The sequence below is a fragment of the Dama dama genome, chromosome 25 (genome assembly GCF_033118175.1).
Source record: "Dama dama isolate Ldn47 chromosome 25, ASM3311817v1, whole genome shotgun sequence".
Classification (NCBI taxonomy): Eukaryota; Metazoa; Chordata; class Mammalia; order Artiodactyla; family Cervidae; genus Dama; species Dama dama.
In genome coordinates this window covers 10,849,812-11,392,545 of record NC_083705.1, presented here as the reverse complement: position 1 = coordinate 11,392,545, position 542,734 = coordinate 10,849,812, and the positions used below count along the sequence as shown (strand labels likewise).

The following is a 542,734-nucleotide window of genomic DNA, read 5'->3' as shown; positions in this document are numbered from 1 at the left end:
TCAGAAAACAAAGATCATGTCATCCGGTCCCATTACTTCATGGCATATAGATGGGGAAACAGTGTCAGACTTTATTTTTTTGGGTAAAATCAACTGGAGATGGTGACTGCAGCCATGAAATTAAAGGATGCTTATGCCTTGGAAGGAAAGTTATGACCAGCCTAAACAGCATATTAAAAAGCAGAGACATTACTTTGCCAACAAAGTTCCGTCTAGTCAAGGTTTTTCCAGTGGTCATGTATGGATGTGAGAGTTGGACTGTGAAGAAAGCTGAGCACCGAAAAACTGATGCTTTTGAACTGTGGTGTTGGAGAAGTCTCTTGAGAGTCCCTTGGACTGCAAGAAGATCCAACCAGTCCATCCTAAAGGCAATCAGTCCTGAATATTCTTTGGAAGGACTGCTGTTGAAGCTGAAACTCCAATACTTTGTCCACCTGATGCAGAGATTCTTTGGAAAAGACCCTGATGCTGGGAAAGCTTGAAAGTGGGAGCAAAAGGGGATGACAGAGGATGAGATGGTTGGATGGCATCACTGACTCAATGGACATGAGTTTGAGTAAACTCCAGGAGTTGGTGATGGACAGGGAAGCCTGGCGTGCTGCAGTCCATGGGGTTGCAAAGAGTCAGACACGACTGAGCGACTGAACTGAACTGAAGAACACTTCTGAGCATTGAAAGGGGGAGATATTAATGCATACTCTGGGCTAATCATGAAGCCATCCTGTAGGGTGGAGCTAAGGTTTATACTGGCTGTGAGAAAAGAAGTTGGAGGAGTCACTGTGGGCAAGCATGGTGAAGGGGACTTCTGTGTAAGAGGGCTGGTTGGCAAGCCTGTCAGATTCTAAATGGGGTAAGGAGAGCATTCCATTGTGAGAGTGGTCCTTGGAGTGTACAGCAACTAGCAGAGGAGGAGAGTATCTACACAAGAGTTTTGGCCAATTGTGGGATTTTGGAGCCCAGGTAACATGAAGAGAGTATGTGTGCACTGAGGGCATGTTGGGGGCATAGTACAGGATTTTGATGTTCAACAGGCCTGATAAAGGCATCTATGCAGGTGTGTGGTAGGGGCTAGCTAGGCCTGGGAAGGGTGAGGTGAGTGTTTACGTGGAGTGGTGTCCTTTAAGAGGTGTCAGAGCCCAAGCAGAGAAAGAAGATATCAGTGCAGAGGAGAAATTGGCAATGGAGTTAGAAAACTGATTGGGAAATTGATGAAATAAATACATAACAATAATGGAAGTCAGATTTTTCACTGTGGGAAAAAAATTACAAATATGGAAAGGGGGAAAACTAGGATGAACTTTGCGGTGTTGGATTAAGATTAGAAGTATCAGTGAAAATTCATGGTTTTCAATATGTAGAGATAAATATAGAAATAAATTTAGGTGCATATATATACCTACATATATGCCTACTGAGAGTTCCTGAGGTCAGAAATACCCCAACATTAATGAGCACAGCTAACATCCAGAACTTGGCCTCTAAAAATTATTTTCTACTTACAGGAACCAGTCCTATGGAGAAATAGCAGATTCCAAATTGGGGCATGTAAGTACAAAATGTGTTTAGAACATTTTTGGTTGTCAAAAACTAAGGAAATCTTCAAAGAATGAAGGGGGGCTATCAAGAGGCCATAAGAGCCAGCTTGAAGGGGCTCCCACTTGCCAAATCTAGGAAAAACCAGTCATCAAAGTAAATTATATTGATAAGATTATAACATTTGATGAAGAATGGATTATTTACATACTCTCATTGCAGTTCCTTGCAAAATACGTACAAATTAAAGAAAGCAAAAAAGGGTAAGTTTTCATTGCAAAAATCTCATTCACCACCTTAACTGAGTGATTAACATAGATCATATTAGTAATGGGGCAAATGTAAATCATGTGCCTCTTGACAGGATGCAGTAATAACACAGCATCATCTCTGTGATAGTCTCACAAAAGATGCATGTTCTGAATCTAATCTTGAAACATTATGATTAACATCAAGCTCAAATTGAGAGATATTCTATAAAATAACTGGCCTATAATCTTCACAAATTCCAGGGTAATGAACCTCAGTGAAAGGCTGATCCACTAAGAAAACTAAAAGAGAAACAATAATTTAAATGCAATGTGGGACTTCCCTGGCAGTCCAGTGGTTAAAACTCCACACTTGCAGTGCAGGGGGCACAGGTTTGATCGTTGGCCAGGGAAATAAGATCCCACATGCTGCAACATGGCCAAGACTTTTTTTTTAATGCAATGCATGATTTGAACTGGATAATTTTATAATAAAGGACACATTGGGAATACTTGGCAAACTTGAATGAGATCTAAGAATTAGAAGGCAATAATGTATCAATGTTAATTTCGTGATTTCATGATTGTATTGCAGTTATGTAAAAGAATGTCCTTGTTTATAGAAAATAAATACTGACATATTAGGGGATAAGATAATTGTGCTTCTTAAAATTGATATGTGTCTTAGATTTGAAGAAATTCAGTCAATGACAATTTTTATTATCTTTGAAACGACATCACTTAAATAGTTGGGTGCTCTGTCCATACAGACAATAATCTGTAAAATATTCCGAGACCCCTAGGACTGGTTCTTTGTAATGGCAGAATTCATTTTAAGAAAATAAATCTTCTGAGAGAAGGCCTAAAGCAGAGCACATCATGTCTGCTTTAGGAATATACTTGGATTACTGTTTTACAAAGGAAAAAAATGAAGATACATTCCAGGTACATGCCAGTAATGCTTGCCATTAACTCACTGATAAGATCTCATTGGGTGATAATCTGAGAAGTCAAAATGTTGGCCTCAGGAGTCCAGGGGAACCTGTCTGAATGATGGGTGTACAACCAAATTTTAGAGTGTTAAAAGCAGACAATGGTTGGGTAAAGCATCTGTCACCCTGACTAAGAAGAGAGGCCATGTAATCATAGTGCTAAAAGCAACACTGAACCACTTTCAGGGCTCCCACTCTATAGAGTGACAGTAAAAACCTTCTCTGGAGATGCCCACTTACAGAGTGATCACAGTATATGTTTGGTTGGTGATTTCTCTTTCAAGATGATTTTCAAGAATTAAGATATTTGAAAATGGAAAACAATATATGGCATTTCCAAAGGCCCATCTTGAAACCAGATAATTTGAACATGGGTTGTACCAGAGACACTTCACAAGGGGATTGCCACAGACTTGGCACCTTCAGCAATGGCCTAGCATTAGCCATTTGTAAACAAGCCCTTTGTGTGTTCCTAGTGTTGGACATTTCATACACAGGCCGTGTTGGACTACCTCACCTGCAGATAGCCTGGTGATGACCATTTTCAGGAGACACCAGAATTTTGATGGGAGGAGAGTTTGGGAGAGAATGAATATATATATGCATGTATGTATGTCTGAGTCCCTTTGCTTGAAACTATCAAAACATCATTAATGGGCTATACTCCAATATAAAATAAAAAGTTTTTTTTTCTAAAAGAGACACCAGAATTTTGAAAATGGACCAAGCCAAGATATTTCTTAAATGAGCTATCCTAATCAAGCTTTCTTTCTCCATCTTTCTACTGCTCTACATTCATCCTCAAACATATACTTGGACAGTCTGTTTAAAACTGGGATAATGCACATCATTTTATAACTGTATCTACTGCAATGCGATCGTAGATGGATCAGCCTTAGTCATTTCTCAAACTGGCTCGCCAACTCCAGACTTTTTGCTTATTTGTATGGCAAATAACAGATTGCCTTGATGATTCAGTTCAGTTCAGTCACTCAGTCATGTCTGACTCTTCGCGAGCCCATGAATCACAGCACGCCAGGCCTCTCTGTCCATCACCAACTCCCAGAGTTTATTCAAACTCATGTCCATTGAGTCGGTGATGCCATCCAACCATCTCATCCTCTGTCGTCCCCTTCTCCTCCTGCCCCCAATCCCTCCCAGCATCAGGGTCTTTTCCAGTGAGTCAACTCTTTGCATGAGGTGGCCAAAGTATTGGAGTCTCAGCTTTAGCATCAGTCCTTCCAATGAACACCCAGGACTGATCTCCTTTAGGATGGACTGGTTGGATCTCCTTGCACTCCAAGGGACTCTCAAGAGTCTTCTCCAACACCACAGTTCAAAAGCATCAATTCTTCAGTGCTCAGCTTTCTTCATAGTCCAACTCTCACATTCATACATGAATACTGGAAAAACCACAGCCTTGACTAGACGGACCTTTGTTGGCAAAGTAATATCTCTGCTTTTTAATATGCTATCCAGGTTGGTCATAACTTTCCTTCCAAGGAGTAAGCATTTTTTTATTTCATGGCTGCAATCACCATCTGCAGTGATTTTGGAGCCCCAAAAAATAAAGTCTGACACTGCTTCCACTGTTTCCCCATCTATTTGCCATGAAGTGATGGGACCAGATGCCATGATCTTAGTTTTCTGAATGTTGAGCTTTAAGCCAACTTTTTCACTCTCCTCTTTCACTTTCATCAAGAGGCTTTTTAGTTCTTCACTTTCTGCCATAAGGGTGGTGTCATCTGCATATTTGAGGTTATTGATATTTCTCCCGGCACGCTTGATTCCAGCTTGTGCTTCTTCCAGCCCAGCGTTTCTCATGATGTACTCTGCATATAAGTTAAATTAGCAGGGTGACAATATACAGCCTTGAGGTACTCCTTTTCCTATTTGGAACCAGTCTGTTGTTCCATGTCCAATTCTAACTGTAGCTTCCTGACCTGCATATAGGTTTCTCAAGAGGTGGGTCAGGTGGTCTGGTATTCCCATCTCTTTCAGAATTTTCCACAGTTTATTATGATCCACACTGTCAAAGGCTTTGGCATAGTCAATAAAGCAGAAATAGATGTTCTTCTGGAACTCTCTTGCTTTTTCGATGATCCATCGGATGTTGGCGATTTGGTCTCTGGTTCCTCTGCCTTTTCTGAAACCAGCTTGAACATCTGGAAGTTCTCAGTTCACATATTGCTGAAGCCTGGCTTGGAGAATTTTGAGCATTACTTTACTAGTGTGTGAGATGGATGCAATTGTGTGGTAGTTTGAGCATTCTTTGGGATTGCCTTTCTTTGGCATTGGAATGAAAACTGACCTTTTCCAGTCCTGTGGCCACTGCTGAGTTTTCCAAATTTGCTGGCATATTGAGTGCAGCACTTTCACAGCATCATCTTTCAGGACTTGAAATAGCTCAACTGGAATTCCATCACCTCCACTAGCTTTGTTCGTAGTGATGCTTTCTAAGGCCCACCTGACTTCACATTCCAGGATGTCTGGCTCTAGGTGAGTGATCACACCATCGTGATTATCTGGGTCATGAAGATCTTTTTTGTATAATTCTTCTGTGTATTCTTGCCACCTCTTCTTAATATCTTCTGTTTCTGTTAGGTCCATACCATTTCTGTCCTTTATCGAAACCATCTTTGCATGAAATGTTCCCTTGGTATCGCTAATTTTCTTGAAGAGGTCTCTAGTCTTTCCCATTCTGTTGTTTTCCTCTATTTCTTTGCATTGATCACTGATTGCCTTGATGATTACCCATCGGCAGTTTTTTGCAAGTAGTATCCAATTGCACCTGCAATGTGAGAGACCTGGGTTCGATCCCTGGGTTGGGAAGATCAGTAAGAGGAGGGCATGGCAACCCTCTCCAGTATTCTTGCCTGGAGAATCCCCGTGGACAGAGGAGCAGGGAGGGCTACAGTCCATGGGGTAACAGAGTTGGACATGACTGAGCTACAAAACACAGTACAGCACAGTATCCAATTTCAAACGGTTTTATTGATTCTTAGAATATATAAGGAATGTTATGCTAAGTTACCTCTTTGTGAAATAGAAGGTTACATTCATTTAAAACGTTAATCTTCTTCATTCAGCCTTTTTCACTTCCTCTATGATGCCTATCAAAAAATTTAGCACAGGGAAATACTTACTTTATCATTTGATTATTCTTTCTTATCAACTGAGATGATTTTGGTCATCATATGAATAAGATAGGCTCTCAAATGAGGAGAATACTGTTTTAAAAAACTAGATCCTAATTTACCTAGTTTTTGGAAATTTGGAAAGAGTGATTCGTTCTATGTGAATTTTTACAGAAAATTTGACTTTCAAAAATGCATTGTTATTATACAAGTAAATATAGGTGGCATTTTTATGTGAAATGTCTATATTCTCATACAAATGTGTTTCCTTCCTCATAGTCACTGGCTTCATATTTTTTCTCTTCTTCAGTGTATTCTCCATAATTTGTATTTTTCTTTATGATTTGGTTCCTTGCAGGAATTTGCTATGTAAGTGAAGACTCTATACAGACAACAAGTAGGAGATTATATAAGTGAAAAATACAATGTATTTAGATAACTATTGGCCAGAGAGTAGATCTTTCTGTGCTCTAGTTACCCACACCCACTCTATCTCTTTACCTCTTGTTATAGACTGAGTGTTTGGGTTCCACAAAAATTGATATGTTAAAACACTAATCTGCAACATAACTGTGTATGGAAAAGGGCCTGTGAGGAGGTGATAAAGGTTAAACGAAGTCAACAGGGTAGGGCCCTAATGTGATAGGACAGGTATCCTCCTGAAAAAAGGAAGAGACACCAGAACTCTCTCTCTTCTCAACCATGTGAGGACACAGTGAGAAAAGGACCATTTGCAAACCAGGAAGAGAGCGCTAATTCAGAAACTGTACCCTGCTAGGCCTTCATCTTGGACTTTCCAGCCTCCAGAGCTGTGAGAAAACAAATTTCTGTAATTTAAGCCACATTATCTATGGTATTTTGTTATGACAGCCCCAGCAAACTTAGACACCCCTATTCTTCTCTTCCTCCCAGTGCACACGCCCCTCTCCATTACATACTGTTACTCATCTAGCCCCAGAATTCAACTATATGCATATTTGGATTTCTTTATTTTATTAGTAGATCTCACAGAGTATTTGAATTGAATATGCACTACACATAATCATATTATTTATTTTTATTTGATGTACAAAGAACTGTGTTTTTAAGTGGCCAAGTTCTACTCTGCCTTTTCAGCTTTAGAATCTATTAAGGGCACTATTCATCTTGCAACTCTGAAAGCTTGTGTCCTTTTACCAACTGCTTCCTATTTCTTCCACCCCACAAGCCCCTGGAAAACTCTCTGTTTCTGTGAGTTTTATTTTTTAAAAGATTCCACAGATAAGTAATATCATGCAGTATTTGTCTTTGTCTGACTTATGTAACTTAACAAAATGCCCTCAAGATCTACCCATGTCACAAATGACAGGGTTTTCTTCTTTCTCATGATTGAATAATATTCATATACATTATATTCATGTGTGTATCTATCTATCTATCTATCTTATTTATCCATTGATGGATACTGAAGTTGCTTCCATATCTTGACTATTGTAAATAAAGCCTCAATGAACATAGGAGGGCAGATATATCTTCAAGAAAGTAATTTTCTTTCCTTTGGGTATGTGTCCAGAAGTGGGACTGCTGGATCACATAATAGTTCTCTCTCTCTCTTTTTTTTTTGAGGAATCTCCATACTGTTTTCCAAGGTGATGGCATCAACTTCCATTCCCACCAACAGTGCCCTTTTCTCCACATTCTTCCCAGCATTTACTTCTTGTCTTTTTAATGACAGCCATTGTAACCGTTGTAAGGTGATATCTCATTGTGCTTTTGGTTTGCATTGACCTGATTATTAGTGGTGCTGAGCATCTTTAATATACTAGTTGTCCATCTGTGTGCCTTCTTTGGAAAGATGCCCATACAGATCTTCTGACCATTAATTGGATTGTTTGGGGGTTTTGCTACTGAGTTGTATGAATTCCTTATATGTTTTGTATATTAACTGCCTTATCAGATATGTGATTTACAAATATTTTCTCTCATTCTGTAGGTCGCCTTTTCATTTTGTCGATAGTTTCCTTTGCTGTGTAGAAGACTTTTAGCTTGTATAGTATAGTATAGTCCCATTTGTTTATTTTTGCTTTTGTTATCTTTGCTTTTGGTGTCAAATTCAAAACAACATTGTTAAGACTGAAGTCAAGGAACTTAGTCCCTATGTTTTCTAGGAATTTTACAGTTTCAGGTCTTAAATTTGAGTCTGTAATCTCTTTTGAATTGATTTTTATATATACAGAAAATGAGTGTTCAGTTTCATTTGTTTGTTTATGGATATCCATTTTCCCTAGCATCATTTATTGAAGAAACTATCCTTTCTCCACTGAATATTCTTAGTTTTTCAAAAATTAATTGATCATAAATGTGTCACTTTATTTCCAGGCTCTCTATTCTGTTCCATTGATCTATGTGTCTGGTTTTGTGTCAATACTATACTGTTTTGATTATATTTTTGTAATATAGTTTGAATCAGGATGTGTGATGCTTCCAGCTTTGTTCTCATTTCTCAAAATTGCTTTGGTTAATTTGGGATTTTTTGTGGCTCCTTACAAGTTTTAGGATTTTTTTTTTCTATTTCTGTGAAAAATTCCATTGAAATTTTGGTAAGGATTGTATTGAATCTATAGATTGCTTTGAGTAGTTTGGATATATAAACAATTTAGGTGTTCCAATCCATTAACATGGAATATTTTCCTCTTTGAGTCTTCTTAAGTTTCTTTCGTAAGTATTTTAGAGTTGTCAGTGTATGGATCTTTCACCTCCTTGGTTAGATTTATTTCGAAGTATTTTATTCTTTTTGATGCTATTGTTAGTGGAATTGTTTCTGTAACATTTCTTATAGTTTGTTGTTAACTACCAAAATAAAATTTATTTTTCTATATGGACTTTGAATTCTGCAATTTTGTTGAATTTATTGATTAGTTCTAACAGTTTTTTGGTAGAGTCTTTAGGGTTTTCTGTATAAAGTATCATGTCATCTGCAAATAAAGACAGTTTTACTTCTTCCTTTCCAATTTGAATGTCTTTTATTTCTTTTCTTGCCTAATTGTCTGACTAGGACTTCTAGTACTATGTTGAATAAAAGTGGTGAGAATGGACATTTTTTATTCCTGATCTTATGGGAAAAGCTTTCAACTTTTCACCATTAAGTATAATGTTAGCTGTGGGTTTGTCGTATATAACCTTTATTATGTTGATGTACATTCCTTCTATATCTAGTATGTAATTCTTCTCTATCACCATGTCTAAACCTCTGAGTTATATTGGTGAGATCATACACGTGAAGTAGTTTTGTAGATCTCCTAGCACCTTAAATATGTAAAGTGTAATATTATTGTATTGCCTGACATGATTATAATGGAAATGTTTTAATATTTCAAACCTGAACTTTAAAATGCAATTTGGAGGAGGGAATTCATTAACATTGTCAACAGATATATTGACTGTGTGAGCTGTACAAATAATTCACATGCCTGCATTGACATAAACCTATTATCACCAGAAAGGAACATTTTGTCTGCCTTTTTCTTCCACTCCAGATGTGCTATTGGATGAACTTAAACTGTACAACCAAAAGTGGAATCATTTCAAGTGAAGTTCTTTGTATTTTAAGGAGCAAAGAAATAATAGGACCTACAAGAAAAAAATAATTAAGTTAAAAATGGCTCTGGTGTCTAAAGAAATATTTTTATAAATAATTTGTGCATGTGTAAATTCAATTGGCACAAATAATTGAGGGCTTTTAAAATTCATATAAGTAGTCAGTAGATTTTCAGCCAGAATTGCTACAACATGTGGTATACTTATGGTCAATTAATCCATGACAAGGAGGCAAGAATATACAATGGAGAAAAGACAGTCTCTTCAAATAAATGGTGCTGGGAAAACTGGATAGCTACATGTAAAAAAATGAAATTAGAACATACTCTAACACCATATATAAAAATAAACTCAAAATGGATTAAAGACCTAAATGTAGACTGGGTACTCTAAAATCCCTAGAGGAAATCATAAGCAGAACAGTGTTTGACATAAATCACAGCAATATTTTTTTAGATCTGTCTCCTAGAGTAATGGAAATAAAACCAAAAATTACCAATGGGGCCTAATTAAACTTAGAGGTTTTGCATAGCAAAATAAAACAAAAAGACAACCTATGGAATGGGAAAAAATACTTGCAAATGATGTGACTGACAAGGGCTTTGTTTCCAAAATATATAAACAGCTCATACAGCTCAATGTCAAAAAGACAAACAACCCAATCAAAGATGGGCAGTAGATCTAAATAGACATTTCTCCAAAAAAGACATGCAGATGGCAAACAGGCACATGAAAAGATGTTCAACTTCACTAATTATTAGAGAAATGCAAATCAAAATTACAATGAGGTATCATCTGACACCAGTCAGAATGGCCATCATCAAAAAGTCTACAGATAAGACATGCTGGAGAGGGTGTGGAAATAAAGGAACCTTCCTACACTGCTGGTGGGATTGTAAATCAGTGCAGCCACTATGGAGAATGGTATGGACGTTCCTTAAAAAACTAAAAACAGAGTTACTGTGTGATCCAGCAATCCTATTTCTAGGCATATATCCAGAGAAAACTCTAATTCAAATTCATTATATTCATTATATTTAAATTCTAATTCTAATTCATGAAATATTACTCATCCATAAACAAAAATAATGGAATAGTATCATTTGCAGCAACATGGATGAACCTAGAGGCTTCCCAGGTGGTGCAAGTGGTAAAGAACCTACATGCCAACGCAGAAGACATAAGAGACTTGAGTTCGATCCCTGGGTCAGGAAGATCCCCTGGAGAAAGGCATGGCAACCCACTCCAGTATTCTTTGCTGGAGAATCCCATGGATAGAAGAGCCTGGCAGGCTACAGTCCATAGGGTCACACAGAGTTGGACATAACTGAAGTGACTTAGCATGCATGCATGGAGGACCCTGTGTACAGGTCAGGAAGCAACAGTTAGAACTGGACATGGACCAACAGACTGGTTCCAAATCGGGAAAGGAGTACTTTTAACTTATATGCAGAGTACATCATGAGAAACGCTGGGCTGGAAGAAGCACAAGCTGGAATCAAGCGTGCCGGGAGAAATATCAATAACCTCAAATATGCAGATGACACCACCGTTATGGCAGACAGTGAAGAAGAACTAAAAAGCCTCTTGATGAAAGTGAAAGAGGAGAGTGAAAAAGTTGGCTTAAAGCTCAACATTCAGAAAACTAAGATCATGGCATCTGGTCCCATCACTTCATGGCAAATAGATGGGGAAACACTGGAAACGGCGGCTGACTTTATTTTTCTGGGCTCCAAAATCACTGTGGATGGTGATTGCAGCCATGAAATTAAAAGACTCTTGCTCTTTGGAAGAAAAGTTATGACCAACCTAGATAGCATATTAAAAAGCAGAGATATTACTTTGCCAACGAAGGTCCGTCTAGTCAAGGCTATGGTTTTTCCAGTGGTCATGTATGGATGTGAGAGTTGGACTATAAAGAAAGCTGAGCACTGAAGAATTGATGCTTTTGAACTGTGGTGTTGGAGAAGACTCTTGAGAGTCCCTTGGACTGCAAGGAGATCCAACCAGTCCATCCTAAAGGAGATCAGTCCTGAATATTCATTGGAGAGACTGCTGTTGAAGCTGAAACTCAAACACTTTGGCCACCTGATGCAGAGAACTGACTCATTTGAAAAGACCTGGATGCTGGGAAAGATTGAGGGCAGGAGGAGAAGGGGATGACAGAGGATGAGATGGTTGGACTGCATCACTGACTCAATGGACATGGGTTTGGGTGGACCCCGGGAGTTGGTGATGGACAGGGAGGGCTGGTGTACTGCGGCTCATGGGGTCACAAAGAGTCGGATACGACTGAGCGACTGAACTGATGGATGGACCTAGAGATTATCATGTTAAAGTCATACAGAGAAATAACAAATACCATATGATATCACTTATATGTGTTATAAGTGATATGACTTTTACCTTCATTGCTGGAGAGGCTGTGGAGGAAAAGGAACCCACCTACACTGCTGGTGGGATTGTAAATTGGTGAAGCCACTATGGAGAATGATAACGTTTTTGTAAACACCAAACACAAATGGAGTCACAGACATAGAAAACAAACTTATGGTCATCAAAGGGGAAAGAAAGGAGTGAAAGTGAAAGTCACTCAGTCGTGTCCGACTCTTTGTGACCCCATGGACTATATAGTCCGTGGAATTCTCCAGGCCAGAATTCTGGAGTGGGTAGCCATTCCCTTCTCCAGGGCATCTTCCCAACCCAGGGATCCAACCTAGGTCTCCCGCATTGCAGATGGCTTCTTTACCAGCTGAGGCTCAAGGGAAGCCCATGAGGGAAAGGAGGGAGGGATAAATTAGGAGTTTGGGATTAATATATACACACTACTGTATATAAAATAAACAACAAGGACCTACTGTATAGTATAGGAAAGTGTATTTGATATATTGTAATAACCTATATAATGGAAAATAATCTGAAAAAGAATATATAACTTGAATATAGATGTGCTCATGCTCAGTCGCTCATTTGTGTCCAACTCTGTGCGACCCCATGGACTGCAGCCCACCAGGCTCCTCTGTACCTGGGATTTCCCAGGCAAGGATACTGGAGTGGGTTGCTATTTCCTCCTCCGAATATATATGTATATACATGTAACTATGTATGTAGATAAAATATGTCTAAAACGGAACCATTTTGCCATGCACTAGAAACAGCATAGCTGATTTGCAATAAGAATCAGCGATAGAGAAAATGAGTGTGGAGCTCATGCGGCGTGGAAGAGGAGCTCCAGTGATAAGGAAACCCCCGTATTTGAATAAGTTATGAGCTTATTCAGAGATGCTTGTCATTCAGTGAATATGGGCTATTTAGGATGGAAAAAATTTTTGTTAAAATTTCTAGAAGTGTTTGGTAAAAATGAGGACTGTGAAGAATGTTGCTGTAAGTTGGATGGGGGAAGCTGAGGAGAAGAAATTAAGAAAATAATGGGGGAAAAGTTCTCAAATATCTGATAAGAGACTTGTATATAAAATATAGAAAGAATGATTACAATTCAATAATAAAGGACAATCCGATTTAAAATGGGCCAATCAATCTGAATAGACATTCCTTCCAAGAAGAATACAAGCGGCTCAAATGCATGTGAAAAGATGTTCAACATCATGAGCCACTGGGAAAAGCATGTCAAAACTATAGTCAATATCATTTCACATACACTAAGATGGCTATCATTTAAAAAATTAAAAAGTAATAACAAGTGTTGATGAGGATGTGGAGAAATTAGAAACCTTATAACCTTCTGGTAGAGATACAAAATGTTGCTGATGCTCTGAAGAATGGTCTCAATGGTTAAACAAAGAGTTCCTTCATGATGCCGAATTTCTACCTGTAGGCATATGCCCAAGAGAAATGAAAGCACACCCACACAAAAATTGTCCACTGGTGTTCATAGTGGCGTTGTTCCTGATAACCAAAAAGTAAAAACAACCCAATATACATACAATGAGATAATAACAATAGAAAGGAATGAAGTACTAACACCTCCTACAGTATGCATGAACCTTGAATACACGTGTTTAAGGAAAGAAGTCAGTCACAAGGACCACAGATTACATGATTACATTTATAAAAAATGTCTAGGGCTTCCCTTGGTGGCTCAGATGGTAAAGCATCCGCCTGCAATATGGGATACCTGGGTTCAATCCCTGGGTTGGGAAGATCCCCTGGCAAAGGGCATGGCAACCCACTCCAATATTCTTGCCTGGAGATTCCCCATGGACAGAGGAGCCTGGCGGACTACAGTCCGTGGGGTCGCAGAGAGTCAGAGATGACTAAGCAACGAAGAGAGATAGAAAGGAGATTAGCAATTGTCTCTGTCTGGACAGGATGGCTAGTGGGATGACTAAGAGGAGTGGGGTTTCTTTAATGGGGTAACGAAAATAAAAAATTGACTGTGGCGAATGAAATTTTGGTGCTGGATGCATAGCTCTGTGAATATACTAAAAACCATTACATTGTACACTTAAGATGGGTGAATTTTACAGTATGGAATTATATCTCAAAACTATTTTAAGAAAAGGAGCATATCAAAAAATACAAAAGATGTTTTTTATAATATAAGGAATAAAAATAGTCATTACTGCAGGATCTCATTATCAGTTTGTAGTTGGGAGAAGAAAAAATATATATATTTGATCACTTACATACCAAGCTTTGTATAATTCTTATTTAACACAACCTATTGGCAAAATAGGTATTTTTTTAGTTTGTATGTAACTTCAAGGATATTAAGCATCTTGCCAAGGTCAATCACATAGGTAAGTGGTAGAGCCCAGAGTTAAATAAGCTTTGTCTGTCGGCAAAGTACGTATTTTTGCCATTGTACTGTTTTCCCCCTTACCCCATAACTAGCTTTATAATTTTATTTCAATAATGCAGCAAAATCTAAAAAGAGTCTTTATTCATAAATGAAATTCAGTAACTATGAATATAATAAATTCTATTGTGGTTGTTATTTTTATTTTTTAAAAATCACATTAAAGTATCCTAAACTTCTATGAGTTGCCTCGGAGGACATTTTTATCCATTTAAAGAATAAAATTAAAAATATGTGCATATGTTTAATTAATATTTGTATTACTAAATTATGTATACTAAGAATTCTTTTTGAAACATAATTAAATGTCACTGTTGTGTGAGTGATACATCTTGGAAACTGACGTACGGCCCGGAATACAAAACTTGAGTCATCTGTAATCCAGCTATGTGAATTTTCTTGTCCCTTTAACTATTTGTTGCAGTCTGTGTATCACTTGATACAAGCCAACATTGTATGGTTATTTAATGGCTGATATGATTCTATTAAGGCAGATAACTTTTATAAATTTTATATTCTATAGCTTCTATCTCTTAATATGAAGTATTTTTTCATTAGCAGTAATCTCAAGGAATCAGAATGGTCTATCAGTCAATTTAACATTAAAGTAGTTTTTCTTTTTTGTTCTGAAAAAGCAAGAATGTTGATGCCAAGAGCACTAAATAAAAAACCAGAAATCACATAAGTTCCCCTTTACACAGGCGAAACTACTCTATGTGGCCCTCGGAAGTATTAGCTTGTGAACATCCAATCAAAAATAAATGGGATAAGAAATAAAACAAAAAGTTAACTTGTGTTAAATTGTTGCTTCTCAACATTAGGGAGTATGTTTTATATCAAGAAATTCATGAAGAATAGATGATTTAACTTAGCTCTCTTAAGCACCAAAATTTCTGTCCTAGCTTGTGCTGAAAGCTTCCAATATTCGGTAATATTTTCTTTTTTATTTTTTCTCTTTTGGGAGTATTTTGTGATTGATTACAATAGTAACCTTTTCTTGGACTTAAAATGAATCAAACCTATCTAGATTTAATCCTGAATTGTCCACAAATCACTCTATTCTGGGTAAAGGAAACTGATATGACTTCACTCTTCCAGCTAATGCTGCATATTAATCTGCGAAGTTGGCCCTTTAGTTTTCCTGTATGTTACAAAGCTTAATCTACTAACAATAACCTGTGCTAATACCATACATGATAAATGTACCTGTCTTGTCTGCAAAAGGTCTCACAGGCTTTCCATTGCTTAAGCATGATCAAAGTCTAGTATCATATTATCTGCCAAAACCCCAAAGAAAGGCATATCCAGTAGAGTGTGAAACCGTATTATGTGTGTATCATTCACACATTCATTCATTCAGTCATGTCCAGCTCTTTGGGACCTCATGGACTGTGGCTTGCCAGGCTCTTATTATCCATGAGATTCTTCAGGCAAGAATACGGGAGTGGGTTGCTATTTCCTTCTCCAGGGGATCTTCCCAATCCAGGAATCAAACCCTTGCATTGACAGGCAGATTATCATCTGAGCAACCAGGGAAAGCTGTTAAACCGTTAGGTTTGTATTATTTAGCTCAAGAACATTAAAGAGTTAAGTAAAATGCAACTTTGAAAGTATTTTAAATGAGTTAAGCTTGTTTGTAGTTAAGTATATATGTGAGTAAATATTTTTAAATAAGTGCAAATGATTTCTTATGACTGTAGGAAAATCATAATTATGTTGGCAAATTGGTCATTTTGCAAAGCGTGTGAAGTCAGACCATTCCAGGAAGGTATTGACATAAATTAACAGAGTAATGGTTAACTCTATTTTTGTAAATGTGGTGAATTTTTAAAGGTTTGTCACAAAAATTCTGAAAGAATCCTGCTTGTTGAATGAATTTTCTTATACTTCAACTTCAAATGGTGCTATTATTCGTGTAAAATTAGAATGGGGAGGGACTAACCAAATCAAAAATGGTAAGATTTTATTTGCTCAAACCACTGACATTATCAGTCTTTTTAGACTTATCTTCTCAGCCTCAGGAACTCACAGATGACACTGAAAAATTGTGAGTCAATGATTAGAAATGATGTAGAAGATTTCTGAAAACTAGCTTTGATGATCTGAAAAATGATACTAGAAGAGCTAGTAACAAAAAATTTTTTAAGTGGACTCTGGAAAACTAGTCTTAAGAATACTCATTAATAAATACGATAATGATATCAGGATCAGAGTTCCTGTGGTTCTACTACTCTGAAGAAAAGACCTACTGTCTCTGATTTACAACAGAATATTTTCACAATAATTTATTAAAGCTAATTGCAGATATTATTTTGAACATGTGGGTCTGAGGCAAAAATATTCTCTTTGCTAAGCTATGTATTTCTCAGGAATTCTGAGTTTCAGCACATTTGGCGCTCTGCAAACTGCATTGTATCTGTAGTTCTTATACTCTGTTAGAATGGGTTGATATTATTATAGTGGGGACATTGCTTTTGAAGTTTTATCTCATTCTAGGAATCTGCTTCTCGAGATCTCAAGGTTTTATTTGTTAGAAACAAATGTATTAAGGAAAACTGTGCCTATAGACTTTTGAAAACTAAGTGGAATGACCATATTCTGAAATGCAAATGTTTGTACTACGAGCATATGATAACACAGTGGATTCTAGGTGCTGAACTTTCCCTATCTCATTAATAGTTATTTCTAGAACTATATTTTGAAGTGCTTGGTGAGCAATTTAGAGCTCTGGAGAACATATATTAAGACATTTGAAGATCTGTAAGAGTGGCTCATTTTCGAAGAATCTGCAAGAATAGCTCATATCTGAAGAATGAATTATATTAATATGGGCTGCAAAACTATCTCTGTGAAAGTTGTTGTTGTAATTGCTTTATTTTTCTTTATCTTTTCCTATGAACATAGTAGTTTTAGGTTTACACTTGCTTCTTTATCCTATCAAGGAAAATGCAGCCTCAGAGAAATTCATTTTGTCTTGTTATGGCTCTTAAGAGCACTGAAGTAAATGCAAATGATTTCTCATTGACATGGGAAGTCTTTTCTACTACTTATCAAGTAATGTAGATTTGCAGTCTAATTACATGTGGTTCTTTCAAATGACATGTTTTGATTTTCACACCAAAATGAAATTTTAGCTGACTGAATATATGCCATGTCCATATATTGTTGAATCCAGAACAGATATAATTTGTATTTATCAAGGCATTTACCTTTCTGTGTCTTATTATTTTTAATTCTATCTAGATATCACCAAATTAAAATTTAGTTGATTTTGCATAACTGTAGAAGAAATAAAATTGTTTTTATTGTTATGAAATATATTAATATAAAGAGAAATATTTGCTATTACTTGGTGAAGTCACATAGTTGAACTCTATTACAGTTAATTTTTTGACTCTTATATAATTTTACCTATGGAGCACCACTAAATGAAGCACTGGGCCACTAACTCCATATACCTGAGATTTGTAGATCTGCTGGAGGTCAAACTACCCAGAAGTTAGGTCAGATTATAACCACAAATACATATAGGCTCTTACATCATTTCAATACATATAGTCAATGTTAGAAGCAGAAAAACACATGCAGAGTCCTATATCCTCTATTTTGAAAATACTACTGAATGGTGTGTGTGTATGCTAAGTCGCTTTAGTCATGTCTAACTCTGCGACGCTGTGGACTGTAGCCCTCCAGGCTCCTCTGTCCATGGGGTTCTCCAGACAGGAGTCCTGGAGTGGGGTGCCATGGCCTCCTCCAGGGGGTCTTCCTGACTCAGACAGTGAACCTGTGTCTCCTGAGACTCCTGCACGGCCGGTGAACACTTTCCTGCTGAGCCACCAGCGGAGCCCCACTGACTGGCATGGGGGTCCTGTATTACCTGATTCGTGAAGTCCTTTGTGTTCTGTGCTAACATTGGTGTTCCTGAGAGTTTATCTCCTTGATCTGGCACACATTCTCGTAGGTCGTTCCTTTTGGCCCACCAGTGTTTTCCTGGGTCACATATATACACTGTGGCTTGGGGATTTCTCCATCTACCAGCACCTCTTCATCCAAACCACATGCCAGGTAGTGTCTACACTGACCATAGAGGTTATTATTTCTGTCCAAGTCACAGAGCTGACCTTCCATAGTCTCACTTTCTAAGCAACAGCCACATTGATCTAACACAGTCCCAGACAAGCAGATTGCAAGCTGGGAGCACAGTTCTAAATCATATTTTCCTTAGTCACCATCTACCCTGAATAATCTCAGCCAGCCCTTGTGATGCAAAGTGGGGAGACTTTGCAAAACATGTAGCCAGGCTGCAGAGATCACTGTGCTTACTGGAGGCCTCATTCCAAGCAGTGAACAGGAGCCTTGAATGTTTAGTTTTAAGCTGAGAGGGGGTAAAGTCTCCATTTCTTCTTTTTCCTCTTTCCCCTCAAAAAAAAAAAAAAAAAAAAAATCACAAATTTGCCACCAATGATTTCAAGCCAATATTGACATCAGATTCCAAGTCTAGAGAAGATAAATAGGATATTTAAACATTCACAAATACTCTTCTGGGATGCAATTTTTATAAGGACGGCTTTTGGGTTTAAGACAAACTACACTCTTGGCAATGGAAGTATAGTTTTGCTTCCTGTTGGTTCTGGGAGCCAAATCCTGAGACAGTTATTATATGAGAATAGAATTTTTTTTATACCACTTAATAGTGAAGCCCAAGAAGTATTAATGAAGAAAAATTATGTAAAGTATAAAGTTGATTATCATCTGTGATTTTTTTTTAAAAGCTTAGGGACTTTTAAGAGTGCTTCAGAGTGATGAGTAATGCAGGCAAGAGAAAAGCATCTGATAGTGAAAGATGAGAAACAAATAAGCAAATAGAAAACACTACTTGTAGGAAACAGACAATTTAGGGAAGAGAAGAAAACATTAAAAAAAGAAACTATATCTTTAAAGAGAGAAAGGAAAAAATTTCATCTCTGGAATGAGCACAAAATGCCATGATAAGCATTCAGAGAAGAAGAAATAGACCTTGGAAATGAAAAATAAAATACCAAAAATAAAAAGCTCACCAGTTTGAAGGAAAAGTTGAAGAAATCATCCAAAATAAAAAATAAAAAGGCAAAACAATAGGCAAGAAGAGAGGAGATAGAGGGTCTTAATTCTTGAGTTCCAATATCTAATTAGTAAAAGTTAAAGAAATAGATGCTGTTAAAGTGCTGCACTCAATATGCCAGCAAATTTGGAAAACTCAGCAATGGCCACAGAACTGGAAAAGGTCAGTTTTCATTCCAGTCCCAAAGAAAGGTTATACCAAAGAATGTTCAAACTATTGCACAACTGTACTCATCTCACACGCTAGCAAAGTAATGCTCAAAATTCTCCAAGCGAGGCTTCAACAGTATGTGAACCAAGAACTTCCAGATGTTCAAGCTGGATTTAGAAAAAGCAGAGGAACCAGAGGTCAAATAGCCAATATCCACTGGATTATAGAAAAGGCAAGAGAGTTCCATAAAAACATCTACTTCTGCTTTATTGACTATGCCAAAGCCTCTGACTGTGTGGATCACAACAAACTGTGGGAAATTCTTAAAGAGATGGAATACCAGACCACCTTACCTGTATCCTGAGAAATCTGTATGCAGGTCAAGGAGCAACAGTTAGAACCAGACATGGAAAAATGGACTGGTTCCAAATTGGGAAAGGGTACGTCTAGGATGTATATTGTCACCCTGCTTATTTATGTGCAGAGTACGTCATGAGAAAAGCTGGGCTGGATGAAGCACAAGCTGGAATCAAGATTGCTGGGAGAGATATCAATAACCTCAGATATGCAGATGACACCACCCTTATGGCAGAAAGCAAAAAGGAACTAAAGAGCCTCTTGATGAAAGTGAAAGAGGAGAGTGAAAAAGCTGGCTTAAAGCTCAACATTCAGAAAACTAAGATCATGGCATCTGGTCCCATCACTTCATGACAAATAGATGGGGAAGCAATGGAAACAGTGAGAAACTTTATTTTCTTGGGCTCCAAAATTACTGCAGATGGTAACTGCAGCCATGAAATTAAGACACTTGCTCCCTGGAAGAAAAGCTGTGACCAACCTAGACAGCATGTTGAAAAGCAGAGATATTAATTGGCTGACAAAGGTCCATCTAGTCAAAGCTACAGTTTTTCCAGTAGTCATGTATGGATATGAGAATTGGACTATAAAGAAAGCTGAATGCCAAAAAATTTATGCTTTTGAACTGTGGTTTTAGAGAAGACTCTTGAGAGTCCCTTGGACTGCAAGGAGATCCAACCAGTCAATCCTGCTGAAGCCAAAGCTCCAATACTTTGGCCACCTGATGGAAGAACTGACTCACTGTAAAGACCCTGATGCTGGGAAACATTGAAGGCAGCAGAAGAAGGGGACGACAGAGGATGAGATGGTTGGATGGCATCACTGACTCAATGGACATGAGTTTGAGCAACTCTGGGAATTGGTGATGGACAGGGAGACCTGGCGTGCTGCAGTCCATGTGGTTGCATAGCATCGAATGTGACTGAGTGACTGAAGTGAAGTGAAAGAGAAACAGAGAAATTATCACAGGGAAGGAAATTACCAAAGAAACCATACAGGAAAACTTTTCAGAACTGAATGCCATGTGTCTCTAGGCTGAATGGTCTACTAAGAGCCCAACACAAATGAGGTCAGCTTCAAGAGTGATCAGTGTGGTCTGGGGCAGTTTTAGGCTCCAGGGTGAATGTTGGAAAAAAAAAAAAAAAAAACAAAGCATGCACGTCCAGAAAAAGGATAAATCACTTGATGCATTTAATCATACTGAAAATTTTATGATTCTGGGCAGAGAGCTAAGGATTAATTAGTAACAGAAACATAAAATACTGAAGAAATGAAAGGGCAATGCAATTATTTAATTCCAGAGAAAGCTATTATACAAGAAAATAAAAAATATCAAAATATAACATTATTGTTGTTCATCTTTGAATAATATTTATATGTCTAAATCAGTGAAAATATTGACTATCAGTTCAGTCAACAATTCTTACATTTTTATATTAGAAGGAAAGAAGAGGGGTGCTGTGGGGGAGGATATGATGATTGAGAGTTAAACCTCATCTTTTATAGTGGTCAATTATAATTCAAAAATTTAAAAATAAAGAAAGAGCAATTAAGCATATTTTAAAAGATAATATGGTAGACAGTATGGGACTTCCCGTGTGGTCCATTGGTTATGAGTCTGCCTCCCGATGCAGGGGACGTAGGTTTGATCCCTGGTCAGGGATCTAAGATCCCACATGCCATAGGGCAGCTAAAGAAAGCCTGTGCACCACAAAGAAGACCCAGTGCAGTCAAAATAACCAGTAATAATAATAAAGAAAATACAATAGGAGGTAGAGAGCAGAAAAAGCAGTCAAAAGTTGTTTGCTCTGGGGAATGAGAATTAAAGGTGGGAAGGGATGGGGCAAGGAATCGATGCTATTTGTTTCAAGTCCTGTAGAACTTTTTAATATTCTGTGCACATATTTCTTGGCTAAACATAAATTTTAAATTAAAAGTAGTAATGACAGAACACAGATAATTGCTTATGGCTTGGTTTAAATCTTGACTCTGCCTATCATGACCTTGCCTATCACTCATGAGCAAGGATATTCATGGGCAAGGATATTCACCAACTTGAACTTAAAATTTTCTTAAAATTGGAAAACATTTTGCAGAGTTGAGATGAAGATGTAATAAGATATATCTGTAAAAGCTTCTAGGGGATACAGAAGCACTTAATAAATAGCAGCTTTTCTTTTTTCATTAGTTCATGGCAATCAATAATTATAGTAAAAGTAAGTCTTCTTAGAATAATTAACCTACTCTGGCACAGTAACCTTTGGCTGAATATCACTCTGGGCAGAATATTATATTGGCTTGCTTTAGACTCTTGCTAAGTGGCCTGGCTGTTGCCTGAGAAACAACCATTTAAACTAGACATATGGATTTCTGTCTAAGTATGATAGATGAGGCAAGATAACAGCTGGGAAGGGGGAAATCTCAAGGAAGGTGGGTGGGGAGGGAATTGATTTTGGTTTTCTTCAAAGGGCTGGTGTCATTTTTCTTAGATTTGTCATCATGTCTTGTTTGATCACTTGAAATCTAGGTGTCAAATACCAGCTGCATGCTTTACAAAAGCAGAAGGTTTTATAGAAGAATCTGAAAGATTTGGGAAATAAAGAGGAAAGGAGGAGATAGTGTCTGATGACAGTTGCCATCCTAGTGAAGGACAGCTATCACAGGACAGGGCGCTTTGAGGGATCCTTAAACCAGGAGGTAGGATGAGAGGGGCAGCAGGATGTGAATGTAGAGGGGACACATATGAAGCATCCTTTGTGTTCCAAATCTTGGCTAGCCAGTTTCCTTTGAAACCTCATAGCCTTAACCTTAACCCAAATAACTAGCTCAAGATATGGCTATTTATGCTCCCCTTCCCCACTTTGTCAAATGAGCAAATTTAAGCAAAGAGGTTAAATAATTTGCCTGACACTGAATATTTAGCAGAGCCATGAACTGTACCCAGGTGAATCTCACTTCAAAGTCCAGTGACATTTTTCATTCTATCACTCTCTCTCTCCAGACATGAACTTCTTTTTATGAAATAATTGTATGCAAGTCTTTAGTATGGCATAAAGCATTATACAAATCCAATATATTTTAGATATTATTTAACATATGAAAGGGAGAGATACCTGAAAATCAGAGAAGTGGTTATACTCATGTAACACTCAGTGCATTTTAGTTTGTGGAGCAGCTTGAACAAAAGAGATGGGGATATGAGGCCAAAATTGAGACAGAGATGAAAGGCAGTGAATTTCAGTTTTTCCAGAGAAAAAGAATAATAACTATTTCTGAGTAGTAGAAATTGCTCAATTGAAACACTTATTTCTTGCATGAAAAATTATATAGTACAAATTTTCTAGGTATACAATTAAAAAGGGATTTTTCGAGGCTGATCCACAGAAAAATTAGGTCCTTGCTACTTAAAGTGTGGACAACTCACCTGCCTCACCTGGGAGTCTGTTGCAAATGCAGGATCTAGGCCCCATCTGAGTCAAAGTGAGCTTTTAACAAGCTCCCCGAGTGACTTGTGTGCACATTTCAGTCTCAGAAGCACTGCTTTAGGCCAAAAGCCAAAGATTGTGGATGAAGAGAAAAGGGCATAAATTTGGGTGAGGAGTTTTCAGGGCTACATACTTTTTATGAGAAAAATGAATTTCAAGGAGTACCCTGAGTATTTTTTATGACTAATCAGTATAAACAAATCACTCCAGTTGCCACAAAAGTGACTAGACAGTGGCTGGGAAGTGGAAGTATGAAGGGAAGTTATAAATAAAGCTCATTAGACAAACAAAATGTCTAGGTATTAAAAGAGATCGCAACATTGAATTCAACCTACCATTTATCAGCTACGTTTTAATGAACTGAGAAGGACTTAAATGAAATCTTGAAAATTTAGCTTAAAAATTTCCCTCTAGTAATGTTATAGATGTTGTGAATAAAATAAAAGCAAAATTTCAGTGGATTTCTTGCTTGTCAAAGCAATTCAGTGTTTCAAAAAGAAGTTTAGTTTACTCCTACAGTGTGCTAAGGAGGAGGAAGCCAATGTCTGGCCCTTTGTGAAGAACCCAGAGGCTGAGCAAGAAATGGTACCCTTAGATCTCCTGAGCTCCCACTAGGGGATAGGTCACATTTCCTGGCAGCTTGTCATCACCATTTATAACTCTGCACTCTCAGCAGAGCATTATACTGGAAGAGATTGGTGGAGACATGAGGCAGGAGGACAGAGATTCAAGGATTCACAGTTATAGCTTCGAGTCTCTGACCTAAAGGAAATTACAACCCCTGAAGTGCTCAGGGAGTGAATTAAGCACTTAGACTCTTTCAATCAATTCATTAACAGGCTTTTAGCAAACACATACTTTGTGAACAGCTCTGTGCAGTAATACCAAAGTGTAAGCCATAGTTCTTCCAGAATATTTACATTTCCATGACAGAATTGGCAAGGGGGAGTGGAGGAGGGAGGATGCACATTTGGTTAGGAAGGGAACCATAATAATTCACTGCTGTATTTAGGACTTGACAGTATACAAAACACATTCCGACTTAGTAGCACCCAGTTTTCTCATTTTTGGAGCTGTGCGGACGTATTTGAAAAGGTTTAATGACCCACCCGAGGTCGTCTCCACTGGTAAGCTGGCAGATCTGGAAATAAAATCCAGATCTTCCACTGCTTAATTCCATGAGAAAGAATAGCCCAGAGGATGATGGTGATGATGGTGGTGGTAGTGTTACCAAGTCCAAGTCTGTGCTGCTCACAGCTTGCCAGGCCAATGAGTTGAGAGACAAGGTGTTGGGGCAAGGAATAGTGACTTTATCCAAAAAGCCAGGAAACCAAGAAGATGGCAGATTAATGTCTTAAAGAGCCACTTTAATTCAGAATAGAATTCAGGCTTCTTTTATACTAAAGGAAAAGGGGAAGCAGGAGGGTTCAAGGTCAAAGAATAAAGGTGGACCACAGACTTCTTAGAGCCACCTGACCTTCAAGGAAAGCATAACATTTCGTTTCTCCACTTGCTCATGTACACTGGATCACAGGGCTCCTGCAAAACCTCGAGTTGTTTGCAGTTTACTATTTCGATCTCTGCTTATTCGCAGTTTCTAGGCTGGAAGTAAATCTATCTACCGCAAGTAATAGCCATAACTAACCTGGGACCGTGGTATGAGAACTTTCTTCAGGGAACCTAATGAGCTATTTGGGCACAAGCAATATTCCTCTAAGATTTAACTCTTGATGTGCAGGGCTAAAATAATAGAATACATAGGCTAAAGAATGAGAGAGGCAGTTTCAAACATGGTGTTAGTTCTGTTCTTCCTTTCTTACAGTGGTAAGGAAGGATAAAAGTTGAGAAAAGCAGTGCTAAGGACTCTCCTTCTTAAACTTAAAGGCATTCCTGGTACTCCTTCCACCGATATTGTTTGTTCTATCTGAAGGAGAAAAATGAGTGGCTTCAAGGAACTAAAACTGAGGGAAAAAAGAGGGATCCCAATGTGATCTTAGCATATATGGGGCTTCCCAGAGCTCTATGAAGTGGATGTAAGTGAATAATCCTTATTGTAACCCACAACAGAGGTTAAAAAATCAGGAGCTTCAGTAAATGCATCTGGCAAGCATTCCGTCTTCCCTTAAATAAAATAAATACCCTTAATAAAGCCAATGGAGGCAGGGTTGGTGGGAGGGGTGGGGGGTGGAGAGGGTGTATATGATTTATTGTGGAGCAAGAAGAGGGCCTTGATGGCTCTGAACTATCTATTTAGAACTGCTGATTCTAAAACGAAGTTGTACATTGGTTTCTCTTTTTGTGCCAATCTTACATTTTTTAAAAAATATAACTTTTATGAATATCATCATTAGTGCTATAAGCACAGGGAAGTATAAGTTAATTTTACAGTAAAGTGATTATTAAATCCATTAGTCATATACAGGGAATCCATAATTAACTTATTCTCCAGCATCAAGTAAATGATTCTACTGTGTGCTTTAAGAAAGCAATTGTTCACTAATATGCAAAATACAGCAGAACTATTAGATCATAAAGCTATGCAATCTTATAATTAAATTATAAATTTTACATATTTTAATAATGTGCTTTATATACTTTAATTGTTTTCTACGCAAGATTAAAAGGAGGTGCCACGGTTTTTCTCAGACATATTATATCTTGACCTGAACCGTGCAATACTTAATAATAATTGATGAGTATCTACCAGGGATGGCAGCAGTCTTTCAGCAGCGTCAGATATTTCTTCGGATTATTGCCAAGGACGAAAATAAAGATATGCATTAGTCCTAAGTGGAGTCGCAGCCATTCCTGTGGGCTTTTCTTTTGTTTCCCCACCCCCTTTGCCGTTATAACAACCACAGGCATCCATGTTCCCTCTTCCCAGAGCGGGCAGGCCTCCATTCTCACTGCCTTGGCCGACAGTGTGGGTAAGGCAACACACACATTAAATTCTCTGCAGGGGACTTCTGTGCCTGCATGAGCCATCTATTGTTGTTATTATATTTTGGATTAAATAATGATGCCATTTTTTTCCATGTGCACAATTAAATGTGTTTGAAAGGCTTGGGAAATAGCACAAATCTGTGCCTCGGGGGGTGCCTCTGTAACCTTCTGTTTTTCCAAACCCTGATTGCTGCAGTGGGAACCTTAGTGCTGCTCTCCTTTATTCTCCCTCAGAGGGAGCCAACCTTTCTCAGATGGTTCCCCTGTTCTAGCCGGCTTTCCAGTTTTCAGGAGTAACATTGCATTGAAAATGCCCTCCACACAGGAAGAATACGAAGTTCATTCATTCTGTGAACACCTATTGAGAGTTTATGACAGACATGCCCAGCCCTGAGCTTAACTCTCAGATTTAAGTTTTTAAAAGATGAGGTTTCTTGACTTAGGTCTGTGAATCAGGTTTATTGTTAAGGCTTACACAGTTTATGTTTGTGAGGGCTTTCACAAGGTGTCATAAACTGGGTTACTTAACAACAGAAATTTATTTTCTGAAGTTCTGGAGGCTGGAAGATCAAGGTGATCACAGGGATGATTTTTTTTCTGAGACCCTACTCCTTGGCGTGCTAATGGCCCCCTTCTTGCTGTTTCTTTGCATAGTCTTTCTTCTGTGTGTGTCTGTGTCCTAATCTCTTCCTATTAGAAAGCCCGGCATAGTGGATAGGGCACACCAGAATGACTTCATTTTAACTTAATTACCTCTTTAAAGTAGTTTAAAGGGCTTCCCTGATAGCTTAGTTGGTAAAGAATCCACCTACAATGTAGGAGACCCTGGTTCGACCCCTGGGTTGGGAAGATCCCCTGGAGAAGGGAAAGGCTATCCACTCCAATATTTTGGCCTGGAGAATTCCATGGACTTCATAGTCCATAGGGTTGCAAAGAGTCAGACATGACTGAGTGACTTTCACTTCTTTCACCTCTTTAAAGACCCCTATCCCCAAATACCATCCCAATCTGACATACTGAGAGTTAAGACTTCAACACATGAATTTGGGGGAGGGCACACGGCATCACTGATTCAACGGACATGGATTTGGGTGAACTATGGGAGTTGGTGATGGACAGGGAGGCTTGGCGTGCTGCAGTCCATGGGGTCGCAAAGAGTTGGACATGACTGAGCGACTGAACTGAACTATTCAGTCAGTAACACTAAGGGATTCCCATTACCAAGCCCTGGCTAGGGTGGGGAAAGCTTTTTGAAGGGTAACTCCAGACCAGGTTTCAAAAGATAAATAGAAGTTACTCAGATGACTTATGGGGAAGGAGGATAGGCAGTCTAGGTGGACAGGGCAAGATGTGATGATTAGTCTTGAGTATGGTCAGAGCTGAGTGTGAAATGGGTGGGGAAATGGATTGACACAATGTTGGGTCTGGAAGGTGGGCAAAAGGACAATGCTGGAGTGCCACGTGAGTCATGCTCAGGGATTTGGACTTTATCCTGAAGGCTCAAAGGAACCACTGAAGGATTCTAAGTTGGCGAGTGGTGAAATTTGTTTTATTTTTTTACAAAAAAGGTGGTACGTTTAGGGGCCCAATGTCCCAAAGGTCACCAATATCCCAAAATATCTTCCCTATGTGATTTGCTTCAGTGCCTGAAATTCTCAGTACCAAAGAAGCTCTCCTTTGGGTCATTGTCCTGTAGATGCAATCCTATTTATTTTCTTGATGGCATTAATCAAGATCTGTAATGATAATTTGTTTTGTGTAGTTATTTCTTTGATGGTCTGATCACTATATTTCCTCTGCACCTAGCATAGTGCCTGGCTTATAGTGGTTGCTCAATACACATTTGCTGAAAGAGAGCATGGGTCATCTCGTCCAAACAACACATTAAGCCATTAAAGCCAACAAGTTGACCCAGAATCCTTGAAATAAGATGGAGATCAGATAAATTTGGGCAACAGCGAAGTGTTGCCTGACCTAAATGAAGTTAGGTAGGACAGGCCAGGGGGAGGAGCCCCGGCTCATGGGCCACCACCCCACTTAGGCCTGTCACTGGCGGCTGTGAGGGGTGGGAGATGACGACTAATTGAGGTAATACACATGAAAGTGATTTGTACACTGGATTGGGAAGCTAGATGGCCAGTGGGAATCACACCTCTGCCACTCACTACCCACGTGACCCTGAAAAAGTGGCTTACACTCTCTTAAATTCCATTTTCTCATCTTGAAATAGGATAATGATAGTCCCTAACTTTTAGGCTGTAATGAAGATTAAACAAGTTAATACAAGGAAAACTTTTACAATAGGGTCTGGCACATCATAAGTGTTATGTCAATCTTGGCTATTATAATATGTTTTTGAATTTTAATTAGAGGAGGTACAATTAGCCCCCTTGATTCTGATCTCTACTCCTTTGCTTCCAGCTTCTAAGCTACTCCTATTCAGTTTCTAAAACCTGAATCATGTTACTTCCTTACTTAAAAATCTTAGGCTTGAAAAAATTCTTGAATCAAGTTCAGATTATCACACTGATATCATGTGAGTGTTCTATTCCAGGCCAGGATCAGAGGTTGTGAGAAGATAAACACAGAAATACCTTCTATCAATGGCCTCACATCGTTTCCATCAATGCTCCCCAAATCTCAGGCCACAGACCTCCCGCTAGCATTTCTGGTGCTTAACAAAACGACAGTAAACCAAATCTGTAAGTGCTCAGAGCAGAGTGAGGGCAGAAGTCTAGGGCTTGACACCATCACCAGGATATGGAGCATGTTCTAGAAAAGGAGAGATAGTAAGTGGGACACTGGGAGCTACAGTATTCTTTCTAGAAAATTGGTCACACATTTTATACCACCCAGAAGAGAGCAACTGAGGCTGAGGGAGGTCTCAGCTCTTAGGAAGAAATGGAATTGAATGAAGAATTCGGACACTCTCAGGCCATCGCTATAGCTACACTGTGGCTACCCAGACCAAACTTGGCTTCATAGAATCAGCTGACAGAGCAAGATCCTGTTTCATTTGTGAGTTCTGGACACAAAATCATTCTCTGTGGCAGCTCTGATATTGGTGGCTGAGAGATTTAGCTCTGTCCTGTTTATATAGCAGCAGTTGATAGATAGTGACTTCATAGTTGGATATTTATGAGAGGTTTCATTTCAAATAATATAGTTTTGGCCCATGGCAATGCGAAGGCTCTTACCCATTATTACTGAGAAGCTAAATCTTTAGGATATTGTAACTATAACTGCAGGGTCTGTTTGATCTACCCGGAAGAACTGGAAAAGTTAATATTTTTCAAAGCAATGAAAGCTTTATTATAAAAAAGTCTCATTAGGAAGTTATCAGTCCCTAAAACATATAGGCTATCAGAAGGTCAGGTATTAAAAAAAGCAACTTTTCATACTTTTCTTATACCTTATGACTTCTATCACGTAACAAGGTAATTAAAAAGAAAAAAAAGTTTCTTGCTTTCCATTACAGAAACCAAACACCTTGCCATGCCCTCCAGCCAGGTCCCAGCTCTGAGAGGAGCTGCTGAGGCCCATTCCTCACCCTTTCAGGACAGTGGTCTTTGCTGCGTTAGGAACTGAGACTTCTACTGATGCAGTGCTGTTCCCAGACCTAGAGACCGTCAGTGCATCGTGAGTGTCCTCTGTTTCCTCGGTTGTAAGAGAACGCACCCCCATTTTACACCACCTGGGCCTATCTTCCGAAGTCTATGGGGTTTAAATCCCTGTACTGTGATGGGAGATCCTTGGCAATTGGGTCTGGAAAAGATGGGTGAGTAGGGTGGTACCAAAGCACTCAAAGGTGGGTGCTGGGAATCAGGGCTTCCCTGGTGGTTCAGATGGTAAAGAATCTGCCTGCAATGCAGGAGACCTGGGTTCAATCCCTGGGTCAGGAAGATCCATCAGCTGGGAAATATTCATGTCACTGCCGCCCTTCTCAAAGGGACACTGGATGGCACACAAGGGCCCCATTCACAGGCAGTCTTTTGGTTTGGGGGAAGCATATTAAGAGCTTGATGGCTGGAGAAAAATTGGGCAAGTAATAAGGTTGATAGATTCAGCAGAGGGCTTACAATTTTCCCTTTTTATATTTGTAGTGCAGGAAATTCACCAGGACACAGAGTAACCCCTTATGTTTTTAGAGGGCCAGTGAGGGGAGCTTTGCTGGTGTTACGGGTGAACTGGCCCATCCTCCCATCCCAGCACCAAGTTCATTTGTTGAAGTCCTAACCGCTAGTACCTCTGAGTAGGATTGTGTTTGGAGATAGGCTCTTTTGAGAGATGACTTATTTTTTTTTTTTTTTTTTTTAATTTTTTTTTTATTATTATTATTATTTTTTTCCAGTGGGTTTTGTCATACATTGATATGAATCAGCCATGGATTTACATGTATTCCCAATCCCGATCCCCCCTCCCACCTCCCTCTCCACCCGATTCCTCTGGGTCTTCCCAGTGCACGAGGCCGGAGCACTTGTCTCGTGCATCCCTCCTGGGCTGGTGATCTGTTTCACCATAGATAGTATACATGCTGTTCTTTTGAAATATCCCACCCTCACATTCTCCCACAAAGTTCAAAAGTCTGTTCTGTATTTCTGTGTCTCTTTTTCTGTTCTGCATATAGGGTTATCGTTATCACCTTTCTAAATTCCATATACATGTGTCAGTATGCTGTAATGTTCTTTATCTTTCTGGCTTACTTCACTCTGTATAATGGGCTCCAGCTTCATCCATCTCATTAGGACTGGTTCAAATGAATTCTTTTTAATGGCTGAGTAATATTCCATGGTGTATATGTACCACAGCTTCCTTATCCATTCATCTGCTGATGGGCATCTAGGTTGCTTCCATGTCCTGGCTATTATAAACAGTGCTGCGATGAACATTGGGGTGCACGTGTCTCTTTCAGATCTGGTTTCCTCAGTGTGTATGCCCAGAAGTGGGATTGCTGGGTCATATGGCAGTTCTATTTCCAGTTTTTTAAGAAATCTCCACACTGTTTTCCATAGCGGCTGTACTAGTTTGCATTCCCACCAACAGTGTAAGAGGGTTCCCTTTTCTCCACACCCTCTCCAGCATTTATTGCTTGTAGACTTTTGGATAGCAGCCATCCTGACTGGCGTGTAATGGTACCTCATTGTGGTTTTGATTTGCATTTCTCTAATAATGAGTGATGTTGAGCATCTTTTCATGTGTTTGTTAGCCATCTGTATGTCTTCTTTGGAGAAGTGTCTGTTTAGTTCTTTGGCCCATTTTTTGATTGGGTCATTTATTTTTCTGGAATTGAGCTGCAGGAGTTGCTTGTATATTTTTGAGATTAATCCTTTGTCTGTTTCTTCATTTGCTATTATTTTCTCCCAATCTGAGGGCTGTCTTTTCACCTTACTTATAGTTTCCTTTGTAGTGCAAAAGCTTTTAAGTTTCATTAGGTCCCATTTGTTTAGTTTTGCTTTTATTTCCAATATTCTGGGAGGTGGGTCATAGAGGATCTTGCTTTGATTTATGTCGGAGAGTGTTTTGCCTATGTTCTCCTCTAGGAGTTTTATAGTTTCTGGTCTTACATTTAGATCTTTAATCCATTTTGAGTTTATTTTTGTGTATGGTGTTAGAAAGTGTTCTAGTTTCATTCTTTTACAAGTGGTTGACCAGTTTTCCCAGCACCACTTGTTAAAGAGGTTGTCTTTTTTCCATTGTATATCCTTGCCTCCTTTGTCAAAGATAAGGTGTCCATAGGTTCGTGGATTTATCTCTGGGCTTTCTATTCTGTTCCATTGATCTATATTTCTGTCTTTGTGCCAGTACCATACTGTCTTGATGACTGTGGCTTTGTAGTAGAGTCTGAAGTCAGGAAGGTTGATTCCTCCAGTTCCATTCTTCTTTCTCAAGATTACTTTGGCTATTCGAGGTTTTTTGTATTTCCATACAAATTGTGAAATTCTTTGGTCTAGTTCTGTGAAAAATACCGTTGGTAGCTTGATAGGGATTGCATTGAATCTATAGACTGCTTTGGGTAGAATAGCCATTTTGACAATATTAATTCTTCCAATCCATGAACACGGTATGTTTCTCCATCTGTTTGTGTCCTCTTTGATTTCTTTCATCAGTGTTTTATAGTTTTCTATGTATAGGTCCTTTGTTTCTTTAGGTAGATATACTCCTAAGTATTTTATTCTTTTTGTTGCAATGGTGAATTAGCAAGACTCATTAAGAAACAAAGAGAGAAAAACCAAATTAACAAAATTAGAAATGAAAATGGAGAGATCACAACAGACAACACTGAAATACAAAGGATCATAAGAGACTACTACCAGCAGCTCTATGCCAATAAAATGGACAACTTGGATGAAATGGACAAATTCTTAGAAAAGTATAACTTTCCAAAACTGAACCAGGAAGAAATAGAAGATCTTAACAGACCCATCACAAGCAAGGAAATCGAAACTGTCATCAAAAATCTTCCAGCAAACAAAAGCCCAGGACCAGATGGCTTCACAGCTGAATTCTACCAAAAATTTAGAGAAGAGCTAACACCTATCTTACTCAAACTCTTCCAGAAAATTCCAGAAGAAGGTAAGCTTCCAAACTCATTCTATGAGGCCACCATCACCCTAATTCCAAAACCAGACAAAGATGCCACAAAAAAAGAAAACTACAGGCCAATATCACTGATGAACATAGATGCAAAAATCCTTAACAAAATTCTAGCAAACAGAATCCAACAACATATTAAAAAAATCATACACCATGACCAAGTGGGCTTTATCCCCGGAATGCAAGGATTCTTTAATATCCGCAAATCAATCAATGTAATACACCACATTAACAAATTGAAAGATAAAAACCATATGATTATCTCAATAGATGCAGAGAAAGCCTTTGACAAAATTCAACACTCATTTATGATTAAAACTCTCCAAAAAGCAGGAATAGAAGGAACATACCTCAACATAATAAAAGCTATATATGACAAACCCACAGCAAGCATCACCCTCAATGGTGAAAAATTGAAGGCATTTCCCCTGAAATCAGGAACAAGACAAGGGTGCCCACTCTCACCACTACTATTCAACATAGTGTTGGAAGTGCTGGCCACAGCAATCAGAGCAGAAAAAGAAGTAAAAGGAATCCAGATAGGAAAAGAAGAAGTAAAACTCTCACTGTTTGCAGATGACATGATCCTCTACATAGAAAACCCTAAAGATTCTACCAGAAAATTACTAGAGCTAATCAATGAATATAGTAAAGTTGCAGGATATAAAATTAACACACAGAAATCCCTTGCATTCCTATATACTAACAATGAAAAAACAGACAGAGAAATTGAGAGATGACTTATTTAAAATGAGGTCATTTGGGTGGTGGCTAATCCAGTGTGATAGTTGTCCTTATAAGAAGAGGGAATAGGACGCAGATGTGGGAGCTGGACACAGAGGGAAGGCCATGTGCAGCCACAGGGAGAAGAGAGCCACCAATAAGACAGGGAGCAACGTCAACCCTGTGGTCACCTTGATCCTGGACTTTCAACCTCCAGACCTGTGGGAACACACATTTTTATTGTCGGAACTCCCCTGGCAGTGCAGCGGTTAAGACCTTGTGCTTCCATTGCAAGGGGCATGGGTTCAATCCCTGGTTGGGGAAAAGATCCTGCATGCTGTGGCATGGCCAAAAAAGTTAAAAAATGATAATAATAGTAACTTAAAAAAATAACAGCAGACAGTAAATTTTTAAAAATAATAATAAATTAGGTTTTGTTTTAGCCACCCAGTCTGTGGCACTTTTTTATGACAGCCCCAGCAAACTAACGCAGGTGTGGTTAAGTCATTAGCCAGCAAACTAATGCAGGTGTGGTTAAGGGCGCAAAAGGAGAAGGGCAGACTCTATAACCGCACATCACCATGCACAGTGTACTTTTTTCCAAAGTGTGAACCGCTGAACGGGGCACTCTGCCTTTCCGTGTGCCTGGGCTCTTACACAGGCTGCACTGCGCTTCCACCACGGAGTTTGCTCTCAGGGGCTACAGGGACTTCTTACCTTGGCCCAGGAGAAATGTTGGGCTCTAAAAGTTTGAGGCTAGATTTTTTTTTTTCATATATTTTAATGTCTCATTAATCAGATTTTAAGGAAAAGTTACTTTCTTGGTATAGTCAGGATTTCTTCAATACCTAAACTATTAAAAAATAGTTGGTACCCAATTCTGTTTCTTGCTATGTTGCTACTATGGAATCTAATTCAGCATTTCCCAAAGTGTATTCTATAGCATATCCATAAGATACTCTAATATATTTTATTCACAAAAAGGATTTTATTGTAAAAAACCTTTGGGAAACACTGAGTATTATACTTCCCTCTTAGATATTCATCATATACATTACATATTAGAAGCTCTGAGAATTCCTGCATCAAAGGAATCCCTTTAACTTTATTTAATCCTCTATCTTTCAAAATTATTTGACTAAAAATACCTTTTATTCCCAGATCATCTAGCCAAAGTGATATTTCAAGAACTACAACAATAGGTTACATTTACTCTGGCATTATTGTGTGCAGGGCATTGCTTTAAGCAGTGCATTTATTTTAATTCATTTTCTACTGATAACAGCCCAGGAAAGTAAGGACTATTACCATCCCCAGTTGACAGATGAGACATACAGAGAGGACTAATTTGGCTAAGATGACACAGCTAATAAACCTCAGCCAAGTCTCAAAATCAGGCATTCTGACTCCAAGGAGGGGTGCTTGGAGAAACAGCTCTGATCTCTACGGACAGAATTCGGTTCAGTTTTCTTGGATTCAATGAATGTATTCATTCATTCAGTAAGTGTTAACTGGATACTTTTTATGTGGGAGTCGCTCTGCTAGGCACTGCAGATGTCCAGTGAATAAAGGCAGACAGACTTCTTGCCTGAAGGAAGTACCTATCTCATGGAATGACAGTCACCAACCAATGCTTCAAAGAGGTGTAAAATTACAGCTGTGATCAAGTTACAGAGCTTTTTAATAAAAGGCATATACTGATACAAAGTATGGGGTTTGAGTTGTTCAGAGAGAAAGGGAGGTGAAAATTAAGCCTAAAAGTAACTATAAAGATCCAGCGCTGTGGGTGATATTTGGCAAAAACTCCCAGAAAGACTTGATTTAGTTTTGCTTCTCTCAAACTATGGATTTTAGTGTTAGTCACTCGGTCGTGTCCGACTCTTTGCGACCCCACAGATTGTAGCCTGCCAGGCTCCTCTGTCCATGGAATTCTCCAGGCAAGAATTCTGGAGTGGGTTGCCATTCCCTTCTCCAGGGGATCTTCCCGACCCAGGAGTAGAACTCAGGTCTCCTGCATTACAGGTGGATTCCTTACTGTCTGAGCTACCAAGGGGACACTAACCTTGAAATGAAGCTATGTGGTGCCAGCCCTTGGTCAAATTGTCACTTCCAAAGCCCAAGGTTCCCAGCAGCTTCTTGCACCTTTCACTTCTTTGTTCAAATGTTTCCCATTGTTCATTCATCCTGGGGTAGATGTTTTGAGGATTATCTTTCCAAGAGGACAGCTGCATTTTCTCTGGGATTAAGCCATAAGCAAAAAGACTGAAAGTCTAGTAGAGAGACCTTCCTTGGGCAGGATCCCTGTTGAGAGGTGGTCTCCATTTCATCTTGGAATGTAGCCAGGCTACTACTTTATTTTCAGTACATAATCCTATTTAGGAGAGTTTTTTTTTTTTTTTAAATGTGGGAATGGTGGCAATGACAGCTAAAACTTTATTACGTAAAAATAAAAAAGGATGAGATGTGCATTTTAGGGTCTGACATATTAATTAGAAATTTTAGAGGCTTCACACTCTTCACACTCATTATCTTCACACTCTTAGAAGCACCTGTTTCCTACTCAAACCAGAAAGAGAAATCAAGTAGGTTCTCTTTTGAGCTATTCATCTAAACTTCAGTGTTAGCTGAGTCTAAACAAGAGCATCTGTTCTTGAAAGTAAAAACCCAGTACTTGAGAGCCACTCTTTGTTTTTAAGTCTCTCTTAAATCAATAAGTCTAGAGCCATTAGGTGCCAACAAAAACCAGTTAAACCAGAAGCTGTCATTTTTTTTTAACTAGTAAGGTGTCCTTTATTTTTTATGCAACAACCTAACAGCTCAAGTTCTAATAAAATAAAGATATCATTTATTAAGCATGCAACAATATATGCCAGGTATGGTGTTAAGTATACTGTACATTTTGTATCATACAAGCCTACAAGGATGTTTCCCTTTCTTACAGAGAAGGGAATAGGTTGAAGGAGGTTAAGTGGGGTCACATAACTGACTAGCAACAGGCAGAGCCAGGGCTCAAACCCAAGTTGACTCAGTACAAAGCCGTATCATCTAATCTCTCCAGGGCACTGCTTGGACTTCTCACAGAGTCAGTTTGCCTTTTCTCGTCATCCATGAGTGACTGGCTTTGGAGATGGAAATTTCAGTGAATATACAGTGGTTGAAGGAGTCATGTTCTCACTGTTTGAATTTGTTTCATTCCATAGCATCATCTAATTTGGATCCAGATTCTGAATACTTCTAACAGCTCATTGTAAGGGGGAGGCAGTATGATATAATGGATAAATCATGGGTCTTGAGACCAAATAGACCTTGGATTCAAACCTCAGCCCTGCTGCTCACCAACTGTGTAACACTGAGCCAGGCAGTCAGTCTCACTGAATCATTGTTTTTCTTATCTGCAAAATGGGTTAGCAGCATTTACCTTATAGGAGTACATTCAGGGTGAGAGACAGCGTAGGCTAGGTGCTTAGTATATGATTGACACTTAATAGGTTGTAGCTATTGGCTCTCATTTACACACATGGGCTCCTGTCCTTTTGTGTGACTCATAATATCAAGTCTATCTAAAGTGTCTGGGAAGAAGAGAAATGACTAAAATGAGAAATGAGAAAACTGATGGACTGCATTGTGGTAATTATTCTTAATAATTTCCGCTAGTAGAAGTTTGAATGAAAGTTATTTTATGCCTCTGTTCTACTTGGAAAACATTATAAAACTTTGAGTAGACAACAGTGGTGATAGTGCAGTGAGCTTTTCTGATAAAGATATAACTTTATTGCCCTTTATGTACTCTCTTGGTTAATAAAGTAAGCAAATGGAAGGTAATTTGAAATATCTTTTCTACCATTTATAGTGTCAGAATACACAACTTACCTTTAAAAATGCAAAAGATTCATTGCAATGAAAGGTATGGCTTATACATACAAATGCATTTTTAAAACAATTCGCCTGTGTAGTGCTGAGAGGATTCATGATCCGAGATCTTTCACCATTGCAGAAATGAAATAGGATTTTCTTGCTAACTGTGTTTGAGGAGCAGCTAGCTGGGTAGAGACATGTTGTGTGGGCAGGGGCTTTTAGAAGGAACTGGTGAAAAGCTGGATCCTATGTGCTAAAAAATGGCTGCAGAAAGTCCTTTCTAGGGAAGAATGATCTTATTTGGTAGCAAAGATTCCAGAGATATACTCTGCCAAAAATTTCTGGGGGTAGGACAGTCCTGGCAGCTTGAGAGAGATCTTTGAGACATAGACCACAGATGATAACTTTAAATCTGAATAGGGTGTGACTTTTCATAACAATGCTGTGGACGTTGTAATGTTGCCATCCCGTGTGTGCACAGGCAGTGCACAGAACCGTCTGAGGAGGTAATCGAATCAGTGAAGAGAGTGCTGGGCTTAGACGACACGCCTTCTAGTCCTGCTCTGTACTGTCTGCTCATGGATGCATCCTCTGATGCCTCTGACCATTAGCTACTAAAATGTCATATAGGCTTGTTGCTTGTCATGATGTCCCAGCTATATCCCAATTCTGATTTTCTAGGGGTATGTAATATGTGCATAAGCATATGTCAGATTAATTAGGACCCACTTCTATTGCACATTTCCAAAATACATTCATATTTATAATCTCCTTTTTAATTCTATCACAAACCTGATGGCTCAGCAGGTAAAGAACCTGCCTGACAATGCAGGAGACACAGGAAACGCAGGTTTGGTCCCTGGGTTGGGAAGATCCCCTGGAAGAAGAAATGGTGACCAACTCCAGTGTTCTTTCCTGGAGAATTCCATGGACAGAGGAGCCTGGTGGGCCAGAGTCCATGGGGTCACAGAGAGCTGGACACGACTGAGCACATGGCACACACACAGACCTGTGAGACAGGAAGGGCAAATATTTTTGTTTCATTTGACAAATTAGTGAACTTAGGCAAACAGAGATTAAGGTAATGGCAGAGCCCAGATCTCTCGACTTTCTTTCCTGGGCTCCTACACTAAGTGAAACTGGATTAATCTTTCATGATATGTTAAAAGAGTTTGGAATTGGATTCTTTGTGGAAAAAAGATAACTAGGTAAGTTATGTTCAATTACTATAAGAGTAGATAAAACAAAGACCTATTTCCATTGTTGAAAATTTGCCTGTGATTCCTTCTATAAAATGGATAAGAATGTTTTGTTAGGATGTAAAAAACATACAAACCCAGAAAAGGTACATCTCAGATTCTTTTAAATGGATACTTTCTCCTGAGACTCCTTTACATTCTGAAAATTCACTTTATTATTACATTCTAAGGTCCGTAGCTCTAAATGCCACAGCATCTAACTTTTATTGGTGATATTTGTGGTTATCACTTTCCCCTGTCATCCTTTCCCATTTCCTTTGTTTTGTTCCACAATACGATTTGATTTATGAATGAGGGCTTTTGATGCTTCAAGATATATTTTGGCGAATTGGTTCAATAACTTGTTATTGAAAAGCAAAATCCATCAGGGACATATTTGCCTACCTCCCCTAAAAAGAAATCTCTCATCAAAACCAACTGTTATTCATCAGTCATGCCATGCTTCTGTATGTTATGAGAACATATCCACATTTTTGGTTAAATATGTCATAACGTTTGCAACCTGAAAAGCCAGCTTCAAGACTACCTCTAAAATTTGGAAATTCAACAACTGTTGTAATCCAGAAGATAATAAGTGTTAGTCAGTCACTCAGTCATATCCGACTCTTCACGACCCTATGGACTGTAGCCAGCCAGGCTCCTCTGTCTAAGGAATTCTCGAGGCAAGAATACTTGTGGGTAACCATTCCCTTTTCCAAGGGATCTTCCAGATACAGAGATCAAACCTGGATCTCCCACATTACCGGCAGATTCTTTACCGTCCGAGCCACCAGGGAAGTCTAACTGTAATTTGGATTCTGGCTAAACTTGCAAGACCTGCTTTTGGTGCACATGCAGAGTAAGTTGGTAAGCCAGCTCAAAGAGGCCCTAAGAATGAAATAGAAGTTCGAATTTGGAGATGACCTTTTAGGTCACAACTTTGATGATCTCATACTTCTCAATTGAATCTTCTTCTTTAGTCACTCTGAGAATTCTTATTTTAAAAAACTTCTTATTTTGTATTGGGGTATGGCCGATTAGCAATGTTGTGATAGATTCAAGGCAACAGTGAAGGGACTCAGCCATGCATATATGTGTATCCCTTCTCCCCCAACTTCCTTCCCAGCCAGGCTGCCACATAACATTAAGCAGAGTTCCATGTGTTCTGAGAGTTCTTGATGAAACTTTGGGGTCATACCCCTAGCCTCCCTGAGAGCTACCTTCAAGCCTAATTCAAGCCTACTGCTCCTCCAACCCATTGCAGGAGCCAAAGTCTTTGGTTGCATGCAGTCTAACTCTTTGCCTTCCCTGTGAAGGTTTTTAGTTCATTTCTGTGCCTGTTAAGGTTTAGTGTTTCACAAACCAGGAATTGCAATGAAGAATTGCTGTATCCTCCATATGCCTTCCTAACTCCTCAACCATATGTTTTCATTGGGTGTCTTTTTATCATGTTGCAGCCTATCCGAAATAATAGCTGTCCTCTTCCTTCTTGGCGCTAATATAGAAGATTCCATGAGACAAAAGAAAATTTTGCTTTCTATCTGCTGTATACATTATTCATGTTCAATAATCATATTGAGTTGGACTCCTCTTCCATTTGAGAAACACACTGTGTTTTTTTCCTAAAAAATATAGCTTTAATGCAGCTGTTGTCTTTTCCACCAAGGCATTTGGCATCTGTCTTCCCATTTGACTTGACATCAAAAACATCTGGAGAGCTCTGAAAATATAGATCTTGAGTCCATAGGTCTAGGGTGAGACTCTGAAATCTATCGTTTACAAAGCTCTCCCAGTGAATTTGATGATCAGCCAGATTTGGGATCCACTCTTCCAAAGCATGGGCTTCCCTGGTAGTTCAGCTGGTAAAGAATCCACCTGCAATACAGGAGACACTGGTTCAATTGCTGGGTCAGGAAGATCCCCTGGAGAAGGGATAGGCTACCCACTTCAGTGTTTTTGGACTTCCCTGGTGGTTCAGATGGTAAAGAATCCAACTGCAGTACGGGAGACCTGGGTTAGGTCCCTGGGTCGGGAAGATCCCCTGGAGGAGGGCATGGCAAGCCACTCCAGTATTTTTGCCTGGAGAATCCCCATGGACAGAGGAGCCTGGCGGGCTGCAGTCCATGGGGTCACACAGAGTCAGACACAACTGAGCGACTAAGCACAGCCCAGCACTTCCAAAGCATGTGAGTTGGGAGTCCCTAAGACCATCCACAGGTGCAGTGGTTTTCCAGGAGAACGCATAGGACTCAGCATACAGTGGTACTCATGGCTATGATATATTATAGCAAAAGGATATAAAAAACAATCAACCGAGGGAAAATAAAAGCACATGGCCTGAAGGGGAGAAAACAAGACATGGACTTCCAAGAGTCTTTTCCCTGTGTCCTCCCTAGGACATGCTTAATTTTTTCCAGCATGCAATTGTGACAAGTGTGGAATGCTGTCTACCAAGAAGCTCATTAGAGACTCAGTATCCAAGATTTTACCTGGGGGCTGCTCACACAGTCACCCCTTTGCTTAGCATGATCCCAAATTCCAGGCTCCCAGAAGAGAAGCAGGTGTTCAGCATAAACCATATTGTTTGTACAAATAGATTAGGCCCAATGAGCCACTCTAACCAATTAGGGAATAAGGAAAACTCTCCCCGAATCCAATTTCCCAGATGCCAACTAAGGGTCACCTTTCAAAGAGACCATTTTTAAGGACAGCAGTCTCAGGCTTACTATGTTAATACTTTTCTACACAGTAAGTGAACTAAGTTTCTGTATTGGGTAGGAGGAGAAATTTACAGATGAGGATAGAGATTTGGGTGATGAAGTGTGAAATCTATTCCGTGAGGATTTGAATAAAATTCATGCCTTGACTTGAATAGGAAGCAGGCCCATCATGAATGCAGAGTATGAACCACTTCACTCTCAAGATTGGTTAGCCCATGGCTCTACTCTGGGCTTATTAACGAAGAGATAACTGGTTTGTAGATGCAGATGTTCTCGAAGATCACAGAGACATTGGATCAATATACAGCTAATCACTCACTTTTTATGCCCTATTCCCCTTTCTGGTTTTCCAAATGGGATTGTTTCTTCTCTAATTTCTGAAAAGGCACAATTTTAAGTAGTTAGATTGGATGGTCAAAGCCTATCTCACATCCAAGTCACTGAAAGCTGTGAGTCACATGACTCCCTTTCAAATCCCCCAAAAGAAAGCATAATTTTGGAACTCAACCTTGTGGGCCACCAGGAATATTCTTAGGCATACATTCTTTGTTAGCAATACTTGTTACAACACTTTAATTTTTTGAAGCCAGAGGCATCTCCTTATATCTACAACCTCCCAAGATTACCTAGCAGATTCTTCTGCTTTCAAACAGGTGGATGGCAAAATCAAAGAGGAGAAAAAATTATTTATTCTCATGGGAAATTTCCAGATGGAGACTAGATGTTTATTTGAGCATTTCATTATTCAACTGCATTTCATTATCCAAATTGCACATTTTCTTTCTTCAAAACAATTAGATTTTCTTTTAAGTTTGTTTCTAGTTACTTTTATTCAGTTCGCTTACTCAGGTGAATAGTGGAACAGTATGTCTCGTGTACAAAACCTTCCTGAACCTAATGACAGTCATTATCATTTAGTCTTGCTTTTCAAAGTGCAAAAAGGCCTTCTTATTGGATCTATTTTCCAAAATTTTAATCACTTCTGCAACTTTTCTTTGACTCATTTTCCTTTTCTGTACATCCTTCTTAAAAGTGTCGTGGCTAAACTTGGACTTAATGTTTTTCAACCCAAATATACTACAGTCTGATATATACATATATAAATTCTCTATAAAAATTCAAAAAAGATGTGTATTATATATTTTAAAAATTATTTTAAAAACATGAGATATGTATTCAAATGTTCTTTCCTTCTTCTTTAAATTCATTAGTAAAACACACAAATTATATTGACTGTATGATGGGGTATACCGTCCTGTTAAGACTCAATTTTTAAAATGTGTATTAAGAAGCGAGGATCTTTGGTAGTAAACACATTACTAACTGATCAAAATTAACTATGAGCAAGTAGCTGAGAAGAACTGTATGTGTAAGAGTAACGCATAGTACTGAGGAAAGATCACACCTGAGTCCTGGTGGTCAAACTTTCCCTAACAAACTATACAGTATCTCTATACTTTCCTGTAACTGAAAACCCAAACTGTATTTTTTTCTCCTAATGGTACTCCTCTGCGTTGCCGACTTATTTTCAGCTTTGGTCTAATGTAATCTCTAGCTCTTTTTGCCATGCTCATTTCTCCATTTCTTCCTTTCATTTGAAATTAACCTGTTGTCATCTGCTTGTTACTGAATGTATCTACATCTATGTATGTATATTTTCCTCCCTGTATTGAGAATATTGATATGGATATTAAATATTGATATTCTCAATATAAAAATAATTGATGAGATTAGCCTTGCTATTTTTACCCAAGAAATAAATGCTTCGGATGAAACAAGTTGGGGACTGATCTGGGTAGGTATGACACATGGAACAGACTTAGGATACTCGGAGTGCTTTTACTGAGGGCTCTAATATTGCAATCTACATAAGTTTCATCGTGACACAAAAATCCAAGAATTTTTTTCCCCAAAGTATGTTCTCAAACTATAAAAATGTCATTCAACAAAAACAAAAGAGAATTTAAAATTGAAGAAAAAGATTTGGAAGGGAATCTAGGACATTTTTTGAGAAGTAGGTTTTTCAATGCCACCAGGCCTAGCTGTTTAACTGCAAAGCAAGTGTTGTGGTACAGTGATGTCAGAGAATGACAATGACTATTTCACGAGTGTTTACCTTCCTCAGTAGGAAACAGTAGGGGTGTGTGTGTGTGTGTGTGTGTGTATATGAATATATATGTGTATGGTCTAGGTGAAGGGAATATGAGGATGGAAGAGTGTGAGTCCACTGAGTTTGTATTATGATGAACAACTTTTCCAAATGGGATCTTAAACATATTCTATAGATGACCACTTGACTTTGTGTGTAGCTAATATGATATATTTATTTCACAGTTTCACATCTTCATACCTTTTTAAAAAATATAATGCTTGACTGGAGTTTCAAAACAGATATTTCCTTTCAATCTTTATTAAAAAGAATCACAAATATTATTGAACCATACAGTTGCATCCACCTCTTTAATTCTTCCATTCCCATCAGAAACAGTTCGTTTAAAAAGCTCAGTTGATCAAACCCATAGAAACTAAATTGTTAGCAATATCATAAAGGGGGGAAGAAGGACAGCCTATAGTACGGGGAGAGGAGAGAGATGATCTTCCAAAGCCATGGTTCGTTTCTGAAAGGAAGAGTAAAAGGGTACATTTATTAGACAGGGAAGCTAGAGAATTAAAGATGGCAAGATTCTTTTAAAAGATTGAACCTGAACCAAAGCCTTTATCATGGCACACTCAGAAATTACCATTTATGGTACTGTTGGCTGAGTTAGGCCAGGAGGCAGGGACGCACCTACGGTGCTTCTTTTGTTAGGGTGAGAGCGGCTGGGCTTGGAAAAGATAGCTCACCTGCAGCACCTTGTTCTGTGACAAGTTACTGACTGTTAGAAAGCTCTGGACCCAGGATCAAAATTCTCCTACTGAGGCAGGATAAGCCACTCAAAGTAGTCCAGCCAGAAAGATCAGGTGTCTGAGCAAGCCACTTGTGATAAGCCACTTGTTTCTGGGTGATGTAGCTCATTATCTATTATAATAAGCATCCTTCCTTGTCATAAGAGCATAGGGATAAAGGCTCCTCATGGAAGGATGCCGGGGATCCACTGCTGGCAAACTGTTGCTCAGCGTTGAAGCAGCAGATAGAATTGGACTTGATTCTGCAAGGCTTCATGTCTGTATAAAGACTCTTAGAATAAGTTTTTTAAAAGTTCCTCCATTTTTCCCATGATGTGGGGAAATGGCTTCAGCGTTGTTTAGGACTGGCATGCACATAATAGTAAAATGATAAGACATGTCAAATGGAAGAATGAAGCCCCAGAGCTCTCCCAGTTTGGGGAATCCATTATATCTTTAAAAAAGGAGAGATTTATGTTTAACATTATTGGTCCACTAAATTTTCCTTCACTTACATTTGATTTTCAATGGTAGGACTTATTGGAATATGCAGACAGTTCTGTTGTGGCAAGATACTATATTAAAAACTCATCTTGGTATTTACTGCACTGACTTTCAGTTAATTTACTTAAACCCACATTTCATTTTAATCAAAACTAAAAACTAGAAAATGTTACTCCCCAACTAAGCAACAATGTATTTTTTAAGCACTGTAGAGATTTAGTAAATAGCATGTGTGATCAATTTAGAAACAACCTCTGCCACTTGACTCAATACATGTAACAGCTTCCTTTTCCTTTTTCGTATGAGTTAAATGCAGACCAGGGAGCCACTGGGCAGTCAGTCCTGAGAGGGCTTGTAATCTTGGGCTCCATAGGGATGTCCTTCATAAAAATAAAAAATAAATGGGTAGATATTTCTATTAAAAGATGTAGTGCTAGGACTTCTGCAGAGCTTAGATAATGGTTGGGTGATCCATTCTTTGAGGAGAAACGCTCAAATGTTATTTTAGTCACTGTGGCACCATTAGGTTAGGGTGCACACTTGGCTTAGACTATCGTTCACCTTATTACATTGCTTTATTGATGATCTTTGGCTTGCAAACAGTTCAACATCTTCTCAAAAATACATATAGTATGCCCAGTAAAATACATTGGCTAGCATAAAAATCAAAGGAAATAGTAGTTTGGAATATCGATCAACATTACTAGGGTTTTGAATTGTGAAATAATCAACAATCCTGCCCAACTTATCTCGGAAGACAAACTTGAACTTGTCGCTGGTTTTCATTGTCAAGTTGCTGTAGTCAACATTATCTCCGGAAATTTCAATGCTGGCAAAACTGATCTTCCGTTTAAAGCTGGAGATGGAGCTGTTGATGATGTTAGTAATGTTGACTTCTTCCACTTCCTTTGCTTTCCCCTAGTTCATAAACACGGTGGTTAGTTTGATAGACGACTTAGCAAAATAAGTACGTGGGTATTTATATACGTGGGGCTTCCCTGGTGGCTCAGTGGTAAAAGAATACACCTGCCAATGCAGGAGAGGTGGATTCAATCCCTGTATCAGGAAGATCTCCTAGAGATGGAAATGGCAACCCATTCCAGTATTCTTGCCTGGGAAATCCCATGAACAGAGTAACCTGGAGGGCTATAGTCCATGTGGTTGCAAAGAATCAGACACGACTGAGTGACTAAGCAACAACAATTCATATACGTAGAGGTCTTAATACTGAATAATTAGGTTTAGGAGAGAGCAGTACTGAGTGCCTTATATACTGGCTAGTAAGCAAGACTTGGTAGTCCTGATATCCTGCTTATAGGCCCCTGTCTTTAAGTTGTCAGCTTGTATAATGGGGAGAATAACCATTGCCCATCCTAGATGTGCAGAGCTGAGTGTGTGTGTGTGTGTGTGTGTGTTCAGTTGTGTCCAACTCTTTGTGACCCCAAGGACTGTAGCCCACCAGGCTGTTTTGTCCACAGAATTTCCCAGTCAAGAATACTGGAGTGGGTTGCCATTTCTTTCTCTAGGGTGCTGAATGTTAATTGCTCAGGTCAGTTTGAAGATAACTGACCTGGTTTCAGATCCCATTCTGTTTTTCACTATTGTGACATTTTAGTCACCTCAATTCCTTTAGAACTTGATTTCCTTGCCTGCAAAATGTTGATAACATTAATACCTACCTCTTGAGAGTGATGGGAAGATTAAATGGTATAAATTATGTAAAGCATTTAGTAGGTGTTTGGCGATTTCATGCTATTCCAGGGAGAAGGGAGTAACTGATTATGGAAGTTAATAGAAATCAGCAGTGTCTTAAGGTTTTTGCCACACAAACAGAAATAATGATGGTTCTTGCAATCCCATGGAGTTGCCATTCTCCACCATAGCTGGAACAACATAGCATGTGGACTGGAAAGAAAACTCAGCTATGGAACGCAGAGGCAGCCTGGTCCCAGGGCAGAGCCTGGGCGGGGTGGCGGCAGCCCTTGTTGACTCTTATCCCAGCGGCACATCAGAAGCAGCCCGGGCCTCTGACAATGGCTGACTGCCCCCAGTCCACACAGAGCGTCTACACGGGTCCTGCTTGCCCTGTGGTGCGACTTCACAACAGGGCTGGGGTGGCAGAGGCTGGAGGAGTAATCAGCTACGAAGGAAAAGAGGACCTGGACCCGAGGTTGCACCCGAGCAGAGCAAAGGCAACAATTGCTGGTACCTGCCCAGAGAGTACATCAGAGAGAAAGCAGGCCTCTCTCTGCAGCCTGCCCAGCTATAGACCTCCCTTTCTTCAGCACCTCCCTGGGGCTGGCAGAGGGAAAAGCATACATTTAAAAGGGATAGAGCCTGCATGGGTCCAATCCTCAGGGCTTCTGCTCCAGCAACTTGGGATCAGATCCCACCCTAATAGGGTGAGGAGGGTCACCGGGCAGAAAGGAAGTCACACCTCACATCAGGCTCTGGTCCTGGCCCCTCCATCTCCAGTCCCACCTTCCACCAAGGTGACAACTGCCAGCACATGCTGAGGAAAGACACGACTAGCTTCCACAAGTTCAGCTTTCCCAGCAGAAGCACTCTGTATAGGGACATATCCACATGAGGCCTATGTAAGGCTGCTATAGGTAGCTGTTTGACCTAAACTCGTAGAGGCAGAGAAATTTAAGCAAAATGAAAAGTCAAAGGAACTGATCTCAGTTGAAAGAGCAAAAGAAATCCTCTGAAAAAAATAAATAATGAAACAGAAATAAACAATATCTGATAAAGAATTCAAAACATTATTAAGAATGTTAACTGAATTGGGGAAAAGAGTAGATGAACATGGTGAGAATTTTAACAAGGAACTAAAAAATATTTTTAAAAAGTACCAATCTTAGGAATTCCCTGGTGTCCAGTGGTTAGGACTCCACACTTTCACTGTCGAGGGCCTGAGTTCAACCCCTGGTCAGGGAATGAGATCCCACAAACCACACAGTGTGGCCAAAAGAAAAGAAATGAAGAATTTAATACTGAAATAAAACACACTAGAAGGAATGAAGCAGACTAAGTGATACAGAAGAATGCATAAATGATCTAGAAGATAGAATAATGGAAACCACCTAATCAGAAGAGCAAAAAGAAAAACAAATTAAAAAAAAATGAGAACAGTTTAAAAATGAGAACAGCTCTGGGATAATATCAAGTGTATCAATGTTCACATTATAGGGGTCCCAGAAAGAGAAGGGGATAGAAAATGTATTTGATGAAATTATGACTAAAAACTTCCCAGACCCAAACAAGGACCAAATATCTAGGTACAGGAAACACAGAGGGCCGCAAGCAAGATGAACTCAAACAAATTCATACCAAGACATAATTAAAATGCCAGGTGTTAACAATAAAGGGAGAATTCTAAAGACAAGAGAAAAATACAGAATCATATACAAGGGATCCCACATAAATCTGTCAGCTGATTTTTCTGCAGAAACTTTGCAGGCCAGAAGAGTGTGACATAATACATTCAATGCTCTAAAGGGTAAAACCTGCAACCCAGGTTATCCTAGATTACCATCTAGAATTGAAGAAGAGATAAAGAACTTCTCAGACAAACAAAAACTAAGACAATTCATCAATAATAAACTTACCCTAGAAGAAATGTTAAAGGATTTTCTCTAAGTGGAAAAGAAGAAATAATCTATAGGAAAGGGATAATTCTATATCCTTTTACTAGAAAAGGCAAACGTACAGTAAGAATTGAGGCTCAACCACTTAAATAAGCCAGTGTGAAGATTAAAAGACAAAAAAATTGTAAAAACAACTATAACTGCAAAAAACAGTTGAAGGACACATGAGATGTAAAATATGATATCAAAAACACAAAGTGTAGGAGAAAGGAGTAAAAAATGTAGCTCATTTACAATGTGTTTGAACTTAAATCACTACCAGTTTAAAATAAGTAGATACCACAAGTCAAAAACCTACCACAGATACACAAAAACTAAAAAGAAAGGAACGTAAGAATGTTATTAAAGAAAATCATCAACCATAAGAAAAGAAACAAAGGAAATGAACTGAGAAGAACCAAAAAAAAAAAAAAAATACTAGAAAATGAGTAGTACATGGCAGTAGGTACATAACTGTCAGTAGTTATTTTATTTTTTATTAAACTTTTTATTTTGTATTGGAGTATAGCCAATTAACAATGTTGTGATAGTTTTGGGTACAGCAAAGGGACTCAGCCATACATATACATGTATCCATTCTTCCCAATTCATTGAGCTCCCTCCTAGATACACTGCTATATTTAAAATGGATAACACCAAGAATCTACTTCAGAGCACAGGGAACTCTGCTTAATGTTATGTGGAAGGGAATAGTTACTTTAAATGTCAATAGACTAAATGCTTCAAACAAAAGACAGGGTGAGTGATAGGATTAAAAAACAAGACCCACCTATATGCTGCCTACAAAAAAGTTAAATGCACACAAAGACTGAAAGTGAGGGGATGGAAGAAGATATTTCGTGCAAATAGAGATGATAAAAAAGCCAGGGGAGCAATACTCATATCAAGCAAAATAGACATCAAACAAAGTCTGTAACACAAAACAAAGATGGAAACATACAGTAATCAAAACAGCATGGTACTGCACAAAACAGACATACAACTCAATAGAATAGAATAGAGAGCCCAGGAATAAATCCACTTTATAGTCAATTAATCTATGACAAAGGAGATGAGAACATGCAATGGAGAAAAGAGTCACTTCAATAAGTACTGCTGGGAAAACTGGACAGCTACATTTACAAGAATAAAATTAGAAAAATTTTATTTAATTTAAAATTTAAAATTAAATTCAATTTTAAAATTTGTATAAAATTTAATTTTATACAGAAATAAACTCAAAATGGATTAAAGATCTAAATGTAAGACCTGAAATCCTAAGAACCCTAGAAGAGAATTAGGGAGAATACTCTGACATAAATCATAGCAATATTTTTTTGGATCAGTCTAACAAGACAAAAAGAAACAAAAGCAAAAATTAAACAAATGGGGCCTAATTAAACTTAAAAGTTTTACACAGCTAAAGAAACCATTAATAAAATGAAGTGACAACTTACTGAATGAGACATAATATTTACAAATGACATGAACAGCAAGAGGTTAATATCCAAAATATATAAACAGGTCATACAGCTGAATATCAAAAAAACAAACAACCCTATCAAAAAAATGGTCAGAGGACCTGAAGAGACATTTTTCCAAAGAAGACATACAGAATGACTAACAGGCAAATGATACTTGACATATCTAATTATTAGAAAAATGAAGATCAAAACAACAATAAGATATCACCTTGTATCTGTCAGAATGGCTACTATCAAAGAGTCTACAAATAAATATTGGTTAGGACATGGAGAAAAGGGGATCCTTGTACACTGTTGGGAATGTAAGTTGGTGCAGTCACTATGAAAAACAATATGGAGGTTCATCAAAACACTGAAAATAGATTACCATAAGATCTAGCAATTGCACTCCTGGGTATATATCCAGATAAAAATGAAAGTACTAATTCAAAAAGACACATGCACTCCAATGTTCAGAGATGCACCGTTTACAATAGCCAAGATATGGAAGCAACCCAAGTGTACCTCAATTGACCAATGGATAAAGAATATGTGAGATACATATATATGTATATATATAATGAAATATTAGCCAACCATAAATATGAATGAAATTTTGTCATTTGCAGTAATGTGGATGGATCTAGAGAATATTATGCCTAGTGAAGTAAGTCAGAAAGACAAAGACTGTATGATATCACTTATATGTGAAATCAAAAAAAATAAAACAAATGAATACAACTAGCAAAACAGAAACAGACTCACAGATATAGAAAACAAACTAGTGATTATGAGAGGGGAAAGAGAAAAGAGAAGGGGCAAGATAGGGGTATGGAATTGAATGAATTTAAACTACTATGTATAAAATATATAAGCAGCAAGGGTAAATTGTATAGAACAGGCAATAGCAGCCATTATTTTGTAATAACTTTTAATGGAGTATTATATATAAAAATAATCATTATGCTGTACACCTCAAACTCATATAACATTGTAAATCAACTCTACTTCAATGTAAAAAATAAATTTAATTAAAAAAATAAATTAATTTTTTAAAAAAGAAAGCCTACAGGGAGTAAAATAAATGAAATACGTGTTCTTTGGCTGGCACATATGATCATTTGCCTTTAGTACTTGAGTAATATGACTGTGTGAAACACTGTTTACAATAGTCAAGCACAAGAGAAAAGTCAACTGGATCTCTGGGCTATTCTGAATCCTCCTTTTCTTCCCGTTAAACCTTGTACAGTCCTGACCCTTTGCTGAAGGTGGGCAGCTCTTCTGCACTGGATCCCTATCATTTTTTTTTTTTTTTTTTGCCTGTTAGCAGGAGCTTTAGTATGCCAATGTCTATCAAACTGAGCTTCCAAAAAATCCCAGAGTTCCATAAGCCTGCAGAGAATAATAGTTAAGGGCATGGTCCATTGCCCACTGCAAGTGGGAATAACAGATGTGTCAGACTTTGGAGCCAAGCAGATTTAGGTTCAAATCTCAGTTCTGCCTTTTCCTGTCTTTGTCCTCTTGAATAAATTACTTATCTTCCCATACTCAGAACCCACAACTGTAAAAATAGGGATAGCCTTACTGAGTTGTTATGAGCACTTTTAACAGGGTTCTACAGATGGTAAAGAATCTGCCTGCCAATGCGGGAGATGTGGGGTCAGGAAGATCCCCTGGAGTAGAACATGGCACCCCACTGCAGTGTCCTTGCCTGGAGAATCCCACGGGCAGAGGAGCCTGGTGGGCTAGAGTCCCTGGGGCCACAAAGACTCGAACGTGACTGAGCACATGACCATGACATGATGACCACGAGCATTTTAAATGGCATAATATTTGCAAAGAGCTTGTGACTATGTCTGGCACATACATGCTCAATTGATAATAATCGTTATTATTATTATTCTGAGATATGAACGATGTTGTTTCACTGCTAAGCCAGATAATGAGTCCTTCCCTGTTAGCAGAAAAATATGCTAATCATGAAATTTGCCACAGTTTAATTTTTCCATACATTTTTCTGTAAACCATTACTTATATAATTTAAGAAAACAAGAAGGCAACAAAAGAATAAATAGTAAATACATATTAATCTGGAACTTATAAGCAGCTGCTCATGTTTGATTTGATCCTAGGTTTTTCATGGATGCTTGTTCTCGTGGTTGTGGTTTTATGTTGCATACAGATAAAACAGTTATTTTCTGCTAGAAAATATTAATATCTCATTGGCAAAAAGAATAGTCTTTTTAAAAAGGTGTCATATTAATATCTCATTGGCAAAAAGAATAGTCTTTTTAAAAAAAGTGTCATGACTGTCAGATTCCCCCAATTGAACAAGGATGAGAATCACTGATGCAAAGTGAATCCCTGGGGGTCAGGAACCAGGAACTGGTCGACAGACCAGTATATGGCACAGGTGATGAATTATATACAGAGTCCCCAAATTCTTACCCGATCTTTGGCTGCCATCTGCTGTAAGGAGCTGTAGTGGGCAACTGCATATTCCAGGAGGGCCCCAAACACGAAGCTAAAGCATATTCCCAGGTACACATCGATGGCCTTTATGAAGCAGTTGGTGTTCGGGAGAGAGGTACGGGACCCAATCATCAGTGTGGTCATTGACAATACAGTGGTCACTCCTAGGGAAGAAGTGAGCAGCGTGCCCATGTCAGTGGTCAGCATACCTGCCATCACTGCCTGGCAAACTGTCTCCATTCAAGAGCTGGCAAAGTGGGGACAGGACTCAGAAATGGAGCAGAGCTCATTCTGAAAAGTCTGTGGCCTTCTGGAAAAGAGTTGATTTGCCCATTTGTACAGGTATGAGTGATATGACTTTCTAAATGTTTCCTTCTGTCTTCTCACTGGAGGGAGGTGTTCAGTAAACAAAATAACTGATAATAGTCCATCTAATCACCATTCTTCCTTATCTGTTACTGTAAAACAAAGTTTAAAAATACACTATTCCTAACATAGTCTCTCTCTCTTTCTCTCTCTCAAGAAACCAGCTCCTAGAACTATCCTATGAATATCAAATAAAATAATGGCAGAAAGTTAAAAAAAAAATGAGACCTAATAACCCAGTTCTTAGAAATCTCCCGTTGGAACTACTTACCAATGCAGGTTCTTGCAGGAACTGAATCAAGGGAGATCCAAAACGAAACCCAGGATAACACCACCAGGAAAGTGGAAGGAACATAGGTTTCCAAAATGAAATACAGGACATTCCTCTGAAGCTCAAATTGCAAGACCAGTCGTGTGTAATTTCCTGATAGGGTGAACAAGGGATAAGAGATCAACCCTACTCGTGGCACCTGGCATTCCCTGTGGGATGTTTAACTTAGCTATATTTGCATAAAACCATCCATTGTTCACCAAAACATAGTTAATAATGAACTGTCATTATAGTTTCAATGAAAGAGATTGTGTTTGTATAGCATGGCATTTATGGGAGTGCTATGCCCCCAACCACGAGCCTCATCCTGTGCCTTTGTCTGTCACAGTATTCCTGCAGCATCACTGCTGGTTTCCATGATACCTGCTTCACTAGACTATGAGCCTCTTGGGGACCATTTCAGTAGTGGGTGTAAAGCAGGTAAAAGTGCCAAGCCAACACACTTGGCATATCACAGAGGGGGTCTTGGGTCCAGAAGGGGCCAAAGTGAAAAAGAGGTGATATTTCTGACTCAGAATACAACTAGGCTATATTGCTCTTGTGCACATTGTCCTACGAGTTACCTGTTTCCTGCTGTGACCTGGTAACTGAGGTGAAATATTGTTGTATGGTGTACTGAGCAAGTCGCAGGTTTTCCAGTCCCCGCACGGAGTCGTTCCCTCTCAGCCAGCTGAACTCGACGTCGTTTCCATCGTAGCCCCCTGCCAAGGGAAAGAGTGCCCTGATCAGTGCAAGAAGGTGGCAGATTGGCCTGGTCTGGACAATGCTGTGATGGAGAGACAGCAGAAGCTCTCTCTCGGTGGTGCTAAGTCTAAGGATGGTCCCATGCAAAACCTGGTGTGATTCCTCCAGTGTAATCTCAGTGTGTACCCAGAAAGGGCTGACCTGCTAGGGCTTTTCACCACCAGTGAGAACCAGCTCTGCGCTAAGCACTATGTACACCCAGTAGGTGATAAGTACCTAGAAATGGCCTCTATCATTATTTAAATGATATTTTTGAACACATATCTGTGAACTCACAAAGATCTATAGTAGACATTGCCTTTCAGGACAGTCTAACACTTTGGAGGGGATTCTCAGGGACATTTGGTCTGTTCATATTTTCATATTGGCATAATGCAACCAAAAAAAACCCAAAAAACTTTCAGCCAGTCACTTTATTGATGTCTGCAAACATAAGTATTTGATAAACCTCAAAGCAGTTTTACTAATAGTGATGACAGTAATAATAGCTACCTTTTATTAAACATTTACATTAAGTCCTTTACATATTATGTCTCTAAGCTTCTCACAAGCTTGCAAAGTAGAGCTATATATTTCTTCATTATTTAAAGCTTTTTTTTTTACATTTTATGAAATTGAAATGGATCTTACAGTTGATATATATTAAGTAGAGCTTAGAGCTTACATTTTTCTGCAGTGTTACTATTCGATAAATGCTGTGCCTTAGAACTAAGGAACTGTAATGTTTTGCCCCTTTCATACATGAAAATTATCAGATTCAGAGAGACTGCATAACCTTCTCAGGATAGCAAAGCAAATGAGAAACAAACCAGTATTGGACCTCAAGGAAGTTTAATACCAAAGCCCATGGATGATGATGATAATATCTATCACTTAGTAAGCAGTTACCTTTCTAAGTGCTTTGCAACATTATCATCTCATTTAATCCTCAGATAATACCTTTGAGAAGATAGATGAGTGGTTAATAAGCACATAAAAAGATTCTCAAAATCATTTGTCATAAGGGAAACACAAATCAAAACCACAGTAAGATACCAGTTCACGTCCACTAGAATGGCTGAAATAAAAAGATAGACAATAATAGATGGTGATAGTGTGGAGAAATTGAATGTTGCTGGTGGAAATATAAAATGGTGCAACCACTTTGGAAAACAATTTGACAGTTTCTTGAAAAATTAAACATAAATTTGACCCAGCATTTTAGTCCTAAGTATCTATCCAAGAGAAATCAAATCATGTCAATAAAAGGACTTGTACAAAAATGTTCACAGCACCATCATTCGTAACAGCTGAAAGGTGGAGACAAGTGGAGCAACTTGTACTGCTTGTATCATTTTGTCTGGAATCCCAAAGGGAAAAAGTATCTTAAAAAGTAAGTTGTACAAGCATCTACTTAGATACTTTGCTTTTATAACTGAGGGTGGGGTTGTTGTCTAGTCACTAAGTTGTGTTCTACTCTTTGTGACCCCATGGACTGCAGCACACCAGGCTTCCCTACCTACCACCTCCTGGAGTTTGCTCAAACTCATGTCCATTGAGTCAGTGATGCCATCCAACCATCTCATCCTCTGTCGCCCCCTTCTCCTCCTGCCCTCAGTCTTTCCCAGCATCAGGGTCTTTTCCAGTGAGTTGGCTCTTTGCATCAGGTGGCCAAAATACTGAAGCTTCAGCTTCAACATCAGTCCTTCTGATGAATATTCAGGGATGATTTCCTTTAGGATTGACTGGTTTGATCTCCTTGATGTCCAAGAGACTCTCAAGAGTCTCCTCCAGCACCACAATTTGAAAGCATCAATTTTTCAGCACTCAGCCTTTTTTATGGTCCAACTCTCATATCTGTACATAACTACTATAAAAACCATAGTTTTGACTATACGGACTTTTGTGGGCAAAGTGACTGGTAAATGCTCACCTTCTCATTGCTCTGTCCCTGAGTGGATATGGGCAATTGTGGAATAGTATCAATTCTTTTCTAGGGATAGCATTCAGGAAAAAACCCTTGGTGAGGTTTCTGAACCCAGATTCAGTGAAAGCTTCCTCTGCTCACTGGGGACAATATTTGTGCAAGCAGAGTGCTGGAGTTTCCAGGAGAATCTCACTCCTGAGATTTGAGATGAGCACAGCCATCCATGGGGGGCAATTGCTTTTTGTATGTGGGGCTGAAAATGAGCTCTCTTTTTGATAACCTCAAGTTTTAGTCTGCCCCCAAACAGCTGCATTGCTTCAGGAAGGCGTTTCATGCATTTAATCAATAAGGTAATTAATCTGCCTGCCTGAGTCTTTAATTAAATGTCTACCTCTGAAAAATGACTGTTGTCTCATAATGGTTCTGTTTCTTGAATGTTGGTCACTAGTGTCCTCATGTACGAAGTACCCAGTGGTTTCCAGAGCCTGACTATAGTTTTTCCTCCTTGTGCAAGCCGTGCCTTGATGCCTTAACAATCACTATCTGTGGCATTTTCTTCCTAGGATTTGTGTCACAGGTGCAACCTCCCCATGGTGGGCATTTCGGAGTGGTTTACCAAGGAACCACAAGATCACTCACAGTGCCAGGAATTCATTTGACACCATCAACTTAGAATAAATCCTCATTCTTCATCATAAGCAAATCCCCAGGATGCAGTTTAGATGTTCACTTACTGACATTATGCCACTAAGCTTTATGTATATCAAATAATTTATTTCAGAAGTTTAAAGCAGTCTTGCAGTAAATGGCAATGATCGTTTTGTGGATCTGCCGTTTCCTACTTCTTCTGTACTCTTCCTGGCTTCCATGACTTGACAGTTCCTGAGACTCCTTCCTAGTCCTACTGACTCCTGTTTGCTTTTGCTGTCCTGCCTACGTTTAGGGGGAAACACTTGGTGCCAATGCACAGTGGTCCTCTCCCAAAGACATAACGTTGAAAGGTTTATTTTTGAAAGTCTCTAAATCTCTCTGGACATACACCCAGAAGGGATGAACCCATTGTCATCAACATCAAGGAGAGAAAGTCTACTACGAATAGGACACTCCTCACACATGCACAGATCTAAGTCACCCCAGAAACTCATCTAAGGGGCCCGCATGACGTATACTCACAGCTCTCTAGTTGCAACTTGCATGTCTGTGTGTCCATGGGGTATTTAGACAGGTCCATGTTACATGCAACAGTTGTTGTGATTCTAAGAAAGGAAAAATGGATTCATAGAGAGTGTTATAAGGATGCTATAGGAAGTATACACTCCCTGTTAAGGGCCACTCCAAGAGAACTTTCACCTTGACTCTTAGAGTGAATGTGTGACTTGGTGCCTACATTCAAAGCAGTCCTGAGTTTTTCTGCACTAAGCAACGCCCATGAGACTTGGTTAAAGCCAGTCCAGATTGCAGAAAGTTAGAATGTTGGCAATTCAGAGACAAACTTGCAACAATATCACAAAACAGAATCATTCATTGGCTTTTTTGAGATGCTTCTACATCCAGTTTATTCTGGGCTCTGAGAGTCAATAACTTGTCTAAGGTCAGAGAGCAGGAACTTGTCCTAAATCTGTCTGACTCTAGAGCCAGGCTATTAACCCTCATCCATTATTTGTTATCCTTGTACAAGACACTGCTATGTGCCATAATACAGAGAGACACACACACATGCACATGCACACTCACACGTGCTGCAGGAATGCAAGGAATGGGCACCTTAGTATTAACTGGGGTTAGGGTCAAGGGAGAGGTCTACTGGACTTCTTGAAAGAGGTGTTGGGGTTTTGGCTGACCTTTGTGGCTCAGCTGGTAAAGAATATGCCTGCAGTGCAGGAGACCTGAGTTTGATCCCTGGGTTGGGAAGGTCCCCTCGAGAAGGGAAAAGATGCACACTCCAGTATTCTGGCCTGGAGAATTCCATCAACTGTATAGTCCATGGGGCTGGACACAACTGAGCAACTTTCACTTTCATGAATAGCTGGTCCCTAGCCTTCTACTGAAGGCCTCTAGCAGTGATAGGTTTGCAGTCATGGTCTAGCCCTGGCGGAGGCAGTGGTGAATTCTCTGCCTGTAGGCTGCTCCAGGAGGGTCATCTTTCCTATTGTCACCAAAAAACAACTTGATGAACACTTGGGTGGGAGGAAGTTTTGGCCTCGGGGATTTGAAGAAGGGGCAAAGCGGAACCCATGACTACAGGTGGTAAGGCTTTGGAGGACTGTACTTCGATTTTTCTATCTGTACAAGAAGGACTCACCTAAGTAGAGGTGTATTCTGTAGCCACCAACTGCCCCGTTGCACCCATGGAAAGGAAGTTCTTTGTATCACCTCTCTGTTTGTGTTTGCTGTTCCCCTTCCCTCTTCCTAGTTAACTTCCTTTTACTCTTTAAGCCTCAGCTTAGAGTCCTGCCAAAGCCTCCTCTAACAACACCACAAACCACTGTCCCACTCCCGCCTCGGGCCCCTAGTGCCCTGACTTCCTTGCTTATGTATCTGTGCCAGGACAACATCTGATTCAGCTCCATGGCCTCAGCATCCAGCACAGGCCTGGCACAGAGCACGCATTCTCAGAAGAGACTTGTTGAGCCCAACTGGACTGAGAGAGGGCCCTTCTGCTCTGGGGACAAGGATCTAAGAAGGCAGGCCCATGAGAAGGGGAGGTGGTTATTTGAAGACTGGTCAGAACATCCTTTTCCTTTCCTCCCCGCTCTTTCCCCTCCAACCCTGAGGTCACAGGTGCCTGGTTACCTGAGGGCATACAGGACTGTGCCATTGGAGAAGAGGCGGATGAGTCTGTTTCCCACGGTGACTTCGTGGAGGAAGGACTTTTTGGACTCCACGATGTAAGTGTCCGGCACCCAGAGGAACTCCACTAGGCGTGCATCTAGAGTGAAGCTCTTGTTGCCTTCGAACACCAGCCGCTGGTCCGTCCACCGCTGTCTGAGATATATGGTGGCTGTGTAGTCCTGAGGGGCAGCCGGGGAGAGGAAGTAGATGGAAGGAGAAAGCTCAGAAAATGCAAGGAAAAGGGTAAAATCTTACTTCCCTCCCCACCTCCACTGAGGTCAAGAGTGCATGTCACAGTAGACAGGGGTGAATGAAGCTTGCCTTGAGGTGGTGGCCTGTAGCAATAAGAGAACAAAGCACCTTATTTATTCTGGATAATAATGCTCACTGCCCAAAGGGAGCCCCTTAGGAGCATGTTCAGGGCCTGAACTAACTTTCCCTTGATCACAAAGGCCACAGGAAGCTTTCCAAGGCTTTGGTGAGCGAAGTGCTCAGGCTGTCCAGTTTCCCTGCAGCCTACAGCGGACTCACAGCAAAGTGCCTGTAGCGTCACCTTGTCTAAGATGCGTTCTCCTAAGTGAGAGGATGGTTGGAAGAAGTTATGTGACTACTGGTTTTGTCTCCTGCTCTGTGAGGAACCCCGTGATATGCAGGCTTCCTCCCTGCAGTTTTATTTTTCCCCATTCCTATCCCTCACACAGCACACCCACTCCCCCATTTCTCCCCTCCTAGCCTTTGAATCCAGTTTCCCTCTGATACTCAGAGATTTGTTTTACAAGCATCTTCCACTGTCTTGAGTTTCAGGATAGGTCTCCAGCTCCTGTTATTCCAAGTAAGTCTCTGTTCTGTTTTGAGCTGGAATGGGTATCCTCAGAGAACACAGGAAGGGGGCTGAGTGGGTGGAAGGCGGGGGAAGCACACTTACCATATTGCTCTCTGAGATACTGGAAATACTTGCAATGTCCAGAGTCAGTGCTATCTGAACAGGTTCTCCTAAGATGAAGAAAAAACAGAAACCCTTACATAGAAATAGAAACAGATCTGCTAACATTAGCACAGTTAAAAAATATATTGTTATATATATTAATAATTAATTTTAAATATATATAAGAAACATATGGGCTTCCCAGGTGGCGCTAGTGGTAGCGAATTTGCAATGCAGGAGACAGGAGAGACACAGGTTCCATCCCCGGGTCGGGAAGATCCCCTGGAGAAAGGAAAGGCAACCCATTCCAGTATTCTTGCCCGGAAAATCTCATCAACAGAGGAGCCTGGTGGGCTACAGTCCATGGGATTGCAAAGAGTCAGATGCGGTCACAAAGAGTCAGGCATGAGTGAAGCAGCTTGGCAAGCACACACATAAGAAATAAATGTATTAGAAAATTAAAAAAGTAACAATGACCTACTGCAAAATTTTAAACAGTTTAGAAGCTTATAAATAAAAGATTAATTTCTATCCTCCCCCTCGCAGGAGAAATCATGATAGAGGGTGTGCCTCCCTTTTGTATGAAAAAACAATGCACACATATACACTTAGCTAAACACCCGAAAGCGAGACCACACTATATTCATTAGTGTTTATTTTAAGGCATGGAATGGTATTTGCTACTTCTTACTTGGAGGACTTTTTCCTATGGTGCTTGCCAGGGACTCATTTATTTAGAAATGTAATAGAGATTTGGGAATTTGTACACAAATATATTTTCCCCCCTCAACCAAGTAAATTTACCACCAGATGGCATTCAAGACTGCTCATGGTTGAGCTTCCACTCACTTCCTGACATCTTTCTCCTCTTCCTTTGCTCTCCAGGAACCTTAAACTATTTAGAACTGCAGAACCATCCCCATTTGGTCTGGTGTACAGATGCTGGGCCTCAATCCTGGAGTCTGGACAGATGGGCCTGACTTCTGAGGGTGCCTGTCTTACCTCTCGAGTGAAGTAAGAAGAAGTGAAGAAGAATGGGAGCCACCATTCTCAGTGGCCAGGCCAGGAATGTTTACTCCCCCTGAGACTAGAGATGTGGGACAGAAGTCCAGGAGTCAGGAAGATGTGACTCTGATCTGGGAAGTTAGCAGACCTTTCAGAGCTGCAGCCTTCTCACCCGCAGGCTTGAATAATGCTAATGACATCAGAGGGTCACAGAGAAGGGTAAATGAGAGAAGGTGTGTGATAGCTTCTTTGCAGGGTGGTGACGAGACAGAATATACAGGAAGTGGCTGCCTAGCTGGGCATATACAAAGTGCTCAGAAATAATTATGTGTAAAAAGCCCCCAGCATGGTTTCTATCATGTGATACCAGGCACTTGGTAAATGGCATTTCCCTTCCCTTATCCCTCTCTTCCATGATCTTAGCTAATTCTGGAAAAGAAACAACTTTCCTCACCAGGTTAATAGGTGGAAAGCATTCACTTGGGATAATAACTGGGGGTATCTCTGGGAACTGTGACAACACATTAACTAGGAAAAGGAGAGGCGGAATTCAAAATGCTTCCACACATCAAACTGGGAGGAATCAGAGAGCAGCCTAATTATTAACTGAAGGAAATCAAGCTGCAGGATATAGGTTAAGAACTTGGAATTGGAGTTTTAAAGCCAGTGCAATTAAAAGTAATTAACTGAATACTTGGTGGGAAAGGGGTAGATCTTTCAGGGCAGACCCTGGAAGGTACTGAAGGAGTTAAGGTGCTAAGTGGCTCTCTGCCCCTCATAGCAGCAAGGTGCAGCATCAAGAAGAGAAGCTTAGGGTCAGAGTGGCCACATCACAGCAGTGTGACCTTGAACAAATTGCTAAACCTCTCTGTTCTACAGTTTCTCATCTCTAAAATAGAGCTACTAACGTTGATCATCAGGGTGGGGTGGGAAGGCAAGTGCTTGGCACACAGCAGGCCGTGGGTCAGCACTGGTTACCATCCCCGAGGAAGGTGGAGAACCGAAAACGTACAAGCGTTTCAGGCTCACTGTGGGTTTTTGTGTGTTTAGTTTGTTTCTAGGTAGTCTAGTCTCAGCTTTTTTATGGACCAGAGTTTGTTCTTTCTTCCCTGTGAGTTAGAAAAGTGAGCAGAACCACCAGAGGGCAGCTTTCTCCTAGGAAGCAGGTGAAGAGCAGGTCCTGGCAGAGGCTTGCAGACCCGTGCCGCCAAGCTCAGTCCCTGAAAAGCCCTACGGCGATCTGGCCACTCAGGGACCTTAGGGTCCTAGATCTGGGTGGACAGACATTACTCTAGGGAACTGCAGCCCCTCCATGGGCCTGGAGGCTGCCTCAAACATGTAGGTTCTGTCAGGACGCAGCGTGCCAAAGGCTCGTGACAAGGGGTGGGGGTGTGCCTTCCCCTCCTTTTGACTGAGGACCCCTTACCCCATTTCCACCCCAGGTGGGTCTTGGCCTCACATTCCTGAGGGCCACCTCAGGCTCAGAATGGGTACATTACCCAGAGACTCTGCACCCTGTGGGTCCACGAGCCAGCAACAAGAAGGGCAGTGTTCTGGCCCTGTTGTTTGGCATTTGGGAGGCAGAGAAATTGTTCAGCAAATCTAACCAGGTGTGCACACTCCTGGGCTTGTCATTAGCATTCAGTTGGTCCTGGGAAAACAAGGGGAGGTGGAAGCCCCCAAGGTCCCTTAACATAAGGACCTCAAATCCTAAATGTGTGGCCATGAGGTTGGGTCTCTCAGATCTCCATCAGAAGGGGGTGAGTGGCCCCAGCTGCTGTGCTCTGAAACCTTTCACCACACTTGTTCAGAGGCCACACTTCCCATGAGCTGCATCCCACTGGGGCCTGGACGTGTTAGGAATACTAAGGCAGGCCTGCTCCTGGGAGGCACAGAGATGGGAGACTCCTCTGATGGGAACTTCCACTCAAGGACTTCGTGGTGGACTTCCCGAACATGCTTAGAACTGCACTGTGGTCTAAGGCACCTCCACCAGCCTTTCTTCCCTCCCTCCCTTCTTTCCTGCATTGAAGTCTGACAACTCTCCAGCTTCCTCCTTTTCCTGCCCCATATTTTGTCATAGATATGGCCCCAATAAATATCTTGCAAGGATAATCCCCTCTCATTGTTTGCTCCTCAGGGGACCTGGACTAACCCACTAATCCTAGATCTGACCAGAGAATTTTATTAATATCAACTGAAGGGAGGAGCAGGAAGGCAAAGGGATTAAAATAGATGGCATCCTGATGATATATTTACACACTTCACTCAATCCTCCCTGTGAGGTAGATGATACGCCCCCCAGTTACAGAAAGCTAAGATGCTTGCCCAGCAGTTGAGCCAGGAGCCAAACTCAGGTTTATTCAACTCCAAGGCTCTTTCTACTACTCAAGGTAACAAGACATTAGTAACCACATTGTTCAGTCTTACATTTTACAAACGAGAGGCTGAGACCCTGTGGGAAGGAGGTAGGTGGTGGCCTCATTCTTTCCATCCTTGCCTCACTGTTCAAGATATATTAATTGATAACTTGCTACCTGTTGAGCACTGAGATACCACTGGGGCTAGTGAAATAAATAAAGCAGGATTTCTGCAAGGGATGTCAGCCTAGAGCCGAGACAGACATAAAGCCAGTGACAGTATCAGCCGGTAACAGCTATGATTTAGAAATATGTTCAAAACAAAGTGTGAAGAAAGGCCATGAGGCCTGGAGGAATCTGTGTGGGCTGCTCAGAAGAGGAAGCCTTTGATCTGAGACATGACGGGAAACTGGAGTTTCCCAGGAGTCAAATTGGAACAAGCTCTTCTTGGCAGATAAATAATCTCAGCAAGAGCCATGGAGACTAGAGAGGCCAAGGAGGTCTGGGGGCACATTTGTATAAGGGCAGAGCGGGGAGAAGCTGGGGAGATGAGGTTGACAGACAGATAGAGGTGGGGCTGGGAAGTGCTGGGTGTGCCATGCAAAGGGCTCTGGACTTTAGGCTGGAGAGACTGGGGAGCAGGAAGAATTCTGAGCAGCAAAGGGCCCAGGTGGGTCATCCCAATGGCAAAGTAGAGGGTTAGTCTTGAGGGGGCAGGCTGAGGTGTGAGGAACAGGTGGAACAGTCCTGGTGAGACATAGTGGGTTTCTCAAGTAATGATACCAGAAGTGTGGGTAGAAGGCAGACAGTGGGTGTGGGGTAGTGAGGAGGCTCTAGTAACCTCCCTGGGGAGGAGGATTTCTATATCGTGCAGGTGGAGAGACCAGAGAAAGTGCTTTCTCCCAGCATGAGAGCATGAAAAACCATGGGCAGCTGTTTGTATCCATCACTACCAATGTTAGATCAGAAAAAGCAGCCAACTACAGTCTCCTGAAACCCTCGTCTGCATATTAACTCTGATCCTGTTCCTTTTGAATTGATGTCCTGGGCAAAAAGAACGACCTACCGCCAAAATTGGGCCTGAGAAACTTGTTATATCCTGCTGTGAGATTCTCAAAGCCAGGCAGGGACAGTTTGTCGCTTCTGCTGACCTCGATGTTAAGCTGATTCCCCTGGACGCACACCCTGCAGAAGAGAACAGGTTTCAGTACACGTGTGTGCTGACGTGTGGATCAACATGCATACATACAAACTTGAAACTTGAGCTTGTGTTTTCATGCATGTGTGTGGTTGGTTATATGGGCTTCCAGGTGGCTCGGTGGTAAAGAACCTGTCTGCCAATGCAGAAGACGCAGGAGACACAGGTTTGATCCCTGGGTCAGGAAGATCCTCTGGAGTAGGAAATGGAAACCCACCCCAGTATTCTTGCCTGGAAAATTCCATGGACAGAGGAGCCTGGAGGGCTGCATGCAGTCCATGGGTTGCAAAGAGTCAGACACAACAGAGCACGCAAGCACGCACATGCATGTGGTTGTACTCATGTACCAGTAGTGACTCTTCCAAAGAGAACCCTCTAATTTTCAACTGCTGAATGAAACATATCTCTGTCTCACCCACTTTATTATGCATTTGCCGTGTGTCATAATGTCGTGGTAATTTGGAAACACTCAAAACTTTCCCCCCAAACAAAAGGGATTTATCCATCTCTGACCATTCTGGAAGCTTGACTTCTCTGGAAAAAAATGGCAAGAAAATGTATAGTCCTGGTACGTCAGAGGGGTGAAGGCACGAGGCCTTGTCTTGTCGTTGCTAAGTAGAAAGGACTGTAAATCCATGGCTGATTCATATCAATGTATGACAAAACCCACTGGAAAAAAAAAATAATAATAATAAAAAAAAGAAAAAATAAATAAATAAATAAAACCAAAAAAAAAAAAAAAAAGAAAGGACTGCCACCCCTCCCACCGTGTGCAAAACGCAGAGCAATTCAGACCAAGGCCGCTGTGGGGCGGCAGAGCTCACCGTGCGGAGAGGAGACTCAGACACACAAGGGCCAGTTGGAGGCTGTGCCTCATGCTGAGAGCTGCATGTGTAGCGCGAGGCTGAAGGAGAAACAACCTGGGGAGACAGATGGGGCAGGTGGGAGGCAGACAACCCCAAGAGCGCACCTCCTCCCAGCCCAGCTTTTCTCTCCTGGGGGGTCAGGCACCGCATATTCTCCGCCTCCGTGGGGAGCAGCCTCTTCCCACACCCACATGCAGCTCCTCCTCCATGCATGTCATCCGGGAATGCCTTCGTCTTGGAAGATCACATTGATTTTTTTTCCCACTTTTTAAAATTGGAATATAATTCCTTCACAATGTTGTTCGTTCCTGATGTACAACATCATGAATCAGCCACATGTACACATATATCCCCTCCTTCTTGAGGCTCCCTGCCACCATACCCCATCCCACCCCTCTAGGTCATGACAGAGCAGCAGACTGAGCTCCCTGCGCGATACAGCAGTTTCCCACTAGCTATGATACATATGATAGTGTACACACATCCGTGCTACTCTCTCAACTCATCCCCTGCCCTACTCCCCCCACACTGTATCAGCAAGTCCGTTCTCTGCATCTGGGCCTCCATTCCTGCCCTGCAAATAGCTTCATCAGTACCATTCTTCTAGATTCCATATATGATGTTTGTTTTTCTCCTTCTGACTTACTTCACTCTGTATGACAGGCTCTAGATTCAGCCATATCGCTTCAACTCGCTCAGTTTCATTGGAGGATCACATTTCAGATAAAGGCTGAGGACTTGTTTAGAGAGCGGTTCTCCGGAGCAGAAATGTAGCTGGTGCATACTGAGGTGCATGTGTGGACAGCCCCAGGACAGTGCTCACCCTGTCCTTGTCCTGATTTTCCAGGAGGACATCCAAACCACACACTCCCCTCCTACCATGCCGTATATCGGAGGGTCTACGCCTGTTAAGCAGGAAATGAGAACTGCCCAAGGACCTCCATGTGCCAAGAAACATGTTAGATACTTTCCCACAGAGTCTCCTCATCTGTGCTCACAATGGCCTTGTGAGATGGGCAGGTTCATCCCTGTATTGCAATGAGAATATAGAGCTCACTGTGCCAGTGAATGTCAGAGGAGGCTTCGCAGACAGGGCTGGCAGTCTCAAGAGCCAGTCCCCCTGGCCGCTCTCCGCCCGCTGGGCCTGCTCCCTGGGGCTTTGAAGCTGCTTAGCCGTCGGGTGAGCACTGTGTGCGTGCAGGCTGTCGGGGAGGCCCGGCCTGGGGGCTGGCCGCCTCGGTTTGGGGACTGCTGTCAGATGTCTCTGGCAGAAGCCGGCACCCAGGCGGGTGAGCCTGCGAGCCGTCAGGCTGCTGACAGCAGTGGAGGGCCTCAGGGCGGGGACGGGGCTCAGGTCTCCTTCCCAGGCAGCCCCAGATTTGACCTCTTTGGTAGTTTCTATGAACAAGGTCACTTTCTGGAGTCTTGCCATTCTGGGGCTTAGGGTGCAAGTCAGCCATTAATTAACATTACTTACAAAACAAACACGTGTTTATTCTAGAAATGGAAATGAACTAGAGATGTATACAGTCACACGTGAAAATCTCAGTGATGTGTTGATGTAGGTGTACTGATTTGACACATGTACCACTCGGGTGGGAGATGTTGATGGTGGAAGAGGCTGTGTATGTGTATGGAGCTCAGTTTTGCTGTGAACTTAAAAGTTCTGAAAAAATAAACTCTCTTAAAAAAACAGTGTAAAGCCCTCCCTCACTTCTCTAGTCTCATACATCCGAGATAACCATTGTTAACGGTTGTTTTATCCACACATCCACTATATTTTTATGTGCATATATATCTTTGCATGAAGAAAAAGTTTAAAAGCAAAACTGGAATGATGGCATACAGTTTTTGCTACATACATTTTCACTTAATAATAAAAGCAAATCTTTATTAAATATTGAATGCATGCTTTTACTATGCCAAGAACCTCTTCAATCCTCACAACAACTTTTTGAGATAGTTACTACCATTGTCATCTTACAAATGAAGAAACTGAGGCTTGGAGATGATAAGAAAATACCAAGGTTATATAGCACATGAAGAGCAGAACTGAATCCAGGCAAGCTGAGCCAAGCACTTTTTTTTTTTAGCGTTTTATGTTTTTTTATAGTTATTTCACCTTCATATTTCTTTAAAAAGTTGAAGTATATTTGATCTATAAGTACTTTTAATCACTGTACCATGACACCTACTCTTTCCCAACGTCAGTGGGAGCTTTCCATGTCACTCCTAGAGAGCCACCTTATTCTTTGTGATGGCAACAAGATATTTCATAAGATTAGTGTACTAATGTTTATATAACACATGTCCTATATGGTTACTAAGTTATTTCTGAATCTTCTACTATTACAAAATCACTGATGAATATCTTTGCACGTGTGTAAACACCTATAAATCTTCATTCTGTCATATTTCCCCACCTCAGCCTTTTCCTGCTCATACATCAACAATACCAGCCATGAAATCACCATCATCGACCCACCGATGCTCGTAATCACACCTTCTCCCTTTAGCGCATCTCCCCAGCCCTGTCCTTCCTCTTAATCCCAGCGTCATGTTTAAGAAGGTCCAGGGAGCACTACCATGCCTTCTATCCCTTCATTCAATTTTCCAAAGGCTTAACGAGATCCTTCTGTGAATCAGACTCATGTGAGGCCCCCCACGAGCTGCGGTCTGCTGGGGAGAGAGGAGTGTGAGCAGCGAAAGAGACCGGAGCTCCCGGTGACTGTCCTGTGACAGGGGCCGAGGTAAACGGATTCAAGGAAGGAATACAAAGGAAGTGCGTGGTGAGCTCCATGGGGGATGGTGAGACAGTGCTAGGATGGAAGTCACAGACAGGGTCATTGGGTTCTTGGAGGATGTGTGTGCATTTGCCAGGTGAATGAAGGAGGCCAGGGGCCCTCCAGATGGTGGGGACAGATGGAGTCTCGTCTATGCACACCCTGCCACTTCCTGCACTGGGCCTCTCCCTGGAGCCCATGGCCACTGACAGCTCCCTCCTTGTCTGGCCTGGATTAGTGCCATTCTCGTCTGGGACACTCCTCAGCCCTCCCTGCTCTCATAAGGTACCACCCTCAATCCAGTCTTCAGCTCCAAGGCTCCGCCTGAATCATGTATTTCCTGTGGTCAGCCCTAAGTTAGGAAGAGAGAATGTCTGGGCCCTGGGCCTCTGAATCTGCTCCAAAGAGTCCATTCTCTGAGTAGCTGTACCCAGGCTACACTTAGATGTGTGATCCCATCTCACTCTGCTTGCTCTGCTTACAGTGTTGAGAATGTCTCAGTTTATAAGGGAAGAAAAGAGAAAAGGAGAAAGCCCTCCAAATGCCTGCTAGGTGCCACTCTTGATAATTAATCTCATTTAATTCTCATGACCAACTGACCCAGTAGGTGTTAATTTCGAGAGTTGACTCTCAGATCAGTGAAAGGTTTTGACTGAGATCACATGGCCATTAAGTGCCTGTGATTTGAACCCAGGGCTTCCAAGCCCCTCTTCTATGTGCTGTATCTGGGAAGAGAGGCTTCAGGTCCCAAGCCCATCTCTGGGGTAGAGTACTCACCCACAGCACGGCCTCAGTGGCAAGTGTAGCTGGGGCCTCTGTCCCCTGTGGCAGAGGCAGCAGCCCTTACGTGATGGTCCGGGTACCCACCCGCCTGATTGGAGGCTTGGGCCATCAGTGCTGACACAGACACTGGGAACGGCGTTTGGCAGAGCCGTGCACTGGGTCACCAGGGGGCAGTGCCCAAGGGATTGTCCTGCGGTCACAATACGCGGGGACTCTGGCTGGAGCCACCTAGCCTCCTGCATCTGTCGGGAACATGGTACCCATGCACTCAGATCCACTCCTGAGTAGGGGCAGCCTATGCACTCTTACCCTCCTCGGAGGGGTGTCTGCCAAGATCCAACTTCTACTGGTAGAACTCGAACTTTGGATTCAGACACCCCTGAGTTGTTAACCTCTCAGAGCATTGGTTTTCTCATCTAACAAAAGGGAACAGAAAGCACGCAACAGACACTTGCTTTCATTCTCCTCTACCTTCTGCATCTTCCACGGGGACTTTGGTGACTCCACCATGACTACAGGAATCCAACGCTCAAGCTCTTTCTAATACACCCAGGGTGTGAGCTGACTGTCGTGTCATTCTGAGGGCACTCAAGTTGGCATCACCTCAGGGAGAACAGTGTCAGGCACAGGACTTCAGGGTCACCTAGGTGACTGATGCCACCTTTTTATAGGTGGGCTCTGAGAAGCAGTTGTTGTTTAGTTGCTAAGCCATGTCAGACCCTTCGCAACCCCATGAAGCAGAAGTAATTCCATGCAGTTTGTGCTGGTTTCTACTCCCATTCCCAGAATCGCCATCACACAGATACTGTGAACTTAAATTTGTCATGTTAGCCTCCTTCCTCCATGGGCACTGCACCCCTGTCACTTCTGCATAGACAGAACCATTTGTTGGAAAGCAGTTGGGGCACCTGAATTAGGCTGAGGTGAGGAGAGACATTATCGCCACAGGTCCACCTTGAGAAAATCACAGAAGTTGGGCTTGTGCGACGTGTGGCCTGGGCGGCAACACGAGAGGAAGACCTGTGGCTCTAGGATCAGCCCAAAGGTGCTCTAATCTCAATTCTGTGCTTTCTCTAAGATTGTTTAACTTCTCCCTGAAGTTTAGTTCCACTGTATTAATAAAAGGAATAGTTTGTAAGACAAGGGTGAGACCTCGTACAAAGGAGGTGCTCTGCAAATCCCAGCCCAGCCCCCTTCCCCGGGTCCCTGCCGGGCTTAGGTTTGGCTCCCCTTCCCTTTGCTCGCTCCAAGCACGCAGCGGGGCCAGCAGCTTCCTTACCAGTTTCCTTACTCTGTTAGGACCGGTCCTTCAGGTCTTCAGGCTGGGCTTTCAAGTAGGGCATAGTCTTCCAGGTCCCTGGGATTCTTCCCATTGTCAGCCCTGACCCCTGGGATGCAGACGCACAACCACTCTCTGATGGAGTGGCTCTCTCTGTGGGAGAGAGGAAGCTGCAGGACCGGCCAGGCAGACGGCTGGGTGGAGCCTCTCACAGCTCCTCCCCTGGGTGGGGCTCTGGCCAGGTTCCGGGTGTCTGTGGGAATTCTCAGCTCTGTCTAGGGCTGCTGGCTGCCAGGGACTTGATCCTGAGCTGTGCCTCAGCCACGCTCCTGGACCAGAGAAGATTCTTAACATGAACGACCCAAGAAAGTCAAATAAAATGGGTCACCCCACCCATCATGTCTGGAAGATGAGTCTCTGGTTCTGAATTTGGAGGACTCCGTCTACCTTGGTATAATGAAATGAGAATTTGCAGTGTGTATCACCTTGGGCAAGCCACTTCACCCCTCTAGTCCTCAGCCTCCCATCCATAAAATAGAACTTGACCATTTCTAAAATTATGATTCCTGGTTATGTATTTTAAATGCCTTTTTGGGATCAACAGAGAACCTTATCTGTGTAGAAGGAGACTTGCAGAGCCCAGCACCTCATGCTTTCCATTCTGTGAAGTTTCGAAAAGAGACACAGAAGTCAAGAGAATAGGGGATACAGGCTGAGCAGATCCACCCAGGAAGAGATCGGAGGGACTCTGGGACAAATCTGGAGAGATTTCTAGACTGCTCCAACTTCCCTGTCCCTACCCCTGACTCAGATGATTTTCCATTCCCCACAGAGTCCACTGTAGGAGCCTCCTTCTTCCCTGGCCAGTTGAATCTCCTAACGAGTGCTTCACAGCGTTCTCTGAAAACTGACGTGCCCTCCTTGTCACTATAGCCAGTGGCCTCGAAACTCAACCTTGGCTTCCTGTGGGAAGGCACAAGGAATTCCCTGGAGGGTTGGCCTCGCACCCTGAGAGCTGGGAGCCAGGGAGGGAGTCGGATGGAGAGGCCCAGGGGCGAGCTGGCAAGATGCACCTCAGCACCTCCTACCCTCCTGACCTCACTGCCCAGATCTCTGCCTGTCTGGGAGGCAGGACAGTGAGGAGAGAGGGAGACAGTTGAAGAGGGAGTCAATGAAAATTCAGGAAGCTAAAGGAGATAGGAAGGATAGAGGGGGACTCCATGGGCCATGCTGCATAGATGCCTTTGGCTCCAAACAAGTTTCCTTAATGTGCCCCTGGAACCTGGCCAGCCTCACAAGCATTTCTGTGCTGGTTGGCAGAGACTAGGCACCTAAAAGAAGGCTCTTTGATTTCTCCTGAGAGGCCTCACTTTGACCTGAGAAACTTGAAGGTGGCTAGAAAAGGAATGAAGGAGGATCCAGTTTCAGATTCTCAATGAATGGAAAGTAGTTTGGGGCATTTCTCAGAATTTCCAAGATGTTTCTCACATAAAACGAAGGTTCAAAAGTAACAAAGACAATTCAGAGACAGGGGGTGGGGATAGGAGGAGTGGGTGTCCTCTGACTCAGGAACAGTGAGATGAAGGACCAGGCGGCAGTTAGCTCGGTGGCTCTGCAAAGTTACTTAACCTCTCTGTGCCTCAGTTTCCTTATCTGACAGATGAGGATGATGGTTTCTCGCAGTGTTGCTGCAAGAATTCAGCAGTGACAGGTTTGAAACTAGCTCTCATATTGTGCCTGGCACGTTGTGGATACTTGATAAATTGTTCTTTTTATCTGATGTCATTGGCATCTTCTCATGTTTGTACTTACCTATTTAATTCTCCATCCAAGTATCTACCTACCTATCTATCTATTTAGCTGTCTATTTATCTATTTAGCTGTCTATCTATCTGTCAATCTAATCATCTACTCAACCATCCAGTATTTAGACCCAATCAGATTGTAATAGATTGATTGCATCAGGGTCAGGGCAAGCCAGACCTCAAGTTAATAAAGTAGGTATGATGAGGCTTCTTATCTCCCAACTTCAAATGATGCTTCAGTTTAGTGGCAGCTTCTTTGATTTCTTTCAGATCAACTGAAGAAATGCTCAGAGTGGGGAGTTTGCAGGAAAGGCATATTCTTATCCAGAAGACCCAGCACCCCTGCACCATTCAGGTCTCCTCATTTCCAAGAGTGACCTCTTGTCTCCAGATGCCTGAGGTCAGTGGTATTTCAGGATGTTCAGCTATGCAGGCACACTGCCCATGGGTTATTCATCATGGTGTTCAAATATTAAGTCACCTGGCCACACACCCTCCTAGAATGTGTCCCAGAAAAACAAAGGCCAGGGTGAGTGCCTTGCCAGGGACCTTGATCACTCTGCACATAGGACTCTAATAAGTCATAATAATGCTGTGCATTTATATAGTGCTTTGCTGTTTTCAGAGCCTTTTCACATGCCTGTGCCTTAGGTTAGTTGAGCCACATTATAATTCTGTGAAGCAAACAGGATTTGTTCCCTTATTTTCAATTTGCAGATGAGAAAGCCCAAGAGTCACACAACTACTAATCAGTAGGCAACACAGACTAGACCCCAGGTCCTAGGGTTCCGAGTCAGCTGCTCACCTCACACGTCTGCTCAGTGACGATGGGGAGTACAGAAGGATAGGGCTCAAGTGAAGCAGGGGATGCAGACAGCCTTTGGATCTTCTCCTGGCCTACAAGGCCATGGTGGGAGAAGGCAACCTAATACATGCTTGTCACATTGATGCACCACCCACCTGCAGCCCCAGCTAGAAGCTCTAGGCAATCGTTACCCCTTTAGCTTCTGTCTCCCCTCCCCCTTGTCAACACGCAAGTGCCCCCTACCCCAGACACCTTTTCATTTTGTCTCATCTGCCAGTGCCTGACTCAGGATTGTCTTACCTTGGAGTCTGTGGTCTCCAAAAAGAGGCTTGCATGCACCAGGTCCTATGAAAGACGAGTCTCAGAGGTGTGGGGAGAAAATAGTAGAACGTCTATGGCTTCAAACAATAGGAAAAACATTGCACTCTAGTAACATTTACTGTGTAGGTGGACACTGGCCTCCCATTCCTCTGTTGGTCAGACTGGCCAAGGACACACACCATGGGCCACGTACAAGCCTGAGGGTAGAGCAGGGGCTTTACACGCGGAGGGCTTGTGGCCTCCCCTCCTTCTCTGACGGTGTGACTGGGCCTTCTGCCGCGTGTGTGGGGCAGGGTAGATGGATTTATGATTTGTTTTCACCAAATTAACCCTAAAGCAATGGGAACTTGACTTAAAAAAGAGTCCTACAAAAAGAAACTACTGAGAGAAGATAGCATTAATAATGCAAACAGAAGCAAACAGCAAGAAAATGGTAGTATTGACACTTTGCCTACCTAATGCCTACCTTAACTAAATGTCTTCCAAATGAAGCATTCTAGTTCTTTTCAAAGCTTTGGGTCAAAATATAAAAAATGCAATAACTAGCTAGCAAAAACAATTGATAGACGTCAGAGAGGGTAGAAAGTCACAAGCTGAATTTAAACAAAAGCCTTTACAGTAGTATTTTCATTACTGTGATACATTATCAGATTTCCATTTGGATCTCTGAACTTTAGTGAATTATCTTTTTTTTTTTTCCAATTCTGAAAACTATCAGAACCAAGTATCAAAATAATTTGAACTTAAAACCAGATGGTATAAATGTTGAATGGCAGAATGTTAATATGAAGGGAAAGCAAACATAGTAAAACATATCAACCATGTGTGTGTTGTGTACATGCTCTGTTGCTAAGTCATGTCTGACTCTTTGTGCTGTAAATATTAGTATTCAAAATAATTCCTTTCAGTGAAAAGTTTTTTTTTTTTTTTTTTGGAATGGTTAACAACATAAGAGCTAAAAGGTAATGTAATTTCATCTGTAGCTCACCTATTTAAATACCTCTTTCTGTCTTTGTCTTACTGCAGGAATAAAAGCTATAGTGGTAGCTTCTGTTAAGAGGTGACTTTTCGCCTGACCCTAGGTTACTTAAGGATGAGGGCTAGTTGCCAGAGGAGCCAACTATGTGATTAAAGGTCTGGAAATTTCTGGACCTCCAGGAGGGAAAAGAAGCTGAAGTTGAATCAGTCACCAGTAGCTAAAGATTTAATCAGTCATGTTTAAGTAATGAGGCCTCCATAGGGACAGGGTTCAGAAAGCTAGGCTGGTTAACAAGTGGAGACTTGGAAGAGTGAATTGCTCAGAGATGACAGGAAGTTTCCCATCCTTTCCTCACACCTTGCTATATACATCTCTTCCATCTGGCTGTTACTGAGTTATATTCTTTTAGAGTAAACCAGTAGTCTACTAAATAAAACATTTCTCTGAGTTTTGTGAGCCATTCTAGCAAATTAACTGAACCCAAGGAGGGGCCCATTGGAACCTGTTGGTCAGAAACCCAGGTGACAGCCTGGACATGAGATCGTGAGATCGGCATCTGCAGGCGGGGCGGGAGGGGCGGGGCAGGCAGGCAGCCTTTGCAATGAGTCCTCAGCCTGTGAGATCTGGGTCCTGTCTCTGAGACACTGAGTCAGGCTGGGCGCCAGTGTGTTTTGGGGGCCAGACACCCACTTCTGGTCTGAGCCACACTGTCTGCTGCCTGGTTAGTGTCCACGTCCTCCCCACAGCTTCTGCTCTGACAGCCGTGTTTCATACTCACCTCCCTAGCCTTTCCAGCTCCCTACGCTGCTCTTTTCCCTTCCCCCATATCTCATCCTCTTCTGCCACCCTCCATAATTCACTCATTTACTGTGTTCATTGTTTATCACCCACTGGGCTCCTCCCCACAGAATGCAAGCTCTATGGGGGCCTTCATCTGGTTTGTTCCCTGATGTATTCCAGGGCCTGGCACATAGCGGGTCTACAAATGTGTTGAGTGAACCATAGCAACTCAGTGCTGTTGGCATTTCAGGACTCCTGTTCTAGGAAACAGAGCTGGGGAGGTGGGATGTCCTGCCCAGAGACACACAGCCAGAGAGGGGCTGACTGCCGAGGCCTTGTCTCCTCCTCTGGGCCTGGCTGAGGCTGAACTGATGCAGGTGAGGTGATCTCAACCTCGGGGGTCCCACTGCCCCTCCCCTTGAGTGAACTCCCCATGGGATTACTAGGTAAGTGTCCTTACTCAGCACCCCCTCTTTTGTATTGAACAGGGAGAACCCCTGGGCTAAGGAGCTCTGCCCTAGTTAGAACCTGGGGGAAGAGGCTGTACTTGGCTGTGGTGGGCTGGTGCTGCACTTTCTCGTGCTCCAGGATACAGAGGTTAGAGACTCTTGGCTTAGGGTGGGGGCAGTGGCCGTGGCTGGCAGACAGGGAGGACCTAGCAGAGAGATGAGGCTTGCACAAAGCAGCAAATTCTGACAGTGTCTTGAAGACCCATCTTCTGAGGCTAGAGAAATCAACCCCACCCATTTTACCACAGGTTCCAGGTTTGGTCCCATCCCCTCTTTCCCTGAATATTATAGCCAAGCTCAGCTTTAGAACGTGGCTTCCTAATCCCTGTAATATGCATTTGCTTTGTAAACACTCATGCAGCCAGTTCAGGTGTGGCTGTGGCCCTAGCCTCGCCAGACCTTCTCCCAGGTTGCCACTGGCATCTCTCCAAAAGGCTGGGGCACCTGCCTAGACCCCAGTGAGGTGCTGAGGTCTCCAGGAAGGTCCCAGTGGTGTGACCCCAAATAGAAGGCTCATCCTCGCCCCTTCTCCCCGTCTCTGCTCTGCTGCTGCCGTGCCCCAAGCATGCCATGTTTGGTCACGCCTTTGGTCTTTGCACACCCTGTTCCCTCTTCCTGGAATGCCCACTCTGCTCGCCCCCACCCACTGGACTGCTCCTCATTCTTCAGGAGCCAGACCTAGTGCTGGTCTCTCCAGGAGGTCTTCCCGCTCCCTGCCCCTTCACGTGTATATGTGTGTGTGCACAAGTGCACACATGCACACACAGATATTCTGAACACAGACATATGCATTTGTTTTCCATATACACACACACAACAGGCACACATGAATTACATATACATCCATAATTCCCATCCCCTCCACAGGTACACACACCATAGTGCCTTCCAAATAGACACACTCACACATATACAGACATATTCCACGTCCCCACCCGTGTTCACACACCCTCCTGCCCTCTGTACCCACTCTGCAGACACAGCCCCCAGCCGCCCCTTCTTGATGCCTCAGATCACTGGGCACAGCTGTCTCTTTAGGCCCTGCACTGGACCATGGTGGGTCCTCCCTTGCTCCTCAACCTGGACCAGAAGTCCTCCCTAACAGCGTGGCTGGCACACAAGAGGACTGAAAAGCAATTGGGAGGTAGGGACTGAGTCAAAGTGAACTCATGAAGAAAGAGCGGGGTGGAGATGAGCCCTAAGAAGGACTCCAGCCTGGTGTGTTTGCCAGGAGCATTCAGCCCGGGGCCTCAGTAGAGCTGAGGCAGATGAGGGCATCTTCACTTTGAAACTCAAAAATAAACAGCACAAAAGAAGCAAGGCGATGCAGCGCCTCCGCAGCCGAGTCTCATGTGCACCTCTGGGTTGAAGCCCCGGTCAAGGCCCCAGCCCTCTCGTCCTCGGGGTTGGGTCAGGGTGGCCGTGCATCACACAGCTGGGTCGGGACCTGTGCCCTGGCTCCTAAACACCCTGCAATACACAGGCAGTGCCCCTCCACCACTCCAAGAAAGAACCGTTCAGCCTCAAATGTCAACTGTGCCCCCTTGAGAAATACTGGTGGAGAGAAAGAAAAGAAACATGGGTTTTAGGAAGCAGTGTGAATCCCAAGTCTGCCCCTTCCTGCCCACATGATCTGGGACAAGTCACTTCCCTGCTGCCACTGAACCTCTGAACCTCAACCTCTTCTCACTTGCAAAAGAAGATATTTATGCCTATGTCACGTGGTTATCATGAGGATCAGATATACACGAAGCGGGAATTCCCTGGTGGTTCAGAGATTAACACTGCACACTCACTGCTGAGGACCCTCGTCTGATCCCTGGTCAGGGAACTAAGGTCCTACAAGCCACGGGGTGCAGCCAAGAAAAAACAAAACACTTTTTTTGTACACAAAGCATCTTCCTAGCTGAGGCACAGGGCACAGGGAAGGTGTGTGATTAACAATTGCTTCACTTTAGCCCTGGAGCCTTCCAGAGCTAGACTTCTGAAGCCAGGCATTTTCCTCTGCCACGCCTTTAGATCTTCCTCCTAGTTTCTCCCTGGTCTGTTGGTTTCAGGAGTGTCCTTGTTCTATCACTGGCCTTCCTTTCTTCTCTTTGAATCGTGTCCATATGAGCTGGAATTCTGAGCCCTTCATTTTCAGTCCCCCACCTTGAATATATATATATCAATGCTTCAGTGGCTTTGCTAGCTCTGAATGGGTAAAGCATTCCTTGAACACAGGGCATGGTGTATGTGCATGTGTCCCTACATGTTCTTGTGCATCTGTACATTTCCCTAACTTCTCCTCTGATATGATTTTCAGAAAGGAGATGGTAGGGGAATCCCTGATATGGAGGTGTGACATTTTCATTTCTAAAAGTGTGGAAATTAACATCCTTCCATGGTAGCTCAGCTGGTAAAGAACCTGCCTGCAGTGCAGGAGGCCCCAGTTCGATTCCTGGGTCCAGAAGATCCCCTGGAGAAGGGATAGACTACCCACTCCAGTATTCCTGGGCTTTCCTGGTGGCTCAGATGGTAGAGAATCCACCTGCAATGCAGGAGACCTGGGTTCAATACCTGGGTTGGGAAGATCCCCTGGAGAAGGAAATGGCAACCCACTCCAGTGTTCTGGCCTGGAGAATTCCACGGACAGAGGAGCCTGGCGGGCTACAGTCCATGGGGTCGCAAAGACTCAGACATAATTGAGCAACTAACACTGGGCTTCCCTGGTAGTGCTAGTGGTGAGGAACTTGCCTGCCAATACAAGAGACATAAGAGATGCAGATATGATTCCTGGGTAGGGAAGATCTCCTGGAGAAGGAAATGGCAACCCACCCCAGTATTCCTGCCTAGAGAATCCTATGGACAGAGGAGCCTGGTGGGGAGCAGTCCATGGGGTTGCTGAGTTGTACACAACTGAAGCAACTTTACACACAAAATTTACTCATCCTTTAAGACACCCCTCAAACACTTCTCCCCTCCCAGAACCTCCTATTTGAAGTTCTCCCCTCCCTATAATACAGCCAAGTGCTGGAGTTGACTGGATACACATTTTTCTTCTCCAAGACTGAAAGCTTCTGAGATTCAGGGACTGTGTCATTAATCATTGTGGTCGATCTCCTTCTTCCTTTCCTGCATCCAAGTGCTTGGCACAGATTAGGGATTAAATAAATTATGGAATTGAAGGGTTTTCTACAAGCTCTTATAGGAACTACTAATGCTGACAGATGGGGAGTGGGGCTTGATGACTGCTGGAAATACTCTCCAGCCAGGCAAATAGCTGGGAGAAAAACCAGGAAAGACTCTAAGAATTTTTGAAACGTGTATTCCTGTGGTTGGGAACGCACTCCAGCTGATGCCATATTATTTTCCCTTTTGTAAGAGTCAAGCAGCCTCTTTGCTTTCTTGCCTCCTTCCGCTTCTCTCCAGCTCCCATCTCTGGCTGTTCTCCAGGGGAAATTTATGTCTGTAATGGTGGAATAATTAGCTCCCAATCCTGGTATGCATTAACCTGGAATTGATGGTGTCAGCTAATGAGAGAGAGGGAGCAAGAGGGCTCAGGCGTTATGGCGCCTCTAACTGCAGTCCTTTCTCTAGGGCCTGGCTTGAACTGAGCCACAGCTAATCGGTTCCCAAGCCCTTGCACGTTTTTTCACTCCCAGCTAGGAAAGATCATTATAGTTTTTTGCATACTCTATGACATCAGTAATCTCCATTTTAGTAAAATCTCTCTCCCCCATCCCAAATAAACTTAACAATATATTTCTTCCCACAAAGATTTCTTTACCTGTGGACTTCTTTTTGCCCTGGCAAATGGGAGGCACGAGGTATAACCGTCAGTTATTAATTGTGAATCTGGATGAGTTGCTTAGCTTAGTCTGTTTTCATAAAATGGAGATAGTTATAATATCTACCTCATAGGGTTGTTGAATGGATCCAATGATTTGACATATGTAGATACTCAATCATAGGGCTGTACTTAACTGTTGTTAAGTGGTCGTGGTTATTGCTTGGTCCACATGAGCACTGGCAGCCTGCGCCCTCCCTGGGCCTCAGCATCGTTTTCTCTAAAATCAGGGCTGAGCCTGGAGGGGTGGGACGCAGGAGTGGTGGGAGGGAGGCTCAAGCGAGTGGGGGTGTCTGTATACACGTAGCTGACTCAGGTTGTTGTATAGCAGAATCTAACACAGCACTGTGAAGCAATTATACTCCAACTGAAAAATAAAGAAGTAAAACAAAGACTGTGAAGAGAATTATAATAAGATAAGAGTTTGGAAAAAATAAAACAGGGGCTCAGACTTGGCCATCTGTAACTCTCAAGTGGAATAATAAGATGGGATAGTTTTTTTTTTTAACTTTTTATTTTGTATTGGAGTATAGCCAATTAAAAATGTTGTGATAGTTTCAGGTAAATAGCGAAGGGTCTCATCCATACAGATACATGTATCCTTTCTCCCCCAAACTCCCCTCCCCTCCAGGCTGCCATGCAACATTGAGCAGAGTTCCCTGTGCTTACAGTAGGTCCTTGTTGCTTATCCATTTTAAGTACAGAAATGTGTACATGTAGAACCCAAACTCCCCAACTATCCCTTCCCCCCACCCTTCCCCTAACAACTATAAGTTCATTCTCTAAGTCCGTGAGTCTGTTTCTGTTCTGTAAATTCATCTGTATCATTTCTTTTTAGATTACACACACAAGCATGCCACATATGTCAAGCATTCTCCTTCTCTGTCTCACCTACTTCACTCAGTATGACGATCTCTAGGTTGAGGTGGGATAATTTTTGGTCTCCTCATCACTCTATTTAGATATCAATCTGGCTGCTGTTTCTTATTACTTAAAGTCTCACTTGGTTTGCTCCACTCACCAGTGCAAAAGATTCCTTAATAGTAGTCATAATTGTCCTAGTAACACGACTGCAGAGAAGGGACTTCCTTAATTAGAGCTACTCCCTGCCATCCGGAGAAGTCACTGCACTTCATCAATTGCTTCCTCAGATGGTCTTCATCTCTGGCAACCAATGATATCAGTTCACTTCATGATTCTTGTATCTGCATAGTGTTTTAGAGAGTTTTCCATCTCAGTGGTCCCAATTCGTCCTCTCAGGTAACCCCATGGGTAGCTGGAGTAAATATCTATTTTATGGATGGTCATGCTTATTCACTTGTGAATATTTGCGGGCCATTTTGTACAGCTGCCCCAGCTCAGATGAATGGTGTTAGTGGCTGAGGTGTCGTGGCTCTTAGTGGTGTGTGGGTCCCAGGCCTCCGTGTGCTGGGTGGGTCCAGCATGCCCTGCCCCACCACACCCCTCCCCTGGAGTCGGCCCCAGTCACCACCCTGAGTCCTGGTCCCGAGGCCCTCACTCGATGATCACCTCCAAGAGAGGGCATCCGCCCAGGCAGCCCCTCGGTGTTGTTTGCTGAGCCCACCGTTCCCTGGTGAATTACTATTCACCCTCTAGGCTCCAGCTCCTCCCCTGTGGACCCTCCCTCACTTCGCTTTTCTTTGTTCCTCCCAGCAAGGTACTTTAGATTCATCTCCATGACCACACTTATTACACTGTAGTGTGATGACTTATGTACACTCCTGCATGTCTGTACCTGCACTCCACCCCCCTCTGCATACATCCCCATCCATATACAATGCTACTCACTGGAAAATTCAGGAGGTTGAGGGCCCATTCTCTCATTCCCAAGTCTCGAGAGTCCAGCCCAGCATCAGCAAAGGCTCAGTAAATGTTTGTTGAATGGATGGAGTAATTCTGAATGGGTCATTCCCTCTCTGAGTAATGTTGGTACCTTACATCCTCTGGGTGTAGTTGGGTAAGGAACGGGAGAAGATGGGGAGATGGTGAGGGGAGAGAGTTATTAAAGATGGAAGCAGAATACCAGGCCTGGCACCTCTGTGCTTCTTGGGGTAGATTGTTTTAATATGAGATGTGTCTCGTTTATAGATGTCCAGTAGCCATTGTGAATAAGTACCCCTCCCAATTTGCTGCTGTGTCCTTTCCTCCCAATAGATCCTGGGTCAGGAAATTAGAAAGACACAAAGCAACCAGGCGACATGCGTAGCAGAAATGAAAGGGAATTTCTGATGGTCTCTCAAGTGCCAGGCTTCCTGTTACTAGGTAACATCACCATTTTACAGGTATAGTCAACAGTCCCAAAGTTCAAGTAACTTACCCAAGCTTACACAGTAGGTCCTGGGCCAAGGTGAGATTTGACCTAAGACCTCCCAGGACCAGGAATACTAAATGTCTCCAGGCTTCACTGGGGACCAGACAGAAGGGTCTTAGATTTAAAACTAAACAGGATGGGAAAGACCTGGAGAAAGTTATGTTGACTCTGGGAAATGATTGATGTCTCCAAAGGTGGACTCTGCTTCATGTCTACCTGATATTATCTTATTTGTAAATGGCAACCCACTCCAGTATTCTTGCCTGGAAAATCCTATGTACGGAGGAGCCTGGTAGGCTATAGTGGGGTCACAAAGAGTCAGACACGACTGAGCGACTTCACTTTCACTTTCACTTTCAAAGAGTTACTGAGCTCAAGAAAATGGCCAGGAGTAGGGGACCGTAAGGGTCACATATCTCTCCTGAAGGGACCCCCACAGAGAGGCAGATGGAAAGCTGTAGCATTATTTGAAGGGACCCTGAAGTAAGAGCTCCAGAACTCCGTGAGGGAGAGGGCTGTGTCTGCGTGTATGCCTTGTGTGTGTGAGCTGTGAATGCATGAGCTGTGTGTGTGCACCACATGTGTGCACTCTCAGGAGCATAAACTGAGCCTTGTTCAGTGTGGTTCTCTGGGCTACTATTCCTGGCACACCCACTGTGCCACCTGCAGCGAGTCTTCCTCTCCCTCAGTTGGCTCCTGCTCCAAAGGACCATCTGAGCCACGTCCCGCCACCCTGCAGGGGCCCCTGTTTGACTAGCTCTTGAGGAAGATCTGTCAAGAAAGTGTAGATTAATTCTATCTTCTCAAGAGCTGCACTGTCTGGAGAACCGTCTCTGGCTTTCAGGCCAGTGATTGGACTGTGGGCTGGCAAAGTGCCATGGGGTGGGCCCGGTCACCTGAGCACACAGCGTGCCAACTGCCTCCTTCATGTGCTTTGTGTTCAGCACCCAGGTGGGGCTCAGGCTGAGCTTTGGGGCAATCAAAGGACCCACCTGTCCAGTCCCCTTTCCCCAGCCTCCCCCAGGGCTCTGGTACTGAGCCTGGAGTCTAAGTGGCTTCCCTGCCTGTGTATTGGCCCACTGAGGAAGTACGGGCATCATCCCTTACTCACACCCCACCGTGACTTCCCCGTCCCTTTTACCTAACGGAATAATGGTGTGTGCGGGACTCTTCATACACTATTAACTCTTCATAGATTGTGAATGGTCTCATCCAACAGCTAATTTACAGGCCAGGGAAAATGCTATTTGAATTATCTGTGGTTTATTCATTCACTGATTCAGTGAACATTTATTATACCAACTCTGGGCTAAGCGCTGGGGAAATAAAGATGTATAAGACATGGTCTGTCCCTTGAAGGGTTCATGGTCAGTTGGAGGAAAGTTGTAAACAAGCAACCCGTTATGCAGTACAGGGAGCAAGGAGCGTGGCATAAGAGAGAAAGGAGCCGATGAGGGAGGGGAAGAAGAGAGAGGATGGGACCACCTGTGGGCTACAGGAAAACTTCTCCAGGGAAGTGACAACTGAAATGGTTCTTGAAGGATGGGTGTCTGCCATCCAGGTGAAAAAATAAGGACAGGCTCCTTCTGGGCAGAAGGAACAGTATATATGAAAGGCTAAAGCAGGAGAGCGTCTCCCAGGAAGACATCAGGAGAGGGGAGTGTCACACGATGGGCCTGGCACCCATCTGGAGAAGCCAAGAAGTTTGGATTTTATCAGACAATGAGGAGCCAGCAGAGGACTAGCCAGAGAGCCGCCTGCTTGCCGTACATGGCGTGAGACTACAGTGACGAGATTAGAGAAGCTCCCCAGCTCTGAGGGCGTGTGGTTGGTGCCCAAAGAGGTGGTAAGATTTAAGTGGGGAAAACCTCTCTGCTGGGAATGCAGACTAACTGTGGCTTCCCACCCCATTAACTCTGCAGATCTGGCAGGAAAGTGTAGACAAACTCCAGTCCCTACAGCTGGGACATGCAGCTGTGCTGAAAATGCATCTTGTCCTATGAAGGACAATGTGGAATAATTAATAGAAATAGATCTTTCATTCTCCAGCCAACGTGAAAATGCAGATGTTTACTCATACAAATTTAGAGTGGAAAAGTCCTAATACCTTTTCATTGGATTTTGTTTTTCCAGTGAGTTTGGGAACTAAAGATCCTCCTCCTCTTCCTTTTACTTTTCTAATGAACAAAAACCTTCCTTTGTTTTAAAGGTTGGAAAACCAAAACCCTGAAAATGTAAGTGAATCCCTCCAGATTCCACTGTGTTCAATGGAAGAGAGAGTGTTTATACTCATGAAGATGGGGGTGGGTATGGGGCTTGTGATTCCTGAGTATGAAATGGCCTATCTATGAAGTCCTTATAAGGATGCACTGAGGCAGTTGCCTAGGAATTTTTTTTTTTTTAAAACAAACAAAGAAACAACCACCATTTATCTTCCACTTAAATATCTGGATCCCAAGGCCAGAGGCTATTGCCACCCACGTTTTTGCTAGCTTCTGCAAGATTGGTCTTCACGTCCCAGGTAGAGATAAGCAGACAGTGGGAGAAGTGAAGAAAACATCTCCCTTCCTGACTACTGCCTTCAGATCCAAAGAGTCAGATGCGGCAATCTTTTATTTTTATTTATTTAATTAATTAATTTGAAGTAGACCATTTTAAAGTCTTTACTGTATTTGTTACTATACTGCTTCTGTTTTTTTATGCATTAGCTTTTCGGCCACCAGGACTTTTCAGGTGGCACAGGAGACACTAGAGATGCAGATTCGATCCCTGGATGGGGAAGATCCCCTGGAGGAGGGCAGGGCAACCCACTGCAGTATTCAGGAGCCTGGCGGGCCACAGTGCATGGGGTCGCGAAGAGTAGGACACGACAGAGTGACTAACACATGCTTGGCCACGAAGCATGGGGGATGTTGGCTCCCCGACCAGGGATCCAGCCCACAGTCCGTGCATTGGAAGCCAGCCTTCACCACTGGACCTCCAGGGAAGTCCTGGTTCAGCTCAGAGCGTCTTTGCAGGGCTGTCGGTGGAGGGCACCATTATAAACAATACAGCCCTCTCTGCTGCCCTTCATGCCGGAGAAGTTCGCAACGCAGGGAAGCAGACCCTGACCCCTCACTCCTACGATGCCTTCCTCGGCTTTGAGTCTGCTCTCAGTGTGAATCTTTTGCTACTGTTGTGGGGGCATTTCTGCAGCTGTGTTTTATATTTTAAAACATTAAGAAGTGTCGGTTAAAAATTTTCTCTTTCATTCCTATATAGGGTAACCAGACTTGGCGAATAAAAATAAAAATATAGGACATCCAGTTAAATTTGAATTCCAGGTAAACAAAGAATACTTTAAGAAATATATGTGTTCCAAATATTGCATTATTTGGTGCTGATCTGAAATTTTAATTTAACTGGGCATCCTGTATTTTATGTGGCAGCTCTACTCTCTTCACAAGGAAAATGGCTCAATATCCATTTTCTCTGACCAGAGAGCAATTGTTTACACTTGTTTTTGCCATGATGATCTGCTTTGAGCTTGTTAAAATAATTGGTCAAAATATACATGTGCCTGGGGAGTTCAGATGTCTGCATTTCCAGAAGAGTGTAGGAAATTGAATCCAAATATTGATATTTCTGATGATTAATCATTAGCAGTGTTTGTGCCTGATGCCAGCTCTTCCTTTTGCCTGAACTGACAGATTAGTGAAAAAGATAGCCAGTCACTTGCTTCTAGCGAAGCCCGTATCATTAAGCGTCTTCACTTTTCAGTGGTTGCTTTAGTGTTTATAACCATTGTAGTTAGTGTGTAATTAAGACATGGAAAATACCTGCTTGAGGCTAGAGGCCGTCTGGCTCTGTAAATAGTACTTGTACTGATCAAGCCAATAAACTGTTCACACCTGAGGGACAAGTTGGGCACCAACCCCCTACCCCCACCCTGCCACTGACCCCAACAATTTAGAACTAAGGTAGTCCTTTAAGAGTCACAGAATAAAATTCACAGAATATGAATGAAAGAAATCATCTCTAGACATTATACGGGTTTTTGCCAGTATTTTCCCAGAGCCTTTTAATTTTATTGTATAAATTCCCATAGATGGGCAGGCACATATCTCTTCTGGAGTTAAGGGAGGCTGGGCATCTAAAGGTGGATAATCTCCCATTAAATACTACTTTTTAGAGAAAAAAAGGGGCTTCCCTGATGGCTCAGCGGGTCAAGAATCCACCTGCAATGCGGGAGACACAGGAGACGTGGGTTTGATCCCTGGGCTGGGAAGATCTCCTGGGGGAGGAAACGGCAGCCCACTCCAGTATTCTTGCCTGGACAATTCTGTGGACAGAGGCGCCTGGGGGGCTACAGTCCACTGGCTCACAAAGAGTCAGACACGAGCGACGACCAAGCAGACACACACAGAGGAGAGAAGAGGAGTCTCGCTCGGGTGAACGGGGGCGAGTGGAGACTGCAGGGGTGTGGCGTAGGCTGGAGTGTTCTTGTGGCCCCTGAGCTGTGGGTTTAGCGCTTCAGTCTGTCTGCCAACTGTGTGAGAAGCAGGCCCCAAAGCCTCTGTATTCAGCAGCAATTCACTGCTGGCTCCCCTTGGCAAAAGGCCAACCGGCTAACCTCTCTGCATGGCTATAGAAAAGGTAAGTGCATGCTCAGTTGCTCAGTCACGTCAGACTCCTCATGACCTTTGGACGTAGCCCTCCAGGCTCCTCTGTCCGTAAGATTCTCCAGGCAAGAACACTGGAGTGGGCTGCCATTTCCTCCTTCAGGGGAGCTTCCCAACTCAGGGATGGAACCCACGTCTCCTGTGTCTCCTGCATTGACAGGCAGATTCTTTACTGCTGAGTCATCAGGAAAACCCATAGAAAAGGTAAGTAGCTGTTCAAAATTGCAAGTGCATCTAGAGGAGATACACTTCTGTCATCATCTTCTACATTTTGTACAGTGTGTGTGATGCAACTATACACAGAGGCAGGGTTCTTCTAGCAGGTGAAGGCTGACTGTTGCATCAAATTCCATTGCCCTGCATTCTGGAGACTGCTTCCCATGAGACTCTGAGCCAAAGCAACAGTTAGAGTGGCATTTCAGGTTTCTCCCCTTTTGGGTTCTCTTTTGTGTCCCATTGTTCAGAAGATTAGCTTAATATAAGAAGGAGGCAATTAATTCGATTTAAGGGAAGCCTATTCATTCATTAAACAAACATTAGCAGAACACTTGCTCTTGATGCCCTTTTGGCCTAACAAGAACAAACAGGAGAAACAGACATCTTGTTTGCTGGTTCAGTGGTGCCAGAGATGTGTGGTTTGGTGGCCTAGACCCACGACTTTTGTGCATATTAGAATTATAGGTCACCACTAGGTCATGAAGACATGGATGGAGCTGAGTACCACAGGTAAGGACAAAGTGGGGAGGACAGGGCAAGAATGGTCTGGGGGCTGTCCAGACCTGGGCAATGATATAAGATCCCTCCAACATGCAATCCAAACCCCTCAGACAGAGTACTTGGGTCTAATTATCTATATCCAATGGCTTTAGCCAGGCAAATAGCTGGCAAGGTAAGTGGTTAAAATACTGGATATGATGGCAGGAGCTCAGAAAGTCATAGGACTGGAAGGGAGATGGTTGAGTAAGGCTACAAGGGTGCCATTTTTCTGTTCATCTATTCATTCACTCATTAATTCACTCAGCAAACATTTGTGAATATCTGTTCTGCAAAACTCAAAGATAAATAAAGCTGACTACGTACCCTCAAGGAGCTTAGCACCTTGTGGGAAAGAAAGGCAAGTGACAATGATTAGAAATACTAACTGAAAAAAAGAGAGATACTAGCTAAACCTTGCTATGTACAATCTTTTTGTGCCAATCCCCAATTTGCTCAGGGTGACAGAAAGAGAGCCGGGTGTCACTTGTACATGCTGTGGATGGCAGTACAGGAGAAGAGCTTAGGGAACCTGTTGCTTTTATAGTGGACAGTAAGCCTACCTACCCTTTACTTTGAAGGGGGATGCTATCTACCTTCTGAGTCCACTTGCTATGTAAACCTTCTTGAAAAGATAACCTATAGTCAAGATGGTGCCTCCATTCACAAGATATGCAGAAACACGAGAGACTCCGGAAAACTGTTTTCTCAGAATAAAGAAGGTCACCAGCAGGAGTGGGAAGGGGGTGTGGTGTGATCAGACACTCTCTCCTATTGGCCAGTGGTAAAGGGTTTTCTTTATGCAGCTTCCCCCTGTGAGCATCTCAGAGCAGATATCTGAAGAGGATGGCTGCCTCTGAAGGAAGGAAAGAAATTAAAATCTGCTGAGGACCTCCTGTATCTCAGGCTCTGCAATCAATATTTCTACAACTTCCATTTCACTTTGTCTCATAATAAACTTTCTTTTTTATTGTGTTAAATTCATATCACATAAAATTTACCATTGTAATCATTTAAAAGTGTACAACTCAGTATCATCAAGTTCGTTCACCAGGTCGTGCAACCACCACCACTATCTAATCCCAGACATTAGCATCAACCCAACAGAAACCCCAGACCTAGGAAGCAGTCACTCCCCATTCTTCCCTGCTGCTCAGCCTCTGGCAACCACTAATCTGCTTTCCGCCTCTATAGGTCTGCCAACTCTGTATATTCATAACAACCTTTTTAAAAATTTTTTTAAAGACTTTCTTTAGATGTGGACCATTTTTTAAAAGTCTGTATTGAATTTTTTTTTACAATATTGCTTCTGTTTTATGTTTAGGTTTTTTGGCTTCAAGGCATGTGGGAATTTTAGCTCCCCAACCAGGGATCAAACCCACACCCCCTGCACTGGAAGGCAAAGTCTTAACCACTGGACCACCAGGGAAATCCCCATATCAACCTTTTAATATAAGTATTGTCATTCCCATTTTACAGATGAGGAAGCCATAGCTCAGAGAGAGAGGTTCACGTCCTGCCCAAGGTCACAGAGCTGGTCGGTGAGGAGCGCGAGGGGCTCTGCACTAAGCCCTCCAGGCAGAGGAGCGTGGTCAGGCACTTGCGTGGCCCTTGAACTTGGCTTAGAAAGGCTCTCAGGAGCATGCCCCCGGTTAGTGCGTCCAGGGTGTGGAGCAGAGCAGAGGAAGGGGAGCGAATCCTGAGCACCAGGCCTGCATCAGAAGGCAGGCAGGAGGGAGAGGTGCTCCAGGTGGAGGAAGCATCCAAGGTGTTACCAGGGGGTGGCCGGTCGGCCAATGGAGCCAAACCCCTGCTGTGGGAGGCTCTCTCTCGGTTAGGGGGCATCTGGTGGTGGGGGCAGGATCCTGATTCTGGAAGCGCTTGTAGCACAGAAGGCTGTGACTCCCCCAGTCCAGCTCTAACATCTCTGTTTATTTGAGTGCGCCTGACAAGAAAGTGCCTGAGGAAGTCAGCTGACTCAGGTTTCATTTTCTCCAGGGAAACCCAGAGCTGTCTTTGGGTGAAAGTCTCTCTTGGCAGCTCTCAACACCCTCCACTGCCCCGGGGGTGCTGAGTGACTGAAGCGGAGTTCACGAGTGGCCTCTGGTCAGAGCAGCTGCCGTGTGAGAGCTCCCCTGGCTGTGTGAGCCTTTTGTCTGTCTCCTGGGAACCCGTGAGAAGCTGGGTCAGGGCCCCACACGCCCACGGCAGCCGTCTCCTTCAGCCTCATGGGGCCACTTTCTGGGCCTTCCCCCAAGCCTCTGGGACTCAGGGAGCCCCTTTTCTTGCTTGGGGAAGTAGGGTAGGTGTTTGGGTGTGTTCCTTCTCAGATTCCCAAAACTCAATAAGCTCATGGTCTCTGCCTCTGGGGAATGTTGGCTTCCCGCCTCCCCAGCACGGGCAAGCAGAATCAGGTGGGGGAAGGGGGGTTCTTTGGGCGGTCCTGGCTCACCCTTTCCTCTTGAGGATCTCTCTCAGAAGGATATGCACCCCCCAGCTCTGACCCGAGGGTCTTCAGAAGGGTTATGTATTCAGCAAAATGAGCCTTTCCAGATGGGCCAAGCTGCAGCAGCTGTCACGTAGGGCCTCCGCCAGCCCCTGCGGGCCCGTGGGATTCAACCATCACTGCATCTGGCTATGTCTGACTCCAATCAGATGAGCTGGGACGTGAGGTATGTGCCTTCCTCCTGGCAGGGAGCTGGGCGAGCCTGTTCTATGGGTTAGGGTGACGACCCTACGGGTGAGTGGGAAGAAAGGGGGTATGGCCTAGAAGATGTCTGACTGCCCACAAAGATGGATCCCGTAGCAAATACCCTATTCTCACTCGGCAGAGTGGACATGGAATCAGGACTGACTTGGGTTCATCCACCTTTGCCACATGTGGCCAGGTGGACTTGGGCAAAACCCTTTGCATCAATGAGGCTTTGCTTCCTCTTTTTACAAAGCAGGTAATACCCCCCTCACTGAGGTGTTGTGAGGCTTAAATGAGAATGCGTGTGAGATATCTGATAGATGGGTAATAAACGTAGGTTTATTCAAGTCTGGTTATTGGAGGCTCTGACTTTCCATGTAGCATTCAAATATCCTAAGAGAATGAGTGGATTTGCTCATGGCCCCTTATCGCTTGGCCTCAAAGCCTGCCTTAGCCATTTCTGGGACATTTTTCTGACCAGTCATCCTGGTCCCAGCCTCTGTCTGACTCAGGAAGGGACTTTAGTCCCTTCCAGTTTCTGTGCAACTCTGTAAATTAAGACTGCAAGCTGCCTTTTCTAGCTTTTGAGTGAGGAAGTCCCCTTGAGACCCCCACTCTCTCTGCTTACGCCCTTTGGTTTAGAGTGATTCCTGCTGTCCTGTGGCTTGGGAGGCATAGAGAAAGATGGCTACGTATGCTTTGGAGCCAGACGGCTTGGGTTGAAATGCTGGCTCCATCGCCAATTGTCTAGGTGACCTTGGGCAACTATCTTCCTCTCTGCCTTAATCTCACCTTTTCTAAGAGGTAGATATGATCATCTTACATGTATATGTCAGGGCTACTGGGCAGATGAGATGAGTTAACACACATAGACACTTAGGACAAAACATGGAAGGAAGGATGCCATAGCTTTCAGTTGATATCAAGACTTTAAGTTCTGTGCGCTTGTCTAGAAACCCCATGGGCTATGACCCAAGCATCCATGAGGGCGTAGCAGCACATTCTGTTTTCTAGATACAAGAGATGGGGTGACGGGCGGGAGGGAGGCAGAAAATGAACATTTCTTGGTGCCTGCTGGGTGTCAGCCTGCACCCCACTACCTGTCCTACATTTATTCATTTACCGTGATGAGAATCCTATCAGGCAGGTGTCTGTTTTTACTGATACTTCACAGAGAAGACAGCAGGGTCAGGGAGGTTAAACACCTCGCCCAGATGTTAGAGCTGAGTCAGGGTTCAACCCTGGGTCTGTATAAAAAGCACATTATTCTCCCATTCTCCCTCACCCTTTCCTGTTGGCTGAAACGGAAAGTTCCTAAACAGAGAAGGGACTGTTCTTTAAGACCTATTGTGCTCTTGTTGGTTGTATTTTAAGAGCTGCCCTAAGTGACTGTGAGGCAATCTATAAAGATTAAATACAAACTCCTCATCCCAAACTGTCCTGGGAGCTTTCAGGTCACATTGTTAACATGCCGATAGTGGCTCTGCCATCACTCTGTTCCTCTGCTGACCTGGGGATTTGATTGCCCATGGTTATCATCTACAGCCACAACAAAGTCAGAAAGATTCATGGCTGGTTCTATGACATTTGTCACTTAATGTTAACTTCCTTCCATTAAAAAGTGTTAATTCCACCAGAGTAAAAAGAGGCTGCTTTCCTTCACATTACAAGCCCTCTAGAACCTTCTTAAGTTTTCTAGAAACTAAAATCTTTAGAAACAGTTAACACTGGTTTTCATGAAGGGCAGTGGTGTTGGCTTGGGCAGACAGAGCCTCCGGGGTTAAGACTGTACAGCTTGGGAGGCCAAGAGGTGGTCCAGGTTTTAAATGGGAGATGCAGTTGGGGTGGGTGCTCTGGCTGTCGGTGATGGTGGGGAGTCTGGGGAGACGCATAGACAGTCCAGAGAGGGTCTGGGTGGTGGGGGTCCCCTCAGCAGCACAGTGCAGGAGGTGATTCCCAGTCAGGACTCCGTCAGTTTTGAAAAGAGGAGTGTTGGGTGGTGAACACTCAGCGCAGCTGTCTGGAGCAAGCTGCTCTTGTGAATGAGGAACCCACATTTTGGGAGTAGAGGATACAATGGAAGGCTCCCCTCTCTTGGGGAACCCCACTGGGCACGGCTGACACCAAAGACGCCACTGGAAGGGGAAGTCCTGTGCCGAGTGCCATCTTGATGTCCCCTAGGTCAGGAATGATTTCTGGATGAGAAGAGTGGAGCAGGGAAGATAACCTTCCCTTAAAACGCGGACACCTTCCCAAAGCCCATCGTATGAATCAGAAGGTCAAAGCAGGTGGAGATGGCTTACCTTAGCCTCTCTCCACAAACTGGCATTCGAGCCCATCTCAGTCTGTGGACCATTCACCCCAGATGACAGAAGGGATGGCTGGGCCCAACCCGACTGATCTTTGTGGCCTTCACATGCCCAGGAGCCACCTCTCTCAGAACAGGGTGGGTGACGAGGAAAGACACAGCTGGGGGTTGGGTAGCTGTGTCAACAGAGGCAAACAGATGCCTTCACACCAGACTGACGAGGCCAGCTACACCACCCACCACTGCCCAAATCCAGAGAGGGAGACGTGATCAGATTGGGGTTGGGTTGCCCAGTTTGTTGACTTAGCAGTGCGGCCAATGTCTCTTTGATTGAAGGTGTGAGCTAGTCCTTGAAGAAATTCTCTCTGACTTCCTGCAAATAAATATTTGCATCAGAGTGTGGTGGTTCCTGGGGCCCAGCAGAAACAGGCTTAAGAGGAGTGAGAATGGCTAGGGTTACATCTGCTTTAGCTCTGTAAGGGAACACCACAGAAAGCTGCCAGCAGACAAAGCTGTGAGTGAAGTGGATGTCGTCCCTAGCAAAGGCGAGGGCTAGCCCAGGTGTGCTGTCCTGCGTGGTTACAAAGAGTAACTCATTAACCCCTGGCCACAACCCTGATGAAGAAGGTACTGTTACTACTTTTTATTACTGTATTATTATTAGTTATTACAAGTTAGGGTCCTTCAAGAAGCAGAGGTCAAAAGGAGATTAGATGTGCCAGAGATCCGTGGGACAAGCGGCTGTGAAGGGTAAAGGCCAGGAGAGCGATGTGGGGCTGACAGCCGTAAGAAGGAGAGAGGGCAGGAAGACTGGGGAGGAAGAGCTTCAGACAGCAGTGCAGTCTGGGAAACCCCCAGCCAGGCTGATGGCAGTCTCCAGGCAGAAGTCACTTTCTAGATTACCTGTCCTGCAGGAACGGGCTGAAACGAGCACCCCCTCCCAGCTCAGTCACTGTCTGGCACGGCCTGCAGGATCACGTGGCCCACGGGCCCAGCAGCAGTCAGCCCTGGGCTCCTTCTCTTCTGGGGTAGCGGGGGACGGTCACATCCACATCACGGCCCCTACTCTAAACCCATAAGCAGAAAGTGAGTTCTCTTGAAGGAGATCTGGGCAGCGCACCTCCATGGCCACCACACCCCCATTTTACAGATGGGGAGACCGAGACACAGAAAGGCTAAGTCACTTGTCCACAGTCTCATGGCCAATAAGTGGAAGAGCTGGCACCAAACGTGGCCTGGGGCCAAAGTCCACCGTCTTAACCATTGGTCACACTGTGGGCTGTAAGGTTATCTGTGGGGCTTTAGGGGAAAGTACAGCTTTGGAGTCAGGCCGGCCGGCGTGTCCCTTCTCGCTCTGACACACACTGGCTGTGGCAGATTGAGACTGGGATGCACAGAGTGCCCGGAACTGCTGCTAACAGAGAGTCGGTGCTCAGGCTCCGAGGGGCGGCCACCAGCGGTCACACAGCACAGAGTGACGGGAAGAAGAGACAAGCTTCCAAACAGGAGGATGTTCTCAACAGCTTCCTGGAACTCTCCAGAGGCCCTGAGGAGCGACTCCCTAGGCAGTCCCCGCTTCTGACCAGCACCTTCAGGTCAGACTCACGTGTAGAGCTTGGCTATCAACCGAGCCCCTCCTGCCCTCATCTCTGGTCTGATCTCAGCCTAGGGCTCTGTCTCCATGCAGAGTGTGGGCGTGTTAAGATCCAGCTTCCTGGATTATTTCCAGGAGTCCCATAAAGAATCCAGCTTGGGTCCCCAGACCATGAGCAGTGGGCTATGGAAGCTCTTCTGGTTGATTTCAAAGCCCTGCCTCCTGCTGTCCTCCCTGTCCATGCACCGAAGCCTGTGGGCAGCCTGGCGCTAGGGAAGGCCCAAGCATCGACCTGGAGGAAGGAAAGGTGCCAGGTACTAGTGCTCAGGTCAGCTCCATAGTGATGGCCATGTTACTAAAGGGCTTTGCCTGAGTTACTGTGTTAATCCTCAAATTTAAACTAATACTGTGAAAGGTGTTACTAGTTCCAAACGTGTTGTTAAACGTGATGCTGGTGAGGGATGTGTTCATTCAGCAAATGATTCCCAAATGTCTGATACGTGCAGGCGCTGTGTGAAGTGCCAGTACATGTGGGGAGAAGAATGTGATGTGGTTCTTTCCCTTAAGAAGCTTGAAATTCTGGGGGATTTGAACATAGCAGCAGAGGAACATGCGCTCAGCTGTGAAATGCACAGAGGTGGGCGGGCCAGCCACACTCGAGGTTGAGAAGATGTCTCAGAAGTGGCGACGGGGACTTCCCTGTTGGCGCAGTGTATAAGAATCAGCCTGCCAGGCAGAGGACACAGATTTGATCCCTAGTCCGAGAAGATTCCACATGCCAACGAGCCACTGTGGGATTGCCCGTGTGCCACAGCTACTGAGCTCACGTGCTGCAACCACTGAAGCCTGCACGCCGAAAGCCTGTGCTCGGCAACCGCAGTGAGAAGCCCATGAACTGAAACCAGAGTAGCCCGCCTTCGCCACAACTAGAGAAAGTCCACGGAAAGCAATGAAGAACCAGGGCAGCCAAAAAAAAAAAAAAAGTGGTGGCAATTATATGAGGTCTTGAAGGGTGAGCTGAGGTTTGCCCAGGGGCTAGGTAGAGAGCATTCTACAAAGAGGGACAATGCGTACAACGCAATGGATGTAGGCAACACTATAAGGAGAGCAGCCTGGAGTTTGGTTTAGTTGTATATAGACTCCTGGGGAAGAAGTGTCAGCAGACAGAAGTGGGCAGTAGCTGGGGAGTAGGCCATGAACCATGCTGTAGGCCTTGCTAAGCAGGTGAGATTTTATCATATACATTATGTGAGAGTCTTCGTATGGGATACAACAGAATAGAATCAACAGTGACAGTAATTGCTATTATATGGATATAATAATTATCATACTTTTATTCTATTTTTTTATAAGTGAGTATACCAGGCCTTTTTCTAAGGGCTTGGTGTGCGTACTAAGTTGCTTCAGTCATGTCTGACTCTTTGCAACCCCGTGGACTGCAGCCAGCCCACCAGGCTCCTCTGTCCAAGTGATTCTCCAGGCCAGAATACTGGAGTGGGTTGTCACTTCCTCCTCCAGAGGATCTTCCCAATCCAGGGATCGAACCTGCGTCTCTTATGCATTGCCAGGCAGGTTTTTTACCATTAGCGTTACCTGGGCTTTACCTGAGTTAATGTGCTAATCCTTAAATTTAACACTTATTAAGTGTTAAAGTATTATTGCAAAAGGTGTTATTAGCTCGACTTTACAGATAAGGAAACTGAGGCACAGGAAGAGAGTAAATGACTGAGTTTAAACCCAGGCTGCCTGACTCCAGGGTACCCACCTGCCCCTGCTCTTTGCCTAGTAAAGAAAAGCAATGATGCAGAGCCCCAAAATGTGATAAAGACTCTATTCCTTTCAGCGATTTCCAATTCCTGTCCAAGCCTTGTCCCTGAGATTTGGTTTTTACTCAGTGTTTCAGTGTCAGGCAGCCCTGAGGTGGTTCTGAGATCTGGGGATGAAAGGTCCAGATTTCAGATAATTCACAGTCTTTCCATTGTTGATACTGCCTGGTTAACATCCCGCTCTCTCTGAATGTCAACTCTCATTCCCGAGAGGCGGCCTGCTGACAGCAGGAATGCTTCTGAGCTGATTGCTCTGTGAGCAGGCGCCAGGCCTGGGCCTGGGGTGGCATCTGGAGTGAAATGCAGCAGCATTTCCCCTCCTTCTCACCAGGGGAGATGAATGCTATTAATCCCTACAACAGACCAGGCAGCGTGTCTGTACGTACATGTATGCTAAGTTGGTTCCGTTGTGTCTGACTCCTTGCGACCCTGTGGACTGCATCCTGCCAGGCTCCTCTGTCCTTGGAATTGTCCAGGCAAGAATGCTGGAATGGGTTGTCATTTTCTCCTACAGGGGATCTTCCCAACTCAGGGATCGAACCTGCATCTCTTATGTCTCCTGCATTGGCAGGTGGCTTCTTTACCACTAGCACCACCTGGGAAGCCCATAAGCTGTCTGTTGATTTCTAGCTAATATTTCATCTCTATTACCTTTAGGCAGGAGTTCTTAACATCCCCATTCTTCAGATGAGGAAGCTGAGGCTTATGGAGGTGAAGACTTCTTGCTCAAGATCATATAGCTCATAAACGGCAGAGCTGGAATCTGAACCCAGCCTGACTGCCTGTAAAACCCACTCACTTTCCCCCACAACATTCTAATCTTGTGAGGTAAGTATTACCATCCCTGCTTTATAAATAATGAAATAGAGGCTCAGAGAGGTGTAGTCACTTATCTGAGGTCACATAGCAAGTACATTGCAGCAGTAGGGTTGGAGCCCAAGCCTGTCTGTCTCCAGGGACTCCGGAACAGTCTTTCATCCTGGTTCAGCCTAGACTCTAAGGAGGCCACAATCCCTGGAATCAGGAGAATCTTCTGTTCTTTAGTCCCCAATCCCTGAGCCCAGCACCCACTCCTAACTCTGTGCATCTGGAAGAGCAAAGAGGCTTATTCTGCCTTTTCTGTCTCTCCATCCCATGACCTGATTCTGCAGCACTAGGGTGAACCCTGAACCAAAATTCAGAAGACTGGGTCAAGTCCTTGAGTCACTCTCTTGAGCTTGGGCAGACCACTCCTTTGTAAATTGGGGTGGTGAGTGCCCAGTTGGCTTCTTAGGGGAGCTGTGGGGAGAAGCAAAGCAAGCAAAGTGGATCAGAAAAGGCTTTGAAAGCAGCCCAGGGTGGTACAGGAGTATTATCCTCACTTTGCTGTTTTCTTCCCTTCCTCTCCCCTCTTGCTTCACCGCGCAGCGTCTACCAGCAGGAAGGCACTCTGCAGGCCTCTCTCCAGACCCACAGTTAGTGACGCCCCTCTGGTCTGGCTTGTTGGACCACATTTCTCAGAGTTTTCCCACCCTCAGCCCTCCCAACTGTCTCTGAGGCCTCTGCCTCCTCAGGGGAAGATGCCAGGGCAGATAACCCAGTTGCTTTCGTGACCAAACCTGAAAGTAAATACATGAAGACTTACAGAGGACCTGCAACTTGCCAGGCACATGAAGCGTTTGTCACTGCCACCCTGAGAATGTGTCTGGCTTACTTTTGATATACGGAGGCTAAGAGGCCACCCACTTAGGGCATGCTGGAAAGAGAAGTCCACCTCTGGGCTGCTACACTCACTGGGAGGCCAGACCCTCGACTCCCTTCTACTCACCCTGCCAATGGGCAGGTCCTTCCGTACCCACGTCTGTGGCTGTCTGTCCTGGAGTCCTAACAAGCCAGGACTAACAAGTCCTGGGCTGGGAAGGTGAGCGTTTCCTTCTGGCTGCCCAGGATCTTTCAATCACCCAAAGAAATGGAGACTCTGGGGACATCTCTGCTCCTGGTCCCTTCATCCCAGCCCCACTTCAACTTCTGAGTACCAGGTGGGCCTGAAGGGTGCCGGGGCAGAGGCCTTTGTCTGCATTCTGGCAGGGCCAATGTCTGCAGAGGGCAGCCTCTGATGTGGGCAGGAAAGAACTGCTGTCCTTGGGGATCAAAGATGCCACTTCCAGTGGGCAACCCCATCAACCAGAGTGTGATCTTGGACAAGTCTCATCCCTTTTCTGAGCCTTGGTTTCTTGGTCTGTGAAATGGGACCATATCCTTACCTCTCCGGGCTTCCCTGATAGCTCAGTTGGTAAGGAATCCGCCTGCAATGCAGGAGACCTGGGTTCGATCCCTGGGTTGGGAAGATCCCCTGGAGAAGAGAAAGGCTGCCCACTCCAGTATTCTGGCCTGGAGAATTCCATGGACTGTATAGTCCATGGGGTGGCGAAGAGTCGGACAGGACTGAGGAGTTTCACTCAGTCACCTTACGTCTCTGTGGTGTGGGCGGGATAGATGCGTCACCACGTGAAAGTAAACGGAAAGCAGCGCTGACTTGCTGCACGATGCGCAGGCCTCGGTTCTCTTCCAAGGCGGCAGCAGCGGAGCGTGACCCGGCGCCGGGCCCTGGGAAGCAGGAGGCCCTCTGCATGCCCAGGCGCTGAGGTGTGGGGTGGCGCGGCGCACCCCCCACTTCCCTCTCCGGCAGCAGCTGCGCACCGCCTGGCGCCCGGGCCCTGCGGGGAGGCCCAGGCTGAGGGTCCCGCGGCGCGTTCAGCGGGGCGCCTGCTCCATCTAGCGGCGTCTGGCGGGCAGCGCCGCCGCGCGCGCCCGCGGGCCACAGCCTCCCGGCTCCACTCCGCCCTTTGTACGGGGAGAGTGCTGCTGCGTGCACTGCGGGCCCGTCTTCATTCTGCGTGCACTGCGGGCCCGTCTTCATTCTGCGTCCCCCATCAGTCACCACGTCCTGGGCGCGGTCCTGCAGGCTCTCACACTGGTCCTGCCGGGCTTTTAGTTCTTTGGTCCCCTCACCCGCCAGCCACTCCCCATGCTTTTGGTCGAATTCTTGAGGTCCCCGCCGATCCCAGGTGGATCCCAGGTGGTGCTAGTGGTAAAGAACCCGCCTGCCAATGCAGGAGGCCTAAGAGACATGGCTTCAGTCCCTGAGTTGGGAAGATCTCCTGGAGGAGGCCATGGCAATCCACTCCAGTCTTCTTGCCTGGAGAATCCCATGGACACAGGAGCTTGGAGGACCACAGCTCAGACAGTGGTAGAGTCAGACACAACTGCATTGACTTAGCACACACACACGCGTGCACCACCATCCTTCCCAGAGCTGGTCCCTCTTCCGCCTCTGGAGACACCTCTCCTCAGCTCCATTTCAGCTTGTGGCTCCATCTTCCGCAGAACCCTGTGACTCTCTGCCCCCTCCAGAGCAAGCCCCTTCTGTTGGCCTGGCATCTGAGGCCGTCCATCTGGTGGCCCGGCCTGAGCCCTCACCGCCCCCATCTTGGCCTGCTCACGACCCTTTAAGCGTCGGCAGCTCCCTGACATCTCTGCCTGATTTGGGGTCCCCTCCTCCTGCTTGTGGTCTCTCCAGGTCCCACCTCTGCTGGGAAGCCTTCCAGGACTGCTAGAATCCTCAGGGATGCCATCCCCTTTGGACAGCAGTATGGAGGTGTTATTGGCGTCAGAGGTGGCCAGGTCAGGGGTGTGCGTGGAATGAATTTTTGTTGTTGTGAGGATTACATGAAATGCCTTTAGGCACTTAGAATGGTATCTGACTCATTGTAAGCTCTGAGTTAATGTGGTTATGGCCATTATTATCATTATTAAATCCTGTGTCCATTAATTACCAGCAGTGACTTTGGGCCCCTGATTTTACTTCATTGAGTTCTTCCCATCTGGAAAATGGTTTTTTTTTTTTTTTGGTATTTTTTTATTATTTGTATTTCTATTCCAGAAAGTTGCCATGGTGCTAAATGAGGTGCAGAGATGCTCGGCACATAGCAGGTGTCCAAGAAAGACTAGTCCTCTCCGTTTAGTTCACACTCTGGCTGCTCATCAGCTTCTCATAGACCCTTCTTAGTTATCCAGAAGTTTTTCTGCCTCTCTGGAGGCATAACGCCTTCTTCCCAGCAGACTTTAATCTTTTCACTTAAGGTCTTCAGTTGATGTGAGGAAGTCCAGTATGTTTTAGAGGATAGTCTTTTATTCAGATTTAAATGTCAATCACATCTGTTAATGCAAAGTTCATGCATGCATGATAAGTTGCTTCAGTCGTATCCAACTCTTTGAAATCCCATGTACTGTAGTCCTCCAGGCTCCTCTGTCCATGGGATTTCCCAGGCAAGAATACTGGAGTGGGTTGCCATTTCCTTCTCCAGGGGATCTTCCTGACCCGTGAATCGAACCCTTATCTTCTGCATGTCCTGCACTGCAGGCGGATTCTTTCCCCATTGAACCACCTGGGAAAACACAACATCTGGAATGGCATTTGACAAAAAACTGGGTACCGTGGCTTATCCAAGTTAACATAAAAAATTAACCATCACAGTGGGCTAACATTTATCTTGTAAGGAGTTTATAAGCTCATTCATTTTCTTTCATTAATTCTTTTTAAGTTCCTTCTCCGCCTCCCCATACTCCTCTCTGCTTCCTTTTCTCCATCTTTTACTTACTTTCTAGCAGCCAGTTTAGTGCCTCCGTTGCTTTCCCCAATAGAATCCACAATGATCCATCTTCCTCCACCTCCCCCCAGGCATTCACTATTCTGTGTCAGCACTGAGACTCTGGCTCCGTGGACTGGGCAGGGAGTGGGGGCCTAGGAGACGGGAGGACTGGGTACTCTTAGTTCCCGGTCACCTGCCACAAGATTCTGGCCACCCTTCAGGTGTTCTAGTCTGGGGAAGGGGCCTCACTTGGACTTTGGGAGGGGGAGGTGAGGCAGGACTTCACGTGGCAGCCTTCCTGGTGGGGGTAGAGAGCAAAGTGATACAGCTGGAGAAGCTTGGCTGGAATAAACTGACCAAAAGACTGACCAGGGAAGGTAAAATGATGAGGCTTGTTTATATAAAGTGCTTCTTGAAGAACAGAGGTCCCAGAATGGTAGGTAAACCATGAAAGCTGGTGGAGGTGTGCTCTGGGACCCCAGACCAATTTTAAAAACATCTATATGATATAATTTGACATATAATACAAAAAAATAAACTACACATATTTAAAATGTATAATTTAATGTTTTTGATAGATGTGTATACTCATGAAATCATCACACAATCAAAATAATAAATACACCCACCACCCCTCAACGTTTCCCCTTGCCCTTGGTAGTATCCTTCGCTCCTTCTCTCTGCGCTGACCCTCCCCAGCCCCAGATAACCATTGATCTGCTGCTTGTCACTATAGATTAGTTTGTGTGTTCTAGATTTTATATTATAGATGCGTACAGTATGTATTCTTTTTGTCCGGCTTCTTTCATCAGTATAATTGTTTTGAGATTCATCCATGTTGTGTCTGTCAATAATTCATTTTTCTTTATTGCTGAGTTGTATTCCATAGTATGATGATTGCACTGGCTTAGGTCTTAAGCTTACCCCTAAACCAATCACTGTGGCCAGAGGTATGGGAGGGAATGATTAGCCTAGACTATATCATGTGCTCCATGTCTAGAACTGTGAGTAGTTAGCTCTCAAAATCTCATGCACCATCAAAAGTCCACTCAGTGGGGCTGGTGACTCATGAGATTTTCCTCTTCTCTTCAAGATCTGAGGTTTTTGGTCTCCAATCAGTCCCTGGACTGGGGTGCAGAGGTTGTTTTTCGAGGTCTGTGAATTAAATTGGGCCTTATTTTGATGTGAAGAAACTTCTTTCAGCTCCTGTAAGAAACCCATATGGGCATCTTTGCACATGTTTTTGGCATCATTCCCTCTAGAGGAACTGTAATTTGGCTTGAATCTGTGGACTTGTTTTCATTGCTTTAGTTTTCATGACTGCTGCTTTCTAACACCTTCTGGTGTTTATACATCATTACAGCTAGTTTTAGGAATAGGTGGAGACAGTTTTCATGTTCTCTAGGAAATGGAGCTGGGCTTGGATTTTGGAGCTGGTAGGCTTTTAAGCACATTTCCAGCTGTTGTGAGTGCACCCCTTCTTGTCTCTGGGCACCTTTTTTTCCTCTGAAGCACAGGTGCCTAAGTACCTGCCTCACAGGGCAGTTGTGAGGTTCAGGGGGTCTCATCCCTGGAGAGCCTGGCACCGAGCAGTGGTCCCCACGTGGCCTACATTTCCTCCTGCAGCCTCTCCAGTGGGCCTTCCTGGCCTTGCTCAGGGTTTATTCAGAGATGGGATGTTAGAGAACCACAGGATTGGTCATGATAGGATTTTTTATGTCCACATCAGATCGGATTTCTTTATTGGAATAAGAGAATCTCAGAAGCCTGAGCAAGAAGTCACAGCAAGCCTAGACCCAGGTTTTCTGAAAATGCCTGATGGTCCCCCCAACCTCTGAAATTGCGTCAAGTCCAGCTGGAAGGAGCCTTTCCTCTCCACCCTGTCCGGAGCAGCCAGCCCAGTCATTTTCTCTCATGCTACACTTTCGTTCTCTTCATACCACTTTAACAACCCCAAATCATTTTATTTGTTGTCTGTTTGCTTTCAATAGAATATGAGATTCATGAGAGCAGGACACGTATCTGTCCTATTCATTGCTTGTTTTAGGTTAGGTTCCTCCAGAAGCCAGTCCTGGGACAAGGATGTGGAATTAAGTAGTTGGCCTGGGAGGTGATTCCAGGAAGTAATGGGAGGGGGATGCAGGAAATGAGACAGAAAGAGAAAGAGGTCAATAAGGGGTGCACTTTTGAGTAGGTTACTACTGTGGGTGATTGGGGCTCAATTCCAGTGGAGAAAGTAGTTTGGGAAAAGGTAAGAGTTCTTTGTATTGGGGTATTGATTGGCCAACTTGGCATTAGTCATTGGCTAAGAGCTGCTCCTAGGAAGTGTTAACAACCTGATTCTTCCTGCCTGCCCTGCCCACAAGCAGAGTGGGGCTATCTTGGCCACAGTCTGTCTGTGACAGTCAGAGTCACAGGCAAAAAGTCACATGCATTTGCATTCGGCAGCTGTTGAGTCCGCAGGAGTGAGTGCCAAGGGTGTCTGGCAAGGCATCTACTACACAGCTGAATCCCCATCAGCAGGCATGATGACTGGCAAATAGTGATAATCTGTTGGATGATTCAGGAGGAGGAGGAGGAGGATCCCTCAAGGATGCCAAGGGGATGGATGTTCCAAGCTGAGAACCTTGTTTCTCTAATACTTCAGTTGCTGAGGGATGCTTGGATTCACAAGAGCCCAGGCCTCTTTTTGTTTCTGTGCCTCTGTGGAAACTGCAGAGTTTATTTTTATCTCGTTCCTTTATTAAAAGCTTTGACGAATGCTGGCCCATTTCCTTGCAATTGCTCCAACAGGGAGTCCTTTTCTCCCTACCCACCAGGATGGCCCACGTCCTTTCTGCTGCTTATTCACCTGAGGACAAGTTTTGAATCTTCCTTCCATTCTGATTTCTCTCTGATATGCCCAGATGCTGATTTTCCTGTCAGTATTAGGTTCTGAGGCCTGAATTGGGTCTCTTATTTGTGGTCTGGCCAGGACAGGGAGAAGGGTAGCCCTTCCATTCTTCTAGAGCAAGGGCTCTTAGCCCTAGGTGTACAGCTGGAATTACCTGCAGAGTTTTTAACACATACTGATGCTCAGGGCCCCACCTCTGGAAATTCTGATTCAGAACCTGAGATAAGGCTCAGGCATTAGGTACTTCAAAAAATTTCTGTGACTCTGATAGGTAGCCTTGGGGGAGAAACGATGGGCTAAACTAACATAGGCATTAAACAAAGGCATCTGGAAAGTGCACATACCTATGGTATGTGTAGGTTCAGGTGCAGCTTGATCCAGCAGCTCAATGATCTCATCAATTTCTGGTTTATTTTTACATTGTTTATTAAAAAAAACCCCCAAATCTCTCTGCTTATCTCCTGTGATTCTGGTTTATTTGCCCTTTGGTATTCAGATAAGCTCTCAGAATTCCCAAATCACTGCAAGCTGTCCTGGGACTGTGTCTTATTCATGTCTGATAGGAGACAGAACATCTTAGTCCCACTGTTCCTAGCACAAGTCTTGAGATTCATGCTGTGTGGACTGGTATATGTACAAAGCCTAGCTCTGAACCGATGATCGTAGCCAGTGGGATGGTTCAGACTCTGTGTTCATTTATAGCACTGTGTATGGTCAGTTCTTCACTGTAGCTCTGTATGCACTTTACAATCGCTGGGCAGTTTCTAAGGAATTCTGATGTCTGGGTTCTACCCTTGGAGATTCTGCTTCAATGGGTCAGGGATGGGGTCCAGGTGCTGGCATTCGTCAAAGCTCCCCAGGTGATGATGAATGTGTAGCCAGGGTGGAGAACCGTGGCCTAGACATTGTACAACCTCAGGGTGCAGGTGCACACCCAGCGTGGGGAGGGTCACAAGTAGAGATCCTCTGCTTGGGCCTAACTGTGTGCCTTGTTAGGGGCCAGCCACATGTCCAGCAGCCTTGGATGACTGCATGGCTGCACTCAGGAAGCTCAAATAGAGAAGCAGAGCAGTGGCCTCTGTATCCCTAGCCATGAGAAGCCACAGACAACGGCAACCAGGTTGGAAGTGTTTCACACATGCAGAGGTGTGGTGACCTGCTCTTGCACAGATACCTATGGTACCTTAGGCTTCCCCTTCTCTATATCTGTTTCCTCATCTGCTATTTGGATTCAAAGAATGCCTTTGTCTCTCTGAGCTGACTAGAGATGAATGAGATTTGTGTGAGGGACACTTGGTTCCTCGAGGTGAGGCAGAATCCCCTAGTAGGAAGGCTCTAGGATACTGTGGGAAGAGTTTAATCTCTTTTGGGAGCTGTGCTACCTTAGTCAGTGTCCCTTACCTCTCTGAGCTTCAGGGTCCAAACCAGCAAAATGAAGACTCTACTTTCCAGAGCATTCTACCATAAAATAAGGTAATGTATATAAGCCCCTAGGGCAGCCCTTGGCACCTAATAGTGGTTCAGTACATTGCTTTCTTTCCAAGAATGCCACTGTTAACTCCTAGTCTTTTAATACGATGTCAAGTGAGGAAACCAAGACTCCCAGTGTCCAATATAAGCAATTATTTGCTGTTTATAGGCTGGAGTCTCTTGATCAACGCCTGGCTCAGTCCCTCAGCAGGGGGTCCTGCCCACCTGTATCCCCAACTACTCCATGTGAGGTTCCAGACTTTCTACACCAGAGGGTTTTGGGAGTGGCAGTTGTGCTGGAAGGGACAATGTGAAGAGTCTCATCTTTAAGCTGCATTTGCTTATGGTCACAGTCTTTGCACTTGAATCGGATATTTGCCTGGGGGAGGGTGATGCTCAGCTTGACACAGTGCCTGGCACAATGGAAGTACTAACAACTGGATGCCAAAGGAATGGACTAGCCTTCCCTTTTCACAGCTTACCTTTTCTGCCCAATGTAGTCATGGATGAAATGAAGATTAAGAGTGTAAGAAATAGTTCTGTTTATTGGTTAGAAGATGGTATAAAATTACAGATATTTGCAGGCATCCTGGGCTTTCTGGGAGGGTCATGCAGTGCTGGACTCAGCAGGAGATGGAGTGAGGCATGGGTCACTGGGCACTGGCCCCCTTCCTGTGCATGTTGAGGGACCTGCACCACTCGCGCAGATGCTAATATGAGAGGGCACTGCTGTCCTTGCCTTTGGAAACAAAGCACATGGGCGGTTAGGGTCATCAGACAATGCCATGCTTCGTAGTTCAGTCCTACCCTACACACGTTAGGAGCTGGCTCTCCCAGCCTAGTCACGGTAGATTCTGACTGTGCTGTGTAACACTCATTCTTCCCACCAGAGAAAGGGAAACAGGCACATCGGTTTGGGAGGCCAGAGGATGGTGCGTGTTTGGCTCAAGTCATCTTGCTTCCAGATACATCAAGGTCTGCTGGGCTTGGAGGAGTGGCCTGGGACACGCAAGCAGAAAAGTGTGCACTACTGTTTAAGCTCAAGCAAAGGGGCCTTCCCCAGGGCAGCAGTGTGAGGAGGGGAGCATGCTTCCGAAAGAAACCCGACTTCATCTTGTCTCTCTCAAGAAGAGGGAGGAGGAAGAGCTGGCAATCAGAGACTGAGCCACGTGGTCCTGGGTTCCATAGTACGTCTTCACAGAGAGTTCTTCCAAAGTGTAAAAGGTGTTTCTGTCCCAAGAGTCAGTTAAAATCAGCAGGAGGGCCGATCAAGGTGCTCAGTTGGCTGTTCAGTATGTCTCTGAGAGCCGGATGGCTGCGTTCACAGTTACATGACATTTTGGAAGAGCTGGAGGGACCTCATGATGTTGTCATCCTGGGAAGGGAGGAGGGAGGGAAGAGGATGGTTAGAATTCTCTGAGGCTTCTCCCCGAGAAGCTCTGTAACTGGTGAGCACATCTCCCAGAATGGGGGACTTCCCTGGTGGTCCAGTGGTTAAAAATCTGCCTTGCAATGCAGGGGATGTGGGTTTGACCCCTTGATAGGGAACTAAGATCCCACAGGCCAAGGAGCAACTAAGCCTGTGCAAGAACTACTGAACCAAAAGAAATTGGAAGCAAGCAGCACCTTCTCTGGCCTTAAAGAGAAACTCAGAAGAAGCAAGTTATTCAGTAAGCCAGTGAAGACTGCTTCTCTTAAGAAGCTGTGGGGAAGTACATTTTATCAAATGCTTTTTCTGTACTAATAGAGATGATCACATTTTTTTTTTCTGTTTTATTCTATGATGTCATTAAGCACAGTGATTAACTGTTGAAGGTTAAACCATTCTAGCACTCCTGTAATAAACCCTATTTGTTCATGATGTGTTATTCTTTCTACATATTACTGGATTTGTGTTTTCATGCCTGTGTCCAGAAAGAATACATTAACTCTCCAAATTTTGTATCTTGTAGTGGCCTTGTCAAGTTTCCATAATAGGGTTGTGACAGCTTCATGAATCACACTGAGAAGTTTTCTCTTTTTCTCTGTGTTCTTGAGTTTGTGTATGATTAGCATCATTTCTCTGTTAAGTGTTTGGAAGAATTTACCAGTGAAGGCATGTGAGCCTGATGTTTTCTCTGTGGGAAAATTTGAAATACAGATACAATTTCTTTAACAGGCATAGGACAATTCAAATTTTCTGTTTCTTTTTGTGCTAGTTTTCATAAGTTGTATTTTGTGGGGGGTCTGTAGGCTTCATATATTATCAAATTCATTGGAAAATTGAACTGTTAACTTTTTAGTGCCTGAAAAGCTTCTGGTGATGTTACCCCTTTAATTCTGGATATTGATAATTTGAGTATTCTCTCTCTTTTTTGTTTAAATTGGTCTTGTTAAACATTTATCAATTTAATTAATTTTTTCAAAGTGGCAATTTTTGGATTTACTGATTTTCTTATTGTATGTCTCTATTTTATATTTTTCTACTGTATATTCTCTAAGGAGTAAGTATGAGATGTAGAAAATCCTCAAATGTTTGGATCTTAACACATTTCAAATTCCATGTGTCAGAGAAAAAAATCTTAAAATATAATGAAAATATGACATCAATAATCTAGAAATCTAAAGCAGTACTCAGCTAAAGCAGTACTCAAGGAAAATTTATCCCTTTAACTGCTTATATTAGAAAAGAATGGTTGAACACCAATGATCTAAACCTCTGTCTCAAAAATCTAGGCAGAACACCTAGAAAATTGAATTGAAATTAAAAAGCAGAAGGAAGAAAATAATTTGGAGCACACGCATGCATGCTAAGTTGCTTCAGTCGCGACTGTGTTGCCATGCCTTCCCCCAGGGGATCTTCCTGATCGAACTCATGTCTCATTAAGTTTCCTGTGTTGGCAGGTGGGTTCTTTACCACTAGCGCCACCTAGGAAGCCCAATTTAGAGAACACATGAAAGAAACAGAAAACAGACTAAAGTAAAGTCAACAAAGCTGATTATGGGTATTTGAAATCTTTTAAAAGTACATGCATTCAGAAATCAGGCTGCCTAGATTCTAATTCTGGCTCTGTTACTAGCGGAGTGACCTTAGACAAAGTACTTAGCTCTCTGTGCCTCAGTTTTTTTGTGAGTGCTATTGTATGGATCATAGTACCTACTTACAGGGTGGTTTGTGAAAAAAAAGTGAGTTAATGAATGGTTAGAGAAGTTGCTAATGTGAGAAACTAAACTGATTAAAAACCTGTCAAAAAGCATAGCACAATCAAAGCATAGTCAAAAAGCATAGTACAATAGGGCATAGTATTTAAAATTAAAATGATATAGTTCAAGTTCCATCTCAATCATTTTTTGAGGCTTAACCATATCTCTTAACTTTGCAATACCTCAGTTTTCCCTTCTTTAAAATGGGTATGATGAACACTGGTGGTTAGCTAGCTCATAATGATTAAAGTGTGGAAATGTTATTAACCGTGTTGGTAAATAACTGCTGACCTGAGCCTCTCTTTCAGCAACTTCCCCTCTGGCTGCCTGATAACTGGTTCAGAACCCCTAGACTACCCAAAGATCCATCAGCTAACAGGTTAGTACCAAGTTTAGCAGGGCTTCTCTAGGGCACTGCTCCAAGGCATTGGTCAGAGTCAGTTAAGAATGATCAATTCTCAGTCTACTGTAGTTTTTAAATACATTGACTATGTGAAGTTTATGTAATGTACCTAAAATTTGACTGGTGCTCACTACATGTCAATAACTTCTCCCCTCTCCCACTTTCTTGCACTTGCAGTTCTTACTAAGCGGAGATCAGAGTAACTGTATATCTTTCTGAAACAAAGTAGGGGTATAGATGCATTTTTCTAAATTAGAGGAAAGTGATTATTTCTGGTTCAGCCTCTGGCTCACTCTGGGGCCAATATATCCTTTAGAACACAAGCATCAGCGGAGACCCACGGAATTAGGATCTGCATTTTAACAAGAACTTCAAGGAGGTTGGTTTGCACATTAAAATTTTAAAAGCATTGGCCAGGGCAGTTGTGCTAAAATGAAGCTTTCTAGATCCACACCCAAGATCTAGAGTCTCTGGGATTGGGATTGAGACCTGGAAATGTGCATTTTCACAATCATCTGAGGCAATTATTATGCACAATGTGGCTTAAGAATCACAGCTTTGGACTTTTCCCAGCAACTCCCTTATGATCTAGGGCAGTGGTCCCCAATCTTTTTGGCTCCAGGGACTGGTTTCGTGGAAGGCAATTTTTCCACAGACGGTGGGGTGAGGGGAGGGTGGGATAGTTTGGGGATGATTCAAGCGCATTACATTTATTGTGAACTTTATTTCTATTGGGCTTCCCTGGTGGCTCAGCTGGTAAAGAATCCACCTGCAATGGAGGAGACCCCGGTTCGATTCCTGGGTCAGGAAGATCTGCTGGAGAAGGGATAGGCTACCCACTCCAGGATTCTTGGGCTTTCCTTGTGGCTCAGCTGGTAGTGCAGGAGGTAGGTCACCCGCAGTGCAGGAGACCTGAGTTCAATCCCTGGGTTGGGAAGATCCCCTGGAGGAGGGCATGGCACCCCATCCTAGTATCCTGGCCTGGAGAATTCCATGGACTGTAGTCCATGGAGTCACAGAGTGACTTTCACTTTGTTTCTGTTATTGTTGTATCAGCTCCACTTCAGATCATCAGGCATTAGATCCCGGAGGCTGGGGACCCCTGGTCTAGGAAGTGGGCAGTCAGGCAGAGGAAGATTGAGAAATGTCAGTGTTGCCCACTTGGAAGTCTGCAGTTCCACAGAGGCCCGCTCTGGGCTTTCACAGACCCCTGCTCCCCTGCTTAGTCTGTCTGGCTCAACCCGTTCATGGCCAAAACCCGCCGCGGGCCAGTCTAAGGGGTGGAGGCTGCTGGAATTCTGAACGGCGTTGCTGGTGGCTGTGGTGGCGCTGAGTCGAAGAACTGCAGGTTTTTTGTGTCCTCCCTTCTTCAGGTCCCCGAGCCCCAGCTTTCCTTTCCCAGATTTAGAGGTTTGTGCCCTGAGATCTCTCCTTACCTCCTGACAGGATTCAAGAAATTCGTCTAAAGTCACGATGCCATCTTTATTTTTGTCCATTTTCTGAAAGACACAGGAAGTAGTTTAAAGAAACTGGTAATCTGCATTCCAAAACCTGCTTTTTGTTCACCAACATTGCCCTGACAATTAGGATGGTCTTTCATTGGCCAGACAACTCCAGGCCCTGGTTACAGCACTTTGACCCCCATGAGCATCTTTCAAATGAAAAAATTTGCTCTAGGTGCTCACCTTCTCATCACCTGATTATTCTGCTGACGCCCAGTCTCACTTCTCACCTGGGCATCTGGCAGTAGGAACACTGGACACGGACAGCTCTCCTTCTGTCTGTGTCACTTACCGTGTGACCCTGAGTCTCTCTAAAGCTCTGCTATTGCTCATCGAGAATGAGCTCTCATGTTCGCCGATCCTCTCCTGCTGGGTGAGTTTTTTTCTTTTCACCAGCATACCACTAAGACCTTGCCACTCTTCTAGTCACAGATTAACAGCATCCACCTACTTTTTACCAGAGCAAGGCTAAACTCTTCAATTTAAAGATCTCACTCTAGTTTCCAACCTATCCTAGTTTCCATCTGATTTCTCCTTGTTCCTCAAACACAAATGCTTAACACCAATGACAAAAATGCGCTTAATGGCATCTTCTGTATTTACTCTGAGGGCTTCCCAGGTGGTGCTAGTGGTAAATAACCCTCCTGCCAATGCAGGAGACGTAAGAGACACAGGTTCAAACCCTGGGTTGGGAAGATCCCCTGAAAGAGGGCAAGGCAACCCACATCACTATTCTTTTCCTGGAGAATCCCATGGACAGAGGAGCCTGGCAAATTACAACCCATAGGTTAGCACAGAGTTGGGTACAACTGAAGTGACTTAGCACAAGGAATACACATAACAATATGTTTGATGTATGCACATGTGCTATTTACTCTGATCCCCCAGCCATTTTTATGAAATTTAGAGTCCACACGCTACCACTTATACTTGATAATATTCATCCTTGTTCTCTTCTGTAGTGTATACTTGTCTATTTAATAAAATCATCTATTCCTGGGGGACAGTACATCTTGTAATTCTTCTCTGCTTCTTACCATGTGTAGTGGAGGCTTGGATACAAAACACTGCTCAGATGCTTGTGGGTTGATTGGTCTAAGTTGAGCTTAAAGCTTTCCACACAGGGTGTGTGCTCTTACCTGGAAGAAGATGTCCACGTGCTGCCTTGGAGTGTCTTCTTTAAGCACGGGATATGTGTATTTCCCCATCATGTCATAGATGGCTTTGACGATGTCCATCATCTCCTGGAGAGGGGACATGGAAACACACGGTGTGGGGACCAGGAAGTTAAGCTCTTCTAGGTGACAGTCTGGGGCTCTCTGTCTCCCTTGGGAATGAGAGTGATTAAAAGGAACCTCGGCTAGCGAGAGGGAGTTAGAAAGGAAGCTGAAGGGTGTATGTCCTGGGCGCCTCTTCCCAGGACGATTCTCTTGTTGTCAGAAGTTCTCGGGTGGCTCAGTTCTTCCTGAGCTTTCCCAAGTGATGAGTTTTAAGTGGGATTTGAGTGGATTTGTTCATGTACTGACTGACTGACACCCCATTTTTTGGAACACTTTCTCTCTGCTCTGTAATTCCTTTGAATGACTGGCTGGTGTGGCTTTGTTTATACCAGGCGATTGGAACAAATGTGGATATCTGACTATGGAACTGAGTCACTATGTTGTTATCTCTTGAGAAGTCAGTGAAAAGTTGCAGTTTGTGCCAGAGTTGGTACCATGGGCAAATCATTTCCAGGTTTTAGTTGAGATCAGGGGAGAGCAGACACTGAAAACAAATATAGAAATGAACTCCTGAAAAGAGTGGGCTGGAGCAGATGGAGTAGAGGAGATGAGAGAAATGCTGGGAGCGAGGCAGAGCACGTAGAGAAGTGAAAAAGGTAGAGGAATAGAGAGAGGAGAAGGGAGGTGGCAGATGGAGGAGGACATGGGTTTTCTCATGAGTAATTTCTCGTGAGCATACACACATACATACGTACCCACACGCGCATGTGTTTGCTGGGAAAAGTGGTTGAAGTAGACAGAGATAGTAACAGGGATCAAGAGAAACCCTGGAGAGGCCATGTCTGAGAATGGTTACCCTATTCACTAAGGCGTCCTCTGGGGTCTCCCCACCACCAACCATTTCTGCAGAGGACAGTGTGGTCATCTTGACCTAAGACAGTGCTGCAGGAGGGAGATGAAAGAGAGGAGATGGGTGTAGCATAAGGGAGACCAACAACTTTCTAGTTTTAATGGGGATTAAAATGTGCTACATTAAACTACCTGTAACGTTTTTCACTTTAACAAGAATTATTTCTTTCTTAAAAGACCTTTTAGAGAAATTACCTATATCTTTATAAGAAAGGTCTCAACTTAAGCTCATTGAAGTTGATGGTTTTCTATCTTTGTAACCAAAAAATCCCTTTCTACAAAGACAAAAATTACCATGGGGCCAGATAGATGTTACAAATCCTTTCATATTTTCTTTCCAACCTTTCAGTAACATGGAACAGAGATCAGTACATACTCATTAAAATAAGTAAGTGGTTCTTATTGCTCTGTGGATCTGTTTCCCCAAAACTGTGAGCTCTGAGGACACACACTTGATCCTTCATTGCTATATTCTCTGCACCTGGCACCGTGTCTGCAGGGGCTGGGAGCCCCGTATCGGTTGAGTGGCCCCATGGTGTTTTCCCGGTAACACTGGCCAGGCATGGTGTTCCATGGGCTTCCTCGATCCCTACTTGGGATGAGGAAAAGGAATGTAGGAAAGCAGCCTTGTCTTCAGGATATTTGATGGAGTGTCTTTAGAGACCCGGAATTCCCAGGTGGCCCTAGTGGTAAAGAACCTGCCTGTCAATGCAGGAGACGTAAGAGACACGGGTTCTATGCCTGGGTTGCAAAGATCCCCTGGAGGAGGGCATGGCAACCCACTGCAGTATTCTTGCCTGGAGAATCCCATGGACAGAAGAGCCTGGCGGTCTGCAGTAAATGGGGTTGCAAAGAGTCGGACTGAACAACATGGGTATTTATTTTGCAGAGTATAATCCCAAACTATAAATTTGTATTTTGTTGCTTATAATATTAATAGCTTTGACTATTGTGAACTCCTTTAGGCTGACTTCTATGACCTTCAGACATGCTCTTCACCACCCTTTTTTTCTTTAATAGCACTCCCATTTTTTTTGACACTGTAAGATGCTCTAAGATCATCTTGTGTTTTCTCTTTCCCAGGCCTGGAATCAACCAAGTCCTAGGAGACTGGTTGCTTTTATTGGAGAATGGTATTGAGAAACCAGGGTCCAGGTGCCAGGTCTACTCATTGCGATTGCTCTCAGGTCCTAAGGATGGACAGAGCTAGGAAATGTATACCTGTCCACGTGCTTATTTAAAATGTGTGCTTTAAGGAGTCCTTAACATCCATATGGCTACAGGTTTCTTTCCTGAATAACTTTTATAAGAGAAAGGACTTAAAGATAAATTTTGATTGCTCTCTCAGGATTTTCTTTGCTACGATTTTGATGAAACTGTTTCCAAATGACTGCCAGGGGAAGGTCCAGCTACCTTTTCTAGGAAGCTGCTTATCCACACTTTATTTTCATTGAAGGAGAATTATTAATCCTGCCTCCAGAAAGGTCTGATGGATATTTAATGGGGACAATTTTGTCTAGTTTGTAAATTACAGAAGGGGAGCAGGATTTAGTAAGATTATTCAGAGATGGAATAATGATTGAACCAAGGTTGAAGATCTTGTTATAAGTCTCACTTTAGGGGCCTTTTTAAAAATATATTTTGTAAAGTAGTATTTGAATATTTTAGATCTCTTTTGTTGTTGTTTCGTCACTAAGTCATGTCCAACTCGTTTGTGACCACATGTACTATAGCCCATCAGGCTCCTCTGTTCATGGGATTTCCCAGGCAAGAATAGTGGAGTAGGTTGCCATTTCCTTCTCCATAGAGTATCATATATTTGAGTATATATAGAAGCATTTAATTATTTACAACATTGAGAAAATATTATATATCCTACTGTAAAAATAATTTTTAAATGGAATGTATAATAGTAATTTAAAATTATATCTAGTTGCTTTTGCATGGTTTTACATGGCCACTTGTTATTCCATTATATAATGGATTCCTATCATATCTGCTGTTAGTGGCTATTAGGATTTTTCACATTCTGGGGATTGTTCACCATTTTATCTTCAGCACCTAGAACACCTAACAAGCCCTCAAATATATGTTGAGCAAATCCATGACTGAATGACTGAGGAATGGAAATTGAAGGGTTGAGGTGAGGATTAGAGATGATATTTGTAACTCTGGACACTGTACCTGGCACACAGGAAATCAGGAAGTGGGATGCTACGAGCTGCTAAATCCAAGCTTTGACTGAGATTCCAGGATACTGTAGATACCAAAGTGAGTTTTGAGATAGACCTGTGGGTATTTCACTATCTAGGTACCACATCTACTTTGAGGCTCTAAAAGTGTCAAGCAGTGAATCTTCAGAGTGTTAAAATAGGTGTGGCTAATAGGAGAAGGGGACGACAGGATGAGATGGACAGCATCGCAACAGAGGATGAGATGGTTGAATGGACATGAGTTTGAGTAAGCTCCAGGAGTTGGTGATGGACAGGAAAGCCTGGTGTGCTACAACCCATGGGGTTGCAAAGAGTTGGACACGACTGAGTGACTGAACTGAACTGCACTGAATATGATTCAATTGTAATCTCCTTTTCTCAAAGATCTCCTTTTTTTTCTTCTTGGCGATGCCAGCAATGTTGCTATTCCAGTTTTTACTTTCAACTTGTGGCCATTGACCTGTTAAAATGCAAATCATCCTGGGAAGAGTTATTCTACACTGAAATAAATCATTTATACCCCCTTTGGAATGTACATTGAATAACTGAGATTGAATGAATGAATCTGCTTAATGCTGAGTGTCCAAGAATGGGACAGGGTAGGCCAATGGGGGAGGTCAAAGGTGACCTTCATTTTGTCAGGAACCAACTCTGCCCCAAAGCAGATCCCTCCTGGTTCAGGCCATTTCATCCTCATGACCGGGGCTGTTTTCTCTCTAATTGGCTCTCTCATGCTCCTAGCCTCAGTTCGCTTACCTCTTTGTTTATGTATCCATCTTTATTGATGTCGTACAAATTAAATGTCCATCTTAGTTTCTCATGGACGGTTCCTCTCAGTAAAATTGACAGAGCAGTTACAAAGTCCTGAGAAGTGGAAGAGGCATGAGACATTAAGCAGCAAGCCATTGGTGGGGCGATGCTCTGTCTTTGGGTCAGACACCGTGACTGTCTTTACAGAATGATATCTTCCAGGTCCTCTGATTCCTGAAGGATGTGGCCAAGCTCAGCAAAGTATGCCACCCACCTTCCACTGCCTATCTTGCCCCATACTGGGGCAGGAGCTTCTGGAGGAAGAAGGGAAATCAGTGTGTGCTGACATCGGCTGTCACCTCACCCCATGGCTGCAACTACCGTGCAAGTGGTGGCATCATCTGGCGGCTAAGAGGGTGGGCTCTGGAAACATGCCACCTGAGTTCAAAGCCCTCCTTTACCCCTTACTCTCTGGCCTTGGGAAAGCCACTCTGTCTCTCATTATCTTTCTTTCCTCTTCTGTAGACCCCTACCTTGTCAGGGCTACTGTGAGGGTTAAATGAGTTAATACGGCAGAGCGCCAAGTGCAGAGCCTGCAGCGAGGTCAGCTCGGTGCCATTAGACTGATAGTCCCTGAGGCCCTGAATTCTTGGAGGACAGTTGTTTCTCCTGTCTTCAGGAAATCCTTCTTAAATGGTAAAGAACTGAAGCATTGAATGATCCACTCCTCCCAACACCCCCATCATTTAAAAGGAAGAGTTGATGGGGCCCTGGGGCCTCTGAGAGACAAACATACCTCGAACTTCACGGAGCCTGTCTGCGTGGTGTCAAAGGCATGGAAGAGGTAATGGGCATACATGCTGGCATCTGCAAGGCACAGAAGGAGAGGCAGGTGATGGGAACAGGGACCCCGCACAGGGGAGGGAGATCACTTAAAAGCAATAAGAAAGAGAAGAGGGTGATGCTGGGGTGATAGAAAGGAAAAGATTACTGAGTGGGAAAAACCACTAGTGTGCACTGAGACATGTTTGGTTTTCCTGGGGTTTAGGTGGGAAGTTCTAGCAAAAGCTAAGACAGGTTTTGCTCCTAAGTCTAGCCATCCCTGGAGAGAGATGCTCCTGTCTCTGTGTATAGTTCTTGTTGGATGAATGGCATGGTCCTGTGTGTAGAAGATGTTCTTCTGGATGGCAGCACAATGCCATGGAGTGCGCACCCACTAAGGATCAGACAAACCTGGACTCAGAGCAGTTCTGTCACTACCTAGCTGTGTGACTGCAGGACTGTAACACAACCTCTCTGAGCTTCACCTTCCCATCTCTGCACACTGTTTAACTTTCACACAGTCATATCATTAGAACCATCATTAAGTTTGCCTCATAGTCAAAACTCAATAAAGAGTAGCTCAATAGGACTCAACAAATAGTGGCTCTGGGGCCTGCATGGGGCGAAACTGTCCCCAGCTGGGGGAGAAGCCCTGTACTGGAACTCACACCGGAGAAGGCTCCTGTCTGCTGCTGAGTGAGGTGTATGAGAAAGAGAGCCTCAAAGTGTCTGGTGTGAGGCGAGCAGAAGTAAGGCAGCTTAGATTAGGCGTAGGCCTTCCTACTTGGTAAGATTATCAGGCCACCTGGATACAACCAATTAGCCAATTAGGACCAATTAGCTTTCACTTAATACTGACCGCTGGTTGCCAATTAGGAAATTAGGAACGGGGCGGAAACCCCCAGGAAAGTCCGCGCGCCCAAAAGTTTTGACCAATGAAATTGCTTTGCAAACGTGTAACCAATCCGCTTCTCACCCTATAAATTTGTGTAACAGCTTGGGCTCGGGGCTCTCTGATTCGCACCGCTGCGTTGGTTGCGGGCGGAGAGGCCTGGCTCGAGTCAGTAATAAACTTCCCTTCCTGCGAGTTGCATTGTCTTGGAAGCCTTCTCTCTTCCCGCTCAGGGATTCGGACATCGGGCATAACATCTGGGACGGTTGGATCTCTGTTTCATCTGCACCCGAGGAAGGGGTTCTGCAGGAGATGGCTGCTGGGCAGGAAGTAAGTTGACATGTGACACTGAAGTCACGGGAAGAGCCTCTGAGGTCCCAGCCCCCGGGGCCAGAGCGGGGCCCACAGGAGTCAGGCAGGGTGGCAGAGCAGCTGTGAGCCGGAGACACGGGCTAACCTTATTTACAAGCACGGTTTTATTCACCCTGCATCTTTTTGGAGTCCTCTATTTTTACAGCTTCTGGTATTTACTAAAGTTCTTTTTCAAAATTCCACCTTGCCTCAGCCGTTTTAAGGAAAAGACACAACATGCCACAGTGGAGGGTGGGCCTAACACAGCAGAGCTTTAGGTAGGACTCTGGGATCTAGTTCTAGGGAGTCTGCCGCTCTCTAGCTGTGTGACCTTCAGTGAACTGCTTAGCCTCTCTGAGACTTAGCGGCCCCATCCTCCGATAACCACACCAGCTTTCCAGGGCTGTTAGGAGATTTTATGATACTGCTTTATCACTACCATCTCTGGGAGAAGGTCCATTTTCAGAGCTCTTTTCTGCTAAAGCTTTAGTGGATTCCACATCTTGCAGGAAGGGAGGAATGCTGCCCCGAGGTCTCCCCAACCTTGAGGAGGAGGCAGATAACAAGGCCCTGTGGAGCTGGAGGAAGGAAGCGTGTTGGAGGGAGAAGAGAGGGAGCCGGGAGGGGTCTTTTTCAAGACCGAACTCACCTCCATGAGGGAAAAACTGAGCGTAGATCTGCTTGAATGTCTCTTCATTGACCACGCCGCTGGGGCACTCCTGTGTGAGGGAGAGGGAGTCAGTGGGGGAGTCTGAGAGCCTTGGGGTCCTCATGAGCCCTGGTGGGCGGGGACCGGGTAACCACTTGTGCACTTCCGTGACTCCAAGGAGAGTGACTGGAAGTCCTACTTTAGGACTGAAGCTGCTTTGCAAAAGGGTGAGATGTTATCAGAGAGTGGGCACAGTGAGGTGGGAGTCTGGGCTGTGAGATTATTGATAGAAAGACCTGGGTTTAGATCCTGGCTCAGCCCCTTCTAGGCTTTGTGACTTTGAGTGAATCAGGCCCTGATTCTCAGTGTCCTTACCATAAGAATGTAAAATAGGGCTACCAGTACCTTCCCAGCCAGGCTCTCAGGAAGTTAAATGTATGAAATCGTGAGATAAATGAACACATTGGCTCTCAAGCTGCTACTTCAGTCTCTGAGCTTGGTTAGCAGCAGACCTAAAGCCCACATTTCCGGGACACTCATGACACCGCCAGTGTGATGGGCTGACCTGAGGCGAGTGTCGGGCCGAAGCAGTGCTACCCCACCAGCCTCTGGGCCACCGGCCGGCTTCCCACCCCCGATACTGCCTCTTTCTGGCACCTTTCTCTCTAGCTGGTGCGTGACCATGCTCTCCTGACTCCTTTATAGAATGGCTTTCCTTACATACATGCAAAAATCTCTCGGAGCGGTCCCTTTGGCGTTTGAGAGAGCCGAGTCCCAGGTGGGAAATCCTGCCTGGGCCTTCAGAGGCCGTGTGGGTCTTACGTTTTTGAAACCTCGATAAAGGACTTGCAGCTCCCTCTTGGTGAAGTTGGTCTGTGCCTCCAGCTGCTCCAGCCCCTCAGGCCGATGGCAAACCATGGTCATCTCCAGCTCGTCTTCAATCTTATCTGGAACCAGAAGAGATGGCATTGGGGTAGCTCACCTCAGTGGTCACTTGTCAGACTGTAATCTGGGTTGTCAAAAGTGGGGTGTAGTGACTTGGGACATAGTGTCATAGGCTGGGGGGTCACACTGCAGATGACCTTCTTGCCTTGAACCCCACCTCTCTATTCAGTCACTTTCTATCTCACCATCAGTCCATTACTCCAGGTGTGTTGGACACCACCTATGGAGGGAACTTCAGCCTAGGAGATACATGTGTTCTGAGTGCTAAAAATTAGTCCACACAAAAACATTTCTTTTTCTTTCAAAATATCTGTTTTGTATATTCAATTTGCTGCCCACTGAATATTCCACTGCTCATCTGAATATTCCAGAGACACAGGTAAGTGAGCAGATGGATTAACATCCTCCAAACTGCAAAGGGAGACAAATCTATTAAGAAACCATAGAGTAAACTCTCACCATCTGGGAAACTAGAGGTAGGCTAGCTTGATTTGGCAAAAAGTACAAATTATAGCATGTAAAATATTAATTTAAAAATATGAAAGCACTTTCCAGTATTGTCATATCTAACAGACATCCTTAAATAATAGGAAAGTACCTTAAATGGGAACTACTTTACATAAATGAAAGCTTTGGAAGCATTTGAAGGGCTCTACAAACAACTGTTTACATGTACTACAGTGCAGTAGTTTTGCACTAGTTATTAAAGCATCCTATTGCTCTGTCCATCTCCTACTGTAGGAGCATAAAATCCAGTAAGCGGAACTTTCAATGTTTTACCATCATAATTGGGCTTCCTTGGTGGCTCAGCTGGTAAAGAATCCACCTGCAATGTGGGAGACCTGGGTTCAATCCCTGGATTGGGAAGATCCCCTGGAGAAGGGAAGGCTACCCACTCCAGTATTCTGGCCTGGAGAATTCCATAGTCCATAGGGTTGCAAAGAGTCGGACACGACTGAGCGACTTTCACTTCACTTCACTTCACTGCACTTTACCACCATAGAAATGTATTCCTTTGGACCCTACCAGAATGCTTTCTACAAATTTACTTCAATCAAGAATCAATTGCCATCCAACCTTCCTGGCCTGTTGTTGTCAGGCAGGCATCACCAAATCCATGTATTGAATGACTGTAAATCTGAACTGGCAAGAGTAGTGATGAGATGGGCAGGCTTCTGGAAATGTACACACACCATCATATCCCATGATGATGGAGAGTGAGGACAGGCTGAGTTTCCGTCTGAGAGGATAGGATGGGTACATCACACTCTGTGCATTTCCCCAGCTAGTGCCAGTCTCTTTGCATCAGATTCTTTCTGCAATTGTCACTTTTCCTTTTGAGACAATGACCCCAATGCAAAACGAATCCATCAAAGTGAGTTTATATCTTGTACCTCTTCTCTGAGGTAATGGACATTGGGGTAGAGTTCCAAGGGAGAAGCAGAAGAACTCGGTGACAATTCCCAATTGTTATCTTTTTCATGTGCTAGGGAACACATATTGTCATCCTACAGGGATCAGAGCATATTACTCAATATAAATGACACTTTGTTTACACAAAATAGTTGCCAGTGGCCAATTTCCTTATAATTTGAATAGAGCCTTTAATTATTGTTATGTTTCCAGCTAACAAGTTAAGTAGCAATTATGAAACACTGTAGCATTCTCAAACAAACAAATAATCCCACATAAGTATAATTCAGAATACTCCCATATATTTTTAACTCATTTAAAAATAAAAAACAAGTTGTTGGTTTAAATTTTCTAGCATTAGATTTAGTAGCAACTTTATTTTAAAAATGCACAGAAATTTAACACTGAAAAGAGGTGAAAGTTACATTAAAAGGTAAACAAGGAAGGCATGAAAGTATTTTTGGAAGAACTAATGTATTTTTGAAGGCATCTAGTATACCTTTTCAAGTCTGTCTTATCCAGAAGCTTAAGATTTCTCTTTTCAGTATTGATTATGATCAGATTCTTCACAAGTTCAGGGAAGTTCCTTTGTAGAAGATTGAGAGACTCTGACTCAGAAACTGCACTTGCTTACCATCTCTCTCATTAAAAATGCATTAAGTAATTATAGATATATCAAATATTAAACTCACTTCATTAAGACAGAACTGGTTTGTTTGCTGGCTGACCAGGAGGGTCAATTTTCCATATCAAAGAGATTCTATAATATCTGAATATTTGGATATTGAGTGCCAAGCTTTTGTTTGGCTTTTTCATCACCCTCTAATTGTCAGACTGTGGTCACATCAGTTACTGAAGAAAATTTACATATTTGGGATTCAAGATGCTACTGCTGGGAAATCACTGGCATGGTGAATGTTAGGGGCTTAAACAGGGGTTCTTAATTTTTTTTCATTGTAAGAATTACAATTTACATCACAATCCATATACATAAAGGAAAAATTTTGTAAAATGTTTTGAAGCAAAGGTTTCATGAAATAGTACTTTTTCTCACTAATGGGAACTGTCCTCTGTTCTCAATTTAATCTATTCCTTTATAAAAATGTGTTGATTATGACCCTCATGGTCATGATTTGGGAATGGACAACACTAATTTGTTTAAACCTAGAGCAATCTTACGGAGGTGCCCATAGTCTAAGCATTCTTTTCCTTCACACCAGCTGTCCCTTCTTTTTCTTTGTAAGGTTCACGGTTCTGGCCACTGCAGCTATATTCCAAAGCAACTTTGGAAGGAGCTGTGGAGGTTTTCACATCCTTGTTTTAATATTTCAAAGCAACTTTGGAAGGAGCTGTGGAGGTTTTCACATCCTTGTTTTCCCCTGGGGAGCCTCTGAGTGCTGTCCAAGTGGCCCCACTAAAGGAAGTGGGACCAGCACCCTGGTTGGAGGAAAAGGAAATAGAATTGATAGATGGGAGCCTCCTTGACAGTTTCTTTCTGAGGCCAAGTGCTACGTGTTATTACTATTTTTGTTATTAAAAATAATGATGAGCCAGTTACAAAGTCAGGTTGACTTTGAATGTAAAAGATAAAAATTAACCCAGAGAGCAAATACAATGGGGATAACCACAGAGCAAGAGTAAATCAGAATACCTTTGTTTATAAATTGCTTTTATCCTGTAAAATGTTTTCATGCCCATTGTCCCATTACAACCTGTGTGTGGCGGGGAGTGGGGAACATTACCCTCTCTATCAGAATGTTAGGGAGATGGGTGTCCTAAAAGATCAAGAGTTTTTCCAACTATAAGAACCTTAAAAAGTGATGAACAATCCAATGCTGGGGGTAGTTAAAGCAAGATAGAGTACCAGAATAACATCTAAGGACTGTAGATGTTATACAGGTAGTTCTCAGACCGAAGGCAAGTTTGAAGATGATTCAGATTACATGGGCCTTAATGTTTCGGGGCCACAGGCTCTTCTGAGTGTGGATGAAAGCTATAGGCTCTCTCAGAAAAAGGAAATGCACCTGACTCACATTCCCTGAGCTCCTGTCTCTTTCAGACACTTGGAGCCCACGTTGAGGATTCTAGCGCGGGAGGAGTTCTCCTCTCTCTCCTCTGCCTGTGCCTGAGTCCTGGGCCACACAGTCAGCTGCAGACAGAGCTGGACCAAGTCCGGCCAGTCCAGGCAGATCTGGCTTCCACGTGCCTCTCCAATGGCTTCTGCTTCCCTCCAGCACAAGCTGCACAACCAGCCTCGCAGTAGTTCTGCTTCTGGCGAGCTCTCTGCCCGTGCAAGAGTGAGGCCCTTAGACTGTGAGTGGTCTGTGGTCTTCTCCCTGGTAACGGATCTCCTCTGTTAGGTTCACAACCAAGATAGGCCCAAAGACCATGACCATTTCTATCTCCTTCTCCTTGGACTGGAAAATATTTTCTGGATTGGATTTTGTACCAACCATCTAGCTTTGAGATTGCAAAATGTGTTGGTCCTTGGCTTGAACAGAGTTCAAAGACAGGTCGTGTTTGGCCTATAAAATGTATTTTGTTTGGAATTTCCAATATTTAAAGATGAGAGATCCATGCACAAGTTTGAATTTCTAGTTTCTCTCGGAAAATGAGATTCTCTGACAACTTTATCAGAGCTGAGCAGGGGCTGACCCCTCGAGCAGTGGAAACCTCTCCTGTGCCCTCTGTCTACCTCTGGGTGACTTCATCTCTTCTCTCTGCCTAGTTCTGCGGGCATCTGAGGTTTTGGTTCCTGATCTCTATCCACTTACCCTTCCACCTACCTACCTTTCACCTATCTCATAACACACAGACTACCACCTTCTCTCTTCCTCACTATTTGTTTATTTAAACACATTTTGCTTTGTTTCACAAAGGATTTGAAGTTGATTATATGAAACACATGCAATAAAATAAAAACAGATAAAGTAATAAGAAAAACTGCTTTGGAAAATATTAATTAGATTAGGAGGTTGAGACCACAGGGAAAAAGAGAACACAAAAATTCAGGTCATTTGTTCCAAGCAGTTACTACACTTGAGCCACAAACTGGCTCTGAGCTTGCACATGTATCTTATAGTCTGCGAGAGGAAAAAATATCAGTTTCTTTAGGGGAAGCAAAGATTTTCCTATAACTTGTCTCTAAAAGAATGTTTCCAACTATATCTATTTAAAAGAAGCTTGCTGACGGGGGCACAGATATTTTGTCTGTGAGAAGACTACTGACAAAATACATCCTTGATTAAGAAGCTCTCCCACTGAAAGTAATGTAACCAAAGCAGTCAAGTTAGTTTAAACTTTTTTTACCTCTCTGATACTGGTAATACCACCAGGCGATGTCTAGGAAAAAGTAAGAGAACATTTTACCAAAACCGTTCATCAAACAAGCAAAACACAGTTTTATTTTCCATATGGAAAGTCTGCTCTGAGGGTGTCCAGGTCACCATCCAGCACAGCTTATGTGAAGAGGTCTCTTGTAGCAGAGCTGGAACTGACCTCACACGGCCAGAACAGCCAAGAGCGATGGGTTACCTTGCAGTGCCCACGGCTCCCAGCAGGGGGCTCACTGAGCAAGCCCGCAGCCATGCAGCCATGCAGCCCGAAGAGAGGCGGGTGGTGAGGGGCAGAGGATGCACGGATGTGGATGGGTCTTGGAAATACCTGCATGTTTGATTGAAGAATGCCCAAGATAACTCTCTGCAATCTGCCATTTTGTGATTTGAAGCTGTATTCTTGCAAGATTCTTTACTCGCTCACTCAACAACTATCAATGACGTATCTACTATGTGTACATTGGTGAATGAACAACTCTGTTCCCTGCTCTTGTGGAGCTTACAGTCTATGAGTCTTTGCTTCTCTCTTCCCCTCTCAGTCGTAATAAGTAACACAGATGCAGAGAAGTATAGAGGGTTACTGAAAAAATGACTTAGCACTTTGGGATGACTGGACAGATTGGTTGCAGGCAAAATCCCCTATTGCACTGAATATAAAACATGAGACAAAACATCAGACCTGGAAAATCCTCCATTTCATGGTGGAGTTGGATGGAAGGAGGTCCCAGAGAGTGGGCAACAGGTTCTGGTTGCTGTTCTTCTGTCGGCCTTTTTGGGGCTATTTGGGGGTCATCCTAGCTTTCTCTGTAGGTTATTACTTGAACTTCGCCCTATTTTTCCAGTATCCCTGATCAAGAATGCATAAAGCAGACCAGCCACCACCTTGTGAGTCTGAGTCATTCCTTACCCACAACCCCAGACAGGAAAGGCTTCTTTTCCTGCTGCCCCTAAAAGTGGTGGGACAGATGAGTGTCTCGTGTTAAGTATTTCTGTCTTGTTGCCTGACTTGAATCCTGCAGGAGAAACTTATTTTACTGGATTTGTCACTCTCATTGGTAGCATTTGTACTTATTTTTCTAATAGAGGCTACTTTTAGAACAGTTAAGGTTATGGAAAAATTGTACAGAAAATAAAGTTCCCATGAACTCCACCCTCACAATGTCCCCGATTTTAACATCTTGACTTGGTATGGTATATTTGTTACAATGGACAAACCAGGATTGATATATTATTTTAAACTAAAACCCATAGTTTACATTAGAGTTCACTCTGTGTGGTATAGTCTTGTAGGTTTTTGACAAATGTATAATGCCGTATATCCACCATTATAGTATTCTACAGAATAATTTTACTGCTCTAAAAGTGTAGCATTCTTGTAGAGATATGTCTGCAAATATGGTCTGATTTCTCTGGCATTCCAGGAATGTGACAGGTATTGGGAGAGAGATGAAAAGATACAATGTCTATTCATAAGGAGTTCTTAGACTGATGGGTAGCGCACATGCATAGACCGAGGATTACAAACTCAAATACCAGTCATTGTTCAGTCGCTAAGTTGTGACTCTTTGTGAGCCCATGGACTGTAGCCTACCAGATTTCTCTGTCCATAGGATTTCCCAGTCAAGAATACTGAAATGTATTGCCATTTCCTTCTCCAGGGGATCTTCCCAACCCAGGGATCAAAATCATGTCTCTTATGTCTCCTGTATTGGCACTAGGAGGATGTTAATGCCACTTGGATGGCAGGGGAACAGAATAAGTCACAGGGAAGATTTCAAGGGAAAGTGATCATTTATTGAGTCTTGAAGCAAGGACAATGGAACAGCATATGAAAAGGCACAGAAGCTGAAAGGGCCCTAGAATTGTAAGCTCTCTTGAAGCAGAGCTGACTTCTCACTGAGAAAAACAAGAAAAGGAATATTAAAAAAAATCACAAATGTTTGGAGAACTACCAGAATAGCCTGCACTTTAGAAGCCATGATTCTAGAGGGAAGAAAAATTCATTAAAAGTGAGTCGGACAATCAATGCTGCCAGACTCATCAAGAAAAAAAGGGAGAAGAATCAAATCAACAAAATTAGAATTGAAAATGGAGAAATCACAACAGACAACACAGAAATACAAAGGATCATAAGAGACTACTATCAGGAATTATATGCTAATAAAATGGACAACTTGGAAGAAATGGACAAATTCTTAGAAAAGTATAACCTTTCAAAACTGAGTCAGGAAGAAATAGAAAATCTTAACAGATACATCACAAGCACAGAAATCAAAACTATAATCAAAAATCTTCCAACAACAACAAAAAAAGGCCCAGGACCAGACAGCTTCACAGGTGAATTCTACCAAAAATTTAGAGAAGAGCTAACACCTATCCTACTCAAACTCTTCCAGAAAATCACAGAGGAAGGTAAACTGCCAAACTCATTCTGTGAGGCCACCATCACCCTAATACCAAAACCAGACAAAGATTCCACAAAAAAGAAAAATACAGGCCAATATCACTGATGAACATAGATGCAAAAATCCTCAACAAAATTCTAGCAAACAGAATCCAACAACATTAAAAAGATCATACATCATGACCAAATAGGCTTTATCCCAGGGATGCAAGGATTCTTCAATATTTGCAAATCAGTCAGTGTGATACACCACATTAACAAATTGAAAGATAAAAACCATATGATTAGCTCAATAGATGCAGAGAAAACATTTGACAAAATTCAACATCCATTTATGAAAAAAAACCCTCCAGAAAGCAGGCATAGAGGGAACATACTCCAACATAATAAAAGCTATATATGATAAACCCATAGCAAACATTATCCTCAATGGTGAAAAATTGAAAGCATTTCCCCTAAAATCAGGAACAAGGCAAAGGTGCCCACTCTCACCACTACTATTCAACATAGTTTTGGAAATTTTGGCCACAGCAATCAGAGCAGAAAAATAAATAAATAAATAAAAGGAATCCAGATTGGAAAAGAAGAAGTAAAACTCTTACTGTTTGCTGATGACATGATCCTCTACACAGAAAACCCTAAAGACTCCACCAGAAAATTACTAGAGCTAATCAATGAATATAGTAAAGTTGCAGGATATAAAATTAACACACAAAAATCCCTTGCATTCCTATACACTGAGAAAACAGAAAGAGAAATTAAGGAAACAATTCCATTCACCATTGCAACAAAAAGAATAAAATATTTAGGAATAAATCTACCTAAAGAAACAAAAGACCTATATATAGAAAACTATAAAACACTGATGAAAGAAATCAAAGTGAAAGTGAAGTTGCTCAGTCATGTCTGACTCTTCGCGACCCCATGGAATTCTCCAGGCCAGGATACTGGAGTGGGTAGCCTTTCCCTTCTCCGGGGGATCTTCCCAACCCAGGAGTCAAACCCAGGTTTCCCACATTGCAGGCAAAGATGACACAAACAGATGGAGAAATATACCATGCTCACGGATTGGAAGAATCAATATAGTGAAAATGAGTATACTACCCAAAGTAATCTAGAGTCAATTAAATCCCTATCAAGCTACTAATGGTATTTTTTCACAGAACTAGAACAAATAACTTCACAATTTGTATGGTAATACAAAAAAACCTCGAAAAGCCAAAGCAATCTTGAGAAAGAAGAATGGAACTGGAGGAATCAATCTGCCTGACTTCAGACTATACTACAAAGCTACAGTCATCAAGACAGTATGGTACTGGCACAAGGACAGAAATATAGATCAATGGAACAAAATAGCCCAGAGATAAATCCACGAACCTATGGACACCTTATCTTGGACAAAGGAGGCAAGAATATACAATGGAGAAAAGACAATCTCTTAAACAAGTGGTGCTGGGAAAACCGGCCAACCACTTGTAAAAGAATGAAACTAGAACACTTTCTAACACCATACACAAAAATAAACTCAAAATGGATTAAAGATCTAAACATAAGACCAGAAACTATAAAACTCCTAGAGGAAAACATAGGCAAAACACTCTCTGACATAAGTCACAGCAGGATCCTCTATGACCCACCTCCCAGAGTAATGGAAATAAAAGCAAAAATAACAAATGGGACCTAATTAAACTTAAAAGCTTTTGCACAACAAAGGAAACTATAAGCGAGGTGAAAAGACAGCCTTCAGAATGGGAGAGAATAATAGCAAACAAAGCAACTGACAAATAATTAATCTCAAAAATATGTAAGCAGTTCCTGCAGCTCAATTCCAGAAAAATAAACGACCCAATCAAAATATGGGCCAAAGAACTAAACAGATATTTCTCCAAAGAAGACATATAGATGGTTAACAAACACATGAAAAGATGCTCAACATCACTCATTATCAAAGAAAAGCAAATCAAAACCACAATGAGGTACCATCTCACGCTGGTCAGAATGGCTGCTATCAAAAAGTCTACAAACAATAAATGCTGGAGAGGGTGCAGAGAAAAAGGAACCCTCTTACACTGTTGGTGGGAATGCAAACTAGTACAGCCACTATGGAGAACAGTGGGGAGATCCCTTAAAAAACTGGAAATAGAATGCCATACCACCCAGCAATCACACTGCTGGGCATACACACCAAGGAAACCAGAATTGAAAGAGACATGTGTACCCCAGTGTTTATCACAGCAGTGTTTACAGTAGTTTGGACATGGAAGCAATCTAGATGTCCATTGGCAGATGAATGGATAAGAAAGCTCTGGTTCATATACACAATGGAATATTACTCAACCATTAAAAAGCATGCATTTGAATCAGTTCTAATGTGGTGGATGAAACTGGAGCCTATTGTACAGAGTGAAGTAAGTCAGAAAGAAAAACACCAATATAGTATATTAACACATATATATGGATTTTAGAAAGATGGTAATGATGACCCTATATGTGAGACAGCAAAAGAGACACAGATGTAAAGAACAGACTTTTGGACTGTGTGGAAGAAGGCAAGGGTGGGATGATTTGAGAGAATAACATTGAAACATGTATATTATCATATGTGAGATAGATCACCAGTCCAGGTTCGATGCATGAGGCAGGGTGCTCAGGGCTGGTGCACTGGGATGACCCTGAGGGATGGGATGGGGAGGGAGGTGAGAGGGGGGTTCAGGATGGGGAACACATGTACACCCATGGCTGATGCATGTCAGTGTATGGCAAAAACCACTACAATATTGTAAAGTAGTTAGCCTCCAATTAAAATAAATAAATAAATTAATAATAAATAATAATAAATTAATTAATTTGCAAAAAAATGGTATGGGTAATGAATTTGAGAAATTGAGCAAAAAATGGTGTGCCAAGCAAAGAATGTAAGCAGGACTTTGAGCAATCCAGGAAGACAAAACCTGGATCGGTGCCACAAAGACATTGAGGACTTGAGGGCCCCAGACTGGAGGGACCACAAAGACATGAGCCTGGTAGCGCAAGCTGCTTATTCCCCCAACGCTTTTGCTAATTCCTAAATGACAGAAGTCAAGAGAAACTGAGAGGTCAAGAGATGCTACCACAAAATGTAGAGCCAAACAGAGCTTTTGGCAGGCTCATGGTGTTAAGAGATAACTGTTGGAGTTCTGCATCTTCCTAGGAAGAGGGTTCCTGGTAAATACCCAGGCTTTCAGTTTGACCCCTGAAGGATTACATTTTAGGAGCAAAACCAAGTTAGAAATAGATCAGGCCTTACAAAGACTGAAATCCAGCCTCATCACAACTCAGTCCATGTTTAGGTTAAGTTCATTGCCCCTATTCTAATACTTTCTAGAAGTGGAAGTTCATCTAGGTAGTTTATAAATTTTTAATTCTAATGCCCATGTTTCATTAAAAATGCCAGTCATATTAAGAGACAGGACCAAAAGTAAAAGAAATAACATGGTAATAGAGATTTATGAGACCTAGATATTGAACCTCTCAAACATGGGCTTTAAAACAATAATGAAATATGCTCTAGAAAATAAATAAAAGATGGAGAATGCCATCAGAAAACCAGAATATAGACAAGGAAGGAAGTCTAAAATTCTGGAATGATAAAGTATATTATCTAAAATTTATAACTAAATAGATCAATTTAACAGTAGGTTATGCACAGATGAAGAGAAAATTAATGATTTGGTAGATAGGTCAAGAGAAAAATATCCTCATTGATGCACAGAGAGAAAAAATGGAGACTAGAGAGAAAAGCACAAGACATGATGAAAATGTCCAACATTTATAATCGGAGTCCTGAAAAAAAAGGAGACATAGAATGACTCTGAGGCAATATTTGAAGAGATAAATAAATGAGAATTTTAAAAATGGATGTAATAAATCAAGCCACAGATTCAAGTGCTACAAACCTCAAGCAGATAAACACCAAGAAAACCACATCTAGAAACATCACAGTGAAACTGCTGAAGTATAATACAAAGACAAATAAAAACTCTTCAGTATAAGAGAGCAACCTTCAAGCTATAGCCAAACCCTAACTAAATGCTGCTTACAAGCATAAGGACAACAAAGACAAAAGTAAAATTATGTAAAAGAATACAGCATGCAAACAGGAATCAAGAAATTCTGGCATGGCTATTTTAACATCAGATAAACTAAACTTCAAGGCAAGAGGCTTTGCTGGAGAGAAAGAGTTTTCAAAATGAAAGAGGCCATTCACTGGGAAGACATAGCAATCCTAAATTAGTATGCAATAATAATATAGCTGAGTACATCATGAGAAACGCTGGGCTGGAAGAAGCACAAGCTGGAATCAAGATTGGCAGGAGAAATATCAATAACCTCAGATATGCAGATGATGCCACCCTTATGGCAGAAAGTGAAGAGGAACTAAAAAGCCTCTTGATGAAAGTGAAAGAGGAGATGAAAAAGTTGGCTTAAAGCTCAACATTCAGAAAACTCAGATCATGGCATCTGGTCCCGTCACCTCATGGGAAACAGATGGGGAAACAGTAGAAACAGTGTCAGACTTTATTCTTTTGGGCTCCAAAATCACTGCAGATGGTGACTGCAGCCATGAAATTAAAAGACATGTACTCCTTGGAAGGAAAGTTATGACCAACCTAGAGAGCATATTAAAAAGCAGAGACATTACTTTGCCAATAAAGGTCTGTCTGGTCAAGGCTATGATTTTTCCAGTGGTCATGTATGGATGTGAGAGTTGGACTGTGAAGAAAGCTGAGCACCGAAGAATTGATGCTTTTGAACTATGGTGTTGGAGAAGACTCTTGAGAGTCCCTTGGACCTCAAGGAGATCCAACCAGTCCATCCTAAAGGAGATCAGTCCTGGGTGTTCATTGGAAGGACTGATGCTGAAGTTGAAATTCCAGCACTTTGGCCACCTCATGCGAGGAGTTGACTCATTGAAAAAAACCCTGACGCTGGAAAGGATTGGGGGCAGAAGGAGAAGGAGATGACAGAGGATGAGATGGCTGGATGGCATCACCGACTCGATGGACATGAGTTTGAGTAAACTCCGGGAGTTGGTGATGGACAGGGAGGCCTGGCGTGCTGCGATTCATGGGGTCACAGAGTCAGACACGACTGAGCAACTGAACTGAATTGAATACTATAGCTTCAAAATACATATAAAGCAAAGGTTGACAGACCTAGAAGGAGAAATAGCAAGCTCACAATCAGAACTGGAGATTTAAAAACACGCTGGAAAGATCCCCTGGAGGAGGGGACAGCAACCTACTCCAGTATTCTTGCCTGGAGAATCCCATGGACAGAGGAGCCTGGCGGGCTATAGTTCATAGGGTCGTAAAGAGTCGGACATGACTGAAACGACTTAGCATGCATTCACACACAGTTTGTCATTGATAAAACAAAAGTCCAATAAGTGCATAGAAGATATGAGCAATGCAATTAGCAGACTTGGTCTCATTGACATATGTAGATCTCTTTACCCAACAATGATAGAATATTATACATCCTTTCCAAGTGCACATAGAACACTTACCAAAATGAACTGTTTCCTGGCTCTTAAAGCCAATCTCAACAAGGTTCAAAGAATTGAAATTTTCAGAATGTTTTCTGTCCAAAGTGAAACTAAGAAAGCAAGAGCAAAAAGAAAACAAAGAAATCTCCAAATGTTTGGACATCAAGCAACATGGTTCTAATTACTAAGTGTCCCATGTATCAAAAGAAGAAACGTTATGAAAATTAGAAAATATTTTGAACTAAGTGATAATGAAAACATGACATATCAAAACTTGTAGGATGCCATTAAAACTGTACCCAGAGGGAGATTTAAGAGAGCATAACATATGCGAACTGCAAATAATTTATGTGACAGGGTGCATAAAACTGAATGATGTGCTACCCCTTGTTATCATATTTTTAGTGTTTCCAGTGATTCAATTTTAATGTTGCCTAAGCTATGTTGGTTACTTCAGAGACTATATTTGTGATGGCATGCTGGCATCTGAAAATGTAATTTTTTCTCTCCCCTAAACATGGTTTGTTGGTCTATTCTGGATAAGTTTAATAACATCTTTTGATTGACAAATTACCCCCAATGTAATCAGGGGTGAAGATCCTTTTTGGTGCCTCTGTGTAGCCAAGGGGGCTACAAGTTCTATTTGACCCTTAAGTGTAATCCTGGAGGCTGAAATCCTACAGCCAAGACTTGGAGGTGAGTCATAAGCTCAAGCAGACACTCACAGCACACAGCTCATCAGCTCTGAATTTTATAAATGTAAGAATGAGTCCCCGGAGTGCTGAGCTGAGACTTGATAAAGATTTTCTGAGTGTTCTAGACACTTTTTTCAGTCTTCTTGGTTCAATAAAACTCAAATCATGTTTTGCTCCAAGCATTTGTTCTCTTAATCTTGAAATCCTCCTGCCCCCTTTAAGCAAAATTAACTTTATACATTTCTCATTCATTTATACCTCAGTCCTAAAAATGTTCTGGCAGAGGAGAGTCCTACCAAAAAATATTTGAGTATTTGAGTACTGCTACTTTCATTAGATGGGAGGTTTTCTGGATGAAATGTCTCAAAAATATATATAGTGTACCTGAATTCTCTGCTCTTTCTCCTCAAATGGGGGTGTTTTTGAGGGTGACCTTCAGATCAGCATGCTAGGTGGGGTGTGTGGAAGGGGAGTGTCAGATGCATACTGCAACTTCTTGCAGATGGTGGTGATGGTAGAAATGAATTTTCAGGAAGGTAATGCAATTATTTAAATGCCGCAAAGTCACTACACAGATTGTGATGTAAGTCACAATTCTTTTGTCTATGTGGTGGCGTAACATTCACACATTTTTCCACCAAGACTGAAAAAAGAAAGAAACTCCTGGGAAAGGATTGAGTCACCTAGATGCCAGGATTGACAGCAAGAAGGAGCCCTAACTGGTGTTTCAGGACAAGGAGCAAGGCCACAGGCATTAGGGACTCTTGTGTCCTCTCATCTCCAAAACAAACATTTCTGTCCAGCTAGGCCCCCACCCAGGTTGCAGAGTAGAAACATATGTCAGGTTCACTGCAGCGTCTCAGCCACAGGCAAAAAATCTCTAGATAATGTTTTAAGTGGACTTTTTTGTCTAGAAAAAGTGTCCCAGGATGAAACTTTGGATGATTTACTTAGGTAACTCCCGCAGTTCCTACAGCTCTAGGGGGGAATTAGTTATATCCTGCCACCAGTCAGGAAGCAGTGGAGAAACCTCCCACTGTTTCTCCTTTGGTCTCAGCGGGACCTTGCAATGAAGCTGCAGCACATGGAGATAGCCAGGTAATGAGCAGTGGCTGCCCTGCTTTGGGGAAAGAGGGCATACTACCCAGGATGAATAGGTCTAGAATGTTTCTGCAGGAAATCAGAGGATTACATGGGTGGAATTTTGTTCCTTGACTGAGAGGTTAAAATGATTTATTGCAAATGATGAGAGAAAAATAGTGTCTAGGGAGAAAAGATGCTCTTGGTATTAAGATGGACAAATGGAGGTACAGAGAGAAGCTGAAGGAATGACTCAAAGGAAGAGTAAAATTGCCACCTGAACAAGGCTTATCTCAGGCTGGCAAAGACTTTTCTCATGGAAGCTCACTGGATTGAGGTCAGGCTAAGGAGTCAATAGTCTGTCTTTCAGTCTGCTTTTTGAGGAGTAGTTCACTGCCATCCAGATAATATGTCAACTTGCTGAGTGATGGTTTCCAAGCAGGGAACTGGAGCGGGTGGGGAGAAGTCTGCTTGATATCATTTTCCAATTTCTTGGTGTACACATCCCCATCATAGCCTAGTTCAGGCTATTAACATGAAGTCACTGAATATGGATTTGGGAAGCAAAGCCCATGATCTGGCAGTATGACCTGACTCCATCACTTTATTACTGCTATTTTAGAAGAGCTGGCATATGCTTAGCTATTCAAAATTAGTGTACTAAGGACCTGAAAACCAATTTAATACTGGTGAAATACTCAGTTTCATAGTCAGTATAGCCCTTGTAACCCAACTAAATAAACCCTTTCTTTCTTTTAATTGAAGTACGATTGTTTTACAATGTTGTGTTAGTTTCCGCTATACAAACAAAGTGAATCAGCTATATAAGTATACATATAACCCTTTCTTTGTTAGTGGGAAAATAAACTCTTATATACCATGCAGAATAATCACAAGCAGGAAAATAATGGAGACTGGCCAAGTGAGCTTTTTCTGGAATTCAGTTTTAATGTATCCTCATATTAAATGCCTGTCTCAGTGAGCTTAGAGAGCATGGTAATAGTTTTAGAATTGATCTAATAATCTCATTATCCCTAGGAGGTATGTGGTCATTAGACTAATTTGATACCCATCTTGTAGCTGTGAATCTAAAGAGATAAGATATATAATGCTCTCTCTGCATACAGTAGGTGCACAAAAATGTTATTCCCACCTTCTAGTATATTAAGATTGTGATCTTAAGGGTCATTCTCAAGCGCAGAATCCAAAATCATATCTGTTAGACTTTCTATGTCATGATTACATCGTCTCTGATGGATCTAGTTAATTACGTGTGCTTCTCTTCATAATATAGGAAGATTTCTTGTTCTGTGATTTACCCTGTCAGAGAGTCATCTAGTTGCCAGTTCAAGCTGGATATTAACTAGGTAAAGTGAATATTAACATTCTGTATTAACTGCAATGGACATAAGCAAACATAAGACACTGAAAGGGCTGTTAAGCAGCTCAGGCCCAGACTGCCACGCAACAGGGCAGAGTTTCTGTGGGTGTGGGAGCCTGGAGCGAGAGCAAACAGACATGATGACTGGCGGTCACTGAGAAAACTCCCTGCCTCTCCGCCCCCAGAGTTATTACATGGCTCCATGTCCTCTGCCCTTAATAATCCAGATAGTCACAGGGTGCACTGCGGTGGTCCGCATCTCAGCTGGAGAAGAGAATTGGATGTTACCCTCTACTGGAACATGAGCTGCCAAATGCAGGGACTGCAGCGAGGTTGTCTGCCTGCCTGCCCAGAGGCAGGGAGAAGGCGGCAAGGTGTCATCTCCAGGACTCAGCTAAGAAGCCTCTTAACTGTGCACTTAATAAATGAAGCCTTGGCAGACACACCTTGAATTATTAATGAAGTTATTCAGCTTTGATTGTTTTCTTCTTTGGGGGAAAGGTTATTCACTCAAATGCCTTTGATTAGACTATATAATACATCACAATTGGACCTATTTTATGTGCAACTTTATGGTGATAATAGTTCTGTCTCATTTAGAAGCAAATCAGACATTATGAACTTCGTGATTTATTAATGTATTGATTTCTGTAAATGTCAGTGCATCTCACATCCCGTCAGAGAGTCTGAGAACAATCAGTGCAGGACCAATAAAAAAGTAAAATGAAATCATCATAAAAAAAAAGGGAAAGACTGCATGTTAAAAAGCCCTGCTGCCTCTCTGAAATGTTTCAGATTCCAGATCATTACCACGAAAGGACCCCTCCTTCGGAAGCACAGCCTGCATGAGACTGTCTGGGGCAGCTCTGTCCCATTTGTCTATTTTCTATGGACTGCAATAAAACACAAGAGGTGAATAGTCAGACTTGCAGGAGCCCCCAGGAGCTTGTGCCCTGACTCCTTTTCCTGGAGAGGAAAATTGGATAAGGGGGTCCTTTTCCATCAGATTCACCCCACTACAATCCAACACTTGCTTGCTGAATCTTCAGGACAAAGCCCAGACTTGCCAGCTGGCATTGAAGGGTCTATCCTAAAGGCCCAGTTTATCTTTCCAGAGCAACTCCCCACAACTACATGACGTGAGCCTTTTGCAGTAGCTGCTGAGTCTGCTGGTATGTGGACCCTTATCTCCGCCAGAGCATGTGATCAGCTGACTCCAACCCCAGCCACCTTTGAAACCTGACCAAGAGCCATCTCCTCCTGCTACCTCCTCCTGGCAGCTCTCAAAGACCACCACATGGAAAGCTCTCTCTCTGTCCAAATTCCAAAAGCACTTATTACCTATCAACAATCACCCAGTGGGTATCAGAATCTACCTTTGGGCATTTCATTGTGGGGTGAGATGGGGTGGGGAAGGGGGACTGTGTCTTGTTTTTTTTTTTTCCTACCCCACTCCCTCCATGATGTCTAGTATCTACTTTGCACATAGTAGGTGCATAGTAAGTGCTCATGAGTATATGCATGCATGCTAAGTTGCTTCAGTGGTGTTCGATTCTTTGCGCCCACATGGACCGTAGCCCTCCAGGCTCCTCTGTCCATGGGATTCTCCAGGCAAGAATACTGTAGTGGGTTGCCATGCTCTCCTCCAGGGGATCTTCCCAACCCAGGGATCAAACCCATGTCTCTTATGTCTTCTGCATTGGCAGGAGGGTTCTTTACCACTAGTGCCATCTGGGAAACCTCTAGTAAGTGCTAGAAGTATGTAGAGCTATTAGGAGCTGAATGGGAGTTACATTAGGCGTCCCAAGACAGCAGCCAAGAGACTATCTGGAGAACAGTTGGCTAATTTGGTGACTAATTCCATCATTTAACAGTTTTGTTCAGAAACCACAGTCTGGCAGTCCACAGGGTATATTTGTTACCTCACTTCTTTCAGATGTGAATTTTGCCAACATTGTTTTCACATAAAATACGGATTCGGTTTCATATTTTATGTGGAAACACATAGCACAACTTGCTGGAGTAGAGAAGCTACTTGCTTCAGAGCAAGTGCACTCGAGTGAACCGCAGATTCCCCTACTCCCTATTTACCGTCTAACCCTAAGGTCAAGGGGGAGTTGTCGTCCATCATCACTCATTTATATTACCTGCCTGTGTCCTCTGCCACATGACATGTTTTTCTAAGTGACTTTTGTGTGTTTTGTGATATTCTAGAAATGACTGAATTTCATTTTGGGGGGTTATAAGCAACATGGAAAAAAAAATGCATGCCGTGTAGAGAATCTGTGTCTTCGTACAGATTTGGGCTGTGTACTAGATGATGCTTCTGTGCTGCTAACATTGCATGTATCAAGAATGGGGTTGAGGGAGCTCCCTGGTGGCCTAGTGGTTAGGATTTGGCACTTTCACTGCAGAGGCTGGGGTTCAATTCCTTGTTGGAGAACCATCTTGCATGCCACACAGCATGGTTGTAATACAAAAATAAATAAATAAATGTTTTGAAAAAGAAAGGAGTTGACTTACAGGTTCTATTTCAGTACATTTCAGGATTCTATTCTACAGAACACTCTTCAAATCACTTAGCTCCTGTGAGATATGTTGTTATATTATTCCCATTTTACAGAGGAAAGAACTGTGGTTCAGAGAGGCAAGAGAAAATATTAATATTACCTTTTTCTTAAGAGAAATGGAATCAGAGATCCTATAAGACATCCCTGAGGTCACCAAGAAGAGCAAAGACTAATCGCATCATTTGATTGACAGATACTTCCTGGCATAAGGGACCATCCTCTGCGTCTCCCCCGGGGCCACTCCTGTCTCTGTGGTTGTTCCTCTGTCTCAGCGAATGAGGGGCTACGTTCTTCTATTCAAGCCTCTCACACTCTGCGCAGTCTGCGGCAGGAGGGGAGACACCGAGCAGCTTCAGGGTGTTCCTCCTCCCTTCTCCCCTGCCTCAGGCTCTCTGCCATCCATTTAGCATTTCCAGTTTTGTTTCCCTTTTCACAACAGGAGAGGGGCCTTCACGCTGGGTGATACACTGTAGAAGTCACAGGGCATGAGCTATGGAGAGGTATTTTAGCTTCCCTCTGACGTCATAGATGAGGCTCCTGGGGCCCAGAGAGGGAACCAGACTTGTCCAAGGTCACACCCTGGGTTCCTGAACAGCAGGGTGAAACTCAGGCCAGTCCTGCTGGCAATTCAGTATTCCTTTCAAAGCACTATTTACTCCTTCAACAAATAATTACCGAGTGCCTACTGGATTGGATGCCAGCCACTCTTAGGCACTGGGGATAAAGGTGGGGATGTGTCCTGTGAGTGATGATATAGTAGGGTCACAGAACTAGAGAGTAATGGGTTACGGAAGGCACTATTTAGACAGTGGTCAAGGGAAGGCAGTAGCCCAATTAGGCATCAGTAACTGGCGAATGATGGTGAGCTTTGCAGTCAAAATAGTCAAGCTTGAATCCCAGTCCTGCAGCTTAATAGCTGATCAGCCTGAGCATCTTACCTCCATTCTCCGAGACTCATAGTAAAATGGACACAGTAACACCCATCTCCCAGTCCGCTGGGACCACTGCAACGACTGCAGAGAAAGTGCCTGGCTTGTTGAAGGCACTCGATGAAGTCCCCTCCTCACTTAGCATGCTGGGGCAAGGAGTTTAGCTTAATAGTAGGTGTTTTGCTCAGCTATGCATGGAATGCAACCTACACAGAGCCCATGTAACACTCCATTAACCAGGGTGGCCAGCTGGAAGACTCTTGTAGTTTAAGAAGACGAACAAGCCAGGATTAATTAGTCTGTGAATACCTTAGTGGGTCACAGGACTCTGAAGCTATTTAATCCGAGGAGTGGTGGGTGGCAACTGCTAAGCTTGGAGGGATTCTTTGATAAAACTTTCTAGACTGGACCTCTGGCTTGGAAATCCCAGCCTTTCTGAGGTCTTGTTTCTCATCATTAGACATAAATCTCAAAGTGGCTTACTGAAAAGCTTAAGTTGAATCATAGGAGTCTTTGAATATTAAATCTCAAATACAGCAACCCAAATAGCTTCCACTCATGCCTTCTCTGTGAAGTCTTCCCAGACCTCCCCACCTGATCTCAAGACCTGAAATGTTCTGTCTATAATGATCTCTTCTATGGGCCACATTCAAGGTCAGGAGGGACGGCTGTGGGGAGATACCCCTCGTCCAAGGTGAGGAGCAGCGGCTGCACTTTGCTGGAGCAGCCGTGAAGAGGTACCCCATGTCCAAGGTAAGAGAAACCCAAGTAAGATGGTAGGTGTTGCGAGAGGGCATAAAAGGGCAGACACACTAAAACCATAATCACAGAAAACTAGCCAATCTGATCACAGGACCACAGCCTTGTCTAACTCAATAAAACTAAGCCATGCCATATGGGGCCACCCAAGAGGTTGGGTCATGGTGGAGAGGTCTCACAGAATGTGGTCCACGGGAGAAGGGAATGGCAAACCACTTCAGTATTCTTGCCTTGAGAACCCCATGAACAGTATGAGAAGGCAAAAAGATAGGATACTGAAAGAGGAACTCCCCAGGTCGGGAGGTGCCCAATATGCTACTGGAGATCAGAGAAGATATAACTCCAGATAGAATGAAGGGATGGAGCTAAAGCAAAAACAACACCCAGTTGTGGATGGGACTGGTGATAGAAGCAAGGTCCAATGCTGTAAAGAGCAATATTGCATAGGAACCTGGAATGTTAAGTCCACGAATCAAGGCAAATTGGAAGTGGTCAAACAGGAGATGGCAAGAGTGAATGTTGACATTCTAGGAATCAGCGAACTAAAATGGACTGGAATGGGTGAATTTAACTCAGATGACCATTATATCTACTACTGTGGGCAGGAATCCCTTAGAAGAAATAGAGTAGCCATCATTGTCAACAACAGAGTCTGAAATGCAGTACTTGGATGCAATCTCAAAAATGACAGAATGATCTCTGTTTGTTTCCAAGGCAAACCATTCAATATCACGGTAATCCAAATCTATGCCCTGACCAGTAAGGCTGAAGAAGCTGAAGCTGAATGGGTCTATGAAGACCTACAAGACCTTTTAGAACTAACACCCAAAAAAGATGTCATTTTCACTATAGGGGACTGGAATGCAAAAGTAGGAAGTCAAGAAACACCTGGAGTAACAGGCAAATTTGGCCTTGGAGTACAGAATGAAGCAGGGCAAAGGCTAATAGAGTTTTGCCAAGAGAACGCACTGGTCATAGCAAACACCCTCTTCCAACAACACAAGAGAAGACTCTACACATGGACATCACCAATTGGTCAACACCAAAATCGGAATGATTATATTCTTTACAGCCAAAGATGGAGAAGCTCTATACAGTCAGCAAAAACAAGACCAGGAGCTGACTGTGGCTCAGATCATGAACTCCTTATTGCCAAATTCAGACTTAAAAAAAAAAAAAAAAGAATTCAGACTTAAATTGAAGAAAGGAGGGAAAACCACTAGACCATTCAGGTATGACCTAAATCAAATCCCTTATGACTATACTGTGGAAGGGAGAAATAGATTTAAGGGATTAGATCTGACAGACAGAGTGCCTGATGAACTATGGATGGAGGTTCATGACATTGTACAGGAGACAAGGATCAAGACCATCCCCATGGAAAAGAAATGCAAAAAGGCAAAATGGTTGTCTGAGGAGGGCTTACAAACAGCTGTGAAAAGAAGAGAAGCAAAAAGCAAAGGAGAAAAGGAAAGATATTCCCATTTGAATGCTGAGTTCCAAAGAATAGCAAGGAGCGATAAGAAAGCCCTCCTCAGCGATCAATGCAAAGAAATAGAGGAAAACAACAGAATGGGAAAGACTAGAGATCTCTTCAAGAAAATTAGAGATACCAACAGAACATTTCATGCAAAGATGGGTCCAATAAAGGACAGAAATGGTATGGACCTAATTGAAGCAGAAGATATTAAGAAGAGGTGGCAAGAATATACAGAAGAACTGCACAAAAAAGATCTTCACAACCCAGATAATCACAATGGTGTGATCACTCACCTAGAGCCAGACATCCTGAAATGTGAACTCAAATGGGCCTTAGAAAGCATCACTATGAACAAAGCTAGTGGAGGTGATGGAATTCCAGTTGAGCTATTTCAAATCCTGAAAGATGATGCTGTGAAAGTGCTGCACTCAATATGCTAGCAAATTTGGAAAACTCAGCAGTGGCCACAGGACTGGAAAAGGTCAGTTTTCATTCCAATCCCAAAGAAAGGCAATCCCAAAGAATGCTCAAACTACTGCACAATTGTACTCATCTCACACACTAGTAAAGTAATGCTCAAAATTCTCCAAGCCAGGCTTCAGCAATATGTGAACCGTGAACTTCCAGATGTTCAAGCTGAATTTAGAAAAGGCAGAGGAACCAGAGATCAAATTGCCAACATCTGCTGGATCATTGAAAAAGCAAGAGAGTTCCAGAAGAACATCTATTTCTGCTTTATTGACTATGCCAAAGCCTTTGTGTGGATCACAATAAACTGTGGAAAATTCTTCAAGAGATGGGAATACCAGACCACCTGACCTGCCTCTTGAGAAACCTATATGCAGGTCAGGAAGCAGCAGTTAGAACTGGACATGGAACAACAGACTGGTTCCAAATAGGAAAAGGAGTGCGTCAAGGCTGTGTATTGTCACCCTGCTTATTTAACTTATATGCAGAGTACATCATGAGAAATGCTGGGCTGGAAGAAGCACAAGCTGGAATCAAGATTGGCAGGAGAAATATCAATAACCTTACATACACAGATGATATCACCCTTATGGCAGAAAGTGAAGAGGAACTAAAGAGCCTCTTGATGAAAGTGAAAGAGGAGACTGAAAAAGTTGGCTTAAAGCTCAACATTCAGAAAACTCAGATCATGGCATCTGGTCCCATCACTTCATGGGAAATAGATGGGGAAACAGTGGAAACAGTGTCAGACTTTATTTTTTTGGGTTCCAAAATCACTGCAGATGGTGACTGCAGCCATGAAATTAAAAGACATGTACTCTTAGGAAGGAAAGTTATGACCAACCCAGATAGCATATTAAAAAGCAGAGATATTACTTTGCCAACAAAGGTCCATCTAGTCAAGGATATGGTTTTTCCAGTAGTCATGTATGGATGTGAGAGTTGGACTGTGAAGAAAACTTAGTGCTGAAAAATTGATGCTTTTGAACTGTGGTGTTGGAGAAGACTCTTGAGAGTCCCTTGGACTGCAAGGAGATCCAACCAGTCCATCCTAAAGCAGATCAGTCCTGGGTGTTCATTGGAAGGACTGATGCTGAAGCTGAAACTCCAATACTTTGGCCACTTGATGCAAAGAGTTGACTCATTGAAAAAGACCCTGATGCTGGGAAAGATTGAAGGCAGGAGGAGAAGGGGACAACAGAGGATGAGATGGCTAGATGGCCTCACCTACTTGATGAACATGAGTTTGAGTAAATCCGGGAGTTGGTGATGGACAGGGAGGCCTGGCATGCTGCGATTCATGGGGGTGCAAAGAGTCGGACACGACTGAGCAACTGAGCTGACTGATGGGATTATGGGGTGGGGACACTGGAAGAGGAGGCACACTTTTTCACTTTATAGTCTATGGTACTGTTTCAAATATTTTTTTTAAGCTATATGTATGTGCTGCTTTTAATGTTAATTTTAATGTTTTGGTTGAAAACACTACATTTTGAGTAGATAATGGTAAATAGACGCCATTTGTTTCATTGGGAAACTGGCTTGGTTAAGTCTAGTCTAGTGCAGTTTTTCTAGCTGTATTTGTTGTGATGTTGGTTTTGTGTAATCAAACTTTTTTTGAAGAAAGCATGATATTTTGATGACCATTAGTGCTTGTTACAAACTATTTCTGGTTATTCTTCCAAGCACTTACTGCTCCTTTCAGTTCAGTTCAGTTGCTCAGTTGTGTCCCACTCTTTGTGACCCCATGGACGGCAGCACGCAGTCTTCCCTGTCCATCACCAACTCCCGGAGCTTGCTCAAACTCATGTCCATTGAATCGGTGATGCCATCAAACCATCTCATCCTCTGTCATCCCCTTCTCCTCCTGCCTTCAATCTTTCCCAGCATCAGAGTCTTTTCCAGTGAGTAAGTTCTTTGCATCAGTTGCCCAAATTATTGGAGTTTCAGCTTCAGCATCAGTCCTTCCAATGAATATTTAGGACTGATTTCCTCTAGTATGGACTGGTTGAATCTCCTTGCAGTCCAAGGGACTTTCAAGAGTCTTCTCCAATTCCACAGTAAAAAGCATCAATTCTTTGGTGCTCAGCTTTCCTGTTCCTTTTGAGAGAGCTAATTCTTAGGTAGGTTGATAAGAAGTCCAGGGTCCCTGATGAGAAGGAGGAGGAGAAGGGAGGAGGGAAGGGGAGGAGGGGAAGGAGGAGAAAGGGGGCTGGGTCTCTCAAGGGGAGAAAAGAACAAAAGTTTTTCTCTGTATTGCTTTGTCTTAGTATAATAATGTATCTTGCTCCAGGACCTGTTTCTCCTTAACAAGAACCTTCTACCTAATTTTATTATTTTAAGATTTATTTTGTGGGAGTAGGTCTGATAAGCCCTTTCTGTTGTTAGTTCTTATCTTGTTAATTTAAGATGTATGTTGGGGGAGTGGGTCAGGTAAAAGTATATAAGGCCTTGATAATACTAACAAGGGGGGCACTCTTGGTCTCCCTTCTGATGTCTATGACAGAAACTTTCTCTGTCTTCGTTTATATTTTAATAAAACTCTGCTACACTAAAGCTCTTGAGGGATCAAGCCTGGTTCCTGGTCCCGAAGCTAAATCTTCTTTGGAGATCAGGAATCTAGCTATCACTTTGAAGTTAGGTGTGATCATGTGACCTGTGCTGGCCAATTACGTGGAAACAGGAGTGACACTGCTTTCCAGGGTGGAGATAGAGATTAAGTGAATAATTTCTGAATTATAACTGAGCAGAGCGCTATGGAGGAAAGGTATGGGGTGCCATAGGAACTTAAACTGTAAGACTGAGCTGTAACCACAGGGCTTCTCTGTGGCAGTCCAGAGGGACAAGAAGGGAATGGCCAAGTGGAGAGTGAGGACCGAGGGAGGGAACAGCCTCTCTCCAGGGACTCTGCAGTGAGAAGAAGGGAGGCCTCCTCTAGGAGATGAAAGAAAGCTCATCATTATGTCTGGAGGCTGGGACATGGTGAATAAGGGACAGAGAAGTGTGAAGAAGGCATGGACCATATTGTACTGGGCTTGGGGCCTGCATCAACAGTTTTAGAATTGTTTTAAAAGTGGCAAACAGCAAATAAAGTACAGTACAGAGAGTTTTATTTTTTTGAGAAGCCAGTGAAGAGTTATAAGTTATAACATTCATCACCCAATGAGGGCTGATGTTAATCATAAGAGAACCAGGACATCCTTAGCTCCTCCCCTACCTGCTGGGACTTGGTGGAGAATGGCTTTGCAGAGCAGTTCTCTGTCTGATGGCTTCGCATCCTTCCTGTCCTTATTGGCTCTTTGCAACAGATAGCCTCTGTTAACCAATCAGGCCTGAGATTTTAGATTTGGTCTCAGCTCTCTGTAAGTGAGAGAAAGGAAGAAAGTCTGTTTCTCCCTATTAGTTAATAATACCTACCATTTGAGATACTGAAGTTTCAGCTGGAATGCCCAGGGGTCTGGTTGTCTCTATTTAGAATTCCAAAGGCTGAGTCAGGCTTGGCTGGAGACCTGACTCCATGGCATCAAGAATATTATAAAGCTGGGGAAAATCTCTTAGGACTAAGACTTTTTGTAGCTAACCAGAAACTTCCTTCTTTATTCTTATTTTATTTAGCCCATAACCCTGAAGGGGGAAACAGGTCCTGATAATTGTAATTAAAAGGAAGAGATTAAATAATGCAAAGTGCTTCCCTGGTGGCTTAGTGAGTAAAGAATCCATCTGCAATTCGGGAGACCTGGGTTCGATCCCTGGATTGGGAAGATCCCTGAGGAAGGCATGGCAACCACTGCAGTATTCTTGCCTGGATAATTCCATGGACAGAGGAGGCTGGTGGGTTATAGTCCATGGGGTTGCAAAGAGTCAGACATGACTGAGTGACTAAAACTAGGAAGTTAAGAAGCAATGAGACCAGGATCAAGGATGCAGGTAATCTTGTACCTACTTCAGATCATTTCTCAGAAATATTCCTAGAAGTGGATAAAAGTAGGCTTCATAAAATAGGAAATTCCTGTCTATCTATCTATATATTTATTTCTAAGATAGCATACATAAAAATTTTAGCAGTGGTTATCTGAGAAGGTTGGAGTTGGATGGCTGTTAAATGTGTATGTTTTAAACTTTCTGTAATGAGTAAGTACAAATTTCCAGAAAGAAGAAATCCATGAAGGTTATTTTTAAGTCGACTTAAAGAACAAATGTGGAACACCTTGGAAGCCTTGGTAGGCAGTGGGTAGGTGAGGATGGAGCTTGGGGAACTTTGTGTAACCTTGGTGACATGTCATTTTCATCAACCTGAGTTTCAACACTGGGCAACAGTAGGAACAATCTCTACTTGTTAGGGTTCCTGTGAGACTTCAACGAGTTAATGAATGAAGATGCAACTGGCATGGAGTACAGGTTCAATAGGTGATAAATGGTTCCTGATAACTATCCCCTGACTTATAAAGAAAAAAGACACAGTCTGGCTAGAGGCAGTGGAGGAGGCATTTCTCAACATCAGGGGTTGGGAGTGGGGCAGGGAGGGTCTTCCTTTGGTCAGAGCAGTAGCTGACGTTTCAGAAGAATTTACTAGATACCAGGCCAGTATCTAGGGCTTCATGTACATTATTTCATGTAACCCTTCCCAAACCCTGTGAGCTCTACACTGCTACCCTTTTAAAGACAAAGAACTTGAGACCCAGAGATGTAAGACCACACAGTTAGTAAAGGACAGACCCGAGACTCAAACCCAGGTCTGCATGAATGCCAAGATCTGTGCTCTTAACTGCTTCATATATTGCACGAGCCTTCTAATGACACTGAGCTGGATTAAAATCCCAACTTTGTCCCTTGAATGTGCTCCAACTCGCGTGGTGTGGTCCTCGTGGGGATTAAATGTGACAAGCATGTGAAAGACCTGTGTCTGGTACCCAGTGGTGCTTGTCCTGCAGTGGCTCCCTTGGTCCCACATCTGGGGCCCTAAGAGGACATTCCCACAGCTTTTTTGGTATTCTGAGGAAGTTTCTCAAAGCTATGCTGCTGAAAAAGCAATTTTTTTTTTTTTGCTGTAGCTATGTGGATAGATTTTTAATATTTAATTAGAGAGACCTTCAGCTTGGAGAGAGGGCAGGACTTGTTATTAAATCCCCGCTGCTTCGTCTCCTTCACTTGCCCGTGGGATTATTCATTCATTTCCAGTCACACAATTTAATATTGCAACAGCTAATGGGGAGATGTTGATAATTTGTAAAACTGGTTGGTCCCGAGGCCACTAGAGAAGCTCCACGCCTGGGTCTGACGTGGGGGCTGGAGCAGATTCTCTGGAGAGAGGGCTTCCAAGAGCTTCCTGTTTATTATCTGCAAGCATTCAGGAGTGCCTTCTGAGATGCCCTGTTGGGGATAAGTGAAGATTAGAATGTTCACTGTACAGTTGCCTCCTCAAGGAGTTAGGACCCTGGGACACCTGAATGCTTTAAGGGTTTTTGTGGTAAAATTTGTATCCAGGGTTTGTTTTAATCAGGTGCCTTAATACACTGGAGAAGGAAATGGCAACCCACTCCAGTATTTTTGCCTGGGAAATCCCATGAACAGAGGAGCTTGGCAGGCTACAGTCCATGGGGTTGCAAGAGTCAGACGTGACTTAGTGACTAAACCATCACCACCAGCACCTTAAGGGCCTTCCCTTGTGGCTCAGCTGGTAAAGAATCTGCCTGCAATGTGGGAGATCTGGGTTTGATCCCTGGGTTGGGAAGATCCCCTGGAAAAGGGAAAGGCTACCCACTCCAGTATTCTGGCCTGGAGAATTCCATGGACTGTATAGACTATGGGATAGCAAGGAGTTGGACACGACTGAGTGACTTGCTCACCAGCTTAAGACACACAGATGTGAAAATGACTGTCATAAAGGAAGAAGTTTATCCTCACAGATCCCTAGACACAGCAGACGCGGTGCACCAACACAGGGCCACACAGGGAAGCACCAAGGTCAGCAGGAGGCAGAGATAGATGAGAGTGGGGCGTGGACCAGAGCGTTTTTTGGGGATTTTGTGGGAAAGAGTGGGCAAGGCAGGATGGATATGATGAGCAAGCTTAGGATTGGAAAGTTTGAGTAATGTGGCAGCTCTGGGCTACAGGGGTGGTCCCCAGTCACCTGGTACCCGGCCCTGGGATGATTTAGGGCAGAGTCAATATTGGCATGGGGTGTGAGAGTTAGATAAAGGACATGACTGCGTTTGGGCTCTGGGTTGGTTGACTTGGACACAAAACCACACTTGCAGAGTAGTCATTTGCTACCCCTAGGAATTAACTAGCTGGGTTGGGGGGTGGGGAGTTTCTCCATGACAAAGGCCCCGAATACCAGAGCATCAAAAATATAGGAAATAGGGACTTCCCTGGTGGCCCAGTGCTTAAGAATCTGCCTTGCAATGCAGGGGATGCAGGTTTGATCCCTGGTTGGGGAACTAAGATCCCGCATGCCACGGGGCACCTAAGCCCAAACACTACAACCTAAGTCTGCATGTTCTGGAGCCTAAGAGTCTAGGAGTCAGTGCGCTGTGATGAAGATCTCACATGCCACAACTAAGACCCAACACATCCAAATAAATAAATAAATAAATATTTTTTAAAAGAATAATCAAATATAGTCAATGGAGTTTGGTTCTGTAATCAGACAGACACAGATTAAAAAATGCCTACTTCGACCCTTCCTAGATGGGGCATCAGTAACAAACATCCCTGGGGCTCATTTCACACACTCAGTATCTCCTCTGAGGACAAGTGCAAGGACTACTGTGCCTCCTGTCTCTAGGAGTCTGTGAGTATAAACGTCTTTCTTCATGACAGTCATTTTCACGTCTGTGTGGATTAAAGGGCCTCATTAAAACAAACCCTGGGAATGAATTTTACACAACAGTCATTCTAGAAGTGCATAATTATGGAGTGTCTTTGACGGGCCATATGATCACACTAGTGGACAAAGCAGATATGGGTCTTATCCCCAGTGAAGTTACAGTTTGTGCATGGGAGACATTACTTCAGAATCAAAAAGACACACATATAAAACTATCACTGAGAAGTTCTGGAAGGGGGAGCTGCTATTCGATGCTGTGGGGGAAGTGTCAGGGGCTGTGGTGGAGTGCAGGAGTCGGGGAAGGTTTCCCTGAAGGAGCAATCAGTTCAGTTCAGTCTCTCAGTCGTGTCCAACTCTTTGCAACCCAATGGACTGCAGCACGGCAGATTTCCCTGTCCATCACCAACTCCCGGAGTTTACTCAAACTCATGTCCATCGAGTCAGTGATGCCATCCAACCATCTTATCCTCTGTCGTCCCCTTCTCCTCCCGCCTTCAGTCTTTCCCAGCATCAGGGTCTTTTCCAATGAGTCAGTTCTTCACATCAGGTGGCCAAAGTATTGCACTTTCAACTTCAGCATCAGTCCTTCCAATGAATATTCAGGACTGATTTCCTTTAGGATTGACCGGTTGGATCTCCTTGCAGTCCAAGAGACTCTCAAAAGTCTTCTCCAGCATCATAGTTCAAAAGCATCAATTTCTCGATGCTCAGCTTTCTTTATAGTCCAACTCTCACATCCATACATGACTACTGGAAAAACCATAGCTTTGACTAGGTGGACTTTGTTGGCAAAGTAATGTCTCTGCTTTTTAATATACTGTCTTGGTTGGTCATAGCTTTTCTTCTAAGGAGTAAGCGTCTTCTAATTTCATGGCTGCAGTCACCATCTGCAGTGATTTTGGAAGTGAAGGAGTGATAGTGGACATGAAATCTAAAGAGATGGAAGCTCACTTGGTGGGAAGGAGTGTGTGTGTGTGTGTGTGTGTGATTCTAAGAAGGGAGGGAAGGTGGGGTGGAGCTTTTCAGGAGCCTCTTGTACACAGGCTCTGGGGAAGGAGAAAAGTTGTTCAGAGGAAATACATCTGAATACATCCTTTAATGGCTCCCCATTGCCCCAAGGAGGAAGGCCACACTCTGGAATGAGGCAGTCAGGTCCTTTCTGATCTGCTCCCTGCTTAGCTTTCAGGTCTCTTCTGTTGCTTCACTGTACCCCCTGTCACCCTATTGGACATATACTCACTCTCTAGAAGTTCTTGCTGTTCCCCTAACATGATTTCCTGGGTGACTTTTTCATAGCTTTGCATGTGCTCCTGCCCCGCTCTGGTGCCTGATTCCCTTCTCTCTTGGCCGGGTTGTTTCCTGGGTCTCCTTCAAACCTAGCCCTTTGCACTGCATGCCTGTGAAGGCGCTGTGTAGACTACAGTGTGAATGGAGTTGTGCAGCTCCTCAAAAGATGTCACCGCAAGAGCTACTTCCTCTGAAATGGAAGTTGTTCTGTCTCCCCCAGACAGCATCAGTATAAGATCTCACTCTTTGCAGCATTTATCATATGGCATGGTAAATACAGAAAGGCCTTTCTGTCTCTCTTGATCATGGGCTCCTTGAGGGTATGGCAAGTTCAGGCAGTGACTTACCAAATACACAGTGAGCTCCTATTCTGGGTCAAGTACCATCCCAGGCACCAGCAACATGGTCACAAATGCTCTGTTCAGCAAGACTGACACATTAAACAAATAATCACTCAGTGAATGCATAATTACACAATTATTTCTGTGAAGGAAAAGGGTGGGGATAGCATGAGTCAGAAAAACCAGGAGGAATCGGTTTAAGTTAGCAGGAAGGGGAGTCTGCAGACACACAGGCTGAAGTGTAGAGGTGAGAGACGATGGTAGAAGAGTTTCGGGAGAGGGACTAGTGTGTGCCAGGATTACGAGACGGGAAAGAGCTTGGCCTTTTGAGGAAGTAAGTGGGAGCCAAGTGGGGGAGCAGAATGATGGAAGGAGGAAGTGGTATCAAATAACAAGGCAACTGGTCAAATCAGCCAACTTCAGGATTTTATCTTTAAAGCAGGGAAAGCAGAGGTATCAAGTTTATAATTGCCCCCAGACTGACCTAATTAAACTTCAAAGCTTTTGCACAGCAAAGGAAATGACCAACAAAACAAAAACAAAACCTACTGAATGGGAAAAAATATTTGCAAATGACTGGTAAGACATAAATATCCAACATATATAAACAGCTCACACAACTCAATGTCAAAAAAATGAACAACTTGATTAAAAAATGGTCAAAAGAACTGAATAGACCTTTTTCCAAAGAAGTAACGCAGATGACCCACAGACACATGAATAGAGGCTCAACACTGCTAATCATCAGGGAAATGCAAACCAAAACCACAGTGAGATATCACCGCACACTGTCAGAAGGGCCATCATCAAAAGAAAACAAATAATAAATTGCTGGCAAGGATGTGGAGAAAAGGGAATCCTTGTTTACTGTTGGTGGGACTGTAAATTGGTATAGTCACTATGGAAAACAATATGGAAGTTACTGAAAAAACTACAAGCAGAACTAACTATGACCCAGTAATTCAACTTCTGGACATATATCCAAAAAAAAAAAAAAGCAACCTCAAAGCAAAAATATTAATTAAAAAAGATATATGGACCCTAATGTTCATAGCAGCATTATTTACAATTGCCAAGATATGGAAGAAACTTGTGTCCATCAACAGATGAATGGATCAAGAAGATGTGGTACACACATATACACACACACCCTGGAATACTACTTAGCCATAAAAAATAACAAAATGTTTCCATTTGCATCAATATGGGTGGACTTGGAGGGCATTATACTAAATGAAATGTCAGACAGAGAAATACAAATACTATATGACATCACTGAAATGTGGACTCTAAAAAGGACAGCAAACTGGGTGAGTATAACAAAAATGAAGTAGCTTCACGGATGTAAACAACAAACTAGTGCTTACCAGTGAGAAGGGAGAAGGGACAATATACAAGTGGGGGAGTGGGAGATACAAACTCTCGGGTGTGAGATAAGCCACAAGGATGCATTGTACACCATGGAAAATAGAGTCAATATTTTATACTTACTGTACATGGAGTATAGCCTTTAAAAATCATATAAAAATTGCCCCAAACCAGAAATTCACCTAAATAGTCATCAACAATAAATGGCAAATTATTAGCATAGTCACACAATAAAATGCTACACAGCGATGTGTATAAATTAACTGCAGCAGCATCCAACAATATGAATGGAGTGCAAAACCAAGTAAAATTCACCTGTGCTTTTAGAAGTCAGGATACTCCTTGGGGAGTAGGGACTGGAGTGGAGAAAATAAGGGGTTTCTGGGATGCTGGAATGGTCTTTCCCTTGTTTTTTGGAAAAAATTATGGGTGTTGGTTACATGGGTTTCTGGTGCATATTTCGATGAAAGTTGTTGCTGTTGTTTTTAAGTTGCAGAAGAAAGACCGGCTAGGAGAGTGTTGTAGCTGGATGAGAGACTTTGCAGGAGACCCACGAGAAAGCGATCTTAAATCTCGCCACCAGACTTGCTGATGTAGTGGACAGGAGGTGAGGGAAAGGACAGGGAGGAGACACGGAAGACTTTGCAGGCTCTAGTAACTGGGCGGGTGACGGGACCGTGCTGTGCAGTGGGGAAAGGCTGGGAGCGAGTTGTCACATTTCCCTCTGCACCCCTCGCCCCAGCAAGGGTCTCTTACAGAGCGTGAGTCTGCTAAATGCACATTTACCTTTGATTCGTGACCTAATGATCAGGGGTTTCCCAGGTGGCTCAGTGGTAAAGAGTCCACCGGCCAGTGTAGGAGACGCAGATTCAATCTCTGGGTTGAGAAGATCCCCTGGAGAAGTGAATGGCAACCCACTCCAGTATTCTTAAAAATACTGGAAAACTCCATATCCTGGGAAACCCCATAAACAGTGGAGCCTGGTGGGCTATAGTCTGCTGCTGCTGCTAAGTCACTTCAGTCGTGTCTGACTCTGTGCCACCCCATAGACGTCAGCCCACCAGGCTCCCCCGTCCCTGGGATTCTCCAGGCAAGAACACTGGAGTGGGTTGCCATTTCCTTCTTCAATGCGTGAAAGTGAAAAGTGAAAGTGAAGTCGCTCAGTCTGTCCGACTTTTAGCGACCCCGTGGACCGCAGCCTACCAGGCTCCTCCATCCATGGATTTTCCAGGAAAGAGCACTGGAGTGGGGTGCCATTGCCTTCTCCGGGGCTACAGTCTAGGGCTTGGTTATTTGAGCAAACTTCAGGAGACAGTGAAGCACAGGGGAGCCTGGCTGCAGTCCATCAGGTCACAAAGAGTCAGACACGACTTAGTGACTGAACAACACTTAGTCATTAAGTGACAAAGGTGGAATTTGAACTATGTTTTTTAATGTTGCCACATTACTTCTGTCTGATCTGGGGATCTTGTGTCTTAGTGGGAGATGGGGGATGTTTCCCCGTTTCAGCCTCTGTGATGACAGGAGGGAGTCCTGATGCGCAGAAAGTGCTTGGAGATCTCCAAAAGAGAACAGCTCTCAGGTTGAGTTTTGCCCTTCTTAAAAAAACATTTACCCATAATGTCTCTTTATAGGATAATAAAAATAAGCCACATGTCTCAGGCTTATTAAAATATACAACTTTTTACAGCTTTTACTTTTAAGACAGCTATGCTGTCTTAAATTTTGAATCATGTTATTCAACATTGTAAGCCAAAATGGATCATATATTATTAATTTATTTTTAAATAGACATCTTTCTTATAGATTAGCATTCTAATTACTTCTGGAAAAGTGGGCAGCAGGAAGGCGAGGGTTCCAATTAGAATTATCCTGAAGATAAATTGAGGTCGCTGGCTGAGAACACTTCAGCCTTTTCCCCATCTGGGAACAGGACCATCTGTCATCCTGGAGGGGCCAGGCTGGGATTCCTTTTTGTGCTAGATCTGCCCCAAGTGTCGGAGGTTCTCCCCAGGAGTGAACTGGGTGCTTCCAGCCATGGATCCTGCAAAGGCACCATCCAAGTTTGCATGATGAAGGTGAAAACCATCAGGACAGAGCTGCCTCCAATCTGCCTCTTGCTGCATCTCTCCTTCTGGTCAGTGGCCCTTTCTAAGCACTCCTCCCCTCCAGGCACACACAGACTTCCTGTTTTGCTGATTCCTCCCCCAAGCAAAACCCAAAACTTCCCTGTGGCAGCCAGGAGGGCAACTCATGCTTTTTGATGACAGCAGAATTTATGGGTCTTTCAAATGTTTCATGTAATTGCAAAATCTCAGCATTTACAATTTGGATGAAACCCAATCATGCCCATTCATATCAGGACGTGTTGATTGAGAGCCTTCTGAGGTCAGTTCAGTTCAGCCGCTCAGTCATGTCCGACTCTTTGTGACCCCATGGACCGCAGCATGCCAGGCCTCCCTGTCCATCACCAACTCCCGGAGCTTGCTCAAACACACATCCATCTGAGGTCAGATGTTCGCATCCGTATAGTTGGAGAAGTGGGAAAGGGTGGCTGCTGCCCGCAGGGAGTGTGGCTTGAGTCCCCTGTCTGTCGCACACTAGCTGTGTTGCTTCTGCAGGTGGGTCGCCAGCCCGACGGCGTTGCGTGTGAAGGACTCTCACGGTTCAGGTTCTCCCCAAGGGTTAGGTCGGCACCCAGGACACAGCACATAGTAGGTGTGCAGCACTTGTGGCTCCTTTCCTTTCCCCTCCTGCCTATTCCTGTGTGGAGCTCTGGGTCACCACGCCTGGGAGGCAGTCTGCCACCATCGCTAATGGACACCTTGTGGGAGGGCTGGCCTGGCCCCTGGGAGCCAGCACAGGGCAAAGAACGCTAAAACACAGCCCTTAACCCCTGGTTCAGTCACCTCGGCAGGGCTGGACATTTCCATTCCCTGGGCTTCAATTCCTCTGCAGTGGAGAAAGGGGGTGGGGAAACAGGGGCGCTGGATTTCCACTTGCCGGCCTTGGGCAGTTCTCTCTATACTTTTAGTTATTAATCAATTATGGATCTAGTCTCCAGAAACTTCTCTAAAGTCACCTTGAACCGACGCTATCTTCAATTTATATTAAATTTCCTCTTGAGATACCAAGTTTCATTAAGTTTACTGGCTTTGGGTAAGTCAAATTCCTTCTAATCAGTACTAGTTTACTTTAACCTAATTTTAGTATGTTTAGGATTTGCTCAACATTTATTTTTTTAACGTATAAGCATGTCCATGCTCTCCATATTCAGATTTTAGGGACGAGAAGATTTACATAAAAGAGCTTAATGAACTCCTACTATGTAAATTAATGAATTCCTACTATGTAAATTAATGAATTCCTACTCTATGCAAGGATATGCTAAGTGCTTTCACATTTGTTAATCTCCTTTTATTTTCCCAGCAATCACGGGAGGTAATATTTGTATTTCCAGTTTGCCAGTGGTCAAATTAAGTCTCAGAAAGCTTAAATGATTTTCCCAGGGTCCCAGAGAAAGTAAATGTTTGTGCTGGGATGTAGAACTGGAGGTCTCTTTCTATAATCTGGTCCCATCACTTCATAGCAAATAGATGGGGAAACAGTGGAAACAGTGTCAGACTTTATTTTCTTGGGCTCCAAAATCACTGCAGATGGGTACGGCAGCCATGAAATTAGAAGTCTCTTGCTTCTTGGAAGAAAAGCTATGACCAACCTAGACAGCGTATTAAAAAGCAGAGACATTACTTTGTCAACAAAGGTCTGTCTAGTCAAAGCTATGGTTTTTCCAGTGGTCATGTATGGATGTGAGAGTTGGACTATAAAGAAAGCTGGGTGCCAAAGAATTGATGCTTTTGAACTGTGGTGTTGGAGAAGTCTATTGAGAGTCTCTTGGACTGCAAGGAGATCAAACTAGTCAATCCTAAAGGAAATCAGTCCTGAATATTCATTGGAAGGACTGATAACAGAAGCTGAAACTCTAATACTTTGGCCACCTGATGTGAAGAACTGACTCACTGGAAAAGACCCTGATGCTGAGAAAAACTGAAGGCGGGAGTAGAAGGGGATGACAGAGGATGAGATGGCTGGATGGCATCACTGACTCAATGGACATGAGTTTGAATAAACTCTGGGAGCTGGTGGTGGACAGGGAAGCCTGGCACGCTGCAGTCCATGGGGTCGCAAAGAGTCGGACACGACTGAGAGAATGAACTGAACTGAACTGAACTGAATTGCCTACACAATGTTGCAATGTTGTAATGTTGCCCTCTTTCTGCCTTCCTTTTCCTTCTCCCTCTTTATACATTGAGAGATGGAAGTGATTATTCCTGGAGTTGCTCAGCATTGATTCTTGCTTCTCCAGACAGAGGATTTTTTTTTTTTTCTTGAAGCCTCACTGTCTTGTCTGAAAAGGACTGGACATTCAAGACCAGGGGTCCTCTAGGGCTCCCATCCAGCAGCCTGCTTCATTTCTGCTGCGCTTGACTTCTGTGGTGTCTGAGGATGAAGCTGTCACTGCTAGAGCTTAATGCAGACCGGTCTGAACAGCAGCACATACATTTAATAGCACACATGTTTAATTGCATCTGGCCAATAAATGCATTGCATGTTTGTGGATCTTTACTTAGGTGGTTCTTGGGGAAAATTGAGGGCATGTATATCAAGCAATTTTTGAATTATGTCTCTATTAGAATCTGTGAATGTCTCCCCAGGGGAGCCAGGAAAACTCTATTAGCTGAGCAGTTTAAAACAGGATCGGAGGAAGCAGTGGGGGAATATCCCACAGGGAACAATAATTACAAACAGCACTTCCATGTAAACAGGTCTTAATGTACTTTATATATTAAATTCCTGAGAGTGAGACTCTGGGGTGGTATCTCAGTGCCCCCTCCAGGGCCACACCACTGAAGTGCTGGAAACTGAGGCAGAGGCTCACAGGGCCTTGCTGGCCTCCCCAGCACTGGAAGCATTTGATCTTGAGAAGCTGAGCTGTAAGCAGTAGGACAATACTGACATTGTTGTGTGACCTTGAGGAAGTGACCTTGGGCAAGTCACCTTGGGCAAGTCACTTCCTCCCCTTGGGCCCTTAACATTTTAGCACTGAGCCAAATACTTTCATACAATTCATTTCAATTAATTCTTACAACAGCCTTCAAGGTGAGTTATATTACCCCATTTTACAAACTGGGAGTTAAGTACCCCACCCAAAGTCTTTAGTCAGCAGATGGCAGAACTGGGGTTTAAATTCTGGCCTCTGACTCCAACTTGAAGGTTATTTCCATGACACCAGATTGTTTCTATGCTCTTTAGGGTGTTGTCCAGCAAACATCCTATGAAATATAACTTTTTGGTACCAGAAGCTTGGTGATCTCATTTTGGCTTTTGCAAAACTCTCTCTAAATAAAACTCATTTATAGTCTAGCAGCCATGGAAACAGATCTATCACTGATTAGTTCTGTATTTTATTTATGACTGCTGCCAGTTCCAGTGTTTTAGGGGTTATGGCTGGGGCCAGGGCACCCAAAAAGCATCCAGACTGATGGTTGGTTGTCATAGTGATGGTATGTAGGGAAATGCTCCGGTCCTGGTGTAACCGAGAAGGGTTAATTTGTAATTTAAGCTGGATCTGCTTCTGTGACTTTAACCCTCATCTTGCCGCTTCTGTAAGCATACAGAATGGCCTGCCTCTGGGAGATAACTTGAGCCGCCCACCTGTGAAGGACTGTAAGGAAGTGAGGCTAACAAGTCCCCCTGCCTGAGGCTCACCTTTCTAGGGCACATTTGCAAGGACCGAATGCTCTTTTTACTTTGTTTCCTCACCCCCACCCCTCACCTTTTATCCATGAAAGAACCTGGCCTTGACAAGATGGTTATTTTGAGGCACTACCCTGCTATTTTCTCGGTCAGCCAGTTGGCAAATATTGTCCCTTCTTAGTCCCAACACCTTTTCTCACATTCACTGACATCATGTAGTGAGCAGAGTGAGCTTGGACTCGGTAACACTCGCTGGGTTGCACCTCTTCTGTCTACCTTGAAAGCAAGTACCTGGGTCTTCTTACATAAAGTGGAATCATGGGATCATTAAAACTTCCAGGTTGGATAGACCTTAGTTAGATCATCCAGTAGATTTCAAACTCCTAGATAGGCACAGAATTCTTTAATCAAAGGAAATTTGCTTGGCAGTTAAGTATGTAAATGAGATGAAAGCGTCAGATGCTAATTAAAGTGAGAGATCATAAGGATGTTGTTTTCCTTCTTCAAATCCCATAAGGTAGTCCTTCAGGAGATTTTACGATTCATCATTGGAAACTAGTGATCTAATCCAACCTGTACCTTTTATAGTTGGCTAGCGTGAGCTCAGTGAGGGACGTTGGTGTGCCCCAGGGACTGGAACTGAGGCTGGAGTCCAAGTCTATTGACTTGCCGCCCCTGGCTCTTTTCTTAACCTCATAAACAGTGGCAATGAGTGTGTCCCAGGATTGGGCTAAAAAGGATTCTAGCCCTTTTGCTATGAATAATTCGTACATTAATTAACCCACTCACTCATCAGCTTTTACTATGCGTCAAGTAGTAGAACTTGCCCATTCTTAGAATACTCCCTGAAATATTAGTGTATTACCCTAGGGTGGGCCAGAGGGAGAATAGCACACTTCAGTCAATGTTTAGAATGTGTATTAGGAAGATAATAGAGAGGTTTAGAGAAGGAGCAAGGCTCTGACCCACAAGAGAAGAGCAAGAAGTAACTGTGCTTGGTGTGGGATGTGGAGTCTGCTGGTGAACTTGGAAGCCTTTGTCTTGGGCTACCGAATGCATTGCAAGGTGTGAGAAAGTTTTGTGGATAGATCACTGGGTCTGCCCTCCGTCATCCGTTAGTTATTTGTTCATTCATTCAGCATTTCTGGAGCATCCTGTGTGTTGGGCACTGTGTTGAGCAGAAGGAACTGAGGGGAATAGGACAGACATAATCACTATCTTTATGAGTTGGCCTCTTCCCAAGTTTCCTCTTTGTGGGATAAAGATATTCATTCATTCCGTTCACTCATCTAACAAATACTTGTTCTTGTTGCTAGAACCACCTATCCTCTTAAAGGTGATTCCCTTAGGAGACACAGCTTAGAATGACTGTTGAGGGGATGGTCACCCCAACCATATTCTAATTTTTAAAGTAAGCACATGTGAAAGCAATTAACAGCCTAAAGACAATTTATCATTGTTCCTCAATGTCCATGGGGAGACTGACTCCAGGTCACCCCTCCCCCAGCAGATACCAAAATCCACAGGTGCCCAAGTCCCTTATAATGTAAAATGGAATGCTTTGCGTATAACCTGTGTACCTACTCCAACATACTTTAAATCACCTCTAGATTACTAATACAATGTAAATTTTATGTAAATACAATGTAAATGTTATGCAAATAATTGCTCAGATGCAGCAAATTCAAGTTTAGTTTTTTAGAGCTTTCTGGAATTTTTTTCCAAATATTTTCCACACACAGTTGTTTGAATCTTCACATGTGGAACTCACCAATTTGGAGGACCAATTGTACTATGTTAGTACCATAATTTAATAAAAAAAGATTGTACTCGGGCTGTTCCCACGCAAATTCACTGACGAAACAATTGTCTAAGCAGTGATCTGTTTTTCAAGAGTGATTTGAGAGCAGTCAGGGTGCAATGGAACACAGGCTAGATAAATTTCAATAGAAATGGATTAAAAGCAGGGAAGTCAGGGAGAGAATGAATGGAGAGACCAGCCTAAGTGGACATCACAGGAGAAGGCTCTGAGCAGCATGAGAGAGGTTTGGACTCCTGGGTATAGATAGAGGAGACCAGGGCCATGGAGAGGGAAGGCGGGGAGGAGGGATCTATGGGTTTGCCTTTTTAAGCCTTGAATGTTGCCTTGAGGGAAATAGAGGAAAAATACTGCTGCTCACTTATTTCAAGGGCATCGGATCAATGAAGTATTATGTTGAATATACTAAACAAGTGACTATGTGGGTGACACTGAACTCTTTATTTTGGAAAACCTCAAATGCCCGGCCTACAAGATGCCTAAGAAGGTAACTAGGCAGACAGCTTTTTACAGTCAGGTTAATGGAAGCTGGAGACAAAGGCTGGGTTCCTCCCTGGTGCTGATTTTGTCTGGGGGTGATGGTGTTCCGGCCACAGCTCAAGTGCAAGGTTGAGTTGCTGTGACTTTCCTGTGCAGAGTACAGTCTCTAGAGATGGAAGCACAAAGAGCAGTTGGTAAAGTACTAACCAGCTGAGCAGACTCCTCAAGGCTTGCGATGATAGGACGTAAGTTACTGGACACTCAGGTGAATCTTGAACGAGTGCTGGTCTCAAAGCTGGCTGAATCTCCTTCCTGTTACTGCCTCCCCTTTCCCCGCCCTTTCTCGCTCACTCACCTCTTCACTGCTTTTTCTAACCATTTCTCACTCCTCTCCCCTCTTTTCTTCTACCTCTCACCTTCCTGTCTTATTTCACCTCCTTTCTCCCTGTAGTTGAAAATATTATGAACTTTTTAAGAAGGATCATTATATTCCTTAAATAGAACTTATATTCACTTAATGTAAAAATCAGGTTGTGATCATTCTCTGTTAGTAGCCAGAAATCTGCATCGTTATCTCTAGCTTCTGAGCAGTGGTGTCACAATAGTACTGGAGGATAAAAGTGGAGCTGGGATGTCAAGGAAAGCTACGGGCACTTTCACTTTATCTGTATTGTAAGAAATTGTTTTTAAAAAGTGAGAATTCACTCATCAGTTGCTTGTGTAATTACTATGTAAACCTATTTTTACAAATCAGGTGAGTTGAACATTTTGTGTCTGTTTCTCTGAAGAATCTCAACCGAGTCACATGCAGTTGCTTTGACTACTATGTGGCCCTCACTTTTCCCAGTCCATGACTTTGGATAGAAAAGTAAGCTTTAAAAAGTTCATTGTGCGTCTATGATAGACTGTGAAATACCAGCCATGCTATGCCAGCAAATCCTGTGTGTGTTTGTGCTGGGTTTTAGCTTTTCTCAACTGCAGGATGGGGCTGGGAGAAGTGGGCAGGGAGCAGAGCGGGGCCTGGGGTCAGTCTCGTTTTGTCAGTCAGGTTAGGGGTCTTCAGGCCGTGGCTGAATGAAAAAGTGGCGGCTTGGGTCTGGGCACCTCTGGGGAGCTCTTTAAGATCCAAACACTAGAAAGGCTTCTGACCACAGGGTGCATTCTCCTGATGAAAGGAGAGGAGGTCCTGCTTGTCCTCCTGCTTGTCACACAAGTGGAAAAGTTTTAGATAAAGGACCGGGGGCTGGAGCAGAAGAGGAGGTTGTCTGTATGGGGAATTAGAGGTCTGAGGAGACCTCTCCCATTTACCTTGAAAGGAAACATCATAAATTTTGAAAAATGATAATATAATGAACAGACTTGGTAGGGAGAGAAAAAGGAGAAGCAGAGGAAATAAGTGTCCTTTCCCCCCAATATTTCAGAGAAGGTGGATAATAGACACTGCTTCAAGCCGACATTTAAGTAGTCAAGGATTAAGATGCCATTTAAAGCATAATTATACATATAGAAGAATTAAAAACAACAAGGCAAATCTGGCAGTAGAAAGAGGGAAAAGAAACAATGAGGATATAGTATAGCACAGGGAATTGTAGCCATTATCTTGTAATAACATTTAATGGAGTACGGTCTGTAAAAACACTAAATCACTATCTTGTACACCTGAAGCTAATATAATACTGTAAATCAACTATACTTCAATTTTAAAAAAATGAAAGAAGGAGAAAAAAGAAGAGAGAGAGGGTGAGGTTAAGGTTGTAGATGAGTAGTCCACTTGAACTGTTTCTGTTCATTCAGCGGCAGGGTGGTATATGGACACACACAGAAACACACAGAGGCACAAACACATTTATCAGTAGGATCTTGCTCCCCTTAAAGGCTCTAGGGAGACTCGTTCCTTTGCCTCTCCTAGCTTCTGGCAGCTGCCAGGATGCCTGGACTTCTGGCCGCTTCATTCAGTCCCTGCCTCCAACCTCACGTCACCTTCTCCTCTTCTGTCTGTGTCTAATCTCTGCCTGCATCTCTTCTAGGATACTTATGAAGGCATATAGCACCCAACAAGATAATTCAGGATAATCTCAAGATCTTTTTTCATACTTGCAAATAAGTTTTTTCCTTAATAAGGTGATTAGGACCTGATATCTTTGGGTGCCCATGTTTCAACCCAGTACAACCCAACTTTATTAGGTTACAAACATTTTACCAAAAGGAATAATACAGATATTTGATAAGTAGAAATGGTGATATTCCCAATGCTCTAGAACAGTTTAAGAGCAAGTTTTGCTGCACTTGGACAATGAAAAGTGCTTTGGAACTCAGAAGGCATGAATTGAGTCCTAAAACCGTTATTTTCAAGCCATGTGACTTTGAAGTCAAAGCCCCAGGACCTGAGGTTTTTTTAACACTATAAAAGTAGTTCAATGATAGTATAAGATTTTTATCTCTCACAGGATTTTTCTCTTGTCCAAGTCTAACATGAGATGGGCAATGTTTTTTCGACTGTGAAATATATGCAGGCACTAAGTCCATAGGAAATGGTTAAAATCAGATATATGTGCATAGTTGGAGTCTTAGGAACCATACTTCAAGTCTTTTGCCATCAAGTGGATCCAGAAAATTTTTTGAGTAATACTGTATGTTTAATACAATTTAGAATGCATAGAAAATGGACTTTCTAAAGACCCCAATAAACACACATGGAGTCTCATGGTTTCCCCAAGAGCTTTGCCAAGTTATTATTGCTATACTTTTTGTCTGCTGTTCTTGTGTAGCTGGTGACATTCCTTTTTTCATGGACAAGTTATGGTCAGAGACAGCAAAATAACCCTATATTTAGACAGATATAAGATACGGCAGCAGGCAAACCCACTTTGAGGAACAGTGTCATGTGCCTCACTGCTTAAGGCAGTGCTCGGAGTTAGAATGCCCAGAAAAATCCCCAAGAGAAGAAATGCAAAAAGGCAAAAAGGCTGTCCAAGGAGACCTTACAAATAGCTGTGAAAAAAAGAGAAGTGAAAGGCAAAGGAGAAAAGGAAAAATATTCCCATTTGAATGCAGAGTTCCAAAGAATAGCAAGGAGAGATAAGAAAGCCTTCCTCAGTGATCAGTGCATAGAAATAGAGGAAAACAATAGAATGGGAAAGACTGGAGATCTCTTCAAGAAAATTAGACACCAAGGGAACACTTCATGCAAAGATGGGCACAGTAAAAGACAGAAATGGTATGGACCTAACAGAAGCAGAAGATATTAAGAAGAGGTGTCATGAATACACAGAAGAACTATACAGAAAACATCTTCATGACCCAGATAATCACGATGGATGATCACTCACCAAGATCCAGACATCCTGGAATGCAAAGTCAAGTGGGCCTTAGGAAGCATCACTATGAACAAAGCTAATGGAGGTGATGGAATTCCAGTTGAGCTATTTCAAATCCTACAAGTTGATGCTGTGAAAGCGCTGCACTCAATATGCCAGCAAATTTGGAAAACTCAGCAGTGGCCACAGGACTGGAAAATGTCAGGTTTCATTCCAATCCCAAAGAAAGGCAATCCCAAAGAATGCTCAAACTACCACACAATTGGACTCATCTCACACGCTAGTAAAGTAATGCTCAAAATTCTCCAAGCCAGTCTTCAATAGTATATGAATGGTGAACTTCCAGATGTTCAAGCTGAATTTAGAAAAGGCAGAGGAACCAGAGGTCAAATTGCCAACATCCGCTGGATCATCAAAAAAGCAAGAGACTTCCATAAAAACATCTGCTTCTGCTTTATTGACTACACCAAAGCCTTTGACTGTGTGGATCACAACACACTTTGGAAAATTCTGAAAGAGATGGGAATACCAGACCACCTGAACTGCCTCCTGAGAAATCTGTATGCAGGTCAAGAAGCAACAGTTAGAACTGGACATAGAACAACAGACTGGTTCCAAATTGGGAAAGGAGTACCTCAAGACTGTAAATTGTCACTCTGTTTATTTAAATTATATGCAGAGTACATCATGAGAAATGTTGTGCTGGATGAAGCACAAGCTGAAATCAAGATTGCTGGGAGAAATATCAACAACCTCAGATATGCAGATGACACCACCCTTATGGCAGAAAGGGAAGAAGAACTAAACAGCCTCTTGATGAAAATGAAAGAGGAGAGTGAAAAAGTTGGTTTAAAACTCAACATTCAGAAAACTAAGATCATGGCATCTGGTCCCATCACTTCATGGCAAATAGATGGGGAAACAGTGGAAACACTGACAGACTTTACTCTTTTGGGCTCGAAAATCACTGCAGATGGTGATTGCAGCAAATTAAAAGACACTTGCTCCTTGGAAGGAAAGTTATGACCAACCTAGACAGTATATTAAAAAGCAGAGACATTACTTTGCTGACAAAGGTCTGCCTAGTCAAAGGTTTTTCCAGTATTTATGTATGGATGTGAGAGTTGGACTACAAAGAAAGCTGAGCACCGAAGAATTGATGCTTTTGAAGCGTGGTGTTGGAGAAGACTCTTGAGAGTCCCTTGGACTTCAAGGAGATCCAACCAGTCCATCCTAAAGATCAGTCCTGAATATTCATTTGAAGGACTGATGCTAAAGCTGAAACTCAAATACTTTGGCCTCCTGATGAGAAGAACTGACTCATTGGAAAAGACCCTGATGCTGGGAAAGATTGAAGGCAGGAGGAGAAGGGGATGGCAGAGGATGAGATGGTTTGATGGCATCACCAACTCAATGGACATGAGTTGAGTAAACTCCCGGAGGTGGTGATAGGCAGTGAAGCCTGGGATGCTGCAGTTCATGGGGTCACAAAGAGTTGGACATGACTGAACAACTGAACTGAACTGAACTGGAGCTAGGATAGTGAATCACTTCCGAAGTTACCATCGCAGAGTCGGTAAACATGGTGCTTTGGGGAAAGGCTCTCAACTGGTGAGGGCAGAATTTCATAAAGCTGGCCCAGCAAGAGTGAGAAGAGAGGCAAAGAATTAACTGATATTGGTCTCTGAACCTTCTGGGAGGCATTACTCACCTGTCACCTCCATATTCCTGTCTCAATCTTCTCTCCGCAGCCCTTGCTGTCTTCACTTTGGTAGAAGTGAAGATGAGCTTGATTGATTAGCAGGCCCTGGCAATGAAGGTTGGGTATGCATGGTGACATTAGCCTGGCAGGGACAAATTATCCTAGTGTTCCTACTCTGGACGTTTCACTGACAACTTTCAAATCCAGGAGGATTTGATGAACTTTAAATCAAAGACATAAAGCATGGATTTTATCTTTTTCCCCTGATGAGTGGTATATTCATTTGATTGGCAGGATCTAAGGCTGAAAAGAATTATTTATGAAGTACCTGCTATGAAATAAGCTTGGTACCTTCCTATATGCCACTTCATTTAATCCTTACATTATGTAGCATAACTACTGATGTTTTGGGTTTAATTGTGTCATCCAAAAAGATAAGTTGAAGTCATAATCTCTGATAACTGTAAAGGTGACTTTATTTGGAAATAGAGTCTTTGCATATGTAATCAAGTTAAGATGAGGCCATTAAGGTCAGTTCTAATACAATATGATTAATGTTCTTATAAAAAAAAGTAAAATATTAGGTGAAAACAGAGACACAGAGAGAAGATGGGCATGTGAAAACGGAGACAGAGATTGGAGTGATGCTACCACAAACCAAAGAAGACCTGGAACTACCAGAAGAAACTGGGAGAGGCAAAGGATTGTTTTCTAAAGGCCTGGGGGGTAGTATGACCCTGCCAACACCTTGTTTTTGGAATTCTAGCCTCCAGAACTGTGACAGAAGACACTGATATTATTTTGAGCCACCCAATTTGAAATAATCTGTTACAGGAAATTAATACAACCATCATTCTCATTTCTCTATTCTTTTACAAATGAGGAAAGTAAAACCTGGAGAAAAAGAGACTTGCTCAGGGTTGCACAACTGATAAATAGCACACAAAGATCAAAACCCAAATCTTTTGACTCTGGTCCAATACATACATTATTTCAAAACCACTACTGAAAAATTAAATAAGAACAAGACCAAGGGTCTAAGAAAGATTACTGATGAGTTCTTTAGAGATGTCCCACTGTTCTCCTTAAATTTACTGCATCATATTGGTCCCTCCAGTAGGAGGTAGTCTTCTCAGTATTAAGTAGGTGAATAGAGTTTCTCATATCACACAAACTTTAAAAATGGTATTTCAGACTATATGGTGAAGGTTGTAGCATAGAAGGCTATGTGTGGTGTAGACTTAATGACAGACCACAGGCTCTATTTGGAGCTGACTTGCTTGTTGAGGTGCTAGGAGTCCTGGATGGAGAATGAAATTTTAGAGACAAATACCCGCTTAATACTATTGCTGTATCTTTGGAAATTTTATGTAACTTCTGTAAAACTGTATTCTTCCTTACACAAAAGGAACAACAATATCTACTTTCCACAGTTATTAATATTTTCCCTTTAGACTGTTATTTTGAGGGCTACATTAGCTCACGTATATAAAAACACCCGGTGCCTCGGATATTGTAGGTGCTGAATAAATGTTAATCCCTTCCTCCATCTAGGTTCCTGGAGGCAGTCTTAAGCATATGTTCTCTACATTTTACTTTAATCCCCCCATTATTATAACATCAGATGAATAACTGTGACATCTTCTGTGATAACAACATCGAAAGCTGTGACCGTGAGATGTCAGAGCACAGAAGGGAGATGACTACCTCTGGGTGTGGGGAGGGCGGTGTTTCTGCTGCGCCTCATAGGAGGTAGGCAGCTCTTACATTAGTCTGTAATCTCGGTGGGTATCTACTTGAAGGTCTGAAAGGGCACAGAATACGTTGTCTTGGGATCTGGTGGAAAAGAGAGGTTTTTCTCAATTTTTATGACAAATTTTATGGCAAGATAAGTTTGGAATTTTAGAAAGGCACAAATAAGGGACTGCGGGACAGGAGGAATCTCTATGTGCATACAGAGCTATTCTTCCAGATTGTTAGATTTCCAATGGTTTTTAAGAAAGAAAAAGTTTTCTGAATGTGCTTCAGCTTTTAAAATCTCAGGAAAACACAGCCATAGACTTTAGAATCATATGAAATTCACTAAATTTTAGCTAAAGATTAAAAATTTCTTACATAGAGATAACATATAAGATAGATAAAATGGAGCTGGTTTTCTGGAAGCAGGAAAGAATGGCTCGGCATCTGCTTTACCAACCCAAACACAAAACCAACTACAAAGCAATCTCGGGGTTGCTCAAGAATTCCATGAAACGGAGACTGAAAATCACCAATAGCTTCATAGGAAATTGAGATCCAGATAAAACAGTGATATTACCAAGGTTAAATGGAGACAGACTATTGGTAGAAACCAGGTCTCTTGGTTCCTAGTCCAGAGCTCATCCAACACAGCTCATTCTGTCCTGCAGTCTCTGGTCTCCCTTATCTTTGGTACGTAATTTAGCTAATTCTTTGTCTGCAAATGTATTTCATTATTATGTCTATTACCTCTTGGAAGAGGCATTCTGTCTACACTATGAAGTTATGGAAGAATATACATCAAATATGCATCATACATGCATTTAATATACATTGTTGGAGGCTGGCCTTGTTTAATGCATGGCTTATCAAAATTAGAATCTAGAAAGTTTCTTGGAAGCTAATTTTAAATGATATGAATAATAGAAAAACTATGTTCTACTTGGAACAAAATCTCATGAGAAGGAAGAAAATGCTTTTCATTTTTTGAGCTCCTTTAACTTTGGGAACCAAGCCACTAGCTTTACGGTAATAAACAGCCTGGTCAACCTGAATTTTAAACTACATTTTCAGTAAGGAATGGCTGATGAGGTGGATTTAGAGTAAGGGTTCTTTTGAATATTGAGGGTTAAGAGTTGGGAAAAGGAATTGATATCTTTGTTTAATGTCTTTTATTTTTTATTTATTTATTTTTTTGTTTAATGTCTTTTAATTGTTGGGCACTGTGATTGGCATTTTACAAAATCTTTTACTGCGGTAATCTTCCCAACTACTTAAACAAGTTAATCAACACAATGACTTTTGAAAGTTACTGACTCCTACCAACAATATAGTTATCAGACAGTTCGGGAGAGAACTTTGATGTATTCTGCTGGTTTCACACAGCTAGTAGTCCACCAAGACTCGCATGCACGTGGGGTGGGAAGAGAAGCTCCCAGTCCCCCCGGTTCCCCACCACGCTCCAGGGGCCACGTTTCAGCACCACGGACAGCGCATCGCTCCGGCGCCCGCAGTAAGGCTGGGATCGATACAGCTCTGATTTAGCCGGGCCTTTTCAAATCTCTCGGGTCTACGCGCTACTTTCTGTGCATTTTCTAAACTACTCGCACAACAACCTAAGCCGGAAAACACATGCGTATGAATCTAGAAAGCTCGAGGGTTCGCTTACCGTCTGACAAGTCAATCAGCCCGAGGTAGTGCAGAAGTTTCAGAGAGGAGCACACGACCACCACTATGCCCAACGTTTGAAGCCCCTCGGACTCCCCCTCCGCCCACATCCTCGCGGGACACCGGCGCGCCAGCAAGACGAAGCGGGAGAATCAGCGTCCAAGCCTCCCTTCCCGCCGGTCTGAGCGCACGGTTCATTTCCACCGGTCTCTCCTCAGTCTCTCCCTCCCTCCCTCCCTCCCTCTCCTCCCAGCTCCCTCCACCTTTCTCCTCCTCCCAGCTGGCAGCCTCGAGGTTGTTTCATAGTAACCTTTGCTTTTATTTCATTTTCTCCTAAGGCAACCCCCCTAGAGGTTTATCCAACTCCTAACCATCAGCTACCCGATTGTTGTTGCCGTTTAGTTGCTAAATCACGCCCAACTCTTCGAGGCCCCATGGACTGTAACCCACCTGGTTCCTCTGTCCATGGGATTTCCCAGGCAAGAATACTGGAGTGGGTTGCCATTTCTTTCAGCAGGGATCTTCCCGACCCAAGGATCGAACTCATGTCTCCTGTGTGTCCCCTGCATTGCCGGTGGACCCCTTACTGCTGAGCCCCCAGGGAAGCCCAAGTGTGACTGTAATTGGCAAAGTCTTACAGCATACTCTGCCTGATGCTCAGAGGGAATGCACGTGAGTGTAGACATAAAGGAAGACAGAAAAGGAAGAGATTTATGTTTTTCATCTGAGTTGGAGTTGAAGGTTATTTTTAAAAAGGACAATTTGTCTTTACGTCTTCAGTTGCAAAGAGTCAAGCTTATTCTGGAATACAGGTGGCCCCTGCTTTGACAACACAAAATATCCCTGAAAACCGAGTCATCAAGAAAGTAACTATAACCTGGGCCAAGTCCACAGTTACATTTGTACTTGGGCAGGTTTTATATCAGTATCAGAAATTATTAAGAGGGTAGTCAGGCTGACTAAGCGATCACTCGGCAGCACTGAATGAGCAAAACTTCTGGAAATAAAGCAAAAAAAAAAAAAAAAAAAAAAACACCAAAAAAACAGTGAAGAAAAAGATACATGGTGTATCCTAAACTCTAAACTTTGGGGCTCTATGGAGAACTCTGCAATTTTCTTACACTGATTGTCAGCAATGAGGGGAACAGTAGTCAAAGTGGTGAAGAGGGAAGACTGGAGACTAATGTCACAAACCTGTCCTTGGGAAAGTTATTTGATCTCCATGAGGTCCAGTTTCCTCTTCTGTGACTAGACCTACCTCAAATAAGAGAACCCATGCCATGTATGAGAACAGAGTATACACTTAACAAATGCTGGTCTCAGATTTTGAGACTACACTATGTTGGCAACAATGTGGGAAAAAGACTCTCATGAATTGTGGGTGGGAATGTACATTCATACAGCCTTGTGGGAGGGTAAAAACTCATCAGAAATAAACAGTGTATCTTTATCAGAACCCTTGGGTTCTGAAATTTCACATAGAGGGATGTATACACGTCTGTACAAGTATGTATATATATATGTATAGGATATTTATCACATCATTTGTTCATAACAGCAAAAGACTGAAAAAAACATATGCTTATCAGTGAGGAAACTGGTTAAATAAATTACAGTGCATACATAAAAGGAATACTATAGAGCTATTTTAAGAATGGGATATAAGGAATATCATTGTTATTTAGTTGCTAAGTCATATCCGACTCTTTTATGACCCCATGGACTATAGCCTGCCAGGCTCCTATGTTCATGAGATTTTTCTAGCAAGAATACTGGAGTTGGTTGCCATTTCCTTCTCCAGGGGCTTTCCTGACCCAAGGATCAAACCTGTGTCTCTTGCTTGGCAGGCACATTCTTTAACACTGAGCCACCTGGGAAGCCCATAAAGAATATTATATAGTCATTAAAACTATACACCTTGTAAATTTAGTTCTAAGTTAAAATTTGTCTTTTTAGGGAAAAATATAAAAAATATAATTAAATGAAAATAGTTTAATTTTGAAAAGGGACATTTTAATTTTACCATTCATTTTAATTTTGAAAAGGGACACACACATACACAGGCTGGCATATACCTATTTCCAGAAGGATAACTGATAATTGAGAATTTTAGCTGCTCCTAGAGGTCTGGGGTTAGGGTTATTATTGAACTTTTCTCCCCTGTGTGTAACTGATTTTAGACAGCAAGAATAACTAAATGTGAACACTGGTCTCTCCTTTCTTTCCTTCTCTGTGATGGGGGAGACATATTCTACATATCTGAGTGAGACTCGGGAAGCTCCTGTCTTCTCTGCTCTGCACCTCCCCCACTGGTTCTATGTATCAGCCTCGTTTCACTGGTGCCTGGGCAGTGCCTGGAGTCGATCCATTCCAGCTTGTGAAAGCTTATTGTTAAAATTTCAGGAAACCAACAATGCAGTTGTTAAACATTTGGTGACTTAAAATCAACCACAGCAGGAGTATTTACACCATGGGAACTGTCAAACACTATGGATGAGTGCTCCCTCCCCCTCCTCACTATCACAGGTTTACCAGGACTCTCACTCTGCCGTTCCAGACCCCACTTGCCCAAAAGGAAGCCTGACAAATACACCTGGCCAGAGATTTTCCTGCCTTCCTGTGTTGTATTTTTTCCCCTCTGGAGCCCTAGCAAGTGCAATGCTTAACTCAGTGAGCTCAGTGGCATTTCAGGCCTCAGCACAGCCAGACATGAGGAGCTAAACTAGGAGCACAGATATCCCCAAGTCCCTGGTGAGCCGGCGCTTTGCTCTCCTGCCTTCCCCACAAACGCTCCTGGGCTGTGCCTGCCCCTTCCTGTGGCTCTCGGGCTTCCTTTCCACCAAACCCACCTTCTAAGACTGCTGCTGTCCCTGACTGTCTCCTGCCTCTGCACTTTCACTCTCTGCAAGATCATGCATGCTCACTGCTCTAGATGTCAGCCCTGGGTAGATGGCTCTGGTCTCGGCCATGTTTCTGTCATGCATTTTTGCCTGTTGTGTTATTTCACCTTGCACACAAGTTTCTCGGTTCAGTTCCACTAACATATATACTACTCAGCATTTGTTAGATGCAAGGCCAGATGCCAGCAATTAGACTTAGTCCTTTGTCACTTTCTAGAATTTCTGGAAATAAAAGACATATGACAAGGAGGAACTGTGGTTCCCTCTTTATGCTTGGCCGTCACCATGCAAACACATTCTTTCAAGAGTTCTGGCCTTGAAGACAAGCCCCTCCTGATTGTCTCCTAACCCTGATCTTTAGGAACATCTGCCTCTCATGTGAGTTACCTCAAAGGTAACTGCACAGACTTAACTCCGATTTTCTGGAAATTGTGGGGTGCTTTACACAAGCTGCTTCCCTGCCTGAGGGAATGTCTGAGCCACTAGGGGGGCCCACACGCAGGCCCGCCTGCCTTCAAAGTCCACACTCTCCCACACATCCAGTTAGTAAGTGGGGTATCTGTGGTGTGGCACTTGTGAGAGATCCGTGAATTATTTATTAGAGAAGCTGCTTTTTTCCTCACATCACATTTTCAGCCAGCATCATGTGGTGTCTGCACAAATCTTCCCTCTACATGTAACCTCCCTTTAAATTTTTATTGAAGTTCTGTCTTTCACTTGATGAGAAATTCTTACCCAAGCGAGAACACTTCACAAATTGCTTTTTCTTATTTCCATATAGATTGTAAGGTGAATGTGTTTGCATTGTAGATATCAGCCTGCATAGAACTGGACATTTTTCTCACTTTGTCCCAAATATTTTTTTGGCCAAAAATCTTTGTTGGCTTTCTTCAGTTCTTTATCAGCACTAACAGGCATTTTTTTTTTCTCTCCCTGGGCTATTTGCCATAAAGAAACAAAGGATTGGGTCATTCATGAGATGTTCCCTCTAAGTGAGGATGGTGGGGGTGGGGGTGGTGTACCAACTTCTTGACCTCTTGAATCAGATACCTGACTTTTGCTTGGACCCAGACACCACAAAACACAGGATTCCAATTCAGAATTGTCACATTCTGACAAATGAATATTGGCTGTGGCTTTCAAGGTCCCTTAGGACTCTTGGGAACCAAGACTGTCACACTCAAAATGCCTAGCGTCTCAGTCAGCTTAGGGTTGTTTTTGTTTAGTTGCTAAGTCGTGTCTGATGCTTTGCGATCCCGTGGACTGTAACCCACCAGGCTCCTCTGTTCATGGGATTTCCCAGGCAAGAATACTGGAGTGGGTTGCATTTCCTTCTCCAGGGGAGCTTCTTCACCCAGGGACTGAACCCGGGTCTCTTGCTTGGCAGGCAGAGTCTTTATCACTGAACCGTCAAGGAAGCCCCAGCTTGGGATACTATAACAGAATTCTGTAGACTGGGTGACTTAAACAACAGATATTTATCTTTCATAACTTCAGAGGCTAGAAAGACTGAAATCAGAGAACCAGCATGGTTGGGTTCTGGTAAGATCTCTTTCTGGCTTGTAAATGGTTGCCTTCTTGCTGTATCCTTACATGGTGGAAAGAGAGAGACAGCTCTAATCTTTCCCTTTCTATAAGGACACTAATCTAATCATGTGGACTCCATCCTCATGACTCCATCAAACGTAATTACCTCACAAAGGCCCCACCCCCAAGTTTCATCACATTTCGAATTAGGGCTTCAGCACATGAATTTTGGCAGAGACACAAGCATTCAGTCCATAGCACGTAGTTTTCACCAAACGACTTGCAGGTACACAGACTGTCTGGGTGTGAATGTTAGCTCTGCCACCTGTATGACCTGACAAGTCACTGAAATGTTTGAAGCCAGCTTCCTCACCTGTAAAATGGGAATACTCCTGGTACCCATAGGATAAGACTGTTGCAATGATGCAGTGTGATATTACCATAAACTGCTTTACACAGTCCTGGACATCCGGTGAAGAGCAGTGTGGCATAGAGGTTTGGAGCAAGCCTCTGGGGCCAGACCACCTGCACTGACTCTTAACTTTGCCTCTTATTTAGCTCTGTGACTATCGGTGAGTTAACCTCTAGGGGCCTGAGTTTTCTCACAGTAAAATAGATATGATCATAGTATATATTACAGACTGTTGTTGTGAAGACTGAAATGAGTTAGCAGTTATTCATAGAAAGAACTATATTAGTATCATTATCATTATTATTATCCATGTGCTCCAGGAGATCATAATCAGCTGCATCCCATGGAGAAGTCACAGATTGAGTATGTACACACAGTTTGGATCTGGGAAGAAAAAAGAGTATTATTTCAGGTAAGGGAGTAAGATTGGAAGATTCAGTAAGATCTGGAAGTTTCTAGGTGCTTGAACTTCTGTTCTCTAGCTACAAACTCTCCTTCCAGACAAATGGCTTTAGCTGAGTCTGATTTGCTGCTGGTTCGTCTTCGTCTGTGTCATCTCCCATCAGACAGAAAATAAAATTCGATTTTAATTAGTTACTTCCACTGCTCACAGCTTGCTTTTTGCTGTGTAACCTGAAGCAAACAGAGGTGTCCTCTGGCACAGGGGCCCCCAGTACTGGAGGGGTTCGCTCAGGTAGCTGAAAGCTGCATTCACATTCGCTTGACTCCTCAGGGCTTGCTGCTTGTGTGTGGGTTTCTGCACGGTTCTCCTGGTAACGGTCACATAAAGTCTAACTCTCATTGGATAAGCTAATTTGGTAGAAGCCTCATCTTCTGGAATGTTCTGCTGCAGTTGGTATAAAAATAATGCCAATAATTGCATTTGGAGATTTCTTTTCTTTAAAAGATGGGAAAGAAATGAAAGAATTCCTCAGAGCACCATCTCGGAGCTCTCAATTCTACCAGAAAGCAAACTATTTAACTGCAAGGTGGTTATAGTTCACAGAGAAAATCATTCCCATTCTCATCACTGGTCAAAATATGAAAATTATTCTTGTGTTCGTTATCATATCCTTTATCTCGGTGCCCTTTGGGGGGCACTGACTGGATTTGTTTAATTTTATAATGATAACTGTACAATACTCATGTGATGATATCTTCCTTCCTTCTTTCTTTCATCCCCCCCTCCCTCCCTCTCCCCCCTCCCTCTTTCCTCCCCGCCTCCTTTCTTCTTTTCCTTTCTCTCTCTCCTTTCTCAGATATTTACTGGGCCTCTGTCAGACACTGGGCACAGATGAGGAGGAAAAGTCTTTTCCATTAGGAAGTTCACAGTGTCTAAAAAGTCCTCTAGGATTTCTATTAATAATTTGCAAAATTCAGCTTCACCTTTTAAATTACTTTGCATAATGAGGTAATTTAGTTCTTGCTGAACAGTACTTCAGAGCAACTGAACAACAATAATACTTGTTGAAAAAATAATGTGCCCTCTGCTTAACAAACTTTTAAATTATGATGCAGCATGACTTTCATTTTACAGGTAAGAAAACAGGGGAGAAGAGCGGGAAACTAAATGCTCTTCGAATTCTCCATGGCTCGGGCTCTGTGCGGGGCTTTCGCAGGGGCTTTCTCCTGCACTTCAATTGTGTGAGTGGTGTGGTAGTCACTCAGTTGTGTTCAACTCTTTGCGACCCCATGGACTGTAGTCTGCCAGGATCCTCTGGTCGTGGAATTTTCCAGGCAAGAATACTGGGGTGGGTTTCCATTTCTTTCTGCAGGGAATCTTCCTGACCTAGCGATTGAACCCATGTCTCTTGGGTCTCCGGCATTGGCAGGTGGATTCTTTAACATTGCACCATAATTATCACAAGACAAGTTTTCCCAAGAGGTGATAAAACTAGTTGGTGGCAGAGCCAGGCCTGGAGTTCAGGTTTTCTGTGTGTTCTTTCATTGAGAGCATTCACTGACTCCCCAAGACTCTGACTCCCAATGGCCAGCAGCAGGGGCCATGACAGGTGGGGGTCAGAGCTGGTCACGGTCCACGGTTTTCCTGTTTCTGCTCAGTTCTTTCTCTCAGGTCTTTTACTTCTTCTCCCAATAACTACAGTAACAGCATAGAGTTAGAGATTTTATATACTTTGTTAACTCACTTGGTCTCAACAATGGTTTCACTTCTTCACTAGCCATTATTGCTCCTGATAGTGTGTTTATGGGAAGGGGCAGATGCTGAAAGGTAAAAGCCTCAGTGCATTGAGCTGCAAGCTCTTCTCTCATAAACACAGCACTGGGGAGAGCTGACTTGCTTCAACCAACTTCCCATGGAATCCAAGGGGGAGACTCTCCACCCCTGGGGTCCCAGTCTCTCCTTGGGCAATTCCCAAAGGCAGATCTGTTTATTTGATTTTATCATCAGCTCCACGGAGACAGGGGCAGTGTGGAGGGTAGGGAGGAGAGACCATGGGAGAGAAACTCCCTGGGTTTTCTTCTTGGATTTTAGAAAATCCTCAGGAAAGATTATCCCAAGCATTTCACAAGATTCGTTTGGGGAGGATTCTGAACCCTCTTTCAAGAATTCTGTGTCTTTTGGGATGAACTTCAAGACCTCCCCTCTTTCCATCCCCCGACACATCAAACAACTAGCCTGCAGGGCTCATTCTTCATTTTGCATCTCACCTATATTCCCCTCCCCTACCACAGACATAGGTCTCTCTGCAAAAAGCAGGCTAGAACACAGGGGTGGATGCTTCCCAGCAGGGAAGGGTAATGAGCACATTTATTAACAAGTGCACAATATTTGCATTGATTGTCAGCCTGAATCATTTTTAGGCTTGAACAAAACTTAACTGTTGTGGACGTTCATTTGTAAATAAAGCCAGTGAGTAATGGCATTTAAATATCCACCAATGTGTTTCAATTTTTACCTGTTTTGCTTTCTCAGGAGGGATCCAGGCTCTGTTGGAATTTTCAACACACATTCTTTCTTCCCTTCCTTCCCTCCTCTTCTTCATTGCTTTCTTCCTCTCTCCAGTATCATGTTCTCTAGGCACCAGTGATCCAACTGTGACTAAGATTAATCTCAGTCATCATGGAGTCTCCAGTCCAGTGACTGATGTTCCAAATAAAACCACAGATGGGCATCGGCTCCAGCCAGTTTTGTTCCAGAGCGAATGCATTTAACATTGCCTTTCTAGCACACAGAACTTGACTTGCACTGCCCTGCTCATTCCTGTGTCTGTCTGTTTGCCCACACAGAATGCTCTCTCTTTCCTCTGCCTGGCTAACGTCAACTCAGTCACCTTTCAGTTCAGTTCAGTTAGTCGCTCAGTCGTGTCTGACTCTGCAACCCCATGGACGGCAGCACGCCAGGCCTCCCTGTCCATCAACTGGGAGTCCAACAACTCCCAGAGTTTAACCAAACTCATATCGGTGATGCCATCCAACCTTCTCATCCTCTGTCACCCCCTTCTCCTCCTGCCTTCAATCTTTCCCAGCATCAGGGTCTTTTCCAATGAGTCAGCTCTTCGAAACAGGCGGCCAAAGTATTGGAGTTTCAGCTTCACCATCAGTCCTTCCAATGAACACCCAGGACTGATCTCCTTTAGGATGGACTGGTTGGATCTCCTTGCAGTCCAAGGGGGCTCTCAAGATTCTTCTCCAACATCACAGTTCAAAAGCATCAATTCTTCGGTGCTCAGCTTTCTTTAAAGTCCAACTCTCACATCCATACATGACCACTGGAAAAACCATAGCTTTGACCAGATGGATCTTTGTTGGCAAAATAATGTCTGCTTTTTAATATGCTGTCTAGGTTGGTTATAACTTTCTTTCCAAGGAGTAACTGTCTCTTAATTTCATGGCTGCAATCACCATCTGCAGTAATTTTGGAGCCCCCCAAAATAAAGTCTGTCACTGTTTCCACTGTTTCCCCATCTATTTCCCATGAAGTGATGGGACCACATGTCATGATCTTAGTTTTCTGAATGTTGAGTTTTAAGCCAACTTTTTCACTCTCCTCTTTCACTTTCATCTAGACGCTCTTTAGTTGTTTTCTTTCTGCCATAAGGGTGGTGTCATCTGCACATCTGAGGTTATTGATATTTCTCCCAGCAATCTTGATTCCAGCTTGTGCTTCATCCAGCCCAGTGTTTCTCATGATATATTCTGCATATAAGTTAAACAAGCACAGTGACAATATACAGCCTTGACGTACTCTTTTTCCTATTTGGAACCAGTCTGTTGTTCCATGTCCAATTCTAACTATTGTTTCTTGACCTCAGGAGGCAGGTCAGGTGGTCTGGTAGTCCTATCTCTGAGCTGAGTTAAAGTCATGTCTCTCCACACTCTTCTAACTTGCTCTTTTTTCTCTGAATGTAGAGCACATATTTGTTAATCGTGAGCTTTGGGCGTGGGGGGAATCTCTTGCTTTAATTTCTTGCATTGCTAGCTAACTCTCAGCTACAATTGTGAAAATTATTATTAATGAAGGACGGCAGCATGGCACTGACATGAGGACGGGTGGTTTGAAGTCAGGCCTGCGTCCATGCATGTCTCTAACACTCACTAGCTGGATGACCTTCAAATGACTTGACCTTGCTGAGGCTCACCTATGAAATGAAGCCAGTGGTGCTTCATGAGTCCCAGGACACCTCTGTTGACTGGGAATACACAGAGGGGTTTCAAATACTTTGGCAAGAGCATCCAACTTCCTTCTAGGAGCATCCCTTTCTACCCTACCAGAGATACACTTGTCCAAGGCCTGACATGGGACAGTCCATGGGTTGAGCTTTGAACACTGGAGGCAGAGATGTTTGCTTATATGTTTATCTACCGAATAGAACCCCAAATCTATTTTTAATGAGATCACAGAATATTAAAGGGGAAGAATAAACCAGAGAAAGCATCCTGAAGAATTTTCCAGCAATCACTGATTCTAAGCCCTGTAACACCTGAGAGATGACACATTCCTCCTGGGAATAGTGGTCAAGGCAGTGACTCTTGCTTGATAATATGGGGAGTGAATTGGTGAGAAGATTTTAGAATCTCTAAGAAGCAGATGTGCATACTCAGGAAAAGTTCCCCAAGTGATTTTTCTATGTGTTCCTCCCTCTTTAGAACTCAAGTACTCTAATTCCTTTAAAAAGCATTATAAAATATTTCAGACATAGAAAGAGGTATGAAAAAGAATCTGATGAATACTCATATACCTATCTTGGGAAATAAAGCTATACCAATGGAGTTGAAGCCCATGTACTCTGCTTTGATTGCAACCTCCTTTTGGTTGTTTTTAACCATATCCTAAACTCAGTGACTTTCATTTCCATGCACTTTTTTTAGTTTTACTACATACAAGTATATATGTATATTCCTTAAATCATATATAGTATCATTTTACATGTTATTAAACATTACATAGAATCATATCACATGTAGATTTCCGTAATTTGCTTTTATTTTTTTAGTCAAATCTATGTTCATGAAATTCATCCATGTTGATGTATGAAGCTGTAGCTCTTCCCTTTTACCATTGTTTTATATTCCATTCAGAGGCTCTGCCATGATAAACACAGCTTTCAGCTGTTACCACACACTTTGTCACCTCTGTTCCGCTACTGCAAGCCTTGTGGCTCTCATCAGTGTTGAACATGCTTCTGATGTACATTTGCAAGACTTCCTTTTGGGTGGTGGGTCTCAATGGCTGGAGAAGGAAATGGCAACCCACTCCAGTATTCTTGCCTGGAGAACCCCATGGACAGAGGAGCCTGGTGGGCTACAGTCCATGGGGTCGCAAAGAGTCGGACACGACTGAGCGATTTCACTTCACTTCACTTCTCAATGGCAATTTTGCCCCCAGGGGACACTTGCCAATGTCTGGAGACAGACATTCTGTGTTGTTTCAACTAGGAACTGTAGTGGAATCTAGTGGATAGAAGCCAGGGATGCTGCTAAATATCCTACAGTTCACAGAACAGCCCTTACAACAAAGAAATATCTGTCCCAAAATATCCAGAGTGTGGAGGTGGAGAAATTCTGTTTTGAGGGAGGAGTAGAATTGCTACATCACAGAATTGCTACATCATCTTCAATTTAAATATTGCTAAATTGTTTTCTAAAGTGGTTGTATTAATTTACACCCAAACCAGTGGTACACTCACCCCCATTTTATCAATTAAACCTAAGGTTGGCAAAGGAATGGAGTGACTTGGACAAGGGTATGGAATGATAAGTGAAAGTCACTCAGTCGTGTCCTACTCTTTGCAACCCCAAGGACTATATAGTCCATGGAATTCTCAAGGCCAGAATACTGGAGTGAGTAGCTTTTCCCTTCTCCAGGGGATCTTCCCCACCCAGGGATCAAACCAAGGTTTCCCGCATTGCAGGCAGATTCTTTACCAACTGAGCTATCAAGGAAGTCCCATGGAATGATAAGGGCATTAATAAAACTTTGACAAAGACATGGTACTCTATTTTCCCAGAAATAACACATCAAAGGAAGATGAATCGAGTCCTTCAATACAAGAGACATTATAAAGTGTCTGTTATGTCGCCTGGAATTATTCTTTACACTCATTGCCTCTCATGTTGCAAGGCTGTAGAAGTTAGTATCAGAGACTAGCACAGTACACTTAATATAGCGTCAGCTTGGAAGTGAAACAGACCTGGATTTGGGTCCTAGAATAGTTATTTACTAGCCCTGTGCTTTGGGAAAGTTACTTGCCTGCTCCAAGCTTCAGTTTTCCTCATCTGTGAAATAGGGGTCATAATACTACCTATGTCACACCACCATTGTGATAGAACTGAGGCGATAGACGATCCATAAATATTAGCCGTCATCACTGTCATATCATCACATTCATTTAATAGATGAGGAACACAGCCTCTGAGTTTAAGTAAGTTGATAAAAGGCCACAACTTGTAAGTGGTAGATATGGAATTTGAACTCGTCTGACTCCAAAGTCCATCTCATTTGAACTGTGTTATGATGCCTCCCTCAGAGGGGAGGACTCCTGGCTCCAAACCATTAATTTGGATTTTGCGTGTGTATGGGGGGAGGTGCAACCCATATGAATTATTAAAAGTCATACTCTGTCAAAAACTTTTAAATAACATATTTCAATGGCCTCATGAATATTTAGTGACTCAACTAAGTAAAACAAATGTTGCCAAGACAACAGTCCCCTGGGGACCTGCTGTAATAGACAGACAAGGATGATCTGTAATTAGAATATGGACTGCATGCAAATGGTGGGTCTACAGAGTATAAAAATAACTTAGTCTCTTACAGATTATGAGTCTCTCCTTTACCATATTATTGCTGTTAACCTGCCCATCCCTGAAGACAAACCGACTGAAGCCTATCACCTCTGCAAACGATCACAAATTTAAAATTAATGGTGTCAGAATGAATGATGCTTGCCTTCCTACACCCAGTTTGCAAATGTCCTCCACTTTCCCACCCCCCTCTTCTCCTCCTGGGAAAACATTTGTCTTCAGAGGCCAGCAATGAGGCATTTGCCATTACATACATTATGACATATTTTACATATGCTCCAAGAAGCCAGGGCTAAATTACACTGGTGAGTTATTAAAAACAGCTCTCAATGCTATTATTATTTATTGCATTTCCAACTCTCTGCAGCAGCTGATTACACTGCTTAATCTTGTATTTTTTAAAAAAATTCTCCATCCTGAAATTAATTCTCCCTGCAATGAATAAGCAAGGTCAGCCACACCAAGCATCCTTTGGAAAAGAAAGTTTGGATTCTGGAAAGCAGTTTTATTGACAGCCCTGGGATTGAGCCTCTGTTTCCCCAGGCTCAATTCTTTGTATCTGGGGAAACAGGCTCAATATTTCCCATGAAATAAGAATCTGCCTACAATGCAGGAGACCCAAGTTCGATTTCCTGGGTTGGGAAGATCCCCTAGAGAAGGAAATGGCAACCCACTCCAGTAATCTTGCCTGGAGAATCCCATGGACAGAGGAGCCTGACAGGCTACAGTCCATGGGGTCGCAAGAGTCGGACACGACTTGGAGACTAAACCATCACATGAACATTTCTTCTCCAAAGTGTTTCCTGGGAGAGTTCTCCAAATCACAGGTCTGCAGTGACCTTCTTTGTGACCTTCTTTGCCTCGTTGAAGGTCTTCAGCGATCTGGCCCCTGTCTACCTCCCAACCTCATCTCTCACAGTACTGCCTTTTCAGCCAGGGCACAGTCATCACAGGGGCTCATGTCTCCTCCAGGACCAGGCTCTGCTTTCTGAGCTTTCCTGCCTGCTGGTCCTTTTATCTAAAAATTTACCTCCACCCTTATTTCTGTTCTTAACATCTTTTCCTTTCAGCTTCATCTTAGGAAATAATCTCCTTTGGGAAGCCTCCTGAATAAAAGCATTTCTCACCTGCTTCCAAGACACCCCGCCCTACATCTACTGGGGCTCTTGGCACATGGTATCGTCACTGTCTATCTACGCATCCATTTCTTGTCACGCTGTGAACTTCTTGAGAGCAAGGGCAGACTGCATTTGAGATCCCAGCATAAAGCCTAGCCCAAGTGCCCCGAAATTAAGAAATCCCCAAATGAAAGCAGTGTAGTGGAGTGAAAAGAGCTAAATCTTTTGTATTAGACATTTATTCATTCAATCATTCAACAAATATTTATTATCTATTATGAGCCAGGCACTGTACTAAGCAATAGAAACACAGTGATTAGAAATCAATTGTTATGGTGCCAATGGACTAATGAGGCAGAGGTACCTGCCTCAAGTAATAGCACAAGCATATAATTGCAATTCATGGTGAGTGTAAGCTCCTGTCAGGGAACAAACACTCAGGGCTATAACAACATAAACAGGATGCAACCCAGGCTGGAATCAGTGTAGGGAGTTTCATGAGGGATGCCTTCCTTGAGGAAGTGATGCTTAAGCTAAGACCTGAAGGATCATCAGGCCTTAACCAGATGATTGGTAGGACAAGAGTATTTAAGAAAAAGGGACAGCCTGTGCAAAGGTCCTGAGGTGAGTAGGTGCCTGATTGCTGAAGAAGTTTTTGGGAACTGACTGAGTCTCGCATTAGAGGCAGGAAATGAACAGGGGTAGATAGTATGGAGTCAGAAAAGGTTGAGAGGCACTCTAGGGTTAGGCCATGCAGTCTTGTAGACAATGTTGAGGTTGTTTATTCTGGGCACAATGGATTTTAAGCAAAGGAACAACATCATGAGTGTGAGTGTGTGTGTGTTACATTTTATAATGTTTGCAATGTAGAGAACAGAATAGAAAGTGACAAAGTACGTAGAGATTATGGCATAGGTATCTGCAGATTGCCTCAGATATCACAACGGTGGTAACATGGAGTTAATGATTCAAGGACCTCATGGAGGTGTGAAGCCTTCTAGAGGTACCCTTGGAGATAGCTTGACCTTATTTTAGGGTTGTAGGCCTGCTCTGGGATATCCCCCCTTACTGACCGAGGCTCAGCCTTTCTGGGGTTAGCTGGTTTGGGGCCTGTGTTCTAGAGGCCTAGGGGCTGGCATACTCAAGCACAGGTGAGCTCTATATTTGTACTTATGCCTCTGGGATAAAGAGATCAGAGAACTGGACTTTACTTCTAAGTTATAAGTTCTGCCTCTAAGAACTTCTAGGTTCTTGGAAGGGTCAGGTCAGCTTCAGAGTAGCCTTAATCTGCTACCATGAGAAGAATGGGACCTTGGGGTATGTGGTCTGGTTCATCTTTCGCTTCCCTCCATCCATTCATCCATATCTATGCACCCAACAAGTACTCCCTGAGAAGATATTGGAGGGGAGTCTGACCAGGGACCCCTAATGCAGACCTTGTTCTGCCTGGTCCACATCTGTCGTTATCTGTTAGTGTCTCTCAGTTGTTGCCAAGAGATGAGACTGTCATAGAATCTTGTTCTTTTGGTTCTTTGGCTGCTGAATTGGAGCTCCAGGAAAATCCTGCTTTCTTCTCTCCTGATTTAATTGGCCCATTATTTTGAACTTTTGTAGATAAGGGAATAAAAAAGTCAGTGGAATATTGTATTCATCACATTCAAATTAATATGCTTCATTACCATAAAGACAGTGAGCGTGGTTGCAATATTTTCTCAAAACTTTTAATTGAACAGAACACGGGAGGGGGGAAAAGCGAAAGCTGAAACAACCAAGCTCAGATGTTGTTTTTCACTTTCTCAGAATGTGTGCTGTTTGTGATCTACTCATCTCATTAGTGTTAATTATGAACTAAAATAAAATGGCATTTAACACTGTGCGAGGCTTTAATTAAAGCCAAATCTCCATATCCAGGAACTCTCCAAAGTCCAAGGTAGTTATTCTACAAGAGTTTAAGCTTCTGTTGGGTCAATGGTACACCTATACACGCTCATCTCCCTCCTGTGTGAAGGCTTCTGGAAGCCATCCATCCACCCATCCATCCATATATACATACATACATGTATCTCTTCACCAAATAACATTTTACTTTAACACTTAAACTTTAAAGTAGCTTTGGGGGAAGAAAACACATATTTGTTAAGGTCCATTATATTTATCACTTCAAATACATTATCTGAAGCCTAATACAGCACCGGTAATATAAGGAACATTCAAGTAAGGGTGGTTAGTAGTACTGTATACATCATCTCTTTAATCATCAAAACAATCCCATAAGATAGGGACAGAGTGTTATTATTATATCTGTGTTACAGGAAGTAAAGTTGATGTCCAGAGAGATTGCGTGACTTGCCTAAAGTCATATTCACTCCATCTTTTCCTGCTTTGCAATGCTGAGCTAGAAAGAGTATTCTGGATTATCTAAATTCATTCATTCAGCAAATGTAGATCATTTGCTCTGTGCAAGGATAAACACTAGCAGCTGGAGGAAGCTCAGTCCCACTGCTTACAGAGTCAGTGGGCTCGGCAGACATTGGCTGGAGATGACAAATCAGTGCTATAGATGCTGAGAGAGAAGTAGAACGGAGGAGCATCAACAGGGGCACCAAGTCCAGCCTGGGAATCCAGGAAGGATGAGACCAGTGGAACAGTTTCATCCAGGAGTCCTGCAGAGACACCAGTCGGAAGGGTGGGCTCATGGTTCTTCTCTCAGGGGCTCTGGCAACCCCAAGCCCAGCTGCCCAGTAGCAAATACGGCGCAGTGCTCAACCAGCCAGACTGTAATTGAGCCTCCATTAAATCCCGGGAACTTCCCGCATAGCATGCCAATGGCTGACCACAGTCCTCGGGGCTGCTTGGCATCAGACTCCATAGATAATGTTGAAACGTCAGTTCCTGGCATCCACCCTAGGCACTGGGACACATTTGTATTCCCTTCCTCCCTCGTTACGATCCCCCGATTCTGTGTGGTTCCTGGGTTCTGATATCTGAACAGGGCTCCTCTCCTGTATGCCACAGTTCCTTTATTTGGAGGAAAAATCAACACAGGAGAGCAATTGCTGGTATGATCAGGGATTCAGGGATTTCTAGGGCTGACTCATTGCTTAATGACAAGGGACAAGGTAGGGGCCAGGACTAGAGCGAGTCACCTGCCCCACGTCAAGCAACAGAAGCAGGAGTTGGACCCAGGACTCCTGACTTCAATTTGATGGCATTTCCCTTTTCCTAACAGAGCCCAGTGGGGAGCCTTTTAGGAGATTCTCCTATACTTGGGGGGAGGTCAGGATGCTGTGGAAAGTGATTCTTGCCCATAGGTTCGTTTCCTGTTTGCCCAGCTTTGGTTGACTTACTCCTCTCCCCTCCCTAGGAGCCCTGCTATGTAGGGACTCTGTCTGTCTGTGACTTGCCCCATTAGCTCAATGCTTAGCCCCTCAGAGGTTTCTCCTTTTAAACTGTCTTCAGGGAAAAGGAAAGTGATTTCAAGAAAGGCATATATTGCTTTTGGCATCCCCACATCTCTCCCCTGTGATTTTTTTTAGGGGTGAAACCTATGACTCAAAGTGGCCAGTTGCATCCTAGGTCCCCTCAGTAACAGTGATTGTTCTGGGACGAGCACAGAACCTGATCACTATGAACGTTTGGGATTTAGTTACATGAGCTAAAAAGTCCCTTTCATTTTAAAAAATTAATTTTTATTAAATTTTATTGTAGTATAGTTGCTTAGGGCTTCCCTGGTGGTTCAGCAGTAAAGAATCCCCCTACCAATGTAGGGTTCAACCCCTGGGTCAGGAAGATCCCCTGGAGGGGGAAATGGCAACCCAGTCTAGTACTCTTGCCTGGAGAGTCCCATGGACAGAGGCGCCTCATGCGCTATGGTCCATGCAGTCACAAAAGAGTCAGTCACGGCTTCAAGACTAAACAACAACAAATAGTTGCTTTACAATCTTGTGTTAGTTCCTACTGTACAGCAAAGTGAATCAGCTGTGGGGCCGACTCTTTGGGACCCCATCAGTCCGTGGGGTCCCAAAGAGTCAGACACAACTGAGAGATTAAGCACAGCACACACACTCACACACACTCAGACACACACACTCAGACACACCCTCAGACACACACTCACACACTCAGACACACACACTCAGACACACACAGACACACCCTCAGACACACACACTCAGACACACACTCACACACACTCAGACACACACTCCCACACTCAGACACACACTCACACTCAGACACACACACTCAGACACACACACTCACACACACTCACTCACACACACTCACACACACACATACTCTCACACACACGTTCACACACACACTCAGACACACACTCAGACACAGACACATACTCAGACACACACACTCAGACACACACACTCACACACACTCAGACACACACCCACACACTCAGACACACACTTAGACACACACTCAGACGCACTCAGACACACACACACTCTCACACACTCACACACACTCACACACACACACACATATCCCTTCCCTGTTTAGGTCACCAGAAAGTCCCTTTAGTTTAAGCAATTTTAAGATAATTTTTTAATTATTTGCAGTTCAAAGAGTTCTGAATGATGAAATAAAAAAAATAGTAAATAATATGAACTGAGTGCTTACTTTGTGCCAGGTACTGTTTTGAGTTCTTAGGTTTTTTTTTTTTTCAGGGTAAGCAAGGAAAAAACTTTACCAAGAGATCAACATGTACATTTTCTGACAAAACTCAAGTACACTGAATTACAGAGCAAATTCACTGAAAACAACAACAAAAAACCTGTCTTTGTAAAGGCTATTCTGTCACCCCCTAGAGTGTCTGATACACCACACAGCCGGGTACGAAGGTGAAGCGCGGCGTTTAGCGACGGGCCATCCTAACCGCCGTGGCGGGCGCGGGGCTGGCCGGGCGGGCCCGGCCGGAGGCAGCAGCGTCCGGGCGCTACTTCTCCAGGCAGGCCGCGGCCGCCTCCGTGTTGAAGCCGCGGATGGAGAGGTCGTAGACCACCTCCTCCACTTTCTTCACGTCGTACTTCAGGCCGTCGTGGCGCTTCCGCAGGGAGTCGTTCTGGAGGTTGAGGAGGCGGAAGCCGGAGTCCAGCTCGTTGATGAAGGTGGAGATGTGCAGCGGCCGCGAGTAGTCCCCGGCGGTGACGCTGTTGACGGACAGCCTCGACAGTTCACGAGCGAGAATGAGAACTCCTGAGAGAGAGTCTTCCACATCCAAGTGAAATCCCTTCTCCCGATCAGGCTCAATGCCAAGGATCTCTGTAACCGCTTCTCGGGTCACGAGGGTTTCGGACTCCAAGTACACACCGAAGGCGGCCAAGAAGACCAGGCGCTGCAGCACAAACCTCCAGTGCTCGTGAAACCGGTAATACTGTTCAGCAGGAAACTTGGTCTTCAAAGACGTTAGATGTGTTTTTACTGTACCAAAATGTTCTCGAGCTTTCAAACACCTCTTTGGAATGTCCTGAAACCCAGCACCCTGATGGACCCCTTGCAGTAGAGTTAAAATCTCTCGAGCTGTTTGTTCTAAACTCTGTACAACTTTTCGGATTTCCTCTCGGATGTCCTGCTCGGCAGCCAAAAAGCCCTGCGGCTCCACGAAGATCTCGCTCACAGACATGGCGCCGGCCGCACGACCGTCAGCCAGGGCTGCGAGGGGGGCCGGCAGAGTGCGTTCCGGAGACAACCGGCGCCTTCAGTTGCAACGGCCCGCCGCCACCTTGAGTTCTTAGTTTTGTGAACTTATTTAGTATTCACTGCAACCTTATAGAATATGTAATATTGTTATTCTTACATTGGCCCTGGTGAGGTTAAACAACTTACAGAATAAAGGGAACCTGGCATGTAGGTGATGGATCTGGGATTTGAACCTGGGCAGCCCAGCTCTAGAACCCATGTTCTCAATAGCAATGCAATCCTATCCCTGGGTATATATTCTTTTCAGTTAAATTCCAAGGGCCCTCTTTTCATTTGCTGATCTTGTAGAGAGACAGTTCCTCATCCAGTCTGCTCAAATTCTTGGGAAAGTGAAAGCGAAAGTCGCTCAATCGTGTCTGACTCTTTGCGACCCTATGGACTATACAGTCCATGAAATTCTCCAGGTCAGAATATGGAGTGGGTAGCCTTTCCCTTCTCCAGGGGATCGTCCCAACCCAGGGATCAAACCCAGGTCTCCCGCATTGCAGGCGGATTCTTTACCAGCTGAGCTACCAGGGAATCCAACAGACGAATTTCATGAGGTTCCCGTGGGGGAGGTGATTTGCTTGTGCAGTACATCCCAGAGGCCTGCCCACCACACCAAACTTGCCCTTCTGTCATTAGAGGATGCGTTTCTTCAGATTTATTAATAATAATTACATGGGGTCGCAAAGAGTCGGACACGACTGAAGCGACTTAAGACATACACACAAATAATAATAGCTTTAACATGTTGAACACCTGCTGTGCTCCAGACCCTCTTTTAAGCCTACTGTACACATTATCTCACTTAATCCTTAGAAAACAGGGAAGTGCAGTCAACTATGGTGTTCAAGTTCACTGAACTAGGAAGTATTCTTGTCCTCAAAGTCACACTCTGACTCCTGGGCCTTGGACCTGCGGTCACACAGAGGGAGAGGAGCGCAGAGGCCAGTGACCAGGCAACCCGAGAAAGGCCAGAGGGACTTCCCTGCTGATGCAGTGGTTACGATGTCGCCTTTCAACGAAGGGGTGCGTGTCAGATCCCTGGTCGGGGAGCTAAGAGTCCATGTACCTTGGGCCAAAAGACCAAAACAGAAAAAATGGAAGCAATATTGTAACAAATTTAATAAACACTTAACAAAATAGTCCACATTAAAAAAAGACAAATCTTAAAAAGTCGGAATGACTCATCGACTCCAACCAACCACAGCTGTGGGGCAGGGAGAAAAATCAGTTCCCACTCCCTGGGGATATCACTTGGTCTGATGGAGACCAAGAGTGAAGGTGCAGACCAGACTCCTCAACTAGCCAGCACCTAGCAGAAGAGACCAGGTGAAAACACCTCACAATGTTAGTTATGGCTTTCTCTGCTGTTGGCTTATTAGGATAATCTTCATCTGTATTCTTGCTAAATTGTCCATAACGAGCATGACTTATTTTTTTACTCATGAATAAAATGAAGCAAAACAACAACCTATTATGAAAATTAATACAGAATTCTCCAATAAAAGGAATCCAGGATCTGTGGAGAAATGGCTGATTCTAGGGTTGGGGTAGAAAATAAATAAAAGGAGCTAGGGACTTCGCTGGTGGCCCAGTGGTTAAGGATTTGCATTGCAATGCCAGGCATGCAGGTTTGATCTGGTTGGGGAATTAAGATTCCACATGTCGTTGCTGTTCAGTTGCTAAGTCGTGCCTGACTCTTTGCTACCCCATGGTCCGCAGCACACCAGGCTTCCCTGTCCTTCACCATCTCCTGGAGCTTGCTCAAACTCATGTTCACTGAGTCAGTGATGCCATCCAACCATCTCATCCTCTTGTCATCCCCTTCTCCTCCTGTCTTCAATTTTTCCCAGCATCAGGGTCTTTTCCAATGAGTCAGTTCTTCACATCAGGTGGCCAAAGTATCAGAGCTTCAGCTTCAGCATCAGTCCTTCCAATATTCAGGGTTGATTTCCTTTAGGATTGACTAGTTTGATCTCCTTGCTGTCCAAGGGATTCTCAAGAGTCTTCTCCAACACCGCAGTTTGAAAGCATCAATTCTTTGGCTCTCAGTCTTCTTTCTGGTCCAACTGTTGCATCCATACATGACCACTGGAAAAACCATAGCTTTGACTAGACGGACCTTCCACATGCCTTGGAGCAACAAAGCCCACAGGCTGCAACTAAATCCAGATGCAGCCAAACAAACAAATATATTTTTTAAAAAGGTTATAAAATGAGCCCAGAGCATCTTGTATTGCCAAAAAGTAAGGAAGAGCTCAAAAAACAAACAAAAAAACTGTACAATGATGAGAATGTGTCAAAGAAATACAAGAGCCAACTGAGAGAGCTCCCAATGGCCAAAGGTGGAACGATTTGAACAACAAAATGCTAAATAATACTGAATCATAGCCCAAAGTATAAACACAAATATCCATGATAATATAAGCATGTCTCCTGTGCAGGAGAATTCCAAATAATTGATGTAGATACACCACCCTCAAGGAGGTGGAGCATAAATCCTCAATCTTTAGGTATGGGCTATGCATAGTGGCTTCCTTCCAAAGAGGACAGTATGAAAAAGGGGAGGGTAAGAAGCTTTACAGAGGAGAAACCTAACAAACACTACTCTGCCAGGTGATCAAGGTCAACATCACAGTGATGAACCATGCTGATTGCATGTATCCTTGACATGAATGTGATATGAATGGCACTTTACCTCTTCCGTCTTCCTCACCCAAACTATAACTCAGTCTAAACACAAGAAAAACTTCAAGCTGAGACGTTTTTATCAAGATATTTTTTTATCAAGAAAAGACCTAATTGAGGAACATTCTATAAAACCACACAGTAACTCCTCAAAACAGCCAAGAGGAGCCTGAAAGGACAAGGTGATTAAATGCACTGTGGTGGCCTGGATGGGATCCTGGAACAGAAATGGACACTAAGTATCCATAAAAACTAAGGAAATCTGGTTTGACAGAAAACAGCAAATTCTGTAAAGCAATTATCCTTCAATTAAAAAAAAATAAAAAAAACTAAGGAAATCTGAATTAAGTACAGACTTTAGTTAATAATAATGTAGCAATATTGATTCACTAATTTTGACAATGCAAGGGTAAGATGCTAAGAATAGGGGAAGCTGGGTGTTGGGTGTCCCAGAACTCTCTATTACTTTTGCAATTTTTCTCTAAATCGAAAACTTCTAAAATAAAAAGTTTATTTAAAAAGTCAGGAAAAGGGAGTGGGCAGTGGTAGCAGATGTGTGTCACAGTCTTCAGAGATCACTCAGCCCCAGTAGCAATGCAGCTGGAAGGAGAAGCTGTTTAACTCCCAGTGATTTCTACTTTGCCTCTTTTTCCTTAGAAAAATCTAGACATCTGTCTCTTAGCTGGACTGGAAGGGAACAAGGTTATTTTATCTAGCTGGCTTCCCCGCAAGTCCCACAGAGATCTCCTGGCAGTTAAATTCATTAACTTGGTATTTTCTAATGATTAACACTGATCAATAATCTGCAGGGTCTGGTCCTTAAATCAATTCCCCCATTAATAAGAATGAAAGCACCATTTTATTATCAAGCCCTGGACCTTTTGCAGAAAAGGCTTCTGGGGTTTGGGCCTTCCATTCCTGCTGCTGCGTATCAGGTTAATTAAAACCCCCACTCAGGTCTCCCAAGCCGCATGCTTGTGTCTTGGAACAATATTAGCTCGCGGGAGAGACCTCTAAAAAAATGGGGTGAGTCTTTCATTCAGTGAGACACTCCATTGGTTAGTCAACTAATTTTTACTCAGAACCTACTAAGTGCTCCGGTCTCTGCTCAAATGCCCCCACCTTAGAGAGACCGCCGCCCCTTCATCACGTTATCGGAAAGGTCACTGTTTTAGCTTTCTTCACTGTTACTGTGGTTGTAGCTTTCATCACCACTTGCTCATGTATTTAACGCACTTGCTCACTCTTGTCTTTTTGGTGTTTTTTTTTGTTTCCCCACTAAATCTAAAGCCCCAGGAAAGATTAATTCTAAACGTGGAGAGCCACAGAAAGAAGTAGTGGGGGACTTCCTTGGTGCGCCAGCGGCTGAGACTCTGCACTCCCGGTGGGTTTGACCCCACACACTGTAACTGAGACCTGCTTCAGCCACATAAATACCAAACAAACAAATATTTTTAAAAAGAAGTAACAGGGTAGGACCTGTGTTTTGGAAGGTGAACACACAGGGCCAGAGGAGGCAGTTCACAGAGCTGTTGAGACCGCACAGTGCTAATGGGAGAAGGAGAGGAAGGCTGCTGCAGGTTCTAGGTGCTGGGATGGACAGCACTTGTGGAATGACTGCGTCTGGGTGGAGAAGAGGGAGATTTCGAGGCTGATTCTCAGGTCTCTGGCTTTGGTACCAGTCCACCGGGGAAGGACACATGGGGAGATGACCGGAGACTGGATGGGGTCGTATTTCCTGAGAAGGGGGCATATGATGAGGAATCCAGAAAGTTATCTTTCTGTTCTTCTACCTCTGATAGTACCCCAATTCCTTGTCTTCTATAGGAGAAACTCTGGAGACTGGGGCTGAAATCCCCATCAGCTGGCCTCATGTACGTTCTGGGTGGGGAGAGAAGGTTGGTGGGAGAGAGGGGAGCTGGGAAATGACACTCAGGCCACCTCCTTTCTGGTTCCTTCTCAAATGTGATGTGGCACAACTTCATCTGCAACCCCTTGAGTTGGCAAATGAGCAAGTGGGTCAACATGCAGTACATAACGTTGTGTTGACTTGCAAAGAGACGAGGAGAGTGTGATATAGGGCGGGCGAGCCATAACCCATGTGCCTTTCCAGCCTCAGCCCCGTTCTTATACCAGTGCTCGGGACCTCTGCTAGGTCAGGGCTCCAGGCGTAGGCGCATGGCACACCTCTAACCACTCTGCTTACCATCTAAAGACTTCCTCACTCCTGCTCACCTAAAGAAGGCATGCTGGCTCTGTCCTTGTGATTCACTGACTCCTAGAACCTTGGAGTTAGCAGGGATCTTAAATGCCAGTTAGCATTATCCCATATTTGTAGGCCAGGAGAAAGCAGAGATGCCTTGGCCAAGATCAGACAGGAAGTAGTAATGAATGTGACCTTCCAAGTCATGTATGTTACTGTACACACATGAACCATGAACCTCAAGTGTCCCCACATCCACAGACACACACTCAGGGAAACACAGGATCCTTTCCTGGACTCCCTCTGTGGGCTTCAGGCAACGGACCACCGCCAAATGTTAACTCCAGGCTTGTCTGGCCTCTCCTCTGAGCTCCAGCTGTCTCCTCAGGATCTCCATCTGTAAGGCTAATAGGGAGCTCAACCACAACAGGTCCAAAACCATCCCCTTGATTTCTGTCTCATTATACCTGCCCCTGAGTAAATCTTCCAGAAAGTGACAATGACGGCATGTCAAAAACCTAGGTGTCATCGGAGACTCTTCTCTCTCCTTTACCTTTCCAGTCCCCATGCAAACGCTCAGAGGGACCTGTTGGCTCAATTTCTGAATACATTGCAAATCTGTGTTTGTTAATCTCGCTTGGTTCTTGCAGGAAGTGAGCAGTTAACCTGTGCTGGTTCAGTGTGTAGGACACGCCGTAAGGAAGGAACAAGGGGCAGCTAAGCCTGGAGGTCCCTGGACCCTGCCGGTGGTGGTCGGCAGTGAACAGGCCAGGCATAGCCAAGGGCTCCACCTTGGTGGGTCCCTGGGGCCCTCGTGAGGAAGAAGCAGGAGACAGCCTGGCCAGCTCTCCCCTCTTTCAGATTCTCTAGTGTAGAGGCAGATGCAAAGCTCAGGGCAGAAGTCCACATGAATGTAGAACAGGGAAGTTGGGGCAGAGGCCCTAGGCCTGGAGTCCTAATCTGTTTTGTTTTTTAAATTTTTATTTATTTGTTTTTTGTTTCGGCTGCTTTGGGTCTTTGTGACTTTCTCTAGTTGCAGTGAGCGGGAGGTACTCTTGAGTTGCTGGGTGGGGGCTCTAGGCCCTTGGGCTTCGGTTGCTGCAGCACGTGGGTGGACTCGGTAACTGTGGCACACAGGCTTAGTTGCTCTGTGGCATCTGGGATCTTCCTGGATCAGGGATCAAATCTGTGTCTCCTGCACTGGCAAGTGGAACCTTAACCACTGGACCACCAGGGAAGCCCCTGATCTCCTCTTATGCTGGATCTTGAGCTGCCACCCAGCTAGTTGGGGAGAAACAAAAGGACAAATATCCACTAACTGGGCTTCTCATTACAGAAACTACACATCAAAAACATTATGCTCTCCACTCCCGTTGGCAACTCCCTGTGATCTGCTCTAAGCAGACAAATGACTGCTTTGTATAAAAATCATTCTCCTTTAAATATTAAGGGGGAAAAGTTTTCCAATTTTCTTTGGCATGGCTTTCTTATTATTTCTTGAGGGCAAAGACTTCCCATTTCAAAATGGAAATCAATGAGAAACATGATTGAATTTGGGAAATGCAGTTTCACAGTTGACAGTTCCAGACTGTGTCACAAGTTCTGAAAGCTATAAATAGATTTATAATTCATACGAACATTTTGGAGATCGGAAAAGTGGCTGGGTCTCACTATGTCATACGACTGACTTAGACCGCCCTGTCACTTCAGGTCTGTTCTTTTGCGACAAAGAACAACTTGAGATATTATTTCCTTGTACCTTTCTCCACACTCCTCCCACATCAGTGGGTCACGGGAAGGATTAAATGGGCTGGTGTGCATCAAGAAATAGTCCCGAGTGGGCAGAAAATAGTAGGTCTTATCATCTTTCTAATCTTGGAACCCTGAAAGGGCCAAGAAAAGAAAATCTCAGAGGTTATTAGGGGATGAGTCATGATGAAAGGGAGTAATTCTAATAGTAAAAGCTCTTCTCTCAAGGTTAAAGTTCTAAAAGAAGATTAAAACATGGAACCACAAAAGCAAAGCATCTGGTCCAGCGTTTGGTTTAAGACAAAAAGTGGAGGAACTTCTCTGGTGGTTCAGTGACTAAGAATCTGCCTTCCAATGCAGGGGACTTGGGTTCGATCCCTGGTCAGGAAACTCAGATCCCACATGCCAAGGAGCAACTAAGCCCGTGTGCCACAGCTAGAATCCTTGCACCACAATAAAGATCTCACAAGATGCAGTGAAGATCCTGTGCACAGCAACTAGACCTGCTACAGCAAAAAAAAAAAAAAAAAAATCCCTCTGCTGTGCACATCAGTTCTTCACTCCACTCTGCATACTTTGGAACATGCAAGGTATTTTTAACCATGTAAGACTCTGGGTGAGCCCTCAGGGAAGAATTCTCTAGAAAAACAAGGAAAAGGAAGAAGGAAATTCTCCCCAAAGTGTCAACAGTGATTCTTTCTGGGTGGCAGGAATTCAGGTGACTTCCGTGAAGTCCCAGAATGGAAAGAGAATGTGGCCCATGTGTCTCAATGTTTTGGGTGCTAGGCCTATATACCACCTAAATGATCTGAAGTACCACACACCTCATGTTTCTGAAAACCTCAGCTTAGCAGGCTGCTCATATTCTGTCTGTTGTGTGACTGTCAGAGTTTGTAGGCTCCCAGGGCCCAGGCAAGAGATTTTTGTGAGGTGTTATGCGTTCAGACTCTTAATGGAAGACATTGCTGTGTTTGAAATTTGGGACTCACAGAGCCTTTGGCGTGACGCTTCTTGGTGCAGATCTGCTCAAGTCACTGGCTCCATTCATTCCTTCCTGCATTCACTCCCTCACCAAACACTTCCCACACTCCTGCTGCAGCTGGCAGATGTCATACTAGATGCTACGGCCTCAGTAGGACACAAGACAGACCCTATTTTGACTCCCCACCACCAGCAAGAAGAGATTGAGGTTCCCTATAATCTGCCCCTACCCCTCTGCTTCTAAAACTCATCTCCTGCCACTTCTAAGAAAGGCAATGGCTGGAATGATACCCAACAGTCTTTGGGCCCCATATTATTATTATTTTTTCTCTGTGTGTGCATTTGCCCACACTGATCCCGATACAGTGTCATTCCTTTAGGCCCAGCTCAGGTGTTACCTTTTCCATCAAGGAGCCTCCTTAGACACCTCTTTGACAGTCCTGTGTGTGCATACCTGCTCAGTCATTTCTGACTTCTGTAGTTTCTGACTCTTCGAGACCCCATGAACCATAGCCCCCCAGGCTCTTCTGTCCATGGGGATTCTCCAGGCAAGAATATTGGATTGGGTAGCCATTCCCTTCTCCAGGGGATCTTCCCGACCCAGGGATTAAGCCTGTGTCTGCGGCATTGTAGGCAGATTCTTTACTGACTGAGCCACTGGGGAAGCCTTTGATGGCCCTGCAGGGGCACCTGTTCCAGAAGTTACCACATTCAAGGCCTCATCTACTTCATTCCTGAGGTGTGAATCTCAGTGAAGGGGCTGTGATGCCAGAGAAATACAGGCTGCAGGGTCAGGTGTCACAGGACTGAAAACAGAAGTTAATTCTAGGATTTTTTTGCATATCTGAGTCTGTGCACCGAGATTCATTCCCGGAAAACTGGAAGGAAGCTTTTCATAGAACCCGGCTCATATACATGGGCGGTAGTTGAAGGAAGCAGCTGCCTAATATTAGGACAGCGTTCCCTGGAGGTTGGGAGAGGCTGAAAGGGCATGACCTCCATGGCCACACCTCTCAGAGCCACGCCCCTCAGAGCCACACCTCTCAGAGCCACGCCCCTCAGAGCCACACCTCTCAGAGCCACGCCCCTGAGTCTGGCTCCTCTGGCTTCAGGAAGGCAGTGTGGCCAGAGGCCAGATCTCTGAGCCTTGAAACGGGAGGAAACGGCACACAGAGTCCGTGCCAGCCGGTCCTGTCCTCGCTCTTTCCCTTATTCCAGCCCCACCCACACCAGCCCTTCGGGCCACGAGGCCCTTCCAAGCCCAGCCTTTGTCCCCCCATCCACAAGCTTACTCCGAAAGGCAGAGCTTTTCTAATTTCCCGTCCTGTGGCAGAGCCATCGGTCAACGGGCAAGATGACCGACTGGTCTGAGAGGGACTCGCTCCCAGGATAGGACTTCCCCCCCTCCCCCAGCAGGCACACGGTAATTAAACTGTTTCTCCAAGAAGACTGTCAGTTCTCAGAGGACAGTGGGAATCAGAAGTGGAGTGGAAATCAGGGTTGAGATCTCAGCCACAGAAGGTGCCTGTGCTTAACGCTGAAAGCCAAGCTCCCCCACAGCTCTGACCTACCACCCATGTGCAAAAGCAGTCCAGGCCACCCGAAAGCGGAGAAGTCAGCTCTGGAGGCCTCGCTCCGTTCCAAAGGCCGTCAGCACATCCAGGACCTATGGACCGGGGCTTAGTGATGGTGGGCTCTGGAACTGGGGTTGGCCTGTCTGGGTGGGGCCACCTGAGACTGATTGGGTCGTGGGTGCTGTGCTGTCACTCAGCCGTGTCCTACTCTTTACGATCCCGTGGACTGTAGCCCGCCAGGCTCCTCTGTCCATGGGATTTCCCAGGCAAGAGTACTGGAGTGGGTTCCCTTCTCCTGGGGATCTTCCCAACCCAAAGACTGAACCCAGGTCTCCCGCTTTGCAGGCAGACTCTTTACCATCTAAGGCACCAGGGAAGCCCACTAGCACCACTTAATTTGGGTTAGATGTAAGCAAATGTACTCAGATGGAGATAAAGGTATTTTTATGTATGAGAGAGAAAGAGAGAGAGGAAGGCAGAGAGAGAGAATAAATATGAGAAAACAGTGAAATGGGAGCTGAGGAGAAATTCAGTCTTGCATCTAAAGCAATGCTCCACAGTTAGTTACAATCTCTCTGGGTCTTGGTTTCCAAGTGAGGTCTCCTGTAGCATGAATCTCACTGGGCTGAGTGTGACCTGTATGGTAACACCAACATTCTATCAGACATATGTAGTCTTCAGACAGCTTGGTCCCAATACATGCCAACTTCATCAAATGCACAACTAAAGAGAGATTTCTCCTAATGTTGGGGGAAAAAATGACTTTTGTTGGTTGCATATTGCGTTGGTGTTTTTCATGTATTATATTGTAAGGATGATTTAGGGAATCTCAAGCATAATTCTGACTATGCCCAGTTATTATCTTTTGTGCTGATTCCAGAGACACTGAAGTCATTATTTTATAATCTTCTTTATGCAGTTAACTTACCTGTCTTTATTTTTATAAGTGGTAATGATGCAAACTTGATCCCTGTTTATTCTTGAATTGTTCCAAATTTGAGATTAGCACACTCCAAAATAATGGTTTTATGATACACGTTATAAATAGAGTTCAGAATCAAATTGTGTGAACATCATCTTACTACATTCCAGAAAGCCATAAAGAAAAATTCGCATCATAAACCAGATAATGTTAATGCAAGTCATGTACCTATTGTGAAACTACTGGCTCCAATAATACTCTGAAAATGAGAATAACATTGCAATTTTCACCAACAAATAGATAACCTAATTTAACCACAGGTAGACTTGAGCTCTATCCAGATGCTTGATATACAGGTAAATCATACATAATATCTGCATAGGAAAGAGTAATGGGCAAATTCAACAGCTGGAATGAGCACTTGGTTTTAAATATGTTTTACCTTCATTAAATGCATTAATATTCATGAGTAAATGACTATATATTTGAGTTTTCTGTGGCAATGACAGAGATTCAGCCAATCTCCCTACTTTTGAAATGGATGTTTGCATGTGCACTGTGCTTAGTCGCTCAGTCATGTCCAGCTCTTTGTGGCCCCACGGACCACAGAGCCCGCCAGGCTCCTCTGTCCATGGGGATTCTCCAGGCAAAAACGCTGGGGTGGGTGGTCATGCCCTCCTCTAGGGGATCTTCCCCACCTAGAGATCGAGCCCAGGTCTCCCCTGTTGCAGGCAGATTCTTTACTGTTTGAGCTACCAGGGAAACCTAAATGGGTACCCAGCATCAAAGTACAGCATGATTTTATGGTACAGCATGATTTTATGGTGACTGGAGTAGTATATGCAGTTTTACAAATTTGTTATCGACTTGTGGCCATGACTGGAAGGTGAGTTCATTCAGGCTCTCAGGTGTGGGTCGCCCTTTGGGATGTCCCTGAGGCCCTGAGGCACTGAGCCTGGCTCGCGCAGCTGCGAGGCAACATTTGACAAATGGAAAAACCGGTGCCCGGGGGAATGGCATGGACACCCCAGAGCAGAAGAGCACAGAGAAAAGCAGGTCCCAGAGGGCAGCCTTCTTGGCGGAATTAGGACAGAGCCAAACCCCAGAGTCAGGAAGGGCTTAGGATTGGTGGAAAGCTGTGCAAAGAAGATTTCAGAATGAGAGGAGGGAGAGACAGAGGGAGGCAGTGATGCGGGGAGAGTGAAATGGCATAGGAAAGGGATGAGGATGGTGTGATTTTTGTAGAAGAGGAATTTCTGGGTGAAGAAGGCCACCTGTGGACTGGTCAGAACAGCACCCTTTACCCTAGGAAATATCTTCCTCCAATTTAAATGTTTTTTAGTGAAAATTGTGATGTTCCTCAAAAGGAGCCGGCTCCCTGGCTACCAGCTGCTTGATGTGGAGGAGTTGGGGGGGAGTCCATCAGTCTTCTTCATGGAATGCTGGAGGGTATCAATTCACTCACTCTCTGCGAGGGCAAGCTTTTCCAACAGACCTGGAGTTGTGGAGGGTGGCCATCCTCTGCTATGTTCGTCAGAAAAATGACAGCATGTCTGCAGGTAAAGGGAGGCGGGGATGAGAGAGCAGGAGGCAGAGAGAGCTGCCCTAGGCACTACATTCCAGGCCCCGGTCCCCCTGGGGCTGCCAGCCTCCATCGGTGTGCCTCTGAGAAGTCCTTGGCTTGAGATTAGTGGTTTATGTTAACTGGCACCAAATTCGAGTTTTGTTTTTGCTTGTTTTCTTTTTCAGCCTAGTCACACAGCATGTGGGATCTTAGTTCCCCCACCAGGGACTGAACCCAAGCCCTGGGCATTGGAAGCTTGGAGTCTTAACCATTGGACCACCAGGGAAGTCCCAAATTAGAGATTTTTATGTGCATCCACAACAGGAGTCTGGGTTGGGCAGAGAAGGTCTCACAAACTGTGACACAAAACCCCACCTCAAATTCAGAGGGAGTCTCCGAGATCTGTATTTTTTGACGGTGATGAAGAGTGAGGAGGGGGAAGCAAAGGAGGAGACACACTTATGTCTTCTTGCTCTTGGCCAAGGTCACACCTGGCCACAGACTTCTCCCCCTTCCCAGGTGCACACGACAAAACGCAAAATCCTGGGTCCAGAGAGCTCCAACCGCTGCCATCCCTCCTGGCCTGTATCGACAGAAAAGGGATCCAGAGCCGGGCTGTCTGCCCTCCGCTTACTCAGCGGTCGTTCTGTCTGCCTCCCAGCGCTACCCGGCTGGAACTCCGCTCGGACGCCCGGCAGTCTCGCTCGCCACCCCTCCCCTCAGGGATGCGAGGGGCACTGTGCCCCCTGGACCTGGGTGCAGACCTCCACTCCTCTCCCCACAGCCCCTGTTCCATCCCAGCCCCGCAACAAGTTCTGCTTACTTGGGTGTGTGTTCTCTCATCCCAGATAAGCAAGACGAAGAATGAAAATCTGGGCATATTAACATCTAGAACCAACCTAAACAGCTGTAAATTTCTGGAAGGCAGGGACTATGCCTTAGGATTTTTTTTAAACTTTGTATGTTATATTGGAATATAGCTGATTAACAATGTTGTGATGGTTTCAGGCGCACCGCAGAGTGACTCAGCCATACACACACATGTATCCACTCTCCCCCAAACGCCCCTCCCATCCAGGCTGCCGCTAACAGTGAGCAGGGTTCCCTGTGGTCCTGGCTGGTTCTCCACTTTAAATAGAGCAGTGTGTACCTGTGGCTGGTTTTTGTTTTTTGTGGGTTTTGGGGGGGGGGGGTGTAGAGTAGTTGGAGAAGGGAATGGATACCCAGTCTAGTATTCTTGCCTGGAAAATCCCAAGGACAGAGGAGCCTGGTGGGCTACACGTCAGACACGACTGAGCAACTAACACCACTACTGCTCATGTAGGGAGGAAGGATTCAGAGTGGTGTCAGGAAAAGAGCTCCAGCTTCTCCATCTGTAAAATGGGAAAGCAGCAACTACCTTTCCACAGGGATGTTTTAATGATAAAGAGAGAATATACATGTAGAGGCACTGGTACATGCCTGCCATGTCACAGGCATGAAAAGAAATGCCAGGCCCTCTCTGCCCCAGCGACTATTTTCATATAGCTCAGTCGTTAAAGAATCTGCCTGCAGTGTAGGAGACCTGGGTTCAACCCCTGAGTTGGGAAGATCCCCTGGAGAAGGGAAAGGCTACCCACCCCAGTATTCTGGCCTGGAGAATTCCATGCGCTGTATAGCCCATGGGGTCACAAAGAGTAGGACAAGACTGAGTGGCTTTCACTTTCACTCGCCCCAGCACGTCCCCTCGAGTCTGACAGCGAATGTCACTGAGACAAGCAAATGTGGACGCCTGCCGGCTTCTCCAGCCCAGCCCCCTGGTTCCATCCTGAGCGGGCAATGCTCCCTTTCCTCTGCACCTGGCCACTTCAGCGGCTCCAGGTCCTCTCCTCCTGATCCCCCCCAACACACTCCCAGGGACAGCAGCTCTACCTTTCGCTTCGTCTCCCGCCCTCTCTCCTCCTCCCCTACAGCAGCCCGCTTCCCCATCGCTCACCCTGACAGCCACAAACGCCTATTTATTTGCCAGCTAACTTCCTGGTGGTTTAATATCCCCTTGAATTACTGTACAATCTCTTTCAAGTTATATTTGATTATTTTTCACATTTAAAAACATGAACACAGTTACCCAACAATGGCACGTGCCATTACAGTCAGAAATAAAATAGTATTGCAATACTATCTATGCATCTTAGACAAGGACTCAGTCCCTGGAAATTATGTCTCTAGCAAGGAGCGAAATCTGCCGTGATAGGTACCATATAAATGCATATGAGACAATAAATAGTTACAAAGGGAGAAGATGCTGAATAATTAATCCACCCGCCTCTCCAGGAATGCTCTTTATAAATCTGTCCCAGGCGTTCATTTGTTGTTTTGTTTTTTTTTTAACAGAAGCAAATATTTAAAAGTAAAAAATAAATTATGTTCAGGAAGGAGAGATAATAAGAAAAAATCAGTGGGAGGGAGATAGAAGATTATAGATGGTGAGAGTTCCAATATTCCTGTAACATCAGCCGGGTGGCACTTGTTAAGGAAATGGATGGGGATATTCTGAGGGAGATAGGATTGGTCTAAAATCTGATCTAAGCACTAGGTATTCATGCTGGATTAATGCTATGGACGTTGTTTATTGCTGTCGTTGTTCAGTCACTAATTCATGTCAGACTCTTTGTGACCCCATGGACTGCAGCACGCCAGGTTTCCCTATCCTTCACTGACTCCCAGAGTTTGCTCAGATTCATGTCCATTGAGTTGATGATGCCATCTAACCATCTCATCCTCTGTCACTCTCCTTTGCCTGCTGCCTCCAGTCTTCCCCAGCATCAGGGTCTCTTCCAGTGAGTCAGTTCTTCCATCAGGTGGCCAAAGTATTGGAGCTTCTGCTTCAGCGTCAGTCCTTCCAATGAACATTCAGGACTGATTTCCTTTAGGATTGAATTGTTTGATCTCCTTACAGTCCAAAGGACTCTCAAGAGTCTTCTCTAGCACCACAATTTGAAAGCATCAGTACTCAGTACTTCAGTACTCAGCCTTCTTTATGGTCCAACTCTCACATCCATATATGACAATGAAAAAACCATAGCTTTGACTAGACGGAACTTTGTCAGCAAAATGATGTCTATGCTTTTGAATATGCTGTCTAGATTTGTCATAGCTTTCCTTCTAAGGAGCAAGTGTCTTAATTTCATGACTGCAGTCACCATCTGCAGTGATTTTGGAGCCCAAGAAAATAAAATCTGTTACTGCTTCCACTTCTTCCCCTTTTATTTGTTATAAAGTGATGCAGACAGATGCCATGTTTTTGGTTTTTGAATGTTGAATTTTAAGCCAGCTTTTTCACTCTTCTTAAACACTCATCAAGAAGCTCTTTAGTTCCTCTTCACTTCTACCATTAGAGTGGTATCATCTGCATATCTGAGATTGTTGATGTTTGTCTTAGCAATCTTGATTCCAGCTTGTGATTCATCCAGCCCAGCACTTAGCATGATGTACTCTGCATATAAATAAAACACTCAGGGTGACACAAAACAGCCTTGTCTACTCTCTTTCCAATTTTGAATCAGTCCGTTGTTCCATATCTGGTTCTAACTATTGCTCCTTGACCTAAATACAGGTTTCTCAGGAGACAAGTAAGGTGGTCTGGTATTCCCATCTCTTTAAGAATTTTCTAGAGTTTGTTGTGATCCACACAGTCAAAGGCTTTAGCATAGTCAATAAAGCAGATGTTTTTCTGGAATTCTTTTGCTTTTTCCATGATTCAATGAATGTTGGCAATTTGATCTCTGGTTCCTCTGCCCTTTCTAAACCCAGCTTGTACATCTGAAAGTTCTTGGGTCACATACTGCTGAAGCCTATCTTGAAGGATTTTGAACATAAACCTACTAGCATGTGAAATGAGTGCAATTATACAGTAGTTTGAACATTCTTTGGCCTGCACCCAGGTCTGTGGGTAGCTGGAGAAGGAAAAACTCACAGGGATACGTATAGAAAAACTCTAGAAATTTCCTCCCTTCCCTTGACACAACTGGATTTCCAAGAATCCCAGGGTAAGTACAAGATTTTATGTGATCCAATCCAAATTTGACTTTGAATTGCATCCTTCCCACCTTTTCCTAGTTATACCCTTCAAACCTTTTTGGTTTGGAGCCAAAACAGCCCCAAACCCTTCTGCCCTTCAGATATATTTGCTCACTGGCTTCAGTTATGTCCAACTCTTTGAGACCTCATGGACTGTGGCCTACCAGGCTCCTCTGTCTGTGGAATTTTCCAGGCAAGAATACTGGAGTGGGTTGCCATTTCCTCCTCCAGGGGCTCCTCCTGGCCCAGAGACTGAGCCCACGTCTCTTGGGTCTTCTGCATTGGCAGGTGGATTCTTTATCACTGTGCCACTTGGGAAGCCCAATTCTCACTCACCCTTCTCCTGATTACTGGGTCTAAAATTCCCCAGACTGGAAATTGCTTTGGATTCAGAAGGTTCCTTTTAAAATATGCTCCTTGTGTCAGTCAATCATAGCTTAGTGGGAAATATGGTGGGCTATAGTCCATGGGGTCTTGAGTGGACAGGACTAAGCACTTGTTTTTGTTTTTTAAACTTTTTATGTTGGAGTATAATTGATTAACAGTATTGTGTTAGTTTCAGGTGACAGTAAAGTGATTCAGTTCTATGTATACATGTATCTATTCTTTTCCAAATTATTTCCCCATCTAGTTTCATGTATAATATTGAGTAGTGTTCCCTGTGCTATATAGTAGGTCCTTGTTAGATATCCATTTTTAAATATAGTAATGTGTACATGTCAATCCCCAATTCTTTAAGTCTCCCTCCCCCTTACCCACCCCCTCTGTTAACCATAATTTTGTTCTCTAAATCCTTCTCACTGTGTTTTCATATGCATTTTTCTGATTACTAATGAGGTTAAGCAACTTTGCATAGAATTGTGAGCCTTAAAATTCTTCTGTGAAATTACTTTTTTTATCTTCTGCCTATTTTTAATGTTAGAGTGTTTGCTTTCTTCAACTTAATCCTGGATACTTAGTCTTCTATTGGTTATATTAATATGTGCTGCAAATAACTTCTCTCACTCCATGGCTCATATTTTAACCCTCTTTAAAGTGATTTTTGCTTCCCTGGTGGCCTATATGGTAAAGAATTTGCCTGCCATGCGGGAGACCCGGGTTCAATCCCTGGGCTGGGAAGATCCCCTGGAGAAGGGAATGACAACTCACTTCAGTATTCTTGCCTGCAGAACTCCATAGATAGAGGAGCCTGGCGGGCTACCTCCATGGGGTAGTCCATGGGGTCGCAAAGAGTAGGACATGATTGAGCGACTAAAACTTTCACTTTCAAAGTGTCTTCTGATGGGCAAAGTTCTTAATTTGAATGAAATCAAACTTATTCATCTTTTCTTTATGGTCTATACTTTTTGTATCTTGTTAAAGAAATTCTTTCCTAACCTGAGGCCATACATATGTCCTCCTATATTATCTTCTGAAAGTTTTATCATTTTTCCTTTTTACATTTAGATTTTTAATTCACCTAGTACTATTTTTTTTTTTTGCCAAGATGTGTAGCATGTGGGATCTTATTTCCCTGACCCAGAATTGAGCCTGTGCCCCCTGAAGTGGAAACTCGGAGTCCTAACCACCCAACCGCCAGGCAAGTCCCATACGCAGTATTGATTTTTTCCCCAAACATTAAGCTTTTTATTTTGCATAGCTGGTGGTAATTTCAAGTGAAGAGTGAAGGGACTCAGGCATACATATACATGTATCCATTCTCCCCCAAACCCCTCTCCTATCCTGGTACTGATTTTTATACAGGGTATGAAGTAGGCTTCCCCGGTGGCTCGGCAGTAAAGAATCTGACTGTAAAGCAGGAGATCTGGGGTTTGATCCCTGCGTTGGAAGATCCCTTGGAGGAGGGCATGGCAACCAACTCTAGTACCCTTGCCTGGAGAATCCTATGGACTGAGGAGCCTGGCGGGCTATGGTCCGTAAGGTCACAAAGAGTCGGACATGACTGAAGTGGCTGAGCACATGAAGTAGGAATTCAATTTAATTTTTTTCCACAATAGATTACCAATTGTCCCAGCACAGCTATCTAAAAGTCTGTTGTTTGCTCCACAGATTTGCATGTCATGTATCAGCTCTCTCTATCTGTGGGAGTGATTTTCTGAGTGATTGTTTTCCATTGGTCTATTTGTTTGTCTCTGTACAACTTCATTCTCCTCACCATTCTTGCTTTATCGTAAGTCTTACTAGTCGGTTAAATCAGTCCTCTCATTATGTTCTTTCAAAAGTATTGCTGTCATTCTTGATTATTTGAATTTCCATAAACATGTTGGGAGTAGTTCTTAAAGTTCTCCAAATGCTAGAATTTTGATCAAATCTTCATCAGAATCATAGGCCACTTTGGGGTGAACTGACATCTTTACTGTGTTGTCTTCCAGTCTGAAGTCATGGCTCATTCTCCCCGTCTATGTCTGTGTGTCTGTTAGTCACTCAGTTGTGTCCGACTTTGCGACCCCACGCACTGTAGGCCGCCAGCCTCCTCTGTCCATGGAATTTTCCAGGCAAGAATACCAGAGTGGATTGCCATTCCCTTCTCCAGAGGATCTCCCTGATCCAGGGATCGAATCCTGGTCTCCTGCATCGCAGGCAGATGAGCTACAGGGACGTGCCCCCCCATCTACGTAGATCTTCCTTAATGCCATCAATAAAATTTTATTAATTCCCCCCACAAATGTCTTGTACAGCTTTTGTGAGATTATTCCTAGATGTTTTAGATATTTAATATTATTTTAAGTGGCATTTTTTAAAGGGCAGGTTTCTATCTTTTTGCTCTTGGTGTTTGTTTTTCATTGATTTTTGTCCCAAAATGTCATTGGATTCAAGAATTTTAACAATATATCTTAGATTATTTGAATCTATGCAAATGTATCACCCATAAATTAGTTTTTTTTCTGATTCTTACACATTTTATTGATTTCTTTTGCCTTCCTGTGCTAGCTAGGGTCTCCAAAACCATTTTTTAAAAAGTGATGCTAATGCCCTTACAGGGTACGTTTTCAATGACTCTTTCTTAGGTATAGTGCTGGCCGCATGCTTTTGCAAATACCCTCTACCAGGCTAAGAGAGTTCTTTCTAATCCTGGTTTGCTGTGTTTTAAAAGATAACGGACAGGGCTTCCCTGGTGACTCAGTGGTAAAGAATCCACCTGTCAGCACAGGAGACACGGGTTTGCTCCCTGATCCGAGAAGATCCCACAGGCTGCAGAGCACTAAGTCTGCATGCCGCAGCACGTGCTGCCCCTGCTCGGCAACAAAAGACGCCGCTGCGACGCAGAGCCCGAGAACCACGCGTAGAGAAGGCCCCCGCCGCAACGAAGGCCCGGGGTAGCCATGAACAAATAAATAAACCCCATAAGTTCTTTAGAAAATATAATAGATGGGAGATTTTATCAAACGCTTTTACCTCATCCCCATGCGTTGATGAGCGCGTCGTTTCTGTCCTTTATTAATGTACGTTGCTTGAAGTGCCTTTAAGCCAACCCTGCATTCCCGAGTAACCTCAGCTTCTTTATGTTGTTGGAACCAGTTTGCTAGTATTTGTTGAGGATATACAAAAAATTATTAATATATCTACGTGAGCAATATTAAATTTTAATTTCTCTTTCTTTGGCAGGATTTGATGTCAAGCTTATGTGTGCTTGGTAATGAGTTGAGAAGTCTTCCTTCTTAAAATATTTCTTGAATATTCATTACAATCAACTGGTAAAGTGTCTGGGTCTGAAGTCCGTGTTGAAAAAAGGTGTTTATTAACTGATAATTTATCTGAGGCTATAAGTTTTCAATATCATTTGAGTTAGTTTTGGTAAGTCTATATTTTTATAAAATTTTTTCTGTGCTCTATAGGTTTTCTAATTACTGCAAAAAGGTTGTTCAGAATGTTCTCTTAAATCTCTAAAGGTCTTATGTTTCCTTTTTTCCCCCTAAAATTTGTTTATGCTTTCTGTTTTCTTTTCGTTTTTTTGTGCAGGAGGTGGGGGGGGGGGAATCAATCTTACAAAAACTTTATCTAGCATTTTACTTACATTTACATTTGCTTCCCTGGTAGCTCAGCTGGTAAAGAATCTGCCACAATGCAGGAGACCCCGGTTTGATTCCTGGGTCGGGAAGATCCCCTGGAGAAGGGATAGTCTACCCACTCTAGTATGTCTGGGCTTCCCTTGTGGCTCAGCTGGTAAAGAATCCACCTGCAATGTGGGAGACCTGGGTTCACTATCTGGGTTGGGAAGATCCCCTGGAGAAGGGAAAGGCTACCCGCTCCAGTTTTTTGGCCTGGAGAATTCACAAAGCCTGGAGTCACAAAGAGTCGGACATGACTGAGTGACTTTCACTTTTACTTATTTATTTTCAAAAGTTAATTTCTGCTGTTACCTTTATCAGTTCCTTTTTTCCCCCTTACTTTCTTGAGATTTATTCTGGTTTTTTCCCCTCTAATATGTTGTCTACTTTGTTAATTTTCAACCTCCCTCCTCTTCTTTTATAACTATTAACATCTTCAAGGCCAAGCTGCACAGGGTTGGGGGTTCCCCTGAAGCCTGAGGGTCGCCCTCCCTCAGCTCTGGGCCCCTGCTTCACCCCGATCATTGCAACAGAGTCCTTTGCTGAACTGGTTGTGACCTGGAGCAAGGGCAGGCCAGGACCTAAAAGAGCCAACAGGACCCTGGGCTGCCAGCCAGCGCCCTCTGCTGGTGCCCCAAGCCTTCCCCAAACCCTTCAGTTTCTGGCAGCTGCAAACCTCCGTGGTCTTGAATTCTTCTCTCCCTCCCTTGTCCCCTGAGCACTCACTCTGGGACCTGCCTGGCTGCTGGGGACACGGGCGGGCAGAAACCAGCAGTGGTCTGGGTTGAGAGACAGGCACTCCTGCTCCTGCTGTTGTTCAGCTCAGGCCCTTCTCCCCTCAGCTCTGAACAGATGCAAGTCTTGACTTGGCCTCTGGACTCCTCCACTCGGGTGCACTTTCCCAGAAAAGCCAGACAGATGCTCACAGATATCAACACATTCAACCCCTGCTCAAAAGTCTACTGTGGCTTTTCCATTATGGTTTATCCCACGAGATTGGATTTGGTTCCCCGTGTTACACAGTAAGACCTTGTTGTTTATCTACTTTAAATGTAATTGTTTGCATCTACTTACCCCAAACTCCCTCCCCTCTTCGCCTTCCCCTTAGCAACCACAGGTATGCTCTCTATGTCTGTGAATATATGTCTATAACTGAGTCACTTTGCTGACCCCCCGACCAGGGATCGAACCTATCTCCCTTGCTGCCCCCCTGCAGTGGAAGAAACAAATGTTAACCACTGAACCACCAGGGAAGTCCCTGCCTCCCGCTTAGAGGGCCCTGTGATTACATTTAGGGCCCACCTGGATAATCCAGGAAAATCCCCCCATCTCAGGTCCCAAACTTAATTACAGCGGCAAAGCCCCTTTTGTCCCATCAGGTAGTATCTACAGCTCCCGTTTGGAAAGCGTCACTCCCACACCTGGATTCATCAGTTCTTCACTGGCTGATCCTGACTAACTCACTTGGTCTCTCAGAACCTCCATTTCCTCCAATAAAATGGAGACAGTAATCCCAGTTACAAGAAGGTTGTGGGTTTAAAGATGAAGTGGGATGATGCAAGCTCTGGTTGAATATTGATTTTAATCATTGCATCTGAATTCGCTTCTCTCAGATCCACCCTCAGCCCTCAACTCTCCTGGGCTTGATGCAAACACAGCAGATGAAGTTAAAAGAAAATTGAGGGGGCTGGGACTTGAAGGAAATTTCCTATGGAACTCCCCCACACCTGTCCTTTATGCCTGGCTGTGGGTCTCAGCCATCACTCTGATGAAGATACTGGGAAAGCAGTATTGGAGGCTGATGGAGGCCCCCTGTGGCCCCCAGGTTTATTCAGTGAGCTGGGACCCTTTAATGACAGTGCCCTTTGGGAGACAGGCAAGTGGAGGGGGTTGGTATTCCATCTGCTCCCGTAGGCTTTGGAGCTCTATGACACCAGCAACAATGAGTCACATGCCTGGCACTGTGTGCACACAGTCGGTGCTCAATACATGTGGCCCCTCCCCTTTTTCCTCTTGCCCATCTGCTTCTTGAGAGCAGCCCCTGGGCTCTTGACACCCTTCCCTACTTAGGTCTAGAAAGAAGCCATGAGGAGTGGTGGGGGGCATCAGTCGGGGTCCTCTGCAGCTCTGCTGGCCTGTGGTCTGGGGAACGGCTTCATGCCCTGTCCTCACGCACCTGACCAAGAGGGACTGGAGACACCCCGGCGTGCTGTGAGGACCGAGCGGGACAGGCTGCTCACACCTCGGAGGAGAGGAGGGCTGGCGGCCGACTCGGCGGTGCGCTCAGAGGACCTGAGTCACCTCCTACAGGGGCATCCTCGTTTGACAAGAGGAGGACGCACATCGACCCCAACTTCATGGGGGCTTCCCTGGGGGCTCAGTCAGCAAAGAGTCTGCCTGCAGTGCAGGAGACCTGGGTTCCGTCCCTGGGTTGGGAAGATCCCCTGGAGAAGGAAATGGCAACCCACTCCAGTATTCCTGCCTGAGAAATCCCATGGACAGAGGAGCCTGGCGGGCTACAGTCCACGGAGTTGCAAAGAGCTGGACACGACTGAGCGACTTCTCTGTCACTTTCATGGACGGGAGGGATCTGGGCAGGCTGCAGTGAGCAGGGGTGGAGGGAGAGGCTGGGGGTGGGTCTGTGCACCGGGCTGGGCTGGGCTGGGCTGGTCCTGAAGGACACCTGCGGGGCCTCCCGGGCCGCCTGCTGTTCTGTTCACGTCCTCAAGGGCTTTTCACTTAGTCTTGACGGTCACCCCGTCAACCACTCACCTCACATTATTTTCAAAGAGACTCTCAAAGTGCTTAAAAATGAGCTCGAGACTTCCCTGGTGGCCCAGTAGTTAAGGATCCGCCTTCCAGGGATATGGATTCGATCCTGGTCAGGAAACTAAGATCCCACTGCTTCAGGGCAACTACTGAGCCGTGCACCACGAGGAGGCCCTGAGCAGCTCCCCACTCCAGAAACGAAGCACACTTAAGCACTCAGGGCCCTTGAGGGCCTCGGGCTAGGAAAAGTACGCGTGGACAGCAAAAGCTGTAAGGCACCGGCCCCTGCTCTGAGACACTGGATGTTTCAGCTACCCCTGACCCCCCTCCTGCCAACCCTGAAGGCTTCTGGGCTCTTTTCCCAAAGGCCGGAAAAGACTCCATCTTGGGGAGGATGGAGTTTACGAACAGAAACATTCCATAAGTTTGATTTTGAGAGGACAAAGCCGACTGAAAGGCCGAAAACATTGCCAAGAGGATGGTGTTGCTCTTGAGTCTTGGCTGAGACCCAGGGGAGCAGGCCTCCCCAACACACCAGCGGACGCGAGGATTCAGAGTCTGGGCAAAGCACTGAGGGTGTGGGGTGTTTCCTGGGGAGGCACCCCCTGACAGCTAGCGAAGCTCATGACTGAGGTTCAGGCTGTGTATGGGCGGCCGAACACCAGCCTGGTCTGAGGGACGCTTTATTTACTTCTCAGAGAGAGGAACCTAGTCCAGATCCTGGGTTTGCCACCTCAGAATGACTTTCTTCAAGTGGAAGTTTGAAGACATCTGTCTCTCCCTTTGGGCTTTCCAGGTGGTGCTTGTGATAAAGAACCTGACTACCAGTGCAGGAGATACAAGAGACATGGGTTTGATCCTTGGGTTGGGAAGATCCCCTAGATGAGGAGGGCATGGCAGCCCACTCCAGTATTCTTGTCTGGAGAACCTCATGGACAGAAGAGCCTGGCGGGCTACGGTCCATGGGGTTGCAGCGACCGAGTGTGGACGCACGCACACCTTTCCTTCATCTCGTCTTCCCAGTGGACACGGAGGCCAGGACGAGCCGCCCCAGAGCACCCTGGGAGAAACCATCGTCGAGCCTTAGGGGGCACCTCTTTCTCAAGCTTCCTGAGAACAGTGAATCGCACAACCCTGGCACGTCCTGTTCCCTTAAAATCCAGAGAAAATGAGTTCCTCTCACACTTGGAATAAACTTTTAGGCAAGAGATAGCCCTGTGCACACGACCTGTCCACAACAGGACCCCGAGGCCTGGAACCACGGAGAAGGTACAGGGGGTCGGAGGGGGAGGGTGCTAACTGCCGAGTCCTGAGGCTGCACACACAGGTGCCTCTGGAGCCTTCGGCGTTTTAGTGCCACAAATCGAATGTCACTAGAAACCTGGCTTTTCCTCCACATCAAAGCCCCCCTCCTTCCCGCACACACACACGTGCAGTGACTGGAGTCTAAGAACTGCTCCCATTGGCTGCAACTTTGACATGAGGCGATGAGTGGGAGACAGTGATAGGAAGAGACGCAAAGCCAGGGATGGGAGACATGGCTAGTGGGATGCCCAGGAGTCTGGAAACAGCCGAGGCTGCATGCCACTGAGGTCGAGGGTATTTCAGAGCATCCAGGTGGGACTGATGAGGTTCCCCCAAAGTTCCCTGCACCCTTCCAAACCATGATGGTAGGTCTCAGCCATTTGAAGCCACCAGAGGAAGCTCTTAAGAGCCAGTGTCATATAGATCATGGGGAGATATTCCCTTGGAGCAGGCAGCCCAGTGCAAGCCACATGCACAGGCCTTACAGTACCTATGGTACCCAGAAGCCACTGCCCCCTCCAACCAAAAGCCACGCCTCCCCCAACCAAAGTTAGGGGCCCTCGGTGTGACCCCAAGTTTTGGCATCCCCTTTCCAGACCCAGAGAAGTCTCCTTTGGAACAGGAAAAACCTGCACATTGAAACCACCCTATCTGAGAATCGAGATGCAACGAAAGACTCGTGTCTTACTGTGGCCGCTTTTGCTCCCAAACTGCCAGTGTGCCATCACACAGCCCTCCTGCTGGTCCAGCCTGACTTACCTGCAAGAGAGAACACAGACGGGATGACAGACACCTTCCCTGGGGACCAGCACAGCCTCCTGGAGGGGCCCAGAGCAGCTTCTCACATTGAGGGAGGTCGGCCCTGAAAAGGCCTTCCCCAAAGCAGGGCAGAAACAGGGAAGCCCACATTTTCTCTTGATGCCTTAACTTTGACCAGGTCAACAGCCCCAGAGAAATGTGAGGAGGCTCAGAATGGAGTCTGGAAAGAAGCTCTTGGCGGGGACCCAGGGAGATGGAGAGGCCACGCCCTCAGGCCTCCATGAGCACTTGTTGGGAGGCAATAAAAGAGATCTGCCTTCTGAGCTGGGAGGTGGGGACTTGCCTCTGCTTGGATCAGTTCCTTGGGGAAGGGAACAGTGGGGACCACGATATATTCTTTTTTGCACCCAGGGGCTTTGTGGTTCAGCCAATGTTGACTCCTCTGCACAGCTGCAAGCCAAAAGGAAGTAGCAATTCCAGGGCGGAGTTTGGGTTCTCCCTGAAAGAGAATGCTCCCCACCCCCCAGCCCCCAGTTCCTGTGCATCCAAAGGAGGCAAGAGTCCATTCTGTTCATCCCGTGCCAAGCTGCCTTTTACTGTTTCCCCTGCAGGATATTCCCAAGGTATTAGTTCTCCAGACTACACAGTCTGTTGGCATCTCAGGCAATGGCAAGTGAGGGCTGAGAATTTTAAACAACCAGGCTTCTCCTCAAATATATCCGCACATGCCTAGCACACACTAAGATTTTATTAATAGTAAACACTGTTTATCATCCCTGATGTTATGCTCCACTTCTCACTCAGTCTATATCCTTGGTGTGTGTGTAGAAAAATAGATATGCCTCTGTTGTCCAAAGCCTGAGGCACCAGTCAAAGACTTTCACTGCCAGTTTTTCCTTTGGCATGATTAATTTTAACTCAGCTCTGGATATTGACCTGCAGTTTGGGAGCACCATCATCCAGAGATACACAGCCTAAACCATAAGACAAATAAGCGTTCACCTGAAATTCAAGAAGGCAGCCATGGGCTCAAGCTCCCCTGGATTTAGCTGACTTTTCCATACCCTGCTAACCTGCCAGGCCAGGTAGGGTTCTACCCTGCAAGCTTTCTCAGTGTTGATGTGCTAATATCCATTGTGAAACTCCAGTGCCCACCACTTCCTGGCCTTCAGATCACTGTCCTTATCTCAGGAGGTGGGGAAAATATCTAATTTTCATATCAGCCACTCAGGAGTCACCCTTGGCATTTCCCTGGTCCTCATTTCCTTCTGAATTCATCACAAAGTTCTGTTGATTCTACTTTTTAAATCTCTCAGGAATCCACTGTCACTGTCATCTGTAGAATTGATGGCTGGTGCTTGTGCAGCCATTTTGGGCCATGAAGTAACATCCATAGATTGATGTTGGCAGAACAGGAAGATAGAAGGAGCCTGAGTTCTTCATGATTCCTTGAAGCTGCCACCCCAACCATGTACCTATCTTCTCCTGCCTTCTTTATTTTTTTTAAAATTTTTTTAATTATTATTATTATTATTTTTTTTTCCCAGTGGGTTTTGTCATACATTGATATGAATCAGCCACGGATTTACATGTATTCCCAATCCTGATCCCCCCTCCCACCTCCCTCTCCACCCGATTCCTCTGGGTCTTCCCAGTGCACCAGGCCGGAGCACTTGTCTCGTGCATCCCACCTGGGCTGGTGATCTGTTTCACCATAGATAGCATACATGCTGTTCTTTTGAAATATCCCACCCTCACATTCTCCCACAAAGTTCAAAAGTCTGTTCTGTATTTCTGTGTCTCTTTTTCTGTTCTGCATATAGGGTTATCGTTATCACCTTTCTAAATTCCATATACATGTGTCAGTATGCTGTAATGTTCTTTATCTTTCTGGCTTACTTCACTCTGTATAATGGGCTCCAGCTTCATCCATCTCATTAGGACTGGTTCAAATGAATTCTTTTTAATGGCTGAGTATATTCCATGGTGTATATGTACCACAGCTTCCTTATCCATTCATCTGCTGATGGGCATCTAGGTTGCTTCCATGTCCTGGCTATTATAAACAGTGCTGCGATGAACATTGGGGTGCACGTGTCTCTTTCAGATCTGGTTTCCTCAGTGTGTATGCCCAGAAGTGGGATTGCTGGGTCATATGGCAGTTCTATGTCCAGTTTTTTAAGAAATCTCCACACTGTTTTCCATAGCGGCTGTACTAGTTTGCATTCCCACCAACAGTGTAAGAGGGTTCCCTTTTCTCCACACCCTCTCCAGCATTTATTGCTTGTAGACTTTTGGATAGCAGCCATCCTGACTGGCATTTAATGGTACCTCATTGTGGTTTTGATTTGCATTTCTCTAATAATGAGTGATGTTGAGCATCTTTTCATGTGTTTGTTAGCCATCTGTATGTCTTCTTTGGAGAAATGTCTGTTGAGTTCTTTGGCCCATTTTTTGATTGGGTCATTTATTTTTCTGGAATTGAGCTTCAGGAGTTGCTTGTATATTTTTGAGATTAATCCTTTGTCTGTTTCTTCATTTGCTATTATTTTCTCCCAATCTGAGGGCTGTCTTTTCACCTTACTTATAGTTTCCTTTGTAGTGCAAAAGCTTTTAAGTTTCATTAGGTCCCATTTGTTTAGTTTTGCTTTTATTTCCAATATTCTGGGAGGTGGGTCATAGAGGATCTTGCTTTGATTTATGTCGGAGAGTGTTTTGCCTATGTTCTCCTCTAGGAGTTTTATAGTTTCTGGTCTTACATTTAGATCTTTAATCCATTTTGAGTTTATTTTTGTGTATGGTGTTAGAAAGTGTTCTAGTTTCATTCTTTTACAAGTGGTTGACCAGTTTTCCCAGCACCACTTGTTAAAGAGGTTGTCTTTTTTCCATTGTATATCCTTGCCTCCTTTGTCAAAGATAAGGTGTCCATAGGTTCGTGGATTTATCTCTGGGCTTTCTATTCTGTTCCATTGATCTATATTTCTGTCTTTGTGCCAGTACCATACTGTCTTGATGACTGTGGCTTTGTAGTAGAGTCTGAAGTCAGGCAGGTTGATTCCTCCAGCTCCATTCTTCTTTCTCAAGATTACTTTGGCTATTCGAGGTTTTTTGTATTTCCATACAAATTGTGAAATTCTTTGGTCTAGTTCTGTGAAAAATACCGTTGGTAGCTTGATAGGGATTGCACTGAATCTATAGACTGCTTTGGGTAGAATAGCCATTTTGACAATATTAATTCTTCCAATCCATGAACACGGTATGTTTCTCCATCTGTTTGTGTCCTCTTTGATTTCTTTCATCAGTGTTTTATAGTTTTCTATGTATAGGTCCTTTGTTTCTTTAGGTAGATATACTCCTAAGTATTTTATTCTTTTTGTTGCAATGGTGAATGGTATTGTTTCCTTAATTTCTCTGTCTGTTTTTTCATTGTTAGTATATAGGAATGCAAGGGATTTCTGTGTGTTAATTTTATATCCTGCAACTTTACTATATTCATTGATTAGCTCTAGTAATTTTCTGGTAGAGTCTTTAGGGTTTTCTATGTAGAGGATCATGTCATCTGCAAACAGTGAGAGTTTTACTTCTTCTTTTCCTATCTGGATTCCTTTTACTTCTTTTTCTGCTCTGATTGCTGTGGCCAGAACTTCCAACACTATGTTGAATAGTAGTGGTGAGAGTGGGCACCCTTGTCTTGTTCCTGATTTCAGGGGAAATGCCTTCAATTTTTCACCATTGAGGGTGATGCTTGCTGTGGGTTTGTCATATATAGCTTTTATTATGTTGAGGTATGTTCCTTCTATTCCTGCTTTTTGGAGAGTTTTAATCATAAATGAGTGTTGAATTTTGTCAAAGGCTTTCTCTGCATCTATTGAGATAATCATATGGTTTTTATCTTTCAATTTGTTAATGTGGTGTATTACATTGATTGATTTGCGGATATTAAAGAATCCTTGCATTCCTGGGATAAAGCCCACTTGGTCATGGTGTATGATTTTTTTAATATGTTGTTGGATTCTGTTTGCTAGAATTTTGTTAAGGATTTTTGCATCTATGTTCATCAGTGATATTGGCCTGTAGTTTTCTTTTTTTGTGGCATCTTTGTCTGGTTTTGGAATTAGGGTGATGGTGGCCTCATAGAATGAGTTTGGAAGCTTACCTTCTTCTGCAATTTTCTGGAAGAGTTTGAGTAAGATAGGTGTTAGCTCTTCTCTAAATTTTTGGTAGAATTCAGCTGTGAAGCCATCTGGTCCTGGGCTTTTGTTTGCTGGAAGATTTTTGATGACAGTTTCGATTTCCTTGCTTGTGATGGGTCTGTTAAGATCTTCTATTTCTTCCTGGTTCAGTTTTGGAAAGTTATACTTTTCTAAGAATTTGTCCATTTCATCCAAGTTGTCCATTTTATTGGCATAGAGCTGCTGGTAGTAGTCTCTTATGATCCTTTGTATTTCAGTGTTGTCTGTTGTGATCTCTCCATTTTCATTTCTAATTTTGTTAATTTGGTTTTTCTCTCTTTGTTTCTTAATGAGTCTTGCTAATGGTTTGTCAATTTTGTTTATTTTTTCAAAAAACCAGCTTTTAGCTTTGTTGATTTTTGCTATGGTCTCTTTAGTTTCTTTTGCATTTATTTCTGCCCTGATTTTTAAGATTTCTTTCCTTCTGCTAACTCTGGGGTTCTTCATTTCTTCCTTCTCTAATTGCTTTAGGTGTAGAGTTAGGTTATTTAATTGGTTTTTTTCCTGTTTCTTGATGTAAGCCTGTAATGCTATGAACCTTCCCCTTAGCACTGCTTTTACAGTGTCCCATAGGTTTTGGGTTGTTGTGTTTTCATTTTCATTCATTTCTATACATATTTTGATTTCTTTTTTGATTTCTTCTATGATTTGTTGGTTATTCAGAAGCGTGTTATTTAGCCTCCATATGTTTGAAGTTTTAACAATTTTTTCCCTGTAATTGAGATCTAATCTTACTGCACTGTGGTCAGAAAAGATGACTGGAATGATTTCAATTTTTTTGAATTTTCCAAGACCAGATTTATGGCCCAGGATGTGATCTATTCTGGAGAATGTTCCGTGTGCACTTGAGAAAAAGGTGAAGTTGATTATTTTGGGGTGAAATGTCCTATAGATATCAATTAGGTCTAGCTGGTCCATTGTGTCATTTAAGGTTTGTGTTTCCTTGTTAATTTTCTGTTTAGTTGATCTATCCATAGTTGTGAGTGGGGTATTAAAGTCTCCCACTATTATTGTGTTACTATTAATTTCCTCTTTCATACTCGTTAGCGTTTGCCGTACATATTGCGGTGCTCCTATGTTGGGTGCATATATATTTATAATTGTTATATCTTCTTCTTTGAGTGATCCTTTGATCATTATGTAGTGTCCTTCTTTGTCTCTTTTCACTTCCTTTATTTGAAAGTCTATTTTATCTGATATGAGTATTGCGACTCCTGCTTTCTTTTGGTCTCCGTTTGCATGAAATATTTTTTTCCAGCCCTTCACTTTTAGTCTGTATGTGTCTCTTGTTTTGAGGTGGGTCTCTTGTAGACAGCATATATAGGGGTCTTGTTTTTGTATCCATTCAGCCAATCTTTGTCTTTTGGTTGGGGCATTCAACCCATTTACATTTAGGGTAATTATTGATAGGTGTGGTCCCGTTGCCATTTACTTTGTTGTTTTGGGTTCACGTTTGTACAACCTTTCTGCATTTCCTGTCTAGAGAAGATCCTTTAGCGTTTGTTGAAGAGCTGGTTTGGTGGTGCTGAATTCTCTCAGCTTTTGCTTATCTGTAAAGCTTTTGAATTCTCCTTCATATCTGAATGAGATCCTTGCTGGATACAGTAATCTAGGTTGTAGGTTATTCTCTTTCATTACTTTCAGTACGTCCTGCCATTCCCTTCTGGCCTGGAGGGTTTCTATTGTTAGATCAGCTGTTATCCTTATGGGAATCCCTTTGTGTGTTATTTGTTGTTTTTCCCTTGCTGCTTTTAATATTTGTTCTTTGTGTTTGATCTTTGTTAATTTGATTAATATGTGTCTTGGGGTGTTTCGCCTTGGGTTTATCCTGTTTGGGACTCTCTGGGTTTCTTGGATTTGGGTGGCTATTTCCTTCCCCATTTTAGGGAAGTTTTCAGCTATTATCTCCTCGAGTATTTTCTCATGGCCTTTCTTTTTGTCTTCTTCTTCTGGAACTCCTATGATTCGAATGTTGGGGCGTTTCACAGTGTCCCAGAGGTCCCTGAGGTTGTCCTCATTTCTTTTGATCCTTTTTTCTTTTTTCCTCTCTGCTTCATTTATTTCCACCTTTTTATCTTCTACCTCACTTATCCTATCTTCTGCCTCTGTTATTCTACTCTTGGTTCCCTCCAAAGTGTTTTTGATCTCATTCATTGCATTATTCATTTGTAATTGACTCTTTTTTATTTCTTCTAGGTCTTTATTAAACAGTTCTTGAATCTTTTCAATCTTTGTTTCCAGGCTATTTATCTGTAACTCCATTTTGTTTTCAAGATTTTGGATCATTTTTATTATCATTATTCTAAATTCTTTTTCAGGTAGATTCCCTATCCTCCTGCCTTCTTTAATGTGTAAGAGAGAAAAACTTCATGCTCTAGCATTATGTTATTTTGGAACTTGAACACATGCAGTTGAACCCCGTCCAACTGAATCACTGAGGTGGAGAAAGGAGATCTGACTTGTGAACAACTGTATACCAGGCTTCCCTGGTGGCTCAGATGGTAAAGAATCTGCCTGCAATGCAAGAGACCTGGATTTGATCTCTGGGTTGGGAAGATCCCCTGGAGAAGGGAATGGCTACCCACTCCAGGATTCTTGCCTGGAGAATTTCATGGACATGGACAGTCCATGGGGTACATCAGGTGGACCACACATGACTATTGAATTACAAAGTGTCAGGGAGATGGGAGGACAAGAAGGTTCCATAGGTGAGAGTGGACCATGGAAACATGGAACGGAAGTTATCACAACCACAGATGGTTGGGGAATTACTGAGCTTGGGTATTATATGTCCACCTGTATTACCTCAGCTGTATTACTTCTCACAATGATCTTATGAGTCTGATTTGTTTTATTAATGAGAAAAGTGAGTTTAGAGACATGATGTAATTTGTCAAGGTCACATAGTTAATAGTGGACGCAGGATTCACCCCCCCAAGAAGTCTGGCTCCAAGGTCTATCCCTGAAATACTGACTTCTGGGAGTATTTGTTTTTCTTAAATATCCAACAGAGACGAGTGTTTTTGTTTGTTTGTTTGTATTTTACAAGTTGCTGAAGTACAAACAGAATTGACTGTTAGTCCAGAAGAAACTCTAAAGATCATCTAACTAGAGCCTTATCATTATTATCATTATATAATATTAATCATTATCATTATTGAAATTATTAACCAGTAACTGGCAACCCACTCCAGTACTCTTGCCTGGGAGATCCCATGGGCGGAGGAGCCTGGTAGGCTACAGTCCATGGGGTCGCGAAGAGTCGGGTGGAACTGAGCGACTTCACTTTCACTTTCCACTTTCATGCATTGGAGAAGGAAATGGCAACCCACTGCAGTGTTCTTGCCTGGAGAATCCCAGGGACGGGGGAGCCTGGCGGGCTGCCGTCTATGGGGTCGCACAGAGTCGGACACGACTGAGCGACTTAGCAGCAGCAGAAGCAGTAGGAGTATAATAGCAGCTGGGCAGCCTTAGTCGAATTCAGTTACAGTTTCCTGTGGAAACTTGTGAAGGAATAAAAGGTGGGTTGCGCCAGGTGAAGCAAGTCGTGGGGCCCCAGGGAATGGAACTTGCTCTCCAGTGTAAACGACTCCCAAAGTGAGGTCGCCAGCGCTCTTGCTGCGGCAGCCGGGCCCTGGGCCTTCCTCGGGCTGCTGCTGCCCTCTCCTGGTCACGTCTGGAACTGATGAAAGTCTCCTCCCCGCGCCGCGCAGGAAGCAGCTCCAGCGAGCGGGAGCTGCGGAGGCTTCTTCAGTGTCCCCTGCTCCCACCGTCCTGTCGTCGTTGTGTTGGGAAGGGCCGCACGACTTGTTAGGAGCGAAGGGAAGAGACCGCTTTATGTGGGGCTTGGTGCCCCCAAGAACTGCCCACGGGGCTGCTCGCGACCGGGAGAGGAGGAAGCAGACAGACTGGAGAGGGGCGGGGTTAGAGGGGGAGCGGGAGGAGGAGGAGGGGGAGGAGGGGGAGGGGGAGGAGGAGGAGGGGGAGGAGGGGGAGGGGGAGGAGGAGGGATATATCCCAACCTATACTCCAAATCCAGCAAATATAATTTCCATTTCATAGCTGTTAAGACCTTAGACACTACATGTGTGACCTTAGCAAGTTGCTTGGTATTTTTAAGGCCCACTTTTCTCATCAGGAACTGGGGATGCTCCAGGCCATAGAGAGACGGGAGTCCATGGGCGGATATAGGTGGAGCGCTAACACAGGCCTGGCACGGGGTAGAGCTCAAAACCGTGGAGCGGGGGCGGTAACGGTCCACAGCACGTCCGCAGATGGCTGCAGGAATCTGAAGCGGGTCGGGGCTCCCCCAGGGCAGGAGCTGTGAGTGAGGGCCCGGCGCCTGGGTTAAGGAAACAGACACTGTCCTCTGAAGCACAGACTGTAAACCTGCCTCTGTAAGCCATCTCAACTCCTGCCTAAAATCTAGGTCTTGGGGGTTTCTGAGCACTCCCCCCACCGCAGGGCCCACTTTCCTTCATTCCCTTGGCACCTCTCGCTTCCCCCTGGTCTGAGCTGAACAGAGACAGGAGAGAAGGGACAAATCTTTCTCCTGGAGGCCTGGTCCATTTTATCTGACATTCGTTTATTCAACAAATATTTTCTGAACATCTTTTCTGGGCCCATCACCATTCTAGGGGTGGAGGAATCAGCAGTGAACAGAACAGATGATCCTGTCCACACGGAGCTTACACTTAAGTAGGGATAGAGGGAGAGAGGAAACCAACATGCTGCTGTTCGGTCACTAAGTCGTGTCTGACTCTGCGACCTCACGGACTGCAGCACACCAGGCTTCCCTGGCCTTTACCCTGTCCCCGAGTTTGCTCAAACTCACGTTCACTGAGTTGGTGATGCTGCCCAACCATCTCACCCTCTGCCGCCCTCTGCTTCTCCTGCCTTCAATGTTTCCCAGCATCAGGGTCTTTTCCAATGAGTCAGCTTTCCGCATCAGGTGGTCAAAGTATTATAACATGTAAACAACTACAATGTGTAATGTGACAAAGAGTGAAAGTATCAAGGAGAAACCAGAAAGCACAGAAGGAGAGAGGGGGGGTGTGCTGGGTGCTGGACCTGGGGAGGTCAGGACAGTCTTCCCTAAGGGGACGTTTGAGCAGAAGGCGGGCGAGCCTGAACCTGGGGGTGTGTGGAGAGTGCTCCAGGCAGAGTGCACAGCAGGACCCAAGGCCCTGAGGCAGGAACGCAGGCACCCGTCCGTGGACCAGCCGGGAGGCTGGAGTGCTGGGCCAGTGAGGGAGGGAGGTGGGGACCGAGGCGCCAACGGAGGTGGGGCTGGGCCTGTGCTCTTTGCGTGAGATGGAAAGCACGGGAGGAGTTCTGAGCACAGGAGGGATGTAGTCTGGTTTATTGTTCACAGTATCTCTTTGTCTGCTGGCAAAGAATGGATGAGGCAAAGAACAACGAGGAGGCAGGGACAGAATTGGAGAGACCCCCGAGGAGACTCCTGCAATAATTCAGGGCAGAGATGGGAGTGGCAGCTTCCTATGCAGAAAGCCTTGCCAGGCAGTTAGGGTCTGAGGTCAAGAGGGAACAGGGGTGGTAAAGCGATGTCTGATCCGGTGGATCCTGGCCTATAGGACTCTCAGGGGCCGGGGAGGAGCTGGAAAGGATCAAGAATCCATATTCCCCCTAGGTACCCATACACAGGATATACCTAATATGTGTATATATCTTTATTTTAATCTATTGTAGATGCTGTGGTTCTAGAGATAATGTTAATTTAAAAATGTTGCTGATAGGTTGTCTGTTTTGAATGCATTTGTGTTTTTCTGTAGTGGATCCTACCCATTGTTCTGTTGGTGGTGTGGATGGATTGGGGGTGGGTTTTGCATGCAGACAGCCTAGTTTGCAGGTCTGGCTCTGCCACTACAAGCCATGCCCTTGAGCAGGTTATTTCACATTTCTGATCCTCCGTGTATCCATCTGTGAAGTGGAGATGAGAGGACCTGCCCTGGGGCGGGCACTATTGTTGGGGTGGGGGGGAGCACTAGGAATGCAAGAGGTGTTTACAGGAGGTGCTCGCTTTCTTTCCCTCCTCTTGTCTCCTAAAAGCCATCCTCTAGGATTTCCCTGGTGGTCCAGTGGTTAAGACTCTGCACTCCAGAGAGCTCACATCTGGTGCTCTATGACAACATATAGGGATGGGACAGAGTAGGAGGCGGGAGGGAGGTTCAGGAGGGAGGTCCAATATGTATACCTCCAGCTGATTTATTTTGATATATGGCAGAAACCAACACTGTAAAGCAATTATCTTCCAATTAAAAAAAAAAAAAAGACTGTGTACTTCCAATGTAGGAGGCTCTGATCAATCCCTGCTTGGAAAAGTAAGATCCCACAGGCCAAACAACAACAACAACAACAAAAAATGGCCTCTGTTCTTGCATTACCTACCACAGGCTTGCTAGGTGATGGTGGGGAACTGTCCACCTCCTTGGTCCCTCATCTTGTCCTGTATCAACAGGGAGAGGTACTGGACGGGAAATACCTTCAGAGGCCTGGGATCAGAAGGTGTCATGCTGGCTGAACCACGGATGCGGTCTCTGCATGCAGAAGGCCATCAGTCAGTACTCTCCTTGTGCATGAGTCAGTGGTGCTGGCCCAGAGAGCGGTCCCAGAGAGCTTGCCCCGGTTCCCAGGGCTTGGGCCTCTGCAGGCAAGGCACTGTGGTTGGAGCTCTGCCCCTTGGAGCAGGTGGCCTGTTCTCTGCTTTCTGCCTCCCTTGTCCCTGTGTGTCCTTCCCGCCTCCACATGGTGACAGGCAGGCCTCCAGGGCCCAGGGGACTTCCTGGGTGGCCTCCTCCAGCACCATACCTCTACACACCACCTCTACGAACAGTGATCCACAATTTCCATTTCCAGCCTGGCTCCCCCCTGAACGCCAGACTCCTGCTTCTAGTTGCTTTCTTCACATTTCCACTTCGATGTCTAACAGAACCCTCAGATTTAAACAAGATCCTTGAAATTTCCCTCCAAACTCGCCCTATGTCTCCCTGGGGCATTTAATGAAACTGTTCTCCCAGGCACTTGGACACCACTTTTGGGGACTTGCTTGACCCTCATCTCTCTCACACCACATCCAGTCCAGCAGCGTCTCCTGCCAGCTCCACCTTCCAAACATAGCAGAGACGGTCCCTTCTCGCCTCCTCCACCTGCTCCCCCACCACCTGCGTCTGGGGCCCCATCTCCCAGTGCCTGGGGGCCACAGTGGCCTTCAGCCGGCCTCTCTGCCTCCCCCATCCAGTCTCATCCCTGCAATCCAGTGATCCTTTCTTTATAAATCCAAACCAGATTGTTTTATAAATTATGTAAATTTAAGCCTGGAAAACGTCTGCTCAAAATTCTTCAGTCGCTCCCACTTGCACCTCAGAACTGAACAAAGATCTTTGAGAGATCCTTGTCTTAACTGGAGACAAAAACTGGAACAAAGTGGAAACTGTACCTGCCTCCTTGAAGCCTAGAGTGTGGGAGACACAGCCAGCCAGGATGTAAACCAAGACCCTGCCGACAGAGGTTGGGGGGTGGTGGTGGAAGGTCTTTGAAGAGGTGATATTTAAGACATCAAAGAGACTGAGAACTGAAAGGGAGTCTTGAGACCTCTACATTAATAATTCCTCCTACCCCATTTAGAAATGGAGGGAAAATGAGCCCAGAGCGGTAAGGTAATCTGCCCACGGCCACACAGCATATTACCTACAGAACTGGAATTTCAAGACAAGTATCCTGACAGTCTGCTTTGTGGCTGATGATAGCTAGCCTGAAGCTGCAGTTCCTAACAGTGATGTCTGGGAATGCTATGAGATGTTACTCTTCTCTTATTAAATATATATATACATAATACAAAATAAAAGGTGTATGCATCTCATGCTTAACATGTCCACACCTGATAGCTCTGATGAGTCACAATGCGGACGTTACCCACTGGATTAATGGTGCCTCCGTCCTGCCATGGGCCTTCACCCAGTGCCTTGGACCGCTCAACCACGCTGCCCGCTCCCGCCATTTGCTTAGACCAAGAAGCTCCCTGCAGTCAGTCTGGATTTCTCTGCCTCACCCGCACATCTGGTTTCTCAGCAAATCTGATTCCACGTTCACAGTCCATCCAGGATCTGGCCCCCTCTCTTAACTGCTGCCTCCACGGTGGGCACAGCGGTCACCTCCCGCGAGGTCCCCGCAGAAGCCTCTCGGGCACTTCCTCACCCCTCGCTGCGAGCCCTCAGCCCCACGCCAGTCCATCAGTCCGCGCACAGCACAGCCATTAACCTGCTCTTTGGGTTTCACTCCGAGCTCTCCACCGCTCCCTTCTCAGGTTAAGTAAAAGCCACACGCCTTTGTCCTAACACCTCCCTGGCCACTTTGCCTCTATCCTCGCCTTGGGTCCCCGTCCCTACATTCCTGGCTGGGCACTGGCTGTTTATTCTGCCAGGAAAGTTCTCCAGAGACCAGCACATCCGCCCAAACGGCCTTCAGGTTGTGCTCAACCAGGCTGTCCTGATCACTCTAGGTGCAGTTTCAGTTTGTTCCCTGCTTGGTTTTTTCTTTGCTCTTACAACAGGATGGCCTACTTACCTTCCTTATCTTGTTGGTCGTCTGCATGTTAAATGAGAGGTCTGCTCCCCGTGGTGTTGCCCCCCCCATCCCCCCAGGACCCGCCCTCCCTAGGTTGCTCCTGGCTCCTGGCACCGCGCGCACGGGTCTCGGCTTAGCCCCGGCTCGTCCCCTTTGGACACCAGGTGGCGCCGCATGCCAGCCCCCAGCTCCTGGCTGAGAATCTGCCCAGCAGAGGCCAGTGGCCTGACCCCACAATGAGAATGATCCTCTCAGACCTGGGGATTCACAAAATTCTTCTCCGTGGAGGAGAAGGCCTCTCCTGGCGGCCTCTTCCTGGTTCTGTCTGGACTCACGTTCCCTACACCAAACTCTGAGCCAGGGAACCCTGCGGCTGGCCTACTGTGTGCTAGGTGCTGTGCCGAGTGCGTCTCCCCAGGTGTCCCACTAAGTCCTCACCACGGCTCTGCTCCCATCTGTAGACTTTGAGGACCTTCCCTGTGGCTCAGATGGTAAACAGCCTGCAGTGCAGGAGACCTGGGTTCAATCCCTGGGTTGGGAAGATCCCCTGGAGAAGGGAATGGCCACCCACTCCAGTGTTCTTGCCTGGAGAATCCCATGGACAGAGGAGCCTGGCGGGCTATGGTCCATGGGGTCACAAAGAGTCGGACACGACTGAGCGACTTTCCCTCACGTGGATGTGGAAACTGGGGTTCAGAGAGGCCAGGTTGCTTGCCTGAGGTCACACTGCTGATAAGTACAGAGCTAGGACTCCAACCCAGGCTCCTTTGGCTCAAAGTCAGGGTTCTTCCACTGTATCAAGCATCTCCCCTCACTGGCCTGGAGAGAAGGCAAAGTCAGAAGTTGGTCCATCCTAAAGTTAATGCGTTTCAGGAATCAAGGAGGGGAAATGACACTAGTTTGTGCTGGCTACTTTCTTTCACTTACTTACTGCCCACGTCCCTGACTGTAAGGATGTGTAAACTGAGCCCAGAGAGGTGGTGGTGCTTGCCCAAGGTCACACAGCATAGCTGCGTTCTTTCTCCTCACTTCCCAGGGCCTGTGTAGAGATGCTCCAGGTTGGGTGGCAGAGCTGTTAGCAACCTGTGCCCGAAGAGGCCACATGCACACAGGACGGACAGGTGCTCTGCAAAGTCTTGCAAGGAAGCCACACGGGCAGGCTGAGACCTGGGAAGGGACCTCCTTGGGTTGAAAGAGACAGGATTTGAAGAGAGAATGACAAAGAATTAATGATTCAGGAGGCCTTGGACACGGTCTGATCTCAGTGTTCTTCTAAGGCTTTCTGAGTCTCTTTCCTGTCCTGTCGCCCTGGGTATTTCTTTCCCTCCCTACTTTAAACTTTGATCAGATGCTTGCTCTCTTGTCCCCCAGGTCCAGACGAGTCTGGGCAGAGAAATGGGCAGGAGGACAGAAGGCCAGGAAGGAAGAGCCCCTGCTGCAGGCGGGGCTGGTGCTGAGGGCAGACTGCTGTCGGGCCGTCCTGGCCACTGAGCGGCACAGCCCAGTGCTCTGGGGGCGTCTCCAGGAGGCGGCAGGTGTGCGGGGTGGCCCGGCCTCGCCATCACTAAGTGGAGTGTGCACTGCTGTCCTTTCCCTGGTGAGGACCGGGGCTGTGAGCTGGCAGGCCTGGCCCCAGTCACCAGGCTGTCAGCAGCTGAGCTGGAATACCCCCAGGGCCTCACGGTGGGGAAGAGGCCAGAGGCCCCCGGAGGAGGGGCTGAGTGCACATGGCTGTCCCAGCTCCCGCCCAGGGTCTGAGGGCGAAGCAAGAAGCGCTGTCACCACTGAAAGTGAAAGTCAGAGTCGCTCAGTCGTGTCCAACTCTTTGCAACCCCGTGGACTATACAGTCCATGGAATTCTCCAGGCCAGAATACTAGAGAGCCTTTTCCTCGGCTCCTAATGAAGAAGGAAAAATAAGTAAATCAGCATTTTGGAGCCTGGCGGCTCCCTGTGGGGAAGACGGCTCTCCTTCTGTGCAGGAAGGTAAATTTGTTGGTTTTTTTTTTCTTAAATATATTCCATCCAGGACAGCTTTTCTTTGGATCTCCAGCTGCTTATGAAAAGTCTTTGAAATGGAGAAGAGGAGAGACAAGTCACTAAGGCTCAGACTTGCCCTGGATTGCTGAAGCCGTTCCTGGTCCCCCAGGGGCCACGCATGTGGACTCCCTCCGTGTTTCCTAAGCATCTACTGTGGGCCAAGCTTGGCGCCGAGCCTCTTGCCGACATCCTCTGCCTCCATCCTCATGGCTGCCCTGGGAGGTAGGAAGTCTAATGCCCGTTTCACAGATGAGGAATCTGCCTACCCGGTGAGCTCCAGACGGGAGCTGCTGTCTCAATATCAGGCAGCCTTGAAGACATGATTTCACAGGGCTGACTGTTCCTGGAAGAGGGAACAGAAACTCAGAGAGGGAATCACCTGAGCAAGGTCACACAGCAAGTCACTGACAATCTGTAAACCTGACTCATAATTCCGAAGGCGACGTCCCCTTCACTGTCCACACTCAAGCTGTTCTCAGTTGCTTATATTTGGTATGAATGTGGGAAGGAGGTAGCCATGGAGAAGTGATTATCTGGACCCAACACCAGTCAGAATGGCTCCCTCTGAGCCTCAATTTCTGGACCTGTGAAATGGGAGTGATGCTGAGCTCTGGAATTATATCTTTAAGACACAGTCTCATAGTCTGTTTCTTTTCTTCCATCCCTCCTCCCCAGATATTGCCTTCTGGGTCACAAGGCCATGCCTGTCTCCTTGAGGTATAATCATCTCTCAGGAGACTCCCTACCCCTGGTCTCACGGTTTTGTGAATGTGTTGTGACCATTCACACCCCCATCCAGTGCCTCGGCTGGTCCCTCTGCCTAAAGGGTTGCTTTCTTTTTGGAATTTTAAAATATTTATTTTTCTGCTTTATGAGAAAATATTTACTATGTTTGATTAGAGTGCCCTTTTCCCTTGCTTTACATCCCTCCCTTGTTCCAAGATTTACAGTGGCTCCCCCGAATCCCCACGCACCCCTCCACATTCCAGTCATACAACTCCACTCCGGACTCCCCAGACGGGCCAGACTCCTTCTCGCCTCTCTGCCTTGGCACTTGCTGCCCCTCTGCTGGGATGATTTCCTCCCCTTGTGCACTGGGTGAAATCCTATCCATCCGTAAGACCCAGCCCAAATGTCCCCTCCTTGCAAAGTCTTCCCTGGTCCTCTGGCCCACCTTGAGTAGAGGCAATTGAGACCATGCGCCTGGTTCATTTCTTGCATTAATTCACTAGCACATTGTAGGAACAATAGTCTTATGTTGATTGAGTCACGGTGTTCAGCACGCTGAATTATCAGTATCTGTCTCATCCACCCGTGCGGCACTAAGAAATACTTGCTGATCCTTACTACGTGGCAGGTTCTAGCTTTAGTCTCATTTCCTGAGGGCGCATTGAGTTTCCTGAGGGAGGGTCTGTGCCTGGATCACCTCTGGGTCCCCAGAGCTGGCATCTGCCCTCAGAATGGCCAGAGACTGCCTACTGATCACATCACACTCCTGCTCTTCACTAGAAGAGCCAGCTCGCCCCTGACTCTGCCTCCCTACCCACCTTCCACAGGCCCAGACTGGCCCAGGAAGTGGGTCAAGTGTCCCCAGCACACTTAGCAGCCTGGGGAGGGTCTGCTCAGCTCATGCCTGCCTCCCCTCCTCAGCACCAGCCCCATTCAGACAGGCAGACAGACAGGCAGACAGACAGACTGATGAGTCCAAGTCCTCACCTTAGAACCAGTGGGGAAGGGGATCATTTCCTCCCATAACACTGTTTATGGGGAATCTGGCCTGTCTGGCTTCCCTTTCTCAGGTTCAGGTTTGATTCATTGCACAGATATATTTGGGGGTGCATCTGGTGTCCCTACGAGGTGCGCCCGTGCTGGGGTGTGGCTGTGGAGGGTACTGAGCGCGGCAGCCCTGGACGCTGAGGCAGCCCCATGGGGGAGCCCGACATCCTGAGCACTGGGAGAGGCGGGGCTGCTGGGCGGACGCAGGGAGACAGTAGCGGGATCGAGGCATCTGGCTGCCTCCTCTGGGCCGCAGGGCCTTCACAGCTGCAGGACCTCCCCCGGCTGCCTGAGGCCCTTCCTCACTCCTGCCAACATCAGGCAGAGGGTCTCTGACTGACGGGGTGGGGGCTTGGCTGTCCAGGCCTCCTCTCAGGGAGGGGCAGGCTCCCCCTGGACCCCTGAGTGTCGGCCTTGACCCTCTGATCTCTTTCCTTCTGGCCCTGACCTCGGACCTTAGTCAGGAGGTGCCTGTGTGGACAAGCCCCCCTTACCCTCACCCCATGACTCCCCTTGTCAGAACTCCCAGGCCTGGCTCAGACCTGTGCTGTCTCAGGAAGGAGTGTCTGTTTCCCAGGGCAGCAAGTTTAAGCAGCTGGGCCAGCAGGAGATCGATGCTTATGTCAGGGGTGAAGGAGGGAACAGATGTTTTCTGAACAGCAAATCCATAGACGCAGGAGGCGGGAGGGGATGGGAGGGAGGGACACAGTGATTTCGCGTTCTGGAGTGAGCCTGGGGCCTGAAGGATGGACAGCAGTTCTCAGCGGGGGCCGGGGGCGCGGGTGTGTCTGTGGAAGCGCCACGTGGGCTCCAGTCCAGAGCTGTCTTTGCACCACAGGCTGCAGGCTGCAGGGAGGCGGGAAGGCCATGGGCAGATTTTCCGTCTGACCCCTCAGTGCATGGCCAGAGCTCCCCGCCAGGGGGCTGGGGGCCAAACCTATGCTACTCAGGAACCCCAGACATGAATGCTGCCAATTAACCTTGAGCTCCCTCCAAGAAACTACGTTACCAGAAACATATGCACTGCGGCACTGTGTGTGTGTAAATATTCATGTGTTGATGGGTGTCTTAGCAGGACCACCAGACCTGGAGTGAGATCATTAAATCATGCCTTTAGAGCCCAGATCCTGCGCATGGAAAATACCCCATGTTGCTTTTCATGACAGTTATGAAGAAATAAGCGCCTTCTTCTATATTAATTGTGTTATTGATATTCCCTCCTGCCTCACCGCCAAACAGTGTTCCTGGCAGTTTCCTCGCAGGGTCTCGTGGGGAGAGAGCAAATCCAAAACCTTCAAAGTCAGAGAGACTGAAGTTGAAATTCTAGCTCTAATGCCTCTCTGAGCCTCAGTTTCCCCACTTGCAATAATGGGGCTTCTGAGAGGCATGTGCTGCTATGAGGATGAAAGGCCCTGGCTTGAATACAGGCTCGCCGGAGCCTGGGGTGGTTTGTCTGACCTCTAGGTCAGTGGCCCCCAATCCGGTCCTGGTCTGTGGACTGTTAGGAGCTGGGCTGCAGAGCAGGAGGTTAGTGGCAGCCGAGCAAAGCTTCATCTGTATTTACAGCCTCTCCCCACCACGCCCACTGCAGGCTGAGCTCTGCCTGCTGTGGGATCAACAAACCTAACACACTTGAGTTACCCTGAAACCATGCCTGCCCTGGGCCATGGAAAAACTGCCTTCCACGAAACTGGTGCCTGGTGCCCAAAAGGTTGGGGGCCGCTGCTCTGGGGGATGCAGGGATCTCAGTGTGTGGGTCTGAGGAGGGTGGGAGGGTTGGCCGCCTGGGGCATGATCCGTGGGCTGCCTGGGGAGTTGCTGGGCCGACAGGTCACCATCCAGGCCAAAAGCCCTGGGGAGGCCCTTTTGGCCGCAGTCTCATTTTCGAATGCTATCTCTGTGTGTGTGTGTGTGTGTGTGTGTGTGTGTGTGTATGGTAGGGTGGGGAGTGATTGCGCAGACAAAGTCCCCATGTGCTTCTCCACAAAGTGGGGAGGAAGGAAGGGTGGGCCAGGCCGGAATCCGCCTGTCAGGTGAGACTGGTCCTGGCTTCCGGGATGAAGATGTTTCATTAAAAGCTCTGATATTTTCTGGAGAGAGAGGACACCCACCATCCTCATGATGCTGAGCCGTTTCCTTGGGGTCTCGGGCTCTAGAATCCAGGGGAGCCCCCAGTCCCTCTCCTCTCCAGCCCATCCCTCCAGGCAGGAGCCTGTCCCCATCTGAGCCTTGGTGCTGGGTGGGGTTGACAGCAGGAGCAGGGGGCTCCCTCCTCAACCCAAAAAAGCCTCAGCTTTTTTGGTGCCTCCCTCAGGGAGGGCTAAACACCACAGACTGGTTCAAAACAGACCCTCCAAGTACTGTCTTCAAGTCAAATCAAAGTAGCCCACACTTTGTTGGCTATCCGAGGGCTAGGAGCTGCCCCCAGGCTTGGGCACCGGGCCCACGGGGTCCGCCAGGCTCTTGCGCAGCGGCAGGAGGACCTGGAGTTTTGTGATTTTTCTGGGACTCGCAGGGGTCTCAGTCCTTTCCCGGCGTAGTGTGAGGCGAGCAGAAGTAACGCTATGGCAGGCAGCTTAGATTAGGAGTAGGCCTTCCTGCTTCTGGGTGGTAAGATTATCAGGCCACCTGGATACAACCAATCAGCTTAACACTGACCGCTGTTTGCCAATTAGGAACGGGGCGGAAACCCCCGGGAAAGTCCCACGCGTGCGAAAGTTTTGAGTGTGTTTGACCAATGAAATTGCTTTGCAAACTTGTAACCAATCCGCTTAAACCAACTACCAACAGCGTGTGCTCACCCTATAAATTTGTGTAACAGCTTGGGCTCGGGGCTCTCTGGCCCCGCACCACTGCGTTGGATACGGCAGGATCCCTGACTCGAGTCAGCAATAAACTTCCCTTTTGGCGAGTTGCATTGTCTTGGAGGCCTTCTCTCTTCCCGCTCTGGGATTCGGACATCGGGCATAACAATAGCTTGGCATCATAAGCAATGGCGAACTCCCTGGGGGTGGAGGGGGGGCAGCCCAAGGCTGGCGTGGGTCAGGCCAGCCGGGTGCTGATCCCAATGGGGAATGAAGGGGGTTTGCTAAGGGGCAGAAGAAATCTGCTTGAAGGCGCTGGAGAAGCAGCACCATCTCCCCGTTCAGGAGGCCCATGACCCAGCGTGTATGCCCTGAGGCTTCCATCCCAGGTGGTTCATGGGTGCAGGGAATGGGTCGGAGGGGCTCAGCTCAAGCCTTGGGCTGCTGAAGCAGGAAGGGATTCATGACCAGCCCTGGGAGCCAGAGAGCTGGACCTGCAGACAGAGATATTCTCCATTATATAATATCTTTTTTCTCATATTGTTCAGGGCCATTACTAGCTTTGTCACAGGAGCATTGAGAGACACTTACAAACACGGAGTGGGCTATGCTGGAATCTGGAGTCCTGTTCCTGTCTTCCCCACAAAGTCCACACACACACACACACACACAAACACTCACGCACTCTCACACACACACACACACTCTCACACTCACACACACTCACACTCACACACACTCTCACACACATACAAAGACACGCACACACTCACACACACACACAAACACACACACTCACACTCACACAGACACACGCACACACTCACACAGTCTCACAAAGACACACCCCCCACACACTCACACACACTCTCACACACACACACACACACAAACACTCACGCACTCTCACACACACACACACACTCTCACACTCACACACACTCACACACACTCACACACACTCTCACACACATACAAAGACACACACACACACAAACACACACACTCACACTCACACAGACACACACACACACTCACACAGTCTCACAAAGACACAACCCCCACACACTCACACACACACACTCACACACACTCTCACACACACACTCACAAAGACACACACACTCACACACACTCTCTCTCTCTCACACACACACACGCACACGCACCCCACAGAGGAGTGGGGACAGCCAGGGTCCCAGCCCACATTGGCTGCCCTTCAGGACGCTGGCTGCAGCCAGCAGGTCACCTTCTCCTCAGAAGGCCGCCTGTCTGTCTTGGGCTCCCAGCCCACTGGGCTGAGAACACGTGCTCACACCTTCGCTGCAAGGGAGCTGGGAAAGTGTGTCTGTTTTCCAGGCGTCTCCATAGGGAGGTGGACCGTGCCTCCCCTTGTTAGATGGTGGAGTTTCTCAAACCTAGGAGGGGTTTTCACAGGGCAAGTTCCCGTCTCTTCCCCGGCCTTATCCCACACCACTCACCCCACCGCTCACTGCACTTGGGGCCTCTTCCGTTTGGTTACGCCCAGTGATGTGGTCCCCACCTTGGGGCTCTGCCTAAGCTGCCCCAGGTCTGTGATGCTTGTGCCCCATTCGTGGCCCCGTGGCTCCGCAGTGAGGCCTGATCACTGGGTCCAACGGCGCTGCTGCTCCGTTCCCATCCCAGTCATGCTTTACCACTTTGTATTGTTTTCCTGCCTTTCAAGCCCTTTGCACCTCCTGTAATCATTGTAACAGAAGGCGGATGGAGGCATCCTGCTGCCAGGGATTTTGGCTAGAGCTTACAATCTGGGGGCAATGGCTGGGAAGTAACCCTATCTGAATAAATGAAACAAATAAATACAGTTGTCGGATGCATGTTAGACTTGCTGAGTAGTGGGATGGCTTTCGTGACCATCATCCCAAGCCAGTAATTCAGTGTACAAGAGAAGGTCAGACGTCCTCAAGGAGACGGGGAAGGGAAATTGCAGGAGGAAGCGCGCTTTTGATTGTTCTCTTCCCCTTGATGAAGGGGTGCTCCCTTGGGTCACAGCCCAGTGATGGGGAGCCAGGAGAACTTTTCCCGGAGATGAGGGTGCCCATTTCCTGCCCTTCCTTCTCCAGGGGCCCCTGAGCAGCAGACACATCTGCAGCCATTGGCCTGAAGCTTGGGTATCGAGCCCTTGAGAGAGCTTCCTGAGCCCCTGGAGACTGGGGTGTCTGTGAACGTGCGGTGGAGTCTACACTCCCCTGGGGAACTCAGGGCCGGGGACTTCGCTAAAGCAGCCCCAGGTGGCCGGGGACAGAGACAGGGCAGCCGGGCACTGCCATTTGGTGAGACGAGGATGCGCTAGTTTCCCACAGACGGGGGCTGAGGAAGGTAAGCACGCTGGAGACGTTTGCATGCGACACCTTGCCCTTGCCAGGAGGGCTGCTGGCTGGAAGGGGGCACCCAGGCAGAGAGAGGCTGTGCCCGGTGGGGGCAGGGGGCCCAGGAGCTGGGCTCACGAGGATGGTTACAGAAGTTCAGCTGACAAGGGCATCTACCAACAACAAACTGGGGGAAAGCCCTTCACCAAGGAGCCCCACGAGAGAGCCAGCATTGGGAGGCGAGAAGCAGGCATCTCTAATTTTGGAATTGGTTTCATTATTTTGGATGAACAGTCATGCAAAATGATTCAGATAGTCATAGAAACTTGGGATGGAATCTTCGTTAAAAACCCCCTAGGATATGGTACCAAGCCAGTGGTCTTCCCTTAGTCTGCAATTCCATTAATGTTTGATTTTAGCATTTTGATGTTCTAAGAGGTGGCATTTCAACTTCCCCATATAATTTCTTATAACTTAGTAAATATATTTTCCTGACATCTAGCCTTTTCTCTAGTGAATCAACTCTTGACTATTTAGAAAACAGACTTAATGAGCCTTTTTTTCCTTCTCCTGACTCTACGATTACTGTTGGGATGTTAGACAGTTTCTTAGCACACATTAAAGATGCAGTTCAAACACTGTATTCCAATATTCAGTTTGGTTTAGTTCATTCTTTATTGGGTTTCCCTGGTGGCTCAGCTGTAAAGAATCTGCCTGCCAATGCAGGAGATGCAGCCTCAATCTCTGGGTCAAGAAGATTCCCTAGAGAAGGGAATGGCAATCCACTCCAGTATTTTTGCCTGGAGAATCCCCAGGGACAGAGGAGCCTGGCAGGCTATGGTCCATGGGGTCGCAAAGAGTCAGACATGACTTAGCGACTAAGCAAAAGCAACAGCAATAGCACACGATGTGACGGAACAGCCCTCCCGGTGGGGAGAAAACCGCCAAGGGCACCAGCCAAGTCCAGAGACGCTTGTCTCTCCGCAGCCAAGCTCCCTCCTGCCCTGTGCCAGAAGAAGGGCTCGGACGGGAGGGGAGTCTGGGAATGCAGGCTGCACCTCCCCCCAGCCCCCCACCCCATCCCTGGTCTGAGCTGAGGCAGTGAGAAATTTAAAACTGCATGTGAGACTGAAGTTCTAATTGTATGGGACTTTCAGCCACTTGAAGACTGAAATTATTCCTGAGATGAGAGCTGAAGTGATTGCAAAGCTATCTCTTAGCCAGAGACATAAAATAAAGAGGGAGGGATATGAGAGACTAGAGGGTTGAAGACAGTTTGGAGAAAATGAAGCTCTTTGTTATTTGTACCTCATTTGTGTTTAGACCAATCCACAGATCTGTTACCTTTTGATTCACTTATTTATTAATTCATTTCCTGCCTCCCCTCTCCCACTTCACTCTGTGTTCTATGAGACCAGGAATCTTGTCGGCCAAGGTCACTGCTGTGTCCTTAATACCTAGTACGATGGCTGGCACATAGTAGATGCTCAATAAATCTATTTTAAATAAGGGAAAGAGCAAATGTTAAAATACATTTATCAATATTGCTGTGACCTATTTTATTAAGTTGGTTGAAAATGTTATTTGATATTTGAGGACTGACTTTGCCCCCAGTTAAACTGGCTTGGACTCCTCAACCCCAGGAGCTGGTCAGTGGGCTGAGCCACTGACCACACAGCTCAGTGCTTTGGGCAGGGCTCTGTCCCCCAGACACCAGCCACTGGGAGCAGGAGGCAGAGCCCGGGAGAGTCTGGGGTGACGCGAAGGCCAGGCCTGGCCTCCCCCCGGACGCTGTCACTGAGCTCCAGTTAAAAGTGGCTGCGAGGGGGCTGGTGGCTCAGAGTGCCCGACAGGAGTGCTCCTGTTGCCAGATGAAGGACTTTTCCCAAGGACTTCCCTGATGGTCCAGTGGTTAAGACCACATACTCCCAATGCAGAGGGCCTAGGCTTGATCCCTGATCCAGGAACTAGATCCCACAGGCTGCAACTAAAGATCCCCCAGGCGGCAACAAGATCCCACTGGTGCTACGAAAGCCCCGTGCAGCCAAATAAATAAATTAAAAAAAAAAAAGGAACCTTTCCTAGAGCGCTTTGTGGGCCGGGCACTTGGCACACCCATTCTGTTAGTCTGCAAGCCACCAGCAGAGGGCGGTGCCACCATCCCATTTCCAGGTTCACCCCTCCTGCCCATCCTTAGAGCTGCTTGCACCCCTCGCTTCCTTACCTGGAGCTTCAGGAAGCAGCTGCACATCTGCTTTGTTTAAGGGGAGAGGGTTGGAGAAAGCAGAGTGTTTAGTTTCTTAAGGCTGCTGTAACAAAGTACCACAAACTGGGGTGGCCTAAAACAACAGAAATTTATTCTCTCTGGAGGCCAGAAGTCTGAAATCAAGGTGCCAGGTGGGCCGTGCTCCTTTGAAGGATCTAGGGAGGAGCCCTTCTTTGCTTCTCCAGCTTCTGGTGGTCCTGGCACTCCTCGGCTCCTCAGATAGTGGCAGCAGAACTTTCTCTGCCTCCATCTCCACAGGGTCATCTTCTTTTTATAAGGACACCTGACACTGGATTTAGGGACCACCCCTAAACTCAGGATGATTTCATCTCAAGGTCCTTAACTGATTACATTCCAAAGACTCTACTTCCAAATAAGGTCACGTTTTGAGGTTCTGAGTGGACACGAATTTTGGCAGGACACTACACCCCAACCCCAGAGGACTCTTGATTTGCCCTACTTTGCCCTAGGACCTGTGCAAGTCACCTGCATCTTCCAGTCTTCATTATTTTCCAACAAACTGGGAGACATGTGTTATTGTTTCCTTTTGTTTTTTCCCAGAGGAGGAAACTGAAGCTCAGAGAGGCTCCCTGACTTCCGCAGGTCACATGTGAACCAGGGTTGAGCTCAGGGCTGTCATCCTCCAAAGCCATCTACACTGGTTTATGAGAAGCTTGAGGACAGGGGTCTTGGCCTTATTCATTTTCATCTCTCTTCTCCCATCATTTCTGGAGCCAGCACTCTGCACACTGATAGTTCTGAAAACTGATAAATAAGAAAGGGACCACTGACCTTGAGAAAGACCTGAAGCAGGTGAATTACTGACGTGGTTGCTGACCCTTATGGTTGCTGGGTGTGTGGACCACCCCCCAAAAACCTCCTTCAAAAACCTCTGTGCTGACAAGTGACGCCATCTCTCATTGACTAGGTGCTCCTGCTCTCCCGAGAAATCTTGCAGCCCCTACAATCTCAGATCTGTGCTAGCCCTGGAAAACAGGAAGGGCAACCATAATAATGATGAAATCTAAACAACAGTTACAATTTGTGGAATGCTTACTACCCCACAGGCCAGGTGTTTATACAGGTGATATTTTGAAATCTTCATAACAGCCCCTATAGGTAAGTATTATTATCCCTCTTTTTGCATAGAGGTTGCATTCTGATCTGAGTCTCCCTGACTTCGAAGTTGGTATTACTGCACCTTTTTTTTTTGGCTTCTTTCCAACTTCCCTGCCAGGAGGACACCTTTGTCCTACCACAGATTTCCTGGGCAAAGGGTGGAGGGAAGTGGGAAGATGCCGGAAGCAGAATGTCTAGGCTGAGTCAAGAGGATTCCTAGGTCCATGGGGAGGGCTCCCATACTGCTCTGAGTTTTAAATGACTTCAGAGAGAAAAAACATCATTCCCTGAAGAGCCAATTAATGCAAGTTAATTTGCATATCTAAATCGGTTCATGAAAATTATAACAAGCTCCTAGTGGACTTGGGGTTGGGTTCAGAAGTGTTGAACACTTAAAGAAAATTTTCGTGTTAAGGTTTTTCATTTGCTTGTTTTATTTCTTCTAAAATTTAACTTGACCTGGCTTGAAAAATAAAGAACTCACTAACTCGTGGATCAGGTGTAGATCGACTTCAGGCACAGTTTGATCACGACTTCAGCATCATATTTTATGCTGCTTGCCTCCTCCTCAAGTCAGTTTTGTTCTTGTAGCCAGTTCCTTCATAGCAGCAAAGTGACTGTATAGGCTGTAGTTCTCACTCTTGCACAAACTCCTTCTAGAGATAGCTTTTCTCTTCTAATCAATAAACCAGATGTCTGAGCTTAAATCTTATTGAACTAAGTTAGGTCATGTGCCTTCCCAGAACCAATGATTAAGGCCAAGGGAACTAATGGGATTAAACTACTGTGTTCAAGCCCATCAGAGATCACGCCCCAAGCTACGGGTGAGATAATTACATCTCCACTGCTACAGGACAGGGAAACGGTGGGATGGATGTTGGGAAGACATCTCAACATCCTCTACAAAGATCTCCAAGGGGAAGGAAAATGGAACTGACATTCTTTGATTCTGCTGTGAATCAGACCCTTTTTAAATTTTGACCACACATTGTATGGTAGGTGTTTTTATTTCCATTTTCAAGATGAGTAAATAGATTGAGATTCAGAAGTTTGTATCTCATAACACTCTTGACATTGGTAAGTAGCGGACTTTGGGTCTGAATTCTGGCTACTTGTCCCTGCTCCTTCCATCTGCTGAGGGGGCTCTAGCTTCATTGTCTCCCCTTCCTCCATCTCCTTCTTCAGGCCCCTCATGCTTCCTAACACTTGGAGCTCTGTGACTGAGGGATACTGGCACAGAGATCTGAAGATTCTTAACTAAAAGGTGGACAGAATCCAGCACTGAGTGTGCTAGGCACTTGCAGAATCATCTCATTCCCATTTGGCAGACTAGGAAACTGCCGCTTAACCAAATGAGGTACTGGTCCAAGATCATGCCCACTATGCGAGTGACATTACTAGGATTGGAACTTCGGTTTTCCAACCCCCTCAGTCACACTGCCCTGGACACCAGTGGGATCACACAGGAGAAAATGTCAGCTTGCTTTCTTTTTTAGTTTCTTTCTTTCTTCCTTCCTTCTTGTCTCCTTTCTCCCTTCCTCCCTTTCTTTCTTGACATAAAAATGTAGAGAAGACAGTGCGTTCTTGCGAGACTCTATGCAGAGAGCTACAGTTAGGAGGGACTCGAGGCCTGGGGACCCTCCCTGAGTCCCCAGAACTTTGGAACCAAGGTCCTTGCAGAGAAACTATTAGCATGCAGGCAAGTTATTGCAACCAACCCGGCCGGGCTTTTAATCAGGCAGCATTTAAACCGTCCCATTTTGTCTGCGATTTCGCCGGATGTTTACATCATTTGTAATGAGACAAATTGGGACAAATTGCCAAGGACACTTATGTAAATGAAACCAACAGACATGCTCCCATCTCCAGTGGTCGATGGAGGGCCTCTTTTACTTTCTCCTCCCTTTCTCTCTAGGGATGTTGTAGGGAAGAAATGGTACTTTAAATTCTGCAGACCTTCTCCCTGGGCAAACAGAATATTCCTTGTAAGACAACAGCTTTACATTTCTGGTTGTGACTCTCTCCTTCATCTTATTTACTCTCTCACCCACCTCGAAGGAAAAGTAATGGTGCAATAAACACAGTTGTTTTAACTGTTTCTATTTTCCCCTGCACAGAGAAGAGTTGGATCTGCATTTCCTGGAGTAGGTCTGTGGAACCTTTGGAGAACTGTTCATTCAGTTGAATTTGGGAATCAGGGCTACTATAGTTAGCTCAGAGTCTCCTGTGCAGGACCTTTCAGAGCCTTTGATAAGCTAATGAGCAATAAGAATCTCCTAGAGCAGGCGTGGCTTCTAGGAGACTTTTCATGAATTGTTCATGAGCAGAAGCAGCTTTGTAAAAAGTCCTGTGAACACTGTCTCCAAAAGACTTGGCAGAAACACAGCCTCTCTGGCAGCAGCCGGACACCCTCCTATTATACCTTGTAAGTCTGGCTGATGACAAACCCAGATTCTGGAAGGTGAGGTTCCCACCTGAGTGGACAGTATGACTGGGATGTGCAGGAGTCAGAGGACTGTGGGGTGTGGGCCCAGAGGGGGCAGAATCTGCCCTCCGCCAAGCAGTCCACTCGTCGTACCCTGCTGGCCTTATCAAAGACTTGCACTTACTGGTCTCCCTGCCTTGGCTTCTGCTGGGTCCTCCAGCCTCTGGGCCTTTCTCCTCCCATGCTTTGCAGGGCAGGCACCACCCTGTCCCCTCATCATGTCTTCCCGTCCAGACCTGGGATCTGCAGGGCAGAGAGCCTGCGTTCCGATCTTGAGATCCTTCATCTCCAGCTCAGCTCAGCTCCAGCTCAGGACCTAGTATGCTCACTAGGTATCAGATCTTTGGCCTTGAGATGCCAAGACAAATAAGACATGGACCCTCCCTGGGAAGAACATGCTGCGCAGGGGAGGGACAGACAGGAAACCAGTTACAATTAGGGCGATCACCAGGGTGATGGGGACAATCAAAGGGAAGACGGACCTTGCCCAGCCTGGGACTGTCAGGAAGGTTGGATTCCAGAGGGCAAGCAGCGACATGAGGGGTAAGTAGGAATTACCTGAGTGAAGATGGGTGTATGGAAATGTGTTCCAGGCAGACAAAACAGCCTGAGCAGCTAAGGCCCATAAGCAAGAGACAGCATACTGGTTTAAGAAACTGGATGAAGGTTGGTGTGGCTCTGGGGGGAGCACAAGAGATGAAGAGGCTGATAAGTGCCAGATGGGGGTCTGAGAGAGGGAGCTCCAGATCCTGCCTCTTTCATAGGTAGGGGAAGCTTGGGGCAGAGAGAGTGCTGGCTTTCACAACTCATGAGAACCAGACTTGAAAATGAAGACCCCGTCCCCTTACCCAGCCCTGCTCTGAGTACCTAGGCCCTGCAAGGTCCTGCCCGCACTCCTGCCTGAGCAAGAAACTATTTGGAATTACCAAAAAATAAAAAAGAAGAAGAAGAAAGAAGGCAGGAAAGAGGAAAAGAAAAAAGTTAGTGGCAGAAACACTCCATGCTTCAGCCTTTGTTCCCGCTGTTCTCGCCCCCTAAAACTCTTCCTTGTGATGGTCACATAGCTTCCTCTCTGTTTATTAAAACCTCTCCTCAGATGCTCAGATGTCAGCTCTGGTGAGAGACCCTCTCTGAACTGTTTGAGAAGCTGCTCCAGTGTGGGCTTCCCAGGCGGCGCTAGTGGTAAGGAACCCGCCTGTCGGGTGCAGGAGACAGAAGCCTTCTCTAACTCCTCATCTGCTTTATTGTCCCTCTGGTTTAACTTCTTCCTCCTGATGTTCATTACACACTGATTTGTCCACATGGCCATCATCCATCTCAATGCAACGGAAAGCTCCGTGGAGATGGGACCATCTTGCTGACTTCCAGTGCCTAGCTCAGGGCCTGGCCCGCAGTAGATGCTCACTAAAAGCTTTTGATTGACAAACAAACAAAAGATCAGTTATAAGCACCAGGTGCTTCCACATGTATCTCATTAGATTCTCAAAACTACCCTATAAGAATAAAAAACATCCACCCTTGTTTTTGGAGAAGGACCCAACAGGTCCCCTCATCAGCCACAGGTAGGGCCAGGATGTGAATTCAAATGGAAAGATTCCACTTCTCTGAGCTTTGTTGTTCCATCGCTCAGTTGTGTCCGACCTTCTTCCACCCCCTGGACTGTAGCCTGCCGGGCTCCTCTGTCCATGGGCTGTCAACCCCCATTAAGTAGACATTATAGTTCTCCAAAGGCTGCTCCCCTGGTGAAGTAACCCTGCTCTCAAACATACAGTTTTGCCTCTTTCCAGGAGATGCAGCTCCTGGAAAGTTTTCTGAAGGAAAAATAATAGAATAACCGCCAAAATGAAAATCATTTTGGCGCTCTTTATTGCATGATTACTATGTTCTGGTTGCTGTGCTAAGGACATTCCTCCCATCAACTCAATGAATCCTCACAGCTACCTACAAGATAGGGATTATTGTTACCCCCATTTGGCAGATAAAGAGACTGAGGCAGCTTAAGTAGCTCCAGGCTCTGGCAGTAAGTAGTGAGGTCTGGATTCAAGTACAAATAGCTGCGTTTGGAGCTGGCATGCCTCTGTCCCCATGGCATCTGTTTCCACTCCTAGCGGGCAGTGAAGGGTCCTCCCTTTGACCTTCACCAACTTCTGTCCTTGCCAACAAAGGTTGTCCTTTGGTTTTTCCATTAGTCACATATGGACGTGAGAGTTGGATCATAAAGAAAGATGAGTGCAGAAGAACTGATGCTTTCGAATTGTGATGTTGGAGAAGACTCTTGAGAGTCCCTTGGACAGCAAGGAGATCAAACCAGTTAATTTTAAAGGAAATCAACCCTGAATATTCGTTGGAAGGACTGATGCTGAAGCTGAAGTTCCAAAACTTTGGCTACTTGATGCAAAGAGCTGACTCACTGGAAAAGACCCTGATGCTGGGAAAGATTGAAGGCAGGAGAAGAGGACGACAGAGGATGAGATGGTTGGATGGGAGCAAACTTCAGGAGATGGTGAAGAACAGGGAAACCTGGCAGGCTGCAGTCCATGGGTTTGCAAAGAGTCGGACAGGACTTAGTGACTGAACAATAATGACTTCCATCTGGTGGGAAACCTCAGGCCACTGAGATTCTCTCTGCAAGGAACTTGTGAGATCATGATTGTGATGGAAATGGCTTTTTTTTTTTTCTAGGGCAGACAATTAATCAGGAGTATTAATGAAAATGCCAGCTCCGTTATTGCAGAAACGTAAGTAATTTATTGGGAATTGGACTGAGGCCATTAAAATGTTATTACAGGCTTGTCAGTCAGCCCTCCATGTGCTTCTGCTAAGAAACCACTGCTTTAATGAAATTGTTTGGTTCTCCCAACTCAAAGTTGACGAGGCCAGGGTGTGCTGTGCTAGTGAAAGCGACATCCTGGGGTCCCCAGGCCCACACAAAGCAGCTTTCATGTTCTATCTTGCTTTAATGATCTGTGAAGCTCCTACTATGTGCCAGGCACTGAGACAGAGAAGAACGCATGGAGACACAGGCTCTGCCATCAAGCAGCTTGTAAACTCAGAGGGGAAATGTATGTAAAGATAGCTATATGAACATGCCGAAAAGTAGCACATGCAGTGACTTTAGAGAATTCAATTCTGGCCCAAGGTGGATGGGAGGCTTCCTGGAGGAGGTGTCATTATGCAAAAAAAATTCTTTCCTGGTGAGTTGCTTCTCTCCCCTAAGATCTAATGGGACTGACAGCAGACGTTGGTGATCTGAGGATTTAGTTTATTACACGCATTCTCAATGGGGATGACAGAATTTTCACAGGGGTAAAAATTGGTTCTTTCGGGTGGAGTGTGTGTGAAAAACAACGACAACAAAAACTTAACTTTTTTTATGTTTAAAGCACAGGTATGCATACAGTACATAGGTAGGTATACAGCATATTTTTGGCATTAAAATTTCATAGTGGAGGGGAAGAAGACAAAGGGGAAAAATGCCTAAAAAAGACATGAATGAAGAAAAGAACCAAGGGACTTCCCTGGTGGTCCAGTGGTTAAGATTCTACACTTCCACTGTAGGGGGTGTGGGTTCAATGACTGGTCAGGGAACTTAAGATCCTGCATGCTGCGAGGTGCCACCAAAAAGAGAACAACAACAACAAAAAATGAAAAGAAAAAAATTTAGCAGCTGAGAAGCAATCAGCAGTTGGACCACAGATCCCAGTACACAGATGGGGTGAGTGTGCCCTCCGGGCTGTCGGCTGATAGGAAACTGCATGAGTTATAGCCCACAGTGAGAAAGTGAGGCTGAGGTTTTGGCCAGCCTTGATGCTGGCCAAACAAGCTGACAGCTTTACTTCACCCCTTGTCTCCACTCATGCCCGGTGAAATCTGTCGCCAGCCCCCCAGCAGGGTCTCTGGCTCTCCTCTTGGCTGTGGCAATGTTTGGGAAGCAGATGAAGGCAGTTCCCAGGGGCTGACAGTCCTTCCCAGCCAGCTGTCCCCACCTGCTTTGTGACACAGTCCGAGGAAGCAGGTCTTCCCTGGGAGCATGTGCTCAGCCATTCCATCCCATTGCTCCCTGGGACTTGATGGTTACTTGGGAATCACCTATTTCAACTCATCACCTCTTGTGGGCACCAGAGCTGGGTGACCTCCTCTTGAACACATTCAGTCTGCAAGCCCCTGGTGCATCCACGCCGTCTCCTCTCCTGGGCCATGAAGAGCCAGCCACACAGAAACCAGCCACTGCCTGCCCTGCTGAGGACTAACCAGGCAAGGCCTTGCACTCCTTTACAGAAGTTCTTTACTGTCCTTCCTGATTAAACAAACCTTCTTCTAATGTGTCTACACATTGCTATTTATTCTACCAGTCAGGACAGGCTGAGATCTGCTACAGTAACAAACAACCCCCAAATCTCAGTGACTAAAAGTAACAAAGGTTCATTTCTAGTTCCTTCCCCTCCTTCCCTTTCTTTTCTCTTACTTCTCCTGTTCCTAACTTCTCCATCCATTTCTCTCCCCCTTTCCTGTGCCTTTGGGTTCAAAATCTTGGCTTCCTCACTAGCAATGTAACTTTGGGCATGTTACTCAGGTTTTTTTTTTTAATGCCTCAATTTCATAATCTTTCAAGCAAGAGGCAATCATATTACCCATTTAACGGACTGTTGAGAAATTAAATGAATTAGTGCATGTAAAGCTCTCAAACCACACTGAACATAACAGAAATGCTCAGTGTTCTGTCCAATTACATATATTACTATGACTCTGGAAAGGAGTCAGAAATGAAGACTGTGTGAAGACCCTCACAGTCCTGATGGATGGGAGACAGGTGCTGGACAGGCACAGGGGGTGGTCGTGGTCCACCCTAACGGGGTGGGAAGGGGCTTAAAGTGAGGGACTGGAGCTGGGCTCCAGGGAGAGGCAGGTGTTTGCCAAGGGGTGATGAGCAGAAGAGCATTGAGGACGAGATCAGACACTATGGTCAGTGGGAGAATCCACACAGCTCGGGGCGTGTGGGGTGGGGATGTTCCATAGGAGGGAGTCACGATCAGCTGTGAATTCTAGCAAAATCTCTGCTGTGTGAAAAGCAGATAAGATCAGGACTCAGGCCAGAACCAGGCAAGTGGTCAAGGGGAGCTGATGCTGCCATCGAGGAAGACAGGAAAGACCTCTGGAAGGAGGAATCAGCAGAACCTACAGCCCGATTGGCCCTTAGGGATAGAGGAGGCATTAGCCACAGGTTTCCAGCCTGCCCAAGGCGGGTAGGACAGGGCGCACACCTTTAGCAGAAAGGATACACCGTGGGCCCTGAATTATGCTGGCCACATTCACTCAGAGCCAAACCTAACGACGTTAGTCTGAGGCATGGTGATCAGTCTGCCCTCCTGCTGCCACCATGGTGATGAGACTCCACTCCATTAACGCAATTTACTCCATCTCCTTAGACCCGGGAAAATGGGAGCGATCTCTAGGGAGGGCTGTGTGATACCTGACCTCCGGCTCACCCTGGGAAGTGCTGCATTTTCAGCCCTGCAGGCAGAAGGCCTGTTTGCTGTCACTCATCCATGCTGTTATCGAGGTTCCCAGGATGTGTGATTCAGCCGAGGGATCTGCAGCCTCCTCCCCCGTCGCCCCATCAAGTCTCTGGAAGGGAGAGCAAGTGCTCCCTACCCCTGATGGCTCAGTTTCACTAATTGCACTTAATTCCTCTGCACTGTGCTCGGCAGGGGCCTGCTGAGAGCTCTCCACCTACTCTCCAACTCTCCGCAGAGTTGGCGACCTTGTGGCTGGGAAGGAGGGCGGCAGAGGGGAGGGAGGGCCACAGGCTCGGGGAGGGAGCGCGCTTTTTGCCAAGTGTTTCCGGAGCTCACACAGGCCTATTGCCTCCTGCCCCACCTGCATTGTAACTGGGTGTCGGTGTGTCTGGCTTTCTTATGAGCCAGGAGCTTGCTGAGGGCAGAGAGGCTGCTGTGGACATCTGTCTCCAGTACCTGTCCAAGCCGCTCATAAATGTTTGTGGACACGTCAGGGGGATTATTCACTAGCCTGTAAGCTTAGGAGGGCAGGGACTTGTGTCTCTCTTGTTAACTGCTACATAACCAGCACCGAGCACAGTGCCCAGCAAGTGTTGAACAAACACATATTGAATGAGTGAGTGAACGAATCTTCCCTCCCAGCAACCCTGCAAGGTAGGCGTGGTAGACTGCATCACTGGGTCATAATCCCCCCGCCCCCTCGCCCTTCCCCGCCCCACTGGCCCTGGGCTTGGCCGTGTGACTCACTTTGACAATATAACAACTGGGAACCTGACTCCAAAATTTCTGCTCTATGCTGTGAAAGCTGGGAGGAAGAGTGGACTTGGGACCTGGTGTCCCAGGCTCCAGGAAGGCAGCTGTGGCCATGAACTCCAGGGGAAAAGGAAGGCTTGACAGATGGCTGTCTCTGTGGCCCTGACCACCCAGCATATGATGCCTCCCACAGGGCTACATGGATGATTCCACATTGTCTAACATTTTCTTACTCTGAGCAACTGGTTCTAACGCTGTGCCCTGCCCCTCAGTCATGCTAACTCTCTATCATGCTGTGCTTTTCATGGGAATCAGCCTGTCTTTCAAAGATGCCATGAGGCGTAGGGTGGACTCAGTACCAGCTGTGGATAGCCGGCGCACGGGCTCTGCTGAGCTCTCACCATGGGACACCAGGCAAATCAAGCCCCTCTAGAACCTGGACGACTGGAAGGCAGGGGCTTGAACCAGAGAAGCTTGAATGACCTGTCTTGCTCCAATTCTAAAAGCTGCCTTCCTCCTCGACCCCCAGCTGGAGCTGAGAACCATTTTTTCTCAGAATCAAAGTTAATTAAAATTGTGAGCTGGAAACACATCTTAGAGACCCTCAAGAAATGATCACTGCATCTGAGTCTCATTGTCAAGCCAGAAGATCTGAAATCAAACCCTACCTTTAGCATTTCTTACCTATGTGACTTTAGAAAAATCAGCTGGTCTGGGAAGACCTCAGTTTCCTGATGCAGAAAATGGGTGATAATAGCTATTGTGTAGAGCTATTTATGGACTTTCCTGCTGGCTCAGTGGTAAAAAAAAAAATCCACCTGTCAACACAGAAGACACAGGTTCAATCTCTGGGTTGGGAAGATCCCCCAGAGAAGGAAATGGCAACCCACTCTAGTGTTCTTGTCTGGGAAGTCCCATGGACAGAAAAGCCTGGCAGGGCAGAGTCTATGGACTTGCAAAAAGAGTTGGACATGACTAGCAACTAAACAACAGCGCTATTCACAAGATGAAAGGATCTAAAACGTGTGAAAGAACCCTGACTGCGTTGGGTGCCACTAAGTTTGGAATATGCATCTCTAGGATGATCTTCCAGGAGGAGCGGAAGGTTACACATTTACTGTGGATTTTGGCGGACGGACACAGGCTGATGGTTTGTCTACTGTTGTTTAGTCCCTAAGTTGGGTCCAACTCTTGTGACCCCATGGACTGTAGCCCGCCAGGCTCCTCTGTCCATGGGATTCTCCAGGGAGGAATACTGGAATGGGTTGCCATTTCCTTCTCCAGGGGATCTTCCCAACCTATAGGAAATACATCCTACTGGTTTATAATCATTGGACCATTTATTAAGGACTTAATAAGTGTATCAGTGGTCACATTCAGCACATTACTTATGAACTTGTTGAATTCTTAGAATAACTCCATGAGATAGGTAGGATACTCCAAATTTACATATTGATGAAACTAAGGCATCGAGAATTGGCCGAGCTCACTCAGTTACTGAAAGGCACAGCCAGTGTTCAAATCTGGATCAGCCTGGCTCCAGAGTCCTGGCTCCTAATAGCTATGCAAGGACACTCTCCAGGCTTCTTACTACTTGGAGCTGAGTGAGAACAGGAAGCCTGCCTGGCATACTGTGTCTGACAACACTGCTTGACTGCCTAGAACTGCTTTTATTAAACTGTGCCACGTATCTGCTGAGGAGAAACTTAAGAAGCAACCCTATAAAACTCTGATGGTGTTTACAATAAGGATTTGGTTAAAACACTAGCTCACCCACATCACACAGGGCTCGGAGGAGAAATTTCTCTCACATATCCATGTTAACGACCAGCATGTTCTCATTCGAAGGTAAGTGGTTCTCAAATGTAGATGTGCATCACCATTACCTGGAGGCTTGTTAAGACACTGATGGCTGAGCCTCACTCTCAAATTCTATGCTGGGGCTTGAGAATCTGTTTATCTCACAGATTTCCAGGTGAAGCGGAGTCCACTGGTCTGGGGACCATGTACTGAGAAACAGTGCTGTGGAATTTTGCAAAACAGATCATGTTTCCTTCTTTGCAGGGGCTGCTAGGAAGCTCAGAGACAAACTAGGAACCATCCTAGCAAAAGTTCATGCACTTTTCCATTCTAGCTTTACATCTAGTTTCCTTTTATTTTTTTTCCATTTGCATTTTCCTAATTGTCACAAGATCCTGACTCAGATAAATGAGTAAGTTAGCATTTAAAAATTTTTGTTCAACTGTATCTTTATAAGTCACCAAAAAAAAAAAAAAGTTCCTTGTGAAATGTACACACACAAAAGTAAAAGATTCAGTGAAATGGCTAAGTGCTTAGATTACAGCATTAGGTTGCCAAGGGATTCACTGTGCATCAGTGCATCAGTTTTCTGTGCCTTCTCTGTGCATCAGTTTCCTCTTATGTAACACAATACTTCCACTTCCTAAGCCCCTTGGGAAGATTTTGCATGTGATAGGGCATGCAATGAAGTGCTTATTAGCATGGCGCCTCACATCACCAGCTCGATAAATGCTGGTGATCGTGATAATTACCGTCTGCCAGAAGCATAAATAAATAGCCTTGTGGCTGCCATTGCTCTCTGTTGACTCTCCCACTGGAAGGAAGTGAGGAAGAGCTTTCTCATTCTGTGTGATAAGAAGCCTCTGTGGGGAGGACGGCTTTCTCTTTTCTGGTCTTTGAGATGTATGATTCTGCAGGAGACAGAGTGAACTCCACACACCGTGGTGAACAACTTTTCCTGCCCAGAGCACGACATTGTGGGGAGCACCGGGAGGCCCCATTACATCGCTGTCACACCGGGGGAAACAGACGTCTCCCTGTTGGAGAGTGATGACAAGTAACGTTAAGGCACCAAACCCCAGTGTTCAGAGCCTGACTCAGAGCCAGAGAAACCTTCCCCGCCTCCATCCAGACTCACGCGTCCAGCGAGGACCTTAATCCTGAGTTTTTAACCCTTCCTCCAGCAGAGAGGATTTTACAGAGCAGGAAAGGAGCAGTGTGGCTTTGTCATTTCTCTCAACGAAGAAATTCCACCACCTTCATGCTCGTTTCATCTCCGTTATGAGTCAGCTGGTAGACACACTTCTCCCCGTTGTTAGCGTTTTTATTTGTTTACTTCTGGCTGCGCTGGGTCTTCGCTGCCCTGTGGGCTTGCCTCTGGCTGCAGTGTGTGGGGGATGCTCCCTAGTGGCCATGCAGGGGCTTCTCCTCGTAGTGACTTCTCTTTCTGCGAAGCGCAGTCTCTAGGTGCCCAGGATTCAGCAGCTGGGGCACATGGGCTCAGCCGTTGCAGCTCTTGGGCTCTAGAGCACAGGCCCAATAGTGGTGGTGCACAGGCTTCGTTGCCCCACAGCAGGTGGGATCGGCCCGGAACAGGAATTGAACTCGAATCTCCTGCATTGGCAGGTGGATTCTTTAGCACTGAGAGCCACGAGGGAAGCTCTAATTTCCCCCATTTCACGGGTGAGTAAACTGAGGCTCAGAGAAGCAGAGTAAATTGCTGAGGTCACATCACTGAAGCTGGCTTCCCAGGTGGCACAGTGCTAAAGAATCCACCTGCCAATACAGAAGACAGGAGATGTGGGTTCGATCCCTGGGTCGGGAAGATCCCCTGGAGGAGGAAATGGCAACCCACTCTAGTATTCTTGCCTGGAGAATCCCATGGACAAAAGAGCGTGGCAGGCTACAGTCCATGGGGTTGCAAAGAGTTGGACATGACTGAGCACGCATGCATCATTTGTGTTATCTGACTTCAGCAGCCATTCTCAAGCGATGACAGCGTGAAACCCAGCAAGTCGGCTGCCTCGGGGTTTAAACTTCTTTCACCCTCCTCCATCTGCTCCGCTGTTTGCTTACCAACCCTGATGACAGCTGGATGAAATGACTTCTTATCTGGAAAGAATTTAATGATGTCCTCTTTCTCAGGAGAGCCTGGGTCTTGAGCAGTAGCACGGAAGACTGGGAAAGAGGGCAGGATTTGAGCTGTGTGCCAAACAGGCTTCTGTGTCAACTTTTGGTGCCCACTCTTTTCCGGTGCTCATTCCCCTGACCCTGGTACAGTTCTGAGGTGAAAATCTTCCAGATGATATCTGGGTGGCCCACAGAGGCCCGAAGTAGGAGCCGTTACCACGGAAGACCCAGCAGAACAAGAGGCAGAAGTGGTATGCTGTAGGGACGGAACCTCGCCCCCAGGCTGAGCAGGCCCGGGCTCTGGCCCTCGTTCTCGTTGACAGAGGCGGTGTGACCTTGTGTGTGACCTTGTGTGGGACTCAGTGTGATGTGGCCCCTCAGGACAGCCTGGCCTGCAGCTTCACGCTCATCCTGAGGCCGATCTTCCTCATTCCATCTTCCTTCCCAGAGTACACTGACCGATGTCCCCAAGACGGCCACATCCCTATCCCTGGGGCCTTTGTTTTTAACCTGGCAAAGAATTTGAGATGTGGTTAGGCGAAAGATCTTGAGATAGGGCCATCATCCAGGATCATCCAGGTGGACCCTGAATAAAATCCCAGGTGTCCTTATAATAGGAAGGCAGAAGGAGGTTTGACACACACAGAAAAGGAGGAGGCAGACATTGGAGGGATGCAGCCCGAAGTCAAGGAATGCTGGGAGCCACCAAAGTCTGGAATAAGGGACTGCCCTGGCCGTCCAGAGGTTGACTGTCTACCTTTCAAAGCAGGGGTTATGGGTTCTGTCTCTGGTCAGGGAACTAGGATCCCACATTCCTCGGGGCAACGAAGCCTGCACACCACAACTGCAGAACCCACAGAGCCAGAGAGAAACCCGAGCCCGCAGCCGGAACCCGACTCAGCCAGATAAACAAATAAATAATATACACATTAAAGATCAGGGAGAAGCAGGGAACCCCCTTCTTCTGACAAGGAGCATGGCCATGATAACACTTTCACTTCCGCCCAGTGATACTGATTTTGGAATTCTGAGCTTTAGAACGGTGAGAAAATAAGTTTCTGTTGTTCACAGCCCATCTAATACGTGGCATTTTGTTACAGCAGCTACAGGAAGTTAATACACTCCCAAACAAATTCAATTCTAAAAGTATTGGCAAGGCATGTAGAGTTTACTGAAGGTTTCAAGGGGAGATGAGAAAAGAATTCACATTGAACATGATACATTAATAGCTGGAGATGAACCGGGGTCCACATTAGAGCTCTGCTCTCCAGGAACCCGCCCCCCATAGTGTCGCCATACGATCCTGACACCCCAGAGTGTCAGGAGCACTTTACCAATTGCCACTCTCAGACAAACAAAAGGAGCCCCTTTGAAACAGAGCAGGCAGCAGGTGGGGACTGACCGTGTATAAGAAGACACCGTTTTCTTTTCCATGAGCGGGCTGATCTGGGATTTAAGGGTCAGACAGACCCAAAGTCCCCTTGGAGGCTCCCACTGATGGCTGGGAGACAGTGAGCTCTTGGCAGGAGCCTCATGATCTCATCTGTAAAGTGGGGGTTTGAATACCTACCTCGTGTGTCATTTTAAGAACAGGCAAGGCACCTAGGCCTGGGTTTGGCACACAGTCATCACTCAGGGATCACTTATGTTAGGTACTAATGCTTGGATTAACTGAGCACTTGCTGTGGGTCAGGCATCACCCTACACTTGTTACAGGGACGAGCTCACTTAATCCTCTCTTCTGCTCTGGGAGACATGCATGAGAAGATGGAAGCGCAGAGGCCAATCACAGAGAATGAAGGTGACTGCGAGTGACACGCGGATCCAAACCGGGACGTCCCACTGCGGAGCCACATCCTTAGACCTTGAAATGAGATGGTCACCTAAGCGGGGATGCGGCTGTGTCTGGGCGTGCCGGCAAACCTGCGGGGGCCTGAGCATTTCTTACGAGAGCACATAGCTCGGGAAAGGAACTTGCAGGAGCAGCTGGGCAGTGAGAGGGCAGCTTGGCGGCTGACGGCGGCATCTGGCCCCAGCCTAGGGCACTGTCTGGTGGCAGAGAGAAGCTTTCTGGATGAAGCGGTGCTTCAGGGGAGAAGCAGAGCAGCAGGAGACAGAAATAGCTGATGCCCCGTCTTGAGCGGAGTTTCTGCAGCTACGTTAGGAACGCGAACCAAGGACTTTTGAGTTATGACTGTACATGTGGCCTCATGGTACAGCCTGTCTGCAAGGTAATGGTTAATAATTTTAATAAGTGTTGTTATGAGGACTCAGTGAGGTCACACACGTGTTTTGGACATGTCACACGGGCTGCCAGGCTCAGGTTCCTACACTCCCCAACCCACAGCCCAGGAGAAAGGAAAAAACCTGAGATAATCAAGTTCAGGGCCATGGGACTTCAGGCTTCTCCCACCCTCCTGTTCTCCAGAAATTTGGCCACAAAGAGCTGTCAGTCATTTCATAGGCTGTCCAGACTGCTTGCTGCCTGCCAAGGATTAAAGACAGATGGTCTTCACACCACTTAGAGTCGCTCAGTCGTGTCCGACTCTGTGCGACCCCATAGATGGCAGCCCACCAGGCTCCTCCGTCCCTGGGATTCTCCAGGCAAGAATACTGGAGTGGGTTGCCATTTCCTTCTCCAAGTCTTTGACACTAGATGGCCATAATTTTATTTTTTAAAAAGGAAAACAACAAGTGTTAGCAAGGGTGTGGTGACACTGAAACCCTTGTATGTGACTGGTGAAAGTGTGTTAGTCACTCAGTCGTGTCCGATTCCTTGCAACCCCATGGCCTGCAGCCCGCCAGGCTCCTCTGTTCATGGGATTCTCCAGGCAAGAATATTGGAGTGGGTTGCTATTTGCTTCTCCACAGGTACAAACAAAATGGTGCAGCTACTGTGGAAAGCAGTTTTTCAGCTACCCAACAAGTTAAACAGAAAATTATCCTAAGACTGGCAATTCCACTCGTGGTATGTACTCAGAAGAATGGAAGACACGTGTTCAAAAGAAAAAAAAAACCCCATAAATTAAAGGACATAGCAGCACCATTCACAGTAGCCAAAAGATGTAAAAATCTGAAATGTTCATCAAACAGTGAACGTCTAAACAAGATGTGGCATAACTGTACAGTGGAATATCATTCAGTCACACGAAGGAACGGAGCGCTGACGTGCGCCACAAGACTGACCCAGAGACCCTGACGCTGAGTCGGACACATGGGCCACATCTCATCCCACGTGTGTGAGACATCCCGAGCAGGCGAGTCCATGAGGCAGGAAGCAGGCCAGTGGTGGCCAGGAGCTGGGGAGAGGGGAAGAGTGGGCACTGGGTTTGCATTTGGGTTGATGAAAAGTTTGGGATTAGATAGTGGTGATGGCGCCACAACGTTGTGAACTTATCTAATGCACTGAATTGAACACTTTAAAATGATTAAAATAAGGATACAAATGGGCTTGTCTGCAACACAGAAGTGTACTCAGCCTGCGAGGTCAAACTTGTGGTTGCCAGAGGGGAGAGGACGGAGGGACAGCTCAGGGGTGTGGACTGACATGTGCGCACTGCCAGGTTAGAGTCGATAACCAAAGGGGACCTGCTGTTTGTATAGCGCAGGCAACTCTGCCCAATCCTCTGTAGTAATCTAAACGGGAAACAGAATTTGAAAAAGAAATTGTTGCTGTTGTTCAGTCGCCAAGTCGTGTCTGACTCTTCGTGATCCCATGGACTAAAGCATGCCAGGCTTCTCTGTCCCTCACCACCTCCCAGAGTTTGCCCAAGTTCATGTTCATTGAGTCAGTGATGCCATCCAACCATCTCATCCTCTGTCACGTCGTCCTCCTCATGCCTTCAATCTTTTGCAGCATCAGTCTTTTCCAATGATCGGCTCTTCCCATCAAGTGGCCAAAGTAGTGGAGCTTCAGCATTAGTCCTTCCAATGAGTATTTAGGCTTGATTTCCTTTAAGATCAACTGTTTGATCTCCTTGCAGTCCAGGGGACTCTCAAGAGTCTTGTCCTGCACCACAGTTTAAAAGCATCAATTCTTCAGTGCTCTGCCTTCTTTAAGGTCCAGCTCTCACACTCATACATGACTACTGCGAAAACCATAGCCTTGACTAGATGGACCTTTGTTGGCAAAGTGATGTCTTTGCTTTTTAATACACTGTGTAGGTTTGTCATAGCTTTCCTCCCAAGAAGCAATCGTCTTCCAATTTCATGGCTGCTGTCACCATCCACAGTGATTTTAGAGACCAAGAAGAGGAAATCTGTCACTGTTTTCACCTTTCTCCCTTCTATTTGCCATGAAGTTATGGGACCAGATGACATGATCTCAGTTATTTTAACATTCAGTTTTAAGTCAGCTTTTTCACTTCTGGCAAGTATTCAAAAGAACTAAAAACATGTGTTCAAAAAAAAAAAAAAAAAACAACCTTGTAAATGAAAATTCATAGCAGTGCTATTCATAGTAAACAAAAGATGGAAAAATCAGAGAATCAGATACATCAGCCCATCTTTATATAATTATCGTGATAAAACACCCATCGCAAAAAATTGACTCTATTTTAACCACTTTTTGGGCACATAGAGCTAGCTTTTCTTTTTAATTTTCACTTTATATTGGCATATACTGACTACCAGGGTGCTTCAGGTACACAGCAGTGACTCAGTTATGCACATACATGCGCTTGGGGGAACCGAAGCTCGGAGGGGCATGCCTGCTCAAGAATCAAACGCAGGCCTTTAACCGCTGCTCCGTGCTGCACCCCAAGCTGGGCTGATTCCTGTCCAAGTCATTTCCTGAGCTGCAGGACGGACAGACGGAGATCCACTGGCTTAGAGAGCCAGACCGCTCGGGAAAGAGGCACTGTGCATCCCACTGCACATGGATTTTCTTTGCGCCGAGAAGTTGTTTGCAGAGAACCTCCTGGCCTGGGTCGGGTATGTGTGTGCCCCAGCCCACCCCCTCCTAGGGGCTGAACCTGTCTCACTGGCATTTGTAGTCAGTTTGGCCAAACGGGGCCACTGACTCAGTTCCCAGGAAAGGGCAGGTCTGGGAAATGCCTGAGCAGCCTGGCTGGAAGGTTCCCACGGTCAGCCCCGCAGGCGGGCCCGCTGACCTCCATGAAGCACCAGGAATGAGCACAGAGCAGGGATGTTTCTTTCTGTGGCTTGCTCGCCTTCAGCCACCATCTGGCTGACCTCCACCCCCTTCCCCAGACTCCTTGGAGACAAACAGGCCACGTGCACACAAAGCCTTGCGTTCCCAGCTGCCGCGTGCCTTCTTCCTACAAGTGTGACACAGGCCACAGTGAAGGTCAAGATGGGCTCTGGGGAACTTGCTTGGTGGTCCAGTGGCTGAGACTCTGTGTTCCCAAGACAGGGGGCCTGGGTTCAGTCCCTAGGGTGAGGGAACTCGATCCAACATGCTGCAACCAAGGGTTCATATATCACAACTAAAGATCCCACATGTTGCAACGAAGGTCAAAGAGCTCAGGTGCTGCAACTAGGACCAGGTACGGCCAAATAAATCAAATAAATAAATATTTTAAAAAAATAGATAGGCTCTGGGCGGAGGATCCTAAGTATCCTGGCTGGCCTCGGGGTGGTTCTGCCGTTTCTTTCCTCTGCTACTCCAGCTCCCCCCACTGAACCTGCTGTGTCCAACACAAACTGCTGTCTCCCGGGGCTGCGGCACTAGAGAGGACTAGCCAGGCTCCGCCGCATCCCTGCCCCACCCGCCCCACGTGGCATGACTGAGTACACCCCCTAAGTTATTCCAGTTGACTTTCCATCACTGGCAACCAAGAGAATCCTGATGGATAGAACCCAAGGAAATCCCTCGAAAATCAGACCTACCCTTCATCCCACCTTCCCCATTTCAGTGAGTGGCGCCACCTGGTGGTCAAGTCAGACACCTGCAAGGCTCCTACTGCCCCTCGTACCCATGGCGGATCAGCCTCCATGCCCAGCTGACTTTACTTCCTAACTCTTGAACTTGGCCCTTTCTCTCTACCTTAGTTCAGGCCTCATCATCTCTTGTCCTTATCAGTCTTCCTTAAAAGTTTCTCAATTGACTTCTGCACCCCCAGGGTCTTTCCTTCTAACTTCTGCTTCTCCCCCAGCTCACCCTCTGGTAGTGAGTAAAACAAGAGGAGTTTCCACAAACCCCAGATTTCATGCTCTGTCCCCATATGAATAACACCTAGGTCTGTGTGCCAAAGTCCAGACAATCCTGCCTGGCAGTAAAGACTCTGCCCAGCCTGGGCTCCACTTATCCTACGCCCCAGCAGGAGCTCCCCTCTGCCCCTGACCACATAGGACTTGAAAACATGCTGGGCGCTCTCACCCTCACCCCTGCTCATGCTGGCTCTTTGCAGGGGCAATCTCTGTGCTTCTCTGTTTGGCTAGCTGGTCACCTCCATGGCCCCTGCCCTCACATGCCCCCAAACATGACATCTGTCCTCCCTGGGCTCTTTGCCCTGACCCCTTAAACGGCCTCATCACACATCCCCGACCCTCTGTTTGCCCCTCTGTTTCCGGGGCGTCTGTCTCATCCATCACTGTGGGCCTGGCTCCCAGCACAGGGCCTGCCACACAGTAGGGGCTCATGAAGGAGCCAGTAAACAAGTGAATAAAAAATCATCAGTGAGTCTGAGCTCAAGGCTGTTGACTCTCAGGCAAGGAAAGTGGAAGCTTTCCCTTCCTGTCCTCCTTCCCTCCAAAGGTGTGATCCGGACCACTGCGGCTCCTCTCTGCACCAATTTGGCTCAGCTGAACCTCCAGCGACACTTTGAATTCCTGTAAATTACTTTCCTGCTATGACTTGTAAGCTGGGTTGCCAAGCAACGAGAGGGGATTTGGTCCTTATCAAAGGGCCTCATCTGCACATTTTGCACTCGGAAGGTGTCCTAGTTCATATCGGGGGTGAGCAGAACCTCACTCTTTCAGACCCTCTGCTCTGCTGGGGACCCCAGCCACAGTCTCACCCTTGGCCCTGAAAGGAGCTGGCCACGCCTGGGGGGCCCTGAGACGGTTTCTTTGTGAGCTGTGATGCTGACTGGCTCACTCCGGGGATCAGGAGAGGAGAGCGTGCTCGTGAGCTATGACCTGGCCCATACCCAGAGACCACACACTTGGAAATCAGGAAGCTTGGGGTTTGCAACCCTCAGCTGGCACTTAGCCACATGCCCTTGGGAGTGCATGTCTCTGTGCGGGGTCTGGTTTGCTCACCCGGTCAGTGTAGGTGGTAAGACCACTTGCCAGGGCCGGGGGGCGGGCAGAGATTAGATGCGATGATATGAATCCCTCTGTGACACCTGGCACGTGAGTGGCTGTGGTTATTTGTAATCCAGGAGGTCTGTCACCACCCTGGACAGTGGAGACGCCAGCACTGGGCTGTCAGGCCTTGAGTGAGGGCCCCTGCTTGTGCCTCCGGAGTCACCAGAGGGAAACAAAAGGAATCTGGGGCCCTTTGGGAGAGTCCTTCACCTGCCCCAGATGGCACACCACAGGACAGAGGAGTGGATGCCTGCCTCGTCTACAAGTTCCTGCGGCCCGGGAGCTGACGGGGAGGTGGTGAGCAGTGGAGAGGTGTGGGCGCAGAGGGAAGCCACTCCTGTGGACTAGATGGGGGAGTCCCCAGCAAGAGTCCCCAGCAAGTCTTTGTTGATGACTGGTCTTAAAAGCAAAGCAAACCCATGCTTTGTGCAGGAACTAGTCTTAACCTTTCAGAGTCCTGCAAATTGAAGACATCAGAGGAAGGTTTGAGTGTGGCGCAGGGTGGGGCCCTTGGGCTTCCAGGGTCTGCGAATCAGACCCAGAGGGAGCTGCCTGCCTCGCTCAAGCGGGGAGAATCCAGGGTGAGGTCCTTTGAGGCTGACCTCAGCTTGGTCCCTCTGGTACTGTCCCCATCTCAGGGGCAGCTCTGTCCCCTGCTGCCTGCTTCACTGCCCTCTGCCAGGGTCAAGGCCCAGGTTAGACTCCAGACAGCCTGTGCCCCTTCAAGGACACCATTCCAGATGCCCGAAGGCTGCATGATGGTCCCTTACTGTGCCGTGAAGCCTCCACTGTAGCAGGAAGCACACATTCCAGCCTCCTTCTTGTGACCTCTGCACTTGAGCCAGGTCTGGTCCTCGTATGGTCTGTAGCCCCCACACAGGGTGCAAACAGATTTGCTGTCTACTACAACAGGTGAGAGGTGTAATGAATGCAGTCTCTTTTTCTAATTTCTCCACTGCTAATGCACTTATTGCTTCTGCCCCTATCTGCCCTCAGATTTCATTCCATTTCCTTCTTCCATCTTGCACAGCTATCAAATACCTTGTGTCCTATTGGTATTAAAAACTGAAAGAAGCCCTGAACAGCTAACCTGCCTCATCCTAGCGAGGGGGATGAAGCCAGAGCCCAGGATTTTCAGGGCAGAACTAAAGCCGGGCTGAAGTTTTAAGGGATGCTCTAGTCTGGCTCCCAGGAAAGGTTCCACCTTCTGCCTCCATCTCTTGCTCCATCTCTGGGGATGGCTGGCAGCTGATGGTGGTTCTGATCCATTGCTCCCATAATTACCTCCAAATGTTATTTTCTTGAAGCCATATTCTCCTCCACACCGCTGTGACTCCCAGCCGTCCCCACCATGTGCCATTAGTTTCAAATCTGGAGATGGTGTATTTAAAGGGCACTGCAGCCCAGCTCACAGCCCTGGTGTATGAACTGGGAGAGGGTGCTCTGGAGAGAGCGGAGAGGAACAGCAGCTCACTGAATACCTACAAGATGTCTTGAACTTGCCAAAGGCAGGTGTGCTCTTTGCAATGACCTGGGTGGGGCGGTGGTACTGCATTTATATTCCTTTGCTTTAAAGACTGAGGAAACTGAGGTTCCAAGAGGGGGTGCAACTTAACCAAGGCCATGGAGGCAGTCGATGCCAGAATGTGGGCTCACACCACAGCCGTTTCCAAGTCTGTGCTCCATTCCCTGCCCACTCCTCCCACATTCTGTTCAGAAATGCCCCAGGTGATCCAGGGTCAACTCTTGGGAAAGGTGTATGTGTAAAGTTCAAAGTCCTGGGGGCCAGAGACCCTTTCTCACCCAGGAAGCTCTGACCCCTCTCTCTGTCCCCACAGAGCCTGGAGCTGGGAGTCTGACCCCAGTCTGACTCTGGGCTGGCCTCACTTCAGCTTTCCTGGTGAAATTTCACATCACTAAAGGCAGAGGTATGTACCCATTGCCGAGTTCCTGGCAGGCTTCCTTCAGTAAACATGCACTTACTTCTTTATTTGGACAGTAAGTAGGGAAGGATGACTGACTGCCACTGTGTGCCAGCCACCATGCTCAGCATCAGGATTCGCAACACTCTTCTGATTTAAACCCCAGTGTTCAACCCACTTTCTAGATGGGGATGCAAGCTCAAGCAGGCTGGCTGACTTGCCTAAGGTCACAGAGATGGTAAGTGGTAGAGTTGGGACTCAAAACTAAACCTGTCTAATTCCAGCCCAGTTCTGAAGTACAGTATTTCCAAGCATTAACTGGCCATCTTCTAGTTGCCAGGCACGGTGTTACTCAGTTTGTGAGAGCTCTCTCTTTGAATCAGCACAGTGGCAATGGATTATCTGTTACTAAATTGAATAGGGAAATTGAGACTCCAGGCATCTAACTGATTTGCCCAGGGTTGCGTGGCTCATGAGTGGTGGAATGGAGATTTGAATCGAATCCTTTTGATTCTACAGCTTAAACTCTAATCATTTGCTGTCCTACCCCTGCATGCCTACTGAATACAGGGCATGAAGCTAGGCTTTTGGGAGGCAGCCGTCAGTGAGACACCCTTCAGGGTGGATGACAAGGAGGCCCTCAGTTGCCCTGCAGCGTGAGAAGGGCAGTCTGAGATGACTGTCCGGGGAGGGGAGGTGGGGAACGTGGTGGGTATGGGTGCATGGGAGCCAAAGATGGCTTCCAAGAGTAGAGGAAGATTAGTTTCGATTTTTAAGGACAAGCAGGATTTGCATGGGGAAGAAATGAGGAAGGAAATTCCAGGCAGAGGAAATAGCCTGAGCTAAGGCCCAGAAGCAAAATACAGCATGATTTTCTCAGGGAAATGCAGGTTGTTTCATGTGGCACTGACCAAGAAAGAGTTCCAGGTGCCGAGCAATTTACGGTGAAGCTGGAGAGGCAGGCCAAGGCCAGGCTGAGTCAAGCATGAGGTGACAAGCAGCAGTGCACTCTAATGGTCAATCAGTCTATGACAAAGGAGGCAAGGATACGCAATGGAGAAAAGATAATCTTTAGAATAAGTGGTGCTGAGAAAACCGGACAGCTGTATGTGTAAGACTGAAATTAGGACATTTCCTCACACCATATAAAAAATAAACTCAAAATGGATTGAAGACCTAAATGGAAGGAGCTCTACGGTTTCAGGGCAGAATTTCATTCTTTTTTATGGCTGAATAATATTATAATCCATCGGGTACGTTTACCACATCTTCCTTATCTATTCGTCTACTGATGGACAGTTAGGTTGCTTCCACGTTTGTCCTTATTTAAATACCTCATTTCAGTCAGTGCTGAAGGAAGGAGAAAGTGGAGAAGATATTCAGGTGAGATTTAGAGCTTGGCCTTGGGTTCTCCAGTCTCTTCTCCTCCTCCCGCTCACAGTGTTCTAACTTCTCCCTCTCTGCTCCCAGACCCATCACATGTTCATGCCCGCCCCACAGTCCTGAGCATCACAGAATCTTAGGGTGGGAAAGCACTTTGATTCCTCCTGTCTACTGCCTCCTCTTCTACTTGTGACCAGAAATATGCTACTTGTTTACTTCCAATGATGGGGGACTCATTATAGAGATAAAGGACAAGTTGGGCAGTTGTAGGACCTTACTTGCCCTGATCTCATTTGAGATGTGAGAAACCTAAGCAAGTGCCACCATTAGATTGCATTAGATTGCACACAGTGTTCCTGGGGGAGAAAAGGGCCTTCTTAGCGTCTTTGGGTGAGAGGCCACAGTCAAAGATGAATGCATTGTATGTTACAATGACTTCATTCGCCAGTGTAATCATAATAGCCTTTATTGAGCACTGGCTGTATGTCTGGTATTGTGTACTAGCTCATTTTATTTTATTTACTATTTATTGATGGGCTTTCCGGGTAGCGCAGACGGTAAAGAATCCACATGCAATGTGGGAGACCTGGGTTTGATCCCTGGGTTGGGGAGATTCCCTGGAGAAGGGCAAGGCAGTATTCTTGTCCCGAGAATCCCCACGGACAGAGGCGCCTGATGGGCTGTTTATTTGTTTGTCTGTGCTGGGTCTTAGTTGCGATATGTGAAGCCTTAGTTGTGGCACATGGGATTTAGTTCCCTGACCAGGGATCAAACCCAGGCCCCCTGCATTTGGGAGTGCGGAGCCTCAGCCACTGGGCCACCAGGGAAGTCCCTGTGTTAGCTCGTTTCAATTGCTGCTTCCGTTTCCACCAGTAGACCGATGCCAGATTTTTAGAGGCGACATTTGCTAGAGGAAAGAGGAGTGAGCTGGCTCCGTCTGGCCCCTGTTCCAGAGCTTCTTCCGGCCTCCGGTTCTGGCTGAGGCGGGGTCAGTGGGCCTGGGCTCCAGGGCAGCCTGTGGGTCCAGGCAGGCTGATGGGCTCTAGAAACAGACCTACAGGATCTTACCGGTGGTCTGGGGCCTCAGCCTCTGCCCTCTCTTCCCTCCGCCCCCCGCCATGGGACACTGTATACCAGGCAGGGGTTCAGGGGGCAGCACTTCAGACGTGGTTTGGGGACTGTCTGCATCCTCAACACCCCGTTTCCACTTTGGCATCTGGGGCGGCAGGAAGCCTCTTTCCCTCCAGGCCTCAGCTGACTTCTGACCCCTGGTCCCAGACAGAGCAGGACGGTGCCCTGTTCCTGCACAGGGTCCTGCAGAAGTGTGAAAGGACCCCCGTGGACACCTTCCAAGCCCCCCCTCTGCACAAGACCCAGATCTCCTCTCCTATAACCCCGGAGCCTTTGACGTGCGGGTATCCTTAGTAACGGGCGGGGCTCGGGCAGGCACCAGGCGGGAGCCCTGCCCTGCTCTGAGCGTGTGCAGCTGTAGGCAGACAAATTCTCCTGACCCCAGGGTGTGAGTGTTCCTACAAGGTTCTTAATGCTGAAATGACACCTCTGCTTTCCACTTGTAAAATCTCAAGTGTGTCCATCCATCTCTCTTGCTCCTTCGATTCTTACAAAACCCTGTGAGAGAGGCCAAGTAGGTATTACTGTCTCCACTTTACAGGTAAGTATTACTGTCCCTGTTTTACAGATTAAAAAGTGAAGGGTGGAGAAGCAAAGTGATTTGCTGCGCAAGAGTTGAAGCAAGAAATCAGGGACTTCCCTGGTGGTCCAGTGGTTAAGAATCCACCTTGCAAAGCAGGGGACGCAGGCTCCATCTCTGGTCTGGGAACTAAGCCTCCACGTACTGCGGGGCAGCTGAGGGCGCGCGTCCCAGCTACTGAGGTCTGCGTGCTCCGGGCCCCTGTGTCCCAGCTGCTGAGCCCCATGCCACGACTCGAGAGCGGACGCAGCACCAAAGGATCTCACATGATGAAGCAAAAGATCCCGGATGCCACAGCTAAGACCGACGCAGCCGAATAAATAAATATTAAAAAAAAAATCAAAGTCAGTCCACCCGAGTCCTGGTTCTCTGCTTCTTCTATGCATGGTTTCCATGGGTTTGCATCCATACACACAGAGCTAGGTAACTCGTCTGGGGTCACCTAGCTAGAAGATGGTAGTGACAGAACTGAAACCCAGAGACCACGGCCGGGTGCCCGGTGCAGGACGTGTGGAACCCAGTGACCTTTCTCTGTCCCTTTTGGGCTGGTGTCCTCCTTACCTGCAGGTCCCTGCGGTCTGGGCTCCCACAGGCGATCTAGGGGGCAGGGCATGGGGTGGTAATTCCGTCCTTCTCCTGGCTTCCCTGGCCGCCAGAGGGGAGGGTGGCTTCCCCTCATCTCCCATTTAAAGGGCGTCAAGCTTGCAGAAGGCAGATGAATGAGCTCTTCAGCTAGGGAAGATTTTGTTGCTAAAATACACGGTCTGATTACGAGTGATTGAGGGGCTAGAGAGGGAGATGCTCGTTGGCTGTGATTTGTTCTGGTTTGAAGTAGCTCTAAACAAGTCACCGGGAGGCAGGATCCGGGCCTGCAGGGTCCAGCGTTGCAGGCCTCTGGCAGTGACACATTCCCTGTGGACGCCAGGGCCGTTGCTGACGATCCTGGACAGGGTTTTCAAACAGTGTTTGAAATCAGATTCGGTACATTTATCTTGTCTCCTTTCCATTTGGCATGAAAGCTTCCCCATTTTTTTTTCTTTTTTGCTCCCTTTTCTTTCTTCCTTTTGTACATATATGTCTTATTTTCTTATTTTTTGTCCTCTCCAGCATCAGAAGTGAGCTTCAAATTAAGGGAAGGCGGCTTGGGAAATGGAAGCCAGCCTGCTGCACATAATGATGCTGTTGGTGGCCCGGGCTGCGTCGTGGCACCGCCTCCGTGTCTGTCTGATAAGGAGACTCTGCTTGAGGGAATTCATCCTGTCAGGATTGAAGGCAGTGATTTGGGCCAGTGATTCATGACCCCTTGATGGGCGCATGAATACATTCATCTTCCAGATTTAACTCATTTCCGAAATCCATGATCATCCATTCTGGCAGGAGGTGGTGATGGGCGGGGGGCAAGCCTCTCTGCAAACAGAGATGAAGGGAGACCCCGGCGGCTCCTCCACATGCTGGGAAACGTGGTTCAGGGAAGAGGTTTCAGTGAGACAGTCTGCAAGATGACTGGCTCAGCCCTGCAAGAAGGCTGGACGGCTTCTCCCTCGCGGAGAGGATGACAGTCAGACTCCCTTCTGTCACTATGCCTTGCTTTGAGTCATGGGACGGCCGCAGCTGTGACTGTCCTGGTCCTGTCCCTGAAGCTGGACTGAGCCAGCCACCCCCCAGTTGTGGACTCCCTGGGGCTTTCAGGGATGATGGCCCCGACCAACCCCAACAGGCAGAACGGCCAGCGGAGAGGAGCACAGATGCGGAAGGTGGGTCAGCTGGGCTCAGCCCTGGCTTTTCCATTCTGGGGGCTGCTGTGTGAAAAGTGAGCACATCACTTAAATGCTCTGGCCTCAGTTTCCCCAGAAAACTCACTCATGGCCTGGCTGTGTGACTGAAAGGAGTGAACATACACTGAACGTTGAGCCTGGTGCAGAAGGGCTCTGTGTTGGCTGACGCCACAGTCTCCCTGCTCTGCCTGCAGCTTCCCAGATGCTCTGTCCTTGGCTCTGATGCCTGTTTCCAGTGCCATTGGCTGGAGCACCCCCTGGGCAATCCCCTTTGGCTTCTGGCATCTTCACTTCCTGTGGAGTTTCCCAGGTGGCTCGGTCGTTAAGAATCCAGCTGCCAATGTAGGAGATGCAGGAGACGTGGGTTCAATCCCTGGGTCAGGAAGATTCCCCAGAGAAGGAAATGGCAACTCACTCCAGTATTCTTGCCTGGAGAATTCCATGGACAGAGGAGCCTGGCAGGCTACAGTTCATGGGGTCACAAAGAGTTGGACGTGACTGAGCAGCTAAGCACGCATGCAAGTATCCTCATTTTGGCGTTGGTCACAGCTCCAGCTCTGGTGCACCAGAATCCCACAAGCAATCAGGCCCCAAACTGGAGTGGGGTTCAGACAGGATGAGGGCTTCAGAGCTGTGATCCAGTGCTTGCAGAGCTGAGACCCAGAGAAAGGAAGGCACTTGCCAGGCACGTTCACCAGACTCCCAGAGCCGGTGCCCTGGCTCCAAGTCCAGTCCTCTCTCCACTGTCCCTTGACCCTTTGAATGATGTTTTCTCATGGATGCCATTTCTCTTTTTGCTGACTGTGCCTCAGGCTGGAGTCCCGGTTCCTAGACAGTGCTCTGGAACACGACTCTGAGTCTCTCGAGTGACACTGTGGTCTGGCGTGGCTCTCAAATGTCGAGTCCTTCAGGTTTTGATCCAAGAGGCAGCTGCAGTTACAAGCTCTCCATGTGGCAGCCATGGCCTCAGATCCAGTGTGGAGGGTGGATGTGGTGCAGGAGTGTCAGCATTTGCAGAGAAATGTGTTTGGTTTTTTTTTTTTTTAACAAATGGACAGATGAGCTTGCCTGTGTGGGGTAGGGGCTGGGGGATTCTAATCTTCTAGAACAAGTTGTTTGACTTTTTCCTGAGTACAAAAGGATAAACGAACCCTTTGCATGTGCTTCTTTTCTCTGTTTTCAAAGCCATGTTCTCAAAACCTTGGCGTTTCAGAAACAACTTCTGCATCTTAATGCTGGAGGAAGCCTCAGTTCACTTGGCCTGTGCACACGGGCAGCCCTGCTGCGCAGGCAGGCGTGGAAGGAGCTTGGGTGAAGCCCAGCACTCTCCCCTCCACGCCCCCGTTTCTCCCACACATGCCTTCCTTAAGGCTACAAGACACCACTGCCTGCCACCTGCATTGTCTACACGTGTGGTGCAAACCAGCACAGTGTAAGGGGATGAGGGACCAGTCGTAAAGAGCTTGGCTCTTTGGAGTCAGAGCCTTGAGTTCAGATCCAGCCACCTGCTAGCAGTGTGATCTTGGCAACATTATCTTTCCTCTCTAAGTCTCAGCTTCCCCTTCTGTAAAGCAGAATAACAGATTTCCCCTGCAGAGTTCTCAGGAAGATGGAATGAGCTAACACAGAGGCCATCCCACCTCTTCTCCTCTGACTCCTCCCACACCTTCTCCTCTGAGCACACTGGCCCATCACAGGATGGACCCCACAGAATGAGTCCTGGAGACGGGCAAGGGGTCAGCCTTGAGGGGGCTGGAGAGGAGAGATGAGCCCCTTCCCTCCATCATCTTAGGATCTCCACCAGAGCCCTTCCAGGCAAAGTGCTACAGCATCCCTTGTCAGTTGATCTCAACCTTACCCTTTGGGGAGGGCATATCTTCTGCTATGCCTCGGGATAGAGCCTGGGGACCTGGGTCGAATGCAGGGCTTCCCTGGCCAGCGACCCATGCTGTGAGCTACTTTCTTGGATTCCCTCTCTCATGACACAAGATGTGGTCCTCTCACACACAGCTCCCTGCCCTGGGGCTGTCCTCAGGGGCTGTCCTTCAGGGCACAGAGCTGGGGCACCGCTGCCTCCCACAGCCTGTTGGTGCGTGTAGAGCAGGAGTGTCAGTGTTTGCAGAGAACTGTGCCTTTTTTTTTTTTAACAAATGGAGAAGGAAATGGCAACTCACTCCAGTATGCTTGCCTGGGAAATTCCATGGACAGGGGAACCTGGTGAGCTACAGTCCATGGGACGGCAAAGAGTTGGACACGACGGAGCAGCTGAGCACACATGCCGGTATCTTCATTCTGGCCTCCACTCCCCACCCCTGCACTCCACTCCCCACCCCTACACTCCACCCCCCACCCCTACACTCCACTCCCCACCCCTGCACTCCACCCCCCACCCCTGCCTCCCCTCCTCACCCTTCCCATCCCCAGCCACATCCAAAGGCATCTACCACCACCGATGAATGCCTGTCACTCAGGTCCCTTGAAAGAAGCCAGGACTGGAGCGCTGCTGGGCAGGACTCGGGTGGACTTGGACTGGAGACTTGTCTGAAGGAGAGCTGACCTAGTTGGGCTGACTTGCTGCTCCACCCCATCCAGTTGTGCACACAGCACTTCACACTACATGGCCAAGTGGTACGTGCTGCCCCCTTCATGAGAAACCCAGTGGGAACAATAACTAATATTAACCACATGTGGACCTTGCGGTACTGCCTTTCACAACTCACAGAGGGGATCTTACAATTGTTATTTACAATTTATTAACGTAGAGAAGGAAGCTGTAGTTAGTCAGCAACACCTGGCCCCATGGTGGGAGAGGCCGCCCTTGAACCCTGGCTTTCTGATGACAAAGTGCTGTGCTCTTAGTCATGAAACTACACCCCTCTCTGGGAGGGGGAAAGCCCAAACGCCATCTCTTTGTGAGGCCCAAGGCAAGTGTTTACTGAGGAAGCGCCCCAAGGTGTCCAGCAGGCGGTGGCTGACTCTGCGCATTCTATGTAATCCCAACGGATGGGGTTTATTCAGAAAGAGGAGGCACCAATAAAAATAAAGATAGGAACATATGTAGAGCTCCTACCATATGCTCTGTATGTGTTGAGTCCTGTTAAGTGTTCAGAGATCGTGGCCCTGCCCATCTCTAGCTTGTCATGTAGGAGAGGTCGCCCTTCAGGAGCCTTGAACCCTTCATCTGTAAAATGAGAAGGCCCACAAGTAAGGTCAAATGACCCCTCACTGAGCAAGAGTTATGTCTGACTCAGTCTCTTAAGGGTAACCTGATATTCTGTTATACAGCAGAGGTCTGGAAAGGTTAACTGATTTTTCTAAGTGCACACCCCCCCTGAAGCTACAGCCTACTCTCTCTTACAGTAATGAATGGGGAGGGAGGCCCCCTGACACATGTTCCCAAGCTCCAGCCCTCTGTGAGGGCCACCCCCGTGTGGTGACAGCTCCTCCATCTCCCTCTACTTTGGAAAAGTGACTGAGCGCAGTGGGCAGAGGGACCCCCAGTGGGGGATGATATCTCTCTGTTTAATGAGGGACCGTGGGAGGGCGGAAAACACACTTGATTTATCTTTGTTGCCTAAATACCTCTTAAATTCTCCCTTGAATACTTCTAATTCAGCAGAATGTGAACAATTATAGCGGGAAGCTATTCATAGGTGGAAGGGGGCTGATAGAATTATTTATCAAAGTGACATTTTAATTATAGTGAAGAATGAGTTTGTTGTCACCGAGAAGGAAGACGGTGGTACCAGGCCTCCACACACCCCTCTAGAGTAAATTAAAAATGCTCGCCTCTTCATGATAACTCCATTAGGTGCTGGAGATGCAGGGAGCAAATGGCAGGTTCTTTCCAGCACTCATTTCTGGGAGCTGGTAGGATGTGAGGGGTTCTGTTTCATGCTGGGAGGTGGGTGACCTCTGGGATGCATGGTGTCTGCAGGAAGAAGCCAGATGGATTCAGAAGAGTCTCCTGCTCTCAGGTGTCTTTCCTCCTTCCCACTTCCTTATGGACCAGCCCACTTGTCCACACTGCCTTGGTGTCCCACTCTCTTCTAAAACAAAAGATATCTGCAGAGTAAATCCCAACCATGCAGAAGTATATACAGCCAAGGTTAAGTCACTTAAAGTAAATGAGCCAACTGCCTTAACCTCCCTGACTCCTGGCTCCCCCTCTTCCCCTGAGGCATCCAGTGTTTACGGACTCTCCTGAATCGGTCCTGAGATAATCTACACATACACAAGCACATCTGTAGTCTGAGCTGGCTTCGGTTCTCTCTGAGTTATTGCTGGGCTGTTTACCTCCCCAACCAGGAGGAAAGCAGGGACTGTGTCATGGGTCTCTCTGGTGTTCGCCGACTCCCCGGTAGCATGGCAGTGTTGTTAGTTTCTTCCACTGAGTCAGCACCTGAGACACACCAGGTACCATGCTTAGCACTTGGCAGAAGTATTCATTCTGATCTCCCAACTGGTCACAGAGGGTTGGGTTTCCATCCCCACTTTGGAGATAAACCTAGATTTGGAGCTACTAAGTCATGCCTTCCAAGTCATGCCATGCAGAACTTTAGGGTGGAGCACAGGGCCTGCATCTGCTTTTTCAGTATTTAGTAGATTCTTACCTGTGCCCACCACTGTGTCAAAGATAATTAAGAGACAGTCTCTGATCTCCAGGCACGTACAGTGTACACGTGGGTGGGACAGGGAGGAAGGCAGATAAGCCAACACACTATTAAGGATGTCATAATAGTCAGCTTCACAGAATATGCTTAGGGTTTGGAAAGAGGAAGACGGATGCTTAAATATAAGCCCTGTCACTTTCTAGGTCATACATGACCTTAGATAAGTCACCTCGTTTTTTTCAGGGCTTAGTTTGCTTAAAAGGAAAATGGGCTTAATGATATTCAGTTCACTGGGCTATTATAAACATTGGGGACTATATTCATAAGGAACTGAAGGAATCTGAATAGACATTTCTCCAAAAAAGATACACAAATGGCCGATGAGCATATGAAAAGGCGCTCAGCATCACTCATCACTGTGTGCGTGCTCAGTCGTGTCTGACTCTTTGCACCCCATGGACTGTAGCCCACCAGGCTCCTCTGTCCATGGATTCTCCAGGCAAGAACAGTGGAGTGGGTTGCCATGCCCTCCTCCAGGGGATCTTTGACCCAGGGATGGAACCTGCATCTCTTATGCCTTCTGCACTGCAGGCAGATTCTTTACTGCTGGGCCACCAAGGAAGTCCTCACTAATTATCAAGTGAATGCAAAGTCAAAATCACTATGAGATACTACCTCACACCCATCAGGATGCTTATTCTCAAAAAAAAAAAAAAAAAATTAACTAGTGTTGGTGAGGACGTGGTTAAATAGGAACCCTCATGTACCACTGTTGGGAACATTAAATAGTACAGCTGCTATGGAAAAGAGTACGGCAGTTTCTCAAAAAAATTAAAAATAGAATTATATGCTCCAGCAATTCTTACTTATGGGTATATACACAAAAAATTTGAAAGTAGAGACTTCAACGGATATTTGTACACCCATGTTTTAAGCAGCATTACTCACAATACCCAAAAGGAAGAAGCTACCCAGTGTCCATTGAAGGTGAATAAATAAACAAAATGTGCTATACACATTCAATGGAATATTAAGCAGTCTGAAAAAATAAGGAAATTTTGATGCATACTGTGCCACAGATGAACCTGGAGGACATCACGTTGAGTGAATAAACCAGTTACAAAAAAATAAATACTGTATGATTCCACTTACATGAGGTCCTTGGAGGAGTGGAATTTACAGAGATAGAGTAGAATGGTGGTTTCCTGGGGCTGGGGGAAGGGGGATGGGGAGTTAGTGTTTAATGGGTTTAGTTTCAGAAGATAAAGATGTTCTGGAGATGGGGGGTGGTGATGATTGTACAACAACATCAATGTACTTGTGGTACTGAACTGTGGCCTTAAAAATAGTTAAGACAGTAAATTTCATAAGGCCATTCGCAGCAACCTGGATAGACCTAGAGAGTGTCATATCGAGTGAAGTAACTCAGGCAGAGAAGGAGAAATGCTGTATGGCATCCCTTATACGTGGGATGTAAAACCGGGAGGGAGGAACAGTTAGGGAGTTTGGGAAGGTCTCGTACATATCGCTGTATTCAAAATGGACAGCCAGCAAGAACTACTGTGGAGCACGTGGAGCTCTGCTCGGCGTCATGGGCCAGCCTGACGGGAGCGGGGTTTGCAGGAGAGTGAACACACGTGAACGTAAGGCTGAGTCCCTCTGCAGTCCACCTGAAACTGCCACAGCATTGTTAATGGCTATACCCCAGTACAAAATAAAAAGTAAAGTCTGGGGAAAGAAAAGAATGAAAAAGAGAAAAAGATGGCAAATTTCAAGTGATATATATTCTATCACAACTTAAGAAAAAGAACTGAGTGATCTCAACAAGTGCTAATTTTCTCTCTTCTTTTCTTTCTGTTAAACAAATGAAGTGCCCACCACAGTGCTGGTTCTGGGAACAAGGCTCCTGCCTCCCTGTGGCTCAGACGTTAATGAGAAGAAGGACAGATGGGCAGGCAATGGCCACTCCCTGCGATACGTGCTTTGCTGGCGGCCAGCCGAGGGCGTGGGGAGCACCAAGTGTGCGTGGGATGTATGTGTGTGTGTGGGGGGTGGGTGTGGCTGTGGGTGTGTACACACACACATACCCCTCAGGTCGCCTTGGCATGGTGGAGGGGTCAGAGAATGCTGCCTGCAGGTGATAGCTCAGCACACGCTCTGAACATGACGATCAGACTGACAGAGCCCAGAAGAGCTCCTCCTATCCATGCTGTCCTCCCCTTCCAGACCCACCCCAGACAAACCTCTCAGGCTAGTCCCCCCTCCCTCTCCCCACCCAGTAGCATTAGGAAGAGGACTTTGAAAACACAGAAGAGGGAGGAGCCGCGGGTGGAAGGAGCTGCGTGGAGCAGATCAGAGGCACTGCCCACTCTGCTCTGAGCTGCCCTGGTGAGAACCTACCATCTTAAGCCACTGAAACTCTGGGGCTGTTTGTTACAGCATCTGTACAGTCCATTACAATCCAGTAGGGGACTCAATTTTTTAAAATAGATACAGTCTTAGGAGTGGTCATGATAATAGTAAATCCAGCCCTGTCAGGCTGGTGATGAGCTGGGCGTGCAGGCAATTTGGAGTGAGGCTGGAGCCTTCCCCGCCCCTCCCGTCATCCTCAAGTCCAGTGTCCCCCAACACTGATCATCACCCAACCAGAAGTCAGAGCCCAGCTGCTAAGCCCTGGGAGTTGGCTAAGAACATTTCAGCCACTGTCAGCCACCCCCTCACTGGGGATCTCAGCTCTGATTGGACTTGCTGTCCATGCTCCTGCCTGCCTCCTCAAGCCTTAAGTTTAATCTGCAGGACGAGGCTCCCTGGTCCCCAGGTTTCCCTCGGAGGAGCTGTATCTGGCAGCTAGTCATCATGGCTGATGACGGCCTGGGAGGGAGTAACTTCAGTGAAAATCAGGATCAAGGTGCTCTGGGATGACAGCTCCCCTCATGTCTCCCAGGCTGTCCCAGGGAAGGCCAAGGTTTCCAACTGCCTCCTATCTGCACTCAGGGTCATCCCTACTTGCTCCAACTTGCCAAACTTGCATCCCACGATATGAATGTCAGCACTCACCAATTCTAGTGCATGTACTCCTCACCAGGTCCTCTGCTCAGGATTTACACGTCAACTCCTCTAATCCCCATGCTGTTCCTGGGAGTTTCCACACCCCTGATCCTTTGCTGCCGAGGAGGAAAGGGACGCTCAGAGAGGTGAAGCCACCACTCAGAGCCAAGTGTCTTGACAGCAGCAGAGCTGAGACTTGAACCCTCGACTGTCTGACTGCAGAACCTGCTGCTCTGGGGCAGGCCTCAGGACTTACCTAGAAGGTCAGTGGGCTCCCAGGCCATCTCAGCCCACAAAAACGAGCAATGTAGCTACGATCACCAGGCACCTGCACACATTTTTGTCTGTGTTCCCACGTCACCTCCTCTGAGGGCCTTCCACGGACTCCTGTCTGAAACAAACAACCCCTGACCCTCCTCAGCCACTTTCCACCCCTTACCCTCACTGTCTAAATTGCCTTTGGAGCATTTATATAATATTTATGAGCTTATATATTTATTTGTGTATTAAGTGTCTCTGCCACATTAGAATGTAAGCTCCATGAGGATGAGATGTTGTTTGTTCCCATACTGTACTCCTTGCAGTCCAAGGGACTCTCAAGAGTCTTCTCCAACACCACGCTTCAAAAGCATCAATACTTTGGCGCTCAGCCTTCTTTATAGTCCAACTCTCACATCCATACATGACTACTGGATAAACCACAGCCTTGGCTAGACAGATCTTTGTTGACAAAGTAATGTCTCTTGCTTTTTAATATGCTGTCTAGGTTGGTCATATCTTTCCTTCCAAGGAGTAAGCATCTTTTAATTTCATGGCTGCAATTACCATCTGCAGTGATTTTGGAGCCCAAAACGATAAAGTCTGTCACTGTTTCCACTGTTTCCCCATCTATTTGTCATGAAGTGATGGGACTGGATGTCATGATCTTAGTTTTCTGAATGTTGAGCTTTAAACCAACTTTTTCACTCTCCTCTTTCACTTTCATCAAGAGGTTCTTTAGTTCTTCTTCACTTTCTGCCATAAGGGTGGTGTCATCTGCATATCTGAGTCCCTTGGACTACAAGGAGATCCAACGAGTCCATCCTAAAGGAGATCAGTCCTGAATATTCATTGGAAGAATTGATGTTGAAGCTGAAACTCCAATACTTTGGCCACCTGATGCAAAGAGCTGACTCATTTGAAAAGACCCTGATGCTGGGAAAGATTGAAGGCGGGAGGAAAAGGGGACGACAGAGGATGAGATGGTTGGATGGCATCACCGACTCAATGAACCTGAGTTTGAGTGAACTCCGGGAGCTGGTGATGGACAGGGAGGCCTGGCGTGCTGCAGTCCGTGGGGTCACAGAGAGTCGGACACGACTGAGCGACTGAGCTGATCCGAACGTCTGCACTCCCAGCACTCAGCAGTGCCCGGCACAGAGCCGGGGCTCAGGAAGCATGCAAACTGACTCATCTGAGACTCCAAATACCCAATTAAATCAAGTAACAGCAAATACCGCTTATTTGGTAACTTTCATGTTTTAGGAACTGTACTAATGCTGACAGGAATGTATTATCTCATTTTTATCAAGGTAGACACCATTATTATACCCATTATATCAGGTGAGGAAGCATAAGCCCAAAGTCGTTAGCAAGATGTAGAAGCAGGTGAAGAGCTCTCAGCTGTCTAACTCCCAGGCCTGGATACTGAGCCTCCGTTCTGTACATCCCTCTCTTGGCTGACCTTGGCCCCTAACCTGTGGCCATTTGTAGTCAGACTGAGTCACAGGAAGCAGCCTAGATATGGACATGAAACAGGGAGTGATTTGCTCTGCAAAGCGACCAAGCTCTCTTGGCATTCTCTTGTATTTCCTTCCCGAGGGGAGCCGTGCAGAGTAGCCTCATTCAGGGAGCTGAAGGGTTTTCGGAGGAGGGTGTGTATGTGTGTGTGTGTGTGTCCCTTGCCCGCCTCCTGACACCATCTAATAAAACAGCACAGGGCATGGCCATAGGTGCAAGTGACAAGCACAGTCACAAGCTGATACTTGTTTTTTAAAATCTTGCAAGGCTGCAAATCACACATAGAGTCCAGCAAGGAAATAGGAAGGCCCCTTGAGGAGAATGCTGGGTGGCCCCAGGAGTGGGTTTACTAAATGTATGGGTTGGAAACAAGCGGGGCCCTGCAGCCTGGCAGCTGGTGCGGAGTATCGGTGGGTCAAGTCCAAGCGGATTCCACTCACTAGCTGTGCGGCCTCGGCTGAGTGACTGCACCTCTCTGTGCCTCAGTCCTGCAACTCAGAAAGTGGCTGCTGAAACAGGATTGTACGCTAGATGAAGCACCCTGCATGGGAGCTCAGTACACTTCTGGCTTCTTAGGTCCCTCCCTGAATTTCAGCTTCAGGGCACTGAACTTCATACATTACGAACCAGAAAGGTCTAACTCCCTAGCAAGTTTTACCCTTGATGCCAGAGCACACATCTATGAGCAAAGCAGCAGGTTCTCAGGGAAACCATGAGAGCTCATTTCAAGTCTGGACTGCTTGCCACAGGCTGGCCTTGTCTCTCTCCCTCTCTGTGAGCTCATTCATTCATCTGTTCATTCATTCATTCACTAACTCATTCACTCACTCACGGTCTCTTCTATGTGCTGAGCTTGGAGATGTCCAGAATAGGACATCCATAAAGTAGATTCCCCTTGTGCTCGGCAGAATAGTGTCCCCTAAGACTGACATCCTAATTCCTGGAACCTATGAATATGTTACCTTACATGTTCAAAGGGACCTTGCAATGTGATTACATTAAGGATTCTGAGATGGGGTGATTTCCTGGAATTATCCAGGTGGACCCAATGGACTCAGAGTGGTCTTTAATAGAGGCAAGAGAATGAGCGTCAAAGAATGGCAATGTGATGACGAAGAGAGGCTGGAGTGATGCACTTCGAAGGCAAAGGAAGGATCCACGAGACGAGGCATGTGGGCGGCATCTAGGAGATGGAAAAAGTGAGCAAATGTCTTCTCCCCCAGAGCCTCCAAAAGGAACACAGCCCTGCAGAACCTTGATTTTAGCCTCTTTAGGCTCATTTCTGATTCCAGACCTCAGAACTGTACAATAATAAATGTGTGTTGTCTTAAGGTGCTAAAATTGTGATAATTTGTTATAGCACTGATAGGAAACTAATAGCCCTCAGCCACCCTACATTATTCTGTATCATGCAACTTGTTGATTTCCTTCAGAGCACCCATTTGTAATTACAAACTTGTCATTCATCTGTCTTCTCCACAGTGACTGTAGACTCCACAAAGGCAATGATTCTCTCTGTTCTCTTTCCCATCGTGTGGCCAGAGCTCGACTTACTTGTGGGCACCCAGACGCCACTCCATGAATAGCTGTTGGATAAATGTTCTGTCCCCCTACTCAGGGACCCTGTACAACATAGTGTAAAACCTGCTTTTAAGGGGGAGTGCTGCTCCATGGGTTGGGGAGACAAGAAATGTACTTACAAGAATAAAAGCAATGCCTACTAGAAATTGAATGCTTACTAGGCCAGGCACTGGGCTAAGCCCTTTAGAAGCATGGCATCATTTCCTCCTACCAACAGTCCTATAGAAGATGAGGGATGGAAGCCCGACCAAGAGAGATGATGTAACTTCCCCCGGTCACGTGGATGGGTAATAAATTAAAGCACAGCTGTCTGGCTACAGTGTTCACCCAATTTCCATTGTGACAAACTGCTGCCCTGTGATTTCTGAAGCCCATGTAAAAGGGCTTTTACACTCTCCCTATTCTCTCCCTCCACCCAACTGTCATTATCAGCAGCAGCATCTTAATCCCAGCACCTCACTACAGCACCTAATATATGCAAAGTGCTGCGAAGGTTATAAAGAAGTAACTATTATTATTGTTACTATTATTATCATTGCAACTGTTTATTAAACACCTACTGTGACTGAGCGACTGAACTGAAGTCTTGGCTAGAGAATCCCATGGACAGAGGAGCCTGGTGGGTTACAGTCCATAGGGTCACAAAGAGTCAGAGACGACTCAAGTGACTTAATACACACACACAAGGACACTTCTACTTGTGGAAGTTTATGGCTTGAGTCGGCCACAGGCATATTGTTAAGAGAGCTAGCTTTGAACTCCAGATTTTATTTTAGAAAATGATCTCTGCTTCTGGGTTTACTTCTTATTAGCCATGTGACCTCAGGCAAATTACTTAGCCTTTCTGAATCAGTTTTCTCACCGGTAAACTATCAATACTAGCAGTTCCTACTTCCTCGGGCTGCGGAGGGTTCGAGGGGATGATGCCTGCCTGTGAAGGGATGGCCCTGTGCTGGACACGGAGGGCACTCAGTGAACGAGGACAGTCATAAAGCCACAGGCTGCTCTGCTCCGGGCTGTCACTGCCTTCTCTTCGGGAGGATGGGCATTGTTAGGCTCCGGGAGCCTGCAGAGGGAAACGTGGGGCGAGGGAGGGAAGGCACCTGGATCCCTCTATTACTGCTGATTGGAGCCGAAAATAAAACTGAAATTCAGCTAGAAAGAAGGAGTGTGTGAGTCACTGGGGAAAAGAGCCTCAGCCAGCCGCCGAGTCCTGGGAGCTGTCTCTTATGTCTTCCTGTCCTTGTCACCGTGACCTTCCTCTCCCCGGGCTGGGCACCTCCCCACACCTCTACGGATTACAGAGCTCTTCAAGCTGCTCCTTCAGCCTCCACTGCTCACTGCCAGATCCTGGTATTAAGCGCGGCTTTTCCTCCATGATTCCACAGCTCGCAAGCTTCTGAGTTTGGCATTCTGAGTTTTTCCAAGTTCAAGTTTCAACCCCCTGCCATTCTTATCTCTAATGGTCCAGCCTGGCCTCCCAAGACCACTGTGAATCGACTGTGCAGCCTCTCTCACTGTCTAAATCCAGTCCCTTCTAGAAACGTGGCATTAATGAAGGAGTTCATGCATTCATTATTTATTCTAGCCAACAGATGAGAACAGAATTTCTAAGTAGCATGGAGTCTAGGGAGCGGCTTGGCACTGGCAGCCCACCAGTGGCTGCTGCCCAGCCCAGTGCCCGTGACAGACATTACTAATGGATCACAGCATTTTTCTACTCACTGAGTTCAGACACAGCCTCAAAATTCTCAAAGCAACTTCTCAGGCAGCCTCTACTTATCACCTGAGCTGGTACAGCTCAGATTTCATCTTTGGGTAATATGGTCAGGCAGACTGGCTCCATCCCAGTGCCACCATTTACCCTGGGTGATCCCAGACGAGGCAAATGTCCATTCTGAGCTTCCACATCCTAAATGGCACTCATCTTGACCTCACAGGGCTGCTGGAGGATTTGAGCTCGTGAATACCACGGAATAACATTTTCAGGCGTTTTCACTGCCTTTCCTCCGTTTGCTTAACAGCATTCACAGCCACAGGGGTGGGGGTGCAACCGGAAAGGTAAGAAAGATTTTCAGTTTATGAAGCCTTATGTGCCTGAACCCGGAAGATCATTTTGTGCCCCAAACAGAAGATTTTGAAGAATGAAGGAAGTGTCAGGCTCTCCTGCCCTCCAGTTCAATAAGGCTTCTCTAAACCAGCACAAGGAGGCGAGCGAAGAAGAGGACTAAGATGCTGGCGGTCATTGAGAAGGATGCAGAGGAGAAAGAACCTCTAAATCAATCTGGACTGAAGAATGAAACTGAAAAACAGGCTGGGCACTGGGGTTTCTGCATACAGCCCGGGACAGGAACAGCAGAGGTCCTAGGAAGAAGGACCGAGACAGCTTCCCAGCGTGCCCAGGCCCTGGCATAGTGCCCACAGAAATGGACTGTTCTCTAGTGTTGTTGAAGGTGCTGGGGGTGTGGCTGGACAGAGCTGCCAAGACCACCTTTGCAGTGGGATGGGGAGGAGGCCGTGGTGACTGCCCAGGACTGGATGGGACTGAGGAAGTCTGTGCACTCACTGAATGAAGTGGATAAGGACAGTCGAGCTGGGTGTCCTGAACCCCCGGTGATGCACCCACCCGGAACAAGCGCTACCCTCCCCGTTCCCTGCTCCCACCCCAAACTTAGATGCATGCAGCTGTTGGAAAAGCTAAGAGAAAAACTGAAAACGCTGAGGTTAAGGTCCTGCTACGCAAAGGGCGAGGGACTCACAATCAGTACGAAATTCAGTGACATGGAAGCAAATTTACACTTTTTCCCCCTCCGAGCTTGCAGCTGGCAGGCTGCTGTTTACACACCACGGTTACATGGTAGCTAGTGTCTATTAGTAGTGCAGATGTCAGCTGCTTCGCTGCTAACTTTTTGTTAATTTTTAAATGACTTTTATGTGTTTATTTATTTTGGCTGTGCCGAGTCCTTGTTGCCGCACTGGCTTTTCTCTAGTTGTGGCGAGCGGGGGCTGCTCTCTAGCTGCGGGGTGCGGGCTCCTCATTGCAGTGGCTTCTCTTATTGCAGAGCTCAGGCTCTTGGGTGTGGGGCTTCAGTAGCTGCAGCTCCCAGGCTCTACAGCACAAGCTCAATAGTTCTGGCGCGCAGGCTTAGTTGTTCCACGGCATGTGGGATCTTCCTGGCATGTGGGATCAAACCTACCTCTCCTGCATCGGCAGGCGGACTCTTTACCGCTGAGCCACCAGGGACGCTCCACTGCTGCTTATTATTGCTAAATGGAAGAGTATCAAGTGCTCTCATAGTGAGGATTAAATGAAATAATGTTCTCTAGACCTTCTAACACATAGTAGGCACTAGGTGAACATTTATTAGCATCCTTGTTTTCCTTCCCCCTTCATGGAGTGAAATCCCTCCCACCCGCAGATTCTGAGAAGTGTCATCTCCATTGTGCAGGCAACCTCTCAGGGGTTCTGAAGATGATCTGACTGGCCTGCTGGCTCTGTTGTCAAGTACATTTGATCAGTTCTTGAAGTGGTCTTTAAAAAATGCTCTGTGCTTTGACAAAATTCGGAACAGTAGACTTGGGAGGCAGATTGCTTCCTTGTAATTCAAGGAAACATGTAATTCTTCAACACTGAGGCTTCAGTAAACTTCATATTCATCCTCTTTGGTTCCCCCCCCCCCCCACACACACATTTAGGATCAGGGGTATAGACTTCAAGAATCCCCAAGGAGAACTTAAAGGTGGAAGGTGTTATGGGACTAAGAGGTCTACCATTGGATTTTCTAGTCTTCCCTCCTGGCTTCTCCCTTCTCAGTCAGCTAGAAAGCTGACTCCTGTCTCTTTGGGAACAAAGGGCTCCAAAAACGTGCCCCAGACCAAAAATCTGGAGTTAATGACCTGTGTGCCCCCTGGAATCTGTTCTTGGGTGGCCATTGCTGCTAACCCTTTAACAAGTGGGGAAGATGATAACACGGGGGTGGGGCGGTGGGTAGATGCAATACTATATTGCAAACACTTGTTCCTATTAATATTTACTGAGCAACTGCTAAGTGTTAGGCTGTATTTGAGTATTTCTTTCTTTTTTTTTTTTTTCTATTTATCATGGAAACCCTGTGAGAAAAAACCTTATCCCTCATTCTACCAACCAGCAAAAGGATCTGGGAGAAGTACCTGCTTATGACTTCCCAGCAAGTAAGGGGTGGAGCTACCTGCCACCCAGGGCAAAGCACCTTAGTCAAGATGAACTAGAAATTGTTATTCAAACCATCTACATATCATCTGTCATCTGCTTTATATTGTTGGGGCTTAAGGCAGCTGCATATCTTTTTCATTCCATAGGTGAGTTTAACCATCATGCAAGGATATTTAAATCATTTTCATAAATGAGGTGGCTAAGGCCTTATCTTGCCTCATAATCTCTTCTGCAATATTCATGTCACTTTTAGATTGCTCAGCTTGCACACCCAGAAAGTCACTGAGATGGATGAGCTCAAGGAGCCTGGGCACACAGGACGTTATTTTCCCACCTATGCCCTAGGCAACCATCATAAATGATTCACAGATCTCATTTCCACCAAACCCACATGTGGCCCCAGACCCTGAAACAGCTCTTCAGGAAATCACAACCAATGAATTACAAGCTGGCATGGGGAAGTGAATCCTATTTGCCATCGTCGAACGAGGAGAATAGCTTCCCAGGTGGCTCAGTGGTAAAGAATCTGCCTGCCAAGCAGGAAATGCAGGTTCAATCCCTAGGTTGGGAAGATCCCCTGGAGAAGGAAATGGCAACCCACTCCACTATTCTTGCCTGGGGAATCCCATGGACAGAGGAGCGTGGTGGGCTAGAGTCCATGGGGTCACAAAGAGTCAGACATGACTTAGCAACTAAACAACAACAACACTAAACAGAAGGCTGTGAAGGGTCCTTCATCCCTGACATTCCATGAGGCCCTGTGGGGTGCAGACTGTAGCTCACACTCTGGGAGCCCTGAGTCCAGCCCAGCCCGGCACTCGGCAGCTCTGTGAGCTGGGACCAGTCAGCTGCTGTCCCCAGGCCCCAGTTTCTTCATATGTATCATGAGCTGTGTGGTCTCATGTCGTTCCAAGAACCTGTGATTCATGACACATCACCTCATAAGGATTGGATACAAAGTGATTCCTCAAAATTTGCATCCCAGGCCAAGAAGACATCATCTAGGAGTGATGATGATGCCTCCCTTTAGGCTTATTAAAAGGAGTCTGTGCTAGGCCTTTTAACGACAACATAAAATGCTGTTTGAGATGAGACTCCAGTGAATAACAATACAATCGCACAGACTCAGGATCAAAAGTGCCTCAAAAGTTATTTGTGTCATCTCACATTGAGACCCCTCTATACCAGGCCAAATGAAATATTTTCCAAGTCTCTGCTGTATTCCTCCTGTGACAGGGAGATTCTCAAGGCAGCCTGACCCTCTTTTGGACACTTGAGTATTTGAAAGCTTTTTCTTATATTCTGGTATTACTTCACCTCATGGACCTTGAAACTTGGGCTCATACAGGGCCATTTAGTCCTTTTCCCTGCTTGATACATCATCAGGTATCCGAAGTTACTTTTCACGTCGTCTCTATAAGGCTTTCCTGGTGGCTCAGAATGGTAAAAAAAAACTGCTGGCAATGCAGGAGACCCAGGTTCAATCCCTGGGTTGGGAATGTCCCCTGGAGTAGGAAATGCAACCCACTCCATTATTCTTTCCTGGAGAATCCCATGGAAAGAGGAGTCTGCTGGGCTACAGTCCATGGGATTGCAAAGAGTCAGACACGACTGAGCAAATAACACTTCATGCCTCTATACCCCTGTTCAGCCTCTGCCATGAGACCACCTTGTCTTTAAGCTAAAACATCTTCAAGTCCTACATCCTGCCACTATTTCTCACGTGACATGGCTCTGAGTATACATGCCCTGGATATGCCTGGGGCTCTCTGCATCAACACCCAACTTGAACAGAGCCACGCAGGCATGATCTGCTCAAGGTAACAAGAAACGGAGCTGGTGGACCTGGTGGCGGAGGGCCTGGGTCCTACAGCCCAGTGACTTGGATTTGGACCTCAGCTCTGTGTGACCTTGCGTGAGGGGCTTTTCAGAACCTCAAATGCTGGGTCTGGAAACGAGAGTGAAAACAGTACTTGCCTCACAGAGTTATTACAAGGATTAAGTTGGTTCCTGCATGAAAAGTACGCACAGGAAATGCTCAAGTAATATTAGCTATTACCACCCCATCTTCCTAGAGACGGATTTCTGTTAACCCAGATGAAAAGAATAACTATGCCGTTTCTAAGAAACAGCAGGCCCCTTGGAGCAGTTCTGTCACTTCCAGAATGGGACATGGACTAGTGCATGGTGGTGGAGAGGTTTTGAGGGGAGCAGGCAATTGATGGCCAGAGAACCAATAGCCAATTCTCCTTAGAGACTCAGAAGATAAAAGTTAGAGCAGAGAATGCTAAACCCTGGCCCGACAGAAAGCACCAGGGATATCTATGAACTTGCAAGACACTCATTATTTTATTTTTTTTCTTTCCCATTTAGGGCTGTTCATCCCAGGGTGTTCAAGAGCTGATTTAGGGCAAAGACTGTGAGCTGGTAATGAGCTTTGGGATGCCCCCCTTCCACCCCTCCGCTCTGGCAGGGATAAGAGAAGAAGCATGCAGGGCTGTCAGAGGGAGGCGGAGCAGGCTGGCTTTGATTCCCTGTGAGCCACGCTAAGTCCTGGCCCAGCACGTCTCCCTGCCTCCAAGTTAGGAGCCAAATCCGGCTCTGAGCAGAGGATGAGGAGCCTTGGAATTCCAAGAAATCTCTCCAAGCTGTTTGAAAAACCTCTAACTTCACTGTGAAATGGCAGAGGATCCAGCAGAGCTCAGCGGGGATGAGAGCCTTAGAGGAGGTTTATTATACCCAGGAGATGCCATTAACTCATGGCTTTCCCTGCTGGGCCAGAACGATGGCATCATGGTGGAGATGTGCTCGCTTAGAACGCCCAAGCAGCTTCATGACAGCAGCAACTAGTGGGGTCTGAGCCCACTTCTGCCTAACCCTGAAGGTAGACAGGCAGGGTCATTTTCCTGGCCCACCTGGGACTGACTTTGGGGACTTTTGCATTGTCGATTCTCCAAATGTGGTCCGGGGACCACCGTCACCATTACAGGAAGAGCTACTTCTGAAAATGCAGATTCCTGGAGCTTCTCCAGTCCTGCCAAGTCAGACTCTCTGGGGTCGAGACCTAGGATGTTACATGTGTAACCAGTTCAGTGGATATTCTTCATTCTCCTTCAGGTTTGCGAGCCACTGCATCTAAATGCAGGACCAGTCCCCATGTACGTAATACATTCTGAGGCTGCTGCGGTTTTCAGAGCAGACAGGTTTACATAGGGAGGAAGTGAATGTGGATGGAAAGAGGACAGAGGTTGCAGAGAGTCACACCTAGGTTGTATGCTGCTGAGCACTGGGGCGGCTTGTCACACAGCCTTACAGTGACTGACAGACTTGCTCAAGCCATTTCCAAACTAGCTCACTAGGCTTCATTCACGGCCATCTTTCTGTACCTCAGACATACCGAGGTTATTCCCAGCCTTTGCTCTCGCTGGTCCTTCTGCCTAGAATCTCATTCTCCCAGTCTATTCATGACCAACCCTCTCTCAATATTTGTGTTTTAGTTCAAAAGGCTCCCTCTTTGTCCTGTCTATCTAAGCCGACCTATCCCCTCCCCAGATCTCTCCATGGCATTTGTCATTTTTGAAGTTTGGTTATCATCCATCTCTTTCTGCTTATTGGATAGAGTCATTGCTGGGTTCTCAGTGCCTAGAACATAGCCTGGCATTAGTAGGCATTTGACAAATATTTGGTGATGGAGAGAATGCACCACATTTCCCAGAACCACATTTTAAGGAACCACTGCTGAGCGAGTCTGTAAACGCTCTCCGATCGGTGGCACTCAGAGATCCCTGTCTAGCTTTTCCACCATTCTCAGCCCCCTCCTTGGCATTCACTGTTGTCTGCTAGATGCCTCTAGTTTTCTTTCCTCCCTTCTCACTCTGTTGGCACCATGAAGATGGGGACCTTTTCTCTATCATCGGGCCAGGGTAGAACACTGCTGTCTAGCACACAGTGGCCACTCAAGACACATTTGTTGACTGAGCAAATGAACAATATAATATGCACTTTGTCCTAACAAAGTGCACATCTAGTGACCTATCCTTAAGAGGTAATTACAGCTGCACCAAGTTGTTCATGGAAACACTTTTTAGTATAGTATAAATCTATAAATAATGTAAAGTTCATCATTAGTTCATCAGCTAATAACTTGCAGTCTGGAAGAACATGGAATTTGCAGCCAATATAAATGAAGCTCTTTACATACTGTATTTAGGTGACTTTTAACTTTTTTTTTTCTTTTATAAGTAACACTGCATTGAACATCCTTGGCCTTAAATACATGCTCATCTCTCCTATGTCCTTAGGATAGACCCCTAGAATTTGAATTATTGGGTTATCTGGTATGAGTTCTTTTTAAAAAGTCCCACTTTTTCTGAATACATCATGCCATCTCCAAAAATTAATCAAAATTGCTTAGAGCACCTGAGGGAATACAGTTTCTTTGTTTCTTTAACCCTTTTTAATCAAACAAATACAGTATTGGCCCAGAGTCAGAAATAACAAGCAAGACATTCCATATTAAAAGATTCAGTTAGAATGAAGACAAAGGCATCATATGAGCTCTGACATTCACACACAACAGACACACAAATGAATTTCTCACCGGCTCCAGCTTTTGATTCAATGTATCCAGGCAACAGAAGTCTGGATTTAATAACAGATGTTCGCTGCATAGCAATCACCATATAATGCCAGGGTAGACTAAAACAGCATTTTATCAACCAATAAATGTGCTGCTTGCTTTATTTTACCATGTTGTTCTTCAGGTCCCTTCAAAACCGAGAGGACAGATTGAGTCACTAGGCATCTGCTGGGAGCAATATGCTTGGCTTCATATAAAATGAAAAATCAGGTCTGTGTTTACATTTTTCACCAAAGCATGGGATCTGATGTGCTAACACTCCCAACTGGGCTAGCTGGAAGGGTTTTTAGGAAAATCTCAGGGGAACTGGGACCAAAGCGGGAGTCAGTCACCCTTCTGGGAAAGACAGATGGTGGTCCTTCCACTTCAATCAGCGCCACCGGAAGGAGGTCCAGATTTCCCCGACCTATGGATCAAGTGCGGGCAAAGGACCCTGCCGGCACCTTCCCAGAGCCTTGGGGCAGCTTTGAGGACAGGAGTCTACTTTGAAAAGGCCAATCACCCAACAAAGTTTGAGTAACAACCTTTGTGTGACTTGCAGATCTATGAACACACAGACATCCTTTTCTGAGGGAAAATGGTTCCAAAGTGGTAGCCAAGAAGAAGGCCATTTTGAGGCAGTGCAGGTTGGCTGAGATGGAGTCAGGGAACAGAGAAAGAAGCTAACCTTTGTCAGGCAGGTACTCAGTGCTAGTTACCAGGCTAATATTTAATATCAAATATTAAATATTATCTTATTTAATAATCATAGCTTCCCAGGTAGCACTACGGGTAAAGGATCTGCCTGCCAATGCAGGAGATGCAAAAGACGTAGGTTCGATTCCTGGGTCAGGAAGATCCCCTGAAGTAAGAAATGGCAGCCCACTCCAGTATTCTTGCCTGGATAATCCCATGGACAGAGGAGCCTGGTGGGCTACAGTCCATGGCCGCAAAGAGTCAGACAGGACTGCGCACAGCAGTAATCATAGCATGACTGAGGCAGTGCTCATCTGTGCTCACCGGGAGACAATGGCTTAAAGTGTGGAAGCCACTCACCCAAGCAGCTAACACATGATGGGGAACTGTGTCAGGGTAGAAGGTCAGTGTGATGCTAAGTTGGATGTGACTGTTTTCCAAAGATGCTTGCAACAAGAGCTTTCAACTCACATGTTCTTTTAGAACTTGGCCACTTCTCCATCAAGATATGAACTCTAAGCCTCTATCCTTGAAACTGAGTGGGGTTTTGTTGTAACACCAGCCAACAGGTACGGTGGAGGTGATACTATGTGATTTCTGAGGCTGATCATGAAAGGCACTATGGTTTCTACTCTGTTTGCTGGAACACTTGTTCTTGAAATCTTTAACTATCATGTAAGCAGTCTGGCTAGTAAAGTAATGCTCAAAATTCTCCAAACAAGGCTTTAGCAATATGTGAACCATGAACTTCCAGATGTTCAAGCTGGTTTTAGAAAAGACAGGGGAACCAGAGATCAAATTGCCAACATCCACTGGATCATCGAAAAAGCAAGAAAGTTCCAGAAAAACATCTATTTCTGCTTTATTGACTATGCCAAAGCCTTTGACTGTATGGATCACAATAAACTGGAAAATTCTGAAAGAGATGGAATACCAGACCACCTCACCTGCCTCTTGAGAAATCTGTATGCAGTCCAAGAAGCAACAGTTAGAACTGGACATGAAAGAATCGACTGGTTCCAAATAGGAAAAGGAGTACGTCAAGGCTGTATATTGTCACCCTGCTTATTTAACTTATATGCAGAGTACATCATGAGAAACGCTGGGCTGGAAGAAGCACAAGCTGGAATCAAGATTGCCAGGAGAAATATCAATAACCTCAGATATGCAGATGACACCACCCTTATGGCAGAAAGTGAAGAGGAACTAAAGAGCCTCTTGATGAAAGTGAAAGAGGAGAGTGAAAAAGTTGGCTTAAAGCTCAACATTCAGAAAACTCAGATCATGGCATCTGGTCCCATCACTTCATGGGAAATAGATGGGGAAACAGTGGAAGCAGTGTCAGACTTTATTTTTTTGGGCTCCAAAATCACTGCAGATGGTGATTGCAGCCATGAAATTAAAAGACACTTCCTCCTTGGAAGGAAAGTTATGACCAACCTAGACAGCATATTAAAAAGCAGAGACATTACTTTGCCAACAAAGATCCGTCTGGTCAAGGCTATGGTTTTTCCAGTGGTCATGTATGAATGTGAGAGTTGGACTGTGAAGAAAGCTGAGCACAGAAAAATTGATGCTTTTGAACTATGGTGTTGTAGAAGACTCTTGAGAGTCCCTTGGACTGCAAGGAGATCCAACGAGTTCATCCTAAAGGAGATCAGTCCTGGGTGTTCATTGGAAGGACTGATGCTGAAGTAGAAACTCCAATACTTTGGCCACCTCATGTGAAGAGTTGACTCATTGGAAAAGACCCTGATGCTGGGAGGGATTGGGGGCAGGAGGAGAAGGGGACAACAGAGGATGAGATGGCTGGATGGCATCACCGGCTCAATGGACTTGAGTTTGAGTAAACCCCAGAAGTTGGTGATGGACAGGGAGGGCTGGCATGCTGTGATTCATGGGGTCGCAAAGAGTCGGACACAACTGAGCGACTGAACTTAACAGAATTGAACTGAAGCAGTCTGGCTGCCCTGAGGTTACCATCTACTGTGAGGCCCAAACAAGAAACCTATGGAGAAGGGTATTTAGAGAGGAAAAAGGCCCTTGACTGCAGCTCTCAGATGACAGCCAGCACCATCTTGCCAGCCACATGGGTGAGTCATGTTGAAAGTGGATCCTCCACTTCCCTACAGAGTTACCCCAGCTGACTCCACATGGAACAGAGACAAAACACTCCTGCCAAGCCCTGCACAAACTGCAGACTTGTGAACAAAGTAAACAATTTGTATTGTTTTAAGGTATTGCATTTGGAGCGATTTGTTACGCAGCAATAGCTAACTGATACACTGGGGGAACTCAGAAGAGGGCTGAAAGGGCTCCATTCATTCTCTAATCTTCAGTGCCTGGATGAAACTTCTCAGTAAAAAAAAAAAAAACTATGTTTTTTATATAATAGTTGTAATAAAATAGACTTTTAAGAAGAAAGGGCCATTGTTAGCAGTTCTCTCCGATTCCTTTGCCCATCTCCACACAGGAAAGTCAAGCTAGCATTATGCCTCTAAAGGCTTATTGAGAAAGAGTGTGCTTCCTTTGTCCAGAAGGAGAGAGAATAAAGGGAGAGTGAGCTAAGTAGGTGGAAAGGAAGCAAGTGGGAGGACTAGTGAGGGACAATTTTGAGCTACTCAGCAACAGAGCCTAAAGGATGAATGGTGGTGATTAGCACACACAAATGCAGTGTAGACACAGGAGCAATAGAAAAAAATGGTCACCACCCTAAAGTTGGTCCCAACTTAAGCTTAGGGCTCTTACTTGACACTCTCTTCTCCTCTCAAACTGAGGAGAGGACCTCCAAAATAACTAAGACTGAATTTTCTGCCAGGGTGGCAGGTAGCAATTTATACTAGATTACACTGACTCAAAGATATAATGTAACTGATACTTCTTGCATTCATTTTTCCTGCCCTATTAAAGGGGAAAACATTTCAGTTAGTGTTGACTCAAATTATTTTCATCATAATGTTACTTAATATAGGCAAACATAAAGCTAGGTATAAAATCCTTATGCTTATAGTTCTCATTGAGCTATAAGACAGAAACAAATTTCCAAATTAAGCACAAATAAGACTGCAAAATCAGTTAACTTCAAATTAGCAACATTAGCTTAATGTAAGGTGGTTTGGCTGAAAGTGAGTTGCTGCTTGCAGTGTGTCTATGGTGTGGAGTTGACTTTTTTAATTTTATTTTTAATTGGAGGATAATTGCTTTACAATATTGTGATGGTCTCTGCAATACATCAACATGAATCAGCCATAGGTATACATATGTCACCTCCCTCTTAAACTTCCCTCCCACCTTCCTCCCCATCCCACCCCCTAGATTGTTAAACAGACATTTCTCTTCATTTTACTACAGACATTTTACTTCAGCCTGCTGGTCTACCTCATGCTATGATGGTTCAAATCTCTCCTGGCTTCTCTTGTAACTATCAGAAAATTGTACCTGATCACATGAGGACACTCTGGGTACCTAAGTTCTTCTCTATTTTTCCTTATTAGCTCATAACAATAAAAATGAAGACAAAACAAAACAACCCCCAAAATAAACAGATGCCTTACTCAGTTGGAAGCATCAATGGCCACTAAAATCACATTGCATAAATCAGGGGTCAGTGAACTTTTCCGGTCAAGGGCCAAATAGCAAATATTTTTGGCCTTGTGGGCCAGATGGTCTCTGTTGAGACTACTCCACTCTGCTCACTATTGCAAAAGCAACTCACATTAATGCAAACAAATGAGCACTGCTGTGTTTCAACAAAACTCTAGGTATAGACATTGAAACTGGAATCTTACAAAATTTTCAAATGTCATGAAATATTATTCTTCGTTTGGTTTTCTCCCCCCAGTGATTTTTAACTGTAGAAATAATTCTTGGCTCGTAGGACATACCTGGGATGTACGGGAAGAATAACATAGAAACTTAGGTTACCACATGTAAAATAGCCAGTGGGAATTGGCTCTCTGGCTCAGGGAAGCCAAACTGGGGCTCTGTAACAACCTAGAGGGGTGGGGTGGGGAGGGAGATGGGAGTGAGGCTCAAGAGGGAGGGGGCCGGCTGATTCATGTTGATGTTTGGCAGAAACCAACACAATTCTGTAAAGCAATTATCTTTCTATTAATAAATAAATAAATTTAAAACAAAAAAAACCCCAAACAGGTTGAGCATTGATTCGGTTCCTGAACTGTAGTTTGGGGATTTCTGGCATAGACTGTGACAAGGTGGTTACAGCTGATGACCTAGAATATTATTCTGATGCTCAAATAATTTACTATTGAAATGAAATTTTTTTTTAATTTAAAAAGATATTACCCTTGAGAATTCATAAACCCAGGAAAATATTTCTGAAGAATTATGTTAAAAGGCAGGAGCCTGGAACATCCCCAAGAGCAAACTCACCATGTTCAATAGGAAAAAGGAAGATGCGAGGGTGCTGGGACAGAGGTCCTCAGTCCTCCCTGCCCCCCCGCACAGACAATAGAGTAGGCGCGGAAGTACTAGCATACTCCCAAGACCATCCACAGAAGCAGGGCAGCATCCGCAGCTTTTGCAAAACAAAAACAAAAAGTTCCAGGCATCTTGGAAAAGACTCTGTGGGTCTGGGTCTGGGTTCAGGTAAGAGAGCAATGCCTGAGCTCAGGTAGGAGCCCTGGATACAGAGCTGGCCTTTCTGCTTTACTGCTTACTAGCTGTGTGGCCTTGGACTAAACCTCTCTGCTTCATTTCCTCCGTGCGTAAAATAGTCATGCTGCCACCAAGGATCCTTGCCCTCTTCCTCCCCAAATATATGAGGGGTGTTGCGAGGCTTAAATGAGATGGTATATGCACTGTGCTGGCCAGGATACTCAGAACACAGTAAACATTCAACAGATAGTAAAGTTGTGGTCATGAGTGTTGTTGGGTAGTTGTTTGAGTTTCCCCGAGCCCCATCTGTAAATGGCGGCCCGGGCTAGTCTCACTTAATCTGAGAGGTGGATTGAATCAGCGAACGTAGAAGGGCCACGTGGCACACAGATGCCCCAGGCCGGCAGCAGCTCCCCACCCTGCCAAGGACTCACATTTGTTCCTTTTATTCTAGCCAATAGCACTGTACAAGTTGTGGTGAAAACTGAGAGGCAATTAATCAATGGAACTGGAAGCATTTGATCCTACAGGGGAGAGGAAATGGGAACAACCTGTCAGTGATTTCAGCATACCACATGCGCCTTGATCTTTTAAGTGCTGCCTGGTTGGGTTATAAATATTTTTCCTTTGATGTGGGGGTTTTGGAGGAGCTTCAAGAAAGCACTGTGAACATAAGAAGGGAGTGTTTGGGGTGGATCTGAGTGGGGTGGTACCATTTAACCCTAGGTGTTTGGGGGGTTGTGGGTGTCAGGGGGGCACTTGGGTCCATCTCCAAGGAGCTTTTATCTACCCAGCAAGAAAATGGATGCTGAAGTTCCGATCTATGATCCAGAACCTCTTGGCAGATGTTTTATTGGGCTTGTTTTGTTTTTGTTTGTGTGTGCGTGCTTGTGTGTGTGCATGTGCGCATGTTGGTTTAATTGAGACAACTCTTAAAAACTGGTACATTATGCATATAGTCTATTTCCAGCTTCTTTGGAAAAGTCAGGAAATCTGGCCACATTCCCCTGGGAAACAACAAAGTGGAGAAACAGCTGTCTGTTTAGACATGGTCATGCGCCTCAGTTCACCACCGTCCCTCCCCCCATCCCTTTCATCTTCCCGACAAGTAGACCACTTGGGTCGTCATTTATTACTGCGCGTGGGATGCTATTTGTCTTATTGTAGAGACACAGTTCTCTGTATTCACATCTCTATTAAATGTGGGGAAATGAAAGATAGATCAAGAGGGATGCATTTTTCAAGGAAAATGATGGACAACATACTTTCTTGTGATATTGAAGAATATTCCTAGGTACTTTGTATGCAAATGGCCATCCCTGCTCACTTGCATGCCTCATCTGGCCCAGAGCTATAGCTCTGCCCTATTTCCTAAGCCTCCAGAAGTCCCCACCTTTAAGCGCAGTCCCCTTATTCAGGTAATGCATGCGGCCGGTGTCTGCCTGATGCAGAGACTGCCAAGTGGGGAGTCGGGCAGATGTGTGCTGTCTCCTCAGCCTGGCCAGCAATGCAAACAAAGCACCCCGCGGCACCCCCACAGCCCGCCCGCCTCTCCCCCCAAATCCTGGTTGCCTTCATAGGGAGAAAGCCATGGCAATATCACCAAGGTGGGAAATGCCTAGTGAGGAGTCAGCCATCTTTCCAGGAAGAACTGATGCTTAGGATGGGGCAGCGGAGGGCGTTGCTCCAGGCAGGGGGAAAGCATGTACAAAGGCAAGAAGGCCAGAGGGAAGGGTGTTTGAGAATTGCAGGAAGCTAGGTCCTGTTGGAGCACGGAGGTGGATGGGGTGGAGGATTGTCCAGAAATGAGTCCAGTGAGGCGAGCAGCTGGGTTGTGATGCGTGTAAGCTGTTGGAAAGGGTTCATGGCTCACTGGGGGCCTGAAATGCACGGATAAAATCCCAGTAGCTAGAGGACAGCAAGAGTAAGCCAGAGCCCAGACGATGACAGGGGGTAGGGGGAGGGGGAAAGCAAAGACGGACAGACAGCGAGGCTGCTGAAGGGGGCAAGGCGTCAGGGCCCCCCGACCCAAGGCTGATGGGGGCCCAAGGGACACGGTGCGGGCCTGGAGCTGCACAGATCTGACTGTGCCACTTTCTAACGGGCCTTGGGGCGCTACTTTATGTTTTTCAGTATCAGTCATCTCACTTATAAATTGGATAATGATAAATACCTTCCTGACTTGCTTTGCGGGTTAAATGAGGCTAAAAACATCTGGCACTTAAAGAGAGGGTAATAAGAGTAAGTTGATTTTTTTCAATTGATTTTGGTGTACATTTGGAAACCTGATGCCTAACCTGGGATGACTTAGCTCATTCCCTCCCACGAGGCATCTCCTGTTCGGGGGCCCCCACCGGGAGGAGCCCTCCCCGGTGCCTGCCATCTGTCGCTGGCACTGGCTCCAGGGCTGACCTGGAGTCTGGCACAGAGCCGCAAGGATAATTACCACTTCTGAATCGATTCCTTCGAGCCCTTTTGAGCAGGCTGAGGAATGCTGTGATTAAAATGATTAAAAACCTGCCTCCTATTTCACAGCTTTTAATATTTGATAAGATTTTGGAGAGAGGGATGAGAGCAGGGTATGAAATCTGGCAGTTTACAATCGCAGCTTCCAGCCCTCTCAGGAACTTACCAGGGCACTGAAAAAGGCAAGAGCCAGAGAGAAAGGGAGAGAGAGAATGCATATGAGGGAGGGTACACTGGCATGCATTCTCAAAGAGGGAAACCACAGAAAGAAGAGGGGAGGAGATCCTTTTTCTTTCAGGTTCTTGGTGGTTTTCAAAGCATGGAGGGAGGCTATGAGTTGGAAGAACAAAAAGAGCAAAACATTCGGGCATTGATGTCAGCAGATGACCTTTGGAGTTGTTCCAAATACTTAATTAAGATTATTTAATTTTAAGATTATTAAGATTATTAATACTTAAGATTATTATCGCAAAAATGATGATAAGACAGTATCAGTTATCATTTATCAGGCACCCAATATATGCCAGGCATGTATGTAAGGAACAGATCTTTAGTTTTCCCAACGATCTTAGAAGGGAATAGATTTCTTCTTAATTTTATAGAAAACAGAGGCTCAGAAAGGTGATGTGACTTTTTCCTGGTATCACTCAGTCAGTTACTGGGAGAACTGAAATCCATACTGGGTCGACTGGGCCCTGCACTCCACCCAGCATAGCATTGTGGAACATCAGAGCAGAAACAGGAAAATGCTGCAGAAAAGCAGGAGACCTCAGAGTTCTCTCCTGTTCCCATCCATAGGCATGACAGGCAGTTATCTTTGAAGAGAACAACTCCAGTGGTCAGATATCAGTGCCCGAATGTTTTGCTCTTTTTGTTCTTCCTCCATGCTCATTTCCTTCCTTTCATCCTGATCTTGATGACCCTGCTGGAATGTTAGTTCACCTAGGACAGCTTCTTTGTCTTGGTTCAAATAACCTATCAAAGCTTAGCATGGCTGAGCACTTACTGCGTGCTGAGCACCGTTCTGTCTCTTTTCCCACCTGTTATCTCGTGATGCACCATAACCTGATGAGTTAAACACTGTTATCATCTTTATTTGACAGATGAGGAAACTGAGGCTCAGAGGTGTTGGGAAGTTCATTCAAACAACCCCAAGAGCGATCTGGACTGCCCTCCGGTGTGGAAAAGACAGTTTGAGGCTTCTGAAAGCCAGGTCTGGGAGGGCCACAGAATGTCCACCAATAGTGTCAAAGAGTTCATGATTCTACAAAAGCTAGTTGGTGAAAGTCTCTCCCCCTGTGCATTTGGGGTTGGTTACAGGGAGCTCTGCATATAGGGCCACCCGAGTCAGACAGGTCACGGTGGAGAGTTCTGACACAATGTGGTCCATTGGAGAAGGGAATGGCAAACCACTCCAGCATCCTTGCCTCTGATGTAAGTAAGCTGGGTCAGAACATACTCCCTAAAGATGGTCTGAGAACCCGCTTTGTTCTCTCCATCTTGGGAAGGTGACAGAATGTCCCAGATTCCCATGAAGGGCTCTGTCTCTGTCTTCCTGAGGTCATCCCACCACCCTCCCCCCGCAAGGCCATGACTGTTGGGGGAAGGGTCCCAGGGTTGAAGCCACTGGCTGCTTTCCACTTAGAGAGGGAAGAGATGCACCTGAGCCCATTCTTGGGCGAGTCACTCAGTGTGTGGGGTCTAAAATCCATCCTGTCCACCAGAGGAGGCTGAATGGAAGTACGTTAGCCATTGAGAATCCAGAATGGGATGCAACGTGGGAGAGGAAGTGAACAAGCCTGGGGAGCTTCAGACAAAGAGCCAGGACCAGGAAGATTTCGGCTCAATACAGGTATAAATGTTCTCATAGTCAGAGGGGTCTATGAAAGAGGATTACCATTCATAGTCATGACTAGAAGAGTGTGGGCCAAGGTCACGTACCTATGCAGGATGTTGTAGAGGGTGTTTAAGCCTAGGGAGAGAGTTCACGAACTTTAAGATCTCTTTCAACCTCAGGAGGGCAGTAAACATGGAACCAAACTCAATTTCTCTTCCTCCATGTCATTTTAGCAGTCAGCACATGTTTGGGACATATCAGAGATCCAGGAAATGTTTGTTGAATGAATGAATGATCTACTGCCATAGATACACACCAAAGTGTTCAGAAACACCAATGAGGGAAACACCAATTATTATTATTCTGTTAATAATAAAAGTCACGTGAAGTCCTCTACAGTTCAGATAGTTCACATGGATAAACTCCTTTATTGCTCCCATGGTATAGATCAGGAAATTGAAGTTCAGAGTCAAAGGTCCCACACGTAGAAGGTGGCAGAGCAGGGATTCAGACCTGCAGGGGTCTGACTTCTTAGCCGTGCTCCGTACACTAGGGCCGCCCTGACTATGGCTGCAAAACTCACCCTTTGCTAAGGATGTAGCCTGGACCCAGGGCAGCTCTTCACTGACACTGCCTGCAGCGGGGAATGTTTTAGAGCCGGAACAGGAGGTGTTGCAGTGAGCAGCTGCCTCCAGAGTCAGGTTTGCTAGCTGGTTTCCATTTTTCTGCTTGGAGATTCTTGGTCAGGTTTCTGTTCTCCTGAGAGTCCTACCAATACTCCCAGCATTGGTGGTCTCTTTGTCCCCCAGGGGTTTTCCCTGCTACCCGTCCTCTCAGCCACTGCAGGTCACCTCCAACCAGTGACCTGTCCTGATCCTTGTTTAGATCCCACAGTTCACTACTGGCCCCTTGGCTTTGTTCAAACTTCCATCCATCACCTTGACTCACATCCTCCATGCTTACCCCCCATTCAAACTGACCAGCATGGCCCAACTGACCCTCTTTCTTCCTGTCTCTGGTCTCATTGTCTTCCTTGTAGCTTCTTAATCTTTGCCTCTTCAGTGATTAGATCCTGACTTTCTGTCTGAGCTCTGAAGCCCATTTCCATCTCCTGTCCTATTGCCTGGTCCATATGAGATCCTAAACTGATTCATCACTGAACCTCCTTTTGTCCTCTTAACTGTTCGCCCCTGGGCTGACCTCTCTTCCTCCTGACTTCCCTTCTGATGTCTGGTCTCATCTCTGACTCCTTTACCTTCCATCCCCTACACTGACTCATCCCTTAGACCGGGGTGTCTCGATGGTGACCCTTCAGGCCCTCGGGACTGGACAGCTCTCTGTGGTGAGGGCCTTTCCCGTGCATTGTGGGGTATTTAGCAGCACATCTGCTCTCTACTCTCTAGGGACCAGGAGCACCTTCCACTACTTGTGCCAATCAAGCATACCTCCAGAGATTCTCGGACATTCTCGGGGCAAATCCCTTTATGGTGAGAATCACTGTCTCTCACCTCTGTACCTCTGTATTTCATTCTCTGACACTGACACTGTGTTCCATTCTCTTCCACAACTTGACCTTGTCCACTGCTGTCTCCAGTTCTCCCGTGTGCGTACTAAGCTGCTTCAGTCGTGTCCAGCTCTTTGTGATCCTACGGCCTGTAGCCCGCCAGGCTCCTCTGTCCATGGGACTCTCCAGGCAAGAATACAGGACTGAGTTGCCATGCTCTCCTCCAGGGGGTCTTCCTGATCAAACCCAGCTCTCTGGTGTCTCTGAAGTCTCCTACATTGGCAGGCGGGTTCTTCACCACTAGCGCCACCTGGGGATCCCACGGCTCCCCTGGGTAACAAGTATTCTCACCTCCCAAGCTACATACTCCTGCCCTCCAGAATCCTGAATCAGACGCTTTCTCTGAGTATCTGACTGCTTGCCACAGACTCTCTGTTCTCCATACTCTGTGCCACAGTTTCCTTCTTCCTGCTTCTTTGTTTCCCTCCTTCTCCTGCATTGTGATTTTGCATTTTAATGGCCAGTTCAATTTCTCAGGTGCTTTGGGTGGATCGTTAATTTCATGGTGCTCTACTCCCATTAACAGCATTGCCCCTGACAATCATCCTCCCTCTCCTCTGCCTTGTGTTTTGCTTTGGTCCAAGGCCCAGGTTCGATTCCTGGGTCAGAAAAATCTGCTGGTGAAGGGATAGGCTACCCACTCCAGTATTCTTGGACTTCCCGGTGGCTCGGCTGGTAAAGAATCCGCCTGCAATGCGGGAGACCTGGGTTCGATCTCTGGGTTGGAAAGATCCCCTGGAGAAGGGAAAGGCTACCCACCCCAGTATTCTGGCTGGGAGAGCTCCATGGACTGTGTAGTCCACGGCGTCGCAGAGTCAGACACGAATGAGTGACTTTCACTCGCTCACTCACTCAGGGAGTCTTCACGGGCCCAGTCTCCAGGAGAGAAGTCAGCCCTGGTGCATGATTCAGTGTCGACTGTGTGGTCTCTGAACCATGCGAATCTGTTTCCCGAGGGGAGGGAGGCAGCTTGGTGGGTGGGGACAGCATGGGTGTCTTGGTCGTCCTGTTGTTGTGCGAACTTGGGCCAGTCACTGAATTGCTTGGAGGCTCAGTTTCATGCAGTCTTTCCCTTTTCCCTTAAAAGCGTAAATGAAAATACACACTAGAACAGATAACTCAGAATTAGAAGACAAGTTTCCTCTCACGACTGTCCTCTTTCAGACTCTATACATATATTATTTTTGCATTGTTGCTAATGTATATGCTGCGTTTGACTCGCTTTTCTCATTTTCTTACATGTTAGGCTTCTTAGCACTTCGCTGTGTCATGTGGAGATGAGGCATGTGACCTAAATATACTGTCTAACTGGGCTTCCCTGCTGGCTCAGACGGTAAAGAATCTGCCTGTATTTACTCCTCCCAACAATCCTAGGAGACACATACTATGTCCTCCCATTTTATGGATGAAGAATTTGAGGTCGCAAAGTCTCCTAGGGAGACAGGGCCAACATTGCAGTCCTAGTTTTCCCAACTTAAAGCACATGTCTTGAAAAAAATCACATTGTTTCTCATATAAAATTAATAGATTTGAATAAGCTGGTGCATATAAAGTGCCCAACAAGTGTCTGTGCACACAGTGGGTACTTATCAACTGTCCCTGCTTTTCTTTACCTATTTGGTGAGTGGATAATAAATAGAAACTGTTAATGTTTCAAAAAGAGCAAAGGGCCTTTTAAGTTCTTCTCTCTGCCTGACCACACTCTCTGTGGAGCCCTAGGTTCTTTTAGGCAGAGGTAGTATGTGCCCCCCCATGCTTCCTTCAGCACCTTGCACAAGGTTTAATAAATAGTTATTGATTGACCCATTGATTGCAGCAGCACTGGGGGTGCCAAGTCACCTCCCTGATGACTCTGTGGGGAGAGATGGGGCTGGTGTGCTGGCCATGGCTGCTCCCAGACAAGGGCGTTTGCATAACTGGAACGTGCTGTCCCCAGCTCTAATAAAGATCCGAACGTTACTAATTGGCAGGCAGAGGCTGTGTTCTCTCTATGGGATCAGAAGGGAGCAGAGCGTGCCCTGAATGTTAATTTCCTCTGCAGCCTGCACTCAGGGGCGGGGGACGAGAGGGGAGAGGAAGAAGGGCCGAGGGGCACAACACACTCCACACACAGAGCTCTGGTCTCATGGCCATTTCATCAAAATGTACCAAAGCAAAAATTACAAGGGCTCAGGATCTGGGGCCAGGTAACTTGGATTGGGTTTCTGAATCTATTTCTTACAAACTAAGGAAGAAACAAATCCCTTGGTCTCTCTGGGTCTCAGTTTCTGTACCTGTCAAGTGAAAATAAAATGATAACAAATGTAACTGGCAAAAACATTTGTTGAATGAATGGATGAAACCTGATAGGTTTTTCAAAGGGATGTGACATCAGCAATATAAATAGTCTGTTTGTTCTCAAGAGCACAAACAGGCAAAACATACCATAAAAATAGAAAATAATGACAGTCAAGCTTCTGGGTGAGGTTGGCCAAGAGTCCCAAGTCTCCTGTGGTGAAGAGTAATGCCATGTCCTAGCCCAGTGGCACCCATGTCTGGCTGGGTAATTATTTGAAGCTTTTAAAGATACAAATTCATAGGCTACATCTCTGAAGACCGTATGGTTCAACAGGTCTTGGGAGGGTAGGGAGAATGCAGGAATCTGAATTTCTATTGGTGCCCCTGAGGAACTCACCAGAGAGGCAATCCTAGTTTGTGCTAAGTCACTTCAGTTGTGTCCAGCTCTTTGTGATCCTATGGACCGTAGCCCGCCAGGCTCCGCTGTCCATGAGATTCTCCAGGCAAGAATACTGGAGCGGGTTTGCCATGCCCTTCTCCAGGGGATCTTCCTGACCCAGGGATCAAACCCGTGTGTCTTATGTCTCTGCACTGTCAGGTGGGCTCTTCCCCACTAGCGCCACTGGGCAGCTCCACCCACGGCATTTTCTCCTGCCGTCACACCTCTGACCACTGCAAAGACCGAGTGAGGCACCACAGGAAAGGTGCTGTGCCAGTAAGAGGTGTTCTCAGTTTACCCTCCAGGACCTTTAGGGAAATCTGATGGCCTTACATGAGCAGGGCTGAAAGAATATGATTATAAGAAAAATACAGAGCTCTAATTTTTTAACTCCTCCAGAACATGAGTTTTATTTCTAATTTATTTATTTAATTTTTTGCATATTTCCAAAATATCAGCACTTTATTTTTTCAATTTGTGAAGAAGTTGGAAAACTTTTTTTTAAACTTTTTATTTTATACTGGAGTATATCCAATTAACAATGTTGTGATGGTTTGAAGAGGACAGCAAAGGGACTCAGCCATACATATCCATGTATCCATTCTCCCCCAGTGCTATTATTAGCACTGGCTGATGCCTAAGCAGAAGCTCCAGTATTTTGGTCATCTGATACCAACAGCCGACTCATTGGAAAAGTCCCTGATGCTGGGAAAGGCTGAGAGCAAAAGAAGAAGAGGGTGTCAGAGGATGAGATGGTTGGAAGGCATCACTGATGCAATGGACATGAACTTGGGCAAACTTCAGGAGACGGTGAGGGACAGGGAGGCCTGGCGTGCTGCAGTCCATGGGGTCACACAGAGTCGGGAACAACAGTACTGACATGTAATGAGCTTGTCAAACACGCACAATTATAGTAATTAGGATTGATGAAATAAAAAACTATCACTAGAAGGCCAATGACTTCTTTCTGAATTTCTGATGAACATTTGTGTACCTCTGGGTGTGGGCTCCTCTATTTGACAACTTCTGTCAAGGATTCAGAAGACCTTTCTTGTATTCACAGTATGCTGTGACATGGCAACAGAGGAAGAAGGATGAAGGGTTTTGGGGAAATCTATGTGTGTGTGTGTGTGTGTGTGTGTGTGTGTGTGTGTGTGTGTGTACCTGTGTGTGTGCAGTGTTTGAGAGCAAGGATGTGTTGGGATAGAAACCTTCCTGAATATGTTCAACATCATAAAACTTCCACTTCTAAACTGTATAGCATACCTTTCCATTCCTCTAAGGTAAGATATAAGAAACAGGGAGACAAAGGAAGATTTTACTGCATTTCTGATGCCAAATATTTAGCACAGATCTCCTTGTTCAGAAAGCTCAGGCCAGAGTGTGAGGTGTCGGGGGAAGGGCGGGTGATATCATCCAATTGAATTCAGGACTGTGAACCTATGTTGAGCAGACTCTGGGTACCAGCCATGCAATTCCATCAATAGCAGCCACTGGGGTGAGAGTCCAAGAAAGTGAGCAACTGATTGATCCAAAGTCAGCACAATCACTAGCTCATTCCTTTCACCACTGGGCCTTCACAGTTGGGGGTGTAAACTGTGTCCTGGCCAAAGTGGAGGGAAGCAACGCCTGCTGAATCAATAGGCAGGAGAGGCCCCTGCAGTCTGGGGAGGCTTCTGGCCCACAGTGAGGATGAGTAAATGTCAGGCGGGTGGACAGAGGATGGGGAAGCTCTGGGTTTCGTTGGCTCTCTCAGGAAGTTTCCTGTACATCCAAGTTTCCTGAAGCATCCAAGACTAAAAGGGCAGATTATGGGCAGAACTAGATCTGGGTGTGGAAGGTTGTGAATAGGGATGAGAAATGCCTCTGGATACCAATCCGACAGTCTAGAAACTTGGTATCCCGGCCCTGGGTTTCCTTTCCAGAGTGGAGGGGAAATGAACATCTGTCTTGGGGCCAGGGACTGCCAGAGGCCACAGGACTATACCTGGCCCCATGCAGCATTCCAGGGCCTGAAGCCCACTCTGGGCAGATGTTCCACTTGCTGTGTTTCATTCTTCAGCTGAAGGTCTGATCCCTGGGTTTAGGAAGACAGATTTCTCTGGAGGACTGTAATTCCAGGAAACTGTGGATGAAAATGTGCCTCTTGTTGAAAAGACTTTTTTGAGAAAATAAAGCATATTGTTCTCTGACACGGCAGCTCAGGGGCTGGGAGAGGACAAGCAGAGGATGAGGGGAGGGGGAACCCACAAGACACCAGGCTCTGAGAAGGGCTCTGGAGAAATAAATGTGCTTGCAGGGACCCACTGGGCTTCGGGAATGGACAAGAGAGGCCAGAGAAGCCAGCGTTTACATGTTCACCCCCACATGCTTATCAAATGCCCGCAGAGGGTCGGTGCCCTTCCTGCCTCTGTGAACAGTGGTGAACACAGCAGCCGAGGCCCTGCCCGCACGGAGCTCTTGCACAGTTGTGTGTCCCCTGGGCATGGGTTTCACACGTCCTGTTGATGCCCACTCCTTCATCCTTGTCACTGATCCCTCCAGGGCTCATCCCTGCCTCCACATATAGGCTGGGCCTGCTGCCTAGAATCCCCTCGGCCTCCTGTCTGCCTTGCAAATGTATATTTGTTCTTTGGGTCTCAGCTTCATTTGCGCTCCCCCAGGAAGCCCTCTGTCATCCTTGCTGGGCCAGCTGCCTCTCCTCTTTGCTTCCATTTATCTTAGCATTCGCCTTTTCTGTTTGTCTTTGAAAACATAATACAGTCCTTGGGGTCAAGTCTCAGTCCTAATCATTTCATAGCTTCAGTTCCAAGGATAAGTTCTGCCATATAGTAGGAAACTCAAGAAATAAGTATTGCATCAAACTGAATGGACCCCTGTTGTGTACCTGCTGTGTGCACTAAGCAACCTGGGTGATGGAGAGGTAAATGAGACATGGACGGGGGCTTTAAGACACTTCCAGTCTGGTGGGAGGTAACCAGAGGCAGAGACTTTGCACCTAAGTGATAGATGAGCTTCAGACAATGCCTTCAGGGACAGGGACAAGAAGTTGCTCAGTTGCTAAGTCGTGTCCGACTCTTTGTGACCCCATGGACTGTAGCACGCCAGGCTCCTCTGTCCTCCACCATCTCCTGGGGTTTGCTCAAATTCACGTCCATTGAGTCAGTGAGGCTATCTAACCATCTCATCCTCTGCTGCCCCTTTCTCTTTTTCCCTTCAATCTTTCCCAGCGTTATGGTCTTTTCCAATGAGTTGAAGGGACAAGAAGGGAAGTAGGTAAATGCTGCCTCTAGTCTTGCTTCCCATGTGTCCCCTTTAGACACTCACTCCAGCCAACTTCCTGCACATCCCTTCTCTAGCCGGGGACCGCTGCCTGCCTGCCTCTCCACATGCTGTCCTCCATGCCTGTAATGATCTCAGCCCATTCAGGCCCTGCCCACCCCTTCTGTCCTGGTCACTGTGTCTGCTGTGTCACCCACATGCCAGCAGCCCTCAGTGGGGTTGGCGAGGCAGGCAGGAGGGCAATGTTCATCTGAGGATCCAGGGGCTGGCCAAGCAGAACTGGGACTTTTTAATTGACATTTAAATGTCAATGAGCCACATTAAATGTTACGGGTGTTTCATCATAGCTCGCAAGGAGCATAAACACATCTCCAGCTCCTTAAGAACTGCCCACATTTGTCACAGATGCCCTTTGTAGTGGAAAAAAACCCAGGGCAGATGCCACACTCCAGCCAGAAGCTGGACAGTAAGGAAGTCCATCACAGATTGGAAGCCTGGCCTGGCCACTGGGCCTCCTAATATGAGAAGGATGGGCAGTTAGAGAAACAGACAGACACTTGCTCAGAGGGAGAATCAGAGGAAGAGGAGTGGGAGAGGTGGGGGGAGATGCAGGGAGAGGAAGGGAGAAAGGTGAGAGGTAGGAGATGGAGAGGAGGAAACACGCAGCAGAAAACCCATAGAGAAAGACACTAGGGGCCAGGAGCAGGTGGGGAACAGGAGGAAGAGAGAGCTTAGGACAGAAAGAGACAGACAAGAGAGAAAGGCAGACTAAGACCAAAAAAGACACGTTCATAGGGAGGGACACAGGGAAACTAACGGCGGGCGAAGAAGAGGCAGTGACTGTCTGTTCACAGTAACCCCGACAAGGAAATGACCCAAAGGCCCATCAGCAGGTGACGGGTTTAAGAAGATGTGGTATATGTATATGTGGTGCACAATGTGTGTGTATATGTGGTGTACAATGTGTGTATGTGTATGTGGTGTACAGTGTGTGTATGCATATACAGTGTGTGTATGTGTATGTGGTATACAGTGTGTGTATGTGTGGGTGGTGTACAGTGTGTGTGTGTATATGTGGTATACAGTGTGTGTGTGTATGTGGTGTACAGTGTGTGTGTGTGTATGTGGTGTACAGTGTGTGTATGCATATACAGTGTGTGTATGTGTGTGTGGTGTACAGTGTGTGTGTGTATATGTGGTGTACAGTGTGTGTGTGTATTTGTGGTGTACAGTGTGTGTGTATATGTGGTGTACAGTGTATGTGTGTATGTGGTGTACAGTGTGTGTGTGTGTGTATGTGGTGTACAGTGTGTGTATGCATATACAATGTGTGTATGTGTATGTGGTGTACAGTGTGTGTATGTGTATGTGGTGTACAGTGTGTGTATGTGTGGTGTACAGTGTGTGTGTATGTGGTGTACAGTGTGTGTATGCATATACAGTGTGCGTATGTGTATGTGGTGTACAGTGTGTGTATGTGTATGCATATACAGTGTGTGTATGTGTATACATGGTGTACAGTGTGTGTGTGTATATACAGTGTGTGTATGCATATACAATGTGTGTATGTGTATGTGGTGTACAGTGTGTGTATGTGTATACATGGTGTACAGTGTGTGTGTGTATATACAGTGTGTGTATGCATATACAATGTGTGTATGTGTATGTGGTGTACAGTGTGTGTATGTGTATACATGGTGTACAGTGTGTGTATATACAGTGTGTGTATGCATATACAATGTGTGTATGTGTATATGGTGTACAGTGTGTGTGTGTATATGTGGTGTACAGTGTGTGTATGTGTATACGTGGTATACAGTGTGTGTGTGTATATACTGTGTGTGTATGCATATACAATGTGTGTATGTGTATGTGGTGTACAGTGTGTGTATGTGTATGTGGTGTACAGTGTGTGTATGCATATACAATGTGTATATGTGTATGTGGTGTAGTGTGTGTATGCATATACAATGTGTGTATGTGTATGCATATACAACGTGTGTATGTGTATGTGGTGTACAGTGTGTGTGTGTGTATGTGGTGTACAGTGTGGGTATGTGTATGTGGTGTACAGTGTGTGTGTGTATATGTGGTGTACAGTGTGTGTATGTGTATACGTGGTATACAGTGTGTGTGTGTATATACAGTGTGTGTATGCATATATAATGTGTGTATGTGTATGTGATGTACAGTGTGTGTGTGTGTATATGTGGTGTACAATGTGTATATGCATATGCAGTATATAAAATGGAATATTACTCGGCCTCAAAAATGAATGAAACACTGCCGTTTATGCAGACAGACCTAGAGAATATCATACTAAATGAAGTCAGACAGAGAAAAATGAATGTTATATAACATGTGAAATATAAAAATTATACTAATGGATCTGCTTATAAAATGGAAGCAGACTCACAGACAGAGAAAACAAACTCATGGTTACCAAAGCAGAAAGTGGGGGGAGGGGATAAGTTAGACGAATGAGATTAACAGATAAAAACTACTACACATAAAATAGTTAAGCAGCAAGGATTTACTGTTTTTAACACAGGGAGCAATATTCAAAATCTTTTAATAATCTATAATGGAAAATAATCTGAAAAATATATATATACATATAGCTGAATTGCTTTGCTATACACCTGAAACTAACACAGTATTATAAATCAACTCTACTTCAGTTTAAAAAAACAGTGACTGAGAAGCATCGACCTGCAGATGGAAATGATTCGTAATAGATGGTCCTGAAGACTTGACTCTGGGAAGCCCAACAGCTGTCTGCTGCCTTCCCACGATCCCCTGTGCATGATCCCCAGGGGAAGGGCTGGAGGAGACAGAAACACTGGCTAACAAGAGGTGGTTCCAAAGATTTTTGAGCGGTTCAGCAGTTAAGACTCCATGATTCCACTGCAGGGAGCATGAGTTCAATCCCTGGTTGAAGAACTAAGATCCCACATGCCACAAGGTGCAGCAAAAAAACCCAAACCCAAACAGAACAAAACAACAACAACAAAAAAAATATGAGGTGGTGCTGGAAGGGAGAGGGTCAGGAAATTCACAACACTGTTGTACAACATGGAAGTCCTACTGCACCCATGGGGCAGCTGAAAACTGAGGTCCAAGGTCCCAAGGTGAGATACCCAACGTCACAGAATCCAGCCTAAGACTCAGGTCTTGTCTTTTCCAGGGCTTTTGCCATGAGCCAGCACACCAGTCCATACACTCCAGCTCTCAGATCTGAAGCCTGACCCAGGCTTTTAGCCTGGATCCAGGCTGGGAGTGATAAGTCCTGGAGCATACACAGCTTGTCATGTCAAGTTGTGGGGAAGATCACAGAGAATTCCCTCGTGAGGCTTCCTGCTGGAAGCCCAGGGAAGGGAGGACTGGAGGGCAGGTGGCTGACAAGCGCTGCCTGCCCCACAGTGAGCTTGGCTCTTCCTGCTGCTGCCCAGCGCAGGGTCCACAGGAAGAATTTAGGAACCTGCTTTATGCTGACCACTGACTTTACTGATCAATTTAAAATCGTTGTCACATAAACTTTCTCGTGACAAAGTAGTTGATTTACACAAAATAGACATAGTTTATAGTGTAAGCCTGGAGAAGGAAATGGCAACCCACTCCAGTATTCTTGCCTGGAAAATCCCATGGATGGAGTAGCCTGGCAGGCTACAGTCCATGGGGTTGCAAAGAGTTAGACATGACTGAACAGCTTCACTCACTCATAGTGTAAGCCTATGTTGCAAGGCATATGATTGAACTACCTATGGATACCCAACTCTCCCAACTTCAGAAACACAACAGCGACCAAGTAGCTGAATGTTCCCTGGGAAATACTGTCAGCCTTATTCACATGGATGAGGGGAAAGCAGGAAGGAACTGGGAGAGTAGAAAAGGTGGCTGGGACTGGACTGACAATCTGGATGCCCTCTAGGGCTTAAGCTGAGGGGTCTACAGCTTTGGGAGCTTGCTGACTTGTGCACATCTGTCCATGTTTATCTGTCAGAGCTCAGACACATCTGTTGAAAGCCCCATCATTGTCTGGCAATTAAGTCCAGTTTCCCTAACTTGCACCAGCTCCCTTACAGATTCGGGCCAAGAACACTGGGGATAGATGCAGAAGAGAAACGTCCAAAGTACCTTCTTCAAGGAGCCCCACCTAGAGGGGGTACTGACAATAAATAGACCCTGAGAGTACGCAGTGTCCTTGACAACAGAAGGTGGACAGACATGAAGGAATCTAAAAATGGTTGGATAGCATCACCCATTCAACGGAATGAACTTGGGCAAACTCGGGGAGATAGTGATGGACAGGGAGGCCTGGTGTGCTGCAGTCCATGGGGTCACGAAAGAGACAGACATGACTTAGTGACTGAAAAATGACAACAACAAAAGTAAGCCTCACTTAGCCTGAAGAGGAAAAGTTTAACAGAGGATGGGATTTGGAGGCTGGACTTTGAAGGATGAATAGGAGCCTACCTCAAGGCCCAAGGGAAGGGCGGGCCATCCTAATCAACAGGCAGAGCAAGTGCAATTATAAAGTTTGGGGAGCCAGGGTATGCTGTAGACAGCTAGGTACTGGGGAGGAAGTAAAAAATGACTAATATATATTGCTGCTTTGTAGGTAATTGGACATATACGCAAATAACTAATTGTGGGTTTATTGTGATAGCCTGAATAAGAGTAATATAAACAATACTTTGGAGCCATAGAAGTATAATTTTGAAGACGATGAATTTATTCTTTGTGGTGGTTGTTGTTTAGTCGCTAAGTTGTGTTTGCCTCTTTTGCCATCCCATGGACTGGGGCCCACCAGGCTCCTCCGTCCACGGGATTTCCAAGAATACTGGAATTGGTTGTCATTTCCTTCTCCAGGGAATCTACCTGACCCAAGGATTGAACTTGCGTTTCCCGCAGTGGCAGGCGGATTTTTTTTTTTTACCACTGAGCCACCTGGGACTTCTATCAAATTTGCAAGAGAATGTAGGTGGTAATAGAGAGAAGGTGATTATGTCTAGGGTGATGGTGGATGCTGCCTTGAGGAGTGATGTTTAAGCTGAGATTGGGAAGCAGATTCTCAAGAGCAGATCAGACAAGATGCCTAAATGCTGCATGGCCCAGGGTAGACTTGCCTTAAGAAATACTTCTAATCAAAGCCTGTATGTGATGGAAGAGGACACAGGGATCCTTTTTTCAATCCTTTTATTTCACAGATGGAGAAACTGAGGTCCTGGGAAGAAAAGAGACTTATTCAAGGTCACTCAGCTTGTTTAGGGGCTAACAAGATATAGCTCCATACGTCAATCTGCAATTTCTGGATTTTAAACAACTCTTGGATTTATAAGCACTTTGTTTTCTTTTATTAGATTTGTGTGTCATGGCTGATGCCCTTAAGGGTTTCTGTTTGTGCTTTTCCAGCTCATTAAAATATAATAACAGACTAGGGACCATTAGAGTTTCAATTCCCTGAGTCAGCACTTGGCTGCCTCTTTCGGGAAAGGCACAGGTGGGTTAGATGGCAGTACCCAGGGTCATTCCCAGCTGGCCTCAGGGCACAAGCTGACAGCTGCTCTGGCAGCTGTGAGGGTCACTCTGAGAGCCCTCCTGTCACCTTGAATGGAGTCACCCTGTCCACCCCCAGGCCGGTCTGACCTTTCTCTACAGGTGAACTTGGCATCCCACCTGTCCAATGGTGCAGCTGGAAGAGACATTTCCTCAAGGTCCCACTCCGTTTCAGTCTTCCAATCGTGAATGGCAAGAGCAGCTTAAATAATAAGCACCTTCGATGGTGGCACTTTAGTTCCTCATCCCTAGCAGTTCCCTCTGTCTAGAAATGCTCTTCCTAATAACGGTCATATGGCTCAAACACTGGGCTTCCCCACTGGCTCAGTGGTGAAGAATCACCTGCAGTGCAGGAGTCACAGAAAGACACAGGCTCAGTCAGTCCCTGGGTCGGGAAGATCCCCTGGAGGAGAGCATGGCAACCCAAGTGTTCTTGCCTGGAGAATCCCATGGACAGAGAAGCCTGGCAGGCCATAGTTCACTAGGGTCACAGAGAGTTGGACACAACTGAAACGATGACCATGCACGTGACTCAAACATTACATTCTTAAAGAGGTCTTCCCTGATCCCGTCAGCACCGTATCACAGTCCTGTGACTGTTTGTCCCTGAGAGGACAGGACCCACATTGTCCACTGCCCGGGACCTAACCCAGGGGCAAAGCTTGGCACTCAGGGCCCTGAGGAAACGCTTATGGCATGAGCTGCGTGAAGAATGCCAGGGAGAGTCAGGAGAGGGGATGCAGGGCAAACGGCACGAGGTGCAGAACCGCCAACCTAGGGTCACTCCTCCAGACTGCACCTGTTTGATATGGCCTCACAATGGACAGTTTTCAGGAGAGGAAAGTGTTGGCTGCACTTTATCCACGTTCATTCCAGAAAATATCCACCCGCCCTAACAGCGGCTAATACACATGAGTGCTTCCTATGTGCCAAGTCCTTTCAGGGCATGAAAAGGCCCCCTCCTTTGGTGGATACCAGTGGAATCCTAGCTTACAGCTCAGGAGAGAGGCCCGGGGCTGTCGAGTCACTTGGCCAAGGTTGCACAGTTAGCAAGGGGCTGGCACAGAGGGTGGGGACGGGAGCCTCGGGAGGCAACTTGGGCTCTGGAGTCCACGCGCTTCACCGCTGCACTGCACTGCCTCTCCAGCGAAACCAAGGGACCTGTTCATGTCATGACAGCTGGAATATGGAAATGCTTAGATACAAACCCCGGTCTGTCCAAATCCAAAGGCAAGACAGCCCAGGGAATCTTTAGCAGGCAGCGTCAGCAATTGGAATCCAGGCTATAGACCAGCAAAAATCCCCCCATGTGGCAGATGGAGCCAACCGCAAGATGAGGGCATAGAAACCTTCTGCTGCATTAAGGGGTGTCTCTCCCCCTCCCGACCAAGTGCTCCTGCCTCTCCTAATCACAGCTCAGGTTCTAGAACAAACGCCCAGGGCCTCCCTCACGAAATGAGCCATCTGCAGATGGGGCTGAAAAGAGATAATCGGAAGAGATACTTCAGATCCTCAGAGCTGGACAGCTGGCTCCAGCCTGCTTCTGTGCCCATCTGCTGCATGGCCTGCCCCCACTTCCCTCTGTCTTTCTTCCCTGCTGACACCAGGCCCTCCGCTGGCTCTGCTCTGGCCTGGGGAGCGGGGAGACTCCAACCATAGGGAGTGAATCTCTGAGCAGCGAGGGCAAGAGAAGGGTTGAGAGTACTTTACGAGGGTGGGGCCGCCTGAAACACCAAAAGCAGCACAGAGCAGGACCAGGAATCTCACAGGACTGGCAGCTCGGAGACATTCTTCCTCATCCTCACCCCTAACTGTCTCTTGCAGCTCCTCCAAGAGAGCTCTGGAGGGACCCTGGGACACAGCACTATGGAGGGAGGTTTTAGAGCACAGTGGTTTAGGCAGACTTTCAGGCCAACCATTTGCTGTGTGACCTGCAAGTGGTCTGATGGACCTCACTTTGCTCATCTGTCATATGGGGATAATAACACCTGCCTCATGGAGTCTTGAGAATTGACTCTTAAGATGTGTTTCATGTGGATAATGCTGTGTCTAGGATATATTCTGTGTTCAATCAACAGGCAAGTATTAATAGTTGCTATTGTCCTGGAAAGCTCCTTGTTGGAGTGGGTCATGGAAAGTTCCTAGCAGGCTGGTCTACACTGGTCCAGCCTTGCCCTGTGTTTAGGCAAGAGACTGAGTCACAGGTATCTAGAAACCGGGCTGGGTCTGTACAGTTTCCATCCCGTTAGCCTTTCCTCAGTGACTTTCTGCCCCTGCTTTGTACCCCTGTTGTCCCCAAATTATAGGACAGTCTCAATAACTTGATGTTGCAGCACATGGGCTTAGTTGCCCTGAGGCATGTGGGATCTTAGTTTCCTGACGGGGGATCAAACCCTCATCCCTGCATTGGAAGGAGGATTCTTAACCACTGGACCACCAGAGAGGTCCTTCCCAAAGCTTTCAGAGACACCATCCAAGTTCATTTCATGAGGACTCCATGAGGAGTCCAACAGGAACACCCCTGTTGACAGCCTCCCTGCAAACTGGGCAGCGTGGACAGCATGACTCAGGAGGAGTATTTGTTCCTATCATGCTGGCACTTTCCGTCATCTGCCCAAGAACTGTTTGGGGCAGAGCCTGGGGGTGGAGGAACCTGGGACACAGTGCCATAAAGTAGAAGGAGCAGAAGCTGTGGGGCCAGACAGCCCTTGGGGGAGAGTTCTGAGGCCACTGCACTTGACAGTGTGACTTTGCCTCTTGAGTCTCAGTTTCCTCATCTGTAAAATGGTATAATGATGCCAACCTGGCAGGTGACAGAGAAGATCAAACAACAGACAGGCATGGAAGGTGCTCCACACGCATTGGCTCCTGAAGTGACCTCTGTCCCTTTGGAGGGCATGGCTCCCACTTCAGTCGCTCTGCCCCCAGATGGTTAGATAGCATCACCAACTCAATGGATTTGAGCAATGAATTTGAGCAAACCAATGAATTTGAGCAAACTCTGGGAGATAGTGGAGGACAGAGGAGCCTGGCATGCTGCAATCCAGGGGTCACAGACAGTCGGACAGGACTGGGCAACTGAACAACAATCCCGAGTGTGGGGACTGGGTGCTCGGAAGCCAGCCCCGAAGATGCTATTGACAGTCGCTGAGCGGCACACCTGCATTAATGTAAGTAACGGCTTAGCTCAGTCTCAGCCTAATTGGTGAACCTAGGTCTGCAGACTGTTGATTGGTGGAGCAAAGAGGAGCCTGAGTACTCTTGTTCTAAGAAGATGGGGCTGGAAGGAAAGAGATTCTGCTTCGCCTGCCAGCAACGAGGGATAATTACAGCGCTTGTCAAAATAAGATGTGGAGATAGAGCCCATTCCTTGCCAGCCAGTTGCTCAAATCCCCTGGGAATCCCTGGTTTAATTAAATACCTGGTGCAAATGCTTGGCACTGGGTGTCGGCAACATGCCTAGATTAAAAATCCACCCCAGACAGGGCCAGGATGAGCACATTCCCCCTCCTCTCCCCACAGGCTCTGGGTGGTGCTGGGGAAGAGGGTGGGGACAAGAAAAAGGAGAGGAGAGTGGGGAGGAGAGGATGACAAACACAGAAAGAAACAACCGAAGGAAGCTCTGGCTGCTGCAGAAGGGATTAAATGGAACATAGAAAGAATTTCCCAACTGGGAATCGTGCCTGCAAAGATATTTTCTCTCTTGATTAAGAAAATAAAACTCACATCCTTGAGTCTGGCCACGGGTGGTGAATCTCCATTTGGGGAAGGACGGCCGAGCTACTCAGCCCTGGTTTCTAAGATGCTGCAGCTTCATGAGGCTCATTCATCAAGACACCTTCCCCATTCCTCGGGCCTCAAAAGCCACTGCCCTCTCTTTGCCACCTTGGCCTCATTTTGTACACAAAAGCCATTCTAATCCCTCTACAGAATGACTGAGCTTGGCTGCGATATTAGACAAGACTTAACTGAAGTCCTGAGATGACAGCTGGAAAATTAACACCGAACATATCCTGAATCTGGATAAGCCAGCGTGCAAAATGCAACTTCCTCTTGGAGGCTCCCAGGACCTTCCCATCTTTCTTAGTGGCCAAGAATCCAGACCCCATTCTGGCTCACCTCCTACTGATTCTAGATTGGGTGTCTCAACATAGTGGTAAGGGACTTTATCTAGATAGCGCTTAGATGTATTTTCTTGGGGACACACAGTCTTCTAAAAATCAGGTAATTTTGTATGACATCTGTGTATTCTAATGAAAAATCAGTTGACCTGGCTGCACAGGGTCACATCCCCACAGGACTCAGTGGTCAACTGGAACCAAGGACAGGCCATGCCCTTGCAAGCACGTGACATTAGCATACGGGACTAGAGCCTGGACTGTGTGGGCAAGAGTCCACTGTGTGGGCATTGCCTGGCCCTGCACCGGGTACTGGATCAGCTGCGCGACCTCACAGGAGGCTGAGCCCGTGTTCACCCTCTCACCCGTCCACGCACTCACTCAGCACCTGTTACTGAGCACTCCCTCTGCTCCACGTATTCTGCTAAACCTAGAGACAGAAGGTTGAGTAAGACAGACACCCCAGGGCCACCTCCTTCTCACTCTGAGTTTCCTGTCTGAGATCCTTTCACTACTTGTAAGGAATTGTAGCTGGAAATGCTCCATTATGCTTTTTATTTCTGTATTTTTTGGCTATACTGCACAGCTTGCAAGATCTTAGTTTCCCAACTAGAGATGGAACCCTCAGCAGTGAAAGCATGGAGTCCTCACTACTGGGCCACCAGGGAATTCCCTGGAACTGGAAATGAACTCCCTTTCAAGATAGGCCAGCCTTCCTAGGAGGTGTCCTTATTCCCCCATGATGATCACTTGTGCCACTGAACAACTCGGCAGTATCACTATGTGTACAAGAGATGCATTAGCCTGCTGAAGGGCGCAGGTGGGGTGGAGATCTCTCCACTACTCTAGCTCACAGAAAACAGAAGGGCGAAGGCATCAGGTGGAGTTAAAAAGAATGTGGACTCCACAGACCTGTATTTAAATTCTGCCTCAGTGCCACCTTGGGCAAGTTACTTAGCATCTCTGGGTCTTAGTTTTCATCACCTGTTAAATGGGGATAATGATAATTCCTACCTAATGAGTTGATTATGAGAAATAATATTTGCAAAGTGATTAAGACACAGTAAGAGTTCTACTTAAGGATGTGTGTGTTAGTTGCTCAGTCGTGTCCGACTATCTGTGACCCCATGGACTGTAGCCCGTTGGGCTCCTTTGTCTGCAGAATTCTCTGGGCAAGAACACTGGAGTGGGTTGCCATTCCTTTCTCCAGGGGATCTTCCCAACCCAGGGATCAAACCCAGGTCTCCTGCATCGCAGGTGGACTCTTTACCGTCTGAGCCAAAAGGATATGATTAACAAATGCACACAAATTCTGAGACAGGGGTGCAGGTCATGTGGATTCCAAGCATCCTTCCCTGATCAGGGTTATAGGAATCACCTGCAAACAAAGCTGTCCCTCACAGCACTGCTGTGTTATACAGGAGTGCTGGACAAGGGTGTTGGACCCAGTACTGGGCCACACAAGGGACTCATCGGGTTTCTTTCTTCATCTCTCCCTCTGGCACACACTGGCAGCTTCATGCTTCGTGTGTGGCCTCAGCACACCCTTGGGACGAGTTCCCTGCATATCAAACAGCCCGGAGCTGAAGATGATGTCATTTGCTGGGAGCTCTCCAGGGCCAGCTGGTTTTCCGAGGAGGGAGAGAGGGTGGAGGGAGGGAGAGATTGCATCTCACCGCTCTGAGACTGAGACACCGGCGCGCTAACCCTGCTCCTCGTTAGCACCAGCCCTGGCCTGGACAGCTTTTGACTGCCTCTCTGGTCCACTTAGTCCCTTCTGCAATTCCTTCCCCACACAGCTGAGCTTTGACAAGCATCAATGGAAACTTGCTATTCCTGTTTAAAACCATCTAGCAGCCTCCCCGCTGCCCTTAGAATAAAACTCCTTGCTATGGTCCAGAAGGCCCTGCATGACCTGGCCATTGCTCTCCTTTTGACTCCTGCTTCCAGCATGCTCCCTCTCATTTCCTGTGGTCCAACCATGACTGCCTTCCTTCTCTTCTCTCTGCCTGGCCTGGAGTGGCCTTGCAATCCTCTCTCAGATGTTCACAGAGCTGACCGCTTTCTGTTAAGGTAGCCTGAGCACAAATGCCACCAATACAAGGAGCCCTCCAGGATTCTGCCATTGAAGAGCTCTCCGGTCCCCCTGTGTTCTTTCCATTGCAGCACTTATCGTTGCTCCCACTCATCTTACAACTTCGTTACCTTGATTGTCATCTGCCCCCACCCCCTACTAGTAGAGCAACTGATCGTAAAACCGTGAGAACAGCACTTGGTTTTGCTCTTTTTGGCTCAGCTCTGTACCCTCAGCCCCTAGCACAGCGCATGGCGCTCAGATGACTCAATAAGTATTCGTGAAATCAATGTGTGGATGAATGGGTTCATTCCTTTCAGAGGTCAAGAGATGTATCCTGGTCCCTCCCAGAGACTGATACTGCACTGAGACTCCTGTGACAAATGGTTCTAATTTGAATAACTTCCTAAAGGCTATGAGAAGGCAGTGTCCTTGATCTACAGCACTGAGAACTGAGTCTCCCACCAGCCCACCCAGACTTCACCATGAACAGGCACACAAAACCACCTACATGCATACCTGTGTGCACATGCATATGTACACAAATACACACACACACACACCTTTGGGCAAACAAGTGAAACTGTGTGGATGGAGGAAAAGAGAATGGATTACCAACCTGGTGAAAAGAAAGTCTGGGCAACACAGATCACATAAGAAGGGGTGTTAGCGTCTGCATAGCTGCCACTCCATGGGGGTGCACTGACCCTGCTCTCTGGGGTTCTACACTGCGTGGGGTCTAGAGTGGACCGTGAGTCCAGACACGGTATGTGCCTTCAAGCAGCACCTCCCACCCAGCATGGACAGGCAATAACATGACCTTGCATGCGGTGAAGGCCATACAGATACAGGCAGAAAGCATTACAGGAGGTCAGGCAAAGGAACATTCCAGTCTATTCCAGGGCTAAGGATGGTGCAAAGCCCCAGAGAGGCTCTGACTGTTGAGCTGAAGGATAAGTGTGTGTTTTATCTGTGTTTTGCTAAAAGACAATAAAGAGAATAGACAAGTAAAGAGACGAGCATGAAAAAGGCATGGATGTGTCCATGTACGTGGAGTGATGGGCTCCAGGGGGCTGAGTGTGGCTGAGCTGAGGATACATGACAAGGGGGGAAGAGATACGGCTGGGGAGGGAAGCTGTAGAGAGTCCTTAATCCTTGCTAAGGCACCCAGATGCCTGGAGCATAGACCTTGGGGAAACTCCAGAGCCTGCTTGACAAAGGAGAACTGTGGTCAGTCTTAAACTTTAGGAAGATTACATTAGCACAGTGCAGGGTAAGGATTGGAAGAATGTGAGTTAAATGCAGCAAAACAAGATAAGGTGGTCATTAAGAGGGGATTAGGGCCTATTCCAGGGAAATGGAATTTTAGAGAGAAATGAGAGGATGGATTTAAGTGTAACCTAATAAGTAGACTCACAGTTCTTGGTGACCAACTAAATGCAGCATTGAGTGAAAGGAAGGAGTTGATTCCTCCTACTGTCATCATTATCATCACCACCATCACCATCATCACTATCACTGTCATTACCGTCATCAGAGTCACCACTGCCATCGTCATGATCACCCAACATCATCACCACCACCATCACCAACACTGTCATCACTGTCTTTGTCATCATTACTATAACCATCAGCACCATCATCACCACCATTGTCACGATCACAATTATCACTGTCATCGTCCAACACCATCACCATTGCTATATTCATCACCATCACCACCATCGTCACTCCAGTGAACATTTACGGGACTTGGTTGGACTTCAGACACTGTCACAGAGCTGAACTTAGGAGGTACCTTCAGATCCACCAGAGAGTCCAAAAGCCTTAAAATGACCTACTTCTTACCTGTCTTTCCTGAACTTCCTTTCCTAGGTAAATTCTGCTATTCCAGAAATAAATGTATTTGGATTTAGTTTTTCTTACGGCTCTCTTGAGTAGTGCAATTACATCAGTAGGTTTTGGAGCCTCCAGACTAGGTGCAAACATGTGGCCGACTGCCTGGCTCAGGGGCCTGTTCCATAACTTGGGGAGCATTTAGGTTTCTAACCACTCGCTTCTCCTTTCTTAATGCTTCTCACGACAGTCCAATGCTACCAGAAGCTACACAAGACAGAAACCACGTCTATTCTGTTCATTAATGTATACTCACAGTGGAAGGTATAGTGGGCATTCAACAAGTATTTGCTGAATAAGTGTTATTTATCTCTAAAAACCACTTTTCAGTGTTCATTGAGGGTTGACAAATTTCTGTGACAGAAGTGAATTCTATCCTAAAAAATGAATTATCACTGTACCAAGTTTCTTATATTTCTGTGATTAAATGTGACTTGAAAACACTGAATCAAACAAAATTAAACAGTTTTTTTAAATAGCAGACTTCTCTGAGTTGTGAATATTCTAAAGTATGCTGTGAATCTCTAGGAGAAAGTTCATTATATAACATTCCTTCAGTTCATTTCAGTTTTTTAGTCACTCAGTCGTGTCTGATACTTTGTGACCCCATGGACTGCAGCACACCAAGCTTCCCTGTCCATCACCAACTCCTGGAGCTTACTCAAACTCATGTCCATCGAGTCGGTGATGCCATCCAACAATCTCATCCTCTGTCGTCCCCTTCTCCTCCCACCTTCAATCTTTCCCAGCATCCAGTGAGTCAGTTCTTCGCATTAAATAGCCAGAGTATTGGAGTTTCAGCTTCAGCATCAGTCCTTCCAATGAATATTCAGGACTGACTTCCTTTAGGATGGACTGGTTGGGTCTCCTTGCAGTCCAAGGGACTCTCAAGAGTCTTCTCCAACACCACAGTTCAAATGCATCAATTCTTCAGTGCTCAGCTTTCTTTATAGTCCAACTCTCACATCCATACACGACCACTGGAAAAACCATAGCTTTGACTAGATGGACCTTGGCTGGTAAAGTAATGTCTCTGCTTTTTAATATGCTGTCTAGGTTGGTCCTAGCTTTTCTTCCAAGGAGCAAGCATCTTTTAATTTCACGGCTGCAGTCACCGTCCGCAGTGATTTTGGAGCCCCCAAAAAGAAAGTTTCTCACTGTTTCCATTGTTTTCCCATCTATTTGCCATGAGGTGATGGGACCAGATGCCATGATCTTAGTTTTCTGAATGTTGAGTTTGTTTTTTTTTTTTCTTTCTTTTTTTTTTTTTTTATTAGTTGGAGGCTAATTACTTCACAACATTTCAGTGGGTTTTGTCATACACTGATATGAATCAGCCATGGATTTACACGTATTTACACATATTCCCCATCCCGATCCCGAATGTTGAGTTTTAAACCAACTTTTTCACTGTCCTCTTTCACTTTCATCAAGAGGCTCTTTAGTTCTTCTTTGCTTTCTGCCATAAGGGTGGTATCATCTGCATATCTGAGGTTGACATTTCTCCCAACAATCTTAATTCCAGCTTGTGTTTCATCCAGCCAGGCATTTCACATGATGTACTTGGCATATAAGTTAAATAAGCAGGGTGACAATATACACCCTTGATGTATTCCTTTCCTGATTTGGAACCAGTCTGTTGTTCCATGTCTAGTTCTAACTGTTGATTCTTGACCTGCATACAGATTTCTCAGGAGGCAGGTCAGGGGGTCTGGTATTCCCATCTCTTGAAGAATTTTCCATGGTTTGTTGTGATCCACACAGTCAAAGGGTTTGGCGTAGTCAATAAAGCAGAAGTAGATATTTTTCTGGAGCTCTCTTGCTTTCTTGATGATCCAGTGGATGTTGGCAATTTGATCTCTGGTTCCTCTGCCTTTTCTAAATTCAGCTTGAACACCTGGAAGTTCATGGTTCATGTACTGTTGAAGCCTGGGTTGGAGAGTTTTGAGCATTACTTTGCTAGTATGTGAGATGAGGGCAATTGTGCGGTAGTTTGAACCTTCTTTGGCATTGCTCTTCTTTGGGATTGGAATGAATACTGACCTTTTCCAGTCCTGTGGCCACTGCTGAGTTTTCCAAATTTGCTTGCGTATTGAGTGCAGCACTTTCACAGCATTATCTTTTAGGATTTGATATAACTCAACTTGAATTCCATCACCTCCACTAGCTTTGTTCGTAGCAGTGCTTCCTAAGGCCCACTTGACTTCACATTCCAGGATGTCTGGCTCTAGATGAGTGATCATACCATCATGGTTATCTGGGTCATGAAGATCTTTTTTGAATACACAGTTCTTCTGTGGATTCTTGCCACCTCGTCTTAATATCTTCTGCTTCTGTTAAGTCCATACCATTTCTGTCCTTGTTTAAATATAAAGATGCTTTGCATGACCTAATGTTTCAAGGAACACACTTTCGGAAATACCGGATTTAAATCAAGTGTTCAGCGATTTCATCAGCGGTAAAGCAGCCATCATTATTGCTGTTTTCCTTAATTACATTCTTAACATAGTTAAGAGATAATCAGTTTTATCCATTAGTGGCATGAATGTCAGTTCCTCATATCAGAGCAGGTTCTCTTAGCCAAGAACATCATTATGATCTAAGGTTGGAACTAAAATCTTTTTGTATTATAAAGAACTTAGGGAATCAAAAGGTCTGAATTATGGCAAATACTTTTTCAGGTCATGTGAGAATTTGTTTCATTAGCTTCTGACAACAGATCTCTGGACTTGGAGTAGAGACAGCAAGGCTTACTCTCGTGTGTGCGGAAGGCAAGCAGGAACACCAGCCCTCACAGTGACCATGAGTTCCCTAGTGTACTGCCTGGCTTCGCTAGTCCAGTTCCTTCTGGAGGTCCCAGCATCAGGCTTCTCCCATCTAAAGACGGACGGGGTGATACAGCCTGGGGCAACCATGAAATTAGTGACTCTGAAAGCAGATTTACTGCCTTTAAATAATGATTCACAAAGAATTAGTTATACATTCAGAGGTCACTCCTAGTCATGGCAAAGCTTGTTTGGAAGCCAGTAGGTAAACCAAGTGGATAAAGCCCCCCCGCCCCCACACTTAAATCTGAGATGTCAAAGGGTTATATCTTTAATGTAAAGGTGAATGAGAAATAAATTCACACAGAAAATCTGCCTGACCTGACTTTGATGCTAGGGGTGAAGTGGAGAAGGGAGGTGACTCATGTTTCTCGAGAATTTGTAACCATATGCTAACAATCACTTGGGTTTGTGGTCTGAGAAATCTTAAGTAGAAATTTTAATTTAAGATGGTTTAGGGTTGGTATTTCTCCCAGGTGACTATAAGGAACAAGCACAGTCCTTCCTAGAGAAGTGAAATTTTAACTCATTCCTCAAAGAATTCTCAAAGATAAATTCCAAGGAAAATTCACTGTCAAAAATTGCAAAACACAGAAGAATAGAAGGCAGTATAATAGCAAGCAGGAACAACAGATATCAAAATCAGATCAGCAAAGTTTCAGATATTAGAACTTTCATGAGACACAGAATATAAGATGGCAATGTTCACATGTGTAAAAAAAATAAGAAAGCCTTGAAAATATGAGTAAATAATAAGATACTATACAATGTCTTAGGAGCTTTGAAAAAGAGTAATATAGAACATGTAGAAATTAAAAATATATTTTAAATTAAAATGTAAAAACCTCAATGGATGGCTATGGATAAGTCAAAGAGCAAATTGGAAACAACTAAAGAGAGAATTGGTAAACAACCAGGTAGATATACATAAAGGTCTCTAGAATGTAGTCTAGAAAGATGATGATGGAAAAAATGAAAGATGCTAAAAGATGTGGAGGGTAGAGTGAGAAGGTCTAACACAGGGTAGTTGCTTATGACTATTTGGAGAGTAAACAGTTGAGTTCTAAAAGTGCAGGACACATCACAATCTATGACAGAGAAATACTAAAAGCAATCAGAGAGAAAAGTTAGACCACCTACAAATGAAGAGCAATTAGACTAGCAGCTGTCTTCTCAGCAACAATGGAGCCACAAGGTAATGAAGTAATACTTCTGGTGAGCCGAGAGAAAACAACTGACCGCCTGCATGCACACCCAGAGAAATTATGTTTCAGGAATGAGAGAAAGAGAAAGAAAAAAAAGAATGAGCAAACAAGAGATATTTTTGGACAAATAAAATCTGAAGGGTTAAGCATCAACAGATTCTCACCAAAGCAGATTCTTAAAGATGTTTGCATAGTCAGAAAGAAATAACCCAGACAGGTGGTCTGAGGAATATTAAGCAAATATTTGACCAATATGAGGGTAAATCTAAAATAATATCTACTGTGTAAATTAATAATAATAGTGTTTAATTTGTTGACTTAAAATAACAAAATAAATTCCTGCTTTTAGGTAGGAGGTAGTATATCATGGCAAGCCAACTTAACCCAGGGCAAGAACTAGAAAGGGTAAAAAAAGCTGCAAAAGTAGAAAATTTGAAGATATCAAAGAGCTGTGGAAATGAGAAGTAAGTGGAACTAAACTGCAGGAAAGGAAGAGCTCTTCCTACATAAGCTGATAATTACTGATAGCTTTCTTCCCTGGTGGCACTTGTGATTTTGGACATTAACTGAAGCTTAGCGTTGGTCCAAGCAGAGGCTGAATGCTATGGGAAATGGAATCTAGCAGAGTTTTAATGATGGACTGGCATGACAGACTAGAAACAGCAAAAGTCAGAGAGGTAAGGCTGATTTTCTCTACGGGACCTTGCTCGGTGCTGAGTCAGCGCAGTTAACATTGAAGCTGGGGAGGAAAATCAGAATGAAAATCTCTTATGATCTCATGGCACTTAGGAGACGGAGTCCCACCAGGCGGAGAGGACCTGACATTAACGCCTGCCTGTTCTCCCCCTTTGGGGAGCGAGGGCAGAAATCAGCGGGGCTCTTATTCAACAGTCACACTCAAGGAACAAGGACAAACCAGAGATGGTGGATTTAGTCTGTCAAAAACTGCAACCCACTAACATTGTTGTTCAGTCACTAAATCGTGCCCAGCTCTTTTACAGCCTCATGGACTGTAGCACCAGGTTTCTCTGTCCGCGGGATTTTCCAGGCAAGAATACTGGAGTGGGTTGCCATTTGCTCCTCCAGGGGATCTACCTGATCCAGGGATCAAACATGTGTCTCCTGCATTGGCAGGAGGATTCTTAACCCATCAGTGACCCATCTCAATTTCTGACGGGGCTGAGAGACTCAGCCTGTTACCCTGTCCCCTGACAGAGGAAAGGAAGAAGCTTCTTTGATAGAATAAATCATCTAGAGCCTCTACATTTCTTAACACACAATGTCCAGTATATAGTCAATATTGTAAGATATATGAAGAGGCAGGAAGAAGAAGAGAAAAGGAAGCAAGCAATAGAAACAGATTCACAGGTGATCTGGATACTGTAGTCAGATAAAAACATTAACTATGATTACAGTGTTAGGGATAATAAAGGAAATGATGGATGCAATGGAGGAATATATGAGTCTTCTAAAGTCTACTATCTTTCAACAGTTAAGCTGGAATCAACAAACAAGTACTAATGTACTAGATGGGTTTAACAACAGACAAAACACAACAGACTATAGGATCAGTTACTTAAAGACAGAAACAATGGGAAACAGCCAAACTAAAACAAGAGAGAAAAAAGAAAAGAACACTTTAAAAAAATAACAGAGTATAAGCACCATGTGGGTCATGTAGAAGTTCAATATACACATTTTTGGAGTCCTAAAATAATCTTTGGAAATATAATAATCAAGGGTTTCCAAGCTTATGAAATGCACTAACTCATTGATTCAAGAAGCCCAGTGAACGCCCCCTAAAGAATTAACACACACAAAAAATCACACCTACACACTTCACAGTCAAACTGTTAAAAACCAAAGACAAAGAGAAATTTTCCAAAGCAGTCAGTCACAGAGAAAAAAAGACAAATTATCTTCAAAGAAACATGAATGAGTCTGTTAGCTAACCTTTCAATAAAAATGGGTGAACTTTAGAAAACATTCTTAAAATGCTGAAATTTTAAAAATAACAAAGTACTCCTAGTATTACATGAACAGAAAAAAAAAGAAATCCTGAAAAAAAAGGAACAAAATAAAGATATTTTCAGGCAAATGGAAATTAAATATCAACAAAAATGTAATTTCATCAGACAAGCACTAGGGGATATACCAAAGAAATGAAAGGAAAATGATTTCTGCAAGAGACACAAAATTGTAAGAGGGAAAGAACACTGCAGATTACTATGCAAGAATATTGACTTTAAAAATACAACATAGAGACTTCCCTAGTGGTCTAGTGGCTAAAAGACTCCATGCTCTCAATGCAGGGTGCCTGGTTTGATTCCTGGTCAGGAATCTAGATCCCACATGATACAGCTAAGACTGGCAGAGTCAAATAAACTTTTTTAAAAGTCACAATATATATCATATGCAGAGGTAAAAATTTTAACAACAATAGCACAAAAATCAAGAAGGGAATAATGGAACTCAATGGTTGTAAAATTCTTGAGTTATTCAGGAAGCAGCAAAAGTCCTAAATCTAAACTGTTACAGACTAAGGATGTACAGTGAAACTTCTAAAATAACCACTGAAAAATAATCACAGAATGTGAAACAAAAGTCAGTGCAAGAAAATTATAAAATAATAAAAATATTTGCTTAATTTCCAAAAAAGACAGGATGAAATGACAAATAGAAAACAAACAGCAAGGTGGTAGAGTTAAACCCAACTATATCAGTAAGTGTATTAAATATAAATGGACTAAAAATCATAAGATAGAACTAAAATAATGAATAAAAGCATTTAAGTCTGAAAAAAAGGTGTTGGAAGTGTGAAATTTTCTCTCTATCCTGCTTGAGTTAATCAGTGCTGCATGCTTAGTCACTCAGTCTTGTCCAGTTCTTTGTGACCCCATGGACTGCAGTCCGCCAGGCTCCTCTGTCCATGGGAATTCTCCAGGCAAGAATACCGCAGTGGATTGCCATGCCCTCCTCCAGAGGATCTTCCCAACCCAGGGGTCAAACCAAGGTCTCCCGCATTGCAAGTGGATTCAAGGGAAGCCCTTGAGTTATTTTAGCCGATCTATGAATGAAATCGACACAAAACAGATCGACAGGAAAAAAGAACAAATTTCACATGCATGGCAATCCCCTGGAAATGAGATCCCCACAGTGACCAAGGCAGGCTGTTCACAGATCAGTTTTAGACAAAGAAACAATTATTTTCAAAGATTTAGCAGAACAAAGGTGTCTGCGCATGGGGTAAAAGACTAATGAAGAAGTAGTGAGATTGGTTGACATAGCTTTCTTATCCTTGAATTCCCCAACTCTGGTGATAAGAATGTTTTCCAACCTCCTAATATAGGCATGATACTTTCAAATGGGAGATTTATTTCCTGCTTTCATGGGGAAAGAGGTGGGTCCACGTGTTGGGGTTATTTTTTAATATCTTTTATTTTTCACCAGCTGTTTCCCAAATACCTTGAATGCAGAAGAATTAATGGCACATTTGGGGGGAGCCTGCTCTGAATCCCAACAGAGGTAATTAGAGTCCAAACATTATAAAAGTATAATATCATTATTCATAAGAGTAAATATATTAATATCAGTGAGATTCAGACCTTGTTAAGTGTGCATGTTTAAATATCTAGAATACCTACTTAAAAAAATCAATCTAATCAGCTCTCTATGCTGAATTCCTTTAGAAATCTTTGTCAGTTTCTCTGATTTTGACAACTATTAATGTACAGTTACAAGATTTAGGAGAAAAGTAAAACAACTCCTAACCCGAAAATATTTACTAATGAGCTGGCTGCTTTACAATCAAGTATTACTCTCCACAGACACCATTTTCTATCTTTACTCATCTCATTCATGTCTTTGTTGGTTTTCTTCAGCTTGTTGCTTGTAATATCAGAAAATGCAATGGAGAAAAAGGACAAATCTCTAAACAGAGCCAGATTTCAGAAAGTTAGCAAAACAGTGGTTGGGTGACTGCTCCAATTACATTTAAACTGAAAATGAAGAAGTGGCAGAACTGAACTAGTTAACGATCAAAGCAGAGAAAACAGACAAAGATGCCAGATGTTTCAGAAGAAAATTTCATCATCTAATGATTGGAAGATACTCTTGGGAAAACTGATAAATCTCTAAAATATCTTCACAAATGCCTCTATTATCACGCTGTAAAAATCAAACACAAAATGAAGAATGTTTTGTGCTCAGTCATGATTATCTCTAAAAATTTCATCCCCCCTAAAAAAAAATCAACACTTGAGAATTTCCATTTTTAATGAAAAAAAATTGGCACATTTGACAATATAACCTACATTTTGTTAACAGGAGATAAGGAAGACTTGTTTTCAAGCTTTTGGTTTCAGTTTTTTAAAGTATGGCCCCCATTCAAACCTTTTTCCTTCACCATTTATAATGGATATTTTGACCCTTGTTTTAAGAAGACTCTCTTTAAGTGGTATTTTACTGGTATCAATCATCCTTAGAAAAGTGAAGAGTGCTTATGTCTGCTCTCTTTGACCTGAGAAGCATCTTTCTGTGTGTTTATGTTCATGTGTATGTCTTAGTTTCTTCTCCACATCAGATTGAGTCCTGACACCTTTCTGCATTTTGATAGCTGCTATGAGTCAGATACTTACTAAGTACCTCTCACGTAATCCTTCCAGCAACTCTGAGACATTCTAGATTTAGAAGCTGAGGTCTGGAGAGTTTGAGTGATGAACTTGCCCAGTGCCACACAGGGAGTTTATGACTCAGTCCAATCCTCCAATGTGTCTGACTTGCAAACCAAGCTTTTAATTTCAGAGCTACACTTCCTTATCCATCCTTCTCTTCCCAGGGGTCATCATAGAGCCTGCTGCATGGTAGGTGCTTAGTGAATGTTAGCAGGTCTGAACTATGACTTAACTTGAGTCCCTGATTCAGTGTGATGTGGAGGAACAACTATTACCACCATTGTTCAGCTTGACTTTTGGGTGTATGGCTAGGAGCCCAGGTGCTATAAATCAGTAGATGGGGATGCCTCTTTGGCACAGGAGCTGACAGTGCGGCATCTTTCCCCGTCTGGCTTTACAGATGATACTGTGTTACGGGGACGGGAGGACTGAAAGGGAGCCATCAGGTCCTGAGCTTCTCAGCATCCCAGGTGTTGTCTGAGGTGCTTCCAGTGTGTTCTCGGCATCTCCCAAGAAGCCTGCAAGAGGCGTCACAATTTCACTTGTGGACGCACAAACGGAACCTCAGAGAGGTGAAGGCACTCGCCAAGGCAGGATGAACTACAAGCGGCAGAGTCAAGGCTCACACTGTCCCACTGCAAACCTCTCTGCCTCTTTACGACTTTACTTTATCATCATTGTTTGGAGCATCAGAAAGTGGAGGAGAGAGGGGAGCTTTGCTTTGTGGTTCTGCCATTGCTGAGAAGAAGGACGACAAGGTGCTCAGTCACCTGGGTGGCCAGTGGCAGAGGTTTCAGGAAGAGAGCTTGCTGGGACAAGTAGTGAATAATCCAGCCCACATTTCTGGGGCAACACTCAAAGCATCATTCATTCAGTCAAGAAAGGTGAATCCCTCCCAGTGGGATTAATGGAGACAACAGCACTTGCCATCCCCAACTGACTCAAAGCTGGTTTGAGCTCAGATGGAAGACTCATAGTCAGAGGAACTGAGGAGCAATTGCAATAGACTCAAGAGCGCCATGGTGAGACCTGACCAGTCCAAGAGGAAGGCCTCAGGCCTGGCACACAGCCAGAGAGGCCATGGGGCCCTGTGGAGCCTTAGGGCACTTGCAGTGTCGAACCTAATGCAGAATGGGGCCTCAGCAGTCAGCCTTCTCCCACTGCCCACATCCAGCCCATGTTAGAGACGGGAAACAAATCCCCAGAGGGGAAGGGACTAGTCCCAAGTCACACAGCCAAGATGATCAAGCTTATGGGTTTTTTAACTGTGTGGTTCCATTTATTTGAATCTCAAATTTAATGCAATATTTTAAAAATGTGTTATCTAGGGCTATGTCCATAAATGGGAAAATTAACAAGAATAAAAAGAGGAAAACAGATGGGCAAGGGAGTGGAAAGACGATTGATACTAGTATATTCTACTTTTTAACAAGGTGGGGTGTACATATATTACTTTGTTTTTATAGCTCTTCCCACCAATATTTCATAGCTGGGGAACCTGGGGTTCATTAAGAAGTTGCTCACCTAAGGTCACCCTATGAGATTATCTACCCCTAGATCCCCATTCTACAAATGGGATCACTGAAGCAGAGATGACACATCCCAGCGCAGGATAACGGTGAGCAGAATCAGATCTGCTATCCTCTGCCCACCTTTGGGTGTGCCCACCAGGACCTTTTCCACCAGGGACAGCAAGTGCTTGGGGCCTTATCCTGAGGACGGCACACTTCAGCCCTGTCGCCTGCCCATCTAGCCGGGGTCTCGTTTTTTCCCTTGCTTGTTTTTTGGCCATGCTACACGGCATGTGGGATCTGAGTTCCTGAACTAGAGACGAAACCCACATCCCAGCAATGGAAGCACAGAGTCTTAACCACTGGATCACCAGAGAATTCCCAGTAGGGTCCTTTTTTGACCCCAGCTTCTGCAGTGGGAAGAGCATTAGCTTGAATAAAGAGCGATCCTTCAGGCAGGCAGGCATGGTAAATTTGTCAGTCTCTGATCTTTCAGAAGCTTCAGGGCCCTGCCAGGATGGGGTGGGGGGTCACTACCTCGATCTCATGACTGAGCAAGGATCAGTGTTCTCAACCTCTATCCACTGTGCTGTGCCAAGGGAGGGGGCGTCCTCCTCACGTGGGGGGTTCTGTGAACTGTCCACTGTCATGCCGGAAGGCCCGTGGTGGCCTGTGTAATTGTGGATCAGCTACCGTCCCTGTGATCCACACAGCAGTGCCGCACAGTCGCTGCAATAACTCATGACCTGGAAGCCATGTGAGGAATGGGGATTCGTTTTCTATTTGCCAGTCCCAGGGCGGCCCGGCTCTAGCAGCCTCCTCCTGCTGCCTCAACAGAAACCTTTAGAGACTTTTGCAGAGTGGAGCGGGTGTGGCTTCTGGACAGGCGTGCCCTCCAGGAAACCCATCTGGTCTCTCTGCAGGACGGAGTTATTAAGGCTCCTGGGCTCATCTCCTTGCCTAAAAATCTTCGTTTTCTCACATTGGGCTATCACTCCCCAGCGTAGAGCCTTTCAATAGCTTCCCTTTGCACCTGGAGTGGAGGCCACACTCTTGACCATGCTCCTGAAGACCTCCCCGAGCCCTTCCTCCGCCCCTCTCTCTCTGCTTCCTGGCACTTCTGCCAACACAGGCTCTTCCTGGGACTGGCGGCTCCTTCTCAGCTTTCTGGTCTCAGCAGAACTGCCCCACTCCTCATATTTCTGACCGTTCTGGCCAAAGCGGCCCTGCCTCTACCAGGGGTCTCATCTCATCGCTCCGTTTTATTTTTCCAATAGTGCTTTGGTGCCTGCTAAATCACTTCAGTCATGTCCAGTTCTTTGTGGCCCTATGGACTATAGCCTGGCAGGCTCCTCTGTCCATGGGGTTCTCCAACAGGTTGTGGACGAGGTGAAGAGAAGTGGGAGAGCCGAGGTTGATTTTGGAGGTCATGGTCACAGATTCTGCAACCCTACAGGAGGGGTTGCCATGCCCTCCTCCAGGGCATCTTCCTGACCCAGGGATTGAACCCGTGTCTCTTAAGTCCCCTGCATTGGCAGGCAGGTCCTTCACCACTAGTGCCTCCTGGGAAGCCCCAGTAGTGCTTACCCCAACTTAAATGCATCTTGTGAATCTGTTTGTCCACCTGCCTGTTGCCTTGTCACTCCCACTAGACTTCAAGGCCCAGGAGAGCAAGGACCTGGTTGGCCTGCTCTCCGCTGTGTCCCAACACCTGGCCTGGCACAGGCGCTTTAAGGAGCAGGTGCCAAGCCCGCAGCCAGGACATCAACAGCCCAGCCATCTCTACAATTTAAGTGCATCTTCGGAACCCAGATCTCTCCTTTCTCAGGGCAATTAGGCTGTGTATCAAGAACACAGGGTGAATAAAAATTTATCCTCCCCAGTGGCTTCATGCCTTAGCTGAAAGAAGAGACTGATTTTTTAAAATAGTAGTAATAATAGTAATTGTCTCTCAGCCTGGATTCTAGCTTCGGTGACCCCACCAGCCTGCTGTTTGGACAGGCCCTGTTCACTCTCCCCTCTGGGCCTGCAATCTCTTGTTACAATGAGGCTCCCAATACATGCTGCTTCCCCTTTTAGATCCCAGGGGAATCCCTTCCCACTACCCACCCAGGAAAACTCAACATTCTGTATGAACTGACTGTGACTCGGAGCCGACAGTCCAAAAGCTATGGCAACAGTCCAGGTGAGACAGGAGGCTAGCTTGGGCTCGGGAGGCTGTGGAGGAGGTGAAGGGAAGTGAGAGAGCCGAGGTTTACTGAGGTCATGATCACAGATCCTGCAAATTGTATACAGACGGTGTTCAAGGCTGGGAGGAGAACGTGTGAAACCAGGGAAGGAGGGACAGGAAGGCAGCGCAGAGCCCTGGGCCAGTCACTGCTTAGCGGGCCCTAGAGGGTAACCCAGCGAAGGGTGCCAACAATGGGTCACCGAATGGCTGTGTGAGGGCCAGGGCCGGCCTTAGCAGAGCACGTGGTGAGGGGGGGGTCCTTTCCCTGGGCTTGTAGAAAGAGTGGGGCCCTCTGCTGGAGCACCAAGCATGCTGTAGTTGCTGCTTCAAGCTGCCCCTCTGTGGATGCAGAGCTTCTGAGCAGGGCCTGGGCAGCCTTTACGTACCTTCTATGCCAAGCACACAGCTTGGTGCCCAGGAGACTTCCGGGATGAGGACTGCAGGACACGCCATGCATGCCATGGGACATGAGCAGTGCTCGGGGGCTGCCCAGTGTCCCCTCTCTCCTCCTCAACTCCCCTCACTCAGCAGCAAAATTCCATCTTGACTCACGGCAAGCCTGAACCTTTCACTCTGAGCTGAAGCCTTGACTCTAATTATATTTCACATCCTCAAAGTACCAGCATGTTTCCTCCCGGCTGCCTCGGCTCCAGGCAGAGGAGAGAAGCAGGAAGAGGCAGAGGGCCCTGGAGGCAGGTTTGGGGATGGGGAGGCCTGAGAAGTGAATGAGGAGGGACTGCCTGGGTGGAGACCCGTCCCGTGGGCTCTGACCTAGCAGGGTCCCAAGGCAGGGTGATCGGAGAAGAGGGGCTGCTCAGGCTGTGAGCAGGGAACTGCCTTAGGGGGACTCCCCACCCCCACCCCACTGCAGGGTTTTGAAATCATAATGACAATCAGAACAGAAGAGTTAAGCGCCTCATGCATCTGCTCTGTCAGGCTCTGCGGGCCTCATCAAGTCACCCTGCTTGATGATCAGCCCGACTGCAGACTGAAGTGCCCCAGAATGGCTGAGGAGGACACGTCCAGCTGAGAACGAGCTTTGGGGGTCTGCACCGTGTGTGCTCAGAGGCCCCCCTGCCACGCTGGGGGTGCAGAATAGTGAGAACACTTTCTGCCTCGGTTTCCTCATCTGCAAGATGGGAAGAGCCATAGTCGCTTCCTCCCAGGGCTATCTGAGAGCTTAGGTGAGGCTGTGAGGTTTTAGGGTGTAGCACACAGCTGACCTCAGCTGTGGGGAGTCTTCTTGCTCTAAACACCAAAAGGGCGATGGAGCCGGGTCTGTGGCTGCAGGGACAGCCGCTTCAGTCAGGGTCTCAGCAGGACACAAAGGCCCACTCAGGTAAACTGAGGCAGCATAAGAAAGGGACTGTTGGCAGCAGTGATGGCAGGGTGTGGGGAGACCGTGGATGGTGCGGGTGCCTTTAGCACGCCAATCCCAAGAACAAAGGAAGCTGTCAAAACCTGAGACAGAAAGATCTGGGTGCAGAGGGCAGTCTGAGAGAGACCCGGTCCTTTGTCAAGGCCGAGCAGCTCACGACAGTCCCGCAGGGTGGAGCTCAGGGGTGGGGCCCTTGATGTCACCCTCCTCCCGTCCCGAGTCTCCTGCTGGTGACTCCACCTAGAACAGCCAGGACTTCCCTGGGGGTCCGCTGGTTAAGCATCCACCTGCTGATGCAGGGGACACAGGTTTGACCCCTGGTCCGGGAAGACCCTACATGCCACAGGGCAGCTGAGTCTACGTGCCACAGCTACTGAGCCCGCGCGCCTATAGCCAGAGGAGCCACAAGCCCAGGCGCCGTAACAGAGGAGCCCAGTTCCCTGCAACCAGAGAAAGTCCACCCGCAGCAGTGAAGACTCAGAACGTCCCCCAAAATACACAAATAAAAATCAGAACAGTCAGAAGCCAGAGGCAGGGCCTCGTTGAGAGGGGCCTCCCAGGTCAGCCTGCTGTCACACGGGAAGGAGGAGGCAGGAACAGAGACTATCCAGCTCAAGGTCTGGTGCGAGCAGGAGAGGGGGAAGCAGACAGCTACGCAGGCCCGTGTTACAGACAGGGAAACTGAGGCTCAGAGGGGAGACTAAGTCACTGGCCCAGAGTCACAGAATGTGGACCACCTGACTCCCTCACTCAGGCTCTGAACCGTTATTCCCCGTGGTTCTGCCCATCGCCACCCTGATTGGTCTAGTTTCCTTATTTACACATGTTCAGACAGGTCAAGTGACCGCCCAAGGTCACACGGCAGAGTCCAGACAGTAGAAACCAGGCCTGGAGGCCCCAGCGCCAGGCTCTTTCATCATTCAGCGTGATCCGGCCGTGGCAGGAGAGAAGGTTCTGGAACTCTGTTTAGATCAGGGCTGCAACCTCTCTGAGCCACCAGCCTGAAGGGCCAAAGGATGGCCGTGAGGGTGTGTGTCTGGGGAGAGCTGGCTGTTGCCTCATGTCTCTCTGTGAAGCCCCATCCTGGTGAAGTTCTAGGGTGTAATCTCTCCTCAGAGATGATTTTTCCAGCGCAGAGCTTCACAGGCGCGACTCTCTTCTTAATTCATCTCGCCTAACACCCTGGGGACACGTCCTGCCACCCTGCCTCCCTCCTTTCCTGTCCTTCTGCCACCCAGCCCCCCATCAGCAGCTTCTCTAGACTTCTGAGTGGGTTTTCTTTGACTCTGCTCTCTGCAGCAGGCAGATAATACATAAGGCTGTTTGCCAAGGTCATCTTTAACTCTGCGGCACTGCGGGTAAGGGAGTGAGGGAGAGTTAAATCACAGGGTAGCCCCACTTTCCTTCAGGTCTCAGCAGGGGTGGGGGTGAGGGAGGGGGAGGCTCTGATCCCTCTCCTCCCCTCACTCTAGCTTGACTGGTGGGACTGGGCTGGCAGCTGGGAAATGTTTGCATTCCACTATTTCACCCTTGGGGAGGACAGAGAGAGAAAGGAAGGTCAGAGGAGGAGAGGGTGATTTTGATAATAGCAGAGAAAAGGTTGTGGGCCACAGTCTGGACAGAAAATGGTCAGCTCCTGGAGAAGATGGGACAGGGCTTGGCATGATTACTAAGGTTGAGATGTAGCCTGGTCGCTAATAATACACCCATTCTACTGATGGGAAAACTGAGGTCCAGGGAAAAAAAGGTGGTGTCCAAGGTCACAGACGGTAGCCATCAGTGGAATGAGGCAGCAGGCCGTATCTGCCCAGGGCTACTGGAAGCCGCTCGCAGGTTAGGACCCAGGAGTCCTCAGTTCTGCTCTCACTTGCTGTGTGAGCCTGAATAAGTTGCTGCCGCTCTCTGCGTTTCAAAGTTTGATGATTTTATTTTTATTCAGCGCCTTCCAGGGCTTCCCAAGTGGTGCTAATGGTAAAGAACCTGCCTGCCAATGCAGGAGACGTAACAGATGAGTGTTTGATCCTGGGTGGGGAAGAGCCCCTGGAGGAGGGCATGGCAACCCACTCCAGTGTGCTTGCCTGGAGAATCCCGTGGACAGAGGAGCCTGGCGGGCTGCAGTCCATAGGGCTGCACAGAGAGACACAAAGTGACTTAGCAGGCAAGGCAGGCAGCACCTACCATGTGGGAAGCCCTGGGATGCTGCAAGGAACAAACACAGTCCCGCCTTTATGGAGCCAATATTCAGGAGGAGACTCAGCAGAGACAATCCTCGAGATGGCCATCAAAGGTGGACATTACGAATGCCATTTCACAGATGAGAACACCGAGCTTCATCTCAACACTGATGGGACTGGAGGAGACGATTCCTCAGAGGCCTCTCTCCACCCCCATGCTCCTCTGGCAGAGGGAAGCAGGGCTCAGGCCCCACGATGCTGCGCATCTCCCATATTTAAAAGTTTATTTATTTGGTCTGGAGATAAGTGATCAGATTTTTTTTTTTCAAAAGTAGATTTACCCTCTTAATTATGTTTGAGGTAGATTTACAACGATATTAATTCTCACTCCCTGAATAAACACGGGAGGCGAGTGTTTGCTTAAGGAAAGGCCTCAAGAAGCGAGAGAGGCAAGGGGTGGGGGTGGACAGGCTGGGACTTTAGGATTTCCTGCAGATTTTCAGAGGCTGAGCATTCACCCAAGGAGAACAACTGGGGTAGGAGGTGCCAGATTTACAAAAGTTGGGGACAGAGTAGGAGGGGGCCTCTGGAGGTGGTCCCCTCCCCTCTTTTCTCTGGTCCTTTATCAACAGGAGCTGAGAGTTCATTGCACATCTACTAAGTGTTGCTGGGGAAGCAGAGAGATGTATAATCCTGTTTCCTGGTGCCACGGTCTAAATGCTTGTCCCCTGAAAATTCATATGTTGAAACCTAACCCCCAATGTGATGGTATTAGGAGATGGGGCATTTGGTGGGTGATGAGGTCATGAGCATGTGGTCTTAATGAATGGGATTAGAATCAAAGAATTGATGTTTTTGAACTGTGGTGCAGGAGAATTCTCTTGAGAGTCTCTGGGACAGCAAGGAGATCAAACCAGTCCATCCTAAAGGAAATCAACCCTGAATATTCATTGGAAGGATTGATGCTAAAACTTCAATACTTTGGCCACCTGATGTGAAGAGCCAACTCATTGGAAAAGACCCTGATGCTGGGCAAGATTGAGGGCAGGAGGAGAAAGGGACGACAGAGGATGAGATGGTTGGATGGCATCACCGACATGAGTTTAAGCAAAATCTGGGAGATGGTGAAGGACAGGGAAGCCTGGCGTGCTGCAGTCCATGGGGTCACAGAGAGTCAGACACGACTGAGCGACTGAACAACAAAAGAGGCCCTGGTTTCCCTGGTGGCCCGTGGTGAAGAGCTCACCTGCCAACACAGAAGGTGCAGGTTTGATCCCTGGACTGGGAAGAGACCTTGGAGAAGGAAATGGAAACCCACCCCAGTATTCTTGCCTGGAGAATCACATGAACAGAGGAGCCTGGTGGGCTACATACAGTCCACGGGGTCACAAACAGTCAGACACAGCTGAGCAACTGAGCACACACACAAGAAACCCCAGAGGGCTCTCTTGCCCTTCCCCCCACTTGAGGACACAGCAAGAAGACAGATGTTTACGAGCTTGTGAACCAGGAAGTGGGCTGTCACCAGTCACTGAATCTGCCAGAACCTTGATCTTGGACTTGCCAGCCTCCAGAACTGTAAGAAGTGAATGTCTGTTGTTTATAAACATTTGTTAGAGCAGCCAGAATGAAGACACCTATATTCTGGCTTTTTCTAGTCTACAAAAGCTGCCAGCCTTTCCTTGTGGCCTCTACCGAGTAACAACACTGAAGAAAGCTCATATCTTCCTTCCTCTTCCCCCACCCAAGGGCACCCCATCATGTTTCACTGAGGTACGAGGCCAGTGATCAAGGAGAGCTTTCTGCTCCTGCCTCCCTTCCAGAAGTTTCCAAGGACAGGTGTTGTTGTTTAGTTGCTAAGCTCTGTCCGACCGTTTGCAACCCAATGGACTGTAGCCCACCAGGCTCCTCTGTCCATTGGATTTCCCAGGCAAGAACAGTGGAGTGGATTGCCATTTCCTTCTCCAGGGGATCTTCCTGACTCAGGGATCCGACCCAGAGATCCAACACATGTCTCCTGCATTGACAGGTGGATTCTTTATCACTGAGCCACCACGGAAGCCCAAGGACAGGACCTAACCTAATTTGCACCCCCCAAGACAGAGCCTGGCAGGGTCCCCTGCTCCAGACCTCCCCCAGGTGGCTGGCATGGTGGGGGGACTGCAGCCCCGAAGCCCCCCAGCCTCCACCGGCTGAGTCAGAGACAACAGAGTTTGCAGTCTCGGGATGATTTAGCAGCTAATGAGAAAAAACAAATAATGGAAGCAGTCCCTGCTGTTCCATTCATCAGATTCTCTCTGAGAATTTCTCTCTGAGAAACCGAGGCAGCCAGCACAGACCACTGCGAGCAGGAGGGGCCCTGACTGCTAATGATCCTGGGCCTGGAGGCGGCCGTCACAGCCAAGACCCGTGAGGTCCCTCCAGTCACCCTGCAGGTTTGCGTCCCCCAGGCCTCACCTCTGGGCCGGGCAGCCAGAGCTGTCTGGAGCTTCCATGGGGCAGAGTCTGACTGCAGAGTGAGGCCGGGGCGACCTTGAACCAATGAATGAACCACTACCTAGGAAAGCCACAGCCAGCCTGCCCAGTCCAGCGTATTGCCTTCCCACCCATGCTCCCTGCTGGAACCAAGGCAGGTTCATCAGAGGTGTTACTTATCAGAGGCGTTGGTTGTACCCATTCTGTAGGTCAGGAGACTTGCCCCGGGAGAGGGGATGTGACTTCCCAGGGGTTGCAATCTGAAAGATGAAATCTGTGCTTTGTGCATGCAGGTCTTGGGACTCAGAGTTGAAGCTCTGTCCGTCAAACCTGAACCCGAGCCACTCCTGTTCATGTCTTCCCACATGTACTGCCCTCTTTCTAGAGATGAGGAAAGTGAGGCTCAGAGGTATTGAGTCCCTGATCTGATACCACTCAGCTAGGAAATTACAGAGCCAAATTCCAGGCACTGTGCCAAGTGTTGGGCATATGAGGAAGTGGAGCCCAGTGGTTACAGCTCCAAGCTTACACTGCCTGGTGGGACTGTGAATGCTGGCAGTGTGGCCTTGGGCAAGCTACCCAACCCTCTCTGCATTGGTTTCTTTGGCTGAAGAATCAGAATACAAATAGTACCTCCTGGGCAGGATTATGAAATAGTGTAGGGAGGACTGTGCTGAGCTCACCAGAAATTCTCCATAAATGTTGGCTGGTTTTAACCCTTGTTCCACTATGCCTGGGACTTCGCTGGTGGCTCAGATGGTAAAGAATCTGCTTATGCAAGAGACCTGGGTTTGACCCCTGGGTTGGGAAGATCCCCTGGAGAAGGGAATGGCTACTCACACCAGCATTCTTGCCCGGAGAATCTCATGGACAGAGGAACCTGGTGGGCTACAGTCCGTGGGATCGCAGAGTCAGATACGACTGAGCAACTAACATGCACTTCCACTATGCCTGGTTCCGGAAATGGAGAGACGAGGGAGCTGCTCCCTTACCCTCTGAGCTCTCTGAGTCTGTTGTGTTCGTTCCCTTCTCTTGCTGTTCTCAACACCCAGAGACCCCTCCCCAGTTCAGGGTGCAGGCAGAGTGAGCCACACTGATGCTTCCTAGAAAGCAGAGAACACAGAAGAACCTGCCTGACTTCTGAGTCCCTAAACAGACTCTGATGACTGCAGGCAAAGACCTAACTGTGCTCAGAGAAAAGGCTTTGATTCTGTGGGCTCTCTGCATTCCAAAAACCCAGAGCTGTGAAGGACACCTGAAAAAATGACAGATCTGGAAGGCTAGCTGCTCTGTCAGAGGAAGCTGGGCCTGACCGCCCTCTCCCCTGCCCTGTATCTAAAATTTGCCTGAACTGGGGTGAAGAGGAGGAGAATGATCCAAGGGGGAAGAAGACTAGGCGTTCGCTGGTGGTCGCCTGCAAAGGGACTATGACCCACCCCTCCAGCTGAGCCCCTACAGTGGGTTTGAGAGTAGAGGGCAGCCGCACAGCCTTCGGGCCTGTGATCTGAACACCGAGACGGTCTCATGGGGCATCCTGGATAATGAATCTGGGACTGTGGGTCAAAGGACCTTATCCTAGAAAGCTCACTATCTCCTTGTGACCGAGAGAGAGAGAGAGAGAGAGAGAGAGAGAGAGAGAGAGAGAGAGAGAGAGAGAGAGAGAGAGAGAGAGAGGGGGAGAGAGAGAGGGAGAGGGAGAGAGAGAGAGAGAGAGAGAGAGAGAGAGAGAGAGAGAGAGAGAGAGAGAGAGCGCGCATGACTGGACTCAAAGATGTTTTGAGGCTCAGATACAGAGAAAACCTCAGGGATACATATGGACTTGTGACCTGAAGTGAGGCACGTCAAGGATGTTAAGTGGATGCCAGCACAGACAGACGACTAAAGACCAAATGCCCCCACTCTGCCCCATGCCTTAGCACTCCTGCCTGCCAGCAATGGCAAAAACTTTCTGACATGAAAATGCAATTCCAGAGAAGGCAGAGGAGAACCTAAATTGATCAGAATTTTGTTTCTTTCACTTGGCAGAATGAAGGCTTGAAGCTGAAATTAAGCTTAGTTACTGAATAATAATGAAAGCAACATATTTTGCATATCCAAATTTGTGGTCTGAACTGACTGCAAGCTATAAACCAAGAAAAAGTTTTAAAATGAAGTACTGATCTCTAAATATTTAGGTCAGTGTAAGGACTATAAAGGAGGAGGGTCAAGGAAGGCTTCCTAGAGGAGGTAACCTAGGAACTGGGTTTTGAAGATCATAAAGGAGTTGGCCAGATGGATAAAGATGACTGTGGTGAGCTTGTTCCAGGCTTGGGCATTGCCTGCGCACAGGCTTGGCAGAGAGGAAGGGCCGCCCTGTTTAGGGAGCTGAGAGTGGCCTGCAGCCAGGTGAGCATGGGAAATAGTATGAGCTGGGTCTGGAAAGATGTGGGGCCAGGACTTGATGATTTCAGAGGCCGTGCTGGCTGCTTCAAGGGCCTGTATCCTCCGGGTTGGGGGATGGGGGCTTCTGCAGTGCCTCACACATTTCAGCCTGCCCTGGGCCGAGTCAGACATAAAACAGCAAACTACATTCCTTTCATGCTGCACTGTGGGGTAAAGGAACCAATCCTGTTTCTTCAACAAAGCAAATTATTAAAATGTCCTCATTAGGAACAGGAGCGGCATAACAAAGCTTGCTAATTATGAGATGTGAAGCTCCTGGTGCCATAGAACTGATATTACCAAAGATAGGAATAATAGTTAGTTGTGGACTTGCCAGGGGAGGACTGATCTCATTATTTCATGAAGTCGAAGTCGATATTTATGTAACATTCAAAGTTTCTCCTGAGGACACATGAACCTCACCATCTCACTGGTGATCCTCAGGCTACCAGCTTCAACGAAACCTGGGGAAGCCAGGCGTCAGGAACACAGGATCCTAGGTCCCAGCCCAGACCTCCAGGATCAGAATTTGCGTTTTAACAACTCTCTTGGGTGATTTGTGAGCACAAAAGTGTGAATGTACTAAAGTAAGAGAAAGCTTCCAAAGATCCATCAGCATAACAATTCTCCTCTTTAATTTTCTACAGATGCTGCCTTGTTCTCGCCTAATTCCATTGATGGTCCAGAGCCCATGCTGCCTGCAGAAGAGGGTTAAGTCTTAAACCCATATACTCTGTCCTACAGAAATGCATCTATCAGGCAAGGCTCTAGGTTGCAAACTACTAGTATCCACTCTAGCTGGTTTACCCAGAGAAAGAAGTTATTAGAAGAATTGGGAATTCAGAGACTCTCCAAGAGGTCAAGGTGTTAGGTTTGGAAGCCATCTTCCTGGACAACGTTCAAGGCCTCTCTAGGAGAAACCCCGCCCATCTTCCCATTGCTCAACACAGGCACCGTGGCCACAGGAGGGAGACGACCCCAGAGCCACTGCCTCCACAAAGCTGCTTGTCTCTGCGGCCACTCTTGCCAAAAATGGATTCCATACTTCTAGGTGGACCTCTTCCAAATGAAGCTTCATGGGAGTCCCTCTGCTATCTTAGCCCCAGATGCAAGGGCAGCAGGAAGTCTGAGTGTGAGTTCCCACTGAGGGGGAGGGAGAATTTCTAACGCCAAGAATTAAATGGAGGAAAAGTGTTCAGTAGATCCTGGGAAGCCACAAACTGCTGAAGGGTCAATCCTGTGGGCAGCTCTCTGGACACGAGAAGCAGAGGTTGTGGGAGAGCCAGGCAGCCCCACCCTTGTCCTGGAAACCCAGTTACATGATGCTCTAGTCTTTGGTCAAGTCAGTTCCTCAACTCGAGCACCAGTTTCCTCACCTTCAAAATGAGAAAAGTGTAGGAAATCCCTGGCCGTCCGGTGGTTAGGACTCTGAGCTTCAACTTCAGGGGGCATGGCTTAGATCGCTGGTCAGGGAACTAAGATCCCGCATGCCATGTGGGCGCCCCAAAAAGGGAGAAATGGGAAGAGCAGTATCAGCAGCAGCATCAGGAGGATTACAAGCAGCAGTTTGCAAAGCCCCCAATGTTGTACCTGACACATGTGCTCTTATTAACATAATACTCGTCACCATCAATAACAGTCCTATGCCAGAGTCCTGATAACCTTCTGTGCTTTGATTTCATTTGCATTGCCACCTAAACAATCAACAAATATCTCATGAGCAATGAGCACCTATACGTGACAGGCACTGTACTGGGTGCTGGAATGGTAAATGAGAGAGATGGTCTCTGCTCTCCAAAAGCTGGCCATCCAGCAGGAATAAATATACCTACAGCATTTTGAAATGGGCTGATGACTATGGCAGTGTAAAAAGGAGACTCAGCATTAGTCCCCAAGAAAACTATTCAGAGGAGACAACATTCAAGGATAGTTTTGCCAAGGGAGAAAAGATGGGAAGGAGGGCATTTAAAGTCTAGAGACCAACAAGAACCAAAGCATAGAAGGGGAGAGTTGCGAGGCACTTTGGGGGAAGCCTTTGAGACCTGGTGACTAAGAGTCTACACTCCAGAGTCAGGCTATCTAATGTGAATTCAAATCTCAACGCAGCCATTCATAAGCTCTAACCCTGGACAACTTTGTTATTCTACCTTATAAATCTATGGTGTGTGCGTGTGTAGTCAGTGGCTCAGTCATGTCCAACTCTGCGACCCCACTAGGGCTCTTTGTAGCCCACTAACCTCCTTTATCTGTGAGATTTCCCAGGCAAGAAGACTAGAGTGGGTTGCCATTTCCTCCTTCAGGCAATGTTCCCAACCCAGGAATTGAACCCATGTCTCCTGCACTGCAGGCAGATTCTTTACTGATGAGCCACCGGGGGAGCTCCACACTCTTGGACATTTGTCTCCAATTATCTTCCAGACACGTGAGGCAGATGGGCTAGGTTTTCTGCAACTCCTGCCATGCCCCGGCACTGGACAGAACACTTCTTGTGAACTCCTCAGGCCGGCTGTGCAGAGTGGTCCGTTCTACAGATAAGGAAGGCCCACCTAGCAAATACCACCGCAGAACTGAATTCTGGCCTATAGCTCTTCACACTGGCCCACAGGTGTTGGGAGGGTCTAACAGGCCTTTGAAACAGCTGTCCTGATGCTCAGAGACTGCTTGCAGCTCCCCCCTGAGGAAAGGGCCTGCTGACTGGGGCAGGGTACCGAGAGAGATGAGACGGGGAGGGGGGAGGTCCAGAACAGCTGGGAGGCAGGCTGAGCCCCAGCAGTCTGGATGGGATGGCTACTGAGATGCAGGCTCCTCCCAGGGCAGGCCCTGGGCAGACCTGCTATTGCAGTCAATTCCTGAAGCTCCAAGGTGAGCTCCGGAAGCCTTCCCAAATCCTCCAGCTCACAGATACCACTGCGGTGTGCCACCTCCCCGATGTGCAGTGAAAGATAAAAATAAAATGCCCCCTTTAGAACCACCGCATCTATACATACAGGAAGATAATTGTTTTTAAAACTATTAAGATAAAATTTGCCACTCGAACAAATGCTATATGGCATTAGATGACATCATTACTCTCAAAACAAAGGTGTTTTATTGTTTATTTATTTACTTGATGTTCTTGCTGTTACTAAGAGCCCAAGGACAGGCAGAGAAAGATGCAGCTGTCTTAAGATGTGCATGCTGGGGACGGGGGCGTGAGTGTGTAAGCACGTGTGCAAACCTCCAGCTCAGTGATCCTCCCACACCTCCAGGCCTCCAAGGAGAGCCCTTCAAGTCTGCACTTCGGCAAAATAACTAGTGACCACCTGCCGTGGGTCTTTGGACCATCCCTGAACATTCTGAAAGGCCAATGTCAGACTCATCTCCAGGTTCTGCCTCGTCTCTGACCTCGGCAGGGATCTCATACGGGGTACCTCAGGTCATTCATAGCCTTATTTTATGAGTTATGGACTCATTGAGATTCCAAGAGGAAAATGACTTTCCCAGAGGACTACAGAAGCCACAGGGCTAGGATCAGAATTCCGCCCCCAGGTCTTTCTGATGCCATGATCACGTAGTTCTCCGGGGCTAGCACCCCTGCCTCCTCAGTCTAATTCAGCCCAGCAAACATGCATACATTCAGTTGCCTCAACTCTCCTTTGTAATATGGCGGAATGTTAGCAGATAAGTAAGTGAACACATAGCTTTATTTATCTCCTGCCCAACGTCAACCCACTCCAGTACTCTTGTCTGGAGAATGCCATGAGCAGAGGAGCCTGGTGGGCTACAGTCCATGGGGTCTCAAAGAGTTGGACACGACTGAGCACCTAACTTTCCCTTTCTTTCACTGTCAAGCACTGGAGGTTGAAGATGCTTTGACTCAGAGCTTGAAGCCTCATGGTCTGGAGTTTCATGCAGGGCTCCTGGTAATGGTGACCTGAAACCTGGAGAAGGGTCATCTCATCCAGCTTTGGGATATAGGAGAGGTATAGGAAGGCTTCCTGGAGGAGATGTTGTGCATGCTAAGTTCCAGAGGACAGGAAGTGCTGGTCAGAAGAAGGGTGTGGGTGCAAGGCTGGACAGGAGTGCTCTGAACAGTGAGGATGGGATGAGAGCCACTGACACTGTCTCGTCTTCCCCTCCCATATGCCACTACCTGGGTTTCATTTGTGATTCTCCAATTCCAACAAATCTGCAAGGCCCAGAAGGATAGATCCTCAATTGGAGGGGCATGTACTAGGTTCAGCAGACACTTGATGTGCAAGAGGAGGAAAGAACTTCTCCACCCTCACCCCCATCCCCTGTCTTTGACCATGTCTGTTGCCTGCATGGACAGCCCCCCTTTTCAATATGTGCTGCCACACACAGGGGCTGCAGACTTGGGGGCCACTTCATAGTACAACAAGTGACTTTTACAAAGGAGGAAACTGAGTCCCAGGAATGTGACAGGAGCCCGGCAAGTTCACACAGCTGGAAGGTGAAAGAGCCGGGTTTGGAACACAGTGGTAGGTGAGAAGTCTTCTGAATGGTGCTGCCAGTGAAGACTTCTGAGAGTACCTTGGACAGCAAGGAGAACAAACCAGTTAATTCTAAAGAAAATCAACCCTGAGTATTCATTCGAAGGACTGATGCTGAAGCTGAAGTTCCAGTACTTTGGCCACCTGATGGAAGAACTGACTCACTGGAAAAGACCCTGACGCTGGGAAAGATTGAAGGCAAACGGAGAGGAGGGCGGCAGGGAATGAGATGGTTAGATAGCAGCACCAACTCAATGGGCATGAGTTTAAGCAAACTCTGGGAGATAGCAAAGGACAGGGAAGCCTGGAGTGCTGCAGTCCATGGGGTCACAGAGCCGGACACAACTGAGCGACTGAAAAACAGCAGTAGGGGAAAGTGCCTGATGAGCCAGGGCAGACAGTGGGAGCCAGCACTGGGAGACTCGGCAGGACAGAGCTGGGGCCTGGCGCTGGGAAGAAATTCCAAGGATGTTTGTGAGATGGAACTGCATGGAGTCTGGAGACGAGTCCACCCCAGGAGAGCAGCCTGGCTGGCTCTAGCATTCTGGATGGTGGCACTGTTGCCCTGGCGACTGTCAGATATGAGGCTTCTGAGCATGGGACAGGAACTAACCATCACCTCTTGCCAATCAGAGACACGATTACTGGAATTAATGCCTTCACCCAGGCGGACCCTGGGGGATCAGATGGCTCGCCCCACCCCCTCCCCCTTCCACCCCAGGAGAAGCTTCCAGAGCACTCCTGCCTCTGCTTAGTTGCCTAGGAAAGGGGCCTGTCACCACGTTTGGCTGGCATTGCAAAACTGCAGTCTGAGTCAGAGACACATGGCAGCAAAAGTCAAGGCTCCAGAATTAACTCGAAAAACTGCCAATCGGCAAAGCTTTATCTAGGGTTTTCACGGAGGTCTTCCTTTCTCCGTCATCCAGAAAGGGAATGCACGTTGATGACATGCAGAGATGGGTCAGCTGCATACACTGCATCCCCCTGTTAGACTTTGTTAAGTCTCGGGCACTACATGGGGGCGTTTACGCCTTTATCCTCACAACACCCCATGGGGGATTTTGATCCCTCATTTTACAGAAGAGCAAACTGAGGCAGAGGAAGGTTGAGTCACTTGCCCAAGGTTATTCAGCTGGTAAGTGCTGGACACTCAGTCGTGTCCAGCGCTGCAATTCCATGGACTGTAGCCCTCAAGGCTCCTCTGTCCATGGAACTCTCCAGGCAAGAATACTGAAGTGGGCTGCCATTCCCTTCTCCAGGGGATCCTCCCCACTCAGGGATCAAACCCAGGTCTCTTGCAGGCAGATGCTTTACCCCCTGAGCCACCGGGGAAGCCAAAGTTCCCCGAGCCTTGGACAGTAGCCCCACTTGCCCCGCTCCCCTCACCAACTGCACCAGCCATCAGATGTCCCTTCATTCATTCAATCTGGAACAAAACCAAGTTGCAACTTTCTTCTCCCCTACTCCCACCCACTTCCCAGGGACTGTGTAGGGAAGAGATTCCTCTGGGGAGCCTTGGAGAGCTCAGAACATATGACTGTCCAGGAGAGCTGTCCGACTCCACGCTTGGTGGTCTGGGCCTCGGAAGAGAGGGCTCCAGGCTCTGTTCAGGAGTCAGGAGCCTCAGGTGGCAAGGCGTCGTCCCCTTTGCCTCTCAGGACCTCAGTTTCTCCCTCTGGAAAACGAAGACGTGGACCAGTTCAAATCTTTTTTTTGGTAGGGGGAGAGATTTTCTGTTTTCTGAGTATCTTGGGAAATGCAGCAAGCATTCAATAAAAGAGCTACTGTGTACAAATTCAGTTCTGAGGGCTCCACATGAGTTAGTCCACTGACCCCTCCCGACGACCCCAAGGGATAAGTTCTTTTGTTATTATTATTTCGATGTTGTAGATGGGAAGAAAGAACACTCAGGACAAGTGACTTGCCCAAGGTTACCCGGTCCCGGTGATGGAGTCAAGATTCAAACCTTAGTCCCGCTTCAGAGCCCAGGGTGTTCATCCTTCCACTCCACACACATTTTCAGGCATAGTAAGGCCACATTTGAGGAACTAGAGGAAGTGCACTGTGGCATTCAGTGGTGCTGACTGTCAGGAGTGTGGCAGGAAATGCAGTGTACGTGTGTGTCCAGATGGGAGAGGGCCCTGAGCAGAGTCTGAGGGAGTAAAACCGGCTCTGAGGGCGCTGGACCCCACTGAAGAGTGCCAAGGATGGAAGATGGGTCAGACTCACATTAAGAAAGATGGGTTTGGAAGCCGTGAGGAGGATGGTTTCAAGGGAGTGAGGATGGAAGCAGGGAGGCCAGTGAGGAGGCCACTAGAAAGAAGCCAGAGATGACCCTGGGTGGGGGTAGGAGGACAGGAAGAATATGAGTCACATCTGCTCCAAAAATGACATGACCTGGCCTCAGATGACCTGCAGGTGGTGGGGGAGAAGGAGAAGGTTAGAAGGATTTTTGGGTTTCTGGTTGGGAGTCTGGTCTGGGAGGATGGGGTGCTGCTGACCGAGAAGAGAACAGGGCTGAGCTGCAGATTCGGGTAAGGTGGAGTGGAGCTCAGTTTGGAGCGTGATGAGTGGCAGCAGACATCCGAAGGAGAAGCCCAGCATGACTTGGGGATCCACGGCTGCAGCTCAGAGGGGGACGCGGGTGCTGCAGTACTTGGCGCTGACAGTATTTGTAGGGGTGATGGGCTCTCCCAGGCAGGGAGAGCACAGAAGAGCTTAGATTCTAACCTTGGGGCCCCTCCTGGAAGACAGTGGGCAGAGGAAGAGCGAAGTCATCAACTCCCGAACTCTATCAGCTTTGCGTTTCCCAAGTCCGGGCCCTGCCAGCTAGGATTCTCAGGAGGCTGAGTGATTACCTTCTTTCAAACTCAGCCCTGAGAAGCAGGAACCGGTCACAGTCCCAAAACCCTGCCTCTCTGCCCTGGCACCAGCCCAGGATTCTCCAGCAGGCTCTGAATCGTGTAATTACCCATGCAGTAATTACGCCTGGCAGAAGGCGGCAGCTTTCCTGGGGGAGGGTGTCCCAGAGCATCACCTAGCAATCCAGTCAGCATCAGTCTGCTCCAAGGATGCTCACCACAGCCCGCTGCACCCCTCGGGCTGCAGTCCCTGGTCCAGGGGAGACCTCTTGGGCAGGAGAAGGTGAGCGCCTGTCGTCGGATGGGGCCCCTGTCTGCATCAGTCGGTTTGGCTTCCTGGAGGCACACAGCCCCATCCTCGAGTACTGTGGCCCAGCACTCTTCCACTGTCTCCCAGGGCCCTATTTATGACCTGGGGGTGAGGAAAACCTATCAACTCAGAGCAAGCAGCTAATCAGTTTACTCAGTAGCTTCAGGTCTTCCGATGTAATTATAATTCCTACTAATGCACTGGTGAGTGTCAGATTTATTTCAACAGCCACTGCAGACATGATAATCAAAGCACCGAGATTCCTTTGTTCCAAATCCTATACAGATAAGGCTCACAAGGTATGCTTTGGAGGGAAAACTAGGCACGGGCTTGTTTTCTTTTTTTTTCTTCTCTCTCTCTCTCACTTCCTTTCCTTCCTGTTTCTTTCCATACCGAGATCAGGAAGAAGCTGCCAGAACGTCACGGCTGGAAACAGCCCCAGGCCTATGGGGCTGCAAATGTGGCTCTCATATGCTCACAGGCCAACCAAAGATGCCTCGTGATGAAGCAGGAGTGGTGCCCAGGGGAGGCTGCTGGCTGCCTCCCAGAGACCTCACAAGGTGGCATTTACCTTGGCGAATTCCCCAGCCTCTGGCCCCCAGCCTTCGAGATTCAGAAACCTGCTTTTGCTGGCACACCCAGCAGGGACCCATCTGTCAGAAGAACCCTCCCATTAACCCAGATCATGAGACCAAAATATAAAGCACCCTGAGAAAAGGAACTGCCTTGCAAAACAAGACTGCAGAATCTGTTGTGACCAGTACTGTCTCTCCCTGGCAGCACAGCTGCCTGGGGTGGGACATTATAATAATAAAGTTTCCTGATGGATCTAGAATCATCTGGAATGTTGGCTGAACCACTAGAAGACTGAATGGCATCAGACACTGACTGACTGCTGCATCCTTTCCCCAGAAGGGAGACAGATAACAGCAGGATCACACAGGCCATCCCCTGGGAAGGTTTGGTGTGGACCCTAACTCACCTCTGGTTGGTGAGCTGCCTCTCTCAATGTCTACGATGACCAAATAGCATCTGGACTCAGACTCGTTCCCCAGGCAGGACCCCGCCCAGTTGATTGGGTACTCATCCCTGAACTCCTGTCCGTGGCAGGCCTGTCCGTGGTCTTCACCCTGCCTCCATCTCGTGCTTCCCCAAGAGTAAAAGCAGCTAGGGACCACATCTTCTGCCTGCCTCCACAATCCCACCCCCCTGCCACATCAGGGTGGGATTAGGAGCAAGCCCTCCCCAGTGAAATCAGTGTATAAGTGATTTAGCCATGGCTGGGTCCCAGTGGTTAAGAAGCAGTGTACTATCTTTACCCCCTCACCTAAATGTAAAGGGGGCCCTAGGGTTAGTGGAGTGACAAGACGGAAGGAAGCTGAATCCCTAAGTGACCACATGGAAGAAAGCTACTGGCCCACCAGGAACACCCACACTGAACAATTTCATGAAGAGTAAACTTCTACACGTTAAGTCATTGAAATATTGGGGTCTATTTGTTAAAGCAGCAAGCATCACACTCCAGAATAAATTTTCTATTCTAATACTGCCTCCTAGAGATTATAGTCATCAGGCAATGGAATTTTAAATCTTTTGAAACTTGAAATTCAAATCCAATCACCATCTCTTACTTCATTTCTAAAGGTGGCTGATGGTGTGTGCTCTGAGTAGATATGCTTTCCCAAGTTCTAACTTGATTCTCACCCGCCCTCCTTCCCAGATACGAGCTGATGTTACTTGCAGATCCCAAGCCACAAGTGTGACATGGCAACCGAGACTCTGAAAGTGGAGATCTGTACAAATAAACCAACACACAAATGATTGGAATGGTCTTTCGGACTAAATGAAGGGTTTAAACACACACAACACAGAAATGCACTCACAAAAACAGGAGACAGAGTAGAAAGACAACCTGGATTGTAGAGAGGGAGCAGAAAGTGTGAGCTTCATCAGAAGTAGGATGCAAGTAAATTTCATCCACTTTCATGTCAACTGTAATCAACTGGTAGCGACTGCCTAGGATGCTGGGTTAAGAAGGATTCTGAATCACATTCTGGCTCAGAAGAAAAAGTACTGTAATGGGTGAGCAACATCTGCCATAATTAATACATGGGGGGATGGCAGCACATGCCAGGAACTGTCACACTTGTGCTGGGGACTAGGATTGTGGTTGCAGAGGTGGTTCCGACTCTTTGTGACCCCATGGACTATACAGTCCATGGAATTCTCCAGGCCATAATACTGGAGTGGGTAGCCTTTCCCTTCTCCAGGGGATCTTCCCAACCCAGGGATCGAGCCCAGTTCTCCCACATTGCAGACAGATTCTTTACCAGCTAGAGACAAGGGAAGCCCAAGAATATTGGAGTGGGTAGCCTATCCCTTCTCCCGGATCTTCCCAACCCAGGAATCGAACCAGGGTCTCCCGCACTGCAGACAGATTCTTTACCAACTGAGCTATCAGGGAAGCCTGCAGTTTAAGAGGAGCCCGTATTTATCAAGACTACCGCTTGGAACTCACTGGGTCAAAACATAACAACCAAAACTATTGTTAACCCTCAAATGAGTGCCCATTATGGCATAGGTATTTTATATACACCTTTTCTGTTAATCCTTACAACAACCTTGGAGGGAGCTATGAGCCCTATTTTACAGAAGACAGATCTGAGGTTCAGAGGAATAGGTGACTTACCCAAGATGACACAGTTCAAGAAGGGCAGAGCCAGGTTCTAGACCAGAACTGCCTAGCTTCTAAGTGTGTGCGTTTCACCATTGCATGGAATGCCTTCTGCATTCAGTACTCAGTGGGGTCTGGATTACGAGGAACAAAGTATGCCAGTCTTTTCAGCAGTTCCCCAGCCTTTCTGGCATGAGGGACTGGCTTCATGGAAGACAATTTTCCCACAGACTGGGTAGGGGGTGGGATGCTTTCAGGATGATTCAAGCGCATCACATTTATTGTGCACTTTGCTGCTATTCCATCAGCTCCACCTGAGACCATCAGGCGTGAGACCCCGGAGGTTGGGGACCCCTGAGTCGCTCAGTCTGCCTGCTGCCCCACTGACATGAATGCCACAGTGGTGCGGGGAGGGGGGGGTGTGGGGGGCTCGTCTCTCAGGCAGCTTAGATGGAGGGTGTATGAAGACTAACTTGATTTCGGGTTTGAGTTTCCTACAGCCTTTCTCTGTCTCTTGAGTTGGTTTATTGCTCTTCCAAAGTTTTGGAAGAAGGCCAAGAAAGGCAGGGGGGGAAGGAGAGAAGGGATGGGAGCCTCTTACGTTGTCAGGTCCAATGATGAGTGAGCCGCCAGGGAGAGATCACAGAGCTGGCAGCCAGGAGAAGTGGGAGTAGTCTTGCAATGCGTTGAGTTCCCACAGAAGCAGCTTTCCTGAGCCCCAGCCTCCTCACGTGTCAATGGAGCTAATGCCGGGTAGCAAGTGGAAAGTCTGGCTTCCCAGGTGGCACTAGTGATAAAAAAAAAACCTGCCTGTCAATGCAGGAGACATAAGCGACTAGGGCTTGATACCTGGGTCGGGAAGATCCCTCGGAGGAGGGCAGGGTAACCTGCTCCAGTAGTCTTGCCTGGAGAATCCCATGGAGAGAAGAGCCTGGCAGGCTACAGACCATAGTGTCGAAAAGAGTCGGACATGACTGAGTGACTAACCCACCACCACCAGCAGCGGACATGCCCAACCAGTGTCTGATGCTCCCTTCCGGGCAGCGAGCTTTATCTTTCTCTACAAAAATGCACAGATACCAAACACCATTCAAAGAGCTCTTGATCTGCGTGTAGAGTCACTGGGTGATACCAGAAGTCTGAGGTGGGGAGGGGCAGCCTGCCTCAGTTTCCATCCTTCACAGATCACCCTCGGTGCTTTGTAACCGTGAACAGATTCAGCCCAGTTTCCGTCCATCCCTCCATCCCCACACTCACCTGGGGTCTTTGCATGGGTTCTCCTTTCTACCTGGGTTCCCATATACACCTCTAAACACCAGTGACAGTCACAACAATAAAAACGTCAACAGTGAATGAATTCTCCCTGTATTGAGTGCTTGCTATACATGTTTACATCTTCTTTCAAGCTCTCCTTCCTCTCATTCCTTTCTTGATTCTGTTTCAGGGTTTTGGGGAACAATATATCAACTCCAGGACAGATAAAGGCTGTAAGCAGCTCTAATTCCCAAACCACTTTGGTCTTTCCATTACCTCCTATCCTGAGCTGCCTTGGAGACAAATCCCCATTCCCAGGTCCACTTACACTAGACTTTTCTTACTCTTCCAAGGAGCTGATGTGCTCAGTATTATCAACTTCACTGGACACCAGAAGAAACCATGATTCACCTAGTAACTTACCTAGAGTCACACAGTCAGTAGAGGCAAGCCTGGCATTTAAATCTAAGACTATTTGGTCTTCAAATTGAATTCTTTGTCAAAATAGTAGCTGGCCCCAAATGCCGAAAGGTTATCCTCGTTTTTCTGAACACCCCCACCAACAATGTGCTATCCATTCAGAGGGTCCCCTCAGGCTCAGAGTTCCAGGACCAGGGGGTTCAAGGTGAATCCATGCCCCCAGGTGGCGCAAGTGGTAAAGACCCCGCCTGCCAACGCGGAAAAGTAAGAGACTCAGATTCGACCCCTGGGTTGGGAAGATTCCCTGGAGGAGGGCATGGCAACCCACTCCAGTATTCTTGCCTGGAAAATTCCATGGACAGAGGAGCCTGGTGGGCTATAGTCCATGAGGTCTCAAAGAGTTGGATACAACTGAGCATGCACACATCAACGGTGGACACACAAATCTCTGGTCTATCATTACTCATCACCTATTATATTAATCTCTCCATTAGTGATAGAGACAACAAATGCTACCAATATTAAGAACTACTACGTTTGTTAAGCCCTTACTCTGTGCCACATACCTAAAAGGTCCAAGAACACTACAGTGTTGGCATGTGGTTACTCCTTTTTCAAGATGAACAGAGGTCCAACAGGTGCCTCTAACTTGCCCAGGGTAAAAGGTGGGCTATGGAGATACTAGACTTGAAGCCACTCCTGTAATCTCTCTCAGGACTTGGGCAGAGGGATTGCTGCCAAGAGGAATTTTTCTAAAGGCAAGACGTGCCTCTCATTCTTGCTCCTGCCGAGGAGGAGGCACGGATACCCCAGAAGCAGCTGCTGGGAGATGTCATTTTCCCCACCGTTGCTTGTATTCAGTCAGCATAGAAATAGGGCAGAGTGCGTTTGGGCCAGGCGCACCTCCAGGAAGTCTTCCCAGCTTGCCAGATAAGGAGGGCTGCGGCACACCCACCCTGGTCCTGGTGGGAGTGCAGGCACATTCTGATGTGCTGGGGAGCTGCCCAGTGGACCTTCGGAGATGAGACATTTAACCAGCGAGTTCATCTAAGAGCATGGCCTGTGTCCTTCTGCAATCTTATTCTTTTCTTCCACAGATATTTATTGAAGGCTGACTACGTACCAGGCCTGGCACTGCGCTACATGCTGGGAATGCAAGTGTTGAGAAGGCTTACACGAAAAGGATTCTGCAAGTACCAACCATGGATAAAAGTAAAAAGCTAGAGGCACGGGTTTGATTTGTCTTACTCTTTCCTATTGTTGACAAGTCCAGCTGGGGGAATTCAAATTCTGGGCGCTGGAAACCTTTCTGTGCAGCCTAGTTAGAGAAGATAGATTGGACGAGGAGCATGAGAGCCTTAAGCCCCCTGTGCCACAACCGCCGTCGCCCAGCAGCCAGCATTGCTGCTCACACCACTCTACCATCACCACCGCCAACAGCACCCCTGCTGCGACCACCACACCACGATCACACCCTTCGCTGCACGACTTCCATGGCACTCCCGTCACCAACACCGCTACAGAAAGCCCGCGGCACACGAACGATCAAGCTGCACACTTTCAAGGATGCAGACACGCACTCGCACATCCAATCACATAAATTAGTTCACATGCTGGCGAACATTGTCATATGCACCCATTGCATGCACATGCAGTGTACTTCACTGTACTTCAACTCCCAGAGTTTACTCAAACTCATGTCCATTGAGTCGGGGATGCCATCCAACCATCTCACCCTCTGTTGTCCCCTTCTCCTCCCACCTTCAATCTTTACCAAACACGTACATGCACATTATCTCATTTAATCCTCAAGACAATTCAATGAGTTGACATCATGATTGTTATTACTTCATAGATGAAGAAGCTGGCATGCAGAGAAGAATTAAACAATTTTCTTAAACCATACAGCTCATAAGGGGCAAGTTAGGACTGGCCTTTGGTTCTATGTTACGCAATACACCACATTTTTTTTTTCTGCATCAACTCTTAGTAAATGGTTATGGAACAGTCCCCAGTGCTCTCATGTTTCTGCACTAAACCACAGTCTTTGACATTCAGACCCTGTGAGGGGCTCTGTCAGAGTTGTGCCCAAGCTTCTTTGCCACATTCATCCCAATTAGGGAATCCCAAGTTCTCCTGTGTCTCTGTGAAATGTCAAGTCAAGTCACCAAGTACCAGTTGTGGGCTCAAAACTGTGTTGAGCTTCTTGCAGAAGCTCAGAAGGGCAGAAAGAAAAGTCCCTGTCATTGAGGACAGCATACTCTTAACCGAGAGTCAAGCATGTTTACAGGGAGTGATTATAGAGCAATTCAAGGCAGTCAATTGCTAGATCACGCAGGACAAACACGAGTGCAGTGGGAGGAATGGGGGAGCAAATGTGGGTGGAAGTAATCACTGGGAGACTTCGGGGAGACAGGTTGGTGTTAGAAGGGACAGTCCTAATCCCCACTTACTTTGTCCTTTGTCCTTACTCCTCCTTGCTCTCTGCTATCTTCCAGGACCCTTTCCCCCACCTCCTGGAACATGGACAACCTGACCTCCTGTCCCTGCCCCCATTCTCTTCCCTCCCATTTCTGATGATAATCTTTCTGTTGACATCCTCAAGTCACAAACATGCAAAACATCACTGTTGCTTTTGATTCCTTCCCCCTTTCTTGTCCTCCTCACAGATGTTCTCATGCTATTCCTTCTGCCGAGAACTTCCCCACCTACATTCCTGCCTGGCTCAAGCCCAAGCTGTTACCCACTTCAGGTACCACCTCTTTCAGCCTTCCTCTCTAATTCTCTGACTGTGTCCCTCTGGAAGAGATGCTCTCTCTGTCTCTCTCTTTGGAAGCTCTGCAGTGTAACACAATTTGCAGTTGAGGACAGTTAGATACCTGGACACAGACTACCTTGGTGATTAAGGATTCAGATGCTGGAGTCAAACCCTCTGAGTTCAAAGCCTGGCCTGTCCGCTTCTGAGAGAAGAGATGCTGGACATTTCCCTCCTTAGCCCTCAGTCCTTCAGTTATCTGTAAAGGGGCAAGTAATAGTGCTGACTGCCTTGTGATGCCATAAGGTTATACAAAAACCAAGCTGTTAAAGTGTCTGGCACGCAGTCAAAGATCTATAGATTTGTGTTAATATTATTATTGTCACTAGCATGAAGCTCCTTGAGGACAAAGATGGTGTCCTACATTACTCTCATCTCCTTCTGGCAGTTTCTCCTTCAGGGGAAAGCAGATGGGAGCCTGACTTTGAAATCATTGGGTGGCATTTGGGAGGCTCCGAAGAGCTCTGGTACCATAGTCCTTTATGTCTCAGCACAGAAAAGAATTTAGCGAGAAGCAAAGTGATAGATAAGAAGCATCCTATTTTAATAAAATAGGATGCTTGTGAGGCTTACAAGTGGGCAGGTGAGGGGGTGATGCACCCTGAAAACCTACTGGGCTACAGATTCATAAACAAAGGAAAAGTGGGGAGGAGAAGAACTTCTTTTTCTTGAGTAGACATTATGCTTCTATCATCAGCTCCTCCTTCAGGTTGAGCAGGGGAGTTTTCTTGTCCCTACCTGATCAAGCTAGGGCCACAAATTACTGATTTTTATGTGTGCAGAGAGCATGTCCTCGGATCATTAACTACTGAGCTCACTGGATAGGAGGTGGGTCTCACGTCCCATTGTTTCATTGTCTGAGACACGATCCATGCTTCTGTTGCATGGTTTTGTTGCTAACCAAGCCCGCTCTTCATTTCATGGTTAAGTACACCTACTTTCTTGAGTAATCACTAACTTACACATGGTTGTACTGTTATCTTCATTTTGCAAATTGGGAAATTGAGGCTCCAGTGGGGATCTGAAGCATGCCCAATTTAAAGGCAACTCCTGCTTGTCAGAGGACAAGCAGGCCTCTGACCCCCAAGAAGAGGCTGAACAACTGTGGCTGCTTCTGAGCCCATCTGCAAAATGAAGACAGCGACACAACTATCACAGGACTACTACAGACACGAAAAAGATTCGGTGTGCTGAAGGCTCTGGGGCACGGCAGGCCTTCAAAATTCAGAATTCCTCCTCCTCAAGCAGCGCTTCTCCATCTCTCTGATTTCTACCTTAAACAAATCTATTTACCCTGAATAAGTCTTGATTAAGGCTTATCATGTCTTAATAACTTGATAGGAAGTTCAGGTTATTAAGAAGGAATAACTTGAACTTCCTATCAAGGAAGCCTCCTACAATAACTCAGATTGTTCATTCGCTTTCCGACAGAGGCATTCGACCAGGCCCCCCAGAAAAGGCATTTGACTTTCAAGCTTCAGGCCCTTCCTTTGTCCATTAGATTCCCACTAACTTCTGTCAAATCTCCTGGCTTCAAATCCCACACAAAGGCTTCCGCACAACACCCAGGTGACCAGCCTGCTCTGCCATGCCGAGTGCCGTCGTGACGCCCTTTGTGGAGAGAGGTCACTGGTTCCCGTGGCTCTGTCCGCACCTGTCCTGGCCTGCGGTCCTGGAAGCAAACTAGATGAGGACGGACAGTGCCCCTTCATCAGACCTTCAGAGAGCACAGATCTTGGGGGTACAGCTAAGGTGATAACTTGTGGAATCAAGATTCAGGATCTCTCTTGGCTGGAATAACATTTTAAATTAGCAAATTAAAAATTAATGGGAGTACATAATCCTACTCTTGTTTCATTTAAGGAAAAAAAAGATTAAAAAAAGGATCAGTTGCAGAAATGCTCATCTGGGGAAATCTGACTTCCTGGCAATTCATATAAAAACAAGCAATAGCAAATGTCATGTTGTATATTAATGCATATGTATGGAATCTAGAAAAATGGTACTGATGAACCTATTTGTAGGGCGGGAATAGAAGCTCAGATGTAGACTTGTGGGCGAAGGTGGTGGGGGAAGGAGGGGGGCACAAACTGAGAGACAGCACTGACATACACACACTTCGAAGGGGGCTCAGCTCGCGGCTCTCTGACAACCTAGAGGGCGAGAGGGGGTGGGGTGGGGTGGGGGGTTAAAGAGGAAGAGGAATCTATGTATACTTATGGCTAATTCACATCCTGTACGGCAGAAGCTAACACAGCACTGTAAAACAATTACGTTGCAAAAAAAAAAAAAGTGAAGGGGAAGCCTGGGGTTCAAATCCCAGCTGATGCTCAAGCTGTGTGATTGTAGGCAGATTGCTTGTCTTCTCAGGACTTGTTTGGTTATCCTTTTATTTATTTTTTTCATTTATTTTTATTAGTTGGAGGCTAATTACTTTACAATATTGTAGTGGTTTTTGCCATACATTGACATGAATCAGCCATGGATTTACATGTGTTCCCCATCCCGATCCCCCCTCCCGCCTCCCTCCCCATCCCATCCCTCTGGGTCTTCCCAGTGCACCAGCCCTGAGCACTTGTCTCATGCATCCAACCCGGGCTGGTGATCTGTTTCACCCTTGATAGTATCCTTGTTTCAATGCTATTCTCTCAGAACATCCCACCCTCACCTTCTCCCACAGAGTCCAAAAGTCTGTTCTGTACATCTGTGTCTCTTTTTCTGTTTTGCATATAGGGTTATCGTTAGCATCTTTTTAAATTCCATATATATGCGTTAGTATACTGTATTGGTCTTTAAAATGATATTTCAACCAGAAAGTTTCAAAAGTTCCTACCACTTTGATATATAATCCTATAATTACATATATACATACATGATATATACACACACATACACACTATAATCTGTGCTCTAAGTCAATGCTTCTCCAACTTCAGGGGGCCTCCAAGCCACCAGGAGATCCTGTTAAGATGCAGGATTCAGTAGGGGCCTGAGACTCTGCATTCCTAATGAGCTCCCAGCTGATGCAGAAGCTACTGGTATGAGGACCACACTTCGAGTAGCATGGTTCCAAGACAGCAGTCATTTGCCTCTAACACACCTTTGCTATATTCAGACCACTGTATCTTACATGCCTTGTTATGTTTAATCCCCATAGTGACCTTGAGGTAATTACTATTGATACCTCAACTCTCTGGATGCGCATACGAACATTTGCAGAGGCAAAGGGACCTGCCTGAGGTCAAATGGCTAATAAGTGGCAGAGCCAGGTTTTGAATCCAGGTCTGTCTAACCAAAATCATGTGTCCATACCTGCTATTCCACATACATGTGTGTGATATAGATTTAGGCCAATGTTTGGCTAAGAACGGGAAGGAAATTAATGAGAGAGAGAAGGCAAACATACCAGCAAGTTCTTGCATTTGTTTGTTTTGCAAAGATGACCACTCATCCACCCACTGACTCTTCCCTACCTCACGGGACCCCCTGAAAACACGGACTGATTCTGGTGCCCAATTCTAACAGCCTTGGAGGTATTTAAGTGCTCCATCCTTCTCTGACAAGCAATGATGGCTAAAACAAAGGGAGAAGAATTTAGTTCACAGAAATGATTAGAGCAGAGGAGAGATGTTTAATCCTATTAATGAATCTGCTAATTGGCCTTCTGCCCCCAATCTTTCATATTCAGGCATCAGATTAAATGGAAACAGATCCAGGGGTGGTTGGGGATGGGGTGAAAAGCATTTTTTTCAAGGCCTGCAGATGGTTCCATATGGCTAAATGAGGTGCTTAGTCTATCCCTGGATGCCTTCTCCCCCACCTCCACACACACACCCCATTTTGGCTTGAGGCAAGGTCAGGAGGGAGGAGGCTGGTGAGGTTAAGACCCTCAGGCTCTGCGGTCAGCCAGAATCAGGCTTTGCTCTCCATATGCTGTGAGACATACGGACAAGGTACTTCCCTTCCTGGAACCTCAGTTTCCTCATCAACAACATGGAAACTGTACTAGGGTCTGTTCTCCAGGGTTGGGTTGTTGTTGTTGAGTCGTTAAGTTGTGTCCAACTTTTTGCGACCCCATGGACTGCAGCACTCCAGGCTCCTCTATCCTTCACTATCTCCCTGAGTTTGCTTAAACTCAGGTCCATTGAATCAGGGATGCCATCCAACCATCTCATCCTCTGTTGTCCCCTTCTCCTCCTGCCCTCAATCTTTCCCAGCATCAGGGGCATTCCCAATGAGCTGGCTCTTTGCATCAGGTGGCCAAGGTGCTGGGAGGAGGTTAATAAAATAACCCAGGAAAGGGTAGAGCAAGGTGCCCAGCAAAGAGCAAGGCCAGGTCAACGTTTGCCATCACTATTATTATTAACCCTGGTAGGTGATCCATGTTCTCCTGTCTCATCACTGGGAATTTCTTCCATCATCTAAAACTCACAGCTTCCCATAGAAATCACCAGAGAAACTGCCCAGGATTCTAGTGGCCACAGTTGTGATAGCTCTGGGGCCCAGAGGGGTGGACTCAGAGGCCACAGGTCCAAGGCACAGAGGTCACCAAGGAAGGCCCAGTCACAGTACAGATGGAGCAACAGCAGAGGAAGGGACCTGCCCTGAGATGGGACAAAAGGCAGCAGCAAAGCCAGTGCTGCCTCGGGCTGCTCAATCACCTCACTTCCTGTGAAGTGCAGTGCTTACTATCTCCCGGGGCCCCTCCACAGGCCTATAAGGGAGATGAGGGGGATGCTGTCATGGTCCTCATTTCAGAGAGGAGCAAACAGGCTCAGAGAGGTTCATCTAAGAAGTCACAGAGTCAGAGTTTGAGCCCAAGTCTCTTACTTTAACCAGAGGTCCTAACCATTGCACACCCTATTCCTAATGCCCTGATCTGAGTTGAGTATACCTCCCACTGGCCCTTACTGCCCCAGTGAAGCTTTCAGCTTCACTTGGAATAACAAAAATTAATCCAATGTTCTCTTCCCATGGCTAGGGTATGGGACATCGTGATGGCCCAACTGATGACAGCTACTCCCAAAAGGTGACCCATTTAAAATACTACCAGGAGGAAGGAGAAGCATTTAAAGTCAGGTTGTCTGAAGGTCCCAGGGCTCTCTCAGTCTTTCAGACCCACAGACACACACACAGGCTCCTTCTCTCTCCCCCGGTACTGTTCGTCCTCTGCCTGATGAATGGGAGCATCACCTCCAGGGCCATTACACAGAACTTTGCAGTTCTTCTCCCCACGAGTAGCTCCGAGTTCCTCATCTGTGCTGCCGCATTCCTGTGCTACTTGGAGCCATCAAGGACTCACACCCTGGTCTATCCATCCTTACCTCTGGGCAGACAACATCCATCAACAGCAGGCCTTGACAGGGGCCCTGGAATAAGACTCATTCCCTGAGAGCGAGTCAGAGAGATAAATGTGTACATCTGCAGTCACGTAATGCTTGGAGCTGTAGCCAAGGGAAGGAGTGGTAACTGTCAGGGAGCAGGGCAGAGAGAAATGTACTTTGCCTGCAAGAGCTTGGGAGCAGGTGATATTGAATGAGGTCTCAAAGGGTGTATAGGAGTTTGCAATAAATAGAGAGGAGGAAGTGGAAGAAGAGTGGGGAGGCCAAAGGGGATCTTGGGTAGAAACATCAGGGAAGCAATGTTAAAGGACACATGGGATTGTTTAGTGAACAAATAACTAAGTGGACAGATACACGGATTTTTTTTTATCTCACTCAGACAAAATAAAGAGGACCGTGAAATACAAGTGAGGCCATTGTGGGTCAGTCTTCACTTTAGTTTTTTGAATGAATCAACAAAAGAGTGAAAGCTGAGCGATATTTTCCCACCTTCCTCAAAGACACCACACTCTTACTGATATCCAAAAAAAAAAAAAAAGACCAGGACTCTTCTTAACTGAGTTTATAATTTTCAGCTATCCAAAAAGCAGTACCTTTACTACATTTACTACATTTACTACATTTACTGTTAACTAGCTGGGCTAAGGCTTCCTGTACCACTGACTCCTTCCAAGTTTCACAATAGGGGGCTTAGATCCAGGATTTGGGGAGCAGGGCTATCAATGCTCTTCATGCAAAGATACTCTGCTATCATAGCCTTTCTGGGACTTCATTAATCAATAATTAGTTTGTAGATTCATTCATGCATGCATGCACTCATTTCTTCAATCATTCCTTCTGTCATTCATTTGATCCTTCATTTGCTTCGTCACTCATCTATTCATTTCTTTAACTCTTCATTCATTCAGTCACTCATTCTTTCACTCACTTGTAATGTATGCATTCATTTGCACCTTGACAAAGCAAAACCTTTTTAGATATACAAAGAGGTCTAAGACATGGTGCTTTTCCAGGGACCAGGCAAAAACTCCCACTGATTTTAGGCAGCAGTCCTTTCACTTCCATCCTTCAGTCTTTTCCATCTCCCGATCCTTATTTGCCTTGAGCTCCAACGACTCGCTTCTGGGATGGAGGGACCAGAGCTGTGCCTGACCCTGGGTGTGGTCTCCCATACTTATGTGACTCTCAGGGGCTGGCAATCAGGAACACTGCTCTCAGCATTTGCCTGCTAAATGGTAAACAGGCTTAGTACAGTCCCTGGACAAAGCTAATTCAAAGCCAGCAGACCAAATAACAGAATTCATTTCAGGGAAAGTGCTGGTAACTGAAATTCCAGAGGGAAGCTAACTTTTCCTTCAGGGTTTGCAATTCTGGGAAATAACAGAGAATGGCCAAGCATTCCATTACTTATAAATTCCTCCATGGAAGATTTATGGAATACCTAGTATGTGCAAGGAACCAAGATGGGGGCTGTAATTCTAGGAAATAACAGACAATGGCCAAGTATTCCATTGTTTATAAATTCCTCCATGGAAGATTTATGGAGTACCTACTATGTGCAAGGAATGAGGATGGGGGCTGTGAAGAATGATTCAGAGTAACTCAAAGTTAACATTCTGAGGGTGGGGGGAGGGGCTAAACCTCCATCAGTTGCCTTATTTAAAGCATGACTTGAGAGTCAGGAGAATGTACATCTAAAAGATTAAGGAATTTAGATGGGAGAAGTTGCCTCTTTCTGGGGCTTGGGGAAGCCTTCCTGAATGTAGAAACAGCTGAGTGGGGACTTGAAATGTGAGTTGAATTTTAACTATTAGACAAGGAAGAGGGGGAAAGAATAACACAGAGATAAAGGGACAAACAGAGATGCAGAAACAGGTAATGCTCAAGACATGAACACCCCCGTAAAGCAGCATCCCTCTTCTAGACATAAGAACACTGGCATTTCCACGGTGAAATGACCTGCCAAAGGCCCCTTGAGCCCAGGGCTGTGTGACGGCGGCACTGCTGCTTCCCTCTGTCTCACTGCCTCCCGCCGGTCTCCCAGACTTTTCCTCGTTGAACATGCTGCTCTGAGAACAAACCACACCTGACCTCATCGGGAGTAGTGTGCTCCCACAGGGTCTTTAAAATTCCAAGATGCTCACTGATCTAGGAGTGAGGGGAACAGTCCCGTATTTGTCTCTAATTTGCCATGTGGCCTCAGAAGAAGCACCTAAAAGCCATGAGATTTTGTTGGCTCATCTATTCAATGAACACCCTGGAGACCCCAGGCTCAGCCCTCGCTGAAGGTTCTGAATGCCTTCCCTCGACCACGGAGGACTGATGGCCCAGCCACCCCTACAGTGTGATGCTCCCCCTAAATTCTCCTGCCCCTCCCTCCACAGGTCCAGCTGCTGCCCCTGTGCGGTCCTCCTCTGATCACCCCTGACCTGCCAACCCTTTAAGCCCAGAGCTGTGTCCTTTGTATGACAAGCACATACAAAACTATTAGAGCCAGAAACCCTATCTGGAATGCAGAGTCTGAGTCTCTAAAGCAGGACTTCTCCTGTTCTTAATTAAAGACAAAGATTCCAAACAGAGAGAAGGACAGGAAATTAACGTGAAAGTTTTTCATTCAGTGACGTAGCTCTTAAATTATTTTAGATTTCTATTGCTTTCTGGAAACTCTCCCTGAGCACCTAGGTTGGGTTAGGCACATCCCTGCCCTCGGCACTAAATCTTGTGGAGCTTTATATGTATGTGATTCCAAATTATGTTTCCAGAACACGCAGGGTATTTGTTGACTAAGATACAGTGCTTTCAGGAACAGCCACAAAGCGGAGGTCAGCGGGGGCTGCGGCAATAGGACCAGCATCTGAACACGTGGGATTTAGGTCCTAGTTTCCTGGACACGGCAGGAAGAAGGCTCCAGAAATGAGTGGTGAGGATTCCCACAGGTGCAGACTACTTCCAGGGTGGCTTACTCTAGGCATTTGGAAGCTCCAAACAGTACAGCCATAAATTGAATACTGGTTAAAATTTGCTGACTACGTATCATATAGCAGAGCTTGTGCTAAGCATTTGATTTGCATTATCCTGAAATCCACACAACACAATAGCTATTTTAAGATTGTAACTACTACTGTCCCTGTTTTCTAGTTGAGAAAAACAAGGCTTAGTCATACAGTTAGTAAGTGGTAGCGCCTGGATTTGAACCCAGCAGGAAGATGGATTCCTGAGTTGAAAAATCTCCACCACTCTCTTCTGACTGCTTCTAATTAGATCTGAGCCTGAGGTCTCAGAGATCATAGTGGCAGCTCTGCGAAGAACATCAGCAATAGAAATCTACCAATTTGAGAACCGGATGGAAGCTGAGAAAATGTCTCATGTGATTTTCCCCTTTAACAAAGGTGAAACTGAGGTCGCCAGGGGGCAGAGATCTGACCCAAAAGTGATCTCTGATCACTAGCCTTTCCAGTTAGTTTCCAAGCCCCTCCTCTCTGCAGAAAGGGTCTTCTGCTGATCAGTCTTCCACTGAGCAAGACAGGAAGATAAGTCATTGCTCCAGGTAGAATGCTTGGGGGAGTGTATGGAGCTGTGTATGCGAGTGTGCTAAGTCTCTTCAGTCGTGTCTAACTCTTTGTGACGTGATGGACTGTAGCCTGTCAGGCCCCTCTGTCCACAGGATTCTCCCGGCAAGAGTACTGGAATGGGATGTCCCGCCCTCCTCCAGGGGATCTTCCCCACCCCGCATCTCTTACGTCTCCTGCATTGGGAGGCAATTTCTTTACTATTAGCCCCACCTGGAAAGCCTGTGTGGAGCTGGAGCCCCAGGCAATTCCAGCCAGTGTGGAGGGGCTTTGTGCAAGTGGGGCTGAGTGGACACCCTGGGCTCAGGCAGCTTGTCAATAGCCCTGGACCTGCAATGAGCTTCAAACAAGCATTATTCTGAGAGTTACGTGAGAATGGGTGGATAAAGCACTGACCACTGTGTCAGGCACACAGTGGGGGCTCGCTGAGTGCTGGTGGACCCTCTTTCCTTCCTTAGACTCCTAGGAGAGAGAAGCAAAGCGCTCTGGCCTCAGGGAATCCTGCAGGAATTTGTCCGGGATGACCTGGAGTTTTGAGTAGGAAAAGGGAATGGTGGATGGCAATGTCTGAGTGATGCCTGAGCTCTTCATCTCTGCCCAATCCTTTATGAGGACTGTATCCTCTGTATCCTCCATATCCATCATTCAATTGACCTTGGCATCTTTCAATAGTCTCCTCTGGGTCTCTGGTGGGTGCAGCCAACACAGTAATCCAGGCATGGTCCTCCCTCTCTCCACTCCCTCCTCAATCTGTTTTCTGCCTAGAGATAGTTCACCTGTCCATTTTATGGATAAGAAAACTGAGGCTTAGACAGGTGAAGGGATTTTCCTGAAGTCACATAAGAAGGGAGTGATGGGGCTGAGGTTTGCACCCAGACTGTTGGGCTCTAGGGTCCAAGATCTTTCTGTGACACCTAGCTGCCTCCCAGGATGCAAATCCTTGAGTTTCTTGTCCCCACAGTCCCCTGGCCTCTGGGTGGCCAGATGGTGGAGGTGGGGGGGAGTCCAGGACTTTGTGCTGAACTTTGTCCACAGTCATCCATGAGGAGTGGGGCTCAATGTCAAGGTTGTAGGCCAAGGCTTGCAGACCTCTTCTGCCTAGGAATGGTAAGAAGGCAACCAGTTCCTTTCCTGCCAGAAGGATGTATAACTCAGCTGGACACACAGGTGGAGGCCTTTTTCCCATGTTCTAGGCTCTGAATGCCAACCCAGCTTAATCACCTAAGAACTTCACGCAGAGATCTTATTCCTCAGTATTCAGCCAGCCTGAGGTCTCTGTGGACTGGGCCAGATGCTAAGACCCCTCGTCGAGAAGTTATTCATCAAGAGGTAGCTCTGTGATACAGACTTCCCTAATGAACCAGGAAGACCAAGCAAGTCCTGACAGTGGACTCACTGTGCTCCCTGGGGTCCACCATTATCCTAACGCTGATCTAATCACCAGCCAGCATAAGGGATAGCTCTAACCCTACCTGGAGCCAGAACCTGGGCTCCAAAAGCAGAACTTAGAGGTTTAATGGTCAGGTTACTTAAAATCTTTCTACCACTCACAAGAGTATTCGAGTATAAAATCCAAACAAACCAAACCCACATATTCTTTTTCTTAACTGCATCCAGTGTCTTTATTCCAACAACCAACTTTCAAGCAGGTGGAGAGGAGGTCTGCAAAGTCCCTCATGGCGCAACACATGTTTTCCCCAACTTCACGTGGACCCGCTGGGCGACTGTCCCACTGGTGAGACTGGGCTTACCTCAGCTGGCACCCAGGCAGAGAAGAGACTCCAGGATATCATGCTTTCTAATCCCTGATGTTAGCTCACCTCTCCGCCAGACCTTGACAGTGCCCTCAGCTCCTCAGCGGTGCCCAGAGCGTGGCAGTATCTCGTGTGATACCCCGGCTCCTGACACCCTGAGCCACCAGCACACAGCCTTGGAAGTTTTACCACCTGACAGCAGCTGATTCCTTTTGGCTTGCAGAGGTTTATTGGGGTGGGCAGACAGCACTCTCTCCCTGATGACTGACCCCCAGGTCTGCATGGCATCGCTGCCCGGGAGGGAGTTCAGTGTGAATGTGTGGGCACCCTCCCTGGATGCCCACAGCCGTCTATGGGAATGGGGAAAGGTTCCCAACATTGACACCCAGATAATTCAGCCCCCCACCCCGTGAATTTGCCTCTGCCTTCTGCGCTGAGAGATGCCCCCAGGAGTAGGGTCGTGGTGCCTGGTGTCCCAGAGAGGTCCTGTGGTCCCTGAGGTCAGAATCCACCCTGGCCCTCTCCTCTGAGAGCTCACCTACGTTCACACGAATCCTCCCGCCCGATTCTTACTCCTGTGGATACAGGAACCTAAACCTGCTCTTCACGGAGAGGGAGGTCCGGGCCAAGGGGAACAGGTGGCACACCCCTGTCCAGCACCGAGCACCCCCCAAACCAGCCAGGGGAACAAAAGGAAGAAGGAAGTGGCTTACCTTTCGAGGGTCGTCTTTGTTTGGTTTGCAGAGAGGAGAAGGTGCCCATGACGGCCCCCATGGCAGCAAAGACTTGTGTGCGACTTGGGACCTCGGGCCCTGCCCTTCCCCTCCCCTGGAAGGAAAGCAATGTGGATCGTCTACTCCGAATTGGAGGTTAAAAAAAAAAAAGCACCCGGCAGCTTGCTGCAGCTTGGTATTCGGCGAGTGTGGGGCTGGGGCGCTGGGAGCCTTTCCTTTCCTTCTTCAGCCCCGCACATGCACTGGTTCGCAGGGCTAGCGGCTCCTCGCGAGCCTCCGGACCCGGGCCCGGCCGCTCCCCTCGCCGAGGGTGGAGGACGATGGAGCCTGCCTGGCGCTGGACACCCGGCCGGCGCTCCCGCGCGGCCGAAGCTCCCGAGCCAGCGCCGCGTGCGGTGCGGGAGCCGCGCTCGCCCGCCCCGCCCGCCGCACGCTCGGCTCCCCTCCCCGCGCTCGGGCTGGGTCTCGGGGGGCCGAGTACCAATCATGAATGAACAGAGCAGGGACGGCGTGGAGCGGAGCCGCGCGCCTGCCCTCCTGCCTGCTGCGCTCCAGGCGAGTCTGAGCGCGCTCGCGGAGAGCGGCAGGCGGACAGCCCCGGAGGGGAGGGGCGGGGCCGCAGCGCTCGGGGGCGCCGGGGCTGAGGTCTGGCGCAAGGGTGGGGTTCAGGGGGAGGCAGATTGCCCCTCCGGAGAACGTGTGTGTGGCCCGTGTGGGGTGCGTTGTTTCATTTGTCTTCAAGGAAAATCTTATTTAATCCACTTCCTGAATTCACGGGGTGAGAAAAAAGTCTTTTCCACCTAGGGAGGGGTGAATACCGTAAGTCCAACTGGGATGTCTTTTTTTTCCCCCAGTAGTCATGTATGGATGTGAGAGTTGGACCATAAAGAAAGCTGAGCACCGAAGAATTGATGCTTTTGAACTGTGGTGTTGGAGAAGACTCTTGAGAGGCCCTTGGACTGCAAAGAGATCAAACCTGTCAATCCTAAAGGAAATCAGTCCTGAATATTCATTGGAAGGACTGACGCTGAAGCTGAAACTCCAATACTTTGGCCACCTGGCATGAAGGGCCAACTCCTTGGAAAAGACCCTGATGCTGGGAAAGATTGAAGGCAGGAGGAAAAGGAGACAACAGAGGATGAGATGGTTGAATGGCATCACCAACTCAATGGATATGAGTTTGAGCAAGCTCCAGGAGTTGGTGATGGACAGGGAGGCCTGGCATGCTGCAGTCCATGGGGTCACAAAGAGTCAGACACCACTGAGTGACTGAACAACAAAGGGCAAGAAATTTCCCGGAAGTTACCCAGCCAGGATGTGGGATTAGAACCTGGAGCCTGGGACTCTGTCCTGGGAACACTCCTGTTGGCACATGAGAATGACTGAGGGCCACTGATCTGGGGAGCTCACCCCTGGGTCCTACCAGATTTAAAGCCGCAGGTCTCCCAACCAGCAAGCAGTGCAGGGCTTCTCTGTGTCCCTGTGTTCCAGAATCCTGGATAATGAAGCAGAACAGGTAGAAGCTGGCCCTACCTCCTTCCTGCCCTCCCTGTTGGGGAATAAGGGTGGGGGTGGGGCTGAAGCCTGGGATACAGCAGGACCCAGGATGGCCAGGACTTAAGAAACAGAGGGATCATTGCTGGGGACGGGTGATGGGGCAGCCTCCAGGTTTCTCAGGTGTCTCTGGATGGAGCACCGACCCACTGCATCTGCAGCCTCTGCTCATCTCCGCGCCCCCCGAGCCACCAGGATTGGCACTTGAGAGTTTACTAAAGGCTAGACGGCCATTATCTCATTTCCTCCACCCCCAAGGCCCTTTAAAGAAGCAATAAAAGCCTCTCGGTCATGTCTGACTCTTTGCAACCCCATGGACTATACCCTGCCAGGATCCTCTATCCATGGAATTCTCCAGGCAAGAATACTGGAATGGGTAGCTGTTCCCTTCTCCAAGGGATCTTTCCAACCCAGGGACTGAACCCAGGTCTGCTGCACTGCAGACGAATTCTTTACTGTCTAAGCCACCAGGAAAGCCCTTGAAGAAGCAGAGTACAGATAAATCTCAAAAGACACTCCATGGAGACAGAGGGAGCCTCCTGTCACTCACCTGGCTGTAGGAGCCATTTATCCTGCTGTTCTGACATGGTGTACTCACTAAGGTGATCTCGGCCAGCCCGAACCAACCTTAGTTTCAATGGCTGCAGCTCCCTATACCCTGGAAGCTGAGCCAGCTCACACACCATCTCCAGCTCTGACCCCTCCCTCATCCATCCTGTTATGGACTAAATGTTTGTGTCCTCCCCGAGTTCATATGTTGGAACCCTAATCTCCAGAATGGCAGTATTTGGAGATGGAACCTCTAAGGAAGTGATGAAGATTTAAATGAGGTCATAAGGGTGGGGCCCTGACTCTGTGGAATTAGTGTCTTTACTGCCCATTGAAGAACAGGCATCAGATCCCCACCACCACCACTACATGATCAAGGAAAGACCACATGCATACACAGCAAGAAGGCCACCATCTACAACCCTTGGGAGAGCTCTCACTGGTCACAATCTCTGCCGGCACCTCAGCTTAATCTTGGACTTCTAGTCTCCAAAACTGTGAGAAAATAAATTTCTGTTGTTTAAGCCACCCAGTCTGTGGCATCTTGTTATAGTAGCCTGAGCAGACAAATACACACTCACAGCCTGTCCACACCCTCAGAAGTCTCTGGAGCCAAGGTCTTGCTTTCCCTTTGACATGAACACCCATATAGGGCTCCTTAGGCCACCCCCGGGAGGCTGTCCAGTGGGAAAGGATAAGATGGTCAGAGACCCACAGAGATCCTGCTGAAGCACAGTGCGCTTGTCTGCTTACGTGACACACCAGCTGTGTTCCTTGCTTCCCTCTCTCATCACTGCTCCTCCAGTCATGTCTCTTCCCACCCATGTGGACAAGGGCAGGTCACTGAGTTCCCGCCACACATGGAGGCAGCAGCGTCAAATTAAGAGCATGAATCTGGGGGGGCCTGCTAGATGTGGGTTCAATTCCTGGTTTTGTCCCTTATTGGCTGTATGACTTCGGGCCTGACAAGTCCTTTCTCTGAGCCCTATGCTCCCCTTCTGCAGTCGGCATTAGCACCTACCTTGTACTATTGCGTGGGCTTCCCTGATGGCCCAGTGGGTAAAGAATCCACCTGCATGCAAGAGGCACAGGAGACACAGGTGCCATCCCTGGGCTGAGAGGATCCCCTGGAGAAGGAAATGGCAATCCACTCCAGTATTCTTGCCTGGCAAATCCCATGGACCCGGGAGCCTGGCAGGATACAGTCCATGGGGTCACAAAGAGACATGACCGAGCACAGGGCATGCACATAGTATTGCTGTTAAGGGTGATGCAGTCGTGTGTGTGAGGCCCTTAGTACAGAGCATGACCAGTCTGGGAGCATGGACTGCCGCTACTTGGCTGCCTAGGGCCAGGTTGGAGCTATGTGAAAAACGAGGAAGTCACCGCCTTCCCCTTGGCTTCCATCTTTGCTCTTCATCTGTTTCAGAGGAAATCTATTCTCAGGATCCCCATCTGGTATTAAAAGACTCAGATTAGTTAAGGAAGGGAATGTGGTTGGCACCTGATTATGTGCAATTCAGCACTCTGCTAGCTGCTGTCTTGTACCATTTCCCAAATGTTCCACATGCATAAGTCTGGCCTCCTTGAATATATTGTGAGCTGTTAGAAAGCAAAGCATACACCCCCTTCCCCTGTCCTCCTCCAGCATGGCTCAGCCTGGCCCAGGACTTCTTGAGTATCCCACAGATACCACACCGAGGTCACTCAGGGCGGGGAAAGGGGCCTACCCCACTTTTCCTTCTGCATGTGAGTTTAGGCTGGACTGTTTCATCTGTAAAATGTGAATAGGCCTCCTTCAAGTTTTGGTATGAGGAATGGGTTGGATAAGGTAAGGGAAAAATGTTTTATCTCTCTGTAAATCACTCTGCAAATACCCTTTATTATTTGTTCTGGGGTTAATTTAAGTATTCATTTATTCATCCATTCAAGTATATTTATTGAGACTTCCCTGGTGATCCAGTGGTTAAGACCTCGCCTTTCCATGCAGGGAGCGTGAGTTTAATCCCTGGTCAGAGAGCTAAGATCCCACTGCCTGGTGGCCGAAACATAAAACGGAAGCAATTTTGTAATAAATTAAATAAAGACTTTAAAAGTAGTCTGCATCAAAAAAAAAAACTATTTAAATAGACACTTTGGGGGAAAAAAGTGTATGTTTATTAAGCAACATTTACTTGCTAGGCATTATTCTAAATACATGGATCAGTACTGAATGAGAAGAAGCAAGAGTCCCTGCCCCTGTGGAGCTGATCTAGGGCTGAGGGCAGTCAGATGCTCGAATCTTTACAAACAGCAATCAGGAGGGAGTGAGTGAATATGGAATAAGGTGGTGGGGGATGCTCAGAAGCCAGGGAAGATAAGTTTCTGCAAAATACAGGTGAAGTCACAAGTACTGATAGATCTCCAGAGGGCAGGGAAGCAGATAGAGCTTTCAACCCAGGGACATCAGGCTTCAAATGTGGGGTTTGTTTTGTGACTTTGAGCATGTTTTTTGATCTTTGAAAGCCTCACTCTCTGCACATTTGCGAGAGGAACAATCCCACCAATGTCAGTGGCAGGATGAGATTAAAATCGATTGTGACAACAAAAGCACTCGGCACAGGGGTTCCCTGCTTGGAACACAGTCCTGGCTCAGAGCATGCTAACTTCATTCCTCAGTCTCCCCCTTCGGTCTCCTTTGCAAGCACTTTCTTCCCCACATTCCTAGGAGCTAGAAAAGAGCTTAGTGTAGGACCTGAGCTTGGGAAGTGACTCTCCTGGGCCGTGTCCTCATGCAGCAAGCGTGGCCTCATCTGTCAAGGCTGATTATGCCCCTTGAGGGAGAAAGGCTAATGTGGCCTGCGAGGGGCATGTGAGGGAAACCAGGACCTAGGCTCTGCCCTTCACGTCCTGACAGCTACACTGCCTCAAGTGTTCCCCCTTCATGCTCCAGTGCTGGAACAGTCTCCACCAGGGGCTGAGATGGGTTCAGACAGAGTGCAGCCACCCACGCAGCCTAGACACTGGCAGCAAAGCCCTTCTGAGTTACCCGGATCCAGGGAGGGGGAAATGACGTGCCAGAGCACCTCAGCTTGCATTTTCTGAAACAGCATTACACGTTGTGAAGGTCAGGGAAGTCATGGGTGCTACACTAGACCTAGCATAATGCCGGTGCTTCGTGAACTTGATCAAACGGCTCTCAGGGGGTGGATGGAATGATGGCTGGAAGCAGGAAGGGTGAAGAGGTGGAGTAAAATGTTCACACACATTTAAATACCCGATGAGAATTGTGACACTTCTTTCCCAAAAGAACAGGGCATGCTTGCACTCACAATTGGCATTAAGTTTTGTGGTGTTCATGACTCTTCCTACTGAAACACATTTATGGACACCTGGTTAAGAAAATCTTTCCTCAGGAGAAGAGACTGTATGAAGGGATTTGACCCAACCCCTTCTTAGCTGAGCTTAACTTCTCTAAGACTCAGTTTCAGCTTGGGTAAAATGGGGGTAATAATTATGGCAGTTGCTTAGGGTTGTTGTGAGGGTTGAATGAGAAGCATTCAAGTGCTTTAGCATAGTGACTGGCAGGTTGCAAGGCTCCAGGAAGGATGCTCATCATCATTAACATCATTATTAAACTTTGTTCACTCACTCATCCATTCAGTCACAATTTGATGAGTGCATTTAGTGAGCGCCTCCTGTTTATCATACGCTAAGTGGGTCTCTGGGTTGCAGAAGTTGATGCTCACTGGCTTGGAGAACTCAATCTAAGGGACAAAGGACAGATACACACCCCCTATAACATCCCAGACTTTGTCAAGAAACAGTGGGAATGACCTCTCCAGCTCTGCCAGTGAAGAAAGTGTGAAAGTGCAAGCGTTAGTCGCTCAGTTGTCTCTGACTTTTTGCGATCGCATGGACTGTAGCCTGCCAGGTTCCTCTGTCCATGGGATTCTCCAGGCAAGAATACTGGAGTGGGTTGCCATTCCCTTCTCCAGGGGATTGTCTCAACCCAGGGATCAAACCCAGGTCGCCCACATTGCAGGCAGCTTCTTTACCTTCTGAGCCACCGGGGAAGCCCACCAGTGAAGAAATGGGCCCTTAAACCTGGTCAGGCTGGCCTGCCCCACTCCAAGTCCCACCCCAAAGTCTGGACTCCGCAAGGTCAGGGGCCTAGGGCAGCTTAGGAGGTCAAAGGTCAGAGTGGAGGTGGGGTGGAGACAACAAGTGTGGAACTGGGTAGCAAGGGATGGGGCGCGAGGTGGAGGTGAAAGTTAGGGGCAGAGCGAGGCTGAAGTGGGGGTAGAGGTGGCCCTGATAATTGTCATAGTGGCCGGGTGGACAGGTGACACTGAAATGATTGGGGCAATGGGGACAGAAATCATGGGCAGAATTTATCTGTACAATATATGGATTCATCAGTTCAGTTCAGTTGCTCAGTCATGTCCGACTCTTTGCGACCCTGTAGACTGAAGCATACCAGACTTACCTGTCCATCACCAACTCCGGGAGCCTACTCAAACTCATGTCCTTCGAGTCGGTGATGCCATCCAACCATCTCATCCTCTGTCGTCCCTTTCTCCTCCCACCTTCAATCTTTCCCAGCACCAGAGTCTTTTCCACTGAGTTGGTTCTTTGCATCAGGTGGCCAAAGTATTGGAGTTTCAACTTCGGCATCAGATTATTTACCCAAGATTATGGGTTCATAATCTTGGGGAAATGTCCAGGAGTCAACTGTATTCATGCCCCTTCTTTATTCTCCTTAAGTTATATAACAATTACATTAGCAATGGTAGCCCCCATCTATGGAATTCTTACTATGTGCCAGTCACATACCCAGTCCTACTTATTCACTTCAGTACCCCATAAGGTAGGTACTCTCATTATGCCCCATTTTATAAATGAGGCAAACAAAGCACAGACAGCTTAAGTGATCTGCCCAACATCACACAGCAAATAAGTGGTGGAACTAGTCTTGAACCTAGATGACCTGACTTTAGAGCCCACACAGCCTGTCTAGCCCCAAGTCCTCCAGCTGCTGTTGCAACTGATTTCTTCTAGCACTGTTTCTCTGGGGATTCACAGCAATGGTCTGGCATCTTAGAGCTAAGGGACGGATAGGGAGAGGAGTCTGGCCCTAAGCGCTGCTCACACCCATGCTCTTAGTGCCTGGGGGTGCAGCTATGGCCACCAGCCTGCAGGGCCACCAGCCTAGAGGCACACTGGGTCTGTTTTCACTCAGGGCTTCTACAGGCTAGAGGCCCCCAGAAAAAGTGAGCAGGGAGGGCAGGAGGGAGCAGCAGTCCTGCCGTGCGATGATTAGTAATGATGCCAGCGAGGAGCGCCCCTGGCCCCGCATGGCCGGCTGATCCCGTCAGCGTGGGCTCCCAGCTTGCCAGCACTGCTGCAGCGGCTGGAGCCTGAAGAGAAGGAAGGAGCGTGGAGCAGAGTCATGGCTGCTGTCGTCCTGAGGGCTGCCTCTGGGACAGGGCTGCAGAACTGAGGCCACTTCAAACTACCAGCTACCAGTAGATGTTTCTCGTGCTTTGTCCTGTGACCACACGCCCTACTCCACAGTTGAGGCTTGTACTATTTACTGCCTGGGTAGAGATGACATAGAATCAATGCAATCACCTTTTTGGATTTTGACTTATGAAGACTCTGGTTTAGGAGTTGGAGAGCAGGGAGAGACATGTGTCCTTGGCCCAACATGGGCATAGCATTCAGCCCTGAAACCCCAGACTGTGGTGAAGTCGGGGAACTGGGGATGCCTCCCCCATTTCCTACATAGAACCAGGTCAGTGGACACAGGCCCGAGCCCCTCTTCCAGTCCCACCAGCCCTCTATGTGGGCAGCACATCTTTTTCACTGGCCTGTGCCTCTTTTCTGCTGAGTCTGGCAAGGAGAAGACTCTTTCCCCTACCCCCAGGAGGGGCATGGTCCAGAAAATCCCAGAGAACCAGCAAACCTTGGTTCTAGGATGGGGGGCCCAGCTGTGACCTGGGTGGTACTATGACCACAGAATGTACAGGGGCCAGGATTCCTGGAGACCGTCTTCCTACAGAGGTTATAGGTTGCACATTGATGGTAGAGTCCACCCCTACAACTTGGTTCTTCATAATAAGCCCCCAGAAGAATGTTCAGGCAAGTCTGAGGGGTTGGGGCATCCTAAGTTTATTGAGATTTCATTTCTGCCCGCATCCCCTAAAATGGAAACTTGGAATAGAAATTAAGTTCAGCAATTTAAGAAATAAGCAAAGTAGTAGTCATGTATAGATTCGTGAAAGTTGGACCATAAAGAAGACAGCGCTGTAAAATTGATGCTTTCAAACTCTGATGTTGGAGAAGACTCTTGAGAGTTCCTTGGACTGCAAGGAGATTAAATCAAGCAATCCTAAAGGAAATCAACCCTGAATATTCGTTGGAAAGACTGATGCTGAAGCTGAAGCTCTAATACTTTGGCCACCTGATGTGAAGAGCCGACTCATTGGGAAAGACGTTGATGCTGGGAAAGACTGAAGGCAGGAGGAGAAGGGGACGACAGAGGATGAGATGGTTGGATGGCATCACCGACTCGATGGGCATGAGTTTGAGCAAGCTCCGGGATGTTGAAAGACAGGGAAGCCTGGTGTGCTGCAGTCCATGGGGTCACCAAGAGTTGGACATGACTGAGCGACTGAACAACAACAAACATTTCTGGCACAACTGAAGAGGTTGGCTGAAACTCTTAGCTACTCAAAAAACGATCCTCACTATACCTCAATGGATCTGCCCTTGTTTCCATTTTACAGATTAGCAAACCGAGGGACAGAGAGGTGATGTGATTTGCCCAGGGCCACAAAGCTGGAATGGGCTGTAGCGTCAGGGTTTGAACCCAGTTCTATCTGTTCTCAAAGCTCATGCTGTTAACCCAGTAAGAGAAAACAGCAGTGGATGGGGGAAGGGAAGAGAAAGAAGTCAGAGGACACGGAGCAGCAGCAGAAGAGCCGGTGGGGCAATGGGAGCTCTCCACTCACCCTCCCTCCTGGGAAGGCTGCCTTGGGTCGAAGGAGGATGGCTGCGAAGAGCCTCTGTGAAGAGGATGGCTTAGAGGACACCAAGGACATGAGCACTGAAGCTGGCCCCTGCTAACCTGGCCTGTGGGAGGTGGGTAGTGGGGAAGGTAGATGCAGCACCTCCAGGACCAGGGACATCACCCGTGCTCCCCCAAGCACTCCCGGTAACCCCTTTCTGAGAGGTCAGGTTGGCCCTCTCCCCACCCCTCCCCCTGGGTTGAGGCCCCCTGCCCAGGCTGCCACAAGACATTGGCTTGACCACAGCAGCATTTCCAGATGATTTCTCTTTCTACTGTCTCTTTCTGCACTGGGCTGGCCCCTAGTGACTGAGAGGGCTGGTCTCTCTAGCTGGTGTGAGGCTAGCTAATTGACAGTCCAGGGCTCTCCTCCTCTGGACTGCCATTTCCATGGCGCATTAGTATTCGTGCCCACAGCTTGGGGCTGTTCTGGATGGCAGATGTTGTGCAGATGAGTGGTGTGCCATGAGGACTTGAAGCGGTTTGCTGGAATTCAGGCCTCTGAATAAAAGGACATGGAGGAAGGCTGCAGACGACACCGGGCTCCTCACCTGCTTCCCGTGCTGTCAGACCTGGAGGCTGCTGTTTCTACCATGTATGTATGAGATCCCGGCCAATCCCTCCGAGGGTCTGACCAGCATCTGCTGAGCCCCTGCTTTGCTCCACCTGCCCCATCTTGGTGCCAGAAATGCAGAGAGAGGTGCAGTGTCTTGCTCTTGGCCCTAAGAAAGCTCACAGTCCTGTGAGGACAGTGGCATATTAGCCATTTGAAGATGGGCATGAGCCCCAGGTAATCAGCTCAGAGGTCTATAGCAGCTCAGAAAAGGGACATCTAATTCAATCCAAAGAAGAAGAGTGGGGTAAGGGAGGGCAGTCAGGCATAGCTTCTCAAAAGCAGAGATGCTGGGTCTTCAAAAATGAGTTGGCATTTGCCAGCTAAACCCCACTGTGAACACATGACTGTCCTTTTTAACTGGACCCACAAGAGCCACATTCCAGCTCACTCTCACGGTGGTGCCCCCATGGGCAGAGCGTCACCAACCCCATCTACGGATTTCCCAAACGTATAGCTGGATGGACTTTGGGGAAAGCTGGTCCAGCCACCACGGGTGATGATGTGATAAAACCCATGATATGTGATTGAAGTGAACAATGGAATCATCCCAAAACAGTCAGAGATGCAGAGGGTTGACACTGGTAAATATCTCCAGCGTTGGGAACTGTGTGGTTTTGGAATGCAACCCGATCTAGTATTTTATCATTTAACCAGAACCAGACTCACCCCTGTCTCACCAACGTCTGCTAAGCTGAAGAACTTTAACCCATAAAACTCCTGGAAACAGCGAATTGGGGCGAAAGAAGCTGAGATGAAGGAAACAGCAAGGCCCAGGCCCTGCAGAAGGAATGCGCTGGGGGCTGCAGACACAGAGAGGAGTGGGGGACAGGGTCCAGAGGAGGCCGGGGGCCATGCTGTGTAAGGCCTGTGGTCCTTGGTGCAGGATTTGTATTTTATGCTGAGAGCAGTGAGGGGCCATAGGTGATTTTTTTTTTTCACTTTTTATTTTGAAAAGATGACAGACTCACAAGAAGTTGCAAAAATAGTACAGAAAGGTCCTGTGTACCCTTTACCCAATGTCCCCCAGAGGTAACATCTGTAGCTATACAGTTGACAAGTACAGATGTCACTATGGATTGACACTGGTAAAATCCACAGACCTTGTTCAGATATCACCAGTTTTACGTGCACTCATTTGTATGTGTGTGTGTATATGTGAACACATGTGCACGCATAGTTCTATGCTACTCTACCACATGTGTGTATTGATATAACTACCAGCAAAGTCAAGATGCCCAACTGTTTCACCACTACAAAGGAAATAACTCTCTGTGCTCCCCCTTTGCAATGGGGAAACCGCTTGAGCCAAACCAAGGGCCCCACCCACCTGCATCCTGTCACCAGGAAAGAATAGCAAGAGAGGGAGGATCTGAGTTCTGTCTGCTGGGTCAAGGGCACAACCTATCCCCTTTGATGCCCTAGAAGCCTCTCAGCAAAGCAGGTTCACCATGAATACAGATTGCTTTGAGTGTCCCCACTTTGCAGTTGAGGAGCAAGAACAGACAGGGTAGGCAACTTAAGGTCACACCACTTTCTCATGGTGTACTAGTAGGTTGTCTCTACTGAGATGATCCCAAGAGCTTTGTGCAGAGGTGGTGTGTGTCCCGGAGCAGAGGCGGGGCCTCTGCATCAGGGAGCTAATCACTTCAAGGTCTCATCCCTTAATCTCTTTGTACTTCCCTGTCCCCAGGGGTGAAATGGTCTGTCAACAACTTCAAAGAGTCACGGTGAGGAATTGATTACAGAATACTTGCGCATTGCCAAGCGTAAGGAAAGAAACATCTTTGTTCCCCAAATGCCAGCAATGACCCAAAAGTACTGAAGAGAAATTGCTGCTCCTCTTCCCCCGCCCCCTCCCGGCTCCGAGGATCTCAGAGGGTGAATGGCCCTCCAGGCTGTAGCTCGGCCCCTCTCACAGCTGCCTCAGCTCACGGCCGCATGCCTGGCGCACGCTCCAGGGCCCGTCCGCGTGGCTCTGGGGTGAAGGGAACAGGCTGGGGTCCCCGGCTCTCAGTTGCTCTTGGGACCCTATGGCTAAGGTCTCTTCCTGAGACCAGAAGCTTGGCTTCAGGCTTCCTCCTCCAATGCGGCTTTCAGCAGTAATAAAGCCAGTATCTCCATCCACATTGAACATCTCTATTTCTCACGTGGTCCACAAGAAACGAATGGGATTGATGGTGACCTTTAAACTCCAAAGCCAAGCATGGTTCTGGGCACAGAATCTCTGCCCTAAATAATGCCACGGTTTCGTTTAGAGTGATTTGCTCAGAATTACTGAGAGATGTGTGTGTGTGGGGGGGGGAGCTGTTTGGGAGTAGGAATGGCAGGGGACAAAGCAAGGGTCAAGGAAGATGGAGAGAAAAAGAGACAAGCTAGGGGTTGGACAGCTCTGGGGTCTTCAAAGGGCACTGAGGGGGATTGGATGGGTCAGCTGCTGCCCTGGGGTCCCCCTGCCTGAGGCCATCATCGCAGGCCATCACCCCAACCGAGTTGGCCCTGGCCCAGTGTCCGGCAGCCAGCAGACAGTCTCTTTCCCTTGCTGCCCACAAGAGCGAACTCTTGACTTCTGGCAGCGTGGCTTCTCCTTTCTCAAGGGGAGTTTCTGTCTGCGTCTGGCAGCCAGCTTCCATCTTTTGGGGTAAATGCCGAGGTAGCCTGTGGAGTCTTGCTCTCCCTCCCCCTCTCTTCAGTGCCGGGAGCCTTCCTGGCTGCTCAGTCACCACCAGGAGGCCATGGGGTCAGCCTCCCCGCCTGGCTCGCCGCCTGCCCTCCAGCCTCCAGGGCAGCGGACACATCCTTCCTCTCCAACAGAAACGAAATCTTCCCTCTGCTAGGTGCCCTGCCGGGTCTGGGGTCAGCATTTTCACGCACTCAGCTCAGCCCTGTGCTCCGGCTCGGTAATTACACCTCACACCTCATCGCAGACAGGCCTGACTCAGCCCACAGGGCTGGCTTCCCTCAGCCATCACCTCCTGGAAGCTGAAACAGGCCTCTCTGGTCTGCAGGGACTGTTGGTGTGTGACTTTGCTCCCTTTTCTGGGTCCTGACCTGGCATCCGCTCACATTGTTGCCCCTCCCCCAACACACATACTCAGGACAACCGGCCCAGGCCTCCCTCTGCTCCATCCGGCTGAATCCTATCCCTCACTCCTGGCTTCACTCACGTCACATCTCCCCCAGGAAGCCCTCCTAGGTTTTACCACATCACCTCCCTCCATGTTCAGGTGCTCGCGGTGACTGCTTGCTTCTCTGAGCCTGGACAGCTGGCACTGGGCATGGTTTCTTGCTTAGTCACTAAGCCATGTCCGACTCTTTTGCGACCTCATCCGGGCTCCTCTGCCCATGGGATTTCCCAGGCTAGAACACTGGAGTGAGTTGCTATTTCCTGCTCCAGGGGATCCTCCTGACCCAGGGATTAAACTCACGTCTCCTGCATGACTAGGTGGATTCTTTACTACTGAACCACCTGAGAAGCCCTTATGGTTTTTTATAGGTACATAAAAGAAATTGTGACTAGATGAATTGATGAACGGGTGGATGGGAGAATGAATGAATGAGTGTACCCTCATACATCTAACTTCTCCCTCTGACTCTTAACCATCTGTTATTTGGTTTTGTTTTTTAACTGCTTCACATAGAAAGATGACCCTTAAAGGAAGGGACCTAAATGTTATTTATTCATTGCCCAGGTACATTCAGTAAAGCCTTGTAGTCTACACCAAGCATGAGACATGAGACCATAGAAGAACTAGAAAGTATGTCTCTGCCCTTGAGAAGCTCTGTCTAATGTAATGGCCCCTGTCTTATAGGGACCCTCTTGAAAATAGGATGAAATCTGTGGACCCTCTCTTGAGAAACACACACAGACACACAGACACACACAGACACACACACACACACACACACACATGAAATATGAGTCAATTTCAAGAGCTCCTGAAATCCCTGGCCACAGTTTAAAAGCCCCTGGCCTGGTGAGAAAGAGAAAAACATTAATAGACAATTTTAATGTCTTTTTTCTAAGGGCTGTGCCAGGAGGCATGGCCAGCTCATAATCGAGGGTCAGAAAAGATGAAGTGATTAGCTCACTTTGAGTGGGATGATGTGTCTCAGGGAGGTTGGAATCAAGGAAGAGATTTCTGAAGGGCTGGATCTTGAGCAGTGAGTAGAAATTTACCAGACAGGCAAAGTGAGAGGAGAAGGAAGATGAACATGAACGAGCACATGCAAAATAGTGACTGCTAGCAGCGGGGGAGAGAAGAGCTGGGAGTGACTGCGAAAGCACTGGGGTTTCTTTCCCAGGTGATGAAAATGCTCTGTGATTAGATGGTGTTGATGGTTGTGCAATTTTGTGAATATGCTAAAACTCTGAATCATATACCTTAAAAGGGTTAATTTTATGGCATGTGAATTGTGATTCTTAATTTTATGTGCCAATCTGGCAAAGTCGTGGTGCCCGGTTGTTTGGTCAGACACCAGTCTAGATGTTGCTGTGAAGGCATTTTTTAAATCTATGAGTAAAGCAGATTACCCCCTGTAGTGTGGGTGGGCCTCATCCAATCAGTTGAGGACCTTAAGAGAAAAAGGCTGAAGTCCCTTGGGGAAGAGGGTTTCTGCCTCCAGACTGTCAAGTTGCAACATCCATGCTTCCTCAGGTCTCCAGTCTGTCAACTTACCCTGCAGACAGATTTCAGACTTACCAGCTTCCATAGACATGTCAATCTCTCTCTCTCTCTCTCTCTCTCTCTCTCTCTCTCTCAGTAGAAACATATCCTATTGGTTCCATTTCTCTGGAGACCTCTGACTAATACCTTAATTATATCTCAAGTCTAAAATTTTATTAGTAGAGGACTGATTAAATAAATAATGGTAAAACCATAAAACACAAGCATGAACCAGGAGGGAACCCTCAGGGTATATGTAATAGGATGGCTCAGCAGGACAGGCAGAGGCAGGAGGGAGCTGGCCGGGGCAGGCAGGAGCAGGCACAGCCATGCAAAGCCTCGATTATCACTCCCGGCCTCTACTGCCTGCAGGACTGTGAGCTATTAGTTAGGGTTATTTTTGGTTGCAAGCAACAGAAACTGATGCTGATTAACTTCAACAGGAGAAATAAACTATGAGAAGACTATGGAGATGCTCACATCCAGGAAATACTTAACAATCAAATCCATAACCTACCAGGAACCAGGGCCATTCTAGGGGAAAGGCACCAGGAATTCATGAATAAGGTTTCTTTAGGATAATTCAATGACCGCTACTTTTGGTTCTAGGATACTGTGGTCAGTCTTAGAAAAGAGACTCTGATTGGCCACATGTGAGTCCCTGCGCCCAACTCTTAAATTGCGAGGGCGAGGCAGGACGCCGTGTACAACTTCCCAGTATCTGGGAAGCAGTCAGTGAGCTACTGCTGGGGAAACGAGGACAAGGACTGGCAGACCGATCCACAGGAACGCATGGTGCAGACAACACTGGATCCTGGCCCAGCCAATGAACAGGTGCAGGGGCTTGGGGCTCACTGAATCGTATTGTTGAGTCTTCATTCCAACCATGACACTGTCCTTATACCCTGGGCTGTGTCAGGACCACAGACACCCTGTTGTCAGAAAACAGAACTATTTAGTGGGAGGACTGGAGCTGCTTCGGGCTTCTAGCTGTGTGTTGTTTGATCAAGTCATTTAGCCTCTCTGAAACTCAGTATCCTCATCTGTCTAGGGCAGGACATTGTATGCATCTCCTAGGCTTCCTAGGAGGATTAAATGTGGAGACACATGCAACAAAGCCTGGTTCAGGGTCTGACAAATTCCAAGGGCTCTGTTCTTCTTCGGGGATTGTCTCTAGTCTTGACAATGATGCTGAGTCAAGCAGAATGACATAGGGGCCTTGTCAAGTCAATTTTCAATTAAACAGAGACTAGCCATGATCTAGTCTGGGCCTGGGGCCAAGGATGTGGGTCTTGGTACAGGAATCAGGTCTTTTATCTTTGGGCTCCCTGATTTCTCTTGTCATGTGCCCTACCCTGCCTGGAAGCTGCCTGCCTCCATCTGAGTCCGTGTCTTCAGCAGCCCCCTCTCCCCTGCCTCTGAGAGGTGGAGGGTGGGGCTCATGGAGACTCAGACCTGCCCCAGCTCCTTCGCAGATTCCCAGAGGTGGCTTCCAAAACAGTCCCTCCAAATTCACATGACTCTGAAGATGGGGTGTCAGTGTGGGGGCTGCTGTTGCCCCCTAGGGCTCAGCTCTGGGCCATCAGACACCCTCTTTGTCCAGGGCTGGGCTCTGTGTGTTGGAGTTTGGAACCTGGAGGAAGAGGTGTGGTCAAGGAGAGGAAAATGCCACCACTGAAAGGAAGATGGGATCCTTTACTATCCAAGACAAAGGCCCTGCCCAGGCCAGGATTTCTGTGAAGGTGTGAAGAATCAACTCTAACTCCCACTGACTATGGCTGGAGAGGAAGGGTCAACGGGAAAGAAGCGGGAAAGAGGGAGAGAGCCAGAAAGCTGGGCAGAAAATGGGATTGAGAGAAAGAGGCTCAGAAGGTGAAGAGATGGAGGAGCCAGGCAGAGCAAGGAGCCCAGCTGAGTGATGTGAGAGGGGGGAGGGGGAGGAGGGAGAGCAGAGCTGGGAGTGGGATGGAGAGGGGCCACGTGCCAGCCTCGCTTGTTTTTGCTCTCTGATAAATGACAAGCTCTAAATGGTCTGTTGGAGCAGAGTGAGTTCTTCAAGTGCCTCCGCCCACCACCCCCCCCTGGGGAAACGTACTATATTTATAAGGTGACTCATCGGCTGCCCCAACCCCTGGGGATCCAAGGCTGAACGCGCCTCATGACTTCACCTTCAAAACACCACGGGGACCGTGGGGACAGGGCTAAGGAGGTGTTCGTGGAAGGAGACATTCGGGTGAGTGAGTTGACCAGATCCGTTGTGGGGTGTTCCTCCCAGAGGCCGCAGGGCGGTGGAGTGATGGCGGCACAGTGCCACGTCTGTGGATGGCTTAAGTCAGTGCTTCCCTGTTGCCTCTTTCAGGATCCTTTTCCCCAACGCCCAGAGACTTGGCTAAGAGCTTTTGTCTCTCTTGGAAGCAAAGTGATGAGATGGCAAATGGTTGCCCTTCCTTCGGGTCACAACTCAACCCCCACTGCAAGCTGTCTTCGTGCCACTGCATTCCCAGAGTCATAATATTTCATTTATTGGTGAGGTGTTCTGGTTATCTGTAACATCCCTCACGTCCAATAGACTGAAGGGTGGTGATGGGCTTCGCTCAGTTGTATTTCTAGCATCATGGTACCTGCTTAACAAGCATTTACAGAATGATGGTGGTGGTTTAGTCACTAAGTCGTGTCTGACACTTGCAACCCTCTGTACTGTAGCCTGCCAGGCTTCTCTGTCCAGGGGATTCTCCAGGCAAGAATATTGGAGTGGGTTGTTGGTTCCTTATCCAGGAGATCTTCCCAACCCAGGAATTGAACCCAGGTCTCCTGCATTGCAGGCAAATTCTTTACCAACTGAGCCACCAGGGAAGCCTAACTAACACTCTGTGAACAAAAATGTGCCGTTTTGGTGTCTAGTGATGCTGAAGCTATTATTTTAACAGTCATTTTGCAAATAAGGAAAGTGAAGCTCAGAGGCATTTAGGAACTGATCTGAGGGACCAAACTAGAAAGGGAAGGTTGGTGCTTTAACTCAAGTCTGTCTGATCCCGGAGTCATTCTATCAATCTATCTATCTATCACTCTATCTATCTATCACTCTGGAAACTTGCAGCCTCACACAAATCATCATTGACAGACACTTGCCCGAGTCATACGGTGATTTGCACCCTCCCCTTGCACGCTAACTCCATAAAACAAGCTTGATGTTTCTAAATAGAGAGAAGCAAAAGGGACTGTGGCAGATAAAAGACATGATCTTAAAATGAGGAGGCAGGTTCAGCCGGTTTTGAGGGGGCTCAGAAGCTGACCTTATGCAGATCTGAGCAATATTCCAGTGACGGTCACAAGAGAGCCCAATGGTTGCTGGGTGCCCATTTCCTGCTGGGTGGGGATTTTGGCTTTCATCCTTTTAGTCAGAAGGTCCCCAGACATGGGTCACCCTAGATTATTCTCACCACAACCCAGGTAGCTCCAACCCCACTGTCACCTTAATTCAGGGCCTGGATAGGTGTTGCTCACAATAAACACCCATCTCAAGAGCCTACAGATAAGATCTCTTAGCTCACACCATCCAGATTTTCAGGCAGGAGGCCCACTTTTGACCCTATTCATGCTTGGAAAGAAGACTAGAGTAGATAAAAGTGAAGAAAGGCTATTTCTCTCATTTGATAGTTTAAATTTAGAAATTAGGCTTAGGATTGCTAGGAGACACAAAGAATCTAGTTATGACCTATTTGAAATACCATTAGACTACAGATACAATGTCTTAGGACAAAGGGGCTGAGGACAGCAGTAGCAAAATGCTTCTCCTGACAAGTACTCCACTTGTATGGCTGTGAATGTCACCAGAGCTGTACTGGCGGAGAAAGGAGTTGGTGGAAAAGAGCTTCAGAAGGAATAATGTTAGAGTTACATCTCTCCCTCTCCCTCTCTCTGACAGACTTTGCCTTGTACATTCTTCACTCTCATAGCATACTAGATCAAATCTTTCATGATTCTGCCAGAATTCTTTGGGCTTTTAAGATATAAATGCTCAAGCACCAGCAAAAACAAATTCCATCAGAATCTCTGGGCAGTATGGCTTTTGACAGGGCTGTGATGCCTCAAAATACCAGCATCCCATGTACCTGCTTCTGGGCCCTGCTGTCCATCAACCATGAGTCCTTGAGAAATTACTCCAGTTACCTGATGCTTGGTTTCTTCAAAGATAAAGTAAAACAAACAATTGTATAGATTTCCTGTGACACTTATGAGGATAGACTGACTGGAGACTGGCTGGAGACACAGGTTCAATCCCTGGGATGGGAAGATCCCCTGGAGAAGGAAATGACAACCCACTCCTGTATTCTTGCCTGGACATTTCTATGGACAGAGGAGTCTAGTGGGCTACAGTCCAACGGGGCACACAGAGGGTCAGACATGACTAAGCAACTGAGCCCCCACGCATGCATGATAAAATAGCTGGAAAGAACCTTAAATAGTGCCTGACATGCAATAGGGATTCAAAAGTTGGCCATTGTTGGGACCTCTCTGGTGGTCCAGGGGCTGAGACTCTGAGTTCCCAAAGCAGGGGGCCCAAGTTCAATCCCTGATCAGGGAACTAGGTCCCACATGTGGCAACTAAGAGTTTACACGTTGCAGCTAAAAATCCCACATGTTGCAATGAAGATCTAAGATTCCCCAGGCTGCAACTAGGACCTGGCACAGTCAAAGAAATAAATTGATTAACATTAAAATAGACTTTTAAGTAATTTGGCCATTTCTATAATTACTGTTGCTATTTCTACTAGTAAGTATTGAATAATCCCTGGCAAAAAGTCTACCCTTCCTTAAACCTCCTGGGGAAAAAAGTGAACTTGACCTGAAATATCTGGGTTTACAGTGGGTGGGGCACCACCATAGGAAGATGGATGGTGTTACATGAAGTAAGTGTCTTGTGCTATCTAAGTGGCAGATCCTTCTCAGAGTGGATTCCAAACAGTGTTTCCTGCTAACAACTCCTTTAAAGGTATTAATACCTCCTATATTCTCAACTGGCCTACTACACTGCCATCAGAGGGAATGCCAATACATCACATTTGGTGGAAGATAAGGATTGCAAAGCATCCCATAACCACAACCAACATTCTGCTAACCAAGTTGGAGGGGAGCAAAATGCTTTAGCAGATGATAAAGGATCAGGATTCCAAAAGTCACTTTACTATACACAGGAACAAAGAATAAGATTTAGAAATACAGGCTCAGAAGCAAGATATGTCAGTTGCAGCTCAGATATGATCATGTGGACCACTCAGAAAACAACCCATCACAGATGAGGCCTTTCTTTCCACTAGAAAATAAGCTACAAATTGCTATCACTGTAGAAGGTGAGTGGGGTTATTCTCAACATCTCTCTGTGTTGTGGTAATAAATCTTAAATGAATAAGCTTCTTTAAAAGTGATTAGATATAGATTTTTCACTAAGGTACATTTGATCTGACTTCTACATTCTTCAATGAACTGGCTACAGATGAATGAGAAATACAGAGTATTTTTTATATATTTACTTTATAAATGTAAAACAAAACAAAAGTGAAGTGCAGTTTACAGCTTGGATGAGAGGTTAAACTGTTACATAAGTTTGCCATTGAGAAAATATATTTGAAATTTTATATCAGAAAAACACAATTAAGGAAAAAGATAAAATTAAATTGGAGACTTTCCTGAAAGTCCGGTGGTTAAAACTTCCTTTCCATGAAGGAGGTGCAGGTTTGGTCCCCAGTTGGAGAACTAAGATCCCATAGACCTCGTGGCCAAAAAGCTAAAACATAAAATAGTAGGAATGTTGTAACAAATTCCGTAAAAACTTTAACAATGGTCCACACCGAAGAGAAAAAGAAAGGAAAATTGGAAACCCTACCGTGAACTTGACTTTAAATGTTTTCCTGCCTCTGTCACTAAAAGTGACCACAGAAGCAGCCCCAGCTCTCACATGGCCCCTGATGCCCAGATGTTGTCGTCATACTTTTATCCACTGAAGGAAACAGTGGCTCTTTGGAGGGTGGCCTTAGGTAGGGAAGAAGTTTCTTTTGTGAGGAGACAGCAAGGGTGCTCTCTGCAGTTCTGAAAGAACCAAGAAGCTGGATTAGAGAGGCTTCCAGCTGTCCAGCTCTGACACTTTGAGTATGAAATGAGACTGATAACTGTAATAAATGGAAACACATGGAATCTGTGAAGGGCCATAAGTTCCTAATGAAGCTCCAAAGAGAAAAGTTGATATAAATTGTACAGAAAGGGTGAACATGATAGAGTTTCATTTTACATTATTTTTAATAGCTGCCTTGTATTATATATGAATGATAATATTTCCTCTATTAAGTATATCCTGGCAGTTCTCTCTATCCTTGTAAGGAAGAAAGAGTGGATCTTGAATTTAATATTTAATAGTCTTAGTGAAAAAAATAGAAATTAGTAGTCATGCCCAATAAAAAGAGGAAACGAATAATGTGTAGGAGATGCTGAATTGGGCAAATGTCTTCATGAAGAGACCGAACTGCTCATATCTATTCCTGGTTTCCTAAGAAATGAAACATTTTAGGAAAACCCTCTGGGTTCAGAAAAGATCTATCAGAAATGGACTTTTATAGTCTTAAGTACAGTAATCTTAGAAGACTCTGTTGAGGTCCCAAATAAGAATCAGTAACCTCAAAACTGCTGGCCTGAGATGATGCTCTTTTACTTTTGGTTCTGGAGGAAATCTGTATTCCTAGAAGAAATTGGATTTTTTAAAAACCTAGTCCTAGGAATCTATCATATTAATTCTAAGAAAATAACTCTGGAAAGTATAAAACTAATGAAGAATATGATATATATGATATATGGTCTGTATACTTTGTAATTAGCTTCAGGGTAAGTGTAAGCATGTATTTTTCAATCACTTTGATGTTTTCTGTGCATCTTAGCTGGTTTTTTAGGTTTTTGAAGCTTTTAGGAGAATCTGAACATTAAACTTGCAGTTTTAATTAAAACTTTTGGAGAGTGTGGTTAAATAATTTTGTAACTAATGTTTATAAGTAAGAGAAATTGTAATTGGTTTAATTTTTAATAAGTTTTGATTTACCAATTATGTAAACAGTGTTTGAACATCAAGAGAAAAATTATTTAGTAGGTTCATAGGGTTGAATATTAAACAAAGAAGAAGGAGGTGTGTGTGTTCTTCCTGATAACAAACGCCCCACAGGCATTAAAGGAGCCAAAAAACAAGATAGTCCCCTTATGTAACCATGCTAAGAACAGAAGAGACTGACGATTATTTTTGCCTTGGAGTATGCTGTACCACGGGCCTCCCTGGTAGCTCAGCTGGTAAAGAATCTGCCTGCAATGCGGGAGACCCCAGTCCGATTCTTGGGCTGAGAAGATCCCCTGGAGAAGGGACAAGCTACTCCCTCCAGTATTCTTGGGCTTTCCTGGTGGCTCAGATGGTAAAGAATCTGCCTGCAATGCGGGAGACCTGGGTTTGACCCCTGGGTTGGGAAGATCCCCTGGAGGAGGGCATGGCAACACACTCCAGTATTCTTGTCAGGAGAATCCCCATGGACAGTGAAGCCCAGTGGGCTGCAGTCCATGGGGTCCCAAAAAGTTGAGCATGACTGAGTGACTAACCACAACACAGCACATGCTGTACTATGCTTGCATGTTCATACGGGGATTTTTAGAAATGGAGAAATCTTCAAGTCCGACAAGAATCGATCAAATGAAGCTTTTTCAGGTCTTAAGTGGAAGATGAAAGAGGTCTTTGAGGCAACGGTCCTAACCTCTCGCCCAATTGCCTCCAGTGCTCTCTGCCAGTACCCCACTCTCAAAACCTGAAATTCACTTCTTTTTTTCCCAGCACTCTGCTATTATTGGTTTCCCTGGTAGCTCAGAGGTAAAGAATCCGCCTGCCAATCCAGGAGATGTGGGTTCGATTCCTGGATTGGGAAGATCCTCTGGAGAAGGAAATGGCAAGCACGCCAGTAGTCTTGCCTGGGAAACCCCATGGACAGAGGATCCTGGTGGGCTATAGCCCATTGGGTTGTAAAGAGTCTGACATGATCTAGCAGCTGAACAATAACAACAACTGCTATTATATTTATTGTTAATTTTAAGCCAAAGAGGCAGTATTTTATCTTATAGGAAGCAATAGGCCATTTCTTTCTCAGTGCCTCCAGCTAGTAACCTCTTCAAAATGCCTGCAGGCAACAAGCCCCCAGTTCTCTTAGCAACCAAAAGTCCTCCCGGAAGTCCTGCCTCCTGTATGACAACACCACACATTTTTGGAATCCTCTGGTTTAATGCCTCCTTGACAGGTTACTTGCAATCTCCATTTCGAAATCCAAAGAAAAGAGGATTAAACATTTGAGGGCAAATGCCCTGAAAAATCTGCCTACTTCTTGTTTTCATTTCTTTTTCATTAATTGCCTCAGAGTCACGCATGGAACTCAGATCCATATTTTACCATTTCATTTGTACAAAGTGTTCAGTTGTCAGTGTCATTTTATTCACCTTGAAAGCCCCACTGTATGGTTATCTTGAAAGCGAACACCTTGCAAGAACCTCTTCTTTTTCACTTTAGAGCTCACAGTGTGTTCTTTTTAAATGGAACCCAAGATGCCAAAATTCTCACATAGAAACTTAGACATGCAGGTGATTGTTCTGACAATAGAAAACTGGGCTTGATGGGGAGATGGTTCCCCTGGGAATCTGAGCATGGAAAATTGAGCCTGGAGTTGCAAGATCTTGCTGTAAACCGAGACAGGGGCTAGAATTGGAGTATCTGGAGTCATTGTGAGTGCCCAGGAGGTGAGACACCCTCAAGAGAATGTACAAGGGAGCATCCCAGAGGCTGGAGGGACCCACACCATCATTGGGACCGTCATTAGCAGCAGGGGCTCTCATGGGACTTAATGGCCAGGAAAGTTTTTCCTCCCACCATGAGTGTGGCTGATTTCCTTGTCCATTGAAGGAATCGGATTAAAGGATCCCATATCCTCTGTCTATATCTGTGATACCTTTCTGGCCATCACACTGCCAAACTTTATGACAATTATCTAAAAACTAAGAAAAACTTACAGAAAGTATCAAACAAATATGACTACCATAAGTTATATTTGGATAAGACCCCAAGCATAACCTGGCCCATCAGACCTTGATGTAGGCGTCTTGGATTCAACCTGCTACTCCAAGCTTCCTGGAGGCATGAAGATCCAAGATCCGCCTCAGTGACCCTTCTCTTCTGAAGTTCTCTCTGACACCTCCCCACCACAAGCTGACATTTTCTCGTCCTCCATGGATGCATGTCTACTGGAGTTTCGGACATAACTCTTGTAAAAATTAATAAACAGAAATTTCAATTAATTAATTGAGATACCAGAAGCTCTCATGCCCTGTGGTGATAGCTGACTCCAATGAGAGAAAGAAAGGCTCCTCTTTTTTGGCAGGGATTCAGCCAATAAAAAGCTAAAGCCTTTCGGTTTTTATAACCCTCCAACTTCCCTTCCCCCTTCTGTAAAAGTACTCTCCTTCCCTTGACAGGTGGGAACTTGCCCTTGGCTCACCATGGTTGCAGACCCCAAATTGCAATTCTCTGCTGATCCTGAATAAATCCATCTTTGCTGGAGAAATACCTGACAGTCTATTTGTTTTAGGTCAACACTCTGTTGCAAATATTAATTCACAGTTCTCTGAAGATGTGAGCTCTGAGGGTGGAACCTGCGTTGGATTCATCACTATCTCTCCAGTGCCTGCAGGGGGCTGTGCATGGCAGCGCTGAAAGCACATCTATTCAATGAGTGATGAATGACCAATAGCACTAATGATGCTAAACCAGGCTACTAGGTAAACAGTTAAGAGCCAGTCTGTGAAATAAAGAGTTTTCAAAGGTGGTTAGACCTTAGACCTATGAAAAGGAATGTTTGCTTTCTGGTAGGCATGAAATCCCTGAGTATATTTACAGGTCCTAGTAACATACAGAAAATACCTTCATCTCTGAAGCCAAGGGAATGCCATTCATGATAAAATACTTTGCGTTTCAAAACTGTCTCTGAGCTTCATAATTTATGTCAAGCATTACTGCTAGGACGTGATGAGAATATTTCCCTTTTTCCTGAATCTAAGGAACTTGAGACTCTTTGTTGTATAGTAGGGAGGGATTTTTTAATTTGTGGGATAACAATGGTTTCCCCTGAGAACAGATTTCTGAAGGCAGAAGTCAGCAGAAACAGGTTATTTTATTTACCAAAATTTCCTCTACAGGCAAAATTTCAGGCTGGTAACCATTTCAATGAGTCACATCACTATCCCAAAACAATAACTTAGAAGCCATGGATGAACGGTCAAATTACAACATGTCTATTTTTTAAAGCTAAGCAAGAGTCTTTTCTATTCATTGTTTATCAACAGTATGCCTTTAACTAACTGGCCATGAAACCAGGGTTAAAAACCCAGATTGAAACAAAAAAAGCAGTCTGACTACAACTAAGTCAGAGCTTAGAGAAACAGAATCTGTTCATTCTTACGGGGACTGGGAGGGTGGATCTAGTGTGATACTTCGTCATCTGTTAGTGTCATTAATCAGAAATGTGATCATCTGAAAACGGGGAACTGCAAATTAAAAGCAGGTTTAAAGCAAAACGAGCCTGATAATCATGAAATCATCCCCTTGACCCCAGAAAGCATGGGCCACATGCAACCCCTAAACCTATCATTGAAGTTGAGGGCTATTGAATCATTCAGGTTTTCATCCTGAGCTGAATGAAGGGTCAGCTTTCCTAGGGGGTGAATTCCTAAACGAATCTGGATAATCTGGATGCTTAGCAAGGGAGCAGCGGGAAAGGGAGGGAGGAAATGGAAGCAGGGTAAATTATCAAGTGAGTGTGCCGGCATTTTTTCAGGGCCCTTGAAACTCTGTGGATAAGAACTTTTGCAAAGGGGCCCTTGCGCCAGTTGTGTGAGGAGAAGTGTCCAGAACAGAAAGATATTTTGAGACTTCTTGGAACTTTGTGACTTTCTCCTTTTGTTTTGTTATTTTTATCTCCCCTATTTCCTTGTCTTACCAGCCATGAGGACTCTTAACTTAGAAAGACCTAAGAAAAGCTGCTGGCTTGTTCCTGGGACAACGTGTGGGAGGCCACCTCTCTGGGTCTCAGATCGGAGTCTGGGAAGATCATCCCAACAGAGACTCTCTTCCCAGACAGAAAGAAGGAGACCAGCATGTACAGAAAGCACTTAGGCTGGTGGCTGTCACCCAGTAGGTGGTCAGTGTGAGGCTGGGGTGAATGTCTGGAAATGGATTTGATACAGAGGGAAACAGAGCAGTGGTGGGAAAAGGCTTTGAGGTTGGTCAGAGTTGGGTTCATGTCCCAGTACTACTATTAACTGGTTGTGTGATTTTGGGTGGGTCACATGTGCTCTTTGAGCCCCAGTCTCTTCATCAGCAAAATAGAAATGGTAACACTGAGCCTAGAGGACTCTTGTGAGAATCAGAAATGATGTATTTAAAGCATGCAGCAAGATGGGGCACTTAGTAAGTGTTCCATGAATGGAAGCTGACTTCCCTCCTTCTGGTCCCATGTACTATAATTATTTTTTAAAGTTATTATGCCTTATCTTGAGTATAGGCACCTGGAGTAACTGGCAAAATTGGCCTTGGAGTACAGAATGAAGCAGGGCAAAGGCTAACAGACTTTTGCCAAGAGAACACACTGGTCATGGCAAACACCCTCTTCCAACAACACAAGAGAAGACTCTACACATGGACATCACCAGATGGTCAACACCAAAATCAGATTGATTATATTCTTTGCAGCCAAAGATGGAGAAGCTCTATACAGTCAGCAAAAACAAGACCGGGAGCTGACTGGCTCAGATCATAAACTCCTTATTGCCAAATTCAGACTTAAATTGAAGAAAGTAGGGAAAACCACTAGACCATTCAGGTATGACCTAAATCAAATCCCTTATGACTATACAGTGGAAGTGAGAAATAGATTTAAGGGACTAGATCTGATAGACAGAGTGCCTGATGAACTATGGACGAAGGTTCGTGACATTGTACAGGAGACAAGGATCAAGACCATCCCCATGGAAAAGAAATGCAAAAATGCAAAATGGCTGCCTGAGGAGGCCTTACAAATAGCTGTGAAAAGAAAAGAAGCAGAAAGCAAAGGAGAAAATGAAAGATATTTCCATTTGAATGCAGAATTCCAAAGAATAGCAAGGAGAGATAAGAAAGGCTTCCTCAGCGATCAATGCAAAGAAATAGAGGAAAACAACAAAATGGGAAAGACTAGAGATCTCTTCAAGAAAATTAGAGATACCAAGGGAACATTTCATGCAAAGATGGGCTCAATAAAGGACAGAAACGGTATGGGCCTAACAGAAGCAGAAGATATTAAGAAGAGGTGGCAAGAATACACAGAAGAACTGTACAAAAAGATCTTCACGACCCAGATAATCACGATGGTGTGATCACTCACCTAGAGCCAGACATCCTGGAATGTGAAGTCAGGTGGGCCTTAGAAAGCATCACTACGAACAAAGCTAGTGGAGGTGATGGAATTCCAGTTGAGCTATTTCAAATCCTGAAAGATGATACTGTGAAAGTGCTGCACTCAATATGCCAGCAAATTTGGAAAACTCAGCAGTGGCCACAGGACTGGAAAAGGTCAGTTTTCATTCCAATCCCAAAGAAAGGCAATCCCAAAGAATGCTCAAACTACCACACAATTGCACTCATCTCACACACTAGTAAAGTAATGCTCAAAATTCTCCAAGCCAGGCTTCAGCAATATGTGAACCGTGAACTTCCAGATGTTCAAGCTGGTTTTAGAAAAGGCAGAGGAACCAGAGATCAAATTGCCAACATCCGTTGAATCATCGAAAAAGCAAGAGAGTTCCAGAAAAACATCTATTTCTTCTTTATTGACTATGCCAAAGCCTTTGACTGTATGGATCACAATAAACTGTGGAAAATTCTTCAAGAAATGGCAGTACCAGACCACCTGACCTGCCTCTTGAGAAACCTGTATGCAGGTCAGCAAGCAACAGTTAGAACTGGACATGGAACAACAGACTGGCTCCAAATAGGAAAAGGAGTGCGTCAAGGCTGTATATTGTCACCCTGCTTATTTAACTTATATGCAGAGTACATCATGAGAAATGCTGGGCTGGAAGAAGCACAAGCTGGAATCAAGATTGCCTGGAGAAATATCAATAACCTCAGATATGCAGATGACACCACCCTTATGGTAGAGAGTGAAGAGGAATTAAAAAGCCTCTTGATGAAAGTGAAAGAGGAGAGTAAAAAAGTTGGCTTAAAGCTCAACATTCAGAAAACTCAGATCACGGCATCTGGTCCCATCACTTCATGGGAAATAGATGGGGAAACAGTGGAAGCAGTGTCAGACTTGATTTTTTGTGGCTCCAAAATCACTGCAGATGGTGATTGCAGTCATGAAATTAAAAGACGCTTACTCCTTGGAAGGAAAGTTATGACCAACCTAGACAGCATATTAAAAAGCAGAGACATTACTTTGCCAACAAAGGTCCATCTAGTCAAGGCTATGGTTTTTCCAATAGTCATGTATGGATGTGAGAGTTGGACTGTGAAGAAAGCTGAGCACCGAAAAACTGATGCTTTTGAAGTGTGGTGTTGGAGAAGTCCCTTGGACTGCAAGGAGATCAAATCTGTCAATCCTAAAGGAGATCAGTCCTGGGTGTTCATTGGAAGGACTGATGCTGAAGGTGAAACTCCAATACTTTGGCCACCTCATGTGAAGAGTTGACTCATTGGAAAAGACCCTGATGCTGGGAGGGATTGGGGGCAGGAGGAGAAGGGGACAACAGAGGATGAGATGGCTGGATGGCATCACTGACTTGATGGACATGAGTCTGAGTAAGCTCCGGGAGTTGGTGATGGACAGGGAGATCTGGCGTGCTGCGATTCATGGGGTTGCAAAGAGTCGGACATGACTGAGTGACTGAACTGAATAACTGACTGGTGCTTTATCTTAGCCTTGTGTCTTGAGAGTCCCTTGGACTGCAAGATCAAACCAGTCAATCCTAAAGGAAATCAACTCCGAATATTTATTGGAAGGACTGATGCTGAAGCTGAAGTTCCAATACTTTGGCCACCTGATGCAAAGAGCCAGCTCATTGGAAAAGACCCTGATGCTTGGAAAGATGGAAGGCGGGAGGAGAAGGGGATGACAGAGGATAAGATGGTTGGATGGCATCACTGACTCAATGGACATGAGTTTGAGTGAACTCTGGGAAATAGTGAAGGACAGGGAAACCTGGCGTGTTGCAGTCCATGGGGGTCAGAAAGAGTCAAACACAACTGAGAGACTGAACAGCAACAAGCCCTGTGTCAGCCAAACCAGCATGACTGTATCCTGTTGCTTACCCCTTGATGTGGGATGGGAGGCAGAGAATCAACAAAGGTGCCAGGACCGTGTGGCCATCATGCGCTTTGTGGATGAGTGACCAGAGTGCAATCCATCTCACTTGAAAGCACCACAGATGTGCCCTCATCTGCCATACCATGCTGTCAGGGACCTCGGTGCTCAGCTGAGTCTCCGTGTTTCCCTTCACTTCTGGCTGAGGTCACTCTGATTATTAAAAGTACCTGATCTCTCCCTGTTTTCCCCAGGACACTGACCTTATCTATAGGAAGCTAAACTGTAGAGTCAGCCAGAATTTAAATCTTGCTCCACCATTAACTAACTTAGTAACTTTGGACTCGGTGCTTTTGCTTCCTTATTCCTATTTTCTCATCTGTAAAATAGGGGTAATACTAGTACCAGCTTTATAATACTAGGAGCATCTATTGTGAAAATTCAGTGAACTTGTAGCCATAAAGGCTTTGGAATATACAAAGCACTGAATAGATGTCAACTGTCACTGTGACTATGGGGGACCTAAATTTCACCCTGTTCCTCACCGGAGTGGGCTGACTCACTCGGGTAGGGTTGTGCCCGCGTCAGCCTGCTGGGGGCCTCTCCTCCTGTGAGCTCGCCTCCCCCTCTCACAGTGACGCCCTCAGGTTCGGACTGAAACCATCCCCATTTCGCAGGTGAGAAGGCTGAGGCCCAGAGGGACTGCATGCCTTCCCCGAGGTCTGCCTGGCAGTCTGACGCAGAGGCAGGACTTCCTGACCCCGTGTCGGCTGCTCCCGGGTGTGAAAGGTCAAGGCTGTGCTGGTGGAGAAGGGGTCAGGAGCCCACTCCCCACACCCCAGCTCCCCTGGGGGCCTGGACAGGCGCTGATACTTCCCGCCCTCAGCCTCCTCTCCTCCCACCTGGCTGCCAGGAGGCCTCCAACAGAGAAGTGAAAAATGAGCCACTAAATGTATTATGACTTGTGAGGCTGTCTTAATAATTAAGTTTCATTAAAGCGAACACCAAGAAATTTCCTGACATGGCCTGCCTGGCGGAGCTCATCAAAAGGTGATAAACGAGTGGGTTCTGGGGAAGCGGTGTCTGGACGGGAAGCAGGGTTGCAGAGCGAAGCCTCGGGCGGAGGAGCGGGAGGAGGCCGGAGCGCCCCCGCGCGGCGGCGCAGGGCCAGGCCGCCCGCCTGCTGCTCCGGGGCTCCGGCCCAGGCCCGGGGCGGCGGGCTGGTGTGCTGAGGAGAGCCCCCTGTCAGAACGGACTTCAGAGCCTGGCCTACTGCTGCCGGGGTAGCTTACCCCTCTGAGCTGCTATCCCTCCCTCCTTGAACTGTTCAGACCAAAACCAGCACACCTCTCTCAAGCAATGAGTTGGGCACCACGGAGCGACGAACTGAACTGAACTGAGGAAAACACAGCCTGTCTCCCAGGAAAACACAGCCTGTCTCCGGTTTGAGTCCATGAACCGACCCAGACATTTTTCTCTTCCTCTCCGCCTCCTCCTTCCCTTGCTTCCATCTCCATATTAGTTGCTTGGAAGAAACAGGGCTTCTTCAAGCTGTTATTTCTCAAAGAAATTTCTCCGTCTAGGGACGCTGGGGGACATGAAGAACATTAGCCTCCATAGCATTTGCTGTTCAATAGCTAGTTTTTGAGCATCTGCTGTGTACCTAACACTGTGCTAGGTTCTGGGGACAATGAAATAACAAGGACTATGTGGCTTTTGACCTTGAGGGGCTTTACAGCGCCCTGGAGAGACGGGTTGATCAAACCACCACACTAATACATGTATAGTTAGAAAGGGAGCTACTGCTCTGAATTTTACCTGGCCTCGGAGGGTGGGGAAGGTTTTCTGAATTGGAATCTGAGAAATGATAGTAATCGTCTAGTCAACAGGCATGAAGGCACAGTGAGAGAATATTCTAGAACATGTGCAAGGTCCCAAGAGGGAGAGAGATGGCCTATTCCTGCCATTGAAAAAGACCAGTGTCTGGGGCACAAGGAGTAGGAGAAAGCAGCAGGACAATCAGGCAGGTCTCATTGTGAATTTCAGGAAAGTCACATTATGAATTTTGGATTTTTTTTTACCTTAAAGTTCATATTTAACCACTGAAGGGTCTCAGAAGGGATGGACAGAGTGAGGAGCCTTGTGTTTTATGAACTGCTTTGGAGGACAAGCCTTGGGGTTTGCAGGACAGGTGTGGGAGACCAGTGAGATGGCCCTTGCAGTGGTCCAGACAAGAACGGCAGCTGTGACCAGGCTGGTTCAAATGGAGATGGAGACAAGTAGGAAAGGTTAAGAGACGTTCATGAGTTAAAAATGAACAGGATGTAGTGACGGGTGAGGTGTGGGTCAGAAGAAAGAAGGCAGTGTCAAACCTGGCTTGCATAGCAGAGTGAATAGAGGGATCATTCTCTGGAGGGAGGACACCAAGAGGAAGATGCAATCATAGAGGACAGGGCCAGAGTTCAAGCTGGCATCATATCAAAGTGAGATGGAGAAAATGCGTTTCAGAAAATGCTAAAAATAAGGGGAAATTAGAATCGTAAAGCATTAGTTGTAGAAGTGGGAGAGGAAGGATGAGGGAGATGGGGAGGGATGGGAGACATCAAGGTCAAATGCAATGATGGGTTTCCTGAAGTGATGAAAGTTAGCGGTATCGTCTTCAGACACAACTCAGTGAATGCTGCTGCGTCAGCATTCAGATGGTGATATATTTTAAAGTTACATAGTTTTTCCTGTATAGAAGTAATTCATGCTCATACTTAAAATTTGTATAAAAGAACAGTTCAGAAAGGTGTAAGGTGCAAGATGAAAGTCACTGAAACCAAGAGAGATTATCCAAAACGGGCTAGTATGGGCTGTCTCACTTTACCTTTCAGAATTTAAAACTGGGAAGTCAGGCTCTCTGAGGAAGATGCATTTGATTTCACTGATTTACAATGCTGTGTTAATTTCTGCTATACAGCAAAGTGATCATATATATATATATATATATATATATATATGTTTTATATATATATATATATATAAATATATATACATACACAAGCTACATACATACGCACATTCTCTCTCTCTTTCTAAAGGTGTTTATCTGTTTATTTGGCTGGCCTGGTCTTTGCTGCTGCACGCAGGCTTTCTCTGGTTGCAGAGCGTGGGGGCTACTCTCCAGCTGCGGCGCGCAGGCTTCTTGCTGCAGTTGACCCTCTTATGGTGGCGCGCAGGCTCCAGGGCATCCAGGCTTCACTGGCTGCTGCGTCCGGGCTCCTCAATCGCCATTCCTGGGCTCTATCGCTCAGGCTCAACCGTGGTGTCACCTGGCCTTAGTTGCTCTGAGGCATGTGAGATCTTCCCCACAGGGATCCAACCCTTGTCCCCTGCATTGCAAGAGAGATTCTTAACCACTGTACCACCAGGGGAGCCCCTACATTCTCTTTTTCTATATTATTTTCCATATGATTTATCACAGGATATTGAAAATAGTTTTCTGTGTTACCCAGTAGGACCTTGTTTAACCATTCTATATATACTAGTTTGCATCTACTAACCCCAAACTCCCAATCCATCCCCCACCCCCCGCCCAACCCCAGCAACCACAGGTCTGTTCTCTATGTCTGTGAGTCTGTCTCTGTATCATAGATAGCTCATATGTGTCATATTTTATTTTTTTCCTCTTTCCTTTTTTAAATTATGAAAGTATGATAACACATTTATAGCAGACTTGGAAAATACAAAACAAAGTCACATATAGTTCTACTATATATTATAATTATCATTTGTGCCATATTTTAGATTCCATATATAAGTGATATCATATGTATACACCTTGCTGTTCACTTAGTTTGATAATGTCTAGGTCCATCAGTCACAGAAAACTAACCAGTTTAATGACATGGACCACAACCTTGTCTAACTCAATAAAACTATGAGCCATGTCATGTTGGGCCACCCAAGATGGATGGGTCATGGTGGAGAGTTCTGACAAAAAGTGGTCCAATGGAGAAGGGAATGGCAAACCACTTCAGTATTCTTGTCTTGAGAAACCCATGAACAGTATGAAAAGGCAAAAAGATAAGACACTGACAGATGAATTCAGATGACCATTATATCCACTACTGTGGATAATAATCCCTTAGAAGAAATGGAGTAGCCATCATAGTCAACATGAGTCTGAAATGCAGTACTTGGGTGCAGTCTCAAAAACAACAGAATGGTCTCTGTTCATTTTCAAGGCAAACCATTCAATATCATGGTAATCCAAGTCTATGCCCCAGCCAGTAATGCTGAAGAAGCTGAAGTTGAATGGTTCCATGAAGACCTAAGACCTTCTAGAATTAACACCTAAAAAAGATGTCCTTTTCATTATAGGGGACTGGAATGCAAAAGTAGGAAGTCAAGAAACACCTGGAGTAAAAGGCAAATTTGGCCTTGGAGTACAGAATGAAGCAGGGCAAAGGCTAATAGAGTTCTGCCAAGAGAACTCACTGGTCATAGCAAACACCCTCTTCCAACAACACAAGAGAAGACTCTACACATGGACATCACCAGATGGCCAATACCAAAATCAGAGTGATTATATTCTTTGCAGCCAAAGATGGAGAAGCTCTATACAGTCAGCAAAAACAAGACCAGGAGCTGACTGTGGCTCAGATCATGAACTCCTTATTGCCAAATTCAGACTTAAATTGAAGAAAGTAGGGAAAACCACTAGACCATTCAGGTATGACCTAAATCAAATCCCTTATGATTATACAGTGGAAGTTAGAAATAGATTTAAGGGACTAGATCTGATAGATAGAGTGCCTGATGAACTGTGGACAGGATTCATGACATTGTACAGGAGACAGAGATCAAGACCATCCCCAAGGAAAAGAAATGCAAAAATGCAAAATGGTTGTCTGAGGAGGCCTTACAAATAGCTGTGAAAAGAAGAGAAGTGAAAAGCAAAGGAGAAAAGGAAAGATATACCCATTTGAAAGCAGAGTTCCAAAGAATAGCAAGGAGAGATAAGAAAGGCTTCCTCAGCGATCAATGCAAAGAATAGAGGAAAACAACAAAATGGGAAAGACTAGAGATCTCTTCAAGAAAATTAGAGATACCAAGGGAACATTTCATGCAAAGATGGGAACAATAAAGGACAGAAATGGTATGAACCTAACAGAAGCAGAAGATATTAAGAAGAGGTGGCAAGAATACACAGAACTGTACAAAAAAAATCTTCACGACCCAGATAATCACAATGGTGTGATCACTCACCTAGAGCCAGACGTCCCGGAATGTGAAGTCAAGATGGTGACTGCAGATGGTGACTGCAGCCATGAACTTAAATGATGCTTACTGCTTGGAAGGAAAGTTACGACCAACCTAGACATCATATTAAAAAGCAGAGACGTTACTTTGCCAACAAAGGTCCGTCTAGTCCATCTATGGTTTTTCCAGTAGTCATGTATGGATGTGAGAGTTGGATGGTGAAGAAAGCTGAGTGCCAAGGAACTGATGCTTTTGAAATGTGGTTTTGGAGAAGACTCTTGAGAGTCCCTTGGACTGCAAGGAGATCCAACTGGTCCATCCTAAATGATATCAGTTCTGAATATTCATTGGAAGGTCTGATGTTGAAACTGAAGCTCCAACACTTTGGCCACTGGATGCGAAGAACTGACTCATTAGAAAAGACCCTGATGCTGGGAAAGATTGAAGGTGAGAGCAGAAGGGGACGACAGAGGATGAGATGATTGGATGACATCACCGACTCAATAGATATGAGTTTGAGTAAACTCCAGGAGTTGGTGAGGGACAGGGAGGTCTGGCGTGCTGCTGTCCATGGGGTCGCAAAGAATCAGATACAACTGAGTGACTGAACTGACTGACTGAGGTCCATCACATGAATTGATCTTGAGCATAAGTTTGAGTTTTCAGAGTTTTATTAACGAGGGAACCAGAAAAGATGAGAAGAATGAGCTGACTTGCACTTCTTAGGGCAATGTGTCTATATGGACAGGGATAAACAAGGGAGGTTTTTTGTTTTTTGTTTTTTTTTTACAAGGGAGGTTTTTATGGGCCAGACTTAGAAGGTGCTTAGCTGACTTTCTCTTACATTCAAATTGGTTAGAATTCAGTCACATGACCATCTCTAACCTCAAGGGAGCTGGGAAATTCAGTCCAGCTGTCACCCTGGAAGAAGAGTTTTGTGGTCAGTTAGAAGCTATAGGCCCAGTAGGGGCCGAATTTTAATACTTGTAAAATTCAGCATTAAGTACAAAAATATAGAAAAGAATCAAACCCTTTGTATTAAAATATTTGTGCTTTGAAATAAGTTGTATCCATATACTTGTGATGTTTAAGAAAATATAGCCTTGTGGAATCCTGGATGAACTTTTCCATTCTGATATAAAATGCTTAATTGAGCAATTGATTTAGAATTCCGATTTTAAGTTGAAAGCTTACTCAGTCTAAATAAGTACTGGGACCTATAAATGAAAATAGTTTTTACCATATTTATAAGTCTAATGAATTGGATTAATAGCTGTTACTTGAATATTTGAGAAGGTTTGGTAGACAATTGAAGTACTTAAAAGATTCAAATATATTAAATCTATAAATGCAGTTTACAATGTTTAGAGCAATTTAATTAAACACATTTGTAAATGAGAAGAAACATTTCTCAAAGGTCCCCTTAAAAAGTGATCATTAAAATTTGCTAGACTTATAAATAAATAATAAAATTGGTAAACTGAACTTTAAAGCTTATGGAAGAATCTGAATCTATATGAATTTGTAACTTTATTAAATTGAATATAATTTTAAAAGCCAGCCTTTGAGTACTATATTCAATGCCCAAAATCTTCCCTTGAGGGGATCAAACTAATAGATTTTTATTATTAAAAATACAATTATGATTAAAGACTCAACCTATATAGAAAGAAGAGGTGAAGTCCCTAGGCTCATCCCCCAGGTAACCATCTTTACTGGTTTCTTGTGTGTCCTCCAGAAATGTCTTTTGCATACTCATATAATTTTCCCTCCTCCACCACTGCTCTCACACAGAGGTTTATTCTATCTGATATCTTGCATTGCTTTTTCACTTAATGATATATCTTTGAAACACGTTTGTGCCTCTTGTAAAAACAAAGATAAAAAATTTTCCTTTTCATCTCTCTCCTGCAGGTCATGGACAAATTCCTCTCCAGAGTCAGTTGTCTCATTGTCTCCACTCCTCTCTTATTCAGTCCACAAAGCCCCTCGTCACACAAAAATGGTACTTAGCCAGAACACGGGTGGCTTCTGTGTTACCAAACCCACTCAGTTCTGCTTTGTCCTGATCTGCAGCTTTTGCGGCTTTTCTCTCTCTTTCTTTTCCCTTCCTGGGCTTTCCAGATTCTCCCACCTTCTCCTGATGCTCCATCACCTTCTATCCTTCTATCCTCTCCGACCTAGACATTGTATCTAACAGAACTTTAAAAATCTGGACCTTACACATCCTTTTGTTATCCTAGGTCTTTTCATGAAGTGACCACATCTCTGCCCAGGGCTTCCTTTCCCACCTATATGCAGATGATCCATACATTTATATGTCCAGCCCAGAAGCCTCCTTCAAGTTCTCAATGTTCTCAACATATGGGCAACTGCTTAAACAGCACTTGGCCCTAGATGGTTCAAAGGCAAGTCTGGCTACATAATTTGTTGGACTAGTGCAAAATGAAAATTCAGGTCCCGTGATTAAACAAAAATTCTTAATGATTTCAAGATGGTCATTATTTAGGAGGGGAGGGTGCTGCACAGTTTGCGGGATCTTAGTTCCCAGACCAGGAATTCAAGCTGGCCATGGCAGTGAAAGCATGAGTCCTAACCAGTGGACTGCCAGGGAATTTGGTCAGGATGGTGATGGAAGAGCATCAAAGCAAAGGTGGTTCCCTATGCGACTGCATAAGTCATGCACCCATGAAGCTGCCCCTGCTCAAAGGTATCTCAGACTCAGGTCTAAAAAAATCACATCCCACCTGCCCACCAAATTCACCTTTTCTTGTCTTTGCTATCTTAATAGATGGCACCTCCGCCACCATCCAGCTATGTGAGCTCAGAAACCAAGAGTTGCCCTTGACCGTCCCTCTCCTGCACCACCACATTGTCCAGGGCACCACCAGTCCCTCACTAGGTTTCCACACTTCCTGGGCTAGCCCAAGGGCCATCGCCTCTTAGCTGGCCTAACGCAACAGGTTTCTCTCTGATGCCCACACCCTCTTCCTCTCCACATCATTCTACAATCTCCAATATGATCAGAGAGATTTGTTCTTTTTTTTTTTTTTTCAAAATATAAAACTAAGCCGACTCATTGGAAAAGACTCAGATGCTGGGAAAGATTGAGGGCAGGAGGAAAGGGAGGTGACAAAGAATGAGATGGTTGGATGGCATCACCAAATTAGTGAACATGAGTTTGAGCAAACTCCAGGAGACAGTGAAGGACAGGAAAGCCTGGCGTGCTGCAGTCCATGGGATCACAGAGTCAGACATGACTTAGCGACTCAACAAGCACAGTACCGCTAACCATTACAACTCATCCTTCATTCCATAACAATCCTTTGCTTCAGCAATCCTTTGCTTTAACTGCTGCCCATTAAACTCTCCCACAGAATGTTTTTTCCTTTGACTCTTTGCATGGTACTTTTGACACAACAGCTTTTATATTTTTGTAATTAAGTTGGTCAGTCTTTTCCTTTGTGGCTTTGGAGACTGGTGTTCTTCTCAGAATGATTCTATAAAAACATTGTCCATGTTTTCTTTGTTTATTTTGCAGTCTCACTTTTTTTTGTATGTAAGTGCATGATCATTGTTTGGGTGTGAGACGTGAGGCTCCAGCTTTGTTTTATTCCAAACGCCTCATTAGCAACCCCTGGCTGAGCCATCTTCTCCTCTGAATCACAAACTGACCTTGATCTGGCTCTGAATTCCCATTTGTGTCGAGTTTATTTCTGGCCTTTCCATTTTGTTCCATTGATCTCTCTTGCCTTGGGTACAAGTTTTCTGATAGCCTGACTTGATTCAAGGATAAAACCTAGACTCTTTTCGGGGTTTGAATGTCTTTCCCTCAATCCTCCATAAATAACAATTCCCTCCACAGAGCTTTTCTCTTTAGTTCTTAATAAGAGATGAGGACAACAGAAGTTCAAGACTCTATTTTCTGATGAAGTCTGGAATGCCATTACTCTGGGCTATTGATTGAGGGCAGAGTTTTCAGCCAAGATGATGGTGGAGTTGATATCCTTGTATGGAAGCTGAAGAGCCCAGCAGAGATGAATCCCCCTCACAGAACGGGCTGGGAGTCTGGATTCCTGGCGCTTGTGCACACCCCTGGGATTTCAGGTGGGCCCCTCTCCTTTCTTCTTCTAAATAGTCCAAGACTTCAAAACTCAATTCAGTTGTGTCTTTACCCAGAGAACCTCTGGTGAGGCTCCTCTCTGTGCTGCTTGCCCGGGTTCGGCTCTGCCTTAGCTCTCAGCACGTGCGCACAGTAGATAAAACCCCATCTTTTCTCTAAACTAGCCCCCGAGGCCACTGTGGGCTTCCCCAGGGCAGGATCTAGGTCTGGGTTGACTTGTGCTGTTTACTTTGCACTCACCCTCAGCTCAGCACTCTGGGATACATGTGGGTTGGAGGTGTGTATTGATTTTTTGCATAAAAGCAATATATGCTCATTGTAGAAGATCCAGATAACAGAATTGCCCTAAACAACACCCCCCCCAGCCAGGCCCAATGCCTTTTCCGGAAGAAACCACACAGTGTGGCATCTTGGTAAACATCTACGAAAGAGTTGACCTGCTTTCCCACACTGGCTAGCTGTTTATCCCCCTTTAGAGATGAAAGTAGTTTACTCATATCCCACTTTTATTTTATCAGAGGGTGTCACTTCTTCTGAACTCTACTGGTCAAACACTCAAGTACTGCCCAGATTTCAGGAGACAATGCACAAACCCCAGGTAACTGTTGGCCTTAGTTTGGTAGTGTTTTGTAAGAAGAAGGGAGAGAGTAACATGGAGGTCAGCCTGAAAAAATGAAGAGAGGAGATGATGCAAATGGCTCTGCACACCCTTGGTGGTGGGGCAGGGGGGCAGTCAGATTGATGAAGACCACATGATATACAGGGCATGGGCAGCCTGATCTTCAAGAGGAGAAAACTTCCATTAACGTGATAGACATTGAGCTGAGCACAGTGTATTTATCACCTCAAAACCTCAAAACGACATAGTCAAATCCAACTGCTGTCTTGGTATGTCAGGAGCAGAACCCAGACTCAAAGAAGTTTGGGGAATCATCCAAGGTCAGGGAGCTGGGAAACCACAAACAGGAGTACACACTGGTGTCTGCCCTGAGTGTAAAGCCCTAACATGCTCCTAGCCACCACCCACACCTCTCCTGAGTTTCTGTAACATAGGACCTACAGACAGGAAACCTACAAAGCTTGGGAGTCTTGGAATCCTAATGCCCAGAGGCACCCTGGAATGGTCTCCATCTCAGCTCTACCTCCCTGTGGGGACCTCATTCAGTCCCCAAAAGGGTGTGTCACCCTTGTCCCCCATTCCTGGAAGTATCACCCAATGGATTGCCTCCATTCTGTCTCTGCCCCACTGGCATGGCTGGCGTTTCCCAGGTGCTCAGGAGGCAAGTCCAAGGGCTCCCATCTTTGAATCATCTCTGCTGCCACCTGCGTGCCCGTGAGTGCTCTGTACATGTGCTCCATCTGCACTGCTGATTCTTGTGGCAGACTTTATTTTCTTGGGCTCTGCAGATGGTGACTGCTGTCATGAAATTAAAAGACGCTTGCTCCTTGGAAGAAAAGCTATGACAAACCTAGACAGTATATTAAAAAGCAGAGACATTACTTTGTCAACAAAGGTCTGTATAGTCAAAGCTATGGTTTTTTCAGTAGTCACGTATGGATGTGAGAGGTGGACCATAAAGAAAGCTGAGTGCCGAAGAACTGATGCTCTCAAATTGTGGTGTTAGAGAAGACTCTGGAGAGTCCCTTGGACAGCAAGAAAATCAAACCAGTTGTAAGGAAAGGAAAAGGAAATCAGTCCTGATTATTCATTGGAAGGACTGATGCTGAAACTGAAACTCCAATACTTTGTTCACCTGATGCAAAGAACTGACTCATTAGAAAAGACCCTGATGCTGGGAAAGATTGAAGGCAAGAGCAGAAGGGGACAACAGAGGATGAGATGGTTGTATGGCATCACTGACTCAATGGACGTGAGTTTGAGCAAACTCAGGGAGATAGTGAAGGACAGGGAAGTCTTGCTTGCTGCAGTCCATGGGGTCACAAAGAGTCGGACATGACTTAGTGACTGAACAACAACAGCCTATTGGCTAATGAGCATCAGGGGAGAAAATTCATTGATGTGATTGTCTTGGTGAAAGAGATAGAACTTCTGTGAGATCCAGACAGTGCTAGATAGTGGTTGCAGAGGGTGAGGATAGTAGCAGAGGGAAACATTTATTAGACATCATTTATGCACTGGGCACATAGTAGTGCACCACAGGCACACACCTCACATCATCATCCCCTAGCAGCCCCCGGGGTCAGGTAGTATGAACTTGTAGAAATATGGACACAAGTTCTCAGAAAGGTGACATAATAGGCTCCAGGTCACATAGTTAATAGGAGGCTGAGACCAGACTGAAAAGAAATTCTTCCAACTTCTAGTAGAGCACTCTTCAATAGATATGACCCAAAGTTATGTTTAGAGCTTTTAAAAAGCAAACCGGAACCAGGAATGTTAGGCTCCCTTCCTATCTAATGTCTGGAAGTGTACCTGCTGTGGGTGAGGGCTATGGGGGCCCGGATAGCCGCAAGCTGCCTTCTGCAATCCTTTAACTCGAGTCTAGGATCTTGAAAGACGTAACAAAGACCAATAGATTGAAATAGGGGCCATTTCCTCTAATACAGTAACTTTCCTTTAAATTGAGAAACTAAGTGACTGGGCGATATCCTTTTAATAGCTGCTCAGTGTAAATGCATTTTGAGAGCAAATGTTCCTTCAGAAAAGATCATTTCTAATGTTCTTTCAAATTGTCAATTTGGAGGATGAAGGGGAATGTGATTAGAAGACCAAAATAACAAAGAATTTTGAGGCCAGCAAAAACGTTGCCTGCACGAATGTATAATTTAAACTGCAGAAGTGCTCTCACAGTTTTGATGCCAAATATACTTAATCAGTAATAATCCTGTCCCTCAAGAAGGCTCCTAATTTGCTTTATTGCCTTTTTAGATTTGTCCCCTTTCATTTTCTAAAATATAATCATAGTTCAGTGACTCCATCTGTGAGCGATTCAGCTATGAATTCTGGGTGGTAATGATGTACAACCAGCGTATAACAATTCCTTAATCACGCTGCTTCCTCTATTGTCGCCTCATTTGAATTCATGGTTTCCAGAAAATTCAATTATATTTGCAATTTCATCAAGAAATTACTCAGATAAATAACTGACAGAGTAACAGTTCACTTGTTTGTCAGGAATGAAGCAAAAGGAAGGGGTGCAGAGAGAAGAAATGACAGAAGACAGATTTGGTAAAAAGCAGCATCAAGAAGTTGAGTTTTCCTGAGAGGCAAACAGGAAGGGTGGTGATTTGACAGCTGAGGATGCCAGCTTGGCCAGTGACAGGGGTTTGACAGGAAACCCCTAAATGAAGGGGCTTCCCTCGTGGCTCAGATGGTAGAGAATCTGCCTGCAATGCAGGAGACCCAGGTTCAATCCCTGAGTCAGGAAGATCCCCTGGAGAAGGGAATGCCTACCCACTTCAGTATTCTGGTCTGGAGAATTCCATGGACAGAGGAGCCTGGCAGACTACAGTCAATGGGGTTGCAAAGAGTCAGACATAACTGAGTGACTAATACTTTCACTTTGAACACTTCCTAAATGAAATTTCCTCACAGATCAGACCTGGCTTAACTTCCCTCTCTGGAGCCATCACTGGCTTTTGCTGCATTTGTGACACCCTTGCCTTCATTCCAGGTAGAAACTGATGACAGGACATTTGTGACCCCATTACCACCTCTGTCATCTGAGTTTCATATTGGATTTTGGCTGCCACATACCCCAGCTGCTTTCTGGTTGCTGTGCAAGGCCTTTCCTCAACCTGAATCTTACCCATCAAGAGTCTCTGAGTTTCCAAGAAGAAAATTAGTCATTGTGCACAAAGCCGACTAGCATCTGTTGGCCTCCTGCCTGTTAGGGGCATCTGGCTCATTACCCATCCACTGTTGGAAGATCCAGTTGTCACACAGGATGTATTTCATCTGCACTTAAAGCCCACATCTGTCCTAGTCTCAGTCCTAGGTGCTACCAAACATGCATCCCTCTAGATGCTCCCATGGGAAATAGGACTCAGGGACAGAAAGAGAGCCACCATTGTGTCCTCTGTAGTGATAGCACGAGGGGTCTTCACTGTGGCACGTGGATTTTTCTAGTGGTGCACAGGGTCTTCTATAGGTGTGTTGCATGGGCTCCAGAGTGTGCAGGCTCAGTAGTAGCAGTACATGAACTGACTCTGTTGTGACTTGTGGGCTTAGCTGGCCTGGGGTATGTGGGATCTTAGTTCCCTGACCAGGGATCAAACCCTCATCCCTGCATTGGAAGGCAGATTCTTAACCACTGGAACATCAGGGAAGTCCCCAGCACTAGGTATTTTGGAGGCTGGTCTTGCAGACAGTTACCACTAAGCCATGGCAACAGCCACCAGCTCAGGTCCTACTCAGGGCAGCTGCTGGGACAGACAACGTGTGCTCTGCGCTCTCCCAGAAGCAGATATAATCACCAATGATAGCCTTCTTTTCTTTTCAGTGAATGTTAGCTGATGTTCTTCCAGGTCACAGATGCCCAGGACAGCAAAGCTTCCTTCCTTGTCCCCTCCACATACACAGGGGAGGGGAACCTGAGGCACGTCTGTAGAAAACAATACTCTGTTCAAGGTTCTCTACTCTGGCATGCACCTCCTATCAGAGATGTATTTCTCACTATCAATTAGCTTGCATATCTTTTACAATTAAGCTTTGAGAAAAAAATTGGTGGTGACGGAAAGTGGACGACATCAATACCCTTTAGCTAAAGATGTCCAGGGACCCACCCTGGTTGAACAGCGTTGGGTTGGTTGACACATTGCACTGAGGGGCAATGCCCACCAGGGGCAGCAGTGAGCTGCACGCATTGCATTGAGGAGGAATGCCCACCAGGGGCAGCAGTGAGCTGCATGCATTGCACTGAGGGGCAATGTCCACCAGGGGCAGCAGTGAGCTGCATGCATTGCATTGAGGAGGAATGCCCACCAGGGGCAGCAGTGAGCCGCACGCATTGCATTGAGGAGGAATGCCCACCAGGGGCAGCAGTGAGCTGCACGCATTGCACTGAGGGGCAATGTCCACCAGGGGCAGCAGTGAGCTGCCTGGGTAAGAGGGTGCTCAGGAAAGACTGAGGAAAGGACTGAGGCTTGTGCGCGGTGAGTTCAGATAAGAGTTCAGGGAAGAGGGCCTTGGCTCTGGATTGGATGCTCTCAGGTAGCAAGGGATCTTGCTACATCTTATCTGTCAGGCAGAAGTAGTGGAGAAGGAAATGGCAACCCACTCCATTATATCTTGCCTAGGAAATCCCAGGGACAGAGGAGCCTAGCAGGACGTGACTGAGCAGTTAAGACGGCAACAACAACAACAACAACACATGATGCTGTTACTGGTAAACCAGCAGCAGGCAGGCATTTGGATTAGCCAGAAAAGGGAGACACTGGTCATTTCTGTGGTGCAGACAAGGTTCTTGCTTTTGTCCGTGTTCATGGTTGTGTTCTGGGGTGTGATTGTGAAGTGGCCTTATCTGTATCTTGCCCCATTCTGGTCAGAGTAGCTTTGCCTGGTGTCCATGTTCTGGGAAACCATTTATGTTTAACAGGTAAGCACCAGGACCCAGCCAGGAGTGCCAGGACAACTCCTACCTGTAAGGGTGTTTATCTCTTCCTGAATGATGTGCTTCTCCAAGGTCGCTCAGTTGGTAAAGAATCTGCCTGCAATGCAGGAGACCTGGGTTCAATTCCTGTGTTAGGAAGATTCCCTGGAGAAGGAAATGGCAACCTACTCCAGTATTCTTGTCTGGAGAATCCCATGGACAGAGAAGTCTGGCAGGTTATAATTCATGGGGTCACAAGAGTCAGACACAACTTAGCAAGTAATCACCACCAAGGTCATGGATACTTTCTTCATACCTGTGTTCTCAGTTATTTCACACGTTCCTCTAAATATTATCAAGCAGTGCCAGGACCATAGGAACACACAAGTCAGCCACAGCTGAGCCCTCCATGGTCCTGCAGAAGTGACAGTGAGAAAGTGGGGCAGGATGAGTAAACTGCTTGAGCTTCACAAGGATGTTGAGTGTGTGTTAAGTTGCTTCAGTTGTGTCTGACTCTTTGCAACCCTAAGGACCATAGCTCACAAGGCTTCTCTGTCCATGGGATTCTCCAGGCAAGAATATTGGAGTGGATTGCCTTGCCCTCCTCCAGGGGATCTTCCTGACCCAGGGATTTAACCTGGGTCCCTCATATCTCCTGTATTGGCAGGCAGGTTCTTTACCACTAGCACCACCTGGGAAGCCCCTCACAAGGATGTTATCAGGTACAAAATGGGAGGTACACTGCAGGGCCAGGAGGTACTTTGTGCTAGAGCCAAGACTGAGAGGAGCCTTAACAACAAACAGGAGTTGATCAGAGAAAGAGAAAGGAGAGAATGTTCCCTTTGAGGGGAGCAGCTAGGTCAAAGCTGTTGAACTTAGTGGGACAGAAACAAGCCTGGATGGTAGGCCAGGGGCAGCCCCTCGAAAACCTTTCAGAGGAGTCTGGGTAGAAATTAGTCTATGGTGAGTGATGGGGAGTCATGGAAGGGTTATTAACTGGGAGAGACTTGGTCTGTCATGCTTTGAATGAGATGCTCAGAGTGCCCAGGAGAAAGGAAGACAGGCTTCAGTGACCAAATTGGGCCTTTGTGAGAGGATGCCTCAGGTCCCAGACAACTGTTTCTTGCTATCAGAGCAGAAGAAGCCACATGAGCAGGTGAACCTGAAGGTAGAGTTAAGAGAGCTGACCCATGGCCGAGCGTCTGGTCCCTCGGCTACTTCTGATCCTGGCTGATGTATACCTGGCACTTACTGACCCCCAGCATTGCTCCAAGCCCCTCTGTGGATTGTTTTATTTTATCCTCACAGTGACCTGACAGAGAGTCTCAATTTTCTTAGCGCTAAGTCATAGGTGATGAAATGAAGCACTGAGAGGTTGAGCGATTTGCTCAAGATCATACAGCTATTAAGTGGCAGAGCAAAAGTTCCACCCTGAGCAGTGGAATGTGTTCAGGATACGTGTTACTGTCCTGTGAGCCTCCCAAGTGTGGGCTCTGCCCTGGGCTCTTCGCTCATCTGGACCTCACAAAACTGGACCACAGGTGTGCTGCTCTCCAAGTTCATTCGGGGCCCAGAGTACAATTTGGAAAGGGAAGGCTATTTTCAGGAGTGGAGGAAAGGGCTGGAAGTTTAGTAGTTACAGAGGAGCTTTTTGACTTAACAAGTGTGCCAACTTTAAGTCCTGAGCACCCAGTACAAGGTGTGCTGGTTCAACACTAACTCTTGGAAATTCTTATGTATATTTAAATGTATGCATAAGTGAAGTGAAGTGAAAGTCACTCAGTCATGTCTGACTCTTTGTGACCCCCATGGACTATAGTCCATAGAATTCTCCAGGCCAGAATACTAGAGTGGGTAGCCCTTCCCTTCTTCAGGGGATCTTCCCAACCCAGGGATCGAACCCAGGTCTCCCGCATTACAGGTGGATTCTTTACCATCTGAGCCACTCAGGAAGTCCAAGAATACTGGAGTGGGTAGGCTATCTCTTCTCCAGGGGATCTTCCCGACCCAGGAATCAAACCGGGGTCTCCTGCATTGCAGGTGGATTCTTTACCAACTGAAACACGCACAAAACCACTGACTGCCTATCTTTGTCTTTTGTTTGTTTAAAGTTTTTTTTTTTTTCTCTTTTTGATGTGGACCATTTTTTTAAAAGTCTTTATTGAATTTGTTGCAATATTGCTTGTTTCATGTTTTGGTGTTTTGACCTCAAGGTATATGGGATCTTCACTCCTAGATCAGGGATGGAACCTCTGCTGCCAGCTTTGAGAGATGAAATCTTGACTTCTGGACCACTGGGGAGAGCCCCTGCTTATCTTTGAAATAGATGGCAATAGAACGTGGTGGAGATAAGGCAGGAGAGGGCTGGATTCTCATTTCAGAGGAAGCTTTCTCATGGAGATATTATGATAACCTTGACAGTCCAGGTAGAATTTTCTGCCTTGAATAAGGGATAAAATGCTGCCTCTGCCCTTCTTGCCTGTGCAACCCTCCACAGGTCACTTAAACTCTATGAGCCTCAGTTTTCTCATCTGTAAATTGGGAATAATAATGCTCACTTGGTGGGTTGTTTCCAAGATTTGAAAGCACTCTTAAAATGTCTGTTAGGGTATGTGACACCTAATGGATGCTGGGTAAATGACAGGAAGTATTAAAACCAGTAATTTTAAACAGCACTCTAGATCACTGAAAAGTACAGCTTTATTTCTCTGTGGTGAGAGTGGAGGAGGAGTGAGGAACAGACTTTGAATTGGGTCCAGACAAGCTCATGTGCTATTATTTGTTTGCAGTATCTTTTCACTTGTGGCTTTATATCTTGTCTATTTTTAAAAACTGTTAAATAGAAATGGATGCTTCATTGGTGATTGTTCCCTTTGGTGGTCAGTGTTCCTCAAGCAACTCTCTCCATTAATGAATCACCATGACAACCTGCCCACTTAAGAGGCTTGCAGCTGGCCCACGCTTCTCCCAGGGAGTATGTGGTCACTCCTCCAAGGGCCTGGGGGCTTCCATAACTGGACAGAGGAGGGGGGAGTGCATCTACCTGTAGGACCTAAAATGTGGGCATGAGAGGGCACAGGGTCTGGCACACAGTAGATACAAAACCAATGCTGGTGGAAGTAAAATGAGATAACGTGATTTGGGAGAGGGTGTTCTGAAACGGCAATTGCCCTGAGTCCAAAAATGTAAGGTGCCTCATGCTGCTAGGAAGTGATGGTGAGGACTCTACTAAGAATTATCCTGGCCTGGGATAGTTCTATTCTTTCATTCATTCAACATTATTAATAAGCTAGGCCCTTATGTAATGAAATACAGTTTCTATCCTCATAGAGCTCACAGAGTAGTTAGAGAAACTCTGAAATAGACAAAATCCAGGGGGCCAAGCGCTTCTGAGAGGCATACATGGGACACTGTGGGAGCCCAGACTTGGGGTGATCCTGGAGGACTTAGAGGAAGAGTTGTCAAGTCTGGGCACGGATGGATGAGCACGAGGCATGCAGGAGGAAAGAGGACAGGGATGGGATGTACATGCCTGCTCCTAGTGGAAGAAATGACATAAGCACAAAGAGAGGGAATGCAATGACTCCAGCCAGAGACTCAGGACCTTCTGTGTCAGCAGGCTCTCATTTGTAAGCAGCAAGAATTAAGCCTGGATGATCTAAGCAGGAGGATTAGTTGGCTCATTGAGAAACACCAGGGGGCATTAGTGATCAAGAACCCACCTGTCAATGTAGGAGACTTGAGATGTAGATTTGATCCCCGAGTTGGGAAGATCCCCTGGGGTAGAAAATGGAAATTCACTCCAGTATTCTTGCCTGGAAAATTCCATGGATGGAGGAGCTTCGCAGGCTACAGTCCATGGGGCCGCAAAGAGTCGGACATGACTAAGCCACTGAACACACACACACACACACACACACACACACACACACACACACACACACTTGGAGGCTATGTCTCAGAGGTAGCCCCTGATATAGCATTGATGAACTGGTCCTGGAAAGATATCCACTGTCAACTGGCATCAATGTGGTTGTTGTTTGGCCAGCATCAGTGAGGATCAGTTCTGGATGATGCTCCTGAAATCTAGATACGGTGGATCCCCTGCCACCTCTTTCACAAACAGGTTTAACGTGGCTCCAAACTCTTCAAGTCATAGCTTCCAGCTCTAACCTTGGGCCATGAGGGTCTGGTTAACTGGGTAGGACATCTGTGTTCACCATAACTACCGAAGAGGCTGGAGCAGAGGGTTTGCAGAGTTCCTAGCTTTATGGAGGTAATCTCTGCTTTGCATGTGGAAGTGAAAGTGAAGTCGCTCAGTCATGTCCAACTCTTTGCGACCCCATCAACTGTAACCTACCAGGCTCCTCCGTCCATGGGATTCGCCAGGCAAGAATACTGGAGTGGGTTGCCATTTCCTTCTCCACTGCTTTGCATGAGGGTTTTCCAAACACAGTGTGGAGGGATGAGCAATGTTGGGGAACTAACAAGGGAAGCTTTATCATGGGAGACTCTGGGCTCATGGAGGTAAGTAAGACATGATAATTGCCTTCAACCTAATGGAAGTGACAGTCTTCTCCGTAAATAACTCAAGAGACTGGAGAAAGTGCAGGGAGAGAGCAGAGCAGAAATTGGGCAAGGCATAGAATGAGCCAACATTAGGGTTCCAATTTGTAACATTGGGACTGTGATGTGGTAGGAACCCCTGCGATGCCCGTGTGAGTAATGCTGACCATGAACCATTCTGCCCCCAAGGTCTGTCTGAGTCAGTGGGACAGGACTGGGTAGGACTGTCCTGTTAGGTTTAACAGTCCTTCAAAGACAAGGCTGTCCTCCAAACACCTGGGGGACAAATTAACTGAACCCTTAATTAATTCAGCATTAATTGAACCCTACAGAAATAGCTTCTATTTTATATTTGTAATGACATGTTGGACCATTGAACCTGCAGGGCTGCAACTTCCACCGGAAACAACCACTCAAATCTGGGTGATTGCCTCGTGAGGGCAGCATAACTCCTCCAAAGTTCTGATGAATTTGGGAGGCCCTCAGCCCTCTGAGGATAGGGGAAAACGCTGGGAGAGGCTGAGAAGGCAAACCTTAGTACCTCAGTAGAACAGGAGCCCCACTTATAAAAGGATGAAGTGTCTTTATTCCAATTTCTCTGGTCAGGATTGTTCTGCCCTAGCTCTATTCTCTAGGATTGGATAAACCAAATCCCTTTAAGTTCTTTATATCTTCAGTAGGACCACTGAGCACATCTGTGTTTCTTTTTGTCCAAGAATGCTTTTGTTTCATCTGACTTTTCTCATTTTAGATATAATTTGTGTTATTATGTGTCTATGTATTTCTGCTGTTCTTCTGACTTGCTGATGCGTAACAGGTATTGATAAGAAAGTCCATATTCAACTAGAATTCTTTCTGTGCTGTAGTCGGTGGAATAACGGTCATCCCCAAAATACTCAGGGTTTCCCTGATGGCTCAGTGGGGAATAATCCACCTACAAGTGCAGGAGACACAAGTTTGATCCCTGAATCAGGGAGATCCCCTGGAGAAGGAAATGGAAACCCACTCTAGTACTCTTGCCTGGGAAATCCCATGGACTGAGGAGCCGGCAGGCTACAGTCCTTGGGTTGGCAAAGAGTCAGACATGATGAGTGCCTGAGCACACACACACACTTGTGAAGCGCAGACTGTAGGGCACACAGGCTTCAGTAGTTGCAGCTCCCGAACTCTAGAGTGTAAACTCAACTGTGATAGTTGGGTGCACAGGCTTAGCTGATCCTTGGCATGTGGGGTCTTCTTGGCTCAGGGATCGAACTTGTGTCTCCTGCACTGGCAGGAGGATTCTTGACCACTGAGCCACCTGGGAAGCCCCACATTTGTGTTGTTTTGAGCCACCGAGTGTTAATTTGTTAGAGCAGCATTAAGTAACAGATACAGTGCTTATTCTCAGGGCTTCACTATCAGGCAAGGAGCCACCAAGAAGATGTTAGAACCAAGACTCTTGAAGGGCATAGAGTTCTGAATAGGGAACAAAAGCTTTATTTGTAGACTTGCTCCTTCTGATAAACAATGACAAACCTATTTGCCGGGCAGCAGATGCAGAGAATGGACGTGTGGACACGGTGAGGGAAGGGGAGGATGGGATGAGTTGGGAGATTAGAACTGAGATATTCATATACACACCACCACGTGTGAAATAGCTGTCTAGTGGGAAGCTGCTGTGTGGCGCAAGAAGCTCAGCGCGGTTCTCTCTGTGACGACCTAGCAGGGTGGGGTGGGGAGTGGGCAGGGAGATACATGTATGTATTTATGACGGATTTGTATTGTTGTGAGGCAGAAACCAACATGATAAGAAAAATAATGATCCCAATTTTATGTCATGGGGTATTTGATTGTTATGGTGATCAGGAGAAGTTAGTATGAAAACAGGAGCTATTTTCATTGTGAAGGGAGACTAATCTTAAAAAGTATACTCCTTTGAATGGTCCTGAGATTCTGCATCCATTAGCCATCATGAAATCAGAATCCCCCTGAGGTTGTCGGCCATCTGGGCCTCTGTCTTCTGTTCTCAAGGGGCCATGTCCCTGGTGGCAGTAACAACAGAGGGGCACAGGAAGACCGAAGTGAGTTAGGGGGGCCAAGACTTCTCTGCATCCTGATGGGACACTGGAGGTGATCTGCACATGGAGGGAGTGGCAAGACTCCTGATACTAGGGGGTCCCTCTCAGTTTTAGTCCTATTGTCAGATCAGGAGTGAGACTCAAAGGTTAAAATAGACCCAGTGGGAAAATGTAGAAAACTTTGGAGTAAAGAACCCATTCCTAGGCATTTGATGACAACTGAATTGGTAGGAAATGTGGCTGCTCTAATTGAAACCAAGAGATGGGAGCAGATAATGTTGTTCTTCCATGTCAAACGTCCACTATTTCCCTTTTTGCTAAGAAATATTTTCCCCATTTCCCTCTGAGAAACATCCCTCTCCTACCTAGTCATTTTGGTTAAGATGGGGTTAAATACATCCCTTACTCCAGGAGCCTGGGGAAGGGCATGGCAACCCACTCCAGTATTCTCGCCTGGAGAATCCCATGGACAGAGGAGCCTGGTGGGCTGCTGTCCATGGGGTCACAAGGGTCAGACACACTGAGTGGCTAGACCGCCACCACCACCACTGCAAGAACCACATCACCTAGAACAAATCAGTCACAGAATTTCACTCTCTGGCCACAGTGACTGGTTCATTGTTGGGCACATAGCCCAAGCTGGCCAATCAATGAAAGTCCTCTTTCTGATAGTTGCAGTCATTAAATGGACACATTACTTTGCCAACAAAGGTCCGTCTAGTCAAAGCTATGGTTTTTCCAGCAGTCATGTATGGATGTGAGAATTTGACTATAATGGAAGCTGAGTGCCAAAGAACTGATGCTTTTGAACTGTGGTGTTGGAGAAGACTCTTGAGAGTCCCTTGGACTGCAAGGAGATCCAACCAGTCCATCCTAAAGGAGATCAGTCCTGGGTGTTCATTGGAAGGACTGATGCCGAAGCTGAAACTCCAATACTTTGGCCACCTGTGAAGTTCTTCATGTGAAGAACTGACTACATGGAAAGACCCTGATGCTGGGAAAGACTGAAGGCAGGAGGAGAAAGGGACGACAGAGGATGAGATGGTTGGATGGCATCACTGACTTGATGGACATGAGTTTGAGTAAGCTCTGGGAGTCGGTGATGGACAGGGAAGCCTGGTGTGCTGCAGTCAATGGGGTCGTAAAGAGTCGGACATGACTCAGCAACTGAATTGAACTGAACTGAACTGAACTGACTGAAGGTAACTTGGCTTCCTTGGTGGCTCAGATGGTAAAGAATCTGCCTGCAATATGGGAGACATGGGTTTGATCCCTGGGTTGGGAAGATCCCCTGAAGAAGGGAATGGCTACCCACTCCAGTAATCTGGCCTGGAGAATTCCATGGACAGAGGAGGCTGGCAGGCTACAGTGCATGGGGTCACCAAGAGTCGGACATGACTGAGCGACTTTCACTCACTCACTCACTCACTCCCTCCCTTAGTCCAGGTGGAGGTGGGTTCTTCTCTTTTATGGTCAGAAGCTCTCTCAGCTTGAAGCTGGGACAGAAATTCAACATACAGTTCCTTATCTGGGTGCAAGGCACTGTACCAGGCATGGAGGAATATTCAAATGAATTAAAAGATGGGGCTTCAGCTGGACTTCACCAGGCTTTCCTGGTGGCTCAGTTGGTAAAGAAGCTGCCTGCAATGTGGGAGACATGGGCTTGATCCCTGGGTGGGGAAGATCCCCTGGAGAAGGGAATGGCAACCTACTCCAGTATTTATGCCTGGAGAATACTATGGACAGAGGAGCCTGGCAGGCTACAGTCGGTGGAGTCACAAGGAGTTGGACATGACTGAGCGACTAACTCACTCAGTTGGATTTCAAGGAGTGAAACATCAAAGAGGAGATACATCTTAAGAATAAAACTAAATCTAAACCACACCCTTGGTTAACGTGGGAGCACATGTTATGCCTTGGGCACCTGGAGAAAGGAGACTAAATTCTGTCAGGACCTGGAAGGTGTTCACATGACTAATCATAGGATCCCAGGGGAAGGGTGTGAGGACCCAGCCAGGCCAGCTGGCAGAGTGCCAAGGGTGAGAAACGGAGATCTGGGTGTGTCACAGGTCCTGCCTCACCTGGAACCCGGGATAAGATAGAAGGGAGAGAGTTGGGATGTTGGCAGCCATGACGTGGCAGTCAGGTCAAATTTCTGGGCAGTCAGGTCAAAGACTGGAACACTGAAAACTCACAGCAAGACTTGAGCTCAGAGACAGAGGATGGAATTGTCCAACTACACAGCCAATGGGGGAGTCAACTGACTCCAAACCCGGGGCTCTGTATCATTCCACAGCTGTGGGCATCAGAAACAGATTATTCAGCCAGTTTTCCAAGTGTTATCAAACGAAGCGGAAGTGGAGGAAACCCAGTTCCCATCCCTTCACTGCCAGCACAGGCATCTACTGATGGCATTCACTAGGGACACTTGCTGGGGTGGCTGTAACAGCCGCTCCTGACTCAGAGTGTGTTCAGGGTAACAAAGGAAGAAGCAGGAGCTCTCAGCTCGCTTTAAACTGCCAGCCTCTCTAGGTCATGCCGCTTGCTTGTGAAAGACTGAGTGGGACAGATGGTGGGTGGCAGTTTCCCTGGTCTTGGCGCAAACTTCCTGGAAACCGCACAAATCAAGCCCTTCTATCATTGTTCAAGGGAGACTGCCGACAGTGACTGAGGGGGACTCAGTCGTCTCACCTCAACTCCGCCCTGTCATTTTCTTTAGTCCCCACCAGCTTTGAGGCCTGGGTAATTCAGATCCAAGGAGATGGTTGGAGAAGGGAAGAGAGCAGAGGGCAGTGGAAAGGGAGAGGTTGATAGCTGTTGGTTGGGACATGGGGAGACCACACTTGTCCCTGTGAGAGGAGGAGGCAAGCTGCTCTCCTTAAGAGAGTTCAAGTTCAATCCTAGCTCCGACTCCTACCAGTGGTGTGGCCCTCAGTAAGCTTCTTCCTCAAACCTCAGCCTCTTCACTGTAAAGTGGGAATGATAATAGCTGTCAGCTCATAAGGTGGTTGTGTAGATGAATAAGTTCTAGCAATTATTTTATAGTCAGCAACGGGAATCCACCCCAGGACTCCTCCTTGACCCCCTCCCATGTTCCCTTCTGATTCATCTGAGACCTGATTCATCGGCTGTCAAATCAGGAAGGGCCATCCATCCATCCATTCAACAGTTACTGAGCATTTTGTTCGTGTTCAAGGCTGTGGGAGAGATAACAGTTAGAGAGACGGGTGAGCATGCTGCTCTCATAATGGGACTCTTTCCTGGCCATCTCGGTGCTCATGAAACTGATACGAAAACTGAGGCCCCTAGGGAGGAAGGCATCTGCCCATAGTGACAGAGCTATGAGGATGGGACCATGTGAGGGTCTCCAACTCCAAGGGCTAGGCCTGGCAAGACTAGATGATACATCAATATTTGCTGAACTGGTGAGTCCATGAATCAGTAACTCCCAGTCTAGTGCCCTTTCTATGGCCTGCCCCCAAATAACTGGGTGGTGGGTACGTGTATGGAGGGAAAAGCGTTAGTATTTTCCCCTATGTGGTCGCTATTCCCTTCTCCCCTGTAAAGGTTGGGCTGAGAGAGGTGGAGGGGCTTTGATCTATATCTTGGGACATTGAATCAGGAGCCAAAGAAACATAATAATGTCGCTCAGAAATGTGGAGCTCATGGCCAGGCCTGCAAATCATGTCAGGTATGTAGAACTGATGTCTAAGGGAAATTAGATGCCAAGGAGAAAGGCATTTTTTTTTTTTTTTAAGGAAAAGCAATTCTCAGGTACTAACACTATTCTTTCAGGATTCAACAAATCATACCCCTAACTTTTGTAGGGCTTGTGACAAGAATACAAACACAAGACTAGCCCTCCTTCCAAAAATGTCTGCATCCTGATCCCTGGAACCTGTATGTGTGGGTTACCTGACCACAGGGTACCAGGTTGCAGATGGAATTAAGGTTGCTAAGCAGCTGGCTTCAAGATGGGGAGCTTACCCTGTATTATCTGAGTGGGTCCAAGTATCCCAAGGAGTCTTGTAAGTGGAAGACAGAGGCAGGGGAGAGAACCAGAGAGACAGCAGTGTGAGAAAGACCTGGCTGGCCATTGCTAGCTTGGGAGATGAGGAAGGGGCCTCAGGCTGAGGAAAGCAGGTTGGGAACATCAAGGCATCACATTCTCCCTTAGACCTTCCAGGAAGCATGCGGCCCTACTGAAAGCCTGGTTTGAGGCAGGGGGGCCCATTCGGGGTCTCTCACCTCTAGAACCGTGAAACAGGAAATTCATGCTGTTTTAAGCCCCTATGTTTGTTGCAGTATCCAGAGGAAACAAGTGTAGAGGCCCCTTGTTTAGTCACCAAGTCGTGTCTGACTCTTTGTGACCCTATAGACTGTAGCCCACCAGGCTCCTCTGTCCAAGTGATTTTCCAGGCAAGAATAGTGGAGTGGGTTGCCATGACCTCCTCCAGGGGACCATCCTGACCCAGGGATCGAACCCATGTCTCTTCTCTTCTGCATTGGCAGGCAGATTCTTTACTGCTGAGCCGCCAGGAAAGCCCACTTACCTGTGTCTGAGGATTTAAAGCCATAAATCAAGTCAGTTAGTTGGGAAACAAAATAGGTTCTCTCTTCCTACATTAACGGAGCTGCCTTCTTAACCACCAGAGTGTGCAGATTTTTGAGTTTTGTTGGAATTCCTCCCCGGGACATGGCAGTGAAGGGAACGCAGGCCCGTGGCCTCACTCCCGGCCCACGGCCTCAAGTTCTTTCTCACCTCTCCAGCTCTGACAAGTGATTGGCAGGGCCTTCAGCACCCCAGCCTGCGGTCCAGGCCCATGCACAGCTCCTCCAAGTAGCTTCTCAGACACACAAACCCAGAAAATGAGTCTCTGAGGCTCCAAAAGTAGCCTTAGGGCTATTTAGAGAGGGAATTTGAGGTCCTGGTACCCAGAGTATGGTCCTGGTGGGCAAAATCCCCATGGCCCTTTCTCCTCCTCTCCTCACTCTGAGATGGGGAGGGGCATGGCTGGAGGAGGATCAGAGGGGGTCCTCTAGAGTAGGAGCATAGCCATATCAGAAACCTGACTGAGTCCTGGCTTCCACCCACTCCCGTGGTCTGGGTTCTCCTCTGTCACGTTTGGGCTGATGGCATCATTCTATTTATGGAGCCAAAAAGAACTCCACTCAGAAGGCAATGAGGAAGGCAACAAACGATGGTGTCAGGTTCATTTGGCAGAAAGGGGACACCATCCTGAGTACAGGATGATGCATCCTGGGAGTTGCCTGTGGTCCCTGCAGTCAGAGTGCCCAGGGCCAGCGAGATGGGTTTTCCCTGGAGACACTCATCATGCATAGTGAGCAAAGACCCATCTCTAGTTAACCAGAGCAGAGGCCCAAGATCAGGCTGGATGGACCCCAGATGGGCAGGTCCAGATGAGCCAAGTGCAGCTGAGACTAGAGGAGGGACTTGATCACAGGTATGTATCTAACTAGTGCTGAGTCCTTACCCTGGCTACAGGGACCCCGAGGATCCTGCCCCACCAGCCTCTCCAACTTCACAGAGGTTCTCAACACACGGCCTCCCTTCCCGTCCCTGAAAAGACCTCAGAGTATTTGCAATGCTGTCTCCTCTGCAAGGAGCTGCCAGAAAGGGAAAGGGACTAACTGAAAGTCAAGGAGCTCATCAGGGGCCCATTGGGGATGCAACTCCAGCGTCCACCCCACTGTATGAGCCCGCAGGGGACAAAGCGTAACAAAGGTTCAGGGAATGGATGACACTTGAGAACCAACCATGGTCCCAGCTCTGCTCACTTACTTCCTCTTGTAGAGCAGCAGCTGTGCTTAGGATAGAAAATGGTGTCAGGCTTCATTCATTAAAGATCTTCTCATTTTCTCCCAAGAACCAAGCTCTGTAATGGGTCCCAGGGATACAGCCCAGGGGCAGGACCACAGGTGACTCTGTGGCTGCAGATGCTCCTTCCCTCCTCTGCTTCTCCATCTCTGACCCGAGTATGTGGCTGGACAGAAACAGAGGTGCAAAATGCATGCACAGATACACACAGAATTCGTACACAGGGGCACACCTGCACCCATCCGTCACAGGCTGGGAGCCCCGCCCAGCATGGTCCCTGGCAGGAGCAGCCTCAGAGTGTCTCTCCCCTCAGGGGCCTCTTTGTTCTAAGCTCCCCGGAGCTGGCCCTGTTATCTGAATCACAAAGCCTCGATACAAAGGTGCCATGTTCTCTCTGCTTCCTACCAGGGACATTTCAGGCAAGGCTGCTGCACATAATTGGCCTCAGATGAAAAACAGTGGCTTCAAGGTCTGCTCCCGCCACTGCAAATGTCCTGCAGCCCTCGTCCTGCAGAGACCCTGGGATGACACCTGCAGAAACAGTGATGCAAACTGAAAATGCAGTTTACTTACAGGATGTCCAGGAAGTCCCATTTCCTCAGCACACCTGAGGCTGTAGACTGAAATTCACACTGGTCACACATGCGCAGACTGATTACTGAAGTGGGCAGAGGGGCACTGAGAACAAAGGCCCTGGAAGGGGGTGCATGGACAGGGTGCTGGGCTGGGACAGATTCTGGGTGAGAGGGAGGGAACATCTGCAGGTCTAGCCAAAGCAGTGGGCAAGTGTCCTCAGCCATGGGTATCCGCTTGATCTTGCTGTCTCTGTGACCACCACACCTTAACACCAGATGTTCTTGGGTTAAAGTTCCAGGCACATTTCTAAGCGGTCAAATTTCTGCCCCAACTTGGAGCAAAGCCGTTGCCACCCTACCTCCCTGAGTCCCCACTGAGCCCCAATCCAGGAAGAAACAGATTTATAGGAGGTCTCAGGTCCTAGCGGGAGGTGGATGCGGAGAGGACCAAGATGTCTGCCAAGCCCAGTCGCCTGACCCTTGGTTCTTCTGTGCTGCCTGGGCCAGGGCTTTGCCAGGGACAAGCTCTTCTGTCCACTGTCTTAGAGTTCACACTCAGTCCTGCCACCTCTCCTTTGAGGCAGGTACTGCTAATTTCTCCACCTTAGAGGGGAGGCCCAAGGTCACACCACAGATCTGTGGTTGTGACGTGGTTTGAACTCCAACCTCTGTCTTCTTCCTGTAATACCACGTTAAGAGGGCTTATGGATCAGATTCCAGCCAGGCTTCTGCTTCCCTAACTCAACGAGGTAAACTCTCTCTAAGGCCAGGGATGGCCTCTGTGCCCTCAATACAGCAGGCTAACATGGCCCTTGCTCTGTTGACCTCTCAGCTCTGGGTCACGTCCTCTTCCTTCATCCACTCTCCTCTTTCCTCAACACCACACCTGGGCTGACTTTTCTCCATTTTCCACTCTCCTCTCCCCGATCCATTCTCTGCCATTTCCTGCCCTGTCTGTCCCATAGTCTGCACCAGCAGGCAGGCGTTTTTACTGCACCTCCCTCCCTGTCCAGCTGCAGTGCCAGAGGTGGTTGCATCCCTGAGGTCCCAGCTCCACCCACACTGGGCTCCAGCATCACTGGGCTCCCCTTTCCTTGATCCGTCAGGCCCAAGGATGCTAACAACTTCCTCTGTTGCTAGTCCCAGGCACACACGTACCCTGGGGTCCCCCACCACCACCCAACCGCCCTTCAGACTCTCTTTCCTCAGCCTCACTGACTGTGCCATCTCTTTTCTGAAGGCCCTCTGAACTTGTACAGCGCTCTTCCAGCTTCCTTCTACTTCCCAGCTTCCTGCTCTGCCTTCTCTTCAGGCTCACATGCTTTATCTATTAAACACTGATGAGCCTCAAAGGCTGGTTCAAGATGCTCTTCTTTTGTCAATCCATGCCATCAACCTGGTGATCTCATCTACCCCCTGAGCTGCAACCACCACCCACCCAGATGACTCATCAAGGCCTCCCTCTAGTCTAGGTTTTTCTGAGCTACAGCCTGGATAATCCAACCCCCCTCCTTGATGTTTGCCCTTGACTTTCCCCAAAGCATCCTAAACCCAACATCCCCTAACCTTCTTTCTTAATGAAGGAGACCACCATTGATGTAGTTGTGCAAGCTGGTGACCCGGAAGTCATCCTTGACCTTGCCCTTCCACTCCTCTCCCGCACCCAATCCACCACCAAGTTCTGTCCACCTCTCTCTACTCCCACAGACACCTGGTCCAGGCTATCATCAGATTTTATCTTGGTACTTGATCTACCAACACTCTTGTTTCTTCTCCACACTCTCTGAGCTGCTCTCTGCAATGTAGTCAAGGAGATCTTTTCACAATGCAAATTGTGTCGTACCATCCACTGCCTAGAGTCTTCAAAGGCTCCTCCTGGGTGCCCTTTGGTCTTGCATGGTCTGTCCCTGCCAGCCTCTCCTGTGTCCCATCCCTCACTTGCCCTTGATGTCTCCCCCTCCAGGAAGCATGGTCTGCCACCCTTCTACCCTCAGGCACCCTCCCTCCACAGCAGTGTCTGCCTGTGTTGGTCCTCACCCTCGCCCTCTTCTATCTAACCTCTTCACCCCAGCCCCTGCCCTTGACTCCCACTCATCCTAAAGTTCTCAGCACCATGGTCACAACCTCAAACAGCTGCTCTGATCTCCCTGACCAACGACACTGTACCACTCATTACAGTTTTGGCTTGACACTTAGTTGTATGTTTCATGAATGTTTCCCCACCTACTATGTCACCCAGGAGGGTTAAGGGCCCATGTGTCTTGGATATCTGGATCCAGCAGTGCCTGAATTCCTCCTATCCTTGAACTTGCTAATTATGTGAACCATTAAATTTCTGCATCACTTATGCAAATGCTGAGCTGGAGTTTACATCACTTGAACAAAACAGAGTCCTCATTGAAATGACCTCTGTGTCCTCTCTGAACTCCGTTGTCCCCAGAAGCTTCCCAAGGTCTCCTAGGAAGGTGTCAGGAAAGGGCTTCACCTGGAATCGCTTCTCTTTGGTCCCACTTTGCCTCTGGTTTGCTGTGTGACCTCAGCACACCCTCTGTTTTCTTATCTGTGAAATAACTGAGCCTCTGCTCTGGGATTCATGATGTCCTGTGCTTTTTCCGCCAGGGCCTTATGACGGTTTTCTACTTAACTATCTGAGCCCGTCTGACCTCCTCTGGACAGCCAGGCAGAGCCCTGGTTGTAAGAAGGAAGGGATGGACCACTCCTTCAGACTCTAAGATCTGCAGACCAATCAGCTCTCAGGAGCTCCTAAGCTTCTTGCCTGCGGCCTGCCCCTCCTCCCCATCTCCCACCATCCCCCGGGGAATAAAACATGCCATCCCATGATTGAATTGGGCTGGGGCCTGCAAAGCCTGGGGAAGGGTGATGTTGCCCTAAGTCTTATGGCTTCCCCAGGCCTGGTCCTGCTGTCTCAGCCTGGAAACACTGCAGCTGAGGCCCTCTCGGGTTAAACCATGCCTGCCAAGGCTAGCTCCGAGGGCCCGGCAAAGAGCTGGGACCCTACTCACCCCTTCCCCCCGCAGCAGCAGGCACACCTCCTTACTGAGAGGCAGCAGAAAGTGACCGGGGACAGATGCCGAGCTCAGCCCTTCCCGCTGCCTCTCATCATTCGGGCTCTCCTGACCCATTTCGGGAATCAGCCGTAATGGCAGGTGGTGAGGAGACTTCCTGGAAGGCAGCCTGGGGCCCTGGCACTCAGCCAAGCCTGCACGCTTGTTCCTCACCTGCGTCTGCCTGCCAGTTAGCCTGCCGAGCTTTATAAATGCTACGATTTGTGGAATTAAAATTTCTTCTTATTTGCATCTGGCAGCATGGTGGCAGGGAGCAGGGCAAGGGGTGATAGGGGCTAAAGGCTTCTGATTGGGCCCTGGCCTAAGGTAGATATGCTAAATGCCATGGACCACTCCTGACCATCTGACTCTTGGGACAGGGAGCCCCCATGACCAGGAGGATCCACCAAGGCACGGAGGCAGGGGGGTGGACTTAGGTGAGGGAAGGAGGCCAGGAGCACAGGCCGCAGTGAATGGGTGGGGGTGGGGGGGAGGCCCAGCCCAACTACCCACTGCATCCGCCTCAACGGGCCTGCGAGTTCCCTGCCCTCCATCTGTCCTGGACTGCCAGAGACAAATTCACTCATGACTCGCCCCCTCCTTTATCTGAGACCAAGTTTCTAGAAGCAAGATCCTCTCTGCTGAGATGTATCAAGTCAGTGCTTCCAGGAGAGACCAGCAAAAAGTGCGAGAGGAGGGCGCGACGCTGAGCGAGGCTGCCGTCTCAGACCCGGGCCCGCAGGGACACAGGGGACCACCGGAGCCCAGGCAGGGGGCGGTCTTCTCATCTCACCACCGGACCGGGTGCTGGGAGAGATGGGAGAGAGCGGCGATGCCGAGCAGGGCCCGCTGGGACTCCTGAGCACCGAGGCCTTTTTGTCCCGTTTTTATAGGCAAGACTCCAGCCTCCATGACCTTCTCTCAGTTTCAAACGGCAGAACAGTTGCTCTTCAAAGGAGGAACAGCAATGAGACTGCCTATTGTTGTTCAGTCACTCAGTCAAGCCCGACTCTTTGCAACCCCACGGACTGCAGCACGCCAGGCCTCCCGGAGCTTGCTCAAACTCATGGCCAATGAGCCGGTGATGCCATCCAACCATCTCACCCTCTGTCGCCCCCTTCTCCTCCCGCCTTCAATCTTTCCCAGCATCAGGGTCTTTTCTAATGAGTCGGCTCTTCACACACATCAGGTGGCCAAAGCGAGACAAGATCAAAGGCCCAGAGAGGCTCTTCAGCATTAGGAGAGGGACTGCCTGAGGCCCTGCACACACCCTCATCTTGTCAGGGACCCCAACCTTTTGAACTTGCAGAAGGAAGAATACAAGACTGTTGCTGCCTCCATCCTTGTCGCATATCCTGCCTAACTACATAACCTTTCCCTCCTCACCAGGGAGACGGGCACAGTTCTTGAGGTGCTAGTTGCCTCTCTGCCTGGCAAAGTAATAAAGCCACTCTTTCCTTCTCCTCATAACTCTGTCTCTGTATTTGTTTCACACTGGTGCACAGAGAGGCAAGATTTTGGCAACAGTGGGACACAGACTCCAGGGTGCACTTCAGGTTCCAGGCGAGTGAGAAAGCAGCGCCAGCAGCCTGGGGACACGTCTCGGAAGGCTGTGACAGCGCTGGGCTTGATGGACTAACGAATGTAGGAGGGCAGCCTTGGTCTGTTGCCAAAAAGCAGATCCAGAATTTGAACACACGAATCTCATCTCCTGTGACCAAAGGGGCTAGAAGGAAAAGACTGTAAATACAGAGGCTGGTGATGGAAAGGACAGCAGAGTCTTCGTGGAGGCAGTGAGGCCAGGAATGACCATGGTGTGAAGCTGGACCTCAGGCTTGAGGCCAGCCCTGGAGAAGGGGCTTCTTTCAGTGGCAAGAGGGTGGCCTGGTCACTAACTGAACAGGGGGGCTTCAAAGACTTTGTGCAAAGGCCAGCAATGAGGGAAAATCCAGATGTTTTTAGCTCTGCATGTGATTCCAGCTGGAGGGGCCATCTCCCTGCCTGCTTACCCTGGATACATCCAGAGTGGCTGCGGGGCTGTGACAGAGCCCAGCTTGGAGGGCAGGTTCATTCTGCTCATCCCCCTTCACCTTCTCGCTGCACTTGCTGAGGACACCTGGCCTGTGCTGGGTTCCCGGGGACTGGAGTGCCAGGTTCCAGGCTCAGCGTGCTTCCTCGGGCAGTTACCTCATCTCTGATCTCTCAGTTAGAGGCCAGCACTGGTTTACAGACAGGCTTTGAGGACAGTGGCTTGCAGACAGGACACATGTAGCCGAGCTCCTTCCTACCTTGGGGTCTTTGACTTGGCAGTTCCCTCTGCCTGGCATAGGCAGATAGTGCAGTGGTAAGAAATCCACCTGCCAATGCAGGAGACACAGGACACGTGGGTTTGATCCTGAGTCAGGAAGATCCCTTGGAGGAGGAAACGGCAACCCACTCTAGTATTCTTGCCTGGACAGAGGAGTCTGGTGGGCTATAGCCCATGGGGTCGCCAAGAGTCAAATAGGACTGAACACACACATTTTTTAACCAGCCTAGTGGGCTTGTTGTCAGATGGCAGCCTTAGAGGATCCTAAGGAGCTGGGTCTCCAACTGATATTCTTTTTGGTCTAGTCTTGGCCTCTGAGGGTGGGAATGAGGCTGATGGGCAGGTTCCCCCTCAGGAAGTCTGAGCTGAGACACTGCAGGAAATGGGAACACACACACACACACACACACACACACACACACACACGGAAACTTGTCAAAAATGCACATTCTCAGGCTCCACCTGAACCTCCTGAATCAGAAGCCGTGGGGTGGACCCTGCCATCTGGGGTCCAGTGGGCCTTCCCTGGGGATGCTGAGGCTTCCTCGTGATTGAGAACCGCTGAGGAGGACGGGGGCCCTTCCAATTCCTGGCTCAGACCTAGCGGCTGTCCTTGTCACCCCGCCTGAGGTCAGTCACCCTCTGAAGGGGCTGCGCAGACGCTTTTGATCATCAGGCGGAGCAGGAATCGGCCCTCTGGGAGCAGCCCTCCCACTCTGCCAGTATTGCTGGCATTCTTTACCTGACTCCACATTCTCTCCTAGAAATGAATAGCCTTGAATGGCCACATATTTGCATAATGGCTCTCCTGTCCCTTTCACTACCCTGAATTAATTATTTTGGAATACCATTTCCCCAATCTGTTTGCTTAGAGCTTTGGTTCTTTCACTGCAGACCTCAGAATCACTGGGGCAGCTTGTGAAAATGCAGATGCCCACCAAACCCGCTCCTAGCTCCAGAATCCTGTAGTGAACTGGAATGATGCACTTTACATACAACTGAGACAAGCCCAAGGTCTTGGTTGACGAAGGTGTGCGGGGGTGGGGGCTGTGGAGGAGGGTGGCACGGGGTGTGTCTAATTAGATGAAGGGGAGCATGGGGGTGGAAATGGAAGCAAGAGGAATCACAGAACTGGTCCCTGAAGGAGTGTCCTGGGATGGTCTCTGCAGGATGTTGCCTGAAGAATGGCAGTGTTGTTTCCAAAGCACTGTGGGAGAATCATCTAATTCTCCTGTAACCTGCAGGGTAGGGCCAGGTGGGGATTTTATGTCCCATTTCACAGACATTGTGGCTCATCCGTATCACGTCACTCATCTAAGTGTTAGTCGCTCAGTCATGTCTGACTCTTTGCAACCGCATGGACTGTAGCCCACCAGGCTCCTCTGTCCATGGGATTTCCAAGGCAAGAATACTAGAGTGGATAGCTATTTCCTCTCCAGGGGATCTTCTCGACCCAGGGATGGAACCCAGGTCTCCTGTATTGCAGGCAGACTCTTTACTGTCTGAGCCCCAGGGAAGCCCCACATGACTCCCAGGGTTAAGCAAAGCCCTGTTCTGTGCACTGGTCATAGCAAACACCCTCTTCCAACAACACAGGAGGAGACTCTACACACGGACATCACCAGATGGTCAACACCGAAATCAGATTGATTATAGTCTTTGCAGCCAAAGATGGAGAAGCTTTATACAGTCAGCAAAAACAAGACCGGGGGCTGACTGTGGCTCAGATCATGAACTCCTTATTGCCAAACTCAGACTTAAGTTGAAGAAAGTAGGGAAAACCACTAGACCATTCAGGTATGACCTAAATCAATCCCTTATGATTATACAGTGGAAGTGAGAAATAGATTTAAGGGACTAGATCTGATAGACAGAGTGCCTGATGAACTATGGACGAAGGTTCGTGACATTGTACAGGAGACAGGGATCAAGACCATCCCTGTGGGAAAGAAATGCAAAAAGGCAGAATGGTTGTCTGAGGAGGCCTTACAAATAGCTGTGAAAAGAAGAGAAGCGAAAAGCAAAGGATAAAAGGAAAGATATTCCCATTTGAAAGCAGAGTTCCAAAGAATAGCAAGGAGAGATAAGAAAGCCTTCCTCAGTGATCAATGCAAAGAAATAAAGGAAAACAATAGAATGGGAAAGACTAGAGATCTTTTCAAGAAACATTTCTTCAAGGGAGCATTTCATGCAAAGATGGGCTCAATAAAGGACAGAAATGGTATGGACCTAACAGAAGCAGAAGATATTAAGAAGTGGCAAGAATACACAGAAGAGCTGTACAAAAAAGATCTTCACGACCCAGATAACCACGATGGTGTGATCACTCACCTAGAACCAGACATCCTGGAATGCGAAGTCAAGTGGGCCTTAGGAAGCATCACTACAAACAAAGCTAGTGGAGGTGATGGAATTCCAGTTGAGCTATTTCAAATCCTAAAAGATGATTCTTTGAAAGTGCTGCACTCAATATGCTAGCAAATTTGGAAAACTCACCAGTGGCCATAGGACTGGAAAAGGTCAGTTTTCATTCCAATCCCAAAGAAAGGCAATGCCAAAGAATGCTCAAACTATTGCACAATTGCACTCATCTCACATGCTAGTAAAGTAATGCTCAAAATTCTCCAAACAAGGCTTCAACAGTACATGAAACGTGAACTTCCAGATGTTCAAGCTGAATTTAGAAAAGGCAGAGGAACCAGAGATCAAATTGCCAACATCCATTGAATCATCAAAAAAGCAAGAGATTTCCAGAAAAACATCTATTTCTGCTTTATTGACTATGCCAATGCCTTTAACTGTGTGGATCACAAAAAAACTGTGGAAAATTCTTCAAAAGATGGGAATACTAGACCACCTGATCTGCCTCTTGAGAAATCTGTATGCAGGTCAGGAAGCAACAGTTAGAACTGGACATGGAACAACAGACTGGTTCCAAATAGGAAAAAGAGTACATCAAGGCTGTATATTGTCACCCTGCTTATTTAACTTACATGCAGAGTACATCATGAGAAGCACTGGGCTAGAAGAAGCACAAGGTGGAATCAAGATTGCTGGGAGAAATATCAATAACCTCAGATATGCAGATGATATCACCCTTATGGCAGAAAGTGAAGAGGAACTAAAGAGCCTCTTGATGAAAGTGAAAGAGGAGAGTGAAAAAGTTGGCTTAAAGTTCAACATTCAGAAAACTCAGATCATGGCATCTGGTCCCATCACTTCATGGGAAATAGATGGGGAAACAGTGGCTGACTTTATTTTTCTGGGCTCCAAAATCACTGCAGATGGTGACTGCAGCCATGAACTTAAAGAACGCTTACTCCTTGGAAGGAAAGTTATGACCAACCTAGATAGCATATTAAAAAGCAGAGACATTACTTTGCCAACAAAGGTCTGTCTAGTCAAGCCTATGGTTTTTCCAGTGCATGTATGCATGTGAGAGTTGGACTATAAAGAAAGCTGAGTGCCAAAGAATTGATGCTTTTGAACTCTGGTGTTGGATAAGACTCTTGAGAGTCCCTTGGACTGCAAGGAGATCCAACCAGTCCATCCTAAAGGAGATCAGTCCTGGGTGTTCATTGGAAGGACTGATGTTGAAGTTGAAACTCCAATACTTTGGCCACCTGATGGGGGGAGCTGACTCACTGGAAAAGACCCTGATACTGGGCAAGATTGAGGAAAGGAGGAAAAGGGGACAACAGAGGATGAGATGGTTGGATGGCATCACTGACTCGATGGACATGGGTTTGGGTGGACTCCGGGAGTTGGTGATGGGCAGGGAGGCCTGGCGTGCTGAGGTTCATGGGGTTGCAAAGAGTTGGACATGACTGAGCGACTGAACTGAACTGAACTGTCCTGTGCCCAGCCTGTGCCTTCAGCATCCTCTCACACATCCTCTTCCTGAGAATGTCAAGGATGTAGCTCAGTGAGCTTGCAAAAAATAAAAAATCAGCCCCCTGTGCACACAGAAACAGTTGAAACTCAGGGATGAGTTGTCTGACATACAGCCTCCAGGACCCTCTCCTCTGGAAGCAGAGTTCAAAGACTCATTCCCCGGCTTTTAAGTTTGCTGTGAAATTTCTAAGCAGGCTAACAGAGTCAAGAGAGATTCTGGGGCATTGGCCGAGGGAAGCAAGATGTGCCTGGCTTGTGAGGAATGTTCAGGACTTCTCTAGCCTGCAGGGAAAATCAGAGAGAGGTTGGACTTGATAGTTAAACCTTGCTGGGAAAAAGCCAGGCTGGTGGGCAGGAGCTGCCAGCCTCTGGCCTGTGCTGCCCTCTGGGGGATGTCGGTGGTACCAACCATAGCTGGCCAGGGCCGGTTTCGCAGGCTGGTTGCCTCAGGCCTGGGCACCAGGGGAGATGGTCTGAGACCTGACCACGGCCAGTTCTGCTCAATTCAGGCCGCCATCAGCGGTGTTCAAAGCCATGAGTCCTAGGTCCCTGGCTGCTGCTCCTCCTCTCTGCGGGGTCTGGTAAAGACAGAATCTTCCTGAGGCAGAATTCCTAGGCCCTCCTAAATTTATCCATCCTGGTTTCCCGGGGAGGGGCTGCATAGCACCCTACCCAGGATGCCCTCTGATTTGGGGCGTGGGTAGGGAGCAAAAACCCTAGGAACCCTCTCGTTCCAGCCCTTGGATGATATTAAAAGCTCCCGACATTAACTGAGCACTGGCTCTATTCTAGACACTTTTCTAAATATAACAATATCTATATATTTCTCTATATCTTTCTATATCTAGCAACCATCTATTGAGAGAGGTTGGGAAATGATTGTTGAGACAAGCAGGACGCACCTCTGGATGAATGGAGATACAGAGATCACAGGCAAGAGTGTGGTCTCTACAGCCAGAAGTCCATAGTCTCAGCACTGCCCTTGATGAGCTGAGTCCCTGGTCAAACTGGCACCCTGCTCTGGGCCTCGAGTTCCTTATCTGTAAAATAATAATAGCATTTCTTTCTCTGAGGATTTTGGAAAATGCTAAATGGAATAATGGGAAGCATTTAGTACATGATGCACAGTAAGCCTTCAGCAACGGCAGGTTTCTCTCCAGCCTTTGAAATTGAACTTAGGCCACCAAGATCTCTGGAGGAGGCAGAGGTGATAATTATGATGGGGATGCTGTAGATCACACCTGCTCACCATTAACGAGTATCTACCATGCTTACCCCATAGCTACGAATGGCTACTGTCAGTGAGTGTACAACTATTGGCTACATCTCGATAGTACATACATGAAGCTTTTAAAGACACTGGTACCCAGGCCCTACGAATGTAATTGGACTGGCACAGGAACAAGGATGTCTCCCAAGTGGTTCAAATAGTGCATCTGGTTTTGAGAGCCCGAGAATACTTCCCTCCCGCCTGCTCTCCCATTTAACAGCATTCAGATCTCAGCTAGGATTGTTGTCATTGTTTAGTCACTCAGTCGTGTTTGACTCTGCGACCCCATGGACTGCACCATGCCAGGCTTCCCTGTCCTTCACTATCTCCTGGAATTTGCTCAAATTCATGTCCATTGGGTCAATGATGCCATCCAACCATCTTATCCTCTGCTGCCCCCTTCTTCTCCTGCCCTCAATCTTTCTCAACATCAGGGTCTTTTCCAAGGAATTGGCTCTTCGTATCAGGTGGCCAAAGTATTGGACTTTCAGCTTCAACATCAGTCCTTCCAGTGAATATTCAGGGTTGATCTCCTTTACAGTTGACTGGTTTGCTTTCCTTACTGTCCAAGGGACTCTCAAGAGTCTTCTCCAGCACCACAGTTCAAAAACATCAGTTCTTTGGTGCTCAGCCTTCTTTATGGTCCAACTCTCACATAGGTACATGCCTACTGGAAAAATCAAAGCTCTCACTAGATGGACCTTTGTCAGCAAAGAAATGTCTCAGCTCTTTAACATGTTGTTTAGGTTCATCACAGCTTTTCTTCCAAGGAGCAAGTGTCTTTTAATTTCATGGCTGTAGTCACCGTCTGCAGTGAATTTGGAGGCCAAAAAGATAAAGTCTGACACTGTTTCCACTGTCTCCCCAGCTATTTGCCACGAAGTGATGGGACCAGATGCCATGATCTTACTTTTTTGAATGTTGAGTTTTAAGCCATCTTTTTCACTCTCCTCTTTCACTTTCATCAAGAGACTCGTCAGTACCTCTTTGCTTTCTGCCATAAGCATGGTGTCATCTGCATAGCCGAGGTTATTGATATTTCTCCTGGCAATCTTGATTCCAGCTTATGCTTCATCCAACCCGGCATTTCACAGCTTGGATATCACCTCTTTAAAGAACTATCCCCTGACCACAAAGACCAGGCCAATTTTTTTTTTTTTTTGGTTCTATGTCATTATACATCCCTATTCCTTTGCTTCAGAGAGAATTTACCTCATTTATACTTATTAATGTGGCCATTTCAACATCTGTCTCCCTCCCTAGATAGCTTTCCCATCTGTAAAATGGAGAGATTAACGTCTGCCTCACAGGGTTCTTGCAGAAAAGCAGGTAAGGAGCGTGGTGGTCTTCCAGGTGGTCCCTGTGAATCCCCGGAGTCCCTTGGGGGCAACACACTGTCATCTTCAAATTTCCCAAAATGAACACTTGCCAGCTTCAAAGCATGGACCTGGCACAGTCTCTCTGGATTTGGGCCACAAATGGTTCTCACGTCATTTGAACTTCCCTGATGATACAGCCTCGTAATCAGAGCTGCTACGTTGTGAAATTCCACAAATGACTGAGCCCTCCAGTGCCAGTTCTGAGCTAGTATTCTTATGTTCCCAGTTGGTCTGTCTTTTTAATTATCAGATAATTTGCTCAACAAATATTTAAATAAGGCCCAGTTAGGTGGCAGGCACCATTCCAAATGCTTTACACATATCTCATATAAGCAGTTTTGCTATTTAAATAAGACCAGTCTTCCTGTTGCTGGTTAAAACCTAAAATAAATGTCTGCTGGGACAGGTGTTGATATGAATGAATACAGGGAGGGTTTCTTTTTTGGAGGGGGAGAGGAAAAGGGGTAGGGGAGATGGTCCTTTGGCTGCTGGAAGCTCAGGTCTTATTGAAGGCCTGTTCTTCACTTCCACCTAATCGTTTCTATACAAGTCCAGAACTGCCAGATTGTCCTACTTTTAAAGAGAAAGTATTGATAGCAAACTGCATTTTTTCTATGAAGATCTCAGCTTTTAGAAAATGGCTCAATTTGGAAAAAATAAAACACTTGAGATGAAACAAAACTCAGCTATGAGATGTGACCGGGCCTGAGGGAGTGTGAACCGGCTTGAGGGGGGCATGACCCGGCCTGAGGGGGGTGTGACCCGGCCTGGAGCAGGCCTGAGCCCCTGAGGGGGGTGTGACCCGGCCTGGAGCAGGCCTGAGCCCCTGAGGGGGGTGTGACCCGGCCTGGAGCAGCCCTGAGCCCCTGAGGGGGGTGTGACCCGGCCTGGAGCAGCCCTGAGCCCCTGAGGGGGGTGTGACCCGGCCTGGAGCAGCCCTGAGCCCCTGAGGGGGGTGTGACCCGGCCTGGAGCAGCCCTGAGCCCCTGAGGGGGGTGTGACCCGGCCTGGAGCAGCCCTGAGCCCCTGAGGGGGGTGTGACCCGGCCTGGAGCAGCCCTGAGCCCCTGAGGGGGGTGTGACCCAGCCTGGAGCAGGCCTGAGCCCCTGAGGGGGGTGTGACCCGGCCTGGAGCAGCCCTGAGCCCCTGACGGGGGTGTGACCCGGCCTGGAGCAGGCCTGAGCCCCTGAGGGGGGTGTGACCCGGCCTGGAGCAGCCCTGAGCCCCTGAGGGGGGTGTGACCCGGCCTGGAGCAGCCCTGAGCCCCTGAGGGGGGTGTGACCCGGCCTGGAGCAGGCCTGAGCCCCTGAGGGGGGTGTGACCCAGCCTGGAGCAGGCCTGAGCCCCTGAGGGGGGTGTGACCCGGCCTGGAGCAGCCCTGAGCCCCTGACGGGGGTGTGACCCGGCCTGGAGCAGGCCTGAGCCCCTGAGGGGGGTGTGACCCGGCCTGGAGCAGCCCTGAGCCCCTGAGGGGGTGTGACCCGGCCTGGAGCAGGCCTGAGCCCCTGACGGGGGTGTGACCCGGCCTGGAGCAGGCCTGAGCCCCTGAGGGGGGTGTGACCCGGCCTGGAGCAGGCCTGAGCCCCTGAGGGGGGTGTGACCCGGCCTGGAGCAGGCCTGAGCCCCTGAGGGGGGTGTGACCCGGCCTGGAGCAGCCCTGAGCCCCTGAGGGGGGTGTGACCCGGCCTGGAGCAGCCCTGAGCCCCTGAGGGGGGTGTGACCCGGCCTGGAGCAGGCCTGAGCCCCTGAGGGGGGTGTGACCCGGCCTGGAGCAGGCCTGAGCCCCTGAGGGGGGTGTGACCCGGCCTGGAGCAGCCCTGAGCCCCTGACGGGGGTGTGACCCGGCCTGGAGCAGGCCTGAGCCCCTGAGGGGGGTGTGACCCGGCCTGGAGCAGGCCTGAGCCCCTGAGGGGGTGTGACCCGGCCTGGAGCAGGCCTGAGCCCCTGACGGGGGTGTGACCCGGCCTGGAGCAGCCCTGAGCCCCTGAGGGGGGTGTGACCCGGCCTGGAGCAGGCCTGAGCCCCTGAGGGGGGTGTGACCCGGCCTGGAGCAGGCCTGAGCCCCTGAGGGGGGTGTGGGATGTTCTGGACTGTATCCAGGTACAGGAGCTGGGAGGAACCATTGGGGAAAAGGAGGGAAAACATGAGACTCAGTCCTCACATCCAGAAAGGTGTGGGGTCTGTGGGCCCTGCCGGACCTTGGTGGATGTGATGGTTAGTTGCAAGTGTGGCCTTGACTGAGATAAGAGATGCCCAGCAACCAGGGAAAACATCATCTTTGGGTATGTCTGTAATGGTGTCCCCAGAGGAGGCTGGACTGGGTATTTCACCAGTGTGAGTGGGTATTATTCCATCCCCTAAGTGCCTGAATAGGACAAAAGGTGAAAGCAGGGTGAATTTGCTCCCTCTGCTTCCCCCTTCCCCCAGCCACACCTCCGTGGCATGTGTATCTTAGTTTCCCAACCAGAGATTGAACCTGTGCTCTACTGCCATGGAACCACGGGCTCCCAATCACTGGACCACCAGGGAAATCCCTTGCTCGCTCTGCTTAAGCTGGAATATCTGTCTTTTCCTACCTTTGGACATTAGTGCTCTTGTTTCTTGGGCTTTCAGAGTCACACTGAAACAAACCCCACTGACCCCTTGACTCTAGGGCCTTAGGACTCAGGTTGAATCACGCCACCAGCTTCCCTGGTTCTCCAGGTTAAGGATGGAAGCTCATGGGCCTTCTTGGCCTCCACAATCACATGAGCCAATTTCTAGGGTAAATCTCCTCTTGTATCTCTCTATATATATCCTATTGGTTCTTTATCTCTGGAGAATCCTGACCAACCTAGTGGGAGGGCCTGGCTCCCTGTGGACCAGGTTCGGGGAGCCCAGTTTCAGCAGAGACTTGGTGCCCCATGGACCCCAAATACCAGAGCCTCAGACTTTCAGGGCCCCTGCGGGTTTGGAGTGGAGCCCTTTGTTTGCTTTTCCAGCCCCATCTAAACTCTCCCAGATTCTTGCCAGAGAAAGGGGAGTGCAAATGATGAGAGAGGAAGTTCCGCACATGCCTGGAGGCTGGGACTTTGAAGAACAAAAAACAAACAAATGAAGAAATGGATGGCAAGCAGATGGGCTGTCCTTTCTCCCACTGTGGATTGTGAGGACCAGATTCAATTCGTGTATGCTCCTCACTTGCTCAGCAAACATTCACGGGGTAAATGGAGAGGCAGCAGCGAGCAGCAAGGCCGGCTGGTCTCTGTCGAGCTTGTAAACTTTAATGCTCGCTTCGATACACAACCCAATTGCCTGTAAAACGAGGCCACTGCCGGCGGCTCCCTTAACTGGAATCAGTTTCTCTAACTCAGAGGCAAGAGGCTGAAGGCGCTTGGCCAGCATCTCCGGATGGAGCAGACGACAGGGGACCTGTGCTCTAGGAGTAGGGTGGCAGGAGACTTTTCCTCCCCTCCACCAGGGGGTCAGGATCCTGCCTGAATGTTCTCAGCTGCAGGAGGAAGATGGTCAGTGAGCAAGTCCTGGGAACCAGGAGGCAGCTGGCCCCCTTCCCGTGGGGACTAGTGAAGGGGTCGGTTAAAGGAAGGGCTGTGATCCAACAATAACACAACAGCAGTGACTGCACCATTAAGAGCTGCAGCTACTATTTCTGGGTCACTTTTCATCAACCAGGAAACTGCACATCATGTCACAAATTCCCCACAACTCTTTTCAAGCTCCATCATTCACTGGTTCCCAATAGGAGTATGGTGCTCCCAAGGTGAGCTTTTGCTTTTGGCTGAGTGCTTGACTTAGGCACAGGACTGCAAAGGGGCTTCCCTTATAGGACTTTATAGTCCTCGGGCAAAAATTTTTTGGAAAGCCATGAAGCACCAAATAATGCTGCGTTGTGTTAGCTGCACAAGGATACAATAGAAGCCAAGAATGCAACAATGTAATACTCTTCAGAAGGAATAGTGCCAGAGAGAGGCGGAATGAACTGGGCTTTGAGGGATGTGTAGGAGTTTGCCAACTGGAAGGAGAGGGAAAGGGATGTTGGGCAAATAGAACAACTTGAACAAAAATCATAAAAACACTGGGGGAATAACAATCACTTCCATGTGCTCTTACCTATGCAATAAGAACATATTACGTATTGGAGGGAGAAGAATAAGGAAGAGAGATTAGACTGGAGTTGGACTGTGACCAGCCTCTGACGCTATGCCATGAAGTTGGATTTTATCCTATAGACCCTGGGGGCTCACTGAAGGGTGAGCCAGGTTTTAGCCAGGAGAGTGACGTATGTAGTCCAGCTCTGTGTTTTAAAATGTTCCTTCTGGTGGCTGGTGTGGGGTACGGGCTGCTTAAGGAAGATGCATGCAGTAGGACCCAAACAAGGAGGGAAGTTACCAGGGAACCACCTTGGGATCAACGGAAGGAGCTTCCTAATGCTTCAAGCTCTCACAGGATGTTTAGCTCATCTTTTTTTTTTTCTTTTTCTTTAATGTTTATATATTTGGCTGCACTGGGTCTTAGTTGCATCATATGGGATCTAGTTCCCTGACTAGGGATCAAACCCAGGCCCCCTGGATTGGGAGTGCAGAATCTTAGCCACTGAACCACCACTGGGATGACCCAGAGGGATGGGATGGGGAGGGAGGTGGGAGGTGGGTTCAGGTTGGGGAACACATGTACACCCATGGCAGATTCATGTCAATGTATGGAAAAACCAATACAATATTGTAAAGAAAATAAATAAATAAAACTGAAAAAAAAAAAAAAGCTGTCACAGAATGGGAAACGTGGTGTCCAGAAGTAACAAGCTCCTCATCAGTGGAGGGACCCAGGCAGAGGGCAGTCCTCTTTCATTTCCTTCTCATCCTGAGATGCTATAACCAAGTGGGAGATGTGAGAAGGACCTCTGTGGCTCAGATACAGCAGAGAGGATCCCTCCGTGCATCCTTCCCCACCGCTCCTGCCTTGTCGCCTGACCCCCTCGGGCCAGTCCCTGCCCCCTTGATGGCACAGTCTAGCTCCCACGGTAGGGCTAGCAAGTCTCCTCCCCCAAATCACTTTCCCACACCCTTAGCAGGGCCATAGGACCAAAGTCTGATGAAGGGGAAACTAAGAAGGGGAAATATTGGGTTGGCCACAATGTTGGTTTGAGTTTATCCATAAGATAGTATGGAAAAACCCAAATGAACTTTTTGGCCAACTTGATCCTTTCCTCCCCATATTTAGGGGTGAAGTTGAGGGTGGCGAGGTGGAGATGGGGGACTGGCAAGGAGGGAGACACGTGCGTCCCTGTCTGCCCTGGCCGGGAACTCAGGGGTCTTGGGTCCACGGTTCTGAGCCGGGCAGGCCTTCCCTTCCAGATGCCACGGGGTAGGCCGTGCTGATTCAGGCCTCACCAGGTGCAGGCTGTGTGAGCCTGAAAAGTCCCTGCCCCTCAGCGCCTTTCTCAAAACTGGGGAACTAAGAACGCCCACCACCTCATGGGGCAGCGGAGAGGATTCACTGAGGAGGTGGTTGTTAATAGTCCTCAGGTCCGGGCTCAGGAAGACGGCGGCCGTGAGCCCCTAGCGCCTGGCCTGGGGGCTTGCCCAGCCTTGGGAGGCTGCAGAAGGGGTTCAGAGTGCAGGGGTCCTGGCTTACAGCCCTAATGGCCCAGAAATATGTGTCCTAGAGTGACTCCCAGCCCCTCAGTAAGGACATAGCCTTGGGGAGAAGGGTGTTTTGCTTTGTTTTTGCAGGTAAAACCTTGGAAATTGTAGGAAGCCACTGCCCACCTCCACCCCGCTCTCTGCAGCAGGAGGCTTGGGACCGCTGACCGCAGTCAGCTGTCACCTTCCTCCTCTCCCCGGGGAGGTGGCCCCGCCTTCACTACAAGGCTGCAGATGCGATGGCTTCTTTCCAGGTTCCTCCTCCCAGGGTCAAATCATTGCTTCCTTTATGTAAGGCTGGCTGGTGGGAGAGACCAGCTCTCAGCTCAATCCTCTTCCAACCCTCCTGGGAGCCTGAGAGAAGATGCCTCCCACAAGTTCTCTCCTGGCTCCTACAGTGAAAATACAGACCGTGTGTGAAATGTTTGTTTGGGTAAATCAGATGGTGCTAACCCAAAGTGCCATTTATTGAGGGTATGTATGTGCAGATGGTGTGGTAAAGACCATGTGTGTACATTTTCCTCCATGCACAGGACGCTTCCAGGGCTAGATGCCATTCATAGCTCCAGTTTACAGATTAGTAAAACTGAGCCTCAGTGGGATAACTGACTTCTCTGTGTGACTTAAGTCCATACCCTTCGCTATGTTCCGGTATCAACTCCCTGCAGTAGGCAAAACAAAAGAAGATGAGACTCTCTAATTGAACTGGAGAATCAAACAAATAGGACACATGTTACTAACAGAACATTTCAGGGGCAGAACAGCCGCCTCACTGGGCTGGTGTGTGTGTTGGGGTGGGAGGTGGTGATAGCGGCTTTTCATTCACAAGGCATTAACAAACCCTTTGTCAAGCAAGCTAGGCCCTGAGGATGAAGAGACCAGAAACGAACAGAACAGTCCTTACCCTGGGAGCGTTCTGCGTCAGAGTCAGTGCAAGAAAGAGCCACCACCTGGATGTTGTACAGAGGAAGGGACTTACTGAAAGGAAACAAGATATTATGCTGCTGCTGCTGCTGCTAAGTCGCGTCAGTCATATCTGACTCTTAGCAACCCCATGGACTGCAACCTACCAGGCTCATCTGTCCGTGGGATTTTCCAGGCAAGAGTACTGGAGTGGGGTGCCGTTGCCTTCTCTGACAAGGTATTATGAAGTTACCTAAATCAGTTACCTAAAATCCCTAGGTTGGGAAACCCCCTGGAGAAGGGGATGGCTACCCACTCCAGTATTCTTGCCTGGTGAATTCCCTGGATGGAGGAGCCTGGCGAGCTACACAGTCCAAGGGGTCACAAAGAGTCAGACATGACAGCGACTAACACACTCCTGAAATTACTAGAGGGGCTGGAGAAGTGACCTCCAGGGCTGACCTCCAGAACACTGCAGAACTGACCAGCCAGGGGCCACGCTGGGACGGCCACTGCCAGCAGGAGTATGCTGCTGGAGCCACGACTCAGGAGCCAGGAAGCTGCCTCCGCTGCAGGCAGCAGAGCAACTTCCTCTGGTCGCCAAGAAGCTCCAGGATGGACAGCAGAACAGAGTCACAGCGCACCTGTGTCTCCAGGACCTTGTCTGTTAGCAGAAGGCTAACAAAAGGAGCGGGAAGACAGCTTCTACGTTCCGAATCTTGCTTGAGGATGTCTGACTGACACCCAGAGCTCCAGGTCCAAGAGGGGTGGGCTCTGTTGTCCAGCCTCCCTGCAGAGGACAGGACACTTGCAGGAGGAAGAAAAGAGTTTAAACCAATCTGGGGGCCATGGCCGAGCTTTTCTCCAGCCAGAATGGGGTGTCGGAAGCCTTGCCAGCACCAGCAAGGCCTCCTGTTCTATTTTCTCTTTAGACTCAGCCTACAGACAAGAAAAAGAAATGCAAAAAGGCAAAATGGCTGTCTGAGGAGGCCTTACAAATATCTGAGAAAAGAAGAGAAGGGAAAAGCAAAGGAGAAAAGGAAAGATATTCCCATTTGAATGCTGAGTTCCAAAGAATAGCACAGAGAGATGAGAAAGCCTTCCTCAGCGAAATAGAGAAAAACAACAGAATGGGAAAGACTAGAGATCTCTTCAAGGAAATTAGAGATACCAAGGGAACATTTCATGCAAAGATGGGCTCAATAAAGGACAGAAATGGTATGGACCTAACAAACAGAAGATATTAAGAAGAGGTGGCAAGAATACACAGAAGAACTATACAAAAAGATCTTCACAACCCAGATAATCACTATGGTGTTATCACTCACCTTGAACCAGACATCCTGGAATGTGAAGTCAAGTTGGCCTTAAGAAGCATCGCTACAAACAAAGCTAGTGGAGGTGATGGAATTCCAGTTGCACTATTTCGAATCCTAGAAGATGATGCTGTGAAAGTGCTGCACTCAATATGCCAGCCAATTTGGAAAACTCAGCAGTGGTCACAGGACTGGAAAAGGCCAGTTTTCATTCCAATGCCTAAGAAAGGCAATGCCAAAGAATGTTCAAACTACCACACAATTGCACTCATCTCACATGCTAGTAAAGTAATGCTCAAAATTCTCCAAGCCAGGCTTCAACAGTACATGAACAGTGAACTTCCAGATGTTCAAGCTGAATTTAGAAAAGGCAGAGGAACCAGAGATCAAATTGCCAACATTCATTGGCTCATCAAGAAAGCAAGAGAGTTCCAGAAAAACATCAGCCATCAGCTTTATTGACTATGCCAAAGCCTTTGACTGTGTGGATCACAACAAACTGTGGAAAATTCTTTAAGAGATGGGCATAACAGACCATATGATCTGCCTCTTGTGAGATCTGTATGCAGATCAAGAAGCAACAGTTAGAACTGGACATGGAACAACACACTGGTTCCAAATTGGGAAAGGAGTACATCAAGGCTTATATTGTCAGCCTGCTTGTTTAGCTTATATGCAGAGTGCATCATGAGAAACGCTGGACTGGATGAAGCACAAGCTGTAATCAAGTTTGCTGGAAGAAAAATCAACAACCTCAGATATGCAGATGACACCATGCTTATGGCAGAAAGCAAAGAGGAATTGAAGAGCCTCTTGATAAGAGTGAAAGAGAAGAGTGAAAAAGATGGCTTAAAACTCAACATTCAAAAAAGTAAGATCATGGCATCTGGTCCCATCACTTCGTGGCAAATAGATGGGGAGACAGTGGAATCAGTGTCAGACTTTACCTTTTTGGGCTCCAAAATCACTGCAGATGGTGACTACAGCCATGAAATTAAAAGACACTTGCTCCTTGGAAGAAAAGCTGCGATGAACCTAAACAACATGTTAAAAAGCTGAGACATTACTTTGCTGACAAAGGTCCATCTAGTGAGAGCTATGGTTTTTCCAGTAGGCATGTACATATGTGAGAGTTGGACCATAAAGAAGGCTGAGCACCAAAGAACTGATGTTTTTGAACTGTGGTGCTGGAGAAGACTCTTGAGAGTCCCTTGGACAGTAAGGAAAGCAAACCAGTCAACTGTAAAGGAGATCAACCCTGAATATTCACTGGAAGGACTGATGTTGAAGCTGAAAGTCCAATACTTTGGCCACCTGATGCGAAGAGCTGACTCCTTGGAAAAGACCCTGATGCTGGGAAAGACTGAAGGCGGGAGGAAAAGGGGACGACAGATGATGAGATGTTTGGATGACATCACCGACACAATGAACACGAGTTTGAGTAAACTCCAGGAGTTGGTGATGGACAGGGAGGCCTGGCATGCTGCAGTCCATGGGGTCACAAAGAGTCGGACATGACTGAGTGACTGAACTGAACTGAACTGAACAGACTGGAGAGGCATGGATTTAGGGGACACTGGTTTTCTCTCCTCCGTTGGAATACGCGTGTGTGTGTGCTCTGTCGCTTCAGTTGTGTCTGACTCTTTGTGACTCCATGAACTGCATAGCCAACAAGGCTCCTCTGTCTATGGGATGCTCCAGGCAAGAATACTGGAGTGGGTTGTCATTTTCTTCTCCAGGGAATCTTCCCAACCCAGGGATCGAACCTGGGTCTCCCTCATTGCAGGCAGATTGTTTACTGTCTGAGCCACAAAGGAGGCTTTTAAATGGGAGAATAGCAGGACTTGACTTACAATTTTTTTTTTGTTGTTGTTGTTAAACCATTTATTTACTTGGCTGTGTCAGGCCTTAGTGCAGCAAGCAGGATCCCCGATCTTCATTATGGTGTGATGGATCTCTAGTTGCAGCATGTGGGATCTAGTTCCCTGATCAGGGATCAAACCCAGGTGCCCTGCATTGGCAGTGTGGAGTCTTAGCCACTGGATCACTGGAAAAGTCCCTGGTTACACTTTAAAAGACGCCTCAGGCTGCTGGGTGAATGATGGATGGAGGGGGGCAAGAGTGAAGTCAGGGACACCCGAGGGAGCCTGGAGGGTGGACAGGGGAAGGCGCTGGAGACAGGGACTAGGCTACTGGCCCAGGGTATGGGTTTGAGATCAGACTCTTTCTTCTCTCACCCCCAGCCTCAGCCCAAATAATTCCCCACTTCTCTGAGTCCTGCTCTGGCATTTGTAGGTCTCATCATTGCCAAAAACCATGAGCTATGTGGAGACGAGGGGGGATGTGATGTGTCCTGTGTTCTTAGACAGCCTGGTGTGATGAGCCAAGGTTCAGATGGATCTGGGCTCAAAGACTGGCTCTGTTACTGACTATGGAACCTTGGTGGGTTATTTCCATTGGCCTCGGTATTCACATCTGTAAAATGGGAATAGTAATGCCCTCTTGTGAAAATGCCAGCCCAACACTATACTTGCAATGCAAGCCCTCTGTTAATGCCTGCCTCTCATTCCATATTCTGCCATTCATGCTCCTGTTACCACCATACATGAGTAGGAAGGAGGGAACCCAAAGAGCCTTTCTGAAAAGTACTGCTGTAATAAAAATGTCAGCAGAGGAAGAAAAGGAGCCGGTGCTGCTCCGACGGTGGTGACGGCAATGAATGATTTATGTCCAGCATAATGGTTACATAAGCAGCTGTTACATTTTAAAAGCATCATGCAAACAATATGAAACATTTATTTAAGTGGTTCTACACTATGGGGAATTTGATTTAATCAGCTTTCATTTCTGTTCTCATTAGAATGAAGTCTGGCAACTCTAGTAGACAGCCCTACCTCCGTGCGGTAGCTTCCAGCTACTGAAGGCAAATATTTTTACTGTGCCACCATCAAACATTTATACAGCACCCGGCTCCCCATCTGGCCTGCAGACAGGAGGGGAGGTGTAGTGAATTCATGCCACGGAAGTCTCACACAGAATGAAGCAAGAAGCAACCCCACATCTAACAGAATTAATAAACCATTTGAAGAGCCCTTTTGAGAATAAAAATGTGCTCTGATTCCTAACATTTGTCTGAAGTGCTGGGAGCTGTAGGTAAGTGATCTGAGGATTCTCAAGGTGGATTTTTAATCTTTGCTATTCCAGGGTGAGGGGAATATTTTATTTTTGTTTTGAGTTCTAAGATCATCACAACTCACAAAACCATGAAAGATGTAAAAGGATCCTCTGAATATGATGTGATTTACTTGAAATTCTACCATGATTTCTTTGAATGATGTAACCAAATTTAGGGTAGGGATTCTCCTGGCTTAGGGTTCTCCTGACTTAGCTTAGGGAAGGGTGTATAAGGGGTTTTTTGTTGTTGTTGTTGTTGTTTTACTGCATTGACAATATTTTATTTCTTAGGGTGGTGAATATCATGAATATTTTGTATAATTCTGTAGATCTTTTTGTATGTCTTAAATAGTGCATAATACAAATGGAAAAAGGAAAAAAAGGTCACTGGATAGTAGAGTCAAAATCCCATTGCTGGCTCTGCCATTATTTTTGTGAACCTTGAACTTGCCTCCTGCTTTTCCTGGACCCCAGTTTTCCCTATCTATATAAAAGTAGAATTGGACTAGAGTCGTGTTTCTGAAATCGTGTTTCCTGGACAACTTCCCAAATGATGTCTCTTCAAAATAAAGAGTTCCGTAGTTAAATCAGTCTGGGAAATGCTCTCTGCCTCCTGGGAAAATCATAGAACGTTAAAGGTTCTGAAAAGTCCTGTGGCAAGGAAATCTGTTTTGCTAAATATCTATTAACATCACAAGGTACTAGCATTCTGTAAAAGAATCTTTGGGACTTGTTACTCTGAATTATCTCAAAGATTCCTTTTAATTATAGATTCTTTACGTCAAAAATTTAGACCAATTTTTTGTCTCTGAACAGGACAATCTCTAGACATCCCTGAGACAAAGAAACCAGACCTCCCAGCCCATCGTTTTCCTCTGGATTTCCCAGGTAGCATCTTTCCTTCCTGTTCCAAGTTCCCCCTTTTCTGTACCTGGGCTCATACCCTCCCTTTGCTGGGAAACTCTTCCTGAGTCAATTCACTGTAATTCTCACATGTCTGTCTTTCTTTTCTCTTTGACTCCCCACCCCAAAAGTTTAAACTATCCAAACTGTTCGTTGATTGTGTGAGATGATAAAACTGAGGATCAGAGAGGTTGTGTGACTGAGATGAGGTCTCACCACCACGGAGCTGGTGAAGGATGAGACTAGAATCTACTTCTCTCTTCATTGTTCTTACTCTTCTTTGCTTTATATCCAATTTATTAATGCATTCTGTCCCATGTTGCAATTTAGGCACATTCATTCTTGTATATTATCAAGATGCTATTTGTTTTTCTTGTTATTATTTATCTTGAATGGTTTGCATATCTCTCCTGTGAAGATTATATCTTCTTAAAAGAGGAAGCAACATCTCTGCACAAAATCCAGCACTATCCTGAGGACAGCACGTGCTGAAAACACTGTCGTGGCCAAGTCAGAGAAAGCCCCTCCAGCTTCTTACTCTCCTTGCCAAGTAGTCCCACTCCAGACACTCCTCTCCTGAGGATATAGTCACATCTCTGTTCATATAAAGCCGTGTTTAAAATTCCCCTTCAATTGTGGGGTAAGGCAGGAGTCTAGAATCATATCAACCCACATCACAGATTCTTGATCAATTATTCATATTGGAAAAAAAAAATCCTGGTTGACTGGCATCCTCTAATAATCACACTCAATTTGAGCGAGAAAGGTAGCATTCGGAAGAAACCAAGTTTTCACCGATGATTAAAAGAGAAACTAGGGAGAAGCCTGTCATATAATCACCATACAGTGAAACTGGATGTGAAAGAAGGAAACGTTGACTTTGTGAAGGGTTATTTTAAACAGTCATTCTGAAAAACTATCATTTTCTATTAAATCCTATGTGACTAGAAAACAAGAATAAACCATGGCCAAGATTACTGATGGCATGGTGACTTGAGTTTCCTCTGTGGCTGTGTATCTTTCCTGGGACCAACATAACAACCGTCTCCACCTTAATAAGTTTTCCTTTCTGGGGAGCTAACCCCCAAGGCAAATTGTAAGGCTCCGCTGGATGCCTGCAGTTCTGTTCTAGGTGATTTTCCAGGAGAGATCCATATGTCCACTAGATGGCAGTGTGTCTGCGCCCTGCTCTCGCCTGACCTAACCTCAGACCCAGCTGCTCCGTCCAAGTGGCAGCTACCAGCTACTTGTGGTTGAGATATGCTGTAAGGGTAATGCCTTTGATTTCGAAGTCCTAACGGCAAAAAGTAATATATCTTATGAATAACTGTTTTTCATTGATTGCAGTTGAATGAGACAATTAGGGATATATTTGGTTAAATAAAATATACTGTTAAACCATTTCACTTGTTACTGTTTACTTTTTAATGTGGCTACTAGAAAGTTTAAGATGATATATGTAGTCTCATTAAATTTCTGTTGCCAGAGAAGAGAGAAAAAAGTAGAGGGGCAATGGGCTAGCTGGGTAGAACCAGCGTGAGGTCCTCGGCAAACTAAGGACTCTGGAAAAGGACCACTTGGCTTGAACTGGTGCTCCCTCGTTAAATTTGGATGCATTTAAGCTTTGCAAATGGACATATGAATGTTACTTACTCATGTGGACGCTGAGAGGGTTTGCTGAAGTATAATCGGAAGTCACGGTTTGCTCAGGCCTGCATCCCAATGCAGTTATTAATAGCATCCCTTCTATTTCAGAATTGTCCCAATTAAAGCAGTAAATTATATGGTCTCTCTAATTAAAAGAGGTCATGTGTAATTGCTCCCTCACATGGTATAAATGCATAATTTTATATATAAAAGAATCAAGTAACTCACACATGCCAGATGACCGCTTTCTTTTCTAAGTGATGTGAAAGTTGCTCAGATGTGTCTGGCTCTTTGCAACCCCATGGACCATAGTCTGTGGAATTCTCCAGGCCAGAAAACTGGAGAAAATTATAGTGATAGAGAACAGATCAGTAGTTGCTAGAGGAGAGTGTGTGTCTGTGAAGCAATTACATGAGGGACTTTATTGGGGTCTCGTTCTTCAGGGCATCTTCCCAACCCAGGAATCAAGCCCAGGTCTCCCGTGTGGCAGGCAGATTCTTTACCAGCTAAGCCACCATAATTTCATGCAATTTCTGACTCTGAGCCAAACTTTTTCTTGAAGAAAAAAATTCAGGTTAATCACTTTCAGGTAAATTCAGTCATTTCAGAATTATGTTCAAATCCATCTACTTCCTTGTCCCAAGGGTAACATGTAAGTTGGGGAGGCCATGCAGATGACGGCAATGGGCTGGCAATTAAAGTCATTTAACTGCTTTCTCCAGCCAGCTTTGTTCCTTTACCTGTCTGGTCACTGTGACAGCATCATGGCCCTGCCTTGGTCCTTAGCTCCTCATCTGCTATGGAACCTCCACATCTCTCCAAGACTTCTGTGTCCTGAGGACTGGCCATGATTTACCTTTGCAGAGGTTGGCACTGGGGACTGCCTCTGCTTTTTGCCTTGATGACATCTCCCTTCCTTCCATTTACACTGTAGAATGGGAAGACCCATTTATTTGGCAACTATGCAGATTTTGAACAGGCTCTGACCAAGACCTTTGGCTGAGCTCGTGGGATACGAAGACAAATAAAAACGGCTGCCTGTCTCAAGGAGAACACAGTCTCAATCAAGACATTCATCCTAATGACCACTGAAAGATGATCTCTTCCAAGAGAGACATACATACAAAGGACTATGGGATGAGGGAGGAGGAACTGGTTCCTTGTAGGAAAGAAAACCAGGGTTGAGGGCCGTGTGTGGACAAACTGGTGTTGAACAGTGTTTGAGGGACACCCAGGAAGGTGCAGGGCAGTGATCCAGCAGAGGATCCAGTGTGAGCAAAGGCTTGCCTTTTTATGTAGACTCAGTGATTCAGCAAAGATCAGTCCATCCATACAATAGAGTACCACTCCAAAATAAAAAAGGAATGCACTTTATACATGCAACAACTTGGATAAATCTCAAAGGCTTTATGCTGAGTGAAAGAGCCAGTTTCAAAGCATTCTATATCATTTCCTTTATATGACATTATTGAACAGACGAAACTATAGTAATGGAGAAGAGTTCAGTAGTTGCCAGAGGTTTGGACTGAGGAGAGGGTGTGTCTGTGAAGCAATTACATGAGGGACATTATTGGGGTTATGGAATCCTTTTATATCCTGACAGGGCATAGTTACACAAATTAATATGTGTGCTAGAATTCATTGAACCGAATGCCAAAAAGTAAATTTTACTGTAGAATATAAAATAAATATTGCATACAATTTTTAAAAAATGACTCAGTGGTTCAGTTTGATGGGAAGGAAGATTGTTAATGAGGGTGTGTGCACGTGTGTGAGAGAAATCTAGCTGAAGGCTCTGGATGGAAGGTTGAGGTGTTTGGTTTTGGTCTCACTGGACTGGTTTTTGAGTAGGGGAGTAGATGGGATCTGAGCTGTATTTCAAATACCTTTGGTCAGAAGTCACACACAGGTCAAAGACTGAGATGGGAGGTGAGAGGAGGCAGCAGGCAAGGCGATGGGGAGGTCTGGAGGGACGAGGGGGCTGGAGGGCTGGTGTGAAGGGGTTATTTGGAAAAGACAATGACTGAAGTTGGTTTCCTAAGCTTTGGACTTCAGGATGTCAAAAAGAAAAGTTAGGAAGGCAAACAGAGATACTTTTGAGGTTTGCAGTGGGTGGAGAGTAAAAGGAGGCTGCCCATGGAAAGGAAGAGAGAACTTAGTTTGAGAACAGATTAAGAAGTGGTGTGGCAGGATGAATTTTCTGAGTTCCCTGGTTGTCCAGATGAAGATGTCTGGTGGGCAAGAGCAGATCTCAGGAGGCAAGGTCAAGCTGGAGAGATGGAATTGGGAGCCATTTCACTGTGGGGAATCAGGATGAAGGAAGGGTGGCGCTAGTGGTAAAGAATCTCCCTGCCAGTGCAGGAGACATAAGACACACGGGCTTGATCCCTGGGTCAGGAGGATCCCCTGGAGGAGGGCACAGCAACCCACTCCACTGTTCTTGCCTGGAGAGTCCCATGGACACAGGAGCCTGGTGGGCTACGGTCCTTAGGGTCCCAAAGAGTTGGACACAACTGAAGTGACTTAGCACGCACACAAGCACAGGATGGATGAAAGGGAGAAAGAGTAAAATAAGGTAAGAACATCAGCCAGATTCTCAACAGGAAACAGACGCTTCACTAAATTTGAGTGACTTGAGGAGGGTGTATTCGTGAAAGGACTAACGACAAAGGCGTCAGTAGGGTGTGGATAAAACACAAGGTAGGTTTCAGGACTTTCTGCCTGCACTGTCACCAGAAGCCAGAACACGAGACGGTGTGTGGAGCCAGACACCCTGAAAGTGACCTCCTGTCTGGTGACCTCATGCTCTCTCCCACTCTGATCACCTGAGTCATCTCCCCATTGGCTGAGAGCAGACCCGGAGAGAAAGGAAGGTTCTAGCAAAGCAACTACAGCCCTTCTTGTCTGGGATGATGTCCACTAATTCCAGAGGAGAGAATGACTTCTGTCTGTTTATTCTTTTATTCAATGACTTCTTTGGCTCTTGGCCCCTCTCCTCTTACCCCCTTCTTCCTCTCCTTTCGATCAACCTTCCCCATGCCAAACCCACTCCTGCCTACAAGCTTTGTCATGTCTGTTCCCTCTGCCTGGACTTCTCCTCCTCAAACTTCCCATGTCTGGCAACCTCATGTCATAGAGATGTCACCTCCAAAGACAGTCTTCCCTGATCACTTCCTGCTTGCCTTCATCCATCACCACACTTTATCAAGAGCCCACTGTCAGGCACTCCTGGGCCTGGGATGGGGAGAAGGGCAATAGAACAGGCCCCTGGTGGAGCCCACATTCCCGTGGGACAGACAGAGAGCAAACAGACAACATCTGTGCCAGGAAATTACAGCGACAGACGGGGTTCTGCAGAGAGATGAGGCTGCTGGTGAGAAATGAGCCCTGAGGCTGGGGTTGGACCACGTGGTCAGAGGCCCCCTGAGAAGGTGACATTAACGCCGAAACTGCTCACAAAGAAGAAACCAGTCATGTTCCTGAGGAGACAAAAGCAATAGTCTCTGATCTGGGAAATTTTGTCCCCCAGATGCTGGGAAAGATTCAGGGCAGGAGGAGAAGGGGGCCACAGAGGATGAGATGGTTGGATGGCATCACAGACTCAATGGGCATGCGTTTGAACAAACCCAGGAGATAGTGAAGGATAGGAAAGCCTGGCGTGCTGTAGTCCTCAAGGTTGCGAAAAGTCAGACACGACTTAGTGACTGAACAGTAAAGGGATCACTTGGCAATGTCTGGGAGTATTTTTGGTTGTCACAATTTGGTATTGTTGCCATGGGTACCTACCTAGTAGGTGTGCACGAGTGAGATGCTAAATGTCACATAAAGCACAGGATAGGCCCCCACAAGAAGGAAGGATCTTGACCCAAATATCACAGAGCTAAGGTTGGGAATCTTGGGCTGTGAGATTAGGGATGCAAGGGCGAGGGGCATCTGAGGTGAGATATGGGAGAGACACAGGAAGTGACCAAGCAAATGCAGAAGTAGAATAATTCCCTCCATCCTTCCTCCATCCAGCCCCTCCCCTCACTCAGAAAAATGATGAATCAGTGTCCACACAGGTTATCCCAATTAATAGCCAACATATCCACTTACAGAGAAAAAAAATTAGGACAGTAGATAACACATCACACCAAAATTCTGCTGAAGTGACCACACTTATGAATCATGGAAAAACACACAGAATGAGTTCATCATTCAAAATTGATTTTACAGGTGTGTGCTGAGCATCTACTATGTGTCAGGCATTACACATGGGAGAAATTCCTCCCCACTTCCATCTCTTCTCTTTTTTGCTGTACACAGAAGCAAGAAGCAGCCAGAGTGAGAAAACCTGGATAGATTCAAAATATTCATCTATATTCCAAAGAATACTCATCGAATTTCTGGTTGAAATGCTTGAGCCAATTTTGGTACAGAAAGGATAGCGGATAATATTTTTTCCTTCAAAAACATACACACATTTTATTGACATTCTATTGTTTTTACTTTAAATTTATTTTTTATTTGTTGCTGTGCTGGGCCTCTGTTGTGGTGCCTTGGCTGTCCATTGTGGTGGTTTCTCTTGTGCTGAGCACAGGTTCTAGGGTATGTGGGTTCAGTAGTTGCTTGTGGCACACAGGCTTAGTTGCCCCGAGGCATGTGGAATCTTCCCAGACCAGAGATCAAACCTGTGTCCCCTGCATGAGCAGGTGGATTCTTAACCATGGGACTGCCATGGGACCACAACCATGGGAAGCCCCACATTTTATATTTGTAAGTTTGAAACTTGGATCCATCCAATAATCAGCATTTACATTTAATATTTAATATGGGGTTATGGAGGAAAAACTGTCATTGACTGCAGGTCTCAGAATAGATTGGGAGATGTAAGAAGGGTCTGTTATTTGTGACATATATACCTCAGTTCCCCCACCCTTGCCTGGGGCAGGCATTGCTAATCGATATCAGCAATCTTGATTGGATGTACAGAATTCTGGACCCAGCCTCACAGTTCTTCCCAATGCAGAGCTCTAGGCAATTTGAGTGAGCCAGTCTTAGTTACCATGAGGATGAAACTTTTTTGCTTTCTGGCTCTCTTTTGCATTAGACCGTTTATTCCCCATTTTCAACTTGTGCAACTGTTTTTATAAAACCTCAGTTCAGGAAGAGTTGAGGATATTTTAGACAAGATTAGGAGTACATTCGGGATGCATAAATGGCTATGGTCTATTGATTTTCTCACAGGAGAGAGAGGCAATTGGCTCTCAGTCAGTTGGCTTTTGACTCCTTTGGGTGAGGGCAGGTCCCAGGGTCAGGCTGGGTCAAGGAGCCCCGGGGCACAGCCAGACCATTTTTACGTATTTTTATTTACAAGTCACATTCAAAGAGCTGGGCAAGGCCAACGTGGGCAGGACAAGGAGCCCTGGAGCGGAAGGCAGACCAGACCTGAGGGGTGAGTGGGCTCTAGGAGTAACACAGAGTGCTTCTCAGATGGTGCTAATGGTAAGGAATCTGCCTGCCAAGGCAGGAGTTGCAAGAGACTCAGGTTCAGTCCATGGGTCAGGGAGATCCCCTGGAGGAGGAAATGGCAACCGTCTCTAGTATTCTTGCCTGGAGAATTCCATGGACAGAGGAACCTGGCAGGCAGCAGTCCAAGGGGCTATAGAGCCAGAGACACCTGAGCGTGCAACATTAGACCCTGAAGGGCACGGAGACTCCCCACTCCCAGTCTCCCACCCTTTCCAGGACCAGTTCCAAGCTCCCGCACAGTATGGTTCTCGTGGCCCAAAGGCACCAAAGAGGGCTAGAAGCTCCCTTCTGCTGACCACGGCCCTGCCCCTTCCCCATCCTTTGACCACCTCAAACTGTCACCCTCTTTGTGCTTTAAATAAGTTACTTTCTTTGAAGGGGCATAGTTCCTGTGAGACAGGCCTGGGACCCTTCTCCACAGGGCTTGCATCTGGACACACCTCTCCTTGAGCAACAAAATACAAAGAAACTATATGGAGCTAAAAATAACTGCATGCATGCACAGTTAAGGCAGATTCTGGACAAAAGACAGAAAGAGACCAAAAAACCCAAGCCACTTCCAAAGAGGAGCAAAAGCAGTGTACTCAACACTACCTAAGGGGTGGTCAAAACACCTAAGCCACCTCTCTTGCCAGCCCTCTGGACAGCCCCCTCCCCTCTCCCCATATAAGAAACAAGCTCCCCCTGCCTCACGGAGTGAGTAAGCAAAAACCTGTTGAATTTCTTGTCTGGCCTCTAGTCAGTTTCTGTTGACTTTAAGGCGGTCAAGAACTCTGTTGGTTAACACCTGGGCCCATCTCCTTCCTTCTCTTTCTGAGGGTTTCCCAGACATAAACACAAAACAAAATAAGTGAAAACAAAACATTGAGATGGTTTTAGTCCACCAGGAAATTCTGAAACAGTTCTGATCAGCGTTTGCATTCAGAACCTGAAGACAAAGAAAATAAAGTTATAGAAAGACCACTCGCATTGGTCATTGTGGACTGAGGTTAAAACTTAAAGTCCAAGAAGCATCCCCTCTGTCTGTTCCACATACTACTCTCCCCTCATCCTTACAGGTATCAGACATGCCCTTACTCATAAACTAATTATGGTACAACCTGGCCTCATTCATATAATAATCACATTCTGTCTGGGTATATTTGTGTGATGTTCTCAAATCTATATCTCATTTCCGTTTAGTCCTTCATCTTCACAACACCCTGTGACATAGCTCCTAGTATTGAAATGTTGTTGCTGAATCACAAAAGACACCGGGATTCTTGGCCTGTGGAGGAGAAGAATTCAATCCAGGGCCAGAGACGAGGCTTGGTCGCTCAGAGCTTTAGTGTAATGAAGTTTTTTTTTTTTTTTTTTAATTTTTTTATTTATTTTTATTATTATTATTTTTTCTTTTCCAGTGGGTTTTGTCATACATCGATATGAATCAGCCATGGATTTACATGTATTCCCAATCCCGATCCCCCCTCCCACCTCCCTCTCCACCCGATTCCCCCGGGTCTTCCCAGTGCACCAGGCCGGAGCACCTGTCCCATGCATCCCACCTGGGCTGGTGATCTGCCTCACCATAGATAGTATACATGCTGTTCTTTTGAAATATCCCACCCTCACATTCTCCCACAGAGTTCAAAAGTCTGTTCTGTATTTCTGTGTCTCTTTTTCTGTTCTGCATATAGGGTTATCGTTATCACCTTTCTGAATTCCATATACATGTGTCAGTATGCTGTAATGTTCTTTATCTTTCTGGCTTACTTCACTCTGTATAAGGGGCTCCAGCTTCATCCATCTCATTAGGACTGGTTCAAATGAATTCTTTTTAATGGCTGAGTAATATTCCATGGTGTATATGTACCACAGCTTCCTTATCCATTCATCTGCTGATGGGCATCTAGGTTGTTTCCATGTCCTGGCTATTATAAACAGTGCTGCGATGAACATTGGGGTGCACGTGTCTCTTTCAGATCTGGTTTCCTCAGTGTGTATGCCCAGAAGTGGGATTGCTGGGTCATATGGCAGTTCTATTTCCAGTTTTTTAAGAAATCTCCACACTGTTTTCCATAGCGGCTGGACTAGTTTGCATTCCCACCAACAGTGTAAGAGGGTTCCCTTTTCTCCACACCCTCTCCAGCATTTATTGCTTGTAGACTTTTGGATAGCAGCCATCCTGACTGGCGTGTAATGGTACCTCATTGTGGTTTTGATTTGCATTTCTCTAATAATGAGTGATGTTGAGCATCTTTTCATGTGTTTGTTAGCCATCTGTATGTCTTCTTTGGAGAAATGTCTGTTTAATTCTTTGCCCCATTTTTTGATTGGGTCATTTATTTTTCTGGAATTGAGCTGCAGGAGTTGCTTGTATATTTTTGAGATTAATCCTTTGTCTGTTTCTTCATTTGCTATTATTTTCTCCCAATCTGAGGGCTGTCTTTTCACCTTACTTATAGTTTCCTTTGTAATGCAAACCCAAAGCAGTCTATAGATTCAATGCAATCCCTATCAAGCTACCAATGGTATTTTTCACAGAACTAGACCAAAGAATTTCACAATTTGTATGGAAATACAAAAAACCTCGAATAGCCAAAGTAATCTTGAGAAAGAAGAATGGAACTGGAGGAATCAACCTGCCTGACTTCAGACTCTACTACAAAGCCACAGTCATCAAGACAGTATGGTACTGGCACAAAGACAGAAATATAGATCAATGGAACAGAATAGAAAGCCCAGAGATAAATCCACGAACCTATGGACACCTTATCTTTGACAAAGGAGGCAAGGATATACAATGGAAAAAAGACAACCTCTTTAACAAGTGGTGCTGGGAAAACTGGTCAACCACTTGTAAAAGAATGAAACTAGAACACTTTCTAACACCATACACAAAAATAAACTCAAAATGGATTAAAGATCTAAATGTAAGACCAGAAACTATAAAACTCCTAGAGGAGAACATAGGCAAAACACTCTCCGACATAAATCACAGCAAGATCCTCTATGACCCACCTCCCAGAATATTGGAAATAAAAGCAAAACTAAACAAATGGGACCTAATGAAATGTAATGAAGTTTTATTAAAGTATAAGGGGATAGAGAAAGCTTCTGACATAGACATCAGAAGGGGGCAGAAACAATACCCCCGCTAGTCTTTAGCTGGATGTTATATAGCTACTGGGGGCTTCCCTGGTGGCTCAGAGGTTAAAGCGTCTGCCTGCAATGTGGGAGACCCGGGTTCAATCCCTGGGTCGGGAAGATCCCCTGGAGAAGGAAATAGCAACCCACTCCAGTATTCTTGCCTGGAGAATCCCAGGCAACCCACTCCAGTATTCTTGCCTGGAGAATTCCATGGACGGAGGAGCCTGGTAGCCTACAGTCCATGGGTCGCAAAGAGTTGGACATGACTGAGCGACTTCACTTTCACTATATAGCTACTAGCAGTCTGCTAATTAAAGAAAGGAAATTTCTCAAAACTCAGAGAATGGCACCAGGCCCCTCACCCACAAGATGCATTTTGAGATAACCTTGGCACCATGTGAGTCTTCCCGGGCCATAAAACCATAAAACGATTAATATGAATCTTGAAGAAAGGCAGATTTCCATACTAGTATATAGTTTCATTAATATAGATTAGGAGAACAATATATGAGTGTAACATACTGGTTTGTCAAGTTGGTTCTGAGGACAGAGTGGGGTAAATACATAGCACAGTAACATAGCTCAAGACAAACATTTCCATCAGAAAAATGCATTGGTTAGCTCAAGGTTTGAGAAAAGTTACTTTCAGGTGGAACTAGGTGTCATGAAGGCAACACAGAATTTTAAGAGAAACCTCTTTTTAAATTTGTATAGAGGAGGGGAAAAAATGTAATACTATTTTGTTTCCTCCTGCTGCTTAAGAGAGAGATTAAAAAATGTCTGACACTTGCAGACTATCCCCTCCGTTTGGAGACCCCTGGCCTCCCTGCCTGTTACCCTCTCAGTATTATTCCCCCTTCACAGATGAGAAGACTGAGGCTCAGAGAAGTGAAGGGCTTTGCCCAAGAGAGACATGGGCAGATATTTGGGATATCTTCTGACTTAAGGCCAGGAAGCCTCCTGCTGTGTTCTGGCCACTTGCTGGACTGCAGGGTCAAGCATGGGGAGACTGGCCTGGGTGCCTCAGGCCCCACTGGTTGGAGGTCAGGAGGCAGAGCTGCAATTGTTCTCGCACAACACCGCTGCAATGTAAGCACTGTGACATCTTAATTGCGTGTGGCTATGTTTAGAAAGGTTCATTATGACAGGAAATGACCCCACTGTGTGCCCAAGTCAGGCCTGATTAACTGGAAGTGTCCATGGCAGCTCTAGGGCTTCCCTGGCGGCTCAGTGGTAAACGCGGTGGGTCTGATCCTTGGGTGGGGAAGATCCCCTGGAGAAGGAAATGGCAATTGAGTCCAGTATTCTTGCCTGGAAAATCCCATGGACAGTGGAGCCTGGCGGGCTACCGTTCATGGGATTGCAAAAGAGTTGGACACGACTTAGTGACTGAGCAACGACGACTGCAGCTCTGCCTCCCGGCCCCCACCCAGCAGGGCCTTGAGGCACCCAGGCCAGCCTCCCTGTTCTGTGACCCTGCAGTCCGGCATGTGGCCAGGTGCCCAAGTTGCACTCCTGTGCAAGCTGCACACTCACACATCCGCTCATCCATCACTCATTCACAAGCCTTTATTGAACACTTACCCTGTGTACATGGCTGAGCGACTAACCCTACACACTCACTACTCTGTGCCAGGTACTGCTCTGCACTGGGGGAGGGCAGTGGGCAAAACACCAATCCACTCGGTCCATCTTATATGCCAGTGGGCACATGAGTAGGGGGTGGTATCAACTGAGAAATAAGCAAAATACAGAGTATGTCAGATGGTTATATGTGACGGGAGGAAAATAAAGCGGCAGGTAATAGGGGTTTGAGGAAGATAGAATAGGGCAGTCAGGGACGTGTCACTGAGAAGGGGGCATTTGGGCAGAGATGGGAAGGAGGGAGTTACGTCCCTGGGTGAGGAAAAGTATTTCAGGCAGACTGAACAGCTGGTGTGCGGCCCAGAGGCTAGAGAGGAAGAGAAAAAGCAAGGATCCCTTGTGGTGGCCGGCTTGCCCACTGCACCCCTAGAGAGGGAGCTGTTTGCCAGTGTGGTCTATCCTCCACGGCAAGGTCCTCCGGAAGTTGTTTTGGGACGAATGTCCAAATGTCCGGAAATAAAATTTCTGGATCAAAGGGTCTGCACATATTAAATGGTAAGAGTCACTTCCTGAAGCCCTCTCTCACAGCATTTTCCTCTTTCCTTTCTCCCACTCAGCGTGTTTTGCTTAAGCCAGATGAATCTTCCCCGATTTTCTCTTTACCTTCCACTACTTGAATGCTCGGAGACCTTGGGGGCTCCTGCTTGCTCACAGCAAAGCCTCGCTTCCTCCCTCTGAGCCTGCAGACTTCCTCCATCAAACCCCACCTTTCCTCCTGCTGTGCCCCAGCACAGCACCTGCTCACTTTTCAGGGCACAGCACGAGTGTCTGGCTCTGGGAAACCTAAAAAGCTGAAAACTGATGGGTGGGGTCACCGGTTAACTGAACTGCACGATGCGGGTGGCTAGAGGCTCAGTGACCGCCACCCCTAAGAGACCTGGACACTCATTCACATCTTACCGCCCAGACGTCTCCTTTATTTTCACTGGACACAACCTTGACTCATTCAACAAGCGCACACCAGCACTTGCTAGAGGCAGGCTGTCTGCTAAACACTGGGGATCCCGAAATGGAAAAACCTGGGTCCCAGCTCTTTCTGGGTCCCAGGTGTCTTTCCTGTCCACCTTCATGCAGAGTCTCCTTAATCAGCCCAGAATGTAGTTCGCTCCCCACTCTTACCTCCCATAGCACCTGGTCTCTGCTTGATACTTGGCATGAATTTATCAACACTATCACTAATTCTTTTTTTAAATATTTCCGTGTCTCATCTTTTGAGCTAGACTGAAGCTAGGAGAAGGCAGGGACTACATCTTATATTAGATCTTTGCAATTCTCTCTGCCTAATAGATTATCTGGCACATAATGTTTGCTAGTTAAATATCTGTTTGTTGAGGATATGATCATGCCTCACCTCCGATCAAAAAACACTTGATAAAATCCCCCAGCCTGGCTCTCAAGCCCTTTCCTTTAGGACTACACTAGACATCACCTCCTCCAGGAAGTCTTCCAGAAGTCCTTATTTAAGATAGACTTAGAGCCATTGCCACACACACAAGCACATGTGTACATAGATACACAGACACAGAGACAGACACACACACACACATTGCTCCTTTGCCCTCTTCCATCAGAACAGCTGTCTGCAACATGGGCGAGAACTTAGTCTTCAAAGTCACAACAGCCCTGGGTTCTAACCCTGGCTCTACCACATACTGGCTGTGTGGTGGTTCCTGTACTTCTTTGCACCTCAGCTTCCTCATCTGTAAAATATGTATCGTAATCTCATGCCTCCTGGCAGGGGTGGAGGGCGATGCTAGGAGGAGAAGTGAGCAAATGCTGCCAAGAGCTCCAGCTCCAGCACCCATGGGGAACACAGGAAATCAGCCTCATTCTTTCACTGGCCACACGGTGGGTCTGCGTGCTCCCCAAGGGTGGCTCAGAGCCGGCTTTGCTCCCCTGAACCACTGACGCCTGTTGGGGTCAGGGACAGAGAAGATGCTTCATTAACACTTGTTGGAGACTTTCCTGGCAGTCCAGTGGTTAAGACTCCAAACACAGGGTCCACGATCCCTGGTCTGGGAACTAAGAGCCACATGCCGAGTGGTGCGGCCAATATATATATACACATTTTTTGGGTGGGTGACTGTATACATTTGCCTTGAGAGAAAGCCTGATAAATACAATTATCTGTCATCCCCAAACAGCAGCACTAAAGCCCATGGACGGGACTTCAGGAAGAGAAATGAGGCCAGCTGGGAAGCTGAACATGATTGCGTTTGGGGCTCCAGTTCACCAGCCACAAGCCACCATTGTGGAGCTGTGTTGAGCCAACCTCAATATCCTGCTGATGGAATTTCTCAGACTACTTTAGATTCCATTAAGTTCTTCCTTTCTATTTTCATTTGAACAACATATATTTTCCCATTTTAATTTTTCTCCCTTCCGCTCAAATCAGAACACTTTGCCCACAGAGATATGGGCTACTGTTTGCATTTATAGCATCCTTATTAATCCCGCCTGACCTCTGGGCTGAGAGAGCAGCCTGGGGAAACGTCAGTTCCCTTTCCACAGGGCTATTAAAGTCCCTCTCTTTTCATTGGTCCAAAACAGAAGACGAGCTTTAAAAAAAAAAAAAAAAAGCCAGATTCCCTTTTCTGTCTCAGGGTGTAGTAAGGACAGGTGCACCCGTGCTGTTGGCAGTTCCCCATGTGAAGGACTAGGGGACCTCCGTGGGGCAGGCTGGCAGGCAGGGCTCATGGACCTGCTTGTGGTCTTTCTGGATTTCTGATAGGTACATGGAACTTAGACCAAAAAATGTAGAATTAGATAATACCATGGAGTCTTGGTCATCAGCAAAACTGTCTTTCAAAAATGCTGGTCAGGTACCCTGGCTAATCCTTTGATACTTACCACATGTCTTTGAACTTTTCCTATGCGTTAGACACTGTTCCAAATGCTCCGCAGGTATCCACCGCTCGAACCGTCCCAACAACCTGCTTTCCTCTGAGAAGTATGTTTTTTTTTTCCATGTTTCAGATGAAGATATTGAGGCACAGTGAGGAAATGAAGCTCAGCCAAATAACCTAGCTCTTGGCAGCAGACGGCCATGTCTGGCACATGTGGGTCTTTCTAGAAATGATGTAATAAGACCTACTGTTCTCTGGGTAGGGGCCCAGTGACCACAGCTTGGTGACAGGAGGACTAAGTTCCGCCCCCTTGCCCTCCAGGCTGGGTTATGCCTTGCTCAGGGCATAACCCACCCACCTCTGCCCCCTGGTGGCTGAGGTGGGTCTGGCGTCTGTGTGCGTAACAGCAGCACGTCTCCGCCCTGCCCAGCTCAGTCCCGGGGCTCCTTTATCCGGGAGCTGAGAGCAAGTGGGTGGGGCTTTGAGGGGATGGAGACTGGCTTAGTCTTGTAGGTTTGCTAAGAACAGTGGGTCAGGGAAATTCATGTATGCCTTGGGAACCCAGGTTCTAAATCCTAAGGACGACCCTTTGGGGTCTCAAGACCCTTAAGGCAGGTCCTCAGAGAGTGTCCAAATGGATTTGTGTGGGCTAGGAACCTGTTTCCTATCAAGGGCGCCACTGAACGATGCCGTCCAGTTTGAGATGTCAGCTCCAGGAGAGGACATGGTGGAAAAGGAATGGCGTGGTCTTGAGTAGCAGATGGACTAGGGAGTATGACCTGCCTCTCACCTGACCTGGGCGGCCCGGGCGTGTCAGTAACAATGCTGAGTCTAAAGATGAGCAGAGTCGTGACTGCTGGCTGCCTAGAACACAGGCTCTCCCCACTCTGCTCCTCTACCGTTTTGGCTGGGAGGGTAGCTCATGCCTCAAAATCTACTTGCCTCACCAGCCACCCCTTGTGGCTCCCTCTGCCAACCCTTACCTGTGCACCCAGGGCAGGGTGCACTGTTAGGGAGACCCGGCTCGCTCGCCTTCTGGAGCCCAGATTTTCTGGGAGAGAAACGTTTCAGAGCAGCCAGACTCTCCCCATATCACCTTCATCTTTATTTAAAATTCTCACACAGAGACCTACAGGTTGAGCAAAGCTTTCATCTGCTTCTCTTTCTCAATGGAGCCTTTCTGACTAGAGCAGTGAGGGCAGTGGATGCACTCTTCAAGAAGCTAGGGGGCAGTGATAATGCAGTATTTCTGGTACGGAAGGACCTATTTGCAGGGCAGAAATAGAGGCGCAGATGTAGGGCACAGACTTGTGGGCAGAGTGAGGGAAGGGGAGGCTGGGACGAACGGAGAGTGTGGCTAGGATATATATACACCAAGTGTAGGATAACATGCTGGTGGGAGCCGCTGCACAGTGCAGCCGGCTCAGCCCAGCGCCCCATGGTGACCTAGAGGGGCAGGAGAGGGGATGCTTGTACACAAAGGCGGACCCACACTGTCGTACAGCAGAAACGATCACAATATTGTGAAGCAGTTATACTCTAATTGAAAAGAGGGAAAATACGAACTTTCCTTGGCCCCAGTAATAATCAGCAAACCAAACCAAAACATTTGGAATTTTACTGCTGTTTCCTTAACGGGCCCACAGGGCAGGCCGGGGCTCATCACTGGGGACAAATGTGGTTTTGCCAGGGCCTCCTCTACTCTTGGAGTTTGAGCATGAAACAATTCTGCTCACGCCCTTGATCCTATTGTGTTACATGACAAAGAGCTTATTCCTTCAGCTTTGGGCGAGAGCAGGTTACAGATGAGGGTCTGGCTGAGCCCTGCAGACGCCCGGAGGCGTAATGAGTGAGCTCACAGCAAGTGACTCATGCCCCTCTGCAGCGGCCACCTATTCCACGGAAGCCCCACCAGCCGGTGACTCTTCCATAAGCAGCTGTCTGCCGGCTAGTAATTCTAATCTCCTTGGTCATCCAGTAACCATCTTTCATCTAACAATTTCCTCCCCCAGTTAATACCGTCCATGCTGACTACTGGGGGATTCCAGGATGACAACAGCAACCCAATGATGACAGCAGCTAGCGTCTGAGCTCTGATCTCTTGGGTGGTTGCAAGAGCTTTCCCTTCATTTTCTCCCCCAGTCCACCCTAGAAGTTAGACACTGTTATTCCTCCCGTTTACAGATGGGAAAACTGAGGGTCAGAATGATTAAGGAATTTGCCTTATGTTAGTTATGCAGCCCAACAAGTGATATTCAACAAAGCCCTTGCCTTTGAAGGGCTACCTCCCTCCAGCTGATGGTCACTCTTCACTACTTGCTGAGGATGAGGCAGTATTCTGAGTAACAGTGTAATTTTGGGTCATCACTATTCTCATGAGTGATTTCTATGAAGCTTGCCCTGTCCACAAAATGTGTGTGATCTAGGCAAGAAGGCAAGATTAGCAAGTGTGAAATGATAAGAGAAACAACACAAGGTAAATCCTAAAATTTCCATAAATGAAAAGTATTTGGGGGAATTCTTTCCAAAATGCATTTTATAGAAGTGTAGTTTGTTAGAGTGTTACCATGTCTTTTGAAAAATATTCAAGAGTCAGTTTCCATTTGTGAAGCTTGGGACCCAGTGCTGTTAATTTGTTTCTTGGCTGCAGCACTTGTCAGGAACTTTACTCTCCTAACTGTCATGACACTCTCTACACCACATTTCCTTCATTACGAGGTATCATCAGTTGTAAGATGCCCCATTTATTCCATAATAACTTTCCCAGGGAATAAAAATTTTCACATGTGATATGTGAAAATTTTTCACATTTGTAAGGCAAGGTGCTCATTTCCAAAGCACTAGTAGGTGGAAATCAAAGAAATAGGTTATTAGAGAGCATTTCCCAAAACTTCTGACCAAGAAACCATTTTGTGCAGGACTGTTGCTCTTCAGAAAAGTCTCTGTGAATCATTGGTTGGAGGAGAAAGCTACTTCAGACTGGGGGAAGCTAAAGAGACCTGGGAGGAGGCAGCCTGGAAGTGGGTCTCAAAATCTGGGCAGGAGAGGCTGAGTGGAAGAGAGAAGGCAGAAAGGGGTGGGTCCTGAAGCCCATTAAAGGGCTGTGTCCCGCCCCCAGGACTGGGTCCCACCTGGCACCCCATCATAATGGGGGCAGAATAGGATATTCTCAGAACAGGTTTTCTCTACAGCATCCGACAGGATAGGGAGCAAGACTCCACATGTCACAGTCTATAATGGAGACAACGCAGCCCAGGCCGGGGTGCTGTGGAAGAGGAAATGTGGGCTCTGTGGGAGCCTGGAGGAGGGTTCCCCTCCTTTCTGGAGTGGTAGAAGTGGTAGAAGTCTTCCTAGAGGAGGTGGTTTTTAAGTCAGTGCTTGAAGGGATGGGAGGAGGTGAGCATGACTAGCAATAGTAGCCTAGATGCTGGGATCATGAGCAGGGCACTGGAGGAGTTGAGAACACTTCAGTTTAGTGGGAGTCGGGGGGCCTGGTGGGAAGTGGGGAGCAGCATGGGAAAAGCTGAACTAGGGCCAGATCGTGCAGGACCCTAAAGGCCACAAGAGGACTTATGGCTCTCACAGCCCCAGCAGGCAGTGGAGACATGGTTGCTCAGTTGTGTCTGACTCTTCGAGACCCCTTGGACTGCTGCCCACTAGGCTCCTCTGTCCGTGGAATTCCTCCTTGAATCTGGACTGGTCTTTGATGAGCTTGGACTAATAGAATATGGAGTAAATGAAACAGCACAAGCACTCACCCTGGGCCTTGAGAATATTTGCAGCTTCTGCTTTTCCCATTGCTCTTGGAACCAGCACCATGAGAAAAGAATCATTTAATCCACTAAGAAATACATGGCACAGTCACCCCCGTCACCTCAGCTGATAGCCAGCCAACTATGGGGAGAGCCAACTAAGTGGGCAATAGAGAGGCCTTCCAGGGGGGCACTGACATCAGGTAACATGAGTAATGTTAGCATTAGCCAAGCCCAGACTAGACCAGAAGAACCACCAAGCAAGTCATACACCACTGCTCTTTCTAAATTTGGAGGTGGTTTGTTACACAGCAACGAATACCTGATACACCAGTCTATGTACAGAAAAACCATTTACAAAGGAAAAACAATCCTGGAGGGAAAGATTACAAAATGCAAAAGTAGTGGATTTATACAATGGTGGGATTACAGGTGATTTAAAAAAAATTACTTGCGCCAAATTTTCAAGAGTATGCTTAAGCTATTTATGGTCGAAAACAAATGCACTTTTTAAAAACTGAAAATAGGAGCTGAATTTTCCTCTCTGGAGCATTCTAATTCAAACCTCTCTCGCTAGTTCCTGTTTAGACCTGCGACTTCATCAACCTTCAGCAGATGTGGAGGAGACTTGCATTGTGTCCCCCACTGCAGGGCCAGGATGGTGGGCTTTGGAGGGCTGCACCCAAGCTCCCCTCAGCCTCTCCCTCCTGGGCTTTGAAGTGAGAAGCTTGGGAACTGCTGTCTCTCTTTTCAACAGCCATACGTATCTCCTCTCTCTGAATCCCTGATACATTCACAGTCCATACAATGCAGGCAGCCCCAGCCTTGCCCCCTTGCTTTGGATTGTTTCCCTCTGTTTGGAGAGCTCCAGAAATTGAGCTGGCACATCAGGATAAGCCTGCTATTTGGAGTGTAAGGGCCTGGACCCAAACCCCACCTCTGCCCTTCCCAGATCCTGCGTTCATTTCTTGGCACCACTATTTTCCAGGGCTGAAGCTAGGGTGGACATTCAGAGATGAACTAGCCACAGTCAGTGGCCTAGGGGAGTGTTTAGCCTTGTGGATGAGACCTACACGCTCAAAAGCCAAACTTAGGGTGATCAATAATTTATTGTTCAAACTGGGACATTTGGGGGAGTGAAAGCAGCTAACTAGAGTCAACAGGGGATGTCCAGGGCTAACAGAGACCTATAGTCATGCTGCCCACACTCCAGTATTCTTGCCTGGAGAATTCTGTGGACAGAGGAGCCTGACTACAGTTCATGGTGTCACAAAGAGTCAGACACAACTGAGCAACTAACACCACCCATAGCCTAGCCTCTCCATATGAGTTGCTGTCAAGAGGTGCAGTCCAGCAAACTAAAGGAATTTAAATAAACTAAAAAGAAAATCACTGCTTTCCTTTACATATGTAAATGTGGATGCTATTCATAATTCACAGCTACACTTTTGCTTTTCCTAAGTTTCTCCTAACTGAAGTTGCTCCAAAATCCTTGACATGTCAAACATAATTTTCTCAGACACCTGGCCCATGTGATTTTCTCTTTCTGCTACCTCTTCCCTTTCCAGCTCTTAGCTCTTGTTACCTCTCTGCCTCCCGCCTCTCTGAAGCCAGCTGTCTCTCCCTATTCTCTGGAGGAATGGTGGGAGGAAGAGAAGAGAATCTGAGAGTCAAGGACACAGAACTGACTATTTCGGGGTTGAGGAAAGAATGGGGAGGCTCACATAGACAAATGGTATCAATCTTACTTCTGGCATGTACACAGATAAATAGCATCTAGTGTGATAGATTCAATGGTAGAACAGGCTCCTATGGAGGAGGGGCGCCTAATCCAGCTGACCCTCAATAAACATTTTAGTTATGACAAATCTCTGTGACTTTAGTCAAATCACATAATTCTGAGCTTCAAATTCTTCTGAAAAGTAAATGAATGAATGAATGAATGACATGAATGAGGAATAATTGAATGGATGATATTACAGCAGTCACAGTCCACTGACCAACAAAGTTTGATTCCTTTCTCCCATCTCCCACCCATCAGAATGTGATATCCATGCTGAGAAGCTGCTGCTCATCCAGGACTACAATTCCCAGGCTCCCTTGCAGTGGGGTGGGAGCATGTGACTGGTCTCCACCAACAGCACGTGAGGGTAAGTCTTCTGTGTCACTTCCAGGTCAAGGTGGTTAAGTATCAGGTATTCAGTTATTTACATTCTCTCTGTACCCTCTCTCCCTGCAGTCTATCAACTAGATAGGTGACCTCAAGGCCTTAAGACAGTGGAGCAATGAGACCTAAGGCACCTGATTCCCCTAGCAACCACCTGTGAAAGATAAATCAAAATGGAGTCGTATTGCTAGGAGAGCTCTTTAAAGTGGAGCCAGGAGGCCATTCAGGAAATGTGATTATATACGTCTTAGCCTGGATGGAATTTGACCTTTGACCACTCATTATCCTAATGAAGTCATCCAAAATATCTGCCAGAAACTCAAGATACTTTTCCAACTCTTACCCTAAAATAACTTGTGAAAGCCCATCTGCTTATCAGATTCATACCCTGAACTAACTCCTGATTCCTTAAAGTCACGTTCTGGCTTGCCTTGAAGTCAATCACAGTCTCACCAGGACATTTTCAAAAACCTTGTGTCTTTTTTGTCTTTATGAACCTCTGGCTCTTTCTCTTCTCTGGAACATTCTCTTGGTTTCACCAGAATCTGTGTCTCCTGAATTGAAATTCTTGACTTCAAATAAACTCTTTTCTTATTTGCAGCCTCCTACATTGTTTTTCAACACCCCTAGAGAAAAGCCATACAATCAGAAGCACACGTGTTGGACTTTCCAAAGATAAAAAATGTACTGTTATTGGTAAAAGCCATTAAAATCTTGAGGTTGTTGCAGCAGTTAATTTATCCTGGCTACTTCACCTCTGTCTCAGGGTTGTTCAATAGATTAAATAAAATGAATGTATTGGCTTGAATATCACTCCTGCCCTGCAATGATATATCTATGTCCAAACCCTAGGATCCCAGGAGTGTGGCCTTATGAGGTAAAAGGGTCTTTGTAGTTGTAATTAAGGATCTTGAGGTCATCCTGGATTACCTGTTACATGTGTGGGCCTTAAAGCCATTGATGACTGTCTTTGCTTTTTTAATAATAATTATTTATTATATATTTGGCTGCGTTGGATCTTAAGCCCTGTTGTGGTGCGGGGGCTTAGCTACCTCACAGCATGTGAGATCTAAGTTCTCCAACCCAAGTCCTCTGCATTGCAAGGCGGATTCTTAACCACTGGGCCACCAGGGACGTCCTGATGACTGTCTTTGTCAAACAGGGGAGGAGAAGCACAGACAGAGGAGGAGACGCTCATGTGAAAGTAGAGGCAGAGGTTGGAGCGAGATCGCCATAAACCGAGGAGAGCCTGGAGCCCTCGGCAGCTGGAAGGTGCCAAGAACAGATTCTTCCATGGTGCCTTCCTGTTATAGCCAAACGCTCCAGCAAACAAACTCACGCAGAAGGACAGCGTGGACAGTGGAGTGCAGTTTATTACACCGGTGGGTCCGAGGCAGAGTTTCCTCCTTAGCTAGGGACCCCGACCAACTTCTGTGAAAAAAAAGTGTACTGTTCAAGCCCACATCCCCAAATTCCTTAAACCTAGCCTGGAAAGTGTTAAAGGGAGATACAGTCAGGTTACAGCCATGATTCATAATCGGAAGGGTCAGCTGGTTATACACTGTGGCCTATACCAGTGGGTGCCCTAAAGATTACAGAGGTGACTGACTACACAGGGGAGTATTACATTCTTTTTGGCGGCGGGAAATCTTGGTATGAAATCTGGTGTTTATCAGTCCGGGAGGCCAGTTCTGCCGTAGGTATGTTATCCCCATGGCTACCGGGCACGCAGTCCACAGCCCACTGAAAGCGCATGATAGAGTTTCCTTCTTTTTCAGGATGGACTCAGCTCGGCTGCTTCCTTTCCTCCCTCGTTCCTAGGGAATATGGCCCTGCTGACCCTTTGATTTTGGATTTCTAGCCTCCAGAACTGTGAGAGAATAAATTTCTGCAGCTTTAAGCCACCCACCCAGTTTGTGGTCATGTGTTATAACAACCCAAGGAAACAGATATGGTGAGGTATGCCCAGGGCTTAGCACAGGGCCCAGCATGAAGAAGCACTCAGAAAATGGTGACAAGAAAAAAATCAGCCCTTAATGCCTCCACAGTTCCCTCCTTAGAGACAGGGTCTTCTGAAAGCTTGTGTCCTCTGAGAGCAGGCAGAGTTCATATCTGTACTGTTAATTCTAGGAGAAGTTTCTAGCTTGTAACAGTATTTGTACTGAGAGTAAATGCAGATCTGGGAGCAGGCATTTTCATTAATGTGTAACCAAAAAGGTGGAAAAGCCTTTCTCTGCAGCCTCTTTTTAAATGCCTGTGGAAGCAGCTCCTGGGACCATCTGCTTGGGGCGGCCTAAAAACCAGCCTCAGGCATGAGGGGTGTGATCACTGGGCCTTCAGGAAGGCCACTCTGAATCCCTCCCCAGGCTGAGGTCCAGAGGAGTTTAGGAGACCTCTCGTAGGATCAGTGTGAGGCAGCAAAACAGGTAACGCAGACTGAGTGGGGAGGCCAGGAGCTTACGGCTCTGGAAATGTCTGTCCAGTAAGGCAGGATCAGTCAGGTGTAGCTATTTAAATTTAAATTCTTTACAATGAAATAAAATTTTAAAAACTTGGTTCCACAACTCAGCTGCATCAGATGACTGCGCTTTATAGAACATTTGCGTCATCACAGGAAGTTCTGTCGGGCCATGCTGCTCAGCCAGGAGGTTCTGTAGATTACCAGCGCTGTGACCTCCCACACGGAGGTCTTCGCGTGTTTCAGACACTGTCTCTGCCTCAGGGTCCCCATCTATAAAAGGAGGGTAATGACAGTATTTACTCTGTAGGGTCAGGATCAAATGAGATATTAGATTTCAGGTGCTCAGCTCGGAGTCTGACATGTCTTAGAGCTCTTTATGTGTAGAGAAATAATGTATGGGAAAGGAGTAAGGTGAGCTCACGGCTTGGGAGTCAGGAGGCATGGGCTCCAGGCTAGGTTCTCATATTTACCAGAGTCTGTAGAGGAAGTTCCAATTTCTGCTCCATCAAAGTTGTGTGGCTTTGGGTAAGTCACTTCACCTCTCTGAATCCATATATCATAGCAATAGAAGGGAAGTTCGAATTTTATTGGATCCTACGCTTCCAGAAAAAGAGAGGGTTTTAAAAGCCCAATATTCTTTGACCCTGATCCCTGCTTTTAGAAATCTTTCAGAAGAATCAGAGAAATAAGCAAAGATTAAAGTTCAAAGATCATCTTTGGGGAATTAGCAAATAGCGACAAAATATTGAAATTAAATTTCCCCTAATAAAAAAATAAACACTTTATGGCACATCTGCATGATGAACAATTATACACATGCAACATCATTTTGTAAAATATTACATAAAAGGGAAAATGTTTCTATTTAAAACAAGCAGAACTTATTTAAAGTTATACAGTGTATTTGTAAATTTATTTTTTGGAAGCATTTGCATCTATCTATAGGCTAGAATACACCAATAGTTTGAACAGTGATTTTTTTTCTAGGATGCAGGACCTTGATTGCTTCTATTTTCATCTTTCTGTACTTATCAGATTCTCTAAAATCTAGTTTGCCTCCACTAGTTTGTAAATGGAAAACCTTACACACGCAGAAAGCTGATGACTTAGATGGTCTCTAAGGGCCCTTGGAGGCTCTGACAGTCTATGACTCAGCAAAGAGGTGGGAATAATCTGTTTACAGCCTCAAAACCTCTACCATCCAGGGAGGAAAGACTGGGTGAGGAATGTCATTCAGTCTTTGGACTCCGTCCTGACAGGTGTCACTGAGAACACCTGATGCAGAGTGAGGCCCTGAATCTTGCCAGAAAAAAAGGGTCCAGACACCCTGTTCACCCCTGCCCACACACAGCAGAAAAGCCATGAGCGTACGCTCGGTGACGGGGAATGTGTGAACTGCAAAAAGTGACAGGGGCTCCTTACGTGCTGGGTGCTATGCTAATTGCTTTCATAGGTTCTTTTCTTTTAAATCTTTAGAAAAGGAAATTTGGGACAAATAAGCTTTTCATTTTCAATAAGCATGCAAAGAACTGTTCAACCTTGCTGGTCATTTAAGCAAAGCGAATTAAAACTGGGACTAAAGATTTTTTACCTAGCCGAGAGGCAACTATTTCTAAATTTAATAGTGCCAAGTACTGGGGAAGACCTATGCAATCAGTCATGCTGATGTATACACATTTACCAATTGGTAAGAATGTTCTGGAAAAAAGAATACTATAAATATCAAAATCTTTAAAAATGTAGAAACCCTTTGCTCTAGAATTTTTGCTTGGAGGCTTGGTCTTTATCCTAGGGAAATGGAAGCGGGGGAAAAAATCATACACAAAGAATATTAAGTGAGATCTCATCAACCAAAGGGTGCAAATGGGCAGCACTCTGTGAGATACTGAAATTTCAGTTCAGAGTTCCCACCCCCACAGCTTTCAGACAGGCATTTCTAGGGCTTTCATTGGGTCTGCATGTGCTTAAGCGCTCTGCTTCAACCTGCGTGTTCTTCTGCCCAAAAGCCACCTAAGGGAGACTGACTGGAATCCTCCTATGTGAGCCCCAGACCGACTCCCACTCTTCTCCAGACTGTTCTCTGCCCTGGAGGCTGACCAAAGGGCCATATCTTCTCTACCAACTGGATTCAGCTAGCAGGGCTGTGAAGCTCAGAAGACTGGTCTCTGGACAGTGAGGTCAACTCTTCATTCCCCAGCTGCCCCTTGAAGGGTCTCAGGTTGGAGGCAGCCCCTCTCAAGGGAACTCTATTTCTGAGGCTGGCTCAGCCCCCTTCTCTTGCCCCTGCCCCCACCCCAGCCCACCTTGGCCACCCCCCAAGGACTGCACTATTCCCTGTGTTTCCCTCGTCCCTAAAGCCTCCTGGAATTCCCCACCCTCCTCTGAAGTGGTGTGCCGGGAAACCAGCTCTCCAAGAAGCAAAAGCCCTGACTTGCAGTGTTTGTAGACTTCCAGCAGGGCTGGTGACCAGCTTCCTGTAGTTTAACAGCTGGTGGACAAAGGCTCAGCACAGCAGGGCCGGCCCTGCCGGGGGCTCTGGCTGGACCTGGAGTCTCGGGTCCTGCCTCTGCTCCAGCTCTGTCAGCGAGGCAGATTCCCATTCCACAGGGCCACTGAGTGACTCCGAGCCCTCTGTTCTTATGACTCCAGAGCCTGAGTCACACAAGTTGTGGCATAAAAAGAGCTCCATCTGCCTACACCTACCTCTCTCTCTCCTCTCTTCCCCTCCCCCTCGCAGTCTTGAATCAGGCTGAGGCAGGGCTAGGAAACTCATAATCGGCTGCCATATTCCACTTCTATGGCTCTCTCTTCTCTCTCCCCAAGTTCTGATTCCTAAACTGTGTCCTTATAGATCCAGCCTCCTCTGTACCTGTCTGTTTAGGAAAAATGAGGTTGCCACTTTGGGTGAAGGTCAAGGTGAAATACATCTGCAGACCAGCAGAGGGTGACTCTGAGTTCCATCAAATAGGCAAACAGGCACCATTTCTAAACATCCAACAAAGGCATGGTTAAATATATTATGGTTTACTCATTTAATGGAATACTACAACCTTTTTAAAAAAGTCTTATGGTATGATAAAATGATTATAATATTTTTCCATAGTAAAAAGCAAGCTTTTTTTTTTTTTTTTCTCATCGATGCTACAATATAAAAGAACCTTGAGGACATTATGCTAAATGAAATAAGCCAGACACAAAAGGACAATTACTATGTGATTCTGTTTAGATGAACTATCTAAAGGAGTCACACTCATAGAAACAAAAAGTAGAATGGTGGTTGCCCTGACCTGGGGGAGCCAGAAGGTGGGGGTTGTTTAGTGGGTATCACATTTCAATTGATGCAAGGAGTCAACTCACTGGAAAAGACCCTGATGCTGGGAAAGGCTGAGGACAGGAGGAGAAGAGGGGGGAGAGGGTGAGATGGTTGGATGGCATCCCTGACTCAGTGGACGTGAGTTTGAGCAAATTCCGGGAGATGGGGAAGGACAGGGAAGCCTGGTGTGCTGTAGTCCACGGGGTTGCAGAGTCGGACCCAACTGAGCAACTGAACAACAACAACGTCTCAATTTTCCAAGATGAAAAAGTTACAGAGGTCTGTTGCATGGCCATAAGAATATAGTAACTCTACTGAGCTATACACTAACAAATGGCTGAGATGGTAAAACCAACTTTTTAAAGTAAGGTCATTTTTAAGCCAAATAAACAACAGAAAAACCCCAAGATTCTCTATTTATTTGAGTGTTGGAGATGTGACAGTGATCTCAGAAAGCTTACATCCTCATGGGGAGGCCTGTCACAGGAGAAGGCACATGAATAAACGCGAAGCTCAGAGACAGGAAGCGCTGTGGAGGAGGTGCAGGCAGCGCTCTGCCGGTGCTGAATCAGCGCTGACCTGGCGGCAGAGGTGAGGGGCATGGCAGAGGGCCCGGCGGGCGGGTGAGGACAGCGGACTGGGGCCTCGGAAGGGAAGTGGGGCGGAGGGGCGTGCCCCCCAGAGGGAGAGCGCCTGCGCCCTTCTCTGTCTGAAAGGAGGCACGCAGCCTCCTCGCACCAGCAGTTCCCTCGAGCGGCGAGTGGTGTGGCAGGGTTACCTCCGTGCCTTATCTTCCTCCTGCCCCTCTGCGGTCCATCCTGTTCATGGTGAGCTTAGGTGACTTTGCAGAAAGAAACAGGCATACCCCCGCCCCGTCTTACTGTCAGGCGGACGGCAGGGCGCTTCATGCAAGCTCCTCCTTGTTTCACAGAGCCTCGCAAACTGCTCACAGTGATGCTGAGGATGCAGCAGGCTAGAACACCTTGTCGCTGAATAAGAACAGTGAGGCGAGGGGGAAACGTGGCCGGAAGAGTCGGAGGAAAAAGGAGCGCGGTGTATCTTCCCTCACTCGTCCTGTTCCGCTCGGGACTCGCCTTGTCAATCGATTTGAATTCTGGCACTTAATCGTCCTGTGTTTGTACTTTGTCTTCTCAACTCCACAGAAGAATCTTTTGTTGTGATTTCTTCTGCTCCTCATTATTCTCTCTCCCTTAAAATATACCATTTTTAATTTTCTGTGGTGATTTTTCTCAGCGCTAACCACCCCTCCGCCTTGCTCCCCTACCGGTAGGGGCTCAGTCTGACCCACCTCAGCACAGTGACAGATTCAGAACCTCTGCACAGCAGGTCCTCAAATATTTGTGAGCGAGAGGCTTAGCCAGGGCTGAGTCACTCACACCCTCCTCCGTAGCTCTCAGCCAGCGACACAGCCTGGGCAGGGGCTCAGGACACGGGTTGCCAGTTTGATTTATGGGACTTATTGTTCCAAGTGGCGGCAGAGAATAGATATTATTTCAAAAGTGTTTAAATAAGTGAGCGGATGCACAATCCAGAAAGGGCTCCAGATGCAGGAGAAGGGGTTTGTAAAGCCTCTGAAGCAGAGGTCATGAAGAAACTTCCTCTAGGGAGCCTGGGGGGTGTGGGGTCAAGGCCGCGTTGTGGAGCCAGGCACACAGCCGGCTCCATCACATCACGGGCCGGGGAGGGCCCCTGGGCTGAGGAGAGATGAGAAGGCCTCTTGTGAGGATTGCCCAGAGGAAAGTGTGTGTGTGTGTATTTGTGTATGTATATGCACACATGTGTAAATGTATATGCACATGTGCACGTGCCTGTCTATATGTACGTGTTTGTATGTGCATGTGTGTGTATGTATGTGCATAGGATATGTGTATGTGTGCATATGTGTAAGCATACAGATGCACACGTGCATCCTAGTCGCTCAGTTGTATCCGACTTCTCGTGACCCGCCGGGCTCCTCTGTCCATGGGATTTCTCAGGCAGGAATACTGGAGTGGGTGGCCATTTCCTTCTGCAGGGGATCTTCCTGACCCAGGGATCAAACTTAGGTCTCCTACATTGCAGGTGGATTCTTTGCCATCTGAGCCACCAGGGAAGCCCCTGCACATGTGCATATATATATACACACATATGTTTATGTGTATATATGTACATGAATGTGTTTGCACATGGGGCTTCCCAAGTGGATCAGACTGTAAAGAAACCACCTGCAATGTGGGATACCTGGGTTTGATCCCTGAGTCAGGAAGATCCCCTGGAGGAGGAGATGGCCACCCACTCTAGTATTCTTGCCTAGAAAAATCCCATGGACAGAGGAGCCTGATGGGCTACAGTTCATGGAGTCATAAAGAGTCAGATATGACAGAGCACACATGCGGGTGCTTGCAAATTTGTATGTGTGTGTATGTGGGCACGCATGCGTGTGATATGCGTGCACATGTACAAGCATATTGTGTGCACATGTGTATGTGCTCCTATGCATGTGTGTATGTGGGCATGCACATGTGTGATATGTGTACACATGTAGAAGCATATTGCATGCACATGTGTATGTGTTCCTATGCATGTGTGTATGTGGGCATGCATGTGTGTGATATGTGTACACATGTACAAGCATATTGTGTGCACATGTGTATGTGTTCCTATGCATGTGTGTATATTAAGTATGTGTGTGCATGCACATATGTGTGTATTAAGTATGTGTACGCTTATATGTGATTCCCTGATAGCTCAGGTGGTAAAGAATCTGCCTGCAATGCAGGAGACCCCTGTTCAATTCCTGGGTCAGGAAGATCCACTGGAGAAGGGATAGGCTACCCACTCCAGTATTCTTCGGCTTCCCTTGTGGCTCAGCTGGTAAAGAATCCGCCTGCAATGTGGGGGACCTGGGTTTGATCCTTGGGTTGGGAAAATCCCCTAGAGAAGGGAAAGACTACCCACTCCAGTATTACTGCCTGAATGTGAATATGTATGTGCATGTGTGTATTCACATGTGTGTTTGTGCATATATATATATGCATCTGTGTATGTATATTTGCATACGAATGTGGATCTATCCTGGCACATAGTAGATGCTTGATAGATGTAAATGCTCTCCTACATTGCTGCCCTTCTGTTCTTTTTGTGCAACAGTGATTAACTTGATAGAAGAGTATACAGAGGATTTCTAAATCTCCGCATACACGTCACACAACAATCTCAAGCTTTTTAACGCCTGGTTCTATAATACCACCATCACCAGCAACAATAACAGTTCCCTTCCTAAGTCACTTCCAACATGTCCCAGTTATTATGGCTGCATAACAAATCTCAAAACATAGGGGCCTAAAGCAACCATTTAACATGTCCATGTATTTTGTGGATGGGCAATTCATAGAGGGTACAGGATGGGTGGGTGACGTCTGAGGCCTGGACTGGGGGACTTGAAGTCTGGGGGCTGGAGTCATCTGCAGGCTCCTTCGCACACATGTCTGGGAGGTGCTGTTCGTTGGCTGAGAACTGAGTTGGGCTGTCAGCTGGCTTCTTCACCAAGAAGAAGAGTGTCAAGAGAGTGTCCAGTGAAAGCCACCCCACTGTTCACCACTTAACCTTGGGAATCAGTGTCACTCCAGCACATTCTGTTGGCAAGGCAGTTACAACCTCTGCCAGGCTGAAGGGGGGCAGACAAAGAAGCACCCTCCTGATGGAGGTGTGTTGCTGTCATGCTCAGAGGAGAGCTCGTGGGATGGGATGCACACTGGTGCACCATCCCAGGAAAACGCAATCTGCCATGTCGTGTGTCAGGCAGCTTAGATGATCTCTTATTCCTCAAAAAACACTGAGGGACTAGCTATACATATCTCCATTCTAGAGATGGACCAACTGAGGCTCAGAGAGGCCAAGTACTTGCCTTGGGCAGTATATTTAAAGTCTCTGAACCTCAATGACCACCCTCCCCTCTATAAAAAGGGTAGGACGAGCTCTACCTGAATATGACTGTGAACCTGCGGGGTTGTTGGAAGGTTGAAGTCGGGCAAGGAATTTTGTGATCTCTAACCTTCTGTGCCAACGCAGAGCACCAGTCTTTATCACTGTAGCATCACTATTTCCTTCCTTCCACCTACAATCATCTGCCCCACACAAACCCCACAGCCAGCCAGGGAGCAGGGTTTCCACCCACACACCCTCAAGAGGGAGGCATGTTGAAGCAGTTTGGCAAGAGTTTGCTTCGATGCAGCAGAAGGATATACCAGCCCCTGTCTGTTCCCATCTTCCAAGGGGAGAGTACCTTGGGAAGAAGGCTAGTATTTGTTTAAAGTCCAAATGTGTAACTCTTAATACCTCTTATACCTTTAGTCAGTTACAAGCATGTAGCCCGTTAGCTGTACTTTTAAAAGGCTGTCTGTTGTACTGAGGGTCTCTCTCCCAGAGGAAAAAGAAGGACCAGCATTTTTGCACTAGGTCGCGGGTAGGAATCTTCTGGCTCCTGCGTGGGCCAGGACCATCTTGGAAAATCACCCCTCTGGGGATTCATTCTGGGCGATGTCCTTCATTGTCAATGCTGCATCTGCAAGGTCTGAGGCCTTTAGACACCCCCTTGGCTATGATGCCCATTAAACAGACGATTTACTCTCCTGTTAATAGGATTCAATTAGGAAAAGGGGTTGGGGAAGGGAGCTCACCGCTGGGGAGAGTTTAGGGGCCTGAGCACTGCTCTCGTTTTATGGCCCGATGGGCTGGTTGTCTCATAGCAACAGAGGCAGAAGTGAGGAGGGGCTAGAACTCTTTCAGGTGGCAGGGCTGAGCTGTGCCCACCTCCCCAGGAGCTGGGGGCACTCATGTGACCTCTAGAATATCAAGCGGCGGGTGTCTGTAACAGAGGTGAGCTTTTAGGTCTTAGAGCCGCACCAGGCTCAGTAGAGAGAGCCCTGGCTCTGTAATCTGGAAGGACCAGCTTTGAATCTGGCTCCTGCATTTAGGACTCCCCAGGTGGTTCAGTGGTGAAGAATCTGCCTGGCAATGCAAGAGACCGGGTTCTAACCCTGGGTTGGGTAGATCCCCTGGAATAGGAAATGGCAACCCACTCCAGTATTCTTGCCTGGAGAATTCCATGAACAGAGGAGCCTGGTGGGCTACAGTCCATGGAGTTGCAAAGAGTCAGATACAACTGCACACGCACACGCATGCATGCATACACGCAGCCCGCACTTAGAGCAGGCTCACTGTAGATGAGTAATGTTAGGCCTCTGAGCTTCAGATTCAGTTTCTCCAACTGACCATTGAGTAAAGTGAGGGGCAGAGATGCTAGGATCATGTCTGATACTTAGGGGAGGCCCTATGCTCGTGTTTATTTTTGTCGCTGCTTTTTAATCCTTCCAACAACCACTTTAAGGATGAAAGCGTAGACGGAAGTATCTTTTTACCTTCAAATGTTATTGCTCACTTGTCTCTTCTATTGATGGGAGCAAATCTCTGCCCATGTGCCCAAACTGTACAGTTTGACCACTGGGAGGCCACCGGGCCAATCAGGCTCTTCTTAGACCTGGCCGGCTGGAAACAGCTGTGAAATTCTCACTGCTCCCAGCTTCTCCTTGGTTGGTCTTTAAAAGGTGAGTTTCTCTTTTCCTGCCCCAATCCTCCACTATTTCTAACTCTCATCACTACTCTGTACAAAGTAAGGTTTAAAAATCCCAAGAGGCTCAGAGAGGCATCGTGACCTGCCCGGGGTCACACAGTACACAGTTGTCAAAGGCTGAGGGTTTTGGCTGCTGGGCGAGTTGGAAATGCCAGCCCCTCCAGCTGCTGATGAGCCCCACCCCTTAGAGCTTCCACTCCTCCTCCCTCCCCTCTGTCGGCAAAAAGAAACTCATTTCCCATCCCAGACTTCTCTGCCAACCCAGAGAGATTAAGTGAAGAAGAAATGTCTCCAAATATACCGAGATGGTCTTTCCTGGCTGCTCAGATTTGATGTCTGTGGTTTGAAGCCTGTTGCCCAGTAGATTCTGGGAATCGCAGGGCAGGGGCCTGGGTAATAGCTGCCAGCCCCTGGGCTGGGTACCTGCCCTCTCAAGCTTGTGTCCTGGGGCTGTGTGCTCAGACCTGACCATGTTTGGGCATGGAGGCCCGTCTCAGACGAGAACCAAAGGCCGCTTCCCCAGAGACGGGCTGGGAGCCCAAACTTCCTGCTGCAGCTCAGGCAGCCTCTCTGGGGTGGGGGCTGGGGACCAGGCAGAAAAGGGTCTGCCGAAGACTCGCAGGGCACCCAGGAGACTGTGAGTACCGAGGTCAAGGACACTGGGGAAGAGACTGGGGACAGAGGGGAGACCTTCGCTGAGGGGGGCCGGCAGTGGGAACTCCCTTCCTCGAGGGGCTGGCCGTCAGGACTCTGGGCTCCAGAGGAGCTGAGGTTAAGTCACACAGGACTGGAACTGCCGGGCCCGTGGTCTGGAGGCCTGCAGGGGGCTGGAGGTGGAATGGGGGCTCCTTGGCCCCGTCCCTGTAGTGGCTCAGTGCCCTGGCCCTTGTCTCAGCCTGCAGAGCAGCCAGAGGGCAGCAGCCTGAAGATCAGGACCAGCCCTGGCACTTGTCACCAGGGGAGGGGTGGGGCAGAAACAGACCCAGCAAGAGCGCTGAGGACTTCTGATCCAAGCTTCAGGGTTTTCTTTGTTAATAGTAACAGTTAATATTTATTGAGGGCTTGCGTTGGGCCAGGCAATGTGATGTCTGGTACATCATTTGATCTTTATCAGACTCTCGAAAGCAGGCACTATCATGCTTGTTTTATAGTCACAGGCTGCTAGGTGGCAAAGTCAGGATTTGTTCCCATGCCTGAAGAACACCCCCTGTCCCTCACTCCTCTAGACCCTGAAACATTGTCTTCGATGCCCTGAAAAAGATGTCAATCCAAATATCGGGTTACTCAGGACCCCCCAAAATCCCACCTTGCTTGGCCCTTCTTCACCTTTCCTCAATCCACCCCAGGCCTCCAGTGACATTTCCAAATGGAGAACTATATCTCAAAAGTCCAGAGATATTTAGCAGTTCTCAACTGAGGAGTTCTCCTTCGAGTCTAGCTGAAATCCCCCATTTTACAGCTGCAGCCCACTTCTTCCTGGGCAGACCTCAGGGGGTCTCAGCGGTTCCCACCCTTCCTCCTGCCTAAAGGTTCTCACTATGGATGTTGAAACTTAGGACTACATCCATATTCACATCCTCACCTATTCTTTTATCCTGTGTGATGTTAGGAGGATTTACCAAAACTCTGCTAGCCCCCTCCCTTGGGGTGGGTGACAGTCTCACTAGAGCATTGCAGACAGGAGGGATCTGAACAAGTGGTTGGGTCCACACTGCTTTATCTCCTTTCCTCCCGAGTGCCCAGACCTGGCACACTGGGGGTCCTGGGGGAGGGGGTGCTATGATGTGGCAGACGGGCCAGTGTCCCTGAGAAGGCAGGGCAGCACCAGTTCCCCCCACCACACGCCCCTCCCAGTCTCAAGGATGCTCTGACTCTCCCAGGAAAGGACTGGTTCTATTGCGGGCACTCAGCCTAGGTCCTCCTCCGAGGCGTGATTCTGTGTGGACCCCAGAGACGTGCGCTCCACAGTCCCAGGGCTGGTGCCAGGCACCAGTGACCCCAGACAGCCCTGGGAAGGAAGGCTGTGTAGGGTTTTTGCCCATCCCTAGGTGGCTGCATTCTTTAGCCTGTAAAAGCATGTGTGGGCTTATTAGACTGGCCCTAGGTAAATCATGATGTGGGCTGTTCCATTTCCCACAAGACGGAAGGACAGAAGGACAAAAGTAATAGGAAAAGGAATTGAATAGAATGTCTTTCACTGTCAAGAGAATATTTTTCCTTTGTGACTTTGTAGTGTCTCTGTTAGAATGTACATTCTCCCAAATGTGGGAGAAAAAGTCATCATTGGGTATCATCCCTGTTAATCACCTTGGAGGGCATGACAGAGCTGTAACCTTGGTATCTGATGTTGGAGTCTCCTTTTTAGGGCAGTGGGGGACCGGGGACTACTGGAGTGGGGAAGAAACAGGGTGGAGATCTCCGACTGGACACTCGAAGCAACTTAATAGAAGAGAAGTTGAGTAGAAAATAAGACACTTTGTTGAAAATCCCTTTGAATTAATAATGCCTATCTCGGGAATACTCACTCATTCATAAAAATAATGTTGATTACCTTAGGGACCTGGCAGGGAAAATAAAGTCCTTCCTGATATCTCACTAATATTTCCCCTAATTCAGGGGTTACAGAGAAAGGCCCCATGGCCCTGTTATCTTTGGTACAAATGTTACCATAAGCAGCGAACAAAAAGCAACAACAAAGGAATTTACTGAAGGCTACAGGGCAGTTCACTGACTGCATGGGAAGTCCATACCAGTACCGAAGCTGGGCACCTCTGGCTCCAGGAGGCGCATGGGGGACAAGAGTGACCCTCCTGTGGGTGTTCAGGGAGGGCGGGGCTGCTTGCTCTGGGAGAGGCAGGTCCCAGGAGAAGGATGAAGGGCTTCAGGCCCAAGACGCAGGGAGGCAGGAAGCCGCTCATCACTGATGCCATTCTGCTTGGGCTCGGGGGCTCAGGTCCCCAGGTAAGAGAGCAGCTGCTGAGGCCACGTGATGCCTCCTGCCCTTGCAGAAAGCAGGGAGGTGGCTGTTTCAGGATCCCCATGGCTGAAACCCCTCCTGTCGCCCCGATGTCTTGGCTGCCCTCTGGCGGACCTGCTGCCCCTTCTCTGCGTGCTAACCCTTGCCCAACCAGCCCTGCTGTGGGACTGGTTTTTTTTTTTTTTTAAGTTAATTAACTTTTGACTGTGCTGGGTCACTGTTGCTGTCTGAGGCCTTTCTCTGGTCGTGGCGTGTGGGGGTTACCCTGGTTGCAGCGCACAGACTTCTCACTTTAGTGGCTTCTCTCGTGGAGCAGCTCTGAGCACGTGGGCTTCAGTGGTTGCAGCACATGGGCTGAGTAGCCGTGGCTCACGGGCTGAGTGGCTCCACGCCGTGTGGAATTGTCCCGGACCAGGGATCGTCCCCTGCGCTGGCAGGTGGAATCTTATCCAGTGCACCCCTGGGGTGTCCCGTGAGACTGTTTTGGCTCCAAGTTTCTCTGAGACAAGTGTCCTTGGAGGACATGCACGGATATTCCCCCTCTGCTACTTCCAGTAACAGTTTATTTCCTGTATTAGTTTCCTATCGCTGCTCTAACGAATTAGCACTAACTCGGTGGCCCCAGTAGAAATCTACACATACACGGTTCTGGGAGGCAGAAGTTCAAAGTCAGCAGGATGCCGGCAAGGCCCAGTCAAGGGGTCAGCAGGGCTGCACTCCTCCAGAGGCTGCAGAGGACAACGCATAGTTCCCTGCCTCTTCCAGCTTCAGGGAGCTGCCAACCCCCTGGTATATGGCCGCATCACTCCAGCTTCAGCCGCCCTGGTCACAGCCCTCTCTCTTTTGTGTCTCATCTCCCTCCGCCTCCTTCTTGTAAAGATCCTTGTGGTTACCTTTAGGTCTACGTGAATAGTCCAGGATAATCTCCCCATCTCGAGATCCTTAATTTAAAGTCTTTGCCATGTAAAGTAACAGTCACAGATCCTAGGGCTGAGAACATGAGAATCCTGAGGGCTATTATTGAGCCTGTCACACACTGTGTGACTTTGCGCAAGTCACTTTACCTCTCTGAGCCACAAGTCCTTCATCTGTAGAATGGTGGTGATGATACTTGCCTCTCAGAGCTGGTGGAAGGCTTAAATGGGGTCAAAAAGCCCTCTGAGTTTTCCAAGCCCTATATTGAAAATAGAGATGATGTTGAAAATTGATCACTCTCTCCTCTCACCTGTCACCTATGCTGATCTCATGTCTGTTTGCCTCTGTGATCCTAGAAATGTCTGCTGTCCCCAGTGGCCATGGGAAAGAAGCTGGTGATGGCCCAGAAGCGGGGAGAGACTCGAGCCCTCTGCCTGGGAGTGGCCATGGTAGTGGGCGCAGTCATCACCTACTACATCCTAGGCACAACTGTGCTGCCCCTCTATCAGAAAAGGTACCGTACTCCCAGGCCTGTTCCCACCCTCCAGCCTCTCCCCTAAGGGTCTGGCATCTATCATCATGTTGTATATCTCAAGTGACGGGGAGCTTACCACCTCAACTATACATACCATTTCATTTGAGGGCCTTTCTGATAAGTAGGGGACTTTCCAGGTGGCACCAGTGGTAAAGAGCCTGCCTGCCAATGCAGAAGACAGGGGTTCGATTCCTGGGTCAGGAAGATCCCCTGGAAGAGGGCATGCAACCCACTCCAGTATTCTTGCCTGGAGAATCCCGTGGACAGAGGAGGCTGACAAGCTATGGTCTATAATGTCGCAAAGAGTTAGACAAGACTGAAGCGACTTAGCATGCACTGATAAGTAGGAAGTGTCTACATTGAGCTAAAATCTGTTCCCCTGGAGCTCTGCTCTGGAATCTCAGAGAATGTCCCATGTCTTTGCTCTCTGACATGTCAATCACGTGAGCTGTTAAAGGAAAGACTGGAAAGTTCCTGATCCATGCTCTAATGAGAATGAATACGCTCAGTTTTCTCAGCCTGACTTAGGATAAATCTCAGACCCTTGCCTCTGGGCACGTTCCAGCGACCGACAGCCCCCTTCTGTCTGGTAATGTGTCCCCTGCCTGATAGATGGAGATGAGTCATTGATTTGCTGATGTGTTGAAGAGCCTGTCAGTTTCTCCTGGGTCTGCTCTTGCCTTACTTTTTACGGTGCTGGATTTCCAGGCTGGAATCTTACTGAGTAAGGCACTGCTCAGAGTGGCCATGTGCCTCCAAGACATTTTCTCTGGGTTCAGTGCCATCTCTACTATCTTCCCCAGCTGGGCACAAATCAAGCTCCTCCTCCATCTACTCTTTTTAAGGGAAGGGGCACAGATTCTGAAACCATCCAGACCTGGCTTCAGGCACTGTGTGCCCTTAGCAAAGTCACTTGACCTCTCTGAGCTTCTCGTCCACCCTCTGCAAGATGAAGATGGTGTGGACAAGGGGTCTGAGGTCTGGCTGCAGACCAGAGTCACTGCAAAGAGTTTTGAAAGCACATCCACCCATCTTAGAAATTCTGATTTACTTGTTCTGGGGTGTGATTTGGATGTGAGAATCTTTAAATCTAACCAGGGTTTGGGGTGAGCAGTGGGGGCCGGGCCAGTTTATGTAGATATTGTCCAAGAGGCCAAAAAACTGATACTCTGATGTTATGATTGCTCCCCGGGACCCAGGGACTCAGGTCATGCTCCTTTAGTGCTGGTTGCTTACGGCAAATGGGTCTTGGTCCTGAGTCTCTCTGGGTCTGTGCTGGGCGCCCTGTGCCACCCGTGTCCTGAGATGTGCTTGTGTGTGCGTGGTCTCCCCAGCGTGTGGACCCAGGAATCCACGTGTCACCTGATTGAGACCAACATCAGGGACCAGGAGGAGCTGGAGGGCAAGAGGGTGCCCCAGTACCCATGCCTGTGGGTCAACGTGTCAGCCGTGGGCCGCTGGGCCGTGCTGTACCACACGGAGGACACCCGGGACCAGAACCAGCAGGTACTGACTGGGGTGGGGAGTGAGGACGCGTCCTTTGGACCCTGGTGGGTGTGTGCTTGTCCCCAGCTGGCTCCCGAGCCCCACTCTGGAGGAGAGTGGAGACTGGAAAAGGATAAACCCAGTTGACCACGGGCCACAGCTGGTCTGAGGCCCAGCCAGCTTTAGCCCTTCTGTGCTGGAGTCCGACAGACCCGCCATCGACTGGCTGTGTGATGGGGGCTCGGCCCCGCCAAGCCCCAGTTTCTGTTAATCGAAGTGCTGCTATGAAGTCAAGGACTGTGTATAATGTGCCAATCTTGATGCTGGCTGGACAGCAGGCACTCAGAGGAAGCAACTGGTAGTGTTCTTATTTCATTCTGTAATGTGGGTCAGATGAGAAGCCAGACCCAGAGCTGACCTCATATACAAGAACCCCTGTGACTCCCTGACTGCCCACTCTAGGAGGCCAGAGGCCCACGTCTGGAGCAACCTTTAGAGGCCAACACTTGGAAAGCTTTTCTATCACTGCCTCTCAATGCCCCCAGTGTCACACCTCCAAATCTACCACTGAAGTCCTTTCTGTAGGAAACACAAGTTGACCCATTTTCATGCATTCATTCATTCAACCATCATTTCCTGTGTTAGGGGTTGGGTTCAAGAGAAGAGAGCTCGTACGTGAAATAATACCGAGCAGAGAGGGCTCAGTGCCATAGAGAAGAACAGTGAGGTGAGGGTGTCAGAAAGCCACTGGTGTTAAAATCAGGCAGGTCCTGCTTACACAGAAATGCAGAGGTGGGCACACGTGTCAAGGGGACACAGAGAACACGGTTTGGGGAAGGAAGGTGGGGAGATACAGGATTCCAACCCCCGCATAGAAAATGCTACAGGGAGGGGCATAGCGAGAAAAAGCTTCAGAGGCAGCTTAGGGTCTGTTCCCAGAGGCCCTCCACACCACCAACGTGTGCAATTAAAATGGGTTTTTGGGGTAGTTTTTCTTTTTTGTTGTTGTTTTTTGAAAGAAGCAAAACTTTAATGAAGAATGCTACACATTATTGAAGGTAATTAGTTCTCATATTAAAAAAATACTACTGAAAACATTTTACTGAAATTTTTTTTTGCTCAAAAGACAGTCTTCAAGGATGTCTGAGAGAAGCAGCATGCACAGCACAGTAGGAGAGGAGGTTTAACTCCAGCATGAGACACTGACATAGCACAGGTATGGAAGCAACCATTTTATAGAGAATGGGGTTAGATGTTTATATTCAGTCAGGATTTTTTTTTTTTCTTTTTTTTTTTTTTGAGCTTTAACAGTTCAACCGAAGGAAGGAGATTGGGAAGAAAAGATGGGGAAGGGCTAACCTTATCCACAATCACCATTTTACAAAACACCACGCTGATTCAACCACATGAGACGTGACGGTTAGTTGTAGCTGTGTAGCCCAGCAAACATGCAGAGCAAATGCCAAGGACCCAGGGTTGATGTAATAGGCACAGTTTTAAAGAGACTGATTCTGTCAGGGTGGTCTCTCATCGACCTGAGCTGGGGACACATGAAGCTCCTTCACATTTTCATCAAAGGCCAGAGCTTTGCTGGGAACTAAGTTCACTCCAAGTAAAGCTCCTGGCGCTGGCTTTAACAGGAAGCAAAGTTATTTGCAACTCCTAATAGCATTCACCATTTCCTAGGGGAAGTTCTACTGATTACCAGGGAGTTAAATTCATGCAAACCATAAAGAAAGGAAATACTAATTATATTCTGGGCTGTACAGGCTGTGTGTCTCTTTTCTGCCAAGGACTACCAGACTGTAGAATTAAAATGTGATCAGGGAAGCTGGGGCTCCTCAACTCTGGGTGTTAGGTCCTCCTGGGGGTCTTAGCAAAACCAGGGTCCTACACCAGACCCACTGAAGCAGAATCTCTGCACTTTCCAGGTCATTCTAAGTTTCCTTGGGAATTATTGCTGTGAGCAACTGGGAGTCTTTAAAAGGTGTGGGGTGCTGGCCCCATGATCAGAATGATGTGGAGGAGTGTGGGGTTCCATAGGGAGAGAGGTGGGGGCCACCGTAGTTGGGACAGAGCTGGGACAAGGATGGATGCTGACACTCAGAACTCGGCAGCTGATGGGGTGGTAATGGGCAGGGTGGCTGGGGGGATGGTGGGATGGTGAACAGTGCTGGGAGCTCCTGGTGAAGTGGGTCTGGGCAGGCAAGGGGGCCTGGCTGTTCTGTCGTCACTAGCATGACTCAGCCATACCAGATGCAGCTAGGGCCTCCGGACCCGCCTGAATCAGCTCCTCCCAGGATTCTGCCTCTTCTTTGGCATCCAGGGGCCCCTGATTTATCCCCAGGATCAAGAAGTAAATTTTCAAAGACAAGCAGAAGTGGTCACTGGTGCGATGGGAGTTGGGAAGGGGCTGGTTTGCAGGCTGCCAGCTCGGAGGAACTTGAGGTCAGATCTTCCCCCGAATGGGCTCTCAGAAGCCTGAGACCTGCCTGCTGGGTTCGGAGAGACAGCACGGCCACCACCACATGTTCAATCTTTCCCCCGGTAGCACCCAGGCGCCCCCAGGAGTGGTGCTAAAGGCAGCCTGCTGCACTGGTGTGACGGGGGAGGGGCCTTCATGGCGTTGCAAACAGCAGGGTGGTGTACCAGCTGCTCTTCCCACCTCTGTTCAGCTCTGTAGTGCCAGGAGCAGGTGCTTCAGGATGGCTGGGTGTCTTCTGGAGTGGCACGTGCAAGGCTGTCTCCCCCTCTATGCTGAGGAAGGAGGTCACTAGCTCACTCTTGGTTTATCTCATGAGACTTAGCCTGAGAGGTTCTAAGCTCCTTTCCAGGGTCTGCACTGAGGACAGTGTCACCATGGGGCTTGAGAAAGAGGCTGGATCATTTAAGATCCTTTAGACAACAGGTGCTAATGGTAAAGAACTCGCCTGCCAATGCAGGAGACATAAGAGACGCAGGTTCGATCCCTGAGTCAGGAAGATCCCCTGGAGGAGGGCATGGCAACCCACTCCATCCTAACCCAGTTGGCTAGGTTAACCAAGGTCACAGTCAGAGGCAGTGGGGAGACTTGAGCCAGGCCCTCTCAGCTCAGGATTCGGGATCCACTTGCTGCTAGGACACTGGGCTTCTCTGGTAGCTTAGATGGTAAAGAATCTGCTTGCAATGCAAGAGACCTGGGTTCCATCCCTGGGTTGAGAAGATCCCCTGGGGAAGTAAATGGCTACTCACGCCAATATTCTTGCCTGGAAAACCCCACGGACAGAGAAACCTGGTGAGCTATAGTCCATGGGGTTGCAAAGAGATGGACACGACTGAGCAACTAACGCAAGGCTAGGACCTTAGAGTCCCCAACAAGTCTGAATGCCAGATTCCTCAGGAGAGAGCGGCTCCCCAGGCTCAGCTGCTCCCCGGCTGGCTGCGATGTGGACCTGCATCTGGATGCAGCTCCACCCTCTCTCCAGGCTGTCAGAGCCGCAGTGTAACCATCACCTCTACTGCTGGACTGAGTGCTGCTGTCAGGGCAGGCAGCCTCGGGGCCGGACCTCACTCAAATCCAGGGAATAACCCAGGCCCGGGGAGAAGCCGGCCCGATACTCTCTCTCATTTTGACTCCTTTGACATGATTGTATAGGGCAGTGGTCCTCAAACTTCAGTGCCTGAAGGAGTCTCCAGATTGCTGAGCCCCCTCCTCAGAGATTCAGAGTGAGCAGGGAGCCTGTGCTTGTGGCCAGCCCTCCAGGTGGCCTGCTGCGGGAGCTGTGGGGGGACCACCCTTGCCGAACATCTGCTGGAGGCTCACGTAAGCCACGTGCAGACCTCCCAGGACAGAAGAGAGATAAAGCCAGGGTCTCTCCTTCATGCCTTCTCTGCAGGGCTTTCCAGCTGGAACTCATCTTTCCAGGCCGCAAGGTTCCTAATTACAGTGATCAGTGTCAGAATTAAACATATACCGGGCTCTGTCTGCACACAGCTCTTTTAAATGCACTCTCTCTTTCCTTTGAATCCCAGTGTCAAATACCAGCTGGCCAACATCTTAGGTTTTGCTCACACAGAGTTAGACCTCATAGAGTTTTCAATTCAAATTTTCGCCACTATTTTAAAATTATGAGAGTCCACATTAAAATCTGGCGTTTGGGCTTCTCTTACTATTTTGGAGGCCTGGCTGCAGTGGGTCTTCTGGATGGCGCAGCACCCGTCGTCCAGATGGGGTGGTGACTGCCAGGCTGGGTGTGTCTGGCTCTCTCCCTCACCCCAGGCGCCACCACACCCTGCCAGTTCTCCCTGGCACCAAGGCAAGTGCTAGTTGGCGCCTGTCATCTTACTCCCTCACTACTTCACTTGTGGATGTTACCTGTGTGAGCTTTGTAGGCAGTTGAGTGTATGATCTCTGCCCTGAATCCAAATACAGAGCCCACTCAGCCTATGTCTCCTGTTGGTCTTCTTAGACAGCTAAGTTTGAAGTTCTTTAATAAACTCCTTTGAAAAAGATACTGCTGTTAACCCACTTAAGTGATGAAGACATCAAGGCTCAGTGTGTGTGTTAGTATCTCAGTTGTGACAATTCTTTGTCACCCCATGGACTGTAGACTGCCAGACTCCTCTGTCCGTGAAATTCACCAGGCAAGGATACTGGAGTGCGTTGCCATTCCTTTCTCCAGGGGATCTTCCTGACCCAGGGATCGAACCCAAGTCTCCTGCATTACAAGCAAATTCTTTACCATCTGATCCACCAGGGAAGCCCTGTTAAGCAATTAGCCTAAGGTTCCTCAGTGGCTCAGCTGTAAAGAATCTTCCTGCAGTGCAGGAGACACAGGTTCAATTCCTGCGGTGGGAAGAGCCCCTGGAGGAGCAAATGGCAACCCAATGCAGTATTCTTGCGTGGAGAATCCCATGGATAGAGGAGCCCGGAGGGCTGCAGTCCATGCAGTAACACAGAGTTGGACATGACTGAGCGACTGAGTGCTGCAAGTGCTGGGGGCAGAGCTGGGGCTCCAGCTGGGTCCCCGCCTCCCTGGCGCAGTGTGCATCCTGGACGGCTCCAAGGCCGCCGTCTCCCAGCCAGCACTGTGTAGGCACCCCCTCGAGCCACGCAGCGTGCAGCCTGCCAAGCTTTGGGCAGTCTTGAGCCCACTCAGGTGCTCAAACCCAAAGCTGCTGTTTTCCTTTACTCCACACCAGGCCCCCAGAAACAGGGGCTTCAACCCCGCGCATGCCCTTGACTCTCCCTACAGTGCTCCTACATCCCAAGCAGCCTGGACAACTACCAAGTGGCCCGGGCTGACGTGGAGAAGGTCAGAGCCAGGTTCCACGAGCACCAGGACTTCTTCTGCTTCGCCACGACTCGGGAGAACGAGAGCAGCGTCCTGTACCGGCGCCTCTATGGGCCCCAGAGCCTCCTCTTCTCGCTCTTCTGGCCCACCTTCCTGCTGACCGGCGGCCTGCTCATTATCATCATGGTGAAGATCAACCAGTCCCTGTCCATCCTGGCAGCCCAGAGGTAGATCCACGCGCGCCCCGTCACCTCTCGGGCCACAGGGGCCTGGATGGACCCCGGGGCCGCTCCCGCTTGGGTCCCATGCTCCCTCTGCTGCCTTCGCTCCCTCACCCTCCAGTGCTCTGCCTTCTGCTGCACAGATGGCCTTCAGGAAATCCCTTAGTTAAGTCATTTCCTGCTCAAGACTGTTCAGTGGCTCCTCAGGACCCAGGGGAACTGAAGGTCAACCGTGATGGTTCTCCATCGCTGACCCCACTCAACTGACTCCAATCTGTTTTCTGCGGTTCCACTGTCCACTGGACTGATGCCAATGGTTCTTACTTCTGTGCCTGCGTCTCGGAGGTTGTCTCAAAGACCTGCTGGTCCCTCCTAGGAAGCGCTCCCTGACAAGCCTCCATTCCTTCTTTGAATTCCAAAGTGAAAACAACAGCACATTCATTAGTGGGACATTGCTTGTTTTCAGCATTCTCAGATCTGTATACTTTCTCATGCCAATATTAACAAATATAGGGACAAACTTCCAGTCTTAAACTCATGGGGATATAACTACAACATGGTGACAATAATTAGTAATACTTTCCTGCATATTTGAAAGTTGCTAAGAGAGTAGATCTTAAAAGCTCTCATCATAAGAAAAAAAACTGTCGCGATGTGTGGAGATGGATGTTAACTAGAACCTTTTGTGGTGATGATTTTGTAATACATACAGATATTGAATCATTTTGTTACACACTTGAAAACTAATATAATCTTATATATTGATTATACCTCAAAAAATCAAATATATACAAAACATATAGGCTATAAGGAAATGATACTAACATACATAAAAAACTTTAACAGTGGGATTTATTAATTGTAATTTTCTTCCTTCCTTTTATTTTTTGTACTTTTTAAAATTTTCAACAATAGAAAGGCTTGGTTTCACTGTGTTTATTTTTAATCAGGACAGTAACAGCAGATGTAATTTTGGGAAAAAGTTTGAAGGGGTGATCTCCCCATCACCAAGCAGGTGGAAGTGACCTAGGGGATAGGTTGAACTCCAATCAGACACAGGCTTTTTTTTTTTAATATTTACTTTTAATTGGAGGATAATTGCTTTATAGTGTTGTGTTGGTTTCTGCCATATATCACCATGAATCAGCCATAGGTGTACCTAAGGCACAGACTTTTGAGAACACACAAATTTAAGAATCCTGAATAGAGGGGAGGCAAACACAGAGATGGGGATTGATGATTTTCCGCGTGGATTAAATACAAGGCACCTGGGACTGCCCTGGTGGCTCAATAGTGGTTAAGCAATGTCAAAGCAGGAGACACAGTTTCGATCCCTGGTATGTGAAGATTCCTTATGCTGCTGGGCAACTGAACCTGTTCACCACAACCACTGAGGCCACTTTCTAGAGCCCATAAGCCACTCAGCCCAGGGGCTAAAGCCGGTGCTCACAACCAGAGAAGCCACGGCAACAAGAAGCCCACGCAGCACCAGAGAGGATCACCCACTCGTTACAACTAAAGACGTCCACGCACAGAGATGAAGACCCAGAGCAGCCAAAAAAAAAATACAGGGCGCTGACCCTGCAGGGGGAGCCAGTCTCAGACTCGGGAAGGGGTAACTGGGGGCAGCTGTCGTAGATCCACCACCACTCCAAAGCTTGTGCTAGAGCAGGCTGTCTCAAAGTGTGGTCCCTGCACCAGCGTTCTTGGCGGCTTGTGAGAAAGGCACATTCCAGGCCCCCCGCCCGACCCACTGAGCCAGGAGCCACAAGGCGCGGGTGGGGAGTGGCTGGTGGGGTCCCCAGGGGCCGGGCAGCACTCTGCGTTTTAGCAGCGGCTGCAGGGGACTCTGTTGTGTGCTTGAGCATGGGAACCACTGGTGCAGAGAACCACGGTCCTGTCCCCGGACTTTGGGGAACGAATCAACGCCTTTTTCAGGTCAAGTCCTCAGCTGGACTTGAAGTTAGGCTGGCGTCTCTGAAAGTCCTCCTGGAGCTGTGAGTCCAGGTGCAGCCCTGGGAGTGAGTCCTGCCTCCACTTCCACCAGACGCATCTCTCTCTTTCTCAGTTGTTTCATCTATAAAAGAAAGAATCCCCCTTTTGGGCGGTTGGGAGAGCTGAATGAGGGCTTGACACATACTAGGTGGTCAAAATGGAGGCTGTTCTTAGTAACGATAATAAGGAATGAATATTCAAAAACTTCCAGAGGAAATTATACCAACACTAATGTTAACTAGCATTTTTTGCTGCTTATTTATTCCATGCTGGGCACAATGCTAAGAAGTTTGCCTCATAAAAATTCAGTGAGTATTACTGAACCCACCTCATAGGTAAGGAGAAGCAACATAGGATAGAGGTTATATGTGTGGACTGGCTTCAGATAATTATTCAACTGTATTATTCCCTAGCTGTGTGGCTTTGGGCAAATAACCTTTCTCTGCCTCAATTTCCTCACTTGCAACATAAGAACTAATAATAATATTTCCCATTTGAGGGTTGTTAGTGTTAAATGAGTTATTGTATAATGTTCCTAGAAGAGTGACTGACACACGGTGAGTGCTGTATATTATGAAAAACTGAGGCTCTAAGAGGTCATTGGCCAAGGTCAACCAGATAGTTAGTGAGGAACGGGGACTTGAGCCCTGAGCTGTGTGATTCCAGAGCCTGGTCTGTGATTCTTGAGCTGACTCAGTCACCGGAAGCCCCAGGGTCCAGGTAAGGAACAGCGTTGCATCCTGGGAACCCCAAGGTGTTCTGACGCAAGTCAGGGATCTGGGAGGAGGGGCACCTGGAATCTGTACCCACACCTGTAGTTTGCAGCCAGGGGTCCCTGATGTAGCTTCTCACCCGCCAGGTTCTTACTAGAGACGATCCTTCCAAGGGGGAGTAACGCCCCACTCCCTGGAGCTTCTTCCTTCTGGGCTTGGGGACATCTTAAGAGTCCCCTGAATCTAGGAAGTCTTGTTGGGATATTGTCTTATAGTTTGGTAAGATATTTTCTTTGGAGGAAATTAGGTAAAGGTACATAGGATCTATCTGTGTGTTTCTTTACACCTGCATGGGAATCTACAATTCCCCCCAAATTTAAGTTTAATTTTTAAAAAAGAAAGAGTATCCCCATCATGAATCTCATTTATAGGGGTTTCTTTGCCTATGGTTTTCATGCACCTGCATTGGGGCTGAAATACACCAAAATACAGACTATCCCAACAGCCCATAGAGGGGAAAAGACCACCACCCTCTAGCAAAAAGTACCTGGGGATGCCCAGCCCTCACTGCCCCATGCATTATTAACAGTGAACTTCCTTTGCTTAAGACAAATGCCTTCTTCCTGTCAATGGAGTTTGGCCTACTTCTATCAAATCCCATACATGCCTGCTGTTCACAGAACTTCAAGCCCAAGAAGAGCATGAACTAATGGGCATTTAAGCATGGTGGAGTCAGACATGGCGGAAAAATGTTTCTGGAATAAGGGCTGCCTGGGGGCAGAGAGCCCTCACAGTTCTTTAAAAAAACACTCTACTAATAAAGTCTAGTGCTGGCACTGCTTTGCCTTTTCTCTCACGGGCCAGTGAGTCACACCTGGAGAGGTGTACCTGGATCACTCGCCCAGAACTCAGATGGCTTGGTGGAGATCAGTGGCAAGAGGACAGAGAGAGGCAGAGATGAAGCAGACACAGTGCCTGCCCTCAGGAGCTGGTCATCCTGTTGCCCTTTCTCCCTCCTTTCCCACCATTATCAAGCGCTTCCTTCTCCACAGTGAAGAACCTGATCTATGCAAATTCAAAATAATGCAATGAAAAATATTGCTAAAACTTCAATTTTTATGACTTCCTGAAATAATGCTAGCCTCCCCCACCCCCATCAACAATTCACCTAAAATTCCTCCTAATTTCAAAACTCCTTGGGTGTGCAGGTTGTAGACTGCATTCACTCTATTGCTAATTGGCAGCACAGGCTGGTGCATAAGAATAGCCAACATCTTTTGCATTTAGAGAAATTTGAATTATATGACATACTTGCAAAGATACTATTTGATCACAGTGCAGCTATCTTATACCTCATCAGCCACTGCCCTTTCATATGTAGGGAAAAGAGACCAAATCAAAATCAGAAAGGCATGAAGAAATTCACCATGGTCTAGGGTGATTGTTCTTTAAAAAAAAATTTTTTTTTAAATGTGAATGATTTGTTAAGTATTTATTGAGTTTGTCACAACATATTTCTGTTTTTTAAAAAATATATTTTTGGAATTGATAGACCCCAAATGCTGCTTCTAGAGAGGAGGCAAGGTATTTGAGGATGTGCAAATCTATAATGTTCATATGAAGCAAATGTGACAAAATGTTAACACATGAGTTTTGAGGGGTGCTTTCTGAGGAGCACATAGGTGTTTTGTATTATTTGCTCTATTTTTCTGTGTACAAAAGCTTTCTCTAAAATACAAGAGTGAATGGAAACAAAAATATTTTTGGTTTTTTGGCCATGTGGCATGTGGGATCTTAGCTTCCCGACCAAGGATTGAACCCTCAACCCCTGCATTGGAAGGAGGAGTCTTAACCCCTGGACCACCAGGGAAGTCCCTAGGGTAATGGTTCTCAAAGTGGAGGCCTGCAAGGTCAAAATTATTTTCATAATAATATTTACATACTGCCCGCTTTTATCACTCTCAATCTCACCAACACACGTGGAATTTTTCAGAGCTTATGTGACATGTGATATCACAAAAGACTGAACGCAGACATGAGAAATCTGTTGTCTATTAAGCTGAACATTAAAGCAATTTGCAAAAAAGGAAAACAATGCACCCTTTCTCAATACTTTTTTGAAAATGTAATTATTTCGCACAAAATATAATCTTTTGTTAACATGTAATGGATCTATCATTTGTTTTAAAATAAATTCATTTAAATGAAACATTCAGAGTTTTCATTCCTAAAATGGTAAACACTGGTTAATATAACCCATATAAACCAAATCTGTTTTGGAACTCTAAGTATGTTTTTAGACTGTAAAAGGATTCTGAGACCAGAAAGCTCTAGAACTGCTGACCTTGTGTGTCCAGAGACATTCAGGGTCCTCTTGCTCTTCCTACACTGTGCCCTATGTACGTCCAACGGCCTCCTCTAAGTTTCATGTGATTCCTTCTTGGAGCCAGGAGGAGAGCTTCAATTTTCCCCATCTCTCCTGGCTCCAGGTGCTCTCTTCCACCAATGGGTTTGCTCATGAATTATCTTCCTCTTCACAGGAGCTTTCCTTAACCTTCATCATGTCAATTCAAAGACAGAATTCATCATCTTCCTAGATTTCCACAGCTCTCCCTTCCCACTCATATAAAGCACGTACTCTTCAGGCAACTTCCTTAAACGCTAAGGATGATGGGGAAGAGATGTATATAAATGCAGAGCAATCAACTCCCAACTGAATATTGGACAAAGGTGGTGCTTCATCACAAAATTTGTGCCTCCCTTCTCAGATACAGAGACTTCAGCCTCCCATAATCTCCCTCATCCCACACCAAACTCCCTCAGGGGCTTCTGTAGCCTCCAGAGCTTTAAGACACGTTTTCTGTCTCCAGTCCCAGGGAGACTGCTGCCCTGATCCTCCTCTGTCAATTCTGAAGCCCTTGCTTTTTGACACTCCTTTGTTTTCTTATATTCAAACATAAACTCATTTTCTCTGAAGGTCAGTAGTTCTTTAAAGATCATCTAACTTTTCCCCACATTCTAGTCTGGTGCTTGAGCCCTCCCTATTATGTTTCTCTTTACCAACAACTTATGTCAACATCTTTTCTGACAAATAACTCATTGCATGGGGAGGCAGCTCCTTCTATTTTGGGATGTATTTAGCAAATTATTCCTGGGACTATAATCTATCATCTACAATAATAAAAGCTAACATTTGTTGAGCACCTGTAGGCCAGGATCCAGGCTAAGCTTTAATATGTATGGTTCATTTAACCCTAACAAGATCCTTTAAGGCTGTTATTGCTATCTTGACTTCATAGACGAGGCAACGGCAGTACAAAGATTTAACTTCCTGAAGGTCAAGAGTTAGCTAATAGCAGAGCTGAAATTCAAACCTGAACAGTATGGTTCCAGACTCTATGCTCTAACCACTGTGCATCCTTCCCCTTGTTGTTGTTCAGTCACTAAGTTATGTCTGACTCTTTTCAACCCCATGGACTGTGGCATACCAGGCTTCCCTATCCATCACCATGTCCCGGAGCTTGTTCAAACTCATGTCCGTTGAGTTGATGATGCAATACAACCGTCTCATCCTCTGTTGTCCCCTTCTCCTCCAGCCTTCAATCTTTCCCAGCATCGGGGTCTTTTCTAATGAGTCAGTTCTTCCCATCAGGTGGCCAAAGTATTGGAGTTTCAGCTTCAGCATCAGTCCTTCCAAAGAGTATTCAGGTTTGATTTCCTTTAGGATGGACTGGTTTGATCTCCTTGCTGTCCAAGCGAATTTCAGGAGTCTTCCCCAGCACCACAGTTTGAAAGCAACAATTCTTGAGTGCTCAGCCTCCTTCATGTCCAACTCTCACATATGTACATGACTCCTGGAAAAACCATAGCTTTGACTAAAGGAACCTCTGTTGACAAAGTGATGTCTCTGCTTTTTAATATGCTGTCTAGCTTTGTCATAGCTTTTCTTCTGAGGAGCAAATGTCCTGCCTCTTAGTCTCTGCCTAATGTCAAAAATGGAAAATTCTCAACAGGGCAAGTTCAGGACTGATAGCTTGTTGGGTGCCTCTGTGTACTTTCCCACAGAGCCCAGGCTCTCAAATGGCTCCCTGGAGCTACGTCTCCGCAGAGTTCACAGAAGTGGAGTGACACCCAGGCATAAGCATCTGGAAAAGCCCTGCAAAGATTCAGATGGAGAGCTGCCTGCATGGACAGGCGGACGGAGTTAGCTATGCTCTGCCTGATGCTGCGATAGCCCAGCCCACAGCCCATCAAACAGCCAGCAGCAACCCAGGCCTGCTAGGGCCACAGCAATCCATGAACTGGTCACTGTATTAAAAAGCTGAGTGGAAGACAGGCTGTGCTGACTTGTCTCTTTCTTAGGGACCTCACACTTTTCTTGGTCAACCCTGCTTTTTTCTCCAGGTATTCCCAAATCACTGGTTCCATACTCCATTCCAGAATTTGTCCAGGAGTGGGTATTACGCTTATTTATACACAGATTCAGAAGTTTCTTTTGTGATCATCAATAAAAATGGGCCACGTGACACCTTCTTGGTATCTAATTTTTCTGTGACTGTTGGCCATGCGCGCGGTATTCTTTGAAACATCTTGTACACATGTGTCTTTAAACACTGTTTTATATGCTCTCTGTTGGTTCTTTCCAACTCCCAGAGCTGACATAGCCTGAGTCGCAAGCCAGAACCTCGTTGGCCTGGAGCAGCCTGAGGCTCTGACTTCCTGTGAGCCTCTTAGCCACACCAGCCCGTCACGCTGCAGGGAAGGTGTGAAAGCCAAACAGAAACTGGTGCCACTTGCCTCCCCATCACACCATGTGCCCCAAGCAGACTCAGTTATTTACTCTCTCTTTCAGAATGTGTTTTAAAGGCTTTTTCTTATTCTTAAATTTGGGGGGAGGTAAGTTTCAGCTTCGTGTAACCTTATTTTTCTGGTTCTAAGCTATGTGTTTTATTTATTTTTGGAGAGGGGGCCTGCAGGGAGGAATGCTCAGAAAGGTGAGAGCTCGAATCTAGATTGTCTATGAATCTAGGCAGTTGGGACTCCATTTCCTCAAATGGAAAATGAGGGACTTCCCTTGTGGTCCAATGGTTAGGAATCTGCCTTCTAAAGCAGGGGGCATGAGTTCAGTCCCTAGTTGGGGAACTAAGGTCCTACATGCTGCTAGGGTGTGGCCCCCCCAAAAAAGGAAAATGAGTATAACTTCCTTTGTCTTATAGGCTGCCTGTAATAATTCAGTGCAATGCTGAATCTGAAGTGGTCAGCACAGCCCTTTGTATACAAAAGATGCTCAGCAAATATTCACTGTCCGTTTGAGCAAAGGTGTCTCCTTCCTCTGATGATATAGATTCCTCTCTGAGCTCAGAGAACTTCCCACTGCCCTCTTTTTTTCATGAGCAACTTCCCACTTTTCTTTCTGGTGAGCATCATTGAGGACCATCTTGCCTCTCTATTTCACTCTGTTAACTGTGCTCTGTCTTAAAAATTTCGGCCATGGATAGTCTGTTCTGAACCTTCTTGAATATACTTGCATAAACTCAGTTCCAGGGTAAAAGCAGTACCTGGTTGAACCATCCAAGGGCCAAAGGACCAGTTTCCATGACAGTCTACTTCATGGCAGAACCACCAACACTGACAATAGATCTGGCTGGAATAATCCTCCCAGTGTGAGGCAGGCAAATCCCTCGGCCCAGAAATCAGGCTTAATTGGAAATTAAATTGCATCTCCATGCCAACTGCAGGAAGCTTATATCCACAGCTAACTTATCAAGGTGATGCCTTATCTCTGAGAAGCACGTGGGAAGAGAGCGGCTACATCAGCAAGGTTACGAGCTTGTATCTGATGAGATGAGCTTTCTTTAAAGTGCAGCTTGAACCCTTCCAGTTCTTCATCTTAGGATTCCTGCCCTCACTGGCTGCCTCCTCTGTGCCAGGCCCCATGCCAGGACCTAGAGATGTCGATGCTAGCAGGAACCGGCACTGAACACTCACTGCTATGAGCCAGGGGCAGAAGGATCCCCAAGCCACAGCACTTCACATAGCTATCCAGGCTTGAGTGTTACGGAAGGTAGAGAGTACAAAGATGACTTCATGGTTAAGAATCATTGTTTAACACTGATACTAGTAGTCAACAATGATCAGGGTGACCAGACTCTTCACTAACAGCTTTACACTCATTTATTCCATTTATACAATTCTCCAGGCAATGGTAGTAAGTAAATACATGATTCCATTATCACCACTTTACTGATGAAGAAATTGGGACCAAGGAAGTACTTAACTTGCCTGAGGTCATTGTCACCCAGTTAACAGGTGGCAGAGCTGGGATTTATTTATTTAGGCTGCACCACACAGCACATGGGATCTTAGTTCCTTGACCAGGAACTGAACCTGCATCCCCTCCATTGGAAGCATGGACTCTTAGCCACTGGACCACCAGGGAAGTCTCTAGAGCTGGGATTTAAACTAAGGTCACTTCTTAGTAGAGCCAATGCTTTTAAACACTATATGATACTGCCCCTTTGTTTCCCCCAACTATGAGTTTTTTAAAATGTCCAACTATAGAAGGGCTTCCTTGGTGGTTCAGAAGGTAAAGAAACTTCCTGCAATACAGGAGACCCGGGTTTGATTCCTGGGTTGGGAAGATCCCCTGGAGAAGGGAATGGTAACCCACTCTAGTAGTCTTGCCTGGAGAAACCATGGACAGAGGAACCTGACAAGTTTTGCCCATAGGGCACAACTGAGCGACTAACATTATAGAAGAGTTGCAAAATCAGTATCTATGAGACGCACACCCTTCACCTGGGTTCACAAATTATTATCAATATTTTGCCATATTTGCACTCCTCTGTGTGTTTTTTTCCTGACTCATTTGAGGGTAGTTTCAGGGATATAAAGCACAAGTCTGGTTTGGAAACCAGGTGGGGACAAGTTTGGCTGGAGGAGAAGGTATTTGTGGTGGAGGAGATATGAGCAGGAAGTGGGGTGAGACCACAGGGTGTGGGCTTTGAGCTCCAGGCCTGGAAGTTCGAGCATGCTCTAATATGAAGAGGACAGGCAATGAAGACATAACTTTTATTGAAGTTACTGGGAAGAATTAAAAAATTCAAGATGTGTATTCAGTGAATGGTATTTTATGGTCTGATTAAATATACATGCTTATTGAAGACAAAGCAGAGAATATTGTTCTTCTATCATCAAGAAGAACTTTAAAAAATAACCATGTATCTCAGCTAAAACCCAGGATTTCTGTTTGTGTCTTTTCTGTTTTACTTTTTCTGTCCATGTATCTATTCACAGATTGGAGTCTCATTGTACATATAATTTTGTAATCTGATTTTTCACCTGATATTATGTCAATAGCATTTCTGCTTGTTATTAAGTAGTCCTCAAAATAATTTTTCAAAGGTTTAATATTATTGCGCCAGATGGATGAACCAAAATTTATTTAACCCACTATTTTTTGACAAGTTGAGATCATCTCCAATTTTTCACTATTGTAATGCAGTACCCTGATGCACACCCCTGAATAAAAGTCTTTGTGTACATCTCTGATGATCTGCTTAGAGTAAATTTCTAAAAGTAGGGCTCCTGGGTTAAATGAACCATCTCTTTGTCCGCCCTGGTGTGGAGGAGATAAGAGGGGAGAATCGGGAAGAAATGCGGCCTGCCAACTGCTGCATCAAAGCAGTGAGACATGATGAGAGCTTGGACTTTGGGGACAGTGCTGAGAATGGAAAGAGTGACAGACAAGAGAACCACAGGGGGGAGATAGTCGATGGGACTCAGGGAGCAAGATAACTGAAGGTGCAAACTGGAGATGTGAGAGTTGGACAATAAAGAAGGCAGAGTGCAGAAGAATCGATGCTTTTGAACTGTGGTGTTGGAGAAGACTCTTGAGAGTCCCTTGGACTGCAAGGAGATCAAACCAGTCCATCCTAAAGGAGATCAGTCCTGAATATTCATTGGAAGGACTGATGCTAATACTGTGGCCACCTGATGGGAAGAACTCACTCATTTAAAAGACTCTGATGCTGGAAAAGATTGAAGGCAGGAGGAGAAGGGGATAACAGAGGATGAGATGGTTAGATGGCATCACTGACTCAATAGACATGAGTTTGAGCTAACTTGGGGAGATGGTGAAGGACAGGGAAGCTTGGCGTGCTGCAGTCCATGGGGTCACACAGAGTCGAACACGGATGAGCTACTGCACAACAACACACTGAGGACATGTATGGAGAAATAGTGAAGCCAGGAGAGAGGGCTTTGGTTGGCTTTCACGAGTGTTGACTCGAGGCCACAGGAAGACATGCGAATAGAAAGTCTTGTGATCTATCCTCCCTTTCTTTCTCCATTCATCCATCCATTGAATCAGGATCACTGGCACCTTGCTAAGGAGTAAATGTGGATAGAAAGATGGACTCGAGAAGACAGAATACAGAAGCAAAGGCTTTAATGGGCATGCAGGGCAGAGACTACCAGGAAAGGAAAGACGATTCAGAGGCCTGGGTGGTTCCAGGGCCAGCTTTGCTTCCCACTGCCTTGTCCCTTCCGAGCATCTCGTCTGCCTGGCAGCCTGCTCAGTTTCTCTGGCCCAGGGGCTGGGAAAGCAGCTACATCCAGAACAGCCCCTGCCCTTGTGGAGCTGGACTCTCAGTGGACAAACCAGGCCAGAGACAAAGGAATCAATGCGTGACGGAATTGCAGGACCACTGTTCGGGAAAATGAGACAGCCTCAGAGGGGAGAGTGTGCCATTGTGTGTAGCAGGAGATGAGGACCTTAGACAGGAGGGGATTTGGATGAAGTGCGGGACAGAGGCAGAGGACAATTGGTGGAGTGTGTCCAGAGAGAGGGCAGAGTGACTGTCAGGACCCAGGGGCTGGAGGACCTGGTGTTCCAACAAGAACAGCATGGCCTGGGGGTGGGAGGAGAATGTCAGCAGAGTAGGAGGCCAGAAATGCAGGGACAGATCATGCAAAGGCTGTAGGGACTTCCCTGTGGCCCAGTGGTTAAGAATCTGCCTGGAGATGCAGGGGACGAGGGCTCGATCTCTGGTCAGGCGCACGCTGCTGGGCAACTGAGTCTGCATCCCACAGCTACGGAGCCTGTGAGCCACGACGCAGACCCCGCCTGCCGCAGCTAAGGTCTGCCGCACTCAAATAAACAAAATAAATAAATACAAATAAAGTCAACCCTTTATTAAAAAAAAAAAAGAAGAAGAAGAAGGCTATAGACCACAGAGGAAAGTCTGCATTTGACTCTGAACCTGGAGAGAATCACTGGAGGCAGAGTTGTGAGGAAGCAGATTATGTATTCTGATGGGAATGGATGAAGAGCAGTGGTGGAATGGATCAAAAAAACTATGGTTAATCCCTACTCTGGAGTAGCATTCAACCTTAAAAAGGAATGGAATTCTGACACATTCTGCATGGATAAACCTTGAAAACATCATGCTAAGTGAAATAAGCCAAGAGCAGAAGGGGAAGTACTGTGTGACGCCGCTTATATGAGGGACCGACGGTAGTCACGTCCTTAGCGGGAGTGAAGTGGTGGCCAGGAGCTGGTGGAGGAGGGAGTGGGGCGTCACTGTTGAATGAGACAGAGCTTCAGTATGGGAAGATGGAAGGCTCTGTAACTACATGGTGATGATGGTTGTACAACAATGTGAAATGTAATTGATGCCACTGAACTGTACACCTCAAAATGGTAAACTTTATGCTACATATATTTATGACAATAAAAAATGTGGGAAAGAATGCTATGTAAAGAACTGTCTGTGGGGCATATTCATTTCCTAGGGCTACCTTAACAAAATACCACAGACTAGGCAACTTAAACAACAGGAATATTTTTCTTCATGGCTCTGGATGCTGGAAGTCCAAGCTCGAGGTGCTGGCAGAGCTGGTTGCTGGTGAGGCTCTCTCCTCTGCTTGCAGATGGCCACTCTGTTCTTCCCGCCATGTCTCCACATGGCCTTTTCTCTGTGTGCATGTCTCTTCTTGTAAGGACACAGGTCTTATCAGATCAGGGCCCCACCTCATTTAACCTGAAATACTTTTTTAAAGTCTTATCTCAAAATATAGTAAGTCCCCTGGATACGAATGAGTTCTGTTCCGAACGTTTGCCTATAAGCCCAATTTGTTTGTAAGTTCAACAAAGTTACCCTAGGTATCCAACTAACACAATTGACTATATAGTACTTCTCCATAATAGGTTTATAATACTTTTCACACAAATAATATTTTAAAAAAGAACTCAAAAAATAAAGAAAGCATTTTAAATCTTGATGGAGGTGGTTTAGTCGCTAAGTCGTGTCTAGCTTTTGCAATACTGTAGCCCGCCAGACTCCTCTGTCCATGGGATTTTCCAGGCAAGACTTCTAGAGTGGGTAGCCATTTCCTTCTCCAATTTCAAACCTTCCAGTACAGTCTCTTGAAAAGCACAGTAGTACAGTACAACAGCTGGTCCTTCTTAGCAGTAGAAGCTCCATCACTGCGGCTTTTACACTTGCTTCTGAACATCCTGGGCTTGAAATAAAGATACTGCGTTACTGTGCTCTGTACAATATTGTTCAGTAAAGGACACGAAAGCACAGCACTTATACAGGACACACACACGTGACAATGGTGACACGTGACCTTAACTTACACGATTGAACATGCGAGCGCAAGTTCACCCCTTTGAAAGTTGGCAACTTGAAGGTTGCTATGCAGGGAACTTACTGTACAGTCTTGATGCAGTTAGGGCCTCAGCATGTGAACTGGGGCGGGGAGCACAATAAAGTCCATAATGGAGGATGTCAGTGCTGGGGGATTTGATGCAGAGAGTGCTTCTTTAGTACTGTCTGGGAGCTTCAGCGTCATAGCTCTGGCTGTGTCATCTTGGGCAAAGTAATCAACCTCTCCCAGCCCCAGGGTGGGAATAACAAAAGTAGGTAACTCACAGCGCCAGGCTGGATTGACCGCAGGGATCCTTGTAAAACCTTAGCAAACAAATAGCATGCAATGAATGGACAGTGGTCATTATTCTTCCTCAAATGGGGCCTGTTGGGTTTGGCAGGACAGGCTGCTGCTTTTAGACTGGTGAGGCCAGGACAGGGTTAATCAGCGCAAGGACGGCAGGAGGGTGCTGCAGTCCAATATGCCTCATGTCTGTGGTTTAGGAGTGTCCCGCTCCAAGGCACAGCTGGTTCCCAGCTGATGTTTTCAGATAGCGAACAGCAAGCCTGGGCTTGGCTTTGCCTGCCAAGTACAGATAGTTTGAAAAATGCCACCCCAACTGGCCCAGGGTTAATCAAAAGATTATAGAAAGAAAATTGGGTAGGCTAACCCCAGCCACTCAGACACAAGCCTCTGAATCACAGCTCCCTTTCTGACTCCTGATCCATTATCTGCCTCTGCTTCTAAACCCTCATTCCAGCAAGAAATGAAAATTGACTGGGCTGGAATTACAATGGGAATGCTTGCTGGGTGGCATTTCTCTTCTTCCCCGTCTGTGCAATCTCAGCTATTGGGCTAATTCTCCCATACTTTTTTATGGTTGGGCTCGGAAGGGGAATCTGTGCATGCAGATTTGGGGTGTAGTTGGGGGGAGGTGGCCACAGATCTCAGGGGAATTCTCCAGAGTTGTGCTGCTTTGGTCAGAATGGAGGCTTTGAAACCTTGTGTCACCTCGTTGTTAAGCTGGGAAAGAACCAGTTTTGTCTTTATTACTTTCCTACACCAGATCTGAGTTTCAGAAATGAAGGGAGTGTCATGTAGGGAGTAAAACTGGAACTTGGAGGTAGACAGCCTGATTTCCAATTCTGGCGGTGTTTCAAGCTGGCTGTGGGACCTGGAGCCAGGCCCCTCCCCTCCTGAAGCCCAGAACTTCTCAGCCATAAAGAAGGTTAGTGGGAGCTCTCCACCTCCTAGGGTTCTTGTGTGTATTAAATAAAACTGTGTGCAGTGCCCACAGCAATGTCAGGCATAGAGCAGATGCCATGCATAGTGCTACAAGGATTGCTAGGAAATCTTCACATTCTGAAACTGGAAGGGCCCTTTGAAGCCAGTCACTCCCTCGTTTTAGTGATGGAGACATTGAGGCCCAGAGAAGGCAAGGGTCTGGAAACACACCTAGGCCCCACTCCCAATCGGCTACTCTTTGTAGCTCTACGATCACAAGATGGAACTCGATGGCTTTAGGAAGACAGGACCACAGTTGGCTTTGCATTCATGGCCCTCCTGCCATCATCCCAACAGGAAGAAGGCTTTCTTGTGGAGAGTACAGGGAAGGGTTGACAGTGGTGATACACATCTTCGCTGGTGTCTTTTCCTGGAGTCCTGGCTTCCATTGCATCCAGCTGGCCTGGGGAGCCTGTGTGATCTCCCCTCTGTGCATCTGGCCAGCCTCTGTGGACGGGCAGCAAGGGCAATCCCACAGAGCATGCGAGAACTGGGGTGGAGGAGTGGCCAGGCCCTTGGTCTTGCTTGCGCTGACCCTTCATCTCATCAAGGTCATTGTGGCTGGTGACTTCTATCAACCCCCTGCACAGAAATTCAGAACAGGAAGATGGGCCGTGCGAGGCCTCCAAACTAGCCTAACAAAGCCTGGGCCTCAGAAAAGGACTCCGATCACACTTTTCTGAGTGCTGCTGGGCAGGGAAAGTGGTTGGTCATCATTTATTCAACATCCATCCACAGCTTGAGGCATCACCAATAAGCCCCATGCAGTGACTGTGCCTGATCTCAGAGGGGCAAGGGAATGGTCAATACAAACATAAAACCATCGAACAAAAAGGATAATTTCAGCTGTGGACAAATTCTTGTTTACAAAGATGTAATTGAGAGTGGCTGAGGGTGGAGGTGGCAACTTTGGAGGAGCAGGGCATCTAGAGAAGAGCCGGAAGGCGCCTTGACTCATAGATTGTTTCTTTGGCCTCTGCCTCCTTTCTGCCAGCTACGAGTCCAAGGTCTACCCCATGAACAGAAGAGAAAGGCGGGACTGTGGCCTTTCCTGGGCAGCTGCTCTGAGTTTGGTGCTGGGTGTGTCACCGGCGCCCTCCCCTCGTAGCCTCGCGAGGAGGCAGTGGCTGGCCCCATTTTTCACGGGCGGACAGACTCAAGGTGGGATGCGGCTTGCCCTGGGCTGCCCTGCCAGGCAGCGGTAGGATTTGAAGCCTGGGCTGCCTGGCTCTGGAGCTGTGCCCTCACTCCCCCTGCGTCTTCCTGCCTGCTATGGCTGCTTCACCTGACCACGTCTGTTTTCACGTCTGTTCTCTGGGACGTGGGACTTGCAGTCTGGTGAGAGAGGTAATCCAGGGGAGATTCTGCCACCTAAGAAGAATGGGGACAGTGAGGGTCACACTGGCATGGCCAGGGGCCTGCGGACCTCCCAACACTGAGTAAGGCCTGATTTGAGCTGCTTTGTCTTTGCTTTGCAGCCCTCACACCTGCCAGAGGGGCCCACTTCCAGCTACTTTTAATTTGGAACAAACTAGGTGCTCCCCCGTGGTCTTAAATTTAATAGGATGTCTGCAGCAGGGCTGGGATAAGCAGCCTTGAACAAATCCTGCCTGCCTGGTATTGGTGTCATCTGGAACAGAGGCCTGGGGGCCCAGAGAGGGACAGCCTGGGCAGGGGGAGGAGGTCCCACCCTCCTCTCTGCTCTGCTGTGGAACCAAGGGGACCCCAGAGTCCCAACCCCTGTGGAGAGCACCTGGCCAGCAAAATGAACCAGGGAGTGCTGGGTCTGCCACAGAGGGACAGGGGTAAGAGACCAGGAGGCGGGCTGAGGGCTACTGTGCAGGGGAGAGCCAAAGCAAGCACACTGCCCATGCTGGCAGGCTCTGGCTTGGGACTGAGGAGGCAGCAATGGACCGGAATGATGGAACTTTCTGTTGATGACAAGGTACAAATGCTCAGAGGTTGCCAGTTGCAACCAGGGAAGAGGTTGTGCTCACATGGACTCAGTGCTTACCTGCATGGCTGGGGCAGCAAGCTAGCTAGGACTGGGGGTGGTGGGGACCTTAATTTCCACAGCAAAGATGGGTGCACACAAGTTGAGCTTCTCAGGAGGCCGGTGGTGTCCTCCTTTTGACAGAGGGCACTGTCACATCTCACAGGTTCCAAGATCCCCAGAGTCAAGGTCATTGCTTTCCTAGATAATTCTAGTAAAGAGTCGACGTCTCTATTCTAGTCTGCCTGATGACCTAAAACTTGTGTATTTCTCCACTGGCATGACCACGTCTCACACTTGCGCTCTAAGAATGGAGAGCAGTGAGGGAGGGCCCCGTGTGGGTGCAGAGTTGGCTCACCATTCAGTAGGTGCCCAGACCCCAGAGATGATAGCTAGGCCAGGTGAGCACGTGTGCATCTGTCTTGCTGACCTTGGCCTGTGGGGGTGTTCCCTTCACCCATCACTCTTCCTTAATCCAGGCCATGCCACATTATGGAATTTGTCCCAACTCCTTGCAAGACAGGTGGCTGCCCTGAATTGATCCAGCAGGTACAATCATTTCTGACAAACACACCTACAAAATTAATGAGAAGCTGGGGGAACTCTCCTGGTCACAAGGTGGGGAACAAGGCCTGCAGGGGCATCTTCCTCGGCCCCAGGGTTAGGGAAGCACCTGGTCTTGACTCCACTAGAACCCGACTTCTAATTCTAGCCCTGCTACTCATTGCCAGCTAGGCCACCTGGCTTAGCTAAAGGCCAGTTTCCTTAAAATTGTGAAAATGGTTTGAAATGATTGCAATGCCTACTTCCAGGGTCAGGAGGGACTTGCTCTCAACTCCCTACAAGTGCAGGGTTGCCCCTTCCCTGCAAGCTGCCAGCCTGTGACTTGTATTATCCTCGTTAAATGAGAAAACAGCCTTTCGTGGTTGATATCGCTATCATCTCCTTTGAACAAGGAGGAACTTTGGTTTGGGGAGGTTTTGCAACTCACCCAAACTCACACAGCTGGTGGACCGCAGGGTTGGGACTCCAGCCCAGCCTGCCCAAGGGCAGAGTCCTCACCAAGTTCAAGGTCAGTTTCTTGAGGCTCCTGAAGAGCAGTGAAGAGACGGCAAGAGGCACAGCTTGTCTCCACTGGGTCTGAAGCTGAGCTCCTGCGGTGCACGGAGAGAAGTGACCTGGGCCGGGGCAGGACGGGGAGTTGGGGCTCCAGGTCAAAGTCCTTGAGGTAAATCTTACAAGATCAGCACCGCCCCGCTTTTGACCCCGCAGCCACGCGGGTGGTCAGGACAACTGAAGCTCTCCTGGATTGGATTCCTACCTCCTGCTTTGCTTTGCCTTGGCCATCTGTGTCTGGGGTGACAAATGGGTTTCCAAAATGCAGAAGGAAATGGGCTTGATCCTCCCCAGCCAGAGGGGAGCCTGCACGACCTCTAGCTTCTGCCTCCGAGTCCTGGAGTCTCTGAGCAGGACTTGAGGGGCCGGCTGTACCGGAAGAGGAAGGTGCAGGTTCCCCCGGGAACCTCCCAGCCAGGAGCTGGGCTTCTGCTAAGTTCTTCCTTAGAGCAGGGGAGGGCCTGGCTCTCAGAGGCACACTCCTGGCTTCTGATCGGGGAGTCAGGTGTTAAAAATGTCAGTCTCAGCACTGGGTGGGCCATAGGAGAGAAAGCTCAGGAGAAGGGAAGTTCCAGAAGTTGATCTCAGAGTCTGCGTCAGGGGCTCAAGAAACAAGCAGGAAGTGAGACGTCCCTGCCCTCAGATGCTCGCAGCCCTGAGAGTACCAGTTAACCACTGCGGGAGCACCATGGAACATTTCCGGGAGATCCATTGTACAGGAAGCCTTAGGCATATAATCTTGTGTTATCTTATAAGGAGGACACTTATGATTCCACTTCATAGAGTAAGTAACTGAGGCCAGAGGGAGGTACGAGGGTCCTCAGTAGAAAGCCCAAGATGTACTAGTCTGGCATCAAATTGCCTTTTCCACTGCATAATCGGCTTTCAAACTTTTTTTTTTTAAGTAAGAAACTCATCTGTTAAATATCAATAAAATGCAGTATGTAAAGCAAATCAAAGTGGAGCTGGAGGGGCAGGAGTGAGGATGCCAGAGCACGTCCCCATCCCCACAACCCACACCCAGGGCACATTCCCATCCCCAGAACCCACACCCAGAGCACGTTCCCATCCCCACAACCCACACCCAGAACATGTTCTCATCCCCACAACTCACACCCAGAGCACGTTCCCATCCCCACAACCCACACCCAGAGCACGTTCCCATCCCCACAACCCACACCCAGAGCACGTTCCCATCCCCACAACCCACACCCAGAACATGTTCTCATCCCCACAACTCACACCCAGAGCATGTCCCCATCCCCACAACCCACACCCAGAGCACATTCCCATCCCCACAACCCACACCCAGAGCACGTTCCCATCCCCACAACTCACACCCAGAACACGTTCTCATCCCCACAACTCACACCCAGAGCACATTCCCATCCCCAGAACCCACACCCAGAACACATTCTCATCCCCACAACCCACACCCAGAACATGTTCTCATCCCCACAACTCACACCCAGAGCATGTCCCCATCCCCACAACCCACACCCAGAGCACATTCCCATCCCCACAACCCACACCCAGAGCACGTTCCCATCCCCACAACTCACACCCAGAGCACGTTCCCATCCCCACAACCCACACCCAGAGCACATTCCCATCCCCACAACCCACACCCAGAACACGTTCCCATCCCCACAACTCACACCCAGAGCACGTTCCCATCCCCACAACTCACACCCAGAGCACGTTCCCATCCCCAGAACCCACACCCAGAACACATTCTCATCCCCACAACTCACACCCAGAGCACGTTCCCATCCCCACAACCCACACCCAGAGCACATTCCCATCCCCACAACCCACACCCAGAACACGTTCTCATCCCCACAACTCACACCCAGAGCACGTTCCCATCCCCACAACTCACACCCAGAGCACGTTCCCATCCCCAGAACCCACACCCAGAACACATTCTCATCCCCACAACTCACACCCAGAGCACGTTCCCATCCCCACAACTCACACCCAGAGCACGTTCTCATCCCCACAACTCACACCCAGAGCACATTCCCATCCCCACAACCCACACCCAGAGCACGTTCTCATCCCCACAACTCACACCCAGAGCACGTTCCCATCCCCACAACTCACACCCAGAGCACGTTCTCATCCCCACAACTCACACCCAGAGCACGTTCCCATCCCCACAACTCACACCCAGAGCACGTTCCCATCCCCACAACCCACACCCAGAACACGTTCTCATCCCCACAACTCACACCCAGAGCACGTTCCCATCCCCACAACTCACACCCAGAGCACGTTCCCATCCCCATGGCCCACACAACTGCCCCTCTGTTGACAATTGAAATGTCCTTCCCAAGACACAAAGAGGCTCAGGCAGGTTCTGAACGGTTTGTCTGGCCCTCTGGGACAGATGTGTGCACGGAGCTTCCTGGAAACTCAAGCTAGTCCAAGCATCCCCTCAGGGTGCCGTGTAGCGCTGCTTCACTCCTGGTGGTGCACTCACTATGGGCGGGCACTGGATGCCTAACTCTGGCCACAGTGGTGGGTACACCTGGCCCCTGCCCTCATAGAGCTTAAGTGAGGAAGACAGCCTTTAGCTAATGTGTTCCTAAAAGATAGATCACATACTGTGATCAAAGCTATGAAGGAAAAGATGGAAGTCAAGGAGGAGGACCTGACCTGTTCACATCTGGAAAGGGCACCCGTGAGAAATCCAGGCTCCCGGCCAGTGAGACCACTGGGAGAGGGGAGGGCTGGCGTCAGAGGGAGGAGACCAGGACATGGGGAGTCGTGGGCCCTGCCTGCCCCCCAGTTATCCCCAAGGCAGGCAGAAACAGTCAGCTGCCCCCGGCACCAGCTGGAGGTCCCTGGGAGTCTTGGTTTTCCTCAGTCGCCAAAGGAGTAAAGAGAAATTCTTCTAAAGGTTGGATTATCGCAAATCTAGGGCTCAGTGCAATGAATAATGAATAAGTGAAATCACGATGAAAATCAGAAATCATGATGCAAATTTCACGTGTCCACATAGGATTTAATCTAAAGTCACCTAGGGCTGGTCTATACGTTAAAAAGATCTTTCTCCACTCCCCTACTCTAGGCTTGGCTCTGCTTTCTTGGTCGTTTATTTTTAAAATATTTACGGAACACCTGGGTTGGGCAGAATGCTGGTTTCCCGGCACGTGCCTGGCGCAGAGCCAGGGCTGTGTAACCACTCAGGGCTCTCTGCGGAGCCAGGAGCAGCGTCCCGCCCTGGTGCCCGCCCTGTCACCTCGCACATGGGTCCGCGGAAACTCGGCACTGAAGCGGGTCCAGGGAAGTCCAGGCGGCCACTCGGTCCCCAGAGCTGGTCCCCGGGGAGCCCTTTCTGCATCACACAGATATCAGTCTCTGGGATTCTGAGTGGAGAGACAGGGCCATCCTGACCCACCAGCTGGATACTCTGCAGAGGTTGAGGCTTCTGCCAGCGCCAACCTCATTCTGCTGCCCAGCCCCAGGGCACATTCTGGACTCGGTTGAGATGCCGCCTTTGGAGGAGCCTCTTCACCTGCCTGGGCATCTCTTCTCCGATGCCTCCCTCTGTCTCAGCACCAGTGTGGTGTCCCCATGGTGTCTGTGGGGTCTGTGTCCCCACCAGCGTGCACGTTTCTTGACAAAGGGCCTGAGTCTTATTCATCCACATGTCCAGTGTCTAATGAGTGTGGTGCAGAGTAGGTGCTCAATAAATAAGTGTTAAATGAATGATTGTAGGTAAATATGCAGAGGAAAGTATCTTTATGCTCATTTATTCAAATAGCCATCCACCGTCTGTTTATACACGCACCTTCTTGCACAGCTCTCTCTCCCTGACCGGCCTCACCTGCTCACACTCACCCCCACTTGCTGCGTTAAGTCCTTCTGCGATCTCTCCCTGTTCTGATCCTGCCTGGAGTGTACAGACCCGCCTGAAGTCAGATACATGAAAGAATTTGTGAGCCTGGATGGGCAGAGGGGATGGTCTGGTCCCCTCTGCAGACCCATGCCCATCTCAGTCCTTGGTGGCTCCTTCATGTGGGGTCCCTGCAACATACCGTGTAAAGCGAGCCCATGTCTCAGCTTCCCTGGATCCTTGCAACAAGGCTGGGAGGTAAACGGGTTAGGCTCGTTTTACAGGTGAGGAAACTGAGGCTCAGAGAGGCTGGGACTTGCATAAGGAACAAAACTGGAGTTGAGACCTAGGCTTCCTAAGTCCAGGCCAAAGTTCTTTCCATCGCATTCTGGGAAGTAGAGACTGGGATAGGATGCCGCACACCACCCGTTACCCCCGAGAGCCAGAATTGCCGGCGTGAGAAGAAAACGCTCCATTTGTGGCAGAGGATTGAGTAGGGGTCGCACTGAGTAATCCTCTAAGCTCTCTGCTGTCTCTGCTCACCCCAGTCCACCCTGCTTGGCACCCCTAGTAATTCTGCTTGGCAGCCGACTCTCAGTTTTGAGTTTTCATTCCACCTGGGGTTCCAGGAGGGGCAGTAACCTGTTTCACAAGTGCAGTGGGGGACAGAACAGGAGCGATGACAGGAACAGAGAAAAGAAATAAGCGGAATCTCACCATCCCTCCTCCTGCACCCACCTTACCATGTCGCCAGGCTGGACCTGCCGGGCAGCCTTGACCCAGGTCATCAGAGAGGCTCATGCACGGCCTTGTCTTCTCCCACTGTTGTTTTCAAAACCCCCCATCAAGGGCTTGTGGGCCTCGCTCCTTCTCCATGTACCCTGTCTGCTGCTTCCCCAAAGGCTCTTTCCTCCTGAACGAAGGGCATGAATATTTAAAGACATTTTTTCAGCCAGTGCAGTCACATCACACTGCTGCTCTCTCTTCAAATTCTACCTCCAGAAAGTTTGCCAGACTGTCTCTGAGTGCCTCACACTCGCTGGTACAGAGTGCAACAAGGGGCCCCAGACACAGGGATGTCCCAGAGAAGTTAGCCACCCCTCTGTGTCCTGAGGCTGAATGGCACACACGGAGCCCTGATTCTGGTCCACAAGCACCCTTTGTGGGCTACCTGGACAGTCAGACCTGAAAACTCCCTCCATCCCAGTTATTGGGGCATGGGCTTAGGTAGGAGATGCAGAAGGACCAGGGATCCCAAACCGCAAAGAAATGATGAACGAAGCCCCAGAAGCGCAAGACCCTGGAACCCAAGAGGAGAAAGCTCTGGGCACATCAGACCCAGAGCTAAAATAGATCCTGTATTCACCAGTGCACCACGGATTCCAGCCTCATAGCCACTTCTGCTGGCTCCCTCCAGCGTCTCTGATCTGCAGAATTACTCACAGCCCACCGCATCAAAGCTCTGTTTTATCAACAAGACACAACACTCCTCCGTGGATAACTTCTTGAAACTCTAGTCATTCTAAATGCTCTGGGAAGGGTTCTATCCCTCTGCCCGCCTGTAACCAATCAGCCACATACCACCAAATCCATTTCCAAAGTTCCGGGCAATTACAGCCGCTGGGCTCCCTGGCCTGGTGCCCGCCTGCTCAGAGCCAGGACCCAGGTTGTCAGCAACCCTGAAACCCAGCCACCAGTTTCTCCTCCATCTTCCTCAGAGACCCAGGTGCATTGAAATGCCACACTTACTGCGCCGAGGCACTCAGACCGGCCAGACCACACCAAGATAGAAAACGCGGGTCAAGGCCAGGCTCCCTACCTTTGCTGAGGGTCCCCGTGATGAGCTTAAAGATGGTCTGGGCAAATTTCACGAACCCAAGCTTGCATCTTTTGGAGCAGCCGCTCATGGTGGCAGAGGAAGGGCAGGTTGTGTTGTCAGCGCCCAGAAGGGAGGCACCCACCTTGCGTGCCCTGGAACTTGGAGCCTGCCAGGTCGAGTCCTGAGAGCTGGATGCACCCCAGAGGCCCCAGGAACAGCACAGCTGCCTCTGCAGTGAGTCCGGCTTCTGCATCCAGAGAGCCCACAGGCACGGTGTCTGTTCCCTTCCTTCCTCCCCCCAAGCCCCTCCCGCTGTCCCCCGGGTCCTCGACAGGGGAGGACCTCCAGAGGCCAGGCTGGGCCAGCACCGCCAGGGCAGAGGGCGCTCTGAGGGGATGGAGGAGGAGAGGGAAGCTGAGCAGAGCAGGGAGGGAGGAGCTGGAGCTCTCCCAGGCTTTGCTGACTGTCTTTCTTACATGGCAGTGGTAATGTAGCAATTAATACCCAAGTCAGAAGGGAGGGGACTGCTATGCAAAAACGCTCCGCTCCACAGCCTCCCGGCTCGGCTCGCTCTCCTGCTCTTTCCTTCCTGGTTAATCTAATAGATCAATTCTCTGGGCTGTGCCTGACTGGGACCTGGGAAGACTCCCCCCAGAGCGGGAGATCGCTGCTTAGCGCTCAGTGGAAAGTTTGCAGGCAGCCTCTGAGTGGCCTGGTTTGCATCACGGAGAAGTCGGGCCATGCGGGGAGCCCCGAGGGAGCTGGGCTGTGTGGCTTCCTGGCACCGGCAGCAGGCGCTGTCAGCCTCCGTAACTTGGAAAGTGGACGCCTTGGCTGCCTCCTAGCTCCAGGTGCCTTTTCACCAACACCCCGACACACACCCACCCAAAGTCTGCCGTTCAGCTCCAGCTCCCACCCCTGCAGAGCAGGTAAGAGTCTGTCCTCTCCCATCAGGGCAGCAGAGGAGTGCAAATAGGGCTTTTATGGATGAAGAAAGTATTCCTCAGAGGTGCACAGAGGCATGACTGAAATTCAAAAAATTTGACCACAGTACGACACTCTTAGAAGTAAAACTGCAAGGTAGATGGCAAATGTGAACTCCAACTATGGCTTAACAAAAAGTCTGGCTGCCGTTCAGCACCATAGACTACGTGTCTATGTGTCTACACATAAGGGGACATCTCATCCCACGCTCTAGACATGGCATGAACCTTCCCCATGACACCCCCACTTTACTTTCCTTGGTTATTTAAAGGGTTCCCATGGGCCACCACCATGGGTACCACCCACCAATGCACTGTGGTTTCATTTGAATAGCAGACATGAAATCTTCCTAGAGTTGAACTAAGCCACGCCTTGCGAATGTCTTTCTCCTCCTCGCCATCAGCTTGACTATTATCTGCTTCTCTGGGATGTTTGAGAGGATTAGATTGCTTAAGAGCCAGAGAAGGGAGAACACCCATTGATAAAATGCCATACATGCCAGAATTCAAGCTCCATGTCTAGTTTCTTCCCCATCTTCTTCAAGTCATGGGAAAGTGAATCTTGAAATGAGCCTCAGCCCTCAGGGAAGTCACCAACAAGTTTCAGAGAGAGCCCGGTAGCACAGAGCCTTTCTCCAAACCCAAGTGCCCTGCACTCCTGACAAGCTGGCACAGTGTGACTCACACATGGTACAGAAAAGAGCCTTGGTGGAAAATACCCCACTGCATCTGATGTCATAGGGCAGGGGTTCCCAACCCCCAGGCTTAGACAGGAAGCAGTCTGCACAGCAGGAGGTGAGTGGTGGGCAAGCCAGCAAAGTTTCAAATGTATTTACAGCCGCTCCCAATTGCTGGCATTGCTGCCTAAGCTCCACCTCCTGTCAGATCAGCCATAGCATTAGATTCTCATGGAAACATGAACCCCCCTATAAACTGTGTGCATGAGGGATCTCGGTTGCACAGTCCTTAGGAGAATCTAATGCCTGATGATCTGGGGTGGAGCTGAGGTGGTGATGCTAGCCCTGGGGAGTGGCTGCCACCATCTCCCATCACCCCCAGGAAAACAAGCTCAGGGCTCCCACTGATTCTGCATTATGGTGAGTTGCATAATTATATCATTATCTATCACAATATGATAGCAATTGAAATGAAGCTCACAATAAATATAATGCACTTGAATCATCTGGAAACCATTCCCCCTGACCCTCAGCTTATGGGAAAGTTGCCTTCCACGAAACTGGTTCCTGGTGCCAGAAAGGTTGGGGACCACTTGTCCTAGACCTTGAAATTGCCGTGTTGTTCAGTCTGTGTCTTAAAGTGAGGAAGGTCCCAGATAAAGTGCACACTGTATCTGGAGATGTTAGTGGCACTTAGTCTTCCGTACACTTGCTCATATATCCAGTACTTGCCGATCTTACAGTCTGCAGTGTAGGGCTGAGCAACCAGGATGCAAGAAACACTGAGGGCCCAGGATGCAGAAAACACCAAGCCAGGCGCATTGCACACACAGACATTTGGTGCCCTCTGGACCTAGCGGTGGAGCAGATGCATCATGAGACATGAAGCCCTTGTCAGGAACCATTTATCCAAAGAGTTCTGCTACTTTTGCAGAGTCTTAGATCAGATGGAGATGCAGGGCAGGTTAGTGTGGAAAAGAGGAGGAAAGAGCTAGGGGGTGGAACAGCATCTACTAGGCAAGGAGCTGGCTGAGGGCAGCACTACCTGGGCACCAAAAAGAAGAAAGGTTAGAGAAAGATTAAAGGAGCATATGGTACCCATCTGATTGTTTTGCCAAGGAGAGTACTGGTCTCTGGATGGAGAATTCACTTCAGAGGACAGGGAACTCTCAGCTACGCCCAGCTGTTTCTCTCTTCCATCCCACAGAAGGAGAGGACAATGAAAACTGAGAAAGAAAAAAAAAAATCAACCAACCAACCATTAAAAAATAAAGCCTGTGACTTCACTGACATCAGCTGACCCTGAACTTGATCTTTCCGCTGGAAACCTGGCCAGGAATCCTGCTGGAGCAGGGAGTCCTGGAAGGCTGTCACCAGCATCTAATTGGGAATGATACGAGACGTCCGGGGAGTCACAGGGGTGTTTCGGCTTCAGCTCAGGAATCTGGAACCCCAACCTCTGAACACACAGGAGGAAAGAAGCAACCATACCCGTTGTTCGAAGGATCAGGACAATCTTATAAACAAGTACCTCATAAGTCCTCCAAGAAAGACAGGTAATGGTTAAGTCGGTGGATTTTGCACCAGGTATTTAATCATTCACCTGTTCATTCCACACCCATATATACTGAAAACATACTATTACCATGGCCTCAATCCAGGCACTGAGTATGCAATGGTGGGCAAAACACACCAAGTCCTGGGCTTACCCAGTTCCCATTCACGTGGTGGAAGGACAAACACGTCAACCATCATGTGTATATATGAGACAGTGATTTGAAGAAAAAGAAAGCTGACTAAGTGGATGCTCCTATTTTACAGTGACATCAAGGAAACTTTCTCTCTGTTAAAATGACATTTAAAAAGAGATTCCAAACCAAATGTAAAGCTCCCTGGGGTAATAACCAACCATTAGGGCTGAGAAACAGCAAGTGCAAAGCACAAAGACAGATATGTGATCCTAAGGTTGGCAATTCAGCAATTATCAAGTGAGCCAATGAGCCTCAGTTTTTCCTTCTGTAAAATGGGAAGAATAAGTCTTACCACCAAAGCTTTGGGGGAGATTTACATGAAATCAATGTGACTGATTTAGCTTCTGGCATAATAAACCACTTTGTTAGGGGCAAACGTCATTACTGAGGTTCCAGCTGCTGCCACTCTGGTTGGTGGTGCCTCCACTCCTGCCCTGTTCCCTAAAACAACCCCTCACTCTGTAGGTGAAACCTCATGGTCACCGGGAATCACGGAGCCAGGCTCCAGTGTTTAATCTCCCCTAGTAGTAGCTCAAATACTAAGCATTTCAGATCCTCCTCTGAACACAGCAAGGCATCAAGTACCTGAATCCTCAATCTTAAATAAATGACTCAGGCCCAGAGAAGGTCAGCAGCACCTAAAACACCACACGGCAAAATCCCCAGGAATGTGGGGAAGGCGTCCGGTGTGCCAAGCACATCCCCAGCAAGGAGGGCAGGTTGTGCCCGTGAGAATTCATGATGGGAGAGTATAGAGAGGATCCTTCTCTGCTCCAAAAACACACTATTCTGCAAAGAAGGAACAGGAGAGGCCACATGGAATTCAGATGGCATCAGGGAAATTAAACCATCAGCAGGCTTATAATTAGTCAGCCTCCCCCTACAGATGTGCCTTAGCCAAAGGAAGACAGCTATCTCTCCACCTGAAATTGTTTATGGGGATCTTCACAGGCTAGTTCCAGGGGGAAGGAGAGGCAGACGGTGGCTCCAGATGGTGTCTGGGCCAGGGAAAGTGCTCTGACCTCTCTGAGTGCAAGGCTGAGAGAGGACAAACATACTGGTCTTTAAAGGGTGGAAAGGCTGTCCTCAAAATGATAATGATGACAGTAGGGCTCGTTGAGTGCCTTCTACGTTCGGGGTGACTACTCTAAACACTCACTTTCCACATAGCTGATCCTTAGAACTCTATTACATTTCCTATTCTACAGGTGAGGAAATGGGCCCAGAGAGGGAAAGTAACTTGTGGGTGGCCACACAGACATCCTGAGTCAAGACCATCTGACTTTAAAATTTGTAGGAAGTTATTTAGTATCTCATCAGAGTTCAAAATTAAAGCGACTGGCAGTGTGAAGGAGACATGGTTTGCCTCATTATTAAAAGAAAAAAGCAGCTCTTCATTAAAATCATAAAGTCCCAATGCCTGGAGGCATCACAGAGAGCGAATGGAGACATTCGCCCTGGAGGGAATTCCCTCCACCATGGTCGTGGGGGTGGGAGGCAGGCAGAGAGTAGGCACAGATTCAGTCACAGAGCATCCAGGAGACATAAGCCACACCAGCTATTTTAACAGAAAGCATTTCCTATAAAGACGTGTTCAGCAGGTATCGCAGGACAGGAAAGGCAAAGGGAGCCAGCGAGAAACCCCAGAGGTGACAACTGCAGGAAGCAGCTTCTGCTCTAGTGCTGGGTGGGGTAGGGGGCGACCAGCGAAAGCACTGGGGTGCTCAGGACCGAAGCCTGGAGGAGGTACTCTGTGAGGGTGAGATTCGGACCTTTGAGGAAGGGGTGCCCGCTGACTGGTGCTGGCATCTCTGAGGGGAGCTATGAGGTTGATTCTGGGAGAGTTTGGAAAAAGCATACTGGATGCTGGAAGCTGCTGCCACCACTAGTGGACGGTACTGTTGCCTGGGGACACGGATGGAGGCAGGAGCAGACTAGGAGGGATAAACACCCCCTGCCGCTTGCAGAGTGCAGCCCAGCACCAGGCAGCAGGGCAGGGAAGGGAGCCCTGAAGCTGGGGGTCAGTAGCCAGTTGACACAGTCCAGGTACCTTCCCTTCTAAAATTCTAGAACCCCACTAAGTGCCAGGCATTGAGGATGCACCAGCAAATAAGACAAAATCCCTTCCCTTGTAGAAATTGTGCTTTTGAGGTGCAGTGGGGGAGGGGTGCTTAGACCATAAACAAATTTATAAGGTAGAGAATTTCAGAGCATGAAAATACTCTAAAGCAAATAGTGATTAGTGTATGTTTCTCTAATCAGCAGGACTGTCATTGAACAGCTCATAACAGAACAACCACTAAGAGGAAAACAGCAGATTCCACCGGGGTCAGGATCATCAATAATCACTTGTTTCTCTGTGCTGGGTGTTGTATTTGGATTATCTGGGTTTTGTCACAAATTCATGATGTTGGTAGTGTGATTTATTATACCCATTTTACAGATGGGGAAGTGGAGTCTTCAGACAGACTTGATGACTCACCCCAGGGGAGGAGGTAGAGCTGATGGAACTAGTGACTGACTGGAGTCTGGGGAATGGGAGGGAGTCAAAAGCCACATGTATTTCTAGAAACAGAAGCAGGAAATGTACAAAAAGGATGAGGTTTGGGAAATGAAACGGTTACAGAGTCCGTTTGTTTTGGGGAGAGAAACGTCTAGCTTGTTGATGGAAATGAAAGTGAGGAACTCAGGAGAGAGGGTAGGAGCTAGAATTCTCATAAATAAATGATTTTTCTTGCTGCTTAGGAAGAAAATAAATGTAGCATCCCAGTAGGCCAAAAATATTAGCATTTAAATACAGGCTTACACAGGTGGGGAAAAAGGCAACTTCCTTAGAATTAAATCAGAATTTTTCTTTCCTCTGAGGCTCAGAAAAGTCCATTCTGCTCAAGTGTGGTCTTCAGAGTGTTGCTCCACGTTCTCAGTGGAACTCCTGTCCCCTTCCCATTTTCATCATGAGAAAATGGTGCCTAAGAGTCAATGGAAATTCCTCAGCGCTGCTGGCCGGAAGTCTCTCAGGCTCATTTGTGTTGAGGGAGGGGCCCCTCACATTGGAGTCTCTTGTGTTAGAAGTCTGCAGGGCCCGGTGGGGAACTGAGGAACCACGGTTTTGCAACAGAACTGGTGAGAAAGGGGGTGTGCAGGGACTTCTAGGGAAAGGATGGGAAGAGGCCAAGGGGATCCTTGAAGTTGCTCCTTCTCCATCTGTTGCCCCTAAATGCTGCCCCTTTGCCACGTCATTGACACATCTTGCCCAGTGCTGTCGTCCCCTGTCTGCTCCACCCTTGCTCACTATGCTCAGCTGGGCTTGGGGCCCCTGTCTTGTGTGATCACGGAAAGAGAAGAGCTAGCTTCGGTTAGATACCAAAGATCCCAGGTGTGGCCTGGCTGCCCCAGGCTGACCGAAGATAGCCATGCAAGTCAGGCTCATTACGTCTCACAGTTGCTTCCCCTTTGCCCCCCAGAGCCCCGGAAAGTAGGACACAACTCCACAAAGTGCAGATTTGGGGGCTGGGGTTCCAATTCTTAGATGCAGCAGATTCTGGATTCTTCTTTACTCTTACTTTCCTGGATCCGCTGGATCTTGTTCTTTGCATTCTTTAGCTCAGCAAACCACATCACAGCCTCCCAGGACACGGACGTCGCAAGGGCGGGAGTCATCCTTGGTTTCTCCCCATCCTCTCTCCCTCTGTATCACCGGCAGGATGGTCCCTTCCTGAGGCTCCTTGCCTCCTCCCAGTGACGGCCGACATTCCCCACCAGTCCTTGGCTTGCAGACACATCCCCCTCAGCTTGGCCTTGATCTTCATGTGTCCATGTCTCTGTTTTCTCTTCTTATAAGGACAGGTGTCACGGGTCAATAGTCCCAAGTCATATGACTCCAGCTTAAATTAACTAGTTACATCTGCAAAGACCCTATTTCCAAATAAGCTCACCTCCTGAGGTTCCTGGTGGACACCCAGCGGGGGGCGGGGGGCGGCGGCGGGGGGGGGGGGGGCGGACACTGCTCAAGCTTCCCCTCTTTCCATATCAGTTCCAGCTCTGTCCAAGCTGTTGCCGGTTCGTGCCCCTTCTGCTTCCTTAGTGTGTCTCTGCAAGTGGCTCACTTCTCCCAGTGAATCTGCTCAGTCAGCCCCTCATTTACATTCCGCTGATGACTTCCCATTGCCTCCAAAATCACGCCAACGCTGCTCAGCAGTGCTTTCAAGGCTCTCGGTGATCCCACCACTGTTTATCTCTCCCAGCTCGTCTCTCCTAGGACGCACGACTATATTGATTCGCATATAAATGTGGACTCCTTTGTGTGTCTATTTGTTTAATGACAGCCTCTCTCCCTGCATGTAAGCATCTCAGAGAACAGGGAGACTGGCTCTCTTGTGCGCTTTTCGAGCCCATGCCTGACACGCACAGTGAATAAACTCCACGCTCCCTCTGGTCCCAGTACAGTGCTGGGCAGTGCTGAGAACTTCGATGGTCCGACAGAAGGCTTCCGATCCTGAAGTGATGCTGAGACTTGGGAAGACGGACCACAGGAGCTGAGCTACCCAGCCAGAGACATAGGGGAAGGGTGGGGGGTGGTGCTCCCCCACTTTGATGGCCCTGATGAGCCATCTGGCCAGAGGGACCACAGTCCTGGGGTCTTTGGAGACACTGATGCTGTGGCTGAGAGGCTGGGGTGGGGGGCACGGTGATCTCTGCCACCTCTAGCCCCCAGTTGTGTCTTTCTTCCACCCCAAGCCCTCCTGTAACCTCCTCGAAGGTTCAGGGTTAAGGTCTCACCAGCCCCTCCCTCTCTCACTCTTTCCAGCTTCACTGGCTCCCTGGCTGTCCCTTACACAGGCCAAGTGCGCCTCAGACTCAGAGTGTTTGTGCTGTGTTCTTCGCCTGGAGCACTGTACTCACACAAAATCCTTCTCACCTGATTCAGGTGTTTTGCTCACATGTCATCTCTGCACAGAGGTCCCCCCAACAACTTTATTGGGAAAGTGCCCCTCCCACCACTGATTCTCTTACCCAGTGGTGCAGAGTGTATCTTCCTTTAGGGCACTTGCCCTTTCCCACCTCTGTGTTATATGTGTCCCCCTGATGTCTATCCCACCAGCCTGCAAGCTCCCACACACAGGGCCAGGTCTGTTTTCTTCTGCTCCATCCACAGAGCCAAGGAAGAATCCCCACATCCCCACAGTTCAGAGACAAGCTCCCTCTCCTTGGGGTTCTCGAGCTGCCACGCTCTTTTGAATAAATTCACCAGAACATGCTGGAAATTTTGGTCTGGTAGGGATCTTGCCTAGTTTAGAGCACCCATGGATAACATGAGTTTGGAGCCCATGAGACTTGAACTCACCATAATCACTCATTAGGTGTGTGCACTTAGCCAATTATTCCAACTCCCTGAGTCTCTGTTTTCTTATCTTTAAAATGGGCACAATCAGAATCGATTCTGGTGTTAAACAGACGGGGGCGACTATCTGTCCTGGTTTCCGAGGACTGAGGGACTCCTGGGAGTGCGGTTACCTTCAGTGCTGAAATCACAGTAGTCTTGGTCACCCCTGGGTCCTGCACAGATAGAGAAAAACAATGGCTCAGATGGTAAAGAATCTGCCTGAAGTGAGGAGACCTGGGTTCAATCCCTGGGTGAGGAAGGTCCCCTGGGAAAGGGAATGGCAACACGCCAGTGTTCTTGCCTAGAGAATTCCATGGACAGAGGAGCCTGGGGGCTGCAGTCCATGGTGTGGCAGAGAGTCAGACACGATAAGTGACTAACACTTTCACTTCCTTCAGTGAGAGCGCAGAGCCTGCATTTTTTTTTTTTTAATTTTTATTTTTTTATTATTAGTTGGAGGCTAATTACTTCACAACATTTCAGTGGATTTTGTCATACATTGATATGAATCAGCCATGGATTTACATGTATTCCCCATCCCGATCCCCCCTCCCACCTCCCTCTCCACCCGATTCCCCCGGGTCCTCCCAGTGCACCAGGCCCGAGCACTTGTCTCATGCATCCCACCTGGGCTGGTGATCTGTTTCACCATAGATAGTATACATGCTGTTCTTTTGAAACATCCCACCCTCACATTCTCCCACAGAGTTCAAAAGTCTGTTCTGTATTTCTGTGTCTCTTTTTCTGTTTTGCATATAGGGTTATCGTTACCATCTTTCTAAATTCCATATATATGTGTTAGTATGCTGTAATGTTCTTTATCTTTCTGGCTTACTTCACTCTGTATAATGGGCTCCAGTTTCATCCATCTCATTAGGACTGATTCAAATGAATTCTTTTTAACGAGAGCCTGCATTTTTAACCCAAATTCTACACTGTCAGATTTTGGGTCACTTGATTTTATATTTACTCCATATATTGTCACAAATGACCCAAATCCTCTATGGCACCAAGGAGGGTGTGTCAGAAATAATAAAGTCGTGGGTGGCCTGTACCCTTTGCCTCTGACTGCCTCCCTCTCCTGTACCAGTCACAGTCCTGTCCCCTCAGACCCACTCATGGAGAATAGAGGGGTTGACCCTGACAAGACCACAGCCAGACCAGATACCCAGGTTCCTTCTACCTTCAGGCCACCCACCAAGGAGACAGGGAGAAAGGTCACGTGACCAGAGCCAAGCAACAAGTCAAACCCGTCCTTCCAGAAACCCATCCGGAGGCAGTAATAGAGGGAACCTGGAGGGGAGGCATTTACCAGTTAAATGAGTCTCTTGGAAGACTCATCTTCGTATTGGTAATTATATCTGTGCCCAGTGGGGCCGGCAGGATCCTGGGAGGCGGTGGACCGTGGGGCATGTGCATAGGCGGGGTGCCGAGTAGGGGCCGTGTCCCATACCCTGGTAGTGCTCACTGCAGATCCCAGAAAACCACCCTTGTCCCTGTGCCCAGCACCTCAAATGGCGAAACCAACTCAACTCGTAGAGGAATTCAAGCTCAGTGCCAAGCCGGCATGTTCCCGGAAAGGCAGGAAGCAATGGCATGCCAAAGGGGATGTGAAGGCTTTCGGGAGTGGTTTGCCTTGTTTTTCTCCACCTAGCACCTAAGCTTGCCCACCTAAGTGGGGAGGGAGAGGCTCACTCCTTTAATACACACCCCACCCCTCTCCCCAGGTTAACTTTCCACTGCAGAATGCCAACACCTTTTAGTTTGGCATCGCCCTCACCTTCTAGTGAGCAAAACAGAGGTGGACGTCGTCACTTGTCTAAGCCTCCTTTCCTTGTCTGTGACATGGTTGTAAACTAGCTTCCAGATTGGTAATATCCAGGTGAGGAGTAAATAAAATAATACCTAAGAAGTTCATTTCTAAATTGAGAATACGGACTAGGATCATGTGATGCACCTCCTAGCTATGTCACCTCTTGACAAAGGAAAGCTCTTAAATCTCAGTTCTTCCACTCCTCACTCTGTAAAATGAGGCTACCTACACCCTGTGATTACTGTATTCAGTAAAATGTGTATAAGGACCCGGCATATAATAAGCACTCAAATAAGGGCAGTAATTAGCACTCACAGTCGCTGTTGTTGCTATTGTTATGATGTTGACCACTGCACAGGTGAAAATCCCAAAGCCATGGTTGCCCTTCCAGGATGTTCTGATTTCTCGTGGAGTGCTCTGGAATCTGGAATGACGGTGAGTCCCACTGCCTAACCTCTAAGCTCCATCCACATCCCTTGACTCTGGCCAAGAGTCTGAGAGCTGGGTGTCCCTGGGCTTCAGAGGTTCCAGAGCAGGAGGACAAAGGCCCGGACACAACGGGTCTGGAGTCATTTCTAGGGCCCTTTTACTTCTGTGTCTTCGGCTGAGTTGGAAAGTGTATAGGTCCTGCCTCCCCTAACATGTCAGTAAGCTAGGTCATCCCAGGACAAATCTTCATTAGATGAGAAAAAGCTTAATTAAGTTGGATTTCCTGACTTGAGGAGCTGAGACCCCTCCCCTTATGGGGACGGAGCCCTGTGCAGCCTTGGAGCCTCTCTCGGTGGCCTCCTCACACCCCTCCCTGAAGAAGCATCAACCCTCACTCTTTCTTGTCCCTTACACACTTGAACGGGAAGTGCAGAGATAGACACAAGATGAGGAGAGAAGGAAGCTATTATCCTCTCAGCTGGCACCCACGTCCGTCTCAGGGAAGGGAGTGCCTTTGTGGAGGTTTAGGTCCCAGAAGAAAGATCTAAACTGGGGGTGGGAGAGAGCTGAAGAAGGCTTAGGGGAGGGGAGACGGAGGCTGGCCCCAGGGACTGGGAACAGCTGAGGGGTGTTTAGGGAGACGTCTGAACATACCTTTCAGTCCTCTGTGGCCACGAGGCACACTTCCTGTCTCCCTACGGTTCCTGCGCAGGCCTCGGCTACACACCAGGGGCCTGTCAGAACTGTTAAAAGTGAAAATTAGGAGAAGAGATTGAATTGCAAATTCTGATAGATTTGATGTGGAATAGGATCAAGGCACCTATGAGACCAAGCGGGGCCCTAAGCTGGCCTAGTTCAGGGTCAGCAGCTGCTCAGAGGCCCAGGGGTCTGGGAACACCCCGCCCTCCCTTTCCCCCTACCCCGCCTCTTCCCCTCCCTCCAACATCTACGTAATGGTGAGAGCTTGAGAATGAAAGGGACCGCCTAGGTGGTGGTGGTGAAACGGAACATCCAGAAAAAGCCAGTGGAATCTTAAAGGATAAGGCATCTCAGCTGATTTCCTGGCTTCAAACATAGCGATACTAATATCAGCTTGTGCATTTATTATACTTTCCAAAGTGCTTTCCCTTATTTTGTCCCTTTTAACCTCAGCATTTTGTTTCAGTTTTCAGACAAGGAGACTGCAGCCCTGAGAGGTCACGTGACCCATTGGAAGCGGCATTGCCCAGGGTCTGCTCCCTACTGCTGTTGGGACCTGTGCTGACTCAGCCGAGCCCAAGCCTCTGGTTGCAAGTTTGCTAATCGTTACGATGTTAAGTGACTCCAAAAATACTATGGGGGTGGCTTCCAGGAGGCAAAGCTGAGCCTGGAAATGGGGTTCAGGACCAACCTCTGTTATGACCCACCCCAACTCCCCATCCCCAGTTGGTAGGGAGAAGGAGGGTGAGCAGCCAGGGGCAAGCCCAGCTCAGCTGCCCAGCAGGGGAAGAAGTGCTTGTTTGGTGTAGCGAAGAGGATGGTGAAGAGCCTGAGGAGGGCTACAATGGGGCTGGAACTCAGAGATCTGTGTGCGCACAGCTGGGGGAAGCTTGGGGGCAAAGACAAGAGCCTCAGAAGAGAGAGCAGTTGTTGCTGTGTTGGTTGGCACTAGAGGGGCTGTTTTTGACCAAGATTCACTCAACCCCACAGTTTTCTTGATGGGGAAAGTGAAAGTGAAAGTCGCTCAGTCATGTCCGACTCTTTGCAGCCATTGACTGGTCCATAGAATTCTCCAGGACCAAATACTGGAGAGGGTAGCCTTTCCCTTCTCTAGGGGATCTCCCCTACCCAGGGATCAAACCCAGGTCTCATGCATTGCAGGTGGATTCTTTACCAGCTGAGCCACCAGGGAAGCCCAGGAATCCTGGAGTGGGAGTGGGTAGCCGACCCCTTCTCCAAGGGGTCTTCCCGACCCAGGAATCGAACTGGAGTCTCCTGCATTGCAGGTGGATTCTTTACCAACTGGGCTATCAGGGAAGCCCTTGCTTGAGGAAGTCACACAGAGGCTGCTCTGTGGCTAGCGTGGGTCCCCCACTGTCTCACTAGAGGGAGCCCAAGTTCCTGCCCCCTGCTTGTAGCCCACCTGGCCCGAGGTGACCTTCCCTGGGGCTCCAGGGAAGATGCGAGTCAGGGGCTCGGGGGAGGAGCCACTCTGCCCCCTAGTAATGGGGAGATGTCAATGGACATTGGAAAATGTTTTCAGGAAGCAGCAAAGGCTAGATTTAACTGTAAAATGAGTGCTGTTTCTACTCAGAATTTGTGAGATCCTACACCCCTTCCCTGAACCCTCAGTCGGCTTTCGCCCCCCCAGGACCGGTGGTCTTCTCAGCACGTCCCGCCAAGGACAGAGTTCCAGGACCCAGACACAGTGACAGGGGTAGGAGAGGCTTGGCTGTGTGCATAGTGAGGATCGTGAGACCCACCACCTATCAAGAAGGCAGTTTGAGTGGTGGTCAGACTTGTGGGCTCTGTAGTCAGACGATTTTGTCTCCAAATCTCCCCTAAATAGACGTGACCGCCAAGGTACCAGGAACCTCTTCTATCTTGTTTACCACAAAATCCCCAGTGCCCGGAATAGAGCCTGGCACACACAGAGAAGTCAATATTTTATGAATAGACCAGCGGCTCCAGCCTTACTGCTTCTTTAACCTTGCACCAGTTACTTCACCTCTTTGGGTCTCAGTTCCCTCCTCCGTTAAACAGGACAAAAGCCTATTTACCACGTGTGTGTGTGCACTGAGTCCCTCGGTGGCGCGGTCATGTCTGACTCTGCGATCCCATGGACTGCAGCCCTTCAGGCTCCTCTGTCCTGGGGATTCTCCAGGCAAGAATACTGGAGTGGGTTACTATTTTCTCCTCCAGTGATTTTCCCTGGCCCAGGGATCGAACCTGAGTCTTTTGCATCGCCTGTATTGCAGGTGTATTCTTTACTGGTGAGCCCCCCGGGAAGCCCCATGGTGAGGATTAAAAGAGAGAACCCAGCTATGGCACTCAGCACTGTGCTTAGTGTGGAGAAAGCGTTCAATAACAGCAGCTAGTTCATAATTCATATGCACCTGACACTTTGTGAGGTACTGTACATGCAGGCACACGCTTTTCTGCATGCATGTTATGTGTGCATTGGTCAGCATGCATACATAATCTCAAGTTATCCTCCCAGGAGATGGTTCTATTATTATCTTACTTTTACAGTTGAGGAAGCTGAAGCCTGGAGAGTTGCTTCAAGAGACAAGTTGCTTTGCTGGTAAGTGGTGGTGGAACCAGAATTTTAAGGCCCAGCATCTTTGTTCTCACACTCAAAAGTGTTTGCTTAGACCCCTTCTGGATTGGATACTCTGCAAACAGCAATGTACTGATTTGGGTCGCTCAGTGCAGAAGACAAAGCAAGTCTTCAGCCATCCTTTTCTGCATATATGACACTTACTTCCAAAGCCGGTGACCAAAGGTACCCAAGAAGTGATGAGCTGAATTGCCCAAGGATGCAATGATGGGTCATCAGGTATCAGACATAACACCAGCCTTGCATCTTGCTGCCTTGGGGGAAACAGGATGCTTTCAAGGAGTTTACAGCCCACGCTGGTGGGGGTGGGGGGAGTGGATCTTAGCTTTCAGCATCTCTGAGCATCTCCCAGGTCACTAGCCACGTGCAGATGCCAGTGTCAACCCACAGGCAACAGAGGCTGATACTGTAGGTCTAGGGTGAGACTTTGGGGCCTGAATCTTTGACAAGCACTCTGGATAATTCTATGCAAGTGTGCTTTCTGCTTTTGGAAATTTGGGGGGAAAAAAAAGATCTATCAAATAGGTTTGTTCCCTAGAGTTATCTGTTAACCAGGAAGGGAGAGCAGACTCTGGAAGCTTTTTGAGAAAGGAGGATGTCAAAGAGATGTCAGTTTCTGGGTAACTCCCCACCTACCACAAGCTTCCCTCCCCTCACCATCCCCCAAACACCATTCCGGTGGCCGCCCTCCAAAGAAGCACTGAGTTGGCTCCCAGGCAGCCACCCAGCCTTGCCAATGGGGCAGAGAACATTAAGCCCAGAGAAAGGGGAGGAATAAAAAATCAGCTCCTCCTTGTGTCCTGCTCCTCCACCTCCCCTTGCTTCCACTGGAAAAAAGAAAATTGCCAAGTAATTGGTCTTCGACAACCCCTGCTGGTCTCGGTCCTTTCATTCTTGCTGAGATTATAATTAGGGACTCAGTAAATTTACATTGAAAATCCATGAGCAGCACAGAGCCTTCATCTTTCAAGTGTTGTTTCAGGCACCTGCAAATGGTGCATGTGTGCATGCTCGGTCGTGTCTGACTCTTTGCCACCCCATGGACTGTGTCCCTCCAGGCTCCTCTGTCTATGGGATTCTCCAGACAAGCATACTGGAGTGGGTTGCCACTTCCTACTCCAGGGGGTCTTCCTGACTTAGGGATCGAACTTGTGTCTTCTGCATCTCCTGCATTGGCAGGCGGATTCTTTACCACTGAGCCACCCGGGACGCCCCAGTGGTGCTCCCAACCAGCATGGGCAGCAGTGGCTGGTGAGTCCAGTGGGGACTGGAAGCCGGGAGCATAGCCCCTTGTCTCCTGGCAATAGCACAAGAGCAGCAGCATGGATGAGCCTTCGCTACACCCTGGGGGTTCGGTCTGGCATGCTTTCTAAGCCTTGTTTTACTACATCCACCTTTGGAGGTAGCACTAGTTCTATTCCCACTTTATAGACCGGGAAACTAAGGCTCAGAGACAGTGATTTGCCCAGAGTCACATAGCTGGGAGGAACAGCCAGACCTGAAGCCCACATGTCTGAACTTGCAATCCATGCATTTTACCTAAGATTTGTCTGCTCAGCAGTGGACCAGGGGCCTAAATCCCGGATCCGAGTACATGTCAGGTCCTGGGGTCCTTGTTTCTCCCCTACTAAAGTCTGGGTGCAGCCGCAGCCTGCCCTGTGCCCTGAGGGGCTATAGGTCTGAGGGAGGTTCCAGGTGGGGCTAAGAAAGAGGAAGAGAACTCTCCCGCCCTGGAGCTATGGCTTCTGTCTGCACTGATCACTCTGCCTCCTACCCCTGGGTCCTTGAAACAGTGTCTGGGCAGGAGCACCCATCTCATCACCTCCACCTCCATTCCTCTGAGGAGGAGTCAGAGACCTCAGAGAGGTAAAATGACTTTGTCCAGGACACCTCCGCCAGCTCTTGGCTGCTGGAGTTGGGGCTGGGAGCTTCCCGATGCCCAAGGCCGAGCTGCTTCTCTGCAGCTCCGTAGAGCTGGGCTCTGGTTCCAGGGAACGGGCCTGTCCAAACAGAATGCCAAACCAAGAAAGTAGGCAAGGAAGGAAAGGAAGCACCCGTGTCTTGGTCGCCTATGACATGTGGGCAGTGAAAGAGAAGAGCGTTGGGGCCACCCTGTCGGCGGGAACTATGGCTTTGCCTCTCTCAGTGTCGTGTAAACAGAATGTCTGTGTCCTCACCTGGTAGAGGGGATGTGGGGGTCAGCTGGGGTCACTGATGTACAGCATGCCCCCAGTGCAGTGCTTAGTAAAGGTTGGTACAAAGCAAAACCATTCCTCGTTTCCTTGTTCAAAAGTGTACTAATATTATTAATAATTCTTATAATAACATTCAGTTCAGTTCAGTTCAGTCTCTCAGTCGTGTCTGACTCTTTGCGACCCCATGAATTGCAGGCACGCCAGTCCATCACCAACTCCTGGAGTTTACTCAAACTCATGTCCATTGAGTTGGTGATGCCATCCAGCCATCTCATCCCTTGTCGTCTCCTTCTCCTCCTGCCCCCAACCCCTCCCAGCATCAAGGTCTTTTCCAATGAGTCAACTCTTTGCATGAGGTGACCAAAGTATTGGAGTTTCAGCTTCGGCATCAGTCCTTCCAATGAACACCCAGGACTGATCTCCCTTAGGATGGACTGGGTGGATCTCCTTGCAGTCCGAGGGACTCTCAAGAGTCTTCTTCAACACCACAGTTCAAAAGCATCAATTCTTCAGCACTCAGCTTGCTTCACAGTCCAACTCTCACATCCATACATGACCATTGGAAAAACCATAGCCTTGACCAGATGGACCTTTGTTGGCAAAGTAATGTCTCTGCTTTTTAATATGCTATCTAGGTTGGTCATAACTTTCCTTCCAAGGAGTAAGCGTCTTTTAATTTCATGACTGCAATCACCGTCTGCAGTGATTTTGGAGCCCCCCAAAATGATGTCAGCCACTGTTTCCACTGTTTCCCCATCTATTTCCCATGAAGTGATGGGACCAGATGCCATGATCTTAGTTTTCTGGATGTTGAGCTTTAAGCCAACTTTTTCACTCTCCTCTTTCACTTTCATCAAGAGGCTTTTTAGTTCTTCACTTTCTGCCATAAGGGTGGTGTCATCTGCATATCTGAGGTTATTGATATTTCTCCCAGCAATCTTGATTTCAGCGTGTGCTTCTTCCAACCCAGCCTTTCTCATGATGTACTCTGCATGTAAGTTAAATAAGCAGGGTGACAGTATACAGCCTTGACATACTCCTTTTCCTATTTGGAACTAGTCTGTTGTTCCATGTCCAGTTCTAACTGTTGCTTCCTGACCTGCATATAGGTTTCTCAAGACGCAGGTCAGGTGGTCTGATATTCTAATCTCTTTCAGAATTTTCCACAGTTTATTGTGATCCACACAGTCAAAGGCTTTGGCATAGTCAATAAAGCAGAAATAGATATTTTTCTGGAACTCTCTTGCTTTTTCGATGATCCAGCAGATGTTGGCAACTTGATCTCTGGTTCCTCTGCCTTTCCTAAAACCAGCTTGAACATCTAGAAGCTCATGGTTCACATATTGCTGAAGCCTGGCTTGGAGAATTTTGAGCATTACTTTACTAGCGTGTGAGATGAGTGCAATTAAGGAATATTAATACTGCCATTCTGAAGATGGGAAAACCAAGGCTGACAGAGATTAGGGAACTTAAGACAAGCATCTTGAAAGAGGCAGGTCCTGGGTCCAGCAGGAGGCTGTTCGATCTCTGGCCTGGTCCCCCCGCCCCACACACAGCATGTCATCTCTAATCTGAGGGGGTGTCAGTAGGACAGGTATATCAGTGGTTGGGGTTTCTGGTCTCCCCAGGCAGACCAACCCGTGACCTGGCTCTCCAGGACAAGCCTCGGGGGGTGGGGTGCGGGGGGCCTGCTGTACATTTCAACCATCCAGCGCCACAGAGCAGTGAGGGTACAAGTTGCCTTGTAGGCCAGGAACAAAGGCTTGGGGACCTTGCCACTTAACTGGTCCTAGTCCTTCTTTGATTTTTTAAAAGTTTTATTGGAGTGTATTTGCTTTACAATGCGGTGTTAGTATCTGCTGCACAGTGGAATCAGCCACACATCTATCCCTTCCTTTCTGAATTTCCTTTCCATTTAGGTCCCCACAGAGCACGGAATCAAGTTCCCTGCGCTTCACCGTTGGTTCGGTCCTGGTTCCCCTGGAGTCTTCCCTGGCTGCCAGTCACCTGCTGCAGGGCGCTTTCATTTAGTAAATAAGGAAATATCCCCTTTAACCTCTTTCCCTTGTCAAGGAAGGAAGGAAGGAATGGAGGGAGGGAGGGAAGGAAGGAAGATGAAAGAGACTGTGATTGATGAAGCGTATGTGCTAAAGTAACAATTGGGACATTTGTATGATGGGAATATGAGTATATAGAGATTTTCTATTTTGTTTTTCTTTTAATATTATTGCAACTTTAATGTAAGTTTGAAGAGATTTCAAAATAAATTATGAAAAAACTAAAACATTTCCCCTGTCTTCAAATATTATTTGTGATTTTTAAACATATTCAAGAATGGTCTCTCTTCTTTCTTGCCCTTTGCCCTTTGGTGTTTTGGCCTCCCCGGCTCGCTCTGTCTTACTCTGCCACCCTCTTTCCCTCTGTGCTTCTGTCTCTGTCACTTGGCTTGGGGACATTGCGAAAGTTAACCTTGACATCAAGGCTAGCCTTCTTAGCCTTCTTCCTTTCTGACACTCCCCTCCAGAAGCCCCTCTACTAAAAATTTAGTGGCCGCCTGAATCAAACAGCAGCTCAGCAGCTTGGCAAGGGTATCACTTTTTTAAAAATGCTTTTTTTAAGCCATGCCGTGAAGCTTGTGGGATCTTGGTTCCTTGACCAGGGACCAAACCTGTTCCCTTGCATTGGAAGCTCAGACTCTTAGCCACTGGACCACCAGGGAAGTCCCCAAGGGCATCACTTTTAAGTATCACTGCAATTTTCTCTGGTCTTAGAAACTCCCAGCTAAGCTTCTCTCCTCATGTTCCTAAATGTAAATAAACACGTCCCCAGCTGGGAAGGGCAGCATCATAAACTGGCTGTGTTTGTGCAAAGCAAAACTTCTTAACCAGAAAGTGGCATGCTCCTCTTTCTGCCTGGGGCGGGCAGAGAGAGGACAGAGGACAGAGGAGAATGAGAGAGAACAAGCAGAAGGCAGGGGAGAAAGAGAGCGGGTGATTGAGGGGGAGGAGAGGTTGCAGAAGTACCCACCTCACTCACAGCATCAGGGAAAAGCTGAAAATGACAGAAAAGCTGAGGCTGTGGAAAACCGTGTCATTACAGAGAGAGAGAGGAGTTTTCTGCACCCTTAAGAGTGGCGCAGCATGGGCCGAGAGAAGGAGTTTCTGAGCTCCGTAAACCCCAGGAACTGTAAAACCACATTCTGCGTCCTCCTTCCACCCACGGCAGAGCTGAACTGGCCTCTGAGTCCAAACCCCTGTTCTGCTGATCTAGCTTTGTCTGTGGCAAATGCATTTGGGGCTTCTGCAGTTTTCCTGAGGAACAGCACATTTCCTAGGGAGTGAACACTACCACTGACACTGGTTCTTTTCAGCTTGAGGGACCATCCCAGGAGCAACACCTGGACCCCGCTCTCCTAAGGAGGAAAGGTCATGCAGTGATGTCATAACCTCAGCAGGAAACATCCGCAGACAGGACCCAAAAGGTTCAGAGAAGCCTCACGCTGTTTTTTCCAGCCTCACCGTAAAAGGGACGGGGGTGAGCCCAGGGTGACAGAGACGTTAGCCCCTGAGCACATGCCGTGCTCCCACACCCCTGATGCTCGGAGCAGTGACGTCAGGATCTCCGTGATTCCTGGGCCAGTCGGGGGCTCAGAAGGAAATCAGACTTTCTGCCTTTCCACCCTTGGAGAAAAGCCACATTTTTGCTAATGCTCACCTTCTCTAGTTTGAACCTAGAGGCGGGGAGGGGAGAGAGGAGAGCGATACTACCCTGCCCTCTGCTGGGGGAAGCACAATGAAACCGCACTAAATTCAGGGGCCAAGGAGCTTGGGTTTCAGGTTATCTGAGCGGAAACCCTCCTTCGCTTCACTTCCTGAGACTGTGTGCTGGCCGGCAGAGCAGAGGCCACGGTGGACTCCTGGCGCTGAACTTGGGGAAACCAGGGCCCAGGACTCTGGACTCAGAATGGCCCTCCCCAGGATGCATGCTGTAAAACGCTTTCTTTTCTGATGAACACTTACTAAGAACATATTTGACATGTTCCCCTTTCACCTAAGACTCAGATGTGGGTGTCTGCCTCGTCTGGGTTCAGTGAAGTGTCTTCCGTTTACTGAATTTCTCCTCTTCCTGTGGTTTGGCTGGGCAGTGACATTTTGCATTAACTTGTTGTCTGGGATTTGTACCCTCTCACCTGCCCACTGGGCGTCAAGGGTCAACAGAAGCCCTCTGTGTCCTGAGATGGGCGCAGGCCCCTTTGGTCACCAGAATGTCCTATGGCAGCCTTCAGAGGCCTGGGATGAAAGGGCTTCAGGCAGGGCTGACCCCTGGGGCAGAGTTGCCAAGCAGACCTATGGCTGCTTTCTCTTTTGTTGCTTTGATGATAATTTTGATTAATTTTCAGTTACACAGATGATACATTCATACATTCATCCTTAAAAACCACAACACAATTAGCCTCCAACTAATAAAAATAAATGAAAAAAAAATAAAATAAAATCTGCAAAATGAAGTAGATCTTGCCTACCTTGTAGAGATGCTATAAACATTAAATGATGTGAGTTTAATACTTGAAAAAAAAAAAAAAAACCACAACACAGAACATTAGCAACAAAAGACCCACAGCCCAAATCATTTTGTGCCTTTTTAAAAAAATTTTTTTGCATGATATTTCATCTTCACCAGTGAGATTTAAGGCTTACTGGCTTCATTTGGTTTGTCTCTCTCCTCCCTATCCCTATCAAGGATGGCGGCAGCCTGCGGGTGGGTGACAAGAAGCGGTATGCATCATTTCCCCCTGAGAAAGGGCAGGAAACAAAAGATGCCAGAGCTGAGTCTTCCTGAAGACTCATCTTCCCCATCCCCAAGGAGCCGTGGAACAACTCTCATGGATTCAGGGAGATTCTGGCCCTCCATGCAGGGCTCTTCCTCTCCTGCCACTGTGATGCTCTCTGGGGGAGGGCCACTGCCCTTTTCTTTGCTTAGTCTGAGATGATTTGAGGAAAGTGGGAATATTGTGTGAGCAATGGACCTGACCATCCTTCCTCATGGGTCAACCAAGTTAGAGGGAGGAGTGGGTGGGACTTCTTTATTCCCTCCCCAAAAGCAGCAGCAGCTAAAGGAAAGTTTGAAAGCCCCAGAAGCCAGCTATGGTGCCGGATAGTAATGACCTCTGCTTCCTCTCCTATTTTTCCCTTTGCACTTAAGTGTGAACATACACAGGGCTTCCCTGGGGGCTCAGTGGTAAAGAATCTGCCTGCAATGCAGGGAATGTGGGTTTGATCCCTGGATCAGGAAGTTTCCCTGGAGAAGGAAATGGCAATCCCACTCCAGTATTCTTGCCTGGGAAATCCCATGGACAGAAAAGCCTGGCGGCTACAGTTCATGGGGTCACAGTAGTTGGACACAACATAGAGACTAACCCACCCATGCAGCCCATGAGTTATACACACCCTCCCCCATCATCGTGTGACCGTGGGCAGCCCCCTCGAGAAGCCTGCAGTTCACATTAGTCTTCCTTCCCCCACTGTTCCCCCACCACCTGCACATCCCCCAGACCACAGCCCTCGACCAGGAACGCAGGCCTTTACCAGGAACAGGGGCCTCCGTGACTCTCAGACGGTTGAGCAGAGAGACTGTGCTCTTGCCCTGCAGGGTACAGATGTGGGAATTTCCCTCTAGATAAGGACCACACCTCCTTCTCAGCAACCGCTTGTGGCCCCAAGAGCGAGAGGGAGGTCTTATGCCCCCAAAGAAAACGGAATTGCCTGTGACTCATACCAGGCCCTGCTGGTTGAGAAATCTGCTTCCTGGGGTTGGGGGTGGGGGCGGTGGAGCAGAACTGGGGCCAGGGGAGGGGTGTGTGTGTGTGTGTGTGTGTGTGCATCTGCAGTTGGCCTTCTAGCAAAATATGGCAACGTTGAACTTTCCTGGGACCAGGGCTTTCAGAAAATCAGCTTCCAAACCATCGAACTATCCGTTCCCTAGATGATCCTGTGGCCCAAAGTCTGTTTAGACTTTGTTTTAAAGAGCAAGACAAAAAGGACTAAATGAGAAGGAAAAATAATTCAGCCATGTGAATTATTCCTCCCACAATAACTAATTGAGAAGTTGAATGATCTGCTCCCGTGCGAGGTGGGGACAGGGGAGGGTGTTGTATGAGGTGGGCTTTCAGAGGCCCTTGGAGGCTGGGTCTGACGCCTGCTCCCCTGGTGCCCCAGCTTTTGTCCTGTTTCCAAGCCTTGAAGAGACACCTTCTTGCCTTCTGAAGACTCCACTGCTTATTTGATGTGCAGCTCGGCCTCTGGAGGGCAATTGGGATTGTCATGTTGGGTCTTGAGGGAAGAGGAAGTGAAGCAGTTTCGACTTTTCTTTCTTTCTTTCTTTCTTTTTTTTGTGCTATTGTGGCAAATGGGAAATATCAACTTGGATAAACAAAATGGGGAACCAAGGTCATTCATGTAGCGATGAACGCTTGAGAAAGGACCCAAAATCTTAAAAAAATGTTTTTATTGAGGTATAGTTGATTTACAGTGTTTCTGGTATACAGCAAAGTGATTCAGCTACACACACACACACACACACACACACGTTATTTAGTTGTTTCAGTCATGTCCACTTCTTTTACCACCTCACAGACTATTGCCCACAAGCCTCCTCTGTCTACGAGATGTTCCAGGCAAGAATATTGGAGAGGGTTGCCATTTCCTACTCCAGGGGATCTTTCCGATCCAGGGATCAAATCCCGGTCTCTTGAGCCTTTGCTTGGGTTCTTTACTGTCTGAACGACCAGGGGAGCCCATATGCAGGAGACCTGGGTTCGATCCCTGGGTCGGGAAGGTCTCCTGGAGTAGGAAGTGGCAACCCTCTCCAGTATCTTGCTTGAAGAATTCCATGGACAGAGGAACCTGGTGGGCTACAGTCCATGACGTTGCAGAGTTGGACGCGGCTGAGCACCTAGCTTTTCTTCCATGTATATTCTTTTTCCATATAGGTGATTACAAAATACTGAGTAGCATTCCCTCCCTGTGCTATGCAGTAGGCCCAAAGGATCCAAAATGGGCTTTGACTGTTGCTAAACTTCCTGGCTTTCCCTGGTTCGTGCACGGTCTCTGGCCCTTCCCTCCACACTCATCTATTACTTTGCTCTTCACTCAGGGGCCCTGAGGGATGGTGATCAAATCAGTCCTGGACCAGGAAGTAATTTCTAGCCCTGGGCTGCCCTGGGTGTTTCTGGGCAAGGCTATTCACTGTCCTTCTGCCTTGATTTGAAGACGGGACGTGGGGCCAAGGTGGCCACCTCAGTTTGTCCAACAGCGATGTGCCTGGTGCTCAGGACAAAGCTTGTCTTAGCTGATACCAACCAGGTGGTCAGAGGAGGGCTCAAAGCAGAGACCCTGCACAGACAAACTGCATCTGAGACACGCTTGTGTGTCGTGTTCGTGTGTTTACTCACTGCTTCACCCACGCAGTTACACATGCCGCTAACTCATTCACGGCCTGCAAGAAGCTGCATGATCTTATCCCCTGGATGACCCCAACCTCACCTCCTGGCCGCCTTCCTGTTGGCTCTACTCTTTCTACTCCTTTCTGTTCCTCAAATACCCAAGCTTGTTCACATCAGGCCTTTCTTCTCCTCTTCGCTTGGCTGTTCCTTTCTCACCATTTGGGTTTCACACAAATACCACCTTCTTGTAAGGGGACCTGACTATTCCTTCTAAAGTAACACCTCAGTGACATCACTTTGGTTAATTGACTTCGTAGTACTTCTCAGTTACCTATCTTGCTTAGTTCTTTCCTCCATCTGGCTGTTCCTAGTATATCTTTTTTATGATAAACTGATGAGCCAGTAAGTGAAATGTTTCTGTGAGTTCTGTGAGGCACTCCAGCAAGCTACTGGAACCTAAGGAGGGGGTGCTGATCTACAGCCAGCCCGTCAGAAGCGCAGGTGACAACCTGAACTAGAGGTTGGCCACTGAAGTTGGGGGCGGGGGTGGGAAGCCTCTTGCAGCTGAGCCCTTCACCTATGGGATCTGAGGCTGTCTTCAGGAAGACAGTGTCAGAGTTTGAATTGGATTATAGGACACCCTGGGATTCCCAGGGGGCAGTAAAGAACCTGCCTGCCAATGCAGGAGATGTAGGAGTCGTGGGTTGGATCCCTGGGCTGGGAAGATCCCCTGGAGAAGGAAATGGCAACCCACTCCAGTAATTTTGCCTGGAGAATCCCATGGACAGAAGAGCCGGGTGGGCTACAGTCCATGGGGTTGCAAAGAGTTGGACACGACTGAGTGACTAACCCACACACACATCGTACATCCCGATGGTGCCCAGGTGTTGCTTGGCGTTATGGGAAAACCCCCTCACACCACACACATACATGCAGGCACACACACACACATTGGAATTGGGTCCACTCTTAGTACTCAAGAATTATTTCTTGGAAAAAGGAACAAAAGAAGAACAGAGTGAGAAGTAAGCCTGACAATGTCAAGCAGAGTTGGGAAATGCTAAACTGAAGGATTTAGACCTCAGCCCCTTGTGGCTCAGCTGGTAAAGAAACCGCCTGCAATGAGGGAGACCTGGCTTCAATCCCTGGGTGGGGAAGATCCCCTGGAAAGGGAAAGGCTACCCACTCCAGCATTCTGGCCTGGAGAACTCCATGGACTGTATAGTCCATGGGGTCACAGAGTTGGACACGACTGAGCGACTTTCACTTCACAGAGGATGATGAGAAGTCATGGAAGAACTGATGAGACGTGTGTGTCTAACAGTCACCCTGCTGCAGCACCAGAAACATGTTGAGAAAAATTCAGGCTGAAGCTTCAAGACTCTGAACCTCATTTTGTAATCACTATTTTCATTTGCTTTTCTTTTTCTTAAAGAGTTCCTCTCTGCCCAATTGTAAAAGCAAGTCTGGAGCTTCCTCTAAATATGCAAGGTGGGGAAAGAATGTGATCTCCATTTGGGGCATGTTGACTTTGGGGCCAATTAAGGAACTCTAGGTGGAGATGTTCTGCAAGGAGAGTAGTGTGTGGTTAGAGCACAGGCAGGGTTCAAGGCTGTGTGAGCTTAGGCAAACCGTTTGATCTCTCTGTGTTCCATAAAATGGAATGATAATCAGAGTACCACCCTCCTACGCTTGTTGTAAAGATCAGATGAGACGAGGTATGGAAAGTGCTTACACAGTGCCCAGCATATGGTAGGTCCTCAAAAGAAGCTGCACGTCAGCCCTTTGTATTGTGTGGGAAGTGTAGATGTGGGTGTCATCAGAGAGATGGAGACCTTGAGAGGAGTTGGATCATGCAGGAAGAATGTGTTAAGGCATGATAAGAAGGTCAAGACAGAGCTTTGATATTTATCAGGGTGATCAGAGAAAGAGGAACCAGCAAGAGATGCTAACAAGGATTAGCCACAAAGGTGGGGGGAGGAGAGGGAGAACGCCACTGCTGACAGCCAGGCTGCTTGGGCGGACCTTGGAGAAACACCAGTGACCTGGGCAGAGGGCTTCAGCGAGAGTCGGGCACTAGGGATGAATGTGTGTGCAGATGGCAAGTGTGGACAGTGGCCTGAGAACCCCGACTGTGGGAAAAATAGAGGAACCGAGGCAGGGGAAGATTTTTTGTGTTTGATTCGTTTTGCCTCTAGAGAACTCAGTTCATCGTTTAAAGATGAAATTCACAGACTTGGAGGGAGGTCTGTGAAGAAGAGTTGGTGGAGAGGATATGAAGATTTAGGAAAGCAATAAAATCATGGGTGGAAAGTGTGACTGCTGTGGAAGAATTAGGGAGGGGAGGCTGGAGGGTAGAGGGAGGAGTCAACCCTAAACAGCTCTTGAGACTGGAAGGAAGGGGCGAGGGTGGGAAGGTTATAAATAAGTTTGTAGGTAGGAGGACAGGAAGTGGGGGAGCTATACCTGATAGTCTGTTTTTGTCTGTGAAGTAGGATACTAGGTCATCTGCAGAAATATGTTAATATAGAGCATCTCTCCAACTGTGGGGCATATAGAAGCTGCAATTAAGAATCTTAAAATCTCAAGGCTGGGAGGTCCAGGGTTGGAGGAACCAAAGTCGATGGGGAAATTATCAATATTTTTACAAATCACTTTACATCAAGTCATATAAAGCAATGAACATAGCACATCAAGTGAGGATGAGACCTCAGAGGTAATTTGCACATCTTTATTAGTGCTATACAGTTCATTTTAATTTACGACTGTTTGCTTACTAGCTGCTTGAAGCATTTCGAGATCTTCCTATCCTGCAGTTTAAACAAAATGCTCACATATTAACTTGTAAAATTAGGAGTAATTTCAAACACACAACAAAGTTGGAAGAATTTCACCCTGCACATCAACATTATTCACCACCTAGCTTCTACCATGAACATTTTTCTAAGTTATTTATTTAAACAAACTTTAAATTTTAGAACGTTTTAGATTTAGAGAAAGCTTGCGATGATAATTCAGAGGTCCCTTGCACTGTTTCATCCATGTATTAGCATCATGTATCAGTATAGTACATTTGTCATCCTTTTTTTCCTGCTCTATGATTTCATCCAGGATATCACACTACATTTTTAAAAGGCATGTGCTGGTTCATTTGTTTTTGGTTGTGTTGGGTTGTGTTTGGCGTTTACTCATGTCTGGTCGTGTTTGGTGTGCTGCTGCATATGGCTTTTCTCTAGCTGTGGTGAGTGGGGGCTGCTCTCTAGTCAGCGCATCCGCCTCTCACTGCAGCGGCTTCCCACGTGGAGCACAGGCTCTAGGGCGCGTGGGTTCAGTAGTCGTGGCTCACAGGCTTAGCTGCTCCTCAGCATGTGAAATCTTCCCAGGTCAGGGATCAAACATGTGTCCCCTGCATTGGCAGGTGGATTCTTAGCCACTGGACCACCAAGGAAGTCCCACATTACATTTTGTTGTCTTCTCTCCTTAGGCTTGTGCAAGGTCCATCTAGTCAAAAATATGGTACTTCCAGTGATCACATATGGATGTGAAAGTTGGACCGTAAAGAAGGCTGAGCACAGAAGAATTGATGCTTTTGGACTGTGTTGTGGCAGAAGTCCCTTGGACTGCAAGGAGATCCAACCAGTCAATCCTAAAGGAAATCAACCCTGAATATTCATTAGAAAGACTGATGCTGAAGCTGAAGCTCCAATATTTTGGCTACCTGATGCGAAGAACTGACTCATTGGAAAAGACCCTGATGCTGGGAAAGATAGAAGACAGGAGGAGAGGAGAACCACAGAAGACAAGATGGTTGGATGGCATCATGGACTCAATGGACACGAGTTTGAGCACACTCCAGGAGATGGTGAAGGACAGGGAAGCCTGGTGTGCTGCAGTCCATGGGGTTGCAGAGTCGGATGTGACTGAGCGACTGAACAACTCCTTAAGTTCCTCTTGGCTGTGACAGTTTCTCAGACTCTCTTTGTACTTGATGACCTTGACAGTTTGAGGAATAATGATCAGGTACTTGGTAGAGTGTCCCTCAGTTGGGAATTGCCTGATAATTTTCTTTTAAAATTAATTATAATTTATTTTTTCCAGTTTTATTGAGATACTAAAGTGTGTAAGTTTAACAGAAACAGACTCACAGACTTAGAGAACAAACTTATGGTTCCTGCGGGGACGGATGGGGGGACGGGATAGTTAGGGAGCTTGGGATGGACATTTACACACTGCTATACTAAAACAGGTAACCAGTAAAGACCTACTGCCTAGCATGGGGAATCCTGCTCAATGTTATGCGGCAGCCTGGATGGGAGGGGTGTTGGGGAGAATGGATACACGTGTATGTATGTCTGAGTCCCTTTGCTGTCCACCTGAAAATATCACAGTATTGTTAATAAGCTATACTCTAGTGTAAAATTTAAAAGTTTAATAAAAAAATGTGTAAGTTGAAGGTGTACACTGTGATTATTTGATACACTTACATGTTGTGAAATGATCACCACCTAGGGTTAGATAGCACCTCTGTCACCACACATAATTATCATTTCTTTTTTGTGGTGAGAATGTTTAACTAGTCTGTTAGCAGTTTTCAAGTATGGAAATACAGTATTATTGACCATTATTGCCATGCGTTATAATAGATCTCCAGAACTTATTCATCTTATAACTGAGAGTTAGTGACATTTGACCAACATCTCCCCATCTCCCTATCTTTCACCATTCTACTTTCTATTTTTATGAGTTCAGCCTTCTTAGATTCCACATATAAAGGATATCATACCACCTGTATCTTTCTCTGCTTGACTTCTTTTTTAGTGTAATGCCCTCAAGATTCATCTCTATGGTTGCAAAATGGCAGGATTTCCTTCTTTCTAGTGGTTAAAGTAGTATTCCACTATATATTCCCTGTCTCTTTATCCATCCATTTGTAGAGGAATACTTAGATCGTTTCCATATCTTGCCTGTTGTGAATATGATGATTTTCTCATGACTAGCCTGAGGTTATAAGTTTTTGGAAGAAAGACCGTAGAGGTAAGTTGCCATTCACATCACATCACATTAAAGGGATGAACTATCCTACCCCATGCTTTACCACTGCGGAAGCTGGTCTTGATCACTGGCTGACACAGTGTTTATTAGGATTTTTCACTCCAAAGAGGGAAGTTACTCTTTCCCCCCAGTTTCCACTTATACTTATTAGAAGGAAGTCATTATGCGTAGCCAACACATACAGACTGGATGTTTATGCTTCATCTTCTTGAGGACCTAAGTTTGTTTTTATCCTATATCGGTCCAGCAATTAGCCACCCTTCTATCCATCCATCCATTCGTATTTTTTATACATCTCAAAATTAATTTTCAAATTTTCTTCTTTTGTTGCAAATGACACACGTGGAAAGGGACATTTCTTCTATGCCCCATCTAGTCCACACTCCAAGTTTTGATTGTATTCTGTTTCTGACTGCTCTCCATCCCCCTGGGATGCCCAAAGCATGAAAAGCTCTCAGTCACAAAAAGGAAATAAGCCTGGGGTGATTAATCCATTTGTCCACCTGCTGGGCAGACATCTCCCAAAGCCCTTTGCAGGTCTCCAAGATTATAGTTTCGGTTCAGCCGTGGTAACACCTTGCTCAGCTTGTGTGGGCAGCGCCGCCCCCACCCCCTTCCCTACACTGTCTGAACCAGCCTCTCTGGCCTGTTCGTCCACCTCTTCTAGGGCTTCAAGGCAATAAATAATAAATAAATAGAATACATAATCCACTTCTACCTCTGCCGACCTTGTCTCAATTCTCAGCCCCAGTTCCCACTTTTACTCATTACCCCCTTCAAGAGGGACACAAAATTTACACATTGAAGGGAAACTCTCCATTTCCCAATACATATGCATACATTAGACTCGCATTTCTCATAAAATGAACTTGGAATGGACAGATATGGTGTGTTTTGGAAGATATATACAAAACAACTGCTTCACATTTTGCAAATATGACAGATTTTAGATATTTTGTGCCAATGTTAGGGCTTCCCAGGTGGCACTAGTGGTGGAGAACCTGCCTGCCAGTTCAGGAGACATACAAGATGTGGGTTTGATCCCCGGATCAGGAAGCTCCCCTGGAGAAGTAAATGGCAACCTACTCCAGGATTCTTACCTGGAAAATCCCAAGGACAGAGGAGTCTGGTGGGCTACAGTCCAAGGGGTCGCAAAAGAGTCAGACATGGCTGAGCAACTAACAACGATGAAAAACAATCTTTGATGGCTGACCACCTGCAAAGTATACTGCTACTTCCAGCATTTAAAAAGCTTTGTTTTTTTAAATTAAGATATAGTAAAATTGATATAGTAAGATATAGCAAAATTGGTGTGCAGAATTCTGTGAGTTTTAATGTCTAGGTTTGTCTGTATAACCAACCAACCACCACAATCAGGATACAGAACAGATTCCAACACTCAGAAAACCATCTTCTGCTCCCACTTGGTAGTCGTCCTCTCCCAAGTCTCTAGTCCCTGGCAGTCACTGTTGTGTTCTGTACCACTGTGGTTTTGCCTTTTGCAGAATGCTATATGTAAGGCATCTCATAGTATGTAGTCTTCTGAGACTGACTTCTTTCACTCCAAGTGATACCTTTGAGATGCATCCAAATGGTTGCATGTATCAAGAGTTCATTGTTCTTTATTGCTGAGTGGCTTTCCTTGGTATAGATATACCACCATTCTTGTACCCATTTGCCAGTTGGAAGATATTTGGGTTATTTTCACTTCTTGGCAATTATGATAGAACTGCTGTAAACATTCATGTACATTTCACTTCTCTAGGGCAAATACCTAAGAATGGAATGCTAGTTCACAGGGTAAGTGAATATTTAACTTGATTACAAATGACCAAACTGGTTTCCAAAGTAGCTGCACCACTTTGCATGGTTACTGACAGCAGAGGAGAGAGTTCAGCTGCTTTGCTGTACAGTCCCTGATGATGAGGGGCTCAGGGCTGGAGCTGGGACTTCACTGCTCCCCATGATAAACCTGCGGGGCAGGTCCCCAGGCCTGGAGCTGGCCTTCAGTGTCGGAGAGCTCTTGCGCTGTGGCCCCAGCTCCCTCACCCCAGCTTCAAGAAAGCCTGAGCTCCTGTGGAAGCACCTCTGGACCTCTTCCGGGTCTCTGGACGGGCTTTGCGCTTCCCTTTCTTACTTGGCCGCCACTTTTTGAGCTCTTCTCTGTGGCAAGCACTTTGCTGAGACCAGTCTTATTTTTAATTATTATTGTTAAACATTTTAAACATAATATAAGCACTTTCTTTTTCTTAATTATTATTGTTTAATATTTCAAACACCATAAATAATGATAAATCCCAATGTACCCCTTACCCCAATTTGATAAATTCATATTTTGCCCCCTTAGCTTCAGATTCTCTTGTTTTAAGAATTAAGACTTTATAAATACATTGAAGTCCTCCCCCTCCCCAATCTCATTTCTCTCCATCCCTTCCTAGAGACAATTGCTTGCAGAAGATTGGTAGATGGCATCCTCCTATGTTTTTATACATTTACTACCAATGTAAATATTCATAAAGAATATATAGTATTTTTTGCTTAGACCTTTTACCTTTTTTATTGTGATGGAAAACTTAACATGAAATCTATCCTCAACAAATTTTTAGAAGTACAATACATTTATGTTTGGGCTTCTCAGGAGGCGCAGTAATAAAGAATTCGCCTGCCAGTGCAGGAGACACAGAGACGTGGGTTTGATCCTTGGGTTGGGAAGATCTCCTGGAGTAGGAAATGGCAACCCACTCCAGGATTCCTGCCTGGAGAACTCCGTGCACAGGGAAGCCTGGAGGGCTACAGTCCACGGAGTGGCGAAGAGTCGGACGGGATTAAGTGACTCAGCGCAGCACAGTCATCTCAGCTGTGTGCGTGCTTTGCTGGGCAGCAGCTCTCTGGAACTTTTCCAGCTTGTGTAACAGAAACTCTAGAACCCTGGAACAGTAACTCCGGATTTCCCCTTCTCAGCCACTGGCAGCCACCAGCCTACTTTCTGCTTGTACCAAGAAGTACCTGACTACTTTAACTACCTTGTGTCAGTGGAAATCAGGCAGTATCTATCCTTCTGTGACTGGATTATTTTATTTAGCGTAAGGTCCTCAAGGTTCATTCCTGTTGTAGCACGTGACAGGATTTCATTCTTCTTTAAGGCTGAATAATTTGCATCCCCATGTCTATTACTTACAATAGACACAAGTGGGAACAACGTAAATATCTATCAAGGGTAAAGTGGTGAAGAAAGTGAGGTATATACATACCAGTGAATGTTGCTAAGACTTTTCCCTTTCTACACATTGTCTGTGTGCATACTACTCTTCCCACTTTACAGATGAGGAGATTAAAGCCCAGTTGAATTATTAGATGAGGGAGGCTTGCAAATGCCTGGTTGGCTTGCACACTGTCTCCCACACTCTCCTGAGACACACAGAAAGATTAGTGCTCTCCCACTCCTTTGGTCTTACGCAACCAGGCCCTCTTCACCAACACCAATAAGCCTTGGGGGACAGAGTAAGCCTAGTCTCACTCAGGAGAGTGGGCACTGGGGGATAGACGACTGTGGAATGCCAGCTTGCAGTAAAGTGTCCAGCATCTGAGAAGTGGGTAATAAATTTGCCCTGAACGCTGGAAGAAAGCAATGAACAAGTAAGTGGAAGGTGGCTCAGATCTGAACTTCTCCAATGCCAGGGGGACATGCTTTGCCCATGCCCTCGGGTTAATACCAGTCTTGAATTTCCAGTCCACGGGCTTCCCAGAACTTCCCTTTGTATAGACAGAAAACTTGCCTCTATCATTTGCTCATTAGACACTGGATAAAGAAAGCCTATCTCTCTCACCCAGGCTTGGTTTTGTTGATACTGGCAGATAAAAAAATGGATGGCCAATAACAAGCTGAAGTTTAAAGATCATCCATCTTAACAGAAGAAGTGGTACCAAGAAGCTACCTCCCTCGGGCTGGCACATCAGCGTCCGGTATCTGGTCCAAGACTCTCCCCAGAGGTTCTTCCCCCTCCACTGGAGCCTCCAATTTCAGAACTTCGTGTCTTGACATCATGTCTTTTTGTTGTTGTTGCTTTGTCTAAGATTAAACACAATTACTTCTTCATATTTACCATTTTATTTTAATTCAATTAATTCTTAAAAATGTTATTATTGTGGTAAAAGTCATTTAATACAAAACATCCTGCATTAACCATATTTAACTCTACAGTTCAGGGGCACTGAGTACATTCACCTTGCTGTGCAAATCTCACCATCATCCGCCTCCTAAACCTTCCTCCTTCCTGAACTGAAACCTGTCCCCATCCAACACTCATTCCACCTCCCCCCGCCCCATCGTCACCCACAGCCCCTGGCCTCTGCCATATATACATTCCTATGTATAACATAGATAACTAGTGAGAACCTAAAAAGAAGACGCAATCTGTTTGTAGGGCACATATCAAGTTAACCTTAAAAATGCGTTCCAGTATGCACGGTGCTGTTCCGTGCTAAATCGCTTCAGCTGTGTCTGACTCTTTGCGACCCCATTGACTGTAGACCACCAGGCTCCTCTGTCTATAGGATTCTGCAGGCAAGAATATTGGAATGGGTTGTATGCCCTCCTCCAGGGGATCTTCCCAACTCAAGAGAACCTGCATTTCTTATGTCTCCTGCATTGGCAGGTGGGTTCTTTACCACTAGCGTAGCGCCGCCTGGGGAGCCCCCAGTATGCATTAGCAATAGCAGGGTAGCCCTGTTGGTTGCTCAGTTGTGTCCGACTCTTTGTGACCCCATGAACTATAGCCTGCCAGGCTCCTCTGTCCATGGGATTCTCCAGGCAAGAACACTGGAGTGGATTGCCATTCCCTTCTCCAGTCAATATGCATTAGATGTAGACAAATACTGCTTGATTCCACTTATATGAGACACCTAGAATAATGTGAATTCATGGAGTCAGAAAGTACATTGGTAATTCATTTAATTTTTTAACTCCAAAAAAACTTTTCCTCTTTCTGAGCAACATCGCATGAAATCGTTACTTAGATGAGCTAATTGTATTTTTCCAACATACAATAATGTGTGTGCATGTGCACAAAATCTAATATCTTTCAAATGTATACGTGTGTGCATGTGTACTAAGTCACTTTAGTCTTGTCCGACTCTTTGAGACCCTATGGACTATAACCTGCCAGGCTCCTCTGTCCATGGGATTCTCCAGGCAAGAATACTGGAGTGGGTTGCCATGTCCTCCTCCAGGGGATCTTCCTGACCCAGGGATCCAAGCAGTGTCTCCTGTGTCTCCTGCATTGCAGGCAGCATCGTCTTTGCTGAGCCGCCAGGGAAGCCTGTGTTCATCTGTATTCTAACTCAGATCGCTTTGTGTGACACACCAGTGGAGCTCTGCAAAACCAAGCTACGGTTCTGCAGCCCTGGGGCTGGCCGCACTGGATGCACAGCTCAGGAAATAGCCTGGTGAGCAGGCCTCAGTGAGGAAACCAAACCGGAGAGTCATACTCTTTTTTTGATACTGTAACTCTAGATCCAGCCTGGCCAAGCCTAGACTAGATATTTCCTGACATGTGTGTGTTCAAGGAGGGGAGATTTTGCTTATGAGTTACAACCCAGAACTGGACTTCCTGATCTGTAAACTGGGGTCCAAAATCCCTAGTGATCAGACTATGTTTTTGGTTACAGGCAGCAGAAACTGACTCTACATTAAACAACAAATGGCATGCATTGAACAACTGTGGAGGCTGGGAGCTCAAAAAATGGAAGACGTAAGAACAGGCTCGGAAAGCGGGCAGCAGCCATGGGACCTCATAGGGTCAGGCTGCTGGACCCACGCTGAAGGCCCTCCTCGGGAGCCAAGTGAGGTGTAGATAGTGCTCCAGATGTTCCGGGTGAATACACGTCTCTGCATCACCAGCTGAACCTCAAAATCTGGCTCTGAGTGTCTGATGGGCTGCATCAGTAGAGCAGAGGGATGGGGAAAGTTAACCCCCGTGGTTCTTCTGTGTAACACACACTCCCTTGACAGGGGATGTGCTGGGGCTGCTGCTGTTTAGCTGCTCAGTCGTGTCCAACTCTTTCTGACCCCATGGACTGTAGCCCGCCAGGCTCCTCTGTCCATGGGATTTCCCAGGCAAGAATACAGGAGTGGGTTGCCATTTCCTACTCCACCCAAGGGATGTGCACGGTGCTAATTGGAAGAAGGCTGCTGATGCTGGACCACTGAAAGAGGAACAATCCTTATGCTGACCTTTCCAAGGTCAATTCCAATTATTTGAAATTAATTTGTACAGAGGACCTGATAGACTGCCTGGTACCTGATTAAATAATTCCATGGTCTGGGCAGATATATAAAAACCTTTAAGGAGAGAGAGAAAGAGGAACTCTAACTTTTAGGATTCTTACTGCCAGCTTGCAGTCTGGGGCCCAGCCAGCTTTAAGAATTATCTGGGAGTTTGCTAATGGGACAGACCCCTGGAACCTACCCAAAGATCTTAGTCCAGAGGACTCAGAGAGATCAAAAGATCTGCATTTTCCCCAAGCTCCCCATTCAGGGAGCCTCAGACCTGGTGGCCTAGTCTGAGTTTACTTTTTCTTGCCATGGAGAAAGTTTGCTAGAACAAGTTTTATGAAAATGGGGCCTGCTAGGCCAAATAAAATTTCATAGGGAGTGTTAGGAAACCCTGAATTACAAAACACAGAATGTAGTAAATGTTTAAGG

General features: G+C 46.5%; 4 protein-coding genes and 1 long non-coding RNA gene across 8 annotated transcripts; 2 read left to right on the top strand and 3 right to left on the bottom strand.

Annotated features, from left to right (window-relative positions):
- Positions 1–45,476: 45,476 nt before the first annotated feature.
- GABRP (gamma-aminobutyric acid type A receptor subunit pi) lies at positions 45,477–69,831 on the bottom strand. The gene is made up of 10 exons (XM_061129687.1): positions 69,804–69,831; positions 64,917–65,012; positions 63,961–64,079; positions 59,530–59,597; positions 58,566–58,783; positions 56,946–57,028; positions 53,686–53,823; positions 53,063–53,215; positions 52,402–52,589; positions 45,477–45,779 (listed from the first exon to the last, which is right to left on the bottom strand). The coding sequence occupies exons 2-10, from the start codon at positions 64,967–64,969 to the stop codon at positions 45,477–45,479; spliced, it is 1,323 nt and encodes a 440-aa protein (XP_060985670.1). The 5' UTR covers positions 64,970–65,012; positions 69,804–69,831.
- Positions 69,832–104,601: 34,770 nt separating this feature from the next.
- Positions 104,602–507,477, bottom strand: KCNIP1 (potassium voltage-gated channel interacting protein 1). Of its 4 annotated transcripts, none has more exons than XM_061129439.1 (8): positions 507,131–507,477; positions 117,708–117,832; positions 116,886–116,955; positions 114,968–115,038; positions 114,178–114,285; positions 110,219–110,323; positions 109,014–109,076; positions 104,602–105,366 (listed from the first exon to the last, which is right to left on the bottom strand). In XM_061129439.1, the coding sequence occupies exons 2-8, from the start codon at positions 117,807–117,809 to the stop codon at positions 105,319–105,321; spliced, it is 567 nt and encodes a 188-aa protein (XP_060985422.1). In that variant the 5' UTR covers positions 117,810–117,832; positions 507,131–507,477; the 3' UTR covers positions 104,602–105,318. The 4 variants fall into 4 exon arrangements, with proteins under 4 accessions (XP_060985422.1, XP_060985419.1, XP_060985420.1 ...); XM_061129436.1 differs by having other exon boundaries at positions 506,989–507,366; XM_061129437.1 differs by lacking the exon at positions 507,131–507,477 and adding an exon at positions 166,178–166,356.
- On the bottom strand, positions 184,354–185,134 carry LOC133046480 (translin-like). Its single transcript, XM_061129321.1, has one exon. It carries the CDS (start codon positions 185,038–185,040, stop codon positions 184,354–184,356), a length of 687 nt encoding a protein of 228 aa, XP_060985304.1. The 5' UTR covers positions 185,041–185,134.
- Positions 467,067–467,766, top strand: LOC133046456 (uncharacterized). Its single transcript, XR_009690511.1, has 2 exons — positions 467,067–467,121; positions 467,462–467,766. It is a non-coding gene; the product is annotated as an uncharacterized LOC133046456 (long non-coding RNA).
- Positions 472,433–488,485, top strand: KCNMB1 (potassium calcium-activated channel subfamily M regulatory beta subunit 1). The gene is made up of 4 exons (XM_061129440.1): positions 472,433–472,799; positions 476,411–476,568; positions 477,924–478,095; positions 483,309–488,485. Exons 2-4 carry the CDS (start codon positions 476,435–476,437, stop codon positions 483,576–483,578), a joined length of 576 nt encoding a protein of 191 aa, XP_060985423.1. The 5' UTR covers positions 472,433–472,799; positions 476,411–476,434; the 3' UTR covers positions 483,579–488,485.
- Positions 507,478–542,734: the final 35,257 nt, after the last annotated feature.

Excerpts from the sequence above, each read along its gene's own strand:
- GABRP (XM_061129687.1), bottom strand. The coding sequence starts at position 64,969 with ATGAGGCACAGCCTCCAACTGGCCCTTGTGTGTCTGAGTCTCCTCTCC. Across the intron at positions 64,080-64,916 it reads CTGAGTCTCCTCTCCGCACG|GGTGTGCGTCCAGGGGAATC; the intron begins GTGAGCTCTGCC and ends TCTCTTCTGCAG. Across the intron at positions 53,824-56,945 it reads CAAGTTGCAACTAGAGAGCT|GGGGCTACGATGGAAACGAC; the intron begins GTGAGTATACGT and ends TTCCCTTGGCAG.
- LOC133046480 (XM_061129321.1), bottom strand. The coding sequence starts at position 185,040 with ATGTCTGTGAGCGAGATCTTCGTGGAGCCGCAGGGCTTTTTGGCTGCC.
- KCNMB1 (XM_061129440.1), top strand. The coding sequence starts at position 476,435 with ATGGGAAAGAAGCTGGTGATGGCCCAGAAGCGGGGAGAGACTCGAGCC. Across the intron at positions 476,569-477,923 it reads CTGCCCCTCTATCAGAAAAG|CGTGTGGACCCAGGAATCCA; the intron begins GTACCGTACTCC and ends TGGTCTCCCCAG. Across the intron at positions 478,096-483,308 it reads CCCGGGACCAGAACCAGCAG|TGCTCCTACATCCCAAGCAG; the intron begins GTACTGACTGGG and ends CTCTCCCTACAG.
- KCNIP1 (XM_061129436.1), bottom strand. The coding sequence starts at position 507,241 with ATGCAGAAGCCGGACTCACTGCAGAGGCAGCTGTGCTGTTCCTGGGGC. Across the intron at positions 117,833-506,988 it reads CACGGGGACCCTCAGCAAAG|ATAAGATTGAAGACGAGCTG; the intron begins GTAGGGAGCCTG and ends TTCTGGTTCCAG. Across the intron at positions 114,286-114,967 it reads CAGGCTCCGTGAAGTTCGAG|GACTTTGTAACTGCTCTGTC; the intron begins GTATGTTTGTCT and ends TCCACTTCTCAG.